The sequence below is a fragment of the Mesocricetus auratus genome, unplaced genomic scaffold (genome assembly GCF_017639785.1).
Source record: "Mesocricetus auratus isolate SY011 unplaced genomic scaffold, BCM_Maur_2.0 Super-Scaffold_100008, whole genome shotgun sequence".
NCBI lineage: Eukaryota > Metazoa > Chordata > Mammalia > Rodentia > Cricetidae > Mesocricetus > Mesocricetus auratus.
Window position 1 is genome coordinate 7,254,044 of NW_024429192.1, and position 573,658 is coordinate 7,827,701.

Consider the following 573,658-nt stretch of genomic DNA (forward strand, 5'->3'; position numbering starts at 1 on the left):
GGCTTATTTCTAGGGATGGACTACAAAGGAGAATGTCATCTACGTACTGTATCAACTTGGATTTTGGGAGAGACAAAGAGAATAAATCAGAGGCTAGGGCCTGACCGAATAAATGGGGGCTGTCCCGGAACCCTTGAGGTAGGACTGTCCAAGTAAGTTGTGTAGAAATGTGTGTGTCTGGGTCAGTCCAAGTAAAGGCAAAGATATTTTGTGACTGGGGGTCCAGAGGAATAGAAAAGAAGGCATCCTTGAGGTCAAGGACAGAGAAATGAGAAGTTTTTGAAGGGATGGTGGAGAGTAGAGTATAAGGATTGGGAACTACAGGATGAAGGGGAACTACTGCTGAGTTAATAAGTCGGAGATCCTGAACCAGGCGGTAGGTTCCATTAGGTTTTTTGACTGTAAGTATGGGGGTGTTGAAGGGGGAAGAAGTGGGGCGAAGAAGACTTTTTCTCAGGAGGTCAGAGATGAGAGGTTTGAGTCCCCTGAGACTTTGGAGTGAAAGTGGGTATTGAGCCTTAGTTATATATTTGGCAGGGTTTTGTAGTCGGATGATTAGAGGGGTGTGATGTTTGGCTATAGAGGGATTTTGGGTGTCCCATACCTGAGGATCTACCTGAGAGGATGGTAAGGGAAGAAGTGTGTCAGACTGTGTAGTTTGTAGGAGGAGGAGAAGGGGAACAGCTGGCAAACCTGAGGCCAAACGGATAGGAGGAGCAAAAGAAATGGAGGCTCCCACTTTGGCTAAAAGGTCCCTTCCCAGCAATGGGATGGGACAGGTTGGTATCACTAGGAAGGAATGAGTAAGGGGGATACCCTTAAAGATACAGTTAAGTGGTGGGGTTTGTTGGGCCTGATAGGGCTGTCCTCCTACTCCGACAATAGAGGAACAAGAAAGAGTGGTTGGTCCCCAAAAATTTGTCAAGACTGAAAAAGTGGCTCCAGTGTCCAGGAGGAAGGAGATAGGCCTCCCTGATACTATGATAACTACCCGAGGCTCCCTGTCGGAGATGGCGGTGGTCAGGCCAAGGGAGCCCGGGCCCCGTCAGTCATCAATGGCCAGGCCAAGGAGGTCAGTTGAAGGGCGATCTGGGATTGATGTCCCCATGCTGTCAGGAACATGGGGGCAATCAATGCCCCAGTGTCCCTCTTGATGGCACCTTGGACATGGTCCTGGTGGTTTACGAGGGTTTGGACAGGCCCGGGCCCAGTGGCCTTCCTGACCGCATTTGAAACAAGGACGTAGGAGCCTTTGTCCTTTGGGAGCCTGGGCTTTCGTTTTGGCTGGCCAAGAGCTTTTAGCCATCATCAGGTATTTTTGTTTTTGGGCCTTTTTATCCCTTCCATGGTACACCTTGAATGCCACATTTAGGGCTTTTGACTGTGGAGTTAAGGGGCCCTTTTCTAGACGTCTGAGTTTGGCCCTAATATCAGGGTAACTTTGGGAAAAAAGTAGGTCATAAGGAGTTGGTTTCCATCTTGAGTCTCAGGATCCACATTGGTGTATTGTAAGAGGGCCTTTGTAAGACGGTCTAGGAATTGGGATGGGTTTTTATCCTTGTCCTGGATGACCCTTTGGATCCTTTCATAATTTACTGCTTTAAGAGCAGCCTTACGGAGACCAGCCAGGAGACAAGTTAAAAACCGCTTCCTAGCTAGAATGCCCCCTGGGGTATTGTAATCCCAGTCAGGCTCCTGGTCAGGAACTGCCATAGATCCAACTGGGTAGGTATCATCAGTTTGATGGATGTCATCTGCATAGATTCTAGCCTGTTCCCAAACTCGCCTGCGTTCCTCAGGGAGGAGATTGTTGGTAAGAATCATGTAAACATCATGGAAGGTAAGGTTATAGGACTGGGTAATATACTGGAATTCTTTAATAAAGGTGGAAGGGTTGGCACTATAGGATCCCAATCTTTTGTCTATTTGGGAGAGTTCAGTCAATGAGAAGGGGACATGAACTTTGACTAAGCCATCCACCCCAGCAACCTCTCGCAAGGGGTGAACTGGAGCTGGTTTAGGTTGGGGAGGTAAAGGGGGTGGTCCCTTAGTGGAGCGGGACTGAGTAGTGGGAGGACTAGGGACTGTTGGTGGTGAGCTGAAGGAGGGTGCCAGTGAATGCTGACTAGGGTGACTTGTCACTGAAGAGGGAGGAAGGGAAATCGGAGGGGCCAGCACAAGAGGAGGAGCTGAGGGTTTTGTTCGACGGGGAGAAGGCTCATTGGCTGGATCAAAAGTAGTAGAGGGATCATCTTGTTCAGACTTCCTAGCCAAAAGGAGTTGAGTGGGAGAGCATGAGGCACAGAGAGAAGGCTTGGAGCGTAGCAGAGAGAAAGCCTGGACATAGAAAATCTCCTTCCATTTCTCCAATCGCTCACAGTAGTTGTAAAGGTCCCGAATAATATTGGGATCGAGGGTGCCATTAAGTGGCCATTTGGACTGATTATCTAAATGGTATTTAGGCCAAATTTTATTGCAAAAGCGAATAAGTTTAGAACCCTTTAGTTCAGGTGTCAGGTGTAGAGACTTGAGGTTTTCTAGGAGGCATCCCAAGGGGGAATGGGAGGGTACGGATGACACGGTTCCCATGGATGAGAAGGAAAAGGTCACTGCAGTCTGTAGTCAAGGGCGTCCCCAGGACTCAGGGAGGACCACCGAAAGAGGACCAAGCCGTTCAGAGGGTCGTCACCCAACTCAACGGGGGTCAGGCTTAGCCCGGCTAAGCCAGAAGAGACTCGGCGCCTGGTACCAGGGCTTTTCTAGAGGCCAGAAGGCGTAGACGGAAACCGAGCTCTAAAAGGGTCTCATCCAAAGGAAAGGGTCAGGATTGGAATCGTAGAAGCCGCAAGGGCCTAGAGGAGCTGTGCAACGACAGCCAGCTCCAAGGGAGGAGGTCAGGAAGGGACGCAATGACCCGGTGGGGCCTAAGGAAACTGCAGGATTGCAATTTCAAGGGTGGTAGGATGGGGTAAGGTAAGGAGGGTCAGCTGTAGCCTTAAGGGCCTTGGCTGGGGTACCTCCGTCTCTACAAGTATCCCTGACTTAGGGAGCTGAAACACCAAATGAAGGGGAGACTTACCCAATCGTTGATGGTGGATGTAGTGTCAAGCGATTGGTGAGCTGGAAGGCGAGTCTGCTGCAGGCCAACTGGAGATGAGAGATAGGGTCCCAGTGCGGCTCAGACCACGAAGGGGAGCACAGGCACCAGGAGAGCCTATCCAAGTCACGGGTAGACTGAAGATGAGGGATAGGATCCCAGTGCGGCTCAGACCATGAAAGGGAGCACAGGCACCAGGAGAGCCTATCCCGGGTTTCGGCACCAAATGTAAGCGTTTCGTCGGGATGGGTCAGGACAGGATGGAACAGGAGTGGGTCAGGTATTCTGGCACTCGGGAGTCACAGAATACCCAGTGTTACACAGCTCAGGTGGAAAGGTATCCTGGAGCTCGGGAGCCAAGGATACTGAGTGTTACACAGCTCAGGTAGAAAGGTATCCTGGAGCTCGGGAGCCAAGGACCACCACGGGTTGCAGTAAGCTTGGCAGCTTACAGCCTTGCCTCAGAGAAAGGCTTCTCCGGTGTGTCAGCTCCGCTCCGGCACGGCAGGACAGGGTCTTCCAGCTGGGGATGTTCGCCTAGTGTAGCAGTTTTGCTCCGCAGGAGGTTTCTCGGGCGAAGTTGCTACAGTTCAGCTCTGCTCCTGGAGAGCCGAGCGGAGAGCAGGGAGCCGGGCGGGAGCAGAGTGTAACAACTCCGCTCTGCCAAGGAAGGTTTCCCGGGCAAGTGTTACAGCGCTGCTCGCTCTGCTCTGCTCTGCTCTGCCCAGGGTCGCCTCTGCTCGCTCTGCTCTGCTCTGCCCAGGGTCGCCTTTGCTCTGTCGCAGCCGCAAAAGAAGATCTTCACCCGAAGCTCATCCAAAGGTGTTTATTGGAAGACAGCTGGACCAGCCAAGCTGAACATACACAGGGTTTATATAGGGGTTCCTGGGGTTGGGGAAGTTTTTCCAGGGTAGGGATTGGTCCGATTTCAGTGCTGAGCTCAGATTGGCTAGAGCTCTGCTCCGGGATTGGTTACTTTTTTACACAGGATTAGGGTCAGATTTGGCTCTGGTTTCAGGGCCAAAGTGTGTTTCTTTCTCTGGTCCTTTTTAGCCTTTTGGCTCCAATTTTAGGGCCAGGGTACATTTCTTTCACTGACTCTGATTCCAGGGACAAAGTGTGTTCCTTTGGCACTGGTTTTAGGGTCAGGGTACATTTCTTTGGTTCTGGTTGCAGGGCCAAAGTGTGTTTCTTTGGCTCTGCTCAGGGTGTGTTTCTTTGACTGGTCCCTTTTCCCTACAGAGGGAGTGATTACTGCTGGCTCCCCGTGGCTTCTGACTCGCTCAGCCTAAAACTTAGCACTATCTGCCCAGGAGTGGCATCCCCACAGTGGGCTGCTCCTCCTCATCAATCATTACTTTATAAAGTACCCCCCCAGACTTGCAAACTGGCCAATATTATGGAGACATTTCTCACCTGAACTTTCCTCTGCAAAATGACTCTACTTTGTGTCAAGTTGACAAAAACAGAAACAGACAAACAAAAAGCATGTAAATTGATTGAATCAATAAAAACCAATTAGCTAAATTAGCATAAAAGACCATGGACATCCTAGTTATATTGCTAATTGTTTCCGGATCAATGATACAAATCGTTCTTGAAAAAAAAAATCCTGTTTCCTTAGCAATAGATTTGGGCATTTTCTTCCAGTTTAATGATAAAGAGTTGAAACACTATTTCACTGAGTCGGGATGCAGACAAGACAGAGCTGCTGTGCCTTAGGCAATATCTCCTTAATGAAATAGTTGCTAGAGAAAAAGTTTTCTAGGACATAGACTCAAAAGAAAAAAAAAGCCTTTGAACTTAGACTTTGAGCGGGGGAGGGGCAAGCTCTGAATGAGTCTGATAAGTAGATGTGGGAAATGTCAGGTATTCAATCTTCCTCGGCCTGCGATAGCAATAATGTCACTTTGCAGAGGAAGCCAATGAAAATGTCACAGGTAATGAGAACAGAATCTGTCCCTCTAAGCAGTAGCACCTACAGTAAAGACTGATGAGCAGATGCCATGGCATTATAAAATGATGGGCATTCCATCTAGGGGAGACAGCTCGCAGAATGGCAAGAATTATGGGGGAGTCCTAGGATAATTTTAAGACGTTTACAAGACAGATTGCCTAAAATGATCTGTCTGGGCACAGGCCCTAAGGAGAACAATTCACGACAAGGAGATGTGAGCTAATAGAGGGAGCTAGAGGCTAATACATCACCCTCGCACATAAAGCCCAGAGTCATGGAGGTACCCGGTAATGCAGCCACACACCAAGCATCTACTCGTCCTGTTCATGAACCAACTCTTGCCGGGCGGTGGTGGCGCACGCCTTTAATCCCAGCACTCGGGAGGCAGAGGCAGGCGGATCTCTGTGAGTTCAAGGCCAGCCTGGTCTACAGAGCGAGTTCCAGGACAGCCTCCAAAACAATACAGAGAAACCTTGTCTCGAAAAACCAAAAATAAATAAAAATTTAAAAACATGAACCAGCTCTTGTCTTCTGCCCCAAACTATCTTCCCGGGGAGAAATTCATGATAGAATTAAGCTGATCCTTCTGATTTGTCGCCTTGACTTTCTTATAAACACAAATTTAGGGGGGAAAGACCTGGATTGAGCAGTCATCTTCAGTAAAGAAGCTGTAAAAACTACCTAGTAAGAAGCCAGGTAGTCAAACTTGGAGTGTGTTCCCCAGGGACTGACTATGAGCCTGAGGTGGGGCCACCAGTCAAGGGAGAGCCTAAGTTTCATTTCAGGAGGGAAATAAACCTTCTCAGATTCAAGGAAAGGCAGGCCCACAGCTTCCCAGTAGGCTGGGCTGAGCACATGCAATCTAGAAGCTGTAATAACATATTAGCAAGAACTGGCCCTTATCTGTGATGTAGTTGAGCTGGGTGAGCAGTTCTGTTGGAAATCGCTCAGCCTTTGGCATCCGGTAGAAACAAGAAAGAAGTATGTGTCTTGCTTGAACTCTAAAGGTTTCCTGGGTGGGGAAAAGGCAAAGTATCTTCTCCTCCAGCTTCGATGGCCTCTCCAGCCCTGGGTGGTTCAGTACCAGGCATGAGCTCCCTTCTAGCAAGCAGACTTTAGTCCAATTAAACAACAGTTGCTACCACTACTCAGGGACATCTTGCCATTCTGCTCATCGCTGTGGCTTTTGGGCGTCATGATGGTTAGGACTGCTGATTACTTTTCTACTTGCAGCCTGCATGGCACCCACTCAGGACCAGGAACGCTTGCGCTCAGGGAATAGGCCTCCAGGTCAGACACGGCACAATGTTTCCAAGTCCTGTGTCTGACACGCATGGTGTCTTCAGCAAAGGGAAGTCATCTTCAAATTCTGGTGGACAACTAAGGGCACCAGCAACAGCCTGAATTCCCCTGACCGAGAACTCAGAGGAGATTCCTCATCCTGGTATAGAGTTTTTGCTAGATAACCTGTACTGTGGCTCTCAAGGGAGGGCATTGTCACCCCTAGTGGTATAACTTTACACATGCACACTCACGCATACACACACACACACACACACACACACACACACACACACACACACGCATGCACGTGCACACACACAGGCTTGCTCACAGGCCAGGCTGGTGGGAACGTTTTCTCAACTGAGGTTCCCTCTTCCAAAAATGACTCTAGCTTGTGTCAAGTTGACATAAAAACTTTCGTAGCTAGCACACCTACGAAACAATAATCACTAAAGAAAATGAGGCTATGAATTTGAGAGGAGGGGGGTATGGGAGAGGCTAACCGGAGGAGAGTGAAGGGGGAAATGGTGTAAATACTGTACAAGCATAGAATGTAAAAATCACCGAGTGGTGGTGGCACACGCCTTTAATCCCAGCACTTGGGAGGCAGAGGCAGGCGGATCTCTGTGAGTTCGAGGCCAACCTGGTCTATAAGAGCTAGTTCCAGGACAGCCTCCAAAGCCACAGAGACACCCTGTCTCGAAAAACCAAAATAAATAAATAAATAAAACGTAAACATAAGTAAGAAAATGAAATTAAAAGCATACTGTTTCCTTTCTGCTGAAAGCCTTAAATTCCAGGCATGTAGCTTAGAAATAGGTCTTAGAGATCTGGTGTTTGTTCAAAAGGCTATGTAACAAGTATTTCAAGCCTTTGGGAGCAAGCCATGTATTGTTTATTCTATCAACAATTCTGCCATTGGAGTGTATGCAAATGAGGGAATCCGTGTTCCAATAAAAACTCTATCTATAAAAGACAGCCTTAGCCACAGTTTCATTATCCTATGCGTTATGAAATGCGGCACTACGCCCTACCATCCTACCATAAAACAGGCTTTCGGCAGAGACAAACGGGGTCAGTATGACACAAATACTAGAGGGAAATACTCGGTAGAGAATTAGCTGTCCTGAAGGTGGCGCTAGCAGGAGGGAGACACTGCTGTGTGTTATTTAAAAGTATAGTGCTTACGGGGCTGGAGAGATGGCTCAGAGGTTAAGAGCACCGGCTGCTCTTCCAGGGGTCCTGAGTCCAATTCCCATCAACCACATGGTGGCTCAGAACCATCTGGTGCCCTCTTCTGTCATGTAGGCATACATGCAGGCACAACACTGTATACATAATAAATACATCTTTAAAAAAAAGTCTAGTGCTAACAAAAGGCCAGGTTCTAAGACAGACACTTATATTTCTCAAAAAAGGGGGTGGCACCTGGAAATCTAGAAAAAGGAGAGGTGGGAAGGGCCGTTCTGCCACCCACAAGACGCTGCCCTGAGATTGTACCGTCACCACTCATCAACAAATCGATGGATTCAAGAGCCACTTGTAGAAATTTGAAGAGTTGTCACCAGAGGGGTAGGGACGCCTAGTGCACACGGACCAGGCTCACCAAAGCCATGTGGGCCAAAGGAAGAAGGAATGTTCCCTATCATCTTTGGGAACATTTGTCCGGAAAATGTAATGAGGACGCAGAGCCATCAAGCCGGCTTTACGCTGATAACCTGTGTCCCTGTGACCACGTGCAAAAACCTACAGACAGCCAGCGTGGACCATAACTAACTGCCCAGCGTCAAAGTTACAGAACTGCTCTAACAACGAAAAGAAAAGGCATGAAGAGGTTAACTCGTCATTACCTAAGAGCTAGAGGTGAGAGGAAGATAAAAACACAAAGTTAGGCTCATAAGAGTGTCGGCACACCTCTCCCTAAGACTGGTAAGGCGTTCGGGTCAGGACACACAACGTGGTTTCGCTGCCGGTTGAACTGGCCCTTTGACCATTGCAGGCTGTGCGTGTGAGAGAGACCCTCTGCAACTCCCGCTAGCCCTCATAGTTACGTGTTAAACATGTGGGCATCTACTGAGTATGGAGAGAATACCAGCCACAGGGCCGTGAGCCAGGAAGGGGAAGCATCAGTCCATTTGCTGCTTTTGCCTATTATGAAAATCGGCACACAGGAAGCCAAGCGTCTATAGCGGGACTGAAATCCATTCATGGGGAGTGGAGCCATCTCAGACACCTGGAATCTAGACTGCTGCAGTCTGGAGGCAAGTGACCCCTCCGGTGACCTGTGGTCCCCATGGTCAAGGCTTGGTCCCAAGAGAGGTGCTACTAGGAAGCGGTGGAACTCACAGCCCAGAGAGCCCTGGGAAGAGGCGGTGGGACCGGGACCGGGACCCTTCCCAGTTCTCCTCCCCTTCCTGGCCACGCTCTGCCACTCACTCCAAGAGAAGAGCTGCCACAGGACTAAGGCAATACTAGCGACAAGTCTCCAAACCTGGGAGCCAAAACCCCCTCTCTATAAACTGATCTTTCACGCGTGTTTACAACAGTAGCAAAAAGCTGACTGCCACATACAGAAATATAAAAACTGCCTCTTGGCTGACCTGGGCTTTGTCATTTTGGGGGCGACAGGTGTGAATCAATTTGGTTATAATAAAAATTGTTGCACTAGAAGCTTAGTATTGAGGAAAACAAATTAATGTCACCTAAAATTGTACTGCAAATAATTCCCCTGGTGTTCCTGTACCTCAGGGTAGTAAAGCAGCCATTCAACCGCAGAGACAGGTGGGAGAGGTGGTTATACACTTTCATGTGTCCAAGCATCTCCTGACACTTGACAGTGCCTTGTTCATTTAGATGATGGGAAGGAAACATCTATATACTGCATTCAAAATTCCTATGTTCCTCTCTTACACTGTAAAAGCTGTTTTCCATTCTGTCATCAACTAATACTAATTTCTTTTATGTCGGTATTTATAATTGTTATGTTGTCATCTTAGTCCGAATTCAGGCCGCTGTCATCAAACAAGATAGTGGTAGTGGTTAATATAAGGGAATTTGGAGAATGTCATTAAGAGTTATAACCATAGATGATTCTATATTGATTTAACCAAGATGTCCTCAATGATAAAACAAAAATAAAACAGAAAACATAAACAATTGAAATCGGTGTAACCACAAATGTACTGCCCTCACAACTGCAAGTCTATAAATAAGCCAGGTTTCAGAGTTGGCTCAATTCAGGGGACTTGCTCCAGCATCTCTAGTAATATCTTGGTCAGCTTCATCCTCACACTGCTACAAAGAGACCGCAGGTACCACACAGCACACCTGCTGTTGCTGCCTTTCTTTCTCCAGCTTTCTGAAACAGGAAAAGGTTTCCCAGGACAGGGGCTCTTATTGCTCTTTAGACTAGAATACCGCAGATGCCCAGCCCTGAGCGGAGCTCTATGGTCAGAGGAGCAGTACACGCTAACCTATGTCTGTTTGAACAGATCACTGGCCATGGGGATTATATTGTTAGACATCACTGAAGAAATTGTAAGCTACTTTTTGGGATGAGGTTAATTTCTGAACTCTCAGAAATAGAAGACTTGGGGACCAGTAAGAATGTCTCAGCAGGCAGGGCGTTGGTGGTGCACAACTTTAATCCCAGCACTTGGAAGGCAGAGGCAGGTGGATCTCTGTGAGTTCAAGGCCAGCCTGGTCTACAGAGCGAGTTCCAGGACAGGTCCAAAGCAATACAGAGAAACCCTGTCTCAGAAAAAAAAAAAAAAAAAAAGAATGTCTCCTCAGATAAAGGCACATGCCTGATGACCTGAGTTCAATACCCAAGACTCACATGGTGGAAGAAGAGAACCAACTCCCCAAAATTATCCTCTGATCTCTGCAAGTGTACACACACACACACACACACAATTTTAAATACACATAAGTAATTTTTTAAAATGTTCAATAGTTCAACAAGAAGTATCTCTTACTGTTTTTCGCTAAAGACCATGGAAATTTCTTCCAGTGTTCAGAATAGAAATCAGGACTTACTTTCCCAGGACACAAATCTTGTTGGAGGACAAACTTTACTTTCCATGGCTGAAATTAAAAATGTTATCTCTGTGACCCACCTCGAGGCTCCTTTGTAGCTAGAGTGTGAACTTAGCAACAACTAGTCTCCCTCCAAGCCTTCCCAGACGGTGAATCAAGAGAGATACAAGGAAATAGAGACAACAAAATCAGCACACTCCAGTTGGGGCTGACTGCAGAGTTTCTAGGAACAAGAGCATTAAAGAACCCACTCAGGTCTGGTAAACAGACACAGGGGCGTGGCCACTGGGACCAAGATTCTCAATCCCAACCCTGAATTAGGTCCCAACCCCAGAGTTCTTGAATGACAGAAGGATGTCCCAAGAAGATCAAGTTGAATATTATAAATTTTCAACATGATCCTCCCCAAACAGCTGCCTTCCATTGACCAGGATAAATGTGACCTAGCTCTTTGGAGGATTATTAGAAAGTGGGCCTGGTACCCAATACTATTTCCTGTGAATCAAGAATGCCAGTTTTGATCAGGGAAAACATTGATGGCCAACAGGATAATAAACTGAGTATTGGGCTGGAGAGATGGCTCAGAGGTTAAGAGCACCGACTGCTCTTCCAGGGGTCCTGAGTTCTATTCCCAGCAACCACATGGTGGCTCACAACCATCTACAATTCAATCTGGTGCCCTCTTCTGGCAGAACACTGTATATGTAATAAATAAATAAATCTTTAAAAAAAACTGAGTATTGACCAAAGATCCCCCAGACCTCTGTTCCTCTCTCCAGCTCCTGAGGACGTAAGTGCAATATATGCCTAATAGATGTGAGGATTCAGGCATTATGCTGGCTGCCCCTGTCACCTGGCAGAATGCTCTCAGGCAGTACCCTGGTCAGTCCAGGGTTCCACAGCTACTAATCTGCATGCAGATGCAAAGGACCCCTTTAAAACACACACACACACACACACACACACACACACACACACACTTATGCTCTCTCTCTTTCCTGTTCCCCTGGGGCAGACAGGACTTCTCCCTCTTCTCTTCTGTCCTCTCTCTGTCTCTGTGTCTTCTTACCTCTTTTCTCTTTCCTTCCCCCGCTTTTCCTTTCTAATAAAACTCGTCACTTAAGCTCTGTCTGCCTGGCGTGTTTGTCCCCGCCTAGGTCACCCTCGCCTGCCATGGAATCCTCCAAGGTCCTGCCCACGGTTTATCATAACAATAGAGACAGCCAATCCCCACAGTGTCTCTCAGCTCCAGGAGTGAGTAAGGACCGCGATGGGCCATTTCTCAGTTGTTATCTCAAGGAGCTCTGAACACTCCGCAATGGCACATCACACCAGTGCCCCTCTCTGGAAGAAAGTCTCAGATAATAGCCCTGAGTGATGCTCAGACTGTAGCTGATAGCACATTCCCACTAAACTCCCTAGCTTGGTTTCTGAATACAAGGAGATGGGTCTTGAGGAACAACAGTGAGCTATGAATGTAAACAGACCTGCTGTTCCACTTGGCTGACAACAGTTAAGTATGCAGAGTCCCAGACAAGTAGGAACATATCTGCCAAAGACTTGCTTTTGTTTTTGTTTTTGTTTTTCCATTTCAACACCTAGAAAACACCGGAAGAATGTTGTTTATTTGTCTGCCTGTCTCACTTGTCTGGGATAATGGTGAATTTTCCCCATTGTCAGGATAATGCTGGCTCGATGATGCTGTACTCCACAGCTCACTCTGTGCAAACCCGGATCATCTCATAAGATATTTAGCCAAAGGACTCCAAAGAGCTGAAGTGTCTGACACTCATCTGGGTGAAATGGTTTGCACCAAAGAGTCGAAGACTTATCTCAGAAAGCTACAGAAGATTTGGAGGGGAGGTCTGAAGAACTTCCTTATGTCTATGTGCTATGTGCCTGACTCTCTCTCTCTCTCTCTCTCTCTCTCTCTCTCTCTCTCTCTCTCTCTCTCTCTCTCTCTCTCTCTCTCTGCAGAACAAGTTGCTCTTATCTGGCAAATCCTCCCAGTGGGCGTGAGCCTTTGCCAGGTTTTGGACAGGAGGAAGGCACTGAGATGTGCTGTCTGACTGAGGCGTCACTCCCTAGCCCTCAGTCTGGAGCACAGAAGGTGCAAAGCCCGTCTGGGTTCCACTGAACACCTGTGAGTCGGCTGATCCAACAAAGCCTGACAATCTCCAGCCAACCAGGATGTGGCAGGAAATGTCTGATCTTTAGAGGGGCAGCCCATGGGCTTCTGGGCCACAAGGCACTATAACAGCGAGCTCTTCGTATCTGTGTGTCCTGTATCCATGGAGTCAACCAACGGCAGATTAAAAACGCTTTTTAAAAATGGCATCTGGGGCTGGGCAGTGGTGGCGCACACCATCGCTCCCAGCATTCAAGAGGCAGAGGCAGGAGGATTGCTTTGAGTTTAGAGGCCAGCCTGGTCTACAGAATGAGTTCCAGGACAGGCTTCAAAAAAGCTACAGAGAAACCTTGTCTCAAAAAAATAAAACAAAACAAAACCAAATTTTTTAAATTGCATCTGGGGCCGGTTGGTGGTGGTGCACACACAACATTACTCCCAGCACTTGAAAGACAGAAGCAGACAGGCCTCTCTGAGTCCAAGTCCTGTTTGGTCTACATATTGAGTTCCAGGCCAGACAGGGAGATATAGGGAGTCTCTGTATTAAAAACAAAACAAAACAAAACAAAAGAAGCCAGGTGGTGGTGGTGCACTCGGGAGGCAGAGGCAGGTGGATCTCTGTGAGTTCCAGGCCAGCCTGGACTACAGTTCCAGGACAGCCTCCAAAACTACATAGAGACAATATGTCTCAAAAAAAAAAAAAAAAAAACAGAACCAAAAACCAGAAACAAACAAAAGCTCTGGGATCGACCGATGGTTCATCAGGTAAAGACACTTGTCATACAGCCTGATGAAGAGATCGCAGAGCCCAGGGCTGGCTACAGAGGGACACACCTGTGGTCCCGGCGCTCCCACGATGAGACAGTAGGCAAAGGCAAGAGAGCGGGGCGGAAACACTCCGGTCATCCCGGAAGTACAAAGACAGAAATCCTGCCTGAACGGGGTGGAGGGAAAGTACCAACTCCCAAAGCCCTGTCCCCTAGCCTCCTCACTCAGGTCACGGCCTCCTAGATTAATCAGCTTAAATCACGTTTTAGCCGTGGTGTCTGGACTGAAGATGTGCAGGCTTTTCTCGCGTTTTGTCGCCTGTTCCTTCCCTGCACAGTGCAGCCTGACACCTATTTACATAGCATAGGGATTACAGTCAATCTGCAGACGAAGAGACACAGAAATACTGAGCTATATTACACACGCGACTTGAGCACGCAGGGGCCTGGGCCATTCCTCAGTGAATGCAGAGGGACAAAAACAGTGTTGGAGAGTTTGGGGTTGGGATCTCATCTCAGCCATTCACCGGCCGCGAGGTTCTGGGCTGTGGCTTGTCCGTCCTGGCTTCCCTTCTGTGATAGCATCTTACTTTAGGCTCATTGGGATGGGTTATCCTGTGGAAAGCGTGTGGTATGTGGTGTGGTGTATGTGAGCGCTCAGTGAATATTCGCTATTGGATTCAGTTTGTTGAATAAGCATGAGTCATAGCACCAGCGGGGTCTTCCGTGTTTGCCCCTCACCCTCAGAGTTCTCTTCAGTGGGCGGAGTCGTTTCATGAGCCCCGATGAAACTCCGTCACCACTCAGTGCCTTTCCACTCACGGCTAGGCAACCGATGAGTCAACATTAAATCATGAACCTCTCCAGGTCAGTAGCTAGAGTGTCAGAACACCAAATCTTACAGTGGTGAATTTCCTTTCCTCGGCTTGTGCCTGGGAGTCTGCACTGAGGTGTGAGTCGCTGCTTATGTCTCTCCCGACTTGCCAGCTGGTGGATCAGGAGGGGTTGGGAAGGGGTAAGGGTCAGCTCTTCTGGCTTGGGGCTTCTTGCTAGGTCTCTGGGCTGCAGGTGGCACCGGCGGTCTCTGGGCTGCAGGTGGCAAGCTCACTCTGTCATGGCTGCTTTGAGAGCTGGGGGGGGCGGTTTCTGGAGCCTTTTCTCCTTGCTTTGACTTCACTGGATGTGCCTGCTGTGGGTGGCTCCCTGAGTCCTTCTTTGATCCCAGGGTTCTCAGTGGTCAGCTCCAGCATCCAGGTGGCCTGCCCACTTCCGTCAAGTGAAACCACTTTAGTGCGCTATCCACCCACCCGGCCTGCGTGGGCCTCAGCAAACACTCAGGATCCCTTCTCTGTTCGTCCTGGATCCCAACATCACAGTATTGGTTCTGTAGCCGGAAAAGACCGTGTCTGGTGCCTGGTGTCTCCAGCATCTTTAAATCTAAGCATATCATAAGTAACAAAATAGTGAAGGATGTCCTTTCAAGGGATCGCTTCACCGCTTGGCTTTGCTAGCCTGTGACTCATATTTTAGCTATGTCCCTACTGGGGTTACATCTCAGACTTCGCTGGTAACCCTTAAAGTCTGACTTACGAGACATGAGGTCAGAATGGGAGGAGGCACACTTTTCTTTTTTTTCTTTTTTTTTTGGTTTTTCGAGACAGGGTTTCTCTGTATTGTTTTGGAGGCTGTCCTGGAACTCGCTCTGTAGACCAGGCTGGCCTCGAACTCACAGAGATCCACCTGCCTCTGCCTCCCAAGTGCTGGGATTAAAGGCGTGCGCCACCAACGCCCGGCCATGAGGCACACTTTTCTAAAGAGGTCCAGATAGTATACATTTCAGGCATGTTGTGCTCTGGGTCTTTGTCTCAACTCCGCCATTGCAGCCTGGAAGCAGCCGTAACAACACATAGGTGCATTAGCATGTCGGTGTCCTAATAAAACTGTCCTCAGGGAAACTGAGACCAAATTAAGGCTGAGCCTTGGGTTAGAAGCAGCCCCACACTCCTGTGTTGGTTAGTTTTTCATGGCTGTGACAAATACCTGAGAGAACCAACTTAAAGAGAAAGGCTGATTTCTGCCCCGCGGTTTCAGAAGCTTTGGTATAGACTTGTTGAGCCCCATCGCTGTGGGTCCGTGGTGAGGCGGTGGTTCATCATGGAGGAGAACCCATAGTGGAGCAGAGCCGCTCACTTATGACAGCCACGAAGCAAAGAGATCGAAGTGGCCGGGACAAAACACAGGCCGAGCGCACTCTCTCGGTGGCTTGACTTCTGCCAGCCAGACCCCACTTCCTGAGGGTTTCCGCCGCCTCCCAGCTAGTGCCTCTAGCGGCTGCAGAGGTAACTCAGTGGGCAGAGGACCAAGCACACGGAAAGCCCTGGGTTCGGTACCCAGCACTGCCTAAAATGGGGCGGTGGAGGTACAGAGGCCAAAATAGTACCGCCAGCTGGGCACCAAGACGTCACACCACGCCTATAAGGCGTACTGCATATGCAAACCGCAGCAACTCCTGCCTGGCCTCACTCCCCAATAACAGGAGGAGCCAGAGACGAGCGGCCGCGTTTCCCAAACCTCTTTGGTTATGTGCCTCCTTCCGTTCAGTGATTCCTCTCACTGTTCTAACCACTCGAATCATGCCTGCATTGGGGGAAGCTATGCAGTGCCTTCCCCTGCATTTTGTAGATTTGCCTTGTCACACTTTGTGACCACTGATGTATTAGCATCATCAATCAAGTGTAACACAGAGGGGCCTAAAACATGTTGATCTTAGGCTGGAGACACAGCTCACTTGGTAGAGTGCTGCTCTGAATATGCTTGGACTCCAAAAAAATGAAAATGAAGTAAGACAAAGGCTGGAATATTAGAGCTGTCGGATGGTCCTGGCAGCAGGGGTGACGGCGATTCAGCGGGTGTAGGTGTGCTCTCTGCAGGACAATGGGGCTCCATTCGGGATACTCACACAACTGTCTCTTACAGCCAGTCCTCTTACATCCTGAGGCTCAGCCAACCAGAGTGAGAAATATTTAGAAATTATGTCTGCATGGAACAGGTAACAGTCATTTTCTTTTCATCATTCCCTGGACGAGGCGCACTATTGACGATCCATTAGGTTGCATGCAAATACCATGCCATTTTGAGTACAGGACTTGAGTGACCTCAGGTTCTGTTATATCTGGAGAATTCTAGTATCAATCTCCTGTAGATACTGAGGGACTGTATTTATGTATTTGTTCAACTGTAACCTACCTACCTACCTGCTTTTCATTCATCCTTTTCTTCTTCAGTTTGCTTGCAGGCATGAGCCTATCTTCTGGGCTGATAGACCCATACTGAGAACTTTTGTATCAGACGGTGTTAGCGTTCCTTTTAAATCTTGTATTTTGGGGGACAGTGAAATGACTCAGTGGGTAAAGGCATTTGAATTTGAACTCTGGAACTCAAGAGAGTATCAAGTCCACAAATTGTCCTCCGACTTCCATGTGCATGCTGTGGCATGTCCCCTCATCATACACACACACACACACACACACACACACACACACACACACACACACTATGCCTCGTGTAAGCCTTCTGTACATTTTTGAAAAAAACTAAGAAAACAAAAATTCCCTAAAATCCCAACTGTTTGCAACACTGAGTGATTCCTTCTTGAAAGTCTTGTTTCTTTCTCACACCCCCTTCTAGTCTGTCCCACCTTTGGGGCAATAACAGCATAAGAGCTTGAAGACAGAAGTTGGCATAAAAAGGAGTCAGGTGGGGCCCATCTGGAATAAAGCATTAGAAATAACCATTTGCTCCCGATTCTTTATCTGTAAATAGTTTCTCGAGCCTTTTGGAAGTGAGATACTTTCTGGCCACATTTCCCAACCTATGACTGTAGCCAGCATGATTCTCACAAAAATGACTCGAAGGGTGCAGAATTGGCCAGAATAGAACTCCCATCTATGTTCTGTGTCCTCTGAATTCTATTTACTCTTTTATTAAGTTCCATTTACTCTTTCTGAAAGCGCAAGCTTGTTTACAGCAGCTTCTAAACTTCCCGTTTTTGCTCCCACATGATGAGTAAATGACTCTGCATGAACCTGTACTCCTGGAAAGAAGACAGGTTTGCAAGCGGCTGCAGTGTCCTGCTGGTTTTTTCATTCACATCTACTTATGATTCTCTGATTACTTTTTTTTTGGGGGGGGGCAGGGTTTCTCTGTGTAGTTTTGGAGCCTGTCCTGGAACTAGCTCTTGTTTTTTTTTTTTTTTTTTTTTTTTTTTTGGTTTTTTCGAGACAGGGTTTCTCTGTGGCTTTGGAGGCTGTCCTGGAACTCGCTTGGTAGTCCAGGCTGGTCTCGAACACACAGAGATCCGCCTGCCTCTGCCTCCCGAGTGCTGGGATTAAAGGCGTGAGCCACCAACGCCCGGCTTTTTTTTTTTTTAATATTTTATTTATTATGTATACAGTCTTCTGCCTGCATGCCAGCAGAGGGCATCAGAGTTCATTCAAGGTGGTTGTGAGCCACCATGTGGTTGCCAGGAATTGAACTCAGGACCTTTGCAAGAACAGTCAGTTCTCTTAACTGCTGAACCATGTCTCCAGCCCTGGAAGTAGCTCTTGTAGACCAGGCTGGCCTCAAACTCAACAGAGGTCCACCTGCCTCTGCCTCCTGAGTGCTGGGATTAAAGACGAGCGCCACCACTGCCCGCTGTTCTGGCCACTTTTAAAGTAGGGTACATTCTTACTGCTGCAAGGTCAGCCACAAAGGACAGCTCTTGTGAGATTCTGTTATTTGCCCCGAAATGTGTTAGTGGAAGATTTGCCTAGTCTGTCAGGAGAAATGGAGTCCAGCAGCAAACGAGCAAATGGCTGCAGAACAGAACATGCTAGAAACTGCAGCTGAGACGCCCAAAGTTTAGCCAATAGCACACACCTTTAGAGCCCTTGTTTAAACCTCCCAAGCACTGTCAACAAAAAAACAAACCTTCCAGTAAATAACCCCCATCTAAGTTACCCACCTCAAGCACGAGGGGCCGTAAAACAAAATCTTGTTGCTTACACATGGAAATCTCAGTAGGATGGGACACAGAAAATATGCTCATTTGGACTGCCGCTGCCTCACTCCATAACCGTTACATCCATTAACCACTCGTACTGCGTCGAATTCCTGAGACAGCATTCCAAAGCTGAACTTGTCATCTTCCCATTAGCCCTCTCTGGTTCCAGCTCAAATTTTAATAATTCCTTACCCAGACCAATTTCCTTGATATCCAAAATAAAAAGGCCTGTTGGTTGAAGAAGAAAAAAAAATCTCACTTTGGGGCTGGAGAGATGGCTCAGAGTATTAAGAATACTGACTGCTCTTCCCGAGGTCCTGAGTTCAATTCCCAGCAACCACATGGTGGCTCACAACCATCTACAATTCAATATGGTGCCCTCTTCTGGCATGTAGACAGAACACTATATATGTAATAAATAAATCTAAAAAAAAAAAAAAGAAAATCTCAATTTGTGAGCCTCCTGAAGTTCACAGACAGTGGAAGTTACAACTTTACAGTCAAGTTCCCCAAAGGCTGGTGTGTGAACCCTTGGTGCCAGCTGGCTGTAAAACATTTAGGAGGTAAGTCCTAGCCCTGGGAGGGGGAATGCTGAGAACAACAGCCCCACCCAAGCTTTCTGCTTCCAGGCTCCCTCTGCCATGGACCATCCCATTTCCAACCACCATGTCTTCCCTGTCATGCTGGACCATACCTTCTAAACTATGAGCCAAAATGAACCTGCCTTCTCTCAAGTTGTGTCTGTTAGGTGTTACGTTGTCACATTAAGAGAGAAGTAACTCCGACAGCCTCCAAAACAATACAGAGAAACCTTGTCTGGTAGAGAGAAGGAAAGGATATGCAATGTTGGAATGATGCAGGCTCTCAACACATAACAGCAATGCGAGTTGACAGGCGCTGTCCTGGATGTGTGGGAACATTTGTGGGAGATCTTGAGACTAGCTAAGAGGAGGGTGCGGACGCTTTCCTGGATACTGTTTTGTTTCAAGGAAGGTAAGTGCTCAGTCATAGTGAATGAAAGGGCGTGACCTGTGAACATCATCATCTACCCCTAATGGGCCTGTCCAAGTGGAGGGAGGGGCAGGAGTTCAGAGGACAGGAGAGCCGGTTTCATCAGGCCCCGGATGTGTTCAGGGACTGGTCGCTAAGTTTGGATTTTACTGTGGGGATCTTGGCCGGTATTTAGCAGAAGACTGTCTAGAAAGGCAAGGGTAGAAGTCTAAAGATGCACCAACTTCTGAGTTTTCCGATGCAATGTTAGTCATTCTGGGGCTGACGACTCTCGTCAAAGCAAATGGACTTAGGAAACATGAAGGACGTTCGAGTGAGAGAGAAGGGGGTGACATGAGGTGATAGCAGACAGCGGGCAATGAACTGGGGTGTGGAGTGGTTTGAGTCTAAAATGACGTAATGTGCAATATATTGGTCAATCGCTCTACTTGAGCTCACTTCGAAACCGACTCTTCCAGACCAAACATACTTGTCTCAAAGTGTCCTTCAACGCCTCATCTGGGCACGGACTGGGTCCTTAACTCTGTAACAGGACGGGCAAAACAGCCCAAGAGTCAAAGTACTGTGTCCTAGAGAACACCTAGAAGGTAAACCACTTCAAGCAGAGGTTACTACTGCTTGTCCCAAGATTTAAAGACATCTGCAGTTGATCGAGAAGCTAGAAGTTCAGCCTCGGGAGGCTCAGTTGGAGAGAAAGCTTGATTGGCAACTCCAGATGCTCAGCTCAACCTCCCTTGTCAGTTTCTGCTGGATTTTTTTTTTTTTTTTTTTTTTTTTTTTTTGGTTTTTACGAGACAGGGTTTCTCTGTATTGTTTTGGAGGCTGTCGGTCCAGCCCGGCCTCGAACTCACAGAGATCTGCCTGCCTCTGCCTCCTGAGTGCTGGGATTAAATCTGCTGGATGTTTTAAGTACCTGATGTGATACTGTCTGTCTGTCTAGCTGCTATTTTTGTCCCCTCCCCCACGCCTTTGGCTGGTTATATACTTAATAAATTCACTCATCCAAAATCAAAAGTCCGTATGGTTACTGCATCTCGTTCTCCAGATCATACAGAACAAATGTCTCCCATGTGTCCTCAGCTAGTGGCACTATTTCCAAGGGCTGCTGAACATCTAAGACTAAGAGGTGGAGCCTTGTTGAAGGAAGGGGATTACTGAGAGAGCCCCACCCCACTTCCTACCTATTGTCTCCATCCTGCTCCTGAAAGATGTCAGGTACCAAGGTGTTGGCTATACACTCTAGCCATCAGGGAGTGGTGTGCATTTCCCTACCTGATCCACCTTTAAGCCTCGGGCCAAAACAAGTCCTTCCTCTTTTAAATGGCTTCTTTTCAGCCAGGTGGTGGCGGTGGCTGCCACACACATCTTTTTTGTTTTTGTTTTTGTTTTTTTTGGATTTTCGAGACAGGGTTTCTCTGTGGCTTTGGAGGCTGTCCTGGAACTCACTCTGTAGACCAGGCTGGTCTCGAACTCACAGAGATCTGCCTGTCTCTGCCTCCCGAGTGCTGGGATTAAAGGCGTGAGCCACCAACGCCCGGCTTGCCACACACATCTTTAATCCCAGCACTTGGGAGGCAGAGGCAGGTGGATCTCTGTGAGTTTGAGGCCAGCCTGGTCTACAGAGCAAGTTCCAGGATGGACTCCAAAGCTACAGAGAAAACCTGTCTGAAAAAAAAAAAAAAAGGAAAGCAAGAAAGAAAAAAGATGATACTATTTTATTGCCATCTTAGAAAGGAAGAAAGAAAAAAGATGATACTATTTTATTGCCATCTTAGAAAGGAAGGAAGAAAGAAAAAAGATGATTCTACTTTATTGCCATCTTAGAAAGGAAGGAAGAAAGAAAAAAGATGATTCCATTTTATTGCCATCTTAGAAAGGAAGGAAGAGGGGCTGGAGAGATGGCTCAGAGGTTAAGAGCACTGACTGCTCTTCCAGAGGTCTTGAGTTCAATTCCCAGCAACCACATGGTGGCTCACAACCATCCATAATGAGATCTGGTGCCCTCTTCTGGCGTGCAGACATACATGGAGGCAGGATGTTGTATTCATAATAGATAAAATAAATCTTTAAAAAAAAAAAGATGCAACAATGTGTTGCATTCTTAAAAAAAAAGAAAGGAAGAAAGAAAGAAAAAAGATGATTCTACTTTATTGCCATCTTGATTCAATCCCTAGGAAGGAGAGAGCTGACTCTGGCAATCGTCCTCAATTGCGGAATTGCCACACGAACGCCATGGCGTGAGCGTGCCTGTCCTCTCAAATACACACAGATTAATTAAAAAACTTAGAGAACAGCCGGGCGTTGGTGGTGTGCACCTTTAATCCCAGCACTGGGGAGGCAGTGACAGGCGGATCTCTGTGAGTTCGAGGCCGGGCTGGACCGACAGCCTCGAAAACAATACAGAGAAACCCTGTCTCATAAAAACAAACAAAATAATAATAAAATAAAAAACTTAGAGAACAAAAAAGGACCGCTAATACAGGACCTATTTTGATTTTGCAAACAAGTAAGCACACACACGTCTCTCACCTTCTAACTTTTCCCTTATCCTAGGGTCCCCTGCATTTCTCTTTGCCTGCCTTTCCCTTCTGTGATGTATGTTACTTGGGTGTTTGCCCTCAGCCCTCTAGCCAAAGTGCAAGGTACTAAACCAACACCCCCAGCACTTTCCAATCACTTGGTTTTTAACTGATATGTAATAATTAGACGTATTTCCGGGATGGGTAGTGTGTGGAACACGTACACACCATGTAACGGCTAGCTTGGGGGTAAATGGCACAGCCATTAAAGCAGACTTTCTTTACTTTGGTTTTTCTTGGGAGGTGGGGGGTGGTGGTGAGACAGGGTTTCTCTGTATTGTTTTGGAGACTGTCCTGGAACTCACTCTGTAGACCAGGCTGGCCTCGAACTCACAGAGATCCGCCTGACTCTGCCTCCCGAGTGCTGGGATTAAAGGTGTAGTTGACTCCAACTACTTCTCAGAAACCCTCACTTACTATCTGGGGATATCTCAAGTGGCACGAGCCCCCAAAAGAAACATCGTCCAGCTGTGTGATCCTGAGCACGGTAGTTAACTGACCTAGGCCTCGCTCTCAGTGGTAAAACGAGTGCCCCGCTGATAAGCACTGACACAGAACCTTGGCGCGGAGATTAAATAACAGACTTGCAAGTCTTGTAGACCCTGGCACACGGAAAGTGACCTGCAATTGTTAATCATTACTCCCTCGAAGTCATTCTCTTCTGTAGCTACCAAGTTGACTCAAGCCCACAGCTCACGCATGCCCTTCAAGCAGGCCTGGGCGTCCTCCTAGACATCATCCCTCCTGAACGCCATGCTGTCCCCGCCCCACTTCCAAAGTATGTCCCCAGTGCCTGAAGCCAAGCTGTCCCGGTGCCCATTGCCTTTACTCCCTTCTGAGTTAGCGCATACTGTGCACGCTAAGAACCTCCTCTTGAAAGACCCTCTCAGGAACAAAATCCTAACTGTTAGGACCGGGTCTGGGTTGCTTTCCCTAAGTTCCAGCAGGTTGTCCTCCAGGGAGAGGCGACAGTGCGCATGGCCCAGAGGGTCCCTTCTCATTCTCCTTTTATCTCGCTCCTCATTTTCTCCGGTAAGTCTTCCCGAACTTCTAGTCCGGCCCTCTTGCCTTTACAATCGTGTGCTCATGTGCCTGCCCTCTCCACTAAAGTGAGGTTTCTGCAGCAGCAGCAGCAAAAAAAAAAAAAAAAACACCCCAAAACCCAAAAAACTTTCACGTTTCACACACCCGACAAACAACGGTAGGGGCGTGCGGCTGGCAGTGAGAACTGGAAGAAAGTGAGATCGAAACAACCGGGTCTGGGGAAATTAGCGTCAAGGGTTCGGGAGGCTGCCAGGCTCAGGGCTTCGGGGCGCACGGCCGTACCCCGTGCATGCAGCGGGGCGGGCGCAGGGTGAGGTCGCAGCAGGAAGCTTAGGAGACTGCACGCGCTCGCCCTCCGCGCTCTGTCCGTCGTAGCAGCGGGGCAAAGTCCCGCCTGGGCACGACGGCTCCCCAACGCACCCTGGGGACCCTCGTCCCGCTCGTGAGCCCTGGAGACCCGCACTCATCCGCCGCCGCCGCCGCCGCCAGCGGCGGGAAAGCGCGCGGCGCGGCGCCGTCACGCGCTCGTTGCCCGGCGCGCGGCGTGGGCGGGGCGTGGGCGGGGCCCAGCGCGAGCGGGACGGGGCGGGGCCGTGCGCAGGAAGCGCTCGGAGGCCCGGAGCTGTCCCAGGGTGCCCCGCGCGGCGTGCACTCGGGTCGCTGCCGCCATCCTGCTGGCGAGAGAGAGGCGAGAGACAGAGAGGCCCGCCCGCTAGCCCGGGCCGGTGTGGGCCAGTGCGTGAGGGCGCGGGGGGCCGTGTCAGCGCGACGCAGAGCGCAGCCGCCGCCGCCGCCAAACGGACATGTTGGAGCCCCGCGCTGCCGCCGCCTCCCTGGCCTCCTCCGGCGCACGGGACTGAGCCGGGGCCCGCCGCCCGCCCTCTGACTGCGCTCGGCCGGCCCGGCCTCGCCGCCTCGGCCGCAGCCCCTTCCTGCTCGGCCTCGCTCTCCGCCGCTCGTCGCCCGCCGCCGTCGTCCTCCTCTCCCCCTCCACGCCCCAGGCCCTGCCGGCTCCCGGCCCTGCTCCGCCGCGGCGCGAGGTCTATGTGACCGGCGGGCCCGGAGCAGCCGCCGCCGCCGCAACGCGAACATGGACGCCGTCAACGCCTTCAACCAGGAGGTGAGGGGTGCTCGGGGCAGGGCTGCTGCGGGCCAGCCGGGCCGCCTCTCCCGCTGCCCGAGGGCTTTCCGAGCCCCCGAGTCGGGGCGGGGACGCTTCCTGCTCAGGGTTCCGGGGCGGCGGGCCTGAAGCCGAGGAGAGGTCGCGGCCGCCGCCGCCGGGGGCTGACCCCGCGCCCCTCCCCCGCCGTGCCCCCTTCGCCCCCTTCCGGCCTGCGCCGGCTCCGGCTCCTCCAACGTGGCCCTTGTGCTCCCGGCCCGGCCCTCGGCTTGGCGGGGCCGAGATCCCGCCAGGGGCTGCAGCGGAGCGCGGGCCGGCGGGCCGGGCGGGCGGGCGGGCGGGCCGGCGGGCGGACCTGGGGGCGGGAGTTCCCGCGGGTCGGGGGCCCGGCCCGGCGCGGCCGCCGCCTGGGCTCTCCTGTTGCTCAGGCCGCGGCGCGTCGGCCGCTGGCTGGACTCTGATCCCCGCTGGCGGGGAGAGTTCGAGAGGGCGCCTACCCTCCTCCTGCCTCCCGGATTGGCATGCTCACGAGTAAACACAGGGAAGAGGTAGTTCCTTAGCCTTCCGAGTCCGGAGCGTCCCCTTTGCTTAACAACGTGACACCTTCAAAGTTGAATGGGAGAGCGGAGTGTTTGCCCCGCCTTAGTCCGCTAGAAAGGCGGCGTGAGCCTCCGCTTGGCTCGCCCTCACGCTCTCCTCCCGCAGTGCTTAGTCCTCAGCTCCGCTTCTTCAGGAACGTTTATTTACCCGTGAAAACCTCCCCAAACCGGGAACAAAGCTGCCTGCCGCCTTAAAGCTCTCTAGTTGTATCTCTGATCGTTCCAGGTGCTGCTTTTGGAGCGTAAAGTCCATGCCATCTTATTTATCTGAATGGATTTGGGAGGAGGAGGAGGAGGAGGAGGAGACGACCATTGATGATTTAAAACGCAGTTACAGACTGGAAACTATTGTGGATTGAGTTGGATTATGTTTCCCGTTTCAAATACTAAAGATAAACCAGCACCGAAGAAATCTGATGTCATAGTTTGACGTGTGTTGATGTGGTGTCAGAACTTGCTCCATCGCACCATGAGATTTTTGTGGCTCAACCTGCAGTAGGATTAGGGTGTCGTCCCCCCCCTTTCGATTTGTAGTGCCATAGCAGGGGACCCTCCAGTTAATCCTGCAGTGGAGAATATTAATTGCTGTGCAGATTACCCACCCCTCTCTACGTTCAGGGTTAGGTACAGGTCTTCACAGACTGCAGCCATTGCACTTGGTGATAGAAAGGGACGTGAAAGGGTTCATTAGGGACAGTTCGAAAAATAGTATTCCCTCATTTGGGTCCCCAGAAAACTGGTAGCAACGCTCCAGATACCCCAGAGGTCAATGCTTGCTTTGTAGGATCGCCTGGGATGCTTGCCGCTGGGAGGGCAGTCCTTCAGTTCTTCTCCCTAACCCTTCCCCCACCATAGCAGGTGCCGGGCAGACAGTTCTTGAATAGATGAGGGCTCACACAAATGCCACAGTCGTTAAGACGTCAGGCACACTTCTCAAGATGAAAACTAACTTGTGTGTTTCTATAAACAAGGGGGCTTTTTTTAGTGTACTTTTAAAGGCCAGAAATATTCAATCCTGATTTAAGGTATTGTGGAAGGTGATATCGAGTACATCGTTTTTTGTTTTTTTGTTTTTTGTTTTTTTTTTGGTTTTTCGAGGCAGGGTTTCTCTGTGGCTTTAGAGGCTGTCCTGGAACTAGCTCTTGTAGACCAGGCTGGTCTCAAACTCACAAAGATCCGCCTGCCTCTGCCTCCCGAGTGCTGGGATTAAAGGCGTGCGCCACCGACGCCCGGCTGTCGAGTACATCGTTAATGTGGCCATTATTAACTCCTAACTAACTCCATTGGTTAGGCTTTGTAGAATACCAAGGGGGTGGTCAACAGATTAAGACTAGAGGCCACCAAACCTTGTAGGATAGTGGAATTTGAGGGTTAGGGTTAAATGTATAAGGAAATACAGCCTGAAATTGCAGTCAGTAATTGCTTAGGGATGCTTGACTCTTTGAGAAGGGAAATGGTATTTTGACCTTTTAAAAGGCATAGTGAACATTTCCTCATGTTCATTTCCTTTTGTTCCTCATCTTTATGAACTTGGAGTTAAACTTGCTACTCGTACGTTTCCATTGCCAACGCTTTCTGTTAAATTGCAAAGTAAAACCCATGTTCTTGTGCCTTGATTTGTAGTGCTTAGTTTCTACTATTTCTCCCTATTCAGAACACATTGCTGATTAGGTCCTTGTAACATTGGATCTCCCAAATCTAATGTTCAGTTGTTCAGCTGTGTCCTTAACTGGGGAAGAGCATCTCTGTCACTTAGGGGCCTACCAGATAGAATTTTAACCAATGAAAAGGGTTTTTCCTTTGGGCTCTTGTGTGTTCTGAGGTGCCCATGAGGTGTCGGTGAACACTTAGAAGGAACGGTATCTGTGTTAGGATTTCAGAGAAGGTCAGAGACAGTTTGAAGGACTAAGAAGTAAGTAGTGGTTTGACTCTGGAGCTGCTGGAAAGTAAAGATGATTAATTTGGAGAGTGGTGTTCATGTTTCATGTATTTGAATCCTCACTTTTAGTCTGTGGGGAAACATTGATGGTTTTAAGTAGTACAGTAGCAAGGTTGTGTTCCACTTGTGGTGGGGTAGTTGTGTAGGTCACAGGAGGCGTGGAAGAATGTGGGCCAAAGGAATTCGTGGACCTTAGTGTCTGGTAGTTGTATAAGCCCCTTTGTCAACCGGGCAGTGCTGGCGCACGCCTTTAATGCCAGCACTAGGGAGACAGAGGCAGGTAGATCTATGTGAATTAAAGACCAACCTGGTCTACCCAGGACAGGCTCCAAAGCTACACCCTGACTTGAAAACAGACAAAAAACCCTTTTGTCACTGTATTCTATATGCTGAGATAGTGATGACAAGTCAGTCTTCAAAAGTATGTTTAGTGGAAAAGAATTGTATTTGGTTTTGAAATAGGTTAAGTTGCTGTTGTGTAGAATAGTCATGTGGATATTTTTGGCAAGCAATTGGGCATGTAGTTTTTAGAGTCAGAAGTAGCCAAAACAGGCAGAGTCACTCATGAGTGCTGGTAAAAATTCTAGGGTGCAGGGAAGAGAAAGAAAATACCTACTATAGCATATTTGGCTTCTCAGGCACTTTATATATGTCTAGTTTAACAGATACATATTCCTACAGCCTTGCATAGGCATCCAGTTACATAGAGAGGCTGATTTTTTTCCATCCATCCATCCATCCATCCATCCATCCATCCATCCATCCATCCAAGACAGGGTTTATCTGTGTAACAGCTCTGGCTGTCCTGGAACTTGCTTTGTAGACCAGGCTGGCCTTGGAGGGGCTGATTTTTTTTTTTAAGTTAAATAATAATTTACCCAAGGGCACATTTCTAAACTAATGGCAGAGTCAGAATTTGAATGTAGATCTCTCTGCTTAGTTGATGTGCTTTGTAGAATACCAAGGGAATGGTCAACAGATTAAAGATTTTGGGGTAATGGAATTTGAAGTTTAGGGTTGAATGGATAAGGACATAAGTCAAATGTAATCTTTGGTTTGGTTTTGAATGATTAGAGGAAGCGGCTGCTTTATGGGTGATGGGAAGGAGAGGCTAGCAGTGTACTAGACGTGGTAGGCTATGTGTTTATGCATGCTACACTATAAGATTTTAGTCTGGTGAAAGGTGGGCGGGCACTGTCAGATGAGACTGGGAACTTGGGTAGTATGTTGTAGACCCTAGTCTCTGTTAGACAAAAGGCAAGGCTTCAGGTTGGGAGATACTGGTTGGTTAGGATGCTCTCCCAGAGGACTCCTGTTGGAGCCAGGTTCAGGGGGTCTGATGTGCTTCTCTGGTGCACAGACCAACAGCATCAGTATATGTGAAGTAAGCTTTAAAGGGAGAGGATTGAGCATATTCAGGGAGGGATATGAAAAGGTGAGTTTAAAGCTGCAAGAGAACCAAGTTGGGAAATAAAAGGAAAAGGACAGACTGGGAATGATGTCAAGGAAGTTGTCTTGATATAGACGGTAAAGTGGAAAGTGAGTTACTAAAGACACTCATTAATTTGGTATTTGGGTGCTTTATTCTCTCGAAGACGCACTGCTAAATAAGTCTTAAAAAAGATGGAATGAGGCAGGTCTGTTATGGCCAGGACTTTGTGCTCTGCTATGTGGTTTTCCTCAATGTGAAAAGTTTAAAACTTTAATGAAGTTTGTGAAATGAATAAAAATTACAGAAATTTTTAATCAGGAGGTGGTGGCTCACACCTTTAGTCCCAGCACTAGGAAGGTAGAAATTTATAGAATTTTTTAATCCATTAATTATTGTCTTACGCATTAAAGGAACATCATAGTCTGCTGTCCCCATCTATCTATTATTTTAAGATCTTTGAGATACAAAAATGATGTAAAAAAACATTTTGTTTTTGTTTTTCCAGACAGGGTTTCTCTGTGGCTTTGGAGGCTGTCCTGGAACTCGTTCTTGTAAGACCAGGCTGGTCTCGAACTCACAGAGATCCGCCTGCCTCTGCCTCCCGAGTGCTGGGATTAAAGGCGTGCGCCACCAACGCCCGGCAAAACCATTTTTTTTAATGAAAATAAGTTATTATTTAATTTTAAAAGTCCCTTTTTGTGGGGCTGGAGAGATGGCTCACGGGTTAAGAGCACTGACTGCTCTTCCAGAGGTCCTGAGTTCAATTCCCAGCAACCACATGATGGCTCACAGCCATCTATAGTGAGATCTGGTGCCCTCTTCTAACATGCAGGCAGAACAGTGTGTACATAATAAATAAATCTTTTAAAAAAGGTCCCTTTTTGTCCTCACTCAAGCTATTACTTCCAGCAGAGACAATCAAATGATGAAATCTGAGACCTGTGAACAATAAAGATGGAGTCTGTGTATATATGTTGCTTATTGTGCATATTCTTAAACATGCTCACAGAGTCCATTTTTGCTGATAACTGCAATAAACTTTGTCAAATGTGTTCTGTGCACATCCACTCTGACAGTTGTCCTCAGTTTTCATTTGACTCCTTTAGGTCCATAAATGTAAGGACCACAGCAAACTGTCTCTTCATGTGTAGGAATGTAAACTGAAGGTATGTTATGGGCCCTCTCATGCAGCAGCAGTGGCCTCTTGTGAGTGAGTGAGTGGGAAAGGGACCTCACTTTCTCTGAAGTCAGACAAGTTCAGCTGGGAGTGTTTGTTAGGAGCGGATGCTCTGCTATCAGTCTTGACTCAGCACTAACTCGAGAATTCTCTGAAGTAGGGAGCTTGCTGCCTTCCTCTTCACTGTGATGCTAGTCATGATTGTTTAGTGGAATTTAGATCTCTGCTCTGATGAGGCTGCTCTTGTTTTTTTTTTTTTTTTTTTTTGGTTTTTCGAGACAGGGTTTCTCTGTGTCTTTGGAGGCTGTCCTGGAACTCGCTCTGTAGACCAGGCTGGTCTCGAACTCACAGAGATCTACCTGCCTCTGCCTCCCGAGTGCTGGGATTAAAGGCGTGCGCCACCAACGCCCGGCTTGCTCTTGTATTTTAACCTGCAGTACTAATCTTTTTTTTTTTTATCATTCATTCTGTTGAGAGAGATGTGAGTGGACAAGGGATTCAGAGTGATGTGTTATGTGGAGGAGATACACTATTGTGTTAGCATTTTGTTAGTGCTTTTGACTGTTTGGATCCTGTCAGTCACAGCTACTTCTGTTCCCAACTCTCAGTCTCTTCCCACAGTAACCGAAGGAAAGCTGGCTTTTCAGAGTATTCCGACAACATTTATTCCCAATGTTTTTGGTAAAAAATATGTTCTTCTTTAACATTTTTTGTCAAGTACTTTGTTCTAGAAAAAGTTACCTACATAAGTAATAAATTGACTTAGAGATAAATTTAAAAGTAGCAGAAATGTTTGGTTTCTAAATATGATGAAACAGAATTGAGGATGATCCATACCTAATCATAGAAAGGTGACAAAATGGTGGTTTTGTTTGTTTAAAGCCAGAAACAAATTCTGGGTCTGTACACATTTAAATCTCATTTTAAATATACCTTGATAACACAGTTTGTTATATACCTTCACCATGCTCGTTGTGTTCAGCATTTGTGTGGCTTGTGGAGTGCATTCCATGCTGGACAGTTAAAGCTCTTACTGGTGTCTGTATTTGCCTTACCATAGCCCTAATTAATCTGAAAGCAGTTAAGGACGAGAAACTAGGTTTCATCAGGGATGAGTGAACATGAGGACAGCCATCCCTCCATTCACCTCTTGAAAGTTCTCAGTTGTGTTTGCATGGGTTGCAGCATCTTGCTGTTAATCCATGTGGTCAGTGATCCCAGCGGGAACAGACCCTAGATGGGCAGAATAGTTGACATCCGTGCAGTTTTTCTTCCCAAACACCCCTTTCCACAAAATTATTTTCAGACACAATAGATAATGCCCAAAGAAGAAATTTGGCTGGGCATGGTACCTCGTACCTTTAATCCCAGCACTTGGTAGGGAGGCAGGGGCAGGTGGATCTCTTGAGTCCAAGGCCAGCCTGGTCTACAGAGTTAGTTCCAGGACAGCTAGGACTACACAGAGAAACCCTGTCTTGAAAAGAAACTTGGACTTATGTACACATACATAGAATCATGCCACTTATAGGTAAGTATATATCACAGTGGAAAGTGGTTGGTTGGTGCCTAATCTTTTTTTTTAGAGTAGTAAAACTTGCTGTGTGTTAACTGTCATAGTGGTACATAACAGTATAATAGTATGCTAATCTCCTCAGGTTTTAAGTTTGTTTGTTAACGGCTACTAAACTTTTAATCTTCACATTTGTTCAATAGGTAGTAAAATGACTAGATTTATATATACTCTTAATAAAAGAAAAAAAAACAGTTCCTTTAATTGCAGAGTTGTACAGGAAACAGTAGGGGACCAGGCAGAAAGTCCCTGGCTGTCTGGTAGGAATTTGTAAAAAGCCTACTTGACAACAAGATTGAGAAGTTCTACCATCATCTCTGTGTACAGCGTTGATTTTAGTGTCAGTTGTCACCGTGGTCAGAAAGTTATCCTAGCCTTGGGGATGGCTCAGCAAGTGAAAGTACTTGCTTTGAGTGTCTGGTCTCGGGGTTAACCCTGGAGCCTAAGAGAAGGTGAAAAGACCACCTTTTATGCTCCCATGTATCATACACATTTGTTTTTTAATTCACTGATGATTTTCATCCCAAAGTCATTGTCTGTTTCTACTGTGTTCATTAGCCACTATTAACATCTACATAAACTCCCACTTAATATTTGTCATTTAGTAATGACATTCTGCATGATTGAGTCTTTAGTAGTTTTTTTGTTTGTGCTTTTTTTTTTTGAGACAGGGTTTCTCTGTATTGATTTGGAGGCTGTCTTGGAACTCATCCTGTTTACCATGCCTGCCTCTGCCTCCCGGGTGCTGGGATTAAAGGTGTGCGCCACCAACACCCAGCTATTGAGTCTTTAGTTTTAAAGCTCCGTATTCACTATACATTTGTTCAAAGCTGGTCCTAGCTCTTTGCAAATGTGTTAGAAATGGGAGGAGGTGGTCACACAGCCAGCATAGTTTGAATGTATTGCTCAAGCACATGACTAAACACAGGTACATCACAAGACGGGAGACACTGAACCCAAGGAGCCTCAATTCTGTATCCTCTTACTTTGAACATGGATGTGCATATATATTGGAACTGTGATGGGGAAGTGGGTATTTCCTGATGACTTTGCACTCAGTGGATTCGTGCTATAGGTGTTGGAGTATGGTTAATCTCAGCAGTAGCCACTGCTTATAAGTCTCCATGAACAAGATATGAGGATGGAGGATATTTTATTCCTGGTGTTATTTATTAATTAATGCAAGGGCTTCACCAATTAAGAAAAAGGACAAAGCTTTATTGTGTTTAGACCTGATTCAGTATACCCCCTTCCTATTCTTCTGGTATTGCCCCTCTCTAAAGTATGCTATTGTGTTAGATCGGGGTTAACCAGCTCTGTAGTCTGCCACCACCCTCTGAAAGACCTCTAGTGGCTTCCTGTAGTTTATCATGAGGTTCTGTTTTGTCTTTTCCTTGTTCTTGGTCAGCACTAATTTTTAGCTGAAGCAAAATTACAAAGCTCTACCTATATAGGGTATAACTATATAATTACTGTAACATGTCTTTTATATTTTTTAGAATTTATTTTACGTGTATAAGTAGTGTGCGCGTGCACACGCGTGTGTGCATGTACGTACCATGTACGCAGTACTGACAGAGGCCTGAAAAGGATGTTAGGTTTCCTAGAATTACTGGGAATTGCAATGAACCTGGTTCCTCTGCAAGAGCGAGTTCTCTTAACTACTGAGCCCTAACTCTTTAGGGAGCAAGGTGTTTTTAAATTCATGCCTGGGCTGAGGAGATGGCTGACTTGGTGAAGCGTTGGCTATACAATCATCAGGACCTGAATGTGGATCCCAGGACCCGTGTATAAACTTGGGGTTGACAATATACGCCTGTAACAGTTGCACTGGGTCCCAGGGGCATGAGGATCTCTGAAGCTTTCTAGACAGCTAGGCAGCTCCAGATTCCGAGAGGGGCATGGTCTGTCTCCAGAAGTAAGATGGAAGGCAATAGATGAAGATATGTAATGTTGACCTCTGGCTTCCACATATATGCCCAGCACACTGTACTTGTTTGTTTGTTTATTTATTGATATGCATGAGCGTCTGCTGCATGAGCTGCACATGGAAGACCAAAGAGGGTGTCAGGTCCTCTGCAAAAACAGCCAGTGCTCTTAACTGCTGAACCGTCTCTCCAGACCATCCCCACTACCTTTTTAAAAGGGTGTGTGTGTGTGTGTCCGTCTGCTTTAGAAAGGATTGGCTAAGCCGTGGAAGTATGGTGATGTATGCTCATCTGTTTTTTTTGGGGGGGGGCTTGAGACAGGTGTGGCTTTGGAGGCTGTCCTGGAACTCGCTCTTGTAGACCAGGCTGTCTCAACTCACAGAGATCCACCTGCCTCTGCCTCCCGATGCTGGCATTGCTGCCATGCTGTATGCACATCTTTTTTTGTCTTTCTTGAAGCAGGGTCTTTGTAGCTCTGGCTGGCATGTAACATTGTAACCCAGACTGTTTCTGAGCTTGCAGCAATGCCTGGCTCTGCTGGATCTTAAGTGCTGGAATAATAACATGTGTGCACCACTGTTGTGGCTGTCCAGATTTGTGTAAAGGCCCACTGTTGTCCACTATTCTGGAAACTAGTGAATTGTACATTTTCAGAATGCAATTCTATTATAAATTATATTCCAGGATTTTAGAAACTCAAAAATGTTACATTATAACATACCATTTAGTTGTTTTCTTGCTTGATATGGTTTTCTGTCAGATTGAAAACTGCTAGCCAACTACATGGTTTTTGTTGATTCTGAATCTAAGGTTTGTTCAGTGGGTATCTTCGTTTTTTGACATGATACTACAAGAAGTTACCAGAGGAGAGAATTTGAGGAAAAGCAGGAGTGGGGAGGTATCTGTGTTTGCTCATTAAATAATAGGTGATTGTAGCCAGTGTTACATACCTGTCTAAATGCTTTTAAAAAATTAAAAAATTTTATTTTCTTACAATAAAATGATTCTATGTCCTTGAACCAAGTTTTTGTTTTTGTTTTTTTTTCCTCTATCGAAGTCCAGGAGGAAATACTTATTTCATGAAAACGTTTCTTCATTGGTAATTTCATTGAGATACTAGTTCAAAGTTCACTAGTACAGCTAATAATAAACTTGTTGAAACCTGGCTCTGTGTTAGTGGAGTACAGCAGTGGCATGGATAGCACATGGACATTCTAAGAAGTTACTGTGTGTGTGATGGTGTGTGCGCATGTGGGGTCAGAGGCTTGGCCCTAAGCGCCTTTGCCCCCACGTAACCAGCCAGCCAGCCCCATGTGTTGTTAGAATCACCTTGTGGCACATTTCTTGAGCAAGTCAAAAGGAGTTTTGCATTGACTGCAGTTGGGTGAATCAAGATGGAGGTGAGGAGTGGAAAGGGTCTGGTATTGGAGACTGGAGGTGAATTGTCAACCCGGGGAGGGAAGTGGGACTTGGTTCTGAAGTGGAAAAATTGAATACAGGACACATTTTTGGAAATTGTAGGAGAGGTTCTCCAAAATGAAGCCTAAGTTGGGGTGTAGCTTAGGACAAATCATCAGAAATTACTTTGAAAATTTCTTCTTTCAGTAGTAAATGGTAACAGAATTTTGAGTTGGTAATGAAATAGAAAGGAATAAAGCAAATGAATATTGCTTGTTATATTACTGTATTGTTTTCTTAATGCAGTTGAGCTAAAATGGCTTTATACTTAATAACTAATTTTTACATTTGTATGACTATTTTGTAAAATGTTTCTCTAAGGTCTGGGATTAGAAAATTGCATTTGTGGGAAAATGTGATAAGTGGAAAGAAATTTTAGGGAAGAGGATTTCTTGACACTTGAATTTAACAATGTTATGTGTAACTTTGCTTGTAAAGTATCTGGTTTCAAACTTGTAGAGATCTGAGGGGTAGGCTTTATAAAGAAGCAGGTGGTGAAATGTGCTGTTTACAGGAACTAAAGACCTTGAGTTGGAGAGTGTCTCAGTGTGAAAGCACTTGCCAAACATGGTGACCCAAGGGTGGGGCCAAGAACAGAGAGAGAGGAAGGGAAAGAGGGTAAGGTTTGGCTTAAACATGAAGGCTTTAAAGGATTTGATACCAGAAAATAGAATTTACATGAAAATAAATTATTAGTAATTAAAAAGAATTCTTCCTTTAATGCACAGATGTCAATAAAAATACACTTAAAACAGTAGTTTCCCTGGTGAGAATTTAAAGAATATATTTTTTATAGTTTAAAAAAGTTTTATTAAATATTTTCAAGTAGAGCTGGCAATATATAGATAGTTAAGTTCAATATCCCAGTACTGCTGTCTTCTCAAATTTGCTCACAGTGCAGAATGTTAGCTTCAATCAAATGTATTTCATGGGCAGGTTGTACCTGATACTAATGAGTCTCTATAGTTGGCCTTTTATTGGTTGATTGATTTTTGTCTTTTCAAGACAGGATCCCTCCACGTAGCCCTGGCTGTCCTGGAACTCTTATTTGTAGACCAGACTGGCCTTGAATTCACAAGAGATCAGCCTTCCTCTTCTGGGATTAAAGGCCTGTACCACCACACCCAGTTTATTGTTGAAATAAGTGCAAGTTAGGAAAATAAAATAATTTCACTAAGTACTATGTACCTGCTCATTTTAAATTGGGTATTTTAGTATTTTTCCCCCTTTTGCATACATTGGAATTTTTCCTGTTTGAAGGCAAAGTCTCATTGTGTTTCCCCATGTAACAGGAAATTGATGTATTTATTTTTTCTGAATAGTAATTGTGAGAATTTTGAGAGCATCCCATTATTACCTTGGATACATTTCTGGAAGTAAAATTGGTTGAAGATTATGAGTTGTTTTTGTTTTTAAAGTTTTATTTATTTATTATATTTTGCCAGCAGGCCAGAAGAGGGCACCAGATCTCATTACAGATGGTTGTGAGCCACCATGTGGTTGCTGGGAATTGAACTCATGACTTTTGGAAGAGCAGGCAGTGCTCTTAACCACAGAGCCATCTCTCCAACCCCCGGTTATGAGGTTTTGTTTTTTAGTTCTTGTTGTTATAACTTCATATTGCTCTGAGTAATTGAAGTGCATCAACTATATCTTACCAGCTTTTAGCTTTATGCTTCACTCAACAGCATAGATATATGAAGAATTAGGACTCATTTTGACATTTCCTTTGTTAACTGAGTTCACTGTAGAATTTGAATCTCACTCTCTTGAGTGTTTTAGTTGTGTTTATGACGAGAAGGGGCATGTGCCACACTGCACATGTGGGGGGTCAGAGGACTTACCTGCAGGACCCTGGAGTCTGGGGCATCAGACTTAAGGCCTGGTCGGGCTTAGCAGCAAGCACTTTTCCCCGGGAGCCCTCTCACAGGCCCTCCTTGCTGTCTGTACCTGCTGTGAGCTCTCTACACAGGGTTGTCTGTTTTCCCCAACATCAGGATGAGTGCTTTCTCAGACATAGAGTGTCACACTAAAGCCCTCTAATGAAATGCTGTGTCAGAAGACGCTCATGCTACCCTTCAGCTAACTTGTAGCAGTAATTGTATGGGATTGTTATTGTTTATGTTATTAAACATCCCAGCTATGCTAGCTTTAGCTTTTGATTTGTGTGAGCGAATGCGTTCACACAGAGTCGATTGCACAGGAGAGGGAGAGTGGGACCGAACGCTTCCTTCTGCTAGCTGTCTGGAGGATGGCCGCCCTGTTGCCACTGATGTTTGTGTGACTCTTGGGAGCATTGTCCCCTTTTTTGTACCATGGGTATGTACATGCAGGGTTACAGGATGATTCCCAGGAGTAAGTTCTCTCCTCCATGTGGCCTCTAGGGATCCAACTCTGTCTTTGGTGACAAGTGCCTTGCCATCTCACTAGCCCAATCTTGGGGTTTTGGATTTTGTTGTTTTTGCTTTTGTTTGTTTTTGTTAAACTTACAGTAATTGAGGGAAAATGCTTTGTCATCTTGGAGTTTATATAATAGCAAAAGAAGGAATGGTAATGCTAGATATACTTAAAATCCATTGTGAGCAAAATTTTAGAAAAACAAACTTGGAGTTTAAGGGGAAGAAAGGTTGGACTGTGTATGTACCTTTTGAAAGAAGCCTAAAGGTAAAGTTCTTAAGGAATTTAAGAATGAAAAAGATGTTTAAGGTGCTAGGGGGATGGCCCAGTGCTTAAAGTGCTCGCCGTGGCAGCGCACCCTGGAAACCCAGTGCTGGAGGCAGGGACAGTCCTCATCAGCCATCTGCACAGTCAATGCCCTCCAGTTCAGTGAGGTCTGTCCCAAGCAGAGGAGGACACTTGACTTTGATCTCTGGCCTCAGTGGATACAAACACACACACACACACACACACACACACACACACACACACACACACACACACAAATTTTTACGGTACACTCTTCTCTTTTAAAAATTAAGACATGGGCTGGAGAGGTGGTTTAGTGGTTAAGAACATTTGTGTTGGGGGCTGGAGAGATGGCTCAGAGGTTAAGAGCACTGGTTGCTCTTCCAGAGGTCCTGAGTTCAATTCCCAGCAACCACATGGTGGCTCACAACCATCTGTAATGAGATATGGTGCCCTCTTCTGGCCTGTAGTGATACATGCAGACAGAACACTGTACAATAACAAACAAATAAATAAATCTTTAAAAAAAAACACTGAGCAAAAAAAAACATTTGTGTTTTTTTTAAGTTTTTAAAAAATTTTTCATTTATTATGCACACAGTGTTCTGCCTGCATGTATCCCTGCAGGCCAGAAGAGGGCACCGGATCTCATTGCAGATGGTTGTGAGCCACCATGTATGTGGTTGCTGGGAATTGAACTCAGGACCTCTGGAAGCAGCCAGTGTTCTAGCTGCTGAGCCATCTCTATAGCCCAAGAACATTTGTTTTTTTCCAAGGTCCTGGGTTAGAGTCACAGCACCCATATGGTGTTCACAGCTGTCCATAATTCTGGTTCTAGGACACACATACATGCAAAAGACTGCTATGTAACTTCTCAATTATTTTCATTTCCTTGATAGCTTAATTTTAAAAGTAGAACTCTAGAGTCTATACTGGTTCATTTTTATTTCTTCCAGTTGACTATCTAGTCACTGCCATTTACCAATAGTCAGAACTTTTGGAGGGGGGGTTCGAGACAGGGTTTCTCTGTATTGTTTTGGAGTCTGTCCTGGAACTCGCTCTGTAGACCAGGCTGGCCTCGAACTCACAGAGATCCACCTGCCTCTGCCTCCCGAGTGCTGGGATTAAAGGCATGTACCACCAATGCCCGGCCCCAGTCAGAACATTTTTAATAACAGTTTATAACAGAAAAGAACTTGTTTTGTCAAGTAAAGACTGCCTTTTTTTTTCTTCAGAAATATGTTGGCTGTGACTTCATCTTTAATCAGTTAGAAAAAAAAGAGGTCAGATGAGGGTGTCAAGTAGTTTTAATAAATAGCATTAGGACTATCAGTTGAGGTCCTCCTAGAAATAATCCCCCACCCTTAAAATCAAAACCACTAAATGACTTAGTCTGAGGCGTACAAAGTGAGCATATAAAGTCAAATGAAAGTTGGTCTAAGTTAAAAAGTGATTTCCAAACTACCTAAATAGGTTGGAAAGACCATGAAGATGGGTTTGTTGGAGGTGATGATGAAAAACTGTAGGAGGGCTTAAGTTGGTCACAGATGTTAACAAAGCGAGTGAGCACTTTTATTTAAAGCAATGAACACACCTCTCTTGCATGGGCATCAACCGCAGTTCCTTGAACCTGGGACTGTTATCTTCTGTACCAAGAAATTGGGGGGCTTGAGTGGTCCTCACATGGAGTGATTGTCTGGATTATCTGAGAGGGTCCTGTGTAATCACAAAGGTACTTATCCAGGAGACAGAAGGAAGTAAGGCAAGGGAAGCAAGGGTAGCGAGCAGGCCCTGTGGAGGAAGGGGCCGCGCAGCACAGGCGGTGGTCAGCAGGAAACTGAGCCCAGCGTGTATGGGCGTAGTGCTTGCCCTGTGCTCCTTGTCTAAAGCTGTTTACTGGAGGAGGGGTGAGGACGAGGAGACTAGCACAAAAGAGGACAGCTTTCTTAAAACTTGTCAAAGAGCCCAACTTGGGCAGGTTGGTGCAAATGTAGACGGCTCCCAGGGTCAAAGACTTGAATTTGCTGTGCAGTAAGCAGTGCTCAGAACTCAGCGGTGATGTGCAGACACCTGCTCGGGTTGCTTGCTGCTTCGGAGTCTCCTATCCCACCAGCACATGCTTCAGAACTGCTGGTCTCATGCCTCGTTTGTGATAGACTTCTTTGTTTCTTGTCGTTATCCCTACATGGTACTCATAACACTTATTTTTAAATAGTACTTGCCATGTATAGATAGTACAAGTGGTTTAGAGATGATTGAAAGTATACAGAGAGAATGTGCAGACTCTGCCATTTTCTATAAGGGACATTAGTCGAGAGCCAGTGCATTAAAAGTCTCAGTTGTGACGTCAGCCTGTAGCTTGGAAAGCACTGTTGTGAGCTGTCCTGGTAGTATGCTGACTTCTAGGGCACACACTCCCCGCTACGTGCTGCATTAATGCCACAGGGCCTGGCATGTTTACATTCTCAGCATTAGCCAGTGGTAGAGCCAAACTTTGTGGACTGTTAGTTGATTATTGGGTCGGTGTTCTGACCGAGAATAACAAATTATGAAAAGTCAATAGCTGTAATCAAAGTTGTGGATTGTCACAAGGCCAGCCTTTGTAAATCTGAGAGATTCCTTGACAAAATTTTTAAGATTATTTAAGATTATTAAATTGCAATTTGGCTCTGGATGAGGAGAGGAAGGGATAAGTAGTAAGTCATTTACTTTAGATCCGAGAAACTGCTTATAAATAGAAAACATTAACAGTGTATTTGTTACTTATTTTTAATTTCTATTTTGACACAAGATCCCACTAAGTTGTCTAGGCCAGCCTTGAACTTGTAACCTCTGCCTTAGCTTCTCAAGTAGCAGGTGTCACAGACCTTTGTGTTGGGCTTAGCATAATTGATTTTAATTAAAGAAAACAAAACAAAATTGGAATTGGTACAAATGAGGGAGGGTGGGCATAGATACCAAGGAAAGAAAAAAAAAGAACTTTTTTTTTTTTTTTTGGTTTTTCGAGACAGGGTTTCTCTGTATTGTTTTGGAGGCTGTCCTGGAACTAGCTCTGTAGACCAGCCTGGCCTCGAACTCACAGAGATCCACCTGCCTCTGCCTCCCAAGTGCTGGGATTAAAGGCGTGCGCCACCAACGCCCGGCAAAAAAGACAACTTTTAGGAACCATTTTAGATAATTCCATTTGGGAACTGAATTAATAATTCATAAGGCAGTAATACAGTATTGTTCTTTAAAGACATGGATCAATTTCAGAAGCAGTTGCCGCGGGGCCCTGGCTTGCCTGGGCATGCGTGCATGGCTCAGTGTTTGGCAAGTGCACTCTGCTGTACAGCACAGGAAGAAGTCTGGCTTCTGAAGGCTCCGAGCAAAGACAAGCTTGAGACCAGTGTACCAGTCACCCATCTGTGACATTTGAGCGCTTCTGAGTACTTTTCGTTCTGATCATCTCAGTAACTGGGCAGGGTTCTGGTTTTTGTGTTTCTTTTCTGGTGTAGGACTCTAACATGGGGCCTTGTATGTGTGAAGCAGGGGCCCTGCCTGAGCAGGCTTGCCAGCCCCGCTGGAGTGGTGGTTTCCTTGTCCCTGTGACAGCACTAACAGTTGAAAGGAAGAAAGGCTTGTCTGCACTGGTTTTAGAGGGTTTTAGTCCGTGGTGGCAGCAAAGGCATGTTCACAGCAGCTCAGACATGTTTCTTCACAGGGGAGCAAGGGGTAACGTCAGATACAACCTCCCAAGGATACCCAGCAGTCTTCTCCAACAGGCTCTGCCTATTTCTTGTTGGCATGTGACCGTAATCCCAGGACTGAGGAAGAAGGCCCTGTCCCCTGGGGTTTGCTCTTCAACCAGTCTAGCTTAGTTTTTGTCTGTCTGTCTGTCTGTCTGTCTGTCTGTCTGTCTATCAGGGCTGGTGGCTCCCCTAAGCAAGACAGCTCAGGTTGACCTCTGCCTTACACACGCTCACGGGGACACTCACACAAATTTGTATTGTAGTAACTTAGGACTGGCATGTTAATGTAGCAGCAGGGACTGATTCTTGAACCTTAGCTTGCTCATCTGTGGGCATGGAATCCTGTCTCCCCGACCCCTTCTTAGTACTTCTGTCCACATGATGGGAGTTAGAGTATTTCCATGGAAGTGGCTTCACGTCTAATGAAGCTTCTGGTCTGTCTAGATAGTAAGGGACCACTTTGACTTGTAAACAGAGATGCTTTGAGTTTGTGCTTTGAAATCAGTAAGATACTGTTAACTATCAGCTTTGGAAAATAAATTCTATATATCCAATTTTGAAGCTTTCCTAAAGTGATTTTCTTCCAGTTACATCAACTACAAATTCACAACTCTTAAGACTTGGGTAAGGGAGAGTCGAGGTTGTCTAAAAAGAAACTCAGGTGCCCCGGGACCCTTAAGATGCTTAACAGGTAAGGCCATCTATAGAGTTCTGAAGCATAAGCCAGGCATGGTGTACACACTTTGTGTCAGCACTTAGAGGGAGGCAAAGCAAGGCTCTGATTTTAAAGCTGACCTGGTCTACTCATTGAATCCAGGTCAGCCAGGGATACACAGTGATGCCCTGTCTCTAAATAGTTTTGAAAATGGTCCTGCTGCCTCTCTATGCCAATTATGTTTGTTGAGCTTTTGAGTGAAAAGTAGCTCACTAATACATTTCTGCTTGCATGCAGTTCTAACCACAGTGAAAAACTCATGTCTGGGGTCTGCAAAGGGACTCATTGGACCAGTGCTGTTCATAGGCAGTTGGAGTCTGCTAACAGTGGAAAGAGAAAATTGACTACCTAAAGTTGCCCTCTGCCCCCTTCCACGTGTACTCTGACATGCTCATACCTATATTCATGTCACACCCAAATACATACTAATAAAACTTTCATGTCTTACACCCTATAGTCTCTTAAACAAAAGAGCAAGGTTTAGGTGTTCGAAAGTGCCAGTGCCTTTTGGAGTTTTAGGTTGATTTCACTTTGCTCTGATGTTCTTCTGTGTGGCTTTTTGCTCTGCTCTCTTGTCGTTTTTTGTATCCCTAACTTCCAGTACATTCTAGGCTTCCTTCAAGCACAAACTTCTCAGCTTTATTCATGGAAGACTTTTCTGTTTCAAACATGGGCCTGTTTGGGTTAAAGATCCATTTGCATGTCTGCTGGCTGTCAAGTGCACAGCCCACATTCTGTTTTCCCTGCTGAATGAATGCAACATTCTTTGGTTTCTTGGATTCCCTGTCATGGTCAGTGCTCTCCAATAAATGTAGTTGGGAAGCAGCATTGGATACACTACTAGGAAGTGTCAGCTTTAGAATAGACGAGATTTGACAGTTTTTAGTTCAGATTCATTCCTTGGGCATCATCTGAAGCATGGAACCTTCCCAAGAATCATTGAAAACGGATCTCAGAGGGGACAAGGCCAGCGCTGACCTCTTCTCCCTTGGGCACCTCTTGTTACTCTGCTCAAAAGTTGACTGTTGCTACATGGTAGTCTGGCCTTGGAGTTTTAAAATGACTGACAGGTTTGCTTTTTCATGGAAGCAGTAACAGTCCTGTATGTTCTTTGGACTTTAAACACTTTCATTTATTTTATGTACAAGTGCTCTGTCTACACATGTGCCTGCATTACATTACAGAAGAGGGCATCAGATCCCTTTATAGATAGTTGTGACCCACCATGTGGATGTTGGGATTTGAACTCAGGACCTGTGGGAGAAAAGGTAGTGAGTGCTCTTAATAGCTGAGCCATCTTTCCAGCCAAGAGAAAAAAGCAGTGACTTGTTTACTGTTGACATGACCTAATATGTATAATCTGAGGCAGTCTACTCCTGACCCTTGAGAACTTCTCTGCAGCCTTGCTATGTTTTAAGGTACAGAGATGAAAAGAATAGTAAATGTGAGCTGTATGTTTATGAACCAGCTTTAGAGTTTTTAAGTTGAAATAGTTAAATTTATTTAGTTCACTGATTTGCATAGCTTCATCCATTACTATGTTCTCTCTACTTTTCCATTTAGTGTTATTCTCAAGGAGAACCTTTTTGGGGGGGGAGGCGGATTTATTTGCATATGCATATATATGAATGTAGGTGCCCACAGAGGCCAGAAGAGGAGATTGGGATCCCCTGGGGTTAGAGTCATCTACTGGTGAGCAACCCACCACCCTGGGTGCTGGGACCAAACTCAGATCCTGTCAAAGAACAGTGTGCCTCTTATTGATCAGGAATTTGTATATTAGGAAATAATAAAGAATTGGTGTCTTTTTTGTTTTTTTAAATAATCTCTCCAGAAAATGAATTTACCTTAAGTTGTTTCCCCCATTTTCTTATTATTTATAGAAATGTTCCAGCCTTTTCTTGGTAAAGTATGTGGCTCCTGTACTGGTTGCATCCAGCATCCTAACCCTTTTCTATGTGTAGGTGCAAACTGTCCCAAGTTTTAAAGAGCTGTGAAATTGTGAATTTTTAGGTCGTGCTGAAAGTGGGGTTGCTGACCCTGGGAAGAGACTTATTTTTTAGACTGGTGATGTATTGTCTAGACAGTATGGTATGAGCAGCACATATACACTTGAAACATTAGTGCAAGCTGGAGGGAATTGGAGATGGCTCATGGGAGGCTGGTTATTAATATCTCAGTTGGATATAATTTGGGGGGGGGAATATTGTGTGTTTGCCATCAAGAGAATACCTGATTGCTTGAAGAAATTTTGAATTCTCACACTAGCATTCATAGATATTTGTATCTTTATAATGGCATTTTAAATCTATTGCTTGACTTTTTTCATGTTTATCTAAATGACCTTTGAAAGTCCTTCAAGGTCTCAGTACTCAGTAAGATTTGGAACTGATATCACACTAAACATTGAAATTACACTAAACACTGATACAATTACACTATCATCAAACTCAGTCCAGGAAGAGGTGTGTTGTTCCCTTCACAGTTTTTAGATTTTTTTTGAAAGACTGATTTTGTTGGTTTTGCATCTTTTTAGATGTTTTTGCTTCTGTATTCATACTTTTTTTTCTTTTTAATGTAATCCTCTCCATTGTTTTTTCTAAGTGAAGATGCAAGTATATAGAAAAGTTACTGATACTGGATATATAGCCGAATTGACCAGTTTTAGTTACAAAGGTTTGTTGTTCTCTTGGCCAATAGATATAAATGTCTTTGTAAAATAAGGAGATTGACCTGAATTTACCTTTATCTCTTTTATTTTTCAAGCTTTTTTCACTTATGGATATGAAACCTCCCATCTCTAGAGCCAAAATGATTCTGATCACTAAAGCTGCTATTAAAGCTATTAAGGTAAGGATAAAACACTTAACTTAGAAATACTTTTAGTTAATTATTGTTGGTAGGGTGAGGACGTGCCATGTGGAGGTTGGAAGGCTGCTTTTCTTCCACCTTGATAATGGGTTCAGGGATCCAGCTCGGTTTGCCAGGCTTCTGTAACAAATACCCTAACCCACTCAGCTGTCTGGCCAGCTCTGCTTTGCATTATTTAGAATATTGTTAACGTCAGAATTTATCTTGTGAATGAATTAAGTTTTGCTGAAAGTTTGTGACAATACTGTTTCAGTCTTTATAAACCAGCTGTCAGATAATTGTCTTCTTACGGAAAAAAAAAAAGGGTCAAAATTGGGCTTTGGGAAATATGTTACTCAAGATCACATTTTAGTAAATGGCACAGTTTAGAAATGTTATTATTTTTGGTTCTGTTCTGTCATGTTACATTAGCCTGACCCTTACTTCATGAAGTTTGGGCCACTAAGAAAGCGCATTCTTCTTGGAAAGGAGTGTGTAGTTTTTGTTTTGATTAATTCCTTTCCCAAGATTCTTTGTTAATGAGTTTGAGCTATTTCTAAAGAGTCTTTGAGTTAATTGCTAAATTTTTAAATTAAAAATTTCAAGGTTTTGGGGGTTCACTAATTGTAGGAAATGTAGGAATGTATAAACTGGCTGTAATTTTCTGTCTTTCAGCTTTATAAGCATGTTGTTCAAATAGTAGAAAAGTTCATCAAAAAGGTAACTATTTCATTATTACCATGTTTATTATGATGTATTTACATATGTGAAAAGAAATTTGGATGTGTGCTTCTAAAAACACTCTAGAAAGAAAGTAGTTCCTGGGGTGGAGCCACGGCTCAACAAGGTAAGAGCATGGAAACTGCTTTCGGAAGACCTGGGTGTGCGTCCTACCGCCCACGTGGCTGCTCACACTCTTAGCCGGTTTCAGGGAGTCCTGTGCTTGGTTTTGGCCTCTTCGAGCTATAGACATCCACATAGTGCACACGCAGATAGACTGAACACCCATACTAGTAAAATAAATGTTTTTAAAAATAAAAACAAGGCATTTCTTCATATGACTGCCATTCATTGAATGTTGGCGAGAAGCTTGGCACTCAGCTTCTGTCATACCCAACAACAGAACTCATTGTTTTTGTATTGGGACCCTTCCCTAAGCCTAAGGGCTTGCCTGTTCTAGACCCTTTGCCCCATCTACTGTGTTGACATTTAATTCTCCTGTGAGTTCTTGAGATGAAGTTACTTTTTAATTTTCCTGACTTTCCCCTGTTGCCATCACAACTAAACTTTCTTAGTCGTGTGGTTGTGTGTTGTCTTAAAGTGTATGTGATGAGCACATCTTTCTCAATAGATCTTAAGCATCTTATAGCCCATTGATGTGTCTTGGATCATTAGGTGCACAGTAGGTATTTGTGTCAGTTAGACGCTTCCTGTAGCAGCAGACCAAAAAGGCAAAGATGTAAATGGGGACAGCATTTGATTGCACGTGTGCTTCTGACCCCGGTTACCAGTGTACGCCTGAGTCTCTGTAAGGAAAATGGACACAAGGTGGTTATTGACTTGCTTTTCCTACTGAATATATTATAAACATCTAAAAAAAAGACCCATTGTGTGAGCGTTACTATGATATACTTAGCCAGTGTAGTTATTTCTCATTGAAAATGCCTCAGTAGCTAGCCTTAAAGGAAAACATGCATGCATGTTGTTTTCCTTAGCATAAATTCTTAAGATCAAAGAAGGCTTTATTTATTTCTTTCTTTTTTTGCTTTTGCTTTTGTTTTTTACGAGACAGGGTTTCTCTGTATTGTTTTGGAGGCTATCAGTCCAGCCCACCAGCCCAGCCTCAAACTCACAGAGGTCTGCCTACCTCTGCCTCCCCAGTGCTGGGATCAAAGGCGTGCGCCACCACCGCCCAGCAGAAGGCTTTATTTCTGTTGCTGAATTAATTGTCTTCCATGAAGGGTTATACCTTTTCCTATAGAAATGCTTATTTTCTCTAAGTGTTTTGTTTCGCCTTTGTCCAGCTTATAGACCCAAATGACCTTTCCTTTTACTTTTTATTTCTCTGGTAAAACCAACATGTTTAAAAGTATGTTTTAGTAATTTTAAAGCATGGAAATTACTGACTCAGAGACTCATAATAACTGAGATGTTGGAAAGTGAGTTGGCCATGGCCTCTGGGAAGCTTTGGAGAGGAAATGGAGGATCTGGGGGTGGGGGGGGTCCTTGGAGTCTGAGATATCAAAGAATGTAATGTCCACAGACTGGAAGCAGTTAAGTGGCTGGAACACTTGAGTAGTTCCTACACCGTGGACGGTGGATGTGTGGAGCTGCATACTCTTGAGATAATGGGTGTCAGATTTGCTTTGGATTTCCGTGTGTGTGTGTGTGTGTGTGTGTGTGTGTGTGTGTGTGTGTGTGTGTGTGTGTGTGTGTGTGTGTGTGTGTGTGGGCGGGGGCGGGCAGGCACAAGGCACAGGGTTTACTGTATAGCTCTGCATGGCCTGGAACTTACTAAGTAGAGTAGACTGGGTCTCACAGAGGTCCCACTTGTCTCTGCCTCTGGGGTGCTGGGATTAAAGGTGTATGCTATCACACTCCCTGGTTTTGTTGTTCTTATATTAATTTTGTATCTTTACCCTTGCAGTGTAAACCAGAATACAAGGTTCCAGGATTATATGTCATTGATTCCATTGTGAGACAGTCTCGTCATCAATTTGGCACTGATAAAGATGTTTTTGGGCCAAGATTCTCTAAAAATATAACTGCTACATTCCAATATTTATATCTTTGTCCATCTGAAGATAAGGTACAGCTAATAACTTGTGAAATTTGCATTCTTGTTGGGTTCATTATTGAGACTTTGGATTCATGTTATTTAAAACCTGCTGTGTTATTAGATAATATCTTTATGTAGTAAACTCGTCTGAAGTTCAGTTTTCTTTGCAGTGGTCATTTCGTAGTCTCATTTCCTTGTGAAATGTCAAATTCACATGGCCTCTCTGCACAAGGGCTTTTGTAATGTTGAATTGCAGAAGGAACCAATCTGCAAAGAGTGTGATTGCTGGGGAGTGGGGTGTGAGGAGTTGCTTAGTAGTGGGTCTCAAGTGTCGGCTGTGCAAGGTAAAGTTCTGAGACCTGCCAAACATGGTCCTTAAAATGAACAGCTCTGTGTTGTACACTGAAGATTTCTAGAGAAGGTATGCTTTGTGTTAATGTTCTTATCCCAGTTAAAAGAAGCCAAAAAGAGGTGTACAGGAAGCATTGTCTTTAAAGAAAAATCACCAACTGGGCATGGTGGCACATGCCTTTGATCTCAGCACTTAACCAGTAGCTGCTGGAAGATTGCTGTAACAGCAAACCTGAGCTACAAAGATGTCCTTGACGATGAGCAGCTCTGTAGTATTGTAGAAGGCCCAGAATTCTTCTTCCCAGCGTGCAGGCGTGTGAGTGATACTCATTTGCAATAAGACTACAAAAAATACAACACGCGCGCGCGCGCGCACACACACACACGCGCACACACACACACGCACACACACACAGTTTCACAATGTTCTGTAGAAAGAAGGAACATGATAGTCGCACATAATGTTACACAGCAGTATTATTGAATACTCATCAGCAGCTGCTTTGGTTTCCCTAAGTACCTAAAGAAATTATGACACAGAGAGGAACTTGGATTTATTTGCTGTTTGACCAAACCAGAGAGAAAGGATGCTTACTTTGGCTCTCACGTTCCTGTGGTAGACTTGAGATTCAGAGAAAACCCTAGGGTAAGGCCAGCAGGTATGTAGGTTTAGCTGTGAGACAATTAACCAGCCCTTTTCCGAGTTGTGAAGGGTTAAGTTGCCCCCTTTACAGTTTAGACTCTTTTCCTCTGTCTGCCATAACTGTGGTCCACTCTTTCAGTGTGGAATCATGGATTCTGTACTTAGTAATGAGAATGGAGACATTTATATTAAGAGGAACACTGTGTCTTTGCAGTGTCTGTGTGTACATTCTTAGGCTCTTGAAGCAGGATTTTATAAAGAGACCCTGAACAGGAGTTAGCCCTGTGCCCAGAACAACAGAGTTTCATCTGAGTTAACCCTGTGCTCATAACAACAGAGTTTCATCTGAGTCTCTCCTTCATACTTACTTGGCCAAAAACCATCTTTTCCCTGTTACCCAATTTCTTAAAGACTGGTTTTCATTTGTTTTTTGTGCTGGAGAATTGGGCCTTGATGTGCAGTCTCCGTTTTGAGAGCTGGCATCACAAGCATGCGCTGCTGACCACGTGCAGATAGTCTCTGAGATAGTTAATGTCTTGATCATCCTGAAGACAGTCTTCACCTGGTTAACTTTTTTAAGATAATTGAGTTTTGTCAGTGTTTTTCTTTGTAACTCTGAGCATTGATAGTCAAATATCTTCCTTTTTAATTGCTAGGTATCTAGTCTGTCTATGTTCCTTTTTATTAGGTTAGACCACTGAGGAAAGGTTCATTTGAGTTGTTTAACTGGGCAATGATGCTGATGGAAATACCCCCCACACCCCACCCCACCCCCGTCGAAACAGTAATGGTTTCTCTTTAAAATCAGATATGATAAGCAATTTCCGTAAATATTTATTGTATGTTCATTTTCTTGCACATAACAGAGTAAAATAGTTCGTGTGCTAAATCTTTGGCAAAAAAATGGAGTATTCAAAATTGAAATTATTCAACCTCTTTTGGACATGGCAGCAGGAACCAGTAATGCTGTTCCCGTAGCAGAAAATGTCACCAACAATGAAGGTCAGTCAGTGTCTGATGGTAAGAGAGGTCCTAGCGCACTAGCAACTCTGGCTCCTTTTCTTCTGTTCATTTGTTTTGTTCTACTCTGGTTGGTTTGTTTTTGTTTTATCATGTTTTTATTCCTTATATGCCTGTTTGGTTTCTAATGAGAGAATTGGTGTGGATTTGGGGGTTGGGAAGGAAACATAATCAGAGTATACTGTTTGAAAAAAAAAGAAAAAATTTAAAAGAATTGAGTTTCTCTACATGAAAGGTTTGTTGCTGAGTTAGTAGAACTTTCCCATAGGAAGGAAACTTTGAATTTGGAAGGCACAGTTTTTCTTCATGTAATTCTTACTTCAAATGGCAATGTGCCCTTTGTCACTTATATGTAGTATATACCTTACCAACCACAAGTTAAACTGGACAGAATTTGGTTTAAACAGGAGTGAGGAAGGTATGAAGTTGACTCTTTCTGAGGCCTGATGCCCTTTGCTTTTTAGGGTCTCCTCCACCCCCAGTAAAAGTGTCTTCTGAACTGGCACAAGCGCCCACAAACTCCATGCCTACTGTGCCACAGCTGCCCAGCTCTGATGCCTTTGCTGCTGTGGCTCAACTGTTTCAGACCACTCAGGGCCAGCAGGTAAGCTGCGTGATGCAAATGGCTTGCAGAGCAGAGCGTTGTTCCTGCTCCTCCTTCCCATGTTCCTTGGCGGGAGAGAATGTCTTCAACCAGAGTAGCCTTCACTAGGGAGCTAATGCGAGGAGTTAGAGCTGACACGAGAAACGCGAGTGTCCACAGTAAGGAAGCGACAGTATCTCCTGGAAAGAGCTGAGAGCTTTTGAAGTGGCAGGTGTTGTTCTCACATTCTAGTTTTTCTGATTGACTCAAGATTATATGGAGTGAAATTTTCTGTATTTCTAGAAAACTTGCTGTTACAATTCCATGTGTTTTCTCTTTTTCTTTGAGCCTTGTTTGTATCTTTGGGATTGTCAGCATACATTTTTAACCATAAGCAATACACTGTAATAAGTTCATTGACAGATTTAGCCATTAGTGAATGGTGGATTCTTTGCCCAGTTTACTTACTGCTATGCTATTTTTAGCCACTCTGAGATTCTTTTCTTTTTAGTAAGTTAACTTTGATGATGATGCTTTGTTGTGTGGTTTATCAGTTTTCCCGTTCTTTAAGCTTCAGCAGATCCTTCAGACTTTTCAACAGCCTCCAAAACCACAGTCTCCCGCCCTTGACAATGCTGTGATGGCCCAGGTTCAGGCTATCACAGCTCAGTTAAAGACAGCTCCTACACAACCACCTGAACAAAAAGCCGCTTTCCCCCCACCTGAACAAAAAACTGCATTTGACAAGGTACGCTTCTCTCACATCACCACTGTCTGTCTTACTGTGCATTGTAGGCTCTCTTCTGCAGCTCCTGCAGGCATTGTCCGTTTGTCTGTGGTTTGATCTTCCTCCTCAATGTCAAAAGGGTTTTTCCTGGTTATGCATGTCGTGCAGGCTCACTGTCAACAAGCTTACAGAATAAAGAAAAGTGAACAGAGCAATTCTTCACTTGTACCTAGCAATGATGCTGTTGGGTTCTGTTGTATGTTTTCCCAGAAACAGTGCACTGCAGGTCTATGCTTTTGTTTTGAACTGTATTGTTAGGTCTGTGTATATTGAGCATGGATGGTTATTAAGATCCAGTAGATCAGGTTATCTATTTTGCTACTGAATGACATTTGCTGTTGCTGTGATAACTGTAGTTACCATGTCTGTGACGTGAGTCCTGGGGTGACTGACCCCAGCATCTCTCTGCTTACTCAGTGGGCCTTGCCATCCTTAGGGGCTCTTTTTCTGTGTGGCTGTGGCCAAATACCCAGGAGAGCAAATTGAAAGAGGGAAGATGAATTTTGGTTCCTGGTATCAGAGAGTTGAATCAGTGGTTGCAGCCGGACCACGTAGCAGATGAGTCTCTTCAGTTTAAAGTGGACCGGAAGCAAGGAGAGGGAAAAAGAGCCTGGACCAAGTGAGACTTTGAGAAGCTGCCCTTGGTGGCCTTCAACTGCTCACCGTCTCCCAAAGAGACAACCAACTGGGCACCAAGTGAACTTGAGTCCATGGGGATCGTCTCAGATTGAAACTTAACGGGCATGTTTAAGATACTGCCTGCCAGCCGGGGTGTGGGTGTGCTGTGGGGTTCAACCCAGACAGCTCTACTTTTGTCTTTCATGTTTTTGTTAGGGTTATGATTGTTTAAAATTTCTTTTTCCAGTTTCACAGTTTAAAAAAAAAAGTTTGAAAATTGTAGCATTAAATAATGTTTGATTTCGTGATCTCTAAAATGTATGATTCTTTCTAAAATAAGTTATAAGAAATTTATCACCAATAATTAATAATCAATGTTGTAGGTAAATGCCAGTTTTCATTATTTTAGCTGAGTGTTTCATAAGTGACTCCTGAATTTAGGAAATACTGGATTAAATTTTGAGTGAAAAAGGAATAAACATGGTCAGAGAGATGATGTGGTCAGTAAATACTTGCTGTACAAGCGTGAAGACCAGGGTTACATGCTCGGTATCCGTGGAAAAGCTGCATGGAGACACAGAGCAAGACTGTGATGAAGACACTGACATAAACATGGTCTGCACACACGCACATGGATGAGGAATGTTCTGTGTTTGTAAGAGAAACAGTACAGAGTTAACACAGCAATAAAAAAGAAAAAGCGTGCTCCTTTGAAAAGATGTGTTGGTGTGTCTGCTTGCAGACCTGTTTCCTTGTACAGATGGGCGCAGATTCTCTCTTGTGTATCCCTGCTCCCGCCCCCCACCCCCAAATCCTTCTTTAGTTCTCCACTTCTGCTTCCTGACTGTGTCTCATCCTTCTGGAGTGGGGTATGTTATACATCATCATTCAAGATTTTGTTAAGTGCGTTTTGTTTTGTTTGTTTTGGGTTTTGTTGTTGTGGCTTTGGAGGCTGTCCTGGAACTCGCTCTGTAGACCAGGCTGGTCTGGAACTCACAGAGAGCCGCCTGCCTCTGCCTCTCCGAGTGCTGGGATTAAAGGCATGCACCACCACCACTGAACAAGTGCTTATGTTTTTGAAGTAGCTGGTTTTTGTTCTTTAGTTTTACTATAAAGTCTTGTTTTTATGTCTGTTTTTGTTGTTTTGGGGGGTTTTAGTTTTTTGACACTACCTTGTCACACCAGTGTTTATTTCTGCATCTTAATAGTTGAAGAGACATATATCTGGTGCTATACGACTTTGGGTCATAGCCCGTACAAGTACCTAATCACCCAGCACACATATACATACTTTAGTTCCAAATGTCCCTCTGCTTAAATTATTTCTCAGACTTACTTAGGCTAGTCATGGTCTTATGTATAGATTTTTCAGATAACCCATAAGTGGTATCTGTGATGATTGGATGGAAAGATTTTTCTTAGCTTTATTTTATTTTGTGTGTGTAAATGTTTGGCATGAAGATATATATATATATATGAACCTTGCGCATGCCTGGTGCCAGTGGAGGTCAGAGAAGGAAGGCATCAGATCCCCTGGCACTGGAGTTACAGTTGAGAGCCACTGTGTGGTGCTGGGAGCTGAACTGGGTCCCCTGGAAGAGCAGCTGTGTGAGATTTTTTTCTTTGTTGTTTGTTTGTTTGCTTTTTTAATGTCTTTATTGTCCTTGTCTTCTCTCTCTCTCTCTCTCTCTCTCTCTCTCTCTCTCTCTCTCTCTCTCTCTCTCTCTCTCTCTCTCTCTCTCTCGTGATCTAAAAAAACAGTAATGTACATCACCCTCAAAACACGCTTGTTGGGTAGCTTTAGGGTGCACTGCTACAGATTCTCCATAGAAATTAAAACGTTCTGATGGTCTTCATAAAGGCCTTACATAAAGTTTTAGTTTCACTGATCCTTGGATTCTTAGTCTTCTTAAATGTTTCTTAGAACTTAATTTGGTTAATAGTACCAGAGAGAAAAGTCTGGTGTTTATCTCCTTTAGTAACTAGTTGCAGTATCGAGTGCCTAGTTTCCTAGGTGTTCCCTTGGGATGTCTAGGTGGTACTAGACTTGACAGTCTTTGGCATCTGCTGGGTAGAGACCATGGCGGTGCGAATCTTATCTTGCTGGTTCACCTGCATAGTTGTTAGTTCCATCAGGTTTGCAAAACAGAATTATCTGCTGGGGAGTGAAGGGGTGTGTGTGTGTGTGTGTGTGTGTGTGTGTGTTCTGTGCTCTTTCATTTGACTAAAATCTGTTTTATTCAGATCATCCATTTCCTCTGAACCATCGAAAAAATTTTTTTTGATAAGCTAGAAATTCTGTAATTGATTCAGGTCTTTTCCCAGATCAATATGTATGGATGTTATAACTTATACTGTATCTTGGTACTATAAAATAAGTTAGTATATGCGAGACTGCAAAGTACCTGAAGTACAGATTACATTTAGAAAACACAGCTGTTCTTTTATAAAGAAGTCTGCTATGGCAGGTCCTCTTCACTCTGGTTTAGTTCTGTGTCGTGACTTAGCAGTCTGTTGATGAAGTACACCAGAGTTTCTAGGCACAACAGCCTGAGGTGGAGGCTGTGAGCGTAGCAGGCACAGCTGGAAAGAAAAGTGCATGCCCAAGCTGAACTTAGGCTTTGAAGTGTAAGAGACAGTGTCCACCATGACTCCACACTCACTGACTGTAGGTTGGTTCATAGTGCGTAACCTCCTGTGCCTAGGTTTCCCTGTCTATATACAAAAATATAGATCTATATCGCAGGCTTTATGATTACAGAGTATAACTGTTCAAAGTTACAATGTGTGGGAGTGTCGTATGTGTACGATGGTATACATGTTGAGGTAGCAGGGCCATTTGGTGGAGGGTTCCAAGGACGACTCTCGGTGGTGTCAGACTTGCAGTGACAGGCAGTTTACCTGCATAACCATCACCTCTAAGTTTTATCTTAAAACTTATTTTAAATTTAAAATTACTGTTTAACTTTTTATCTTAAAATACTATTTTGAAAAATTTTTAAATTTACTTTTTATTTTAAAATTACTGTTCTAGATTTGTGAACTCTTGTGGATTATTTGGGCTTGTTTGTTGTTTTTAATGAAAGTTTCTTGTAATTGGTGTAAGTTGTGAAGTTTTGAGAAGGAAACTACTAAAGTTAGCAGCTTTTGTCTGTCCCTGTCCCGCACCATAGTTTTTTCTTTTGTTATGACAGTGTATTCGTGGCCAGACAAACTGTGGACATGGGTGTCTAGCTGCCTGAAAGCACACACCTGTTTGCATTATGCAGAGCTCCAGAAGCTTCTCTCTAGACAAATGAATATTTTAGATAAATTAAGTCTATTGCTGATTTTATTATGAAATAAGCAGTGAATATGCAGAAAGAAAACACTGCTTTTACTATTGGAGAAGGAATGTAGAATTTGAAGTTGTATGTTTACTAATGTGGCGTTAATGGCAGTGTTGTCTGTCTTTGGACCAAGCTCCCCAGGACATACAGGAGAAAAAGACATAGCATGGTAGGGTTGTAACTGATAGAAATATCTGTTGTTCTGTAAAGTTTCTGGTGTGCTGATTGAGCCTGTATTAAGTGGAGCATTGCCATATGCATTGTAGAAGCTGCTGGATAGGTTCGATTATGATGATGAGCCAGAAGCCATGGAAGACACAAAGAAAGAGGACACCGCTGTCACTGTTGCAGCCCCTGCGGCTGCACCTCCCCCGCCCTCCGTGACCACACCTGCTATTGCTCCTGCTGTGCCGGTACCCTCTGCCACCTCACCCCCTCCTCCACAGGTGCCATTGTGAGTATCCTTTTGTCTTTGATATTGGTAACGGTTACAAAGCACAATCTAAGCAACAGTTAGGATTAAAAACAGATTTCAGTGGGGTATTTTGTGAAATTGTATTAAGAGACTTTGTATCCTTTGCAGAATTAGAATTTAAAAATGTAGCTTTTATGTTGGACTAGTATTTGTTGATTACCTGTGACTCCTAAGTGGCATTCTGCAATGTAAATGTGACTAAGTCTTAAGTGGTTTTGAATGAATAATAATAAAAATGCTCACCTTGTTTTAGTGGCTATCCTGGGGACAGCATGCAGCAACCAGCCTATACACAGCATCAAAGTATGGACCAGTTTCCACCTCGGATGATGGGGATGCAGCAGGATACAGTGCACCATCAGGTACAGGTTTTCTGAACTGGAGATCTGTTCTCAGGGACCTGTTTGTATCTCTGAGCTCTGTTGTTGCTGTGAAGTTTGCTAAGGAGAACTCAGGCCCCAAGAGAGCTGTGGAATGTATCTTTATTATAACATGTTTATAAACATAACATGTTTATCTAATAATAAGAAGAATAGATATTTTAGTTGAAATAGTTCAATGACATTACAGTTCTATTTAAAGAAACTCTATAGTCACACAGCTGTTTCCTTTGCTGGAAGTCTTTCCTATATGCTGTGGAGACTGGCTGCTGCCGAGGGCTTTCGGCCTGGTATTGATAGTGCAGACAGTTTGAATTATACAACAAAACATATATAGCACGCCGGAAGAGTTACAGAGATCAGAGTCAACGGATTGATTTTGCTAAATACTGTGAACTCATTTTGCTATGAATCTAACTTCGGGGCAGGGTGAGGCCATTAAAGACAGAGCCTGTGCACTCCCACTGTGATCATTGTATGTGATCTGTGGAATTGTGTTTGAATTTTAATGCTGCAGTGATTTCCATTCACAACCAGCCTGGGGAAACATTGCTTTATAGCCTTTGGAAAGGGCACCCAGATAACATCCTTAACACTACAGATTTTCTTGTCTGTATTATTTCCAGTTCATTCTTTGCATTTGATGACATATAGTTGGTACTGTGATTTTAATGGCTTACTGAGGAGGCCTGTTTAAATAATGAAGAAAACAAATGACATATTGTTCGTTACTTTTTAGACAAATTACTACCAATTTCGGTTCGTTGCTTGGTTGATTGGCTGATTGGTTTTTTAAGACAGGTTTTCTTTGTGTAACATCCCTGGCTGTCTTGGAACTCATTCTGTAGACCAGGCTGACCTCGAACTCAGAGATTCGTCTGCCTCTGCCTTCTGAGTGCTGGGATTAAAGGCGTGCACTACCATGGCCCCACTCTACCGACAACTTAAGGATGCTTAATAGAAAGGCATTTGGGAACATGATTGGTTGTAGGTGTTAGAATTAGTGCATACAGAAATGGCAGACTATGCTTTACCTTTTTTTTAAAGAATTTTTTTTAAAGATTTATTTATTTATTGCTTATGCAGTGTTCTGCCTACATGCCAGAAGAGGGCACCAGATTGAATAAAGATGGTTGTGAGCCACCATGTGGTTGCTGGGAATCGAACTCAGGACCCGTGGAAGAGCAGTCACTGCTCTTAACCTCTGAGCTGTCTCTCCAGACCCTACCCTTTTTTTTAAACTAACATTTTTTTCACGTGCTGACCACAGTTTCCCCTCCCTCCTCTCGTCTACCCCCCACTCCCATCTATCCCCTCCTCCATCTATCCCTCCTCCTGTACATTGTAACTTTTATTTGAAAATTTAAAAGTATGTCAGAAATCCCTTTGGTAAAATTTTTTTAAATGTGCACATAGTTAGGTGTGGTGTTAACACATAGTCCCAGCATTTGAGGGGTGAGACAGGAAGATTGTATGTTTCAGGCCAGTTGGGTTATACTGTAAAATCACTTTAATTTTTGCTTGTTTTGAGCTTGTTTCAGAGATAAGGCGTTGCTTTGCGTAGTCCTGTCTGTCCTAGGATTGCATTTGTAGACCAACCTGGTCTTTAACTTATAACACTCAGGCGTACACAATCAAGTCTAGAAGACAAAGTACTTTCCCCCCCCCAGGAATCTAGAAATTACAGCCATTTTTCCTTCTATTTTAAAAGCTTGGCTAGGCAGTGGTAGTCCACGCCTTTGATCCCAGCACTCGGGAATCAGAGGCAGGCGAATCTCTGAGTTTGAGACCATCCTGGTCTACAAGAGCAAGTTCCAGGACAGGCTCCAAAACCACAGAGAAACCCTGTCTCGAAAAACAAAAGAAAACAAAACAAAAAAAAGACTACCTTGTCATCTTGCTACCTTTAGTAAATAAAGCTGTATCTTGAATCACCATTGAGAATTCTAATAAATGAGTTGTAGAATGGTTTACAGAAAAGTTACTCATACAGAAGTCAGATAGCTTTTTAAATAAAGTTTATTAAAGTTGTAGATAAAGTAACTTTTCAAACTTATTTTTGGTTGCTGTTACTTAAACTAGATTTAACTCTTCTTTAAAATGAAAGGTTCCACTTCCTCCTAATGGACAGATGCCAGGATTTGGGCTTCTCTCTACAACTCCATTTCCTCCTATGCCGCAGCCTGGCATGCCGCAGCCTGGGATGCCGCAGCCTGGCATGCCGCAGCCTGGGATGGCACAGCCTGGCATGCCGCAGCCTGGCATGCCGCAGCCTGGGATTCCTCCAGCTCCTCCAGTACAACCAACTTTCCAACCTACTTTTCAGCCACAAAATGAGCCGCTTTCACAAAAGCCACACCAGCAGGTAATAGTTTCTTGGGTTGACTTATATGCACATTCCTTCTTATTTATTTACCGTTTTAATTTTTCAGTGTGTTGATCTTTGGGCACTCTTGGCTCCAGGAGTTGTGTGGAAGATACACGCAACAATACTATCAGCTGTGAGGACTGAAGCTAGTGTTTATGGGTTCAACCAGAGCCTAGTTTACTGTGCTTTATGGTGTTTGGTAAAAATGTAATTTATACAGTGTAACTTCCAGAAGCAGAATCTTTCCCCTTAGTTTGCATACCATATGAGAAGTTTTGTTTTTCTTTCAGTGGTGGCTAGTGATTATTTAGTCCAATCAGAAAATTAGTATTTCTAAGATTGTGGCCTTTTGCCATGATTTCCAGATGTCTCCTTTTCTGATCTTTTTAATTTTTATTTATTTACTTATTTCAAAGGAAATGGAAGTAGAACAGCCTTGTGTCCCGGAGGTTAAGCGACACGTTCCTGAGAGCAGAAAGTCAAGATCTAGGTCAGCATCCAGGTAACTCACAGGAGAGCCACAGCTCTGTGTCTGAGGAGACCGAGGTGCCGGTCACACTGTTTTCTTCGCTTTTATGTTGAGACAGGATCTCACTGGCGTGGAACTCAGTGTGTAGACCAGGCTGGCTTTGAACTCAGAGCAGTCCATCTGCCCCACCTTCTGGGTATCACTTGGTACATAAAGAGAAGGTATCAAAAGTAATGACTGTTTATTTTTTATTTTGTTGTTTAGTCCATCTGGAGTTGTTAGTTGGTAGAGTACTTACGTAGTGTGCCTAAAGTACTGCACTCAGTCATTAGCACTGCATGGTCTGGTGGTGTATACCTTTAACCCCAGCATTCGGGCATCAGAAGTTTAAGGCCAGCTTGGTATACATGAGACACTGTCTAAAAAAGATCCCCAAAAAGTAAAATAGCACTTTACCTACATGTCATCTGATTCGATTTAGTACCTATGAGTCTGGTTTTATAGGAGTTGTATGTTCAGGGTTACCAACAGAAGTGGAAATGTCGTAGTTTTGTCACAGTTGAAGTGTGTTTTTAGTTGCTGAAGAGAAGACATTCTTAGAAGAAGAAGTTATAGTAGCAGCAGTGTTTCCAGCTCTGAGGACCGGCTTCCTAACCATGGAGATGGGATTTGGATAGTGTTAGAGATACTAAACGGAGTACAGTTACAAGTGGTCCAGCCATAGTTACTCTGTATAAATTATATCCATGAGTTCCCTGTTTCTTGGTTCACTTACCTATTTTTTTTTTCAACTTAATATGCACATCTTTCCCTTTTCTCTTTGCTACCCATCTCCTTGATGAAACGTTTTAGGTCACCAAAAAGGAGACGATCTAGATCTGGCTCTAGGTCTCGGAGATCCCGCCACAGACGATCTCGGTCCCGGTCCAGGGACAGGCGCCGGCACTCGCCTCGGTCTCGATCTCAAGAAAGAAGGGACCGAGAAAAAGAGAGGGAACGGCGGCAGAAAGGCCTCCCTCAGATCAAGTCAGAAACTGCAAGTGGTAAGTAACGAACCTTTCTTCACACTTCTTCATGGCTTTGTCATGTCGTGGGTTTAAGATGTTTTGTGACTGTTAGCAAGGCCATAAACGAACCCTTATCATCATGGTGAGTTTTATTCTGAACAGCATTTCCTCCTGTCTTTCTCGGGCACCGTACTCTCATTGCTTCTTACACGCGGTGTCTTTCCACTTTGCTCGTGTTACCTCTGGGTTTTCATCATGTTTAGAACATATAGTAGGAAGATTTCAATTTAATTCATAAGAGTGGCCCACACATAGGAAACACCATAAAAAGAAACTCAGGTTAGAAGTGGACAACTTTACACATTGATGGCTGGGTTGCTTAGCAACAGTCCTTGTTATCCTCTTTGCTGGCAGATAGTGATGGGCAAGTCGCTGTTATTACAGCCTGGGTTTTCATGGGCATTTTTAGGTCTAGTCACAAAGAGACCATTGTTTTCCAATTTTTATGTGCTGGTTTTATTTCTAAATACCTAATTTTCTAAACTCTTTACATTTATATAATCTATAAACTAAGTTTTTGGCATTGTAATGTCACATTGTGCTGCTTGGGATGAAATGAGTGTTCTGATCACTAATTTATTTTCAGTTTGTAGTACCACATTGTGGGTGGGACAGCTGGACAAAAGGACTACTCAGCAAGATGTTGCCAGTCTCTTAGAAGAGTTTGGTCCAATTGAATCAATTAATGTGAGTACTTATTTCCCTGAGGGTGCTGAGCAAGATGTGCTCAGTCGTGTTTTGTGACTGAGGCCTTGCCCCCTGAGGTAGAACGTGCATAGGTTTGTGGAAGGCAATTGCAGGCTGCGCTGTTCCTCATCACCTTAACATTCTTGGCAGTTGATGTTTCTTGGACAGCCATGTTTAAGTTATACTATTTTTCTAGAAAAGTCTGTACCAAAATTTGTACAATTTAGTCAAAGTCCAACTTGAGTGAGTTTAACCCTCCAGGTCTGTCTTTGGTGGTGGTGCTGGGGCTCAGCTCTGTACATTCTTGCAAGTGCTCAGTTGCTTGCCTTGGGCTAGACAGCACCAGTAAGAGGGGATGTGGTGGTGGGGGTGCTGGCATCTGTATCATCATGTTTTGTTTTCGTCATTGCGTTTATAATACTGAAATATTTTGAACAGATGATTCCTCCCAGGGGTTGTGCCTATATTGTTATGGTTCATAGACAAGATGCATACCGTGCCCTGCAGAAACTGAGCCGGGGAAACTATAAAGTGAACCAAAAATCCATAAAGGTACATTTTTATCATTTATAAAAGGGTTTAGTGTAGAATTATATGGGATGTTTTGTTTTAGTTTTAAATATAATTTTGCTGCTTGGGGATGGCTTGAGGCATAAAAGCCTCCTGAAAAACAATCACACATTGGTTGACATAATTTTACTGACAATCTCCTTAATTTCTTTTTGTAAGTTTTTTCATGCATTGTATTCTGATTAAACTTTTCTCCTCCAAGATCCTACTCCCACCCCCCAGTTTCATACTGCCCTCTCTCTTTAAAAAACAAGCAACAACTGAAAGGGGAAACATCACACACTCCACAAATGCAGAAGCCAAAACACACAAGCAAAAGAGCAAGGAGACAGAGTGCCCCCCCCCAGAAAAGAGCAAGGAGACAGAGTCCCCCCCCCACAAAACACACAAGCAAAAGAGCAAGGAGACAGAGTGCCCCCCCACAAAAGAGCAAGGAGACAGAGCGCCCCCCCAACAAAACACACAAGCAAAAGAGCAAGGAGACAGAGTGCCCCCCCCAGAAAAGAGCAAGGAGACAGAGTGCCCCCCCCAACAAAACAGCCGAAGACAATCTAGCCCACCTCCCTCCTCCCAAACCCAGTGTGTTTAGTGTTGACCATCCACTGCAGGGTCCTTCTAGGCCCAACAATCCACTGCTGGACATGGAGCCTACACTGAAGTTACTGTCCCCAAAGACTCCATTGGGAAGGGCTTTCCTTTGTAAGAAGATGTCATTTGCAAGTGTCGTCTTGGTTAGAGGTGGGAGCGTGTGTCTGCTTCCCTATCTCAGTGCTGGCACCCTATCTGGCTTTAACCTCCAGCCTTGATAAGGTGTTTTTTTGTTTTGTTTTGTTTTTTTAATTAAAGTGCTAGGAATTTAACCAGGGTCTTAATGTAGGCTACATAAGCACTCTGTCACTTAACTATGCCTCCAGCCACCTTATTTATTTACTTATGTGTTTACTTATTTAGAAACATATAACCCAGGCTGGCCTTGAACTCCTGATCTTCCTCCATCCACAGCCTAAGTACTGGGATTACAGCATGTGATAAATAGCACATCTATCTAGCTTTAAAGATGATGTTTTCTAGTAAAATATTCTCTTATAAAAAAATGTAGCTATTCTACAACTTGAATTTTGTCTTCTCCTGTTAGAATTAAGTGTTAAAAATATCAAATAAAATGCAAGCACACAGACAGCCATCCTTTGAGGAGTCCATTTCATTGTTGCCCTGCGTTAGCACCTTGTTCTACCCTGATGTGTGCTATCAAAAGATGTTGCCATATCTGTAGACCTTGAAAAGTACCCTATGTATCGTGCTTCTCCTTGGTGAACTTGTTCTTACTCTAGTATCCTGACTGTGCTGGGTCCTAAGGCAAAGTGGGAAGACGAGAACCACTAATCCCATATCGAGGAAAGTCTCACTATATCCGGGGCAGCCGTCCAGGTTGCTCCCTGCTGCCTTGTCCTGATGAGTAGGGTGATGGGGAATGGTGAACTCTGAAGACTGATGATCAACTTTTCTTTTCCTTTCTTTGTCTATTTTCACTGGTTATAGATTGCCTGGGCCTTAAACAAAGGAATAAAGGCAGATTATAAGCAGTATTGGGATGTTGAACTGGGTGTTACTTATGTCCCGTGGGACAAAGTCAAACCTGAGGAGCTGGAGAGTTTCTGTGAAGGCGGAATGTTGGACAGTGACACACTTAACCCAGGTAAGACAGGGTTTAACTTCCTTCGCAGCTCGTGGTCATGTGACAATCAGTGTAAGTTCCTGTATAAGCTAAAGTTCCCTGTATAAGCTAGTCTCTTGTAAATTGAGGATTCGGTGACCTTTCTCTGTGTAACACAATTAGCGAGAGAAATACACTGGTAAAATACTGACTGTGAGACTCGTTATTAATTAGAGCTTTGCTCTGAAAACAGACCACTTAGTCCCCAGTTGTGTGTCATTGGTACAGACTGAGCATTGGAAAATGCCCCCAAATGCAGAATACTCTGAGTACCAGAAGCCTCTCAGGGTTCGGGCTCTTTGATTAGAGATGCCATACCAGTGTTTAAAGACGCGCTTTGAGCCCAGATATTTGTGGTAATTCTGTCCAGAGAAGACACACACGTGCATTAGACCAGGAAGTGGAGTTGTTTGTGGATAAAATACTGTGAGTGCCAAGCTAGTAGTAATAAGACTGTGGTGGGAATGAAGGATGTTTACCAAGCGTGACAACCAAGGGGGTATGGTGCTTTCACTTGGAGGGAGCTAGGTTTCTCTTCAGGCCCATGAGCCTGCCACACCTAGAGTGCACTTTTGGCCAGGGTGAGAAGGTGGAACCTGGAAGTCAGGGTCCTAGGAGGTTTCATTGAGGAGACAGAAAGTTACTAATCAGTTAAGGCCCAGAATACAAAATGTCTTACTTGCCTAGAAGATACTGAAAGAGGGGGAAGGGTGTCTACATGACCTTTTAGTGTTGGGGTGACTGAGAATATAGGCGTTAGAACTGGACATGTCCAGTTGTATCCATCCATTCTGCTGACGTGTTTCTGTTGTTATTTGTTAATCTAAATAATTGCTAAAATTAGCATAGACATTTCTTTAATGAAGCTAATATTTTCTGATCCTCAATTTTCATTTCTATATTTAAAGTTGTAAGTGAAAATAGCAAATGTTTCTTGTTCTGTTTCTATAATTCATAGAGTGGAAGGGAATCCCCAAGAAGTCTGAAAATGAAGTTGCCCAAAATGGAGGTGCAGAGGCCTCCCACACGGAGCCCGTGTCGCCTGTCCCTAAGACTTTGCCTGTGCCTGTCCCTCCTATCCCTGTCCCTGCTCCTATTACAGTGCCACCTCCACAGGTAGGAATAGCGGGAACATGATTTAACCTTGAGAGTCTGAAAGATTGCTTTAGTCTTACTGCTCTGTCTAAAAAGTGAATAAATGGCCATATTATTAAATGCCAACATTTTCATAAATGTTAATAAAACAAATAATTTTAGACTGTTTGACAAGTTGTATGGATTACTCAGTGCCCTGACTTATAATGTCTTAGATATGAAATCCAGAATCACTGTTATTTTTGCTTCCTGTTAGACTTTGATTCTTCAGGAGTTACTGTATTTTGAAGTCAGATGTGCCTACCCAAGTCCCAGGTGCTTTGTAGAAAGGGAATCCTTTCTCTTTTCCTTTTGTTTGTCATTGTTGGTTTTCAAGACAGTGTCTTCCATGTATCCCAGGCTGCCGCTCACTTGCATTGTTCTACCTCAGTCTCCCGAGTGCTGGGACAACGTGAGCCACTGTATCTGGCTCAGTGTATGAACTCATTTAACCTCATACTTATTTTAAGTTGGCATGTTCCCAGTTTAGAAAGCTTTAATAGCCACGAAGGCAGTACAGACAATTTGACTCTAGGATTGTTGCCTTGACCTACTGCATAAATTGCCAGGTATCCTTTCTTGGACCTGTATTTCCCAGTTTTTAAAAAAAAATTCAGCCTTGGGATATTTTCAAATGTCTCACATGCTGTCAGAACACCCGGGGATGCCAGTGAAATACAGTGTGAATGGCCATCTTACAGGAGAAAGCAGAGCTTAGATTTATAGCGTTTAGGTAGGCACAGATTGCTACCATCTGTTTAACGTAGTAAACGTAGTATAATTGTCAACGCTCGCGTGTATTTTCTTGGTGCACATGCGCTGTTCTTGCGAGCGGCTAGATCTGTGTCTGGCTTTCTTTGCAGGTCCCACCTCATCAGCCGGGCCCCCCTGTAGTTGGTGCTCTGCAGCCGCCTGCTTTCACACCTCCCCTAGGAATCCCCCCGCCAGGCTTTGGCCCTGGGGTTCCTCCTCCTCCTCCTCCACCACCATTTTTGCGCCCAGGATTCAACCCAATGCATTTACCACCAGGTACACTGACTCGATTGAGAGGACTGTTTGAGGCTCTGAGACTAACTGGCGTGGCAGGAGGTGACCTGATTTTTCTTCTTCCAGGCTTTCTTCCTCCTGGACCCCCACCTCCTATAACTCCACCAGTGTCCATTCCTCCTCCTCACACCCCACCAATAAACATCCCAAACTGTAAGCATGTCTTTCCTCTGTGTTGGCTTGATGAGTTGGAGTTGGGGTAGGAGGGAACGTGAGCACATAGTAGGGTCTGAGGACTGGTTAAAAGATTGCTGACCGGGACCATAACTAATTACTCAGCTTCACATGTCAATATAATTATATTCCTTAGCTACTATCGCTGGTATAAATGAAGACACTACAAAAGACTTATCTATTGGAAATCCCATTCCAACAGTGGTGTCTGGGCCTAGAGGAAACGCCGAGTCTGGTGACAGCGCGAAAATGTATGGCTCTGCTGTGCCACCTGCTGCACCTGCGAATCTGCCCACCCCTCCTGTAACCCAGCCTGTTTCACTTCTTGGTAAGTTCATCATTTTTTTACTGTTAGTTTTTACCCCCTTCAAGTTTGGCTTTTTAAAAATAATATGAATTTTTGCAAAGTAGTCCCCATGGCAGTGTTTTTTTGAGGACGATCTTAAGGGTTGTACCAGGAGACATCTTCCTGGTGGCATTATGGCCTAGTTGTCTTCAATCAAACATTCCCATCTGCACATGTAAATTTGATACAAAAGTTTGATTAAAGTAATTTCTATGACAGGAAGTGTTACATGTTCTTAACATGATTCCAGACTTTCAGCTCTAGCAGCTGGTCCTCATAGATGTTTCTCTGTCCTTATCCATCTGAAACTCCTGGACTTTGAAAGTTTTTCTAAAAATACATAGACTGGCAAATATATCACCTGTGATAATCCTAACAGGAATTGTTGTTTTCTTGTGAGCGTTGTACAGTTGAGGTCTAGTTGAGGCCATTCTCACTGGCTCCTGGGTTTTCTGCTGATAAAGTTGTTCCTCTCCACACCCTCATCGCTGCAGGCAGGGAGGTGCAGCCTAGGTTTCACAGTCGTCCTCAGGAGGGTGTACTCTGGTTTGCAGCCTAGGTTTCACAGTCGTCCTCAGGAGGGTGTACTCTGGTTTGCAGCCTAGGTTTCACAGTCGTCCTCAGGAGGGTGTACTCTGGTTTGCAGCCTAGGTTTCACAGTCGTCCTCAGGAGGGTGTACTCTGGTTTGCAGCCTAGGCTTCACAGCCCTCCTCAGGAGGGTGTACTCTGGTTTGCTTCGGTTGCACTGAGCACATCACAGCTTTTATGATAGACCGTCTATCAAGTTAAAAATCCCAAGTATAATTAACATTTGTTTGTCCTAATGGGAAGTTACTACTTCTGAGTGTGAGTCCATTTTGTTTTCAGAGGTAGGTAGGTGTGTGTGTGTACATTTGCTTTCAGACTCCAGCATTGTTTTAGGAAAGAATCTGTTGCTGACTTGAGGTGTAGGATTGTGGGACCTTGGTTTCAGGTAGAGAACTTTACACCAAAATCTTCTGTATTGAAGGTTTTTTTTGCTTTGTGCAAGTACACCATAAGTAGTAAAAATGCTAATCTCTTTTTATGGTGAAGTTAGGGCTGCACTTTTGTGCACATGATAATTTACTCTTAATTTCCTTACTACACAGAGGAAGGATGTTTGTTAGCGAAGGATTTGGGGAGATGATTGTTCAGTGTTTGGGGATGGTACGGAAGCACCATTGGACTGGGGAACAAGGCACACCAACATTGCCAGACCTCACTGGGCCACAGCTTCTTTTGTATTTCTAATATAGCCGCACAAGGATCTCAGAGTCTGAGTCAGGGCAGTTTTCTAACCCGCCCCTCCTCTCCATCCTCTCCTCCTGTACACGTCTCTGGCTTGGAACAAATCTTGTCTAATGTGCATGGTTGTTAGGCTCCCTAAAGCTCCTAGAAAATTGGGTGCATTTGGCATTTGGTCTTCACAACTTCACTGGATGAGTAGAAAGATTCCATGATCTCCAAGAGTTTGGTAGGCACTGATTGTAAGTGTCCTGTTTGGAGTGAGTACATGAAGCAAATCAAAATTGATACACTTAAGCAGTGACTTTGGTATGCCTAGCACTAAGAACAGTGAGTCTCCCTGCATGCTTCTCGTTACCTCACAGGGGGGAGGTCAGGAGAGATCAGTGCTTCCATAAGGGAGGTGGAGATAGGTAAGCAAGCAGCTTTTAATGTGGGGCTCTTCGCTTCTCATTATCTGTGTCTATAACTTTTAAATCAAAATCTGAAAATGGAAGGTTTAGAATTTGATATAACAGTGGAAACTATTTTATTAAAGTAAATACTTTAAACTAACATGGAATAGTCTAGTTCCAGTTAACAGAAGGAAAATCTTGTGTGTGACTTCAGTCAGACATCTGGAAACATGCTGGGCCTTGTGGCACTGTGTTCCAAGAACTCGGGAGGCTGAGGTCCAAGGATCTTGAGTTGGAAGCCAGCCTGAGCTACGTAGTGAGTCCCTGTCTCACTCTTGAAAAAAGATGGTCACGTAAATCTTGACCTTTCAGAGAAATGAGTTTTGGTTTTCTTCTTGTTACAATGGTTTAATATGAAAATGTCCTTGACATCATTTTTACATTGTAGTAAAGAAAGCCCTTGCGAGAGGTGAATGGGTTTCTCCCCTGGACTGCCTGCCATTGCGCTCATTCCAAGGCCTGTCCTGTGTGTGGCGTAGTGGTACTGCCCCTCACATTCCCACCATTCCAGCATTCCCCTCTTGCCTTCACTTGCCATTTCACACTGTCACCTGTCACAAGAATCAAAAAGGAATCCGACCCATGCCGTATTCCTTGGACATACCAGTAAATTTCAATAGTGCTCACCCATACATACCTCTGTCTACTTGAGAGGGGTGAGCCTTTTCCTTTTTTTTTTTTAAGTGAGGTGTTTTTCTTTGTTGTTGTTTTTGTTTTTGTGTGTGTGCAAATAAAGGAAAATTTATTCAAAAAAATCACAGTTCCACCACTTTGAGGAATGCAAGAATGACGTTATGGTATCACAGTGGATCGGAAGCTGGGTGCCGGTGTTGTTAGTCCTCCTGTGGGAGCATGGAGAGTAGGTGCTCCCTCTCTTCTTGGTGCTCTAATGTTTTCTGTAAGTCTGTAGAAGGAGATGCTGTGTTGACCAGAACACCTTAAACCTAGAGGCTAATGATGAAGTCTCATTTCCTCGTCTGTAAAGGGGATACTGATGGCATCGACACACCAGGGTATGGTGGCGATTCGGTGGCTAGCATACAAAATTGTCACCTGGGAGGCGTTTAGTGAACAGTGGGTGCTATCACAGGTAAGAAACACCAGAGCTGTGCTCAGGACCTGTAGAGAAGTGTTTGACTCCACAGTCTGTGCTGACACTTCTGGGCTCCAATGCATTGTAAGCTCGTGTTTGCTCTCAAGTAGAGAACAACCAGCTTTGTGTAGCTGCTTGTGCATTCTAAGGATGGTAAGACCAGATCACAAGCAATCGAGTCCCATTATTAATGTTAAATCATAGCAGCAATTTCCTTACTAACACAACCCGGCACTGAAGGGCTTTCCGTAGTAGATGCTGAATAGTTTTCTTGCAGTGCGTGACTGACACGTTATTTCCAGTGTGTGCCAGTAGTTATGAAGTGGCACGAGTCTGTCAAATGTTAAGCAGCTCAGAATTCCACACTGAGGACCGATTGTAAAGGGAAAGGAGTGGAGGCTTGGGGCTGCTGAGGTTTTTGTCTTCAGACTTAAGTGTGGGTGTTAAGTTTGGAGGTAACTGCCTGTCCTAGAGCTGAGCTGAGGTGCCTGCCACCCTCCCCCCAAAACACTGAATTTGGAGGGACACAAGCTTCTACCATGTTTTTAAATTATTATTACTAGATTTTAAAGAACACTGTTTAGCACCTCATGGGCCAAAGTAGCTGAAACCAGTAGTGGTTTTGTCAAAGCTAAAGATGACATCTACAGTTGTCAGTCATCTAGGAGAGAACATAGTAGCGATGCAGTTCATCCTTTGATTGTATGAGCATTTATGTTTGCCTTTCAAATTCCTTGTATGCTATGTATTGCTAATATTATGTACAGCGTATTTATTAAAACATTAATTGTAAATGTAAAGTTTGGGTTACTTTGGTGTTCCAAACAATAAAAAAGTACACAAAAAATGTTTGTTTGTGTTACCTATCTGTCCTGTGTTACAAGGATATCTATCCAGAGTGTGTTTCAGACACAAGCTGCCAGGTGGAGTGAACTCCTCTGGGAAGTGAAGTTGCTTCCTGACATGTGCACTTGTTAATTATCAAACGAAGAGATTGTCACCTTCTCACCTTCCCTGCTTTTGTCACACTGCTGCACATGGTGAAGTTTACAAATAAAATTCTACTTCTGAGAATAATCTTACAAATGGAAGGTTACTTTTTCTTTGCCATAAAGTCACAGGCGGTTTTAAAGCAAGACTCACACACTCCTTGATGGCCTATTAGTGGAGTTGCTGGTCCATGGTTGGTACACTTTAGTTCCTACATAGCTTCAGCAGGCATTTGAGTTGATCTCGGACTAGGGCACCCAGGAAAAACTGAAGATAAGATTGCTTTATAAAGTATATTGAAGTACCTATGATTTTATATTACCATTAAGTTAGGAGCCCTAAAACCATGCCTAGGAGATAAAATTTCGGTAATTGTTTCAATATGGTATTTAATTTCTGATGGTTTAGCTTTGGATTTCGCTGTTCAGTCTCTGTCTTGAATTTATAATTTTTATAGCTAGTAATTTAAACAGCATATAAGTTAGAATATTGGAGCACCAATCTGCTAGTTGCATACCAGTCATAATATTAAAAATCAAAGTTAGAGGCATTATAGGGTTTTGTTTTGTTTTTTTAAAGAATAATGCCTAGTTTTTAAAAACAATGCATTATAGTACTTTATACTGAACTTTAGTATGGTTACATTAAATTCCAAGCTAGAAAGATATACCAGAAAGCCTCTTGACATTGTCTTATAAGAGTGTTCTTTAGAAAGCTTTAAAAGTACAAGAACTGGTATTCTAAACATTACAGTGTATTGTTCCACTAGTCACTAGTGTCACCTAGAAATGGTTTGAAATATTCCTTACAGTGTCTTCAGATTAATATCTACAATGTTGCCCAGTGGGTGGAGTGGATAATGCAAAAGTAATAGTTGATCTCAACAGAAATTTGCCTAGGATATGAATTTATGCATGAATACAATGTTATCTCAAAAGTGAAGCACTTCAAAGAGAACATGAGGAGACTATAGTGTGACACCTCCTAGTGCTTGAACAGTGTCTCCATGTCTCCTGAGGCTGTCATTAGGAAGTTCTGGGTACTGCTCACTAGCCTGAAGAGAGCCTTTCGGTTTGTTTCTGTGGGACATCTTGAGTAGAGTAGGAGGACAGAAACCTGGGAATCTAGAGGTTCTGGGAGACACAGATATTGCTGTGAAGAATTTCAGGTAAGACTCTTTTAGCTGACACTAAAAAAATCTGTCTACAGACAATTACTTTGACTAATAGAAGTTAACTGTGAGTGTCAAGTTTACTAGCCAGTAATGAAACTCTCCATTCTAAGTCATGGTTGTGTCTATTGGTTGCCATAAAGCACTTAGCAAGTAGCACACAATGATTTTAAAAAGTATTTTTAAATGGTGTAGGCTAATTAGCTATACAAAATCTACTGTGTTTTATTTTGTTAAAAAAAATTCCAAGGCGTCTTTAAAAGATGACTGATAATTGGATTTCATTTAAAATTCTTGAACCAATTATATTGGTGTGTCTTTTGCTAAAAGACGTCAGTATACCAGTATCCCCTGGATACTGTTACATACTCAGTTTCTCTGAGAGATCCCATGGTAGTGAATAAGGGATCCTGTTTATAACAGCAAATGGAGTGTGCTTTCTCCTGTTCTTGACAGTGGACTCCCTAAGTTTTCACCAGCTTCTAGCACAATCCACTGTGAATGTTGCCTGGAGTGTTCTCAAAGTAAATGTTCAGAAATACCATGAATTGGCAAACCTAGGGGTGAAACCAAATGTCAATTGTATTGTTTGTCAGTTTTCTGAAGTAGGGCATCAAAAACAGAAAATGCCTTTTGTGGATTGGTTGGTTAAATACATATTTATATGTTTGCCTGCAGATCAGAAGGCATTGGTTGAGGAGTTAAGGGTCATTGGTAGTGGGCTGGAGGGAGATGTGGTTCAGGACACTTGACTTGTGTGTTCCTTGGTTGGAGTCCCACCAGTACAAATAAAGAAGAAATGAATGGCTAATAGATGTTTTCCTTCTGTGGAGGACAACCCACCCATGAAAATACTACAGTGACCATTCTGTTGATCAAATTAAAAACAACAGTGACAGCCAATTTCAATTAAGAACAAGATGTTAAGAAAGAAATGCAGTGTAAGTTCAGGCCCTCCCAGGTTTGTGTTGAAAAGATTGGGGTCCATAGCCCCTACTGTCCTCAGGGGTGTCGTCATCATGATGGGATTGCTCGTCACCTCCGACACCACCATTCAAGTGTCATTGTTGCTCAGGGTCCATGTCTCCTGAGCCTACTCTGTACCAGTGCCCTTTTAGGTGTTAAAGATAGCAGAATGAACAAAACGAGATCTGTCTCTGGTGTCTGTTCCTTTGGATAATAAGTAAACTAATGTTATCACATGGAGCCCTTCACCAGTGAAGAGAGAAGAAAGTAGAGGTGTGTTAGGGGGTGAAGACGCTGAGATGCTGAGATGTGCCGCTCACTATCAGTGAGATGACCAGAGGGCATTTGGAGGAAGTAGCCTTGAGAAAGAACCCTGAGTAGAGGAGAAAGGAAAATAAGCCACGTAAGTACTGAGCCTTGGCGTTTCAGGCACACCAGCGAGTGAGAACCTGCACTAAGAAGCAGCTGTTCCCTGAGGAACCACACGGGCTGGAGCAGAGCAGTGCCAGGGACCCTGACCTGATGGGGAGCTGTGGGTTATGAAACAGGCTGCTGTATAAGGAGCAGAGCGGGAGCTGGGAAGAGAGCAGCAGCCCCGTTTGGATGGTACTGCCATTTGTGACCTGAATGCGTGTTGAAGGGAGGCCCTTCAGGACTGCCCCAGTTTTAAGTATGTACTATGAAAAGCATCAAATGTGTACATTTGTCGCTGTACATGTGCAGTTGGAGCTGAGACTTGGTCATTCTGGAAATGCACAAACCTTCAGGGGTGCACAGAGCTTGTGGGTTCTGCTCAGTGCTTTAACTCTGATGCGTGGGTGCACATGCCCAGCACACTGGATACTCTAGGGAGATACACTCATATTCATGTACATTAGGTAAGGATGTCACACAGGTCTGCAGAAGCAGTTGAAGTGGGCATAGCCCTGTAATATTTAAAACATTTCACAGTTGGAAATAGATGCTGATAGCTACAGGACATATGTTTGTATTTGGCGGGGTTTCTAAGCCGTTGGTATGCATTAGTCAGTTGCTGGAGAAACTGAAGCAAAGGGAGAAAGAAGTAAGCTCCCAAGTCCACATGGCTACAATCGATGGGATTAAAGTCAAGGTAACCTTGCTCCATTGGGAGCCTGATATTTAGCCACCCATATGCTAGTCTGTCCAGCAGAGGGCAGAGAGAAGACTTAGCCAGTGGGCCAGGACACATGATGCAAGAGCAAAGGGGGAAGACATGAGTCCCCAAGTGCCATTGTTGGCTCAAGACTCCTGAGTATGGTGGCTCGTGGATATAACCCTCAAACCGGGAAGTGGAAGAAGCGAGAGGACCTTCAATGGAGGCTATAACAAGATGAGTCTCAGCAGCTTACGTGCTGAGTCCTGGCAGCATCCCTTAACAAAACAGAAGGCTCTTGGTGCCTTAAGAAAGGATTGATTGGGATGATGCATTTCGAATCCTGATACAGGGACGGGAGAGAATGGGAGTGGAGTGGAGGAAGGGGTGTAGATTTTTTTAATCCCTTGGGAGCATTGCTTTGTATAGATTCATGGGGGTAAATGCTGAAAGAAGATGGCAGAGAAAGGGACTTCCCTTTTATTCTGGAGAACCTAGTACGAGAAGAAGGGGAGGGTATTGTACAGTAGGGAGAAGAGTGGATCCAGCAATCGGGGCAAAGGCCTGTGACGTCACAGACAGGCGTGAAGCTGACACAGGTTGAGTACATTTTGAAGGTTTGAGGGCTGGGTGGGAAAGTATCAAAAGGTGGTTTTACAGAAAGCAAGTGCAGTGAAGCAATGGTGTGGTCATAAATGGAAGGTTATTTGACAATGAGTACTTGTTCATGCTGCACGACTTGGATGAGCCTTGGAGAAATGCCAAGTGGAAGGAGCCACTCAACAAAGGACTACGTATTGTATGATTCCTTTTTTGTTGTTTTTGTTTTTTCTTTTTAATGTTGGTTAACAGGCACGTTCACAGAAATTTTAAAAAGCTGGCTGGGTTGAGGGAGGGGGAAATGATGGCTATCAGAGCAGGCTTCCTTCTAAGGATAACCATTGAAGTGTTTGTATGAGCACATTATAGGACGCGGAATCTTATCTTACAAAAGTTGTCTTAAAGCCAGGCAGATAGTAGACTAAGGAGAAGCATTAATCTATGAAATAGATAACCTTGGATGTAGGAGTGATTTGGCTGGGAAAATGTAAGCTTGCTGGTCAGAGAGAAACACATGTGTTCTGTAGCTAAAAAGTTTCTTAAGGGGCAGTCAGTATGCTTGGGGTTGTGGGAGCTGGCAGCCATGCTCGGGCCCAGATTAGAGTAAGTATTGGGGGTGAAGGTGTAGCTCAGTGTGAGGCCCTGTGATCAGTCCCCAGCACCATACATTTTTGAAAATGTCAAACCGATGTTGGGGATTTTCCAGGAAGCTATGATGAGAATCTAGGACTATGGGAGGAGGTTGGTGAAGTCTCGGGGGAACATGGGCAGGGTAGTTAGGAATGGAATTGAGCGATGCACTCATTAGCAGTGATGAAGCTTCCGTTACCTGCTGTGGAAGGACAGACTGGCCAAGCAGAGGAGTAGGGGCAGAGTTGTGCCCGTGCCTCTGGCCCTCAGCTCTGCACGGGATACCCCTGCTGTTCTCGTTTCTGCCTCCTGTTCTGTGTGGGCCTAGCTGAAAGCCCTGGTGTTTATATGTTTCCTTTTCACATTGTCTGATTTCAGTCTGAGAATAACCTCCTGACGTCCGTCCCCTAGCCTTTCCATGGATCTCTTCTGCCATGGGAGTATCTCCATGGAAGTTAATTGTGAGGCAGCCATTTTGAGGACCATTGGGAAATTGGCCAATTTGTTTTTTTAACTGCTATGTAATAATTGTTTTTGGTTTGTCACCACCACGTCACCCTAGTCTTGCTGTATAACCCTGGCTAGCCTGGAGCCCACCATCCTTCTGCCTCTGTATTCTGAGATTACAGGCAGGCATTTGGATTTTTTTTTTCCAGCCTGCTCCCTAACCTTGTTTTCCTAGAAATTTCTAAGTGTGTGTGATGTGTTACCTCCCCAGCTCTGAACTTTTTTGTTTCATATTGGCCAGTATTAATATTCAGCTCTGCTTGGCTGATCCCCATTTGTACAGGATTCTTCACATATCACATGGTTGATCACCTGCTGCTACAATAGGACAGCTCTCTTCCATCTCTTAAAATTGTTCTCTGCATTTTCCGTCTTACATTGACACCTTCATCTGTGTAGCGATCTGTGTTTCTTCATCCCAGATCTCCGTCCTGCCCACCAGCTGTCCTCCGTGTGTCTCCTACCTACCCTAGACCAGCCTTTCGTCACGAAGATCCTTGGGGGTAGGAACCTAACTAACAGTCTGACCTCTGCTTTCCGTACACCACTTACCAGAAAGGATCATTCATGTGCTCGGGATCCCACCCTGGCTTCCTCCATCAATTAGGGAAGGAACTTGTACTTTATCGTGTCATTCAAGGCCCGTCTGTTGCTTTGACCCACCTGGTTGTAGGTAGGGTCTCCTCCCTTTGCACCTGAGGCCATCCTACGGCAGGCCCCTTGAACAGTTCACCCACTGGAGTACTAAGCTGTTTTAAAAGTTACCAACTCCCTCCCGTCCATCACACCCTACACTACCCATACTGGTTTTTTTGGTTTTATTTTTTTTTTCTTTTTTGCCTGTCCTTCAGATCCAACCCAGGCCTCTTCTGTGATCTACTCAGATCCACACATTGTCAGTCCAACCCTTTCTTAACCATCTGGCTGTACCATCTGTAGCAAGAGAAATAGGAAGATTTGTTTTTAATCCCCAAATATTAAAGAATAATAGTAAAGTTTTAGTGTAGTAATTATTTAATTTGTAACTACAAACCTTAGCCTACTCTAGATAAACCTAATTCTGACCAACAGATCTCTTATATTTCACTGGTGTGTAATGCCAGCCTAAAAGATTTCCTAGCAGCAAAAGTTAGCATCACTTATGTGCCTGTTAAAGGACTGGCCATATACTTTTAATTATATCCTTTATTATGGAAGTAGTACATTTTTACTGCAAAAAAAAAAAAAACAGCAAGAAGAGCAGCAGTTAAAGGAACTGAGGAGCTGAAGTTATCCGTTGTCTGGGGGCCAGCAGTATATGTGGTCTATGAATGATATTGCTTCTCCATACCCCAAGAGGACATCCCATCTGACACATCTTCCCAGATGACAAAATGAAAAATTTTTGACTAATATTTAGAATAGATGCCAAATAGAAACACCCACATGTATGAAATAGGCAGGTGTTTTGCTTTGTGCTGCATGGGAAGCTTAAATCCATGATGACACCTTCTATGATGTGGAGTTGGCCTTGCATCCTCCATACAGTCAGCGTGGTGCTTAAGGACCCCCAGTCCCCAGTGTGAGTCTGATTTTGATGTCTCAGGCTTGTCTGAGTTCTTAGCACTTGAGTATTGGTCTTAGCCTAGCTGATGCTTCGTTTTTATTGTCTGGGGTTTTCTGGTGATCTTCTCAAAGTCCCTGCCATATTTACCCATTTCACAGGGCTTCTCAACTTAACAAAGTTCTTCTCAGCTACTAAACTTGACTTTAAAGCATAAATGATGTTAAAAGAACATGGGTTTGAAATGTTCTGCTTAATCCTAGAATATCACCTTACTAAACAATAGTGTCCCGTTACCTGAGCAGGTACTGAACTGTCATATTTTAAGTTACAGGTGCTACTGTCTGCTTTTTGGAACACTTAAGTACATGTTAAAAGTTAACACCGAGCTGAGCAGTGGTGGTGTACCATCTTTAAATCTAATACTTGGGAAGCAGAGGCAGGCAAATCTCTGTGAGTTTGAGGTCAATATGATCTACAGAGTAAGTTCCAGGACAGTCAAGGTTGCACAGGGAAACCCTGTCTTTTAAAAAAGGGGTAAACTAGTGTTCATCTTTGTGCACCCAGCGGACTTTGTTGTTGAATATGTGGCTGAGTCTCCGAGTTAAAATACTGTAAGCTGGTGTTCACACATTGAATGGCTTAGGCTGACCAAACATTGGCTCACATGTGGTTCAAAACTGAAGTAGGAATGTTGGTTCATCTTTAGTACTGGTGCATACAAAAAACATGGGGACTTGCAGGGCTTGCTAGTTGTAAGTTGACACAACTCTGTCACACAGGTACTTCTGACCATTGTCAGCTTGTCATAATCCAGAGTTTTCTGAAAGGCTTTTCTGTGGTACTTTGGTGTGATAATTAGTTGTTGCTCTATTACCTGTTACCGTCTGGAGCCTTTTCTAGTATCAGCATAGCTTTTTGATGAGTGACTTTAGCTCTTTGCCTTTGCAAACAAATAGATTATGACTGATACCTGTTTATCAGAACTAAAACAAGTCCTTGTTTTCCCTGATGTTGTAAATGCTGAATTGAACTTACATAAATCTTGAACCAGAATGAGCAGGCTCTCCTATGAGCCAGGAATGAAGACAGTGAAGGTAGGACTTACCTGCACTGGCTTTGTCAGCCTCTATCACCGGAAGAAGAGGGAAGGGGTATGGCTGAGGACTCCACATAGTCCATGTTGACCTGATAAATGACTCTTCAAATAGTGCTTAGAAAAAAATGTAAAGCAAGTTTTGTGTGTGAATCTTTATCAAAATAACTACATGAAGTAGTTGAACATGAAAGCTGACTAGATGCTTTATGGCCTCTTCTTCAGAGTAGGCACATAAGACAGAATCAGATTGTAAACTCTGCTTGACAGAACACATCCTGCTGTCTTGACATGCTGCCAGTGAATGCAGGTCTTTATCTCATTGAGACTTAGCATACGGTTAAATGTCATAAGTGTTGGTAAAACAGCCTCTGGGGGAGGCAGCTAGAGGCGGCTACAGTTTGAGTATTTCTCCGTCTGTGCCTGTACTGGGCGCCTAAACAGTGAGTCTGCCATCCATTACCCTGGCTAAAGGGTTGGCTCCGCATGCATTCAGAGTGAAACTGATTCAGGCTGAACTGTGTATTTCTTTATGACTCCTGGGAGACAGCTAAAATTAGACGTTTACATTTTCATTTGTGTCCTTTCAGGCACTCAAGGAGTTGCACCTGGTCCTGTGATTGGGCTCCAGGCACCGTCTACTGGTCTTCTTGGTGCCAGACCTGGCCTGATCCCACTGCAGCGCCCCCCAGGGATGCCTCCACCTCACTTGCAGCGGTTTCCTATGATGCCACCGCGCCCCATGCCACCGCACATGATGCACAGAGGTCCACCTCCAGGACCAGGGGGCTTTGCTATGCCCCCACCTCATGGAATGAAAGGGCCCTATCCACCACACGGCCCCTTTGTTAGGCCTGGCGGAATGCCAGGGCTTGGGGGCCCAGGGCCAGGCCCAGGAGGACCAGAAGACAGAGATGGAAGGCAGCAGCAGCCGCAGCCGCAGCCACCACAACAGTCACAGCCACAGCAGCCACCACCGTCACAGCAGCCAGCGCCAACACAGCAGCAGCCGCAGCAGCCTCAGCAGTTTAGAAATGATAACAGGCAGCAGTTCAATTCAGGTAGAGACCAAGAAAGGTTTGGAAGAAGATCTTTTGGAAATAGGGTGGAAAATGACCGGGAACGGTATGGGAACCGGAATGATGATAGAGAGAATAGTAGCCGTGAGCGGAGAGAGTGGGGAAGAAGGAGCCCTGACCGGGACAGACACAGAGACTTGGAAGACAGAAATAGACGCTCTAGTGGGCATCGGGACAGAGACAGGGATTCCAGAGATAGAGAGTCCCGTAGAGAGAAGGAAGACAACCGAAGGGAGAAACACGAGCTGACAGACAGGGCGGGCGGGAATAAAGCCAATGAACCTCCCCTTAGCCAAGTGGGAGGCGTAGACACTGTTTCAGAACTTGACAAGGGGGAGGCCTTGGCCGCAGTGGTAAAACCTTCCGAAGAGTCACCTGCTGAGGCTACCTCATCCGTTGAACCCGAGAAGGATTCTGGCTCAGCAGCAGAGGCTCCTCGCTAGAGACTGCATTGACAGAATGTGACAGTGACACTTGGGTGTAGAGCTGAGGTGTACAGATGCTGTATAATATTTGCTCCTGCTGCATCGTCCCACAGTAGTTGGTGGAGATTGTAAGCAATTTGATTGCTTCCCTTCTATTTAAAAATAGCCACAAAATAACAAAAATACTGAAGATATATTACCCTTTTTTTGCTGTAACTTTTTAAAAGTTTTGACTTTTAAAAGTTTACAAATCCTAATTAGAAGTGCTCTCTATTTTTTTTTTTAATTTAAGACAAGGTAACGGTGAAAGCTCCTCAAACAATAGGGATGTTTTTAATAAACTCTATTTTCGTAACAAACTTTAATGTGTGCTATTCTTCATACTCTGCATAAAGGTGGAAAAGAATGTTAACCATCGGAGTTTGAGCTGTTGATAACGTATTAGAGTCTAAGTTAGACTTCTTTGCTGGAAAAAAAGACACTTAGGTAGTATTTGCCAGCACAAGTCTTATTCTTTTGATTTTTAATATTTTGATCATAAAGTAAAGGTTAGTGGTCTTACTGTTAAACTAAGAAACTTGTATTTGCAGTTCAGATCATTTTCCCTGTTGGCTTTGTGGTAATGTTGCTGTAATTAATATGTAAACAGATTTACTAGGGGAAATAATTAGAATCCAACATTACATATTATGCTACAGATTACCTGTTTAGTAGTTATTTAGAAGGTTGAATATATTGTTTACAAATTATCCCATTAAAACTTCCAAGGTATAAAAAAAAAGTCAAGGTTAATGTATGCAACCAGAAAGCTTTCTGTAGACTAGGTACAGTGTGACCAGTCTTCAGCTTTGCCTGTACCTTTACCATTTCCAACAGCTCAAGTACACTTTTTGTTACTACATTTGAAGCCAAACTGAGACTAACAGTATTGGAAAGCACGGTGGTCCAGAGTCAGGGGCTAATTTTAGTCAGTCTGGTATTTACAGTAGCTCTCAATCTTAGTACCTAACCCCTTAGTACAGTTTGTGTTGTGGTGACCCCAGCCATAAAATTTATTCCGTTATTATCTCATAACTGTAATTATAAATATCTGACATGGGACCTCCCAAAGGGGTTCTGACCCACAGGTTGAGAGCTACTGTTTTTTTCCTAAAATAAAGGACAACTAAGATGACTCAGCCAGTAAAGAAACTCTGCCAACCCTGATGGCCTCAGTTTGATTCCTGGGACCCAAGTTCAGAACACTAACTTGTTTTCCTCTCATACACATACCCTAAAAATAAGTAAATGTGATTTTAAAACCACAAGATGCTAAGTTAAAAAATTCCTAAACTGGCTTAGTTTTAGAGTTCTGGGAATTTTTTTGTATGGTCTTACTTGAGTTTTAAGTGCAAGGTCTTTGTGATGATGGGGACACTTATGTCCACAGCTGTCCCAGTTTTAGTTTTATGTTGACCCTACTGAAATTTTTAAGTTCTTGCTCTAGAAAACTTCCGAGGAGAAACAAAAACATACCTGATTATCCATTGCCCAGCTTTCAAGGACAGACTTGCATTTCCAACTAAAAGTACTAAGAAATGAACTACTAAACAATACAACTGGTTTGATTACACCAGTTGCTTAGTCTCATTGACATGTTGCTTACCTCAAACTTCAAATTTATGAACACATTCCTCATGAGCAGTTTTAAAACTTGGGAACACCAAAATTTTCCCTTTTCCAATTTAGCAGTTTCCCAGTGACTTGTATTTGGAAAATTACGTGTTCATGATTGAACAGGACTAGGCAGGGCTCATACCTGACTTGTCAGGAACATTTCAGTTGAGACAACTATTCCAGATAGTCACCTGTACAGACCTCCAAACTTCTATGGCTAGCTAGTGGCAAGCTCCATTCTCTGATCTTCAGATAGGCTTTACTTGTACAAGCAAGTTATCACCACACTAGTACTCCCTTTAAAAGGAAGTCTCTCTTAGGTACTTATGTATTAAGAGACACTCAATTTCATTACCTTGTGCTACAAAGACGGGATTTAGAACCTTCGGTCTAACCTGGTGCTCCCTCCCCCTGGTGCTGCTGTGGTTTTCCAGAGCACCAGTCTCATTTGGAGAATACAGTAGGCAGTAATTTAACTATGGCTAGCTGAGAAGATATAGTTGCCTTTTCCAAGTCCAGTGCAAGTTACTAAGGGGACTTTTAAAATTATGACATCTAAATATATTTATTTTTATTTTAAAATGCTGATACTCTGAATCTAAATGGAGAGCTTTTGGTAATTTCTCTGAAGCTACTAACAAAGGGCAACAAATTTTCTAAGGTCAAATTTGGTTTGGGCTACTACATTCAAGACTAGCCATACATTCTCATGGTTAGGAACACCTGAATCTGTTGTTGATGCTTAATTATAGCACTAACCTCAAATTTTTGTTTGTATAAGTCTCACACATGATGTTTACTCATAGGCTTGAGTGAGAATTAACTTTAGTGTAATACCCATGTGTAATTAAGTCTGGCAGAAGACAAATGCATGGAAACTGGTTTTAGTTCAGTGAGTTATAAAACTATACACACCTTTGAGCATCATCAATCAGTTCTCATTACAAGTCCTTAAATCAATCAAAGAGGAGTCACACAGTTATACTTTTAATATTACAGTTTAATGGTTTTTTCCTACAGTTTAGCAGGAGAGCAGATGAGTTAGACTCAGCCACACAGGGAATGTTTACTGGGCAATCCCGATCACGCCACAAGCCAAGCGGCTTCCAGCATTTCCAGTCTTTGTACTTTCATCATTTCCACCTTTGCCCAAGTCATCTTGCTTCTCATGGACCTTTGAAAAGAATTAAGAACATTTAGCTTTGGGCAACCAAGTAATCAGCACCTATTCCCAGCAATACCACAAAGACTTAAAATTAAAAGGACCACTTACATTACAAAATGTTCAAATCTATTAGTAAATAAATAAGCTAATATTTATGCTAGTAGTTAGGAGCAGACAACTAAGTTCTCCTTTTAGTGACAAAGACACGTTACCTTTAAATGCTAGGTAAATGTTGCTATTTCTAAATGAAATGCTAACAACCCAAGTAACTGTACCAGACCATATGCTGATCTTAGCCTCACACATACACACCCCCAAATTTTGTTATCAAAATCTCACATCAGTGAACTATAGACCTACAAATAAGAGGCAATTCTAAATATCTTTACTTAGCAACAAGACTGTAAATTTTACTTTTAGAACATTTATAAATGACTGTTCTGCTTCACCAATAGGGCTGAAGAAAATTCTAAGGATAAAGGGTCAACTGAAAGGAAGTGCCTACTGAAAAGGCAACTGCCCCAGCTGGGCAGGAGCCTTTACTACTTGTTCTGCAAGAACCAGACTCAGCTCCCGAGCGTAACTCGGGAAGACGGCTCCCATATGGTAACCAAGCGATGATAACCTACAGACCCGAATACTGACATCCATCGCAGATTTTACACTCAACAAATGTTTAACTGTAAGGGGAGCAATCATGGCAAGAAAATCTGGCTGTTTTAAACTCAAGACTACTGTTTGTTCAACTTCCACCCAGCCTGATCAGATGTAACCTGCTTCCCACTGCATCTCAGCAGAACAGTGTTCTCAACTGACCTAGGCAAATTAACTCTTCACTGTCATATCCAATAAAACCTTTTTCCTATTCTGAGCTCTTTAACAATTTATGTGATTCTTTAGATAGTTTGGCCATGAGGTCATGGAAAGGATTATAACCATGTTAGAAGTCCTATATATGGCCAGAGTTCTATGATGACTTACCACCATCGTTCGGCCAATGATGGAGTGCTCTCCTGAGAGAGAGATCACAGGGTCTTCAATGGACACAGTGGCCACACCATCCTTCCCAGCAGTCACGTTGCCCAGGTCCCCAACATGCCTACCGTTAGAAGACGTCAGCTGGGTCAGCACTGTCTACTCACAAGCAGAGCTAAAGTAACACCTCACTCCGTCCAACACCCACCAGGGGATTAGGAAGTACACAACACACTCCAAATATGACCCCTTACCCAGACTGACAAAGGTCTGCAAACAATTTTAAAACAGGTAGCTAGGACACCCTGAACACACACTTCAAAAGTACGCTCTGAGAAGAGCCATGGTCTGGGATATATTTCTCATTTTGGGGATTGTAGCAAAGGATGAACTCAGCTCCTGAGCTAGCATACTTAGCAAAGCTTTGCTCCCAGGCCTCCAGTATAAAAACAAGGCAGCCCTTTAAATGTAGAACTTTCCTGGGGGGGGTTCACATATAAATGGAGTCTCAACTAGCTTTCATTATCTGCATTAGTGACCTGTTACACACTTATTTACTTTGCTAGTGACTGACAGCACTGTTATCCTTGACATTTTCTGTATTGGTTCCTTTTGGCTCTTGTATTCATCTTCAATAAATGCTACAAAACTAAATCACATTAAGAGTCCCCATTTGTCAACTCCTTTACCCCAAATAACCCATTCCAGCGCTTGGGGATGGAGACGCAGAGGCAGGGAGGGAGACCACTCAGTATGTCTTCCAGGTGGCCTCTCCACCATCATGTACAAGGAGCATGCCGCTCACCTCTCTTGATCCGCTGGGCCACCATGTTTCTTGGAGTGAGGATTGAAATGAGGACCTGCACTGGTACAGCCTATCCGCCAGAAACAAGCAGTTAGCTTATGAGGCAAGCACTTATGTATGTAACATGGCTATTTCTACAACATCCAACACAGCAAACACTGGGCTGCGGTGTGCTGGGGTGACAGAGTCAGGAAGAACACCGTGCATGGTGTACACTGAGGGCTGTGCAGCCTTACACTCTCAAGCTACCTTCTTTCTTTAGGCTGCCACATTTTCCCGTTTTTTGCGTTTTGGACAGGGTCTCACTATTACAGCCCAGGATACCCGCAACCTGTGATCCTCCTGCCTCAGCCTTCCATGTGCTAGGAACATGGGGGTGTCACACCATATTGGCTCTGGCTCCTTCCTTTACGTAGAGCAGATGTACTCTCCAATGGCTCTTCTGAAGTTAAAGTCCCATATTTAAAGATCTTGGCTTTAAGAAGGTGCCATACTGTTTTGACAAAAACACTTGTCTTTCAAGACCATGTGCCCCAAGTAGCTCACCCATCTGGCCTTTACCTGGGGCAGGCAGATTGTTAAATGGAACCTTATGCCCAATGGCCAAAGCTCCTGCCCTACACAACATCGCTCGTTCCTTTCAGGCGGAGACTTCCACTATTTACAATTACTCAGACCCAGGGAGTACATGCAGGGCAGGATTCAGAAAGGAGTTTTGCAAATCAAAGCTATCAGAGCAGAACTTTTAGTAACTATCAAAATGGATCAAACCTGATCCGTCACAAGTAACTGTGGACCAAATGAGGACACATCACACCCAGGTCCTAACGGTACATGCCATCACCCAGCACACACAAGTCTAAAGGAGGATGCCAACTTCAGAGACTGGGATATACCACAAGTTGCAGGCCAACCTGGACTATGTAGAGAAGGGAGGGAGGCAGGGGTGGAGAGGAGGAGGAAAAAGCTCTAGCAACATGAATGAGGTTCTTACAAGTTTGTGAACAAAATTCAGATCATTACTCCAATATGGCAAGATCACTAAATACAACCTAAGCCACCACTTCTTATTTGAAGTGACGTTCTATTAGGAAGGGGAGGGAAGGAAAGAGAGAAGAGACAGACTGAGGACAGAAGAGGAGGGACAACCCTCGGCTCCTTGTGACTTCTTTCTGACACACACTATGCCTCGTTCCAAGCACCCTCAGCTCTCTCCACTGTCCCACGGGGACCCTCACGCTCCCAGACACTGTTCGTAAAGCACCCACCCTCAACCCCAGTGCCAAACCCCTCAAAGAATTCCTCAAAACCAGCAGCAGTTTCATTTTTTGTCTGTGATTTAAAGCTAAGACATTATTACAATAAAAAACACCAACTCCTTTGCCTTCTCACACTTAATGAATCAAACACTACTTTTCGTGGCTACTTTCCTCAAGGAGACCTAAGCAGTTATTTTAACTTAATTTCTTTAAAAACAAAAATCTCTTCTGTTTTGATCATTAGCAATTGAATCTTGACTCGGTCCCATGTGCTTGCCAGTCAGCCAAGTACAGATGGTCACTGCACAGTACAAGACCTACCTTGAGTATTATCCCCAAACTGATGAACGTGGAACCCATGTTGGCCTTCAGTCAGTCCTGTAATTTGTCCTGACACCACAACTGGTTCACCACTTGCCTTTATTTAAAAAACAAAAAAAAAATAAGGCATCAACTTTGAGTGCAAATACTTCTGAACAAAGGAAATTGCTAGTTTACACCTTTACCCTTCACAGTAAAAGGCACACCCCCAACAAACAAAAAGCTAGGTCCAAATTCAGGTGTGCCCACAGCCTACAGGTTGACTCTCCAGCTGCTTAGCTCCAGGTCTCCCTGTCGGTCTTCTCAGTTAGAGCCTGAGCCGCTCGGCATTTCAAAAGCTACTTGCAGAACAACAGATTAAGGGCCACCCCGGACCCTTGCTCTCCACTCAGCACTCAGGGAGATTCATCCGTTCCTATCAGTTCTCTTGTTTCTACTTAGTAGCCAGAAAATATGCCCTACTGCCTGAGGGGATCCATCAGGGTCTGACCAGAGTTACTTCCACTTCACAAAAAGAAAAGACAGTAACAATACAGATAGTATAGAAACGCAGGCAGTATCACCAGGCACCATCCAGGCAGTGTGGTGACATCCAAAATTCAAATTAGTATAGCTCCAGAGAGACTGTACCAGCAGAGAAAAATCAAGAAGCAATTGCCATCAGGAACACACAGGCTGACACCCTTCTATCTTGTTTTTTTTTTTTTTTAATCTCAACTTTTTCAACAAAAGAAAGGACTTTGAAGCCGGGCGTTGGTGGCGCACACCTTTAATCCCAGCACCTGGGAAGCAGAGGCAGGCGGATCTCTGTGAGTTCGAGGCCAGCCTGGTCTACAGAGAGAGTTCCAGGACAGCCTCCAAGACAATACAGAGAAACCCTGTCTCGAAAAACAAAAAAAGAAAAAAAAAGTACTTTGGGTAGAAACTTTTGACGGGAAAAAGTTGGCAACAGGGTAAATCAAACAGCATTGGTAGCCAAGTCATTCAAGTGCCAATCTGGAATGTTTATCTATCCAAGGGTCTGGTCTTCATCGAGTACAAAGGGCACCAACCCTAGGAAGTCCCAGTGAGCTGCGCTGGTGGAAGGTGGCAGGAACCGGGCTGGATTCGGGGGTGGACCCCCAGCTAGGGGTCACCTTGCTCATGGAAAGGAGAGAAGCCCTTTCTCACAGTGGTGAATTACGTGTGGAGGAGGGGAGAAAAAAAAGACAAAAACAAAATACTTACACAGAAAAGGAGCAAAATGCATCCAAAGGCCAAAGCAACTGCTGAAACCGAGGCAGCTTTAGAAAAACTATACTCACGTTACCAGCTCTCCCTGGCAAGGAGACAAGCCGCGTGCACGCAAAACACCCCAGAGCACACATGCACACTCTGCATCCACCAAACCCTCTCCCGGGACGACGCTAAGTGTGACAAAATGTCCCTGCAAACGGGAACCTCCCTAAGGCTCTGGACACCCTCCCTGTGACGCATGTGTCTGTTCCTGCGGTGCTACTGACAGCATTTTTCGAAAATATTCCTCCACAGCACTCCGAATGCGCGCAGAAACTCGCTGCCCTAGAAAACACCGGGTCCCCTCCTGGAGCTCGCAGAGGAAGAAGCAAAGCAATGGACGACTGCCCAAGGCCATCCATCTCCATCTCTCTCTCTCGTTAGCAAACACATCTTAACGACCTACGCGGCCGGTGGGCACAGGGCCGAGCCCGTGGGACAGCGACACCGGAAAAGCAGCCGGGACAGCGGATGCCCGGAGGGAGGGCTGTCTCGGGCGGGCCCGGACGCTCCGGGACGCGGTAAAGGGACCCGGCCGGGACCTCCCCGAGGCTCCCCGGCCTCCCTCCCCGGTGCCCAGCCCCTGCCCGAGGCCGCCGTGACTCAGCACCTAGCGGCTCGCAGGCCGCGGCGGGGGCGTGGCGGGCTCCCTCGCAGGTGCGGCCCCCGGCGTCCCCCGGGCCTTGCCTTCTGCTCGAAGTGGATGGTGCCCTGCACCGGGCCGTCGCCCTTCAGCACGCACACGGCCTTCATCGCCATGCTTGCTTCGCGAGGGGACGCGCGGCGGCCCCGGGAACCGGAGGACGGCGAGGACACACCCGGCGACAACGGAAGACGCCGTCGCAGGAGACGCCGGCGCAAACCCAGGCCGCGCCGCCGCCGACCTTTTATAGGCCCGGGGACTGGCCACGCCCACCCCTGGCACCGGACCAATCGTCGCCCGCGGGCCCCCGTTCGCCCGCCCTCCCCGGAGCTCCTTGGCCGCGGGGCACGCTGGGGCGCGGGGCTGAGCGCAGCGCCCGCTCCTGGAGCGCGGCGGGCCGGAAAGTTCCAGAGCCGAGGCGGCGCGGGAGAGCCGCGATTGTCTCCTCCGGGGGGCCCCGCCCCGCGCGGCTGCCGCGGAAACCCGGAGCGCGCGAGAGCCGGCGTGGCGCGCCCTGCAGGGCGGAAGCCGCTCGGCCTGCCTGGAGTAGCCCGGGCGCGAGGGAGCGACTTGGGGGAGCGCGCCCCGGTGGCCCCTCGGCGTAGATTCCCATGCTCTCGTCCTGGCTCTAGTCCCTCGTGAGGTTTAAAGTGCGCAGAGCCCATGCCCTGTCCCCCCAACGCACCCAATTTTTCCTCTGCACACCGCGTTACTTCTGTTTCTGTTTATTTTCCTGGTCCTGCCGATCGGACCCACGTCTGGGAAGCTCACTATGAAGACCAGGCTCGCTTCAAACTCACAGAGATCTCTCTGCCTCTCCCTGACTCCCGATGCCTGGGGTTAAGGTCCAGGCTGCCCTGGAACTCACTCTGTAGACCAGGCTGGTCTCGAACTCACAGAGATCTGCCTGCCTCTGCCTCCCGAGTGCCAACACACACTGCCCCGCCCCTGTCTTTTTACTTTTATAGATAGGGCTTGAACTGGAATTTTAGATCTTGCTGTCTCGCTATCCCCAATAACTAGGATTGCTTGTCTGCCCCGCCATTTCCAGCTAAATTCTGTATTATCTTGCCTATTTGGCGGGCCTCCGCTTAAGACACGAAAATGGCAGCCGAGTAGCTCTCAGCGGTGGCCTGTGCCTCACTCTGGCTGTAAGCCCTGCCCTGGAGGACTCAATGCCCGAGGAAGTCATTTTCCGAACCTCCATGCAACAGGTGAAAAACAGTGTTTCAAGGGAAATGTTTCTAGAATGTTGTGGAATGAGCAAAGGGTACAATTACTTTTGTGGCTTTCAAAAAAAAAAAGAAAAAAGAGGCTTCAACAACATGTTTTCTTGTGTCCAGGGTTTCTCTGTGGCTTTGGAGGCTGTCCTGCAACTCACTCTGTAGACCAGGCTGGCCTCGAACTTACAGAGATCCGCCTGCCTCTGCCTCCCGAGTGTTGGGATTAAAGGCATGCGCCACCAACGCCCGGCTGAATTTATTTCTTCTTAAGATCGAAATCTCCTGCTCCCCCCCCCCCCAAGAACTCATACATGTATGCATCTGCATTTCCTGCTGTACTCAGGAGGCAGGGTTTAGTTCTGAGGACGGCAAAATACGGAAATCTACCTCCAGGCCAGGGTGAGACAAAAAGAAGCTTATTTGGCCACATTGGGATACACTTACCGTGTAGACCCCTGGGCTCTGTTCTGTGACTTTTCCCGGGGAGTCCTATTACCATTTACCGCAGATAAGAAATGGTAACGCCCCCAGATCCAGCGTGGTGAACAAGCAAGTTTTTTTGTTTGTTTGTTTTTTGTTTTGTTTTGTTTTGTTTTTTTTTTTTTTTGGTTTTTCGAGACAGGGTTTCTCTGTGGCTTTGGAGACTGTCCTGGAACTCACTCTGTAGACCAGGCTGGCCTCGAACTCACAGAGATCCGCCTGCCTCTGCTTCCCGAGTGCTGGGATTAAAGGCGTGTGCCACCAACGCCCGGCTAAACAAGCAAGTTTATTGGGGTTCCTTACCAGACAGCTAAGCCACAGAAGAGCCTCCCTCTTCCAGCTGTTGCCAGCCGCCTGCCTACCTACCTTCAGGGAGGGTGGGTCCTCTTGAGCTCCACCCCTTCACAAGTAAATGTTATTTGATTGTATCTCCGGAGGACCTAGGGATAGTAGTCATAGCTGCTCAGATTCAAGGCAGTGACAGTCACATCAAACCTCAGGAAACAGGCACCCGACAGGCCCTGAGGTGTCCTCTGTGAGAGAGTCCCGCTGGCGGTCTCTCTTGAGGCCTTCCATGCTTCCTTTGTGACCCTTCATCTACACACCCTGTCCCATGACAGTTATGCTTGAACCTATATTAGAACCATTGTTTGGTGAGTCTGTGTAAGATACAAGGACGGTATAATGCATCTGTGAGTTCCATCATTGTTAGCATTCTCTGGATAACTTGCCCCTATACTGGAGTTACATAAGCACACATCCCAGCCAAACGGCCTTTGCCCAAAGCCAGACTTTCTTTGGGTTCCAGGAAGTTAGAGTTGGATTTCAATTCATTGTAAACTTGCCAAGAAAGCAGGCCATGGGTACAAAGGGCCTCCCTCAAACAATGCTTGCCACTCTTGAAACGCTCAGGTGAGGCCGGAGTGGTTTCTTGTTTGGCTCTTGGGAAGCCAGGCAAGGGCTTCCTATTTCACAGGATTAGAGGAGTTCAGCCCCCTTCCCAGGACCTGCCCAAAAGGGGTCCCCAGCAGAGGTGGAGAGGACTTGTGCCTTTCCTCAGGCAGCACGTGAAGCCAAGAAGGTACCCCCACCTAGAAACTCCCCTCTCCTCCTACAACAGGGTTACAGAGTTTTAGTGGTGAGGCATTTAAATAGTATTTGTGTCATATGACCTTTGCACTGTTGACATTTTTAACTAGATAATTTATGGCCCGTATGTTGCAGGATGCTTAGTAACATCCCTGACCTCACTACATGCAAGAAACAAGATGTGACAAACAAAAGTGTCCCCAGACATTACCAGCTAGGGTGAACCTTCCCCCAGAACATCCCAGACTCTCCGGGTATATGGATGCCAGGGGCTGGGGTGAGCCCTCCCCCAGAAAGTGGGTCTCTGGCCAAGGTCTGTGATTGTGGGGACAACAGACCTTGGCCAGAGACTCACTCAGAACATCCCAGACTCTCCGGGTATATGGATGCCAGGGGCTGGGGTGAGCCCTCCCCCAGAACACTTTTCTTCTGGGACCCAGAACATTTCCCTTTTCCACCAGCCTTCCGGGCCATTTGTAGATTTTGTGTAAATCTGCAGATCACTAAGCACAGAGGGCTTCCCTCTAGGCCTTTGTGCTCTCCGTAAGGATCTTTTATATAAATTATAGAACAATATTAGGACTAAGTCAAACTCCAAGGATGGAGTTAGGAAGGCGGTGTTATCTTTTAATGCTGAGGAACAAATACACTCACTGAGCCCCGTCCCACCCCACCCCCTGCACACCGCGGATGCCCTCCTAGACACGGATTAGGCACAAGCCACACGCAAACACCCGTTTCACAGAGAGCCTTTATTGAGTGGGGAAGAAAAGTTACAGTGACTGTGCTCTGCCTCAGGCCTCAGGCAGAAAACAGCAGCAAGTGACCTCACTGGTGTCATTTTTTAAAAGGTTTTTATTTATTATGTGTACAGTGATGTATGTCTGCAGGCCAGCAGAGGGCGCCAGATCTCATTATGGATGGTTGTGAGCCGCCATGTGGTTGCTGGGAAATAAACTCAGGACCTATGGAAGAGCAGTCAGTAACCTCTGTGAGCCATCTCTCCAGCCCTGCAAGTGTAATTTTTTGTTTGTTTCTTGTTTTTTCGAGACAGAGTTTCTCTGTGTAGTTTAGGAGCCTGTCCTGTTGTAGACCAGGCTGGTCTCGAACTCACAGAGATCTACCTGCCTCTGCCTCCCACGTGCTAGGAGTAAAGGTGTGTGCCACCACTGCCCGGCCTGCAGGTGTAATTTTTAAGAGGAGAAGAACAGGAGGTCTGTGTTAGAATGGGCTAGGACATGAGGTAAAGGAGACAGGGGACAAGGGAGAAAGTGGGGAGGGGATGTCTGTCCAGTGGGACAAAGGGCTGCCTCTGGAGAGAGGGGAGACAGACATGCACATAAGCAAATGGTCGCTTATAAAGGTGAAGGGGGAAACCCTGTGTTAGGATGAGGCGTTTCATTTTAATTGGGCGTGTTAGTTAGGTGAGCCAAAGAGGACTTCTGATTGCTGGATTTCAGTACTTTGATATCTGGACCTTGGAGGCCAGATAGGGAACAGACCACGGTGGCAGCGTCAGGGATGCAGTCTAACGGTTTCTAGCGAGGCAGAGGGAATGGGGAGAAGGACAAGGCCTGCCTGAGCCATGCCTGCCACACTGGAGGTGGCCAGAGTCCCTTCACTCAGAACTAGAGCACAAACCAGGCAGTCAAAAGTTAGTCCTACCTGCATACATTTAAATGTAAATGAGTGTTGTTTTTTTAAAAAAAAACTTAACCAATTAAAATTAGCAGAAACTCTAAGATTACACCAAAGAGGCTTGAAGTATCTGAGACATTTTTGAAAGTTGGCAATGGGGACTTACGTTGTTAAACAGGAATAAGCAGCCTGAATTAGCAGTTTACAAATGACTTGGGAGTTGCATGTGTAGTTAGGCATCTTGGCAGTGAAGCATAGCAGAAGCTCTCTGTTCCGACATGCCAGCTTGTTTTCAGATTCTCAGGAGCCCCCGCATCATCCTGGGTCAAGCCGTTAGTCAAAGGCACCTGAGTGGAGCCGTGGTCAGCCTGACTACACGTCAGAGTCACCATAAGAGCTTAGGCCTCACTAGATGAAAAGTTGGTTCTGTGTATTTGTATTATAGATGTGCATCCCGCTGCTTTAAGGTAGATAGATAAGAAGCGATCAGGGAAACTCAGTCAGCCAAAGGAAGTTACCTCAGCAGAGCGGTGGTGGCACACGCCTTTAATCCCAGCACTTGGGAGGCAGAGGCAGGCGGATCTCTGTGAGTTCGAGGCCAGCCTGGTCTACATGAGCTAGTTCCAGGACAGCCTCCAAAGCCACAGAGAAACCCTGTCTCAAAAACCCAAAAAAAAAACAAAGGAAGTTACCTCAGCTATCACTGGGAATGGGCTCCCATCCTCGGCACCTTTTTTTGCCTATGTGTGTGTGTAGGATGCACACGTGCCACGCCTTGGGTGTGGAGGCCACAGGACAGCTTTGTAGAGTAGGTTCTCCTCTACCTTTGCATGGGTTGTGGGGACAGAACTCAGGTCAACAGGCACTGCTCATCACACACGAAGAGCAAGCTTTTAGATGATTAAGGAAACATAGTACAATTTCTGTCACAAGTGCTCAAAGATAGTTTCTTACTGACAGAGGTTAAGCCACCATAGGCAGTTAGCAGGGACAGTGTGGTTACGTTTACCTGTGAGGGCAGTGACTCAGTATCTCATGTGTCGGTAGAAAGAGACGGGGTGAGGCAGAGAGGCCTTTGGGGAGGCATGATAAGTTAGGGCCTGTCCTGAAACCGTTACTGGGAGGAAGGCAGAGATAATGCCACTTGCTAACAACCCCATGCTAACAACCTGTGGCTATTTACCAAGGAGAATGGATTTAGGAACGGATGCTTAATTGAGAATATACACACATGGTGTGTCAGATGTAAGATACCTAAAATCACCAAGCTAGGAGAGTCTATCTGGACATTTCTTCTTCTTCTTCTTCTTCTTCTTCTTCTTCTTCTTCTTCTTCTTCTTCTTCTTCTTCTTCTTCTTCTTCTTCTTCTTCTTCTTCTTCTTCTTCTTCTTCTTCTTCTTCTTCTTCTTCTTCTTCTTCTTCTTCTTCTTCTTCTTCTTCTTCTTCTTCTTCTTCTTTTCAAGACAGGGTTTCTCTGTGGCTTTGGAGGCTGTCCTGGAACTTGCTCTTGTAGACCAGGCTGGTCTCAAACTCACAGAGATTCGTCTGCCTCTGCCTCCCGAGTGCTGGGATTAAAGGCGTGCTATACATCAGACCTACCACGTCTGCCATCCCCTTTAGGGGACATAATTTCTTCATCAGTATAAGGAACGACCTGAATGCCAATCATGCTACTTTGTTTTTATAGTTTCAGTGGTCTCTCTAGAGCCCTGACTCGCCATCATGAGTGTACATCAGAGTGCAGGTCAGTGAGATGTTCAGTGGGTAGAGGCGCTTGCAGGCAAGCCTGGCAATGGAGTATATGCTGTCCCCTGACCCTCACAGACTTGCCCTGGCATACGTGTCCATGTACATGCACACATGTAACAAGTCTTTCTCTGCACCGCCGGATCCCGAGTAAGCACCCAGAGACTTTTTTTTTTTTTTGGTTTTTCAAGACAGGGTTTCTCTGTGTTATTTTGGAGTCTATCCTGGAACTAGCTCTAGTAGACCAGGCTGGCCTCCAACTCACAGAGATCCACCTGCCTCTGCCTCCCGAGTACTGGGATTAAAGGTGTGCGCCACCAATGCCCGGCTGGTCTTAGTTTTATGTGCAACCTGAAAATAAAGTCAATATGGGCATAGTGGTATACATTTGTAATCCCAACACTGGAGACTAAGGCGGGGTGATTGGGAGTTCCAGGCTGGCCTTGACCAGAGAATAAGTCTGTCTTAAGAAAAAAAGAAAATGTGAACAAATAAGTAGCCAAACAGATAGAAAAAGAAAGAAAGGTGGTTGCCAGATGTGGCCAGCATCCCAGCTTTCCTGCTCCCCACCCCCCACAACATGCTGCAATGCCCACAGGAGTCATAGAGAAGATTACATTGCCTCTTATCATTTATAATCCACAAAAAGACAAAAAGGCTGGTGTGTTAGGTTTCAAAGCCAGGGACAAATGGCTGAGGAGCCTGTCTAACGTATCAAAGCAAAGCAGACCTGGCCTCTAGGTTCTCCCTGTACCCCTCAGTCTCTGCTTATTATTACAGGACCCTCCCAGAGACACACCCCACCCCTCCCCTAAATTTCTTCTTCTTCTTCTTCTTCTTCTTCTTCTTCTTCTTCTTCTTCTTCTTCTTCTTCTTCTTCTTCTTCTTCTTCTTCTTTTCTTTTTTGGTTTCTCTGTATTGTTTTGGAGCCTGTCCTGGAACTCACTTGGTAGACCAGGCTGGTCTCGAACTCACAGAGATCCACCTACCTCCGCCTCCCGAGTGCTGGGATTAAAGGCCTGTGTCTCCTAAATTTCTTTAGCCCAGGAGCTGGCTGCCCTTCCCTATATAATCAACCGTTTTGCTTACCTGGTTCTTTCCTCTCACCTTTGGGCCTCCTGGCTTCTGTGCTAGCTTCCCTCTCCCCCTCCCCTCCCCTCCCCTCCCCCTCCTTTCCCCTCTCTTCCCCCTCCCTCTCCTGCCTCAGGGTCACATTCACTCTGGACTCTCCCAGAAGTCTCTGCCTCTGACTGTGCTCTCCCTCCTCCTCCTCCACCAAACCCTAGGAGCAGTCACGTTCCTTTTCTCTCTATTTCTTCTTCTCATTCATTGGCCAGTCAGGGAAGAGAGATGTGGGCTAAAGGGCACGTCTTGGACCCGACTCTAAGAGACCTGTCATTAGGACAAGAAGATAACAGCGTAAGTACTGGGATTAATGATCTCAAGTCTCGTCAGTGGCGTTTTTTAAAAAATTGTCTGAAAACTGCTGGCCAGGTTGAGACAAAGGTCATAAAAGAGAAACTGATGTTTTGAAGAAGGATGAACCACAGTAGACTCAGGCATTTAAATCCCTGGTTTCCAGTTAGTGGTACCGTTTGGGGAGATGTAGGTGGTGCAGCCTGTGAGGCCATTATGACACTGGGAGAGAGCTTTGAGACTGTATAGCCTTGTCCTGTTTCTTACGACACTGGGAGAGAGCTTTGAGACTGTATAGTCTTGTCCCGTTTCTAACGACACTGGGAGAGAGCTTTGAGACCGTATAGCCTTGTCCCGTTTCTAGTTAGTGCTTCCGTTTGTACCCCTCCTGCCATGCCTCGCCACCATCCTCCCCACCATCGTGAACTCTGACCATCCTAGAGCCATAAACCAAGGTAAATTCTCCAAGTTGCCTTCAGCCATGTATTTTATCACGGCAGCAGAAAAGTAGCCAATACAGATACATTCTGTACGGTGTTGTTACACTACCCCAAGGTTAATCAGGCCACACTAATACCAACCCCCTACATGCTTTTTTTCCTATATATACCTGTAATATGAAGTCATTTGTAAGCTAGGCACAGAAAGAGGTTAACAATGGCTACTAACAAATTAACAATAATAAATGCTATGCGAATACGGTTCCTTCTTTTCTCAGAACACCTTCTACTTTCTTCTCTTTTGCCTAAGAATCACTCCGGGCTTCCCCCGTTTACTCTTTCCCTCCAGGCCGTGGGCTCAAACCCTGGCCTTCCTCATCCTTGGCCTCCACGCTGATCCACAACCAGCATTCTTTGTGCCTTCTCTTCAGCACATCCGGGTTCCAGCTCCAGTGTCCTCACAGTGACGGTTCACTGAAAACAGTTGCGAGGAGAACTCGACAGCAGATCTGTTAGAGTAACAGCAACCAAGAGCCTGGCACCAACCACGTGGGCTCGGCAAAACGTGATCCACGCCCTTGGGCAGAAGGAGGCATGGCCTTCAGTCCTTGCGAAGGGCTATTTCTGGACTTTTCCATTTAGTATTCCAGGCTGCACTTGACCAACAGTAACTGGAACCTTGGGGAGCAAAACTGCAAATGAGGGCACCTACTCTAGCCAGATCCTCCGTGACAGGCCGGTCCTCCTGGCTGGCGGTGGAGCTCAGTGGTGGGGTGCCCGTTTGTCGAGAGGGAAGCCCCAAGGTCCGTCCCTAACACTAAACCAGTTTCTAATGACTCCGCTTCCTAAGAAAGAGAAGTCTATTTGATTGACAGGTGTAACCAGATTTCCATTATGTGTGGTCAAAAGTAACTTGTTAGAAACCAAGAGGACAAGCCACTGAAGGAGTTTTATCAGGGGAGTGTGTGATAATTGCTTTCTGTTTATAGAGAAGGATGTCGTTGATTTCACACACTCACACACACACACACTCACACACACACACACACACACACACACACACACACTATGTGTGTATGGGGGGTGAGTCTTCAGTCCCAGAGGGTTATTCGTATTTTAGAAGTTTTGTTAACATACAATCTACTTATCATAAAATTCACCATGGTACGTGTAGGGTTTTTTAAGTAAATTCAAATGACTGTCTTCTACTAAAAAGGTACTTTAAAAACATGTTCACCAGCACAGCAAGTTTCTTCATGCTTAATCCGTTCTCCCTTCCCAAGCCCCAGGCAATTCCTGACCTAACCCCTTCAAAAGATCCTCCTGGCAAACTCTCCACCCTATGGCAGCAGGGTGGTTAACAAGAACCTCAGATACCTTGACTGTGTTATTTGTTTTTTAGAAACAGGGTCTCTTTACATAGCTCTGACTGTCCTAGGACTCACTCTGTAGACCAGGCTGGCCTCACAGAGACCCGCCTGCCTCTGCCTCCCGAATACAACTTATTTATTTTTTATTTTTTATTTATTTTTTGGTTTTTCGAGACAGGGTTTCTCTGTGGTTTTGGAGGCTGTCCTGGAACTCACTTGGTAGTCCAGGCTGGTCTCGAACTCACAGACATCCGCCTGCCTCTGCCTCCCGAGTGCTGGGATTAAAGGCGTGCGCCACCAACGCCCGGCTATTTATTTTTTATCATTTCACTGTTACTTGTTTAGATGTTTGTTGGGGGAAGTCCTTTGTCAATAAAGCACTGCTGGCCAACAGGAATCTAGATAGGTGGGACTAGGAGTCCAGGAGGACTCTGGGAAGGAGAAACACAGGAAGTCAAGATGTAACCACCATGGGGTAGGAAGCCTGGAAATTTCTCCGGTAAGAGAAATACTTAGATTAACAATTATGGAGTAATTACTTAAGTCAGAGCTAGCCAGTAAGAAACAAGCAAGGCCAACAGCTTCATAATTAATATAGCCTCCTGTGTGTTTATTTGGGACTCATGCGGCTCTGGAACCAGGCTGGTGGGAAGGCTTCTCACAAAGAAAAAGCTTCCCTTTACAGATGTCCTATTGAAGATTTGGCTGGCTGAGCCTGGCCAAACTTGGCTTTTTAGGTTTCTAAGACCCAAGCTCTTATCTTACCAACTACGGTAGGTAGCATGGAGAGCCAACCGCCCAGGGGTCTCCTAGTCGGCTCGCATTCTCTCCATGTATTGCTCTGTGCTCACAATATCACCAGAAACATTCCTGAGGAGGCTGCTGTGAAAAGAAAACGAGTCACACTAAGGACGCCAGGAAAACGTAGTTGGATCTTTACGAAGATAGAAGTAACTTACCAGGCAGTGGTGGCGCACGCCTTTAATCCCAGCACTCGGGAGGCAGAGGCAGGCGGATCTCTGTGAGTTCGAGGCTGGGCTGGACCGACAGCCTCCAAAACAACACAGAGAAACCCTGTCTCGTAAAACCAAAAAAAAAAAAAAAAAAAAAAAAAAAGTAACTTACACGAAAGCCTAAAACTGGGTCAGCGCTCTATGGTCTCCGAACCTTGGCAGGGATCCAAGAGAGAGCTTTCCCTTATATCCCTCGCCTTTCCCACGTCCCTCTGTCCACGCCCCAAATGGGCGTGGCCAGTACCTCAGGTATTTGAAATCTCCCCTACAGGCTGCACTTGGACTTTACAGCCTTCCTGCCAAATGCTGTCCTCCAGGGGACAGCTCTGTCCCCCAGCTACCTGCTGCAGAGGCGAGGCCCGAAGGGGCAGCCGCGAACTAGGCATGTGGTGCTGTCACAGTCATTTTGGCTCTGCAGCAGAGCAGCTGGCCCAGCGACGTCTCCACACGGAGCTGCTCCCCGGTTTTTGCTTCCTCGCTGCCTCTGCGGTATCCATTTCATGAGTGGCCTGAAGTTCTCAAGGCCTTCTTTTACTGTGTCTCTTGCTCCCAAAACTCTACCGGAGAGGGGAAGGGAGGACCCCCGCGGCGCAGGCCACAGGCGTCCTCCACAGGGCATCCGTGTAGTCCGTTCACATCTGTCTGGCCCCTCGTTCCATCTGTCATCCGCAGAGGGGCCTGAAGCCCATCACGAGATCGGCCAATCCTGGGCTGCTTCCAGATGCTCTCCTCTTCTGTGCTGCTGAAACATGGCTGCAGTCTCCTGGGCTCCAATCTGGGTGTACTTTAAAGGCCGCATGGACAGGGTTGCCTGGTGATTAGGATGTAGGGCTCAAGAAGAAAGGAGGCCGTATGACTCCAGAATGTTGGCACAGGAGAAGGGGTTGTTAGTAAAGTGGTTGAGAAGGCCTGGGTGACACAAGTCTGAGGAAAGGATGAGTTTCATTCTGGAGACAAGCTATTAGTGCCTCTTTGTTTACTTCTCTGGTACCCTGCTTCTTCCACACCGGCAGAACTTGGGTTTTGTTCTGTTGTCTGCCCTGCTCTCCGTACTGAAGATCTTGTCCACCTAAACCCTCCACACTCCCATCCCTATTCATCAGCAGAGAGCTTAGCTGGGAGCTTGTGACCCGCCCAGTTCTGGTCCTCAAGACCGAAGGAGAACCAGTTGGAAGCTTCTAAGAGGTATTGTTTCTCTTAAATGAATACAAGCAAAAATGAAGAGTTAGACTGGCTTCTCCTCATGCCCCAGGGCAGTGTTCCTACAGACATGATAGAAATTAACTCCAGTAAAAGGAGCCAAGGATGCTGCAGCCGGAAAACACTGTCTTTCCAGCCCATTAATTAGCTGAGATGCAGCCAGCCCTCCTGAAGATGCTCTCAGGAGATAACACAGCCTGTATCAGTTAAGACACTTGCATATAAGGTTTCTTCCCTTGCTGTAACAGCATCCCGGTTGGTACATGAGTAAGGGGTGGGGGGAGAATCATTGCTTGTCTGTTCTTGAATATTCTAACTGGACGGACTGAAGAGGGGAGCACAAATCACTGACTGGGCAGTAGATGCCCAGTGTCACAGAGTGGGCAGTAGATGCCCAGTGTCACAGAGTGGGCAGTAGATGCCCAGTGTCTAGCTGGCTAGGGGGTGAGGAGGATGGTTCCTGGAATGAGGTCCTCACTTGTTGGTTTGGGGGAGAGGTCTTTCATTCCGCTCTGTCAGAGAAGACAGTCAGGCCCCTCACGCTGTGCTGGCTACCATCCCAGGGTCTCCTTTCTGCTGTGGTCTCCGTCGCAAAGCTGCCTTTTCCTTAACTTGGAGCCCATGCGTTGTCTTCACACACCTTGTGTTATCTTTACACGCATAGGTCAGACAGGTGTCACTACCCCATTTGCAAACTGGGAATTTAAAATGACAGCCCCCACGAGGATAGTCACAACCTAGAAACGGGTAGTGACCTGACCTGAGCCAGGTTTCCTGAACTCTTCAAAGTGATTGATGAGGTTTGGTCCAGTCCAGGATAAACTAATCTTGCTCTTACTCGATTACTCTTATTTTGCATGGGTCTGGTGAGTTAACTGACATCGTGCTTCCTGAGGGTCTTGATTCAGCAAGAGGCTGTGCTGTTACCATAAGATTTTACTGTATGTCAGCTTTCTTTTTTTATTATTTTCTTTTTTTTCCAGTTTAAATTTAGATAAGAAACAAGGTTGCTTCACAAGTCAGTTCCAGGTCCCTCTCCCTTTCCCTCCCCTCCTCCCGTGCCCTCCCCCCAACACCCTCCCCCCCCATTATCCCCTCATTCCCCCAGGGAGGGTGAGGCCCTCCATGGGGGTGTCCATAGTCTGTCATTTCATATAGGGCAGGGCCTAGACCCTTTCCCAAGAGTTCAGGGTGAGAGTGCACCTCACATTGTTCTATGGGAGTCCAAAGTCCGTGTGTATACTTGGGATGGGTACTGATCTGCTGCCCAAGGCTCAATAGATTCCCTAGGCCTCTTCACTGACACCCAGATTCAGGGGGTCTTGATCAGTCCCATGCTGGATTCCCAGGCTAATGCCTGGGATTCAAGAGTTAACCTTTGTCTGGTCAGCTGTTTCTGGGGGTTAAACCAGCCCAGTCTTAATCCCTTTGATCATCAGTCCTCCCTCTTTGTTACTGGCTTTCTTGAGTTCAGCTCAGTACTTAACCAAGGGAGTCTGCCTCTTCTTCGATCAGCCACTAAATGAAGTTTCTGTTTCCCAGACTCTCTGGCCATAGGATTGTAGGCTGGCACTCCCCAGATCTATGTCTAAAATCCATATATGGGAGTACATGTCATGTTTCTCTTTTTGTGACTGGGTTACCTCACCCAGGATGGTTTCTTCTAGTGTCATCCATTTGCCTGCAACTCTCATGATTCCATTACTTTTTTCTGCTGAATAGTACTCCATTGTGTAGATGTACCACACTTTCTCTATCCACTCTTCGGTTGAGGGACATCTAGGTTGCTTCCAAGTTCTGGCTATTACAAATAAAGCTGCTATGAACATAGTGGAACAGACATCTTTGTTGTATGAATGGGCATCTTTTGGATATATGCCTAAGAGTGGAGTTGCTGGGTCTTGTGGTAGGTTTATTCCCATTTTTCTGAGGAATCTCCATACTGATTTCCAAAGTGGCTGAACCAGTTGGCACTCCCACCAGCGTCAGCTTTCTTTTTTAAAAATATTTTATCTATTTATTGTGTATACAATCCTCCAGCAGAAGTCACCAGATCTCATTTAAGGTGGTTATGAGCCACCATGTGGTTGCTGGGAATTGAACTCAGGACCTCTGGAAGAACAGTCCGTGAGGACACCAGACCTTGAGCAGAGACCCACTTCCCCATCGGCCTGGGAGTAGGCAGCTGTAAGACAATGTTTACTAAAACCATGTTTACTAAAAACAATACAATGCCCGGGGCAATAAGTTCCTGGAAAGGGCCTGCCCATGGGAACCGCCCTGACCTCGACCTTGTCCAAAGACTAACCGCTTCTTCTGATACACCCAGATCAGTTTTTGGTGTCAGAGTAGAACCAGCCAGGGAAGAGGAGAGAGCAGAAGCTTTTCTGGAAGGAGGCCTTTCTTGGGGAGTTTTCTTGAGCCTTTTTGGGGCCTGCTTAAAGTTTTCTTTACGTCGTTGAACAAGTCTCTGTGTTGTCAATCCCCGACACCCTCCACACGTTCTCGGACACAGGCCGCGCAGCAGACTCGACACAGTCAGTGCACCTTAACCGCTGAGCCATCTTTCCATCCCCCCAGCTTCCTTTTTTTTTTTTTTTTTTTTTTGTTTTTTGGAGACAGGGCTTCTCTGTGGCTTTGGAGGCTGTCCTGGAACTCGCTCTTGTAGACCAGGCTGGCCTCGAACTCACAGAGATCCACCTGCCTCTGCCTCCCGAGTGTTGGGATTAAAGGCATGCGCCACCAACGCCCCCCCCCCCAGCTTTCTTATATTAACCAAAGTAATGTCTCTTTCCATGCCAGCTGGTCGGGAATGTCTTTCCCCTTCCAGTTTCTTCCACGGTCTTTGAGTTACTCTTCTGCTGGATTGTAGCACAGGGTTCCCCCACCTTAGATCACAGCATTCATGAGTGTGGTCATCCTTAACTCTTGACAATTGCAGCCATCCTCTGACATTTGCATTAATTTTTCCTGGATCAGAATGAGTGACAGCTTTGTCTTCTGGGGAGATTTCTCATTTTCTTTATTCCTGTGGGAATAAAAACTCGTAATGAGTATAAAGTGAGAGCTCCAGTTTTACCACAGGAGACAAGTCTGACCGGTCCCACAAGGTAAGAAAGTGGATCCTAATGAGTTGCTTCAAGAAGGAGTATAGAGTAGCAGCTTGTTTATCTCTCTTAGTGAGAAATGCTCCAGAAATGTGGTTAGTAAACTGCTGTTTCCTTTTAAAAGTAGAGCATATTTTAAGTGTGCCAAGAGTCTTGACTGTAGCAAGTGTGTTTGAGGGGAAAGTGGTTTATCTTCTGATTCTTTGTGTACACGTTTAGGAGTAAAAAGAAAGCCTTGTGATTGACCAGGAGCTCTGATTCAGCAAACACTTCTCCACGTTCTGAGGCCCTTGGCTTTCAGTATGTTCCTCCTTAAGATGACAAATTGGGCTGGAGAGATGGCTCAGTGGTTAAGAGCACTGACTGCCCTTCCAGAGGACCCGAGTTCAATTCCCAGCACCCACATGGCCACTCACAGCTGTCTGTAACTCCAGTTCCAGCAGATCTGACATCCTCACACAGATATATATGCAGGCAAAACATCAATGCACATAAAATAAAGATAAATAAATTATTTTTTTTAAAAAGATGATAAATTACCTCGGTGTTTGGGTTTCCTAGTCCTGTCCTAAGAAATGACCACGTGTAGCACACACAGGTGAGACAGCTCAGCTGGTAAAGGCACTTGCCACCAAGCCTGACTGACCTGAGCTTACTCTGGGACCCATGTGTTGAAAGAGTTGAAAACTCCCAGGTTTTTCTCTGAGCTTCCTCGAGCACGAGTGCTCGCAATGGCACAGCCTCCCCCCCAAACACACACATAGAGTGGGAGGCAGAGCAAGAGAGAATAAATGTATATAAACACACTTAGAAACGTTCACACACATGGTGGCTTAAAGCAATGTAGCCGACTCTCGTTCTTCAGGAGGTCAGGAGTCTGATGCAGACCTCACTAAGCTAAGGTCAACGTATTGTCATGCCCCTGTTCCCTGTGAAGGCTTAGGGAGAGTCCATTCCCTTTTCTTTTCTTTTTCTTTTTTTTTTTGGTTTTACGAGACAGGGTTTCTCTGTATTGTTTTGGAGGCTGTCGGTCCAGCCCGGCCTCGAACTCACAGAGATCCGCCTGCCTCTGCCTCCCGAGTGCTGGGATTAAAGGCGTGAGCCTGGCTCCTTTCCACTTTCTTTTTAAGGCATGTGTGTGCACACAGGTTCGTGCACTTGAGTGTGGAGGTCAGAGACCATCCTTGGCTATCGTAGAAATGTGGACACCTCCTTTGAGACAGGGTTTCTTCAGGCCTGGCTGGAGCTTAGCAGCTAGTCTAGACTGGCTGCCAGAAAACCCAAGGGATCTCCCCAGTGTCGGGATAACAAGGGTACACCTCCATGCCTGCCATTTTTGCGTGGGTGTTGGGGTCAAAGTCGTGTCCTCAGCTGTGGGCCGGGCACTTTGCAGATGGAGCTGCCCCCCCCCCAGCACCGCCTGTCATACTTCTTATGAAACCTTGTCATGCATTGGGGCCTCATGAACACTCCAAGGCCACCTGATTAGCAACTGTCTTCAGCTTTTCTTTTTACCTGTTTTTTTGTTTTTTGTTTTTTTCCGAGACAGAGTTTCTCTGTGTAGCCCTGTCTGTCCTGGAACTCCCTCTGTAGACCAGGCTGGTCTTGAACTCACCAAGACACACCTGCCTCTGCCTCCCAAGTTCGATTAAAGGCGTGTACCACCACCTCCTGGCTCCATCTTCAAAACTTGATTTCCCTTTGTCACACCCTATGGTGTTTTAAAGAAAATGCCCCCCCCAAAGGGAGTGGCACTACTATGGCTTTATTGGAGGAAGTGTGTCGCCGTGGGGGCAGGCTTTGAAGTCTCTTTTGCTCAAGCTTCTCTCAGTGTGACAGTCAGTTGACTTCTGTTGCCTCTGAGTCAAGATGTAGGACTCTCATCTCCAGCTCCACATCTGTCTACACGCCACCAAACTCCCCGCCATGATGGTAATGGACTGAACCTCTGAAACTGTAAGCAAGCTCCCTCAGTTAAATGTTTTAATTTGTAAGAGTTACTGTGGTCATGGTGTCTCTTCACAACAATAAAAACATACCTAAGATGTTTATCCTATCAAACTCACAGAGTCTGGGACATATGTTGTGGGCATAGTTGGTACCCACTCTTTTGTATGTCAGACGAGGAAATTTCTTACATTTCTCTCAATGTAAATATTATGATAAGCAATATAATGCTTTTATTGTGGTTTTGAAATGTAAAAAGTAATGTCCATACAGCTAAATTATAAGAAAATTAATCAGAGCCGGGTGGTGTGGTGAATGCCTTTAATCCCAAAACTCGGGAGGCAGAGGCAGGTGGATCTCTGTGAGTTCGAGACCAAGCCTGGTCTACCGAGCAAGTCCCAGTACAGCCTCCAAAGCCACAGAGAAACCCTGTCTTGAAAAAACAAAAAACAAAAAAAATTTGACACCATGTCCTTTAGGGGTACTAGTCTGTAGATTTCTTTTTCTTTAAATACCTTTGTCTGACTTTGGTTCTGTGTGATCTTGACCACCTGAAATGAATTGAAAGGTTTTATTTTATTTTATTTTGTCTGGAAGAGGTTGAGAAGGGTTAGCCTTGGTAATTTCTTAAATATTTCACCAGTGACATCATCTGACTGTGATAGCTAATCCCATTAACCCAATAGCCGTATTGTATTAGTTACAGCTGTTTGGACTTCCTTTCTCTTCCTTTTTTTTTTTTTTTTGTAATTTTGGCAAAATACAAAAAGAAAAAAGTGCCTAGTGTAACCCTTTAAAAACTCGTCTGCAAGAGTCCAAACCAAATGAAGCTGACGTAAGGAACCACCCACCATAACCGAGAAGGACGTCTCCCTGGGGTGTCGTGTGGCTCAGCGTATGAAAATACAATGAAGGGCGTGCATATGTGACAAAATTGACATGCAGTAACGGACAACATAGCATCATACCAATGCATGCAGGGAGAGCCTTTGACAAAGGACAAGTTTTCAAGATAAGAAGCTTTCCACAGGTTAGGAGCAGTGAGGAAGTACCAAGCCCACCCAGTACTCGCGGTGGTGAAAACCAGATGGGGAGCTCCCGGGAGCAAGGCAGTTACCATCTTGAGCTGTTCCTCTTCTAGCCTACACTGTCCTGGAAGCCATTCACTACTTTATTTAAGACACGGCCACGCTGTGCAGCCCAGGCTGGCCTTGAACTTGGATAGACCTGCCTCATCCCCCTCAGTGCTGGGATTACAGACCTGGGTCACCGTGGGAACTAGAAATATTGAAGAGCTGTCCACAGCTCCACAATAACCAAGACACGAAGCCTGTCAGAAGACAGAGTTACGTGATGAACAGACAGAGTGGGATGCCACTCAGCCTTTTAAAAGAATCCAGGACCAGTGAGAGGGCTCAGAGGGTAAAGGCACCCTCGTCAGTGCCTGACGACCTGGCTCCTTCCCTGGATCCTACAAGGAGGAAGGAGAGAAGAGATTGCAGAGAGGTGTCCTGTTTACACACATGTGCCCCGATGTGTGTGTACAGGCGCACAAACACACGCATAAATAAGTTTTTTAAAAAGTTGAAACTACAATATGCAGTAACATAAATGAACCTTGTGGACTCTGTGCCAAGTGATCCAAGTCTGTCACACAGGTACTGTGGTTCCGTTTATACGTCTGTGAAATCGATCTACTGAAGCAGAGTGCAGTGGACTTTGACCTCTTCTAGGGATGGTATTTAGAGGCACAAGATGCGTTCCAGTGTTCTGACAGCCATTGGTTTCCCTGCAACACATCCTCCAACAAAACAAAGCGGTTCTAACCCTTAGTTAGACACACAGACTTGTGTTGGTGCTTGCCTGAGGTCCCAGCCCCAGGGAGACAGAGGTACAAGTTTAGGATGCTTACCTTCCTGCCAAGTTAACCCTGAATGCGTATCACGAGTTTTTAGTGGCTGGTACTGTGTTTGTGTTAAGTGACTTTGGTCCATAATTTAGGAAGGAAAGGAGAGATGTCATCAATACTTCTCAAACCTGCATGCATAAAATCCCCCGGAGCTTGGGTCAACAGTGCCGTTGGCTCCAGCACATCCGGGGTGTGCCAGCGTGTGCCGGTGATGCTGGGCCAGGACACACTGTGAGTTGGGAGAGCCATCAGAGAGGCAGGTGGTCTCCCTCTGAACAGCAGACTGCTGTGGAATCTCAGCCCTCAATGGAGTTAGCTTTCCCTCAGTGATTACCTAACCTGTTGTGTAACATCTGCTAAGACCCGCCCATTTGCCACCAGAGACGCTTGGAAAGCAGCCCTCCAGGTCCTAGGAGCTTTCCTCCTGCCTTCCGGGGCCACCACAAGTGTGCTATGTACAGAGGCTGCTCTCATGTCACCCTGCATCTCTATTGTGCTTGGCTCTAAGCCACACCTAACACACAGCATCGCATTTAACCCTCAGCATTTAACCCCCGAAAGCCCTGTTCTTTTTCTTTTTTTCTTTTTTGGTTTTTCGAGACAGGGTTTCTCTGCAGCTTTGGAGGCTGTCCTGGAACTAGCTCTTCTAGACCAGGCTGGTCTCGAACTCACAGAGATCCTCCTGCCTCTGCCACCCGAGTGCTGGGACCAAAGGCATGCACCACCAACGCCTGGCACCAGGTTCTTTTAAGTTTTTATTTATCATCATCATTATTATAGCTACGTATCAGGTATCTTCCTCAATCAACCATTTTCCACCAATGAATCTAGAGATTGCTGATTAAACCAGACTGGCTGGCCACTGAGCTCCAGGGTTTTGCCTGTCTCCACATCCCCAGCTGTGGATTACGAGAATGCACATCATACTCCTCTTTTTTTAAATTAATTTTTATTTAAATTAAAAATAATCTTGCCGGGCGGTGGTGGCGCATGCCTTTAATCCCAGCACTCGGGAGGCAGAGGCAGGTGGATCTCTGTGAGTTCGATAGCCTCCAGAACAATACAGAGAAACCTTGTCTCGTAAAAACCAAAAAAAAAAAAAATCTTATTTTACATGCCAATCCTGGTTCCCTCTCCCTCCCTTCCTCTCATTCCCCCCACCAAGTCCCCATCCTACCCCCTATCCACTCCCCAGGGAGAGTGAGGCTCCCGATGGGGAATCATCAAAGTCTGTCACATCATTCGGGGCAGGGCTAGGTGCTCCCCAGGCATCTATTTTGAAAAAGTGTCCCTCCATAGGGAATGGGCTCGTGCACCACCTACCCCAACTTTTACGTGAGTGCTGGAGATCCAAACTGATATTCTCAAGCCGCAGCAAGTGCTCTACCAACTGAGTCAGTGTCTCAGGCTGAGGATCTCAGCTTACTTAAGTTTTGTGTAACTGAAATTAACCTCTACATCAGTCATCCTGCTGGGTGTGCAGCTACATGTCAAGCAACACAGACACTCTTCCTTGATGCCGTATCATCAGCGACAAGTCAAGCTTCCTTAGTCCTTTCAAACCCAGTCCTCGCTCCGTGGGTCACACCAGTCTCCCAGACATCTGCCTAAAGAAGGACGGAGAGTTGCAAACATGTGTTCTGAAGCGTCTCTCAAGGGCCTGAGAGCCGTTCTTAGCAAAGAAGGCCGCAGTCTCCAGGACCCTGAGGGGCCGGAGTTCTAACTTCGATAATTACTCAGCGAACGTAACTGCCTGCCCTCTCACTTACTTATTTAAAAATCTCTGCCTTCCCCTCTTCCATGCCACACATTTCGCTGTTCCCTCGACTCAGTCCTCACCTCTCACAGCTGCTTCCTTCCTTTCTGGCCTCCACAGGCGTCCCATCAACTTAAACACCCAAATCTAAAAACCTGAATCTATGGTCTTCAATCGAGAGAGAACATCCAACATTTATTTGTCTTGCAGTATATATAGTATTATCCAGTTCCATCCATTTTCCTGCAAATTTTATCATTTTCTTTACAGATGAATAAACCCCGGTTGTTGTATGTACCACGTTTTTATTATCCGGTCGCCAGCTGGTGAATATCTAGGTTGATTCCATTTCCTAGATTTTGTGGACATCAGCAATGAACATGGATCTACAGGTACCTCTGTCACAGGATATGGTGTTGCTGACATGTGACTGAAGACGGTAGAGAAACCCAAGTCACCTCTCAGGAACTTGAAGGACTTTTTATAGGAACTTCCGACTCCCGTTCGTGTCTGTCCAGGTGCCCTCGAGGGGTGGTGACCTTTCGATGCCAGAGACTGAAAATTCCATCCTCGGGTTATCAAGCTGTGGCTTTCACCTCTCCCCTTCCCACGCCTTCCGTTTCCTCCCCTTCCCTCCCTTCCTTTCTTTTTTTCTAGAACGATTATTATCTCCTGTAGCCCAGGCTGGCCTCAAACTCCTGCTCCTCCTATCTCCACTTCCCAAGGGCTAGAATTGCTAACGCGTGCCATCGCGTTGGGCTCTTTTCCTGATGTGCGTTTCATGACAAACCGCAAAGCCTGACTGTAGATCACAGACCACCGACTGCCTCACCTTCAGGCACCCCCTGCCACACCTTAACTCGAAGCTCTGCTTTGCCCTGCAATGCCCCAAGCTCTGCCTACCACGAGAGCTGACAGCTCGAGTCTCCCACCCGCTCCCAACAGCACCACCCTCTGGAGACCAGCTGTCAACACATGAGCCTTTGAGGGGCAGCCCAGATCCCAGCTATTTTCCTCGGAAGGCTGGAGGAGACCTGAAATCTAGAGGGGCGGAAGATGGACTTAGCGTGAAGGAAAAGGGAAACGTGCCGGGTCTTTCCTGAAGTCTGCCCAGCTCGTGTCACCGGCGCACTGCGGGGTAAAGCGGAAATACTTCCGGCTCCTCCCGCTCTCCACGCTGCCCCACTCTCCACTCTCTCCCTCTCCCCCAACCTACTCTGCCCTCCCCCTTTCCCGGGCCTTCAAAGTCCTCGTCTTTCAGAGAAACCCAGCGTCTCTTCTGTGCTCCCAGAGCTCCACGATAGCCTTCCTTCCCCTCCGTCACCTCTAAATCTGTGGAAATTACTTTAACGATGTATAAAGAGTATCCCTGGCTTCCTTCTTATTGAACTTCGTCCTAATGGTGGTGGAGTCCTTTGCCCAACTACCGAGAGCGAAGATAAAAAGGGAGCACAGAGGTGAACCTACGCCGATTGCACAAGCTGCAAGGCAGCCGTCATGGTAACCTTACCACCCTGGGAACGCAACTTGATAGAAGAGTTTGGTGTGCTTCTCAGAGTCTTCAACCCCCCACCCCCACTTAAACTCGCATCTTGGTGTCCTCAGTGCAATCAACCGGAGGACAGGATTGGAGCTAGCATCAAATGGACTCCAGCCGTCAGCTTCTATGTTTGAAGCATAGAGAAAAACACTAGATGCAACTTTTTTTTTTTTTTTTTTTGGTTTTTCGAGACAGGGTTTCTCTGTGGCTTTGGAGGCTGTCCTGGAACTCGCTCTGTAGACCAGGCTGGCCTCTAACTCACAGAGATCCGCCTGCCTCTGCCTCCCGAGTGCTGGGATTAAAGGCGTGCGCCACCAACGCCCGGCTGATGTGACTTTTCTATACTTAAAACTTCCTGTGTGTGTGTGTGTGTGTGTGTGTGTGTGTGTGTGTGTGTGTGTGTGTGTGTTTCTTCACAGAACTCACCTATGTGTTTCCCCCGTGCCTCTCCTTTCCCCTCTGGGATGCTCAGTTTCTATTTCCCAATCATGTTTTGCAGTGGAATTGGATCTTCCTTTCTTAGAATTATGCGGGCATAGAAACGGACAGAAATTCATCGCAGCGGCCCACAGGGCACCCACTGTGTCAGTGGACTGCAGAGAGAGTAGATTGTGCAATAGAGAATGCTCAACCTTTGTCCGCAGCTGCTGGGAGGCCATCTCCGAACTCTTGGGATGGCCTGTCTGATACGCTGTTTGCTGAAAGGACTCGGGCAATGCCGGACCGTCTGACTTAGGGTGGGAGTCGGACACACAGTATCCGCTCGGCCCCTGAGAGACTACAGACCGAGGTCACGAGCCGAGGATCTGTCTTCACAAGACAGAGCGTGTAAAAACCTGCAGCACTAATACTCTGGGGGCTCTGCTTGGCTTGTGATGCATCCTACTGTCACACATCATTTCAAAAGAAGTATTTAATGCCATCCAACACTTAACTGGCAAAGGATGCCAGGAAGTTTTGCACACGGAGCTGTGTGGTTTTTGGATGTTATCAATCTTTGCCCTTTGGTTGTTAAAAAAATTTGTTTTGAAACTGCAAATATAATAGCAGCCGTCTAGTGAATTACTCAACTTGGAAGTAGTGGTGAGCGTCTCTGAACTTGCTGTTATGAGAAGTGAGAGTGGTCTTGGGAACCATTCCCAAAGTTTATAGCTTCGGTCCAGGACTCTAACCACGTGGCCCTAATCTTGGATTTCCACTTCCCGGGTAAACCACTTGCTATCTTTGCCTCTTCTTATGTCTTCCATAGCAGGAAGGCATTGTCTGTGTCACTGAGAAGGGGAATGGGGACTGAGATGTAAGTGACCCTGCTCCAAGAACGAGTGTACTGCCTGCCTTTTCCTGTCTAGGCACCTTTGATGACCATGACCATGAAGCTCCCATTCATGCCATTTGACTGACCATTTCTCTTGTTTAGAGGGAAGAAAAGGAGAATAATACTTAAGCCCAATAGAAAGCCATCTCTGTGAATTAGGGCCTATTCACATTTTCATGGTGAATGCAAGCTCTCCATATATGATTAAAAAAATACAAACTTAAAACCAGGCAGTGTTGGTGCACACCTTTGATCCCAGCACTTGGGAGGCAGAGCCAGGAAGATCTCTGAGTTCCAGGCTAGCCTGGTCTACAGAGGGGGGAGGGGAAGGGGGAGAGGGAGAGGGAGCAGGAGAGGAAGGAGAGAAAAAAGAGAGAGAGAGAGACCTCGTAAAGCCAGGCAACACAGAGAAACCCTTCTGAGAGCACAGAAGAGACACTGTATTTCTCTGAAAGACAAGGACTTTGAGGCAGAAGGCCCTGTCTTAAAAAACAAACACATTGCATGGCGCTCCCCGAGGGAAGACTGTTTTTCCTGGCTCTCAGCATTCCTTGGTTGCCTGTAGTTCTTCGCCTATGACTGGGGCCCCATGAGATTTCTCCCTTCTGTGTTAACATGTCTACTGGTGTCACCCTGGCTCCGGTCTCGTTTAGGCAGCCATGCTAGTGAAACTTCACCGGAGTAGCTTCCCTGATGTTTCTAGGAGACGAAATCTCGCAGCAAATACCCTAGTCCTCTGGCTCTCTGAATCTTTCTGCCCCCTCTTCCACAATGCTCCTGAACCTTCGGTGCAGGAGTTGTGTGGTAAATGCATTCTGAGGGTGTTGGGGAAGTCCTGTTATTTGTCAATAAAGCACTGCTGGCCAATAGGAATCTAGATAGGTGGGACTAGGAGTCCAGGAGAACTCTGGGAAGGAGAAACACAGGAGAGTTCGAGATGTAACCGCCATGGGGTAGGAGGCCCGGAAATTTCTCCGGTAAGAGACATACTTAGATTAACAATTATGGGGTAATTACTTAAGTCAGAGCTAGCCAGTAAGAAACAAGCAAGGCCAAAAGCTTCATAATTAATATAGCCTCCTGTGTGTTTATTTGGGACTGATGCGGCTCTAGAACCAGGCTGGCGGGAAGGGGAAGGCTTCACTCAAGAAAAAAGCTTTTCTTTACACGAGGGGCTTGAGCACCGCACGATCCCCTGTTCCCTGCACTTTGACTGGTTGTGCTTTTCTGAAATGGTCTCCATCTGTTGCAAAGAGAAGTTTCTCTTTTGAGGAGTGAGAACTACACTTGTGTGTAGGTGTAAGAATCAACTTTTAGAGCCGGGCGTTGGTGGCGCACGCCTTTAATCCCAGCACTCGGGAGGCAGAGGCAGGCGGATCTCTGTGAGTTAGAGACCAGCCTGGTCTACAGAGCGAGTTCCAGGACAGCCTCCAAAACAATACAGAGAAACCCTGTCTCAAAAGAAAAAGCCAAACAAAACAATCAGTATTTAGAGTGTAGCTAGGGGTTATTTGGCTTACTAAAGTGGGGGTTGCAGGTTCTCCTCCACAGTCATGACCTCAGTAGCCCTTAGCAGTTGCTTCAGCTTTCAGCACCGGGCATGATTTCCCTCTTTTTTTTTTTTTTTTTTTTTTTTTTTTCGAGACAGGGTTTCTCTGTATTGTTTTGGAGGCTGTCCTGGAATCGGCTCTGTAGACCAGGCTGGCCTCAAACTCACAGAGATCCACCTGCCTCTGCCTCCCGAGTGCTGGGATATGATTTCTCTCCTGCTGAGCAGACTTTAAGTTCTATTAGAGCTGCTGGGTACCACCAAGATAGGAGTACTATTACTGTGCCCTTAAGGGTATCATGCCATGCGGCTCTTCGTTGTAGTCTATGGGTGTTATAACTGCGTAGGACCATTGGTTGCTTCCCTTGGAAGTCTGCATGGCACCTTCAGGTACCATACAAGCTAGTCCTCACAGAGGATGTCTTCACAGTCAGACCTAGCTTGGATCCCTCGGGTCCTGTGTCAAAGTGTGTGCTGTCTTCAACAGCAGGGGCTTTCCTTCAACTTCTGAGAGGCAACCAATGATAAGAGCAGTAGCTGTGTGTTTCTGAGGGTGCCTTGCATTTTCCTGACTAACAACATGTAAGGGTAATTCTCATGCCTGCTATTGTTTGTTTGTTTGTTTTTCCAGACATTCTTATTGTTATTTTATTTATTTTTTTAAGACAGGCTTTTTCCGTGCAACAGCCCTGGCTGTCCTGGAACTTGCTTTGTAGACCAGGCTGATCTCGAACTCACAGAGATCCGTCTGCCTCTGCCTCCCAAGTGCTGGCATCAAAGATGTGTGCCACCACTGCCTGACCTCTCTGGCTAACTAGTGACTTAACTCCACCCTCTGATCTTTATTTGTTAGAGGACACACAAACCTCACCTCATAACATAGCAAGTGCCTCCCTTCTGTTTGAAAGGTTTCAGTTCGGGGTTCAAGAGAGACACTGAGATGGATTGTTGTGGGGATGGAGTTTCTTAGAAGAGTTGTTAATTCGTGGACAGACAGACAGACAGTGTGGGGGAGGGGCAGGAAACCAGCTAGACACCAGCGTAGCCCGTGGAGGTGGGGGGGGGCGTGCTGTCCTCCTCTTACACTATCCATGTGCCTTTGAGCACTTTGGAAAGTCCGGCCCTCTCCATCCTTCCTCAGCACCTACGGTGATGAAGACCCAGTGACAGCTGCTTTAAAGCAGAGAAAAGCTAGGCTAAGAGCAGTGACGTCGTTGGCAAGGGTCGCCCAGTGGGGGATTAGAACTCCCGGAACACTGGAACACCCACTTTCTTCAACACCTGTTTTCTGAAACCAAGCTTCCGTTGGGTTTTCCTAGGACCACTGTAGACCAAGTGACACCGATTTGACCTAAAACGTCACTTTTTTTTCTATTGACAGCTGCCAATAATGCTCAGATAACCTACAGAGCACAGACGTGCTGAGGTGTAACAGGCGTTCTTCCCGCCAGCCTGGTCCCAGAGCCACGTCAGTCCCACATGAACACGCAGGACGCTGTATTAATTATGACGCTGTTGGCCGTTTTCTTGGTTTCTTCTTGGCTATCTCTGACTTAATTATTAACCCATAACTGCTAATCTGAGTATTTCCACGTGGTCTTCTCTTACCAGAGAAAAGGTCCAGACCTCTTACTCCTCTCATGTCCTACATTGTGACTGACTGTGCCTCTGTTTCCCAGAATCCTCCACCTCTCCTAGTCCCACCTATCTTGCTTCCCTATTGGCTAACAGTGCTTTATTCATCAACCAATAAGACAAACCCATACACAGAAGGACTTCCCCATCACTGAGCAAAAAAACCAAAAACACCTGGAAAAGCTAGCTCTTGTTCCTCAAACGTCACAGAACGATGTTTTTGTGGCCAGCAGGTGGCAGCAAGGCTTCACCGTTGTCTTGTTAAGGAGCGCTGAGTTGCTGATTTGTTCTTAAGGCAAAAATGGAGAAAGCCCTAGCTCACCCCTCTCCTTCCACTCCAGCCCTCTTGTCCTGTGATCTCGAAGGTGAAGAGCCTTGATATCACCCTCTAAATGTGTGCTTTCCTTGAATTTTATATCTTAAGAAAAGTTCTGTGTCTAGCTGTGGCAGATTGCTACTCTAGTCCTGGTGCCCGGCTGCTCTGGTTTCAGAAAACAAATCTTTTTGGATCATGTTCTAAGTAAAGCCATGCTCACCCCTGGAGTCACTGCTTTATTTGCAACGCTTGGGCTGTCAGTTTCATAAGACCCCAGGCCCTTTCTCAATCATAATTCAGGTTTATAATTTCTGGAAGCTTCCATGTTTCTTTCTGGAAAATTAGCACAAATTAGCTTTCTTCTCCCGATAGCCTTTAGCTGTGTAACGTAGCATACGTGTAAGCGTGTAAGATATGTGCTAATACTGGAGAATTCTCCCACATGAATAAGTTAAGTGTTGAGAGTATCCCAGAAGTCCTCGTGTCCGGTCCTTAGATTAGCTTACCTCTCCCTATAGGCCGTCAGTTTCGTGGCCAGCCAGTTTTCCAACCCCTGTGATGAAACGTCTGAGCTGGATCAACGTAAAGGAAGCCAGGTTTATCTTGCTGGTGCTTTCAAAGTTTTCAGTCCATGGTCAGCTGACTCCGTTGCTTTTGAACTGGGGTGTGGGGGAGCACAGAAGCCTCTTAGCTCATGGCAGCCAGGAAGAAGGGAGAGGGGGAGAGGGGCGGTGAGTGGACAAAACACTTCATGATGTACACTTCACAGGCACACTCCCTGCCGGCCGCCTTCCTCCAGCAAGCCTGACCCTAAAGTTTGCACATGCGCTTAGGCAATGCTGAAGAACCAAACCACAGCCTTGGCGTTTGCGCTGCCCTTTTCTTCGTAGCTGAGGTAATTTTGTATGCAAACCCAGAAGGTCACATGGTTAACTGAGCTTCTGTACGGTGTGTGACATTGGGACAAACTGCCTGACTCTGACCTTACAGTGCGGTTTTCCTTCCCACAGGTTCTCAGAGATTAGAAAAATGGATTCATGGTCATAGCTGTAGAATCTCCCAGACAGTTTTAGTCTCAAACCTCCTAAATCTTTCATGTAGTGTAATGAGTTCTCATCAGTCTTAGTCAAAATGTTATGTTTTCAGGGAATGGAAAACTGAAAGCTTAAATGTGGTTCTTACTGGGCTGGACCTGGAGCTTCCTAACCCACCTATCACGTTCAGGCTGAGAAGACAAAATGGTTGTAAACATCACGGTCTGTGTGGATGATTGTAAACAAAAAGTTTCCCTTTCGTTGGAGCATGTTAGAGCCTCCTCTTCTTACGTACATGTCCGCACTTGGCAGGGAGGCGTGGTGTGTTGGAGTTGGAGGGCTTGTGCTTCTTTTGTTTGTTTGTTTGTTTGTTTTTGTTTTCAGTTTTTCGAGACAGGGTTTCTCTGTATTGTTTTGGAGCCTGTCCTGGAACTCACTTTGTAGACCAGGCTGGCCTCGAACTCACAGAGATCTGCCTGCCTCTGCCTCCCGAGTGCTGGGATTAAAGGCGTGCACCACCAACGCCTGGTGGGCTTGTGCTTCTTAAATTGAACCGTGGAGCTGGATTGTGACCTCTTCTGCCCGTGCTGGCGTGCGCGTGGGCTTTTCTTGCTTGCCATGTGAATTAGCATCTTTTTTCCCCCACTCCTCACGCTTTTCTGTGTATTTGTCAATAAAGCACTGTTGGCCAATAGGGAAGCAAGATAGGTGGGACTAGGAGTCGAGGAGGACTCTGGGTAGGAGAGACACAGGGAGTCACGATGTAGCTCACCAGAGAAGTAAGATGTCCGGAACTTTTCTCCGGTAAGAGAAATACTTAGATTAACAATTATGGGGTAAATACTTAAGTCAGAGCTAGCCAGCAAGAAACAAACATACGGCCAACAGCTTCATAATTAATACAGTGTCCTGTGTGTTATTTGGGAACTACAACATGGCAGAGTCCAGGTGACTGTTGGGGAAAAACCAAAGCGGCTGGCAAGGAAAAGGCTTCTCTTTACAGGCCTGCAGTAGGACACCTAGTTTATGAGATCCCAAGGGTCAAACTCGGGATTTCCTGAGAAGTCAGGAAATTTCTCAGCCAGCTGAGAAAAATTCCCAGCTCCACTTCACCTGTCCTTAGGCATTGCTGGTCATGGCTGGGGTAGCCGAAAGAGAGGGTGAGGTAGCAGCCTTAAAGGAATATTCCAGATGGTTAAGTTGATTGAGAGTTCTGGGTAGATGGCAATGGGGAATTTCCATGGCATTGTATGCAGTAACCCTAAAAAAAGGGGGGGGTAGGATTTTTGGTTTTTTGTTTGTTTTGTTTTTTGACTTGGTTTTTGTTTGTTTTTGAGATGGGGTATCAGTAGCCCAGGCTGGCCTTGAACTTGCTATGTAGCTGAGGATGACCTTGAACTTCTGTTCTTCCTAAATGTTGGGAATGTAGGTATACCACCAAGCCCACTTTATGCAGCTCTGGGGACTGAAGTCAGGACTTCATTCCTGTGAGGTAGGCATTCTACCAACTGATCTTTATCCCTACTGTATGTAGGAATTTAGAAAGAGCAATGAGTGATATTCCTTTCGCTTGCTTCTTTGTGCGTGCGTGTGTGCGTGCATGTGTGTGTGTGTGTTTCTGTGTGTGTGTGTTCATGTGTGTGCTCGTGTGTGTGCTCGTATGTATGTGTGTGTGCTCCTGTGTGTGTTTCTGTATGTGTGTGTGTGTGTGTGTGCGCGCGCGCGCGCGCGTGCTCATGTGTGTAGGTACCATGCGAGAGCTTGTGGAAGTCTCAGGTTGTTTTCAGGTGTCCTAATGGCCCTCCCACATTACCTGCTGAGGTGATCTCAATGGAGCCCAGAGCCTGCTGATATGGCCAGCATGCTAGTGTGCTTGGTGGGGGACTCTCTGTCTCTGTGTCCCAGTGCTGGTGTTGCTGTTGGGCTGTCAGTTTCCAAGTCCCAAACTCTTGGTTGTCACGCTGGAATGGCAGGTACTTTTAACTACCAAGGCCTCACCCGGCTTCTGATACTCTTTTCTTTACTACAAGGTAAGAGAAACTTGATGTCCTGGCCAGTTTTTTATTCTTCGCAGCACCCGACACAGTGCTGTGTGTGAAATACAGGCTCAGCAAATGGCCTGTGTAAATGAGTGGACTTTATTTCCTGTGGCCCATCTGCAGTGCCTGGCACCTGCAGCATACACAGGAGGCAGTGTGTGGGCAAACCAGTGATTAAGAGGCCTTGCTTACTCTCTATTGGGCAGATGAAGCTGGGCTCCAATTTGTCCCTGCCAGCTTCCTTCCATTTATCTGTCTACCAATCGGGAAACCCCGGGGCACCCTGCCTATCCCAGTGGTTGTTAGGGGGACAGAGATGGGACTGTGAGCAGAGTGCCCGGCTCACACGAACATTTCATGAGTACGGACCTCGGTCAGTCAGGACGGTGTGTTGACTTGCATCACAACTGTGTCCCGTCCCAGAGATGTGCTATTTACCTTTAGACACTTCAGTGGGTAAGGAAGAACACTAGGTAGTGCCTGGAGTTTTCTTCAGCATATTCAGTTAGCAGCAGACTTGCCCAGCCATGACACACATGTGACACTTCCCCAGGTGGCTGCCAGTGTCACCATCAGAGGAAGCTTCCTTGACTCTATAGTCTGGATTCAGTGACCGTTGAAATGCGGTGGTTCCTTTCCGTGGTAACAACTTTGCTGTGAACTTAGGTTTGGTCTTGTTAGTGAGTTTGTTTAACAGTGCTGTTTAGAGAGGATGAAACCTCCACAAGAGAGAGCTGTTTTACAGGAGACACCTCATTCCAGAGGCAAGGCAGGGAGAGGCAGTTACCTAAGCCCTGTAGAGAGGGTGGAGGACCTCTGTTCCCCGCACCTGGAACATGTCAGAGCACGGGAATGACATTGTTCGGCAGTTGGTGGCAGGTTTCCACTGGCCTTGGTAAACTAAAAGGAAAAGGAGTTGCCTAGATAAGGTATTTACATGGCCAAGTGAGTTGTGCCAACATGTCACCTGGCCGAAATCCACGGAGTGACTCTCCCTGTTTCAACAGAGAGCCTGTGCAAGAATTGTAAGTCGAGCCCTAGATCAAAGTGAACGGTCTTTCAGAGTCAGGAAAATAAATGTGAACGGTCCAAGATGCCAAGCAATGGCATGGGATTTGGCCTGGGAGCCAAAGGGGCTTGATGGGACATAAAAATGTCTTTGGGTGTGGACGGCCCACACCCTGTACTAACCCCTGTCTGCTGCCAGGCAGAAGGAAATGGGTGGGACTCAGGAAAGCAGATGTTTGGTACTGTGGGTTGACCGTGGTGTCCTAAAGTGCGAGGGACAGTGTGAAGAGAGTGGAGATCATGAGGCCAAGTCTGGTAAACTAGCCATTTACGACCCCTTCATTTCAATTAGCATTGTGATAGTTATTATTATTTTTGTTAGGGGAGAAGCAGGAGCCTCCTTAGGATTCGTCATCTCATAAAAAAAAAAAAAGAATTTAAAGACAGGCTCAAAAGAAAGGTTGAGGACAATTTTGTTAGGGTTTAAAAGAAAATCTTGAGAGTGGCAAGCTATAAATCCTGACAGAAAGGTGGAGAAGCAAAAGAGAAAGTTGCGTCCTTCCGGTGGAACTGGCTTGGGAGCGGACCAGCACCATGGGGTGGGGAGGAAGCATCAGGGAGAGTCAGAGTTCAGAAAGGGGAGCAGACCCAGCACCAGCTCTCGGAGGCTCTGAACAGCTGCGCCGAGGGCGGATTCCAGGGAGGACAAGTACATCTCATTAAAGGGGTGATTAGCTTCATCTCTCTAGCGTAGCTTCCAGTGAAGCCCCCTCTCGAGAGGTACCTTGGCCAGGTGCCGGCCAGCCCAGCTGGGTTAGCGCATGCTCTGGTAACGTTAGGTCTCCGTGCAGGCAGGAGAAAGGATTTACCCTGCTTAGAGCCTCATGGCTCACAGGTTTCATCACAGCTGGGGGCAGCAGCAGGGACCACAGACACCAGTGTGGCCTCTGGTGGCATCACAGACCCCGAGGTCCTTCCAGGAGGTCCAGTCTAGGAAGTGAACCTTCCCTCATCTTGGGCCTTTGTTGTTGCCCAGAGCCGGGGCAATCCCATGGCCAGGCAGCAGGCTGGGGGAAAATTCTGTGTCTGCACGAGTCCCGGGCTGCTGCGCACTGCCCTGCTGGTCCTACACTGCGTTTTTCTCTTTTTCACCTCTCCATCGCTTGTCTGATTGTCACAGTGGCGTCTTCCACCCCATGCCTCGTGGCAGTGGGTGGCCTGGGTGTCTCTTAGGCCCCCTTCTAAATATGTATGTTTATACCCCTTAATTAGTGCTGCTCTCAACCTTGGTCAGAGAAACTTCTTGAAGTAGGCAATGCAGAGATTTGCAACTGGTCAAAGAGCTTAGATACGTGATCACGGAGTGAGTGCTCAGTCCTAACTGCGATGTTTATATCAACCCCCTCCCTTAAGACTTAAGAAACATGTGGGAGAGAGGACAGGAAGAATGTAAGCGTTGGGGGACAGGGAGGAGTGCTGTCACGTGCTGTCCCCTGCATGTGGCTGCTATACTCATGGTCTCCGAGAAGGATCAAGTCAGTCACTATCACAGCATGGTTCTGGAGGGGCTCATGCAGCCCCACCCCAACCCTAGCTGAGGAGTATTGGCAGTTGGTGGGGAGTGAATTTGCTTCTGGGATGTAGCTGCTGGTAGGTTGCCCAGGCTCCAGGAGATAGTCCTACACCCATGCACATTTGGGCAGCACCAGATTCAGTGGTGTATCTGGGATGGTGCAAAACTTTTAATTCCAGTACTGAGCGGGCAGAGGCAGGTGGGTCTCTGTGAATTTAGCACTAGCCTGGTCTACATAGGGAGTCCGAGGCCGCCAGGGATGCATAGTGAGACCCTGTCTCAAAAGCAAACAAACAAACATTGAGGGTTAGAGATGGCTTTTGGGATAAGAGCATTGGCTGTTCTTCCAAAGGACCCAGGTTCAATTCCCAGCACTCACATGGTGGCTCATAACTGTAACTCCAGTTGCAAGGGATCTGATAATGTTTTCTGGCCTCCAGGCATCGCATGCACACGGTACACAGACGAGCATGCAGGCAAAGCCTGCACATGTATAAAAATAAATAGGGGAAAGGATATGAAGGTAAGAGGGTGTGCTGAGTGAGTGAGGGGAGCGGGGATGGGCTGGTAGGTGTTTTCCTGACCGCCATGAGTCGACAGCTTTGTCACTGCGGGCAGACTGTGGTTTGACACTTGGGTGCGGTAGACCCGCTAAGTCAACAGGGAAGTTCTCTGCCCACTCCCCCAGCCCGGTCTCTATTTGTGGTTCCCGGCTCACACAGTTTCCTCCTTAGACACTAGGGTTCTCTTATGTGAGATGTGTCTCTAACGTCTTCCCTTTCGCCCATTTCACACCAGCATCCAGACCCCCTCCCAGCCGAGACACTTGAAGTCTCTGCAGCTTCTCATATCGAGGAGTCAGAGTCCTGACTGCTTGTTTGAGTCTTCCTAAGGATAGAAGCTTCCCCAATTAGCTGTTGATATGTTGTAAGTTCTCAGGAGTAGTAGTGCATGGTGCACCACACACACCTTCAATTCCAGCACTCTGGAGGCAGAGGCAGTCCCATCTCTGTAAGTTCGAGGCCAACCTGGTCTACATAGTGAATTCCAAACCACCAGGGTTACAGAGAGAGTTACATGTGGTTATGAAATCACCTGATGTGGGTTGAGAACCAAACTTCAGTCCTTTGGAAGAGTAGCAAGTACTCTTACCTGCTAAGCCATCTCCAACCTCCCCTCCCCAGAGCCCCACACCTGACATTTAAAAGGAATTTTGTTCACATGTGGTCTTAATTTCCACAGTGCGTGCTTCAAGTGCTCTGTGGCTACTCATGGCCATGGCTAGCATGTGGGATAGTACAGGCTGAAGTTTGTTTCAAACACTCATTCTCCTTGCTCTGGGTACCTGCCAGGACTCGCAAGCACCATGCAGAGAGAATATTTTTAGCAGGCTCCACATGGCTGAGCTGAGCCTCCCATCCCTTGCAGGAGTCTCCTGGTTTCTAAGGTGTTCTAGCCCCTCATTTAGCTTCCCACTTGAGGGCGGATATTCGAAAGGCTGTTTTGTTCCGTCCCTCTTTTGAATTCATGTTACCCATGGCAACAGTGAGGTTCCTGAAGCTAACTTGGAGCGCAGTTCTGCTGAGTTGAAAGGCAGAAGCAGGAGCAGGGTTTCTGCAGCGTAGAAAATGACAGCAGGGTCACAAGGAGGTTTTGCTCGGACGCACAGAGCCTCTGCCAGGGAGCGGGAGTCTGTAGCACAGAGCCACCTGGTGTTAGGGTGCACAGGGGACATTTAGCAGCACATGGATAAGTGTGTTTCACAGCCTACCGTACCCACCTGGGCCGCTCTTAAGGACTGTTCTCACAATACACATGGCAAGTGGCTTGAGTGTCACTTCTGGACAGAGGCCACTGTGATTCTGGGAGGCGCCATTTGCATCTTATCACAAGGATATGGGAATCCTCTAAATGACATGGTGTCAGAGTCCAAACAGCTCAAGTACTGTTTCATAAGACGAAGCCTTGGCCCTCTTTATTTTTGTTTTGCTTTGTATGGCTTCATTTGTCTATCATCACCCATGGCTTGGAAATATTAAGTGGAAAGTTCCATACATAATTCATAACAAACTCTTGATTGCACACTGTGCCGGGAAGCATTAGGAAGTCTCGCATCACCCTGCTCTGCCCTGCCTGGGATGGGAATCAGGGTTTTGTGCAGCACGCCTGTCTGCATGGCCATTCTGGCTAGTGGGTTGAGTTTTGTGGCACTGCAGTGCTGTGTTCAGGTAGCCTTTATTTTATCCAGCAACGACCCTGTGTCACTCTTCTTCTTTTTTTTATAATTTATTTATTTTTATTTTATGTGCATTGGTGTTTCACCTGCATATATGTCTGTGTGAGGATGCCAGATCTGCTGGAACTGGAGTTATAGACAGTTGTGAGCTGCCATGTGGTTGCTGGGAATTGAACTCAGGTCCTCTGGAAGAGCAGCCAGTGCTGTTAACCACTGAGCCATCTCTCCAGTCCCAGTTACTCTTCTTATTTCTGTGACAAAATAGTTGGTTAAGAGGGCAAGGTTTATTTGGGCTCGTAGTTTGAGCCCATCCATCACGGTGGGAACTCATGACAACAAGAGGAGGAAGCAGTGTGCCCACCGTCAGGAGGCAGGAAGAGATGATGCATGTCAGCATCTCCTCGTTATCCTTCGTTATCCAGTCTGGGGCCCCAAACGCCTGGGTAGAGTCACCCACATCCAGGCTGAGTCCTCCCCGCTCAGTTAAGCTTCACTGGGAACATCCTCACAGACATGCCCAGGGTTTGACTTCTAGATGAGTCCAAATCGTATCAAGATGGCATTGAAGATTGGCTACCCCAAGCTCCACAGTGCACGGTTGGTGATGCTGACAGATTTTCTGGCATGTACATCATGGATTTTGGTCATACTACTGATGATTTGGATATGACAAAAAGAAGCTATAAAATGCTCCCTCTATGTGAAAAGGGCAAGTGTGTATCACAGGTGTGTACAGGGAAGCAGTGTGTGCAGAGTTTGGCATTGTCCAGTGTCCCCATCTACGGGGAGTCTTGGAGCACTCTTTTTTTTTTTTTTTTTTTTTTTTTGGTTTTTCGAGACAGGGTTTCTCCGTGGCTTTGGAGGCTGTCCTGGAACTAGCTCTTGTAGACCAGGCTGGTCTCGAACTCACAGAAATCCTCCTGCCTCTGCCTCCCGAGTGCTGGGACTAAAGGCGTGCGCCACCAACGCCCGGCTGTCTTGGAGCACTCTTCCGGGTGGGACGCTGTATCAATACTCCAATGCTTGTTCAACACACGAAGACATTTTTGTGCGGACACTCAGTGAACAAGTGCTTGTGTAATTTCCCCACTGTCTTCCATTATAAAGATTTATTTTATTTTTACTTGTATGTATGTGTGGATAGTACGCCTGTTCATGAGGAGGCCGAAAGAAAGCTACGGATCCCCTAGAGCTCCGGAGTTACAGGCACCCGTGAGTCACAGGACGGCGGTTCTGGCAACACAGCCTTGCTCCTTTTTGAGAACAGAACTCATTTTAATCCCTGAGCCCCAGCCCCCTTTCTTTGGTCTTTTTTTTTTTTTTTTTTTTTTTTTTTTGGTTTTTCGAGACAGGGTTTCTCTGTGGCTTTGGAGGCTGTCCTGGAACTCGCTCTGTAGACCAGGCTGGCCTCGAACTCAGAGATCCGCCTGCCTCTGCCTCCCGAGTGCTGGGATTAAAGGCGTGCGCCACCAACGCCCGGCCCTTTCTTTGGTCTTAATGATCTCAGAGGCAAGTTCCTGAGACCATAGATGTGGCCACATGTGGGTCGTGGTAAGGCTACCTGTCGGTCTGGATTCTGTGACCCTGTGGAATAGCCAAGCTACCTCTAGGATGAGGCCTTGAAGACAGAAACAAATCTTTCTCATAATTAGATTCCTGTTTAGTGGAGTTTCTTTGTTTTGTTTTGTTTGTTTGTTTGTTTGTTTTTACGAGACAGGGTTTCTCTGTATTGTTTTGGAGGCTGTCGGTCCAGCAGCCCGGCCTTGAACTCACAGAGATCCGCCTGCCTCTGTCTCCCGAGTGCTGGGATTGAGTTTCTTTGTTACATCCTAACCTATATCCAAACTGGTGCCCTGGTGCTAGGGATATAGCTCAGTGGGTAGCGTGCTTGCTACTGTAATTTTGCTACTGTTATGAATCATTATGTAAGTATTTTTGGGAGATAGAGGTCTGCCAAAGGGGTCCTGACCCCCAGGCTGAGAACCGTTGCTGTAAGCACAGGTCGAGGCTGTGGTAAACTGAACTCTCTATGTCCTTTTCACAAGGTGGGTTGCTTTTGTGCCCTTAACATTCAGAAGCTGTGGATCAGGTTTTACGTGCATTCTGATAAACTTTCAGTTACTAGATTTTGCCCACTATTCCCATATGTCAGGATGTCATCCCGTCTTAATCCAGTCACCCAGGGAAGCGTTAGTTTCCTCTCAGCATCCTGGCATTCGGCGAAGACCATGATAGATGATCGGGTAGAGACTTGGCTGATGCTGTTGTGCTGGGCACTGACTGCATCAGCTCTAAGGATGAAGAGAGGCCCAGGGAGGCTTCCGGATGTGAGGGATAACCACCAGGACCCATCATCCTCACTCTTCTGGCTTCTGACCCAAGGATGCATTTCCTGAACCTGCTTCCCAGAGTCCATGGTCAGGAGCTGGGAGTGTTGAGCAAAGCTTCAGATTCTGGGAAGCCCAGACATAAGCAGTGTAGCAGAGGAGTCTCCAGACACCCAGACTCCTCTTTCCACCACAGAGTCCACAAAGGGTATGATGGGCAACGTGGCGACACTAAGAGTCACCATGGAAACATCTCTGAGCATGTCTATGAAGGTGTTTCTAGAGTAGGCTCATTGAGATGGTGACACCCACCCTAAGTATGGGCAGCGCCATTCCAAGGGCTGGGCCGCCCAACTCAACATGAAGGGAGAAGTGGTATTGGCGGATTTACTGATTGCGGGTGAGCGTGACCAGCTGCCATGACTTCCTACACCCTCCAACCGAGAACAAAGTAAATGCCTCCTTCCTTAAATTGCTTTTATCCAGTATTTTATTGGAGTAACAAGAAAAGTAATGAAGTCAAAAGATAATCAGGAAAGAAGGTTAACTTCCAGTCTTTTTTTTTTTTTTTTTTGACTTTTCGAGACAGGGTTTCTCTGTGGCTTTGGAGGCTGTTCTGGAACTCACTTTGTAGACCAGGCTGGCCTCAAACTCACAGAGATCCCCCTGCCTCTGCCTCCCGAGTGCTGGGACTAAAGGCATGCACCACCAACACCCAGCAACTTGGTCTTAATCCATTCTGGAACTGGAGGACAAAGACAAGGCGAAGAACCCGTTTCTTTGCCTTTCAGAGAGTGATTTCAGCCAGATGACATCGTATGTACCTGCCACCACTTCCCAAGAGACTGTGTGGCTGCAGAGGGTGAGAGGGAATGGTAGTGGCTTATTAAAAATAGGTACGTTGGCCGGGCGTTGGTGGCGCCTCCAAAGCCACAGAGAACCCTGTCTCGAAAAACCAAAAGAAAAAAGAAAAAAAAAAAGAAATTTCAAATAAAAGTATACAAAAGCAAGTTGTAGCTTAGCATGCAAAATCCACTGTGATTTTAGAAGCAGGAGTCCTAGAAATGAATATTTATTAAGTGCTTGGGTTGTTCAACTCCAAGTTCCCAAGCACTGGTACAGAATGTCTGTCTTCGTTTTGTAGAGGAGTTTGGGGCATAGAGAGAGGCTTTCCAACAGACTGGTCAGTGTGTCAGCTCCGTGCTGGCATGTCTGTTGGAGGTTGGGGAAGGACCATCCTTGCTTCTTCCGTGCTGTTAGGAGCATGAGCTGTTATCTGTAGATGTGGTCAGTACACAGACATAAGAAAGCAGCCCCAAGGGGCTGCTCTGAGTGCCTGGCATAACCCCTGAACCGTAGGTTCATTTTCTTAGCTTCCAAGGACACCTGCCAGTTCTTGTGGTCAGACCACCTGGTTGAGGCTCATTCTTCCTGGCTGTGGACCAAAGTTATCAACCATAATTATTGGGAAGTATCTTACTCTATCATCGTCTCTTTCTGTAGGCATGAATTTCTAACCTAAGTACATCCTCAGGCGCTGAGCATTGTTCAGCTGGTGTTGCTATGAGACAGCAGCTATTTATTCCTCCACGACGTTTTCCTAAAGGCGCTTACGTAGCTCGGGTGACAGCATTTCCCAAGGCTGCGCTGTCTCTCTTCTTACCTCGTATTTTAGAAAGAAAAGCACAGGACCCTCATCAGTAGTGCATTGTCTGTCGCCGGCGGACACATCAGAATATCAGATGGGAAGCTGAGCCAGAGGCCTTTCAACTGTGTAATTGCTGTTTTAATCTGATGCTGTGGACAGGGAAGCAAAGACTGCCAAGGTCTCTCTGACTAGTGACCAGTTAGACGCCATGGGAAAACAGTTACCTCTGGGGATAATGAAGACTTGGTTGTAGAGTTAGCGTGCTATCGGCAGCCTCATCTGTCAATACTGTGTGTACATGTTCCCTCCCAAAGCAGGTATGTGCAGAGAGCGGCTGTTGGTTTTGCCTGCTGCCACGCCTTGGATGTGAATGTCCCCAGTGTGCTTGAGCACTTGGTCTTCCCAGCTGATGACACTGCTCTGGCAGGTTGTAGACCTTGCTTTGGACATGGGGCTTAGTTAGCAGATAGGGTCATAGCGTCAGAGGGTCAGGCCTCACAGTTCTCTGTGTCTCCTGATCACGGCACTCACTCTCAAGCCATGAGCCAGAGCAACCCTTCTCCACTTCCGTTATCTCTTGCCGATATTTGGTAATTGATACCCTGGCCCATTCCATTTTTCCTCATTTTAGTTGCAGCAGAACTGTTGTGTTGTTTTGTTTGGAGATGCAGCTGTCTCCAGGGAGAAGAGCTGAAATCTTAATCAACAGGGAGGACCTGGGCCTGCCTTCCTGACCAATCAGACAGAAGCTGGGCCTGCCTTCCTGACCAATCAGACAGAAGCTGGGCCTGCCTTCCTGACCAGTCAGACAGAAGCTGGGCCTGCCTTCCTGACCAGTCAGACAGAAGCTGGGCCTGCCTTCCTGACCAATCAGACAGAAGCTGGGCCTGCCTTCCTGACCAGTCAGACAGAAGCTGGGCCTGCCTTCCTGACCAATCAGACAGAAGCTGGGCCTGCCTTCCTGACCAATCAGACAGAAGCTGGGCCTGCCTTCCTGACCAGTCAGACAGAAGCTGGGCCTGCCTTCCTGACCAGTCAGACAGAAGCTCTTGGCAGCGTGCTCACACACTGGGGCTTCCTCATCACACACCCTTCTGATGAGACTTGAACACAACTCTGCCCTTCCCTTTGCAGAGGCAAAGTCTACTCAAGCAGAGCCAAGCAGATGATTCCTATATTGATTGGCTGCCCAGGAAGGGCTGACGATTCCTGTCCTAAGGGTGTTGTCCTGGAAACACCGTCTTTCTGGATACCCAGTGAGCCTTGCTTCCTGTCCTGTGGGAGACCTTGTGGTGCAGCTCAGATTCTTACTCTGTAATGAGATGACTTGAGTTCATTTATGTAATATACCCGCCTCCCTGGAGTCCTCCTTAAACACCTAACCACTAAGTTTCATAGTCCAGGCGTATCTTTTTTTTTTTTTTTGAGACATAGGTGCCATTTAGCCCAGGCTGGCCTTAGGGTTGCTATGTAGCTCAGGTTGGCCTCCAATGTCCAACTCTTGTTCCTCCTATGTCACCATTTCCAGCTGGAAGATTTTTCTTTTCTGTTCTATTCTTTTCTTTCTTAAGATTTCATTTAAGGCTCCTCGACTGGCCTTGCCCTCCTCCCTCTGCTTCCCAAGTGCTGGGATAACGTAGTATCCCCTCGTCCACGAGACCGCAACAGCCGGGTCCTGCCAGTGTTTGCAGGGAAGCGTGTGGATTAAGAAATGGCAGGCAGAAAAACTAAAGATGCCAAGACAGAGACACAGAGCAGAGTCGGGAGGACATCGAGTGAATACTGAGCTGCCCGTGCTTACTGTGTACAGTGTTTTTATACTCCCATCAAAAGAGGGGAGAAGGCAAAAGACTTCTTTCCCAAGATACAAGCAAGCATAATTACCTTCTCAGTGCCCCAAACATCAAGTAACTATTTCCGGAATTAAATCTTCTGCTATTTTCGCACTCTTGGGCTGGGCCTTCTTGTCACTTCACCTTGGAAGAGCAAGGGCAGAAACTCCCTTAACTAAAAATGGAATGGGGTCAATTCTGTGGGTCCCCACAGGATGTCAGCTGTTGCACCCAGCTTAAACCCTAGCACAAGACGTCATAGGGGAGGTACCACTAGAATTCAGAGTCTAGCTGGCTGGTGATGGCGCACGCCTTTAATCCCAGCACTCGGGAGGCAGAGGCAGGTGGATCTCTGTGAGTTCAAGGCCAGCCTGGTCTACAGAGCAAGTTCTAGGACACGCTCCAAAGCAATACAGAGAAACCCTGTCTCAGAACCCTCCCCCTCCACACACACACAAGAATTCACAGTCTAACTCTCCATCTCTGTAAGATTCCAGAGATGTTCAAACTACGGGTCCTGAGGAAAACCAGGCCAAGATTTCTCCCAGCCTCAGTTTCCCGCGTTCCTCATGAAAAAGGATTTCCAGGTCAAGTATGGCCCCCATGCCTAATACCACCCCAACCCAGCAGGTGTCAGTAGCGCACTCTGAGAGGCAAATTAGGAACCGTTCTTTGAGGACCCTGGTTCATGCAGTCAGCCTTCTGAGCAGTGTTTGATTATGTCCTGATCCTCCATGAGCAGGGACCACCAAAGGGCTCTCCCGCCACGTATTTTCATAGCCTTTGTTCTTTGAGATTTCTCAAGTTATCTGTTCACACCCTGCTGGAAATCTGGTCCTTCGGATTGAATTGCTGTTCATTTGGATTACAGGTGGGTGTCACCATGCCAGGCCAGCCGAAGGGGCACTTCAGCACCGTCAGGCACCGCCCAGTTCCCAGATGGCATTTCCATCTTAAATTGTGTGTGCTGCATGAGGAGGCCAGAGTTGGAGTTATAGGTGGTGCCAGGAACCAAACTCGGGTCCCTGCAAGAGCAGTAAACACTCTGCACTGCTGAGCCATCTCTCCAGCCCCCATGCATTTTCTCTCTCTTTCTTGCTTTTCTTTTCTTTTCTTTTCTTTTCTTTTCGAGACAGGGTTTCTCTGTGGCTTTGGAGGCTGTCCTGGGACTTGATATTGTAGACCAGGTTGACCTCGAACTCAGAGATCCCCCTGCCTCTGCCTCCCGAGTGCTGGGACTAAAGGCATGCGCCACTAACGCCTGGCTTGCCCTACTTTTTGAAAAGCCTGTTCATGTGGTGTAAGGTAAAGGAAAGGTCATGCGAATTACCTTTTATTGACCCAGCCTGCTTTCCTGATTTCCCAGAATGTTCCCAAACTCACCCCCTTCCCTTCCTGTTCCCACTGGACCCTGGAGGGCCCCTCAATCCGTGCCAGCCATCCTCCCACCAGCCCTTTGCCTGAGTTCTTCTCCTCCAAGGCCAAGGCAGCCCAGGCTCCTCTGGTGAGGCTTCCTTCCTCCTCTCCCTCCTCGCTCGCCCGTCATCTCCAACATCCAGTCAGGATTTGCTTGCATTACGAAGTTTCTGTTGCTTTGGGGTTTTTTGCTTCAGTTCTCTTTGTCTGAGAAAAATTCCGCTCTATAGTTCTGGCAGGCCTGGCTCTTTCTGCAGTCTCCACATCTACCTCCCAGTGCTGAAATCACGGTCCACCCAGCTATGGGATTTCTAACTCAATCTTTCCTATCACAGGAGTGACAACTCTCCAAGATACGCTCTCCACTGTCCAGCTAGAAGATAAGGAAGACACTGGGTAACTTGCCCAAGGCCACAGGGCTCATCCAAGATCAGAGTAACGTACGTGTGTGGAGCTGGGAGTTCAAGGCCAATTTGGCTTAAGGAGTAAATTCCAGGCAGGCTAGCTTGGGCTACATAATAAACCCCTACTTTGGGAGGCAGAGCCAGGCGCATCTCTGTGAGTTCAAGACCAGCCTGGTCTGCAAGAGCCAGTTCCAGGACAGCTTCCAAAAAAAGCCACAGGGAAACTCTGTGTCACAAAAAGACCCTGCCTGGGAGGGGGTGGGGGAGGGATCGAGGCAGGGAAAGGAGAGAGAGGGGTGGAGAGGGAGACAGAGAGACTGTCCAAGCCTGGTGATGCAGGGCTACAATCCCAGCTACTTGGGAAGCTGGAGAGGATCCCAGCCTTAGGGACTTAGTGAGAACGAGTCTCAAGACAGAAAACTAAGGGAGCTGTCCAGTGAGACGGCAGCTAACGGCGCTATGCGGTCTGGACCTGAGTCAACCCTCGGGACCTGTATGGTCGGAAGGAGAGAAGCCATCCTCAAAAGCTGCAGTCTGACCCCCACACAAGCGCCGGCACACACTGGTCAACGGAGCAGTCAACTGATGCAGTGACAAAGCTTCTGAGAGCCGAGCGCGCAGCCCACGCACCAGGGTTTCACCGAACCCCGGACCCAACAGCGGCCAAAGCCCTGCCTGCTGTGTGCACCCGTGTGCACCTGACGAGCAAACCTGTACGTGCTGATCCCTGGGGAGCGGTGGTGGAGGGTGCAGGAGCTGGGTGCCCAGGCCCCAGGGTGGACAGCTGGGAAGGCAGCTCCCCTCTCCCCATCTTCCGCACAGTCCACGCCCGGGTGACACACCTCCTTGGTTTTTCCTTTTCCTCACTGAATATGTTGCTTTTATCCTCCTCAAAACACATGGTCCCCCAAGAAGCGCATTCCAGACCTTGCTATGGCAAATGGCTTTCTTCCGACGAATCGGATCCTAATTTTCCAACATAAATCCTGATAACCAAGAATCATAGCGCGGCACAGCCTCCCAGCCGCTGCCCCCACTGCGGGACGTATCTATCACTCTGGGGTAATTTCCTTGGGCAGCTGGCAGTAACAGAAAACATTAGCAACTGTTTTTTTTCTTTATGTCTACTTATCACTCGGAGATAATGCTTGACTGGACACGCAGCGCTTGAACAGGATCATAATCCATTTTTAATCATCAGCTGATGAGCAAGGACAAAACCCCTCCTATTCAAAAGCAACGACCGCCACCAGCAAGCCGCTGGTGCTAACTGAGAAAAAGATCCACAGCAGGACTAGAGGGTGCCTTTGTCTTTCCTTGTCGGGCTGGGGATGTGACCCCTGGCCATGTCCATGCTCATCGATGCTCCGTCACTCAGCCGGGGCCCCAGCCTATGTATGTGTGTTTGTTTTGATTTGGTTTAGTTTGGTTCGGTTTTTGAGACTGGTTTCTCTGTGTAACAGCCATGCCCATCTTGGAACTTACTTTGGATGACCAGGCTGGCCTCGAACTCACAGAGATCTGCCTGCCTTTGCCTCTGCCTCTGCCTCCCAAGTGCTGGGACTAAAGGCGTGTGCCATCATGCCTGACTGTGTGCATGTTTTTATAGGTGTATATAAAAGTTTTTCCCCCTCCAGTAATATATTTATTTACTTATTTTTTTAAGGCAGAGTCTCATGTAGCAGGGGCTGGCCTCGAGCTCACAACGCAGCTGAAGATAACAGTAAGTCTCTGATCCTGTCATCTCTACTTCCTGAGTGCCTACCACTCCACTTTTGCGACACGCAAGGGATGGAACCCATCAAGCGGGCTAAGCGAGGACTCTGTCAACTGAGCCACACCCTCAACCTCTCCAGGAAAGTCTCCTTTGACTGCTAAGCTCAGTGTCCCCATCCCCTGAAGTCCTCTCAGATCTAGCGTACAGGAAGGAGACAGAGAGTCGAGCCCGAAGTCAAGCCAGGGAGGCAGAAGCTCAGGTGGGGATCGGTTTGCAAGGCGGGCAAGAGGAGGCAGGTCATGCCGTTTTCTGTTCGCGTAACACCACACACCAAAGTATGGGTGTTGAATACAGAGGAGACGTTTACTCGAGTACAGTTTTGAGGCCAGAATTCCAAGCACGTGGCTTCATCTGCTGAGTTTCTTGTGAGCACCCTGGCTGCGTCACATTGGAGAGACAGGAGAGAACAACTAGATGCAGAGAGCAAGCTCACGGGATGACTTTGCTTTGTGACAACCCACCACTGTAAGGGCTACCCAGGGCTCGGTGAGAACATTCCAGCTCCATTGGAGGGCGACGCCCCCCAGTGAGCTTCACCCCACCTCTTCAGCCTTCCACCAAGTCTCAGCATCACCACGCTGGGGACCAAACCTCCGGCGTGAGAACCCTTGGGGAGCACGCAGGCTCCGTCCACGCTGTAACGGAAAGGGGGAGGGCCAGAGAGGCACGGGTTGGGGCTGTCGGCCAGTCTGGAAGTGCCAGAAGAAGGGACCTCAAGAGACGGCTGTGACCTTCAGCGAAGGAGCCACGCCCGAAGGAGGGGTCCCTGCAGACTCTGAGTGCCTCATGCTCTTCTAGCCCTTGCTGGCCTCACCTCTGCGGAGTGACTCTTGGTGGCTGGGCTCTCCGTGGCATACCATGCCAACACTTGTTGCCAGTGCTGGAAGGGGCGAGTGTGTATTCATCGTGTTGTTGTGCTGGAAGGCCGAGTGTGTATTCATCGTGTTGTTGTGCTGGAAGGCCGAGTGTGTATTCATCGTGTTGTTGTGCTGGAAGGCCGAGTGTGTATTCATCGTGTTGCCAGTGCTGGAAGGCCGAGTGTGTATTCATCGTGTTGTTGTGCTGGAAGGGGCGAGTGTGTATTCATCGTGTTGTTGTGCTGGAAGGCCGAGTATGTATTCATCGTGTTGTTGTGCTGGAAGGCCGAGTGTGTATTCATCGTGTTGTTGTGCTGGAAGGCCGAGTGTGTATTCATCGTGTTGTTGTAACGAGACACCTGACAGGAAACGATTCAGGAAGAGGTTACTCCGGCTTTCGGTGTCCGGGATGCACTCCACCATGGCAGGAAGGTACCGCGGTAGGGTTTCGAGGCCACACTGAATACAGTCAGGGGGAGAGAGGGGGAGAGACAGAGAGAGACAGGGAGAGACAGAGACAGAGACAGAGACAGAGAGACAGAGACAGAGAGAGCAAAGCTCAAGGCCCACCCCAGCAAGGCTCCACTTCCTGAAGGTTCTATGAACTTTCCAAGGAGCATCACTAGCTAAGGACAAGGTGCTTAAACACCAGAGCCTATGGGGGACATCTCACAATGAAATCACAATTGAAATACTGAGTTATTTCTCACAGAAGTGAAGAGTTGTGCTTTCTTTTGAAAAAACAAAACAAAATCAGAGCGTCTGGTGAATTCAACCCAAGTCCTTTGCAGGCTGTGGACAGCAGACACAGCACAAGCCCGTTAAACAACATTCAGTTATGTCAGTTATGTGAGCTTGGCTTCTAAATTAACTCTCTTTTGTCTTCCATACCAACAAGTCCAATAGCCTTTTATTCAACCCTCAATGGGCTAATCTCTCAATAACACATATTTTATAGTAAACAGAGATCTGAAAAAGAGGAATCAAACCTACCACGACGTACCTCATCCAGAACAACCACCGTGTAGTTGGTGCTGATGGATACAAGTAACTTACTCATTTGTCAGGAAACCAACCTTAGTGACATTCGTGACATGTTACAGAGTAATTGCATGTTTGATGTGGATCAAGGTGAACCAACTGTAAGAAATGCCATTTTAAAATAATTGTTCTTTTTGCTATTCAAATCCAGTCACAACGGGGATTAATGCATTCCCTGGCCATTGGTGTTCGAAATAGGACTCGTGTTAGCTACTTTTCTCATTGCCACCACAAAGACCAGACCAAAAGCAGCTTAGGGGAGGAGGGGAGTGGGTTTGGTGCATGGTTTGAGGAGGAACATCCACCGTAGCGAGGACGGCATTGTAGTGGAAACTCAAGGCACACTGCAGACGAGCCCCAGTCAGGACCCAGAGGAAGTTTAGTGTGCTATCTCTTCCTTTTTGCAGCTCAGGACCCCAGCCTATGCAGTACACTTCCCAGTGAGTCTCCCCTCCTCGGCTAAGCTGCTGCCTTTACAGAGATGTGGCCTCTTTTTTTTGTTTTGTTTTGTTTTCGAGACAGGGTTTCTCTGTGGCTTTGGAGGCTGTCCTGGAACTAGCTCTTGTAGACCAGGCTGGCCTCGAACTCACAGAGATCCGCCTGCCTCTGCCTCCCAAGTGCTGGGATTAAAGGCGTGCGCCACCAATGCCCGGCGAGATGTGGCCTCTTGATTCCACACGCAGTCAAGTTGACAGAATTAACCATCGAATGCCTCGTCCTGAGTTGTCAGTCTATTTGACTCGGCCACGTAAGCCATCATGGGACACAGGCTCCAATACCATCGGCACCGTGAGAACGCTGACCTAAAGCTGTATCCTAATACAGATGCTGGCTGTGAAAGGCTCTTGGTGACCTCAGCCCTTACATGTCAGCGGGGCATGGACTTCACTGAGGAGACGCTATGCAAGTGCCCTCAGGGGACTAAGCACAGCTGTGTCATAGGTATCATAGTCCAGTTGTGGACAATCACAGCCGCGACTTCCCGAAAACTTAGGCTGGCTAAGTGAACTCGTCTCCTTACTGAGGTGGGTGAGGGGAGCTGGGCTGCTTCTGAATAGGATCTTAGCAGGTCTGAAAAAAGAAAGCCTACTCAGATGGGTGTGGCAGCATACACAGCACTCAGGAGGCCGAGGCAGGAGGGTGGCAAGTTTAAGGTCAGCCTGAGATAGCTCATCGATGTCTTCCAGGAGCAAGGGTTGATCAGCTGCTACCTACTGAGCTCAGCGTGCTGACACTGAGGCTCTCGCTTGTTGCTTCTGGATTTTTGTTTGTTTGTTTGTTTGTTTGTTTTATGAGACAGGGTTTCTCTGTATTGTTTTGGAGGCTGTCAGTCCAGCCTGGCCTCGAACTCACAAAGATCCGTCTGCGTCTGCCTCCCGAGTGCTGGGATTAAAGGCGTGCGCCGCCACCACCGCCCAGCTCGCTTCTGGATCTTAAATGAAGACGCCACTTTTTTCATGTTGTAAATCATATTTTATCGAAATACTAACCCCAAGTACTTGAAGAAGGTAAGTGCATTTGACAGAGCCTTTAAAGAGGTAAGCAGGGGAATGAGATGCAGCTCGGTCTGGCAGAGAAGTCGTCACACATGCAGGAAGCCCCTGGATTTGATCTCTGGTACCACATATAGTAGGCGTGGTAATGCAAGCCTGAAGTCCCAATGCCATGGAAGTAGAGGCAGGAGGATCAGGAGTTCAAGGTCATCTCAACTACACACTGAGTTTTCAGCCAAGCTGGGCTATATGGGACCCTGTCTAAAACGTGGAGTCAGTCTGGAGGACACAGGCCAAGAACTGACCGAGAAGCTCAAGGCCGCCCAGCGTCTCTTCAAGATGAGTGGGGTAAAACCTAGGAGGCCATGGAAGCTGCCTTGGCCCTGGACAAGAACCTGAGCCAGGTCCTTTTGGGTCTTTGCTCTCTGGGTTCTGCCCACACAGAACCTCATCTCTGTGACTTGTTGGGAAACCTCTTCCTGGATGAGTGCAAGGATCTCTTTGAGTGGCTCACTCTCAAGCACAAGGAGGAGGTCTCCTCCCCTTCCACGGGGCTCCCTCTTCTGCTCTGCACCAGGCAGCCTCAGGACCCCCACCTGAACCTTTCAATCTACTAGGCAGCCTTGTAACCACCCCCCAGCCCCTCCAAAATCTTGGGCCAAGTTAAAATAACAGCAAAGTAAATACATAAATATTTTAAAAAGAATAAAAGTAGATCCAAGGCTCTCGGTGGTGCACATCCCTTAACCACAGCATGGGGGAGGCAGGAGTGGGTGGGTCTCTGTGAGTTTGACTAACCCGGTCTGTACTGAGTTCCAGACCTATTGGGCCTACGGAGTGATACCCTGTCTCTAAAAGCCAGGGGAGGGCTGGAGAGATGACTCTGCGGTTAAGGGAGGACACTGCTCTTGCAGAAGACCCACATTCATCCCCAGCACCCACAGTCGGGAGCTTCATAAGCACCTGTAACTCCAGAAAGGGGGTCAGACACCCTTCTGTGGGCACACATATACATGAGTATATACATATACACACGTATATACATACATACACACACGCACACTACACATGTGTGCATGCTCACACACACAAATAGGCATGAAGGAAAAGGGAAGCCAAGAACGTGTCACCTAGTGATGGGCCCTAAAACTAGGAGGTAACGTCACCAGGCCGGCCCAGCAGTTTCCCACAGAACAACGGCAATGAGTAATCAGACAACAGCTGCCTTTGTGGGAAGCAGAAAACCATGCAAACAGACAGACATGAGGACAGAAAAACACCCTGGACCTGGGTTTCTTCCAGATTCTCCTGAGGCCCCGCTGCTCTGGCTCCATGTGACAACCTTGAACCGTTTCAGTCAACGCCTTTCAAAAGTGTCTGTCTGATTCGCTCAGCTAACAGACCTCAGCCAGCAAAGCCTCCCATAAAAGTTGCGCAAACAAAGGCTAGAATAGCGCTGACTCACCTTAGCTTCACAGAAGACCTGCCTGCCTGTCTCATGAAAACCTCCTCAGTGTTCCTCAGCCCTGAAAGGCTCCATGAAGTACTTCCGCAGCCATCCTGACTTGTGCGGGAGTGGGAGCCGGGACAGTTAAGGGGAGCTCTCATCCTCATCTAAGAGGCTTCTTGCGCAGGATACGGAGGCTACCACAGACATCCAAGACGGGTCAAAACAGACCCAGGTTACCCATCATCAATGGACACACCTACAGCAAGGCCTGCTTCCAAGGCTCAGGCAGCATTGTGGTACAGGGGGCAGAGAGACGGGGATGCCTGCTGTGGAGGAGGCTGTGTCTTCTCCGTATGATCAGAGAGCTGAACCTGTGAGACCTCAACGACGTGATCCCCTAAATAACACCTGCACGGTGACCTCACCAGCCGACGCGCAACACGGATGCGGGAAGTCCCCCTCACAAAGCCTCCCGCCCAGACGGAGAGCTACAGGCAGTTGACGGCTGCTGAGACAGGGAAAAATCGGTCTTCTACAGGAGTGGCTCCTCTGAGCGAGTATTTACTCCCAAGAGAGCATCTGTAAACACACGACCAGAACAACACTGAATGAACTCACGCATGTGCTGGGGGGAGAAACGACGGTAGTTATAGAACACATCATGAGTTCAAGGGTGTTGGGAAGTAGAAACTGTGTAAATACAGTCCTCATGAAATTCTGGGGGGGGGAACTAAGGACTCTCCCACATTCATTCTGGGCTCAGCCCGAGGGTCCAGTTGCATCTGGGGGAAGAAGAGGGAGGAGATGGAAGGCCACAGAGACCAGCAGCAATCCTGGCAGGGTGTGGCACGTGTGTGGGCACGCTGTTCCCCCTCTTCTCTGAAGGACACAGTTCCTCCATTCTGCTCACGCCACAGAGAGCTCAGCTGAATGGACCCTGGACCACAAGGCCTGGCACATGACCCCCCTCCCAGGCATCACAGTGATGAGAGCTAAGTGCACAAACTGGACCAGTCTGGATTTTCCCTCCAGCTTTGCTGTGTAAGACACAGTCTTAGCCGGGCGGCGGCGGAGGCGCACGCCTTTAATCCCAGCACTCGGGAGGCAGAGGCAGGCGGATCTCTGTGAGTTCGAGACCAGCCTGGTGTACAAGAGCAAGTTCCAGGGCAGCCTCCAAAGCCACAGAGAAAACCTGTCTGAAAAAACCAAAAAAAAAAAAAAAAAAAAAAAGGGAGAAGCAGTGTCAGACATGACGGGTGTGGCTCAGAGCTCTGAGGACAGGCTGGGACATTCGCGTTAGACAGACAAGTAAGTCCTTCCTGGAAGTGCATGTCCACAGGTAGACAGGCGGAGAGAAGGGAGGAAAGGGGAGAAGAGGGAGCAGTGAGGACCAGCAGTGCCACGAAAGGGAGAGAGGCGGAAAGCGGACCCTGAAAACAAAAGGGCCAGTCAGGGACCCCTCCCCTCCCTGGGTTTCCGTCTGTCGTCCCACAGCGTAGGCAGGCGGGGCCTGCTACGTAAATCGAATGGCCCCGAAGAGAATCAACGCCTGTGTCCCCCAGGCCACACTTCACAGAGGACTTCCCGAGGGTGGCTAGAGCAGGGTGGAATCCCATGTGGTCCCCGCACTATGCAGGCTCCTGCAGGAAGACCGTGAGTTTGAGACCACAGCAGCTACGCTAGGAGGCCACGTCCCAACAAAGCAAAACGGTAACAATGACACTAAGGGTGGCAACTGTATACTATTACACCAAGGGGGAAGCTGTGGGCCCCTGCAACTGCTCAGGTCACATGCTGCCAAGGCTCTTCCTGTCCGCAGAGAAAGACAAACTGATAAGAAGTTTCCAGCGCTCTGCGTCAGGCGTGCGAGCGCAGAGGTTATTTTATCTCCCACGTCGCCCCGTTAAAACCCGCCTTTCTCAAGCTCGCTTGGCCACAGAAATATTCTTTAGTTTACTCTCCACACTAACACTTCCCAGGACCATTGTGGAGCACACTCTAGGCAGCAGGTGTGGGGGTTCCTGGAACTGGAAGAGGCAGCCGCCATCATTCCTGGCCGACCCTCCCCTGAGGTCCGATGTTCAGCAGTCTGCTCTGCTGGCCCTCCACAGCGACACTGATTTGATGGGGTGGAGAACGGGGAAGGACAGGAGATGCTGTGGATGCACAAACTGAGAGGTTCTAGAAGGCGGGGCGTCAAGCCCCCGGGACACCCTCCACCCAGACACAGACAAGCCTTTGTGTGACATAAGTACACTCCAAGTGTTTCCCTCCACCCCAAGGTCTAGCACTCCATGTGCCAGACAGGAACTCCTTAGTTACACTAAATAAGCACAGTGCTTGTAAAGCACATGACTGTCCATCCTTGCATCTAAGATGGACAATGTATCCCAGAAGAGTCCTGTTAATCAGAACCCCAGAGTTCCCAGCAAGCTTATCTAGCTTTCAGTCTTGTTACTAACAACAAAGTTTAACGGGAAGAAAAAAATTGCAGAGCAGGAAGAAAAAAATTGCAGAGCAGTGTTTTTCTGTCTTTATAAATGGGTAAAGACTAACACCCAAGGTTGGCTCTCTTCCCCTGGCTTTACTGCATCAGACAAGTTGCTGCATTTTTTTGTCTGTGCCTTTACTTTCTCATCTGTAAAATGGGATGGATGGCAGTCATAAAGATTCCTCTGGGGTTTAAGAAAATGCATGAGAGCTGGGCGTTGGCAACGCACGCCTCTAATCTCAGGCAGAGGCAGGTGGATCTCTGTGAGTTCGAGGCCAGCCTGGTCTACAGAGTGAGTTCCAGGACAGCCTCCAAAACAATACAGAGAAACCATGTCTTTAAAAAAAAAAGGCTGAGACAGAAGGACCAGTTCTAACAAACTACTGCCCGGCCCCACTACCGTCCAATAGAATCTTTTGAGAAAGACATCAGCCGAGCTTTCCTTTACCGTGGAGTGCGTGGGGTGCAGGGTGCTCAGGAGCTCACCTAAGGGTCCCACTCAGGGCACGGACTTTGCTTTCAGCTGTGACTTGGTACGTGTTACCGTCTGCCCTCGCCCCTGCTGCCTCACCGCGCTTGAGGCCGTGCGTGCGCGTACACACACGGACAAACGGGCAATGGCTGCCCGTGGGCCATCCGGCCCTATCCCAAGAAAGCTGGTTGAGTCTGTGGCTTTCACCGCACTGGCTTCCCTTTCCGGGTAGGGCAGTTGCACCAAGCATAGCTTGCTGTGCTGAACTGGCGGGGCAGCATTCCAGCCTTTCCATTCATTCCATCCTCTTTGAGTGGGGTGGTAGGAGAGCCAGAAGTGCATGGGGCAGCCCACCCAGAGTGGGTCGGGGGCACAGCCTCACCTGGCTAGGGGCGGCGAGCAGCTTTGTAAGTGTAGGGAAACCCACTTGGAGCAAGACCTGGCGGCTCTGTCTCTCTGTCTCTCTTTGTCTCTGTCTCTGTCTCTGTCTCTCTCTGTCTCTCTCTGTCTCTCTCTCTCATGTGTGCTCTCGCTCACTCTCCCTCCCTGTTGATGAATTAATAATCAGGGCAGAGTGAGCTGAAGCAGAAGGAAATCAAATGGGATTTCTCCTGGGGACCCCTGGGTGCATTCTCAGAGATCGTTTTCTATTTCCATCTCCTTTCTGTTAAAATGCATTTTGAGGTGGGGGAGGGGGGCCTTGTTTGTTTGTTCCCTTTGCCTTGGAGTTTCTGAAATATTCCACAGCATGCGCCCGGCCAGTTCTGCAGAAGTGTTGCTGTTGCCGGGATCCCGATAGCAGCCAAGTGGGAGAGTTCTCCACAAAATGCCTTTCCAGGGAAAACAAAATGCGATAGAGCCAATTGCAAGGGGGCACTCTTCAGTTCCGTGAGTGTGACCTTGATGGTGTGGCGTTTGTCCCTTGGACGTGGCCGTCCGCGCATCCGGGCTCCTCCTGTCTTTTTCTTTGTTGCCGAAGGTTGCTGATGGCTCAGAAATTTTCCTGGATTTTAGTGTCTTTTCTGGGACTTCTCACCCCTCTTCTCCGGGATAAGAACACACTGGTTAAACTAGTTTCTCCTACCAAATGGAGCACACACCTTTGGCCTTTGAACATTTGCTTGTGGAGACCCTGCCTCACAGCCCAGGGGGCACCTCCTGATCCTTCTGCCTTCACGACATTGGGATTACAGGGGCACTGCACATGGCCAAAGCATCTGTTTATTTACCTAAGTAGGCTTTTTGTTTGTTTGATTTTTGGCACTGAACCTCAGGTGGCCTAGGCTGACTTCAATCTCCCTGCCTAGTGGAGGATGACCTTGAATTCCCATCCTCCGTCCAATGGCTGAGTGTTGGGGTTCCCCCGTGCCCCACATCATACCCACAGGCAGGCGTGGGGAGAGAATGAATGCGTGCATGCTAAGCACTCGGCTAGCTTTCTGGTTTTTTAAAAACTGTGGCCTGCATGGTGGCGCCCGCCTTTAATCCCAGCACTCGGGAGGCAGAGACAGGCGGGTCTCTGTGAGTTCCAGGCCAGCCTGGTCTACAGAGTGAATTCCAGGACAGACAGCGCTACACAGAGAAACCCTGTCTTGAAAAAAACCAAACTAAGACAAAAACCAAACAAACAAAATCCAGAGCCGAGAGGGAGGAGTGGGGAGGGCTGGGGAGGGGTGGGGAGGGCTGGGGAGGGGTGGGATGGCCACAGAGCCATCTCTTTAGTTCCAGCTTCCCTTACTCTACCACAGTCTAAGTCCCCAAACCAGGAGAAGGTGCTACCCTCTCTCTGGCTGGTCTCCCCACATCAATTCAGGCAGTCAAGACAATTTCCCAGAAACATTTTACCCACAGGCCAGCTGGATCCAGATAAACCCTCATTGAGATTCTGTGTCTCCGAGTGATTCCAGATTCTATTAAGCTGACCATAAAGGCTGACCATCACAAAGCGGACTTCCTGAACTGTAAGCCTTGCTATTCTCCACAGGTCTTTGGTGCTTGGGTGAGGCTCATTTGCATTAGGCCGTGTCATCCGCTTTACACGTGGGACAGGGGTGCCTATCACTCTCTGGAGTCTTTATGGCCGGTCCCTAGGCTGACCTTGCCTATCTTCTGTCCCTACTCAGAGCCATGAGGTTGGGAGTGGAGGGGAGCTCCTCTTGGGAACGAGAAGAGCATTTAGTGTGACTCAGCCCCCGGCTGCATCTGGCAAACCTTCCAACGTTGAGTGGTGGGGGAGGAGAGGCTGACTTGGACTTGTAGCTGGGGTCACGCAATAGAAATCTTTTCTGCATTCATCCCCCGCCCTAAAGCAACCCTTCATCCTGCCGTTTACGACTCTGTTTTTTATTTTTCCTTTACCGCCAATTCCATGTTCTCTTTAGATGTCAACTGTGTCCTCAGGAGACAAGATGGCCGAGCATTCTGCCAGATGGCATTTGTCTGTGTTTTAATCAAAATGCCCTGTTCTGTCCCCACAGTGTGAAGCAGCTACACACTGTCCAGGTCAGACACAGGGAACAGCACAGAAGCCCACAGTAGCTTCTCAAGTTTGTGAGGTCAAAAAATGGAGCTAAGGGCTCCACGGACTTAATTCTGTCCACTCCAGTGGCAGCCTCCAGACTCCGAGCAGTGCTTCCTGTGGTCAGCTGTAGTAGGTTCTGAGAGGCAAAGGTCTGTGCTAAAACCAGCAGGCTCACAGAGAGACTGGAGCCCAAATGGTGTTCCTCCAGCGCCCATGCCCCTGTGGGTGACAAAGTGTTGAACATATGTTGCTTCATTCAGTTTCTCAAACTGTCACCTGCTTTTTTCTTTTTGGAGATTTATTTATTTTTGGTTTTTTTGAGACATGGTTTCTCTGCGGCTGTGGAGGCTGTCCTGGAACTAGCTCTTGTAGACCAGGCTGGCCTCGAACTCAGAGATCTGCCTGCCTCTGTCTCCCGAGTGCTGGGACTGAAGGCCTGTGCCACCACGGCCCAGCTGGAAATTTATTTTTAATTAAAAATGTTTTGTTAGGCTGGGCGTTGGTGGCGCACGCCTTTAATCCCAGCACTCGGGAGGCAGAGGCAGGCGGATCTCTGTGAGTTCGAGACTAGCCTGGACTACCAAGCGAGTTCCAGGACAGCCTCCAAAGCCACAGAGAAACCCTGTCTCCAAAAACCAAAAAAAACAAAAAAAAATGTTTTGTTAGTTTGGAGTTGGTGGCTCACACCTTTAATCCCAACACTTGGGAGGCAGAGGCAGTCGGATCTCTGTGAGTTTGAGGCCGGGCTGGACCATCAGCCTCCAAAACGATACAGAGAAACCCTGTCCTGTAAAACCAACAAAGAAAAAAAAAAAAAAAAAAGACAGGGTTTCTCTGTGTAGCTCTGGCTGTCCTGGAACTCACTTGAGACCAGGCCTGCCTCTAGCTCCCAAGTGCTGCGATTAAAGGCATTCACCACCCCCGCCCAGCAATGTGACATTTTAAATGTTCTCAACATCCCATGGGTTAGATGATATGCCCAGTTTAGAGGAGACACTGAGGCTTAAGATGAATGTAGGCATTTGCTCACTTGTAGTCATGGTCGCCTGAATCCTGACTGGGTAAGGCAACGAGTGTCTCACTGCTAAACTCTGCTGACCAGCTTAGCGGCTCAGCTGCAACAATGTTACCTTCCTTGCATGGCAGGCCAATGACATTAAGTCTTAGGCCTAGTTTGGAAAAGAGACCACACTGCAGGGTGTGAGCTGGGGGTTGGTTCTAGGACCCCTGGGTATCCAAGTCTTTGGCTGCTCAAGTCTCTTTTGTGGAATGGATACACCCATAAGCACCCTTCTCTATGCTTTAAGGCAACTCTACATTACTTCCGATACTTTGTACAGTCAATGTTTCCATTGTTGTGACCCCATATTGCTGAAGAAACAGAGGCCTGGTTATTTCTCCTCTGTGGTTGAGTTTGAAGATGTGGAGCCTGAGTGTCTGGAAGATTGACTCTTGTCCTTCAGGAAAAGTGCATACCTCAAAGTACCAAGGCCATCTACAGCCCCGCTGCCTACCTCTCCTGTGGAGGACACCATCTGGCAAATGTTACTTTATGCTATGTGGCAGCTACTCTTCCAAGCAGTGCTATAGAAATTATCCATCTTTGCCTTTGACAGCACTTGGGAGGCAGAGGCAGGTAGATCTTGGAGTTCCAGGTCAGCATAGTCTACCGAGCAAGTTCCAGGACAGCCAGGGACACACAGAGAAAACCCTGTCTTGAAAAACAAAACAGCCGGATGGTGGTGGGTGGTGGTGGTGGTGGAGGTGGCGGTACACGCCTTTAATCCCAGCACTCGGGAGGCAGAGGCAGGCAGATCTCTGTGAGTTCAAGACCAGCCTGGTCTACAGAGCTAGTTCCAGGACAGCCTCCAAAGTCACAGAGAAACCCTGTCTGGAAAAACCAAACCAAAAAAACCAACCAAACAAACAAAAAACCAAAACCAAAACAAAAAACCAAAAAACAAAAAGAAAAAAAAAAAGAAATTGTTCATCCTCAAATGCTATTATTATTTAAGTTACACAGACAAGGAAACTGAGGTAGGAAGGTAACCTGTTCTAGGTTACAATCAGGATAGGTCTTGAGACTTGCAGCCTGGTTCCATTATTTCTGTCTTTAAGCATGGGTAAACCCACAGGTGCCAGCCTTGCAGTCAGATTCTCTACTGATACCCAGATGTATACATTGTACCCACATGCCTATGTGCACATGGCCCTTTCCAAGATGGGAGTTTATAACACAGCCCCCAGCTTCATGAAGGAATAATTCTTCATTGAGAAGCCCAGGCAGGTACTGGCTCACATAAAGCTGGTTTTTCTAATTTCTTTTGGGAAAAGTCTCCCAGATTTGACTGGAAACACCTTCTGTAACAGTGTCATCAAAGCTGGTGGTCAAGTCACGTTGCGAACTGGTATCCCAAAGATTCTCCTATAACTTAAATTTCACAAGCACTCAATTTTAACTCCTTGACAACTTACGGATTAAATTCATCTAGCACACTGAAGATGTCAGGCATGCGCTCTGCATTGGGATGTGTACCCCAGGGAAGGGAGATGCAGGCTTGCAGGGTGCTCTGCTCATGTGGGAAACACTTGCACGTGTGTGTGTGTGTGTGTGTGTGTGTGTGTGTGTGTGTCAACCTCAGTACCCACAGGAGGTGGGCCATGAGAACCAGGGATGGGCAACTAATTCTCACTGGGCATGGGAGGTTCCCCAGGGTTTCTGAGCACACCCTGCTCACCAGTTCAGTAAAGGCAGCCAACCTGGGCTTTGAAGAATGTGTAGCAACTGGTCCAGGGATGGGAAGATGAATGTATCTGGGTCTTAAGTGACAAAACTTCCAGGGGAGAGGCAATAACACGTTTACTCACCCCCAGGTAGGGATCTCAAGACAGACCAAATTACAGATACCACCAAAGCCCAACTTGGTGAACCAATGAATTTTATTGGGGTTACTTACAGGAACAGAAATGACTCAGTCGCATCACCAAAGCCCACCCCAGCACAGTGACACAAAGTTGGGAACCCGGAGCACACTGCATGGCTTTCGGGCAGCTCCATGGAGAGTGTTTTTTCCTAGTGACTCAGTTGGTCTAGATAATTCCTAGGCAGCTCGGCTGGCTCCTGCCTCTTCCAGGAGGTTGGGCTGGTCTCATCTCAAGTCTTGGTCATCAGAGAGAGACTCTCAGTTCTAACTGCTTACTATGTCAGGGAGGGCCTATTGAATCTGGTCAGTTTCCTGGACTTCCTGAAGCCTTTGGAGTTGTTTTCCCTTGTGCTTAAGGAGCTTCCCTGCTGGGAGGAATGTGTTAGGGGACTTATACAACACTGGATCAGAACTGACAGGCTGAGCTTCCTGTTTAGAACACTGTTCTGCATAGGGGAGACTGACTTCAGGAGGTAGGGCAGGTGGACTTCACGCGGATGCCTTTGATATTCAGGTTAGGGGGCGGGGCGTGAAGGATGCAGAAGGAGAGAGGCATCAACTTCCTTTTCTTTTCGAAACAGTTCTATTTGTAGCCAGGCTGGTCTTCACCTCATTATCCTCCGACTCCATCCTCCTCAATGAGCCACACTACACACAACTTCAAGGCTGGTCCACAGTACGAGATAATCCTAGGGTCTGCTTTTCCCACTTAGCTCTCAAGTGAGGGGGAAGGCTCCGGTCTGGTTTCGGGAAGTGGTTTTGCTAGTAGCTCTAACCTAGGCGGGTCTGTTTATGGCTCACAACACCTTGAGAAAGGCAGCTTGCAACAGCTGCTGGGATTTTACAGAGACCCGAGGCATGTGCAAACCTCGTTAGGGTCTTGTACAATGTCCAGGTGAACGTAAAGCCCAAGTTCACTTTCTGGGCATGAGCCCAGTGAGTCCTGGTTTATCCAATCCTTGCCTAAGATCACAGTGACTCTCTGTCGTCTGTTTACTGTACCACATCCTCCAGCTCCCACGGGTGGGAATGCGTTAGGATTTTCTCTCACCTAAGGAAGTTCCTGGGTCTCCCTAGAGCCAGCCACATGCCTCCCAAACTAGACCACGTGTCGCAGGTACAAGGTTTTTGGCTCTTCGCCTCCCTCCCCATTCTCTCCCCCGCCCCCTCCTCTCTGCCTTAGGTAGCAGGAAAATCCTTTACCTCGGACCAATCCTACTGCCGCCGAGCCGCGCGCGCGCGCCAACCCCAGCTCATCCGTGCACGTCATTGGCCACCTCCACCTATGCACGGTGACAGGCAGCCTCGTGGACCTATTGGAGGAGAAGGCGGAGGCCACCCGGCCCTCCCGAAGCTGCTTTGTTAAGGGCTCCCTAGCTGTGGCCGGCGCCTGCACTCTTCGCCATCCTTGCGGCGGTTTCCCCGGGTTGCACCGCCAGGGTCTCGTGGGAAGGCATCCGGGAGTGCGCAACGCCAGCATCCCTCCAGCCACAGGGCCCACCCGGCGCCGGATGCCGCTCAGGGGTCCAGCGTGCGCCTGTTGTCACTCTCCAGCCCAACTCCGAACGCCCCGCTCCTGTATTCTCCGCCTCCGATTGGCTGACCGGAGGCGGAGCGATTGTCCGCAGCTCCAATCGGAGTTCGGTTTCCCACGGGCTCCCGAGGCCCCGCCCCCGAGGCCGCTGGCCCAGGAGCCCTGACAGATCCCATTGGCAGACGGCGAGCGGGCCGGAGGGCTGAGCAGCGCCGCTGGTGTCGTGCGCGCAGCTCTGCAGCGCCGAGAACGCTTCGGCGCCCGCACCCCCAGGGGCCCAGCGGCCCCGCATTGTGCCGGGCCGGGTCACCGAGGGCCTGGGTGAACGTCACAGGTGAGTACCGCGGGCCTACCGGGGGTGGGGGCCGGCCGGCTGGCCAGAGGCTCCGCCAGGGATGGCGATGAGAATGCCTGGAGCCGCGGTGCCCGTGGCGGGCTCGTCCCGGCTACCATCTCTCGCACACTGGGGCTCCCGGTGGGTCCTAGCTCCCCCAGATCGGGCTTTGCTTGTATTGTTTTCGCGTGCACTCACTTGGGAGGTGTGGTGATCTGGGGAGAGAAGGCATAGCTCTGTCGTGCAAAGGAGCGTCCGGGAACCAGGCGAGCCAGCGGAGCTCAGGTGCTGGCGCCGAACGCGAGTGACAGCGTCCAGGCGTTGGTGTTCGATCTTTCTGGCAGCAGGAGGTCAGCGTTGACCCGTGGCGGCCTCATCTCTATATATTTATCGGCTGATTTTTAATCAACTTCGGAAAGGGCGTGTGTGTGTGTGTGGTGTGTGTGTGTGTGTGTGTGTGTGTGTCGGGGTCCGTCTCTGTGTGTGTCTCGGTCCCCGACTTGGGCACCTACGGGCCTGGCCTTTCGCCCGCGCTGCCGCTGCGGGGTGTTCACCTTGGCCATCCGCGCTGCGCTCCGGGTCGGGCACACCGCGGGAGAGCCGTGGAGGCGGGCACTCAGGGCGAAGGACCTGCGGTGGGCTAGGGAGGGGGCATTTAAAGCAGAATCCTACGTGTGGGCAGACAATGACTGGTCCAGGTGGTGGGGCTGTGCTTTGCGTTCGCGCTTCGGACCCCATCCGGGTCTGGTCCTCTTCTCCCGCTTTGCTGCTCCCGTGCCTGTGCACCGTGAGGCTGGACACCCGGCTGGCGACCCGCGTGGGGCCCGCTTTTGTTTACAGACCTCGCCATTGGACGAGAGGTACGCTGTCAGGCCGGGCCACTGCCGCCTGCCCCTTCGAGTCAGAAGTTGATGTGGGTCTTCAGGTGACGCCCCCTCCCCGGGTCATAGGCCCCAAGCTTCAGGGAAAAGACCCGACTCTGCGCCTTCGCACCAGCCCCGCCCCGCCCCGCTCACTCGGGTCTTCTGCACCCAGAGGCGCTGATGTCTTTGGCCCAGCCGGGTCAAGATGGGCTGTCCAGGCGCGGACCTCGCCACGCATAACCCTTTCTAGTCGCATCCTCCAGCCATCCTCCAGGATCAGGTAGACTTAGATCGAATCCAATCAGTTTTTTTTTTCCCTGCGTGGTGGCTGACAGGTTTTGAAGGACGCACTGGAGCCCTTGGGAACACTGCCATCCATGTCTGCTTCTGTGGTACCCATGTGGTCCCGTGCAGCAGCTGGGCGGCATCCAGGTGTCAGAGCGTCTGGGTTCTGGTGTCCGTCCGGTGCATGCTGACTTGGCATGTACTCTGAAAGCTGCAACAGAGCTTGAGAGCCTGGGTCTGAGGTCGTTAAGAATCCGGGCTTCCAATTCCTGCTGAATACCGGTTACCAACTGGGTGATTCCTGGCAGAGCTTCCTAAGCTCTCGGAGCCTCAGTTTGTGCCTCTGCACAGTGGAGATGCGGTTCCTCTTGAGGGCCCGTGGTGGTGTGGAACCGACTGCAGAAATGAATTGTATGATCCGGAGACAACCGCTCGGGAAACATCCAGGTTATGTTGCTAGTTTGTCAGAGGAAATCTGTTACACGCAGAGAGTAGCTCCCTCTCTCCTTCCATTTTCTGGGTTTCCCTCTTTCTATCCCCTTACCATTGTACCAGGCACAAGGACTCCTCTTTTCAAACCCAACAAGACTTGTTTTACTTGGTCTTAGATTTAATTATTCTTATCTAATCTCACGCGGTGTCTTTTATGTGTGTGAATTTTCGCTGTCTTCTACTTGTTTCTTCTTGGTTATTCAGGGCTATGTGAAGTCCAGACTTGGGACCTGGAGGTGGAAAAACCCATGGGAAAGATGGGAAACCTTTGCTGTTGCGCCAACAGTGGTTTACAAAGCTGGGAACAAGGACCATTGGAACAAAGGGCTGTCTGGAGAGAGGAAGGAACACTTCTAGCAGGGGCGAAATTAATGTCTTGTGAAAGTTTGGACCATAACTAGATTCTAGAGTAGGCTCTTGCACGGAGTTGCAAGAATCAGGTACTGAGTGGTAAATAGTGAAGTTGCTAGGTAATTACCTTTGAATAGAGGAAGTAAGGACACTGGTAGGGGTGAGGGCTGGGGGTGGGGGCTGTCTAAGCAGGGAAGGTGGAAGGGGAGAATTGGTTTCATTGAACATATCCAAGCCCTGTCAGTGTGTTTTGACTCGAGTTTCCTGTTCTGCTCCTTCACCAGAGGTTTTCTCTAGGCAAACATGAGAAACCAGTTTCATGTTGAGAAAAAAAAAATGCAAATCAAAGAACAAGTCATGATCACATAGTTAAAAAAAACACACACACAAACCCCCCCAGGACTCTTGGCAGATTTTATGGCATCATCGAAGAAATTCTTCTTGTTTTAACACCCGTTTGGTTGTTGGGACAAATTATTGAGCTAGGTACCACATTGCAGCCTTTGAATGCAGACCCCAGAGGCCTTTGCTAGCCAAAGCAAGCAAGCATAAACCAGGCGCGAGACTTGCAGTCTGCCCAAAGGTTGCAGGAGTTCCTACCCACCACTCCCTCTGCCCCCTCCACCCCCAACCTTGATGTCCAAATTCCTGGTCCTGAGTCTGTCACCCTAAATGGAGAATGGCTGCCCCCAGCCACCAGGTGATGTTGCATTACTGTTAGCATTACTGGACACCTATTAGTCAGTTTACTCTGTCTAAATTTCTACTCCCAGGAAGGGTTCCAGCCCTTTCTGAACTCCCCAGAGAATTCTGTGGCTCCTTGGGATGCAGAATCCCTCCCTGCTGTTGTTCAGGGATCGAATCAGTTGGGGGCCTAGACTTAAAAGGGACCCAGGTCAGGAAGTCTCATTCGCTGACAGTTTAACTATACTCCAGTGCTCACCCAAAGCTAGGACAAAGACTTCTCCTTGCCGTCCACATTTTCCCCTCCTGCTTCATCTAAGCCAAGTGGGAAAGCTGTACTGGTCCCAACTTTTCACTCCACAACTTCTGAGGTTGGTGAGAACCCTATACTTTGTGGTTACCTACACACACTCTCCCACACACCTACACACACACACACACACACACACACACACACACACACAGAGTTGCTTTTCTAAATCGAGGGAACAGGTAGAGGGTGTGTGTATAATACATACATATATATATATATATATATATATATTTTAAATTTTTTGTTTCGTCTTTTTTGTTTTCCCGGCATTTATTCACCTTCAGTAAAAGTTCAGTAAAATCAGATCCACAAGGCCATGGCTGTCTTTTTCTCCCATCCTAATTACCTCAAGCCTTCTCTCTGTCAGAATTCTTGTTTATGTAACTCGGCCACAGGAGAAAAAAAGTATTTATTTATTTATTTTTTTGTTTTTTTGAGACAGGGTTTCTCTGTATTGTTTTGGAGGCTGTCCTGGAACTGGCTCTGTAGACCAGGCTGGTCTCGAACTCACAGAGATCCGCCTACCTCTGCCTCCCCAGTGCTGGGATTAAAGGCGTGCGCCACCAATGCTCGGCTTTAAATTTTTTTTTGAAAAAAAAGTATTTTAACATCATTGTAGGCTACACCAATTACTTGAGAATATTAAAGAAAAATAAAAGAGGCACTGAGACATTAAATGGTCTCCAGCAAGGAGCAGACTAAGAAGGGAAACAATGTTCCAGTGTAAATGTGTACAAGAAATTAATAGTTAGGCGCAGCTTCCCCCTCTGTACCCTTTCCAACCTCTGGAACCTTCTTCCACACCCATCTAGCATAAGGCTTTCTCTGTTCCCCTGGTCTTCAGGGACCTCATTAAGCAATTCGCAAGGGCCTGGGCTGAAAGTATGGGCAGTACGAGAGATTCCTCCAGGGCTGGTAGACCCTTCTAGAAGACCTCATAGGTCCTCTGTTAGCTGGAATAGTCTCTCTCCCAGTTGCCCAGAGCTCATACCCTGTGATGCAGGGCAGTGGAGTAGCGGGCTGGGCTCGCTGACTGTGTAGAAGTTGAGCCGTAGGGAGTAGGTACTGTGTTGGCAGCCTGTGAGAGGGTGGGTTACAAGCGTAGGTCAGCTGTCAGCCTTGGAAGGAGGCTAAACAGAGTGATGATTCGTGGGGAAGCTGTGGGAAGGACGCTCAGGCAGCTGAGCAGAGCCTGCGATTCCGAATGGGCCGAGGGCTTTGGGGGGCTGGGTCCGTCCTGCCACAAACCTTTCTTTCTGTAAAGCGGGGCTTAGATTGAGGTGGGGCACGTGGGGGGTATTTTTGAAACATAGGAAGACTGAAGTATGACAGGAAAAGTGCCTGATGTTTTCTGTTGGGAGCATTTTAAATTGGGCAGTAGAAACAAGGAGGGGGGGTTTGCTTAAGTATGATAAAATGTTTCCCCCAAAACAGCTGTCATTGATTCTTTTCATTTTCTGCCTCCATGGAGCATGGAGCTATTGAAGATGCAGGGGCTAGCGTTGCCCTTTATCTACAGCTTTACTTCCACAGTTTCGCCTTTAACCCCAGCAGAGGCAGGGGGATCTCTGTGAGTTCGAGACCAGCCTGGTCTTCAAGAGCTAGTTCCAGGACAGCCTCCAAAGATTGAGAAACCCTGTCTCAAAAAGCAAAAGCAAAAACAAAACCCAAAACTTCCCACAGTTTCAATTACTCTTTGCTAATTATTGTCCCAAAACATTAAGCATAAGATTCTAGGAACAATTTGCAAAGTTATTATTGTGATAATTGTTCTGAGCTGTGGTTTCTCAGTGTACCAGAATGTCTTTGAACTCATTCATTCTTTCACCATAATCCTGGGGTTTCAGGTATGTGCTGTCGTAACTGGGAAGATTCTTAAGTTTTAAATGACCTTAATTAAAGTATGTGTTGTGATTTTATTCTATTTATTTATTTTTGAAGTTCTGTGTTCTAGCCCAAGACCTTGCATACACTGAGTTCTACCATTAAGCCACACCCCTGGACAAATTGTATTAGTTATTGTAGTTTCTCCCTGCCTCCCTTCTTTCTGAGTCAGAATCTCACTTTGAAGCCCTGGCTGTCTTGGAAATCACTATGTAGACTAAGCTGGACTCAAACAGAGATCTGTCTGTGTCTGCCTTCTGAGTGCTGGGATTAAAGCTGTGCATTGGCTGGGTGTGCTAGTGCCTAGCTTTAATATCAACACATTTACGGTGAGTTTCCTCCGATGTCTGTTTTCAGTTAAATTTAAATGTGTGTGTGTGTGTGTGTGGGTGTGTGTGGGTGTGGTTGTATCATGGAGCTATCTATTGGTCAGTCTGGTTTGGGACACTTCCTGTGCAGAGGTCTTGGAACTAGTTTCGTCCCTTGCAGGAACACGTTTGTATGAGGCGAGACAGGGGCACTGGGTCTGAGCTCACTCACACCTGGCTTGGGATAGATGTGGAGTAGAAGGACCACTAGGCTGCCGACAATGACATGCAGTTGCTTTTCCTTAAAAGCCCCAAACCCACTTCCGTGGCCGTGCGGGAAGGCAGGATATCCTGCCGAGACAGGCTGCCTTTGTGAAGCCTGCCACCACTGGGGGCCTGTCCCACCTCCCCTCACACTTTCCCATCTTCCTTGGAGCCCTGAACCTCGTAAACACAGATCAAGTCTGCTTCCTGCTCCAGACTTCCTGTGCCAGCTCTGCAGAGGTGATAATGGGCTCAGAAACCCGGCAGGGCAGCCCAGGAGGTGGAGGGCAGGCCTGTAGATGAGGCCCGGCCTCACAGTGTTGCCTGTGGGGATCTGGGGCCTATGGAGATGGAGGTGGTGGGGAGGAGAGCTTCAGGTGGAGATATGCTTGGTTTTTTGTTTGTTTGTTTTTGTTTTTGAGACAGGGTTTCTCTGTACTGTTTTGGAGGCTGTCCTGGAACTCGTTCTGTAGACTCACAGAGAGCCGCCTGCCTCTGCCTCCGGAGTGCTGGCATTAAAGGCGTGTGCCACCAACGCCTGGCGGGATATACTTGTTTGGACTGGAGTGTGAGTGGCCCTGAGGGAAGTGTGGTTGCCTTGCAGGCTGTGCCTGCCCTCCCTCTACTTATTGGAAGGCTCTAGAGTCTGTGGGCGGGAATCTCAGGCCTGGCCTTCCCAGGACTCTCTTCAAAAGTTACAACCTTTTCTCTGTGATGTGCTATATTCCCAGCCCCCCCTTTTTTTTTTGAGATATTGTTGCTCTGTAGCCAGGCTGACCTTGAGAGCCTCCTGACTCCACCTCCCAAGCGCTGGGATTACAAGTGTGTGTGTCACACTGGGCTCAGGGTCTCTTCATCAACCCCTGGGCACCTGGCCTGGATGGCATGTGTGCGATTGGCTATATTCTGGAGGTGTTGATTTCCAGTGGGAGTGGTCTCTGGGGACTCCTGGGTTGGTCCTATTCTCTTTTCAGGAACACAGACCCAGGCTGCCTTTGAGCTCAAGACACCGTTGCCTCGGCCTCCCTAGCGCTGGGATGGCAAGTGAGTGCCACTATGTACAGCTTTGTTTTTCTGGTGCTTGTGTATGTGTGTCTCACCTCTGTGTGTGTGTGCATGTGCGTGCATGCGTGTCTGTAGTGTGCGGCTGGCCTCATGAGTATTCCGCTGTGCCTGGATGTGTGTGAGGAACCCAGGGGTGGGCGGACATCACAGTGTCTTTTATCCCTTTGTTTATAACCAAGGCTCAGTCTCTTCTGAGCCTGGAGCTTGCTTTGGGTGGTCCGGCTAGCCAGCCTGCCCTGGCGAATCCTGTCTTGCCTCTTCTCTCCATGGAGCACCGGGATTACAGGTCAGCGGTCACAGGTGGGCTTCTGTGTGCGTGCCAGGGAGCCAACGGTGGTCCTTACACTTGTGTGGCAAACCCTTTATCGTCAGCCGAGGAGCCGCCTCTTGCGTGTTGTGTTCTGAGCATCCCTCCACTGGTGGCCATTAAAGCCACTTCCGCCTTTCTGCTGTGGCTGTGACAGCAGTGTGGCTGTTTGTTTACCTGTAAATAAAAGCCTAAAAGTGGAGCTGCTCGGCCGTGCGATGGCCCTGCTCACCTCTCTGACAGAGGTTGCACTAGCTTGCCTGGCCAGCAGCAGGGTCCGACATTTTGGTTTCTCAGTGTCCTCGATGGCTCTTGGTTTATGTCCTGTTGATGAAAGCCTGTCTGGAGATGGAGAAGTGGCTCCCCCCCCGCTTCGATTTGCATTTCTCTGTTGATAATGCAGGGTATCCCTTTGGTGTTCCGTGGCTAATTATGTATTTTCTTTCAGAAACGTCTATTCAGACCCTTGGCGGACTCCCCACCTTGATCTCTGTCTTTTAATTGGTTTTAAGAATTCTTTATCGTTTATTTGTTCATTCGTTTGTTCTGCTGAGTCTGTGACCTGGCCCATCTTTGTGTGGTGTGGTCATGAGCCCCCCTTGGTCCGATGTGATTTTCATATTTTCTCCGTTCTATGAAAGATGGCTTAATTTTCTTGATGATAAACCTGGCATATCGTTCTTTTTCAAGACTGACAGTCAACGAAAACATGTTCCAAAAGCAAACAAAGCAAAACAAAAGCTGGGTGGTGGCGGCTCACACCTTTAATCCTGGCACTTTCGAGGCAGAGGCAGAGGCAGGCGGAGCTCTGTGAGTTCGAGGCCATCGTGGTCTACAAAGTGAGTTCCAGAGACAGCCAGGGCTATATAGAGAAACCCTGTTTGAAAAAACTAAAACCCCAAAACCAAGCCAAAATAAAAACATGTTTTTTTGGTCATAATTCTGTTGAGAGTGTTCCTCCACAGTGGGGTGGATCGTTGGGTTTGTGTTTTTTCCTTTAATCCTGCTGTGTGACTAAGTTAAAGGTTGTCTGAAGACACAGAGGGAACATTTTATTTTAGAATACTGGTTGACTGGCTAGAGAGGTGGCTCAGTGGTTAAGCACTGGCCGCTCTTCCCAAAGACCCTGGTCCTGTTCCCAGCACCCACATGGCGCTCACAACCATCTGTGACTACAGTTCAGGGGATCAGATGCCCTCTTGTGGCCTCTGAGGGTACCAGGCCAGCATGTGGTGAGCAGAAGCAAGCTCATTCTGGCAAACACTCACACACATAGAATAATGAAATGAAATAAAGACCGCACAGAATCCGTACTTTAAAAGGAACAATACTTCATTTTAAAAGATCCTTTGTCACCTGGGGAGATGGCTCTGTGGATATAGCACTCTGCCTGCCTCTGCCTCCCGAGTGCTGGGATTAAAGGCGTGCCACCACCGCCCGGCTCAGATACACTGTCTTTGAGATCGGCTTTTGGCTGTTAGATTTATTTATTTACATGTATGAGTGTTTTGCTTGCACGTCTGTCTGTACACCATGTGTATTGAGCCAAGAGGAGGGCATCAGATTCCCCGGAACTGGACATGCAGACAGTTATGAACCACCGAGTCGGTGCTGGGGATCGAACTTGGGTCCTCTGGAAGAGCAGCAAGTGATCTTAACTACTGAGCCATCTCTCCAGCCCTGGCTGTTGTAACAGCAGGACAGGGATTTTCAGCCATGGCTGGTTTGCTTCCAAGGGGGCATTTGGCCATGGGAGCAGTGTTTGGTTGTCTCTCCTAGGAGGTGTCTGGCAGGCAGAAGGCGTGTGTGAGCGTGTGTGTGTGCATGTGCTGGCGTGTGCATGAGTGTGTGTGTGCATGTGTGCACGCGCACATGCCTGTGTGCGTGTGTGAGCCTGTGTGCGTGCATTGTACTCCTGTGCTGGGACCCTGGGCCTCACAGATGCGAGCTGTCTACCACAGTTTGTGCCCCACCTCTCCTCCACGAGTGTTATCCAAAGCCCCAGTAACGCGCATGCGCTTAAACTATGCGGGGAAGGGGCGCACTGTGCTTTCTTAAACCTTTATGTAGTCAGTCGCTCACTCTTACTTTTTAAAAAATTATTTTAGGTGGAGTCTCAATACGTATCCCTGCCTAGCCTAGACTCAATATGTAGATCAGGCTGGCCTGAGTGTGACATTCTTTTTTTTTTTTTTAATGGTGGGACGTTCTTAAAAATTAGGCAGTTTTTTTTTAATGTTCCGGACTTCCCTCGGTCCCTCACTGCAGGAGACTGCGGTGTCACGGACAGTTTGCTGTCAGCCTTCCTGTGTGCCGTGCTTGGTACCGTGGAGGAGGAATGCTACCCCACTTGGTCCCAGCATCCCTCTTCATAAGCCGTTCACTGGGCGCTGGAAATATTTTCAGGGAAACGTATGTGCTGGGTGCCACTCATAGGTCTACTGTGACATTTCAGAAAAGTTTCATGAATATTAGAGTAATTATCTCATCTTGAATTTTGTGATTAGAAATTGTAATTTGAATGCCACAATCATAACCATTGAACTTTCACATTTCATTGTAATTTAAAAAAAATTAAGACTGCATGACTATGGTTTTCACTTAACTAAGCAATTTAGCAAATTAATTATTTAAAAATAGATTAAAAAATTTGTCCGTGTCGTTTCCCCTCCTTTTTCCCTCTTTGGCAGTTAATTGCTTTATTTTGGGGGTTGCATGTGCCTGCAGCCTTGGCTCTGGTTCCTCACCAATTGTGTCGGACAACTTCAGGCAGCCTTAAAGGGTTTGTGGCAGCCTGTGTTACAGTTCTAGTGTCCTTCAGGGGAGAACTTTGACAGACGGGGCCCTGGCTAGATGGGGTTCGACTGCAGAAGTGTGGCTTAATATCAGAGACTTGGAATTGTCATGCTGAAGGCTTCGGACAGCCTGTTTTGTATACCAGAGCAGTTCGTGGAACTTATTGGAGTGAGAGCATTGGTAGCGATTCCTCACCAGCAGTCTCCAAATTTGAACTGCTCAGGATGTAGCAATGTGACTGCCATCCGAGGCAGAGGTGAGTTTATGGGCCTCTCAGCAACTACAGCCTGCTGGATCGAGCACCTAGCTCTCTTCGCTGCATTTCAGTACAGGGATCCAGCGCTGCCAGGATCTCTGGGCACAGTCCCGCAGTCACAACAGAGGGACTCTCAGACCCCCGGGAGCCTGGATTCAGAGAGACTCACAGACCCCCGGGAGCCTGGATTCTGTGGCTGGTTATGTTGGCTGGCATATTCTTGTTTTGCACTCTTGAGACGTGGACCACCAGTATCGCACGGGGTAGTCTGAAACTCACAAAGTGTCCCAGGCTGGCTTTGAGCTCCTGAGTCAGTGCTGAGATTGATCATAGGTGTGCACCACCCAGGGTTTGGTGGCACTGGGAATTGAACCCATTCCGAGTGAACACTCTTCTTTTGAGTACTTTGATTAATTGGGAAGTGGGAGAGGATTTGTAACTCACTAATGCCATAGTAAGTTATGTTTTTGTTTTTTCCAGCTTGGAGGAGGCCTTGTGTGGAAATCTGAATGGCAGCTTCAGTAGGACATGGCAGGAGTTAGTTTCTTAGTCTCCTGGCCTGTAGCCACACATGAGTGAGCTATCTTTGAATTTGCCCCTTTGGTGTGAGGGAAGCTCTGGTCTCTAGCAGGTTAACAGTCGATGGCCCTTGGTCACCTTTTTCCCACGTACGCTGTGTGTTCGTTTGCGTTTTATTCTTTTCCTTTTCGTAGGAGAGTCTTCCAGAAACATTCTACCAGGGCTTGCTATCCTCATTATAGTTATGCTTAATCACTACAACTTTATTGTGTCAGATGGGAAATACTGTAAATACTTTTTTTTTTTTTTTTTTTTTTTTTTTTTGGTTTTTCGAGACAGGGTTTCTCTGTGGCTTTGGAGGCTGTCCTGGAACTTGCTTGGTAGTCCAGGCTGGTCTCGAACTCACAGAGATTCGCCTGCCTCTGCCTCCCGAGTGCTGGGATTAAAGGCGTGCGCCACCAACGCCCGGCACTGTAAATACTTTTATCGTGTGTTTGAAGTATTGAAGTGTGGTACTTATTTTTTTTCTTGATATTTTTATAAAGATTGAAACAAATGGGACTTTGATAATCAGAAAACTCACAGTATGGAATATGTGTGTCTTTTGAGTGTGGGTGGAAGCCTCCAGAAACTTAACTTCCTCAATTGTGTTTCTTACCTTGCAGTCCACTTAGACATGGGGATTAATGGTGACAGGCTCTGGGAACACAGAGGTTGCTGGGGTGGGCCAGCACAAGTGTCTGGTGATCCCATCTAAATGGCAGGATTAGTCCGGATCATGGACCTCTTCAGGCCAGGCTTGAACCGGAGGCCTCCACCCTGCTGACCTTACAGAGCTGATGACCTCATTTCTTTCTTTTCTTTCTCCATAGTCACTGATCTGTTGTCCATGGTTCCAGTCACACTTCTGCTCTGTGATCTCAGCTTTTGTCTAGGACTGACTTCTGATTTATGAACTGTCCTTTCTTGGCTGTTGGTAAGCAGCCTCACAGCCTAGCTAAATGAGATGCCAGAGCCTGCTTCAGGCAGCCTGTGGATCTGAGGGGCAAGTGTGAGAATCATCAAGCAACCAGGTGAAGAAGCGGGGAACACACACACACACACAGACACACACACACAGACATATACAGACACAGACACACACACACTCACACACAGACATATACAGACACAGACACACACACACTCACACACACAGACACACACACACAAAGGAAAAGAAGAGAAAAAAAGGAAACAAACTCAAGGGCGGTGTGGGACCTCCATACCTTTGGTTCAGGGTTGAACCCAGCTGTGACCAGACTTTCTTCACCATGGATGCTGGGACCTTAAGCCCAAGACAGTCTGCAGATGGCTGCAGAAAAGCCTGGGTAGTAAGTTAATGGGTAGGAAATAATGGGGTGTCACGAGAGTGGCGATTTGGGTTGGGGACAGGTAGAGATGGGGGAGCAGAGCTCCCAGCCTCAGGTGGGATGAGTTCACGCCGGCTGGAGCTCATCCCGCAGCAGGCAGAGGATGGCTTCGGGATCCATGCTCAGGCTGGGCAGAGGGCTGTGGGGACCGTTGTTGTGCAGGGATGAAGGTGACTACTGAGTGTGGAAAGTGAACCAAGTGCAGATTGAGATCTGACAGGCTCCCTTCCCTCTGGTATGTGGACCTGGGTCAGCAGGGATCACTGGACAGGCACGTGGTATCTAAGGTACTTTGTCGTACGTAGGGGTCAGCCTGCTCTTTGAAAATGTTTTCGACAATTACCTGCTTAGTAAGAACACTAAGGACGTTGCGGGGAGGCGTTTGTCTGCATTCCTACTGTAGGAACATGGTGACTGCCCTTGATCTCTTCTTTCTCATCTTTATCTTTTCTAGCTTTATACTCCTTTGCAGCTTCACAGAGGCGCCTTTGTATTTAGTCTCTTCTCATGCAACACTGTATCCTGAACGTGTGCTGCAGCTGTGCTCTCCACCTGATGCTATAACCATCTCGCAGTCCACTGAGTTGTCATGACTTAGCCATGCTACTCAAACTCGAAATTTATCTCGTATTATTTTATTTTCTGTGCACTGGCGTTTGCCTGCCTGTATGTCTATATGAGGGTGTCAGACCCCCTGGAACTGGAGTTGCAGACAGCTGTGATCTGCCGGCGTCTTCTGGAGGAGGAGCCTGTGCTCTGGGCCATCTCTCCAGCCCAATTGATTGCTCTCTCTCTCTCTCTTAAATTTTAAAATTTAAGTTTATTTTATGTGCTTTGGTGTTTTACCATGGGTGTCAGGTCCCCTGGAACTGGAATTACAGACAGTTGTGAGCTGCCTTGTGGGTGCAGGGAATTGAACCCGGGTCCTCTGGAAGAACAGCCAGTGTTTTTAACCACTGGGCCATCTGTATAGCACCTGATTGATTTTTTTTTTTCAAGACAGGGTTTTGCTTTGGAGGCTGTCCTGGAACTCATTCTGTAGACCAAGCTGGCTTTGAGCTCACAGAGATCCACCTGCCTCTGCCTCCCAAGTGCTGGGATTAAAGTTGTATGCCACCACCGCCTGCCTGGCTTCTTTTGAAGTTCTTTATATATATTGCTTTCTTTAAATATTTTTTTTTGGGTATGTTGTATGTGCATGTGTGTGCACATGTATGTTCAGGTATGGTAACTCACACATGCTTGCGTGAGGACCAGAGGTTGATGTTGGGTCTCCCTCTCTTGCTTTTTACTTTATTTGAAGAGGTCTTGGCCATGGCTGGCTCCATTGCCCTGGCCCTGAGGTGAGCGAAGCAGGACTTCATGGTGGTGGGTGATGGGGGTGGGGCTGGCGGGCGGGGGTGGGGTGAGGCTGGGGGGTAGGGTGGTGGGGGCGGTGGGGGGGGTGCAGAGACATGTGTCTGCCTGCCTCAAGGAGGTTGAAGTTGTGGGAGAGCAGGTGGGCATTCTTGTTGAGCTTAATGAGATGTTCAGGTAAAATGTTTCTCTTCATTTTTTTACTTCATTTTGGGCAAAGAATGAGGAATCCTTTCTTTAAGTGAGTAATGGATACATTAAGTGTACTCGATGGATACGTTAAGTGTACTTGCACTTACTCTCTAGAGTGGCTGCGGTTGTCCTTGAACTCCTCCCTTGTTGTGGGCCTTTTGGATCCTTTGCGCATGCCATAATTAAACACCCTCAAGGGACTGGAGAAATGGTCCAGCAGTTAAGAGCTCTTCCTGCTCCAAGGGGTCCGACTTTCCTCTGGCCTTCTGGGGCAACCGTACAAACACGCCATACGCTTGTGCTCACACTTAAGTAAAACTAAATCTTCTTAAGGCATCTTCAGCGAGTGTGCGTTTCGCAGGCGAGGCAGCAGAGAACGGAGTCGGTGGTGTGTGCGGGAGGCCACAGCACTTAGATGGTCTACACCCTCCTCCTCCGGTGGTCTACACTCTCCTCCTCCGGGCGGGGCTGGGGTACCCCTGAAGTTCCGTTCTGTCTGTCGAGGCGCTTCATCCCTCCGTCCTCACTTATTTCTTATCCTGCTGGGCAGCCCCGTGTGGCCGTGCGACTCCACTCTGCTGAGCAGCCTTTGCTATAGCATAAGGAACTCATTCTCTTTCTTCTCATTTAGCACCACGCAATGGCTCAGAGTGGTCTGTCAAAGGTATTTTATTTAGGCGAGACCACTTACGGTTGGAAGAAATTTCCTGTTGAGAGGTTTTATAGATGGGGTGTGTGTGCGCTCTCAGAGGCAAATGGATGTTTAAGTATGTGTGTGGAGAAGAGGAGCAGGCTCCGGAAGTCTGGGGACCACTTGGGTCTGTGGCCCGGGCTCTCTCTCCAGCTGTCATTTCCCATCCGTGTGGCCCCTTTACTGCGCCGACACCTGCTTAAATCTGGTGTTTCCGTGGCGGGACGGCGGAGTAGGTGGCTGGAACAAGCGACCCCTCTGGGATGTTGTAGGCAGGCTGCCCCAGTGTGACAGCCCGCCCCTCCCCCACCTGCCCCACTGCTTCTGGAAAACCCATTTTTGGCCGTTTGTTTCAGCTATAAACACAGAGTCATATTTTCAGGGACCTCTCCCCTCGCTTGCAGTGAAGAGTTCAGCCTCGGACAGGGTACCGAGTCTCTTGCGACCCGGGAGAGCGCTTGGGAAAGATGGCTGTGCTCACACTCGGGGTAACCTATGCTCTTAAGAAAGCACGTTATGTAGACTTTTCCATGACATCACATGGTGTGAAATTTGCTTGATGACAGTGATTGACGTCTCCAGACAGGGCATGCACTGCGAACAGGAGGAGGCTATAAATCAACATTGACTCATACATTGCTTAGCTTTTAAGATTTGTTAATTAAAATCTTTATTTTTATTTTGTGTATATGAGTGTCTGCCTACCTTTATGGATGTATACCACATGTTTGCCTGGTGCCTGTGGAGGTCAGAAGAGGGTGTCAGATCCCCTGGAACTGGAGTTACAGTCTCGCGCCGCCCTGTGACTGTTGGATTGGAACTGAAGTCCTCTGCTAGAGGCGCAAATGCTGTTAACTGGAGAGCTGTCTTTCCAGCTCCCAATGAATTGCTTTAAATTAGCATAGGAAGTATTAGGCTTCATTTGAAATAAAATTTGTTTTTGATTCTCCTGTCCACCCCTTCCTCCTGTATCCCCCACTCTTCTGAAACCTCGCTCCTGATTTTATGTTCTGTGTGTCCTGTTGTCACCCCCACCCCGCCCCCACTCCCCGCCCCGTCTTGGTCTCTCTAGAGTCTCTAGTTTCCTAGTCTTTTAACCACAGCCACTTCTACACATACATGTAAACACTGAGATCTAGAATCCACGTGCAAGGGAGAACATGTGACAAATCTCACTGAGTCTGGATCACTCCCATTTGTACAACAGTTCAAATCCATCCATTTTCCCCGCCAACTTTACAGCCTCATCTTTCTTTACTGCTGAATAGAATTCTATTGTCAAATGTAGCACATTTTTAATGTCGGCTCATCTGTTGGTAGATAATTAAGCTGGTTCCCTTTCCATGCGGTAGTGAATTATGCTTTTCCTTCAAGACAGGATTTCTTTGTGTAGCGTTGGCTGTCCTAGAATTTACTGCCTCTGCCTCCTGAGTGCTGGGATTGAAGGCGTGTACCGTCATAGCCTGACTTTGCTTATTCTTTTTAAAGAAAAAATATTGAATTTAAGTATGACACACATATACAAAAGTGCACAATTCTAGGTTGTGCAGCAGATGGATTTTTCCGGGTGGAGCACACCTGTGGAACCAGCACTTAGATCTGAAAACATGTCACAGCCTCAGAAACGCCCATCAGTATTGTGTCAATGACAAGTCCCGAGTCAGTGTAGAGTACCCTAGATTTGTTTTTGTCCTTGATAATAAGGGTGCCACACAGTATATATAGTCATGCATAGAGAGATGTACTGAGGAATATGAGTGACATTCAGTGGAGACTGTGGAGTACTTGGCATGGGTTCTGATGGCTGTGATGTTGCTAGGTGACAGGGTGTGGTACTGCAGTAGTGTATGAGTTTCGTGTATGGGATCTGTTGGCTTCCCACTCTGGCTTGTGTTTGGCTTCTTTGACTCGTGACTGTGTGTGTGTGTGTGTGTGTGTGTGTGAGAGAGAGAGAGAGAGATTCACCCGCCTGTAACTCTCACCTCCAAAGCCTGCCCTCTTCATTTCCTCTGTGTGGAAAAATGAAATAGAAGCTGGAGAGATGACTCAGCAATTAAGAGCACTGGCTGCTCTTCCCCAGGAACTGGGTTCAATTCCCAGCACCCACATGGTGGCTCACAACCGTCTGTAAGTCCAGTCCCAGAGGCTCCAACACCCTCTGACCTCTGAGGGCACCAAGAACACATGTGGTGTAGAGACACACATGCAAACAAAACACCAGTACACATAAAAAAGTCTAAAGAGTCACACGGGGAAGTGCTCACGGGAGAGTTTGCTCTCAGCACTGGGAACCCCTTTTACATCTTTGGATTACTCCTTGGTGTCCTGTAAATCCTTGGTTCACACACATTTGAGGGTGCATTCTCTCCTGGGCTTCACAGGGTAAGGCATCCCCTGCAAGGGCCCACGCTGTGCTCTGTTTCTTCTCCCTGCAATATAGCATTGTTTAAACGTTGGGATTTTGTGTTAGTTAAACTGCTGGGCAGTGGTCTGCTCTAAATCCAAAGACCCACGTGTGCTCTCTCTCTGTGTCTGTCTCTGTCTCTGTTTCTGTCTCACATATTCAGGAAGACACGTGAAATTGGAGGCCAAAATGGAGTGGAAGTGTCCTCAAGTCCAGAAGCCACCAGAATGTGAGAGAGTCATGTTTCATTTTTTTGTTATTTTTATACATTGTTTCACTAAGTAGCTCGGGCTGGCCTCAAACTTGTGACTGCCCAGTCTCAGCCTCCCCAGGCTAGGATTACCTGTGTAAGCGCTTGGCCACACCCAACTCTCGTAGGAAACCAGTTCGCTTTGCTTGTCCTCTTTCCTGGACTGGTGTGGCAAGTCCTTTATGACCCTTTGCCCTCTCCCCCCCAGGGCGTCGTCGGCCTGTGCTAAACCCGCCTAATGGATCGTTCTGTGTGAGACATTCCCGGAGCTTCCAAGCAGGGCGTCCTGCTGCACAGCCCTAGTTTCTACCCCTACTCCTCACCTCTCCCTCACTCAGCTCCTGATTGGCAGATTTCAGAACATGGCTATGTTGGGCTTGGGGAGTATTGGGTAAGCCTTGGAAGCGTTGCTGGCCCCCAACTGTCTGGAGGACTCCTTGCTTTTGGTTTCTTGCATTTAGATGAGTTGCTGGCCTCCTGGGTGGGTAACTTGACAGTGTGTGCTTAAAGCTTGCAAACTGCACTTCCTGGTGCAGGCACAATCATGCGAAATGACGAGGGGCAGTTTTTGAACAGAGGGGGCACTCAGACCTGTGATCAAGGCTGTCTGTGTTTGTGCTTTTTTTTTTGAGACAGGGTTTCTCTGTATTGTTTTGGAACCTGCCCTGGAACTCGCTCTGTAGGCCAGGCTGGTCTCGAACTCACAGAGATCTGCCTGCCTCTATCTCCCGAGTGCTGGGATTAAAGGCGTGCACCTCCACCCTTTGAGGCGTGTGTTTGTGCTGTTTGGCTCCCTGCTGCAAGCATCCGATTATCCAGATCCCACATTGCACACTTTCAGTTACCTGCAGTTGGCTGAGGGCGATGCTTGTCTTGGTTCTTTGAAGAGAAGTAGAGGGTACAGTCATGGAACTTTTATCATTGTAGCACACTGCGTTTGCTCTTTTATTACTGACACTAGTCTCTTACTGTGTCTAACGCTGGGAAAACAACCTGTGTGGAGCTCAGTGTTACATAAAGACTCAGGAATCTGCTGAAGGTTTCGGAATAAACTGTCGTTTATGACCTTGCCCAGGGGCCCAGTTTCCTTATCGCACTGGGGATGGGCAGCTACTCCTAAGGACTTCTCCGAGACTAAATGAGCTCGTTCCAGAGGATGCCCTATCTGGCGTGGTGTGTGGTGGGTGCCCAGGAAGTCAGCAGTCACTGGTCTCTAGTCCCTTCTTGCTTGTGAGTAAGGCTAGCACACCTGTCATTTGGGACCTACTCTGCTAGCACGAACCGTCTTGGAGAGTGTCTGAACTCTGAGGAGGACAGGAAGGGTGCAGGGCTTCAGAACACCTGGCAGGCAGCTTTGCGGCGTTTCTAGTGGAGATATGTTTCCACGCGCTCCGTGAAGACTCGCCCATGAGCTCTACAAATACCGTCTGTATGCGCTTTGGATTTATGACGGTGTCCACGGCATGGCATGTAGGGTTACCGAGGAAACTTATCTCTGGCTGTGGAAAGACCCACCCTGGCTCATGGGCCGAGGCTCCTGGACTAAAGGAAAAGGAGAAAGCTTCTGCTGCCTGATGGAGTCCCACGGGGCCCCTCCCACTATTGCTAGACTGTCTTCCCTGCCAGGCTGTACTGAACCCTCCAAGCATGAGACAGGGAGAGCCCTTCCTCCCTTAAGTCGCGATTGCCGGGTGTTTGGGTCAGAACACGCAGAAAATCACCAATGTAGATGACACAGGGTGGGAAGACCATGCGGTGTCAGTGGGTCGTGACGAGGACGCTGAGGAAAACTGCCAGATGTTCCAGCTCGAGCGGCAGCTACCCTTCCAGAACTCTAGGAGGGCTCCAGATGTAAAATGGGCTGCGATTTTGACCAGGTAGGAATAAATTAAGTTTCGCAAGTGCCTGCTGTGGACTCTTGTCAGATTTGTGTTGGGAAGAGGCATGACTCATATCGCTAATCCAGGGAGTTTAGATTCCAGTCAGTACAGTTGCTCCCTCAGTTAAAAGCCGCAGACTTAAGGGCTCGTGGGTGAGGAGGGGTGGGGTAGTAAAACAGTATTCTTCCAGCCGGCATCTGAGAGTGGAGTTGGCTGTCAGTGTTGAGTCTGATGGGTTTGTTGTCACTTCCTACTGTGGCCTCCCTTGATGACAGACTGTAATGTGTAAGCTAAGCTCTTCCCCCAGTTGCTGTTGGTCAGTGCTCTATCTCAGCAATGGCAACTAAAGTAGGACGGCTAGAAGGAAAGGAAAACGGTAGGACCCGTTATTGTTGACTTTTAGTATTGCTCATACGTTGGTGTGATTATACTAATCATTCACTGGGGTAAATAAAAGAGATTACTCAATTCCACTCAATATTTACTTATTTATTTAGTTTTCCAAGGCAGCGTTTCTCTGTGTAGCTTTGGAGCCTGTCCTGGAACTCATTCTGTAGACTATAGAACTCACAGAGATATGCCTGCCTCTGCCTCCTGAGTGCTGGAGTTAGAGGTGTGCGTAACCAACGCCCGGCAAGTTTTTCTTATTTTTAAATGTGGCTACTAGACAACTTAAGATTGTGTTCATTGAACAGCCTTGGCCTAGAGAAAGCCTTCTCGGTAGAGCCTGGAAGGGTGTTTTTCTATGGTTTGGATAAGAAATGTCCTCAGAGGCGTGTCTTAAAGGTGTGGTCTCAAGAGGAGCCTATTGAGATGGCCTGGGACCTTTAAGAGGCATTGGAGATGGGGTGTGTCCTTGCAGAGGATCAATATGTGATCAATACACATCTGTCCTCTTCACTTTCATTGTCCTTTTGTCTTCTTGGCCATGAGGTGAACAGTTTTTCTCTTCCATGGGCTCTTAACATGTGTGGAATGCTGTCTGGCCACAGGCCCAACAGAGCGGAGACACTGGCCATGGGCTGGAACTCCAAAGTGAATTTTCTGTCTGTTTTTCTGTGTGTCTTTCTCTTTCCTTTATTAAGACAGTATTCTACTAGGTAGCCCAAGCTGGTCTTGAACTCAGGGTCCTCCTCCTTCAGGATCACAGGCGTGAGCCATCCCAGCTGGCTCATTAGTGAGCTGTTCACAGTGACCTAGGACTGTCGGACACAGGCAGCTGTGTTTTCTTATTTTAGGAAGCCCTTTAATTCCGACTCTCTCCCGACCTGCCAAGTTTGTTTGATGCCTGGGTGTGGGGAGACTAATTAGAGGAGTAAGCAGCTTCTAGTGAGTGCGTCTTCTTCATAGCCAGCTGCTTGGAAGTAGAAATTTTTGTTCCGAAGCAAAATTAATTCAGGCAAATTTAGAAGACGTAGGGCATGATCTTGTGGGCTACTACCGTAAGTGATAACAGCGCCACACACTTAATTACCTGACCCCCTTTAAATACTTAAGGATAAAGATGCCATTGTCGTTGAAAAACCCAAAAATAGTTGGGGAGAATTAATCAAGGGCTGAAAGGCAGTGGCTCAGTTCCCCAACACAGCAGGGGGTGTGTGTAGTTCCTCATCGGTGCTGGGGTGACTTCTGGAGTGTGGTGTGTATGATCTCCATTTGTCGGCACCCCTTTAAAAGGCTTCGTGGAAGTGGATCGTATTGTATTGTACATTGCTTGCTGTTGGCTTCCCGTTTGTTTTCTTCCCTTTGACTGCTAGTTTGTTTCCCCCATAGAGGTTCAAATCCTTGTAATGACAGAGATTGTGTGTGCGTGTGTGCGCGAGCGCGCGAGCGTGTGAATGTGTGTGTACACATATTGACATGTATGTCTGTGGGGGCACATATGTATGTGTGCATGTGGAGGCCAAATGTCGAGTTAGGGGGCTCCCTGAGTCTCATGGTTTTGAGTCTGAGTTGTCTAGGGCGGCTGCCCCAGGGACCCCGCTAGTGTCTCCACCTCTGCTGTGCTATGACAGGCACCAGGCACGGCTTCTTCACGGCAGCTCATCTAGGGACGCGTGCTTAGGGGCTGTGCTTGCGTGGCCCACTGAGCCGCCTCCCCAGAGATCTCCGTGTCACAAACTCCTAGACTGTGGAGCAGAGAGGGTGCGGGTATTCAGTAGCATTTTTAATATATTCAGTTGATAAAGCAGTAGGCCATTTATCTGCATCCCTGCCCCTTCTCCTCTTCTCCATTTTGTCCCCTCCCTCCCTCCCTCCCTCCCTCCCTCCCTCCCTCCCTCCCTCCCTCCCTCCCTCCCTTCCATTTTCTCATTTTCTCCCCCTTTCCCCTTTTCCCTTTTGAGATACAGGTTACTTGGAGAAGCCTTGACAATCATTCAGCTGCTATGTCCTATGCCTTTTCTTTCACTCATTGTGCGTCCTTTCATTTTTTATTGGTCCATCTCTGCCCCTCCTGTAGGATCCAGGGGTTTGAACCCTCCCACACACCCTCACCCGCAGTGCCTATGCCGCCTCCAGGGTTGGCTTCCAGCGTGGTCCTGCCTTGGCTTAGATGTGTAGGAGGGAAGCCGTGCAAACTCCTTTCTGCTGGGGAGGGAGTTGATGGGGAGGACGGGACAGGACAGAGGAGCAGGGTGAAGCCCTCCCTGGCCATCTGGCCGCGTGGAGGCCTGGTTCTGCTTAAGCTCTTCCACACCGATGAGTAGCAGCAATCAGCCTGCTAGTGAAATCTGTAGGCGGCAGTGAAGTTGGAGGTGTCTTAAGGCTCTGGGCACACAGAGCCCAGACACAGAGGGTGCTGGGAGAACTTCAAGAGCAGGAGGTAGGCGAGGCTGGGCTCTGGGGAATGATAGGCTGCCCGGAAAAGTACAATCCACCGTCTGGAGAGAAACTGGCCAGGGTTGCTGCCCTGCGGGGTTAAGTCAGAGTGGAGCCAGAGCTGAGAAGCCCTGATTCCTGTTCTTGGGAATGACTCGGGATTGTTTATCACTTTAACTCCTGGATTCTTGACTCAGTAGCAGAGCCCGCCCACCCCACAGTAACCTGGGTAGTGAGGCTCTGCCTGCCAGGTGAGCAGAAAAGCAGGCATTTCCAGGCGGGGCCCGAGGGCCTGGGGGTTAGATCTGGGGACGGCTGCATGGCCGTGGGGCTGAACAGCTGGTGGAGACAGCTGGCTGCTCACCACGTACTGGAAGGGGCCGGTTGTCCAGGTGTCTGGCCACCACGCGGCTCCTGTGGTTGGTTGTTGGGTTGCCCCGCGGCTCGCGGCTCCGTAGGTGTTTGTGGCCTCTTCTAAGCTGCTTGCTTTAGAAACACAGTGTGCCTGAGACCCAGTGTTTCCATTTGCTAGTTTGAAAATCTACACTCCCATGATGGGAGACAAAGCAGCCTCAAGTGAAGAAGGGGCGTTTGGGGGTCAGAGCCGCTGGCAATGTTGACTGAGTTCCCTGATTTCTCAGCCTCAGTTTCTTGGTCTGTAAAGAGGCTGCGTGTAGCTCGCAGTAAAGCCTTTTATTGCTGAGTCCCTGGGAGATGGTTACCAGACGTGGTTGCCCCTTGAGAAGATGTTGTGAGAGTAGTCTGTAGTAAATGGGTTTTGCCCTCCTCTCTCTCTCTCTCTCTCTCTCTCTCTCTCTCTCTCTCTCTCTCTCTCTCTCTCTGTCTGTCTGTCTGTCTGTCTCTATCTCTGTCTGTCTGTCTCTATCTCTGTCTGTCTGTCTCTCTCACTGTCTGTCTGTCTGTCTCTCTCTCTGAATGTCTCTGTCTGTCTGTCTGTCTCTCTCTCTGAATGTCTCTGTCTGTCTCTCTGTCTCTGTCTGTCTGTCTGTCTGTCTCTTTCTCTCTCTGACACAGGGTCTTACTCTGTGGCTCACATTGTAATCAAACTCAGCCTGGTTCTATAACAAGCAAGGGATGAGGGAAAGAGCTGGTGAACACAATACATCCCCACACAGAACAGGGCCGAGTGGAATCCCGTCTGCGTGAGCCGATGTTGCCCTGAGTGGGAAGGGGCGGGAGTTGGCAATGTCCCCAGGAGTTAGAGGAAAGGTGACACTAGTGCAGCCACCTTGTGGTGACTTTGGCTCAACATTTGAGGAAAAAGAAACGTGGCCTGATTTGTGTCCTTTCTTATTCCTCCGGGGCCTGAACTGGGCAGTAGCCCTGACCCACAAGGTCTTGAATTCCCCTGAAGGAAAATCAGAGAAAGCAGATGTCCTGAGGTAGATGCTGGAGTGTGTGCCTGCCGCCTCTTCATCTCCTCTCCGTAGGCCTGGATAGGCCTGCAGCTCTTTGGAGAAGTTCAGTAGACCAGGAAGATGGAGATTGGGAGAGGGTAGGAGAGTTCATTATTGGGTTTGACTTAGCAACCACTATGATCTTCCTTCTATCTTTGGATTTTGTGATGAGGGGACTGGTGCTCTTGACTGGATTGCCGTATCCCTATCCTTTCCCTCTGGAAATACATTGCCCAAGAAGTAAATGGTTAAACCTTGAGAAGCCCTCTCTGAACTATGTCATTCACCAAGGCACCAAGGGAGCTGGCAAAGACGCCTGCTAAGTCTGTAGCAGCAAGTGTCTTACCTTCATTTCCATCAGAGTAGCTAACCAATAAGTGCTTATTATTTCAACAGTTGATTAGCTGAAGTTGAGATTGCTTCTGCCAGAAGCCAGGCTTTGGAGTTTGACAGGTGTCTTAGTTCCTCCTAAGGTAACTAATTAGGGTTGTTACTGCTCTGAAAAACCACGATCAATCGTAAGTTGGGGAGGAAAGGGTTCATTTGGCTTACACTTTACATCACTGTTCATCACTGAGGAAGTCAGGACAGGAACTCAAAACAGGGCAGGAACCTGGATGCAGGAGCTGATGCAGAGGCCATGGAGGGTGCTGCTTACTGGCTTGGTCACGATGGCTTTGCTCAGCCTGCCCACATGCGGTACTACCCACAGTGTCTGGATCCTCCCTACCAATCACTAATTAAGAAAATGCCCTGAATCCTGATCTCACGGAGGCATTTTCTCAACTGAGTCACCCTCCTTCCAGATGGTAGCAGCTTGTGTCAGGTTGACATAAAACTATTCAGCACATTAGTGTTTGGGATATTTGCTTAGATGTAAAACTATTCAGCACATTAGTGTTTGGGATATTTGCTTAGATATAAAACTATTCAGCACATTAGTGTTTGGGATATTTGCTTAGATATAAAACTATTCAGCACATTAGTGTTTGGGATATTTGCTTAGATATAAAACTATTCAGCACATTAGTGTTTGGGATATTTGCTTAGATGTTTCCAGTTCAGCTTTCCTAATCTCTCAAAATGAGAAATCTGAAATGTTCTGCAATCCATGCTCATAAAACGTAAGGGTTGTCTGTCTGTCTGTCTATCTATCTATCTTGTAAAAAATACTTATTCCTCTTCTCCCTAACGTATTTTTTTAAGATTTTTAAATTTAATTAATTTTTTTTTTGGTTTTTTGAGACAGGGTTTCTCTGTGGCTTTGGAGGCTGTCCTGGAACTTGCCCTGTAGACCAGGCTGGTCTCGAACTCACAGAGATCCGCCTGCCTCTGCTTCCTGAGTGCTGGGATTAAAAGGCGTGTGCCACCAACGCCTGGCAGGATTTTTTTATTTTAATTAAGTGTATGCAGGTGTGTCTATGTGGGGGCGTGCGCATGTGCGTGTGGTTGCCCATGGAGGCCAGAAGAGGGTGTCAGACCTCCTGGAGCTGGAGTTACAGGAACTTGTGAGCAGTAAGTGCTCTTAACTGCTGGGGGGAGATTCCAATGTCAGCTCTTCAGAGTGGGTGCTCAGCCCGTGTCACTGAGATATGGGGAGGAGTCAGTGACTCTCGTGTGATGCTGGTGGTCAGCGCTGGTTCACGAGAAAGTGACTACCCACTTGTTGCAGAGCTCTCACTCACTCTCAGACTCCGATTGGTCCTGATGGTGCGTTTGCCTCCTCCAAAGCTCTCAGAATCAAAGCCCTGTCTGCTACAAAGACTTGTCACTGTCGAGAAAGGAAACAGACGCTGGGTCCTGCTTCTGGGGTTCACCAGTGGTCCTGAATTCAACCTACTTTCGTCCGTCCATCCGTCTGTCCGTCCGTCCATCCATCCATCCATCCATCCATCCATCCATCCATCCATCCATCCATCCATGTCATGGGAAGTATGATGCTTGGAGGCCGGACTGAGAATGTGATTATCTCCACTCTATTGAGGAGCCCAGGAAGACTCTGGTGCAGGATCACACAACAGTGTACATCAGCCGGGGCCTCCAAGCTCCTAGCATTGTGTCCGGGTTGTAGTGTCCTGTGCTGTTGCTCTGGGATGATAACGCGTGTTCCTCGTTGTCCAGGTCCGAGTATCTCTAAGTCTCCCCTGGGTGGTGCAGTGCTGATGCCTTACTCTTGGTTGCCGTTGCTGCTGTTTCCGGAAGAGCACGCGCTCTCCCAGTGTCTCTGAGATCACACTGCTTGGGGCTTCCTGGTGACAGCACGGAACCAGTTAACTTCCACTCCGTTAGGTTATTTTTAGAGAAAACTGCACCCAGTGAAGGTTCAAGCTGTGCCTTCTTTATGTCTTATTGCTACAACTCTGCTCTTTGATGCCGTTTGTAAAGGGAAAGATAAATATAGCTTGCATATTAGGTTTGACTTATGTCTTTGCAGGTAAGAATCTGGTTTTGCAAAGGAGTTAAACCATGCTGTCGGAGCTGGGCATAGGGACTCGTGTATGTAATCCCGGCACAAGGGAGGCTGATGCAGGAGGATGGTCATGAGTTTAAAGCCAGTATGGGCTGCAGAGTGAAATCCTATTTCAGTAAGTAAAGGCACTTGCTGTCAAGCCTAGCAGCTTGGGTTTGAGTATAGAGATCTATATAGTGGAAAGAGAGAACCAACTTCTGCAAGTTGTTCTCTGACTTTACACAAGTTCTGGGTCTGTGTATACCTATACACACACACATACACACTCACGTACATACAAACATACAAATAGATAGACTTAATGGGAAAAAACTTAAAACCCCAACCCAACCAACCAAAAACCTTACCTCCGACTTCCAACCAACCAGTCAACCCCGTTCCTCAACAGCACGGCGTGGGACGGCACAGAGTACGTAGCACCTGTGTTGAGAACAGAGACAATGTTACCTAAGGCTTTACATGATTGTAAAGATTGTGCCGACACTTATTTTATAACTGGATACTAAAGTGTGGCTCTTCTAAATTTCAATGGCAGGTTTAGCTGTGGATGGCAAAGGCTGATAATCCCAGCACTCAGGAGGTGTGTGCAGAAGAACCAGAAATTCAAAGTCATTCTCTTTATACTTTGAGTTCAAGGCCAGCTTTGACTATGTGAAACTGTGTCTCAAAAACTAAACCCAAACCCTCAAACCCAGACCAAAGATAAATGATAGAATTTGTGGTTGTGATGCAGGGCCGCGTTACCAGGAAAGAGACACTCTGATCGTTATTTAAATTGGTGAAATTAAAAGAAGCCCTCTGGCCATCACTGTGTTGCCTGTGAATGATTGCCTGTGATTTCATTGCCCCCCAGCTGTTTTCCTTTGGGGGAGAAAGTCTTTCGGGCGGGGCATTGCTGCACATCTGTGCGGGAGCATCTTCTTAGAGAACCCGTGAACCACTCACTCATACTGATGATGAGTCTTGTGTCCCGCCTCCATTTAGGCAAGGGCTCCTCCGTAGCACACAGGCGTGTTTAATGATTTCGTGGTGGGGGCACCTTGAGTAATTTCTCGATTAGAACCCTTGCCGACCGGGACTCTTTTTTTTTTTTTTTGGTTTTTACGAGACATGGTTTCTCTGTATTGTTTCGGAGGCTATCGGTCCAGCCTGGCCTCGAACTCACTGAGATCCGCCTGCCTCTGCCTCCCGAGTGCTGGGATTAAAGGCGTGCGCCACCACCGCCCGGCCGACTGGGACTCTTTAAGGGGTCCCAGTGGTACAGGTCTGTTTCACTTTCTCATTTGTGTTGTGAAAGCCAGAGCCCAGGGAGGTTGAGTGAGTGACTCAGGGTTTTAGATTTTTCAGGATCTTTAGAATGATCGTTAGGAAAAATGAGAGGAACCTTATTTTGAATCTCAGTGATACTTACTAGTTGGCATTTTGCCAGCCCTTCCACAATTTCCAGCTACCTGATCATAAAGTAGGAAGAACTTTGGGGACTAAGCGGGGCTGGAGAGATGGCTTGGTCTATGAGAGCGCTTGCTGCTCTTGTAGGGGATCTGTTTGTTTCCCAGGACCCACACCAGGCAGGTGACAACCGTCTGTGACTCCTGTAGGGCACCTACACTCGTGTGTGTGTGTGTGTGTGTGTGTGTGTGTGTGTGTGTGTGTACACAGACAGACAAAGACACACCTCACAATTTAAAGAATTTTATCATGAAGCTTTCGTTTCAAAGGGGGTGGCAGAGTCGAGGTAGTTAGGAGTAAACTTTGCACTGGGGTTGTGGCTGGCTTGGCACTCATAAATTCAATTCTAGCATACACCCGTAATGCCAGTATTGGGGAGATGTCGGCAAGAGGGGCTGGCGTTTGAGGTTGTTCTTGGTTACGTGGGTTCTGGATCAGCCTGGACTACACGGGTCCCCATCTATTAAAACACGAGGAAGAAAGACATCTAGGGTATGGGTCAGTAAACAGCTTGTCTAGCACGTGTGAGCCTGTGGGTGTTACCTCTAAACCCACAGATGGAGAGGTGGCATCCCTCTCACTTAGGGAGGTCTCAGGCTGGGCACGTAGAAGGCAGCTGGCGTGAGGGTGTGCTGGGCGTGGGGGGGTGGTAGGGGATCTGTGCTTGTGTTCCAGGACCCTCACCAGGCAGCATTTGGTGCTGTTTAGTGTGTCCCTGCTCTGGGGCAGGCCGTGCTCTTTCATGTCCACAGCGCCTAAGCCCTCCGACACATTTAAGGCCCAGGTCTGCTTCAGGATTTATGGCTACCTTATGAGGCAGGTGTTTCTTTGCCATTTAGAGGAGCTGAGTTTTTAATTGACCCAGTGTTGGCAACTGGAGAGCAAAGCCGGTCTTGAATTCAGCTTCTGAGTTCAAGGCCTGTGGTCATCGCTTCCGTTACATAATGAATGCTTCGTTATGCCTATAAGCAATATACATTTCTAGAAGATCACTGTCAAGTGTCTTTGGCGGCCCCAGTTGCTTCAGCTGCCTGAAGGAATGGCTTTCATAAACATGGAGTGGGCATTGGGTTTTTACTCTGTGATAATTCATATTACAGACGTAGGAAAGGTCTTGCCTACACGAGTCCCAGGAATCCCTGAGGCTGGCCTGCCTTTGGGCTGGCACACTTTTTATTTTGGGTACCCGATAGCACATGTGCTTAAAACAGAAATTTCATGAATGGATTTTTTTTTAAAGACAGGGGTTCTCTGTGTAGTCCTAGCTGTCCTGAACCTCACTTAGTAGACCACACCTGCATTGAACTCATAGTGATCCTCCTGTCTCTGCCTCCCAAGTGCTGGGATTAGAGGTGTGCGCTTCTGTTGCCTGGCTCATGAATGGAAATTTAAGCCAAGTACTTTTCCCCTGTTTATGGTACTGGTGATCAAATGCAGGGCCTTGAACATCTAGACCAGCTCTACCACTGAGCTATGTTGCCAGCTCCTGTGAATGTAAATTTAGGACTCAAAAGGAAGCAAAACAAAAACAAAAACATAAAAAAACGAGAAGCAAAAAACAAAACAAAACAAAAAACCAAAAGAAACAAAATAAAAACCTCACCTATAACCCCATTATTTTCCTTGCCTCTGTGTGTGTGTGTGTGTGTGTGTGTGTGTACGTACGTGTACTGGTTAGCTAAGTGCTAGCCACCACATCTTTTTAATACCCATTGCTCTATTTAAGAATTTTTATTGTGGTTAACCGTGTCTGAGATACAGGGTATCATTTTAACCACTTTTCCTGTCTGGTTCCCTGCCACTAAGTACATCTACAAAGTAGTCATCACCACCCATTACTAGACCTTTCTCTCCTTCTCTCCTTCCCAAATGGAAACCTGACAGCCATGCAGCGTTAGCTCTCCGTTTCTCTCCCCTCCAGGCAGCCCCTGGGGACCACCTTTCTCTGTCTAAGGGTGTGCCTCCGTACACCGTCTCACAGAGCTAGAGTTCTAGAATATTTGGCATTTGCTCCTGGCTCCTCTTACTTGGCATCAGTGTCTTCAGGTTTCTTCTGTGTTCTAGTGTGTGCCAGAATTGCCTTCCATGTTGAGGTTGAGTAACATTCCATTGTGCAGATCTGCCACTGTCCTTTTCTGGTCATCTTTACACGGACACACGGTCGCTTCCATCATTAAAAAAGAAAAAGAAAAAAGATTTATTAGCCAGATGTGGTGGCGCACACTTTCAAATCCCAGCTCTCAGTAGGGAAAGGCAGGTGGATCTCTGTGAGTTCAAGGCCAGACTAGTCTACAAAGCAAGCTCCAGGACAGTCAGGACTACACAGAGAAACCCTGCCTCTTGGAAACCAAACCAAACCAAACCAAAAAGATGTACTTGTTTATTATGTGTGTGGGAGAGTATGCACAGGAATGTAGATGCTTTCAGAAGCCAAACGCGGACGCTGGCTTCCCTGGAGCTAGCTTTATAGGCCATTGCTGTCTGTTCTGTGTGGGTGCTAAGAACCAAATTCAGGTCCTCTGCAAGAGCAGCCATGAACCCTAACCACCCAGCCACGTCTCGGGCCATCCTTCCAACTGTTGACGTCTGAGAGTGGTGTGCCCGTCTCTCAGAAAGTTCCTGCTGTCTCACCCAGAGTTAGGGTTGCTGGATTGCAGTGTATTCCTGTAAATTCCGTATTGAATTTCTTGATGCTGTTTCTGGAGCTTCACCACAAGGGCTGTGCATCCTTCACCCCCCCCCCCCATTTGATGATGACCGTCTGAGTGGGTGTGGAATGATGCCCCGTTGTAGCTTGATTTGCATGTCCCTTGTGATCGTGGATGTTGAGCATCATTTCATGTGCTCGCTGTGGTGATTCCACAGGCTGCCGTGCCCTTCTGGTAGCTGTCGCTACGTCTTTCCTGATCCTGACTAGAATCCAGGTCTCCACACGAGTGTGCTCAACGGATGGTATTTCACAGTTCCACCAGTAGTTACTCACAGGGTTGGAGTTACAGGGAAGCGTGAAGGCGGATTTCAGACTTGAGTGGTCAGGGACTCTCTACTACCCATAATCCCCCATGGCTGGGATCTCGCAGCAGCCTGTCAGGAGCACCACAGGCCCGCACATGTAATGCACACTCCGGGATTCGGAAGCAGCAGTTCTGGCGTTATTAAGAGAGCGAGAGACACGTCTTAGGGGAGGCCACCTGCAGCTTTTCTTTATGTAGCTCTGTGGTCAAGGTTTAGAAGAGGCTTGTTTCTGGAGACGGTGGGGACGGCCTGGTGGCAGGCAGCTCTGTGTCAGCGAGAGCTGGTGGCAGCTGCTTTGCTCACACACTTCAGCAGATCGGGGCAGAGAGGTTGGCTTGCTCAAAGCCTGTTCAGTGACCCACGCCCCTCCGCCATGCCCCATCTTTCAAAGGTTCCACAGCCTTCCCGAAAGGTGGGAGCCGTGGGGCCAAAGTCATAGACCTAAGATGTCATACATCAAAACCATAAGAACAGCGACGCCTGGAAAGAGGACAGCGGCCAGAGGGCAGTGATGGGTGGCAGTGTTACCTGGGGCCTTTCAACAAATAGTCCAGGGGTGTGCTTTCGAACTTGGAATGTTAAACGGCGTCACGGGGATCGCCTCCCTCATGCTTTTGTGATTGGTGGTGTTCTGAACTTACTTTGGTTCTTTTCTTGAAATTAGATGATTCCCCCCACCCCCTCAGTGATATTACCCAGGCAGCTGTTTCCCAGGGTCCTCCTGAAGGCCAACAACCCACGTGCCGGCTTACGGAAGCCACTAAGGCATTCTGAGAAGTGGTCCAAGGCCGGCTCTGCCCCATGCCCATGGCTTTGAGCGTGTTGCTCCACCCAGGAGTCCAGCCCTCTTTGTTCACATAACGGCGATAAGAGAAAAATAAAGGGAGTGACTAATGAGGGCATTAGTTTCCTAAGCTGCAATTTGGTGGTCAAGAACAGTACTAACATTCTTTCCTAGGCCTGAGGCCAGATGTCCAAAATCGATACTCACATCGCGGTGTTGGCGAGAAAGTTTTTAGGCAGGGATCCAGTCTTTGCTTCTCCTGGTTGCCTGTTGTAAACATCTTTTTCTTTTTGCATCTTAGAAAGTCTGCCGAGGGCCTCTACAGTAGACTGTCGAGAAAGACGGATTGAAAGGGGGCAGGTAGATGGGTTTCATTTACCAATCTCAGCGACTCAGACTGGAAGAGCCATTGAAGGCTGAAAGCTCAGGAGGAGGGTGTTGTGTGCTCTGCCTTTTACAGTCAGTGCTGGGGCTCAAACTCGGGCCTTAAGTGTGCAGGGTGCACTCTACTGCTGAGTGGCCTCTCCCAGCTGGAGATGGGTACATTCTGAGAAGTGCATGGTGATTGTGTCTCTAACCACAGCACTGCGCCATGTGAGGCCTGGCTGAGAGAGTCTCCTGCCACCCATTACCTGATAGTCCCAAGTGTCCTGACTGAGGGTGAATCCTACTTACCACCCATTGCCTGATAGTCACAAGTGTCCTGACTGAGGGTGAATCCTACTTACCACCCAGATTGCCTGATAGTCCCAAGTGTCCTGACTGAGGGTGAATCCTACTTACCACCCATTACCTGATAGTCCCAAGTGTCCTGACTGAGGGTGAATCCTACTTACCACCCAAATTGCCTGATAGTCCCAAGTGTCCTGACTGAGGGTGAATCCTACTTACCACCCATTACCTGATAGTCACAAGTGTCCTGACTGAGGGTGAATCCTACTTACCACCCAAATTGCCTGATAGTCACAAGTGTCCTGTGCTTTTGTCTGTTTATACTTTCAATGGGTCAAGCTGTGTAGTACTAGTATAGTGTGTTGTTCTTTTTAGAAAAATGTATTTACTTTCTGTGTGTGCATGCTCTTCTCTGTGGGGTGTGTGTGTGTGTTTGTGTGTGTGTGTACGTGTGATATGCCAGAAGACAACTTGTGGGAGTTGGTTCTTTTTCAAACATGTGGGTCCCAGGGATTGAACTCAGGTCACCAGTGTTAGTAGCAAGCTGCTTTACCTGCTGGGCCACCTCTCCAGCTGGTGTGTTGAGTTGTGCAAGGATGAGATTTGAGATAGTGGCCCTGATGAGGCCAGAAGACATCACACCAGATGTTCGGGTTAATTACTCTAAGGGAATTGCCTTTGTTTGGTAATCCTTGGGAGTGGTTCAGTGCCACTGTCCCCATCGAGCTAGCAGAGACACCAACCACTATCACACAGCTAACATTTCGGAATGACATCAAATAATGGCCATGAATGGGGAGCCTGTCGAGGGACGTACTCCGTGGAAATTTTGGTCTCATTCTGCGGAATTCCCGGGTCTCTCTCTTGGGTGTGCCGGGCGTGGAGGGCTGGTGGCCCTTGTTCGTCTCTCATGAACTCTCCCAGTTCTGGGACAGACTCATTAGATAAATCCCATATGTGCATGTTTGCAAGGTGTCCTGATGTGTCAGTCTCTTAGGGGCTTGTTCTCCCCAGGGGCCAGATATGTCTGTTGAATGTAACCAGAATTGTCCATCTGTTTAACACTCATGAGACAGACATCGGTGAACGGAAATAGGGTTCTTCAAAAGCCAGATCTGAAGACGTTTTGGGAGTTCTCAGGACACAAAGAGGCATTCTTTGTTTAAAGACCTATCTATCTGTCTGTCATCTATCTATCTATCTATCTATCTATCTATCTATCTATCTATCTATCTATCTATCTATCTACCTACCTACCTATCTACCTATCTATCTATCTATCTATCTATCTATCTATCTATCTATCTATCTATCTATCGTCTGTCTGCCCACCTGACTATCTACATTCATTGTGTGTGTACCAGTTTGCTGCATGTCCATGAGTATGTGTGTCTGGATCAGAGGACGGCTTGGAGGAGTCAGTTCTCTCTTCCACCATGTGGGTCCTGGGGATCCAACTCATGTCCTTCGGGTTGGGGACGAGCGCCTTTACCCAGTGAGTCATCTCACCAGCCTGAGAAGAAGTCTGAGGGAGGAAGGGAGCAACAGTGAGACAGGGGAGTGAAGCCGATGCAGTGTGTGAACCTCATCTTGACCTGTGTCTTTTCCCCTCTTTTCCTGAGGAACCCCACCATGGACTCCCATCTATTGCAGGTTCAACCAAACCCAAGGAGGGTCTTTTCTCTTCAACCATCCCTGAGAGCACGCGGTGAAAGAACACTGGCTCCTAAGGTTGACCTGTGGACTTGCTCATGCACGCACGCACGCACACACGCACGCATGCACTCATGCAAGCAAGCAAGCAAGCAGACACACACACCACACACTCATGTTTTAACTAAGTGCATGAGTTTGTGTTGGGTCACATTCATAGCTCACTTGACCTGCGTGCAGAATGAGAGTTGGCCATACCTGAAGGGTAGAGCCATCTTGTGTAGACATCTATAAAAGTGCAGACATTTCTCTGCAAAGCTAATAGTGTCCTTTATCTCACTCTTGAAGACAGACCCTTGACTCCCTGAAGCTTTTGGGCCGGAGCCTCAAAAGTGGGTTTGGAAGCTGCTGTGTATGTATGTGGTAGACCAATGAGAATCGGAAGGAAGGAAGGAAGTGCTTGTCTCATCTCCCAGCTCCTAACAGGAGTGTCCTGGAACGTAGCGGTCCTTGTCCTATGGTTCTAACTATATGCAGGCTCCAGGAAGCTTGCTTCTGGCAAACATCATTGTAGCTGTATCTACAAGCATGGGTTCTCAATCTGAGGGTCAAACCTATCTCCAGAATATTTACATTATGATTCATAGTGGTAGCAAAATTACAGTTATGAAGTAGCAACACAAATAATTTTGTGGTCAGGGGTCACCATAGCATGAGGGTTGCAGCATTAGGAAGGCTGAGGACCTCTGATCTCCAGGGACACCAGGCTCCAGTCTCTCCTGCGTCTACTGCCATTCATCCCGGAGAATTTGAGGACTAAGGTATTAAAATTCCTATCAAAGGCCCAGCACTTGGGAGAAAGAGGCAGGCGGATCTCTGTGAGTTAGAGGCCAGCCTGGTCTACACAGTGAGTTTCACGCTAGCAAGAGCGACAAAGTGAGATCCTGTTTCAAAGAAGAAATATCAAAAGGGTTTGTTATTTTGCTCAGTTGCATTCTTGGCTGAGGAGTTGGTTGCTCACCTTTGGAACCCGAAGCAGAAGCCTAGGGTTTGCAGGCTCTCCAGCTGAACCAGTCTGGCTGCGTAATTTTACCTCCTCAGCTGGGAACAGCTGGGTTTGCGTTCCCGTTGGGTGCAAGAGTCTTTGATTGCAGTCTGGGTAGTCTGGTCTCAATTTCCAGTCTTAGATCCTGAAGTGGGAGGAGGGGGTGGATGGAGGAGGAGGGTGGCATTGGAGCAGCTTTGGAAAGGAGGATTTTCCCCCGCCTGGATGCCCCTCTGCTGTGGCTCGGTCGGACTCTGATTTCGTAAGTAGGATGGATTGGATAGCAATGGAACCTACCAAGAGGCAGGACTCACGAGTAGGAGATTCATGCAGAGTAAATGTAGGTATTTGCTCTCCACAAAACTGTCTAGACTTCTAGAGGCCTGATTTCTTCTTAAATACATTATTTCTCAATTAAAACAAAAGCTAGAGTGCAAAATGTGTTAAGGTGTTTGTCATTCTACTTCGCTCTTATTCATTTCTGTATCCCATTGCTCACCCCTCCCCTTCTTGTTGGCCCCTCCTACCCCAGAACCCCCCACCTCTGCTCTTACGTCACACGTTTTCCATTTCTGCTTCTCAACCCCCCCCATTCCCTCTTTCCTTCTCTCCTGCTTCTTCCTTTCATGTCATGGTTGCCTTTCTCTCTCACCACACACACATGTATGTGCACACGCACACACACACCCACACGCGCACACACACGCACGTACACACACGCGCGCGCGCACACACACACGTCGAGGGTCTATATGTGAGAGATGTGAACAAGAATTCTTCGGAAGGCTGTGACTGCTAAGGCTGGTTCACAGTCTAGAACTAAAGTGGTGTAGAGAGGTTGGAATGTTGCAAGTCTGGACCCAAATTCAGCTGGAGCATCTTTTCCTGTGTAGTGGCCATTTATTGTCCTCTGTGTGTGACCTGACATCCCTGTGAATGTTAGGTAAATCCTTCGGAGTGTGTGCCTATAGCAGAACTGTCCCTACTCAGCTGTGACCCACCTACCTGCTGTACACACTCAACAATGTATTTGAAATGTGTGTTGACTTTTTTGTTCCATTATTTTAAAAATTTCATCAGACTGCTACATCATTGGAGCATCATATTTGGGAAAACCTAAAATCTGTGTGCTGGGCCATGATTTTGGCTTCAGAATCAACCATCTGTTTCTTAGAAAAAAAAAGATTTGATTTTATTTTGAATTATGTGTATTGCTTTGGTATGTACATATGAATGCAGGAGACCAGAAGAGGGCATCGGATCCCTGTAGCTGGTGTTACAGTCTGTTGGTGAGATGTGACATGGGTGCTGTTGGGAATTGAACTCAGATCCTCTGGAAGAGCACTGTGGGCTCTTAACCTCGGAGGCACCGCTCTGGTTCATACGCTGTCTCCTTTGCTCCATTGAGGTATGAGATCCGTCTCATTACTCAACGGGGAAAACCTGTTGTTTGTCTACCTGAACCTGTGGTATTCCACAGAATTCGATGATTGACAATCACATCCACTTTCCTACGAAGATCCCACCGTGTGTGTGTGTGTGTGTGTGTGTGTGTTGTGTTTTCTTGATCCGCCCATTAACAAATGGACCCTTCGGCGGATGATTCCATCTTTTGTTTAAGCTATTGTGAACACGACAGCAACACACGTGGATGGACAAGCTTTTCTTTGGAGTATTGACTGAGGGTACCGACTCTGATGCTAAACATGGGAGGCATGGTGACTCACTAGGTAGTGAGCCTGAGGGTCCCCCTCCCGGGTGCCGTATGCGATAACAAAGTTTAGCGCTGACACGAGAGAGATCTAAGGCGGATCTCTGTGAGTTCTTGGACAGCTGGAGCAATGTAGTGGAACCCTGTCTATCAGGAAGGAACTCTGCCTAACCGTGAATGTGACTATCAGACAGAGGGAGAAACAAGTCTCAGGAGAGCCCTACTGGGTCCGCATATTTAGCCCAGTTGCTTGGACTTGAATTCCAGCTCTTGGCTTTGGGCGAGGCTTGTCAAATGGGCGCAATATAGAAAGTTTATTTCATACAGTTACTGTGAGGATTAAACTCCTATTTACCAACTGTTGTAAAATAGCCTCAGATATAGAAAACGTTTGTATGTTGTATGTATGTATATATGTATGGTGTGTGTGTTGCACACACATGTATGTGTGTAATCACATGTATAAACCCAGGTTAAACAAGACAAAGTCCTTCTATTAAAAGTTAAGAATGATGTTTGAAAGAGTTACTGATGATACAGTACGGAGCTGTGTCAGCCCTCTGGAGACATGTTTACTCGTTGTTTATTGACACAGGGTTGGATGTAACCCAAGCTGGTTTCAGACTTGCATGTGGCAGAGAATGGGCTTCAATTTCTCCTTTTACTCAGCCTCCTGAGTGCTGGGACTCCAGGCAGGGGCTACCATGCCCTTCTCCTTCTCCCTCCCTCCCTGCCTCCCTCCCTGCCTCCCTCCAGTTTTATGCAGCATATTCCAGAACATTTTAGCTTCCCCTGTGTGGTGCTCGATACTGATCATGAACCCGATAGGTCTAGAGTCGCCTAGGAGACAGCCTGTGAGGAAGTTTCTAGACTGGGTTCATTGAGGTGGGGAACTTGTTGCAGCCAGGAGAAGAGTTGCTAATTGCAGCGCAGAAACTGAACAAATACCATGTTTACAGAAGGCCTTTGGGAAATAGAGTCAGCGCATTTTCTTCAGAATCTGGCTGCAATTAAATTATTTTAGACACTGAAAAAGCGGGAAGGGGCTCACAGAGGGCAGTGCTGGCCAGCGCTTTTCAAAGTGAGAGTTGCAAGGTATTTGTTGGTTTTTAGCCATGTTGAGCTGGCATTGGAAAACCGGCGGGGCGGAGGAGGTCAGTAGTTAGCGTGTGTTTGATCTCTAGAACCATGTGGAGAACAAGAGAATTGGCATGCTCGTGCTGTCCCGGCACTGACAGAGAGGTGGATCCTTGAGTCTCACTGGACAGCCAACCTAGCCTAATGGGTGAGCTGTTGGCCAGGGAGAGACTCCCCTGCTTAGAAGCGGTGGTGAGGGGCTGAGCTGGTTTAGCTGGTTCGCAACTCTCCCTGTGTCTTAGCTACTTTTTCTTTGATGTCATTATATATCTGTCTTAGTTAGGGTTATATAGCTGTGAAGAGACACCATGACCACAGCAACCCTTATAAAGAAAACATTTAGTTGCGATGGCTCTCTTACCGTTTCAGAGGTTCAGTGCATTATGATCATGACAGGGAGCATGGCAGCGGGCAGGCAGATGTGGTGCTGGAGCTGAGGGCCCTACATCTTGCAGGCAACAGGAAGTCAACTGACTGTCACACCGAGGGAAGCTTGAGAAAAAGAGAACCCCCCCAAGCCCGCCCCCACAGTGACACACTTCCTCCAACAAGGCCACACCTCCTAATAGTGTCACTCCCTTTGGGGGGCCATTTTCTTCAAACCACCACAATATCTCAACAAAAGCAGCTTAAAAGAGAAAGAATTGTACTGTGGCTCACAGTTCAAGGGTGCAGTCTATCACGGCGGTGAAACCTGCAGCAGGAACCTCAGGCAGCTGGTTATGCCACATCCAAGCCAGGAAGCAGATGTGATGACCGCTGTGCTCAGCTCTCTTCCTCCCCTGTGTGCCGTGGCCCTAGCCCAGGGAATGGTGTCACCCACAGTGGGCGGGTCTTTCGCTTCAGTGCAGTCAACTGAGGCACCCCTCCCTCACCTCCAGCATGCCCAGAGTCCCCTCTCTCAGGTTGTCCTGTATCTCATCGAGTTGATCACTGAAATGAGCCGTCACACTTGCAATCAGGAGGACCCGTGTTGGAATCCTCGGCATGTGTGTGAGAAAGCTGGGCGTGCCTATAATCCTAGCATCACTTGGTAGAGACAGGCAGCTTCCAGGAGCTCGTCAGCCAGCCTACCTGAAATCGTGATCACCGAGAGGAGAAGAAATCTGACGTCTCCTTCATGTGCTCACACGGGTGTGTACACCTGCATATTCTACACACACACACACACACACATGCACACATGCACACAGGAACACAGTCAAGTTCAGTGACATTCTCAGTAACGATACCTGAGTTTATCTTCTGTCCTGTGTATACATGTGGACACGTGCACCCCCCCCCCACAGAAGCCTCCCATATACACATGCATATATATGCATGGTGACTTACACACACACACACACACACACACACACACACACACACACACACACAGTTGTGAGTCTGATATGGTGCCAGTCACCAACACTTGGCAGCTAGAGGCAGGAGGATCAGGGATCAGGAGTTTTAGGCTAGCCTGGGTTACGTAATGAGACCCCCCCCCATCTCAAACAAAACAAAACAGGGTAAAACAGACTTATGAAGCAACAGAAAATAAATTAACAACAACGAAAAATCCAAACCTAACTGCAGCCATCCGGCCACTCAGCTGAAGCGGCAGCAGGAAGATGCTGCCGGGCAAACCCTGTGAAAACAGCGTCTTTGCAAGCATTTCCTCCTTTGTATCCCTGCATCTACCTGGGACCCCCCCCCCCCCCCCCCGCACCCTGCACCCAGTACCACAGAGCACTGGCTGCCTGCTCTGGCCAGGGGCAGGGGCTCTCCTGTACTCCCGCCTGTCACTTCCTGCTGCCACTTCAAGTGAATTCTCAAATTAGATTTCCTTAAAACCAGTTTTCCCTACCCTAGCAACCAGGTTGGAGCTTGGGTTTTCAATAATTTAAGAATATTTCCTTGGTATTATTAAATCTATTTTTTTCCTGCCCTTTTTTTTTCTTGGAACTTGGGAGAATCTCAGAGTCCTGGATTTGGGGGATGTCACCATATGACGAAGATATGCTTGCCCTGGTGCCATAACCCTTGCCTAGGACTGATGAAAACTTGCTTTAGCTTGGAGCTCGTGCCAGGCATTCATTAATATTACTTTGTGTGGTTTTCATAGTTTATGAGTTCAACGTGGTCGTCATGCAGTTTTCACAGGTGAGGGTAACCGGAGGCACCAAGGCCAGGATTTGGTGCAGGCAGGGTTGCTGGGGGCGGGGAGGGGGCAGAAGAAAGACTCCGGTTGGTCGTTCGCTTCAGACTTCCGCTGCCTGGGACTGTTCTTGGTGTTGGGTTTGTTTCCCTTACAGCCTGTGGCCCCCACAGGTTCTAGCAGTTGGGGTTTGAGCACGCACCTCTTGTGGAGGGGACACACTTCACCTCCAGTCCCCCAGGTTTGATGTCCGTGGTGGCTGACTGAGCCTCCAGAAGATGCTGGGTCTGGCCTGAGTGTTCCCGAGGGATGGGTCACCTTTAACTCTTTAATGCCTTGCCGCTAATATCCGTGCTTGGAATAAATGAACGCTTGTCCGGGGCTGGGGAAGGCTGGGGAATGGGGAGTCATTTACGGGCTGACTCATCCAGGAGGTTTGGCAGGCTCTGCAGGCGCCTGGGAACTGGCTGGTAGGAGGAGCTGTTATTGCAGGTGGTGGCGGGGTGCCCTGGGGAGAGGAACACACAATGCTGGCCTCTCACGTGGGGGGGACTCTGGCCTTTTGTGACTGCACTGACCAAGCACGGGATGGACCCATGGACCCGTTGCCCACCGTCTTCCCCCTTCCCCGCTCCTCCCCAGGTGCCTCCAGAGCTGCGGGAGAGGGAGCCTGGGGAGGGGGGGTGAGGTACGAGGCAGGCCAGGAGGCCCCTGGTTATTTTTGCTTCCTGCCTGGGTGTGGGTGTTTGTGTTGACAGCGGCGGGGGAAGCTGTGATGGGTGCTGGAACGCTTGGGTGCCCGTGGAGTGGGTAGGAGGTGGTGCCCGTGCCAGGCAGGTGACTTAGTGCTCACATGGCCCTTAGGTGGGCCCAGGGGGCTTTGCGAGGCTGGGTGAGAGTGGGGTTTGCTCCTTGGATGCTGGGAACTGCCAGCTTTTCATCTCTACATTACATGCACAGGGCTTTTCGTACTTGACTGCAGTTCCGCCGCTCTGTGGCTGGGTGGTTCTGCCCAGGGTGACCCCGATCTTAGTGGCAGTGAGTGGCGTTGAGTATTCTTCATCTCCCCTCAGCACGGAAACGCTCAGACTTAAGACATGACGGTGCTCACCCTGTGACTTGGCTGCTCAGACTTAAGACATGACAGTGCTCACCCTGTGACTTGGCTGTCTCTGGCCTGCTCCACTGCAAACAGGCTGAGACATTTGTACCTAGCGTGGAGGGTTGGGGGGGGGACTGAGTTTCCACCGTCTAGCTCAGCTTGGAAAGCATCCTGCAGCATGTCCCAAATGCTTCCAGTGCCCTGTTGCCCACCCAGAGGGACGATTGAGAACTGCCCCTGGTGCCTTTGTCCAGTTTCCCCCTGTATAATGACACTGGTTGGTCACCGGAGGAGGCCCGTCTGCATTCAGTGTGATGTTGAGGTGCTTATGAGGTAAAGCAGTTGTCACACAAGCGCGGAGACGTGAGTCCAGGTGACGACTCATCCACAAAGTGCCACAAATACACTGCGAAATAAATGTGACTCTGCGTCGGGAAGGGAGGACATTCTCGCAGTCTTCCAGTGAGGACAGCTTTGAGGGGATTCTGTGAAGTTAAAGAGACAGGATACAGAAAGAGAAGGACCGTGGAGTCCCACTTACGTGAAGAACCAAGTCCAAGGAGTTACTTCGTCCTGGATGGATTCAGAAGCGACAAAGAGTTCCAAGGATGATGCCATGACGTTTGCACATCTGTGTGAATGAACTTCATCCCACAAACCGTATTCTCCTGTGTGTGTGTGTATGTGTTGTATGCATTTGTGTGTATGTGTTGTATGCATTTGTATGTGTTGTGTGCATTTGTGTGTGTGTTGTATGCATTTGCGTGTGTGTGTGTGTGAGTGCACCCTTTGTGTGTGTGTTGTATTTGTGTGTGTGTGTGTGAGTGCACCCTTTGTGTGTGCGCGTGCGTAGAGGCCAGAGATCATCATCAGTTGTCTTCTTCTGTCGCTCCGTTGTCTTCTATGGCTTTCTACCACCTTGCTTTTTGAGCCGGGGCCTCCCAGTGGACCTGGAGTGGAACTCACTGATTGGCTAGATTGGCTGGCCCGGGAGACACCGCAGCCCGTATGTCTCCTCCTCTCGGTGCTGCCATTGCCAGAGACACCTGGCTTCTTGTCTGGTGGCTTGAACACAGGGCCTCATGTCTGCACAGCGAGCCCTTTGCCTACCAAGTCATTTCCTCAGTCTCCTATTTATTTAAAACGTGTTAAAAGATTTGTTTATTTTCTGTGCATGCATGTTTTGCCTGCATGTATGTGTGTGTACCGGGCGCGTGCTTGGTGCTCACAGAGGTCAGAAGAAGGCATGGGATTCGCTGGATCTGGAATTCAGTTTGGATGTGAGCTGCTGTGTGGATGCTGGGAATTGAACCCTGGTCCTCTGGACCTTAGAGGCATCTGCCTAGTCCCCTTGTTTGTTTTTGAAACAGGATGCTGCCTGGTCTGGTACTTCATAGGTAGTCCAGACTGTTCTCAAACCTGAGATCCTCCTGCCTCAGCCTCTTGAGTGCTGAGGCATTAAAGGGCTGAAATGATGAATTCTGTGCTGTGAGCACTTTCTTTTTCACAAAATTTTAAAAATAAAAGGGAAAAAGATGTGTGTGTGGGGGGGCAAACAAGAATGAGCTTGGCGAGAGTGCCACGGAGGGGGGGGGGGGAGCGAGTTCTGAGCTGCAAGGGGACTGAGCCCTGGCTGGTGCCTGCTGTGAAGGGAAGTAGTTGGGCTGGACAGGAAACTTTGAGCTTGGCTGTCACCCTCAGTGCCTGGGCTGAGCTGTCTGCCACAGGCTGTGGGGCTGAGGGCGAATGGGTCATTTTCTCTTGCAGACTCCAGAGCTATGGAGGAGCTGGAGTGGTCACTGAAGATTGTCCTTTTCAGAAAGCTTCTGCTGCACACATCTCATGAGGGCATGCTGATTCACTGATTGCTTTCTTCTTATGCAATCTCCACTCGGCCCGGGCTGTCCTCATTCTCAGGGTTCCAGAATGTGGGCTTGATTGAAGCAATCATGTGGTCAGGGATCCCCCGTGTTTGTGAATGGCCCCAGTTCATTTGTCCTGAGAATATCTGTTTCTTTATTCCTGTCTACTCCGTACGTTCTGCAGTTGCCAGGCCGACTAGTTTTAAAATGTAGTTGGCCTTTTTTTCTTTCTTCTACCACTTATGCTTGGGTTCTAATATTCATGCTGATGTTATCCCTCACCCATAGCTATTTTGTGTATATCATTGCTCTATGTGCTAGCACTGCAAAGGGTATTTCATGATCTCTATTTTATAGACAAGGAAATTTGTTTTTTTTAAAAACACTGGAGATGGACCCCGGGGGTCTTATGCTTTATTTCTGAGCCATTTTCCAGCCACAGACAAGAAGGAGAGTGGTCCAGCGGTCCAGTGGTCCAGCGGTTCAGTGGTTCAGTGGTCCAGTGGTCCAGAGGTCCAGTGGTCCAGTGGTTCAGTGGTTCAGTGGTCCAGCGGCCCAGTGGTTCAGTGGTCCAGTGGTTCAGTGGTCCAGTGGTACAGTGGTTCAGTGGTCCAGTGGTCCAGAGGTCCAGTGGTCCAGTGGTTCAGTGGTCCAGTGGTCCAGTGGTCCAGTGGTCTAGTGGTTCAGTGGTTCAGTGGTCCAGTGGTACAGTGGTTCAGTGGTCCAGTTCAGTGGTTCAGTGGTCCAGTGGTTCAGTGGTCCAGTGGTCCAGTGGTACAGTGGTTCAGTGGTCCAGCGGTTCAGTGGTTCAGTGGTCCAGTGGTTCAGTGGTCCAGTGGTCCAGTGGTCCAGTGGTACAGTGGTTCAGTGGTCCAGCGGTTCAGTGGTTCAGTGGTTCAGTGGTCCAGTGGTCCAGTGGTACAGTGGTTCAGTGGTCCAGCGGTTCAGTGGTTCAGTGGTCCAGTTCAGTGGTTCAGTGGTCCAGTGGTTCAGTGGTCCAGTGGTCCAGTGGTTCAGTGGTCCAGCGGTTCAGTGGTTCAGTGGTCCAGCGGTTCAGTGGTTCAGTGGTTCAGTGGTTCAGTGGTCCAGCGGTTCAGTGGTTCAGTGGTCCAGCGGTTCAGTGGTTCAGTGGTCCAGTTCAGTGGTTCAGTGGTCCAGTGGTTCAGTGGTTCAGTGGTCCAGTGGTTCAGTGGTCCAGCGGTTCAGTGGTTCAGTGGTCCAGTGGTTCAGTGGTCCAGTGGTACAGTGGTTCAGTGGTCCAGCGGTTCAGTGGTTCAGTGGTCCAGCGGTTCAGTGGTTCAGTGGTTCAGTGGTTCAGTGGTCCAGTTCAGTGGTTCAGTGGTTCAGCGGTTCAGTGGTCCAGTGGTTCAGTGGTTCAAGCGGCCCAGTGGTCCAGCGGCCCAGTGGTTCAGTGGTCCAGCGGTTCAGCGGTCCAGCGGTGGGGATTTAACTTGGTTTACTCTCACCCTTGCAGTTCTCAGCTAGTGTGTTCCCCCGGCTGCCTGCTTCCCAACTCCCCTCATGATGAGGCCCCATCGTTATTGTTAGTGCTCTGGGGTCCAGTGCAGGGCTGTGGGAGGCTGATGTTGGTTTCTTTAAAAGGGCTCCTTCCCGTCTTGCTGTGTCAGGGGAGGAGTATCTACTGTTCCAGAAAGACTACAACAGCAGTCAGGGCATTAGCTGCTGGGGAGCCGGGTCAGGCTCTTCTGTGCATTTTCCTTTAATTCTGATCTGAAGAGTTGTTAGCAAGTATGGGAGCAGCACAGTGAGGGCTAACTGGGACTCCTTTAACACCCAAAGAAGAAAGGACGGCACAGGATCTGAACCTAGGAAAAGCAAGTTGGAGTTTCGATTTGTTCCTTCCCGGCGGAAGTCATCAGCTGCTGTGCCCTTGGGACATGCCCAGGGGGAACTTGCCTTAGTTCTCCTTGAGGCAGCTGCCAGTGGGCCATGGAAGTCTTCATGTTGGGTTTCTTCTCAAAGCTGGTAGACCCCAGGGCTAGAGAGGAGTGAGTAGCTTAGTGGCTAAGAGCACTGTCTACTCTTCCAGAGGACTGGGGTTTGAGTCCCAGCACCCACGTGGTGGCTCACAGCTGCCTGAAACTCCAGTTTCAGGAGACCCGAAGCCTTTTCCGGGCACCACATGCATGCAAAATGCCATAGGCATAAAAATAATAAGTCTTAAAAATAAACCAAACTGCCGGGCGTTGGTGGCACACGTCTTTAATCCCAGCACTCGGGAGGCAGAGGCAGGTGGATCTCTGTGAGTTCAAGGCCACCCTGGTCTACAGAGCAAGTTCCAGGACAGTCTCCAAAGCTACACAGAGAAATCCTGTCTCGAAAAATAAAAAATAAAAAAATAAACCAAACTGATAGATACTGGTACATTGTAGAGTAAGGCAGTAGCGTGATGAGTTAGAGGACAGCTTATGCTACATAGTGGGAATAGAGTTGTGTGTGTGTGTGTGTGTTTGTGTGTGTGTGTGTGTGTGTGTGTGTGGGTGCATGCGTAGCTGTGTGTTTGTGTGTATGTATGTGCACCTGTGTATGTGTGCACCTGTGCATGTATGTGTGTATGTATGTATGTGCACCTGTGTGTATGTACACACCTGTGTGTGTGTCTGTGTGGGCACCAGTGTGTGTGTGTACCTGTGGGCGTATGTGTGTGCACCAGTGTGTATGTATGTATGTGGACCTGTGTGCATGTCTGTTTATGCATGTGCACATGCATGTACACTTTCGTATATCTGCAGGCTACAGGAAGATACTGAGTGTCCTTTGGCCGGTGTTTCCATGGCCAGTTTTTCCTTGGGTGCTTGGGCTCTGAACTCAGGTCTTCACGCTTGCCCAGCAAACACTATTATTCACCGAGCCATCTTCTAGCTCCTACCTTTTGTTTTTAAGCTGGCCCTTGGGAGCTGAGAGGAATGGGCATTGCTCTCAGGGCAGCCTTTGAAATGGTCAGGTGGAGAACAGAGCCGGTCCGAGCCTCCTGCTTAGATGGCATTGCTGGATGGGCCACCCCACAGGTTGGGCTCCTTGCTTCTCAGTGAGTGGACTCACCCTTCTGGCTCTGTGACACTGAATCAGACCTCGTTTGCCTACAGATGAGCCGGTGGTGGGCTTGGTTCACCACAGTGCTGGTACTCCACCGTGCCTTTGTAGGCAAGCAGGAACCTGTGACTCACTTAGCAAGTCAGGACAGCTGACACACTAATCGTCAAGTCAAGTCCTGGAGAGGTGCCATGCTTCCCTGGGAAGATTCGTGTTTCTGCCCACAGTAGATTGTGGAGGAACCGAGAGGAGAGAGCTATCTTTTATTTTCTGAAACGGATAGTTGTTAGAGTGTCAGATATCTGTGAGAAGGGCAGAGCTCAGTCCAAGCCTTCCATTGTGCGATCTGGAATGTTCAACCTAGTGAACCAGTCCTGAGAGTTTGGAATTGGAAGGGGCCTTAGTTCATCTCTCATATTTGAAAGTTGAGAAGAAAAATACCACTGATATGCCCGGCCAAGTAAGTTCTTCCGTGGAGGGGTCTGTTGCCAAGCCCTGCCTCTGCATTCTGAAAGCTGTGTGTTTTGGGTTCTGAGCGTCCTGTACTGATGTCTCTTGATGGAGCCTTAAGAAACAGGCAGCAAAGAGGCTTGCTTGTCCCTAACATTCAGATAACACGGAAAGTGCTCAGGACAAAGTCTCCACACACATGACATTTGTGAAGGGCTATCCTTCTGGCTCACAAGATCCCTCTTTCTCAGGTTTGGGGCCTGGGACAGATCCCTTTACTGTGACTCCTGGAGTTGAGCCTTCAGAAGGTGTGTCCTCACTAACCAGACTCACCAGAAGACACACACGCAGCCAGCCTGGATGTGGACCTGCCCTCCTGGGATGAGCTCTGGGGAGCAGGGTTCATCTGTGGACAAAAGTAGGCATCGGGCATGCCCTGGCTTTCAAAGCTAAGCGGTTAGACTTTCATCGCGGTTCCTTTGGTTGTCCTCCTCCCAGAATGCTCGTGTCCAGACCTCATTGCGCTGCGCTCCGTGCGGGCCACAGATGGCAAGGCCCTTTCCACTCTTCGTTTTGTCAATGGAGTTGCCTGGACAGGAGCTCTGACAAGGCATCTCCACGCTCTGCCTCTGTGTTCTCCACAGACGTGCCGGGTGGCCCACGGAGTGCCTGCTCGGGGCACAGAAAGCCAGGTGGGAGCTGGTTTTGTGATTTGCGGTCATTTTCAGAGCTCAGCATTCTTGTCCATAAAACAAGCACAGCCTGAGAAGAGTCCTGAGCTCCGCTCAACAATGTGTCTGTGTGTGCCGTGTGCACATGTGTCTCTCCCTTGGCGTGCACACGTGGAGGTTAGAGGTGGGCGCTGGGTGTCTTCCCCTGTCACACCCTGACCCCTTTCTGTGGAGACAGGGTTTGTTGCTGAACCCGAGGTGCATCACAGATGTGTGCGGCTATGCCCAGCCTTTAGGTGGGCGGGATTCGGACCGAGACCCCGTGGTTGTAGAACAAACACTTTACCCACTGATCCATGTGCTCAGTCCATGTTTTTCTTTCCCTCCTCCGTCAGTTTTGATTTGGTTCCAACTCAAGGCAAGTTCATGGTCCTAACTCTAACAAGAGGCTTGGATGCAAAGGCCCCGGGGCTCCACTGCCTGCTATTGAATCTCCTTTGTTGTCTGTCTGAGATTACAGCTCTCATAGGCAGAGGAATGGCAGCAGCCAGGAACGCAGCTGGGACACCTGGGTTAGCAGTCCCCTAATAATTGGGATCCAAGTAGACAAGGCGACTGACTGTTCAGCGAAGAGCAGTTGAGACTGCAGGGTGAACCAGGAAACTTCAGCCGGGTCATCTTGGACCAGGCGTCTTAGGACAGCTTTGTGAACAAGGCGGCAGGCCACCTGACCCATGATCTCACACCACAGTCTCCTCTCTAGCCAAAATCCTACCCCAGGCCTGGTTTCCTCACGAATGCCCTGGATTTGGGGGTGGTAGGGGTGTGTGGTGGCAGCAGTCTGCCCTTTCCTGGGGAGACTGTTCTGGCTGGTATTTCCCCGTTGCTGTTGTCTGAGGTATGTCACCGGGCAGACTGGTTTGGTAGCCTTGTTAGAACTGGGGCTGTGGATCCCACAGTTGAATTCCTTGACACTGGAACTTTCCTGTGAGCTCCCAGATCTGCTAGGTGGAGATGGAGCAGATGGGAGACGGGAGGGGACGGCCAGAGGAGAATAAACAAGATGGCGGCCATGCCTTCGGTCTTACTCCAGTTGCCCGGTGACTGGGTGCTGTTCAACCTGTTGGACCCATGTAGCCAAGTAACCCAACCCTCCCCCCCAGCAGAGGTTAGTCATCTCTGTTTTGATGGGAGATACAAGGTAGAGATGGAAGACTACAGGGCTTTGGTAGAACAGTTTAGAACCAAGAATCCTTTCTCCCCTCCTTCTGTCTGTGTAGAGAAAAGCGAGAGCAAAGCAAGCTTCTCCCCCTTTCCTTCCGTCCTGATTGATCTGTGGTGTGCTGAGAGCAGATACATCAAAACCCAGGCCTCCCTTTATCCCAGCGCTCTTCCAACAAGATACTGCCACTAGTGTTTGAGGCGACTGTGTGGGTGCAAACCATCCTCTTCAGTGTGTGTGTGTGTGTGTGTGTGTGTGTGTGTGCGCGCACGCGCGTCTGCACACACGCATGTGTAAGGGGGTGATTCTGACTTGCATTTGTATTCCAGACATCATTTAGCTGTGTCTTTATTCATGTCTAATTCAGATTGCTAGCTGTCCCCCAGCAGTCAACGTTTCTCTTTCTTCTGCGTGTTGCTGAAGATAGACTTTGCTGGGATGGTTCTTGTCAGCTGTCTTTGTAAAAGTCCCATTTCCCAGAGCCAGTCAGGAAACTTCCCAAAGAGGTTGGGTGGGAAGGAAGAGGCAGCTGTTTCCTGGGCAGCTGTGAGCACGTGCCGCGGACTGGCAGGCTTGGGCCAGATGTTTGTTAATGCAGTGGCAGAGGCAGGTGGCCCACATCCAGTGCCAGCCGGGCTGCTTCTCTCTTGGGCTCTGCAGCGCTCCTTTTATGTTCCCTGCAACCCTTGGCTGGTAGCTGCTTCATTCCCATGTATTGTCCTTCCTCACGGAGCTGCCGTGTCCCCTCGTGCCTGTCTCTCCTCTGTGCTTTAAGGACACCAGTCCCATTGGACCTGAAGGCCCAGCCTCCTCCTGTATGAACCCTTCTCAGCAAAGACTCTCCAGATACGATCAGATTCTCCATGTTGGCTGTTTGTAGACACACACGGCTGGGGTACAGTTGACCAGGTGGAGCTCTTGAGTGTTAAGTACTGAAGTTTGGATCTCCGGCACACAGGTGGTCCTGGGCAGATTTGCTGGCCGGTGGAGAGTGATGGTCATGGACCGTTCCTGACATTAATCTTCCACACACAGGTACGAACACTAATCCACATGGGTGCATGCATACACACACACATCACATACATACCTATGCAAGGAAAAAATGCTTCAGCATACTAATTTTTGGGACATGGTTCAGCTAACAGATTTTTAAAAAGTGAATCCAGTGTTTTTTTTTTTTTTTTTTTTTTTTTTTTTACTTTTTTGTTTTTCCCCCTAAGGTTTCTAAAATTTTATTTTATCTGGATGAGTGTTTTGCCTGCATGTATGTCTATTCATGGCCTGCAGAGCTGAGGTTACGGATGGTTGAGAGCCAGCATATGGTGCTGGGAACCCAGCTCCTCCAAGACTGTCAAGCTCTTTAGCCCACCGAGACACACACCTCTTCAGCTCCCCTAAAGCAGTATGATGCAAATCCGTGCAGGAGCCCGGCTTCTGGCTGAGGGTCTGCTGTGCCAGCTGCTGCGTTAGGCGCTTTCCGCTTTGACGCCCTCAGGTAGGTTTCATTATTTCCATTTCGTAGGTAAGGAATTGGGCCTCAGAAGTTGAGTGATAGGCCCAGTTCTGTGGAGAGCTGCCCTGACGTCCAGGCTTCCTGTGGTCACGCATGTTTTCCTTTTCTTCCTGGCTGCAGTCCGTCCTTGTTGAAGCGGGTCTCCCACCCGCCGCCTCCCTCGAGTGTGCGCCGGCCGCCGAGATAGCGGGTGGGGCTGACGAGCCCCACTGAGGTTCCCTGTTCCGGGTGATTTTCTCCCTCCAAGGGCCACAAGCTCAATGCCGGACCTTGACACACATCGTTTCCTGACATTCAGGGCTCGGTGTGTTTTGCTACATGGATTATTTTGACGTCCCAGTGGTGACAGACCCTCTTGTCAGTCAGTGGCTTGCCCATTCATTATCTGTCTGCCCTCCTCCCCTTTTTTTTGTCTGATACCTGTGCTTGTGTCAGCTCTCAAGCACAACATCCAACTGTGTGCCCAGGACAACGCTGCAGAAAACACGGGGGGCTGTGGGTGGAGCCACGGGGTGGCCAAGATCGTAGGGTAGCGTAGGTTTCAGAGGGAGAGAGAGTGGGGGACAGAGGGGGGGAAGGAAGGAGGAAGAGGGCGACGGAGGGTGTCAGGTGCACAGAGAGATGAGGAGAGACAGAGACACATGGGGTGGAGAGAGGTGGTTGGGGTGCCCCGCCTGCACTTTGACTACGGGAAAGCCAGTGGGACAATCCCCCCCCCCGTCTGGCTTCTCGAGGCAGCAGCGTCTTCTTGTGTGTCTGTCTGTCTGTCTGTCTGTCTGTCTGTCTGTCTGGTGCAGGGGATCGAACTCAGCACCTCCCACATGTTAGACAAGCCTCTGAGTTACAATCTCTGCCCACTCTTCTTGCCTTTCTGTTGTCATCCAAGGTCAGGAGCCGTGCCCATGAAACTCAGCAAGGAGCTTCGTGGTGGGCAGCAAAATTCGCTTCTGGGGTGGTCGTTGGGATTGCCTTGATCTCCCTTGAAGGCTCTTTGGAATACTGCTTAGACTTAGCCCAGGCTCTCCATGGAGTGACGACTGGGGGTGGGGGCAGACTCTTCAAGGTGGCTGGCTGGCTGCCACTGTGGGAACCTAGTGCTGTTGAGAGTCAGCCTGTCCCGGAGGAGGGCTTCTGATAACCTTCAGGCTCTCCCAGCAACAGGTGTGGATGTCAGATGGAGGGCAGATGAGCCAGGTGTCACCCAATTAAGTCTTAGAAGCTGAGATTCCTCTTGGGGACCAAGGCTATGGGAATTGTCTGTTGTAAGGAAATTACATAGTGTATTTTATGAGTGAATTCAGTCCAATTATGCAGAAACTTGATGGAACATGCCTTTCCAAGCCTATAGCTTTGTTCGCCTGGAATGAATCTTTTCTAAACAACTAGATCTCCAGGCTCAGTGACAGGGTCACATGTGGGCACACCCTGCCAGGTGGCTTTTATCCTGCTTCTTGTGTTTTCTCTGGTTGAAAAACAACCCCCAGATGCCTTCTTGCTCTATGTTTCTCAAGGTAGCTTTGTTTATTTGTCCTTTGAGTAGGCATTATAGCCACAGCGCTCAAATGTAAGAAAAGCTCCCTCTTCTACTCTGCCACTCATCTGCCCCATTGTCTGAGAGTCAGTGCAGGGTACCGGTTTCTGTGTCCTTGGCCGTGCTGCCTACAGACAGCTGCAACTCTCCCAGCCCAGCTTAACGGCCACCCCAGTGCACGGGTATCTCCCTTCCTCAGAGCCAGCTCTTTGCCACCATTTTAAACTTAGACAAGAGTCACAAGGATGGTACCAGAGCCCCTTACTTTGCTGTGGTTTTGGAGTGCCTCCCATTACTGCCCTGGGATGGATATGGGGCTGCTAGCTCCAGAAGGCTTCCGTTTTGGGGATGGGGTCAAGTTCACAGTGTTCAACTCTCGTGCCATGCTGGGGACATGATGCTCTTCACTATGGGAGATGCAGAACACTGGATGTTCTGGTGCCTTGATCTGGGGTTTACTTCACAGTCTCCTGAATTATGAGACGATAGATTCTGTTCTTTTTAAATTACTTAGCCTTTGGTCTTTTTTCTTTTCTTGTTTTTGGTTTTTCGGGACAGGGTTTCTCTGTGGCTTTGGAGGCTGTCCTGGAACTAGCTCTTGTACACCAGGCTGGCCTGGAATTCACAGAAATCCTCCTGCCTCTGCCTCCCGAGTCCTGGGATTTAGGGCATGTGCCACCAATGCCTGACTGGTATTTTCCTAAGTAAGACATATACTATCCACCTAAATCTATCGGTGTTTGCATTTTCCCTGTTTGTTTTATAATTTTCTCTCCATGCATCTAAATATATTCCCACAGGCACCTGCACCTGACACATTAATCCTCGCACACATTTATATATATATGCACACTCACATGCATAGACCTGCTTCTGAGCACTTGGGCGGTGAGTGTCATGTTCCTTGGCTGCCCACGTGCTTCCGTGTGTTGTCCCCAAGAACAGGGCCCCTCGGCACCTCTGGTCACAGCGTGTTTGCTTGCACTTTCCTGCATCTCATTTACGTGGGTGTGCACCCTGTGCACGCCGGGACTGCTGTGTGACGACTTTCCCCTGACTGGAGCAGAGACGGTGACGTCGCTTGGCCTCTCATTGGCAAGTCAATCCTGGCCCTATGGGGAGCCTGGACACCCGTGCTTTCCTGATGTTGGTTCTGAGGACAGAACTTTCGTCACCAAGAGTGGGAGGCTGTCTTGCTCTTTGGTGCCTCACCTCCCTGCTTCTTAGACAGGCCACTCCTAGAAGGATGGCCAGGAAGAGGAGCCATGCCACTGTCTGCTGTGTGTGTGCGTGCGTGCAGAGCTTAAATTAGCTATGAGAAAGAGTTGGATCCAGTCCTGCTCACAAGAAGTATCATTCACTTTAGCAAATCTCTACGTCTCTGCCTAGGGGCATCCCTTTTGTCTTCGCCCTGGGTAAAGGCAGACGTAAATGCCCCTTCTGCAGTCCATGCTACTCACTGTTAGTCTAGGCTAGCCTTGGATGCTCATGCCACCCACTGTTAGCCCAGACTAGCCTTGAATCCCAGCCTTGATCCCTCTGTCTTGCTGGGATCATGCTTGGGTAAAGTTAATGATTTTTAATCATTATGTCAATCTTAGATCTACTGTCCACCTCCTTCAACCTCCTAATGTTGGGGTTATAGGAGTGAACTCCATGCCTGGCTAAGAAGTTAGTTTGTAAAGACTGCTTTCAGCTGGGAGAATGCTTGCCTCGCGTGCACAGGTCAGTCGCTAACACTGGAAATCAGGCATGGTGGCATTCACCTGTACTTTCAGGGTTTCAGAAGTGGGAGCTGGAGGGTTCCTTTTTGATGGCCTTGGGGAGAGGCCTGGTCTCAAAGACACAGTCCAGCAAGCAAACAGCCAACCCCCAGACCTTGCGTGCACACAGCCTAGTCATTTTCTACTGTGTTTCTTCACACCAGCTTTTGTGAATGGAGGGTCCCGCACGGATTCCTCTGTCTAACTGCCGATTTATGTACTGACTACTCTACTGCCTGTGTCCCCTACTGTGCTGGTTTGCTTTATGTCAACTTGGCACAAGCTAGAGTCATTCGGGGAGAGGATCTCTCAGATGGGGAAATGCCTAATGAGATTGGCCCACAGCCAAGTCTGTTGAGCATTTATTTTCTTTCTTTCTTTCTTTCTTTCTTTCTTTCTTTCTTTCTTTCTTTCTTTCTTTCTTTCTTTCTTTCTTTCTCCCTCTCTCTCTCTTTCTCTCTCTCTTCCTTCCTTCCTTTCTTTCTAAGACAGGGTTTCTCTATATTGTTTTGGAGGTTGTCCTGGAACTCAGTCTGTAGATCAGGCTGGCCTGGAACTCACAGAGATCCTCCTGCCTCTGCCTCCCGAGGGCTTGTTGAGCATTTCTTGACTAATAATTGGTGTGGGAGGGCCACGTCCACTGTGGGTAGTGCCATCTTTGGCAGATGGTTGGTCCTGAGTTGTGTAAGAGAGCAGGTTGAGTAAGTCACGAAGGAGCAAGCCAGTGAGCAGCGCCCTCCATGGCTTCTGCTTCAGTTCCTGCCTCCAGGTTTCTGCCCTGCCTTCCCTCAGTGATGGAGTGTGACCCGAGACTTGTGGCTGACTACACCTTCCCTCCCCACAAGTTGCTTTTGGTCACGGTGTTTTATCAGAGCAACAGAGGGACAAAAATTCTAGAGGATTTAAAAAAAAATCCAAAGTCAACATCCATTCGTTAACTGACTTTAAAGTCTAAATTTGGGGCTGACCTTTAGCAGTTGGTGGCCTTTAAGTGCTACAAGAAGGTGCTCCTTCCTCTCCACTCCTGCTGTCTGGAGGCCATGAAGCAGCCACTCCTTTCTGCTGCTCATGTAAGTAAGCTTCCGGCAGATCAGTTGCTTAGCTGGCTGTGGGTGAGTTACAGGCAGGCTGGGCGGAGGAGGCAGAGGTGAGAAGGAGGTTGGTGGTGGCAGGAAGGCTGTAGTCACCTGTCCTTACCCTGCTTGCTAGGGATTGGGCTCAGACAGCCTGACACCTCTGCCTTCATGCTTTTCTTTAAGATGCCGGAAGATCCTGGACTCCGGGGAGTAAGAGTTAGTCTAGCGTTCTTTTCTTTTGAGCTGGCCTTGAGCTTGCTTGTAGTTGAGGATCGTTGAGGATCACCTTGAACTTCAGATCCCGGCCTCTGCTTCTCGAGTGTTGCAACAACAGGCATGTTCCACCACCCCTGGTTTACACAGTGGTGGGGATCCAACAGATCTGTTTGCACAGCTGAGTTATACAGCAACCCGTAGTCTAAGCTTCTACCGGACAGGACAGGTGTGGTTGCTGGAAACAAGACTCATCTAAGGAACACTGGGCATTCGGCATTGCACAGGACGCATCCGAGGTCAACTGAAGCCCTAGTGATAGCATCAAAGAAGTTCTTTCTCTTTCCATTTCATGACCCTGGGGCGTGTATCTGTTGAGTTCCAACAGCTGTATCTGGGGTACTGCGGTAGATGCCCAGCCCCTGTCCCAAATGTTCCCTCCCAGTTTACCCGTTTTCATCTTCGAAGACAACATTCTTCCCGTAAACTGCTCAGCGCATTTCCTGTCTTAATTTATTGGCTCTGGCTGTGACACATGGCCACGATGGAGCCAATCACAGGGAGGGGAGTGCATCGGGTCTTGGTGGTTTATTTTGGAGTTCCCTCTGCCGAAGGGGGTGCCTGGTTTGTTGCTGTTGCTGACAGGCTCTCACTATCCCTTGCTGGCTTCAAGCCCACTTCTTGCCGTAGGAAATTTGCCTAGCTGAACTTGGTCCCATCGCCTTGAGCTCTTGAATACTGGGACTACAGGAGTGTCACCGTGTTTGGTTTTTTTCAGTTCTGGGAATCGAACCCAAGTCTTAGCGAGCCCTCTGCCAACTAGGCCGTCCCCATGCGGCCTGAGATGTGAGCTTGAAGAACACACAAATGAGGGATACCGGGGCGTCTTTGAAAGGAAGCCAGAGGTTTGGGGTTTTGTCTGTGTGTTTGTTGTTTATCTTTAAGGCTAGGTCTAGGCCTACTGGTGATCTAAAAATAGTTATCTTATTCCTTGCCTTAACCAGTAGTAACCTGGATGTTTTAAATCTCCATTCTTAGGTGTAATATCTTAATCTTAGTGGTTGCTGAAACCTTAGGATATCCGTACCAGTTATTTTATTGATTTTTAGTTATGTGTATGTGTGTATGTGTGTGTCTGTTTTGTGGGTATGTGCACTTGTAAGCACAGGTGCCTCTGAAGTTCAGAAGAGGCCATCGGGTCCCCTGGAGCTGAAGCACCCGGTGCTCTCAAGCCATCTGATTTGGTGTTGGGAACATGGGTCTTGGCAAGAGCACCTTTTCAGGTTTACAATTTTTTTTAAGATTTATTTTTCTTTGTGTGTGTTGTTCATGTATGACTGTGGTGCGTGTGCACACACAGACACACAGACACACAGACACACACACACACACGTTTGTGCAGGTGTCTAAAGGAACCATAGGAGGTGTCAGATCCCTTGAATTGGAGTTACAGGCATTTATGAGCCACCTGATGTGGGGGTGGGAACCGAACTTGGATCCTCTGGAAGAGCAGTAGTGTTCTTAACCACGAAAGAACCACCTCTCTGGCTACGTAGCTGCTTGAGCAGTTCCTACCAGGTGGAGTTACAGAACACCCCCATCCACCATGGCCACGGCCATCTCTCAGCAAATCAAAGAGTAACAGACAACCCACGGATAACGGACATCCCTGTAGGTGTAGGCTTTGCTGAGACTGGAAAATACTGCAGATATAAAGTCTTGGGAAAAAATTTGAAAAGCGAGATTTCTAGGGAATTCCGTTCCTCTCCCCGTTTAAACAAAAAATTTCGCGTTAGATTTGGGATCAAAAAATTCCTTTATCTCTTCTGTTACTAAAACTGCCAAGAGAAATTAAAAAATATTTATTTTTAAGATATTTATTTATGTGCATGGGTATTTTGTCTATGTAGGTCAGATGAGGGTGTCCTGTCCTTTGGGACAGGAGCCAGTGGCCAGGTGAGGTTGACCTCCATTTTTCGGTGCTCCTGTCTTGGTTGGGTTGTGCCCGCAGGGAAATGCCTGGAACTGTTTCACACTCAGGGCAGCCTTGCAGGGATGCTGTGAACAGGTTTTCTCAGGAGGCTTTTTACATGGGCCATCACTGATGCTGGCTGTGACAGCCCCGATGACTCAGGGTGTCCCTCACATCTCCCAAGCATCTGGGGGTCTCTGCATCTTTGCTCCACAGTTATCATTACCCTGAAGTTACTTGGCGCTGTGACAGTCCTGAAGTGTATGGTTGACTGATAGTCCTGCCTTTTAAAAAATGAATTGCTCCTTTACTTGTAAAATGCCTTTCCCTTGAAGCAAATTTAGAAAATGCACAGAAGAAAATAAAAGCCATGTTAATCTCATCAGTTATAAATTACTGTTGTTCAGGGGACTGCCAGCCTACAGTCCCACCACCAGAAAGTCTGGGAAACAGGGAGGACCCTCAGAGAAGGGGACTGGGACAGGATCTCCTAAGTGGACTGGGAGCATGGGGGGGGAGGGGACAGGGAGCTGGGGTAAAGTGACGGGGAGAAGCATAGGGGAGGGTAGGACATGGGGGAGCAGGAAAGTGAGTCAGGGGAAGAATAGAGGAGAGCAGGAGGGAGTCATTATAGGTTTGAGGAGAGATCTGGCACTAATGAGATTTCCAGACATCTACCAGGATGACACCAACCGGCAATCTAAGCAATAGTGGAGAGGCTACCTTAAATGCCCTTCCCCGATAATAAGATTGTCAACTACCTTGTATGCCATCCTAGAGCCTTCATCCAGTGACTGATGGAAGCAGAGGCAGACACTCACAGCTAAACACTGAGCTGATCTCCTGGAACCCAGTGACAGAGAGGGAGGACTGATGAGCAAAGGGGTCAAGACAGGGCTGGTGGAACCCAGAGAACAGCTGACCTGAATAAGGGGGTGCTCATGGACCCCAGACTGATGGCTGAGAGGTCAGCATGGGACTGATCCAGACCTCCTGAATGTGGGTGTCAGTGAGGAGGCCTTGGCAATCTTTGGGGCCTCAGGTAGTAGATAGTATTTAGCCCTGGCATCTGAATGGACTTTGGGAGCCCATTCCACATGGAGGGATGCTCTTTCAACCTGGACACATGGGGGAGGGCCTAGGCCCTGCCCTGGCCGATGTGACAGACTTTGGTCCCCGGAGAGTTGAGTGGGGACTGGATGGAGGGTTGGGGGGGGGTTGGCAGGGGTCGGGGAGGAGGGGAGGGAGAGGGAGCTGGGATTGATATGTGAAGGAAGCTTGTTTCTAATTACAAAAAAAAAAAAAAAAAAAAAAACGACTGTTGTTAGCAGATGATACTTTTTCTTTTTTCCAGACAAGGTCTCTTGTAGTAGGCTTTCTTTGGGGCTACCAACCAACTCCGAAATTACAACACAGAGACTTATTATTAATTATGAATGCTCAGCCTTATGTTATTGCTTGTCCCACTAGCTTTTATAACTTAATTTAATCTGTTTCTCTTCGTCTACATTTTGCCCCAGGGCTTTTACCTTTCTTTCCTTCTTTTTCTACTTTCCTGCTTCTTGTGTCTGTGGGTCTGGCGGCTGCCTGGCTGGCTGGCCCTGGGCATTTCCCTTTCTTTCTCCCTCGTTCTCTCTTCTCTCTGCAGCCTAGATTCCTCCTTCTACCTATTCTCTCTGCCCACCAGCCCTACCTGTCCCTCTGCTGCCTAGCCATTGGTTATTCAGCTTTTTATTAGATCAGCCAGTGCCTTAAGCAGGCAAGGCAACACATCTTCACATTGTTAAACGAATACAACATGAAAAAAATAACACATATTTGCATGTTAAAAAAGTGCAGCACAAATGTAACACACCTTTACACAGTTAAAGTAACGTCCTGCAACACAAACAAATGTAACAATCTTTACATAAAGTACTATTCTGCAATAGGTCTTATCCCAAGTTTGCCTTGAATTTACTGTGTGGCCAATGATAGTCTTGAGCCCTTGGTCCTTCTACCTCAGTCCCTGGGTGCTGTGATTATATCACGCCCAGTTTCTTTTGGGGGGGGTGTTGCTGTTTAGTTTTGTTCTCGAGACAGTTTCTCTGTGTAGCTGGGAGCTTTTGAGCCTATCCTGGAACTCGCTTTGTAGAACAGGCTGGCCTGGAACTCACAGAGAGCCACCCGCCTCTGCCTCCTGAGTGCTGGAACTAAAGGTGTGTGCTACCACCACCTGGCTCATGCCTAGTTTTTCTGCCTCCTGGAAATTGCACTGAAGGTGTTCTGTATACAAGGCAAGCCCTCTATCTGCCACCTGAGCTGTCCTCCAGCCCTATTTTTGTTTTGAGTCAAGGTCTCATGTAGCCCAGGCTTGTCTCAAACTGACTTTTAAGTGAGGCTGATCTGTTTCTGAAGCTTTGAGATTGCAGGTGTATGCTTTCGTCTAGCAAGAAGAGAGTTTTATGAGTATGTTTTGCTAGTTGGTATGCATATATACCACACGTGAGGAGGAGAGGGTCAGGTCTTCTGGAACTAGAGCCTTGGATGGTTGTGAGCCACCTTATGGATTTTGGGAATGAAACTCAGGTACTTTGCAAGCACAGGTACTCTTAACTACCACGCCATCTCTCCAGCCCCCATCTGAAGTTCAAAAAATGTGTGTGTGTGTGTGTGTGTGTGTGTGTGTGTGTGTGTGTGTGTGTGTATGTATGTGTGCATGGGGATGTGCACTACGTGAGTGCAGGTACCTTTGGAGGACAGAAGAGGGCGCCAGCTCCTCTGGTTAAAGGTGGTTGTGAGTGCTGGCTTGGGTGTTCTGAAAGATCAGCAGAGCTCTTAACCACGGGACCACTTCCCCAGCACCTCATCTGTCGTTCCCCCCATTTTCTCATACAGTCGTTTCCCTTTCTTCCTTCACCTTTCCTCCCCTCGTTTGCCCTTTCCTCTTCTTTCCTTTCCCGTTCTCCTAGATTCCTTCCTCTGCCCCCTTCTCTCCATTCTTCCCTTCCTCATTCTTTTCTCTCTTGTACTAGAGACGGAACCCAGAGTCTCGTGCATGCCAGGTGCACTCCAGCCTTCGTTTTGCTTTGCAGTTCGTCTGCAACCTGGATCACACAGTGTGGGCACCACTTCCTCTTTTCCGTACAGTGGCTGCACTACACTTGTCCTTGGATTGGAATCCCACCCACCCAGCACTGTGTGTGACATTTCATGTAATTTAGGGGTGACTCAAAGTGCACAGCAGGATGTGTAGCATGCACAGGGTTTGAGCATCTGCAGGTTTTGGTATTGAGGGAAGTTCTCAAATGTTTCTGAGCAGTGACCCCCAGTCCACTGCCCAGCATCAACAAACAATCCCTGGGAGGAGCAGTGACCCCAGTCCATGCATGCCAGGATTCCGTTTGGTTCGATTTTCCCAGAGAACGGTGGCACCTGTAGTGGGTGGGGCTTCCCACCTCGACTTAATCGAGATAATCCCTTAATGGCCAGCCTGATCTAGAAAGTACATCACTGAAACACCTTTCCCAGGAGATTCTAGACTCTGTCGAGGTAACAGAACCAATAATTATGGGGCACTGAGTCCTCAGAGCCTCCTGGCCTATTCTCCCTGTAGTGGTTTGGATATGGTTCAAGCCCTTCCAAGACTTTGTGTGCCATAGTAGTCTAATCTTTAAAGTTATATGCTAATGGCATTAGGAGGCGGGGATTTAATCCGTCTATGGATATGGTAGGGTGGGGTTGTACATGGATCTGGGTGGCTTATGAGCGTGTACACACAGGCTTGTCTTCTCCTGCCTCTTACCATGCCAGGCTCTTGGCCAACAAGAAGGCCCTCACTTAGATGAGGTCCCTAGACTTTGCATTTCTGGAACCCTGAGCCCAAATTAGCCTCTTTTCTCTAGAAAGTAGCCAGTCTTAAAAAAAAAAAAAGTGGCCAGACTCAAATTGCTGTAGTATTTCCAGACTGATTAATGTAACTTCTCAAAGACCTCAGTTGTCGAGGCAGGGAAAGAGAGAGAAAGAGAGAGGGAGAGGGGGGGGGGAGAGAGAGAGAGAGAGAGAGAGAGAGAGAGAGAGAGAGAGAGAGAGAGAGAGAGAGAGAGAGAGAGAGAGTGTTTATGTGTGTCTGTGTGTGTGAATGTGTGTGTCTCTGTGTGTGAGTTTGCCTGTGTGTGTGTTAATGTGTGTGACAAGGCCCAGCCTCATTGTCACCAGATAACCAGGATGACCTTAGACTCCTCACCTTCCAGCTTTTATCTCCCAAGCGTTGGGTCTACCGGCATGCACCACCAAACCTGATTTGACAAAGACCCTGTTTTTCATATGACTTTCAGGGTTAGGGGCTCAACATGGATTTTGGGGAAACACAAACGTTTTGACTTTCACGCGGTCTGTAGCATGAGTCTTAGAATGGGGAGATGGCCGCGACTGTGGAGGGTCCTGGACAGTCTGTAGTCTCTCCTCCTGAACAAGCAGGACTGAGATGACGTGGGTGCTACAGACACTGAGGAGGGATTTAGTGACAGAGTCATGCAGCACAGTTGAGCTAGGATGACGTAGGTGAAAGATGTGGAATCCTGTTTAGCCTGTCTTTTAGGGTCCCTCAGATTTTTGTTTCTATTCCTTTAGTTTTTCAGTGACCGGAGCTGCTGCGCTCGTCAGGTCCGCGCCCAGGACGGGTGTCAGCTTGGAGGCTGCCACCGTGCAGGACACATGGTGTGTGGCACTCACTCCTGTGGGTCTGCGTCCCATCTGTGCCTCGTGAGGAGGTGTCTGGGGCCCGCTGTTCCTTCCGGGTCCCCCGTCTATGCTGGCTGTGTGTTGGGCAGCTTTTCCTGCTTTGCAGACACCGGTAGACACTTAGCGGAGGACAGAGTCACTCTGGCTCCCGGCCTCGGAGCTTGTGCTGCGTGCTCAGATGGCTCCCTCGCTATGGGAGAAAGGCCTGGTGGAGGAAACATACTCGCCTCGTGGTAGCCGGAAGCAGAGGCTTGTCCCCAGTGCCTACTTCCTCCAGGCAGGCCCCGCCTCCCAGCAGCCTTTCCGTTGCGGACTCTTGCACGCGCCTGTCCACCAGGGAGGTCCCGCTCGTGTCCCGATCACTTCATAGCAGTGCCACCGTCCACACAGTTTGGGGGCTGGGAAGTGCAAGGACAGGTTCTGGCAGAAGCACGGGTGTCCATGGCCTGCTTTCGTCTTCACAGACCGCCGCCATCTTTCCCTGTGTCCTTACATAGAACACAAGCCAGGGTGTTCTCTGGACTCTCTCGCAGGACTCCAACTGCGTGTGCGGAAACTCTACCTGAATGACCCAGTCGTCCCCAAAGGCCCCTCTTCACTTGGCAGGAGGCTTTGGATGGACCCTTGGGGGACACAAGCACCCAGACCATGGCAGGGGGTTTCCTGATTCCTTTCTGAGCAGCGGTCAGGTCTGCAGCATCCTGGCTGCATCCTTTCCCCAAGGCTTCCAGAGTCCTGCTGAGCTCTGTTGTCCCCGCCAGATGGGACAGGGTCATCATCTCTGCCCCTACCAATTTCTGAGACCCCTGTCACCGGAGGTGAAGATCCCACCAGGAGGCAGTGCCTGCTACAATGTCACCGGGGTTTACCACATCTTTACAGATTCTCCGGCTGTTCTGAAGTGAATGGGAGAGGCTCCTCCTCCTCTGAGGAATCCACAGAGCAAGACATGAGGCTCACCATGTTGAAGCTATGACATGTGTATGCAAATAAAGTTTTAATTAGAAGGAGCATTTCTCAGCCTCAACCTGGTGCTGGCTGTCTTAACACTGAGATGGAAATAAACCAGCTTCTTGGCACAAGACCCACTGGCTCTGCCTCTTACACACTCAGTCTTTTGGGTTGAAGCGTGGGGTGCAGTTGCGTGTGTGGTGTTTTAGAGCCTTTGCTTCCCAAAACAAAGAAGGAAGAGTTTGGTCCCCTTGTAGTGGGTACAGCCATGCCATCTGCGGCAGGGCCCGTTGGTTTTAGCCTACTGTGTCTGAGGAAAAAGAAAACACCTTTCTAAACATGAATCAGAGGATGTATGGGAGGGTGGCATGTGCACCCAAGACTGTGTCCTCCATCATTCGCCAGCTGTGTGGCCAAAGGCGGGTCACCTAGTGTTTATGCTTCTGTGACTTCATCTGTGAAATAGGTACCCCGTTGTCACGGCCATTTTCATCATGGTGATTGTAAAGGATGCATGTGTGGTGCTTGGCACAGGCCTGCTCAGTCACCGATATGATTATAATTTCTTGGTTCCTACAAGTCCTCGTCTTGGGTCACTGCCCAGGTCTCCCACAGTGTGTTTGGTGTAGGGTGGCCTCCACTCGCAGTGCGTCTGGTTTTGCTGAGGACTGGCAAAGCTTCAGGTTGCCTTCCCCGGAGGCGCCTGGGTGGCGGGTGGACGTGTCCCTGGATGTCAGCTTGGGTGTTGCAGTACCCTTCTGCTGAGCGATAGGCTCCCATTCCTTCCCCCTCCCAACTAGGCCATCGCCATACACGAACAAGAGGCGCAGCCTCTGACGAAGGCACAGGCCTGTCTGGATTTCATCACGCCAGGCTGGCTCACCCAGGTGACAAGAAGGTCAGATCTTTAGATTTGTGTGCAAGCAGAATTTCTCAAGATGTATGTCACGAGCAATGCAGGTTCCTGGCTTAGGGTTGCTAGAATGTTCTTTGTCTTGTCTGCTAATGTGATGATTGGCTTGGTTGGCTTCAGTATGAGGCTGGTCTGTCAGCTTCATCCTCCCGTCTAGGGAGGGGAGAGAGGCTGGAAGCGGAGTTAGTCACAATGGCTAGTGACTTAGTCATGATGAAACCTCTGAAGAGTCTTTGGATATTGGAGGTTCTGGGTTGATGCAGGGAGTGTGCTATGCTGGAAAAGGCATGGAGACCCGGCATCCCTTCTTACCTTACCCCTGCACTTACATCACCTCTCTGTCCTTGAGGTAGGTCCTCTAAGCCTGTGGCTGTAAGTGAAGGGCTTCCCGAGTTCTGCGAGTGTTCTAGCAAACTATGGAACCTGGGGACAGGTTTGTGATAACCCTTGGACTTGTAGTTTGGCAAGCAGAGGCATGGGTACCCACTGCACTCCTGTGTCTGAGGTGGGAATGAACCGTTGCCTTCTGAGGTCTGAGGTCTTCGACCCCTCCCCACCCCCACACCACTGTTGAGCATTTCTGAGCTCGTGGCTGGCTTTGGACTCCGAGATCTGCCTGCCTCTGCCTCCCAACGTTGGGATTAAAGACACCACGTTAAGACATTCTTGACTCTTGGGTGTTTGTTGCATGCATACAGTCAGGTATCAAATTTCTATCACAGAGCAGCTGCTTCCGGTTTGGGGGTGCCATCTCCAGTTTCAAATGTCAGTGGCTTTAGCAGTTGGCATAAGCGTTCCTGAACACCCGCCGAGTGCTGTCATCTTCTCTTTTCCTCTGCACCCTACCTTTCTTCAACTCTCCTTTCTGGACTCTGTCTTCAGTCCACACAGGATCCTTGGAGAGCTCTTCAGGTTGTCAAAGGCCTCCTTGAAGTGGATTTGGCTTTAGTCCAGCTGTGGGTTGACATCAACCTCCAGTGTCTTAGATGCATCCCAAGCGCATGGTTTTCTTCTTTGCAGCTGTGCCTGTTGGCTCTGTGGCTAGTGAGTCAGAGATTTTGGAAATACATCCCTTTTTTTGTGTGTGTTGTCGGTTCTATTTCAGTTCATGTGCTGTAGAAGTTTCTGTTGATCTGTCACCAACTTCTGTTGCCTCCGTCAGATAGGTTAATGAGTTGCCAGCTCTGCTTCCTCAGTTTCATTGCTTGGACTCAGGGTAGTTTCCAGAACACTCCATTGTCTCAGGATCTGAAGTCACATGGTGCTGGCCAAGGCCAGCAGGTCTAGACTGTTGGCTGGCACAAGAAGAGCGGGAGAAGAAAATGGGTGGGAATGGTTGTGTTTCCACTGTGTCCCCTGCAGCGATAACTTGAAGTCTGCAGGCCACCCAACGTTGTCTACACCCAAGTGGCTGCTGACCAGAAAGGGCTAGACTTGTATTAATCCACAATATTCAGTTTCTCCCCGGCATGGTAAACTTGTTTCTCTTGGCTCCTTTGGTGTGTGACTGACCTCCTGTCTTAGTCAGGGTTTCTTTTGCCTCGAGAAACACCATGACCAGAAAGCAAGATGTGGAGGAAAGGGTTTATTTGGCTCTCACTTCGGCATTATTGTTTGTCCCAGGGCAGGGTCCTGGAGGCAGGGGCTGATGCAGAGGCCCTGGAAGGGAGCTGCTTACTGGCTGGCTTCCCATGGCTTGCTCAGCCCACCTCTTTATAGAACCTATGGGCTGGACCTCCCGCATTGATCACCAGATGAGAAAACGCCTCACATCTGGATCTCAAGGAGGCATTTTCTCAGCTGAGGCTCCTTCCTCTCTGATGACTGTAGCTTATGTCAAGCTGGCACACAAAACTACCCAATAGACCTCCATTTGGCTTGGAAAACCCAGGACTACCATAGTCTTGATGGCTGTCACCAACAAGGAGCTGGACTTTCTCCTCTTAGACCTTTCCCTGAGACATCACTGTTCCCTCTCCCTTGTGTTTTTAGGTCGGCACCATGACCATTTATTTGTTTATTATTTTTCTATGTGCATCTGGGGCTTGCAAATTGTGTCAAGGTGCAAGTGCACATTTGTGTGCACGTGTGTAGATGCTAGAGGTCAACCTAGATGTCATTTCTCAAGACCTGTCCACCTTGGTTTTTCAAGATAGGGTTTCTCTGTGTAGTCCTGGCTGTCCTGGAACTAGCTCTTGTAGAGAGATCAGCCTGCCTCTGCCTTCTGAGTGCTGGGATTAAAGGTGTTCAGTACCACTGCCCGGCTCCATCTTTGCTTTTGAGGTAGGCTTCTTTTTCAGGACCTGGAGATCACCCATTGGGCTAGCCTTGCTGGCCAGCAAGTGCCAAGGGTCCTTCTGTTTTTCTTCCTTCCTAAAGTCCCGGGATTACACCTATGTGGCCCCAACCTGACTTTTATATGGGGCCCGGGGACTTAATACATGTGCTGCTAGCACTCATCTCTCTCATTCCTAATCTCCCAGCTTCAGGCTGCCCTGGGACAGTAACGGATTTTCTGCTTAGAATACCTCGATTGGACTCTTTGTTTTTCCAGATTAATAGATCTTTGTGGATAGCCGAGTATGTTCCTGTATTTCGTGTGGTTATAGCAAAATGTCTGACAGCAGGTAATTTATAAAGACTAGAAGTGTATTCAGCTCCTGGTTCAGGAAGGAGGTTGGGAAGTCCAAGAGCATAGCTTGGCATTGTGGGAGCCGTACCTTGGTGGCCTCTGAAATCCTAATTACTTTGCAAAGACATCACATATGGGTATCATATAGATTTGAGAAAACAAGTTTCCAACATTTGGGATTTTGGGGATACAGTTACACTGTAGCTTCGAGAGACAAATGTCTTTCGTATGGGGTAGGGGCTGAGAGTGTATGAATGAAGGTCACTGTAGGGGTGTGAGCGGTGATAATTAATTGCCTCCTTGTCCTTGAAGAGGTTCGAGCCAACTGATGAATTTAACACAACATTCAGACAGATGGAGGTCAAAAATATTGAGATTATTGTGGTAAAGCTAGCTGGAGAGCAGGCTTAGCAGTGAGGGCCAGATGGGGTTGTCTGCCAGTCTCCTCATGCGCAGGGCTGGGCAGCCCTAGGAGTATGGCAGGGAAGAGGTGAGGCCCAGAGATGGTCTGCTCCTGAAGACGGGGCTGGAAGGAGCGGGGCTGGGCAGCACACACTCGGTATTTTTCCTAGTGTTGCCAATCATCCCAGGTCTCATCCTCCTGTGCTGCAGAAACAAAGTGATGATCTCTGTGGCTCCAGTAGGAGAGATGGACTTATATTTGTGGAGTCCTAAAATCCAGCCGACATCATGGTAGCACAGGACACGGTTAGCTTTTCCGAGGGCCTTGCAGGAGAATCTGTTGTGTGCCTCTCTCTTAGTTTCTAGTACTTGCTCGTATCCTTCGTTGGTTTATAAATGCATTGCCCCAATTTCTGCCTTTCTCTTTGTATGGCATCCTCCCTGTGTGCCCATGTCCAAATCCCCCTTCTATATAAGGGTACCTGTTGTATTGTATTAGGGGGGCATCCCATTCCAGTATGACCTCCTTTTAAGTGTGTCTAAAATAACTCCATTTTCAAACAAGGCCACGTCTGTGGCGTGTTGGGGATTAGGACTTCAGTGTGAGTTTTGAAGGGCGTAATTAAGCCTGCAACAAAAGTCTAGGGTTTTTCATTCGTATATATTTCATTTCCTGAGTATGGGATGGGGATCTGTCCCTTCTTAGTGTCTGAGGAGTTGGGTATTGGCGTCTGGTGAGTACTCGGTGGATTCCAGTAGGGATGGTGCTCTCTAAGGAGAGTGATCACCCACAGCATTTTCTCCTGTGGACTGAGCAGAGGAAGGGCCGAGGGAGAACCGAGGGAGAAGAAGGTGACTGTGAGAAGAAGGTGACTGTGAGTTTGAAGGAACGGCCTGCCCAGAAACCAATCCAGACAGCAGTTGAACATGGAATTCCTGGCACCCAGGACTGTTTCAAAACAAGTTTCTCTTCTATATTATGTTTCTTATTGCTGCAACAAAATGTTTGACAAAAGAGAGTTTCTTATTGGCCCAGAGTTTGAAGTTGCAGTAGCCTCTGGCAGCCATGGCAGCGACCACATTGTATCCACAACCAGGAAGGTAGGAATGCCAGTGTTCAGCACACCTCTTTGTACTCAGCCCGGGACCCACTCTCTTAGAATGGTGTCACCACACTTAGGGTGGGTCTTCCTTTCCCAGTGGACTTAGTTTAGGAAAATGGACATACTCGGAGCGCTACCTTCTGGTGTGTCGTAAACTGTCAAGTTGGCTATCAGTGTCAGTCATCATCACATCTTGTTTTAGCCACTTGGTTTGTGTGACTTGTGATGGTGACTTGCTACCTGCCCTTCCTTCTGACGATGATGATAGCCCTGTGTGGCTCCGTCTGACATCGGTACAGGGCGGGTAGTGGCTTCCCGTCAGGGCTCTTCGTCATCCCGTGCCTTCATTTAATGGACTGTGGAACAGAAAGCTGATGTGGCTTGCTCCACCCCACTTCAGTGGATTAGGCGATGGACCCCGTGGGTGAGTCCTAATGCTTCTCAAGCTCACTTGAGTAAATCCAGGGCAAATATATTTAATTCCTTAGTTAGAATGCAATTCATAGTGACACGTGAATGTCATTGGCTGGCAAAGAAAAGAAACAAAGTGGGTCAGTGACACACTGCACTGTTTTGTGACAAATGTAGGTTAACTGACTTAATGGAAATCGGCAGTCCAGGGGTAAGTGAACTGGAGACGCGTAAGCCCTCAAAATCGCCTTTGCAGCGATGCCCGGGACAGAGTGCGCGCACTCCAGGCTGAAGCTTCCGTGAGCCAATGGTTTTTGCCCTAGCTAGTTAAAATCCACTGCTTTAATTAAAAATGTACCAAACACCAAGAGCAAGGACGCATTGCTGCTCTTCTGAGTCAGCCGGCAACTGAGCTGAATAGACAGTGAACGCGTTACTTAAGAGATGTGAGGAGGCGATTACAGCGTGCGTGAGAGCGGGGAGCATCCTGCAGAGGGGGAAAGGGCATCATGAGGGCTCGTCTGAAAGTGGTGTGTGTCTGAGCCGTGAGCTCCTCCTCTAAGCTTACCGCATGGACTCGGGGTGTGGGGAGACACACCCCTTGGAGACTGCATCCTTCCACGCCCTGTTGCGGTGTCCCTTTGCTCCTTTTCCGTCAGCGCCGTGTGACACAGGTCAAGGATGCCCAGCTTCTCGCTGTCGTCCACAGCAGCCCCCAAGAGTTTTAGGGAATCTTGAGTCAGGCCAAACCAACGCTTCTGGCTCTGATACTGAAAAGGGTCTCAGCACTAGCCAGTTGCGAAGCAGAATTAAGAGATTTTTATTAAAGGCATTTTGATGCAGGCCTAAGCAAGAGGGGTTGGGGGAAGAGAGGCTCTCAGAAGGAAGTGAGGCGTACCCAGATGTAGCCCAGTGGTTTTACAATAGTCGTATACAGGGTTTTGGTGGGGATTGCGGTTCCAGGGCACCTAACAGGATTACAAGTTAAGGTAAGAGTCTGGCCCACAGGGACACATAGTGTCCTTACTGTAGACAGGTGTCCCCCTGTGTCCTCCCCTCCCATCCCCCCACCCCACATGGTTTCTCTGACTTTCCTGGAACTAGCTCTATAGACCATGGTGGCCTTGAACTCACAGACATTCTCCTGCCTCTGCCTCCGGAGTGCTGGGATTAAGGGTGTGAGCCACCATCGCCTAGCATATGAACAATTCGGGGTTCTCAGAGTCAAGCATGAGGCCCTGCTCAAGGTCATATACATCGAGGCGTTAAGCCTGGGTTGTTGCTGTTCTGACCTAGGAAAGGCAAACTGATCTGTTTCAGCCCTTGCAGCCAGTGTTGTTGCCCTGCAGGAACTCTTGCTTCTTGGCATCGAGGCTTTAGTCCAGTTCCAGGATGACGGACTCCCTTCACGTCCTCATTATTTTTTTGTCTTTTGACCCTGCCTCAGCGTGACAGTAAACTGGCTTTGCCAAATGAGTGAGAAGGCCTGAATTGTGGTGTTTGGGGTTTCCATGTTTTACATTTTCCTCATTTCTCAACATGACAGCAACTACTCTACTAAATTTTAAAACCATAATAGTGGATCACAAGCCTTTATAACTCTATACTAGTAGAATACTGTCTGCTACCACCCACCCACCCATTCACCCACCCACCCACCCACCCACCCACCCACCCATCCACCCACCCACCCACCCACCCACCCATCCATCCACCCATCCACCCACCCACCCCTCCCTAATTGCTTCCCTTCCCACTTTTTTTTTTAAAGATTTATTTATTTATTATGCATACAGTGTTCTGCCTGCGTGTATGTCTACATGCCAGAAGAGGGCACCAGATCTAATTACAGATAGTTGTGAGCCACCATGTGGTTGCTGGGAATTGAACTCAGGACCTCTGGAAGAGCAGCCAATGCTCTTAACCATCTCTCCAGCCCCCCACTTACTTCTTACTCCTTCCTTTTTCCACTCAACACAGTTTTAAACAAAGTCAAGGAAATAAATAGTATTTTAGACTTTACCATTTCGTGAGTTAATTCCCTTCATATTTTAGATAAGAGAACTGTTCTTAACAAAGGGGACAGTCCTACTGTTTCTTTGTTCTTTTTAGGTGAAACTGGGCATAGAATCTGGTAGCTCACATAGCAGGCAAATGTTTTGTCACTGAACAAAACCCCCAGCCTCTTGAAAAACACTTGCTGGCCTGAGCTGGGAATTCCATGGCGTCTAGAACTCAAGTTGAAAGCCGCCAGCCTCACATCGTGGAAGCACCAGGTCTCATGAGGCGACTTGTGAGTTGGAGCAGCGTGAAATCCACTTGCACACATCACTCTGCTGGCAACCCCACGCCTGTGTCTGGGCTTTGCTCGTTCTGTGATGTGGCTTCACCATGTCTCTGCGAGCAAATTTATGGCAGTTGTAGACTTGGTAGTTGCAGGTTCCCGGAAGTGCATAGTTGTCTTCACAGCTGGTTCACTATGTCCCTGTGAACTCCCATTCTTCTCTCGTGTCCAGTGGCGAGCTTCTGGATGTAACTGAGCAGTTGGCTTTTGGCATTCATTTAGTCTTTGGCACGTCTAGATTTTATTTCATCGTGTGCTTGTGAAAGGTAGACAATGTTCCTATGGGATTCCAATGCAAGTCCCCAAATTGTGGTTTTGCACTGGGCTGCATATCTTCTTTCTAGGGCTTCTGGCAGAGTACCTGGGAGCTCAGACTCAGACTGTCAGGGTTTGGCAACAAGTTACTTTGCTTGCTGAAAGACTGTGCTGGCCCAACATTTCTCCCTTATGAGGTTACTCACCTGTCACCAGGTACTACCCTAGCTGGTCCTTACTCAGTACCCACAACAGCAAATGTGAAAACTCTCTGTTGATTCTCTGAGAACCAACACAGGACCACTAGGTGTTCTGAGCATCAATTCCCTGTGTCAAACTGAGCTTCTTGGATGCGGACATAAAGAGCCATTAGGTCTCACTTTCTTCCCAGGAATGACACCCTGCTCCATGCCACCAGCCACCCGCCTTCCCTAACTTTCCCATGAAATGACTTTTTTTCATGTACTTGGCTGTTCTGTTCTCGTCTTCATGATGTTCCCTGGTGTTCCTGATCTTAAATTAGGAACAATAACATTACTTCTGTTGCCTGTGGCTCTGCATATTTGAAAAGGCAGGGGAAGTGTGGACACTGTCCAAGCAGTAGTCAAATCAGTTTGTGATCATCTCAAATAGAAAAGTGCAGGCGACTTCATATTTGGGCATTTAGAAGTAGGTTATCTTTCCCAGCTGGTGTGTGGACTAGGTAAATGAGATGTTTGTGATGCAAGGCACGGTTGTGATGTTTGAAGAAAGCAATTCCTCTTTTGCATAGTCTTTGGACCCCTCTGGCTCTTAAGTCTGGGTTGTACCAAAAGGGCAATTGCATCCAATTGGACGTAAGACAGCTTATTGGCTCAGTTGTAAGACATGGAGAAACACACGTTTGCATTAGGATGGAATATGAAGTAAATACGCCTTAAGGATGCTGGGCACCCCTCATTTATTTAGACCTGTCACTAATAGTTAGTGTTTCCTTAGTTGACATTTGGTTGTTGTCTGACTTGCTTTCAAAAAGTATCTAGAGCAAAATGGGTTGCCTAGCAACATGTTCCAGCCCAGGAGGTTGGAGATGGGTCAGTGATTAACAATTATGTACAATCAAGTTTAAAAACGCGAGGCAGCCTTGCAACATTTATGCCCTGATCACCACCAAGCACTGGCATTCTCCTGCCTCCACGGTTTGCGGCTGTTATGAGTGAATTTACTGCAGTTGCAGACTCGACCTTGTGGCAACAATGAAAGGAAAACTTTATTTGGAATTGAAATAGGCTTCCGCTGCCCTTTCGTGCATTGATGAAGTCCGCGGTAGCGTCAGAAAACCGTCACTTGTTTGGGCTGCTTGTCAGGACCCTGTTCTCTGGGAAAAGGAAAAGAGACAGTGTAATGTCTGGGTGCTTATAAGCGTTGTCGTCTCAACAGATTGGCTGCTGTTAGTGACCACTGTAGTTTACTAGAGAGCCAGTCTTACGGAGTGAGAGACAGCAGCCCCCTCATTCAGCCCAAACTGTGAGTGTATCTCCCAAACCCCCGTTCTTCCCCTTCCTTCCTTACATTCCATCACAGAGAACAAGGATTTTGCGCAACCCAACCTTACTTTGTCTTTCTGTCTGCACGAATTTCGGTGGTCGCCTGGATCCCAAGCCTGGATGCGAGCAAGCTAGCTGGGAGACAGTTCATAATTCTAGCAAAGCGTGTACTTCCTCGTCAAGAATCATTGGGCTTAACTGGCTAATCAATTTTTAGGCCCTTTCCCTTTGTATTCTCTTTAATCAACAAAAATAAATTGCCCCGCCACCCTTGAAAGATACGAGTCGGAGGAGAACAGTGACAAATACACCACTGGTCCTGCCAAGAGAGCTTTTCCACAGAAATGTCTTGATTGAAGATGATCTTCATTCCAAAGTGCTGCCTCATCACTTGTCTGCGGAAGGAAACAGCTGTGTAAGCAAGCTGTTCTCCCCCAGCCCGCTCAGGCATTGTTTGACATTCATCCTCACTCTCCAGCCGCCACACCTTTACAGCCAGACCTAAGGCCTGCCCTAGCCTTCCTTGCTGACACAGACACCGCCTTATGAAGTAGCTGCCCCGTGACCTGTGGGGAGACCTGTGGGCTGGTGAGGACGATGGACCCTAGGTCTTTCTTTTCCCTTTCCCCTGGGTTTGACTGGCTGGCCCTTGCTCTCTGGGCAGAAGATGAATGACAGCATCATGTTGGAAGATGTGACCAGGCCCTAGTGACTCGATGTTTATCTTAGGCAGTAGGAAGGCATCGTTGGTCATGCGTGGCCCAGTGGCTTGCATGTGCCTACGTGACACCCTGTCCCCAGAGTGTCTAGGGTCCAGTTTTGGCTTTTGTTGTACCTCTCTGACTCTAGGGAAAACAAAGAAATGCAGAGGACTCCTAGGGTAGGTGTTGGCTTCTCAGCGTCCTCCTGTGAGGAAAATGAGGCTCAGAGAACATGGAACTGGCTCCTGAGGGCCAGGGGTGAAGCTGAGTGGTGGGGTGTGTGGCTAGCATTCCTGGGCTCAAGAGGAAAACCCACCAGTGTCACACGGTCTACATGTGGCATGTCTGTGACCCGTGTCCTGTCTGTGTCTCACCACATGCTTTCCCATTGCACTGTCTGCTAGAGACTAGAGCATCCCCCCCCTTTTCCAGGGCTTTGGGGATCAGCTGATGTAAAATAGGGATGGCTTAAGGTGTGTGCAGGTCTGCGTGCCTGGCACAGGGACACTCCTTTAGGGGCCTCCGTTGACTGAATCCTCATTCCCGTTAACTCCCGTTACCTTCCCTTTGCCCAGGAGCTTGGGGGCACTGGCTCAGGTCGCATGCCTAACCGTTAGGGAGATGAGGATTTGTAGCCAGCACTCTAACCTAGGGCCCGGGCTTCTAGACGGCTGCTGTTGTGATTGTACCCTTGTGTGCTTAGCATCGCTCAAGTCTTGGTGGCATGAAGGAAGGGGCGAAGATGCTAAGGGACAGGAAAAGACTTGAAGCTGAAACTGTGAAGGTACATCCGTGTTTAGACTCGGGTCCCCTCCCCAAGACATCTCAACATGTATGTGAAGATGATCCCAAACCTGGGGGGGAGGGGAATACAGGCAAATTCAAAAAGCTGAACGCTAGAGGTTTGACACTTCCAGAATCGAACATTTTGGCCAGGACTACTCAGCCAGTAGTGATTTTTAGGACTTCCCAGGCGCTATGGGTGAATGAGGCCACTGATTCACTCAGCTTCAGTTTCCTGGTCCTTTAGGATTATTCTCTGATGTATTTGAATGCATCTTTTTTCCTTTCTAAACGATATGTACTGAGCCCAGGGCTTGGCTTTCTGGATAAGCTCCCTACCACCGAGCTATGTCCCCAAACCCCTCAGATGCATTTATTGATAGCTTTTCTCCACGTTGGGTTGGGTTCTCTTGTGTCTCTGCTAAATGGTTTTTAGCTTTTTTCACTTCTACTTATTTTATGCTGTTGAGTGTTTTGCTTGTTTGTAGGTGAGTACCATGTGACTGTCTGGCGTCCATGGAGATCAGAAGAGGGAATCGATTCCCTGGAGAACCAGTGTGACAGGCAGTTGTGAGCAGCCATGTAGGTGCTGGGAATAGAACCTGGGTCCTCTGCAAGCGCAGTAGACGTTCTTAACCACTGAACCACTTCGCCAGCCCCTCTGCTAGAGGTTTATCTTCCATGGGGCTTTCTCAGATTGATAGGAGAACCTCTGTTCCTGTAGGGGTCACCAAAAAACCAACCAATGACATGAAGATTGTTCCACAAGGGGGGGGAGGGGAGCAACCTTAGATGAACTCGGCTTGTGGTGTGGCACAACTCAGCAACTTCTAAAGAGTGCTCTGTAAGTCAGTAGTTCTTAGATGCCGACGGGTCAGGGAAACCCGAGGAAATGCCTAAAGCTTTATAGCACCATTTGTTTCCCAAAGCTTTGGCCATTCGGCCGGCGTCTTGGTTAGCAGAGTGGAGGGGGACTTGGGTTACGTAAGAGTGAGGTCAGAGGGGACAGTGGGCAGTTGGTGAGATCCACGCCTCTCACGATGGTGGACAGAATCACAGAAAATGATTTCTGAGTACTCCAGAGCCGGCTTCGTAGAGGAGCATTTACATACATCCAAGGCTTTCCCCCCCTCCCCTCCTCTGCAGACCCCGTTAGCTCGATGTATTGTCCCCACTTAACAGGCAGCATGGTGTATGGCACATTCAGTGCCCACTGTAATTTCAGAAGCATTAACATACACAGCACATCTCAGGACAGAGGACATGTGTAGCTGGCTTGTGGGCTGGTGCTGCCAGTAACTGTGTCTCCAGAGCGCAGATGCCGCTTTGTTACACGGCTCTTCAGAACCCGCTGAAACGCACGAGTGTGACAGCTTGCACGAGCCTATTTCTGCTCTCTGGGCATTGTTCTCAGAACTTTGTGGGAGTTTAGTCCTCAGAAAAGGTTGGTTCCGGGACTGATGACACCCGGTAGTCAGGAGACCGAGTTTTAGAGTAATGCTTCGATTTGTCCAGGGCCACCTCTGATCAAGGCTCCAGAGCAAGGCTCTTGGGTGCACTGTCCTCTGGGCTGAGGACAGCATCCCGGGAGAAGGGCAGAGTCATGGGGCTCCAGGTGGGTCGGAGGCTCTGGTCCCCCTCAGGAGCTGTTGCCCAGATGGCTTGTCACTTCCTGTTGGCATCAACCTTAGTGTCAGCTCGTCAGTCTCTCGTCACCTTCTGTTGCTTTGTGTCAGACCACCCTGGTTGTGAAGGACGCAGAGGCCACTAAATAGACCTCGGGCCGGGCAAGGCACACCTCGGTGACCCTAACCGCAGCCCTGCTATGTGCTATGTGCTATGGAGTCTCCGTGTAGCCAGGGGTGAGCTAGAGACTAGACAAGGTGAGTGATATGTGCCTGGTCAATGGGTAGGCAGGCAGGAGGTTGGGAGCACATGTTTGTAAGGGTTGCTGCCTAGGGTACAGTGTCACACACACGCATGCACACACGCACACACTCACTTCCCTTTGCCACCTAGACATTTCTGGAACTCTCATCTGTCCATGTGTGCTGTCTTTCTGCCCCCAGTGTCTTTCCTCTCTTCTGTCCCACACTCTCCCAGCAGCCTGGGGGGCTTTCAGAGCAGAGTACATTCTTTTTTTCCCCAGGCCCGGAACTGATTTTCTGCTGCTTGCACATAGGAACACCTGCTGAGCTGATGAGCTTTGCAAATGTCACTTGATTGTTGGGAGGGAGCTGTGAGCGGTTCTCAGGAACACACCATCGCAGCTGCCTGGCAGGGTGGGTGGTGAGGGGTGGGTCCCCCAACCCCAGCCCCCTCAGTGAGGGAGGTGGTCGTGTTCCCTCCTGGGGGCTGACTTAGGTGTGGCCTCGACTCTGCATCTTCTTCTTTTTCCTCCCCGAGGAGACAGCGGCTCTGCAGTGCTGGTCGGCTCCTGCGGTGGTACCTCAACTTTGGAGGCTCCTGTGACAAACGTGACCTTTTTCTTTTTGGATTTCTCTCCTCAGAAAAACGCATGTGCATGCAAAATTTGGGTAGAATTTTAAGATACCAGTAAATTTAGAGCCTCCTTGGACAGCCCTCACTTTTGTCTCTGTCCCATGTGTCTTATGAACTGTGCCTTAGAAACTGGGTCCTTCCTTCCTTCCTTCCTTCCTTCCTTCCTTCCTTCCTTCCTTCCTTCCTTCCTTCCCTCCCTCCCTCCTCCCTCTCTCCCTCCCCCCTTCCTCCCCCTCCCTCCTTTCCCTTGTGGTTGAGAGCAGATATGGAAATATGCAGATTCTCTGACTTCCGTCTGTCCTTGTTGTGGACCGCAGACGGGACAGGAAAATACATAGCTTACTCAAAGAGACTGGGGTATCGAGTGAAGGGGTCACAGGGCCATGAAGGGCCAGAAGTGGCATGAGACATGGGGGTTGGAAGTCCCTTCTCCATCCCCTGTGACTGAAACAGGGAAGCCACATGATGGTCAGACCCCAGGTGACCCAGCAGGAAGGAAGTGTGGGCTTGCACAGGGGCGGGGGAGGGAGGGCTGCCTTGGGAATAGATCGTTGCTGACAGAGATAAGATAGAACATTTAGCACATTTGCCCTTGCAGAGTTTCTTTCTTTCTTTCTTTCTTTCTTTCTTTCTTTCTTTCTTTCTTTCTTTCTTTCTTTCTTTCTTTCTTTCTTTCTTTCTTTCCTTCCTTCCTTCCTTCCTTCCTTCCTTCCTTCCTTCCTTCCTTCCTTCCTTCCTTCCTTCCTTCCTTTCTTTCTTCCTTTCTTTCTTTTTTTTAAAGGCAGGCTCTCATTATGTAGCCCTGGCTGGTCTAGAACTCACTGAGATCCACCTGCCTCTACCTCCTGAGTGCTGGGACTAAAGGTGTGAGCCACCACACCCTTGTAGGTGTTCAGTAACCCATGTGTCTGTTCCACTTGTGAGGATGCGAGGAGGGCATTTTGTCCATTTGTCCCACCTCCTGGGATCTGGGTGATAGGGAAATTGCGTAGACGGTTGCTAAGCTTCTTGGATCTTGTGGAATGTTTTAAATCCAGGAGTCAAAAAATTTTTTTTCCTCTTCTCTTATATTGGCTACTCTTGTACGGCTGTGTTAAAGCACCACGATCACGGCAACTTCTAGACCGTGTGGAGCACAGAGGTCTTTGTTCCCAGATAAGCACGAGGGGAACCTGGACTTAAGCGCACAGGGTTGTCCCTTCAAGGGAAGGGAAGCTCCACCTGTACTCCACCCAGAGGGCTGGGGGCAGATCTGTTTACTAGCCTGGGGACTTTGGCTCTCTCTGGGTGGATAGAGACAGCCCCCTCCCCCCCTTTCTTGGGGGGCATTTCCCCCCAGACCCATAGCGTAAATTAGTTTTCCTCAGCCTGTAGAGCCTATTGGACTTTACAAAAAGTTGTGGTGTGGTCACGTCTGTCTGTATTTGGCTTACTTTGTTCTTCGAGGAGATTTATGTACGCTTTGTTGTGCACGCAGAACTAAGTTATCATCACAACAATGTTCACTGAATTGTGTTTTCTTAAATATGCCGGAAATAAGCTACCCAGGTCTGCAGGTCTGTGAAGGTGGCGGAGGTCTCCTGACGTGGGAACCCTCTAGGAGTCAGGGCCTCGGCTTACGCTGTTCTTGACGCTCCGTATTTGGCCACAATCAAGCCAGGCTTTTCTGAACATTTTAAAAAGTAGGCCTCAACCTCTCCTTGTTTTGCTGTGAGGTTTTAGCAGAACCCTGCTAACCCAATCCCCGAGAATTCCCATGTGTTATTAGTGACCACCTTTGGTGTCGGAGGAGTTATTCCTCTCCCCTTCCTCCTCTGTCTAGTCCTGGCCCTGCCTCCAGCAAGAAGGTATCCGACATTGGTGTTTCCCACCAATTGGCGTCCTACCCCACTCGTTCTGTAACCACCAGCTGTCTTTCCTGTGTCCTCAGTGGAGCTCTGTCCATCCCCTTATTCCAGCAGGGCTACTGTCTGCCCATTGCTGTCACCCTGGGGGAGTCTGCCTGCCTTAACCGTTTATGAAACATGTCCAGGTTTTTAAGTGTTATCCATTTGAAATCATGTCGGGTCCAGCCTGACCCAGTACTGAGAGCCATTACTCACCACAGGGCGTGTCAACCCTGGCCGCTGATTCTCATTGAGAAGAAGCTTGGCCTTGGCCTCCAGGCTGAAATCTCCCTTCTCTTTGACTGACTTGTCACAATTTTGTGTCTTTGCTGTATGTTCCCTCCCTCATTAGGAGACTGTACAGTAGCTTTGACAATTCCAGTCCTCCTAATAAAAATGCACCTGTATTATCCTCTTGCTTTTTATTTTCTTCATTTATTTTATTTTATTTTTGGCTTTTCAAGACAGGGTTTCTCTGTATTGTTTTGGAGGCTGTCCTGGAACTAGCTTTGTAGACCAGGCTGGTCTTGAACTCACAGAGATCCACCTGCCTCTGCCTCCCGAGTGCTGGGACTAAAGGCGTGCGCCACTACCGCCCGGCTCTTCCTTTATTTTTAAGTGGTGGGTCTTGCTGTGTTGTCTGCTGACTGTAAGCTCCTGGACGGTTGTGGCCTTCCTGCTTCACTCTCTTGGGTAGCCGAGACTACAGGCATGTAGTTCCATGTTGCTTTCAGACATGTAAGACCATGCCTGCCTTTTCTTGCTTTCTTTACTAGGGCCGGGAGCCTGGGAGGACCACGTGACTGCCTCCAGGCTACTGTTCCTCCAGAAGTTGGAACTAGAGTGATGTCACAAGGGTGGGTTCTCTGTGGCTCGCTTTGTTGAGAGTTCTAGATTACTTGGCTTCCCATTCTAAGCCCTTAGTTTCTTCTTCTGGCCCCTACCCTTGCCTTATAGATACAGTTTTGGATGGATATGTTCGTTTCTTTCCTTTTTTGCTTATGGAATGAAGTGCATGTGCTTTGGGGAAGCTGCTAGTCACTCAGAGCCTTTTCTTCTGGACTTCCAGGTTGACGGCTTCATTCTGGATGTTGACACTCTCCCAAGCTTGAGCTCCGAATGGTGAGTAGTCATGTTCCCCTACATGCTGGCCGTGTGTCTTGAAGCACTTTCTTGGGACATTGTGAGTACACTGAGACGTTAGAAAAACGCCAAATTAATGTTTGTGTTACTTAGTTCTCGTCCATTATCCTTCCTTCTAGACATTTTTCCTTGGGGTACTAAAACAACAGAGATTCTGTATGATCAGGGCAGCTGTCGTCATTTGTATAGTTGCCTGAAGAACAGCTCAGAGAGGACTGGAGGAGAGAAATCAGCTCTAGGTATAAATGCTTCTCTGAAGTGATCAGGGCTCCTTAGGTCCAACATCACATAATCTTTTTATCACATCAGTGAGCCAGAGTTCATTCCTTGCTGTCACTGGGTAGCTGTTTTCAGTTGGTAAAATACCTAAGCACAATCCAAGGCCCTAAGTAACAGTCACACTGCATGGAGTTGAGCTCATGTCCCCAACACTCTACGACAGTGGTTCTCAGCCCGTGGGTTGTGTCCCCTTTGGGGTTTCAAATGCAGGTTTCACAGGGGTTGGTTATCAGATATTTACATTACGATTTGTAACAGTAGCAGAATTACAGTTATGAAGTAGCAATGAAGTAATTTTGTGTCTTGGGGTCACCACAGCAGGAGGAACTGTATTAAAGGGTCGCAGCATCAGGAAGGTTGAGAACCACTGATGGTATGACATGGTTTCTCTACGTAGCTCATGCTGGTTTAGAACTGAGTCCTTCTGCTTCCAGATCCCTAGTGTGGGGATTACAGGAGAACTTGCTGTGAGGTCCTCACTTACATTTGAGAATAAGGTACCTCCTTGTCATCCCCAGCCCCCAATAATGCATTTGTCCTGTGACGTTTCCACGGTATAGACTGCATTTCTGGTGTTCTCGAGTGGACATGTTCCACTGTCTGCCAATGTTTTCCTAAAGACATGCTCAGATTCAGTTCCAAACTGGGGGCCAACAGCCCGGCATGGTGACCCATACTGAGATGGGAGGATTGCTTGAGCCTAGGAGTCTGGGAAACAAGTGTGCAGCTATGTTGAAAGAATGAGTAAGAATTGGGGCAAGAATGTTGCATAGACTGTAGTGTACTGTCCCTTTTTAATTATCAGTAATTACAGCCAATGCCAGTCCATCCATCCATCCATCCATCCATCCATCCATCCATCCATCCATCCATCCATCCATCCCTAGAGCCCTTATCAGCCTTTCTCCACATGACTGGAAATCCATTGGTGATCTGGGGTTGGTGACAGGTGTGATCTTTTCTTTAGAGGAACAAAGAGATGGTATTTGGGTTCTGCCATTTGTCCTGCATTATTAACTGGCCCTCTGAAGGAGAACTTAGGTCAGATTTTCTTTATTTGATTTTGTGTGTACGTGTGCGTGCTTGCAAGTGTGTGCCGGCGGTGGTCACAGGATCTGTTGGGGAGGACGCGGGTGATGGATGGGGTGATTTGAAGACGGACTCGGGTTCATTTTGAGGGGGGTTTTGAGGATTTGCTCTGCATGGGGCAGAGCAGACCTGGTCCCTTTCTGTCCAGTCAGCAGGTGGAAATTCAAGATTGAGTTGAGAGTGGGAGTGACTGTTAAGATGCAGGTTGGAAATTTCCTAGGTGTACCAGTGCGCTGGCTAGCTTTAGGTCAACGTGATAGAAGGCATTGCCATCTGAGAGGAGGGAGCCTCCACTGAGGAAATGCCTCCGTGAGTTCATGCTGTACATAAGCTTGTGGAGCATTTTCTTCATTAGTGATTGATGGGGCAGGGACCAGCCTATTGTGGGTGGGGCCATCCCTGGGCTGGTCCTGGGTTCTATAAGAAAGCAGACTCAGCAAGCCATGGGGAGCAAGTTAGTGAGCAGCTCCCCTCCACGTCCTCTGCATCAGCTCCCACCTCCAGGTTCCTGCCCTGCTTGAGTGCCTGTCCTGGCTTCCCCAGTGATGGACTGTCATGTGAAGTGAAAGCCAGGTGAGCCCTCTCCTCCCCACGTTGCATGTGGTCACGGTGCCTCAGCGACAGTAACCCTGATTAAGTCAGCTAATTACCTCTTTGACCTGGTGACCACAGCCTGCACCCCTAGTTCTAGGAGACTGCCAGGTCCTAAAGGGTCCCCTGCTCTAGGCAGTTTAGAGACATCACTGCAGAGCCTCTTGTGAGTACCTACTCTGAGGTCACACTCCGTTTTAGAGTAGAAGGGGCTTCTGTGAGGAAGAAACCCTAGCCAATTAGGGACAATGGTCAGAGAGAAGGGTGAGAAAAAGCCTTGCTGTGTATCATGTGCTCCCAGGCTGTAATTAAATTTGAGATCCTTCTGCCTCAAACTCCCAAGTACTAGGGTTACACACTCTGCTTAGACCTGGGTTTTAGATTTTTTTTTGAGCTTTAAGGATTTTTTTTGTATGAGTATTTTGCCTGTATATGCATACCACATACGTGCAGTGCCTGCAGAGGCCAGAAGAGGCCTCATACCCCCTGGAGATGGAGTTATAAACATTTGTGAGCTACCAGGTCGATGCTGGGAACTTAACCCTGGTCCTTTGCAAAAGCTGTAAGTGCTCTTAACCACTGAGCCATTCCTCCTGCCCCTGAGTTTAATCTCTGAGAATCCTGCGGTGTGTGCTGGGCTCTGCTCAGTACAGTTGTGTGTTTCTGCGGTGTTTATTTATTTATTTTTAACAGGAGGGTCCTCAGGGTACCTCACCTGTCCTTCCTGGCCTTCTAAGGAACAGTTAGCACGTTGTATCACCTTGTTCAATTAGTAAGGTTTTGGTGGCAGGCACGGCTGTACTCATTTGTTACCTATGGTAACTTTCTTGCAGCAGTAGTTGTTGGAGGCGCATGCGTACCCATGTGTGTGCACATGCATGTGTGGGTGCATGCATGCAGGCTCCTCTGTGTGCATATGCGTGTGTGCCCTGGTTGTATGAATATGAAATTTGTGGTTTACGAGCTGTTGTAACTGTTAAAGTAACTGAATTTTCTTGTTTGCGTTTCTATGTTAGATGACATTGTGCTTAAGCTGTTGTACGTCAGCCTCTGTGGAATACAGGTTTCAGGATGTCCCCTGCCACACATCGAAATCTGAGGCTGCTCAAATCTCCTTTATAAAATGCCGTCATTTTACCATAAAATCTTACAGACATCTCCTGACATAGTTTCAACTCATCTGTAAGCCTAGTGTGGGACTCAAGCCCATAATCATACCACTTGGGAGATGAAGGCAGGAGGATCGGGAGTTCGGGACCAGCCTCAATCACATAGTGGTGATGAGACCACTCTGCTTCAAACAGTGATAACAAAAATGCACCTCCAGACTGCACCTAACAGTGCAAAGCTGGGCCCACACAGGAGATGATGGCAACGGGGCAGTAGCGCAGAAGAGGCAGTTGAGGGACTAGCTGTGTCTTCAGTCAGTGTCTGGTTGTTGAACCCTGGGCACAGAGGGCCAGCCGTCGCTCAAAGGAAGTGCAGTCCCACAAGGCCAGGTTCGTTAGTGATGTCCTTTAGCTGTGTGGATGACTGAAGCTGACAGTCCTGGCAGTCCACATCTTGAGACCTTGTCACGCCTTCTTCCTTAGGACAAAGCTTTCCTTCTCTCCTCTTCATCTGAGTGTGCGTTAATGTCTGCCTTGTTTTACCTCTGGTCAGGAGTCTGTCCCTTTCCTGTCCTGTGCTGAGGGCGGTCCTTCTAGATGGTGCTCAGCTCACACTTCCAGAGATAGTCTCTTTGCCGTCTCACCGTTTCGTCAAATTATTACCGATGGCTGTGGGATGCTTTATGTAAGAATAATGAAATAGATTTAAAATATAAAAGACTTTTCTTAATGCATCTTAATGCAATAAAAACCGTAGCGATTATTAAAAAGTGGGAGAAGACAGGAGTTAAAATAGCAGAATTGCTTAGCAAAGATTCTGCCTCATAATGCATTTCGATATAATTGGTGTCATAATGTGTAATTAGCAATCTTCCTTTGAAGCATGAGGTTTAAGTTTGGGCGGGGCGGGGGCTCTCATAGGACCTGGTGAAGTCTGAATTCATTCCTGTAGTGGCATGGGCTGTTGGCTGTATCTACGGTCCTTGGCGCTTTGTGTTGGAGAGAGAGTTAAGTAGCGGGGACAAAGCATCCTGTAGAAGCTGCGTGGCCACCACAGGTGCCCCTGGTTTGTCAGGGGAAAGGAGAAGACACACTGTGATGCCCACTTATGAGGGGGGTTGGCCTGGGACTTGTCACTCCAAACCTCTTTGGGTCATTTTCTAGACTTACCCGGTATCCTGACTCTGTGGGTCTTGTGATTATGAGGAGCAACAGTCCAAGGAAAAGCACTGGGGGTGGGGGTCCCTGCATAGAGCTGGGAGCCTTGGTTCTCAAGTCTTGCTCTGATTTAGTTGGCTTTTTTTTTTCCCCTTGGTTTTTCGAGACAGGGTTTCTCTGTGGCTTTGGAGGCTGTCCTGGAACTAGCACTTGTAGACCATGCTGATCTCGAACTCACAGCGATCCGCCTGTCTCTGCCTCCCGAGTGCTGGGATTAAAGGCATGCGCAACCACTGCCCGGTTCTTAGTTGACTTCTTAAAGACTGAAGGACTAGATCAGGCCAGAAAACACTCTTGTTGAGCGAGTATAAGCCAGGCAATACTGGGCTGGTGGTAACCATTTCTTTGGCTCATTTCTTTGGGCATTCCTTTCTGTCACCATTCAGTCCATGCAGGCTCCTTCCTTCTTGGGAGAGGTGGTGGTGATTACGGTGGTGCTGTTTGTCACCCTTTGGTGACCAAGTGTTTCAGTGCCAGCCCATGGGGGAAGTTGCCCGCTAGTGAGGGGGTGGATGCCACAAGCTGCCCATTGGAGCCTCACAGAGGGGCGAGAAGAAACATTCCTGCTTAAGAGCTCACAGCCTCTTCTCTGGGAATAGGATCTAACAGCCCAGACGCTCCCGTAGCTCATCTCTAAACTCGTCAATGGCACAGTTGGTTTTGGGTGTTTTGATTTTTTTTGGCCCTCCTGCCATGCTTCCTTCCTTTAATGATGCTGGAGCTGAGGCTGGAGCAGTGGTTTAGCAGGCAATGGAACTTGCTCACACAGAGGACCAGGGTTCAGTTTCCAGCACCCCACAGCCACCACAGCCTTCCGTCACCCCAGCTCTCCAGTCCCCGCTTCTGACCTTCTCGGCAACGGTAACTATGTGGTACACATGCGAGCATTCTTTAGACACATGTGCACGTAAAGTAAAAATGAATAAATCCTAAAACAAAGGATGATGGCCCTGAACCTAGGCCCAGGAGCCATGGTGCGTCTGAGTTATGCTAAGTGTTGGAGCAGGGCTTGGCAGGTGTTGTGGACATTATCCTTTGTCCCATCTGCCCTTTGCTGGAGTCTCAGTAGAAAGAGCTGGTACTTCAGGCTTTCAAAGGCTTTGCAAGTAACAGTTTTCAAATTACATTTTATTTATTGTGTGTGTGCACATGTGTGCGCGCTCATGCACGTGCACATATGTGGAAATCACTATACAACTTGCTGGGGTCTGTTCTTTTTTTTTTTTTTTTATCAAGACAGGGTGTCACTATACAGCTGTGGTTGTCCTGGAACTCACTGTGTAGACCAGGCTGGCCTTGAACTCAGAGATCCACTTGCCTCTGCCTACCAAATGCTGGGATTAAAGTTGTGCACCACCACACCTGTCTTTGGAGTCTGTACTCTTACTTTACCTGGGTCCTGGAGATCAAACTCAGACTGTCAGGGTGGTAACAGGCACCTTTACCTGCTCAGCCGTGTCACCAGCCTCAGTCACAACAAAAGCTTAAGAAATGATTTACGTGTGTGTGTGTGTGTAGGTGTGTGTGTGTGTAGGTGTGTATGTAGGTGTGTGTGTAGGTGTGTATGTAGGTGTGTGTGTAGATGTGTGTAGGTGTGTACGTAGGTGTGTGTGTAGATGTGTGTAGGTGTGTGTGTGTGTGTGTGTGTGTGTGTGTGTGTGTGTGTAGGTGACCACAGATTCCAGAAGAGGGTGTCTTCTGGAGCTGGAATTAAGGCTGTTGTGAGCCACTAGACTTGGGTTCTGGGAACAAACATGGGTCCTCTGAGAGCAGTGCACACTCTTAACCACTCAACCAAGTCTCTGGCCTACACCACAAAAATTGTTTTAAGAAAGTGATGGAAGGGAGAATAAGCGCAATTGAAATGCTTTAACCTGCGTGGTCTTCAAGCTGGGAGAGAGGAATTGCAGGAATAATTCTGCAGTGTGGGTGAGTGGGAGGGGAGGAGGACTCCCTGGAGAAAGATACCAAAGTGAAGTAAAACAGATACGGCCTTGGATCTTGCTAGGACTCTGACTTGACAAGGGGAGGGAGGGTGTTGGGAGAGAGAGGTAACGCCAGCGTCAGTGACATTTAAAACCAAACAGCCTGCAAAAGCGTTGGAATTGTGTTTATGTAAAGATTGTGTCTTATGGCACTACCCGCTAACATGTTTGTAGATGACACAGAAGGACGCTTGAGATAGTAGTATTCAGAGTAATAGAGGGGTGGGGGAGAACAGGGAAACAGCGAATGGTACTGGATTGTGGGCGCGTGCTGATTGTGTGCCCGTCATACAAGCCTTTCCCAAGATCGGGGAGTGGTGGTGCATACCTGTAGTCCCAGTACGTGGTAGGCCGGAGAGTTTGTGAGTTTGAAGCCAGTCTGGGCTGCAGAGAGCAAGACTGTCTAACACATGGAACAAAGCAAGGCTTTTCCACAGGACAAGGTTTTTAGATGCCGAAGGCCAGTCACCTGATCAAACCGTGATCTTTGCAGTTTTAAAGAAGCCGCAAGAGGAACTCACCAACCTCTTACAAGTCATGCTTCCAAGCCCAGCAGATGCTTCTCCATTTCTCCGGGAAAGTAAGTCCCTTTGCCCCCAGCGACACACTTCTGAATTACGTTTTCCCAGAACGTGCCCTTGGCTGTGTTGCCCTTTCCTCTGGGCCAGGTTGCGGCTCAGCATCTCTGCTCACCCAGGTCTCTCCTCAGCTCATGTCTTCCCCTGTGGTTCTCCTTTCTCTGAGTTCCAGGTGCTGGCCAACTTAGACCCAGTGGTGTTATTCATGCTGGAGCCTTCAAGGTCGCTAGGATTGGATTATTCAGCCGTGTGTAGACTTGGCTGGCTTCTGTACGCATCATATAATTGCACAGATATATTTATAAACATACATCAAAATTCAGAACTTAAAACTTCACGATAAAATGGTGTGCTAGATCATCGGTGTATCATCGCGACCTAAATCACCAAGCCCTCCTCCCCTTGCGACAGCCATGCCTGTGGCTAGGTACCCAGATGGGAGGGAGCAGGCTTGATGGATGACCAGGACCGTGATGGCCGTGGCCTGGTTGAATGGCTGTGCCTGCTGCTCCGGGCCTGATTTATTCTCACCTCGAAGCTACAAATCATTCCTGGAATGATGCAGAAGCTGGGGCCGGTCCTAGTGCGTGGCTTCTCAGCCATGGCCCGTCTGAATGAACTGTTTTTCCTCTGGCTTTCTCACTCAGCGTCTTAGTTAAATTGACTGCCAGATGGCTTAGGTGCTATTTATATTGTCCGAGTTCTACAGGGACTGTTTTGATGGACATTTAATGAGGGAAGAGTCCCCCTGGCTCCTCTGTGGGTCAGTGTTGGCTTTCTTTTCTTTTCTTTTTTACATTGCTGGGTATTGAACCAAAGTTCTTGCATATGCTAGCAAGACTACCACCGAGCTGTACCCTCAGTTTTCTTATGACTTAAAAAGTTTTGAGAGGAGCCTTCATCCTGTGACTGATGGAAGCAGAGGCAAACACACAATCACTGAACTGAACCCAAGGAACCCAGTGACAGAGAGAGAGAGGAGTGATGAGCAAATTGGCAAAGAATGGGCTGGCAAAACCAGCAGAGACAGCTGATCTGAACAGGGGAGAGCTCTTGGACCCCAGACCGACAGTGGGGAGGCCAGCATGGGACTGATCTGGACCCCCCCAAATGTGAGTGTCAGCGAGAAGGCCTGGGCAACCTATGGGGCCCTGAGCTGTGGATCAGTGTCTATCCCCGGTATACAAACAGTCTTCGTGTGCCTATAGCACAAAGAGGGATGCTCTCTCAGCCTGGACTCTTAGGGGAGTGCCTGGACCCTACCCAGAGTGAAGTGACAGACTCTAGATATCCCCTATGTGGAAGGAGTTGGCAATAGGGTGGGAGGGTGGGGGGGAAGGGGAGTGCGGGAGGAGAGGAGGGAGAGGGAACTGGGATTGACATGTAAAACAAGCTATTTAAAATTAAAATAAAAAATGATAATAAAAAAAAGTTTTGAGAGGCTCATTAGGTAGCTCAGACTAGGCTAGAGCTTACTTTGTAGTCCAGGCTGGCTTTCAACCCGTGACCTTGTTTTATTTTCCCGAGTATTTGAGACACAGGCCTGTCCAATGCCCTGTGTGGTTAATCCTGCCATAGAGAAGCTTGGGTCTAGGTGTGAGGCAGGCTCTGGAGAAGGCTGGAGGAGGGGCTGGGGCTGAGGATCCCCTAGGTGTGGATGGGACTCAGGCTCTGGAGAAAGACTGGAGGAGTGGCTGCCGACATTTTTTTTTCTGCAGAAAGCCAGGGAAGTTGTAGCTGCGGGTGTGGGTGGTGTCAGAGAGTGCATGTTTACAGGACATCTCCAAGGGCCGGCTCCTATCTTGGGCTTTTCCCAGGGTACTGCTGACTCGGACCCTGTCCTCTCATCTTGGCCAGTGGGGATGTTTCAGGCGTGGCCGCTGTAACACTCATGTTTTCAGTGGAACCTGTTACACACTGAGACCTGTGACACTTATTTTTATGTGCTCACCTGCCCAAGTATTTGACCAACCGCTCTGGGTGTTCTCCAAGAGCGTTTCGGGGAGAGGCTTCACAAGGTGAGAGAGTTAGTAGATTGCTCTCCCTAGTACAGAAGGCTCAGGCAGCCAGTTGGAGGTCTGGACAAAACCAATGGCTCATACCTTCTCAGTAGAGACAGTGTCTCCAGCTTGACTGCCTTTGGCCTTGGACTGGATTTGGCATTGCTTTGCTTGCTGGCTCTGTGCAGATCTTCAGACATGTCAGGCCATGCGGAGTCATGAGCTAATTCCGTGTAATAAATCTCTTCACGGATACTCATGGACATGTGCTATGTGGGTGTGTCTGTATGTAGGTGGTAAGAGGACCCGGATAGTGTCCACGCTGGGAGACTGCACATCATCAGTCAGGTTGGCAGTGATCTGGCCAGTGTCCCTGTGGGTATCGTCGGATTTCCCATTGGCTTCCGCTGCTCAGGCAAGCGTAAACTCACATTCTCATCTTCCTCCTCTGGATGTAATATCAGTGATATTAGGAAGATGTCTTAGTGAAGCCAGCAGAGTAGAGCATGTGCTACTGTGACAGTTGTTCTGATAACTGAGGAGATTCTCAGTGACTACTGGGTGAGTAGCAGATACAGCATGGTTGCACCCAGCAAAGGGACACACAGCAGGGCAGGGTCAGAGGCACGAGATTGCACCGCGCCACTCAGAAAGGTGCACAAGTTACTCATTGATGGGATCTTCCATGTAGTATTCTTGGACCGTGTTAGACTGTGGGTTTCTGGAGCCATGGAAGGTGAAGCAGCGGCAAGAGAGGATTCCTGAATGTCTTTCTTATTTCCTTTGCCTTCTCTGTTTCTTTCTATTACCTTCCATCACTGCCTGGTTTTCACTTCGTGGCACGCATAAATATACTGCTTTTGCTGGGCGGTGGTGGCGCACGCCTTTAATCCCAGCACTCAGGAGGCAGAGGCAGGCGGATTTCTGTGAGTTCGAGGCCAGGCTGGACCGACAGCCTCCAAAACAATACAGAGAAACCTTGTCTCGTAAAACCAATATATATATACTGCTTTTGTTGACTTAGTCCTTGGTGAAAGGATCAGGAAAGGTTTCACGAGGCTGCACTGCAGTCTCCCTGGAATCACGTGATCACTAGCCAATCTGCTCCCAGGACACATGTGATCCGGCTGCTGGTGTCTAGAGTGTATGCCTGGGTCAGAAGGCCCCTTTAACCACAACTTAGACTATACTAGATGGCCACCGGAGGGTGCGAATTTCAGCAGATGGTGGAGTTAAACAGTCACCACACAACCATGGAATCAATGTCCAACAAATCCAAGCCCTAAATGGAAGACATGAAGCCCTGTTTCTTTGTGTTTTCTTGAGTGCACTCATTTCTCTGGACCAGAGGGGCCCGGCTATTAGAATTCAACAGACACATTTCAACTCAGGAAGAAGGGGACGCTGGCTGTAAATCGCTCTTTGGATTTTGCAAGGAATTGGGGTATTCCAGGCTTCCTTAGAAGGGTCTTTGGGTGATGCCAGGGTGCCTGAGATTCTGGCCCGACAGACTGTGATGGGAGGAGCATGTGTATGATGAAATATTTTTAAAAAGTATTTATTTATTTTATATGAGTGATCTGTCTTCGTGCACACCAGCAGAAGGAATCAGATCTCATTACAGATGGTTGTGAGCCTCCGTGTGGCTACTGGGAATTGAACTCAGAACCTCCTCCTATGGAAGATGAGCAGTGATGAGCCCTTTCCCCAGCCCTGCTATGATGAAATTCTATGCAGTCACTAAAGGGGTGTGACCCTTGTGTTGGAATTGCAGACTACGTTCAGGATAGGTAGGGGATGCCTAGAACTTTCTGTATTTGCCACATCATCTACCACAAAGTTTTACCTCACATGAAGGAGCCCTTTGGAGCAAACCCTGCTCCCTCTTCATCAAAACAAAGAGGAATGTAACATTAGTAAAAGTTAAAAGAACATACTAGAAGCTGGGTGGTGGTGGCACAAGCCTTTAATCCCAGCACTCAGGAGGCAGAGGCAGGTAGATCACTGTGAGTTCAAGGCCAGCCTGGTCTACAGAGCCAGTTCCAGGACAGCCAAGGCTACACAAAGAAACCTTTCTCTGAACCCCCTACCCCCACACAGAGAACATTCTAGAAGACTCTTCACTCTTCAGTAAAACAGTCTACAGAATGCTAAAGCCAAATGCGGCATAGTAATAAAGTGATTCTGGGTTCTTCTTTTTATAGAAAACAACAAATAAGGACCCTTCCCCCCACTAAAACAGAAGTTAGGCCTTCAGTTCTAATATCTCGGCCTAGGCTGAGGTTTACTTATCAACACAGACCTTTCTTCTTAGCTTGTGACGTGTGAGGTTTCCTTCCTGCAGTTGGTGACATTTCGCACAGAAACACACCCTGCTCCTTGCTGGTCTTGAAGCTGCCTGTAGTAGTGTGGCTGCCTGAGTGTTTCCTCGCTTCTTAGAGAGGATGCTGAGTTGGAGGCAGCTTGGGGGTTTCAGCTGCAGACCTGTTGAGTTGCCCCCCCATCACTGCTGGCTGAGGTGACCCAGAGTCCAGTATCACTTCCTCAGGCTGACAGAGAGTGCTGTATGCTTATAAGGGGGCGGGGGGCTGAAGATGAAATTAATATTATAGTAATTAGTCATTTCTCTGTGCTTTTTTTCTTCCCGTTAAGTCTCCAGAGCGCAGCTATGGAATTTGTCAGATGAGGAACTTCGTGCTTTTAAGCCGTCATGTTCCTGGAGATGTCGTCCCTTCTTTGAAATAGAGTGCAATAAGAATTGTGTAGACAGCTTTCCTGGAATTTCATTGATACGTTTTTGGAGCAGAAAGCTGTGTCTCCCAGTTGCTCTTTTCTTTGGGGCTGCAGACTCACTCGGCGCTACTCTGCCCTCAACAGCAAAGCCGGTGCAAATGAAACATCTTTAGTACCACCACTAAGAGTGCATTAAAAGTGCGGGCTGACTTCTCTTGTGACTTCCATGGGACAGCTTATCTTTAGTGCTGTTCATAGAAACACAGGTCTGGCTGCCGGGGGCAGCAGAGGTTAGAACTGATTTTCATGAAGTTTCTCGTGTAATGAAATCTCATCAATTTCGATTCTTCTGGTTGTTTTCACTGGAGACCGAGGAGGACCCAAGGACGAACAGCTTAGAGAGCCTGTGGCTTGGCCTTGGCTTCTTTTTGGCTTGTGGGAGGCCGCATCCCGTGAGGTCCAGCTTTTATGAAATCTGTTCTAAATGACTTGAATGAGAGCCAGTGCTGTCTGATGTTTTCTATTATGTAACCAGTCAGATTTATGTTGCATACAGTGAATTTCAAATCCCAGTTTTTAGGGGACTTCAAAGGGAGGACAGGGATACTCTTAGCTTCCTGGGGAATGAAAATTTGGAAAGCCGCTGTAGTTCAAGGGTCATTATAAAAACCACAGCTATGGAATATGATTGCTTGAACACTGATGGACCACAGGAGTCTGATGTCTTGTGTGCTTTTTGCAGTAGTATGTGATGGTGGGTCAGGTGACTTCTCTCTCTCTCTCTCTCTCTCTCTCTCTCTCTCTCTCTCTCTCTCTCTCTCTCTCTCTCTCTCCATGAATTTATTATGGTCTCTGTGTGTGTATGTGTGCATGTGCATACGTACATACCAGTGCACACTGTGGGCAACATAACATGTAGGGTTCACAGGTCAACTTCAGGAGTCAGGCTCCCCTTCCAGCAAGCAGAATTTGCCACCAGGTTTTGCAGAAGCACCTTTATTAGCCATTTCTCCAGCTTGAATGTGGTTCTTCTTCTTTTACAAATTATCTACTTATTGTGCATTGGGTGTTTTGCCTGTGTAACGGTGTTGGGTTCTCTGGAACTGTAGTTATAGACAGTTGTGAGCCACCATATGGGTGCTGGGAATTGTTTAACCTGGGTCCTCTGGGAGGACAGTCAGTGCTCTTAACCACTGAGCCATCCAACCCCCTTGAATGTGACTTCTAATGGCAGTACTTAAACCGGTCCTTTGGGTTGGTGGGATGGCACAGTGGGTAATGGTGCTTGCTGTGCGAGCCTGATGACCCGGGTTTGGCTCCTGGAACTGTAAAGGGGAAGGAGGGGATTGACTCCACAGCACTGTCCTTTGACTCCCACGCCTACGATTTATCCCACGCTCGTTCCCCACTACTACGTTTTGGAATGGCATTTGAAAAACACAGTTCAAGCCGGGCGTTGGTGGCGCACACCTTTAATCCCAGCACTTGGGAGGCAGAGGCAGGCGGATCTCTGTGAGTTCGAGACCAGCCTGGACTACCAAGTGAGTTCCAGGACAGTCTCCAAAGCCACAGAGAAACCCTGTCTCGAAAAACCAAAAAAAAAAAAAAAAAAAAAAAAAACCCAAAACAACAACAACAACAAAAACACAGTTCTAAGTCACAGTGCTGAGGGTGAGGATGTCTTGGCCTGTGGAGGGGGCAGCAGCCAGTTCTAAGGAGCTCTGCGTGCTGTGTGTGGTGTAGCTTTGGCTCTCCTAGGTAACTGCTGTGAGAACAGCTCTCTCCTCTTCTCCTGGCTTCATAGTGTCTGTGGAGTAGGTGCTGAAATCCTGTTCATTTTCTCTTGCTTGTTAAGAGAAGGCCTAATTATTCCTAATGGCCAGCAGGGGTTAGGAACTGTACAGGCCTGGCCATGTCCTTCACAGACGTTGGTAGTCCATTCTTCCCTTTCCTTTTCAGTCAGAGCGGTGAGATGACAGGGGAGCGTCCGCGTCTCCTACTTTTTAGGCAATTGTGACTTTTATTCCTGAGATTCTGTCCTGACCACACTGGAATCACATTCCTTCCTGCCTGTTTGCCAATAGGCTTTGACTTTGACCCATGTCTCTCTTTGCCCACCCCGGCCCTAATCTTAACAAAGAATTCCTCAGTGTTGCCCACTCTACCCTAGCTGATCAAGTTGCTCGTCCTTCATTTTGACCTTTAAGCACGAGCAGTTTTTAGCCATTCCTCATAGAAATTGGGCCGCTTGAGCAAGTCCCCTTGTCTTACTTGGGGTTTCCATCGCTCCAAAGAGACGCCATGGCCACAGCAGCTCTTGTAAAGGAAGCATTTAACTGAGGTGGCTTACAGTTCAGAGGTCCCTTATCATCACGGTGGGGAGCTTGGCGAGAGCAGGCAGGCGTGGTGGAGTGCCATGCTAAGTCTTGCAGGCAACAGGAAATCACCTGACTGTCACACTGAGGGAAGCTTGAGCATGGGAGACCTCAAAGCCCGCCCCCACAGTGACACACTTCCTCCAACAAGGCCACACCTCCCCATAGTGCCATTTCCTTTGGGGGCCCTTTTCTTTCAAGCCACTACAGTTCTGTGACTCTTGAAGCTTCCCTTTAGTAATTCCCTGTACCCTGTCCCTTGTCTGTAAATCCACACTTACTCTTACTGGATTTGGAACCGAGCTAACCCCCAATCTCCCCAGTCGCAGTACTTGTATTTTACTTTTCTTTAACTGTATCTTTCAGAATAAAAAAAAATTTTTAGTGGGAAAATCCATGTTCTTCTTTGGTATGTCCAAAGTAGCAGCCTGTCTATTTATTAGGAAAGGCTGACTCCTAAATCAAACTCCACATATGTTGGCTTAACTGGAAAAAAAAAAGGTTATTCCTTTTCTATATCAGGTTGTCTCCTAAACGGTAATTTTGGAATCCAGGCTGTTTCCACACTGTGGCTCTGCCATCTCTAATCTGTGCATTCCAAGTTCACCACATACATTGTTTTTCCTATGTAGATGTGTTCCTTTAGCTAAGATTAGCCATAGGAACATGTTTCTATTCTCTCGTGACTGGGAAGTATAGGCCAGAGTCCTGCTCATCTTGTGAGCCTTGCATTTTAAGCAAGTGCCGGATATGCTTGCGATGCAGATACGGAGCCCGTCTTTTGTGTCGTTGCCAAGCGCCCCTACAGTTGGGATGCTCCATGCACATGGCATGCTGACATTTTCTTTAACCTTGAAAAAAATTGAGGTGTTCCTTCCATACAGAAAAGATAAGTCAAATCACATCTGATTTTCCCTCCTTATCCTGAGTTTGCAAATGCGTGGTGACTTGAGCAGGATGGTGATTTTATCTGTCTCATGCAGTCTACTGAAAACATAAGGTTTTCCTTAAGTTTCTCTACTTGGAAGCACCCATCGGGAACCAGGGCAGCTTAGATAGCATCTATTATCCCCCCCCCCCCAAGACAGGCTTTCCCTGGAGCTCTGGCTGTCTTGGAACTAGCTCTGTAAATCAGGCTATCCTTTGAACTCACAGAGATCTGCCTGCCTCTGCCTCCTGAGTGTTGGGATTAAAGGCGTGCGCCACCATTCCCCATCTGCTACTCACTTTTAAATTTAATTGATTATTGATTGATTGATTGATTTGTGTGTGTGTGTGTGTATGTATGTTCGTATGTGTGTTTGTTAGTGTGAGCATGCATAGATCCATGCATGCTACTATGTGTGTGGAGTCAGAGGACAACTCTTGGGGACTGGTTCTTTCCTGTCACATGGTGGGATCTGGGACTCGAACTTAGGTCATCTGCCTCTGAGCAAGTACCTCAGCTCTTTGAGTCTCTCACAGGCCCCGTTGACTAGTTTTAAAGCAAGGATTGGGCTTATTAGGGTCCCCGGGTGGGGCTGTGTGCAGACTTGTGGAATGGTGAGGGGTGGAGGCTGGTGATGAGCTCTACAGTTTTCCTTGTTTCCCCAGGAGAGTTTGGACCACAGCGGGTAGGCTTCGAGCAAATTGCAGGTAGAGGGGAAATGGTACCGGATTGTGACTACTTAGCCTTTGCATGAGACTTTTGTTCAGCTTCTGACTCAGCAGCACTGTCTGTTGCTAAGCTACGGACAGACACTATGGCACAGGCTGGCGGATGCTGCCCTGAACCTGGCTCTGATAGTAAGGATGGTTGTAGAGCGCTTACGGACATTTTATCCAGGGAGGGAAACTGAGGTACAGAGAAGTCAGGTAGCTACAAGAGTGTGTTGCGCGTGGTCACCGCCCTGTGGATAGTGTCGAGTGATGGGTGTTTCGGGTTTGATTGGTTCTGCATTAGCTGTTGCTTTCTCGGACAGGTAGGGCTTTGGGGAGAGAGACACCCCGCCTCCTTACGCACAGACTACATGTCGTAGAGGAAACTGCCTCTGCTCTCCCGCATGGTAATTGTGGTTTCTGGGTTAGCGCTCGGCTGCCAGCTTTGTGGGGATGTGGGTAAAGTCAGCTCTCTTTCTTCCTCCCCTTTGATGGTGCGCTGTGCGTGCAGATAAAATAGGGAGCTTGTGCATATTAATGACCTGTCAGCTGCAGTTTCTTTGGGGGATCTTCTCATGGGCTATTACCAGTGAGAATTATCTTAAATTATTGAATGCTGTGTAAGTTCTTGGTGCTCTTCTTCCGAGGTCAAGAGAAGATGGTGTTGGGCATCACCGAGGCAAAGTCATGATGGCACCCCCCGTTTCTGATCAGCTGCTTCTTTGGAGTTAATGGAGACAGAACGTGACTTGGGTGGCTGTTGTTCTGCAGTGGTTTACACAGAGAGACCTTGCTGGTGCTTTGGGAAGGAGATGTGTGAGCTGTAGTTGGTCTTTAGGTTGATTGGGACATACCTGCGAGTTACTTTATATTATATACATTATAATTCCTGGATTGAGTTGTGGTTACTTCCTCATGTCAGGTTTCTGCTGTGATTATAAGGGATACCCGTATCTTAGTCTCCAGAACAATAGAACTATGAGCTAAATGAGCCTTTTCTCTAATTTCTGCTTTTCCTTTTGTTGGTATGTGCCTGCATTAAACTCGGGGCCTGATCCAAGTGTTTGACCACTAAGCCAAACTAAAATCTACAAAACTAGCCTGGCCCGCGTCTTTGACTAAGCATAGTCAAACTCAGGCCCAACTGTTAAATTACTCATCTCCAAATCATGGCAGACAACACCCTCCACCTCAGCACTTTCCTTGGACATAGCATCCAGTGAATTATGTAGGGGAACTATTCCTCTACAAACTGTCTCGACACTGGAGGGAGGAGGCTTGACCAGTTACCTCCATGATCTTAGGGCCCATGGGTGTCATTTCCATGGAGGACATCATTACTAAAGTACGTCTACTTGGTCTCTTCGGGTTGGTCTACATATGAAGAGTGAGTGAAGTCAGAAAGGAAGATCAGTTCTTGTAGCCAGAACCTTTGTTCACTTACCAATTATAGATGGTCCTGGCCTTTGGTGGTTCTGTGTTAGAAATATTTATTTTAGTTCTTTTTTTTTTTAACTTAATGATAGTCAACAAATAATAGAAATCCAGTAGGAATCATGCTTGGGGGTTTGAGTCTGCTTCTTTTCCTGAGCTGGCAGCTCTCCATCGGAATGTCTCTCTGGATTCCCAGCCGTGGCAGTGAGCTTCAGCTCCCAATTAGGCCCACAGTCACGAGAGGAAACAGCTGGTATTCTGCTGCATGTTGTGTTGCTAAGCGACACTATCTGGTGGGGGGGGGATCAAGCACATTTTCAACTTAATATGTTTTTGACTTATTATGTTTTAAATTTTAAAATTTATTTTGTGGGTGCCTGAGTCTATGGGTGAGCACTCGCTGCAGCATGGATGAGTTTCGTGGGTGCCTGTCTGAGTCTATAGGTGAGCACTCGCTGCAGCGTGGATGAGTTTCGTGGGTGCCTGTCTGAGTCTATAGGTGAGCATCCGCCGCAGCGTGGATGTGGTCAGAGAGCAGTTTGTGGGAGCCAGGTCTCTCCTTCCAGCATGTGGATGCCAGGGCTTGGAACTCAGGTTGTGAGGTTGGGCAGCAAGCAACTTGACCTGCAGAGTCATCTCGCTGGCCCTGGCTATTTTAGACTTATGATGGGTGTGGCGGGACTGACTACAGTCTAGCATAAGGACTAAATGTAAACAATTCGGTCGTTTTCCCTGTGTGCTCTCTGCGTGCCAGGCTAGACGCCACTTGTCAAGGGAATTCTCCTCCCTGGGACAGGGCAGAGAATCGGGAAGGGCAGTCTGTGAACCCGGAAGTCACAGCACTGCCCGCTCAGTGTCTGTCTGGAGAGTCCTGGCGGTTGTCATCCAGCGCCTGTCCGCATGATGCTGGTGCCGCTAGGAGAGGATATGGGGGACATGGCACAGACTCTGACTCGTGAACTGCTGCTGTAGTTAGGTGAGCACTAGCTACTTAAGAAGCAAGGAAATCGGGCCCGTCCACACAGCATCGAATCCCAAGGTGGCCACGTGTGGAACTGTCTTCAGATGCGGCTGTCAAATGCAGGGTGGCGAGCTATTGACTTTAGCTCCAACCAGGTGACTGTGGACCATGACAAGGTTCTTCCTGGGTGTCCCTTCTCACCTCTCAGCCCCAAGGCCCAGCAGTGAGGATACCGGCTCAATGCAGGCTTTATCCCCTTTGTTTCCAGTCTGCCAATGACCACTATCCTGGGCTACGGGTTGTTCAGAGTCTGAAAGGAATTCCGTCCTATATTGTGTCCGGTCTTAACCGTCTCCTATAGGACTCTGCATCCGACCCTTACTTACCTTGGCAGAATATAGAGGTTATATAAAATTTTATAGAATTCATTAATTCTAAACACTTTGAAGGAAAAAAATTGGAAAGGTTTGGGCAGTTACAGGCACGAAGCTTCAGTCACCCAGTGATTTCACATCTAAGGAATAGGACATTCCCTGGCACTTTGCCAGTCATCACAACTGTCACTTCAGAATATAAGCAATTATCACCTTCGTCCTAAAGCGTAATCGAAATCTCCCTTCTCAGCCATGGGACCCGCTCGCTCCTAATTTATTATTAATTAATATCGCTGCCTGTCCTTTTGTTCTGAGGAACTGTTCTAAAAGAAAGGCTGGGTTTTCAGAGCTTGGTAGGCTTTCCCGTGCCTCCTCATGGCGAGAATGGACTGTGAAACGCAGTCGCAGCCATCAGCTAACCCAGTCTATTTCCAGAGGTTGTGCGTGCCTGCGGCGCAACAGACACACTTGTTTTCTTTCTCCCGACACGCAGTTTGCACCCTCGGATGGCTTGGAAGTTAATGTGGGATTACTGCACATATCGGAAGATTTTGGCTTTAAAGAGCAAAGTAAATTTACTTCTTATGTAAAGCCTCTGAGGAGACCAATGACTGAGACTGAGGGTGTTTTCGTGATACAGGCTTCCTTGTTTTCTGGAGGTCAGGGTCAGATCTGGAAGACTTGTTGGCTCCCGTGGCAGTTCCTCCCACAGTTGCAGCTTCCAGCGCTTATTCACCTACCTCATGCTGTCTGAGGAGAGGGCCAACGAGACTCAGAAGGGAAGAAGGGGGCCTCAGCTCAATGCTCAGTGAAGCCGCACTCACACAAATGTGAGCGTGTAATGTGTGTTTCTCAGCCGGCGGTTTGACATTTCATTTTCTTTTATTTTTTAATCATTGAGGCAGGGTGTTGTTTCTTCCATGTAGATCTGATCAGATCATTGTCACTCCCCAGTGACAGGAGGAACTGAGATGAATTAAAATCTGGCCCCGTGAAACAGCATTTAAGGTCTACAGCTTAACCACCAATTCCTTCCCAACCGTGTCATCCATCATGCATCGCAAGGAAGACGTTGCAGGGATATGGGCATGTCCTGTATTTCATAGCCTCTGTCCCTCCAGTTTCTCCTGAGAGCCTTCCTCTCTCAAGCCGTTCATGTTGGGACTCCCTCCCATCTAGACAGGTAGAAGGAATGGCTCCTTTTTTGCCTCTGTTCTTCAAACTTCCTCACAAACAGGTTGGATGGCGTGTCTGGGAAGGAGGAACTCACTGTTATGAGAAGGTCATTTGCAAACCTGAAGCTCTTTGCTTGTGGAAGAAGAGGAGGCATGGAATAGAGACCATATAAGTGGATTTGGGGAAGGGATTCTGTCTTTTCCCAGACACAAGTTGGGAACAGAACACTGGGAGCATCTTCTCTGCCTCTTCCCTTTCTGCCTGTTAGCAGAAAGCAAAGACACGTTTGTTCTGTATTGATTGGGGATCCCTGATTTCACAGGGGTCTGGTGAAGGAAAAAGGGTGTGCTTATTGAGCTGTGGTGCATTTTAGTGATGTAAGCGGCTCCATCACTTGTGAGCTGTGGTGCATTTTAGTGAGTCCAATAAAAACAGCTTTAAAATGCCCCAATTGTCCCTGCCAGTCCTGAGCTCAGGGTATGTACTGGTCCTGTCATACAGGGAATCTTACAGCATGTTGGCATCGGCATCTGACAGCTCGCTGGAAGTATGAATGCATTTTGGGTCCTGTTGCAGACCCTCTGGGTGAGAACAGTTTCCTCTTAGACCCCACCAAGGATGCCTGTAACCTTAATGATGACCTTTACCTTTGAAAACAGGGTGTGTGTTGTAGTTGTGTCTGTGTTTCTTGTCTGAAACATGGGCCCTGGTGGTTTCAGGCTCTGGCTTTTGCTAACCTCTGTTTTCTTTTCACGCTTACGGCTGTCTTCTCTAGGAGATGTCCCCTAGGAACCCGCACAGAAACCTGAGCTTCGTGGGCATGGAGGTTAGGAGAGCCTGTTGTCCCTGTGTCCTGGCTTTATGTCAGCTGCACACATAAGATAGTTATCTGAAAGAAAGGGTCCTCAGTTGAGGAAATGCCTCCGTAAGATTCAGCTGTAGGACCGATGGAGAGGGCCCGGGGTGGAGAGCAGACATACAGTGGGATAACGTCAGCATGGCGGAGGGAGGCTCCGGAGACAGAGTGTAGGAGAGCACGCCCAGAAGGAGGAAGAAGGAAGGGTTACAGGTTCCGAATAATCTGGAAAAGTGTAGTATCGCATTAAAAGACTAATCATCCCTTATCTTTTCGGCATGACTTGTAGATGAGCTTGCTTTCTGGAGGGGGGTCAGCTGTCCCTTTGCCATGTGATTGACCCGGTCCAGCTGGAAGTTTAGGTCTACGCCCAGTTCAGAGAGTCTGTTCTCTTGGCCATAAGGGATTTTCTCTTAGTGGACCTTGATTGCTGTTCTGTCATTAACAGAAATCAAGCTTGCATCTCAATAAGCTGTAATAAAAATCTGATATGTATGTTTTGTAGCTCAGTCTTCCTTGCAGCCCAGGCCCGTTTCTGTTTTGTGGCTACTTCTGCGCTTGCATTCATGCTATGGCGTGCAAAACTAGCCTGCTCCCAGCAGCGTCTAGCTTCTAGCTACTGTGCCAAGTGCTTGTTGTGTCTTTGCTTCCAAGAGTGTAAACATAGGGCTTGGACAGATGTTGCAGAGGTTGACAGTGGTTGCTACTCTTACAGAGGACCAGAGTTTTGTTAGCCATATGTTTGGCAGGTTATAACTGCCTACAACTACTGCTCCAAGGGATCAGATGCCCTCTTCTGGCCTGATTGGGGTCTGCACTCATGTGCACATTCTACACACACACACACACACACACACTCGCACAATTAAAAATAAGGTAAATCTTTGAAGCATTTTAGAACGTGTAAGCAATAACAGTAAACTCCCAGTAAATGGTGAAAGAGTGCAAAAGTGAGTGACCAGGGAGAGTTTCGTGAGGTGGTACTATCTGGGCTGCTGAATGGGGAGCCAGGCAAAGGAGGCCACAGGTGGAGAGACAGCACACACGTGCCTGGCAATGGTCTTAGCTGATGCGAACTTAGGCATGATGGGATTGTGTGAGCTAGGGCTGCTGGCTCGAGGGACAGATGAACCACCAGCCAGGTGTTTGTGTAATGTACGTGTTATCGGAGTCTGGGGTACGTTTGGAATGGAGGCCTGGGCCTCTGCACACTTGCCGACTCATGTTGATGTCTGGTGACACGGAGGAGCCTCCGCTCTGACCAACGAGAGAGCCGTGAGTAAAGATCTTGTGTTTAATTTCGTCTCTCAGCATTCTCTGCGAGCATCCTGATTCCTGTCCCGTGGCCTGGGGTGGGGCTAGCAGATAGCATGTGTCCTTAACCTGCTTCCTTTCTTGACCATCTTGCTCAGTGTCTGGCTTGTAATCGCTGTGGGATTTTTGTTTATAGGTTGTGCTTGCTTTCTGTGCTGATGTAGGAAATTAACACTAGTTCAGTGGCTTGAAATGACAGAATTTTGTTCTCTTGGTTTTGTGGGAGCCAGAAGTCCAAAGTCAAGGTCCTTCCGAAGGATCTAGGGAGGAGTCCTTATGGGCCCCCCCAGCATTCCTTGGATTGCAGCTGCACCTCCCCCTCCCCCCTCCCCAGTTTCCCTATGTGTCTATCAAATCATCAGGCTATTAGTTATTGAATCAGGACCCACTCTTATCCAAGATCCAAGCTGACCTCTTCTTAACCCATTCACACCCCCAAGGACCCTGTCTTCCAATAAGACCATATTCTAATAAAATCGTGTTCTCTTTTTCCGTGGAAACGTGGATCTCAGAGGTGGACACTGCTCTGTCTGTCTCATAGATGTCTGAGTTCTGGAGGCTGTTAGTTCTACTTCATTGAACAAGGGCTTAAGACATACATGCTTGCGGCTGGGGAGGGGACTTAACGGTTAAGAGCACCGACTGCTCTTCTAAAGAACCCGGGTTCAAGCTCCAATACCTACACGACGCCTGACAACAGTCTGTACCTTCAGGGTGATCATTGTGTTCTTCTGGCCTCCACAGGCACTGCACACTGTATGCAGACGTACATAAAAATAAATCTAAAAAAATCCCTGATGTGTTTACTCAGTTAAATCATCTCCAATAACATCCACCGAAGCTGCAAAGCATGCTGGGTGCTCGTTTAGTGGATGCATCGTCTTGCAAGAGTCTCCCCACCCCCTGGAGACTGTACGGAGTTCCTCACTGCATGTCACACCCTTTATGATAACTGATCCATGTGTCTGGGGTTCTAAAACCCCCTTACTTCCCTTACACAAGCCTTCCTGGCATGGGGAACTGGCCCTTGTTAATTCCTGCAGCTTTGGAGGAGCCGTATGTTTCCTGGGAATATCGGGGAGTCCCAGTGGAGGTAACCCATCTTACTGGGGAAGTTAGGGCTCCCCTCCTTGGGCTTTTAGTGGTGTTAGTAGAAGAGTATTAGGAATGGATTGGAAAGGAAACTAAACCAATAAAGACTGAGAAGGAAAACCACAGGGAAGCAAACTCTCAGCAGCTGTCACAGGAGAAAGATGCGGAAGACTAATGTCTCACACACTCCGGCACCATGTCCAGCCACGTGGCTGCCATGGGGCTTTGGAGGAAGAGGGATGGGAAAACACACTTAGAAAGGAGATGGAATAAAGGAAAAAGCAAAAGCGCTTTTCTGTGTAATTCAGAAAAGCCGGCAGGGTCACTGCCTGGCAGCAGCCCTGCATGGATCGTGCAGGGGAGGGAACAGTGCATTATTTCATGCAACGGATACTCCACCCATCTCCCTCCCTAGGGGTGGTGCACTGGGTGATTGACAGGGCCAAACGGTAGCTTGGGATGCTAGACCAGAGAAGTCTTTTTCCCTAATGGGCCTCCACTGAGTACCTTCTCAGGGCCAGAAGTTCATCAGGAGTGTGATGCTGTGTCCATGAGTGTTACCATGGGTTTGCATGGTGGCATGTGATTACCCTGGCTCAGTTCCTTTTTTCTTTTCTTTTTTTCTGGTTTGTTTTCTACTATGACAGTTTTGTTACATAACAAAGTCTAGAGTCTGCTCATTTGCAGATTCTCAAGTAGCCTGGGTTCTTCTAAGAGAAAGGCATAAATCATATTGCTACTCTGTTACCAATTGCATCATAGCTGCTGCCGCCTCCTCTTCCTCTTTTTTTTTTTCTTTCTCTCTCTGTTTAGCCTTGGTTGTCCTGGAACTCACTCTGTAGACCAGGCTGGACTTGAACTCAGAGATCCACCACCTGCCTCTGCCTCCCGAGTTTGGGCCTTATAGATTCTTACAACTTGCTTTAGTAAGTGGAGTTAATTGGTTCATTCGGCCTGCTTTGTTTTTCTACCTGAATAGCCCAGCGCCGTCCTTGCACGTAACCTTTTGAATCTTTCACTGTAGCCTTAGACGAAGAACTTAAAGTACAGATTCACCCGGTAAAGGTTATAAAATTTTAAGCGTCCCTAATGCACATCGCTGCGGAAAGAGCATTTGAAGTGCAGTCATGTCAGTGCTGAGTGTGCTGTGCTGGTTCAGCAGACACCTTGTAAGCATTGGCGAGGATTTGGGGTTTGACCAGGACCAGAATCTTGGGGAGGTGGCGTTTAATTTGCAAACACGTTTAAAATATTACAGCAGTAGACAAGCTGTGTCACCGCCTGACCGGTGCGCTCTGTGGGATGATGCCACACCAGTGACTATACCAGCAAACACTGTGGTCACTTTAGATAACATTCTCGTGTCTTTTAGAGGAGGCCAAGAGAATTAGCAACAACTGTTGATCCAAGGGCAGTCGCCACGCTCGCACCCAGAGCTTTTCACACATGCTGCCATTGCATTTTCATTTACATAGGACCGAGAGGGTTGGAAGGCTTGGGTTTCATTGCAGGTCTCACACATGGCCAGGGCCAGACTATTCTACGGTTGCTTTTCCTCTAGGATGGTGAGCTGGCCCATCCACAGATGTAGCCAGGGCTGCTAGGGCCAGCTAGCAAGAGCCAGTACTGCAGAAAATGATTTATCCGTGCCTTTTGTCCGGGATTACCGGATAGAACACCCCGTGGGGTCTGTGTTTAAAGACATCAGAGAGCATGACCTTGAGTCCTCTTTTGTCCTGTCCTTCGGCTGCAGTAAAGGAAGGGGCAGTTCTCAGAGCTTGCCACCGCCATCTCAAAAAGGCCGCTCCCCGAGACTGAGTTCTGTGCAGTGTGTCCGGCGTCTTTCTTCTTTGGCCCGGTGAGTTGGCTCCATGCAGCCAGGGGACTTCCCAACAGGAGGCTTTGCTTGCTTTCTTTGTATTTGGGGTGACCCCCCCTTCGCACCCCATGTTTAAAGCCAAGCCACATTTATTGCTGACTTTTCTGGTAATGGCTTCCGTGGAGCTTGCCTGAAAAGGTGCTGAGTGCTTTCTTCATCTGAATCCTTGATGTGGGTGGGGGCTACTGTTCTTGGTACCAGAGGCCACCAGGCTGGGGGTGTGTGGATCCCACCGCTCATTTCTAGTTGGATCCCTGCTGGAAGCTGATTATAAACACTGGCCGGGGACAGCAGCTGCTTGTCTGTGTGTGGCTGTTGTAGTCCTATCCCCTTCCATGATGATGGTGGTGTTTGCCTCCGCATTGGTTCTTCCGTTTCTCACTTGCCACCGCTCTGTCCCCAGAGAGCCAGAGGGCACCCACCGTGCAGGTCAGGTGGTGTGACTCAGTACCTTCCTGTACTCTCCAAACATCCAGCATCGGCGTGTGTGCTCATGGTGGCCTCAAGATCCCTCCTTGATGCTTCCCGTTGCTCACACCCCTCTGTCCCTTAGGCAGCCGAGGCCAGGGTTTGCGACCCTCTTCCCCCGCAGGAAGCCACGGTGCACTCTCTCTGGTGTGGGTTCGTTTTCAGCCAGACTGTCTCTAGTGGTCCTGCTGTAAGCCTCCGTACACTGCGGATACAACGTGACTGAAAGTGACGGTAGACGCGCGGATGGGCGCTTGGCTCTCACAGGGGAGCGCGTTCTGCTTGCACAGGGGGACAGAGTGAATCCCCAAGACAGGGAATCTCAGTGTCAGGCGCCCACTGTGCTGATTTGGATCTTTTCTGTCTTGGAACTCACTCTGTAGACCAGGCTGGCCTTGAACTCACTGAGATCCGCCTGCCTCTGCCTCCCAAGTGTTGGGATTAAAGGCATGTGTCACCAACGCCCGGCAATGGGTCTGCAGGTGTGTTTGTCACTGCTTTCTTGCTGGGTATGAGGCAGTGAAGTTGGTTCTGGGAAGACTGCCAACTTTGAGTCTTGCTTTGGTTGTCGGAGAAGGTGGGTGTGCTCACTAACACAGCAGAAGTGTCCCTGTGTGCCACAGCAAGAGCACCCTGGGCGACAGCCTAGAGCGTGGTGCTTGTGGAGATCGGAGTCCGAGTCATGGCCCATGCGACCCTTGAGGTGGATCCTGAGGGTGCGTGGAAATGCGTCAGTGATTGGGGGACTGCGGTGGGGGTGTGGATGAGGGAAACACACTGGGAAATGCAGGATGCGGTGATGTGTGGGGCTTGGGGAAGTTGAGGGGGAAGAAAACTAGCAAGTCCAGTTGGAGTCGCATTAAAGGTAGCACCAGGGGTGGGGCTGAAGATGCCCCATGGATAAAGAAATGTCTTCAAGTATGGCAGCAAAGAGCTTGGATTTTACAAGCAGAAAGTGAAAATGCACTGAAGTTTTTTTCCCTGGGAAGGTGATGGCCACAGCCTGCCTTTACAGAAATCCCTTGGGTTGAATTAGAAAGGCCGTTGGTTGGAGTGCTGAGAAGACATCTCTGTCAAGGCACAGGCTGAGAAAGGATTCTTCGGGGTTATAGTCCATGAGGTGGTTTGGATTAAAAACGGCCCCATTGGTGCATGTGCTTGAACTCTTGGTTTCCAGTTGGTGAGCTATTGGACTATTGGACTAGGAGGTGTGGCCTTGTGGGAGTAGGCGTGTCTTTGTTGGCGGAGGTGGGTCCAAGCCCAGTGTCTTGCTCGCTCTGCTTGCGGATCACTCTGTTACTTCTCCAGCTTAACATCTGCCTGTGTATGGACGAGGTGCTCCCTGCCATGATGATGACAGACTAACCCTCTGAAGCTGTAGGCAAGCCCCCGATTAAGTGCTTTTTTTTTTATAAGAGTTGCTTTGGTCGTGTCTCTTCACAACAACACAGCAATGGCTAACACAGTCCAAAACCAGCAAGAGGCCCTTTTTTTCCCCTCCCAAATCCCTCGGGATTCTGAAAATCCAGTTCCCTTTCCCAGCCAATAAAATGGAGTCATAGGCCCTTGGGGGGAAAGCAGCACCAGGGAAAGGGATCGGAGGCAGAGAATGCTGACGTCAGAAGAGGCGCCAGCAACCCTGTCCATTCGGTATGTCATGGTGGAAGACAGCTTTCCTAACGGACTGAAGCACTCTGGGGGCTGGGGGGGGGCGTTGTGGTGCGTGGCGAGGGGTCAGTTCCCCGAGTCTGGCATCTATCACCTTTGTTTCTGGTTCTTAGAAATGGGAGAGTTTGGAAGGGCACCTTCCACGCTGCCCCGGACTTTGAAAGAACCATTTGAGTGACTTTGACTTTCGAAACTGTTTTCTTAGCTAGCCCAACAAACCTCCTCACATGGTTGTCTTCATCCTGGGAGGAACTGGTGAGTCGCGGGCAGCTGTGAAAGTTACTACTGCTAAGAGGATTGCAATACTACAAGCCCACTCTTGGCCATGTGCTAAGAAAGCCGTCTTATGTGGGGTGAATTTGTCTCTCCCATTTTTTTTTTATATGAAGTACTTGTTTGGCGACATGGTTTCGCTGGTGGATGATGGAGTGCTCCCAGTGTAGACTTTTTTTTTTAAATTGAGAAGAGGACATCAGATCCCACGTGAGCCACCATGTGGGTGCTGGGAATAGAACTCAGGACCTCTGGAAGAGCAGCCAGTGCTCTTAACCTCAGAACCCCTCTCCAGCCCAGGAGTAGGCTCTTTGTAGTGGCTTCCTGCCTCTTCGGAGCCCCTGACCACATGGGACTTCCTCAGGGAACATTTGTAGAAATGTTCCTCGGAGTGATTGGCTGTTTGAAGTTCCGCAGCAGCTTTCTCCTAGCCCTGTAGGTGGTATGTGTCCCGAGTGCATTCTGGAAATCCTTTAGTTCAGTTGATGTATTTGTTTGGACGTGACCTTTTCCTGGTTCCTCTTCCCTGGGCTTTTGCCTGCTGAGGAAATGATCCTTAGATCCTGTCCATCTGCACTGGTGGCAACAGAAGAGAGGTTTTCTCTTTTCTGTGGTTCAGGTCCAACGGCCAGACACCTGTCCCTCAGAGCCTCGAGTTGTTCTGGTTGGTATCGTTTCCCGAGGCATTTAAAAATCATTTGAGAATGTCTAGTTCTGCAAGTCATCAAATGGGATGGGAGACGAGGAGGAGGTGGGGAGGGTCCTTGGCTGACCTGAGATGCTTCAGTCGATTGCTCACAGGATACGGACCCTCTCTCTCACCTCTCTCTAGATCCCCATCCCCAGCTGGCCCGAGGTGTTTGTTTCCTGATTCGTCCCGAGAGCTTTGCAGGTCCTTTGGGAACCCTTTGAGTTTGAGAAGAAAAGGGGCAGCTTCTCTTTTAAGTTGATGAAAGCCACCTGCAGGAGGAGTTCATGCATGTGCTGCGTATTTAGGCTCTGCTCTCGGACATGCAACTACTCCCCTGGTCGTTAGGGAATCCACAGGAGGAGGCAGAGGGGGGTGGGGCGTCACACAGGGAGCCTTGTGCTGTGCTCCCTAATGCTACAAAGACAATGAGTTTTGACCCGTGTCGAGGCTCCTCAGAGTTTGTCCCGGGCAGCTTCACAACTTTGCTGTGTTTCTTAGAGCAAACCCCCAGGCTCCCGGGAGTTTGGCCCCGGAGGAACCCGGAGGATAGGGAGTGAAGTGCCGAGGTCAGGGACGATCACAGCTCTCCTTCCAGGCCTCGCCATCTGCCGCCCGTCATGTCTGTCGTCACCATGAACTTGGAAGGATGCTCCCCGAGCACTGCTCTCATCTGCCAGGGCTCTTCTGTGCAGCATTTCCAGATGCTGGACTTGCTCAGGTGATGTCATCCCCGGCGATGCTGCAGGAGAGCCCAGCTGAATCACACTCAAGCTGTGGGGTTGAATCTTCACCTCATTTCCAGGCTGGTGCCTGTGGAAGGAGAGCAGCTGGTCTGCCTGTGTGCTCTTTCTCTGCCTGGGGCGTCCTTAAGAGTGCGTAGAATTGTAGCTGCGATGGGGTCTGTCGAGCGGTAGGCGGGCTTTGTCCACCCTTTGGGTAAAGTTGTCTCTTTCTCAGGGCCATGAAGACAAGGCCAGAAGCAGAGGAGAAAACTGGGCAGGGGGAGACGCAGGGAGACAGGAAGAGACAAGCCAGGGCAAGACATGTGTCAGGACATGTGTAAGAGAAGCATGGAATTGTATTGATTATCTCGTTTCTTTTTCGTGTCTTTGTTTGCTTGTTTTTGTTTTTGGAGGTAGGATTTCTCTGTGTAATAGCCCTGGCTGTAATGGGACTCACTCTGTAGACCAGGCTGGCCTCGAACTTGGAGATATCCACCTGTCTCTGCCTCCCAAATGCTGGGATTAAAGGCGTGCGCCACCGATGCCCGGTATCTTTGCTATGTCTTTAAAAAAGCTATTTGCCTGCTCTTTACTCATTTGTGTGCACGTGCGTGCCACAGCATGCGAACATCAGTGGAAAACTGGATTCACCCTGCCTTTCCACCCTGTGGGCTCCGGGGACCGGACTGAGATGGTCCGGCTTGGTGGCCAGGGCCTTTATGTGCTGAGACATCTTGCTGGGCCACATCTTACTTCTTTTTTTTTTTTTTTCCGTTTTTACGAGACAAGGTTTTTCTCTCTATTGTTTTGGAGGCTGTCGGTCCAGCCCAGCCTCGAACTCACAGAGATCCGCTTGCCTCTGCCTCCCAAGTGCTGGGATTAAAGGCGTGCGCCATCACCGCCCGGCCACATCTTACTTCTTAAAGGTGCAGGTGTGGTCCAGTTCCCAGGACATAGAATCAGCTCTCCACATGCCCCAGCATGGGTCAGAACTATCTGATTTGACGTGTGTGTGTGTGTGTGTGTGTGTGTTTAAACTGAGTTTAATATTTTTTTTAAGTCAGGTTTCATTATGTAGTTTTGGCTGTCCTGGAACTCACTGTGTAGACCAGGATGGCCTCGAGCTCACAGAGATCCACCTGCCTCTGCCCTGAGATTAAAACTGGAATTAAGTGCTGGGATTAAACCCCCTGCTTGCCCATCTGTGTACGTGTGTCATTTGTTTTGAAAAGAAATTAGTTTCCTCTGTACTGAACATGTGCAGATGTTTTTCTTGTCATCATTTCCTGAACAGTACAGTGTGGGAAACTCTGTATGTGCTCACATTGTGTTAGATACAAAAAACTGGTCTGGAGACCATTTAAAGTGTGCAGGAGATGGACTGGGGATGTGTGCGGACACTCTGCCATTCCAGACTTGAGCCTCCCTAAGTTTCGATGTCTGAGGATAGTTCTAGAACAGCCATTTCTCCCACAGACATGGAGGGACAGCTGTATTTACACCAATACCTAGCACTCGGCAAGGTCTAGCTGTGGGGGTCTACCTGGCTTTGGAACAGAGTTTACTGTCCTGTGACTGCATTCATTCCTTTATTTCCCAAGTGGCTTTTGTGTTTTGGTGGCAGGGCTGGGATGGATTGAGAGCACTGACTGGTCTCTGTGTCAGCTCCTCATAGGAAGCTTGCAAACCCTTTCTCCACAGCCACCTTTGTTATGCAAAGAAGTCTATGGTACCAACTTATTTTAAAAATCTCTAGTTTTAGCATCATCTCTTCCTCCTTTTACTCCTCCTCCTCCTCTTCTTCCTCCTCCCTCCTCCCCCTCCTCTTCCTTTCTCCTCTTCCTTCTCATGTCACTTTGAATTCCAGCCCTCAGCCCCTCCTTGGCTCTCTCTGGTTTTCCCCGGGGATTTTCATGCTGCTCACTTCCCTGGGGTTCTGCCTCCGTCTGGGGTGTTTGGAGTGATGAGCTGAGAACTGAGGTTGTGGCTGAGTCCCTGTTGGGAGGGGAAGCCGAGAGAAGATCTCGATAGTCTTATCTGCACGACAGCCTCACCCCAGCCGCCCGGAGCAGACTTCTCCTTTGAACCACTTAGCCTTGCTTTTGCCTATAATTTATGTTTTTTTCAGGGGTCCTTGGTAATTTCTTCCCAGGGATGCGATAGAACGGTCCTTCCTGCCTCACACCCGAGCCGTTTCACGGCTTTCTGGACCTGTTTCAGGTGCCGTCAGCTACAGGACCCCGTTAGGTCATTTCTCTGCCTGCTTGTGAACGAGAACTCGTGCTGACTGTCCTCTCCCCCTTCACTCTGTTGTCTCCCTGTCCTGAGGATAACACGCACAGTCGTGCATGCAGCTGGCTATTTTACTTCTTCTTGCCCCCGGCAGCTGCCCTCGGACCATCCCCACCAATTCGGAGTCTGACTTTATTTACCCGTCTGCTCTGCGTAGCGTGGGGGAGAACCCAAGTCCCCCTTTCTTCTAGCAGCCACCAGCCTTTCTAAGGCTTAAAGCAACCTTAGCACCCCGGCCCCGCCCCCAGGCTCCTTAGCCCGGCCTCATCACCTGGTACTCCCTGCCTCTGGCAACAGGATGGGAGATATTGGCTAGAATTGGCTAGAAGAAAGCAGATGGACCTCCCCACCAAGGAGGTCAGCCCAGGGACGGAAAACGGCTCCCCTCCCGCCCATTAAAAGTAGTAAGTAAAAAACCAGGCGGTGGTGGCACACGCCTTTAGTCCCAGCACTCGGGAGGCAGAGGCAGGCGGATCTCTGTGAGTTCGAGGCCAGCCTAGAGCTTGTTCAAGGACAGCCTCCAAAGCCACAGAGAAACCCTGTCTCAAACCCACGCCCCCCAAAATGTAGTAAGATCCATGGATGTCAGACGGGAGAGACACAACGGCATCCATTAGGATCCAGGCAAAGATGGCGTCCATGGCTGGAGCACAGTAGGAAACCAAAGCGTCTAAGTGTCCAAATAGCATGAGTCAGAGTGCAGAGACATATGGATGGTGGGGTGTGAGCCTCCGGATGTAGGGACCAGCAGCTGGGATGTGTGTGTGTGTGCGTGTCTGTGTGTGCGTGTGCACGTGCATGTGTGTGTGTGTGTGTGGGGGTGCAAATTCTAAGGCAGCTCATTTAGAAACTTCCAGAGAGATCTAAGAAAAGAGAAAGTTTTTGCCACTGGGTGAGGGAAGCAGTGTGTTTAAGGGAGCTCTTGGACTTGCCCTGCTGCTCGAGTGATCGAGGGCACGCTACGTCAGTGGTCCAGAGGAATGGCATCATAGCTTAGGATGACTCCAGAATCGCTCGAAAGTTCTTTTACACCACGGATTGTCCCCCCCTCTGCACTTGCTGATTCGGGGCAAGTTTTCATTTCTAACAAGTTCCCAGGTCGGGCTTGGGAGGGTTCTTCCAGGCGCCACACGCCTTCATCTGTTGTCTGTGGCTGTAAGAGAACACCACAGACTTGCTCATTTACAAAGAATTGAGATTTATTTGACTCACAGAGCATGGTGGGGTATCTCCTGGGGCTTTCCTATGCGGCAGAATGTGCCGGAGGCATCACACAATTGGACCGAGCAAACAGGTCACCTCCTGTCTCCTCCTCCTCCTCTTCCTCCTCCTCCTCTTCCTCCTCCTCCCAAATTTTCTCTGTGTAGCTTTGGAGCCTCTCCTGGCACTCGCTCTGTAGACCAGGCCTGGCCTTGAACTCACAGAGATCTGCCTGCCTCTGCCTCCCAAGAGCTGGGATTAAAGGGGTGTGCCACTCCCCCACCCCCCAACTTCTGTTCTCTTCTTACAAAGCTACTAATCCCATCATGAGGACCTCGTTCCCAAGATACTATCCTTTATTAATTATTTCTCAAAGGTTCCACCTCCAAATACCTTAAATGTGTGAGGCAAGGGATTAAACTTTCGTACGTGAACTTTTGGGGGCATGTTCAAACCATTTGCCATCCGTGGAGAACCAGGGCCTCCTGTAGAAGAGGAAGACAACACAGTTCATTTGTGTTCTTGGAACGGAACTAAGGTGAGCTGGACATGATGGCAAAGGGTTAGGGAGGTTCAGGAGGTCGAGACCAGCCTGGGCTACATAGTGTGATCTATGAGACTGAGACCCTGCCTCAACACACACACACACACCAAAACACGTGAAGGTAAAAAGTGAAACTGATTGTATGTGATGAATGGGAATGTGGCCCCATGAGAATTCTGTGTCTGATTTTCTAGGTTCTAGGAAGGGTTAAGCTAGTTTAGCCAAGATTCCATTGAGCAATACCATTGTAGCAGAGGATCATTAAAATCTAATTCCTCTGCATTTTGGGAATCTATTCATTATAAACAGGAAGTCTTTCAAAACCAAGACTTGGCTCATTGTAATTTTGAATCTTTCTGGCTGACTCAGTGGAGTCCTTCATTTGAAGTTTTACTTACAAAAGAAGGTCACTCAAGGGCCCCGGGAGGTTCCTTTCTGTCACCATCTGGGCTAGTCCTCTCGGTGTCAAGGTGGCTGTCATGTTCCAGTGGCGTAGATTTGTATGTGGCGAGCTCCTCTTTTCTTCTTTGTCTTCTGTTTACAAGCTGATACTCAGTGCAAGATTTTGGCTGGCCACAAATATAAAGACAGAATATAAACAAAGAACTCTGACCATCAGATACAAGCTAAAACATCTATACTCTATGTATGCTTCTAGAATATTTTGAGTGATCCGGGAGTGATATGAAGATGAACCTTAGGGAATTTCTTGGTTTGTGTTTTTGAAAAATTTTTAAAAGATGTGTTTATTCTCTGTGTGTGTTTGTTTGCATGAGTTTACGTGTACCATGCACATACATATATGCATGCACACGTAGCCCGTGGAGGCTGGAAGACAGTGCCTGGTTCTCTGGAAGTGGAGTTGGCGGCAGCTGTGGGACACTGTCTGGATGCCACAGTCAGGTCCTCTGCAAGAGCAGAGAGCACTCAACTGTTGAACCATCCCTCCAGCCCTTTGGTGGTTTTTTGTTGATTGCCTGTTTATTTTTGTTTTTAAAGACAGAGTTTCACTGTGTAGCCAAATGTCGGGAAGACAATCGTGTGCCACTATGTTTAATAATATATATATATATATATATATACACACACACACACACACACACACACACATATATATACACACACTTATATATATAGGTTTTTCAAGACAGGGTTTCCCTGTATTGTTTTGGAGGCTTTCCTGGAACTCTCTCTGTAGACCAGGCTGGTCTCAAACTCACAGAGATCCGTCTGCCTCTGCCTCCCGAGTGCTGGGATTAAAGGCGAGGGCCACCAATGCCTGGCAAAATAAATACATATTTTTAAGCCAAATATCTTTGCCCTAATTTCTTACTTCCTGTATGTTTTCCTATCAAGACTTCAGGGAACCTGTGTCTAAGTACAAATGTGATGAGTTGGGCAGCGTTTTCTTCACTTCTTGGTTTTTAATTAGGCAGGTCAGTCCATCACTAATGAGAAACTCATTTGGATTAGTTTAAGAGCCAGTGCCTCTTGTGAAGAATTGACTTTGGACTGAAGTTTGTCCTGGTGGCGCTGGCCATTGACTTCATTTGGCTTTAAGCAGGGTGTCTCCCTTAGGCTCTATATCAGCCATGGGATAGCAGCAGTGGTTTGTCCTCTTGCTGCAGTGATGGGCGATGAAACACGAACCAACGAGAGAGAGAGAGAGACAGAGAGAGAGACAGAGACAGAGAGAGAGAGACAGAGAGAGAGACAGAGAGAGAGACAGACAGAGAGAGACAGACAGACAGAGAGACAGACAGAGAGAGAGACAGACCGAGAGAGAGACAGAGAGAGACAGAGAGAAACAGAGACAGAAAGACAGACAGAGAGAGACAGACAGAGAGAGAGACAGAGACAGACACAGAGAGAGAGAGAGAGACAGACAGACAGACAGACAGACAGACAGAGAGAGAGACAGACAGACAGAGAGACAGACAGAGAGAGACAGACCGAGAGAGAGACAGAGAGAGAGACAGAGACAGACACAGAGAGAGAGAGAGACAGACAGACAGACAGACAGAGAGACAGACAGACAGAGAGACAGACAGAGAGAGAGAGACAGAGAGAGAGACAGAGAGAGAAACAGAGACAGAAAGACAGACAGAGAGAGACAGAGAGAGAGACAGAGACAGACACACAGAGAGAGAGAGACAGACAGACAGAGAGACAGATAGACAGAGAGACAGATAGACAGAGAGACAGACAGAGAGAGACAGACCGAGAGAGAGACAGAGAGAGAGACAGAGAAACAGAGACAGAAAGACAGACAGAGAGAGACAGACAGAGACAGAGAGACAGAGACAGACACAGAGAGAGAGAGACAGAGAGAGAGAGAGACAGAGAAACAGAGACAGAAAGACAGACAGAGAGAGACAGACAGAGAGACAGACAGAGACAGAGAGACAGAGACAGACACAGAGAGAGAGAGACAGAGAGAGAGAGAGACAGACCTAAGTATCTGAATGCTCTATGTGTGTCCCACCCATTGTCATGGGGGCCGGGTCAGCATGATGCAGGGTTCCAACAAGTAGTATCCCGCAAGGTAGCCTGAGCTGCTGTCGACCCTTTGAGAGACACAGTGCTGACAGGTGGCTGGGATTTTAGCCAGGACTTGCAGACTTTGTTTCTGTGTTTGGGTCTCACCATCTGCGAACTCCATTGATAACATGTAAATTAATGAAATGCTCTGTAAGCCGAGGGTGAGAGGATTTTGGGGGGTTGCAAGGAAAATCATAATAAATAATATCAAAGAACACCAGGGATTTTGACAGTATTTGTAATTTTAGCCTCACACACATCGAGGTTTGCAATTATTTCATAAAGCTGGCTTGAAAACCACGCACCAGGCTTCCTTTGCGTGCTTGGCAACCTTTCAGAAAACACAAGGACCTCTGCCGCTCAGAGATGTTTCACACAGATTGTCTGGAGGGATGGAGCGTCTCCTCCTCCTAAGAGCTCCTGCCCGGGGTTCCCTGTCTCCTTCCCATGACAGTGTCCTTCCCATGACAGATGAAGAGGACAGCAGGGTTGTTTAGAAGTTTTGGTGTTAGTTAGGGTGGCTGATATGCACACAGAATTATCCGCAGAACCAAAGAAACTCCTCTGACAGCCCAGGCTTTGTGTGAGACTATATTTGGGGATTTGTTGATTTTTTTTTTTATGCAAGGCAGATGAGGGATGTATGCCGAAGGCATTTTTACAAGTCTGCTTTGCTGATTTTTAAAAATCTTTTATTTTGTTTATTTGTTCCAAACCTTCAGATTAGTTCCTCTTGGGACATCACTGTCTGTGGCTCTGTAAACTCTCTATACAGGTTTAGGTTTTAAGCTGCTTTGGTCCTGGGATATCACCATGGTCCAGTCCTCTGTCCCTGTACTTGGTAACATGCTGATTCTTCTAGAATAGTGATCGCTCTTCCTTTTATCTTGGATTCACAGGGTTTGGAACCCCTGTGTTCCATAACAGTTCATTACATTATTTGGAATAGGTAAGTATATTGCTAGAGTTATAGTAATGGCCAGCCCTTTACAAGGTATTTGATGTATCTGGACACTGTTCTGAACCTTGGTACATACTAATTTGACCCCCATGGGAATCGTATGAGGTAGGAACCTAAGCCTGTTATCATTTCAGTTTTACGTGCAGAAACCGCCAGAGGTAGTTTTAAGTGACTTGCCAGCTGTGATCCTGGTTGTTCGTGAGACACGCACTCCAGCAGATACTATAATGACTTGAGGTCCCAGCAGGGGACTCCTTATTCACATTGATGCCCTGTAGCCCCGCCTTACTAGAGTTCTTGACAGGGTATTTTATATATGCCAGGATGGGAACCTGCTCAAAAGTGGGAATATCAGGTCATCCAGGTTTTCTTTCTTTGTTTTAAAAGATGATAACGTCTAAGATACCACACTCGATTTATGTTAGGGGAGGGAGCTGTCTGCTGAGTTTGCCTTGTGTTTTGAATCCCACAAAGACACCAGTTATTGAGGCTTCTCCAACAAGCAGGGTAGATGGAGGTTCACTGGAGTTAGGTCCCAAGGCAGCAGGGTGTGTGTGTGGGGTAGGGTGGGGTGGGGGTGAGGGGGTGGGGGGTAGGGGAGTGTGAGAGTCGGAGGTCAGGCTGACTTAGGTTTGCCTGTGCCGTTAACTGTCTCATCCACACTGTGTATGCTGGGGGAGAAGTTCAGAGAACAGGGTTCCATGGCAGAGCAATGCCAGAAGCTGTGCCTGGCGAGGTCAGGCTGCCGGCATTGACTTCCTGGACCTCTCCAAGAGGACATGGACCCCGGCAAAGCGAAGGCGCCACTTGGGGGCCTCCTCTCTCAGTCTGGGCTGATGGGGCCTCTGAATTGTGTCCGTGAGTTCTGAGGGGCCGTATCAAAATTTCAAAACTCTGTAAGGGCAAGTGAAGGGGTGGGAATCAGAAATGCCATGCAAGGCAATCAGTGCCCCATCTGTTATTTTATTTTGTAATAATTACAGACTTAGAAGCAGTTGAAGAATAATACAAAGAAGCCCCTCTATCCATCCCTAATTCCCCCCCAGTGATGACCCCCCCCCCCGTGTCCATCCCCAACACTCCACCCCCAGTGATGACAACTCACTTAGCATTATCAAACTGGGAAAAGATAATAAAAATATTGACCCCACTGGAATCTTTCCAGATTTTTGCCCCCTGTATTAGACATGGTGTAGAATCCAAGCAGTGAAAATTTTTTTTTTTTTTTTTTTTTTTGTGGGTAGGAGAAGTTCTGACTAAAGCTGCATGCGGGGAATATTTTACAGACAGATGGTTTTCTCGAGGCACCATTGGCCCAAGTGTTTTAACACGACCGACGGTTGAGTGGAAGGTGAAGACCACCAGCAGCCGAGGAGTTGTGCAACACGGGCCGAGCAGCCTGCTTGTTTTCATTTACGGTCTTGGGACCTTGGTGGATTTTAACTTCAGCTTTTGCTGTCTCTTCCTAAGGGAGATATTTTCTAGAGATAAGGGATAATTCAGGGTCACTGGGTCACCTAGACATCCGGAGCTCCTGGGCAAAGACAAACATTTTTTTTTTCCTGGAAAGGCAGGGATAGGAGGCACAAAGAGCGTGGTACAGTTGCGTGGCTGCTTTGAGAGTAGATTTGTTTTAAAAACGACAGCCTTGCATGCGTTGGGCTAAGTGTTGCTTGCCTGGCTTGCTGGTGATTAATTGCTCCTGCCTGGGAGATCCCACCCCACTGACTGCCTCTGTCTGCCCTGGATTTGAGCTGTGTGTGGGAGGGTCTGTCTTCTTGGCTTGACTGGGAATTCTTTGAGGGCAGGACTTCTAACTCATTTTTTAAAAACTCCCCTCCTCCTCCCTTGCGGTATCAAGTAGGGTTTCTCTGAGCAGAATGGACCTCATCCCAGATCCTCCCACCCCGTTTTCACTTCTGTATGTCTTCACCTGGGCTTGGTTTGTGTGTCCTGTGTATTCGAAGCCATGATGGCTTCAGTCATGATGGAGGACTGTCCTTTTGGCTTAGCTCAAGTCAGGGTGGCTTTATTCTAGGGTCCTGTGGAAACAGCGTTAGAAATGGTCTAAGAACTTAATGGGTCTTCTTAAAAAATGTCAGTAAAGGTTTGTTTGTTTTTCCATGTACTGCAAGGCTTTTTTTTTTTAAAGAAAGCATGATACTTTCTCTGCTAACTCCAAGGCTTTACTAATTCATGGGTGGCTACCTTTGGGCACCCAGGTTGCAGGGCTGCTGTTAGTCGTCTGTGAGGGTGACCTTCTCAGGCTGCTATGCCACGAGTGTTTTTTGGGGGGTACCTACATAAGAGGATGTCATTTTTTTTTTACTTTTTTTTCAGATATGGGGGACTCAGAGGGGGCAGTCGTGTGTCTTCCAGACCGTTTGGTTACGATGCAACACTAACCAGCCCTCTCGAATGAGCACCCAGAAAAACGGTGTCTGAAGAGTCTGAAGGACTGGAACAGGAAATCGGGGGTGGGGGTGCCTCTCTGACTCCCCCACCTTATAGTCTGTGCATTTCCTGTTTTGGGCGCACTCTGCTGTTCCCTGCCCTGCTGTCTCTCTTGACTCTACCTCAGAGATGTCCAGACTCACGACTCTAGCCAGTTCTTCATGACCATGTCTTTAGATGAGTGCCTGGGTCTCCTAGTGTCCCAGGTCCAGATTTCTGACTAAGAGTCTGGCTGTTGCTGGGAGAAAGGAAACATGTCTCCCCCGGGTGGTCTGAGACTGGCCTAGGCAGGTACACACATGCACACGCACGCACGCACGCATGCACGTACACATCGGGGGTGATGGGAGTCGTGACTGGCGTGGCTACCCTGTTCCAATGAAAGAACAATTAGCTGTTGTTTATGTTTGGCTCTAGCTTGTATTGGAAAGGCCTAGCCCATTCCTTTTTGGCCTTGTCTTGCTTGGCCTCTGAGTCATCTCAGTGGAAGTCTCATTTCTAGCCAGTAGAATGAAGAAACAGGGTTGAAGCGTTAGAATCAACGCTTATAGGTGATGAGGACTTGATTAGTCCCGATATTGACCAGGTATTGGTTGTGTGACTCGCCAGTGGATAGTTAATATTTTCTTCGGAAAATGCTTCAAGCCAGGCGAGATGGTGCGCAGCTGAGGCCCCAGGGTCGTGAGTTCAAGCCCATCCTGGATACATAGCCAGTTCTTGGCTAGTCTGGACTACGCGGTGTGAGAGCTGACCTGAAAAGAGTAGGAGGATGAGGGAGGAATGGATGAGGGGTGATTTAACCCATACCTTGCCTCTTTATACGCAGTCGTCTGCTTTTGGAAATCTTAGCGTTGACTTAAGAAAAAGACGTATCACCGAGCAGAGGTGTGCAGTTTTATATTCAAGATGTCTGTTGAGTTTTGAGGCCACTGGATAACAGACAAAACCACACCCCTTTTCTCTCCAACCTGCTGTGCCTCTCTCTGGGTTGGTGAAGTTCATTGGATCTGTTTCTCACCTGAAGATGGAGTGACGGTGTCGCCCACCTGCTGGTGTTAAGATTCAGTGAGTTGTCACAATCAAAGGTACTTTCCTGGGTCAGGGTCAGTCAGGGTCAGGGTCAGGGTCAGGGTCCAGGGGTCCCTAAAGCCCCGGCTCTTGGGCTTGCTAACTGCCTTCTCATTTACATACCAAGAGGTGGAGCACCCTAACGCTTCCTTCCAATTCTGTCAAAACGTAGTTTTGATAGGACTGTGCAGCAGACAGGTGGGTTTATTTGTCTTATAGAAAACTGAGTTTGCCATGTAGGCATGTGTACGCATATGCTCTCGTGAGCCATTGGGAAGCAGGACCATGCCAGTGTTTTCTTGAAAGCTTAGAAGTTTTAGGCAAATGTTAAGTTAGCTTTGTCTGTGTTGAGGGGATAAATAAAACCCGAGGGAGAGAGAGACATTTATGAGCTGCTGTCTTGGCTTTGATGATCCAGGGAAAGGCATTCCTGCTTGTGCAGGGGATCACTTGTGTTGCTTTTATGAACTCAAAGTTAAAAATCTTAATGGGTCTTAATGACCCTAAATGTCATATTGAATTTCAGCTTGGGCGGTTTCAGATAACACCTCTTCAAAATCAGTGTGTTTTACTCATCTCATGGGCTATAATATATACCCAAGACACAAAAATATCTTCCAATTAAGGAAAAAAGAAGAAACCTTGGAGTTTTGTAACTTTTGCTGTGAGGAACAGGAACTTTGGGAGCAGATTCTTGGGTTTTCTTAGCTGGAGGAAAACATTTTACCTCTCAGTGGACCCAGCGGATTCATCCTGTCAGCCAAAAGGAGTGATTTCCTTTCTTTGCCTTGGGGTTTGAAGAAATAATATGTGCAGCTATTCAATTTAGTTGAACTAACTAAGCTTTATTCTTTTAAAGAAAATATTAATAAGCCGGGCGTTGGTGGCGCACGCCTTTAATCCCAGCACTCGGGAGGCAGAGGCAGGCGGATCTCTGTGAGTTCGAGGCCAGCCTGGTCTACAAAACGAGTTCCAGGACAGCCTCCAAAGCTACAGAGAAACCCTGTCTCGAAAAACCAAAAAAAAAAAAAAAAAAAGAAAGAAAATATTAATAGATTGTTACATACTCTGAGTCCAAACCATTACAGTTTGAAATGCTACCAAGAATTTAACAATGCAGTGATGGGGGTTTCAAGGGGAAAACCTTTATTGCCTTGCAGAGACATATTGCGCATTTTTGAATGTTATAAATGGCTAAAATGTTAAAAGAATATCCACAGCCACAGAAAGGCTTTGCTCTGGCATAGCCCAGTAACAAATTCTATAAGTGAACAATTCTATCTCAAGGAATTAACTGTGTTTTGAGTTCTGTGAAGAGTGCCTTTGACTGCGTGAGAAGAGCAGGGGGGAAGGGGGATGCTAAGATCTACAGCCCCTCATCCCAGGTCTTACAGGGTTAGCGGCCAGTTGTGTGGCCTCACACCATACAACACATGTTCCCCCTAAGGGGCTAATGCTCCTGCTATTTTAATTGATCGTAACTTGACTCTCCCATCCCGAGGGAGCAAGCATCATTTCCTACCCACGAGTGATGAGCTGTGCTGTGGTCAAGTTCTGCCTGCACTAAGAGTTTGGGGGAGGATAGTTATGTTTGACATTGAATCGGCACGTGTGGATGTTTAACGTACGGTGAAGAAAAGAAAAGGTGTAAGCTGTTTCCCGTGGCCGTCTTCCATTTCATTTTTAGTAGATTAAAGTTCTGCGGTGGTTTGTTTAAAACACACGTTTTCAGATTTCCCTCGGTTTTCAGATTTCCCTCGATCGCAACAACCATTACTGTTACATGGGGGAACAGGCCCTGGTTTCCCTCAGGCCGGCCTCATCCTTAGTTACTCATTCAGAGAGATGGCACAAAAAGTAAGATTGCCCTAAGATTTTCCACACCGTCCTGGGAACAGGTGCTCCCATTGTGAATTCAAGGGGCGAACTCATGTGGTCACTGCAGCCCGTTTCGTCCCTGCTTCTGAAGAACAAAGGCATGTTCTTTACTCCGAAGATTGACGTTTGCTTGCAGAGATTAGGCACTTCCGGTGACCCCTGGGTCCCAATGCTGCTGGTGCGGAGGGGGACGTCGAAGGGAGCCAGCCCAGTGAGGCACGGGGGCCCTTGTGATTGGCGCTGAGGCAGGCTGAGGCTTGCTAGACGTTTATCCAGCGTTCCACGGTGCCGAAAAGCCTGGATCCTTTGTTCCCCCTGAGTGGTCAGTGTGGGGACCTGTGGCCTCCATCCCTCCAGCTCCTTTCGCCTCTGTCCCTTTTCCTTCTGCCCTCCGCTGAATGCTGCAGAAAGCAGCCCGACTCCCTCACATTTCTGACTCCTGGAATGGAATGAAAGGGCTTCTTTCTGGAGAGAGAGGTTTATTCCACACAGAACTGCCTTTGACAGGGACGACGACCCCCCCCCAGCAAAGTGAGGACATAACGGGTTGGCGCCAAGCCAGCGACGACGCCTGTAAACCGGAGGAAGGTTTTATCAAGTCTTTGTCCTGTCCTTCCCGGCAGGGTGTATCGGGCAAGTTAAACCAAAGCGTGTTGGTCAGTCCGGCCCTAATACTTTAAATTACACACCGCATGGAGACCACGAGGGGCTGAGGTTTGCAGGCAATTAACAAAATGTCCCAAAGAACAGGAAGAACAATTCCAAATTGGCGCCAAGAATGCTTTTAATTTATACATAGCTGTAGTTGTACAAGGGGCAGGACGTCTTGCCAACATTTCCTTTGTCTAAACTCCAGTGGGAAGAGAATCGATGGTATGGTTTGTGGTTTATTTTAGAGAGAATGGGATTGATCCCCTGAACTCTTCTTTTATTCTTTGAGGAGAAAGAAAAGGCGACATGAAGCAAACCTAAGAAAATGCAGTGCGCTCATTTTGAGTGGTACGTTCGAAGGTGTTCTCGTATCATTCTCTACTTCTCTGGATTTTTTTTTTCAGAAGAAAGAAAACAGAGAAGGAAGGAATGAAAGAGAAAGCAGTCCAAAGCATGGAGATTTAACTGTGCCCTAGAACCTTTTCCATTTGCGGGGGAGGCGTGCGCACGTGTGTGTGTGTGTGTGTGTGTGTGTGTGTGTGTGTGTGTGTGTGTGTGTGTGTGAGTGTGTGAGTCACAGAGAGCTTGCAGGGGTCACTTTTCTCCTCCTGCCTCGCGGGCCCTTGGCGTTGAACTCAGGCGGGCAGCAGGCTCCGTGACAGACCTCTTTACTACTGAGCAGTGTCCCCAGCCCCATACGGCCTTTTGATGTAAAAAGAGCAGCGTGGCAAATTGGCACTTGTCATTCTCGTGACTTTGCCGCGGCCAGCTTCTTCGCCGTGGCCTGTTGAGAGATGCATAAACTCACATGTCATTCCTCCCCTAGTGGTAATATTTCTTCAGAGCCGAACATGGAATCTGCTACATGGAAGGTATCTCAAAAGTTTATTTCCCTTCCCGGACCATGTGACATTACAGAGCTATGGTTGATCTGAAGACGAACCCTCGTTGCTGCTGTGGTGCCCTTAGTACGGATTTTGCTATAGGACCTTAGGCTGTTGTGTCAGGACATAACTCTTGGATGACTTTGAAGTTTATTGTGTTTATAGAGGTCCATTTCAGAGCTGGCCAGTGTTTTCAGGGAATTGGATTAACAATCACTGCCGATAGCCGTTACTTTTCTGTTGCTGAGATAAAAATACCGTGACCTGAAGCAACTTAGGGAAGACAGAATTTATACTGGTTTATTGTTCCAAGGACTGGTCCATAATGGCGGCCCGGGAGTCGGAAACTGAGAAATCAAGTTTCGGCCACACACAGGAAGGAGAGTGAGGCTCTAAACCCCAGGCCCAGTTATGGGCTTCTTCCAGCAAGGACCTGTATCCAAATGGTTCTATAGCCTTCCCCAACAGCGCCACCAAGTGGAGGCCAAGGATCCCAACACGAGAGCCCATGGGGGACACTTTTCAACCAATCTACCTCACTGTCGCCATCCTGCTGATGTTCTAGAGTGCAATAGATTGTACAAATCTGGTGGCGTCGATGCTGTGGAGATGACAGTGGGTACGAGGACAGGCCTTGAGGACAGCTGGGGTTTCTGCCAGACAGACTGAGCCAGGGCTGCCTCTCCGAGGAAGTCGGATACTGAGGTCTACACAGAGATGGGAAGTAGCCTTCCCTCTCATCATTTTGTACCGGACTCCGGAGAAAGCATTCCAGTAGGAGGAGCTGCAAACAGAGGGGAAGGCAGGAAGGAACAGGGCCACAGGCCCAGCTCATCTGTGGGAGGGAGCCTGGACCACAGAACAAGCTCCTCGACTCTCTTCGGATATCGTTAGACGGGTTTTGCAGAGAAGATGGGAAATGATAGTGCATCTGTTACTTTGATTACAATTCCTTTCATATTATAATTAACTGCTAACTGTAATTATAGGACTTGCTCTAATTTAGTTTAGCACTCTGGGGACCTCTATTAGCCTATATCCCAGTCAATTTCACAGCCATTAAGGGGGAAAAGCCACGTTCCTGTTGAATTTTGAATCCGGCGGGAACCGTTTCTTTTGCTAGCTCGCCTGCTTCTCTCACAGATCTGAGGTTGATGCACTGCCTCCACCCAGCCTGTGCTTGGCGTGCTGCTTCATGTATGCTGCATGTTGATTCCCGGTTGGGGCAGGGTTTTGTGGATGCTTGTTAATGAATTCCACGCATTTCGCGCCCCCTCTCTAGTGCCCCTCCCCAGTCAGCACAGCACCAGTTTTTATCTAATGTCCATGGGAACCCCTGTGCCCCTCCCCAGAATAGATGTCAGAGTCACTGTTCCCCTCTTGTCTGGCACCTTCTACGCCCCTCGTGGCCCCTGCTAATGTCCATGTGTGTTTTCTCAGCTGCTCCAATATTAAGTTCTCCTGCCCAGGGAGCAGGCCAGGCCTGCTTTGTGCCTCTTTGGCTTACCTGGTGATTTACTGCATTCTGTCCCTCCGTTTGTTTTCTTTTCTCCGCTGATTGGGTGAAAGCCAGCAATCCTGCATCACTGCCACCGTGGGGCGTGCTCCCGCTGACCCCGGTAGACCCTGGTTCCTGGAGACAAGCACCGATCACTTGTGGGGCCCACTGCTGTTATCTCGTGAAAGTGGCCTGGTTAGAAGCTGAGTCGTCTCTAGACAGGTGCCTTCTGGAGTAATGGTTGCAGCAGGTGAACAGGCGTCTAAAGTCCCAAGACACCAAGACTCATGAGGGAGGCAGGAGAAGACTACGTGAGCCCCGGAAAGTCAGTGCTCTCCGGTGTGTGAAAAGACTCTCACTTTTAGAGGCGGTTTTGGTCCACCCTAAGCTCAGTTCCCCCATCCTCTCTGGCCCATGGTCCCTACCTCATCACCACCTACTTCCTGTGTCAGAAAGATGCCATTGTTCACCCAGTGTTTTCACCCAGAGGGCACCGTTCACATTAGGGTTCACTTGTGGTGTTAGGCCTTATGGGGGTTTGGACATTTGTATATCTACTGTTATGCAAATGACCCCCGTTTTATGGTGGTTTGACTTAGGCCTTTTTTTTTCTCCTTCCTGATGGTGTGCAAGTGATGTACACTTAGTGAAAATGACCTCAGCTTTCAGCTTTGGATCTTTTCCAAGGATGGCCATGCCATGCCCCAGCCACAGGTGGTGCTGAGCAGCAGCAGAGCCTCGTGGGAGATTTTTGGTCCCGTATTCACTAGATGACACAGGCTACTTAATACACTGCTATAAAACAGACTCTGGGCTGGGTGGCGTGCCCTGCTCTAGGCTGGCATAAGCATCCCGAGCGCTTTCCCGGGAGACCAGGTGAAGGGTTGTGTTGAGTGGGGTGGTGCCGTAAATTCACGAGGAGCCTTGTGGTGACTGCGGTTTCGGATGGACTTATTGGCATGTAACCCCGTTGCAAGCCAGGCAGCACCTGTGACCTGCTGAATCAGTTTAAGACCTTAAAAGTCCTTTGTGCTCTACCTGTGAGGGTTTGCCCACTGCCACCGCTATCCTCCGTCTGGTCTTTGTAATGTTTCTGGTCTTTGACTTTTCGTAGAATATCCTTGAGTTGGAACATGCAGCGTAAGCCTTGCCTTTAGTAATGTGCACGGAGCAATCTTCCATGTGATCATTTCTTTTTGGGTGTGAATGATGGTATGTTGTACGGCGTACACAGGTCACTTGTCTGGTCTGAGCTGTTTGTGTTGCAGGCATTACCGTACCTGGCTTCTGAAGGACATCACGGTGGCTTCCAAGTTTTGAAAATTATACATAAAGCTGCTGTGAGCATTCATTTGTAGAGTCTTGAATGAACATAATATATAAAGAGATATTTGTGTAGTACATATTTTATGAGAAAAATGTATGCACGAGTGTGTAACATTTGGAAAATGTAAAAAGAAGAATTCTTAAACAATCTGTACAAGCCTATTTATTAATTTTATGTAACAAAATACGTGAAATCGAGACTCTGCCGGAAATGTAGGACATATGGTTATTGTATATTATTGCAGTTGGTGGTAAAGACAAGAAAGATTTAGGGCATTCCAAATGCTGGGTCTGTTTCTATTAAAACTGCCTAAGTGGCTTTTTATGATACTCAACATTCAAACAGACAGTGCCAGCTCTACACAATAGCTAGCAGAAGTTCCAGCATTCTTCCTTTTAAGAAGTGTGGCTATGCCGGCAGTGGTCTGCAGCGACCGTGGGGGACTCCTGGTGTGGCTATGCCGGCAGTGGTCTGCAGCGACCGTGGGGGACTCCTGGTGTGGCTATGCCGGCAGTGGTCTGCAGTGACCGTGGGGACTCCTGGTCGTTGGTGTGTGGTTGTGCAGATTTTTATGATCTGTACAGTCTAGAATTCACTTCTGGCATCTTCTGGGCACAATGCGGAGGGCCCTGCTGGGTATGCTGGCAGAAATATGAAGAGGGTGTTAGTACAATTATTACCCCTGACCCACTTACCCTGATGCTTTTCACTTTTCAGTTTTCATGAGGTCACAAAACCTAACTCAAGTGAAAAGTAATATTCTGTGAATTGCATCTGCCTAGCAAATTTTAAAAAATTGAAAATATCCACTATTTCTCTCTGATTGAAGAAAGCAGGTCTGAGAAGAGGGATGCAGAGGACAGGTCTTGTAACCCAGGTTGCTTCTTCTGGACACATGAGCACACTTGTGGGGCTGACCCAGCCCTTCTCTGACAGTCCTGTAGGACAGACAGATGATTGGATGGGGGTCAGGGTACCAGGGTGTGGTCTGCAAAGGTATCTGGTAGACAGATCTGCTTCTCCTCACTGGCTCCTTGCAGGGCATGGCTGGTGCTGCTGCAGAATCAGGGGCTCATTTCCCCTGTGGTTAGTTTTCTACAAATGCAGAAGAAGAAGAAACTGCGTCTTTTGCTATGAAGACTCTTCCACTTTTGGCCTGGTGTCCACCCTGGAAAATTTCACCCAACTTTCACATGAAGACAGTAGAGAGAATCGCCTACACTTATGCACGTACTGGATGGAGTTCAACATCGTGCAGTTAAAAAATGTTTTTAATGAATGGATATTGGTGTATTTTGACATAAGGGTCTTTACAAAGCTCTAGACTTGATCTCATAGTAAAATATACTAATACCAATGTACATATGTACATACTATGTAAATATGGGAATACACTAATGTGCACCTAATACAAATGTACATACTATGTAAATATGGGAATACACTAATGTGCACCTAATACAAATGTACATACTATGTAAATATGGGAATACACTAATGTGCACCTAATACAAATGTACATTATGTACATACTACGTAAATATGGGATATACTAATGTGCACCTAATACAAATGCACTCGTGCATCAGATTTCATACTTCAGCCTTTCCACTTGTCGAGAACCATAATGAAGTTTTATCTAGAAACTATTAGTCTTTGGTCTAGAGACCACAGTTCCTTGTGGAGTTGGCATTGTGGTTCGTCTCTGAGACTTGTCGGACACATTTCTAACAAACCCAGTATCTGTGTCTGTGTAGACGGACGCCCTCGTGTTCTTAATTCTTGCGCTGAAGGGTTGCTCATGTGACTTTCCTCTCAGACTATTAATAGTCAAAACCAAGATGGCATTTTCACGGGATGGGGCAGTGAGGTTAACTGATGGGTTTCAGTGACAGTAATGCAGGCGGGACATCCTTTTCTTGAAATGTTTGGCACTGAAGTGTTTCAAATTCCATCTGCAGAAACTTTACTCTCCGATCAGTGGCTCTCAATCCCGGTGGGAGGGGTCGAATGGCCCTTCACAGGGGTTGCTCATGAGACATCCTGCATATCTGATAATTACATTACAATTCAAAACAGCAGCAAGCTTTGCAGTGGTGTAGTAGCAACGAGCTAATTTTATGGTTGGGGGTCACCACAAAACATGGAACCGAATTAAAGAGTCGCAGCTTTAGGGAGGCTGAGACCCGCTGTCTTAAATGTGTGCGCCACCAACACCCGGCCCAGAAGAGTTTTCTTAAAAACTCAACAACAGCAACGAAGCATTTGTTTTTAAGTGTACGTTAACATAAGGATTGCACGGCAGTGGGGAGATGTGATGTAGAGGAGGTGCCTGTGTCTTGGTTACCGTAACTGGGGGTGGTTGCCACGGGCAACATTCACCCGAAAGCGTGTGAGAGCGTCATCATGGCAGTGGGGGATGCAGTTTAGCAGCTTAGTGTCTTCCTTTTCTTCCATGATGGCGATGGAACCCAGGTCTTCCATGCACTCGGCAAGTGCTCACGGCTGAACTATAGTCCCAGCCTTATCTAGTGTTTTTTTTTTGTTTTGTTTGTTTGTTTTTTCCAATTTCTCAGTTTATTTATTCTTCACACGAGCTCAAAGGTGCAGATATAATTAACATATAATCAATATAATAACTAACTGTATTTTTTTTTTTTGCTTTGTATTTCAAGGCTGAGTCCTCTGTGTAATTGAGAAACTTGCTCTCCAGACCAGGCTAGCCCTGAACTCACAATAGATCCACCTTCCTCTGCCTCCTGATTGCTGGGATTTAAAGCTCTGCACCACCACCTCCCGAGTTCAAATATGGAAAACTTGAGTAATGAAAAGTACAGGCAATGGCCAGTGGTGGCGCACGCCTTTAACCCCAGCATTCGGGAGACAGAGGCAGGTGGATCTCTGTGAGTTTGAGGCCAGCCTGGTCTACAGAGTGAGTTTCAGGGCAGCCAGGACTGTTTCACAGATAAACCCAGTATCAAAATAAAATAAAATAAAAATAATAATAGTAATAATAATAATAATAATGTGAAAAAGAAAGAGAGGGATATTTTAAGATACCCTAGGTTCAAGTTTTGTGTGTGTGTGTGTGTGTGTGTGTGTGTGTGTGTGTGTGTGTGTGTGTGTGTCTGTGTCCGTCCATGTTACCTGGTCCTCATGATACCAACTTGTGCTTTGAACACTTTCACTTTGCATTAGAAGTTAGTTGTCGCGAGAAAGAAGGACTTGGTTCCCACACCCTGCTGAGGAGAGGGGTGTCCATCCATTCACACAGTGCCGTGAGCATCTTGCTTGTGCTGCCCTCCTAGGTTCATTCAGGACGCTGAGACTCTACTTTTGACGGTGAAAACAATCTCAAGACGAGTGGTTCTGAGGTACAATAGAGTACAGAGAATTCCTCAAGAAAATAGGGCAGAAATGTACTTGAGGCGCCTCCTTCCCTAGTGTTTTACCTAAAAAACAAAACAAACTTTTTATTTATTTTTTTTATTTTTATTTTTTTGGTTTTTCGAGACAGAGTTTCTCTGTATTGTTTTGGCGGCTCTCTTGGAACGGGCTCTGTAGACCAGGCTGGCCCTGAAGTCATAGAGATCTGTGTGCGCCACCAACGTGCTGCCCAAACAAACTTTTAATGATGCATTTGTTCAATCCCTTTGTTGTCCTCAGGCCTACTCAGGTGTTATTTATTTCCTAGAATATTCTTTTGTGTTCATTCATTCACGCTTCATTCACTCTCATTCATTCATTCATTCATTTTGAATGTCTTGTGCTCCTAGTACTGTGCTGGACACAGGTGGAGCATCTGAAACCTGTGGACACCACAGCAGGAGTGACCCAGAGTGACAAGATTGCAGTCATCAGCCAGCAAATATCTTCAGTTGCTCTACTTAGACCCTGGCATTGGCTCTGCTCCTTGGGTGTTGCATTGGGCATGGTAATTTTGAAACAGCAGGTCCTAGCAGACAGAGGAACAGCTGTCAGCCCGGGAAACCTGTCCGTTGTCCTAGATTGTCGAGATGGTCTGCGCCATAACCTTGGAAAGTCATTGCTTTCCAATTCAGGTTCTCTTTCTGGAAAGTGGAAGATAGCAGTGCGTGAGGCGGGTCTTAGTGACACCAGCTTCAGCGCCGAGTACCCAGAACACACTCCTCTGTGTTCCTCATGCTTCCTCATTTGCATGGGTATCTACATGCAAATGATGTCCAGTTAGGGCTTCTTCAAGATGCTTGCAGACCATGTGTAGATACGGGACCTCTCCTAGGTTCTGAGTCTCATTGACATAGTCCTTGCAAATGACAACCAGCGTCGGGTTGGGGGCGGTGATGGTGGACAAGCCCAGTGTCAGATGCAGGGACCTGTTCCCATCCATTTGGAGCGTTTTTGCAGGATGGGATGGAAGAACTCTGCATGTGTGCAGATAGACTGGGACAGGGTCCATCCTACCAGGTCCTGGTGAGTGACATGTGGCTGAGGCTTGAGCACAGTAAGTGTTTACCAGGTGCCCTTTTGCAGTGTCTTGGGACTAGTGGCTCATGACCCTCAGAGATCACTGTTTGGATTGGAAGAGGGAATGATTGAAACTTTGTATTGTTTTACATTGTGAAAATGGTGGCCGTGTTTTACACTTTTAAAAGATGGTCATTATATAGAGCAAATACAATGGAAAAAATATATGCACGTTACTTTTGTATTTGGTCCTCCCTGTCACCTGAACCCGGGCCTCTAGCACTTACTGTTGTTGTTGCTATTATTATTATTATTTGTATTTGTTGTGATTTTTTAACAGTCTTTTATTTGTGCATTTCAAATATCACCAAGTGACTGAGATTTTGAATTTATTCATTGTAAAAAGAAAAGGCGTAGGTAGTTCAACTTCCCCTCTGTTGGTGTATACGAGATTTTCATTTGTCCCGTCAGAGAAAAGCATCAATAGGTGTCCAGTTTCAGGGGGCAGCTAACCAGTTGTCATGAAGTAGCTGACTTGGGTATAATTTGTTCTTTGCTCTTTCATGAGTTGTTGGCCCAAGGATGCTGAGACTGGAGAGTCTGTGTATTTCATTTTCCCTTGGGACCTGGTCAGAGTATACCGTCGATGTCTGTACTGTTTGCTCCCTTGCTGTTACTCTCAGACGCTGCGGTGGTTTTTTTTTTTTCTTTTTGGTCCCTTGCGATTGACGGCAGTGGCTTCCCTGTTATCCCGTGTTCTTTAGCCCAGACTCACAGAATGATGTGAATGCTGAGGCTCCTAGCATCACAGGTCTGGGTTTGTGGAACAGAGTTTCCTGGGAGAGGTGTTTCTCTTTTCCTTCCTTTCCTCCAGTATCTTAATTCAAGCATTTCCTAGTGACCCAGTTGAAATTTCCATCCAGTTTAGCTGGTTTTCATCTTACTTTGTTTCAAGGTTATATAACAGACCACCATGGACTGGGTGGTGTAGATAGGTTTTTTTGTTACTTTTATTATTATTATTATTATCATTATTATTATTATTAAGAACGTGCAGACTGAGATCAGGGTACTGAGTGTGCTCTCTCCTTGGTTTGAAGACATCATCTTCTCTCTACCCTCTCACGGTTGAGACATTGTTCCTCTTATCTTCTCTAAGGGCACTAAACCCCTTTGCAGTATTTGGTTTTGACTGGCAGAGGGAACTGTGTTATCTGTGTCTTTTCCCAGAGTTGGTGTGTCACATAGACACTTGTATGGAGTTGGATTTGAGTTTATTTCTGTGCCAGGCTTCAGTTGGCAGCTTATGGGAGATGTCTCATCTATTTTTTTGCAACAACCATTTGAGAGTCATTATTATTTTTCTCATTTTCTCATGTAGGGAAACTGAGGCTTGTAGAAACTTAGCACTGTCCAGCATTGTTTATCTTGTGAGTGATGGGGTGGGACTCAAGCTTCTCTCCCAATTCAGAACCCCTTGTCCCTAACCTAGCTGGTGTCCTCGTATTGAGTTAGCTGCCTAGATTATTTTGTGAAGGTTTGTGTATTTAATTTAGGATTTGACCCACATTTTAAAGAACTAGAGATACTGGGTTATTTATTTATACTGTGGCTTTAATGGACTCACGTCCTCTAATTGGTTTTTCGAGTGCTTTAGTGAGTTATAATTCATAGACTTGACACTTGGGTTGTTCTTAGAGTTTTGTCATAGCAGTTATTTTTCTTTTCTTGTTAGCGCTTCCCCATACAACCTACTGTCCCGCCCATCTGTCTCTCCAGAGCAACTCATCTGGACGTTTAAAAGAGATGTGCGACCGTCGTTATTAATTTCTTTCACTTACCATGATACATCCATCTGAGTTGTAGCATGCACCAATATTTCATTTCTCTTCATAGCAAGAAAGATTCCCTTGTCTGGCTTTTCCATGCTCTGTTCCTCTGTGCACGAGTTGATGGGTGTTTGGTTTATTTCTCTTTTAGGCTGTTCGTAATTGCTACTGCTATGAAACTTTTATGTGAATGCTCTTGTTTCTCTTCATAGTGCTCCCTGGAGTGGAATTGGTGGATCCTGGGAAAACTCTAGCTTCTGCCTTTTGAGGAACCGTGAGAGTGTTTTCCAAAGCAATGATGTGAGCGGTTCATGCAGCATGATTGAGAGTTTGTTTAGCAAGAGGGAGTTTGGGAAGCATCTCTCAAACAAACCCACCTAAGACTTTCCCCCTTTCTTTGTAGTCATCAGTTTCTGTTGCTAATCTTTTTTTTTTTTTTTTTTGGTTTTTACGAGACAGGGTTTCTCTGTATTGTTTTGGAGGCTGTCGGTCCAGCCCAGCCTCGAACTCACAGCGATCCGCCTGCCTCTGCCTCCCGAGTGCTGGGATTAAAGGCGTGCGCCACCACCTCCCTGCTTCTGTTGCTAATCTGTCAGTGGCACAGACTAAGGTTTCAGGGAAACAGGTTTGCTTTGACTCACGGCTCTGGAGGTCCAGCATCAAGGGCATGCTTTTGGCAATGTCTTTCTTGCTGGCAGAGGTCTCAGGTATCACAGGGCATCGCATGGTGAGAGCTGGTAGTGTATTTCCTCTGGCCGCTCTCGCCGCTCTTAATAAAACCTGGCGTGGGTGCTAAGGAGACGACTCGGCTGTTGAGCAATTGCCACACAGACTTGAGGATCAGATCCCCCGAAACTCTTGTAAATGTAATTCTGGAAGGTTGAGACAGGTGATGGAGAGAGCAAGCTGGCTATCAGGAGGATATTGACAAGCTCTGGGTTTGCCCGAGAGACCTTGCCTTCAAGAATTTTTGTAGAAGAGTGACTGAGGGTGGTTCCCAACATCCGACATCTGGGTCTCTATACACACTGATACACACACACACACACACACACACACACACACACACACACACACACACACACACACTCGCTAAGGACCACCTATGAACACCATGACGGTGTTTTGGAGGGGCAAATGAAATGCATGTTGTAACCTTCCCAGAAACCACCTAATAATTACCTGAAACTTGACATTTTTCAGACTGGAGTGGTGTTACTTACTATTTATCCAGGGAAGCATAGATACGGAGGAATTCTGCATTCCTTTCTTTTTTTTTTTTTTTTTTTACCATCAGTAGAACGTGGTGTCAGTCAGCATGCAGGACTTCTAATTGGACCACATTGATGTGTAAATGATGTGCGTGTGTGGCAGGAATGTGTGTAGGCTTTGGACTTTCATTGTTTCTGTACTAGGGATTCTAAGAGTATGTGGGAATCTTCTTCTGTCTTCTTTGATGCCTACTTTACATTTCAGCCAGCTCTCTTGTTTCCCAGAATGCCCTTTGGATAACGTCTCCTCCCCACTCCGCTGTCTGTGTATGGTGGGCTGCGGTGGGGGTGGGGGCTAGCTAATTTTGATGGTAGCCTAAGCAAAATGCAATTAGGGAAATCTTGTGCCAAACGTGCATCTGTGCCAATGTCTGCCTTCATTAGTGTGTGTAATCAGAAGTTTGCTTTAAACACTGCCCGACCTTCCCCGTGGAAACATGAAGAGTGAAAGAGGCCCGGTGTCCCGTGTGTGGCAGAACACGCCAGACAACCCCACGGCCTGGGACTTGTTCTCTTGAGGGTCACTCTTACAGCCAGATATGTAGTCTAAAAAGCAAAGGCAAGGGTTGGGAAGATCACACACGCACGCACGCACGCACAGACACGTGCACACTCACTCATACATTCATACATGCATACATACATACACACACACACACACGCACACACAGAGACATGTGCACACTCACTCATATATACATACATACATACACACACACACACAAGCAAAAGGAAGCTCTGGGAGATCTGGGCAGACAGGTATACATACAGAGACATGCACACACGTGCACTAAAAAAGTAGAGGGAGAACTGGAGATCTGTACACACACACACACACACACACACACACACACACACACACACATTGCTGCCCCACCCCCTGCAGAAACAAAAGAGAGAGATGCGTCAGTACCATTGAGGCATTTGAAGACTATTGAAGGGTGGTAATTATGCACAGAGAGGCTTTCCTGACTGGATTTTTAATTATTAGCAAACAAAGTTCACATGGTGGCCTCCATGTGTGATTGCATCAAAAGTTGACTTAATAAATGGCCACCATCTTGAACAAAACAGTCTCTTCGCCTTTATGGTACAGAACGTGGGGTACACTTATTGCTGGGATTTTGGTAAAAGAAAGTCAACACATCTTGTTCAGCCATAGCTTTTTATATGTGTGATGAAATAGAGCTGTTTATTTTCTCCTGTCACATGACGATGCTAATGGTGCGTGGTGGACTTTGTGAAGAAAGAAAAATAATTAAGGAAATACCTGCAGTTTGCTTACTGTTGAAATTCATGTTAGTATTTTAGACGTTTATCCTTCCAAATACTTATTCTTTGTTGCTTTAGAACACAAATACATGCAACTTTGCAACATATACACACATATATGCCCTTATATACACAATTACCACAATTGGCTGGGTAGAGGTGATTATTTTGTGTGTTTGTTACAATGCTGGTGGTGACTAGAACTCTCTTTTTTCTCTTTCAAATAGTAAACTTCTGATATTTTCTTTATATGATATATTAGTTGAGGCTCAGCCTAAACTGGAGGCTCCTTAGGATATTGTTTATAAGGATAAAGAGTGAGAGGTAAAAATAAGGTTTTATTTTTTAAAAATATATGTCCCCAAGGGAATCATAATTTGTGACACATAGCTAAAGAATCTGAGTTACTGGTTACAAAATAAAGATGGGGATTTTCACCTTTTATTCTGGTGTTTGCCAAATTTCTATCTGCCTTCTCTCACCCTTTAAACCTAGGCCAAACTCCATTCTTTTTTGGTTTTTTGAGACAGGGCTTCTCTGTATTGTTTTGGAGGCTGTCCTAGAACTCGCTCTGTGGAGATCCGCCTGCCTCTGCCTCCCGAGTGCTGGGATTATAGGTGTGCGCCACCGATGCTCCGCTCAAACTCCATTCTTAATGAACTTAAAGAAAGCTTCAGTTTTCCTTTGCAAAGGAGTGTAAATATATTTAATATGCTTTCGTGACTGGAGGAATGATCAGGACCTGTTTTTCTTTTGTCAGCTCATTTCTGACCTTCAGTTGACTGGTCCTCATTTTAGATCCTAGAGGTTGCATTGACTTCTGCTTCCAATCTTGGCGGGCCAGATCTTGCCGCATGTTGATTTGTTCCCAGACTGAGGTGTTCTCCTTGCTGGGGGCAGGATGCTGTCCTTCCTTCTCAGCAGGGAGAATGCAGAGCAGGATGGGTTTCTCACAGGGCAGAGTGGTGGATGGGCACAGGCAGACCTGCACTAACGAGTCCTCAAGTGGGCCAGGTTGCACAGCCTTCTGTCCATCTCTTGTGTCTTTCTCTGGCCTGCCAGCCAGCTCCCAAATAATGACATGGAGCCTTACCATTAATTATGAAAGCTTGGCCTTAGCTCAGGCTGCCCTCGTCTCGCTCTTATAACTAGAATTGACCCATATTTTTAAATCTGTGCTCTGCCACGTGGCGTTACCTCCCTTCTGTCTTCCACCGCCCATTTCCTCTCCATGTCCGGCCAGTGACTCAGCCTCCCTTCTTCCCAGAGGCCTCCCTGTCTCCGGAATTCCCGCCCAACTTCTTCCTATGTAGCCATTGGTCATTCGGCTCTTTATTAAACCAATGGGAAGGTACCATGCCAAAGATACATCTTCACAATGTAAACAAATATTCCTCAGCACTCTTCTTTCCAGTGTGACTCCCAGGCCAGTTAGAGGAGGGTGGAGCTCTCCGGCTTCAAGACCTGGAATAGAATGCATCTGTGAAGCCACTGATCTTCCTCACTGGTACTGGTGTTGTAAAAGGAGAGCGCTCCAGGAGACCTGGATGGATGCGTATGAAGTAGTCCATGTGTTAGTTCTGAAGTGTGATGGCGGAAATACGTCTACACCAGGGGGAGATGGAGCCTGAGATGCTGTAGAGTCCATCTTCCAGTCGTCTGCTGCAGCAGCACCTTCCCATTGATGAAGTCCTTAGGAGGAGGGGTTTTGTTCTGGTTCAGTTTGGGGATTTCAGAACATGGTTGTGTGACTCTTGCTTTGGGCATGTGATGCGGTACCATAGGATGAAGAAGACAGCTCTTATTTTGGTTGTGAGGAGAGACAGAGAGACAGAGACAGAGACACACAGACACAGAGAGGGATTGGGAGGAGCTGGCATTTCTGATGATGATGTAGTCTCCTCCCATTGGGCCCTCCTCTTTACGGTTTCACTCCTTTTCAGCAGCCGTGCAGTACCCTGCCTGCCATGTACAGTGGGTGGATTGATCTCTACCCGCCGTCGGCGTTCTTCACTGGCCAGATTGGACCTCACGCAGACAAGCACGCAGACCTTTTCTGCTTAAAGGGAGGATGCCTTGCCACGTGTAGGGTGTGACTGATGTTTGGGGTGTTGTCTAGGTGTCAAGGAGAAGGTGTGACCACTAGCTGTGGTAGGCAGCCAGGACGCCTGGTGGCTTTGGCCAGTTTCAGGGAGAACAGAAGAAGCTGGTGTTTATGGTGATGATTTGGGGATACCAGGAAAGGGCGATAAGTAGATGGGATTGCAAGGCGGAAGGAGGGACTTCCGTCTGAAAGATAGAACGTTTCTTTTCAATGTAGATGGGTGGCTACATGTTATCATTTGAATTATGCATCTCGAGTTCCTTCTGTGTGGGGGGCATCAGCATCTTCCCAGGTGAGCTCAGAGCTGGCCTCCTCTCTGCCATTCCTTCAAAGCACAGAATTCCCGGAAGTGTCCTGCTTCTCCTTCTGCTCCTCTGCTCTCATCCTCTCGAACAAACCCTCAGTGCCTTGCACAGTGCCTGCCATGTTTCACGTGCTCAGAAACATTGACTCCAAGGTATTCTTGAGACTCTAGTTTTGTATCTTTTAAGTCATCTTTACTCCTTAGCTACCTAAGTTTCTCAAGCCCCACCGTCCCCTCACCCCCCCTTTCTCCTTCATTCCTTCTATTTATCTTTGGGGGTCACTGTCTTAGTTTAGGCTTCTGCCCTGTCTTGTCGGATTTCCATGGCTTTCCTCCCGTCACTCTCCATGGGGTCAGGCTCTGACTAAGTGGGGGTTGGCTGTAGGTGACAGCTCAGGCCCTGAAATCTTGCTTGAACTTGGGGTCCCAGTTCAAACCTCCTGCTTTGCAGCTGTGGTGAGCGTTTGTGAGGCTCAGGCTCTGATGACTGGTCCAAAAAGAGCTCCCCGAAGCCAGTTTTTATGCCAGGAAGATGAAACCCCAGTCAGGCCATTACTGTGGTGGCTTTGGACCCCATTGACAAAGTCAGACTGTGTCTTCCTGCACTTTTAATGAGACATTCTAAAAGTGCTGAGTCACTGAGGGAGAGGAGCCAGCCTGTGAGGGGGAGCAATAGGTTAATGAGTTCTCCAGTGGGGGCCAGGCTATCACTGGACTCCACAGCCATTCTCTCAAATTGCCCTAGGGTGCTTTAAGTTTTCTTTTTTCCTGCAAGTTTGTAACTGGAATTAAATTATAAGAATAGCTTATTGTTATCCAAGTGAACTCAACTTTGGGAAGAGCCCAAGTTCACAGAGAAGGACTCTTACAAATATGGTGGCCACTCTTTAACCCTGAGAATGGCCTTTGAGTCAGCTGTGTGGAAGAGAATCAATCTTTTTTATTAATTATTTAATATTTAACTTTATTTTATGTGCATTGGTGGGAAGGTGCCAGATCCCCTGGAACTGGATTTTCAGACAGTTGTGAGCTGCCATGGTGGGTGCTGGGAATTGAACCCAGATCCTCTGGAAGAACGGCCAGTGCTCTTAACTGCTGAGCCGTCTCTCCAGCCCCTTAAGAGAGTGAATCTAAGAGATGATGGGCAGAGCCTGGGGACTGAAGGTCTGTACAGGTGACAGACATGGGTGTCGAGGTAGGAGGCCTGGGTGACTGCCTTTACCAGATGGAGCGGCCCGTTAAAGCGACATACCAAAAGCTCTGTGTTTTACAAATAGTGTGTGTGTGTGTGTGTGTGTGTGTGTGTGTGTGTGCGTGCGATGTGAGTACAGGTGCCTGCAGAGACCGAAAGAGGGTTGTTTGGATCTTTTGAAGCTGTAGTAAAGACAGTGTGAGCCCTTGGGCATGGGTGATTTGAAACAAACTCAAGTATTCTGGAAGAGTAGTACATGTTCTTAACCACTGAGCCCCTGGAGGGACCTCGGAGGCACTAAACATACTCCCGTGAGTTTGGGACGCGTGTGGTGCCATCTGCTCTCCATCTCCTGTTACAGGCTCCCAGAGCTTTTCCAGGGACCCCTTTGAAAACTTGGGGGAATGGGCAGACTTCTCAGCCTCTCTCCATCTCACATAAAACGAGGAGGGTGATGCTGAAGGAACCTTCATCCCCTTCCTGCCTTTGCTCTCTGGGAGTCTGTGGTACCAGATAGGAGCCAGTCCTGAGCTCGAATGATAAGAGAGATTGGCACAGAGGATGGGAGGTCTTCAAGCCAAATACACCACAGAACGCCAAAGTTTGCTTTTGCACTGAGTTCAACCCCACATGTTTCCAATCAGGCACTGTGTAACATCAACTGAGACTCTCCTGGTGCTTGCCCTGCAGCTGTTGGCAGGCACCTCCGGTGACTGGTCGTTCGGGCTGACAGGGAACATGTTAATTCTGGTGGCTCTGGCCTTGGTGTCAGCTCAGAGTTGCTGCTCTGGACACCCTGGACGTGGGTGCCAGACGCCAATGGCTACTATCTAGGGAGGCTGTGGATGGAGGTCATGCATGCATGCATGCCAGGATTGGAGAGTCAGCCCTGGGCTCTGCTCCACAGCCTGTTGAAACAGCCCAGAGCTTCCAGATCTTTCTCAGTTTTCAAGACAAGTCGGAAATACTAATTTTTATGTGAAGTCTTATTTTTAAATGTTGGATGGAAAAGGAAATAACATTTTTAAACAGTCCACAGTCCAAACAAAGTGTGTCTGCAGGCCACACACACCCTCAGGCCACCCAGAGGCATTTTCTGGGTGTGCAAACCACAACATTTCTTATACATACTGTGGTATTTTTTTAAAAGCTTTTATATTATGGATAATTTTGAAGTATTTATCAGCCAAGAGAATAAACATTACAGTAGACACTCATACAAACTCTGTGACCTTTCCCTCCCTCCAGGGATTATCAGCATGGGGCCAATCGCTTTTACTCATAGTTTCTGTATTTGCTCCCATGCAAACACAAACTTACACAGACATATATCATGCACTGACTCGTATAGACATACACACACAGCTATAGATATGTGCACACACATGCAGATGCATACAAACTGCACCCTCGTGTACACACACACACACTCACACACACAGGGTTGTTTAGAACTTCATCACAGACACCATCATCTTATCTTCTGGTATGTTACAATGTTTCATTAAAAGATAGCATGAAAAGTTATATTGACTCTAACTCTTTGTTGTTAAATATCCAGTCAGCTTTCAAATTAGTTTCTTGTCTTACAGTTAAATATTTTGTTCCTTTATTTTGTATATGTATGTGTATGAGCACAGGCATACCACAGTGAACTTGTGCAGGCCAGAGGACAGCTTAGGGAGTTGTTTCTTTCTTCATGTCATGGCTTTGAACTCAGGTCCTCAGACTTGGTGGCGAGTGTCTTTATCAGCAGAGTGACCTTGCTGGCCTTTGTGTCATAATTTTAAAACACTTTTAGAACCACAATCTAGATAACACGAATCCTGTCTTAGTCATTTGGCTGCTATAACAACACAGTGTAAAGGGTGGTTTGGAATTGCTGTTTTAGAGTTGCCGGGTGGAGGTAGTGTGCGCCTTTAATACGAGCACCCAGGAGACAGAGGCAGGCAGCTCTGTCAGGAGACAGAGGCAGGCAGCTCTGTCAGGAGACAGAGGCAGGCAGCTCTGTCAGGAGACAGAGGCAGGCAGCTCTGTCAGGAGACAGAGACAGGCAGCTCTGTCAGGAGGCAGAGGCAGGCAGATCTCTGAGTTGGAGGCCAGTCTGGTCAACTGAATGAGTTCCAGGACAGCCAGAGCTGTTACACAGAGAAACCCTGTCTCAAAACACAAAAAGAACATCTGCCAACAAAAGGGGGGAGGCAGTCTGTAGTTGTAGAAGTGCCAGCTGAAGGCAGAGTTGATGTCTGGTGGGGGCCTGTTTCGATAGCTGTATGCTCATGTGGCTAAAGGATAAAGGGCTTCTCTCTTAGATCTCTTTTACAAGGCTATCAGTCACCTAAGTGTAAATGGAAATTTCTGTCCTGCCCCATCCCTGCAGCTGTTCAATCCCAAATAAACACACAGAGGCTTGGATTAATCATAAACCATTGGCCTTGCTCAGGCTTATTACTCACAAGCTCTTACAACTTAAATTAACCTATACTTCTTATCTGTGTTTAGCCACGTGGCTTGGTACCTTTTCTTAGTTGGATATTCTCATCTTGCTTCTTCTTCATCTGGCTGGTGACCAAGTCTCTGTGTCCTCTTCCCAGAATTCTCCTAGTCTAGCAGCCCTGCCTATACTTCCTACCTGGCTACTGGCCAATTCACATTTTATTAAACCAGTAACAGTGACAGATCTTTACAGTGAACAAGAACATCACCCCATATCACCTAAGCTCCCATTTTCAAAGACAGTTGTCTTAAAAGTTAAGCGTTCAACATCGATTTGGGGTTAAGGAAGAGACAGGTGACCGAGGTGATCGTCAGTGATGCTGGGCCTGTATCTTGCTCCTGGAGTTCTTAGGACAGAATCTTAAATAGCAAGAGGCAGTAGGGAGATGGGGGCTCTGCCTCATGAATATTCTAACGGATGTCTTGGGAGTGGCTTCCTCTCCTTACTTCCACCCTGAGATGACAAGACCAGATGCTTGCCGGCCCTTGACATTGGTCTCCTCAGCTCCCAGAACTGTAAGGAATATTTATTTTTATTTGTTTCTCTCTCGTATTACATCAGATCTCAGTCTCCACTCCTCCCCTCCTCTACTCCTCTACTCCTCCCTCCTCCCTCCATTCCTCCCCTCCTCCCTCCTCCCCTCCTCCCTTCTCCAGTCTCCACTCCTCCCTCCACTCCCTCCTCCCCTCCTCCCCTCCTCCCTCCACTCCTGCACTCCTCCCTTCTCCAGTCTCCCCTCCTCCCCTCCTCCACTCCTCCCTCCTCCACCCTCCCTAATCTCGCTTGTTTCCTCCTTGGTATCACGATGCTGTTAAATGTGCGTCTAATATACCTTTTCATTTTGAGGTAAAAACACACCGAGGGCTATGCACACTGCCACGCTTCAGGTCTTGATGGCCCACGCGTGGCGTTTGGGATCCATCCTGACTCCACTGGCAGCTGAGAATCCGTCATGAAGCTCTTCTCTGCTTTGTGAAGTGATTGTTTTTTTCTTCTATTTTTAGCTTCTCTGATTCTTGGCAGCAAACTCGGAGCCCGAAGATTAATTTTGGATTGGATTGGAATATTTTGGATTTGAAACCAAGGCACACTGTAGCACTCTAATTAACAGTGTTAAATGTGTGACTTGGCCAGCTCGAATGAAGAAATTGTTGAACTACAAACAGTAGCGGGTTGCAGAGAGGATCCACTCTGGGTTCTCCAGAGGTGATTTGGAAAGCTCACATTAATTATTTTGACATCCTGAAGTCCCCTCTAAGGATGGAGGAGCCGAGAAAAAAACATCAGGAAGTTTTAATATCTCATAAGTGTTCTTCCTTAAAATCTTTCATGCAGTTAAAATAATCAGCAAGCTTTCATTGTTGAGCTGTTTCAGTGCCTTTGACAAAATGGAGTTTGCATTTTCCTAGTGAGACTTTAAAGTTAGACAGGAAGCTTGGCTAAAGTTCTCATTAGTGCTTAGACTCCCCAGTGAAAGCGTGAGAGACTGGTTATCAGGATTAACTGAGGTTTAAAGCCGTCCTGGGCTTCTGTTCTTTGGGTCTTGGGCGGTGCAGTCTGACTTCCAACCTGAAATGTGTAGAAGAGTCTGTCCGTGATCTCCTGATCCTCTGAGCCGGGATTACACGTGTGCACTACCACACCTGCAGTGTACCAGCAGGTGGTACACTTGTAGGGATGGTAAAAAAAATTAATTTACAAAAGCAGGGACTTGGTGAAGCTGTGGGGTACCCTTGGGAACTCATACATAGATGCCTACCCAGAGCAGGAGGGAGAGGCCGCCAAGGGGATGAGGAGCTCTTTGTAAATATCACGTGTGTACTTGGTGGCGGTGGTGAGGACATGCCGACGACCCGAAGTACCACAGTTGGGCGTGGGAAGACAGCCGGGTTGACCGGGCTGGTGTGCCGACTCATGGTCCAGAGCTCCATTTTGCCCCCCTCCCCATAAATCACCGGTCCACCACTGGCCTAAGGTGTCATCTGAAGTAAAATCTTAGAAGCCAGCTGCCTGTGAGGGTGTGGGGAGTATCAACACACAAGGATGGGACATAATTTGAGGTGAGCTGATCTGTGCTTATAAAGTGCGCAGTGATGGATTCACTGACACAGTGGAGATGTCCAAGGGCGCTGTCTTCTCAGTAAACAAGCGATGTCTCGTGGTGGACTGCTCCTCACAACTCTGCAGGATGCGCAGGACCGTGAGATTGTCTGGCTCCTCGTACCTGTGCCCTTTAGTAAGCAAATACATTCTTGCCAGACTTATTTGGTAGGTAAGCTTGCAGAATGCCGAGGTGTTCAGGTTAGTTGCTATGGAGATCTCTCTTTGTTTTGGCAAGGAAGAACACAAATGCCACTTAAAACCGGATAGCAGAATTGCAGAATGTGTTGTTATTTTAGTCTTAGTCGGACCCGTTCTCTCTCTCCTCCAGGACCCCGCGTCTCAGTTCAGCCTGATGTCAAACGGAGCAGAGAGCCATCAGAGGTCTAGGACAGGACGGCGCTGTGGCGCTCTGGGTGGTGAGCGCCATTTGTTCTTTATTTTTGTTTTTGTTTTTTTTTTTTTTTTTTGGTTTTTTGAGACAGGGTTTCTCTGTGGCTTTGGAGGCTGTCCTGGAACTCACTTTGTAGACCAGGCTGGCCTCCATTTGTTCTTTAGAAGAATCGATCGGTTGCCTGATGAGGGCTGGGGTGGGTGGGATGAGGGTCAATCGGCTGAGTTACAATGTGAGTTTCTTCCCCGTTTCCCATTGCTCTTCTGTCACTGCCTACCTGCCTGCCTCTCTCTCGCCCTCCCGTTTCCAGATCCCTGTTCAATAAACTATCTTGAGTTATCACAGTTATCTCTGGTTCTTTGTGTTTATTTGGCTTGTAAATTTCATGCCTGACATACTTCCATTCAGGATTTCCAGTGAAATATTTAGGGGGGGGGGGGGACCTTAAGCATCTTCATTTCCTGGGAAATGACCAGCTGTGGCAGAGGAAGGCTGTGGGGTCTGACTACAAAATGTTCTCATTGGGCTTTCTTCCGTTGGGAAGAACAAGACAGCCCATCATCCCCTTCCCCATCTTGCCCCCTCCCCCCTCCCCATCCCATCTCCACTCCGGTATTTTAAACTGCATAAACTGAATTGCTTTGGCCAATGGGCGAAATCCAACCTCAGGGTAATGTGTGAGTGATATTCTGTGACCTTTGCCGACTCTTCTGAGGGAATGGTATTCATGGCTGTGCCATGGTTGGTTCCTTCTGTAGAGATGCTCGGATCAGTGGAATGCTGTATATTGGGGAGTATCAACTGACTTAGGCAATGTATACCAAGAAGATATTATGTTCTACCTCCAAAGACAAAGCTAGAGGTATAGAAATGTGTCAGGCACGGGCTCTACTTACTGGGGACTTATTGCAGGCCACTGCGTGTGACAGAATCCATCCAGGTATGCCGCAGGGCCATAGGATGTGAGGAGAAGCATACACAAGGCATTGAGTGGAAAATCCCTACTGCTGTGAGCTGTGGGGAGATCTTTTTCTCCTGGACTATGTGTTGTGCCTAGAGACTAGTTCTGGGATCCTCGAACTCGGTCTGAGGGCCAGACTCTTCTGGATTCGTCTGTTTGCAATGTCCTCGAAGTAAGAATGCCTTCTAGACTTTTTAAGTGGTTAGGAGAAGACTAATAGGAAAAGCAGAAGAATAATACAGCTGTGCACTACATCCAAGAGTCTCAGTCGGTGACAGACCACACACATGCCTGTGACTCCCGGTGAGTGCCGAGCACTGGGTTGTGCTGTGGCTAAGCTCAGTCATGAGGAACACTCCAAGATGTCTCTACCATGAGGAAATCACATAACAATGTATCCCTCAGAGCATACTCCTCTTGTTAAGCAATGCGGGACTGTCATAGTCTGTGTCATGTGACCGTCATATGACATTTGAATTTCCGCGTTCAAGACTAAGGTCTTATTATCTATCATTGTCGGCATGGCACAGGTGAGTAGTTGCAACATAGAGGGGTCACCCCTCAAAATCTAAAGTACTAATTAATTATCCGGCACTTTCTAAGAAAAGTTTGCCCATTCTGGGCCGTTTATGGCTGGTGTTAGTTTTGTTTCCTGACCTCTATTCTGACCCTGCTAATGGCTGTCTTTCCAGTCTACCTGCTGTCTGTCTGTCATCACTACCACATACCAGTTCCCACCGTCCATGAAGACTCAGCCTCCCCCACTCCCCGGCACCCTCTTCGTGTAGCATGGGCTGCAGGCGTCACTGCAGGGCATCAAGCCTCGTGTAGAGGCGAGTGTGGGTGTGGTTATGCAGCAAGGCCCTCTACGGGCTACTCACGCGCTCTCAATTGCACATTGAGAAGAGGAACCCCATTCATTAATCCCTGAGAGGTCACTCTACCTGCGACTTTACTTTTTAATGGCTCTTTGGTTAACAGATTTGCTGCAGTTGGGATCCTTTTATTTTTGGTGGCCTATAGAAAAGCAGACAACTATGCTAGAGCCTTTTATCCTTCCGTAGGCGTTGGGATAGTGCAAAGGCAGCTCACCATGGACTTAAGAAATCAGTGGGCTAATGCATGCATTTGGGTCATAGTGTGTCATGCTGACACCTCACGTCTTATGGCAGAGATAATGGAGAGATGCATGGGTGTTAAGTCAACAAGAAGGCCCCGAGCCGCTGAGTGTTTGGCCGAGTTGTCATGGGTCACTTTGCTCATGGTAGCTCTTTCTTGGAACTGAACACCACTCATCTCTCCTTAAGCAGAACGCCTCGGCAGAGCTCCCGGAAGAGGCTTCTCGGCCTGCGGTTCCTCTGCTTGCTGTGTGGTTTCAAGGGCACTTCCTCTGGTTGCCCCAAGCAACTGGCTTCCCCCAGAGCTGAACGCTTTCTTTGGGAGAACTCTGAGATTGTGATCTGAAGGTTGGCGCTCTGTTTTCAGTCACCGAGTCAGAAGTTACCCACGCACTGCTGGTGGGGAGAAAAATCTACTATGTCCACCCTGTGATTCTTCAGTGTTTGGGAAAGGGAAAAGAAAGATTTAATGGAGAAACTTACGAGGGTGTTAGGCAAGGACGAGACACCGTAGGTGGTTTTAAAGGACCTAATCGGAGAAAGCTAGGGACTGGCGACAATGTTTTACCCAAAATGTGTGTTGAAGAGTGGCACTGTTTACAGGGTATGCCTCTGCTGCTTGCCCCTGCAAAACAGCTCAACATCAAACCCCTGAAAGACACCACAGACAGACCAAGCCTCCTGAGTGAGAGCTGTGGTCGCCGGGCCGGAGACACAAGTTGTTTGAAGACTGATGTGGAACTTGTTTGTCTGGGTGAAGACCAGGGAAAGGCTGGAGTTGGGGACGCTGGATGTGGGGGTGGGGGTCCCTCTTCCGTCCCTGTTTTCCAGGTTTCAACTGTTCTGGCTCAGGCCTCATGAACCAAGCAAAAGCCGTATAGCTGTCAGCGGTTCGAAGCTGAGCACATCGTGTTTAAAAACCAGATGGCTCAGCATATACAGGCACCTGCCCCCCACACAGCCAGACAACCCAAGTTTGATCCCCGTGACCCATGTGGAGGAGGACTGATTCCTGTGAACTGTCCTCTCGCCGCGTGGTAGCAACTGGTCTTATGAAATTCCTCCCACGACATAAATAACTTATAATAAAAGACCCCCCCCCAAGAACACAAGTCAAGGTAGTTCCATGGTTCACCGCTCACTGTGTCTTGGGCCTTGAGAAAAGTAGCTGCAGGCAAAGGTGGCCACACGGAAGCCCGCCTGGGAAACCCACCCGTCAGAGTTCTTGGTGGCTCTGGTGGCCCGTTCCTAACGAGAAAACACGGCAGCGAGGTGCTTCACGTTGTCCCAGGACACGACAGACTGGCATTTCTTTAAAACAAAACAAAACAAACAAACAAAAAAAAACCCGTTTACTGCCGTATCTGGTGGTCACGAATCCACGATTCACTGTGAGAAAAGGTGAGCCTTAGGTTGATGGTCTGAATCTTTAGGTTCAGCGTGGGGTGGGACAATTTTCGCCTTTGCAACTTCCTGTCTGGTGCCCTTGGGCTGGCAGCATCGTGTTCAGAGTTCAGCCACCCCAGCAACACAAGAGAGAACACGAGGGAAGATGGTGGGCTCTTAACTCCTGCTCTTAACTCCTGCTCTCCTTTTCAGATAAGTCACAGCCAGGATTACACATCAATCCCTCCTCCCCTGTCTGACAGGGTTCATCCAAGAAAAGCCACTTGAATTTGTGACCTTGCCATCTGCCTTTCTCCTAATAATGTTGGAAACAGCATGTTTTGGTGAAATGTCTTCTTTTTATTTTTATTTTCCAGTTTTGGTTTCTTTGGTCTCCCTTCATAACAGCCCTGAAGATGGAATTTTATGTTCTGCCTGGTCCCGCAGCCATTCAGTCCCAAATAAACACACAGAGGCTTATAGTAATTATAAACTGTTTTACCAATGGCGCAGGCTTCTTATTGGTTATCTCTCTCTTAATTATTAACCCGTTTCTATTAAACTATGTATTGCCATGAGGCTGTGGCTTACCCATAATGCTCAGGCATATTGCTCCTTTGGTAGCTACATGGCATCTTTCTCTCTGCCTTCCCTTTCCCAGCATTCCCCTAGTCTGGTGGCTAATGGCCAATCAGCATTTATTCACCAACCAATAAGAGAAACATATATTCACAGCATTCAGAAGGATCTCCTCCATCACACCCTGGCTGTCCTGAATTTACTCTGTAGTCCAGGCTGGCCTTGAACTCACAGAGTTCCAATTACCTCTGCTTCTTGAGTGCTGGGACTAAAGGTGTGTACCACCACTGCCCATTAAGTGTCTTCCTTAGCAAAGTGAGTATTCTGTCGTTAGCTGCCTCACTTGCTGGGCCCTTGAGCTGTTTAATGGAGCACTGACATTTATACAGGATTTTATGACTACAGACGAAATTAAGACTTTCATATTTGGAGAGGGGGAACAATAATGGAAAATAGTTTACTCCATGATACCTCCCCCATATTTTATTTACTCTTTTTTTTTCTTTCTTTTTTTTGGTTTTTCGAGGCAGGGTTTCTCTGTATTGTTTTGGAGGCTTTCCTGGAACTCGCTTTGTAGACCAGGATGGCCTCGAACTCACAGAGATCCGCCTGCCTCTGCCTCCCGAGTGCTGGGATTAATGGTGTGCGCCACTAACGCCCGGCTTAACTCTTTTTCAATTGTGCAGTGCACCATGTATCCTGAAGCTGTGCCCTGCCTGTGCGTGCATGGCCTGATGGGTAAAGTGATCATCAACACCGCATCCCACAGACAGTCACATTTTATTCCTACCCAACTCAAGATAGCAAATGGGTTTGGAGTTTCTGAAATCATATTTTCTTCCTTTGTACTTTACTTATCTATGCATGTAGAAACAATGGCATTTGGCTTTGCTTTTTTAAATTTATTTTTTATTTTCTAAAGGATTTCCATATGTAGCCTAGACTGGCCTCAAACTTTGATCTTCCTGCCTCCTGTCTTCAAATGCTAAGATTAGGTAAGCAATGCGGAGGCAAAAGCCAGCATGCCAAGCTTGTTTTAAGAGCACGTATGAGGTGACTCACTGTTTATTAAGTTTGCTGAGTCTGACTTTATCTTCCCAAATGTTTGAAGAGCCGTGGGGAATTGGACCCACTTCTCTCACGTACTTTCAAGTGTGGTCCAGTTTTCATTTGGGCCACAATGTTGCTATCTATTGTGCTGCACATGGACCCCTGGGCTAGGATGGCGATTGGCCGCTGTGAACTATGCTGCCGTTGTCTTTGCTGACACGCCCTTGCTCTGGTCATGCATTCACGGCCATGTTCCCATTGCCGGAGTTGCTGCCGATTTCTCTTCATCAGAAAGAGATTGACCCAGGCGCCCTCCGTATTAGTGTAAGAGAGCACCTGTTGACTTTGCATCCTCGGGGAAGAACCCTTAGATTATGTGTCACTTTGCTTGTATTCCAACAGCAAGTGGATTTCCTGGTGTTAATTTGTAGTTTTCTTCTTAATTCACAATGTGATGTCCTATTTGTAATTTATTTGGTCGTTTGACTATCCTCTTTTGTAAACTGCTTGTTCACAACATTTGCCATATTTTGATTTGAGAGCTGGCCTTTTAGAACATCGTGTTTGTATAATTTTATTTTAATGAATTATGTGGTTTTTGCTGTGTGTGTTTGGGCAGACATGTGGCATAGCAAGTGTGTGTGGGTCGGAGGACAGCTTGTGGGAGTTGGTTCTCTTTTCCTACCACATGGGTTCTGGGGATCAAGCTTTGGTCGACAGCCTTGGCGGCACGTGCCCTTCCCGCTGAGCCATCGCTGTGGTCCTGTGGGTAGTTGTAAACCATTCCTTTGGAATTATGCTGTTTTGCCACTTATGTGTCCTATTAATTTTTTTTCCTGACTCGTTTAAGTTTGTCATAGTTGCCTTAGATTATGAAATCAATCTCTCTCTCTCCCTCCCTCCCTCCCTCCCCCTCCCTCCCTCTCTCTCTTCCTCTCTCTCCTAGGTATTAGAGGTATTAGGGTATTTTAACTTTTTATCCTCTTCTGTGTTTTGTAGGATATTGTTACATTTTTCTTTAACTGTGACTGTTACTGGTGTTGTCATGTCTCTGCCTCAGGCCGCCCTTCCTTCTGCTGAGGTGACCCTCTCGCTGACAGGGAGGTTCACTTAGACTGGCTCATGTCTCCCGCTTCTTCCTGCTCCTGCTGAGAACTTGGTGCTTAGCCTGATGTCACCTTTTTTGTAGGTCGTCACGTGTTTTCTCCCTCTGGCTCTGCCTTTCCCACATCTCCTGTAACACATGGACCAAACCCTCAAGTCTTTGCCTTGGCACACTTGGGACCATACCCAGCATGTGTTTCCGCCGCCCTCTTCTCCTTCCCCCTAACGCTAGACCTGGTTTTGGTATTCCGTGCTGTCTGAGCTGGTCTCCCACTAGATGCCTAAAGATGAACTTGAACTTGTGACCCTCCCGCCTCCGCCTCCTTAGTGCTGGGACGGGAGGGCTCTGCTGTCACGGCGCCTTTAGCTTCTGTCTCTCTTTGACTTCTTTCCTTCTGTGCCTTGTCCTGCTTCGTCAGCGTTGTGGAAAGGAGGCACACTCCGTTCCCTCCACGAGTGTTTTTATCCTTAACGCTTCTGGACATGCCAGGCACCTTCCTAGAGTTTTGAGACTCCTTAGTCATAAGAGACACAAAGATTCTTGTCTCTGTAGATTGCTATTAAACACTGAAAACTGTTAGCTAATGATTAGTACCCACTGGTGATTTTATTTCTTCATCTTGTATTAGTAAAACATATCTTAATGACTCAGGCACTACTGAAAAGATGACCAGGTAGAGCTGTATCAGGTAGATGGGTCATTCTGGGGGAAAGTGGAAGAAACTTGGGTGCTGCTTGAATAAAGGTGGAAGGCACGTAGGAATGTTCTAGAAAGAAAGAGTGTGTCCAGAAAGTTCAGGCCAAGTGTGGCATCACTGATAAGAACAAGGGACAGGAAACAAATTTCAGAGAAGTGGCGATGAGGTCTGGGCTGTGCAGGCCCTGCTGAGGTTCCTGCCCCTGAGCAGAGGACGGGTGGATCTGACCCGTGGCCTTGTTTCCGTCTGGCTTCCGGGAGAATGGGCCCTAGAGAGCAGAGCAGAAACGGAGCCCCATGTGAGGAAGCTTTTATTAGAATCCTGTAGAGAGCTTACTGGCCAGGTTCTGCTGACAGCAGGCATTTAAATCTGCTCATTTCTGCAAAAGAGGGCGCAATAGAACTTTCTGACTAATTTGATGTGTGCTGTGAAAGAAATACAACCTATTCCGTATTGCTGTTCAGCCTGAACCTCTAGGAGGGTTGAGTTGCCCTGGCTGAGCTGGGAAGGTTGCCTGGAGGATGTCCTGAGGGAGAGATCAGCTCACACTTGGGTATCTGGACATGCTATGTTTTATGGAGTGACGGTGTCCTCACGCCTGTGAGATGTAAGGTTGTAGTGGTATTCATAGTTGTGACGCCGGCTGGGTTCTCTCAGGGCTGTGTGTGAGAAGATGACCTTTCGGAGGAAGACAGTTCTTTGGAGAATCAGCCTTTTAGGAGAGGGGAGAGGAAGCATGCTTGAACAGACACCATGCTGCTTTACAGGACTGCCTGTCAGCAGCTAGAGCCCCTATCAGAGTTCTTCTATCCCTCTACCCACAGAGAGGATGGCTACTCTCCATAGTCCTCACACGAGACAGCGAGGCCTTCTCTACAGAGGATCTGGGGGGCCGGTCTGTGTATATCCCATAGTGAGAGAAACTGAGCACAGATCGAAAAGGAGAGCCTCTGTCTTCTTGAGGCTTCAAGTTCTGGATCTGTCCAACATGGGGAATAGACGGAATCGGCGCAAGCAGCCAGCACCATGGAAGGGTCATGATGTCCCGGCCAGTGCAGAAGGGACACCACTGTAGACTAATATGGTGGGCCAAGTGTGATGAAGGAAGCATTGGATTTGCCGATTTGTAGACCGTTCATTCTCTTGGGAAGGACACGGAGTAGATGGGAGCCCAGTTGTCCTGGGGTCATGAGAAAGGAGAGAATAGGACTTGGCAGGTGAGGAGTAACCTCAGACAAGACATCAAGAGGAAGCTGATTTGAATGTTTATAACTTGGCCGTGTTGAGGAGAGGAGGGAGATGGCTGGAGGATTCATTGAGTGCGGCTGGGATGGGGAGGAGTCTCAGGTGGAGGAACTGGCTTATAGATGCGATGGTTATCTGTGTCTACAGGAAGTTGGAGTGTGTGGATGCAGACAGAGCCTTGCCAGGGGCTATGTAGGCTTTCACGTTAGTGGAAGAAACTTCATGTTTCTTTAGGAAGTAGGATAAAAGGTCATTGGTGGAGAGAAGGAATGAGAAGACACTACTGGAGATTTGGGAAGAAAGAATGTACAGGCTTCATGAGTGTGTAGGTCAATAGATTGGAAATTTCTAGGTGATTGCTAATGACGTTTAAAGATACATTTGACATTAATGGTTTAATGATGACGGTTTTAAAGAGAAACCATGACTGTGGTTCTCTCTCTCTCTCTCTCTCTCTCTCTCTCTCTCTCTCTCTCTCTCTCTCTCTCTCTCTCTCTCTCTCTCTCTCTCTCTCTCTCTCTCCCTCTCTCTCCCTCTCTCTCCCTCTCTCTCCCTCTCTCTCCCTCTCTCTCCCTCTCTCTCCCTCTCTCTCCCTCTCTCTCCCTCTCTCTCCCTCTCTCTCTCCCTCTCTCTCTCTCTCTCTCTCCCTCTCTCTCCCTCTCTCTCCCTCTCTCTCCCTCCCTCTCCCTCTCTCTCTCTCCCTCTCTCTCCCTCTCTCTCCCTCTCTCTCCCTCTCTCTCCCTCTCTCTCTCTCTCCCTCCCTCCCTCCCTCCCTCCCTCCCTCCCTCCCTCCCTCCCTCCCTCCCTCTCTCTCTCTCTCTCTCTCTCTCTCTCTCTCTCTCTCTCTCTCTCTCTTCTCATTTTGGAGGTTGTCCTGGAACTTGCTCTGTAGACCAGGCTGGCCTCGAACTCACAGGGATCCACTTGCCTCTGCCTCCCGAGTGCTGGGATAAAAGACGTGCACCACCAACACCTGGCGGTTATATGTCTTTTGTTTGGCTCCAGATAACTGTCTGGATTCAGGAGTGAATGAAGTAGTTTGTTAGATTTAACCAGCGTTGGTGTTTATACCAAAAGGGTCTGGGTGAGAGGGATGAGCAGATTGAAGGAGGGAATTTTAAGGATAGAACACAAATTTAGTTTCTGTTTTCTTTCTTTAAATGTATATATTGTATTATTTTATGTGTAAGTGCACTGTGTCTGTGTGCCTAGTGCTCTTAACTGCTGAGCCAACTCTCCAGTCCAAACTCAGTTTCTTAAGGACTTACTAAGTTTAATTGTGTGTGTGTGTGTGTGTGTGTGTGTGTGTGTGTGTGTGTGTGTGTGTGTGTGTGTGGTATGTGCAGTGAGTACGGGTGCCCACTGAGGTCAGAAGAGGGAAGTGGGTCTTCAGGAGCTATAGTCACAGGCAATTGTGAGCCATCTGCCATGCTTGGCATCGGGAAAGAGTATTCCCGACGCCCCACAGAAATAACTCAGCAAGGCCACTTTTCAAAAATGTGTGCGGCGCACAGACCTGGGCAAGCAAGCGTACAATGTTGGAGCTCACTTAGTTTTTGTCCTACGGGAGGGTGGTGACTGTGCGTCACCCTATTGGAGGGAGCCTGACCTCACAGTCTGATGTGATTGGCTAGCCCACAGTGGGTCAAAGTGGGTACAGTGTGATACAGAGTTACATGTTGGGAAATTAACTCCAGGGGTGCGGTGATCTTCTGAGGGCTTGGTGACACCAGGAAGTTTCAGGAGTGTCACCATTTTGGCTTATGGTATGTGGTTGCTTTAACCAAGATGCCGAGGAAGTCACGTGGCCTTCATCTTGATGAAGTCACCAACCAAGCTGGAGTCCAAGCCACAGTTAGTATCTTCCATCAGGACACAAAGTCCCTGTGTTTCACAGATTAAACATGGACAGTGACCCCCTTTTTCTTTAAACAGCAGCAGCAGCAGCAACAGAATGACCGGGGTGAAAGAGAGTGGTCTTGGTACCATTATGTCCCACTGTGGAGTGGGCTGAGATCAGACAGACTTCTGACAACCCCCCATCAGCTGGAAACCTTAGGTTAGGAACCAGCTGGCTAGAAAATTGTTGATTCATGGCTGCGCGTTGGTGGTGTACGCCTTTAATCCCAGCTCTCAGACTAGGCAGAGTCAGGTGGATCTCTGTGAGTTTGAGGTCAGCCTGGTCTATACAGAGTGAGTTAGGATAGGCTCCAAAGCAATACAGAGAAATCCTGTCTCGTAAAACCAAAAACAACAACAAAACACCCCCAAACAAAAACAAAAAAAGAAAGAAAAAGAAAATTGTTGATTCTAATTTAACACCTTGGCAGCTTTGTGTGGCGCTTCACCCAATCACAAAAGCAGCTGCCTGGGGCCGTGTGGTCCAAAGCCCTGTCAGACCTGACTATGCCAGGCAGCTGTCTCCACTGTGTACCCACATCCAGAGAACTTTCAGGTTCTCTGCAGGAACTCTGTGCCCAGGGAGAGGACACTGGATTAAACTTAGCATTGCATAGTTCCCACCATGTGGCCATCAGCCAGCCACTAAAACCTGAGAAAGAAGGGACAAAAAGAGCCTCAGTTTCCCTCTTCTTCCAGGGAGGCAGAGCGCCAAGCAGGCTTCTTACAGCCCCACCGTGGGGTGGGTAAAGGGACTCAAGCATTGCTTTTTCAGAGATGCTTTGCTGTGTCCCTGTGAGTGTGACCACCTATGTTCCTGGAATTTGGGTGTCACTGCATGTTCACCATAAGATACAGGGGAAGTCAGGTCACCTCTTGGGTTTCCTAGTCAGATTAACATGAGTATTTAAGAAAGGATGGCATGGAAGCTTAAGGAAACAGTTATTAGTGTTTAAAAGAATCCCCCTCCTCCAGGAAAGGCAGGTTCTAGATTTCAACAGCTATCCTGAAGACAGGAATGGAGTAGAGAAGGAAAAAGAGGTATGCCATTGAGGTGGCTCGGAGGTCAGATACACGGCTCAGGAGCAGCCGCAAGTCAGGGAGGGGAGTTTAGTTCCTGACCCCAGAGCTCATCGGAGGGTCATCACGGACCCATCTGCCTCTGGTCCAGAGGAGCCTGCATGAGGGGAAATAAAGTCTAAGGTTTTTTCCTGTGGTCAGAGGAAAGGGAAGGCGTTGAAGATCTTTCTTACATTGGTCGATTTCTTTTTTCTCTCTTTGTGGACTAAAGAGGCATGAGTCTTTTCTCCTGGTAGATAGCACAGTCAGTGTCTTCCTGAGCAACGGTTCTTTCTGCTAACATGTGCAAGTAAGAGTTAGTAGACAAGGCTTAATGATTGGCTTGGGGGTCCATATGAGATAGCAATTCTTTATTACCTGTGGGTTTTTTGTTTGTTTGTTTGTTTGTTTGTTTGTTTGTTATCTCATTGTCCTTCCACTGGTTAAGTATGAGTCCCCAGGGGGAATTTTATTCTTACTTTCATTTTTTCCTAGAGTTCTTTTTTATTTTGGTCATTTCCCATCACTGCTTTCAGATATGATAGACCACCCACTGCCACCCCCAATTTCTAGGATAGAAGTTTCTTTTACTCCAAGTCAATTGTTTTGCTTACCTATGAGTAATTCCCTTGCAGGGTGGTGTTCAAGTCTGGCACTTCTTGGCAATAAGAGCAGGTTGGTACAAACCCCTGACTGGGTCAAAGGGTCTGCCAGTGAGGTGTATGAGGTTGCATCAACACCCACAGAACTGTGGATCGGGGCTCCCAATTCACTCTGTGCCTAGAGCATAGCTCAGTCATTCTCATGCAGTCTTCTGGATGTCCCAACCATGAAGGAAGTACGTCATTACTCCTTGTAGCCTTTCTTACCTTGTTCTACCCATGGAATTGCGTACTCACCGTGATACCTGCCTGCCTGAGTCATTCTCTAAGTTGCCAAGAAATTTTCTGTTCTTCAGTCATTATTAATCTGGAGTGTTGATCACCCTAGACTCTGGGTACCATTCCAACAAAGCTGCAGGATGTGTCTCCCTCAATGGAGGGGATCCCCACACTCCACTAGACGGATTTGCATCCCGGACAAACACCCAGTGTATTGGAAAAGAAATTATTGGTGTCATACAAAGCGATACAAAACAACAGCTTGACAGAGGCAACTTGATTTTGCAAAACTATGCACAGTGACCCAAACTGGGGAGCCAAGCATGGCAGCGCAGGAAGTTGGCTTAATTTTTATATAAACACGAGGTGGAGTGACTGTCTCACCCCACGCCATTGTAGGAATTCAACTTCGCAGTCTGATGAGATTGGCTAATTCCTAATCAGTCCAAAGGGGAAAGATGTAATAGTCTTATGTCCTAGGAAAGTCTGGGATTCAGGAGGTTAGGCAAATAGACAAGTACCACAAGTATTTGACAAGGTCGGGAAGGTTTTATAGAGTACTAGCTCTTAGCACACCAGCTATCTTTGATAGACAAGTTTGTGTCGCCAGGCATTGGTGGCACCCGCCTTTAACCCCAGCACTCAGGAGGCAGAGGCAGGTGGATCTCTGTGAGTTTGAGACCAGCCTGGTCTACACGAGCTAGTTCCGGGACACCCTCCAAAGCCACAAGTCTGTGTCTCATACTGGGAACCAAACTAAGGTCTTCTGCAAGAGGAATATATTTTTAACTGCTGAACAATCTGTCTCTTCAGCTCATAAAATCAGTTTCTGAAGGAAGAATATGAGGAGGCATTAAGGACATGAACTCTAAAGTGAATATTGTTTGGGTTGGGGGTCTAGTCTGTTCAAAGTTCCATAAGATGGGTGGGTAGGTAGCTTATAAATAACAGAAGTTTTGTTTCTTTCACCTCGGGAATCTGAGGGAATCCAAGGTCGAGGTGCAGCAGAGCCCATGTCTGTTGAAGACTTACTTCCTCTTAAGCGTGTGTGCCTCTGCTTGGTAGAGAGGACAAATGAGAGATGGCGTCATAATGCACCAATCGAGAGTGTGTGGGCTCTGCTGTCACAAAGTATTCCGCTGCTCCATCTCCAAATACCTTCATTGGGTGGGGGGAGGGGTTTAAGCTTTCAAGATGTGGGTTTCCCAGGTCCATGGATGTCAGGACTCTTAAGATATGGGATGTGTCCTGGGAAGATGAAGTCGCATAGCTGAAGCTTGGGTGCATGGCTTCCAATGACGGTGTCTGGGAGGTACCAGTGACTTTCCCCACTCTATTTCCAAGCAGTGCTCTTCAAAGAGTTAGCATGCCGTCTCTTAAATTCTCCGAGAATGTTCTGATGTATGTTGGGGACCCCGCGTATTTAGGTGTTGCTCACGTAACTCGCGTTTCTTGCCCTTGTCCCTGTTCCCACCTTGCTGCTTCTGGTTCAGACAGAAGTTGCCCCTGTGGTTACAGGAGAGACTTCAGGCTTGCGTGTTTTGGATTGTGCTTCTGATGTGGTGTGGCTGTCGGGCGGTAGTGACTCAGGCATTTACCGAGGTCCGTCATGTAGCAAGCACGTCTCAAGGCATCAGAGACAAGAGTGTGAGCAGGAGTGTCAAGAGTAGCTGTCTTTGTAGGGCTTGCATTCTTGTGTGTGTGTGGGGGGGGGCAGGGTCAGTGAACAATTACAGCCAAGGTATAAAGTGTTTATGGTGTGTTAGTAGAATTGTCTTTGAGCAAAGATCTGCAGTTCAATGTCAGGCTTATGCATAGTATAGGCAAGAACAAGTTTCCATGGGAGGTTGATTTACTTGGTGGTGTGTCCTAATGAAAACAGAGCCACGGATTCATGCTGAAAGCCAAGGAGGTTGGCTTTGGTTATTGCAACAGCCTGGGTCAGTAGTGTATGCTAGCATGTGTCTACCAGACTAGAAATGGGCAGTGTGTGAACAGCTACCTGGGATTGTGGGGGGGGGGGGGCTAGGGAGGCTGCTGAGCTGACTCGTTTTTTTGCCAGTGAAAAGTTACACATGTAAGGATTGCATCTGTTCATGAATGGGGTTGAATCCAGCTGTGCCCAGAAAGGGAACAAAAGTCCCCAGGTGCCCGACTTTGAAAGAGGTGAGAAGTGTGAATCAGGAGCTGAAGCCTGAGCAGGTGTGTGACAGCTGAGAACGGAATTCAAATATTGACATCCCCTGCACTGGGGTCCTTAGTGAGGACTCTCCTTTAGTGACCAGGCACTGGGGATGGAGGCTGAGCTTCAGTGGTGCAGATGATGTGGTAAAATGGTTGTCAGCCTTCTTTCTGGAAGGGTCTACCCACAGCAGTTGGCAATGGGTGAGTCCTAGGACCTTCACCAGGAATGGTGTGGCTCACTGACATTGTTTCACTAGGAAACTCAGGACAGTGTGAGGGGATTGAATGGAGATGGAGATTCTGCTTCTTTGGTATAAGAAACACAGTATCAGCACTTGAGGCAGGTGTTGCAAATAGGTCAGGGTAAAGTATCCACCTAAAGATTCATTGTCACAGCGCAGTTGTGAACCAGGTCCCTGCAGCCTTGCTTTGGTAAATGGGCCCGGGGAACACCTTCATACACTTTCTGTCTGTCATACTCTTTGCTGATTGTCCCATTGGGTCTGCTCAGGTTGTATGTCTTCCCCAATCACCTCTGTCAGATGTGGCGGTGATTAGTTCCATGGAGCTTGTGACAAACGCTGGCGTATCAGGCTTCTTCCACCTGGAGGGGTGCGGGTGAGGAAGCAGACGCTTTGGGGGGTCACACTAAGTGCTCTGGCTGTGAGCTTAGAGTCTGAGGATAATGGAACAAAAGGTGATGATGATAGAGACAGACACGTGGGCTATGAGGATGCCAGGGTCCGTGATGGCAGAATGGTTGGTTTCCCACATGCGGTGGTGGGGATGGGGAGATCTGGATCTGGCTTCATGAAGGGTAGGTTAGAATCTTAGACCCAACCCCTCCTTTTGGGTGGGTTTGGACAGTTCACTGAGCCTTAGTGTGTTTTGATCTCTGTCTGTAAAATGGGTCTGGTTACCAGTAGTCCATTCTGAATTGACTGAGGTTCAGGTACAGAGATGGGTGAACAGTGTTTCTTATAGTAACTTTCAGATAGAAAGGGGTCAAGAGATGAGTCATCATCATAGAAGCTGTCCTCATGTCAACTCAGAGGGCAGTAGTGACCCCATTTCACAGGTGGGGGGCTGACTGGGATCCTACCCTGTCACTTACGCTGCCTCTTCTGTGTCGTTGTTAAGAGGGACCTGAGTGTGGTCTCGACATGTCTCACGCAGTGTTCAACCCACTCTGGTTTCTTGATCTTTTTTGAAACTTGGGTTCACATGGGTTGTTGGACACAGGGGCCACATGAGTCATGCTCTGTTGAGCGGTGACTGTGACACCTGGCATACTGCCAAAGGGCGCGCCTCTTTGCCTCTTCATAACTTTGAAAGATTTAATTTGATAGTTGGCACAGTCTCACTCCATCTCTTGCAGTGAGAGACAGCCAGTCTTCAGGGTGTGATGTGAAGACGAAGGTGACGTGACAGGGGAAACAGGCAGGAAGAAGGCTACAGTCTGCAGAGGCGCTTCAAAACCCACATGCGCGTGAGCCAAGTAACGTCTTTTTTTAAATTTTTTAATAAAATTATGAAAATCTTAAATCTGTCCATCGTAGTTACCGAAGTTCCAACCGATTGCTTGAAATATATAATTCAGTGCCACGAGGTACATGTTTAATGTTGCTTGTCTCGGTTACTGCTCTGTTGCCATGGAGAGACGTCATAAAGCGATGGCATGACTGAGGCTTCTATAAGAGAAAGTATTCCATTGGGGGCTAACCTACAGTTTCAGAGGGTAGTCCAGGTCCGCCATGGTGGGGAGCATGGTAACGAGCCAGCAGCCTGGAGCTGAGAGCTTACAACCTTATTTGAAAGTTGGAGGCAGAGAACAAGGGGTTGGACCTGGTGTGAGCTTTTTGAAACTCCAAAGCCCACTCGTTCCTCAGTGCCGCACCCCCACCAAGGCCACACCTTCTAACCCTTCGCTGCACAGCGCTACCAAATGGGGACGAAGCATCCTTAAACAGATGAGCCCTAGGGAGCCGTTCTCATTTGACCACCGTGCTGCTCTGTGTCCAAAACTTTCCCGTGTCCCTGGGATGGCGGGAGGCTTGTCCTTCTGCATCGTATGTATTTCCTGTAAGATAATTCAGCTCCCTTCATGTTGCGGTTCTTGTGAGAACGTCATTCCTTTTAAGGAGGAATAGTCCTCTATCCAATGCACATGCTGCGTTTGGTTTATCTGCTTACCTGGGTGCCTGGGCTGTTCCCACCTTTTGGCTGCCATGACTACTCGTGAGCAGGTGTAAGTGCTCAGCGGTGGTTCGGAGGCACAGTTTTAGTTTCTTACGATTCTGGTAGTAGGGCCTAGGGAAAGCTGTGCTGCTCATGCCTCTGTCTAGTGACCCCAGCAGGCTTGGCCATCTTGCTGAGTCTGCCGCGGTAGTTGTCACGGGGAGGATGCTGGTGGTGGCGAGTCAGATCGCCTTCAGTCACCCTGGTTGACTGCTTCTGTCCCTACCCCAGCACCTCGTCTCTTGCTTGCCTGTCTATGGTTGGCCCAAGACGTCTCTCGTGTGCCTGTTCCTTAGGATTTGCTTGTGAGTTCCTATGGAGTTGCTGAATGAATATTGCTTTTCTTACCTGTACTGTGTTGGGGCCCCGCTTCCCTGTCTGGTTGCTGCTTTTAACGGTCACGTAGCGGCGGTCACGTAGCGGCCAGGCATTGCAAGCGGTGACCGGGTGCTGGAGCAAGCTGCAGATGCTCTTCCGAAGGGCTGGGTGAAGCTGCCTTTGCCCCCTCCCTGGGAGTCTAAGGGAGTTGCACGCTCCGTTTGCCCTTGTGATGAACGTGCAAGAGGTCCCGTTTCCCCTCTCACACCGGGACCTGGCATGTGTCATCCTGCTTCGAGTCATGTGTATTTGGGGTTGCAAGCTTGGGGTCTTTCCTGGTTGAAAATAACTTATTTCAGAGGAAATGGTGCCAAGGCCTTCTGCCATGCTAAGAGCTAGTATTTACATTCAGATTGTGACTAGAGCATTTCTCAGTCATTATTCACAAGAAGCCGCCTACATTTAATCAGTTAGCCGAGACCTCTGCGAGGGGTCAGGTGTCACATAAGCAGACCCCAGGGTGTGGTCCTTTTCATCCCTGCCTTTCCCAGTGCCCAGTACCTCCTTTCTCATCCCACGTCACCCAGCCCCATCTCCATTCTTTCCTACCCTGCAGTATGTTTTAGTTCAGAAGATATGAAATGCTGTTTTCCCCCTGTATTTTGCTATAAAGCAAATTAAAAACTGTTCTAGTGTATGATAACCAAAAAACCAAATGCATTCAAATTGTTCAGCCTTACTTAGTATTAGTCCAGGGGCCTCAGTAGCTCTCCTTAATTCTCTCTTCATTGTTGCCTCACGGTAGGAGCTCTGTGGGGGACTTAACCAAGTCTGCCTGCAGCCTGTCTGTCTTGTAAGGGAGCGCCCCTCATCCAGCCCATATCTGGAGCCTAAACTGCACCTGCTCATGGCCAAAGCCACGGCGTTTAAGTGAACACACTGCAGACACTGGAGTTGTTTGAGATACTGTCTTGGCTCATTTCATGGCTGAAAATGATTCAGGCACATTAACGCTCCTTACCATTTAGTGAAGTCCTGGACACGTGCCCTACAGCCCCATCCGCCCACGCCTCCTCTGCCCGGTGCCATCCCTTCCCCCATTTCACTGATGGGGAAGTGGTGTGGTCTGCTCTTTATCTGGTGGTTGGTGCAGGCTGCACTGAGCGGGTGGCTGCCTTTCATGTCCTCGCCCTCTTCCAGGGTGTCCTCCCAGTGGGACTTCTCCCAGACAGCGTTGCCAAGAGTGTAGAGGCTTTTTCTTTGGGGTCACCAGCTCACAAATAATGACACAGATTTGCTAATAATTATGAAAGATTGGCTTTAGCTTAGGCTTGTCCCATTAGCTCTTTTAATTAAGATTTACTCATATCTTTTTTAATCTTTACCCTGTATTTCTCATCCTGTTTCCTCAACATCTGGCTGGAGACTCTGCCTTCCTTCTTCCCAGAGTCCTCTCTGTCCCCAGAAGTCCCACCTAACTCCTTCCTGCCTAGCTGTTGGCCATTCGGCTCTTTGTTAAACCAATCACAGTGACACATCTTCACACAGTGTAAAGGAATGTTCCGAGACTCTGGAGTCCGTGCTGAGGACGGGAAACTCCTCCACCCCCTGGAGAGGAGCCTGAACCCTTATCACCTTCCCCCAGTTATGCTGTGTTATCTTACTTTAGTGGCAATGACAACCATTACTGCTTATTGCTGCCAAGCAGAGGGGTGTCTGAAAGATCCCACGCCCGGGAAAGTCCAGATGCTCTGCCCCCACAAACCTCTTGTGGAGGGTGCGGGGCACCCGTGGAATTCCGAGGACCGCACAGGCCCACCGCTTGCACCTGGGAATTCCGTGGAACCCGCAGGCCCACCGCTTGCACCTGGGAATTCCGTGGAACCCGCAGGCCCACCGCTTGCACGTGGGAATTCCGTGGAACCCGCAGGCCCACCGCTTGCACGTGGGAATTCCGTGGAACCCGCAGGCCCACCGCTTGCACCTGGGAATTCCGTGGAACCCGCAGGCCCACCGCTTGCACCTGGGAATTCCGTGGAACCCGCAGGCCCACCGCTTGCACGTGGGAATTCCGTGGAACCCGCAGGCCCACCGCTTGCACGTGGGAATTCCGTGGAACCCGCAGGCCCACCGCTTGCACGTGGGAATTCCGTGGAACCCGCAGGCCCACCGCTTGCACGTGGGAATTCCGTGGAACCCGCAGGCCCACCGCTTGCACGTGGGAATTCCGTGGAACCCGCAGGCCCACCGCTTGCACCTGGGAATTCCGTGGAACCCGCAGGCCCACCGCTTGCACGTGGGAATTCCGTGGAACCCGCAGGCCCACCGCTTGCACGTGGGAATTCCGTGGAACCCGCAGGCCCACCGCTTGCACGTGGGAATTCCGTGGAACCCGCAGGCCCACCGCTTGCACGTGGGCGGGGCAGCACCCACCCCACGTGGTTTACTATGGCTGGTGCTAAGGGCTCCTGCCTGTTTGTCCCCCTCGTCGTGGCCTCTTCTGCCAGCATTTACTGTCCCCCCCCATCACCCTTCATGCTATGGACCTAGCTTCAGTTACTAGTGTGCAGGCCACTGGGGAGTTTGAAACTTTTCATCTTGGTGTGGTAAAAGTTTTCTTCTGTGAGGAGATCCAAATTGAGGCAGTGACAGGAAATGACGTTTTCAAATCATAGAGAAAAAATGTAATTGGAAGACAGAATTGGGGACGTGGGAAAGAGTAAACTGGACAGCATGATTTGATCATTGAGAAGACTGAAGCCCCGGGTTTTAAGAAATTGCCCGCACTGTCCCAGCAGGACACTCTGGAGGTGACATTAAAGGCCATTCGTGTTATCTTGGCCTCTTTTTCTCTGATGTAATATTTTGTGAGTAAAGCCCTACATCTTTATCAAGTGTTTGTAGATAGAGAAAATACTGTAAGGAGTTTCTAAGTTGGTTTGTACAGGGCTTAATGTGAGGTTGTGAATTATTTGCCTGCCAATCAGATTTAACAGGCGCCTATGCTGTGAGACATTACCTGGGAGGGCAAAGGAAGCTTGGCTGTCTCTCAGAGAGGAGGAAGGCCTCTTCTGGGCCATGCTTAGGGCTCTGAGGCGTTTGCTGTTCCCATGCAGATTCTCAGATGATGGAGTGGGAGGCATGAATTCGTATTTAGCCCTCAACCAGTTTCAGATATAAATGATTTGTTTTGACAGTTAGTCTATAACTAACCCTGGGACATCTTTCCACGGGACTGGCTCACTTTCTATGGTGGCTCTACAGGATTGACAAGATGTGTATTTAGAGTTGCAAGCATTCTGGGAAATGGGCTGTATTTATGTTCAGATCATTTGGCTGCGTTGGAGTGAGTGCCTCTGGCTTTGTACTTGGAGCCCCCTTCAGCTCTCTGCTTGAGCTGGTCAAGGTGGAAGTGAATGTCCCTATAGGTGCCAGCGTCTTGGCTGTAGACTTACCTCCATTAATCGGTACATTTCGGGTGAAGCTTGCTAGATTCCTGAATAAGGTGGTTCTGAAGACCCTTAAATGGAAATCCAGAGGACTTGACCTACAAATGAAATTGTGTCACTGAAACAGCAAGCTAAAGACAGAGATGAGTAATTTTCGGCAAGAATAAGCGTGAATAAACCTTAACATGGTTTTCCTTTCCTTTGGGGGCATGGGGAGGGGTGGGGGACAGAGGCTTGCTGTCTAGCCCATGCTGGCTGGGAGTTGCAGTCCTCCAGCCTTTGACTCTAAACTGCTGGAATTACAAGCATGCCTCGCCACAGCCAGTTAGGTGTTCCCGTTGGAATTCGAGTGTAATTGGCAGGGTTTGGAATAGAGAGATTTGGCTGTTTCTGGATGTTTCTCCATGTACTTAATATTGTTTTCCCACCATGTTTATTTTGCTGGTTCTTGTATCAATATCCAGTGATAATGCAGAGACCTTTTAAGGGTGCTACTGCCTTTGATGTTTCAAAAAAATTTTTTACAAGGGTGTTTCCACTTTTATCAATGTGAGATTATTTCTGAAACATGGATCATTCCCATGGTGATTCTGATCTTGAGAAACTGTGTGTGTAGGAGGGGACAAGTCAGTGCTCCCTCTACTGGGCGTATTTCTTTGGTTCAGAATTACTGTGTACTTATGCACAAGTCCATGGCTTCCGGTCAGGTTTATAACTACATTTATATTTGCTTTTCCTAAATACAGAAGACCTTTTAAGAGAGAGAAAAACCCAATGAGTTTCAAACTTCAGGTTAAGATGCTGGCAAGTTGAACGGGGCGGGTCTGATGTGCTCCAGCCGGCTTCTCCCTGGGCAGCACCCCCTTCCCCCTAGGAGCACATGTGTTGGTGGGAAGCGATATTGTTCTGAGGTCCACTCTACCTGCAGGCTTCTCTGTCCAGATGTTTAGTGGGTTTTCCTGTGTGTTAGGTGCTAATTATATCCTCACACATGGCCCAGATCGGACTTCAAGGAGTCTCGTGGAGGTCTCCAGAAGGAGCCCGAGGGAACTCCACTTTCAGGCAGGCCTGAGAAGTAGGGAATGAGATGGGGACTGACTCACTTCAGTCCAGCATAAGTTCATCTGGTGCCTGCCCTAAGTGTGGCTTCAGGGGCATTCAGAATGAGCAAGACATCTTCTGGGAAGTCCTGCGTGAAACAACAGACAGACATCATCCTCAGAACTTTTTCTCTTGTTCCAGGGAGACATTAAATCATCTCAGAAAGAACTGAAGGTCTCTGTGGGATCCAAAGAGCAAACGACACACTTCTTAGGTTAGTGTATTAGTTGCTACCCGTTGCTGTGAAACAAACACGGTGACCAAAAGCAGCTTACAGGAGAAATAATTTATTTGGTTTATGGTTCCAGAGTGTTAGATTCTATGATGGTGGGTGAGGCGTGACAGCAGGCAGCAGGCCGATCACATCTTTATCCACACATAGAAATAAAGCGAACAGGAAATAAAGCAGAGCCTGGCTACGGACTTCAAAGCCCACCCCCGGGTGACATTTCCTCCAACACACTGCGTCTCCCAAAGGTTCCATAACTTCCCTGTAATTCTTCATTTTCTGTGGCTGTGATAGAATTGCATGACCAAAGCAACACACGTTGGTGGCACACACCTTTAATCCCAGCACTCGGGAGGCAGAGGCAGGCGGATCTCTGTGAGTTCGAGACCAGCCTGGTCTACAGAGCAAGTTCCAGGCCAGCCTCCAAAACAATGCAGAGAAACCCTGTCTCCAAAAAAACAAAACAAAACCAGAAGGAAGGGTTTATGGCTTACGATTCTTGAGAGGAAAGAGTCCATCACCGGGGAGGGTGGTGGCAGGGAGAAGCGTGGGATGAGGAAGCCCAGGGATCAAGTCTTAGCCAAAAGCAAGAAGCAGAGAGTGAGCTACAAGCGGGTGAGGCCCTGAGGTCTCAGAGCCCCCCCACTCTCGCTCCGGTGACACGCTTCTCCAGCCATGCCGTATCCCCTCCCCAGACGCTGCCACCTACCGGGAACCAAGTAGTGGAATACGGGAGCTGTCTAGGAGAGTTCAAACTACAACAGATAGTGGAGGGTGGTTACTGGAGGCGGGAGGGGGAGACGGAGGAGGAGAGGGACAGCCTCGCCAGAGGGTGCATGCAAAGCTACAGTTACTTCAGGAATCTGGGGCAGAAGAAGGCGGTCAAGTGATGCATTGTGCCCTTCAAAACAGCTGGGCAGATCAGTGCCATGCCCAAGGCAGTGGATCTGCTGATCACCTGACTAGGGCACCGCGCCGCGTACACAGTCACGGACGCAGCACCGTGTGCCTGACAAATCCATACAACCGTCTGTCAACTAGGAATAAAAGGAGGCTGGAAGAGACTTCTTAGAGAAGGAACCCTTCTGCCCTCCACATGGACTGTGGAGCTCATGTTCTTTTACGAACAAGTGCTTTTGCTGTGTTCTTCTAACAAATTGTAGCGAGATGGAACACCCTTGCTATTCTGGCGCAGGCTGGCGCTTGTCAACACTGTCTTTGTGTCTCTCGTGTGTGTGTCCCAGTGTTACTGGTGCCTCCCCTCGGCTGGGCTGGCTCCCGCTCTAAGGCCGGCGCCCTGAGTTTAGTCGTCTTCTTCTCACCCCTTTATTAGTTTTCACCCAGGTTCAGTTGCTCATCCGCTTTGTGAGGGCGTGGAGACTCCATCCCTGACCGAGCGCCTTCCTTGCTCACCTGCTTAGTCTGGGACAGTGTTATTCCTGGAGACTGTGATGTTGATGATACCACCAGATGAGTGACACGTTAGCCAACAGGAGATGGTGACACTCCTGCCTTCATGAGGCTTTCTTCGGAACAACAGCACTGGGAGCTCCCAGGGCTGCTGGCTGGTTCTTTGTTATGGGGCCGTCCTGTGTGTTGTAGGCTGTTTGGCAGCAGCCTGCCCGCATTTCTTCCCAGTAGAATCTCTCCCCAAGTTGTGAAAATGGAAAGTGTCTACATGTACTTGCAAATATTCCTTGGGGTAAAGTCATCTCTAGCTTAGGGCTCATGTAAACACGCTGCTTTACTCCTGCAGAGCTATGCACGGGCCCATTAGTGTTTGTTTTCTTCCTCGGAGTCCCAGCTCATGCCAGTCTCTGCCGATTACCTAGATGGTAAAGATTAGCCCAGGCACTTCTTTCCCGTGTTTATATATGTGGGCATGTTATTTGTCAAGTTTAAAATTATCGTGGTTTCCTCCACACTAACTCTGATCACTATTTTCTTGGAAGTTACATTGTATGTGTGTGTGTGTGTGTGTGTGTGTGTGTGTGTGTGTGTGAGAACACGCACATTTTCATCTGCGTGTTAGTGTGTGGAGGCCAGAAGCTGGCCTTGAATGTCTCTTCAGTCATTCTCTACTTTATATTTTGAGGAAGGGTTTCTCACTCAACTTGGGACTCACAGTCAGCTCTGCTGATTGGCCAGCATTTCCAGTAGGTCCTCCTAGACTTGCCTCCACAATGCTAGGGTTATAGGTACATGCCAGTGTGTGTACCTGGAGTTTTGGACTTTTTTTCCTCTGGGTGTGAGATATCTCATTCAATTCCTTATGTCCTTATGTTCCTTACCAACAGAACCAATTAATTCCTTCGCTAGCTGATTCCCCAACCCTAGAGTTACCTTTCTTCCTTCCTTCCTTCCTTCCTTCCTTCCTTCCTTCCTTCCTCCCTCCCTCCCTCCCTCCCTCCCTCCCTCCCTCCCTCCCTCCCTCCCTCCCTCCCTCTCTCTCTCTCTCTCTCTTTCTTTCTTTCTTTCTTTCTTTCTTTCTTTCTTTCTTTCTTTCTTTCTTTCTTTCTTTCTTTCTGAGTATTGCTTCCAGCCGCTCGTTCTGGTTGGTGTTTGAGTCATTGTGATTCCTTTAATGATTGTTATATTTCTATTTTGTGGTCTGTATCTTTGAGGAAAGCCCCTCACAGCCAATAACCTTATGAAATAATAACGCTTCACTCATCTATCAATTTCATCCACGACTGCTTCAGCCATTTGAGATCCAGTGTCATGTTTGCTAGCCTGTAATTGCTTCCTTCTTTCTAACCAGTCACCTGAGGCTTCTTCTTCTTCTTCTTCTTCTTCTTCTTCTTCTTCTTCTTCTTCTTCTTCTTCTTCTTCTTCTTCTTCTTCTTCTTCTTCTCCTCCTCCTCCTCCTCCTCCTCCTCCTCCTCCTCCTCCTCCTCCTCCTCCTCCCTCCCCCTCCTCCTCCTCCTCCTCCTCCTCCTCCTTCTCCTCCTCCTCCTCCTTCTCCTTCTTCTTCTCCACTGGTCATTAGAAGTTTTACTTAATGAAACCAATGTCTGTGAACCAAGGTAGGACCAGAATGATACTCTTTGGGGTGCTTTGTGGGGAAGCATACGGTAGTGTTGCTTCTGCCACAGTTTTTAGAAACTGCTATAAATATTATTCATGGGAATCAAACATATGGCTCTTTTCTGTTTCGAGGGTGAGTGAGAGGACTTTCTGGAGAATTTTCTGGATAGTTTGCACTATGTTAGCAGTTGCCATTCATTGGTTTTAAAGATAGCTGGCTAAAGGTTTCTCTTTTCCCTCCCTTTTCTGTTTTTTGTGTTTATTAAACAAATGTTTAGGGAGCTTACACCTTGTGCAGAGTGCCACTTTCATTTGTAAAACAGTTAAGACCCTGTCTAAAGTTCTCCCAGGATGTGGCTAGCAGAGTGCTGGGCTGAACGACAGCCAGTCACAGTCCTCAGCTAGGCTGCCGCCAAAGGCAAGAATTAGGGAAGGGAGGGGGAGGGGGAGGAGGAGGAGGAGGAAGAGGAGGAGGAGGAGGTGTTGGAGGAGGAGGGGGGAAGGAGGGAGGGAGGAGCCCAAGGCCCTCTCCAACACACCCAAATGACCAGATTCATCATAGCACGAAACTTCACAAGTTACACCCACTCCCTCGCCGGCAGCTGGGAAGGCTGCAGCTTCCTGATTTCAGTTACTGGAAGTTTGAGAGATGGAAAGGCAGCCGGGAGCGTGCGCCGAGCCGAGCCGCCGGTGAGCTTCGGAAATTTCGATCCATTTTCCACGCGTGAATCTTCTGGGCGCCGCTGGCACTGGAAGTGAGGCTGTGGTGAGGATGGGTAAGACCCCGGAACCCTTAACTGTGGCCTAGGACTGGGAGCTTCGATGATCCGAGCGCTGAGCCCCACGGCGCTGTGCTGCTCCGCTGAGCTGCGGGAAGCAGGCTGCCGTGCAGGTCTCATCCCCGGGAAAAGGGGTTCTGGCTCGGAAACTTCTCTCTTGATTTAGCGAGGATCAAAGTATGGGAAGCGGGACGGAGACAGCGGGGACTATCTTGACACCCACCGAAGAGCCCTCCTGCCTGGGACCCAGCCCTGCTGCGCGCCTCCGGCAATTACTAGGCTGTATATGGGTTGGGGGTGGGGGAATGGAGGGAATCCCTCGGAGAGGTTTGGGATTCTAGGCTGGACTGGTTTTCGGATATTCTGAAGCCGTGGCTCCGGACCAGCACCTGGATGGGAATTCTAGAACGGCTACTTTCCCCACTAGTTTTGCGTTTAGGTTAGTTGAGGCAAAAGCCCGATTGCCACGGGGGAACTAACTCTGTTTAGTTGGAACTTCTTTTTTTAATGTGAGTTTTTCTGCCGCAGCTGGTTGATCTTCCGATCCATTGCCTGAGCGAATTTTGGGTGGGGCGAAGAGAGGAAGTTTGGCGGAGGGTGGCACCGGGGTTGGGGGTCTTTATAAGTGACAGTACCCTGGCAGAGCATCAGTTGACTCCCCAGTGTCCTGGTTTTGTTTTTAGCAGGCTTTCCGGGGTGTGTGGTCAGAAGGAAGTTTTGAGGCTGACATACCTGTTTTGCTTATTTCGTGTCTGATCAGTGGCTTGGTGATGCACTTAGATTTGCAACTAACTTACCCATTTTGCAGCAAAGCTCTTTCCTAGTTTGAAGGGAGTGGAATAGGAGGTGTTCTCAGCTGATTTGTGGTTTTCCTAGTCTTGGGTGGGATGGCTTGGATGTCTCAACAGTCTAACACTCTAAGTATTGCTTGTCAGGCACAGGCTGCTGGGGACACAGTTAGCTAGCTGGGGGACCTTCTGCTTCCATGAAGGGAACGATCTATATGTGAATGAATGACTCTTAAACCGAACTAGACCTGTCCCTAGGGAGATCAGGAGGTATGGCTCAGGCTGTCACTCCTGGTATTGGCTCCAGAAACAGCCCAATAGGTTGGTGGCTGTGAGCATGATGTTGTCACTCCTACTCCTGAGGAACCAGTTGTTACTCTACAGGGGGTGGCTGAACTGGGTCTTGTGATGGCAAGGGCAACACTGAGTAATAGGTGGAGTTTATGGAGCAGTGACCCTTAGAGAAAGGGGAAGCAGTGATTCACAGATAAAAGGCTCTTGGGTGTTGTCCCTGGGGACTGTTATGCAAATGTCTGGAGCTGGGGTTGAATGCCACAGGACCACTAAGTTTCTAAATAACTCCAGTTATTGTATCACACTCTTCTCAATGACTCCCCTCCCCCTCCTGGCTTGGCTCTCTGTGTTTTATAAACCTTTAAAGTTTTGAGTTCAGTTGGTCACAGATACAGGACCACTGAAATTATTTGTTTTAGGAGCTAATTTTCGTTGGAAGTTTCCCAATTCTTCTAGGGTTTGAAGTGTACAGCTAGTTATATTAGATTCAATTTTTGAAGACTGAAGTATATGTAAACATGTTTCCTTTTTCACTAGTGGCATTGGCTATTTATCTTTGTGTGTGTGTGTGTGTGTGTGTGTGTGTGTGTGTGTGTGTATGTGTGTGTGTGTATGTGTGTGTTCTACTGGGGCTGAATACATGGCATGCTGGGAAAGGGCTACACCACTAAGACACACTCTCCCAGCTGTGTATTTTTTCCTATCAGTCTTACTAACATGTTGTCAATTTTATTGCTGTTGGAAAACCAACTTGGGTTGTTTATAGTTGACATACAAAACCTGCCTCTTTCCTGAGTTAAAAACATTCAAATGTACATGTAAAAAATTCTGCCTTATGGAGATGCTGTCACAAAAGGTTTGATGACATCCTTTGAAAACAAGCAACTGAGTCCCCCAGCTGTAAGGAGGAAGACATCATGTACTCGTCTTTGTGTCTTTGATATTGATTGTGTTTATTAAAGTACCCTCTGTTTGTGAGCGTCATACACACTGGGCCAAATTGTTCCAAGGTGGGTGTTGTGGATTCGCAGGGGCACACCCTGTGAGATTGTTTTAGAAGCATCAAGCCCGAGTATGCGTGAGGCTTTGAGGTAATTTAATGTGAAGTGTGGGAGCATTCAGCCCTCTCTACACGTTTCCCTCGTGCGAGAGTAGACAAATTGTGGTAATGGTTGGGGAGGCACATTTCATTTCTGTTCATATTTAATGCATGAACCTGAGTGTTTTAAAGTTTAGCACAACCTTTCTGAATGTGTGGCGGTCTAAGGGCTTTGACTCTGGCTCTGCCAGTTAGCAGCCAGGTCTTAGGATAATGACTTTTGAATTTCCATATCATCAGTGATGAGATAAATATGCAAACTACTTGCCTTTGTGGGGTTTTACTGAGAGTATCCAAGTAGCATACCTTTCATGTGATTTGGCACACAGTAGGCTGTTTGTGAACAGTAGCTCATTGAGTGTCTCCTGTTTCAGTCCTTTCTTATCATACTCGGAAGCTCATCTCTCTCTCTCTCTCTCTCTCTCTCTCTCTCTCTCTCTCTCTCTCTCTCTCTCTCTCTCTCTCTCTCTCTCTCTGGATAAAATAGAATTGGAAATGGGATAACACAAAAATGCCCTCCCTGTTGGTTCCCTCTTCATTAGAAGTGAGTGAGGTCACCAGGGACACCGTTTCAAATTTCCTGTGTTTTAATCTCAGTTTCCTAGTTCATCATTGGCAGAGGGATTGCGTATTTCTTCTCTCCAATTTTTACTCTAACTTCCTGGGATGATTTCTATTTTTTAGTCCATCTCATCTTTTCCTTTTTCCTCCCTGCCTTTCTGTCATTTCTGTAACTTCTGTTACAGAGCGATGTGATCTTAGAGCCCCACACACTCAGCCAAGCCCAGGAAAGCACGTCTATGTTGTGGCTGAGGTGGGAACATAAAAGTTCAGGACTGAGGGGGATTGCCTGGGTTTTAGAAAGGAATATTGGGTTTTGAGGTACACCAGCCCTATGCCATTGAATCTTCTGAGGAATTGGCCACTAAAAAGGTCCTGGGGACTATGTGCTCATATTCATGCGTCTGGAATTACCAGGGCTGACCTGGGGGCCAGAGAGGCGGTAGGCTGGAATAGCAGTCATTGATAATGTGGTACAGTGAGAGTCACTCTCAGCTCTGCCCAAGGATTGAGCCCTGGTTTACATATTGTAACTAAGAAGCTTCGGGTGTGGAGTTTTCGTCGAGGAAGACTGACAGACAGCTGCTCTTGGCCCAGCCTGTCTGCTCTGCTAGGCTGGCGGAGCTGTTTGAGTCCAGTAGATGTTAGAGCGCGGGAGAGTAGAAAGAAGAGTTCGCACAAGTGGCTTGCCCCCTCTGAGTACCACTGTTACCATGATGCTCAGTGTTACCATGAGATTGGGGGCGGGGGCAGATGTCACCACTTTTGGAAAGTGTTGCTTGCATAATGGGTTCATGAGGGTGGATGAGACTTAGTCCCAATCGTAGAGTTTCATTCAGCTACCCTGGTGTCTCCACTATGGAGGAGATCTGGACGTGTAGATACAGTCACTGCTACACAGTACTGTCTGTGACCTGTGAGGTACTTTCCTGTGTCCCCTCGTGTGACAAAGCTTTTCTCGGAAGACTCAACACACGTACACCTACTTTGTATGGGGACCCCCGCAACAGACCAAAATGCAGATGTCTCCAAAGTTCATTTTGGTGAACCAATGAGTTACTTACAGGAATATGGGTGAGGGGTCACTTACAGGAGCAGAAATGAGTCAAAGACAGCTGCATCACCAAAGCCCACCCCAGCATGAGTGCCGGGAACCTGGAGCACACTGCTCAGCAGGCAACTGGCAGCTCACCAGCTTTGAGAATGTCCTTCCCAAATGACTCTGGCCTAAACCTCTTCCAGGAAGATGGGCTGGACTCAGAGACTACTCTGCTCTTACTGTTTATCCCGACAGGGAGGAGCCTGGTGAATCTGGTCAGTTTCAGGAACTTCCTGAAGTTGTTTTGAGTGTTTTACCTTCATGCTCAAGGAACTTCCCTGCAGGGTGGCATGCTTTAATCTTGGAGAAAACTGTTACACAACACCCCATGATTGTTCTTGAAATACATGTAAAATGAGCCTAAACCCATTCTTTATCTGCTTTGGCAGGTAGAACCATTGTCGCCTGAAACCTACCTTTCCAGACACAAAAGCAGGACAGAGAAAAGAATTGCAGTCCCTCTCTCAGGAAGTGAGCAGCCCCCTCAGATGGAACCCTTGGAGACCCTGACCAAGGCTCTTCTCTTTGGCCTGCGGTAAGTGTGGTGTCCGCCCGAGGCTGGGTTTAAGCATTTGACCTCTAAGACCTTCAAACCTTTATTGTCACAGAGTGCCACACAGACTGCTGTTTTGGGGCAATGGAAAGTGTGGTATTGGTGTCTTTGGCGGGCAGGAGGCTACTGTTCTCCCCGCTCAGAACCGGCAGCTCTGATACCTGTGTGGGCTTCATCTTCTCAGCGGGGCAGGCGTGGTGGGCTCCTGCCAGAGGTTGACCCCCTACCTCTGCGTTCCTGGCTTCCCCTTTGCCTCTTGTCTGGTACTAGGAAAGGGGAAGACAGGGCAGGTGTGAAGGCATGGGGTGGGGGATGGGGGTGGGGGTGGGGGGTGGCCACTTGGTAACCCAGTATGTGTGTGTTGCCTGTACGATCATGTTAAGTGAGAGAGGCTCAGTCTTCTCCCTGCAAAATGTGTTCGAGGAAAGCATTTCACGGAGTGTCGTCCATGTGATCACACTGGACACTTTCATTGTCTGAGGAGCCTGGAGCTTCACCTGAAGGGATCTAGGGCCAAATGTGTGTTCTGAGTCACTTAGAGGAGACAGACTTTGAAAAGACATGTCTCTTTCCTCCTTGGAGGTCCAGCAGCTGTCCACTCTCCCAATTCTGCTCCGTCAAGGGGGACAGTGGTCTCCGTAGTTCCCATTGATTTCATTGGGAGAGAATGATTGACACCAAAAGGCACTTTTCAAGGCATGAAGCCCCTAGCTCAGCTGGGAAGAGCTCTGGCTGCTCTTCCAGAGGACCTCGGTTCAATTCCCAGCACTCATCTGGGGGCTCACAGCTCTACACAATTCTAGTTCCAAGGCCTCCGCAGAAGCCTGGTACACATGTAGCGCACTTATATACATGCAGGCAAAACGCTCATACACATAAAATAATTTTTTTAGATGGAGCTTTTGAACAGTATGCGGTTTGTTACTATTCGTCCCAAGTTTGCCTGTTGCTCGCTAACTTACCCGAGCCTTGGTGATGGTCCATTGGGTATTCATTGTTTTAGTGTCTATCAGGTTTCTGTAAGATGCTTGGGGGCTGCTGACTTTGAACAAAACAGGAGCCAGAATGGCAGCTGCTTCCCTAGGCCTGAGCTAGCCCTGCAGCTTCTAAGGTTTCCCACCTGCATTCCAGGTCCTGCTGGTGGGCCCTGCTGTGACCTGTTCTTCCGGTCTTGCCAGCCGCTCCTCCCTGCCAGAACCGGAGCCAGCCCTGGCCACGCCCCTGGGAGGAGCCCAGCCGCGGCTGGAGAAAGCCTCGTGCTGCGGGATCCTAGCTGGGTTGTGTTCTCTTTATGAGAGGTAGAGGCAGTGTCAGCAACGGCTGCCCCTCTGTAGTAGCGTTCTCTGTCTGTCCCTTACCCCGGGGACCCGGTTGACTTTCTTCTGAATTTCGCCCCCCAAATGCTAGTTGGTGCCTTAGTGTCCTTTTGTGGGAGGGTCTCCCTGAGAGGGCTTGTCTCTCCTTTTTGATCAAGTGCCCAGGGCTCCCCAAGCCTGCGTCTCATCTTTGCTGGAGCTGTCCTACTAGGAAGGCGCTCCTGTCCCAAGCCAGCGCTGAGGTTCCACCTTGTCCTCTTCCGTGGACTTGCTGTGGCTTCCTTCCCTCCATGGCCTAGCACACCACACACAAGCCTCGTCTCTGGCTTCAGTCCGTCGTCTAGGAACCAGCATTGGGAAACTGCAGAACTTGTAAACGCCGGTCCCCTAGCTCCATAGTCTATTCTTCTAACTGAGGTGACTCACTACTGTTGGGCTGCTTGTCCTTCCTCTCAGACTGTCCTTTATGTGGACCACAGTGGCCGCACGGGGTACTGGGGTGCTTCAGGAGAGGCTGCTCGAGGATCAGTCTGCCTAGCTCTGTGCCAGGGCACGCTGTCCTTGCCACCCCCCCCCCAGCCCAGTTATTATGTCACCTCCCCAAGCTGGATCCACCCTCCTTCTGCCCTTCCTTCTAGACCCTCTGACCTATCGACCCCAAGATCCCAGCCGGCCTTGTCCACTCCTCTTGAGCGCCTTCCTCCCTGAAAGTGTATTACAGATCTTTAGGGCTCTGTCTGTCCATGTAGCGCGTATTTAGACGTCACCTAAAGCGCCTGTTCAAAGGCATCCAGAGAAATGTCAGGTTTGTTTCCAAGGTCTTCAGTGAGGGGAAACACCGAGGAGAGACAGCCAGCTTAAAAGGAAGTGAGGGGCAGGCCTGAAGGGAGCCCGCGCTTGTCTGAGCCCGTGTGTTTTCCCACTGCAGCTGCTCCAGCCGAGTTATTCGATGGGTGCATCATCTCTTGGCTCTGAGCGCAGGGCCCAGCCACCCGCCCCAGGGAGCCCAAGCGGGTTTATGTGATGAAGAATGTCCATTTGCTCGCAGTGGCTGAGCGTGTTCCAGGGAAAAGGGAGGACAGCCTTTGCCAAGCTTCCTGCTCCATCCCCCCCTTTTGAAAGGCACCAGAGATGTGAGTTGGAATTCAGTGTGCTGAGTTTTATCTGGTGGCCAGCCATATTCCATAGCAATATCTCAGCAAAATACCAGATACGCTCTGCTTCTTGGGTGACCCTCATTGGAAGGTGGTGGGAAGGTGGCTAAGCTGGAAGTCAGAGAGCAACAGGGTAGAGATGGCGTGCTGGTGACATGCACGGCGACACATCTCTAATCTCAGCAAACACAACCTGATCTCTGTGAGTTTGAAGCCAGCCTGGTCTACATAGCAGTTCCAGGCCATCCAGGGCTACTTAGCTAGACCATGTCTCTAAATAAATACATGCATCCATGCGTGCGCATACACACACACACACACACACACACACACACACTGAACACTTATTATGTACCTGGCATTCTGCTAAGTGCTCTCAGTCAGGGTAGAGTGTTTCAAGGCCATCTTTTTTGGTCTCAAAGTACACAGATGTCCAAGCCCCCACGACACTGTATGCATCATTCTTTTTGGGGGGGGTGTTTTGAGACAGGGTTTCTCTGTGGCTTTAGAGGCTGTCCTGGAACTAGCTCTTGTAGGCCAGGCTGGTCTAGAACTCACAGAGATCCGCCTGACTCTGCTTAGTCTCAGTGCTGGGATTAAAGGCGTGTGCCACCACCGCCCGGCTCTGTTTTTGTTTTTAAGCAGTCATTTGAGTGTACTATTTTTCTTCTTTTACTATCGATCCCAATTATCGCCTCACTTATACCCTTGCAACCTCTCCCTAGTCAAATTTAAAGACCAAAAATCCAAACCAGAGAAAGAAGGCTTGAAGCTCTTTCATTTTTCAGTTGGTTAGATATGTGGACACAGAGAAGTAGGCACGGGCTGTCTGCATGACCGACCCTCCTTCCTGAGACATGTGTGAGTCCAGAAAGGGAACCCACATGGTGGACTGAACTCACCCCCGCACCTTACCTGACTTCCGTCCCCGTGTACACTGCCCGTCAGTCCTAGAGAGAGAAGCAGGGTCTTGGGTGGTGATGTCACATTGACCCTGGGGAGAAACAGTGCCTTTGGTGATGATGTCACATTGACTGTAGGATGCCGAGCCTATGCGTTCAGTTCTATGCTGACAAGGCCTGTGGTGTTTGTGAATTGGTTAAAGCCAGTGTTGCTTGGAACACTGTGTCTCGGTATGGCTCAGGGAGTGGGTACAGGATATTTTAAAAACTGCAGAATTAGGAATCTCGATTTAGTTTTAGATATCTGTCCATGGGTGGGGTGTATTGAGCTGGATCTTTGAATTCCCTCAGAAAAGTTGTTACTTCCTAGTCTTTTCAAGGAGCAGGAGACCATCTTGGTCTTGAGTGGTATGAGTCTGTGATACATATGTAGGAGAACATACTAGTCTTGAGTGGTTTCCGTTCGTGGTGTATGGTTTAGGGTGTTGGTGCTTTGAGTCGGATGCTTGGGACACCTTTCCCTGGCTTGTCCCTCTCCTGCCCACATTGCATAAACATTGGCATGGCAGGGACAGATGGCCACTCCGGAGCTCCTTTGATGTCACATTTGGTTGCCTGGGTTGGGGGTAGAGCGTTTGCAGCCAGTCTCTGTGGGAGGGTGAGAGGCTGCCTGGGAAATACCCACTTGACAGTGGGTAAACAGAGGGAAAACTCCTGAAATGCTGGGTGCCCTGGTCCGTGTTCAGTCCAGACAGCAGCGGCGTGGGATTTACATAAGTGTTTAACTTGGGAAGGAGCCAGAGGACAGAGCTCAGGCCTTAATTGATGTTCCGCAGAGTTTGGTTTTCTTACAGGAATGAATGAACCGGAGTGGGGGTGGGTGAGGGGCGGCTGTCATGATTTCCAGGGTTGGTGGGGGGAAATCTCTGCAAGAAACCTGAGTTAGGCTCAGGGGAGGGCACCTATAACCCCAGGTAGTCAGTGGAGAGCAGAGCAGTGCTAATCAGCGTGTTCCCACACTGATTAAACAGCATCAGCCTGAGTGAGCGAGGTCCAAAGGCCTTGATGGAGACAAGGCAGTACTGTAATGAAGGAGAGAATCCACCCAGGGAGGACGTGAAACAGCAGAGTGCTGAAGGCAGCGAGGGTTGGCAGGGAGTGAGCATCAGAGGGCTGCCCAGGACCTAAGGTTTGGAGGGCACCGGAGAGGAGGCTGCTGCCATTGGCCGTGTGCAAACCACGTGGGAAAACCAAGTCACAGAGTCCTCCTTGGGCTCTGCTAGTCTAGCCTTGAGCTCAGAGCTAGTGGTACTTACTTTTCTAATGTGTTTTACGGAAGTCCCAGATTGTGGCCGTGTTTTTGGGGGCTAGTGGCATCTATTTGCTGGCCTTCGTAGTAATTTCTCTGAGGAGGTGAATATGGGGAGTTCGTTGATTGGTTATCTTAGCAAACCATTCTTTCATTGTACGGCTGCTGTGAGTGTGGCCTTCGGAGGTGCCCTCAGGAGATTCTGTGATGTGTGATGGGCAGCTCCTCACCTCTCCAGGAGTTACTGTAAGGAGAGAGAGGGCAACCCCATAAGAAAGATGGTGTGAGTCAGGACATTAGCCAGCAAACTGTGAGGGCTGAAGATGTGAAATTACTAAGGATACTGTCATCTTTCTGTCTGTGTAGAAAAATCCGTTTATCTAGAGTACACATGGCCCCAGAATTAGGGTGGTTAGACTTAGCGTTTTCAGTTTTACAAGGGTGCAGACCACATTTGAAATTGTGAATTTGGGGCTTTCTAAAGTCTGGGAGTGTCATTAGCTTTCGTACATAGCTTACATCTTGGGTGTAAATGGCAGACAGCTCACTGTCAGTCACCAAGGAGGCATGCTAGGGTCCAGAGCATGCAGCAGCTCTAAACTCTGACGTTTAGTAGGTCGGGTTATAGGAAATGCATTTTTGACTTAAGGCGATGGTGTAATTGGGAAGTAACTCCATCATAAATTGGGGAGTGCACCTGTAGTTATTTCAAGTTGGGACAAGCAGCCTATATGGACTTTTAATGTAGTATTTCTGCTTTAATTTTCCTCAGGGATTATAGTAATCTAGCATGTATAGATACCTAAGAGGCCATTAGTCCTAGAAAGATCCAACACAGTGGACTTTACATTTGTTTTCCGCTGTGTACCTTCGGTGTGCATGGACTGTGTTACATGAAGACATTTCGTACATGTATGTATGTTGTATTGCACAGGTCCTCCATCCCCCTACGCTGCTCTTTCTCACCCTGCCCAGTCTGGTTGGCCCTGTTTATTCTCTTAGGGAGTTCCATGTCATACATGATTTTTTGTATCTGCATGAAGTCTAGGGACCATAAATGGGAGAACACATGCTTGTCTTTCTGAGACTGGCTTAACTTGCTTCAGGTGATTATTTACAGACTGTTTTTCTTTGTAAATTAAAAAAAAACCCACCCCATTGTTGGACGTGCAGGTCAAGCAGCCGTCCCTGGAGTGACCACTAGGGGTGTGAGTGCGGAGGTTTATTACGCAGCTCCCTGGCACTGCTCTGATCGTTTCTTCCCGTGTAGGTCCAGTGTTGCTGCTGATTTTGCTAGAAATCACTTGTCAGGGTGGACAGGTTTTCCTTTTTCTATTTATTGTGTTCTTAGACAGTTTCATACAGATGTGCCATGTGTTCTGATTATCCCTGCCTTCCCTTCCCCTCCCACCAGCGGGCAGCCGCTCCTCCGGTCTAGGTCCCTTCCCCATATCTTGTTCCCATCTTTTTGTTTTACGCTTCGTTACTTACATTGGGGTAAAACGATTACACTTATTTGCCAGTTGGTATTTACTTAGTGAAACATGGAAAAGCGTTCCTTGGACAAGGCAAGGTCAAGAGACTCACGCTCTTTCCTCTTGGGCACTTCCTGCTTCTGGTTTTGACCACCTTGTTGGTTGGGTGAAAGTCTCATCCTCTGCAGAGTTTTCTCCTAACATAGTGGAAGCAAAAAGCAGACACATGAGCTCATGGCTCCTGCCCGGGATCCACTCACTCAGTGGTTGGAGAACAGTAACAAGACACACAGTGAGTGACCCACAAGTGAGATCCTCAGGAGAAAGCCAGCTCAAAGCCGTTACCTAAGGACTTCTATAGGGACATTAATGTGTCAAGGCAGCCTTGGTTTGACCTTGTGGCTTTCATTTATTCGCCAGACCCAGGCTCTGTGGCTGGAGTTTACTTTTGTGTGAGTGTTTATGTTTAAAGTGCTGGGTTCTTTGCTTTCCCTTCCCTTCTACTCCAGGACTAGGGGTTTCATGTAGGTTGAAAATGGAAACCACGGAAAACACGCAGTCTGGAAGTAATTTCCGTCGGGAGAGAAATTACCCAAGTGGGAAAAGACACGATTTTGTCACTTGCCGGCTGAGGGGAACACAAGAGTGGATAACTTGCTTTTGTTCAGTAATTGGACACACTATGCAAGGCTAACAATTTCCCTGGGACTTTGCAGTTAGGGCATGGCAGGCCCAGGGGTTGGCCTGTCCCCTCTCATGGAGAGACTGCATGGAGATGGAGGTGAAATCCAGACCGTTGCCCTCCTATTTCTGTCACTCGAATGGCACTGATTCCTGCAGATGGGGCTCATTCAGTGACCGCTGTCTGCCACCTAAACAGGGGTGCCTGGGTCAGCCCAGGTCTGGGGTTGTGGGGAGCAGGCTGGGGAATTCTCTTGTCTGGTGCTAGCCTTCCCGCGGGGACGGGACAGTTAGGAGTGAGGCCTTCTACTGCCTTGCGTTGGGATTGTAAAGCCACTTCCCGTGACTGGGGTCCGTTGTCTCGGCAGTTGACAATTCAGGTTTCTTCATCCTAAGAATGAAATTTTTCTTTGGAAATTGAGTGGCTTCTTTTGGCCTGTCACTTCTTACATCATGACTTCCTTCTCAGATACTTTTCCGGCATGCAGCCCCTGCTCTCCAGCTTTCTCTCGTGGTCATGAGGACAGTTTAGTTTGAGACCTGCAGTCTGTTTGGGTGAGGTTCACTTTTCCCACAGTCTTGACCCATGTGACCCAGGTTGCCTGTGTATTGGAGATCATCTACCTACTTGTCTGTCTGTATGTCTGTCTATTATTATTTTTGATGTTGGTTGGGATAGACCCCTGGCCTCATGGATGCTAGGCGGATGTTTTACTGCTGAGTTACTGCCCTGGCCTGATTCTCGTGTCTTCTTTACTCGTTAATGTGCAGTTGTTAAGACATAGTTGGCTGAATAGACGCTTACCCGTCCCTGTTTCCTGTACTCAGTTCCTGAGGCTTCCAGGGGTCTTTGAAAATTTGTTCTACTCTTTGCCGACCACCTGGTTGTGTGTTTGAAGTGACACAGTCCCTTGAGTCTTTCCTCACACCCTCTGTTCAGTCCAAAGGACAGTATCTGGATCTCACTTAACATTTAGGGTTTATAAGTGTATTTGAAGTACTTGGGGAAAGCATCATGTTAGAGATGGATTCATCTGTGTGTAAAACTAAAACCAGACTCATGGCCAAATTTAATTTTTCAAGTGTTCTTAGAAAGAGGCGGCTTTTTGGAGAGTGTGAAGCTGATTTCGTCTTAGGCTCAGTAAGATCATTCTTTGCCAAGCCGGGTGTTGGTGGCGCACGCCTTTATTCCCAGCACTCGGGAGGCAGAGGCAGGAGGATCTCTGTGAGTTCGAGGCCAGCCTGGTCTACAGAGGTAGTTGTAGGACAGCCTCCAAAGCTACACAGGGAAACCCTGTCTCGAAAAACCAAAAAAAAAAATAAATAAAAAAAATAAAGAAAAAAGATCATTCTTTGCCTTTCTCTTTCTGTGCGTCTTCCCCATACAAAGCCCTGTGCAAAACGTTGCACGTGCAGCTCACGACAGCTTCGTTCAGAATTGCCCAAACTTGGAGGCGACCAAGATGTCTTTGAGCAGGTGGACCCCTACCTCACCCCATAGCACACTCTATGGTGCTGAAAAGAGATGAGCAAGCCACAACACAGCCTGGAAGACCGTTAGGTTTAGTTGTTAGTGACTGGGGAGCAGGAGGGAGGGATGGCTAGGGAGGAGGAGGGTAGACTGGGTAGTCTGTCAAATACAAGCCCTGAGAACATGCAGAGCAGTGTCAGTGAAGGACTTTAGGTAATAATGGTGTGTCATGTGGGTTCACTGGTTTTTAACAGATGTCCTTCCCTAGTGGGAAGGGGGAGGGGCTCTTACAGAACAGGAAGTCTATGGAAAAAAAAGACAACACTCTGTACTTTTACTATGAACCTAAAATGATCTACGTAATAGAATTTTGGAGAGCCCAAGCTGAGGAGATGCACCCCTGAATTCTACCCAGGGGATCCAGTCAAGAGTCTATTGCTTGGCCTGTGTCAATTCTTATCATCCCTTGAGACCTTCTGCTTGGGCAGTGGCTGCTAGGCAGCAAGAGAAGTCCCTACGTTTCTGTGCCTGCAGAATTGGGATGTGACAAGAATGGCCTTTGTCCCGTGCAGCCTCACCGGTCTCTAGGTCCTGCTTGCCCCTGTACGGTGGTGGCACTGTTGATACTAAGTGAGCTTTTCTTCTTTCTCTGATTTTTATTTTTATGTGCCTTCTATGTTGGTCAGACCTTCTGGCTTTTTGGGCATTGAGAGCTGCTAGGACTCTGATAGTAACTGAAATTCCTGGGAACGCAAAAAATGGTCAGAGCTCACACTGGTCTTCATGCCCCTTTTTTCCCTGAGTCATTTCTAGGGCCTGTGTGTGCACAGGGCACATGACATGGAGCTAAGCTAGTGTGAAGATTTTCCTGGAACCTTGGTTGGGAGGGATTCGCTTTTACAGAAGACAGCATCCTGGTCGCCTGTATTTACCGCAGGCTTCGTTTGCGCCACGCTTAAGTTTTCGGTAGCGTAGATTCAGTAGTGAACAAGACTTAGGAGAATCTCCCTGCCCTCTTGTGCCTGGCGTTCTGAAGGAGGAAGACAGCTAGTCATTGGCACGTTACCATCTGGAAGGAGATCGAGAGTCACCGTGGAGATGAGAGGAGCAAGGACGTTGAAGAAGAGGAAGGAAGGAAGGAAGGAAGGAAGGAAGGAAGGAAGGACAGAAGGAGGAAGGGAGGGAGGGAGGAAGGAAGGAAGGAAGGAAGGAGGAGGAAGGAAGGAAGGATGGATGGAAGGGAGGAAGGAAGGACGGAAGGAGGAAGGATGGAAGGAAGGAAGGAGGATGGATGGATGGAAGGAAGGAGGAAGGAAGGAGGGAAGGAAGGAAGGAAGGATGGAAGGATGGATGGAATGAAGGAGGAAGGACAGAAGGAAGGAAGGATGGAAGGAAGAAAGGACAGAAGGAAGGAAGGAAGGATGGATGGATGGAAGGAAGGAGGAAGGACAGAAGGAAGGATGGAAGGAAGGATGGATGGATGGAAGGAAGGAGGAAGGAAGGAAGGAAGGCTCCCTTGTGGTGACACTGTGCCAGGAATGCCTAGGGGAAGGGAGCAAGCTCTTTTGGTAATAGAGGGTGATTTTAGGGGATTATCACAGGGATCCCCGAGGCTTAGTTAGATACATCAAGAGAAAGTCAAGGGGCTAGAGATAAGAAGGGCGTGGTGTAATAGCCTTTTGAGGACTGTGGTATGAGGGGGTTCTAATCTGAGTCAGGTGGTAATAGGCTCCTGAGTGGAGGGTAGACCAAGCAACCTCCTCATTTGGACCACTGTTCTTAGTCATCCATATCTGTAAGCACTGATTAAATTTTGTTATTACACACACACAGCCCGATCCCCCTCGTACCATTGGGTCTGTATTGATAAAATTTTAGCTTCTCCAGGCGTAAATCTCTGTCTCTGCAGTTGGTAAACAAAGGGATTCTGATCATTTGAGGATAGTTGAAGAATTCTATAAGGAGTTCAAGGGTGGACGAGAAATGACCGAAGATAATGTATGGTTCTGTGCAGCCAGCGTTCATTTGACTTCCAACTGGAGAGTCCTCCTCTTTCACCCCGGGCTCTGCCTCGCCCCTTCCTGTCCCACCCAGCCTTGCTGCCGACCCCTTCCCTAGTGCACACTTCCCTTTCTGGTTCCGGCAGCCGATTGGAAAGTAAACCTCTCAGGATCCGCATCTAAAATAGTGGTCTGGAAGCGTGCGGCAGACCTGGGGTGTTTCCAGAAGTGCAAGCTCCAGTCTCTTGGCGTCTGAGCCGGTTGTCTGTCTTTAAGTGGCTCGTGGTGAACTTTCCGCAGATGTCAGTGGACCAGTCTACTTTGAACAAAATAATAATAACGTTCCCATCTGCTCCCCTTTTCATCTAGTGATCTTAAAACCCCAAGTGCGTATAATTAAGCCTCACGTTACTGGAAGGTAAGAAAGGGTAGAGGAAAATCACTTTCATCACTGTTGCAAAGCAACTTGGAGGGACAGCCTCTGGAACCAGCAGAGTAACAAGCATTTTGCACCCCGACCTTGCCTTTCATCTGGGTTCAGAGCTTCTCTGCAAGTGTTTCCTGGTGGGACTGCCTTAGCAGACAGGTGCAGAGTACAATCTCACCCCCGCTTGGCAGCATTGTCCCTGCAGACGGCTTCTTCATGGCCTCCCTGGGGGTCTTCTGGTGCTTTATGATGCGGACGGGGTATGGTACAGATGGCTGGTGATGCAGTTTGGTTTACTTTCCATCCTTTTGGTTTGATATGCAGCTAGGTAGGCAGTGCCTTTGAAATGTCAGCTGCCTGCCCAGCTGGTATTAAGTAATTTTTAGTTAGTAGCCTGGGGCTCCCTTGTACCCAAATGCTCTCCCTCCAGCGTTTGTCCGTCCCCTGGAAGTTGAGATAATAGAACAAGCCAGAGAGAGCCATTGCTTTCTGACAAAGGAGGCGTGGGGTTTTGTCCGTCAGAAGAGCAAGCGAGGGAGTGGACTGGGCCTGTCATTAGCAGTGGGAAATCCAGCTGCTGGCCTGTGGGGGCGAGGCTGGGGCTCTGCTCACTGAGATCAGGGGCTGCTGCATGGCCAGTGGGGAAAAGCCTCAGCAGGGTGTGAAGTGTGTGTCCACAGTTAGTCCACAAAGAAGCGCGGTTCTTTGATTTTTAAACAGAAAATCTTTAGCTCCATCTGCAGAAATTCCTAGTAGCCAGTATCACGCGTGCTATTGATTTTACAACATCATACTGCCTTTCTTGACATTTGTGTGTTGAGAAGCAAGAAATATGAAGTGTTGGAAAGGTAGGGTCTTTAGTGCTGTCTCCGTGTCACACTTGTATGGATTTCATGTTCATGGCATTACAGCTCCACACATACCTGTTAGCGCAGACACAGGTGAAAGCTTGTTATTTTAAGGTTGGTGGTCCCCTGAGTAAATCTAAAGGACACTCGATGACAGCACTATACTCTGAGCATTATTGTCAAGTTCGTGTATTGTTTGTTTACTTATAGGGGGCTAGTTGGTGGAAGATATTACTATTATGTTCCCTAAATAAAAGTAATTAGAGCAAGGGAACGGCCTAGAAATCTACTTTATTGCTTGGGTGACAAAATGAATAGCATCTTTTGTCTCCTTGAGTACTGCATTCTCTTCTTGGGCAGGCAGCCCTTTTGCTCCCGTTGATGTCAGGGGTCCCGTGCATGGATGCTATTTCTTCTGTAGGTACTGTCTCTGCAGCTGCTCTCTGAGGTCACTGTGACCTTCCCAGTTCTGTAACTGGTGAGGCCCTGTGGTAGACGTCACTGCCATCACCCACTTAGCCACTGTACATCTGGGATTTCCGCAGCCCCTGCTACCGTAGGCCCTCAGTGTCATTTCCTAGCTCATAGTTGTTTCAGAGACTCAATCATCACAGACAAAGGACCCTCCCTAAAACTTTCTTGGCTCATTTTGTTGACTAATTATACTTTAAAGTAAACGGAAGCGTGCTGAATTATTTTTTTGTGTGCGGTAAGCTATGCCCCAAATGAAATAAGTCCTTTCAGATGGGAGATTACCACAGTTTTCAGAATGTTCACCATCCCAAACAGGAACCATCTCATCGAACCTTCACTCCCCATTTCTCATCCTCCATCCAGCCTGCCACGGGCCCTGCTCACCTCCATCCTGTGTCCCATTGGTGCGTTTACCTGTTTTGGATAAGTGAGATTTCCCGTTCTTTTCTGTTCAGCTTGTTTCGTTCAGCGTCACGCTGGTCTGCGTTGCAGCGTGGCTCAGTGTTCTTCGGCGGAGTTGCATTTTCGAATGTGTCCCTCCTATGCTTTCTTTAACCGTTTCCCCCTTCTGGCGGTGGCGGTGACCACGGTGATCAAGCTCAGCGGTGACTGGAAACAGTCCCTTTATAGGATGGGCGCTGGGCTTCGGTTGGCATTTCTCCGGAGAATGCGCAGGTGACTGAATAAGCACCTGAAAAAGAGAGTCTGACCCGTGAATCATTAGAAAAATGCCAGTCAAAACCACAGCGAGACACCCTTTGTGATCGCACTACAGTGGTGTTTTGCTTCTTGTTTTAAAGGACTGTTCCACCGTGTAGCTCTGTCTGGTTAAATTTAAGCCAGGGAGCTTTGATTCCCACCCCAAACCCCTCCCTAGAGACAGGATCTCAGTCTGCAGCTCTGACTCACTGGGAACTGGCTGTGGAGACTGGGCTGGCCTTGAACCTATAGAAATCTGTCTCTGCTTCCCAGGTTATCATGGGCATGGCTGCGTAGTAAATTTTCAGACTTTTATTAGGAGTTCCGACGACAGCTCTGGACAACCAAGATTAGCTGTCATAGACTATAACCGGAATTGTGAGCAATGAAACCCTTTTTCCTCTTAAGTTGTTTGTATCAGGGTGTTTGATGACAATAGCAGAAAACAAGGCGAGGGCATCATGGTTGTCTGTGTCAACTTTTCTTGAAATATTTTTGCTGAGTATTAGAAACCATCAGGGATGAAGCAATAGAGCGCCCCCCACACAGTTATTATTCAGTTATTATTCTTTCTGATCATTTTGTTGGATTTCCTGTGGGAGCAGGAGGGGAACAGGTAGGTGGCAATTTCAATTTGAAGGAATTTTAGAATAAGTACATAGCACTAGGAAAATGTAAAGAATATCAGTGACCCTCTTGTTTTAACCCCGCCCCCAACCCTGAGTGTGTTACTACACTTTCAGATAGGCACGCACTTTGTGGAGTAAGACACATGCTGTTTTCTGCTGTGTCGCCATTTGTGGCTTTTATGATATGGCTTCATCCTTGAAACAAACATTGGGATGCTCTCCTCCCGTGGCCTATTTATCTTAATTATATGTGGGGCAAGCTTTGTGTCAGTCATACTCATCCGAGAAGCGAGTAAAAGCCATGCCAGCCCTGCCTGGTCTAAGTGGAGGATTATCTGTGCAGATAGCTTTGCGTCCAGTTGGAGGTCTTCTGTTCACACTGTCCTCAGAATCCTAGTGTTGGCTTACGTCCTGTGGTTTATGCACAGTGCTGAAGTTATCAGGGCTTCATGAGCCATCATCCCTTTCAGATGAACTTAAACAAACCCAGATAGCACCATGGGGAAACTGTGATTGCCAGGCACGGCCTGCTTTTATCCTGAGCACTGAGATCCTTTGGGTGTTTAGAAAATAGCGTTAGGCAGAGGCAGGTGGATCTCTGTGAGTTCAAAGCCAGCCTAGTCTACAGAGTGAGTTCCAGGACAGGCAGCACCACACAGAGAAACCTTGTCTTGAAATGATAACAAAATGAGAGAGAGAGGGAGGGAGGGAGGGAGGGAGGGAGGGAGGGAGGGAGGGAGGGAGGGAGGGAGGGAGGGAGGGAGGAGTGAAGAGAGAGAAATGAAGGAAGGAAATAGCCTTAGTGGGTTTGGGACAACTTTGCCAAAAAGGATAGAAGATAAACCAGGCAGTATGTCCCTGTATATGTGTAGTCTGGGTTGAGTTGACAAGCCAGGCCCCATGGAGAAGAGACACCCTCCTGCTGGTTCCGCTCTGTCCTGGCGGCAGTAAGCAATGTAAAGATGTGCATTATTTCTCCTAGTGCTTTAACTGGTTCATGTCCCTTTTCTTGCTAATAAACAGGGCCACAGTTTAGAGACCCTGTTTCATCTTTGTATTTGTTTTCAAGACACCTCTAAGTTCACGGAGCTGAAGTCCTAATGTCCCGAAACCTTCACCTAAAGTCACATGTCTCTGCAGTCACAGTCTTTGTGAGTGCTGCTCTGATCCCACTCTTCATCTGTGGGAGATGATAATACCCTGCAGTGCTGTTGGCAACAGTAAACGAGCTTGCGCATTACCCCCCATGGGTTAGACGCTTGGAGATGAGGAAGATCGTGGGTTTGCCCATTCTGAACACGGCAGCCAAGTGGATAACCAGTCGGGCGTGTAGTGTAGTACCCTGTTTTAGCATCATCTGCCTCATTTTTTAAAAAAATGTATTCTATTTAGGTCTGGAGTTTTTGTATAAATTATGTGGCCCCCACACATCATGCATGACATTAAAAGAAAAATCTGTCTTGCTTTTCTGTGGATTGTGAACCAACGTTGTGCTCACCTACGAAGGTTGCAAATGGTGACTCTGGAACCCACATGGGGGTTTCCCTAAAATCTCAGAATACGGCTGAGACCACAGATCTGTCATTAGAGTAGAAGCGGTGGGGAAAACACACAAGGAGAGCTGGTGACTTCTCTTGGGAGGCGTGGCGTCCATCTTAGAGAAGGCAGCTTGCCAATGTGCGTGATGGTCAGTGTACTCAGACAAGCGTGTGTCCCAGTAAAGGCACTCGCATTCACATTCTTTGGAGAATTTAAGTTTGCGCTTGCCTCAGCTTGTTAAATAATGAATGGGCCACACTGTGCGCACCAACATTCTTTTTGCATAGGGCTACAATTTAAGCATTATAGATGGCATTGCTTTGAAAGGATCAGCAGGTCATCACCAGGAAGGCTGTGTGCCACCTTGGTTGAAATCACGCCTCCTGATGCCGACACATGCATCATGTCCTCCCTCTCTCCTTGCTTATACTACACCATGGTCTGAGCACTTCCCTTCGGAAGAAATGCAGTTGCTACTGCCAGGCACAGCCCTGAAGGAAAGTCTGAACTTGGGAATTAAGGGGGCTTAGGTTGGAATTCTGCTCGGCTGCCTCAACTCAGCAGTGTAGTTCTCCGAGCTTCCGTTGTAAAATGGTGCAGCCTTGTAGTCACAGATTGAGTGAAAACCTTCATTGTTCCACTGTGTGTATGCAGACTGACAGAGGTTAAGTTTCATTCTTTTTGCAATACCCGCATGCATGCACATACATAGACATGCATGGGTGCATGCATGCACACACAGACACATACATGAGCATGCGGGAGCGCATGTTTGTGCATGCGCGCACACACACACACACACACACACACACACACACACACACACACACACACACACACCTACCTTTTCCAAGAAAAATACCTTGTATTAACAAAGGAACTGAACCTTTTAGTTATCCAGTAAAAGTTTTGTGAAGGGGCAGGGCTATCATTTTGAGGGGAGTGGGACTGTCCTATTTAGTCTTTCTCTGAGATGACACGCGGTGTAATACAGTCCAACAGTAATCAGCCTTTATTGCCCCTTGCATTCCAGCTCACAGCTCACCTGGGAGGGTGGAAGTCTTATTACAAAGCTTGTTTACCCATGAGAAACTGGAGTTGACTATGGTTAAGTAGCTGACCCGATCATCCTTCTGGCCTCAGAGCTGCACTCTGAGCCGCCCGCCCGCCCAAGAGTAGAGAGGTGACACCCCAAGAGTAGAGGTGACACCCAAAGAGTAGAGAGGTACCCCTGGAGACAAATTGGCTGGAGAATGGGCAGGGGTCCTCCCTCCATGCCCATAGTTTCCTTCTCCATGCCTCCCAGGTGCTCTGCTAAATCTCAGGGTGGCAGAAAATGAAGGGAGGCATTTTTTTTTAAGACCAGGGTATGAGGTGGTCTTTAAAATGTGTATTTCACCAAGGATGAGAGTTTGCTGTTGAGACCATAGTCCCCGGAAACCTTGGTGGCTGTATTTGAAATGATGATGTTCTCAGTGCTTGGTTCTTTCTCTGAGTGATGTCTTGGACAGTAGAGTTTCTTCATAATCATACTGTCTCCAAAATGGAATCCACTCCCTTATGAGTCCAGGGTCCACTCCTTCCCCTCCCTCCCTCCCTCCCTCCCTCCCTCCCTCCCTCCCTCCCTCCCTCCCTCCCTCCCCCCTTCCTCCCTCTCCAGGGTGTCAATTCCTTCTGAGTTAGCAGTTTGGGGCATTATTCTCCTGCCCTGTTGAGAAAGTGCTTCCTGATGGCGGAGAGACACTGGCCAAGGACTGGAATGAGTCCCTTTTGTTCTGCATGGCGCTCCCTGGCAGCCCATTACTTACAGCTCAGGATGGCAGTGCAGGTGCTGCTGACCTGTCAGGACAAGCTGGCTCTGTATTCCTTCTCCAGGAAAGTTGGGATGTAGCCCTTCCTCAGAGGCTCGGATCGCACTAGTCATGAGCTAAGTGTAAATATATAAAAAATGCAAATCGTACTCGGCTGCAGAAATAAACGTTTTGACGTCCTGTCTCACACGGTTTTCTTCCTTGACTATTGTTCCTGCCTTTACATCATGCACTGCGAAGCTTTTCCTAAAAGAATATTGTTCAGTTTGTCATTTTACTGCCGTGAAATTTCTGGCAGAAAATGCCATTGCCAGGGTTTTATTAGCGGGCGGTTAGCATCTGATTTCTGAAATGTAGTGGTAGTCTGAACTTTCGGGAACTGAGTGTGTCCACGGTGCAAAACCTTTTTAGTAGCTTTGTGACCACTTGGAAGGCCCTCACAAGTTTTTATTAACCAGAGGCAGTGTTGTTCCAGGTGGACTGACCCCTGTAGCACCAAACCCTAGAGCTCAGTGGCTTCATACACTCCCAACGTCATTTCTAGCTTGTCTCAGAAGCCAAAACTGTTTGCAGCCTGAGGGGTTGAGGGTGGGTGGTTCACTCTGTCTCCATGTGATCATTCAGGGATCCAAACTGACTCCACATGGCTGGGCTAAGCTCCGAGGCCTTCCTTAGCTTTTCTGAGTTCTCTGAGGGGAGAGACTGAGGGGGAATTAGCCCAGGACTGGGAGCTCGAGAGGAGGCAGCAGGAAGTAGGCATGGTCACACTCTGTTGGCTGGAATCCAGGCAGTGGTTCCTGGGCCTCTGGAACTGGGCTGGGAAGCCTTTCACTCCCTCACTTCCCAGGTGAAAGGTGACTGGCTTAGTGTCGCTTGCCGTTGTGGGGTGTCAGACTTGACCCTGAGCTCTCCAAAGGCTGCGTGCTTCAGCTGGGAAGACCTAGGCTGCTGTTAACTTCACTGGGCAGGGAGGATGTGGTGGAATTTCCAAGGTTCGTTTTTGCCTTAGGTGGTTATGAGGATTCTGTAGAAGAGAAGGGGCAAGTTTGATTTTCTTGTCTTCAAATGCTGCACGGGGATATTTCTGCTGTGCCCGGTGACGTGATTGTACCCTGCTAAGAGCTTCCGGATAGATATCTGCCTGTGTGCGCTGGAGTCCAGCTGTGACCCTACCTGGGATCTGCACATAGTTCCTGGAGTTCCACAGAAGCTGAGATTTCCTGCCCTGAGCCCCTGTACCCCCAGTTGCCCAAGTTTTATGGCATCTGGGCACTGGAACGCCACTTCTTTGGAGTTTATGTCCCTGCTTAGAAGGAAAGTCCTGGCTGCCTGATTTTTTTTCTTCTTGCTAAAAAAAATTGCCTCAGATATATCTGAAGGTTCTCATCTTTGCGGTCATCTTGGTAAGAAGTTGAAGCTTCTCATAGGTAGCGGCCGTCTTCAATAGAGTCTGTGGGGCACCAATTAATCCTGAACCAGAGCTTTTCTCTCTCCTGATGAACCAACCCTGATGGTAACACATGGTAACACAGTCATGGTGAGGTTTGGGGTGTACTGAGGCATGGTGACATGGAGGGGGTGAGGTTTGGGGTGTACTGAGACATGGTGACTTGGGGTGTACTGGGAGACTCTGAGGGTTGCTCTTCCTCTGGGTTTTCATGGCTGTTTTATTCCTCCTTGCCACCCCCACTGCGGATTGGTAAATGGCTTTGTCCCTGACTCGGCAGCATATGGCCCTCTGCCTCCTTGTGCTGGTCTGTAGTAAGATGTCACAGCAGATAACCAGGCTTGCTAAGTTGGGACTCGGGTGGTGTCCAAAGCCCGTCTGCACCTGACATTTGCTGTTTTCGGTGGCCAGCTCATCTGACCTCGTTGTGCAGGCCGCTGCAGTCTCCCTCCCCCCCCCCCACCTAGCAACTCTTCCCCAGCCATGAGGTGGTGATGAAAATCGTCAGCATAATCAATAATCAATATTGGCATGCATCTGAGCGGGTGCCAGTGAGTGCTGCTGTGTGCTGCCTTCTCTTGTGGGATAGTAGAACACCCAATGTTCCCAAGACCGAGCCATTATAATACAAGATAACAGTTAACGCCAGATAATAAGCCTTATATGTATTTAACATGTGGTGTGTCACATGGATTGATAGCTGTTAAGTAACAGATAGTGTATGAGAGGCATAGGCATAGAAAACATGTTAAATATTCAACCCTTCCGAACACCGGCAGGGTAGCATTCACATCTGTTATTGTGTGAATGGGGAAACTGAGGCAGAGGCTGTCTAGCTCTCCCAGAGCCCTGTTGCTGGGGCTGTGTGTGTGTGCATGAGTGTGCGTAACTAACCATTGTGCGGCACTGCCCTGGAGGAACTGGGCTATCCATCCCCCTGTGGCTTCCTTTCCCCGCCCTTTTTATTTTCGGTTGGAGGACCTAATCTCTGATTCCCCGATTCGACCGAGACTTTGTCGCCTGTAGCCACCTTCGTTTCCCCTGTTCTTCACTAAGTGTGACAGAGTCCAAGCTCCCAGCTGAGTCCCCCTTACTCCTTAGCCTGCCCTGGAGGTGTTTCCACCAAAGCAAGCTCTCTCCTGCTGCTGCACTTGAGGGTCAAATGATGGGGGGACTTCCCTTAAATACCATAGAACTGGTCGAAAGAGCATGCCTGTTACCCCGTTTCCCAGATACCCATGGCAAGACCCTCATGCTACTGCCCCTGACTCTAGGGGAAGATGTGGAATTAAGACCCACAGTCTTAAGTCCATGGCCATACCACCCGGAATGTATGGGATCTGACCATTCCACCCAGAATGTGCCGGATCCCCTCTGACCAATGAGGCTAAGCAGGGCTGGCCCTGGTTAGTACTTGGCTGGAATTGTAACCCATAGGAAATGTGATCAAGACTGGTTTCTGCCTACGGAGGGCGCTCAGAGGCAGGCGGAGTTTCTGAGCTTTCTGGGTCCTCTGAGTGTTGGCAGCTGCCACAGGAGTGGCTTGGCATGAAGAGACAGCACGCAGCCCCAAGTTTGTACTCATTTGCTAAAAGAGGAGGCAGATAGTCCGATGAGGACAGGAAGAGCTCGTAGCTTCAGGACCGCATGTCCTTCCTAATGTGGATTTCTCTTATTGAATCAGTTCTCACATGCAGTCACTAGCTCAGGGATACCCCATACATTTACCCACCTCTGTGCCTGTATCTGTACATACAACTCACAGTAAATAGTCACTTTACATTTTTGCTCTTGGGGCCATTGACTTAATGAGCCCGGGCACTTGTCACCCATTCTGATGATCTGAATTGTATCAGAACAAGTTGGAAGGAGAGGACCACCGCTGACAGCTCGTGCTCTGACTTCCGACCTCCACATGCACGGCATGCTGTGGGGCATATGCTTTCCCCCCATCCTCGTGCACAAATAAGTAGATATGATCAGGAAGTTTAAGGCCAGGCGTCCCTTTAATTCCAGCACCAGGCAGAGCTCTCTGAGTCTGAGGCCAGCGTGGTCTACATTGTGAGTCCCAGACCAGCTAGGGCTACACAGGCAGATCTTGTCTCAAACAAACAAACAAACCTTCTTAGTTTGAATTTGCAGCACACTTACAGAAAAGCTGGCTTTGTGGTATAAGCAATTTTCTTTCCGTCAAATTGTTGGAGGGTGAGTGGCCCGCCATTCCTAGGCGTTAGTATTGCTTTTTCCCTACAGTGATAGTCTTCTTCGTAACGCCACACTGGGGCCTAAATCATGCCGATCCAGCCCGTCTCATACCCCAGTTGGGTTCTGTTGTCTGTCCGTGGTACAGCCGGCCCAGTGTCCAGCTGAGAACCCTGTCTGCATTCAGCTCTCTGGGTCCATCCGACCCCTCAGTGTAGTCTTGATTCTTGTGACCTTGACCCTTGAGGACCCCAGGCCAGTTGCTTTGATTCAGAGTTACTGCATGTTTTCACGCCGCTCAGCCGGTGTCCTGCACCGTGCGCGGACACGGCACCCATGAGGGTTTGCATGGTCTTGTGTCTTCTGAGAGTGGCTGGTGTGTGCTCGTCTGGGCGGGCGGCACGGTTAAGACAGTGCCTGCAGCCTTCTGGCTTGCATAGTTAAGCTCTCCTTCCTGGTAATTTCGAAATGGTGCAGATTCCTCATTACGACCATTCAGTTTTAACTTTCAGCAGCCTAGACTCATGGCTCCCTGTGACAGTGGTTTAAATGCGTCTCCCCAGCTCCATGTGTTGAAGACGGAGTTCTCAAAGTCACAGAACGTTGAAGGTATTTGGGGATGGGGTGCCTCTATTGTTTCCGAGCCAACAACAGAGCTGCTCACCTTGTTGAGGGCGGGACAGAGGGATGGAGGCAAAATGACGGGGGAGGGGGGCAAAAATACATCCTTCTGAGGCTTAGTCCCAGTGACCCTTGAACAGGCTCGAGCTGCTAATGTTTCTCTCACTTCTCGGTATATAGAACTGGGAGACATTCGTTCCTAATGTTTCTCTCACTGTGTAGAACTGGGAACCATTCGTTAATTCATATATGAAGCCAGAGCGTCAGGGTGTAGGCATTTCCCAGGGCCTCTCCTCTGAAGAGTGTGCGAGCCTTTCAGAGACACTTCATATGCAAGCCAACCAGTTATGAGTAGTGATATTGTCTGTCCTGATGAGATACTATGTATCTTCTTGATACTGAAATCATCCCTGCTTTCCTGGGGCTTCCCCTCTTCCACTGTTCCCTTTCTTCTTTTGACGGCCTTGCAGCTTTGGCTGTGTGGGCACTGACACCATACACGCCACCTCTGTGGGTGGGTACCTTCCGCGTTCTGGTTACCGTGGCTTGTTTTCATTATTCGCTTCTAGGCAGGGTCTCGATCTTGATCCTCCCGCCTCAGCACCCTGCTGCAATTACGGTTCTGCGCCATCATGGCTGGCTTACCAGACTTTTTGAGAAGTCTAGTTCTTGGTTATATTGGGATCCCTCGGCCGTGGGCATTCGAAGGGAAGGGTTTATAAGGAGATTGGTTTTGTTACTAAATTAAGAAACAATGAGGTGAGGGCTGTTGAGGGTTTGTCAGTTGGCGAAGAAGGGCAGCCTCCAGCCCCCAGGGGCATTCTTAGACATGCTGTTAAAAGGCCCAGGAGGAGTTCAGTCATGTCCAAACCCAACCCTGCAGGTGTCGCAATCGCTGTCTCCCTGCACAAGCTGGTGTTGATGCAGTCTCTAAGGAGATGCAAGGGCAGGGTTTTAAGGAGGGCCATGACTAAGAGAAAGGCCAAACCTGGACCTCATGGAGGGGCAGCTGTGAGAGGAGGCAGACAGGCTACTTAATACCTCACCCCGGGCCTTGTAGAGGCCGGACAGAGCCCCAAGTAGATTTTGTTTGGGGTTGATGTTCGTGGCCCTCCCCACCCCCAGCACCCCCCTCTCCAGTCTTCTTCCCAGTGCTGGGAGTTCTGTGATACTATGCCTGTCTCTTAGTAATGCTCTGGTTTATTCCACTTTGCCGCACTACAAATGACCCACCAAACCTTTGGCTTTACATTTTTTTTATGCAGACACACACATATATATATTTAAAGATTTTTCTCTTTAACTTGTAATTACATGTACATAGGCAAGCCTCTTTTTAGGTGTGTGCGCAGGGGTGCAAGTGTCTACAGAGCTTGGGAGAGGGCTTTGAATCCCCTGGAGCTTGAGTAACAGGTGGCTAGGAGTCAGCCCCCTGACATGGGTGCTGGGGTCTGTGCTCAGTCCGCTTCCAGGGCGGTACATGGTCTTAACTGCTGAGCCCTGTTCCCAGCCTCATGGCTTTACATTTAAACCTGAAAAAATGGCTTATAGATAAGTGTATTGAAAAGAGATCATTTTAGCGAAGATATGATCCTAGCGGGCACTTCCTGTTATATATTCTTGTTAAGCAAAACATTTACAATTCTACCCTTGCTTTTATTTAACAACTCTTTATTTCAAGCCCTTGCTTGCACACGCGGGCGTGTATCATAGAGTGGAAAGACACCCCTCTGAGGCAGGATTGGGGTAAACGTAGGTGTGGAAACTCGGCAGGGCTGGAAGATTCGGATCTGGCATCAGGGTTTATAAGGGGGTGAAAGGTGTTCTGCTTTGAGTTTCGGTCACCGCAACCCCCCCGTAAACCGTGTCTTCGGCTGTGCTCTCATATTTACCGCTGGCCTGTGGTGCTTGTTCGTGTTGCTGAGAGCTGACTTTGGGTCCCAGACTTGAGACTGGCAGGATGGAATTTTAAAGGACAGCTCATCCCGACGATACCCTGGAAACAGAACCTTTGGGAGTTGAAAACCAGGGTTTGGCTGGTGTTTCCCAGCTTCTTTCTCTTTTTACATTTCGAACTCAGAGCCTCAGGCATGCTAAGCGTGTGTACTGCCTCTGAGTTAACCCTGCAGCTTGGTCCTGCTCCTGCTCCTCCTCCTTCTCCTGCTGCTCCTCCTCCTGCTGCTTCTGCTCCTCCTCCTCCTGCTTCTCCTCCTCTTCCTCCTGCTCCTCCCCCTCCTCCTCCTCCCCTCCTCCTCCTCCTGCTCCTGCTCCTGCTCCTCCTCCTCCTCCTGCTGCTCCTCCTCCTGCTGCTTCTGCTCCTCCTCCTCCTGCTTCTCCTCCTCTTCCTCCTGCTCCTCCTCTCCTCCTCCTCCCCCTCCTCCTCCTCCCCCTCCTCCTCCTCCTCTTCCTTTCTCCCCCTGGCCCTCCCCCTCCTCTTCTTTTCTACTTTTTTTTTCTCTGTGAAGCCCTAGCTGCCCTGGAACTCACAGAGATCCACCTGTCTGTGTCTCCTGAGTGCTGGCATCAAAGGCGTGCACCACCGCCTGATCCTGATTTCTTTTGGACTAAGCTTCTGAGATGGTTTACTTACTTATTTGGGGGGTGTTTTTTTGTTTGCTGTGGTTTTTAGACAGTGTCTGCCTTCGTAGCCCAACAACGATCATCCCCCTGCCTCTGCCTTCTGAGTACTGGGATTATGGGTGTGAGCCACCATGTGTAGCTTAGGGTTCCCAGAGTGTATTGTATGTTTTATTCATCCTTCCTTCTCTCTCTCCTTCGTCTCTTCAGTTTTTACTTATTTACCATTTCTTAGACCTGGAGCTTGGGGTTAGCCTGAAGTCTCCAAGAAAAGTGCAAGGAGGGCCTCTCCTTAGCTGTGGGATTGGATGCAGCGTGTGGACATACGTGTGCCTTTCACAGCCGCACAGAGGCTGTGGCTGAGCAGCGGCCTACCTGCACTGCTGTTGGACGGCAGGTTCTGGGCAGAGGGGCTTCCCCACTCACCGTCTCGTTTGCTTCCTAGAGTGCTCTAATTTTGTTCCTACAAGTTGCTTTTTTTAGAGTTTTCTTTTCATTTTTTCTTCTTTTTTTTTTTTTCGAGACAGTGTTTCCTGGAACTCCCCCTGTAGACCAGGCAGTCCTCAGATTCACAGAGATCCGCCTGCCTCTGCTTCCCAAGTGCTGAGATTAAATGTGTGTGCCACCACTGCCCGGCAGAGCTATCATTTTTTTTTAAACATGACAATAAATAGTTTCTTCATTCATCTCTGTGAAGGTATTGATGCCTCTGTAATTCAGGAGAGGTGAAGATGGGGTAGTACCAAAAGCCAATTTTCCAAGCATTTGACCTCTTAGCTAATAGTCATGCTTGAGATGAATAATTGGATTATGGGGACAATAAAATCATTGAATCATGTTTGTATTTTCCTAGCCTCATTTTACACCTAGATCAAAGAGCAGGCAGTTGCTGTTTATTTTGTATTCAATTTACCTAAAATAGAGCCCCTGTCTGAGTTTCATTTTTATGAAACACAATCCCAACAGTGTCCATATATAGTGCCCTTGCTATGTTCCATAGCTACGGGGTTGCATAATAAAACATAGGAAAAAAAGATAAAACCAGTGTTTTTAATTGCACTAGGTGTCTACCTTGACCCCTAAGTGCCCCCCAATTCCAGTTGTCTCTCTCAGTACTCCCCCATTCCTCCTGTTCCCATACCCACCCTCCCTTAGTCCACTTTGGTTGATAACCTGGAAGGCGTGTCCTTCTCAGAAGGGAAACGGAGGAGTGAGTCTGAGGGGGAGGGACCAGGAGAAGAGGAGAGAGGAGAATCTGAGGTCGGGGATGTAATATATGAGAGAAGACTGAAAAAACAAAACTGTTGCAGAGGTTCTTTCCCACCAGCCCACCGCCCTTGAGCCCCAAATAAACACACAGAGACTTATATTAATGATAAACTGTTGGCCAATGACTAGGGCTTCTTATTGGCTAGCTCTGTCTTAAGTATTAACCCGTCTCTATTAATCTAAGCATTTCCACGTGGTCTTATCTTACTGGAGAAGGGTCTGGACCTGTTACTCCTTTGGCAGCCTATATGGTGACTGTTCTGGTGGGCCCTCTCTGCCTGCCTTTCCCAGAATTCTCCTTGTCTCCTAGTCCCGCCTATCTTTCTGCCTCATTGGCTGAACAGTTTTATTCATTAACCAGTAAGAGAAACATATATACAGAAAGACAGCCCCCACCACAAGACAAACTCCAGCGTTCTTTGAGGTGTAATTTTAAATTCTCCTCTATTGATTTGGCTCCTGTAAACTAGGCCCTGTGTAACATACCATGGACTCCCAGGCCTGAATCTTTCCAGACTGACCATGACAATAACCCTGCCTGTCTGTGTTGGAGTTGGCACCTGCCCCCTCTCTTCCCAGGCCTGACCAGAGTACTTGTCAGAGCTGTACATGGTCCTTCTCTCCTCAGGTCTAAGGAGTTGGTACAGCGTCCCCTGCGTGCATAATGGTTGTTGTTTGTGATTGTTAAGCAGAAGTAATAAGATCCTGTCCTTTTACTCTTAACATTGCTTTGACATTCCTGTTACTTCATACGTAGCTGGGGAGGGGCAGGGCAGTGCCTACAAAGAGCCTGATTTTGGATGTTGACTTTTCTGAGTCAGCTTGACAGCAAATCCATTTGACCACTGGTGTCACCCAAACGCCAAGATACCTTGAACTTGATTTTTATCCCTTAGAAGTATGGCACTTTAGATGTAAATACTACAAAATCCGCATTAAATTTGTTTCTTTCTGGTGTGTGTCACATGTATGTAGGTCCTGGTAGAAGCTAGAAGTGACAGGTCTCTGGAGCTGGCATGACTGACAGTTGTGAGTCACTTGACTCACTGGGATCTCAACTTAGCAGTTCTTTTACCCATGGCGCAATCTCTCCAGCTCCTAAAGTTGCATGTTAATATGGTTAGAGCTCGTATGTCTATATGGAAATAATTGTATTTACCCTTTGTGTGTGTGAGAGGGGGGGGGAGGAGCGATCGTGAACATAGGTGAATGTATGCCATAGCACATGTGTGAAGGTACAAGGACAGCCTTGGGTGTTGTTCCTGGCTTTCTACCTTGATAGAAACAGACTCCTTGTTTTTCTGGTTCATGAGTCTAGCTGGCCCTCAGGCTTCTGGGAACCCTCCTGATTCTGCCTCACCCTCAACATATACTTCTCGTTTTTTATATCCGTTCTGGGGATTTGAATCATGTCCTCAAGTGTGCTTTTACTCACTGAGCCATCTCTCTAGCTCCTTTCCTGACAATAATAACATATCCCACTGGCTGTATTCCTCCCAACACACTATTTTGTTTCTTATTTGGAGAGTAACCATCAGCAGCTACAGGCAATAATGATTTTTTTTAAATAATGCAAAGATGTGAATGACTGAAGAGCTGGCATCTCCTTTACAGAGCAGTGTGTTGACACATGAGATGTCAACGGTCATTGTAGAGGATGCTGCTGCCCTGTAATTGTTAGGCCTCTTTGCACTCGTTGTCGGGGGTCTTACGTGTGTGTTCAGTGCTAGCCATGGGGAACGACGGTCTGTGGATGCAGGGATGAGTTTCCCGGAGCACTTTTCATGCTTGTTTTAAAGCCTTGAAGCATGACTCAAGCACCTGAGATTCTTCTGCTTGGCAATATCAGGGTTTAAGGAAAAACTAGTTTTCCTCTCCAGCTACTGGTGACTTCCAAGGCTCAGACTGTGTACAGTGTGGGTTTCTACGTCCCTCCTCTTAGTCATCCTGTTCCCATTTTATCACAGAGGAAACTGAGGCTTGGTAGTGAAGAAACCGTCTCCTGTCGTTTGGGTATAAAGTAGCAGAAGCAGAGTCCCCTGGGCCTTGGACCAAGTCCTTCCTCTCCCCCTCCGTCCGGCTCATGGCTCTAGTTATGCGCCTGAGCTTGAGAGCACTTGCCTGGCAGCAGTCCTGGTTTTGACGTCTGTTGTTGGGTGTCTTTCACATTGCCTAAGACCTGTTCATTATCTGCTTCAGATTTCATTTGGAGATTAATAATTAACCCCTAAGGGCTTTTCCCATTGTGTCAAGTTCAAACAAAAACGAAGCTGACAGACTCCCATTATAAATGGAATATACGTAGCAAACAGCACAGAGCCTCAACAAGAATCAACAGTTGACGGGCTTAGCGTTTACCCCGCGGAATCCTGGGCCAGTGTCAGCAGTTAATTGTCTTCTCCGAGCCGTCCTGCAAGAGGAGGGTGGTGGTGGATGCAAGGCCGGATTTACTACCTAGAAACCAGGGCTGTGATTTTCTCTATGCCAACAGGCATGGGAAAAGTTGCATTTTTAAACCGAGTCCCCAAAAGAGGTAGTAAAGTCTTTTAAAGATTTAAATATGCTAATCACATTCCAAGGTATTTTTGAACAGCTCGTTGCTTTTGTCTCCAAGAATTTTGGATGCGTTGTGTTAAAAACAAAGCAAAAAATAATAAGCCCCTAATTAGAAATTTTGGTTCATGGCCCGTTGTTGGTTTCCCCCCTGCTTTAATGATTGAGGGACTGATGGCATCGGTCAGACTGATGGCGTCAGTACTTGCTGATATCGTCTGCAAGAACCTGGGTCTAATCTCCAGCAGTGCAAAGAAAGAGTAAAGAAATAATTAGTGGGAAAGAGCAGTTGGTGTACATCAAGTGTGAGCAGTGGGAACCATTGCTGTGTAAATCTCTGTAAGTGCTGCGCTCTGTGGCTTCTGCCTTACTACTCAATGTAGGTGTGCGACACGGTGATGTTTCTTTCTCTCTCTGACCCCTTTATGCCTGGCCTATGACAGAGGCTTTGCGGTGATAGAGGTGTACATGATCCTTCTCTTTAAAGCACACACCCCATCCCTTCTTCCCTCCCTCCCTCCCTCCCTCCCTCCCTCCCTCCCTCCCTCCCTCCCTCCCTCCCTCCCTCCCTCCCTCCCTCCCTCCCTCCCTCCCTCCCTCCCTCCCGTGAGTGTGATATCTGGTTCATGCCCAGTGAGTAAGCGGTGCTGGAGCCAAGGATGATCTTCTCGGGTTCGTCATTGCCGTCTTCCTCACAGTCTGCCTTTATGGCTGATGGGAAAGATTTGGATGAGAAGATAGAGCATTGGAGAAGGAAGATTTCCAGGTGAGGGTATCGCTGGCATGGCATTGACACTCGGAGCAGCCGGTGTGAGTCAGCCGCCTTGATTAGTTGATTAATGCAGGCAGATGACATAGTAACAGGCACATTTTGTTACGGTTGTTTCCCAGAGTGGGAACCGAGGGAACACTCACCTTCTACAGGCTGTCCGTATGTTCTGCAAAAGGAGGGTTTAGGATGAAGACGTCTGGGAGCACCAGGTGAAGTGAAGTTTCCCCTTGTTGCCTGCTGGGTCTGAAGACCTTAACTTTGACCTCAGGCCGTGTGTCTCTGGTAAGCTCTTCTGTGACGTCTGCCCAGCGTGGACGTATCAGAAGACAGTGTAGACGGACGAGCCTGGCGGAAGCTGAAGGGTATGGGCTTGGATCCAAAGACGACAGAGTCACTCCTGCATCCCCTAGACAACAGATATGCCATTGCCTAGAAGTGGCATAGGTGTGATGCATGTACCCGGTCCCAGGTTGCTATGGTGATTAACTGATGTGTGTGTGTGTGTGTGTGTGTGTGTGTGTGTATAGAATTAACTGATCCTACACATGCACTTTTGAAGTTACCAAGTGCCCTGCAGGTTTTATTCGTGTTCTGGGTTTTTTTAATTGCAGTGTAATATACACAACATACAACTCATACACATGGTACAGTGGTGTTAGGTGCACTCCTGCTTGCTATGCAAGTGCCGCCATCCAACTCCAGGACTGTTTACTTTCCTAAGCTGAACTTCGTATGGGTTTCCCAGCCCTCACCACCGTTTACACCACCCACCATCCCGCTTTATAGAACAGTGAGTTTGTTCCTCCTCGTCCACTTTCCTCGTTTAACACAGTGCTTTCCGAGAGAGCCCCTGTGTTTGCCTGCTGTGAGCCGATGGTGGATGTGTATTCCTCTTCTTGGTTAATTTGTCCTGGTGCCATTCTTTTAACGTGTGGCAGGGCACTGGGGGGGGGGGAGAGAGAGAGAGAGCGAGAGAGAGAGAGGGAGGGAGGGAGGGAGGGAGGGAGGGAGGGAGGGAGGGAGGGAGGGAGGGAGACCGGAGAGAGACAGGAGAGAGAGACAGGAGAGAGAGGAGAGACTGCATGTCTGTCTGTGTGTGTGTGTGTGTGTGTGTGTGAGAGAGAGAGAGAGAGAGAGAGAGAGAGAGAGAGAGAGCGCCCGTGTGTCTGTCTGTCTGTCTGTCTGTCTGTCTGTCTGTCTGTCTGTCTGTGCACGTGAGCATATGGAGGTCAGAAGTCAGCATCACATGTCTTCGCTGATCACTTTTTACCTTACATATAGAGCCGCTCTCTCTCAGTGAGCCTGCAGCTTGCTGACTTGGCCGGACTGGATGACTAGACTGGAATCCCACCCAAGAGTCCTCTTCTCTTGTTTGTGTCTCCCCGGCACTAGGATCACGGGGTTCTGCTGCCGCATCTGGCTTCTATGTAGGTGTTAGGGTCCAAACTCAGGTCCTCGCGGTTGGGCAGTAAGTGCTTTACTGTTTGGGTCATCTTCTGGCCCCTTGGAATGAATGAGAAGCAAGCAAGAGTCGGTTCCAGCTTCAGCTTGGAACTGAAGATACCGAGAGGCTCTGATTGACGTGTGGATGTGTCTTGGTTCTTTTTAAACCAAGGTATCGAGGCAATATTGACATTTTGGTTATCTTGTGGGTGATGTACACCCAGGCAGGAATTTAAGTTTTGTCATGCTTTGTTCTTTGACCCACCTTAAAAATGGCAGTTTTCACTGTAGAGTTGGTAGTTGCCTGCAGTGTTTAGGACGAGCCAATCAGTGCTCTCCCTTCATCCTAGAGACATCGGGAATTGGCCTCAGCTTGTCTGGCTTTGCACCAAGTGCTTTACCTACTGAACCATCCTGCCCTGCCAACTAGTGATCATGGATAGAGCCAGTGTATTGAGCTGGGGTTGGGTTGAGCTCCATCAAGATGGAGGCCAATTGTTGTAAGGTTTTAAGATGAGAAGCCGACATCCGGGTCTTATTTACCTTTGTGAGAAACTGAACTGAGCTGGTGGTTCAGCACAGATGGCACCCTGTTCCTGTGAGTGTGAGGACAGCGAGAGAAACAGATCCAAACAGGAGGCTCAAGAGTTGGCACCCCGGTACCAGCATTAGCTCAGGCCTCACACAGTCCCGGCTCCACCCCTCCCACCCCCCATGCTTGCACGGAGCCTGGCATCAGCAGAAACAGAAGGCTGCTGTTATTTTCATCGCCGAGCTCTATTTAGTGAATACACTTGATTAATCCCCTCCTTCTTCTCATGGATGCTATTTTGAATGGAAAATCACTACTGGGAAAATAAATCTCCACATTGATTATGTGCGTAGCCCCCTCCCCCTTACAGACCAGTTTGGAGAGTCTCTCAAAAGCCCCTATATTTAAGGCTTAGTCTCCAACCTGTCACTGTTGCCAGCCTTTTAAGGTTATGGGGCCCAGTGGAAAGACTACGGACTGTGCCTTTTCATCCAGCATGAGTTCCCTCCATCGTGAGCTACCTCACCACAGGACCAAAAGCAATGAGGCCAGCCGACCATGGACTAGAGCCTCTAAAACCATGGACCAAAACAACCCCTTTCCCTTTATGAGCGGATTACTTGAGCTGTTAGTGATGAGGAACTGACTAACACAACACCATTGGGCCGTGGAGCCCAGTATGGTGGCCCGTGTTATCTTGGAAGGATCTGAAGCCACAGAGAAATGAGCTGCCTTGCACCAAGGTTACAGGTTATGCCAGCACTTGAAAAACGAATAATTGCCTCTACATGATATGTATTCTTTCATTTGGCCCATGAAGAGGCCGCGTTAGGAGGCAGCCTTAAGCCTAAATTCTTAGCTTATCTTCCCGAAGGTGGGTATTTTTCAGAAAGGGGTATGCATAGGCCACGCAGGGGCTGTACCTCCTGAGCCTTCTCAGGCCTGCTTTAGTTTAAATGAGGACTTGTCAGTTCTTAGTAACTGGGAGGAAATGTTTTCCCAGCATGATGCATTAGTCATGAGCAGGGTGTAGGAGGGCCTTGAACAATCGTTCTGACCCTCCTCCCATGGATAGGCTTTCAAACTCAACTCCAGCCCCAGCTGTGTTGGAATTGAGGCCTTGCTGGGGACACCCCCACACACTCTCCCTGCTGCGCACTGAAGTCTTGGGTCTGAGGCAGGAGAGGGTGACGATTTCCAGGCTGTACCAGCAGGGAAGGTCCTGAGCTCCAGGCTGGACAGCTGGGATGAAGGTTAAATGGAGGGCTACTTTGTTAATCAGGATCTGAGGTATTTAGTGCAGAGTTGTGTGTTTCTGTGGTTCCAGTCGGCAATACACCGATGCTATTTCCGGGTTCGTGTGAGAGAGCACCAGAATGCTGAAGGGGTTGGCTCGAGTGGATGCCTGGGATCCCTTGAGAGTACAAACCAGGTAGACTCATGGGCCAGGGGAGTCAGCCGGAAACACCTGCTAGGTACTCATTGTGAGCACTCTGCGGGGACAGAGACTTCTGGAATTTCTTCATCTGGCAAACCCAGATGCCTTCCCATGTATAATGCAGAAAAAAACAAGGTGAAAAAAACAAGGTCAGTTGGAAGGGCTGCTGGTTCATTTTACTGGTCCGCTTGGCTAGGCTCTGATATCTAGTTGTTTGGTCGAGTCAGTGGTTCCTGTTTTTTCACGTGTGTGTGTGTGTGTGTGTGTGTGTGTGTGTGTGTGTGTGTGTGTGTGTGTGCGTGCGTTGTAGTGGGGGATTATGGGTATAAACAATTTAAGCAGGCATGTCCCATTGAGAGAAAGTAATGTGTCAGTCCCTCATAGAACTTGTCATGTTATCAGAAGAATTGTTTTGTTTTTATTTTTGTTTTGCTCCGTGAGAAGGCACTTCCTCATGTAGCTCAGGATGGCCTTGAACTTGATTTGTATAGCTCACGATGACACAGAACTTCTGATCCTGTGGTCTCTACCTCCCATGTCCAGTTTATGTGTTGGGCTTGAATCCAGCACTTGGTGCTGCTAAGCAGACTTTCCTCTGAGTTAGTCCCAGCCCTGGTCGCGGCTGTGCTTTGAGACAGGGTCTCTGTAAGGCCAGCTGGTCTGGGACTTACTTTTGTAGCTCAGGCTGGCCTTGAGTTTGCATTATTCCTGTCTTCTTTTCCCAAGTGTTGGAACTGTAGGTGTGGCCCACCAGACCTAGCCACAAGAAAGGATTAAAACAAATAATCAAAGAATTTGATAATGGGACTCCAAAGGAGAAAGGGGGTGGCGTGAAGAGACTTGGGGAGATGAGAGCTTTGCGATGTTGTCCTCAACAAACACTTTACTGTAACAAGGGAGCAGATTTCTAACTACTTCACATGCATTTACATCCCTTCTTTGAAAAACCACGCAGATGAAAGCTCCATTCGCATATTACCCAACATCTCTTGCTCTCCATGCTCCTGGGTAAATCTCTTGAGTCTTCAGACTGATGCTGCTTTACCTAGGTGGGTCTCCCCTCTGCTCGTGCAAGGAGCATTGTGCGTTAGCCAGCGGGGCAGGGACGGAGGGGCTGCATGTGTGACTGTGTCTTGAACGGTGTTTGTTTAGTTTATATGCAGTGGGGGTAGATTAAAGCAAGGGGCTCAGAGTAGGATGGGAATGGAAGGGATGGGATGGATATAGAGAATGCGTCGCCGGGAGGTGGTGGCGCACGCCTTTAATCCCAGCACTCGGGAGGCAGAGGCAGGCGGATCTCTGTGAGTTCGAGGCTGGGCTGGACCGATAGCCTCCAAAACAATACAGAGAAACCCTGTCTCGAAAAACCAAAAAAAAAAAAAAAAAAAAAAAAAAAAAAAGAGAGAGAATGCGTCAAGGACCTCTTGGGAGGAACAGGGTCTGAGGAAGGAGAGGGAAAGACAGTGGTGAGTTCCCAGGAAACCCCAGCCAGATACCAAGGAGCTGTAAATGGTTGGGAGAGAGTCTGGAAGGATCGAGGCCGGTCACTGTCACAGCATCAGATGGAGGAGTAAGGGTGGAACCAAGAAAGGAATGATTGTGGGCAGGCGTGGAATTCAAGGAAACAGAGTAGTTCTGAGCAATACAGGTCCACAGAGCCAGGTGTCAACCAAGGCCGCAACCACATGATCGCCTAACAGGACTCCCTCTGTTAGCAGTGGCTCCCTGGATCGGAGGGGGGACAGGGACGGCAGTTTTTCTCTGGAAGATGAGTGCTGTCTCCCCCCACACCTCACCACCCCCACAACTATGAGGATCAAAATTTTGTCTAATTCTAGCAAACTTTCTCCTTCTAAAAGTGATTTTTAAACATTTCTGTGGCTTGCTATTGTTAACCATCATTTTTGTAGACCAATCGCCTGAGATTTCTCAGCTACTTCCCCCGACTGTGCCTGAAATTAGTCACACAATAAAACGGAGTATGCCGGGAAGCACGTTTTTAGCTTATCACATCTGGGATGGGCGTGAAACCCATGTTGTGTGGAAGGGAGGCACGTGTCTTTCTGTTGTGTGTTCATCGTCTGCATATGGGGTTTTTTATTAACTACCAGAGAAGGGATTTTTATTACTATCATTGTTTTGAACGCACACACGCACGCGCGCGCACACACACACACACACTCTCTCAATTTAATGATCTCTGGCGAGGGCTGGGACTAGCAGTAGATCTTTTTTTTCCAGAAAGTTTAAGTTTTCAGTGCATATCCCTAGGAACGGCATTATGTTAACACCCTTACCATTCTGGGAAAGGTTGGCCTTTCTATGACGTTACTCCCTGATAAGTTTACATATAAAGTTTAGACCTTGCATATGAGAATAAGAAGCTTCTTAGTAAGTAGGGAGAACAGAACAGTAAGACGGCTCAGTAGTTAAGAGCACACACACATGGTGGCTCATGGCTGTCTTTTAAGTCCAGTTCCAGGGGTCTGATACCCTTTTCTGGTCTTCATGGGCACCAGATATACACACTGTAAAATAACACACACACTGTTTTGCGTTTACTTTTTTTTATTATCATTATTTAAGTTAGAAATAAGCTTGTTTCACATGTCAATCCCAGCTCCTTCTACCTCCCCTCCTTCCCCGCCCTCCCCACCAGGTTACCCAATCCCATACCCAATCTCCGCTCCGATCCCCCGGGGGGGGGGGGCGAGGGCCGGGGAGGGTGAGGCCCTCCATGGTGGATCTCCAGTGACTGTCACTTCATCCAGGGCAGGACCTAAGCCTTCCCCCTTTGCGTTTTCTTTTACATCCCTGTGGATTTCTCTTGGGTTCTCATGCACCGAGAATGTGCATAGTTTATTAGGACAGTAGTTCAGGTGAGTAATCAGGGTGCAGAGGCACACGCTGATTCCGTTTGGGTGGGCATGCTTGCAAGCGTTTTGTTGAGTGGGATGTGGGTAAAGTGCCTTGCATTATCAGTGCCCGGAGCTCTGCTATCCCGCCAATTCTCCTAAGGCAGGCCCGGCGTCTGCCTCACTCTCTGTGTGGTCCCGAAGCTATTACTTGGCAATAAATGTCAAGTTTTTTAATCCAGTTGCTGTCACAGGAGACACAGATTTTCCTTGTGACTTTCCATATTGGTTTTTCTGCAGGGGCTTTGATGTGTCCGTGTTTCAGATCCTTCCCAGGACTCCCTTCATCGTGACAGATTAGACCCCTGGCTTCAGCGGAGTGGGCGCGTCTTGTGTTTTGCTGTAGGTTTTTATTTTCCTTTGTAACTGCTTTCCTTCTACTTTCACAAATCCAGCTATGACTGCATCTGTGTGACTTTATTCCCTCTCAGTGTGTCACTTGGCTGTGATGAACATTAGACATTGATTACTCAGTCACACCAGTGTCCCAGCAGCTTTTAAAGTGAGGCTCCGTCACTCTTGCCCCTAGGCTTCTGGGCCCTGGCTCAGTGATGCTTTTTTTTTCTTATTCTCAAGCACCTGTTGGGGGAAAAGAGAAAAATCTCATCTCCCAGTGCTTACTTATCATTGGGATCCTGGGCACGGGGGAAGAGTCACCACAGAAGCCAGCCAAAGAAACATGGATTGCTTTCTGGGATGGGAAATAGAAACTTCCAGACCATTCTGCTCTCTTAATTTTTTGTTTTAGTTTTAGTTGTTTGTTTGTTTGTTTGAGACAGGGTTTCTCTGTGTAGCTTTGGAGCCTGTCCTGGAACTCACTAGTTCAGGCTGGCCTTGAACTCATAGAGATCTGCCCGTGTCTGCCTCCTGAGTGCTGGCATTAAAGGCATGTGTCACCACCGCCCGACCTTTCCTCTTAACTTTAGGGGAGCATGTTGGTGAGAGAGTTTAGGTTGAGTTACCTGGGACTCCACAGTTACCTTGTTTTCCCTGTTGTCTCTGTCTGTTCTGCACTTCCTGGTTCTCCTTGCTGGCCTGGCTGTGACCAGAGAGAGCATCACCAGGATTCTGCAATGCCTTAGGCCCCTGCTGACTTCTCATCTTACTGATGGAAAGGTCAGTCGGGAATACCACACTTGTCTCAGGGGCTCTTGGATGCTCTTAATTATGCATCTTGGTTACATCTCCCTGTGATTCACACAGCTGGGGGTCAGTGGTTGCTGAAGACCTTATGTAAATAAATGGGCCTTAAGGAGTCGGCGAGTGTGGTGGGTGCCTGCAAGTCTAGGGAGTCTTGGAGGCGGGACTCGAATCAGAGTTAAGGTAGAAGCAGCGATTTTCTTTTTTATAATGCGCTCTTGCTGCTCGGTCATGTAATCAGCGCTAAAGGTGTGATTCTTACAGGTGAGACCGCCTGAGATCTATTAAACGTCTGTCCTCTCACAGGTTTACTCCGGGTTTCTTACTTTGTTTCAACCCACTGCTGCGGTCGCGTTTCTTCTTGACAGTGACCTGGGACCACATGCTTTGGCTCAAGGATGATCGTTAGGTTTGGATAACCAGATGATTTGAACCACATCTTCCCCCTGGATCGTCAGTTCTTGACAGTGGGCGAGGGGCAGAACTCACCTACCATCCACCCTGCCACGCGTCCCAGGAAGCTGGCTTTTCTGGTGCGGCGCGTGGTGAAAGCTTTAGTTTCCATGAGAACAAGATCTGTGCAAGGGAAGAGATCTGAGTGGCTTGATTCTGGAAAATGATTGTTGAGCAGTGTGTTTTGAGAGCTCGTCGGGCCAGACCGTGATGCGAGCCTTACTCTGGCACGCAGTGTAAGGATTGCACTGTTACGTTCCTGCGGAGAATTGGAAGTACTCCTTACCAGAAGCCCGTCCTCTCCCACTTTGTTCTCACGGCTCTGAGGCAACCCTTTGCTGTCACTGGCAACGCCCTGGCAGTTAAGCCTCATGGGAGTGAGACGGTGAAGGACAAGGTTGCGGCGTTAGACGTTAACTACGGTTACTTCCCTTCCCATTCTTTTAGGGAGGTGGGAATACGAGACTCCACTTTCTCACTCAACATCATGGGTGCGCTTCTTGATGCAACGCTGTCTTAAAGTGAACAGTGTCAGGAGCCAAGGTGCCCAAAGCTGTGCTCTGGCCTCAGACGGCTGTTATGCTTGGATGCTGTGAGAGGCTCCCCAGTGATCGGTCCCCTTACAGCTTTTAGAAAAGACCGAGAGAAAGATGATGCTTGGGGTTTAAAATTTTTTTTTTAAATTCATGTCACTGTCATACTGTGTCCTGAAAAGGTCCTCAGATCCACTTTAGCAAGCTGGGCCTCATTGGAGCCATTCTTAGCACCAGGCTGTGTGGATATTTGGGAGCTCAGCTCGCCAGCTGTGGAGCAGATCCCCGTGGGACTGGAGGCTTCCAAGTTCCCTCAAATGACACTAGCGTTGCAATGGTGATGGTGCCTTTGGCGGGTCCCAGCTGGTGGTGTCTGGGTGTAACCACAAGACGATGAGCAGGAAGAACTCGGGGAAAGCCGTATGCTCTCCTTAAATGCCAGCTCCCCCAGGTAGGGTAGGGCAGATGACTTCAGTCCCAGCGGAACCTGTTTGTTAAGTGTTGCCAGAGAGCTACTGCTCCAGAATTATAAATATTTCAGTAGATGGCTTCCCGACTTGTAGCCTGCTCCCCAACAAGTGGTGATTCTGTGAACCTGCCTCTTGCTTCACCACCTCGTGGATAGATTTGGCTATATTAGGAAGCAATCTTGCTCAGAACTAGGGCAAGGGGGTATACATGGAAACTTTTGGGGATTCTCACTTGGCTGGTTTGATAGTTTCCTTAAAAAAAACTGGTTGAACTAAAAAATCATTTCATTTGTGTTTTATGGAATAAGGGCTCCATATCGTGCTCATTCTTCTATACTGGGAGATGGTTGATTTTTGTGCTAGGACTCTTGACCCAGTCCCAGAGCCCTCAGTGGTTATGCAGGTCACCTGAGAAGCAGGTGGGTACTCATCCGTGTGTGTGTGTGTGTGTGTGTGTGTGTGTGTGTGTGTGTGTGAGAAGAGAGAGAGAGTCTCACTGTACTCTCAGCTTTGACAAACACTATGCAAGCAAACATACACAAGTTGAGTATGGTCACTAGTCAGGGCTAAAATGTCTGACTTCTCTTTACCCCTCCATCATAGTCCAGTACCTTGGATAGCAAACACTGTCCAGGGAGAGCCTCCCAGGAAATGACACCAGGTCATTCTCCAGTGTTCTGTGTAATCTATTCCAAACTGCTGCTTCAGAACTTAAGGGTTTGCATTTACTTCCCCAATCAGTTATCAAATAAAGAAATATATCATATATGAGATTTGTTGCCGAGCCCATGAGGAAGGATGGAGTTCCTGTCTTTGTAGTGGGGACGTGTGTCCTGCTGAGAGACTGGTGGATGTTGTAGGAACAGCATTGCAGTTGCTGACTGTAACCAGGTCCCTGTGAAATTAGGCTGGATGCATAGCTCGGTAGATGTATACTGTTCTCTTGCCCCCCACTGCTCACTTTCTTTCCCCAGTAGTAATTGCCTTGATAGTTTTTATCTCTAATTTCATTTTATTTGTATGTATGTGAGTATATGCACAGACAGATGGACACACATGCTCGCGCACGTGCACACACACACAGACACACACACACTGAGCTTATCATGGAACATGTGTGGCAGTCACAGGACAACTTGTGGGAAGGAGGATTTTTTTTTTTTTTTTTGGTTTTTCGAGACAGGGCTTCTCTGTGGCTTTGGAGACTGTCCTGGAACTAGCTCTTGTAGACCAGGCTGGCCTCGAACTCACAGAGATCCGCCTGCCTCTGCCTCCCAAGTGCTGGGATTAAAGGCATGCGCCACCAACGCCCGGCAGGAGTTTTTTCTTTTTGCTGTGACATCTTCTGTAATCACACTCAGATCTTCAGGCTTGGTGGCAGGAGCTTTTCCCTGCTGGGCCATCTTACAGGTCCCTCCCTCTATTTTAAATTATTTCTATATGTAAGTCACTTCAAGTCATTTACAATAAAAAATGAATAACTGTTGAATTTTCTTTACTCTTGATTTTTAAGTCATTAAACAAGTTTTAATGCCCTAGATCTATTGATTTATCCATCTGTCTATCTGTTCCATCCGTCCGTCCATCCAGCCATCCATCCATTGTATTCTGATTTGAGAGCTAACACAAACTCTGAAACCTAAATCTTTTGTAACTTATTGTATATGAGATAAATGTTCAGAATTTTGATCCTGCCTTACTTACCCCTCTCCCCACTTTTAGATTTTGAGTGACAGAAACCTTTCTCAATAATTGACTAGTTACAGATGCTTTGGGCCATGAAAAAAAGGACAAAGTGAGAATTAACACGCATATGTAGAATTTAGTGAGAGAGTCTGACCATTGAAGCTTGACACTTTGAAGACTAGTACAATACTCTTTTCTCTGCACAAACTGGTTCTTGGAACTTGCAGAGCGACACAAAACAGAGCAGTAAAATCTCGGACCCAGCTGAACTGCTGCAGAACTTCTGGGGCGTCAGCTTTATTTATCTTCATCATTCCACAGGGCTGGGGCAGGTGGATTTTGAGCCCTTTCCTCCCCCCGAGTACACACTCCCCTCTGCAAGCTAGTCATCTGGTACCTGGCAGGGAGATTGTCCGTGAGGATGGTGAGTCGCAGTGAGACTGAAAACCTCAAGTACTTCAGAGCAGTCGCCTGCATGTGCCGAAGAAAATTGGCGGGAACCGCTTGCCGGGCTTTGTAAGCCTGCCTTGTGCACAGGGGCCTTGGCAAGCTGAGTGTGCCCCATTGCCAGCTGGGTTAATCTGGTCCCCAGATTGTTCCACAACAAACGGGAGGGATGGACTTCATTCTACTTGTAAGATTCAGTGAATCTGGTGAGGTGCTAGATGGTGGTAAAATTAGCCTGTCCCTAATCATTCTGCGAAGTGAATTTTCAACTCACAAAGCCAAGTTGGGAGGAATGCATGCGGCGGTCCCCCAGGCTCCAACTGCCATCCCTCACCTTTGCGGTTGTCTAGAACCCTTTGTGAGTCTTGAAGAAAACCCAGGACGCTAACGTGTCTTCTCAAGGCACCCTGGCACACTTTCACAAGGTCACCGTGGTGTCCGCGCAATGACAGCCACCATGAGTGCTTGTTGACACACTGTGTTCTTAGTGTATCTTCTGATTACAAAAGAACAAGCATGGGCTCCTCATTAGGTACCTCATGTTTCAATCCCGCAGACAAGGTTATGGCTAATTTTTTTTCCCTCCCAAAATCAGGAGGAAAAAAAAAGCCACACCAAACAGACTCGGTGTTGTTTTCCATTTGAATAATGTCTATACTTTTATCCTTTCAGTTAGCTCTTTTGTTCGGGTCTAGGAGAATATAGATAGAAAACATTGTAATTCTGGTAGATAGGATAATTGGGTTTTAAGTATAAAAACTGCGTTATCAGCCTCCGTGGTGCAGGTGGAGGGACGGCCGCCTGCAAGGCCGCTCTGCCAGCGAGGATCTAGCCTCGCAAATTATTGGCAGCTGGCACGGTAATGAGTCCATTTCAATATAAATGGGTTGTTGCTTATTAATATCTGCCAGTTCCTAAGCAATTCAGGAACTGCTTTGAAATTTGGGGAATTTTCAGAGAGCAGTAGAAGGGGTGGGGGGGCAGGAAAAGGGGACGGACAGGATGGCAGCGGGGGCAGTGTGGGAAGGGCACACATTGTGGCTTAATAACGGGGTATAGCTAGAGCGTCTGTTCCTTCCCTGCCAGTGTGAGTCACGGGGCTTCATGGCTAAGCTGCACGTTTTTTCCAAGATACAGGAGAAGCAAAACTCACTGTGCTACTCTGTGTGGACGTGTCTATTTATTTGCTGACTGCCTTTGTGTGGTTCCTTGCCACACGCTAGGCGTCTCTCTCAGTGTTCCCGATGCAAAGTGTTTGCCATCTCGGGTTCCTCCTACCTTGCTGCGGCCACCGACAGTGGGTGGTGGTGACCAGCAGCCCTCAGGGGAATGTGTGGTTGGAGAAGGGTGTCCTCTCAAAGATACCCTTCAGGCCTTTCTGCTAGCCTCAGCACCTGCAGTTTCACCTCCGAAAAATCAGCTTCAAGTGTTAACACTGTCTTTCTTGGAGCTGTTCCTCTCGATGTGTTGTTGTTTATTATTAGTTATTTTGCCGAACACGGTCTGTACATTTTTCCTAAATTCTTCCCCCTGTATTTTCCTGGTGAGCTTTCTCAAGAGTGTGATGCTTACCACCTGAAGGAAATGCAGAGGTCAAGAAAGTTTGTGGGATGCAGCTGTGGGCTCACCTGCATCCTTTACTTCCAGTGTCTTTACGAGGGAAGCGCCTCTGTGAGCTTATCGAGGCTCCCTTGCCTTCCTGTTAACACCCTTTGACAGTTAAGAGAAGACAGTTAGCCGTCTCCTGAAGTAACCCGCTGCTGTCAGCCAATGCCGGCATCCACAGACAGGTTAAAACTGGCGCTCACAAGGTAGGCTCTCTGTGGCCATCAGTACAACTGCACTGCTTGGCATGTATGTGCATGGGACTGAGCCTGCCGCTGAGGTCACATCTCTTTCTTCAAGGGCATCATATTTCACATAAAATGGATACTGGAGAATTGGTGAGCAGGCTGTTTCTTTCTTCTGCCTGCCTGACCAGTGCCTTTCTGTTTTTCTGTCTCCTCCAGGTTTTTGGCTCATTCTCCCAGACTCAGGTGAGATCCTGATGCGCACCCTGTGGGGCAGGTGCTGACACACGCCCCGACTCCAGCCACTGACATCATTACCAGCCTCAGTATCTAGATGCCACAGTGCTCTTGGGGCCAGTTGGGCTGGGCACCACTGTTGCCTTTTAAGGTAGGTTTGTGCATGTTATCTGAACCTGTGTGACTGAGTAGAAGTACTTCATAGATTCATAGATGGTGGGAGGGACACAGTGGACTCCAGTCATCGAAATTACTAGGCTGTGTGTACATGGTGGGAAAGGAATTCGGAGTCACCTCTGTGGATTAGAGCTGCACCCATCTAACAATTGAAAGGCATTAGCGTTAGCCCAAAACGAAATGGAAAGATCAAGTAGGTACCTATGAAGTCTTTTCTTTTCCTGTGAATTGCCCTCAGGGTCTTTTATCTCTGAGTTTCACCGTCTTTATGTTGGATTATGTTTGTTTAAAAAGAAAAAGCAAACCTGGTTCCCAGACCCAGGCTCAAAGCAATGATTTACTTCTGCTTTGGGTTGTCTTTAAAGAGCAAAGATAAATACAGTCAAAATAACAATCTTCTAAATCAAAGATCATTGCTTATTTGCTGTAAAATGCGCGTGGTCTCTTGGGTTAGGGGACTTTGTGTGTGACTTGGCAGAAACTGCTCGTGCATTGTAACGAATTAGTAAAAACTTTGGGAGCTTCATCTGTTTAATCTTAGCTCTTTCCCCTCCATCTTCAGGCACAGCATCCAGTAGGGGAAAAACAGGCTCCAAACCAAGACCTCCCACCAGAATCTAATTTTAAATTTGCAATCTGTTGTCTTGTGATTTTTCACTTCAAATTTAACTTTGAAATAAATACGTCTCATCCTTTCCACTTGGGCCTCGGAGGCCTGTTTTCCAGTCACGGAAGGGTAATCGCTGCATTTATTTTAATAAAATTTTTAGATACCTCGGGGGAGTGGAAAGTGCTACTAATAATTATAACTCCCGTCCATCATTAGCTGGCTTATGGTTGGGGCTCGCACTGACTTCTTCCACAGAAGTGAAACCTGGCCTGTGTGTACAGTTAGCTTTTGACTTCACTGTGCTGTGGACGGGATTCGTCTAATGTGAATTACAGACAGTCCTGTGCTGTGTGGATTTTGAAGTGCCCTTGCTTTATGGCTGGCTCAGTAATGAACAGGACTGAGATTCCTGTAGAGAGAGGTGCACGTGGCAGGATAACCGGGCGGTGGCCGCCGCCATAAGCAGGTGCACCAAACGGGAAGGACTGTGTGGAAATAAGTGATTTCGATGAGGTCAAAGCGCCGTGAATCAGAAATAGCGATACATAGATGCAAGCTAGGTAGGTACACGTTTCCTTATCTTAGATACATGATGCAAGCTAGGTACACGCTTCCTTATCTTAGACACTTTCCCAAGCCATCTGCTCAGAGTTTACATTTCTTTGTAGCTGTCTGTGTAGTGTGACATCTTTACTCTTTTAAATTGAAAACAAAAAATTCATTGACTTGTTAATGTTTCATTTATTTGTCTTTCCTTTAAAAAAAAAAACCAAAAACATAGTGGCTGGAGAAATGACTCAGTGCTTAGGAGTACTTGTTGCTCTTCTAGAGTTCCGGAGTTTTGGTTGCTGAAATCCTTGTTAGGTGACTCAAAACAGACTGTGACTCCAGCTCTAGGTCACCCAGGGACCTCCTTTGGTCTCTTCTGGTACCTTCATATGAGTGTGAGTGTGTGTATGCGTGTGGTGTGCACACATGCACATGAAAACAAAACAGATCATTTAACAAAATGAATGTTGTGGTTAGGGATGTAGCTCAGAGGTAGAGTACTACTTGGCCTAGTTCAAGACCTTGGATTCAGTGCCACCACCTCTACAGAAGAACACCCAACTTTGATGAAGAATGACGTGTCCTGTAAACACCCCATCCTTCACGCATTTCCCTGTGTGTGAGAAGCAGATGCTTAGATCTCATCTCTAACAGAAGTTTGCATTTGTGGGTAACAGGAGTGTTGCTCCAGAGACGTTTATCATTAATGGTGGGATCGTGGTTTTGGTTGTTGACTCCTAGCTAGGGCCAGCTAGGGCCAGCCAAGCTACTGTGGGGTTCTGTTCACTGGTATGGAACATCCTCCTGTCTGCCACAGAAAGCCCTGTGTCATTAGGGAATTAGACGTCATAAATCACAAAAACATTATTATAACCTCCTTCGCGCTCAAGGGATGTGGTTATTTGCATACTCTCCTGTATCCTTTTTGTTCTTCACCTGTTTCTCCCTCAGTCACCTGCACTTGCTGGACTATATTTCTTTGCTTTGTCTGCTCAAGACTTTGACTAAATTAAAAATGCAATAAATTTTAGATCATACAAGACTTGCCAGCCCTCCAATATTACTGATAGCTTAGATTTCCCCAAGCTTAAATTCTCTGTAGGAGGTTATGTTTTCAGAGGGCTAATGTGTTCCCAAGCAACTTGAAGAAAAGGCGCACTGGGCTAAGCAGGCTTTTGTGTGTGTGACCCAAACTTTTATATAATACCCTTTTAAAAAATGTGATCTGGGGGCTGGCGAGATGTCCCATATGGCTCTTCCAGAGAACCTGGGTTCAATTCCGAGCACCCACATGGTGGCTGAGAACTGTGAGCCTGTGACTCTGGTTGCAGAGGACCAGATGCCTCTTCCAACCTCTGCAGGCAAAACACCCATGGACGTAAAATAAACTGAAAATAAATAAACTTAAAAATGTGTTTCTCTGAGCATGTCATTATTATTCAGGATGATCCTATACAGCAAAGAGTTACATTTCCTTCCTTCCTTCCTTCCTTCCTTCCTTCCTTCCTTCCTTCCTTCCTTCCTTCCTACTTCCTTATCTGAGACAGGGTTTCTCTGTGTAGCCCTGGCTGTCCTGGAACTCGCTCTGTAGACCAGGCTGGCCTCGAACTCACAGAGATCCGCCTGCCTCTGCCTCCCAAGTGTGGAGATAGAGGCGTGCACCACCAGGACCGAGCTAGCAGTTATGTTTTTTCATGTGTTTCAAGCGTGTTTACTTGTACTTGAGGAGATAGTTATCATAACTGGTTTAAAGTTGTTTGTATCATAATTCCACTGTCTGACCACTGGACATCTGTTGATGACTTTTACCCCGGAAGCTAGTTACATTTTCCTAGTTCTTTGGAACGCTACTAGGGGATTTTGAGCATCGTGTTCTGAGGTTCCGGATCTTATGGAAAAGCAGCTGATAGCATGGATCTTGTGGTGGTGGTTATTCTAGCAGGGACTCTGAAAGTCACTGGCTGAGTTTAGGGTTAAGATGGCAAGCTCTTGGTTGTTGTGGGCTTCCTTCTGTGCCAGCCTGGCATCCAGTGCCTTTGTGCCCAGCCTGTGCTACATTTGTGACCACAAGGGTCAGCCCGAGACTTGAGCTGCTCAGCCATGTCTTTGCTGTATTGTTTTGAGTATGCCCCAGGCATGCACATCCACGACAAGTATGGGTTTGCATGTATTAGGAGAGACTTTCCAGGCCTTCACTGTCCGAGGTCCCTGCTCACCCTCTGGCTTCCAGAGACCGTTCTTGCTTCTGTTTGGGAGCGCAGGATGGGAGCACAGGATGGGAGCACAGGGTGGGAGCGCAGGGTGGGAGCGCAGGATTGGGAGCGCAGGATTGGGAGCACAGGATGGGAGCACAGGGTGGGAGCACAGGATTGGGAGCACAGGATGGGAGCACAGGGTGGGAGCACAGGATTGGGAGCACAGGATGGGAGCACAGGATGGGAGCACAGGGCTGTCCACTGTGTCCTTGCTGCTTCACAGCTGTGTTTGAAGCTCTGCGTTGGTGCCAGCCTGGGAGAGAAGCTGGGTCAATGAAAACAAAGGAGGAACCTGCTGCTCTGTTGCGTGGCTTCTGGGCTCTTCCTCTGTCTCTCTGCTTCTGTTTATCTTTGGTTTAGAGATTTTCGTGGTGACTGATGGAGGGAGGTAGTGCTTTGCTTCTTATCGATGGTGGATATTGATAATTCGTTTTTTGCTCACTACTTCAGTGAAACAAAAGTTCTGCCCCCAGATAGTCACCGCCCCCCTGCATTTCCTGGCAGAATTTTCCTAGCTGATGCCTACTAAGTGTTTATTTTTTTTAATTTGCTTAATTTATTGGGGATTTAGTGGAATGTTCTAGGTGAGCTCTAGGTAAAAAGAAAGGGGTTGGGGCTGGGCGTTGGTGGCGCACGCCTTTAATCCCAGCACTCGGGAGGCAGAGGCAGGCAGATCTCTGTGAGTTCGAGACCAGCCTGGACTACCAAGCGAGTTTCAGGACAGCCTCCAAAGCCACAGAGAAACCCTGTCTCGAAAAACCAAAAAAAAAAAAAAAAAAAAAAAAAAAGAAAGGGGTTGGGAGGATTCTAAATGTATTTCTTCAGAAAAGTTCCTTATTTAACTTTTTAAACCAGAACTATTCCATTCAGTTAGAACTTGATTTATGTTTTCAATTTTTTTTATTTCAAAAAGAATTACAGCGTAATGGGAAATTTTACTAAAGGGGTATGCCTGTTCGGTATTTCTCTCTTGGCTGCATGGTTCACAAGTATGGTGAGACAGAAGGGATTTGGCACTGTTACAGTGTGTGTGTGTTCTTTGGGATACCCATATCACTGTATGTCCCAGTGATAATATGGGACACAGTATCTGCATCATTTTGTGATAATATGGGACGAAGTATCTGTATCATTTTGCCAAAGGAATCCTACGAATCAATCCTTCCTTGTGCGTTTGGATAACCTTCCAAAAGATAACTGCTGCTACCTCTTCTTGGGTATTTAATTTGATGGAGCTTGAAGGCCCCCTTAGTGTCCTTAGTTTTGCTAAGAGACCTTGGTTTTCATGAGAATGGAGAAACTCTACTTTTTCTGCTCTTGACCCTTGGCCCCCAGAGAACCCTGGGGTATTTGAACCTTCTGAGCCCACGCTTGTCACTGTGAGATGTCACCCAACCATCACAACGCTCTGTCCTTCCCTTCACTCTGCCTGAGTCGTCTTGGACCTGAGCAGTCCTGCACTCTGACCTCGACTACAGGCGGACAAGGCTACTCAGCTTAGCTATTCCCAAGCTTTTGGCGGCTTCAAACCGTGGAAGGAGGCAGGAAGAGCAGCTGGGATTCATTGGATTGAGGCAGGGGTGGGGAGCACTGTGGAGAATTACAGCTCACTGACGAGGGCCGTGCGGAACCTACTTGTTGGTCCGGAATGTCATAATTTTTAATTTTCCGTGTGTGGGTGATTTGCTTGCACATGTGTCTGTGTGCCATGTGCATGCAGTGCCAAAGGAGGCCAGAAGAGGGCAGCACCACCCACTGGAGTTCACAGGTGATTGTGGGATGCCATGTGGGTTCTTGAGTTGAACCCTGGTCCTCTGTTTGAACAGCACATGCCGTCTCTCCAGCCTCCATGTCAGTCTTTATTGTGTGAATTGTCACCTCCTAGACTGAGGGCGTTTTTGCTATTCACTATTAATTTATTTATGTGGGGCACTCATTCCTTGTCAGGCTCTGAACAGTACAGGAGGAAACACTGAGAATTAAACGCTGTTCATATGCTAACATTGTGCTCACTGCCTCCAAAGCCTCCTGGAGGTAAGAACAGCCTGGACACCACTGGGGATCCAAATAAGTATTCCCCTGAGCATGAAAGATACTGAACGAAAGATGCCGGTAGTAAGATTTACGATTTCCCGGCTTGAGATCTGCTACAGGTCTCAATATCCCTTAGCCAGGATGCTCGGGGCGAGAAGTGTTTCAGGTTTCAGACTTCAGGATATTTGGGCTGTCTTGGGGTGGGACCCTAGTGTGGCTGCGTGATTCGTTTATGTTTCATGCATGCATCTTTTACACACAGCCTGAAGCTGACTTTACACACTATTTTTAAGGCGCCCGTGTTTTGACTACAGCCTGTCGCGTGAGCTTTTCTGCTTGGGTGTCCTCACGCTGACATGCTTGGGGATGCTGAACCCGTGTCTTGGGGGTGGTGGCCCGTGCCTGTTTCTGGATCTCTGCATTTTTATCCGTCTTTCCATGCATTTATGTCTATCCCCCTCTCCTGAAGACTGCCCCCATTTCACTTGCGATTGTGTGGTAACTGTGTAGACCAGGTGCTGCTCAACTGCTCATCGCTGGCTTTTATTGAACTTCATACGTATTTACTAACTCTTTGGTCTGAACCCAGAGGTTCTTGTCTTTTGTAGAGATTTCTTTTTTTTTTTTTAAGTCACTTTCTACCCTGAATTCACAAGCCTGTCTCCCCTGCCCCCCCCCACAGAATGGAAACCAGGTTTTGTGGTTTGAAATAAAAATCAACCACAAGTTGCAGGGGGGATGGGATAGGAATCCTATGGGAGCAGCTGCCACTTTCCCCGGGTGTGAGAAAGGCTGGGACTCACCCACTCTCTGGGAGTCCCCTCCTGGGGCAGGGCTTGTGTCCCCTCTGCAGTGAGCAATTTTAATTTTTTTCTCCTTATGTTATTTACAGAGCCCTTCCCACTCCCCAGCCTGCCCCGCAGGGACCTCCGGGGAAAGCTTCCGAATTAGGGAGTGCTTCTGCAGCCCCTTGACGCTTACTTTTCCTACCTCCCGTGCTTTAGGCTTCCTGCCGACTCTGCCAAGGTCCTCCCCTGAGAATCTGTCCTGGTAGGATTTAGGAGATTTGGCATTTGTCTCTTAAGTTCTTACGCCGAAGATAAAAATGGCTTCCTTCCTACCTTGGCGCATGAAAAGGATCTTACTACTGAGAGTGCCATTAATCCAGCAGCCCTGCCAGCGTGATGCATGGGCTATTATAATTCTTGCACGTTGGGCCATTTCCTTTAGGAACACTCTCTCGGGGCTTTTAAGTTGATTGGTTTTCTCTTGGCTGAGGGAAACCTACCCAGAAAGCTCTCGTTTATATTGAGAACCTTTGACAGGTGTAATAAGTGTGACTCGTGAGTTGACAGTTTGGCCTTTCCACTGTGCTCATTTGCTTTCTCTCCTTCCTTCCTTTGAATCTCAACCCATGCGAGTCTTAAACTGAGCTCCAACCACCATTTGTTCCCAGCCTTCTGTTTGTTGACAAAACACAGAGGAAATTTTTTTAAAGCTGGTTTTTCCAGACAGGGTTTCTCTGTGTAGCCTTGGCTCTCCTGGAGGCTAGCCTCAAACTCTTAGAGGTCTACCTGCCTCTGCCTCCCAAGTGCTGGCTTTAAAGTCGTGTACCACTACGCCCAACTAGGAATCTTAATTTATACTTAATTTAGCCTTTCAGGAAATTAGGAGCTGGGGTAGGGGTGTAGGTAGCTTACTCAATCCTTATAGATCAATAGCTGTATGAGCAGGCGTGTAGGTCAACGAAGAATATGTACTTAACATGTGCAGGGTTCTCTGTTGGATTCCCAACACCTCAGAAATCAATAGAACACCAATTCTAGGAAATTGGCCATCGCCTTTAGTGTTAGAGTGAAATCTGTGATTACGTATGCTTGTAAAACATGTAGCAAGTGCTTGATGTAAGGATTAAGGTGTTTCATGGTCTTACACGGACCATTAGTCTTTTTGTTTTCCTTATGCTGCTTAAAGACTTCAGCCAGAGAAGCATGGACCTATTGCTTTGAGATGTACTTGTTGCTGGTAAGAGAGGGGATCTTCTTTCTGGGAAAATCCCCTTTGAGAATCGAGATGTATGGCCGAGCGGGGAATATCGTAACACAGGAATAGCTTAACATCTGGCATCCGGATGGCTTACCTCCGAACTCACTGGCACATCACCTGAAGGCTTTCCCTGTGTGCCATACATTGTAGTACAATCAGATAGGCTTGTCAGAGCTGAAGCCCCGACTTAGAGTCAACAGTGGGACTGTATGATTTCTGAGCCAATAGGAAGGTACCTTATGTTAGTGATTTCTGATTTTTTGCTGTGGTCATCAACTTTATTTCCTGTTCCCCTTGGCACCTTGTATTTTTTCCGTTACAGTGCACCCCATGGCTAGATCAGTTTCAGAAGAGTAGAAGGTGTGTCTGTCATTGCTGCTCACCTCTGGCTTCTAGAATACAGTAGGTGCGTAGCACACATGTTTCTTGAGTGCATGTGTCTGCATGCATTTGACAGAGCGAGTGCAGGGGTTTGCCCAGGGAGGCCCTACGTTCCTCCTTTCATCTCATCTGTTTTCATGTGTGTTATCTTGAGTCCGTACTTGGAAGAGAAATGGAGAGGCTCCTGGGGCAAGGGTAGAGAGGCCAGATAGAGTCACGGTTGTGAAGCCGTGAAAATGGTCTTAGCTGTTGTTGGCAACAACACTGTGTCATCAGGTCAATGTTGGAGATTAGGAATGTATTAAGGGAGGATTGGGTTAACCCGGTCGGCCCGCTAGGCTGGATCGAGTTTGCTGGTTTCACAGCATGCGTTCTCTGTCTTCGGGTAGTCTGTATCAGATTCATGTTCACACGTTGGATTTGCTCCCAGAAATAAACCCATTAGTCAGCTGCCGAATGAGGTTTTCATTGTGTCCTGCCTGTGCCCCTCCGCCCACAGATCAAAGTTTTCAGAGTGGCTGTGTAATGAATGGTGGTGGTCTATTTTCTTTATGATTCTGATTTGTTAGGAAAAATTGATTAGGTATGCATTTTGAAGCTTTCAAGTTTTGATTGATTTTTGAGGTGTGGATAGAATCCAAGTAAAGCAAAAAAAAAAAAAAAAAAAAAAAAAAAGAAAGAAAGAAAAGAAAAAAATCTGCCCAGATGGCAGAACAGATAAAACTACACAAGAAAAAAAACAACAACAACAACAAGAAAAACCGCACCTCTGACAGACAGGGAGAAAGAAAATTGCTGTTTTGATGGATGCCCAGGTTTGTACTTTAGTTTCAGTGCTTGATAAGAACAGACTTTCCAATATGTCATTGTGACAATTCAGAAGAAAGGCAGGGTGAGCAGAGTGGCCCCTGCAGGGGAGCAACACTCTGGTGTCCCCTGGGCGTCTACGCTCGCAGCAAAGGCAGCTCTCTAACTATAGAATTCCCGTGAGTGTTCCGCCTTCCTGGGAACCATCTCAGTAGACGATGGTATTCTCACCTGTTGATCTGCCCAAAACACCTAGAAGCCGAGCTGTTCTTCACCTAATCCCGTGAGCAAAGCGTAGGCTCAGCCTGGCCCCAAGCTTTCACTCTCCAGATCTTTCTACCCATTCTAATGCAGACTCAGTGACTCTCTTTCTCTTTCCCCCTTTGCCATGCAGACCATAAAACCATGGGAAACGCAGAAAGCCAAAACGTAGACCACGAGTTTTACGGGGAAAAGCATGCCAGCCTGGGGCGGAAGCACACGTCTCGCTCCCTGCGACTGTCACACAAGACGCGGAGGACGCGGCACGCTTCCTCCGGGAAGGCGATCCACAGGAACTCTGAAGTGAGCACCAGGTCCAGCAGCACTCCCAGCATCCCCCAGTCCCTGGCTGAAAATGGCTTGGAGCCCTTCTCCCAAGAAGGAGCCCTAGATGACTTCGGGGACCCCATCTGGGTGGACCGAGTAGATATGGGCTTGAGACCCGTGTCTTACACGGATTCCTCTGTCACTCCCAGCGTGGATGGCAGTGTCGTCCTCACAGCCGCCTCTGTGCAGAGCATGCCAGACTCGGAGGAGAGCCGGCTCTACGGGGATGACGCTACATACTTGGCTGAGGGAGGCAGGAGGCAGCGTCCCTATACATCCAACGGGCCCACGTTCATGGAGACAGCGAGCTTTAAGAAGAAACGCTCCAAATCTGCAGACATCTGGCGGGAGGACAGCCTGGAATTCTCACTCTCAGATCTGAGCCAAGAGCATTTAACAAGCAACGAAGAAATCTTGGGTTCCGCGGAAGAGAAGGATTGCGAGGAGGCTCGGGGGATGGAAACAGAGGCGAGTCCCAGGCAGCTCAGCACCTGTCAGCGAGCCAACTCCCTGGGTGACTTGTACACGCAGAAAAGCTCTGGGGTGAAGGCGAATGGAGGGCCCAGGAACCGATTTTCAGGCTACTGTCGGAATTTGGTGTCTGATATTCCCGATCTCGCAAAGCGTAAGATGCCACCGGCTGCTGCTGAAGAGAGCCCTCCGTACAGTAATTATAACACACTTCCCTGCAGGAAATCGCACTGTCTTTCCGAAGGTGCCACCGACCCACAAATTAGCCTTAGCAAGAGCATACAAGGCAGAAGAGCGAAAACAGCCCAGGTAAAGCCTCAGAGTTCCGTTGCAGTGTTTTGGAAGTGGTGCATGGCGCTTTAAGTGCGTGGCTTTGCTCTCACCGGTTCCTCGTTTCAAAACCGGGCTCTACGGGGTTTGTCTGGCAGCTGCTATGGCTTCTGCTGCGCCCCTCTTCCAGTTCTGTGGGGAAGGGGAGGGGGTTGAGGGGTGTGTGTGTAGTAGGGAGGATGTGCTGGGAATGGCGATAGCACTGTTAAGATCATACTGGGAAACTGCCTCCCAGCCCGGTCCCTCCAGCACCTCCCCGATGGGACGTTTTTCTCCCTGGGCCCCCTCTGTGGAACTCAGGCATGGTGGGTTGCAGTACTCAGAGGGAGCTCATATCCACTGTGCAGCGTGTGGGAAGAAGTCAGTGGGGCAGCTCCTTAGAAGGGGCGTTTCCGATTCAGGGCGGCTGTGGTCATTTGTCAGCTTCTCTCCGGTGTTGGCAGGCTTGCTGTCTTAACCAGGGGCCGTTTCACTTTCCTGTTCCTTGCTGTGCGGCCAGCGGCCCCCCCCCCGTCTCCTGAGGGAGGTGTAGCAGAAGGAGTAACATGGGTGGGCTCCCCGTTTCTAGTTTGCAGCCAAATTGATTGACCTTGGGCAAACCCTGACTTTTAGAGGTCCCCCTGAAAAGTGGGTGTAAAGATGCTTAGGTGGGGATGTGGACAGACTCGTAGGAGACTCGGAAAGCGTGTTCCCAGTGGAAGGGAGGGCCCACTACCTCTTCTGGCATTACTAGCTTGAGTGACTGTCAGACAGCCCTGCATGCTTTCGTCATCGTTTCCTGAGGCTTCTGTTCCTTGTGGCAGATCTTGGGGAGCTCAGGATTCTGCCCAGGTTGGGAAGTGGGTAGTGGATTGTGCTTGGGATCCACAGTGGGATCTGATTGATCCATTTGCATCGAGAGACATTGGGTATCATGATGACCTGTGAAGGCTACTGCACTCTGGCCTGCCCAGTAGGGGGCAGTGCTGCACTCTCTGGTCTCACACAGGTTTGGGTCAAATGGGCACTGGTATTGTTACTTTTAAGATGGGCCAGGTGGGTGGGGGCCCTGGGGTCAGGCTGGGTTTCTTCCTGAAGACAGGTTTTGCTGATGCTGCCCAAGCCACTCCTGGAGGCCTCCCCTCCTCCTGCCTGGCAGACTTAGGGCAAGTGAGTCGTTGTTTTGAAAGCCTTGCTTTCTTCATCTCCTGAAGTGGAGGCAATGGCCGAGCACTTGCTTGACTCGAGAGAGGCCCAGGTTAGATCCTCAGCATTGTGGAGATGCACACCAAGGAGGGGTAATAATAGGACTGTTTGAGAAGATGGAATGAAGTCTTCCATGAGTCACGAAGCCATGGGGGAGATGTGTTCACCAGTGTAAGCCTGAGCATCGTTAGTGAGTGGTACTGTGTGGGTTGAAGGCTTGGGGCAGCTGGATGTTTGTGCCCAAATCTTGAGTGGATGAAAACTCAGGGTGTGTCACTGAGAAGGTACGCAGGAATTGTGCATCTGTAAGAGGTACTGCCCGAGTTTTAACTTCTTTTTCTTTCTGAGTTGAGATAACAGAAGTGGGGTTATGATTGAAATGACGTTCTACCTGCTGGTCCCATTAGTACCCCACCAGGGTCACTCCTGAACTGTCGGATTGATAGGCCGTAGACGGGTGACCTGTTAAAGGGTCACATGAAAAGCCCTGAAATTGTCTGCCATCAGGTTGGAATCACAGGACTGATTCAGACAGCTGCCCTGCCTGCCTTGGCAAAAAGGTATGTTGACCTAGACAACACCTTTGCCTGGAACGGTTCCAAGTTAGCCCTTTCTCTCTGTAAGGTTGGAGAGGGCTACCCAGCTGTAGTCTGGATTGCTGCCTCCATGATCCTAACACCAGAGATAGCCAGACTTTTACCTGGCCCCACATGCTGCAGGCCTTTAATTCACAACCACCCATGGAGCAGGGGCAAAGGGAGACAGTGCTCCCCCTCCAGATCTGGCTCCACCGAGTGCTCCCCTGAGAAACTGAAATATAAAATCTCCCTCCCTTGGCTTGCCGGCTTCCCAAGTTAATATACAGAAGTGAGGTCATCTAAGTGTGTTGTCTCACAGAGCCTATCTTAATGTAATGCAAAGTGCTATGGACGAGGAATTCTAAGAAGGTCATTTGCATGCTGCCTTGTCTGCTCTCCACTGGATGTCCTTGGGTAAGTCACTTACTCTCCTAGGTCATTCCCTGTCCAGGGAGAGTGACACTATCCTCCAGCAGGGCTGTATGAGGTGAGCCAAAAGGGATGTCATGCTTGGAAGCCCTATGTGGAGCCTAGAAAATGAGCGGAAGTATTATTTTGGTATTGACTTTACATGTTGAGTAAGGATCTTTAATGACTTGAAACAAACCCCAGAATTATGCACAACACTATCCATCCACCCACATTTTCCTAGTCTAAGTTGGAGCCCACTGTGTTCCAAACAGGGTATTTTAAGAGACAGTGGGTGTGGAGGCTTCCTTGAAAAGAATTCTTCTTTTTCCTTTTCAAAGTTTTTGACCCAAGGGACCTCTGTAGCAAGCTTGAATCATAGCTCTTCGTCTCCTTGTCAGCCCTGGTGATGTGGCTCTGTCAGCCATGTTACTCCCACCGGGAAAAATTCCTGGCAAGCATTTGGCCCAAGAGCACGACCTCTCAGCCTGGAGAAGACATACCAGATCCAAAATAATGTGGACAATTTCATTTGATTTGAAAATGATCAAAAAAAGAGGTCTTGGCCATTCTTCTTGTTTTTGTATGTTCAGGGGTTGGATTTGTTCCTGAAATGAGCAGGCTGTAGCGTTCTCATGGAAGCTTTGGAAGTATCATACATGATGAGCCGCAGTACCTGACACATAGTTACTTGTTTAGTGCATGTGTCCGGGCATGTGCGTTTTGTACATGCACACATGCTGTATGTAGCTTGTACCAAAAACAAAAGGAGCGGTAGCATCGTAGAGTAGGGGTAGCATCGCAGAGTAGGTCCCTTCTTGGACTTAAGCGATGGCCTGATGGGTTTCAGGCTGAACTTGGCTCTTCGGATTCCTATGTCTTTGGTAACAGACAGGAGAGGGCGGCCTGGGGTCATGCAGAGTCAAGGGTGTCAGCCAGTCTGGGCTTGGAGTTTTTTGCCTCCCGCCTTTTGGTTGTTTAACCTCATTCAAAGGAAGCTCCTGGGAGGATCCAGTATTCTAGGAGGGAGTGGATGAAACAGCCTAGAGCCCAGACTCTCCAGAGCAGGAGGTGCCCACTGAATAGTGGCTTTAGTCAGGAAGGCAAGACGTGGCTTCGTGCTCTGGGGTTCCATCTTCTGCAGCTCCGAGGCCTTTAAAGGATGAGTAGGAGGAGAGGGGACACTGCCATTGGTGATCTGTCTTATGGCAGGCTCAGAGTGTCTGGGGAATGCCTGAGGGAAGTTTTGGCTTGGGGCCATCGTACATATCCAGGAGACCTTCTTTCACCCAAATGGGAAGGGAAGGGGCGTGGCTTGCCTCCACTAAGCCTGTTGCAAGGAGCGGCAGAATCTGGAGAGCTTGAGGAGGTCTAGGCTGAGGTGTGGTGGCCTGTTGCCAACATCTCAGAATGCCCAGGAAGTCTGTGCCCCTTGCTATCTCGGGGTACAGGAAGAGGCAGAGAGTTCTGCTAGACCTTAGGGATCCATCTCAGCCTGTTTTCAAGATGCCAACTTCTTGGAGGAACCTCCCAGACCCTCTCTGCCTGACTCCATAGCTTTTCAGCGAAGAAGGGTGCTAGTTGGTGCTCTCTTGGTATGAAGAGGCACCATGACCACAACAACCCTTGCAAGAGAAAGCATTTAATTGGGGCTGGCTTACAGATTCAGAAGTTGAGCCCATTGTCATCAGGGTGGGGAGCATGGCGACATTCGGGCAGAGTTGGTGTTGGAGCTGAGACTGTGACATCCTGCAGGCAACAGGAAATCAGCAGACACACTGGGTGGCATCCTCAAAGTCTGCCCCACGGTGACAGCACCTCCTCCAACAAAGCCACACCTACTTGTCCTTTCAGATAGTGCCACTCCTTGGTGACCAGGCTTTCAAATCTCCAAGCCTATGGGAGCTGTTATTCAAACCATCACAAAGGACCTGAAGAGCTTAGGTGTAAGACGTCAAGATGCTGGTCTTCTGACTCCATGTGTTAGCAGTTCCTTCCAGAGCTCTCCCTACACAGCAGTACCTTCCACAGCTAGACTGTAAGGTTAGAACCCTCAATTCTGTCCAAGGAAAAAGCCTTGTTGGCTAAAAATGAAATTAGTACTGTGCATTCTCATTAGATGACTAGGGAAACTTGAGAAGCTGTCCCTGATGTCTCCTTTGATCAACAAATAGCAGAGTTGATGGTTTACTAAGATGAAAAGCCTCAGTTGGTTTTTTTTGTTGTTGTTGTTGTTGTTGTTTTTTTCTTTCCAAAACTGGGCTTCTCGGTTCAACAGCTCTGGCTGTCCTGGAACTCCCTTTGTAGACCAGGCTGGCCTTGAATTCACAAAGATCCACCTGCCTCTGCCTCCCCACTGCTGGGGTTAAAGGCATGCTCCACCATGCCTGGCTTGAAGAGCCTAGTATTAGATCAGAAGAGTATCTTAAGTTCCTAGAAAAATCATTTTGATTTTTGAATTTTATTTGGTTTGACCATTAAGCTTACATGGCCCATAAATGAGTATATTGCCTGAACTAGAAATTGGCCCCATAGCTGAATGAGCCTTTTCCTTTGTCCTGGACACTTGGAGAACCAGCTAAAAATCTTGTTCTGACATAAACACATGGATCACACCTTTTTGTATATCATCTTTGGGGGTCATGGGTCGTCCCCTAAAGTCCATTCAGAGATGCCTGGTTAAGAGTTATTTTGTTAGGTGCTAGAGACATGTCACCACAGTTATAAGAGCACTGACTACTCTTGCAGAGGACCTGAGTTCAGTTCCCAGCACCCACACAGCTACTCACAACCATCTGTAACTCCACTTTACAGGATCTGTAGGAGGATCCTGATGCCCCCTTCTGGCCTCAGTGGGCTCCTGCACACATGTGGTGTACATATACCCACTCAGGCACACATGCACTGTATAAAATAAGTAAACTTTTTAAAGGACTACTTTACAAATCTGTAACATTAATGCCTCCTGAAACAAAATATTTTCACATGGGATCCTTTTCTAGAGCCTCTCTATTTCTTTCCTTCTACCTTCTGTTTGGTTTTGTTTTTGTTTTGGGGGGATATTTCCATCTTTGCCTCGCTTACTCTGGCATGTGAATTCTGAAGTGCGATGCTTGTTTTGAAAACAAGCCCATCCATTTCCAACAAGGACGTCTGACTCCTTTGCCAAGATCTTTTTGGAGGCAGTGGGTGGGTGGGAGACCGGCTAGCAGCTCACAGCCACATGCCTCAGGCCACTTTGTGCACTTCAGAAATATCGTAGCTTCTGTTTATACGGGGTAGGTCTTGAAATAGTCATCACTTCAGTAATTGAAATAGGATGTAGGAAATGCTCACATATTCATTTTAAATTAGGAATAGTCCAATTTCACATTATGTAAACATCTTTGCGTTTTACATTTTTATTATCTAAAATTAAGCTTAGCTGTGCGGGTAAGAGGTTTTGCTTTGTGTCAGCATGAGTCTCTGACTTCTGGCTCACTGGAAGTCATCGGTCTCCAGGCTGTGCCTCATGCATTCCCCGAGTGCTGCTCCGCCCTCCTGTGTAGGGTTTGATCTCTGCACCACACAGGGAGCTGGGGAATAAAAAGCTGCCGGGATCCCCGCGTGTAGGGATCTCAGATCCATTCTTGGATTGCTGCTCATTTACAGTGAAGGGGGGGGGGTTCAAGCTTGAAAAAAAAATCAGTTTTTAATGTAATGCCCCAGTAGAATTTCAATGTAGTGCGCCAGTAGAGAAACATTTGTGCCCCTCAGTTCAAAATGGGTCACAACAATGTGGGAGGATGATTGGATGGCCTAAGGGGTGGGGGGGGCAGGGCTAGAATCAAGAGTTTAGCATCCTGTGAACAGAGATGTGAGGGCCTGCTGGATGTGGCCATGAAGCCAGCCCACTATAAGGACAGGGTCTTCAGAGCCTAGGGAAGAACTCAGGAACATCGGACTGACGTTTTCCTTGTCAACGAGGCTCAGCTGATGTTGGGCCGCCCACTGACAAGTGCTCTAGGTTGATAAGATAACCCAGTTTCCACTGAGTTTGTGTATGCACTTAAAAAAATTAAATTAAAAAATCTAAATGGAATGTGGTTGTATCCACGGAAGACACGCAGTGCTGCTTGGAGTTGCGAGTGTAAGCTTTACGGCAGAGACTCATTTGTCATCTCAACTTTAGGCGAGCCTTAGTGGGCTTGGCAGCGACTAAACCTTTGCATCAAAGTAAGATGCTTTTCCACAAGATGCTGTTTTCCTTGTCTTGAGAGAGAGCGGTGGGGAATGAGCAGCAGCTAGTTCATTCAGTAATTATTTTTGAAGTGCCTACCCTGTGCCAGGCGCTATTCTTGGCACTGGGATTGCGCCGACGAGAGGAAACTCCAGAGCTCGTAGAGTGAGTTGTGGTGAAACGGGGGTGTGCACGGCACAGGCTTGATAGTGCGGTAGTGATGTGCTGAGGAGGCCAGACCCCAGTGACTGGTGGGGGGGGGGCGTGCGGCAGAGAAGCCAGACCCGAGTGACTGGGTGGTGGGGGGGGTGTGGCGAGAAGCCAGACCCGAGTGACGGGTGGGGGGGGGTGGCGGAGAAGCCAGACCCGAGTGACTGGGTGGGGGGCATGCGGCGGGCAACTTCAGGTTGGGAGGTCAGGGTGCGACCTCGAGAGAGGTCAGACTTGGGGCTTGAGAGGGGGCTGGATGGCGAGTTGTGAGGTGCGAGGCTACCTAATATATCTGAGGAACGGTAAGGATCCCAGTGTGGCTGCCGTAGGGCTGTGGAGGGGAAGTGGGGATGGGGCAGAGGAGTTGGCATGGCAACTGCAGGAGGGAAAGGAAGATATGTGGCTGTAGGAAAGGAGGAGCATGGATATCCCTGCAATAAGGAGTTGTTGCAACCATGGCCTCCAAGGAGTGTCTCAGTTCACACCCAAAGCTGAGTGCTGATGTTAGACATTCGTGCAGGGTGGTGAGTGACAGGCCCCGGAGCCCTCCCTGTTGTGCTGGGAGAGCTTATCTGGCAGTAGCCTGTGACCCTGGATTAGGGGAAGGAAGCTCACCGTGATAACAGACGTGGGGGTAGCAAGGGGAAAAAATGGACCCTGTAGGAGGTACAGGAAGTAGAGGGAGGATGACTCCGAGGCGGAAGCGCATCCCTAGGGGAACAAATGAAAGGTTGGGGATGACTCATGCCACGTGGATTTAGAGAACTCAAGCTTCAGTGGCTACCTGAAGAAGTGTTTCCAGTATTTGCTACTATGTATTGGGTTTCCTTTTTAGTCACAATGAATTTCAGTTCCAGCCAGGCGCTGGTGGCGCATGCCTTTAATCCCAGCATTTAGGAGGCAGAGGCAGGCAAATCTCTAAATTTCAGGCCAACCCGGTCTACAGAGTTAGTTCTAGAACAGCTAGAGCTACATAGAGAAGCCCTATCTTGAAAACCAAGAAAGAAAGAGAAGGACAAAAAGAACTTTGGTTCCATTGGTTGTATTGAGAGTCACTCCTACTGGGAATAATTGGAAGACAAATGGCTGTTGGAAATTTGGCGAGCCATGGATGGAGCTACTGCCTTGGGAGAGAATGATAAGGGGGGAGAGCTGGTCTTCTGTTTCTAACAGTGCTCAATAACTGCTAACTCAGTGTAGATCACGTCAACGTTTCCCTATTTGCTGTGCTGTTCTGAGAGTGTGAAGATGATTTAAAAGCCTAATTAGCATGAAGCTCCCACCCATCTACCTGCATATTTTTCTCGTGAGATTTGTTTATGCCGGGTTCCACAGAGGCAAGCTCCCTTCCATGTTGGTGCGGGAAGGCTGTAACTATGCTTAGGCCTTGCCTTTTATCCCTTGTAAGATTAACATTTATGTGGCGGTACAGGCTGCCCAGCGTAGCATGTTGGAGGCACAATCACGTAGCATATCAGGAAGTGTTTTATGAAGTAGATATAGACGTAGTAGCTGGAGGCATGGCTCTGTGGTAGAGGACCCGCCTGCCATACCCCAGGCCCAGGATACCCTGCACTGAAAGGAAACCCAAGTAGATCTTTGCTGGCCATATATTAGGAAACTGTGGCCCAGATTAGTATAGTCTTTTTAGATGGAACCGGCATGTTCTATACTGAGATTACTAAAGGAGAGTATACTGAGTATGTTCAGGAGGGTGTGTGTGTGTGTGTGTGTGTGTGTGTGTGTGTGTGTGTGTGTGTGTGTTGCTTGTGAGAGGTGAGCTCTTGTATTTATGAATAAGTGAGGAGGAAAACATAGGAGGAACACCAGTTCCAATTCAAGGCTTCCACAAGTCAACATTCTTCCCTTGCTACTGAAATCCAGTGAATTCCCTTATACCGTGTATATGACTTCTCCAGACAGGTAGATTTGGAGTAAGCTAGATTCATCAGGGAAATTAACGTGACCAAGAAAAACAGTTTCTAATTGCATTCTCTCTCTAACTACAAGTGGCCAATTGATTTTGCTGGTCTCTGAATTGTCCCAGGGCCCTCGCACTTTGTGGCTAATTAGCTTTTCAAAATTGGTTCTGCTCCTGTGCGCAGGGAGATGTCCCTTGGAGCCTTTGTTTGTAAGTCTTCTAGGGAAAGACCCAGAGCCTTGCAATAAAGTCTCATCAGTTCCTAGTCTTCATGCTGATGATTCTGGTTCTTAAGGAAGAAGAACTAGGCTTTGGTTTTGACTTTGCAGTACCGGAACTCGCTTACAGCATAGGGGTCCCCACAGTGGCCCTTGCCTGGCAGCTGCAGTGTTGCTTTGAGCCGGCTTCTTGTGCACCTATCTGGTAGGGAAACACAGACACTTTCTTTGGAAAGTTGCCAGTGGAGTGGAACTGGTGAAAATCTGGCTGGGAGGATTTGTCTAGAGAGGCTGAGATTTAAGGACATCCCTGACCTTTGGATGCTGCTCAGACCTGGAAATCTCTTCCATGCAGCATTTCTAGTAGGGACGTTGATTTTGAGCTGTCTTGCACAAGTCTCGGCTAGATAACATGCGCTCTCCAGGGAGTTATTTTCATCGGGCTGGGGTCGTCCCACTTCCTTTGTTTTCCTCTGGTCAACCGGCCTATCCGGTGCTAGGGAGGATACCAGGGCCTCACAAGAGCTCGGCAGCTCTCCTCACTGAGCCATGTCCCCAGATCTCCAGTGACTTTTCATGTGTATGTATATGGTATGCATGCATGTGTGTAGACATGTTTTTGCATGTATGGATGCAAGTGTGTGTGTGAGACAGAGAGAGAGAGAGAGTCAGAGGCTGAAATTGCTAGTGAGCGCTCCTCCACTTGGCATTGACGGAGGTTTGTTGGGATCCAACTCTGGTCTTCATGCTTGCATGGCAGGCAGCTGATTTCACCTCTGAGCCATCTCCCCAGCCTGCCTCTGACTTCTGAAATTGAGCTTTAGTATTAATTTTTTTTGTCTCTCTCTTTTTTTTTAAGATTTATTTATTTATTACATATACACCAGATTGAATTGTAGATGGTTGTGAGCCACCATGTGGTTGCTGGGAATTGAACTCAAGACCTCTGGAAGAGCAGTCAGTACTCTTAACCTCTGAGCCATCTCTCCAGCCCGAGCTTTAGTATTAATTTTAAATAGGCTAGAAGAGAGCACATGCTGAGGTGTTGAGTTGGGCGAGAAGGATAGGATGGTTGATTTTACGCCAAGACTGCGTGGCCTCCAGGCCTTACTTCCCGTCAGTCCTCTGTGCTTCTTGCTGCTGGGAAGAGTCTGGAGGTAGGTCCACTAGGTGCTTGCTCTCCCTGTGGAGAGGATCAGGTTTCTCAGTTGTGAAATTGCCTAGAGACCAAGAAAGTTTGGGGCGGGGGGTGGTGGGGGGGGGCTTCCAAAAGATGACCACAAGAAAGTTTGTGTCACGGCGAGGGAAGAAGAAGAGTATGACGCAATGCCTGGGGCTGGACCGACCCATCCATCACTTACTGTGCTGGAGGATGGGCTTCGGGGTATGTGGGACAGCCCGAGCATCGTGGCTAAGTAGGGGTTGGAGCAGGGCAGCTGACATCTGTTTCCCAATGGGTTAGGCCACATGGGGGGGGGGGGATGTGTACTACTGTGCCCAATTAACTACTTCGGGGATGAGGTGGTGTGTTTGGGCAGACTCTAGGGCACACCCCAGTGATGACACCGAGCCATGTGTTCTGAAAGTATGTGCACTGAGCTGGGGCCCACAGGCCTCCTACCTGGCGCAATCTCATCGTCACTCAGTTTGGTGACCATCGCAGACCTGAACACACGTACCTGGGCCGTGGCAAGTTGACAGCTTCAGTTGGCATGAGCAGATGTTCAGGCGTGACATAGAGGTGCGTGTCCATAGAGTCCTTACGGTAACACTTGGCTTATGTGGAGGCGAGGAGGTCTGTAAAGGCAGGCGGTGTGGCGTGTAGGCTTGTTGTAGACTGTAAAAGGTGGGCACCGAGAGGTGGCTGGCCAGCTCTCCCTCTTCTAGTTCCTTCTACTGCTGGCTTTTATGTGTCTGCTGTGCAAGTTAAAACACAGGAGCAATCCCTTAGCTTTTTCCAGTGGAGAAGGATGGAGTTGAATAAGGCAGGCAAAAATCTGGTCACAAGATGTCTCACAGCTGAGCCAGGAGGCTGCCCTGCTTCATAGTGGGAATGGTTCTCAGCAGCAGAAGTTCGAATCTCCCATCTGCCACTCTCCAGAATCAGGAAAGCCCTGGTATTCATGTCTATGGTACTGTAAGGACCATGGGGATTCTAAGATGTGTGCTGTCATCTCTTTCTTTGAACTAAAGGAGCCTCCAGAGGAGGGAGGGTACTCTCCGTGCAGCTTCTCAGGGTATAGCTGGTTCCTTCTATAGTGGCTTGAATGATGTGTCCCCCATAATCTCAGGCATTTGTTCTTTTGGGGGTGTGGCCTTGGTGGAGGAGGCGTGTCACTGCAAGCTTTCAGAGTTTAAAGACCATTTCAAGTTCATTCTCCTGGCTTCCTTCTTGTGACCCCTCAGCTTCTGTCCCAACGGCCATGCTGGCCACTTTCACGTTTCCTGAACTTGACGGAGTCTTATCTCTCTGGAAGCATAAGCCCAAATAAACTCCTTCTTTTGTACATTGTCTTGGTTATATAACGAAGCAAGCAAACAAACAAATAGTGGATATACAGGCCCATGACAATCAAATCCAAGAAGCTCACAGATTTCTTATCCTCCATGGCTTTTGGTTATCTAAAATTGTCAGATTTCCTTATTGTCTTAACATCAGCAGGGACACATATGCTTAATGTCCCCGCCAGAGAGAAGTGTGGGTTGATAATAGTGCTTTCTGTTTGTGTAGTGGATCTTTGGCTAACTGAATCTGGGTTCTTTGTGGCCATCCATGGCTGTTATTAAACAGAAGAATATAAAAGGAAGTAATGGGCTAGCAGGCTCAGGGTCTGTTGGTCTGTTTTTCACTGTTACAATGAAATGCCCCAGGCTGGTTAATTTGTAATGAAAAGACATCCATTTAGCTTAGCCTGGGAGGTCCAAGAGCTTGGTTCCAGCATCTCCTGGCTTTGTTGAGGTCTTTATTGGCACATAGCATCACAGTGGGCGTCAATCTGAGAGGGAGAGATTCATAGTGGGATGGGGAGCCACAGGGAGTGAGGGGACCAGGACTTCTGTTTTCTAGCAGGTCACTCTTGTAGGAGTAGATTCAGAAGGCCAGCATTGGTGTTTCCCAAAGATACGACCCGTCCATCCCCCATGACTTAAGTACTTCCTGCGAGGCCCCTACCTCTTTTCCTTTCCATTTCTTTTTTGTTTCCTTCCTGTTTGGAAACTCCAACTCTTAGAGGTTCTTTATCCCCACCCCCACCCCCACCCCAGCTTTGCTGCATTGGGGACCAAGCTTCCAGCTCTCAGACCCGTGGAGAAGGGTTTCATCTGAGCAGCCTGTGATTGCATTGTCTCCCATAAGCCCTTTCTGCTGCCGGGGATCTAAGCTCCGTCAGGAGTGGAGCTGATGCTTGGTCGATGCTCGTCCACGGCTGCCGCCCCCCCGTGACCCGCCCTTCCTCTTCTCTCCTGCGCTTCCCAGGATAGTAAACTGTGAGCCACCGACTCAGACTGACGGACCGAGACAGAGGCACAGCACCTGTTTGGGCCTGGTGTGGGACAGTCCTAGCTGTGGTACGACTAGTCTGCCCCATCGCCTGTCTGCACTGATTTAAGTCGAGAGGATCCATTCAGTATCCACTCAGTTTTAACACGTGTGGACCACCATTATTTAGTAGTGAGACTAGTGGTCCCCAGACGGGCCAAACTGCAAGTCTCTACACTGCTTCGCCCTTTTCTCTTTGGTTCTTCCTTTGAGAAGCATCCTTCATGCTCCTAAGCCAGCCTGTCCTGTCGTCATTGTCTTCCCTCGATTACTCCCATCATTTAATTATTGTTTATGGAAATACCTGTAGTGCTTTAGCGCCGCTGAGATTCCGATGGAAGAACCTGCCCCGTGACCCAGAAATACTCTGCTGGAGTACAGGGTCAGCTCTGGGGTCCGCCCCAAACACTTTCCCACCGGGAATCGATACTCTTGGGTCTTGGCAGTTACCCCGCTCTGTCGCTCAGCCCACGGCAACGAGTTGCCTACTCCAGGCTCTTACATGCCCCACTTTGAAAGGACGAAGTAATTGGAGAGTTGGCATTGGAGCTGTGGCCCCACTGGCTGATTTCCACAATGCACAGTGAAAGACTGTTTTCGGGAAGCCGGGCTGATTAGGGCATAAGGACTCTTGCCTGCTCTTGGGATATGGGGCCTTGCTGGGTGAGTGGGTGCACTAGCATTCTGTTTAGTCACCCCATTATAAAGTAGACTCCCAAGCAGGCTCTTTTATTTTATTTTTTTATATATCAGCTGTAAAGATCTAGTTATGCATTGTGACCCCCACCTCCAGAACAGCTAACTAATTGGCCTTCTGAATTTCTCGGAGTTCAAGGCCAGCTCAGCTCCTTCAGTATGGTCTTGGTAGAGTCTCAATAGCTGGTTTGCCAATTAGCTAATTAAGTCAGATAAACGATAAGCTCTTTGAAGTGTTCTCTGTGCCTTTTTTTATTGCGTGAACATTTTGAATCATTAGGCTGCATTTGGGGTGGTTGAAGGTTTGTTCCCCCAGCCTCCCTGCAGTGCACCGGCGTGACGGGGGTCGGTCCAGCATCGGTGGAGCCTGGTGGGCCTTTTGCACTGCAGAGGAGCCCCTGGCTGGACCAAGTGCTCCCGAGTCCCTTCCGCGCGTGATGCATGTCTGCTTCTCTCTCCCTTTCTGTTCCCAAGGATGTTAACACAGGAGAGGGCAGCGAGTTTGCGGACAGCGGGATCGAAGGGGCCACCACCGACACGGACCTCCTGTCCAGGCGATCTAATGCCACCAACTCCAGCTACTCGCCCCCCACTGGCCGAGCCTTTGTGGGCAGCGACAGCGGCAGCAGTTCGACTGGGGATGCTGCACGCCAGGGGGTGTACGAGAACTTCAGGCGGGAACTGGAGATGAGCACCACCAACAGCGAGAGCCTGGAGGAGGCCGGCTCTGCGCACAGCGATGAACAGAGTAGCGGTACCCTCAGCTCCCCCGGCCAGTCGGACATCCTGCTGACGGCCGCGCAGGGCACCGTGCGCAAGGCTGGCGCGCTGGCAGTCAAGAACTTCCTGGTACACAAGAAGAATAAGAAGGTGGAGTCTGCCACCCGGAGGAAGTGGAAGCACTACTGGGTGTCCCTGAAAGGTAGGGGAGGCCGCCCCGCGGCATGCTGGGAATGCCGGAGGGGGCGTTTCACGGGAACTCAGTTATGCCGTATTTCGTCATTGCTGGTGTAAGACGTGTCTATTGTGGTAGAAACACAAAATTAGATGTACTTTTTTAAAACTTAAATCCTGAGGGGGAGGCTGTGAAGGTAAGGGCCGTCACTGAAGACCTGAAAGGTCTGGTTTGGGATTTGATTTTCTTTTTCTGTCTCTGCATTCAATGCTAGGAATTAGACCCAGGGACTCTCATATGTTCCATGTTAACATAAGCACCCTGGATCTGTGTTCCATCCCCATAGCTCTTTTTATTTTTATGTTCTTTTGAGGTACCAGGTTGCCCAGGCTGGACCTGACCTGGTAATCATCCTGCCCCGGCCTCAGGGGTAGCTGGAACTATAGGTACCTGCTCCCTACCACACCTGGCTACTTAACATGTGTTTAAGTATGTGCTATGGTATCGGTGGCTGTGTGTGCAACATTGTGGGAAGGTCTCTATAAACTATTCGTCTGACGAGCCGAGCGAGCTTTATGTCTCCATATTCAGTAACTCTTGCCATGTCCCCCACCCCCGCAGAGACGTTTGCATCGGTTTCTGTGCTTTGTGGCTGTCTTGGTTTCATTTCGGTCGCTGTGATAAAATACCCCAACCAAAAGCACCACCGGGGAAGGGTGCTTTTGGCTTCCGATTCCAAGTCACAGTCTATCATTTTGGGAAAATCAAGGCAGGAACCCAAGAAGCTAGTCACGTTACACCCACAGCGTAAAAGAGAGGAATGAATGCATCCACCCCGCCTGCTTTTGCTTGCTCTCAGCTGGCTTTCTCTGTCCTATGCAGTTCGTGACCCTCTTGCCTAGGGAAGGGCGCTGCCCGCAGTGGGCTGGGTCTTTCTCCACCAGTTAGCAGTCAAGACAGTCTCCCACTGCCATGCCCATAGACCGGTCTGATAAAGACAGTTACTCCGTTGAGACTCTGCTCAGGTGATTCCAAGTTGTAGCAAGGTGGCATTTAAAAGCCACTAGCACGAGTGAGGGGCACGTGTCAGGTCCAATGTTCCGATGGGCAGTTTTGAAATGAGTTCCCCTCCGAAATTTCCTTTTGGGTTGTCCAAGTTTCTATCTCATACAGCAACTGTTGTAGAGAGAGGAGTCCTTAGCTTTAGTTCAGCGAAATGGCCGTTGGTTTGAGGACTCTTTTTTTTTTTTTTTTTTTTTTTTTTGGTTTTTCGAGACAGGGTTTCTCTGTGGCTTTGGAGGCTGTCCTGGAACTCGCTTGGTAGTCCAGGCTGGCCTTGAACTCACAGAGATCCGCCTGCCTCTGCCTCCCAAGTGCTGGGATTAAAGGCGTGCGCCACCAATGCCCGGCTGAGGACTGTTTCATTTTTAAGTGGCAGAATATCACAGGTTTTACAGGCCTGATGCGCATGGGATGTCTAAACGGTCATTGGCTTCTGAGTGAGCCGCTGTCTTATAGTCCAGCTGTGTACATTGGGGTGCTCTTGGCTGCACACTCGGCAGACGTGTGGGTATCACTCTGCTTCCTTCTCAAAGAAGCTCAGTGCTTACAATGCTGCTGTTTGTTGTGCCATTTGGCTCCCTTCCCCGAAGGGGGCTGTGTTGCCTGTGTCTGTCCAGCCCTGCATGGGTCTCTGCACTCAAGACTTTGCAATTCATTGTGAGAGCGATGTTACAGAAAGAAAAACATTACTGAAGCACATGGAGAGTTTTTTGTTACAAAGCTGGCTTTGAGATGGTGGGGGCGGGTGGGTCGCAGAGGAAACACAGGGGAGAGAGGCCAGGGCTGATCAGGTAATGGTGCAGAAACCAGATCATTTGACATTGGCTCTCGCCAGCTGAGGCCAGTGCGGTGACATCCTACGGTGGAGGCCTGGGTCTGCCCATCGCTGAGCTCAGTGAGGCTATCAGTGAGGCTAGTGTCTGCCTGAGCAGTGAGCGTGTGCAGATCACCCCGAAGGACAATCAGGAGATGGGTGACTGCCATTGCTGGTGGGCTAGCCGGCTTTGCTGTTTGTCTTTGTTTTGTTTTGATGCCTGCTGAGGTGGGAACCCATGTGCCTGGTTAGGTGTAGACTCACCAGACACACAAAAACAAGGATGACCACAAAGCTAGACAGAACTACCGCCCGAAGCTTGGGTGGTAGCTCTTTCCTGGAGAGTCGCTGGAGGCCTGGCTCATGTTGCTCAGTTTCTCTAGAACGTTGTTGTTCGTGTGGTGTGGGGCCGTGCTTATAAAGCAGGGTGTTTATCCTGTGAGCACACTTTGCAAAGCCGCCACTGGCCTTTCTCACTCGCGCCTGGCGTAGCTTCCTTTGGAGAAGTGCTGGGGTTGCGTGCGGGAGCCTCTGTCATGCCAGCTGCTCTGCTTTCGTGGGATGAGGTGGGGAAGAAAGAAATTTCTCCTCTCTTCCCTTCCCCGTCCCCATTTAGTACCCCTCCATTGAGTGACTATTCCTGGGGAGGTAAGGAATTGACGGCAGACCAAAGTAAGGACTTCACCAAAGCCCAGATCGAAGCAATGAGTTTATTGGGGTTCTTTACCAGATTCTGGGGGAGGGGCTCCTTAAAGACAGATGGATCACCAAGAGCCCACCCTGGAGCATGGATGTTGGCTCCTGAAGGCCGGAACTCTGGGGCTTGCTGCACAGCTTGTCTGGAATTTAACAGGCTGGGGGCGGGGCCTCTCTCTCAAGGTAGCTCAGTTGCCCTGGGTCCCTTCTGGTAGTGCAGCCAGCCTCTGTTTCTTCAGGCAACTCAACCTCTTCCATGCAACCCTGCTTGTCTGAGAGTCTCAGCAGAGTTTGCTGTTTATGTGAGTTTGGAGAGGAAAGGACCTAGTGCTTCTGTTCAGTTTCAGGGACTTCCGGGAGGTTTGAGTCGTTTCCTTGCTGATGTTTGAGAAGGTTCCTGGCAGGATGGCAGGTTTCATCTCCCCCTCAGGAGCACATGGAGTCTTAGCAAGCTTCCCTGCAAGACGGGGTATTATACCCCCCTTGGAGGAAGTTATACAGCTCACACTTTCGTTCATGTTATTGGTTTCTGTTGAGGATTTCAGAGCCTGGAGTGAAGACTGCCTTCATCCCAGTTGCCTATGATGCCTTCTGTGTTGTGCCTCCTGCTCTCTGAACCATAGAGTTTAGGGACAGTCCTTTGTTAGCGTTCTTGGACTGCCATAACCCTGGACCACACACTAGATGTCTCACAGCTGCCAGGCGGAAGTAGATGCGTTGGCTGGCTTGGTTTCCTTTGGTGCCTGACGCCTTGATGTGGCTGGGGCTGTCTTCTCTGGGTCTCAGGTTCTCCTTCTGTAATAGCTGTGTCCAATGTCCATCTGACAGGACACGAGTGGCTAGATCAAGGGATACTCATAGGACCTCCTTAACTGCCTCTTTTAAAGCCATATCTTCCAAATAGGACCCCATCTGAAGATATACCCCATCTTCCAAATAGGACTCAGTATGGAGATGTGGGAGGGATGATTTTACTCATGAGAAAGCCCTGGATTTGTGACTTAACAAAGCATCCTAGACTCCTCTTACTCCACATCTGAGAATAACATTTCTTGGTATAGAAGAAAAACATTGAAGTGACTCTTTTTAGTTGGGCATGTTAGTCTTAAAAATGGAAGTCGAAAATGAATAAAGTCCAATTTCAACCACCTACTGTTATGGCTAATTCTAAACCAAAGTATGTTTGAAAGTACAGTGACCATAATATAATATACACATATCAGGGTTTGTTTTCTGTTCCTAACCAGGTGGGAACGTGTGCTGCCTCTTGTGATGTTAAAAGTCTACAGGTCTTTTGTTTTGTAATAGTCATAGAGATGTCTCCTTTCCATTTTTATTCTAATGTGTGAGCCGCTTGAGTATATGAAATGAGAGATACCAATGATCTCCCTCTTGGGACTTTCCTAGAATCCTTGAAGTCTTCAGAGACCCAGGGGTTATGAAAAGAATAGAATTGAGAAAGGAGAGCCGATAGCATGTATTTCAATTTTATGTACGTATTTTTTTTTTAGGTAATATGTGAATGGTTTATTTACAGTTAATGGCAGAGTCCTATCAAAATTGGCATTTTCAAGTAATCTTTAATGACGGCAAATGCTTAGGGAATTAAGTATAAAGAAGTCTTTAGAATTATATATGGTGCTCTTTTTTTTAACCATTGTGTATATATTTGAGCACAGTGCTTTGCAGCAGTCAGAGGACAACATGATGGCATTGCTTCTCTCCCTTAACCTCTCTATGTGTTCTTGGGATTGAACCTACTTCCCTGTGTTTGTGTAGTTAAAAACTTAACCCTCTGAGCCACCTTTTTTGTCGTCTTTGAAAAATTGTGTGTGCTGTGCATGCGTGCGTGCGTGTGCATGGTGTGCCGTGCGTGCATGCGTGCGTGTGCATGGTGTGCTTGTTGATTATCCAAGCTGGCTTCACTGGAGATGGCATTGTCAGCAGCTGTTGCATGGGGCTGTGAAGTGGTACAGGGAGGGGAAGTTGCCTTTTAACCAGTGTGCCAGTGGAAATCTCTTTTCCATTGGCCTGCTTCTTTCTGCATCACACGTAGCCAGTTTTCCTGTATAGATTTCTGTCGTACCTAAGCACATTGTGCGTTCAAGGGCTTTGCAATTCCTGTAAGGTTTGGGCTTTTGCTTGGGGCAAGGAGATGGTTCAAATGGACTGAGCAGCTTGTGTTGAAGTTCTGTTGTTGTCCAGCCCAGACCTGTGGGCTGGCTGAGTATATGTGTTAAGTTCTGTAGTTGTCCGGCCCAGGGCTGTGGACCGGCTGAGTATATGCATCAAGTCAGGACTTGTTATTTTAGTGAGTTTCTAGTTTGGCAGTAAGGGAGCTGCTTTACAGTCTTACCAAGTGTTCCTACAGCCACTGTCTCAGTTAAAGATGGGCCAAGGTTCTGACCCCCTAAGACCTTCCTATGAGCCCCACACACTGCCTGTTTCAGAAAACACAAGGTCAAAGCTTTATTCTGGGAAGAAAAACAGATTGCATCTGAGGACAAAAATACATCTTTTTTGGAAAACCCTAAATCCAGTACTACTGTTTTCTCCGAGGGCCCAGGTCCACAGTACAGGTTTTAGAATTCCTGGCTGCATATCACCCGTGGCTGCTTGGGAGTAAGCTCCAAGGAAGTCTTCACCTCTTGATATTGCTATCCTGGGGGAAGCTATAGAACTATGTTTACAGTCACCACTGGGCTTGCCTGCCCCAAAAGTCTGTATTGTTTGAGGGCAAAGACAGGCTGGCTCGGAACTCTTTGTAGGCTAGATTAACCTCAAACTGACAGAGATCCACGTGCCCCTGCCTCCCAAGTGCTGAGATTGATTATAGGTGTATTGTAGAAGGCTTTCTCAGGCCACCGCATCATGTCACAGAGACTTAATATTAATTCTGAATGCTCAGCCTCAGCTTAGGCCCATTGCTAGCTAGCTCTTACCACTTAATTTAACCTGTTTCTCTTTACGTTTTGCCTCAGGGTTTTTTTTTTTTCCCCTCTTCTCTTTCCTTCTGTATGCTCTACTTGCCTGCTTTTTCTGTGTCTGCCTGTCTGACGGTCGCCTGGCTGGCTGGATACTGGCGTCTCCCTCTCTTTCTCCCTCCTTCTCTCTTTGGCCGTTCAGCTTTTGATGTAATCAGTCAGGTGCCTTAGGCAGGCAAGGTGAGACAGCAGCACATCTTTACATAGTTAGACAAATATTCTATTCCACAACAGTGTCTGCCAGCACACGGCCCATGAGGGCGCTTGCAAGCAGACACTCTGACACCAAGAGCAGAAGTCTAAGAACTGGAAGGCGTGTGTGCAGGGTCCCTTTGCCAGTTTGGCAGCTATAACTGGAGCTCTTTTATTTTTCCACAGACCCGTCAGAGACCTGATTGCAAGCAGCAGCCTGTTTTCTTCTTCTTTACCTCTTGGGTTCCCACAGTCTTTAACGCTCAACCCTTTCCTGATGACTAGCGCCTGTTTCCCTCCGAGGTCTGCCATTGGCCAAGCACTAAATACTGACACAGACCCCGTTCTGTTTCCTCAGGTTGCACACTCTTTTTCTACGAGAGTGACGGCAGATCTGGGATAGACCACAACAGTGTCCCCAAGCACGCGGTCTGGGTGGAGAACAGTATCGTGCAGGCTGTGCCTGAGCACCCCAAGAAGGACTTCGTCTTCTGCCTCAGCAACTCCCTGGGTGATGCCTTCCTCTTTCAGGTTTGTGGGGCACGCTCAGTGCACAGGGAGCCTTCCTGTCTTGCCCAAGTTCCCCGCCCTCCCTTTCTAAAGTGATAAATGACAAAATGAATACCTGCAGTGAATTGCAGAAATGAGAGACCCCCCCCCATGCAGAGTTTGAATGCGAGGCGCAAGGAGAATTGCACTTTGGGTTTGAGAAACTGGTCATGTTTTGGGTGAACTTCCAAGGTTTCTTGGCGTGGCTTCAGGAGCAATCAATGTACAACACTCAGAATAGGATCATGAGCTCCTTAATTTAGGTGTGATTTGAGCTGTCAAAATTTTTATCATAATATGTTCTCTGCTAATATTAATCATAAGGTGAAGTAATTACAGCCCAGAAGGGACTGGCTGTCCTTTAAATAGTTTCTCAGCTCACCAGAACTTTTTAATCAAGCATTCCTGAAGTCTGACTATTAACTGTTCCCCCAAAATACTTCTCGTCTTCTAGAGGAACATCTCCTTTTATAGGGAGTTCTTTGGGTTTACAAGAACTTCCTGTGCTTTTAGTGAGGAAGGTCCCCCTCGTGTATCCACCAACGTGATGGAGGCCATAGAGAAGGCTGAATGCACAAGATGCAAATGCAGCGTCTGGTGACAAATATGCAGTCGCCACCCAGGGCGAGATGCGGGAGTTTCGGGAACTCCATAGCTACCCGACGCCACACAACAGCCTGCTTATCAAGTAGAATGAATCTGCCTTTCATCATCCAAGTCCAAACACTTGTCTTTCTTAGAGTCGCTTGATGGATGATTTATTTTAAGAGGAAGGTTTGCAGGTTGGCAAAGGGGACTCTTGTGGACATGAGTAGTGGCGGCTCCATTTTTGCATTTCCTTCTCTGTGTGTGGGACTGGGAGAATGGTGTGGATGTCAGAGACAACTTGTGGAAGTCACTTCCCTCCTCCCGCCATGTGGGCTCTGCGGATCAAACTCAGACCGCCAGGCTTGGTGGCAAGTGCTTTTACTTCCAAAGCCATCTTTGGTGCGGGATAGTTTTTCTGGGTATAATATTCTTGCTTGACAGCCTTATGCCATGCATTGAAAATGCTACCCCACTGCTTCCGTAGCCTCAAAGAGAAGCCCACTGTCATTCTTATAACTGTGATGAATTACTTGTCTTGTGTTTCTGTGTAGCTTATAATGTGATTTAGTAACAGTTACTGGATTTATGCTGCCTGAAATGCTTTGTGTTTCTTGTACATATAGGTGTGTGTGTGTGTGTGTGTGTAAGAGGGGGGGATAGGAGGAGGGAGGAGGAGAGGAGAGGAGAGGAGGGAGGGAGAGCTAGGGAGAGCTAGGGACACTGGGCCTGGTTTGCACTTTGAAGCCTCAAAGCACACACCCAGTGACACATCTCCCAATCCTTTCCAGACAGTTTATTATTAACAGAGGGCTAAACATGCAAATATGAGCCCATTGGGACATTCTCCTTCAAACCACCCTAAGCAGCAAGCACTTTTAACCTCTGTATGAGATTCTTTAAAAAAGAAACAAAGAAATCGGTTTCTTGATGAGTGCTCTCTGTTTATATTACAACCAAGCAAATTGAGAGGATTCCCTTTAAAAAGCAATGTTAACTTGGAAGCAAGGAAGTATTTCTGAATCAGTAGTCAGGGGCCTTGGGATGAGTCTCAGTTGGTAGACTGTTTGCATAGTGTGCAAGAGGTCCCAAGTTTGGTGTCCTGCACCGCCACTCACACTTAACAAGAGAAGTAGCATGACACAACAGTCAACCTGTCGTGTTACTCTCATGCTTGCTCCTTTGGAAATGGTATTCTTTATTTAATGCATGTCCAGCTTGGCTGATTTAAAGCCTAGCACTGTCTTAGAGTACTTCGCAGTCTGGCTCACCAGTAGAGTGTGTTTTCATTTATTGAGTGTTCACCACACTTGTGAAGCTGATGCTTACACAGGCAGGAGCGGCTGCCCGGTTTCGCAGTCGGTGAGTGGCAGGGCTGAGCTAGCCCAGGAGTCACCAGGTTCATAGTCAGTGAGTGGCAGGGCTGAGCTAACCCAGCAGCCGCCAGTTTCTCAGTCAGTGAGTAGCAGGTTTGGACTGAGCTAACCCGAGCTCCTCTCCCCACACCCCCCTGTTGTGTGTGATACTTGTTTTGCTGCTGTGACCACTGATCCTAAGAAGGGTGTGGACCCACAGAAGTCGTGACAGTAAAGTGACCATCCTTTTCTGGCCTTAGCAGTTAAGCTGCTCCTTGGGGACTTCTGTCATCAGCAGCCTGGGTTGGGTCCTTCTTGCCTCACTGCACGCGTCGTGTGATAATCTGATTGATGGGAAGGAGGGCCTGCTGTTGTTTTCCATACACACCTCTGTACGAATTCCTGATGAAAGGACTTAGGTGGCCATAAAATTGCTAGTGGAATCTACCCGGTAAGTCATTCTATAAAATGCCTTTTGTAGCAACATCAGACCGTATTCATGGGGACCGCTGTCGTCTTGTTATGGGGAATTTTTATGCTACTTATGTGGGATAAAGGACAAAATGAACCTTTTCAGAGGAAATTACTGTTGTTTGGGATCCATGAAGGCATTTTCTGCCATCTACTTATTGTAATCCACATAACTCCAGAGGTGCCGAATTTGAAAGAAACCTGTGTGTGCAGGGGTGAGGTTAAAGGAGGGAGATCAGCCGTGATTATGGAAATAATTTGGAGGTTATTTCAGCCCCAGGGCTCAGTCAGAGCACACTGCTTTCAGAGCCTGTATGCTGCTGATTCCTCCCTGTTGCCCAGATACCCGCACATTCGCCCTGGAAAAGAGATTCAAGTTACCCACAGAAATAGAAAAGGGGTTTTGTGTGCAGAGCGGGGGCGGGAGTGAGGGGGAATGTTGGAGCAGCTGATATAGAAGAAGTTTTATGCTGTCTGCAGAGTGTGGCTGTATCTCCTGCCTTCAAACTGTTTTAATTAAAGCTCTTTCCTCCGACCGGGTGTCAGAGACAGCACCAGCCTCTTACAAAGTCCAGAGTCCTTCCTGGCTGTCACTCATCTATTCCTACAGGATGCCACAGTTCCCCAAAACGCAGCCACTCTAAGGAAACATCCCAACATGTGTTTCAAATTCCTGTCCCGAATGCCTAGGGAGCACAGCTACCAGACAGGACAAGCGAGATAGACGCTTGGTTGAGCAGAAAGTTGTGTGGTATGCAAAGGAGAGGAAAAAGATTGACGTTAGCAGGAGAGAGCAGCCTCTTGGTATGCTTTCTCTCCTTTCGAAGACCATTTCACTAGGCCACTTTATGCACGTTTTTAAAAAAAAAAACTCATAAAAAGAAACAGTACTTTGTGTGCATTAGACAGAAACTTGAGAAAACCGCATCTGCACCATTCTCTTGGGTCACAGATTAAGCGGTTGATTAGCCTGGTCCAACAGACAGCAGATTCGCGGTCTCCATCATCATCATTTGGATGCTAGGAAGAAACAGAGAGGGGAATTTTCTGTGCCTTTCCTAATCATTGCATTATAGAAGCAGAACAGGCTTCACGGTGAATAAGGAGAGGCTTTGAGTTTCACCAATCTCTGGGGAATCCTGCTTCCAGGTGCCAGACTTTAGACAGGTCATGAAGGTCACAGACAAATGCCCAGGGCTAGATAGCAGGTTGGGGACATGCAGCGAGAACACTCTGTAGAAGAGACTGTAGAGGGGATTTAGCATCCTGGGACTTGCACTCACTGATGGCAGACACCCCCCCCCCTCAAGAATGAAAGGGCTTGGCCTGCACACCAGCCTCCCGGCTGCCCACCATTTACTCCTGTGATTAGGGAACCCCAGGCTTTTCACCTATCGGCTTTGTTAGGTGTTGAGTTCCTTGTGACACTGTTTGTTAGCTCCTGTGGTTTTCTTGTTTGGGCATTAATGAGAGTCTGGCCCAGGTCTTCAGCTGGTAGTGGTGTCTGCTCTTTGGACAGTCTGCCCGAGGCTTGAGCCATTCCACCTGTTATCTGTATGTGACCCGGGGCTTGTGCCCACTGTCCTCATGCTGTCAGCGCCGTGCACCCTGCATTGCCACACCCGTTTTCCCCTCCCTCCCACAACCTTTAAATCACACGGTCAACTCATTCCGAGTTTGCGGTACCTTAACACCCTCCCGCCCCCGGCATCAACTCTTATGCCGCCATGTGCACCATAAAGACTTCCCCATTTATTTTGGTAGATTTTCCCTTTAAACGCAAACACAGGACTTTGATTCCTTTTAATTAAGCATTGTTTTTGTGGCTTTGCCCTTGAAGTTGATTTGCTGATACCACGATGGACCCTTATGTCCTTCCTTGGTGCTGTAGGTAGGACAAGTTCCATCTCAGTCTTTCTTTTCTGTGGTAATTCATGAATAACTAAATCCCCCTTTCCCAACATGGTGGGCTGTATCCCTGCTCTCAGGCTGCACCGTAGAAAGTTTTTAGTGGTTGCATATTCGACTTCAGCTCCTGCTAGGAAGCGAGGGGAGAGTGGATGAATGCTCACAGAAAGGGGGCGAGCAGGGGTGTGTGCCACAGTTACCTGACAGCCTGCTCTTGTGTTGACGAATCCCGTTGCAGGGGAGCGGGAATGAACGTAGACCAGCAAGAGCGTCAATGAATTCAGGAGGCCTCTGCCTCTGACCCAGGCGCCTCCACTAGACACAGATACTCTGGAGGCCAGAGCGGGGACTCGAAGACCCTCAAGGGAAACACTTTAAAGTGTGGGCCCCCCTGAGGTGTGGAGCTGGGGCAGAACCCCACTGTCCCCGATGGCGGGTACGGGGTCACGGCGCGCAGTGACGGCAATCAGTGTCCCTTCTGCCAGTGTGTCAGAGGTTTCCCTGTGTTAAAAGCACAGTGCAGGCGGTTTTCGGCCGGCTTCCCATTGCCGTGAAGAAGACACATCACAGGCTGCTTGCGAAGGAGAAAGAGGAGGTCGCTTACATCTAAAGCGAGCTAGTTTCAGTGTTTGGATTTCTGATGCCTCCTTCTCCGACTCCTTATTTCCACCTCCTTCTTTCTCTGTAACAGGCACTGATACTGCTTTCCAGCTTCTGGTCCTCTGGCTTTTCTGAGGATGCTGTGGGTCTAAGGGAAACTTCAGGGTACCTGTTCTTGTTTCTCTGCTCTCTGGCTTTCCCGCTAGAGGCTGGCACATCCCATGCCTGGTGATCACTCTCTGTTCATACTCCATCATGATACCCCTTCCGCCTGCCTGTCCATCTTCTGTGGAGGGACCTCAGTGGACAGTTTTGTAGGCATTGAAGCTGGATCTATTTAAATACATGGTGAAGTCCCGAGCTTCATCACGTCTCTGCACACAGAGGGGCTTTCAAGCAAACACACGTCAAGGCTTCTGTCTCCCCCCTCACGGAACTTCATGCATTGTTTGCAGCATCCCCAGAAGGCCGATGAAAAATCACAAAACTGCTCTCTCTACCCGTCCACTGCCATGGGTGTGAGAAGGGGGTGACAGTGATGGGAGCCAGGGCGTGGGGGTGGGTGGTCTCTCCTTCTGCCTTTGTGACCACTGGGCTCTGGAGAGGAAGACTTTCTTAGCCTGTGTCCCTGACTACATTTGCCTGCTGTATGGAGGTCACGCCAAGGCTAGTGGGTCCAGCAGCCTTTCTGAGTGTCAGAGTTGAGTCTTCGGAGAGGCCCTCCCAGTACCCCCTGCGTTAAGTCTGCCTTGTGCCGAGCTCACGTCAGAACTCTGGAGCCTGAGAGCTGATGGAAGGACGGCCAAGGCGCTTCTCCACAGAAGCAGTCAGCACACAGGTTTCCCGCCCTCATCAGCGCAGGGCTCCCTCTTGCCGCTGCCGAAGGACCAGCTTTGCCCCAAAGCTCATTTAGTGGATTGTCCTGCTCAGAAATGGATTTGGTTTAATGACAGGGAACGGTAGGAACTGCTGCTTTATTTAGACAGGACAGCAGGAGAGAGAGAAAAAATCTCACTAATGGAAATGCCTTCCACCACTGACAGGGTTATAGCGTTAGATGGCTGAGATGCGCGTTCTTAGTGGTTAAAGGGTCTGGTGGCTAAATTTTTCATAAACCTGTCATCCCATGTTTCTGTGGAAGACTGACATTGTTTCCTCTCGGGCTGGCTGCTTTGTTTGTTTATGGATGTGCCGCCAGTGCTTATGTGTGTGTTACCTAGGGACAACCTACTTTTTTTGGAGGCAGAGTCTCTCATTGGCCCAGAGCATGGGTCAGGTGGAGAACAGATGCAGTCAGGTATATGATAGAAGCATAGGTCTTGGATTAGACGGGAGGTCGAGGGGACACACACCGTCAATATAGCAGGTACCACATACTGCCATTGATGCAGCTGTGTCAACTCTGAGAGGTCCAGGGTCAGACACTGTGTCACCCTGGCAGGGGCTTGGTGGTCTCATTGTTTGTGGGAGGAGCCTGAACTCATTTTTTTTTTTAAGAGAAAAGGTGTACGATAAGGGTCCTGAAAGGGAATACTTAAGAGCGGATACGCACCTGTGTGTATACACGCACATACGCACATGCAGCTCCTTTCCAGTCTTGTTTACCTGTGGCTCTAACGTCCTTACCTCCCCCTGCTCAGTCCTCACAGATCAGTCCCGTTTGCTTGCCAGTCACTGTCACTGTTTCGTTATGAGCATGTCTAGATGATTGCAGTCTTCATCCACAGACAATGTGTTTCTCTCTATATAAACACGACTGCCAGGTCTTCAAGGGTTGTAAGCTGGTTTTCTTGCAAGACAGCATTTTTTTTTTAAGTTAGAAACAGGCTTGTTTCACATGTCAATCCCAGCTCCCTCTCCCTCCCCTCCTCCCCCGCCCTCCCCACCAGGTCCCCCAGGCCCCCACCCAATCTCTACTCCGATCCCCAGGGAGGGTGAGGCACTCCATGGTGGATCTCCAGAGTCTGTCATTTCATCCAGGGCAGGGCCTAGACCCTCCCCCAAGAGTCCCGGCTGAGAAAGCATCCCATACTGTGGCATGGACACTCAAAGTCTATTTGTACACCAGGGGTAAGTACTACCCAAAGCCCCATAGATTTCCTAGGCCTCACTGATACCCACCTTCAGGGGGTCTGGGTCAGTCCCATGCTTTCCACACAGCCATCAATTTGGGGTCCAAGAGCTCCCCCCTTGTTCAGGTCAACTGTTTCTGTGGGTTAAACCAGCCCAGTCTTAACTCTCTTATTCTGACACTGGATTCCAGGAGTTCAGTTCAGTGTTTAGCTATGGGTATCTGCCTCTGCTTCCATCAGTCACTGGATGAAGGTTCTGTTTCCCAGAGTCTCTGGCAGTGGGATTGTCTACTGGTACTTCCCTGATTCATGTCTAAAATCCATATATGAGAGAGTACATACCATGTTTCTCTTTTTGTTTCTCAGGATGGTTTTTTTCTAGTGCCATCCATTTGCCTGCAAATTTCAGGGTTCCATTGTTTTTTCCCCTGCTGAGTAGTACTCCATTGTGTAAATGTACCACATTTTCTCTATCCACTGTTCAGTTGAGGGACATCTAGGTTGCTTCCAGGTTCTGGCTATTACAAATAATGCTGCTATGAACATAGTGGAACAGACATCCTTGTTGTATGAATGGGTATCTTTTGGATATATGCCTAAGAGTGGAGTTGCTGGGTCTTGTGGTAGACTGATTCCTATTTTCCTAAGGAATCTCCATACTGATTTCCAAAGTGACTGTACAAGTTTGCACTCCCACCAGCAGCAGAGGAGTGTTCCCCTTTCTCCACATCCTCTCCAGCATAAACTGTCGTTGGAGTTTTTGATTTTAGCTATTTTGACAGGAGTGAGATGGTATCAGAGTTGTTTTGATTTGTGTTTCCTGGATAGCTAGGGATGTTGAGCACTTTCTTAAGTGGCAAGACAGCTTTTTTTGTTTTTTGTTTTTTGAGACAAGGTTTCTCTGTGTAGCTTTGGAGGCTGTCCTGGAACGCGCTCTATAGACCAGGCTGGCCTTGAACTCAGAGGTCTGCCTGCCTTTGCCTCCCGAGTGCTGGGATTAAAGGCTTGCACCACCACCTCCTGCTTCTCCTGATCTTTTAACCCAGTTTTCATTGGAGACCACTTCGTGGTGTGGAGCCTAACTGATAAGCCAGGGATCACACAATTAAAGCAAAGTGACTCACCTTTCCCAGCAGCGATCATATGCCAATAACTGTTCGGCCAGCCATGGGACTTGTTGACACCTCCCCTCCTCTGTGTTGGGATTTGGCCTGAGCTTGTACAGATCATGTGAATGCTTCATGATTTTGCATATAATGATAATTTTGTCTCATACCACTCCCGTTTGGAGGTCACCTGCCCTTTGGTGTGTCACACAGCATCATCTTAGTGCTCTTCTGAAACAAGCTGTTGATAGTTTGTGGATAACTGTTGGGGTTGTGGCTGCTCATGAATGTTATCCCTGGACTTCCCTAAGGCAGTGTTGATCCTGGTTGTCTTGAACTCTTCCCCAACCCTAGTTTTGATACAGCTACTTAAAACTGGACTAGGTTTCGCCGGGCGGTGGTGGTGCACGCCTTTAATCCCAGCACTCGGGAGGCAGAGGCAGGCGGATCTCTGTGAGTTCGAGGCTGGGCTGGACCCACAGCCTCCAAAACAATACAAAGAAACCTGTCTTGTAAAAACCAAAAATAAATAAATAAATAAATAAATAACTGAACTAGGTTTCTTTAGAACTATCATTAAGCAAGAGAATTTCTTAGGCACGTTGGGTAACATGTGGTTTTGAGGGTACCACTTGAGTGGTGGGTCTGGCCCTCTTTTATGGATTTCTAGACTGGGTAAGTTAAGGTAGTCTTGCGTGTGTGTGTGTGTGTGTGTGTGTGTGTGTGTGTGTGTGTGTGTGTACACCTGACACCTCGACTCACAGACACTGCTTCCCTGAACACACTTAGTTTCTGTCATCTTCTAAGAAGCAACTCTCTGCCCCCCTCCATGTAGACCACCAGTCAGACAGAACTGGAAAATTGGATCACTGCCATCCACTCTGCCTGCGCAGCTGCCGTCGCAAGACACCACCACAAGGAAGACACGCTCCGCCTCCTCAAGTCGGAGATCAAGAAGCTGGAGCAGAAGATCGACATGGACGAGAAGATGAAGAAGATGGGTGAGATGCAGCTGTCCTCTGTCACTGACTCCAAGAAGAAGAAGACCATTTTAGACCAGGTGACTGTGCCTTTGTGTCTGGAGCTGGCAGACCGCTCAGGTCTTTATGGTTTTGTTTGGTTTCTCCTGTCTCAGAATCTTGAAAGATCTTCCCTTCCCATGGCAGCAGCCTGTCATCCAGACTGTTAAGCTCTTTATTGTGACTGTCATTTCCTCGCCTTTTGTTCAGAGTTGATTGTTATGAGCTAAAGGGAACAATATGGCATTGAGTGGAAGGCGGAAGTCAGAGACAGGCTTCTACCAATCCTTGTGATTCTAGGGGAAACTGTGTTTGGAAGCCTACTGTTCCCTTTCCCTCCTTATCTTGGAGGTAAGCTATGAGGGGGATTCATTCCTGATTCCTCAATAAACTTAGAATCCTAAATTGGGGGGGGGATAGGGATGGGATTTTTTTGTTTTAAAGATTTATTTATTTATCACATATACAGTGTTCTGCCTACATGCCAGAAGAGGGCACCAGGTTGAATTGTAGATGGTTGTGAGCCACCATGTGGTTTCTGGAAATTGAACTCAGGACCCCTGGAAGAGCAGTCAGTGCTCTAAACCTCTGAGCCATCTCTCCAGCCCAGGGATGGGTATTTTTTTTAAAAGTTCGTACATCTGTCCCTCACTACCCAATTGTGAATTGGTTTCAAGACCCCTGCAGAATCCCAAATCTGGGTATGCCCAGTCCCTGACATAAAACAGCATAGTATATGTGTCTATAACCTACACACATCCTCTCATGCATTTTAATTCATCCCTACATCATCTGTGATACCTAAAAGATATTAATGTTTTAGAAATATTGACAAAGAAGAAATTTGTGCACAGTCACTGTAGCTTCAGGGTACACAGGGTCCCTTTGCTCTGTTCTTTGTTATTGGTCTCTGTAGTGACCATGTAAAGGGAATAACAGTTTAGCAACAGTCAATAGACTTACAGTGTTAGGTGGCCACCTTCTTCATCCACTTCTAAAGGGAGCCTAACTCCTGGTAAGTGTTTGTCCCCTTCTGTCCCTGGATCCCATCTTAAGGGCTTGCCCCTTTGAGATGCTTCGTATGAGTGTAGTTGCTTAGTGTGTGACCCCTGTGCCTGCCTTCTCTGCTTTGCACAGCCCTTTGGAGTCTGATTTGCATCGGGGCTCACACAGCAGTCCCTTCGCCTCTCTGGGGGCCGCTCCTTATCCCGTTGCACGGGTGCGGCACCATTACCGGTATCTTCTTTAAGGGGGATTTGAGCCATTTGCTGTGACCGGTGCCGTCCTGAGCGTGTGTCTTCACACGGACTTTAACCAAGATCAAGCTGGGAGCTGTCACCAAGGTCCCCTCTCTGAGCTTTCATTTCGTCTTTCCGAAGGGTTGTCTGTCTGTCTCATGCATTCTTGGTGCCCACAGAAGCCGGAAGAGGGCATCAGCACCGCCAGAGGTGAAGTTACAGGTGGTCATGAGACGCCGTGTGGGTGCTGGCAGCAGAACCCAGGTCCCCTATAAGAATGGCCAATGCTCTCACTGCTGGGCCGTCTCTCTAGTCCCATGAACTGGCACTGAGCCAGTGCCTTATTCTTGAATGCACTGGCTCTTGTGTGACCTCATTCGAATGTCACATCAGTGACCAGAGGCTATTTTGTCACTTTGAGTGGCAAGGACGTGTGTAGGCACTGGCCGTGGATGGAACCCTGTTCCCTAACCCCTTTAACACCAACCCACTTTTACCAGAACTGTTGGTTTGTTTGGTTCTGGCCTGTAATTGGCCTTTCTTTGCTTTTTAAAAGTCCTTTCCTCGTGGACATGAGAGCTCCTTAGTCTTGGCATGGAGATCCCTACATTTTTAGTCCTTGTGTCTTAGGTTTGTGGTCAGGATTGACAGAGTAAACATGCTTCCTCAACCCCCCACAGAAATCCCTGTGAAATCTGTGCCAGGAGAGCACTAACAACTAACAATGTCCTTTACGTTTATGAGGCTGAGTTTCTGACTATTGATCTTTGCAAAGAAGAAAACATGTGCCGTAGGTGACCTAGGGGCCCTGTTGTTTACCCTCAAGAATTGTAATTAGTACCTTTATGATAAACAGATCTGCAAGATTCTTGCACAAAAGGATGGCCAACGCTTGTTTTTACCTTTTCTGATCTTTCTCTCCCTGTTTTTTTCACTACTGTAGATCTTTGTTTGGGAGCAGAATCTCGAGCAGTTCCAGATGGACCTGTTTCGTTTCCGCTGTTACTTAGCCAGCCTCCAGGGCGGGGAGCTGCCAAACCCCAAGAGGCTACTTGCTTTTGCAAGCCGGCCGACGAAAGTGGCAATGGGCCGCCTTGGGATCTTTTCCGTCTCGTCCTTTCATGCCCTGGTGAGTAGAAGCAAATGAACTTTGGGAAGATATTCATCTTGGTGCTTAATCCTGAACAGGACTTGACTGTTTTCTTAGTTTGCTGCCCTGTACAGATTTCCAAACTGTCTTCACTTTGCAGTTCATGCAAAATTTCATTTGAACCTGTGTGGGAATTAGTTAAACCTCTCCATAGGGTTAAAACTGTAGCGCAAGGGAAATGCAAAAGGCCCCATCTCCCCAGCCCCTCTCTCCTCACACATGCTGGTTAAACATCCTACTGCTACCCACAGCCCAGCTTCATAAAGGCGCTCTCTTGATATATGTCCACTGCAGTGTTTGTGCATAGAGGTTAGTTTCAGGCAGTTGTGGCATTTGTAGCCATAAAGTTAATTAAATGATAGATGGAGGGCTTTCCCTCACGTATATAGGTCTAGTTCCTCTGTCCCCACACACCATACACTAGACACAGATCTTTGTGGATTGGAGGTCTTACTTTTTGTTGTAGTTTGATGTGCAGAGCAGGACCAGGCTTTAGTGGCAATGTAGCTGGACACATATCCCAAGAAACCAGCTCTTGTCCGACTCCCAAGTAGCAGAGTGTGTGGCTGTGCTGCCTGTTCACAAACTGAGTACTTGCTGAATTAAGAACAGCTTTAATTACTTTGGGGCCATTGCTGCCAAGGAGGGAGGATCATTGTCCAAGCAATATGTTTTATCCTGTCCAGGTCTACACCCTGAGAACTATAGCACACCTGTAACACATTTTTGCCGTGGGATTAGATGTCAAGTGTCAGGGTCCTGAGCTGCCATGGGAAGTCTTAGCTGAGTGTTGCCTGTGCCTGCTCTGTGATCCTGCGTTATAATTCAGTCTGGGGCGTTTGTGTTCTTTGTAAATAGATTAGCATCATCATTTGGATAATTAGGGGAGATTTGCATTTTTGAAAGAGGTCTTAACTCCAATTTCTAGAGTTTGTTTAAAAAAAAAGCTGTCTTGTTTTGCTAATTACAGCTCCGCTCCTGGCCTGCTTGCCTGCCTCTCTCTATGGCTGTTACATTTTTATTTCTCTCGTAAGTCATAGCTGGGCAAGCGAGAGCTAACTCATGAACCCAGCTTTTCATTTATTGCATGATCTAGGTCTGTTACTTTGAGACCTGAGCACTAGTTTTTAACTTAGCCAAATCTCTGTTCTGTGTGTGGGGGAGAAAAATGAGATAAATGAATTCACTCAGCTCCTGTCATAATGTCCTAGGCAAGAGTGTGTATTTATTTCTATTAATGGGCAAGCTCGTCTTAGGGAGACACCCCCTGTCAAGCTCTCCCCTTTGCTGTCACATGACAAAACTCAAGAAACTCAGTTTGCCTTCTGCGGCAAACTTGTAATGCTTTGGTTATTTTCTTAGAAGCCGTCTCTGAAACAGACGAGGAAAAGCCATTAAGCTACTTGTCTGTAATTGATCTCTGGGCCCTTTAGTTCCCCCTCTTAAAGTCTATGATGTATGCACTCTTTTCATTTGGCGCCATGTGAGTTAAATCGGCCCTGTAGAAGGAGAGTTTACCTTGGTAACTCTCAGGGATTTTTGCCCCTCGAGTCGGGAGAATAGAGTTTCATTCCCTAAGTCCGCCTCCCTGTCCCTTTGCTCCGTCTCTTGCTAGCTGCTTCGGTATACCAATCTTGGTACTCCTGCATCCTCGCCAGTCTGTGCTGGAGACAGAACGAGTTAGCATACTCGATTGGGTCTCTGAGTCTATTTCTGCATCAGCTCCCACGGAACATCCCAAGCAGAATTCTAATCTGATTTATTGGATACACCCCCCCCATCTCTCCTTGTCATTTGACCCTAAGGGTCCCCTCCTCTCAATGGGAGTTGAGGCCTTCTTCAATTCCTCCTTTGTCTAGGGTCTTTTCCCCCTCCTTTTATGTGGGGGAGGATGGAAGGAAGGTGCAGGGGTCCCAGGGCCAGGGCAGGGCTTTGTGCTACAATGGGCGTCCCATTCACTGGTGGGTCCCAGTCGTGCTGAGTGTGATTTGCCTTCATTAACTGAAGGGTCCCTGCTGTACTCTTTGAAGAAAGGTTATCATTGTTCTTGTTTGCACAGATGAGCCGACTGATAAAGTAGTCAGGTGGCCGCCACAGAGGATGCATTGTGAGGACCGATCATTGAGAAATCCATGAGCTCTTGTCCGGCAGCTCTTCTGCGGGCCTGTTTTCTGTACCCCTCGGTCATTATTGTCAGGGGTGGGGGTGGGGCTGCCATACCGCCCACAAGGCCTGAGCACTTGCCAATAACTGTTAGCTAGAGTCTTTGAAGCAGCCTCAGCCAGCCAGCCAGGTTCTGGGAGTCTTTGTGTACACAGGTTTCTCTTGCCTTCGCCCCCCCCCCCCCCGACTGTAAACTCCAAGAGTTACTTTTTAAATGGTTGCTGCTCTACACCATTTAATTTCGCATGTTTTATTTATTCGTTTGACTGACAAATAGACTCACACCTCTGGCTTGTGTCAGTTGCTAGCTTTGTGATGAGGGTTGTAAGAGCACAGAGCGTCTGCCCTCCTGGAGCTCGTGTTCATGTAGGAGAGATGGGAAGCGGGGCTCTCCAGGCAGTTCATGGAGTGCGGACAGCGAGGCATGCAGGGAAGGAAATGAGCAGGCTAACGCAATCCTGCTGTGGTAGCCCTTCCTCAGCATCCCCAGAGGAGCAGCCTCAGGACCCCCCGGGACACCACAGGAAACGTGGTGCCCTCCCATACACTTTAGACCACATCTAGATTACTTACACCGCTTAACGCAATGCTGATTGATAGTGTGCACATGCTTATACTATATTGTGTGTTGAATAACGATGAGGAAGAAATGTCTGTATGTGCGGAATACATACGGAATTTTTTTCTGAATAATTTTCATCTGATGTTGCTTGAATCCATGGATGCAGGGTGCTGACTCCTCTTGGCTACCTGTGTGTGGCATGGGGGCAGGCAGGCAGGCAAGCAGACAGACAGACAGACATTGTTCTTTCAAGTAGACCTTGCTGTTTGTAAATAGGCTGAGAGCAGACAGCTGATCTGGTTTGGATTTTAAAGTTTAGCACCATTTCTTCTGTTTACACAGCCGTGGGAGCATCCATGTGTCAGCATGTTCTGATTTAGTCAGTTTACAAGCTTTGTTTGCCTTCAGCTCAGAAAGTAGGGACCAGAACATTTGACATGTTTTATGATGCCTCCTATTCGTGGGTCACGCCTCCCCCCGCCATTGCCTCAAGAATGAGTGTAGGTTAAAATAGTTCTCATAAAATTTCCCATGGGAGTCTTGGCTCCCACTTTTTAATGTCTGATCTGTGTTTCTTAAGGACTTAGCCGAGACAGGAAAAGACTCCTCAGCGCCCGCGTCCAAGACCCTTCTCCCCAATGCCCTGGCACAGAAGCTGTTTTGGCTTGGGTTCTGAGTGCATGTGGGGGTCCTTGCCCGTCTCCTCGCTGGGCTTCTTCTGTGTTGATACTGAAAATACTGAAGACCCAGGGAAATGCCTTGTGGCCAACATGCTGAGGTGTGGGAGGCCCCTTGTGTTACCCAACACCACTGAGGCTGCTGCCATTTGGCGTCTGTCACACTGGGAGTTGCCCCTGTGGGAGTCTATGACAAGTGGGTTCTAAGATGTTCACCTCCAGCAGCAGAGAGCAGGTGTGTGTGTGTGGGGTTCATTTCCAGTCTGACTCACTGAGCCTCCTGCTGTGCCCTTTTGAAAGGAGATCTTGTGGGTGGCCTATTGAGCTCTCCTGGCAGAAGTTCCTGAAGTTCCTGGAACGTAATGTAAAGTTCAAGTCTCTGCAGCTCTAAGGCCTTCCTGGAGTCCTCAGAGGGCAGCTTCAAATATGGGTATCCTGTGCTGAAATGTCTCTCTGGTTGGATGGTACCTTGGAGGCATAGCTTTAAAAAGAAATGCAAGTGTAATGTCCTTCTCACATGACCATGACACATGTAAGTTATGGAAGATCTGTGTTTACTACACATATATGTGGGGATGATTGATAGATGATAGATAGATAGATGGATAGATAGATAGATGATGGATGGATGGATGAATAGATAGATAGATAGATAGATAGGTAGGTGAGAGGTGTGTAGGGAGGAGAGAATGCATGAATATACGAGAAAATCCTCCACTCCTCTGTACCTTTGTTAGGCTTGGATGTGGCTCAGTGGTCAAGTGCTTGCCCAGCAACCTGTCAGGTCCTGGGTTCAGTCCCCAGTGCAATGAAATGGAGGTGGGGGAGCAAAAGACATGGAGACAGAGAGAACACAGAGAGGGTGTGTACTTTTGTGGATTTAGGGATCTGGGTATGTAGCCCAGTCTGGCAAGGAGGTTGCCTTTCCTTGGTCTTCTATCCTGGAAAAGCCTGGTGTTTCAGGCAATGGTAAAGTCCTCATCACTGGGCTGCACCAAATCCTCCTTTGAGAACACTTCCTAGAAGCTGTCCCATTATCCGAATTGGTCACGAGCCCGTGCTCTGCTACAAGGACGAGAAGCCAGCTTTGAGTTCCTGGCCACATGCCCAGATACATTGGGGATTTCCCAGTGGAGGTGCTGGATGCTAGGGCGGTTACTCGCCTAGCGAGGAGGATGGTTTTATATATTCTAAGAGATCCCAACAGATGGAAGAGATCAGTTAGTATAGATTTCAATGTAGAATCATAGGGGACAAATCTGGTTTTATTTACCAACCTTGGTATCTTTTTTTTTTTTTTTTTTTTTTTTTTTTTGGTTTTTCGAGACAGGGTTTCTCTGTATTGTTTTGGAGGCTGTCCTGGTACTCACTCTGTAGACCAGGCTAGCCTCAAACTCACAGAGATCTGCCTGCTTCTGCCTCCTGAGTGCTGGGATTAAAGGTGTGCGGCACCAACGCCTGGCCCTTGGTATCATTTTTAATTAAAATGCATAAACTGGTCTGTAGCGTTTACCGAGCATCTCCAGAAATGGATGTGGTGTGGTTCCATGCTTAGGTGCGGCAGCTGGCCAAGCCGGGGGGAGGAGAGCTAACTCTCAGCAAGGGGACATCTTTTCTTGCCGTTTTGTTTATTGTTACTCATTTCCTGCAGTGATCGAGTTTGCCACCTTTCCCTTTTCCATCAGTGAAGGCCCCCAGAGTCTCCATCTCTGTGAATCATAGATTCACGCCGTGAGAACTAGGGTCAGGAGTATGCTAGCGTTTGCCAAAGGGTAGGACTGTGTGACCACCCAGGGCACCGGTGTCGCTCTTCATAGACCTCTCCTGTGGCTTCTTCTGTCTCCACCAATCCCAGGTGGCCGCCCGCACTGGGGAGATTGGGGTGAGAAGACGTACCCAGGCCATGTCCAGGTCTGCGAGCAAGCGAAGGAGCAGGTTTTCTTCTCTCTGGGGCCTGGACACTACCTCCAAAAAAAAGCAGGGACGCCCAACCATCAACCAGGTAGGTTCACACAAAGGACCTACAGATATTGCTTCTGGGTCACTTGGTTTGCAAATGTGAGCGTGCATGTTTCTCCTTATGGACACTTTAAATCAACTCGACATGAAGTTAGTTTTGCTAGACACTTTTTAATAAGTAATTTATACCCCAAACATTGAGCTCTGCTATTAATCTGTCACCACCCGTCTCCCACCTGCACTCCACCCAAACTCGGGTTAATCACAGACCCACTGAAGAAACGTGCAGAACTTGGGCAAGCCCTCAGAATAGAGCAGCCGCCACAGGGAGCCAAGGGAGCATCAGCTGTAGTCTTCCTAAGCCGTCTCAGGTGCCGGATCAGAGGCAGCCTCCAGGGAAATGTGTTCATTTCTTCGTTCCTGAGATTTGGAAGGTGGCCTTAAATGGGCAGCTCCTCAGTCTATGGGAGCGAGGACCCAGGAGTGTGAGAGTGACGACCACGGCTGCCGCTTCTGCTCGGGCCCAGGGCTGGCAGAGTATGTTGTAACTAACATCATCTCGACCGATGGTGGGTGGAGCCCTGAGTAACCACACCCAGGGGCCCTTCTGGTCCCTCTTTGTTGCTAAGGCCTGTCTCTTGCCTGTGTTACTGCTGGAAAACTCCACTCTCCATTATTGTCATCCAACCTCACTGAACAGGCTCAAACTATTGGTCTAGACTTCAGAGATCAGGAGACAGGAGAGATTTTCCCTGTTTTGGAGGGAGTGTTCATTTCATGGGCTACTGTGGCTGGACAGTCAGACTCTGACTGTGAGGAGTTACGGTCAGATCCCCAGTGTAACCTCCGTGAGATGCCACTGAGCAAAACTGACTTCATCAAAGCACTCCTTTACCGTTTACTCTGAGAACTGCAGCCACCAACTTCCATAGGGATGAAGTATTAAGAGTTGGCCCTGAAGGCTGCTGTCCTAAATTCCTTAGTTGGCCAACACTCACCTTGGAAACATGATGCTTTTTGCCTTGATGGAACTGAAAGAGACTAGTTTAATGGGTGATTAGAGAGTGTAGGACAGAACAACCTTGTTTATTTTCTAATTTCGGAGATGGTGGGATGTAGAGTTTGTTATCATGGACTTGGCACAGTAGAGGCTCAATGGTCCCCATCCTATCTGCAGAAGGGGCTATTAGCATCTATCTCCCCTCCTTCTGGGGGGAGTGGTCTTACAAGTTTGACTTAATGTTTTATCAAAACTGTTGGTTTATATGGCTTTACCTGTTGAATTAAACTGTAGCCTACTGAAATGTGTGAAAAAATTTCAATTTTGCAAACATCTTCACAACATGTGGTTAATCATTCTTATAATTCGTAAAGTAAATTTTTTAAAAATCTTGCTTAGCCATAAATGTTGTAATGGAAATCTGATCACTAATTCAGGACTCCTAAATAAACAGTGTCTGTGTTTAGGTATTGATCATTTTCTTTATATCTTAAAGTTGGCCAGTTTATCAAATTTCAAAAAATAGACAGTTTTCTGTTTTTCTTAAAAAAACAAAAAGCAACCCTTTCTACCTTTTATAAGTCACAAAAGCTATACATACCTTCTCCAGTTCTATGGGAGGGCATGACTTTGAAAGGAAGTGTAATTGTGGGCCAGTAGCTGCCTGGGCCTATCAGGTGAAGTCTTCTACATGGATGAGTCTAGTTCTTTGCCTGTGTGCATCCTCTCTTAAATGTAGATGATGAATTGTCCACATTCTAAAAGCAAACGATTTCCTCGTGTCTAAACTATTAAAGGTGTGGGGAGTTTGGCCTATGGGGACCTGATTCTTGTGGTTCTCTGCCTTAAATTGTGACAGTCTGGGATCCAATGGGCCTGAGTTCTGCCGTGATGTTTTCCCAAAGCTCTGTCCATTTCCAGTGGCTGTCCTTGCTTTCTTTGCCCTGCTGCCCAGATTTCTCTTTTTTTTTTTCTTTTAAGGGGAGACTTTTCTATTTGCAGGTGTTTGGAGAAGGACCTGATGCAGTAAAGAAATCGTTAGAGGGAATATTTGATGACACTGTTCCAGATGGCAAGGTAAAAATAAACAGCGCTCCTTTTGGAAGCACACAAGTACATTAGCGTATACACAATGCTGTGGTTTGGAGGGGTTGCTAAAATCAACTATACTCAGCGTGAAAAACTGAAACGATCAGGGTTTTTTAAAATAGTTATGTAATAGGTTGTCGGGAGGTGGAGGAGCCAGTTTTCTGTTTAACTCTTAGTGCTAATAAGAACAGTTCCCTGCTGACATAACATTTCCCATACTTAGTATTTGATGTGTAGGACTCCAACCAGAACGGAAGAGAAGATTTGAATTCTGAGTTAACTGAACATTTTATGCCATTGCTAATTCCTTTTTATGTGCAACTTTTATTCCCAAGAGGAGAGATCTTAATGTCCTCACCGTCTGCCCACACATGCCATTTTGTTCGCATTAGTGTCAAAGAAATGCTGTGATAGCGTGTGTGTGTGTGTGTGTGTGTGTGTGTGCGCGCGCGCGCACGTGTGTGCACGTAAATGCATTTGCTCCCAAGTCAGATACTCAATTTGAGGTTCACAGATATGATTCAGCCTTGTGCTTGAATTTAATAGGGGCTTTCAAACCGCTGGGATTGAAACCCCATCAGGACATTGATCCCCTCATGGCCACTTTCTGTAGCCTCTCTTAAAAAAAAGAGTACCCCCCCTTTTCAGGACCCCATTCCACTTTCCTTTGGGGTTCTAGGGGGTGACAGCACAATGTTGCTGTGATTTCCTGGTTCCCATTCCCAGGATCAGTGTGACAGAATTCAGCTTTTGGTTGCCATGCAACCAAGTACTATTAGTCAGCATTGGCTAAGCCCAGTGTTCTAGAAGGATCTGAGCCTCAGAAACCAGAGTACAGTGTAGAGTTCTTGGTACTGGAGGAAACAGGAGAAGAGTGGTCACAGGAAAGCCTTTCCTTTATTCAAACCTCCCGGATGTGTCCTCCTGGGTTTGGAGGGTCAACTTAGGGAATACACTCCCATGGCACCCTCTTTCAATAACTTCGTGATGAAATTAGATTGCTGCACCTATATATGATCCAAGCATAGCCTTTAATATTTGTGTTGTCATATCTGAAGTTGACCAGTTTTGCATGCGTTATACGTTTTAAATGATGCAATGCCCTTTCTTGTACATAGGGTGTAGGAATGACACAACTCTTGTTTGTGTCTGTGTTTTCCATTTTTATAGGCAAACCTTTTAAAATTCCACTTCCTGGCGTTTAGCCTCATCTCAAAGAACAGTTTAGATGCAAATCTGGGGTTGATCCAGTGCTAAGGGGCACTTATTTAATGTGGCATGTGGCAACAGCCTGGGAAGATTCCAATTGTAGGTAATGGGCTGTAGACAAGCGATTGCTTTTTGGCAATTCTTTTCCTGGAGTCCCTCTTATCTGTGGAAGTAGCAGTGTTCAAAAGCAGGCCCGAGACTCTTCCACAACTGGCCCTTACAGGGCCTTTCCTCATTCCTGAACCCCATGATTTCCGTTAATGGAAGTCACTTTACCACCTCCCAGGGTTTACTGAGAACTTTGTTTCTTCTTGTATGTTGCTACTATTAGCCTTGTTCTTGGGACTCTGTAGATCCATATTTACCAACCGGAGCTCTTGTTATAAAGCCCTAATAGGGGCGTATCACTTGAGCACCAAGTATTTTTACATTACGACCGTCTAACACAGTCTTCCCTTGCTTATTGGACTGGGCTCCTACTGGACCAGCCATCCACGGGGTACTCGCTATGCTAGCCATTCTCCTTGCTTCGGTTCAGCCCGGCCGCATCCGTAAATATCCTTCCCCCACCCCACAGACGCTCTACTCCTCCACCCGCAGCCAGTGTGTGTGTGATTGAGACGACAGTCGTGGCAATGGCCTAAGGAGGGTCCTTGCAGCTCTTAAAACTGGGATGTGCACTCTTCCTCCCGGAGTTGTCCTGGTGGTCCAAGTTGAGTACAGGATGCTGCTGCCCGGGGCATTATCTCTGTGAACACAGTTTCCCTGGGGCCTCGTTGTTGCTTTGTATGAAGTTTTACATGGCAGATATTCTTGCTGATAGAATACTCTGCTTGGATTTTTTTTTTTGTTTAATTGTTGTTATTGTTTGTCTCTGTGTAGCCCTGGCTGTCCTATAACTCACTCTGTAGACCAAGCTGGCCTTGAACTCACAGAGATCTGCCTTCCGAGTGCTGAGATCAAAATAGTGCGCCACCAGGTTACACCACCTGGCTGCTCAAATTTTAAAATGCCTTTGCGGAAGAAACAGTGCAGTGAACCAAATGAATGACTTGGTTTTTCTTTTTCCCCATCTTCCATGCCCACATAATACCCATGAGCCAGGTGGGGGGGGCGTGTCCAGAGTCGGAGGCTGTCTCCTCTTCCCCCTCCTTTCTCAAGAGTTCTTGCTCCCAAGGGCTCCAGTACGGCCATCCCTTCCCACAGGCTGTTTCCCTGGGTGTAGATACCTGGGCTCTGACATGGTTCGTCCTGGACTGCTGCAGCCCTGCTTACTGTATTTCTTACCACAGAGGGACAAGGAAGTGGGCTTACCCAGTGTCCACCAGCACAACCCAGACTGTGACATCTGGGTCCATGAATATTTCTCTCCATCCTGGTTCTGTCTGCCCAATAATCAGCCAGCCTTGACGGTTGTGAGGCCAGGGGACACTGCGAGGGACACCCTGGAGGTCATTTGCAAGGTATGTATGTGGCTGTTGGGTGGTTTTCCAGGGAAGAGCAGAATTGGGCGGAGGCCTCTTCTCGAGCACCCTTGTGTACGGTCTAAGGGAGGAGGGCTGGGTGTGTCCTGCACACGCAGCAGCCCTGTGACAGCATGCAGCGTATGTAAGCAGCGTGCAGCGTATGTAAGCAGTGTCTGTGGGAGGAGCAGGGAGCTTTCCAGGAGCGCTTTGTCTCCATGCACACATTTCTAGGTTTGTAATGAGTGTACTGCCGTACCCACACACAGTATAGAAAACCTGAGACGAAGATACAGTACAGAGCTGACCACTGCGGGCATTTGGCTGTTTGCCTTTCTGTGCCCTCCCATATATATGTTAATGCATTTAATAGTGCCATTCTGTGGGTGCCATTTTGCAGCCTGATGGTTGAACAGTAATTGATTCAGCAGTGACATCTTCCAGTTAGAGAAAATCCAAAGTGAGTGTAAATTTGACGTGATGGGAAGTCCCTCTCTCTGTGAACATGGAATTAGCCTATGTCTTTAACTAGAAGGTGATTGATTTCATTCTGCTTTTGCTTTGTGATGTGGAAATGTCTTGATTTTTTTTTCTTCAAGGTGAGAGTCTTCTCATAGCTGAGTGCCCTTGAGTGACAGTGGGAAGAAGAAGTCACTCGTGCACAATGGTTTCCACTTTTCCTTAAATAATGGCATCAGTGGCCGTAGTTGATCTCGTCAGGTCTGAAAGGGAGATGTCACTGTCCTGGTCTGCAGGTAGAGAAAGTGAGGTTCAGAAAGCTCAGCCACAAGGAGAGGATTCACCAGCAAACTGAGCATGGGAGGAGTGCCTCAGCCTAGTTCTAGCTGGCTGCCCCCAGCCTGGCTATGCCGAGTTGTGACAGGTGGCCGGCCACTCACAGAAACCCCCAGAGCCTCCGTCTGTAGGGAGGGCAGCCCAAAAGCTCACAAGAACCTAGAATATGTTCTTAGGGAGTGAGCTGACCCTCCAGCAGGCTCCAAAAGTGGAAATCTTTTGTGTCCTAATTTTATTCTAGAACCATTTGGATGGATAAAAATGACATTTGTAAAGCCCTGTTCTTTCAACATATGATTTGTAAATATTGAATAATCTCACTCCCTCAACAAGTATGTTGTAATTATACTCTAAGAAATTTATACATGTTTTTTTAATTACTAATGCCTAAAAAATATGTCTCTTCATATGAATGGAGGGGGGAATGAAATAAATCCAGCTCAAATATGATTTTTAAATAGCCTTATGTGGAGAAACTTAGATCAACCTATCATTTCAGGACAAAGCTAAACTTGGCCCCCACATAGGCATTAAAAATAAATGATAGCCAGGCATTGGTGGCATATGCCTTTAGTCCCAGCATTCGGGAGGCAGACAGGTGGATCTTTATGAGTTCGAGACCAGCCTGGTCTACAAGAGCTAGTTCCAGGACAGCCAGAGCTACACAGGGAAACCCTATCTCAAAAAAACAAAAACAAAAACAAAAAAGATAGAAACTCATACATGAGCATGAGTTCTAGGTTTTGAACATAATGACATCTCTGTTACAACTTTTTGTGTTAATTACTTACCAAAGTTGGTCTGTTGAGGATTTCTGCATTCTTTTATCTATAGCTAAGCAGAGTTCCTTAGAGCTGTGGGAGTTGTTCTCAGTGGGAGCTGTTGGAAGTAGAACCTTCTTGCTTAAACCAGGTCCTGGAAGGTGTTTCCAGGGAGTAGCATGGCCGTGGAGAAGTAACCTTAAGGAACTGAAAATTAAGCCATAATTTTATGGTAACCATGATTTTGTGAAAAGTCAATCTGTGGGAGGTACAATGAGTTGGTTGGACCAGTTTTGGACTCTTTTTAAGCATTTGGCTTTCTGGAAGCCAAGAGTTAAAAAGTGATGTTGTCTCTGCCATGTAGAGACCATCATTAAATAATACTGTCGCTCTGCTCCTTTATGTTTTGGTTCCCTGGGTTGCCATTTCCCTCCAAAACAGAGCTATGACACTGTAGAACAAGCTTACAGCTCACGAGTTTAAAAATAGAAAACTTGCATAGTGCACTTCAAGAAATGGATGTTCTCTGAAAAAGGATGTAGTAGGATAAAATATACCGTGTGCTCAGACCTAGATGTCATCTTGACTTTTCAGTAATTAGTGGGGCAATTTTATTCTTGACGATGGAAAGGGAAGAGAGGGGTGTCTTGCGTTTTAAAATGACCTAATGGTGAATGGGTTTTGAGTTTTGGAGGAGGGATGGAAAATGGAGACTTGAGAATGGGAGTCTTTTGTGTCATATTGCCATTGGTGATGGATGCTGTCTCTAATGTCTCGCGACTCCTTTCTTCTGTCTTTTGCGTCCGCCCATGTTCTTTCCTACTCTCTGACCCGCATCATTTCACATGAGTTTTCCATCTGCCATCCGATCGCCAGTCAAGTCCTGGCATAGTAAATGTCTCAAGATACACGTTCATGTTATAGATGGTACTGAAATGACTGTTGGATGCAGGCGGTAACCATGTCAGCATATAGGGCTGTTTTTTTTTAATATATTCAGATTATTGCAATTTACATTTACATATATTTGTATGTGTATGTGTGTATCTGTTCATTGTGTGTAAGTGTGGGGCAAAGGACAACTGTGGGTGCCATCTGCAGGGATACAAACGCCCTCCTTTCAGATAGGATTTCACCATGTAAACTAGACGGGCTGGCCAGTTAGTCCTAGGGGTTGCCCTGCCCCGCTCCCACACATTGGGAGCCGGTGCCGTCTCTCCTGGGAGTCTTACATGGTTCCTGAAGGAGAACTCAGGTCATCATGCTTGCAAGGCAAGCACTCCAGTCCAGTTCTTAAGAACTTTAATGTCTCAAACTATTTATTTAAAATAACTACACCATTATTTAATCCTTTGAGATAATTATAGTAAGATCTGAATCTTCAAAAAATTATGCTAACTAAACTCAAACTTGCCCAGTTGTGATATTTATTGTACAGCACAATTTCCAGCTAGTTTTCTTGCCTCAAATCGGATACGGTGCTAAGTGATTTGAGCAAATGTATATTGGAAAAAAAAATTTGTACTGCTTAATTTTTTTTCCTAATTGAATGCTTCTTGCAGGGAAATTTTCTCTTGAGCGTTTTACAGATGCTGAACAGTTATCCTGATTTTAGACTAACTACTAACAACCATGAAGGTCTTTAGATTTCCTATTAAACCTATGTAAATGAGCCAGACCGGTCTCAACCTTGAAACCTTTCTGCCTTACTTCCAGAGTGCAGGCGTGTGGGAACACTCAAGCCCGTTGTCATTGTCACAGCCGTGGCATGATCCACCTTTGTTTTTGAGAGTTATCAAGACCATGAGTAATATAAAGATGTTGGAAAAGTACACGCAGCCTGAACGATGTCCTCTGTACCGCGCTAAACCCCAACTGCTGCTTGTCCTTCTCTGGGCAGGGCCGAGTGTCAGCCCTGTGTTGTCTGGGGCCGGGCGGGACCCCGACAGCTGCCCAGCGCCCCTCTGAGGTTTGGCCCCAGTATCCATGGGTGAGCTCAGTGCTGGGTGTGACGTCCCTAAGGTGACAGCGACAGTGACAGTCTGGTTAGGACTGTCCACAAGTGTTTATTACTGATGACGGCTAGTGTCCAAGATGCTCCTTGTTCCCGCTATTGAGGCCCCACGAAACTCCACACCCCTTCCCTTCCACAGATGAAAGAGACAAGCCAGGCACACAGGGAACTTTTCTTGTCACACCACCCTGTGACTGTTTTCTTGTTGTTCATTTCCCACTACCAGTGGGTAACACTCTTTTTTTTTGGTTTTTCGAGACAGGGTTTCTCTGTGGCTTTGGAGGCTGTCCTGGAACTCACTTTGTAGACCAGGCTGGCCTCGAACTCACAGAGATCCGCCTGCCTCTGCCTCCCGAGTGCTGGGATTAAAGGCGTGCGCCACCAACGCCTGGCTGGGTAGCACTCTTAAAGGCTTCCCTGCTGTGTGCTCCCTCAGCTCACCCGCCCCCTTCTTCACCTCTGACATCCAGAGCCGTGGGCTGTCAGAGAGAGGCATCCTGTCTCAAACTTGGTGAAAGAAAGCCAGGTGCCCAGGACGTATTCAGTGAATGGCGTCTGTTCTGCTCGGTCTGTTCTGACTTCAGATGTCACAGTCTGTGGGGTTACACCCCAGGAACTAGCGCTAGAAATCGTCTTCATCTTCATCGTTCTGCCGTGTGCTCTCAGGGGACTCATTTCCGCTTTCCGGAAATGTGCTTTTGTGGTAATACGTGACTGTCCTCTGTGCAAGTGTCCAAGAGCCACCGACTGCTCCTCTGTGTCCCCTTTTCTGCGTACGGGTTCTCCAAACCCAAGCACGCTCCAGAGGCCGGCAGTGATCCGAACGACTGTGTGTACCCTTGCAGCTTCACGGAATGCCGCTGGGCACACGGCCCACGTCGTTAGCTGTGACTGAGTGAATGTAGGGGAATAATGACTGGAATGCTATTAGTTTGGACCGTGTGTGTGTATTTATACTGACGGTATAGAGTAGGAGTATTTGCCGATTAAAATGAATTTCACTCATTAAAAGATAATTCTCAGCTGGGTGGTGGTGGCGCACACCTTTAATCCCAGCACTGGGGAGGCAGAGGCAGGGGGATCTCTCCGAGTTTGAGGCCAACCTGGTGTACAGAGTGGGTTTCAGCACAGCCAGAGCTACACAGAGAAACCCTGTCTCTTCCCCACCCTCACCCCCAAAAGATAATTCTCATCACAGGGCATTGAGAAATATTTTTATTACTTTATATAAAATTGAAATTTTATTTTTAAATTTTGAGAAATTTAAAACTTATGTAAAAGTGAGGTCCATGTAGTAAATCCCCATGTACCCATTGCATAGAATGTATCATGTTAAGTTTCATTGATTCTACCTCTGTGTGTGGATTACTTTGGAAACAAATTCTAAATAGCTTATCATTTACTTGGTAGTATTTTGGGATGTAATTTTCAGTGATAGATAAGAGCACTTTTCAATTAAAATTACCCATTTAAATATTTAATCTCTTGCAGTATAACTTCATGGTGTCTTACAGCATTTGATGTTTTGTTTTTTGCTTTTGTTTCTTTTAGACAGGGTCTCTCTACATAGTTCTGGCTATCCTGGAACTCTTTTTGTAGTCAGCGAGATCCACCTCCTGAGTGCTGGGATTAAAGGCATGCACCACCACTGCCTGGGGTCTTGTAACATTTGGAAAGCAGTTTTCTTTTCTCCACACACCTCCTTTTTGTGTACTGAGAAGTATTTATAAAACAGTATTGTGATGGTATCTTTTGTAATCAAAATGAATTCAAGAGTGGCTTTTTAGGTAGACATCAGAAAGGCTTGGGAATGCTAATTCCCAGGTCATTTGATGTACTTCCCGGGTTGGAGGCACACTTGACTGCTCCTGGGAAGTCCCATTCTGGAATGTATAAGACAGATTGGAATCCAATGCCTTGCCTGCATGCTAAGTTGCCTGTAGTGAGAGCTGCTAACACCTGTCCTAGGGACCCCAAATTTCCTAGGGCACAGCCCTTTTCTCTCATTGTTAATGCTCCCCTTTTCTTGTTTCTCTCTCTCTCTCCCTCCCTTTCCCTCTCTCTCTCTCTCTCCCTCCCTTTCCCTCTCCCTCTCTCTCTGTGTGCTTCTTTAGTGTAATAGATTTTTGTTGGAAAAACCGGCGCACAGTTAATCACATACATGGAAAAGAGCTGTGACTCTGTTTTCTGCATTGAATTGCATGATCCCTACAGCATTCTATTAGTGAGTTCCAGGTCTGACTTGTATTCTAACCTTTTAAGGATAGAAACCCGCCACACACCCCATCTCTGCTGTCCTCAGGAGACAAGATAGCAAGTCCCATGCCCTTGGAGAAGCACCCTCATCTGTTTACTACTAAACAGACCTTTTCCTTCCTTCCTGTCCCAGGCCCATCAGCTGGACCATTCCGCCCATTACCTGCGCCTGAAATTTCTAATGGAGAACAAGATGCAGTTCTACATTCCGAAGCCTGAGGAGGACATTTACGAGCTGGTAATGTTTACGACCGCTATCCGTGTACATTCAGTTTGAGATGATTTTCAAATTATGTATGTACTTGTGGTAATTGTAGCTGATGGAGTGGAACGAGTTTCTGAAATGAGTGAGCTTCATTCGGAGTTCCAAAGCTGGCAGGGAATAACCTTACTTATCACAGACGTCCTCTGCTTGACCAGGGAGCGGGCTGCACAGTCACAGAAGAGGCTGGAACCCACACATACAGCTCAGGCAAGAGTTCAGTCGTCGTGGCCGCTCTTCCTGTAGACTTCCATTCTTTTTGTTTGTTTGTTTGTTTTTCTGACACAGGGTTTCTCTGTGGCTTTGGAGCCTATCCTAGAACTAGCTCTTGTAGACCAGGCTGGCCTCGAACTCACAGAGATCCACCTGCCTCTGCCTCCTGAGTGCTGGGATTAAAGGCATGCACCACTACTGCCTGGCCATAGACTTCTGTTCTTAACTGGCGACTCTGGTCATCATCGTGGCTGCTCTTGCTGTAGACTTCAGTTCTTACTTGGTAATTCTAAGATCATCTGGCTGTTGTCACGATAAAAGCACCAACTCCAGTTTTGTGCAATGTGGGGACACCAGACCGTGAGCAGAGACCCACTTCCCCAGGGCCTGGGAGTAGGCAGCTGTAAGACAATGTTTACTAAAAACATGTTTACTAAAAACAATACAATGCCCGGGGCAATAAGTTCCTGGAAAGGGCTTGCCCACAGATACCGCCCTGACCTCGACCTTGTCCAAAGACTAACCGCCTCTTCTGACACGCCCAGATCAGTTTTTGGTGTCAGAGCAGAACCAGCAGGGGAGAGGAGAGAGCAGAAGCTTTTCTGGAGGGAGCCTTTCTTGGGGAGTTTTCTTGAGCCTTTTTGGGGCCTGCTTAAAGTTTTCTTTACATTGTTGAACGAGTGTCTGTGTTGTCAATCCCCGACACCCTCCGCACGTTCTCGGACACTGGCTGCGCAGCTGACGCGGCAGTGCAACTTCCAATTCTTATCAAAACTGATGGCTCAAATCTTGTGGGTGTAAAACAAAAACAAAGAAGGGAGCAAAACCCAGCCCCCGGTGCCTTGTCCCAGCCTCTCTTGGGGAACGTTCTGGCCTCTCAGTGACATAGTCATCTTTCTGGGCCCACAAAGCTGCTTGTCATGACAATGGGCAGGAAACCAGGGCAGGGCCTTACCATGGGCAGAAGAACAGGCCAGAGGTTCCTTTTGGGAAGGGGAACGACGGGGTAGAGTTTCATAGGAAATGGTTTAAAGTCAACATTCTGAGCTATACTTCTTATATTAGGAACTGCTCACCAGTGTCGAGCACACAGTTTAAAAGGCTTTGGCAAATTTATGCAGTTATGTGTCCACCGCAGTGGTTATGATCTGGGATGTTTCTGCCGCCTAGAAGGCCACTTCAGATCCCTCTAAATGTTTTTTAAGGAAATTATGAGATTGTACTTCTCTAAAAGTCTGATCATGTTATATGTTGGAAAAGGATCAGAATGGGGCTGGAGGGATGGGCGGGTCCTGTAGCTCGGAACACTGAGTGCTCTGCAGAGGAAGTGACCTTGGGTTCCCATTACCCATATGGTGGCTCACAACCATTCGTATTTATGGTTCTGGGGTATCTGATGCCCTCTTCTGGCCTCTGTAGTCACTGCACACATGTAGTACAAAGACATACCTTCAGGCAAAACATATATGTATGTATGTATGTATGTATGCATGTATGTATATATATATGTGAACATCTGTAACTTCACCACTGGAGAGTCTTAGGCAAGAGAATGGAGAGTGAAAGTTTGGGGCCAGCCTTGGCTACACAGTGAGCTTCAGATCAACTTGGGGGCATAACCTGGAACTAGGTGAGGAAAAGATAGAAAGAGGCTAACTGATAACAGGACACTAGATCATTTAGTTTATGCCTTACGATTGGTGAATGTTGCACACCAAGAATTACAGGGCTTAGGCAACCAAATTCTGTGCCCTGTACATACCGGGCATGCGTGTTAATTAAGCCACGACTTAAAAATTTTTATTTCGCATGTGTTACTGTTTTAATTTCTCTAGACCTGTTTCATTATTTTATGTATACGAGTGTTTGTATGTGTGCATCGTGTACATGCCTGGTACCTAAAGAAGGCAGAAGAAGACGACACACCCTCCTGGAACTGGAGTTACTGACACCTGTGAGCGTCGTGTGGGTGCTGGGAACTGAACCTGGGTCCTCTACAAGAGCAGCCGGTGATCTTAACCGCTGAGCCACTTCTCCTGCACTCCTCGAATATTGTTTTAAGCTTCAGATATTATGTGTTCTTATCCAGTGAGGTGATTAAGGGCCAAGCTCGGTCAGTTTGGGCCTATGATTGCTATGTACATGCTATAATTAAAAACCATCTAAAGTACAAAGAGAGCATTGTGTTCACCCTTTGCAGAGGTCTCTGGCCCGAACTTTCTGCAAGGAAGTAATTGCCACGGTTATACCAGCACCTCCATCTTACCAAGTTCTTTAAGCCTCTTGTGCTCTGCGCAGCATTGGTGGCTGACAAAGCTTCCAGACCCTTCCCAGAATAATGCTTATAGATGCACGAGACAGGATATACATGGAATTTCCATGGCATAGTTATAACAAAATACTTTGCAAAAATGAATTTTAGATGCTAGATAATGTGTTATTAGCTCACTAAATTGTAAGACCACACCTCGGAAATAGGGGCAAGAGTAAATAATGCAGCTCTTAGCATCTAGAATATGCTGCCGAGCATCTCAGCATCTAGAATATGCTGCCGAGCATCTCAGCATCTAGAATATGCTGCCGAGCATCTCAGCATCTAGAATATGCTGCTGACATAACTTGTCTACTCACGATGAGGCCGCAGGCACTCTCAGTGTTGCTGCATGGTTGCCTGCGTGCATTCATGATCAAAGAAGATGCTACATTTTCCAAATATGCTAGGTAACTTTTACTTTTTCCCTAGGTTCACAGACCCCTGCAATCATCTCAGTGGGCCCTGGTTTTGGATCTCTGCTTTAGATCATTCATGTAGATGTGGTGTCGTTCCAAGACAGGGTTTCTGAGCATTCCTGGTTGTTTTTTGAGAGCTTATTTGATTTCTCGGCCCTTTCTGAAGAAGCAGCAGTCTACACAGTGTTAATTAGCTTTGCTCCTTCGTCTGCATGCTGATGCCAATGCCCTCCCGTCCCCAGACTCTTAATTCTGTGCCATGAGCAGCTGAACAGAGTCCTGGACTTGAGATCTTCTTGGAGGGTGATTGATGAGTGTTGGTGTTAGTGGGCAGGGGATTCTCTTGCTTGTGAATATCTCCTAATAGTTGCTGTCTGTCAGCTTTCCCTGATTATATTAATGTAAGTGTTACCCATTTGTTGTGAATATCTCCTAATAGTTGCTGTGTGTCAGCTTTCCCTGATTATATTAATGTAAGTGTTACCCATTTGGCTGTCTCCTTATGACCAGCTGTTGGGAACCATTGATGGAATGGTCACACACCTAGATGTAGTCCGTAGAGACAATCCTTTTCCAATCTCACACTAAACGAGTTCTTATTAAAGTGATGGGGGAATAAAATGTGCAGGCAAAATTGATTAGTTTATTTATTCATTCATGTAGCAAATATTTACTTAGCATTTTGTGCTTGGCATAATCTCTAGTTCTCACAGGGTATGTGCCAACGGGAAAAAGAATCTTGTTTCTGGAGGAGCCTCCATTGAGGTTTGCAGACAGGCATATAAAACAAGCCATCAGCAGCAGCTGTTGAGACTTGGGAAAGCAGGAAAGGGGCAAACGGACAGAGAGGTGTGCTGGTGTGCGCAGGTGCGCCGTCGGGATGGAGGCGGGAAGAAGCGTCTCAGAGAGAGGCGTGGGTGTGGTGAGAAGGTCAGTTGGTAGATTCTTGCCACACAAACATGAGCGCCAGACTTAAACCTCAGCACCCCTGCACGCATGCACCCATAACCCAGTGCAGGGGGGCAGGGGGGAAGCCCTTAGAGCTTGCTGGCCGAACTGGCGAGCTCCAGGCTCAGTGAGACACCAGCTGATGACATGTAAAGTGGAGAGTGATCAAGGAAGACGCCTGACACCCATCCCTGACGTCCACATGCGTGTGTGCACACATGACATCAATCCTTGATCTCCACATGTGTGTATGCACACACATGGCATCAATCCCTGATCTCCACATGCGAGTGTACACACATTACATCAATCCCTGACCTCCACATGCATGTGTGCACACATATGACATCAATCCCTGACCTCCACGTGCGTGTGTGCACACATGACATCAATCCCTGATCTCCACATGCGTGTGTACATGCATGACACCAGCCTCTGACCTCCACATACATGCACACACATATGACACCAGCCTCTGATCTCCACATACACGCACACACACATGACACCAGCCTCTGACCTCCACATGCAGTGGACACACAGGTGCATGCCCGTCCATGTACATATGCAAAAGGGGGGCAGCAGGACTGGGGAGGTGGGGAGGAAGTGACTGGGCCGGTTGTGCCATGCAGGGAGGGGAAAAGGATGAGGTGCCAGACACGAAACTAGAAAGGAGCAGGGGCTCTGTGGATGGAGTCAGAGGAGAAGGGAAAGGGACACTGCACACGGCCCTCGACGTCTGCGGCGCCATCCAGATGCACACTGAGAGTCTGTGAACACAGAACAGAAAGAAGGGGAAAACACCTCCCACACTGCTGCTGCTCTGTGTTTATAATATATACGGCACAGTGTACAGTGTGATGGCCTTGACTGTACTGAATACGAATAGACTTCCTTGCTCCTTATTCACTGCATAATGTGATGTGAAAACCATTTACCCATCATTCATGATGCATTTGGTTGGTACCAAATGCAACCTAAAGATAATTCAGCCGGGCGTTGGTGGCGCACGCCTTTAATCCCAGCACTCGGGAGGCAGAGGCAGGCGGATCTCTGTGAGTTCGAGGCCAGCCTGTTCTACAAAGTGAGTTCCAGGACAGCCTCCAAAGCTACAGAGAAACCCTGTCTCGAAACACCAAAAAAAAAAAGATAATTCAAAGTATGTAAGAGCTGGTGAGCATAGGTCTTATGCAAACACTACATCATTTTTCCATAAGGGATTTGGGTATTCTGGGGTCGTGTGGGCATTGGAAGCAGTCCTATGCAGTTACCTAGTAATGACAGTAGCTGACCTCTTCTGTTGCACTTTCCTCGAGGTTGGCGTGTGGCAGATGGACCATAGGGTATAAGACAGGGCACACAGAACCTCTCCAGGCTAGGGCACTGTGGCTGACATGAGAGACCATCATGGCCTAGGCTAGGACACCCAGAGGGGACAGGAAAGCAGGACGTGATTTCGTGAGACCCCGGGGGGGTGCAGTTTCAGTCATTTGACGAAATGGAGGTCATTTAACGTGTGCCGCTTGTTTGTACATAAAGTGGACAGATTTCACGTTTCCTAGCTCCAAAACTGTGGTTTCAGAGAAAACATTTTAAAGACACAGCGTACTCTTGAGATTTCCTGCATTTTATTAGAGTTTTTTGCTCCATCTGACCTCAGTCTTCAGCAGCACAAGAGGGATCAGGTGGCTCAGGGGCCCGTTTATGCCGCACTGAGCTGTCCCCAGTGGAAAGCGAGAGATTGTGCACGAGCCATATTCCCACTGGGTCTTCCCAGCGATGGTTAAAGCAGTTACATACTGCCACCTGGCGGCAAGGATTGGCTGTCACGCATGTTTCAAAATGCACTCCCAGGGCTCAAGCTAAGCAGAGATGAACGATGGGTAAAGTTGTGTCCTGCCATGCGTGGTAAGCTTTATTTGAGTAATTCCATATTTGTCACCTGGGTGACTGTATTTTCTGATCTTAAAATCTGAATGACTGTATTTTCTGATCTTAAAATCATTATCATCAAGTCTTCTAATTGGTGAATTTAATTTTGCAGAACATTTCTGAAGTATCTAAATAAAATCATACTGAGTTATACCCCCTGACATCCTGGCTGTACCGCAATTGTTCCTAGCTCTAACCACCATCACACTGTGTCGTAGTACATGGAAACAGGAAATTTGCATTCTCCTCTCCTTGCCTGACGTTGTAGAGGTGGAGCAGAGGCAGCCATCACCAGGGGCTCTGCTTCGGTACTCCACTTTGAAGTTTCTGTAAAGTTCTGTGGCTTGAGACTTATTTTCATTTCAAGACCAAATAACAGCTTGCATTTGTTTTTGCTCTTGTTTTCAAACTTGGATTTCAGCTTTAGGCTTTCTTAACCTAAGAAGGTCCACTCTCCTGACCTGGGGTTTCACAAGTTGACCTGGGAGTCACCATTGTGGGGCAAAAAGAACCATATCTCCGGGGGCTGCAAGATTGGGTTCAGATCCTGCCCTGTCTACCTTGGCTTGATAAACTTTTTAAAGTTTATAAAGTTTCTTACCAGCCTTAGTCCCCTTATTTGTAAAATGGAGATCATAATTGTCCCAGTGGTAGACGAAAGGCTGCGTAGCTGGAAATCCATGTCTTATGAGATAGGTGAGATTACAGCATCAGTTCATCTCAACAAACAGCTCTGAAGTGCGCGCGAGCTATACATTATTTCCAATCTTGACTTTATGCAGAAGCACACTATAGATTATGTTGGGCTTCTAGACAGCTGACTGATTTGTATGCTTGGTTTTCTAACTGGTTTTGTAGCGTTACGTGGGTAGCAGGGACTCTGTCCACCCTCACAATTTGTTTCAGTGTCAGCATTCGTATCTACCGGCTTGTCCTGCTGTGGGTTTCCATGTGGAGGCGCTGTGCGCCAGCACAGAGATGCCCCGTGTTCTCAGGACTTGCACCCAACGTGTTTATAACCACCGTTCGGTTCTGATGAACCCTTTGCCCGAGCACCGCAGGGCTTAATGACTGAGGCGTTATTTTTCAGGTCTGTGATGAATTGAGGGTGTTACCTGGAGTTACGTGTGTGTGTGTGCGTGTGTGTGTGTGTGTGTGTGTGTGTGTGTGTGTGTGTGTGTGTAGGGAAGGAGGGAGGGTTAGAATCCATACTGTAGCTGAGCTTGGTGACGAGAATTCTAAGTTTCCAATATAACTCTCAGTAGGTTAAAACATTAAAAACAAACAAACAAACAAAAATGACTGATGTGCTATGTATTCTTGTTCAGGTATCAGTTATGAAAAAAGAGCTATTTGTGACGCCGTCCTAATTAGCCTCTTTCCTGTGATTTGCAGCTTTACAAAGAAATTGAAATCTGCCCCAAAGCCACCCAGAGTATTCACATTGAGAAGTCCGACTCCTCCGCTGGAAATTATGGTAGGTTTGTTTGTCTTTGCTCTTGGGCGCTTGTGTCCCAGTTAGAGCATTTTCTGTGTAAACAGACCGCACACATATTAACAATTCAATAAAAAAGCCTTTGGGGGCCTGTTTCAAACAACACATCTGACTCCTGCACTGTGAAGAGCAGCTGAGCTACGAAGGGATGCTCGCCCTGGGCACGGAGAGGGAAGCCCCTGACCTTCAGTCTCTTATAACTTGAGTCTCCAGGATTCTGCTGTCATAAGAAAGAAATTGGGGGGCTGGAGAGATGGCTCAGAGGTTAAGAGTACTGACTGCTCTTCCAGGGATCCTGAGTTCAGTTCCCAGCAACCACATGGTGGCTCACAACCATCGACAATTCAGTCTGGTGCCCTCTTCTGGCAGAACACTGTATATGTGATAAATAAATAAATCTTTACAAAAAGAAAACTATCTTTGAAATGGGATATTAAAATAAAGGAAATTGGGGAGGGGGTGGGGCTAGAGAGAGAGCTCAGGGGTTAAGAGCACTTGCTGCTCTTACAGAGAACCCCCTTCTGGATCCTTGCACCTTGGGTGGCTTACAAAGGCTTGCAGCTCAGGTTCCAAGGGATCTAACGCCCTGCCCCTTTCTGGCTTCTGTGGCGTCTGCACTCACGGGTATCAACACAGGCACACAGACACGCACTCACACAGACACACACTCACACAGACGCACAGAAATACAGTTTCTTAGTGGGAGTGGATTACTTTATTTTCTGTTGTGCCCCACATGTGAGGGGAATATCCACTTACCCATCCTCCACAGGCGCCATCCTACTTTCCCACGGGTGACATTAAAAGGACTCACTACTGCTACTGCTACTGCTCTGGTGTCCAAGACCACCGCTGGGTTGCTGGTTCACTAGAGGAGTTACTGCGTAGTGCGTAGTGTTCCCCGGGACTTTGAGTATTACAGTGAAATAACACAAAGCGAAATCAGCGAAGATAAAAGGATAGGAAGAGTGTGTGGGGACAGCAGGCTTCCAGTACTGCTCACTCAGTGGAGAAAGAGGGTAGATTTGAGTCCCAGGGTCAGCGTGGCAGCACAGGATCGACTGCTATTGGGGAGTTTGGAGGCCTTTCTTGGACAGCAGGTCATCTGAACACCCCTACCTGACTCACACCAAATCCTAGAGTCCTGGAGGACAGCCGGCACTCACTCTGGATGGCATTGTTTGTACTGTGTAGACATATAAGCTGAGTTACAGTGTTGGGGATTTCCCTCAGACTCAGTGGTGGATGCCAGTCAGGGGCCAGACTTGTGTGGGTCTGTCTGCCTGTCTCTTTTCTTTCTTTCTCTTATTTATTTGTTTACTTATTTTGAAACAGGGTTTCTCTGGGTAGCTTTGACTATGTCCTGGAACACACTCTGTAGACCAGGCTGACCTCAAACTCACAGATATCCTCCTGCCTCTGCCTCCTGAGCACAGGGATTAGAGGCGTGGGCCACCACTGCCCTACAGTTGTGTACATCTTTAAAAAAAAAAAAGATCTGCCTGCTGTGTAACACCTTTCGGGATTGTCTGAGACTATTTGTCCTCCAAAACCAGCCTGGAACAGTTGTCCCCTGAGGTGTTGTCTGTGGCTTTGCTTAGAGGAAATAGGAGAAGTGGTGAGAATCAGGTCTTGCTAGGCGACAGTCACAGGTCTGTGCAAATCACATAGCTACCTATTTACAAAGGAGCTGATGAGTGTGGGCCTACTGTGTGCTGGAAGGAGCTGGCAGTTCCTGGTGAAATGTCAAGACCACCATTGACACGTGTTTCAGATCTTTCTCTGAATGCTGCTCTTAATCTTTTAGTGTTTGAGAATTTCCAAATCTTTCACGGTCTAAATCCTTCATCGTCCAGCTGGTATTATTTTCCTTCCACATCTCCTCCCCCAAGCAAATAACCTCATCTCAAAATACTCATCAGAGGGGTGAGGCCTGATGAGTAGGACCTAATTTTGTAGCCCTGGCCACTTCCATTATATCTTCATGCCATTTACTGTTCGGCCCTTGAGCTAAACACATCAGAAAGCCTGGAGGGCGTTTTCAATGGGGACAATTCGTTTGTTTATAGAGGACTTATTATGCAAAAGACGTGTGACCTCTGTGATTAAAGCCGTAATTGGTGGCACTGGTGTAAACAAGCACTGTGTCCAGCAGACACCGGGATGTGACTCTTCCCTTGCCTACTGTTCTGTGAGGGAGAAGAAACCAGTGGGGATCTAGGAAAGAGCAGATCTCCAAGCTCTTAGTTTTAGTCTAGACTCAGTGATTCTGGGACACAGAAGTAGGCCCTTGGCATAAAAACACCCTACAGTTGTCTCCACTTTCCTTAGGGGATATTCCCCAGTTGCCTAAAATTGTAGCTAGCACAGAGCCCTATGCCATGTTTCCCCCCCCCTCTATACATGCATACCAATAATAAAGTTGAAAGTTTTCATGTGTGTGCATATATATGTTGCCTGTCTGTTTATCTGTGTGCCATGTTGCATGCCTGATGCCGTTGGAAGCCAGAAGTAGGAACTGGAGTTACAGATGGTTGTGAGCCACCACGAGGGCGCTGAGAATTGAGCCTGGGTCCTCTGGAAGAATAGCCAGTGCCCTTAACCACTGAGCCGTCTCTCCATCACCTCATAAAGTCTGATTTGTAGGCTGAGCACACTAAGAGCCATAATAAAGAAGCCCTGTAACGGTGTGTTGTAATCAGGGTTGAATGTGGGTCACCACAGCTGCAGAAGGTATAAAACCGTGAGTGCGTGCGGAAGCAGCTGCTGTACTTTATAGACCACAGCGGCTCAGGCCGTGTGACATGGCATTGTCTGGAGGTGGTGGCACACACCTTACATCCTGGTACTCTGGAGGCAGAAGCAGGTGGAGCTCTGGAGGTCAAGGCCATCCTAGTCTACAGAGTCAGTTCCAGAACATAAGAAAACCATGTCTTGAAAAACAAACAAAAACCAAAGTGCTTTGGTTTGATTTGGGTTGAGTTTTGTGGCCACCATTCAGAGCCCTGTGCTTAGAGGTTGTGGCCATACCACACCAACGGAGGAGGTTCTCATGGCCAAACCACGTGGTACCATTCCCTGAGCTTCACTCTGGAAAGCCCTGCTGCATGGCTGGTGACGTCACTCAAGCCAGCTCTCAGTATCTGGGCTCCTATTGGCAGCCGCACACTGTCAGGGAAAGAGGAAGAGTTCCCGTCGCAGTTACTTCCCTGGGTGCTGTTAGGAAATACTTAAACGAAAGCAACCCAGTGGAGAAGGGGTTTATTTCAGCTCATAGCGCGAGGGCATGGTCCGCCATGTTGGGGAAGTCCTGGCTTCAGGAGTCTGAGGAAGCAGAGAACCATGAATGCTCGCACTGAAGATGCTGCCATCCTCCTTTGGGGGGGGGGGAGCTTCCCACCTCAGTTAATCCAGTCATGCCTGGATGGTCTCCTTGGGGATTGTGGGTAGATCTTGCCCACGGTCCTGGATAATCTGATGGCCCCACCCCAGAGCCAGCTGTGCCGTCTCAATGCAGACGCAGCCAGCCTCCGTCCAGTCCTAATCAGTGTAGCTTTCCTGTACAGAGCAAGCCACTAGCACAGACCATCTTAACAGCACTGAGTGCTGTTTTCTATCTGAGGACAGAAAAGATGACCTAATAACTCAACTGCCAGAAAAAGATAAAGAATAAACACTCAGGCCAGGCTGTGGTGGGCGCACGCCTTTAATCCCAGCATCCAGGAGGCAGAGGCAGATGGATCTCTGAGTCCCAGGCCAGCCTGGTCTGTAGAGTGAGTTCCAGAATAGTCAGGGCTACACAGAGAAACCCAGTGTCGGAAAAAAAGAAAGACAAGAGTAAACAAACACGTGGGAATTTCTGTCTCCATGCCAGCCCTTAGGTGGTGCTTAGATTACACACCGCTTAGAAGAAGCTTGGTCCTCCGATGTCTGTGAGTGGAAGTGTATGTACACAGGTCAACACTGCGGTGTGTGTCTGTACCTGAATCTCTGCTGTGGATTCCCTTTGGCCACAGATGTCTGTATGAGGGATTTCCTGGCAGTTCATCAAATCAGCTGGAAGCCTAGTTTCTTCACGTAGTCTTAATTACTTCCTTTTCTAGGTCCTAGGCCACTTATCACTCATGATACCTTCCTGTTTTTACAGTGGCGGCCTCCTGACTGCTGGTTACCTTGGTCTCATATTGACTGGTGTCCTTCTGCCCCTGTTGGCAATCATTTTGGCTTCTGTTAGAGTCTGCTGAGATTAGAGTGTTCCCATCCCATAGAAAACCTTTGTTAATTGGCTGTAAGACTACTGTCTTTTTCATTCAGCCTGATACAGTGAGCTAAACAGAAAACTTACATTTGACAGTACTGGAAAAGTCTCAGTGGCTCTCTGGCATCCAGCCTTATAGCATGTTCTCTTTTTTTCTTTCTTTCTTATTTATTTATTTGTCCTATTTTTCTTACATTTTTGTTCCATTTGTTTTACATACTGACCAGTTTCCCCTACCTCCCCTCCTCATGTTCCCTCCCACCTAACCCTCCCCCACCCATTCCTTCTTTGTCTCCTTTCAGAAAGGGGCAGACCTCCCATGGGCATCTACAGAGCATGTATTTTGCCTTTTTTTTTTAAAAACAACTTTTCCTTCTGCTCTCAGCATTGATTGGTTAACTAGTTAGTATTCTAATGGTCACTAGTAGACTATGAAATCGGTTAACGAAATTCCAGTATACGGTGGTGTGTGTAAAGTGAGTTTTCAGAGTGTGGTAATAAGTTAGAGCAGCGTCCATACTGCAGCACATATGGGTGAACACACGTCACACCGTGGGACAGTGTGTCCTGCCACGTAGGCTAAATTTGAGCAAAGGAAAGGGGCCCTGTTGAGGTAAGCCGGCCTGTCTGCTTTGTGCTGTGTGAGGAAGAGGATGGAAAAGGCAAATCAGTGCCCTCCACCAGGAAGCAGGGGAGAGAAAATCATGTCCTTTTGTTTGCCTTGACAAGCAAGTGTGAAGTATGAAGAGTAATGGGCCTACTCTTTATTTAAAAATAAAATTTAAAAATAAAAAAAAATTTATTTTTATAGGTAGTTGCTTCTCGAGTGATCTAAAAATACTTTCTTTTTTTCCTGCTGTGTAAAACCATCTGAACAACAGGAAAGAAAAACAATTCCAAAGTGTAACCCAAAACGTAGACATAGCTCTGTGCTCATAGCAGGTACTTCCTGTTGCCGTCTCAGCATTCAGAGGTGTGAGCCTGCCTTCCGTCTTGTGCTCTGTAGGGTTTTCCCTTTCTTCTGTGGATGAAGATGGTGTCCGGAGACTCTATGTGAGCAGCGTCAAGGAAACCGGTTTAGCGTCCAAGAAAGGTAAGACTGTGGAGGCCTTGGCTGCGTCTGTCTGTCTGTCTGTCTGTCTGTCTGTCTGTCTATCTATCTATCTATCTATCTATCATCTACCTATCTATCTATCTATCTGTCTGTCTGTCTGTCTATCATCTATCTATCTGTCTATCATCTACCTACCCATCTATCTATCTATCATCTATATCTATCTATCTATCTATCTATCCATCCATCCATCTATCCATCTATCTATCTATCTATCTATCATCTATATCTATCTTTCTTTCTTTCTTTCATTTTTGAGGCAGGGCCTTGATATGTAGCTGAGGTTGTCTTGAAACTCATGGTATAACTCCTGGCTGGTCTTGAACTCATGCTCTTTCTGCATCAGCCTCTCCACTGTTAGTTCTACAGACTTGCAAACCCCCAGCTCTACCCCCGCCCCCACCCCGCGGCCCTTGTTTATCTCATAGTTTCCCTCTAGGTTTTTCTCATTGCTTAATGAGAAAGACATTTTCAGTGGGTTTTTGTGTAAAGAGTAGTATCTCCTTGAAAACAATTCCAAGGAAGTGGGTTTTACTTCATGTATCCGGTGTGGAAGAAATGTCACCATCCCAGCTTCTAGGTGAGACTTTGAGTCTGTATCTGTGGGACTACTGCAATGTCCCCTTCAATGGTTCTTTATCTCCTGGGAACTCTGGGCCTTGGGGGAAGCAGAACTTTGGTCCTCACAGGTCAAGAGGCACTGACCTAGCCTGTAGTACCCCCAGAGGTGGCTGTTGTACTTCGGTCACTTCCTGGAGCCTCTGCAGAGGTTGACTTGAGGTCTGCTTCCTCATCTCTGCTGTGGCCACCTCTCCCCTGGTGTGTCTTGCCTGCTTCTCTGACTCCCCTCCCCTCAGCTCACCATGCATTTTGGCTGCCTCTGAGCCCTGTTCTGCAGCCTGTTTGCAGTTTCAGGATCCCTTCTCAACCTAGATCACAGTGGACCCTCTTTACCCATGGACTGTGCATCTCTGGGTTCTACCAACTACACACTCAATCTTTGGGGGGCAGCGTTAAAAAAGTTACCATCTACCGAATATATACCCATCTTTGTCCTTATATATATAATGTAGTCACTGGTTTCATAGCTTTTATGTTGCTTTAGGTATTACAGGTAATTTACAGATGATTCAAATATGGCTATATGCAAATATGACTACATCTGTTGAGCCTCCCTGGAATCCACCTGCTAAGGGTACCAAGAGAAGCCAGAACTTGTCCACTCCATTAGATTCCGGACAGAATTTTTTCAGCTCACAGTTCAAGAAGTTAGAAGTCTGAAGCCAGGGTGTTGGCAGGATTCCATTTGGAGCTCAGGGAAGACTCTGTCAGTTGTCTCTTCTTAGATACGGCGGCTGCCAGCCATCCCCAGGGATTCTTGGTTTGTAACCCGTGTTCCCATTTTTGCCTTTGGAGTCACCATGGCCATTGCTCTGTGTCCTTAGCCTTTCTGTGGCCGTCGTCTAAGAAAGAACAGAGGTCATTTTGGTTTAACACTCATCCTCAATTTCCGTGAATTTTGTCTTAGTTAGGGGTTTATTTTGATTCAATTATGTCTGTAACATTATATGGTTACAACAATTATTCTAATTATCTCCATAATACGTGCCTGAACCTCTTTGCAAAGAAGCTTGCTTCCAGATGTAGGCATGATTGGTTTTGTTTTGGGAGGGGGGCACTGTTCAGCTCGTTGTATTTATAAAAATACGAAGCAGGTTAGTGAGTTTAGGAATTTTGTTCTTGGTGTGGAATTTCGTGGGAACACAGTCTATGTTGGCCAGCACATCTGTGTCAGCTATACTTAGATATGGTTAGCCAAATCTCCTCTGTCAAGAACTCTGAACACTGGTAACAGAGGGGGACTGAATTTCCTGCCTCCATCCCTGTAGCTGTGAGCCTAGTACTGGGTGTTTGATAGCTTGTGAGTTCCCTATGTGGGTTATTTCACCCGGTGCTGTAACCATCGGAGAATCTCAATCCAGTCTGTTTGCACAGGCAGAGAAGGCGGGACGTGAAGGAGGAGTAGTCAGAATCATGTATGTGCTTGCCACTGGCGAGAACCTCCTGTGTGTTCCCTCTGTACTTTCTAGGCTGCAGGCCCAGGGGAGGCCAGAGTTTGCAGAGGCACTGAGCTGTGGCTCAGCTGTGAACAGACGGGCTTCATTCCCCTCCAGACCTGCAGACTGATCTTTATCACTTTCAGAGGGATGAGTGTGCTGTGGGCGTGGCCCTGGGGGTGGGGGAATCTCCTGACTCTAGTCACATCCTGTTTTAGTTCTGTGAGTCTGAGAACCCTGAGACTCTATGAAAACAAATGTCTCCCCAGCCTCCTTGTGCCAGAGAGCAGTGTTCTCAGCAGATGTAAGACCAGTCAATGTGTATGTATCTTTTGTGGCCACAAAGACCGTCCTGACACTCCACACGGGGCAGGCTGTGTCAGGAGGAGGCACGTGGGGTGTCAGGTCTAGCGATCAATGAAAACATACATCCCACCAGTCTTCAGGTCTCCCTGAAATCCAAGCATCCCACTTACGCATTCTGAGTACCACACATCCCCTCCCCTGGCTTCCCTCCACCCTCCCCGTGTAGCATAATGCCGTCCTGCACCCAGCCTTTGAGAGCTGTAGTCCGTGAGACATTTTCTTTCCCAGGATTAGTAGTTCTTTGACTGCTCGTTAACATGTAGAATAGAACCCTGGCCGGCTGTTCGGACACAGCCTCTGTGCCTGCAACCGGTGAAAATGGCCAGGCTGTGTTGCCGAGAAGAGAGGCCAAAGGAATGCTGCCTAGGTGGGCCTGTGCACGCTGTGTGCGTCAGTCAGCGCCCTAGTCCTCTTCTGGTGGCCACGTCTGGCTTCCGGGACTATTCCACGCTTCGGTTGGGTCCCACGCTGCCACACGCAGACTGCTCTTAGTTGGATCCCACGCTGACTCCCTCGTGAATGGACCCTTTGAACCTCACTGTGTTCTGTGACCCTTCCTCTCCACTCATCATGGCCCTGTTTGCTTTGGACTGTCATTCTCCCTTCGAAGCCACCCGAGAGCCACTGTTGTCATCTTGTATTTTCATGACGGTCCCGCATAACATAGCCTGGTTGAGGAGGACACGGGTGGCCTTGCTCCAGACAGCTCGGGTCCCGCACAGATGGGTTTTTCGTGGTCAGTTGCGGGGTGAACGGCACCTCGGAGAGCAGTGTCTGTTGAATATCTTCAGTGACGGCATGGTTGGCTTCATTTCCTCCCACCACCATATTTCCCTCTTTCGTAAGAGACTGGGGCTGGGGGGGCTCAGTAACAGCCATCACAGAGCCCGTCCGGGCCGCAGCTGTGGCAGAAAGACCCCAGTGTGCTGCGTCAGGGCCCAGTGCTGCTGACACCTCCCCTCTTACTGCGCATTCTGAGAACCCACCCTGTGTTGTCTTCCTGCTGTTGCCGTAACAAACTGCTGGAAGCTGGGTGGCTTACAGCGGCAGGAATTTATGTCTTACAATTCCGGAGACGCCAGGCAAAGTTCCCCTGGCCATGCAGGGCCTGAACCGTTTGGGGGGAGCACTCGCTTGTCTCTAGTTTCTATGGCTCCACGTGTTTGCGGGCTAGTGGCTGTGTCACCCCAGGCTCTGTGTCCATCGTCACTGGACCCCGGCTCTTTGTGAGTCTCTCCTCCTTGGGCCCAGTGAAGACATGTCAGTGGGTTTAGGGCCCACCAGACAAGAGAAGGTCTTATGGCTACAACTGTAAAGATTCTCTTTCAAGGTTGAATTGCACTCAGACTCTTAAGTGCAGGGGCATAGGGACCAAGTTTTCAGGGGCTAACACTCAACCTGCCATTATTCTTACTCTGCCTGGCAGGCTGGACTGCATAGTTAGTTCCAGGACACACACACACACACACACACACACACACACACACACACACAGACAGGCACACACAGAGGCATGACAGCATACATATGCACACACACATACACATACATGCATGCATACACGTGCATGCACACACATACATGTATATACCAAAACTAAACACCAACACCCTGCTTTTTCTATATTGAAATTTTATATTTTCTGTTTAAATATTATACTGCTCCAGATTTCTATCTAAAAATGAATTTTTGGGGGCTCAGCTGTTAAAATTACTGGCTGCTCTTCCAGAGGTCCTGAGTTCAATTCCCAGCACCCACATGGCAGCCCACAACCTCTCTAATGAATCTGATGCTTTCCTGGTGTGCAGATATATATGCAGACAAAACACATAGAAATAAATAATAAATCTTAAATACAATGAGCTGTTTTTCAACAGAATTTTAGCTTTTACACTAAAACATTCACATTTCATTTCTATCCCCTCCGTGTGTGTGTGTGTGTGTGTGTGTGTGTGTGTGTGTGTGTGTGTGTGTGTGTGTGTGTGTTATGCTCAGTATTGAGTTTTGTAAGTTTAGGAAATCTGAGTGAGAATAGCCAGGGTTAACTCCAAATCTGGGAAGTGAGAACTCTCTAAATGATTCTTCTGCCGAGTCAGAGCTGGGATCCATGGTTACCTTGGGTGGGGTGGCTTCTCGTTTCTGCAATTCCTCTTTGTCTCCATTCACTTCCCATCTCAGGGAGACTCCCTTCCCTTCCCTTTCCTCCCCTCCCCTCTTCCCCCTCTCCCCTCCCCTCCCTTCCTATGGAGACTCCCTTCCCTTAACAGAGTGCTCCTCCCCTCAGTCTCCTCCTTCTCAGGCAGCTACAATGTCTCTAATAAAGGTTTGAAATACTCTTTCTCAGTCACAGCTTCTGGTTTTCCCAGGTCAGACTTGTGCTCCATTGTCCCTTTGGGTCCCAAACGTTGTCCCTTCCTGAGGTGTGCTCTGCAAAGGTTGCATAAGCCTCCGAGAACCCTCCCACAATGAAATGGAAGCTGTCCTTCCAGGGGTCCTGGGGGGTGGGGTGATAACAGCTGCATTTGTTTCTGTAAACTGTCCCCTCTGGGTGAATTTAGGAAAAAAAAAAAAACAAAAAAACTTACAATGGTAGATAGAAGAAACTTCTGGGTTTCAGTTTCATGGAAATGATCAACAGTTACAAGTGTGTACAAAACTCTGTTGCCAACATTCCCAGAGACAGTAGACACAAGTGTGTACAAACACTGTTGGCAATTTTCCCAGAGACCAGCATCTTGGGAGGTTAACCAGAGTCAGCATTTGAAAAAGGAAATTGGCAGATCCTTAGAACACATGGAAGAAGTAGTTGTTGGTTCAAGTCAGCAGTTCTCAACTTGTGTGGGTAGTGACCCCTTGTGTGTGTGGGAACCTAAGACCATACGTACATTGCAATTCGTAACAGCAAAACAGTTATGAAGTAGCAATGAAATAATTCTATGCTGGGCGGGGGAGTCAGCCCAACATGAGGAACTGTATTAAAGGGTCTCAGCATTAGGAAGGTTGAGAACCACAGCTCTAGAACCTTCTCAAACCCATCCTGCTCCCAGCAGCCCTGGCTTGGGGCTGTGAGACTCATTCCAGGAGAACTTGGCATGCCCCCTCCCAGCAGAACTTCTGAGTAGTTATGCTCTGATTTGTGTGACATTAAAACTTTTCCATCTTGCGTTGGCAGGCCTGAAGGCGGGGGATGAGATTCTTGAGATCAATAATCGTGCGGCTGGCACCCTGAATTCGTCTATGCTCAAAGATTTCCTCTCCCAGCCCTCCCTGGGCCTCCTGGTGAGGACCTACCCTGAGCTGGAGGGAGGACTGGAGCTTCTGGAGAACCCACCCCACCGAGTGGACGGCCCTGTGGACCTCGGCGAGAGCCCCCTCGACTTCCTCACCAGCAACCCAGGTACTCAGGGTGGGGACTGTGCTCCACTGGCCCGGGAAGGGCACACACTCGGTGCCCAGAGCTTGCCACTGCAGGCGTTAGAAGGTGTCAGGGAGTGAGGGAAGCCGGGAGCTGGCCCATGCTTCCTGTTGACATTTTAAAGGGGAAGGTGCTCTTGTCAGGGAATATCTGCTTTGTGTTTCTTTGGCTCATTGTTCATCTTGGAGAGAGGCGAGTTGGTGGGAGGCTGCCTTCCGTGTTTGTGGATGGAGATGCGGGACCACGAGGCTCGGAGATGCTTGGCCCTCTTGTAGCCTTGTCTTTCTCCATTCCCAAAGTCTGCCCAGCCCTGTGAGGCAAACTGGATGCCATGTGAGTGTGTCTGCTTGCTTTCACTCGCGCGCGCGCGCGTGCGTGTGTGTGTGTGTGTGTGTGTGTGTGTGTGTGTGTGTGTGTGTTGTCGTGCATCGGGCCGGTGAACCCCTGCTGTTTTCCGCTGCTCTTACCCCTTTCTTCCTTGCTTTCTCTGGCAGCCGTATACTCAGTCTCATAGAAGCAGCATGGGTGCCCCCTGCCTTGGAAGCCCTCCTGGGATCCCCGCACAGTTAGTGTCCACCCCTTACCCCCAGCTCCATAACCTGCAAAATGTGTCTCCTTGGGCTCTAGCCATATTATGCTATCAGGTTTGCTTGTTTAAGTTTTATTCTGACAAGCTTTCACTTTGTAGCCCAGACTGGCTTGGAACTAACTCCCTGAATAGCCATGGCCTTCAACCCAAGATTCCCCTGCCTCAGCTTTCCGAGTGCGTCACAGGAGAACACCCTCGCAATACTTTTCTTACTTGCCTGCCTGTACCTTTCTCTCCTGGGTCTGTTTTCTTGGACTGGGTGTATTTTCTTCACCTTCACCCTCCCTCCAGCCCTTTGGGCGGGGCTTCCCACACAGGCGACCCCTCCCTGTTGAACTTGGGAGTGCAGGAGAGAACAAAGGAGCCCTGTGGATTGCTGTGGCTCGGTTTTTCTGAACTGGTGCTAGGGCTTGGGTTCACTGACTGGGCTTGGAATTATTTTTCTCTTCATCTTGTGTTTTCAGGGGGAGAAGAAAGCTTGAGGCCTCGTGGATGTGCACGGGGGCGGTGTTCTTTAGTTTCAGTGTTGTGTTGTCGGTCTTGCCATTGCTGTCAAATTACCGTCTGCAGCTTGACTGCCTAAGCTAGAAGCCTGTAGTCACTCATGGTTTTGTTTAGTGGCTCTTGGAAGAATTTAATAAGTACTTAGTTACTGCTGACTTCCTGGACCACTACGTCACACTGGACATCACACTTAAATTGCTGCTTCAGTTAGCCCAGAATGCCAAGAAAAGGGGTATCAGGACCAGGGAGCCTATTCTCACAGATGGCCACAAGGTGGTGTTTGTGATCCTGCTAAACAACCCACAGCCTCTGTTCTGCAGGGAGACAGAAAGAAACACATTAGGTGTGTGGTATTAGGTGGTTTCAGGATTTTGTTTGTGATCATATCCACGAATGTGTGGCTGTGTTTGGGTTAATTTTCTCGCAGTGTCATTCCTATCGTTTATAGATACAAATTCAAAATTTGCCTCTTATAATCCACAAACTGAAATCTGATCACCCCACCTGAGTTTGGTTCTTTCCGCATTGCAATGGCAGATTGGGAGGTTGTGACGGGGAGCTCTGGTCCACAAAGCCAGAAATGTTTACTCTCCAGCCCCCTAAAGATAAAGTCCCTGTGTAAAATGGACTCTTACTCACAAATTGCTTCCTTATTTACTGTCAATGTCTATTTCTTACTCAAAAGACCCTTGGAATATACACAAATTATTTCCACGAGTTTTTAAATAATTGTTTTTGGAACCACGTCTAGTTATATAACAGACCAGATTATCCTAGAATCACTATATATCCCAAGTTGGCCCCCAATTTGGAATCCTTCTGCCTCAGCCTCTTGAGAACTGAGATTATAGTAAACGAGGGTGAAAATTTTCTAACTGGAAGTGTTCTTGTCTGTAAGTGACTGTTTTAGAATGATCTGGATGTATTCTGTGTATATAGCAGCTGCGCTGTCTTTGATAGCATGGAGTCCTAAACGCCACCCTGGCTTTCCTGTGACCTCCCATAGGCAAGGCACCTGTGGAGTCCTTTCGGCAAAACCTCCAAACTTACTTTTGTCTAAAACAGTAAAACCTCAACCTTGGAGATTTATTTCCTTTGTTTTTTCCTAACCAAGTGGCCGTGACTTGGAGCTCATGACCCCCACCTGGGTCTCTGCCTTCTGGGTGCTTCCGCTTCCTGGCCCTTGTCTAGCAGCAGAAGATGAAAGGGGACAGCAAGGAAACAGGATGGGGAGCCGGGCAAGCCTGCCCCCTAGCCAGGCAGAACCAACACAGGCTCCGCAGACAGCTGCAGTTAGCACAGAGCAGTGGGACAATGGGTAGGCTCCGCTCCAGCCTTGATCTAAATTTAGAAGTAACTAAATGTAGGATACATCCGAGCGGCAAAGTCTGGGGTTTGGTCCTAGGGCATCTTTACGGTGGTCGTGCCAAGTGTTTGGTGACCTGGATAGAGACCCAGGTGGGAAGTGTGAGCATTTCAGGGACTTTGAGGCCCAGCATGCAAACTTGACCAGGCCTTCCCCTGAGAGCCCAGACAGAAGGCATTGATTCTCTTTCAAGCTGTGGTTATTTCTGAACCTCTTTCTCACATAGAGGCTTGTAAGTAGAAACATCATAGACTGGCGGTTAAAAATAGTCCCTGAACCGGGTTCTTTGGGACTGCGTTCATTTTGATGTTAGCCCCTGTGAGTCCTGGTTCACCCACCACTCTGTGTCCCGTGTCCTCATTATGAAATGGAGACAAGAGCACATTGCCTTTCTGCTAGGTCAATGTGATGCTTAAATAAGTCAACAAAACGTTTAGACCAGCAGTAAGTACCTAAGAAACAGGGTATACCCTAAGCCTCGCTGTCCTCCAGAAACAGGGTACACCCTAAGCCTCGCTGTCTGCCAGAAACAGGGTACATCCTAGGCCTGCTTGTCCACCTCCGCCCGTAGTGGGCGGCTTGTCTGACACTCGGGTATAGGAATTTCACCGTGCTTACGGTTTTCCAGGTGGAGAGAAGGGATTTTGTAGTGCTGTGGTCCCTTGAGTCGCTCTGGCTCTTGTGTGTTTATTTTGGTGGCTGTTTTAGATGGCGTTTTAGACTCCACCTGTACCTGGAGTTGGAACTGCTTAGGCCACCAACACTTCCTGCGTGAAGACTCCATCCTGGGGAAAGGGAATCCGAATGTCCTGGTGACATGCAGACTTTGTTGATGCCATTCCAGGGTCTGCTTCATTGAGGTTTTTATGTTGGGAGTCTGTCAGGTGGCAGTGGAACGTACTTTCTTTTCCTTCTTGACAAAAGAAGGGAGCGTAGTGTGCCTGGTTACCAACTCAAAGCCGAGGTCTGGGCAAGGACAGTCTCCTGACCATGTTCTAGTCCATGGCCGTTTGCAGTCCACAAGTTCTGACTGGTCCTGTTTTCACCTCTGTTTCCTCTGTTACCTACAGAAAAGGGGGCGGTTCCCTCAGTGACTGTTACTCTGGGTGGGCGGATCCTTGTTGGACAGGGGAAGCTGGTGTGAGGACTTGGAAACTGATGTTTGCATGGAGTTCCCATGAATCGCTGTTAAGTTCCTGTGGGATTTGTTTTGAATACTGATTGTAACATTTCAGATCTGGCAATTCTTTGGTGTGAGGGGCTGTTCTATGCATCCCTACTAGCTGTTGTAAGATAGTAGTGCCTGCGCACCCACAAACAAAAGTGCCCTCAGAGATTGCTGCTGTCCGCCCCGCAGTGACGTCTGCCTAATTCAGAACCGGTTTCTTAGATGGTGCACACCTACGTCAGCCAGCTATGCCTCTCAGCGACCTCAGTGTAGGCAGGCAGATACAGATGTGAATCTTCTTAGAAGCTTCCCAAACCATGTGCCCATCATGCTTTAATGTGCCTGACTGGCACGTACCTTTACTGCTGTCCCTAAGGAGAAAGGGGAGCTTATTGTGAGTGTCGGCTTCCTGATGGGTAAAATTATTATGGTATGAGATAGAAACCATGAGATTCACCAATGAAACGAAGAGACTTCTGATAGCAGTTATTGCAAAACTCCAACTTTTATGCAAGTTGTAAGAATTGTCATTCAAGTAGCATCTGGGGTGTCCTTTCGTGAGTTTTAAGTGTGTGTTTAGGCCAGGTATTATGATGAAAACTGCCATTCCAGCACTTGGGTGACAGGTGGGGTTGCTGAGAGTAAGTGGTGATCCTGAGTAATGTAGGAGGTGCTTGACCAGCGGGACTACATAGGGAGACCCTCTTACACACACACACACACACACACACACACACACACACACACACAGAGGCACACACACGCACACACACACGCACGCACGCACACACATGCACGCACGCACACATACACACGCACACATGCACGCACGCACGCACGCATGCACGCACGCACTAAGATTTGCTTATCTCTCTTGTTATTAGCCTCCCTTCCAGTGGCAATGCCTCTCTGATGCTTCGTCCAGTCCCTGGACTTCGACTTGACTGACTGAAGTGAGGCAGGTGCCCTGTGTTAGCGGGGAGCCTGCACTTCTGCAGTGAAAACGCTGGGCTCCCTAGAGGGACCGGTGCCGCATCTGATTTGAAAAGTGGGGATTCTTGCATCTTGAGCTAGAGAAAGCTGGTCCCTGGTGACTGACAGCTGGCCAGTGACACATTAGAGATCACACTCAGGCCGGAGAGTCGGAGACCTTTTGATCGGCCTCCAGCACATCTGCTGCTGAGAGGAAGCTGTGGGCTGCAGTGAGCACACGTGCACCTCCTGCAGGAAGTCGATTCCCTGGCATCTGGTTCACAGGAAAGGGCCCCGTGTGGCCGCTCACACTAAGGCTCCTCCAGTGACAGGGGGAACTGTGTTTGCAGCAGGCAGGGACAGCGCTGGATCTGCCTGGCCAGTAAGTGCTTTCTGTGAGGCTCTGTGTTTTTTTCCTGGGGGCTCGGCCCTTGGGGAACAGGGAGGGGTGACATAAAAGCAAGCGAGCAGCTTCGTCTTCCTGAAAACAAATCTGGTCCACTCTTGCGGGTTCCTGAAGCCTCCCAGACACCCGGTCACACATGGCCCCTGTTTGTTTGTAGATAAGGTTCGCAGCCATGTGTGCCTTGCAAACTGTTGGCGTGCCTTGCTTTCTGTCATTTTGCACATGGCCTGCTTCTGCAGGACCTGCTGTGGTGCAAGGGATCCATGCCTTCTTGATTTCCTGAGATTGTTGGCATCTGTCAGATTCAGTGTGTGCATGGGGGGGACTTCAGTTTTATGTTTTAGAAAATCATTCGTAGCCGGGCGTTGGTGGCGCACGCCTTTAATCCCAGCACTCGGAGGTAGAGGCAGGCGGATCTCTGTGAGTTTGAGGCCAGCCTGGTCTACAGAGCGAGTTCCAGGACAGCCTCCAAAACAATACAGAGAAACCCTGTCTCGAAAAATCAAAAGAGAGAGAGAGAGAGAGAGAGAGAGAGAGAGAGAGAGACAGAGAGACAGAGAGACAGACAGAGAGACAGAGAGACAGAGAGACAGAGAGAGACAGAGAGATGAAAATCATTAGTGTAGGGGCTGGAGAGATGGCTCAGCAGTTAAGAATACTTGTTGCTCTTGCAGAAGACCCAGGTTCAATTCCCAGCACCTGCATGGTGGCTCACAACTGTCTGTAATGCCAGTTCTAGGAGATACTGTTACCGTCTTCTGGCCTCTTTGGGCACCAGGGATGCACATATAGCACATACATACATGCAGGAAAACACTGATTGATACACACAAAATAGAAATAAAAATAATTTAAAAAATCATTAATGTACTTATATTTTACTTTCTCAACAAGCTGACAAGATCAGTATGTCAGAATCTGCAAGTTTTGACTTTTTCTGCAGTATTTTTGTTACTTTTCTCTTTTATGTGCTCATGTATGTGTGCACATTGCATATTTTAGTGTCATGCGTGTGGAAGTCAGTGACCACATGCGGGAGTCGCTTTTCTCCTCCTACCGTGTGTGTCCCTCAAATTGAACTCATGTCTGCAGGCTTGATTGAAGCTGGGTGTCTTACCCGCTGAGCTGTCCCTCTGGCACAAATCTAAACCATAAAGTCATGATCATGACGTGGAAGTTATTTACACGTGAGAGAAGCTCTCACCTGTTCACAACCGTGGGTTTTATTTGTAGTAGCTGTTGAGATGTCCTGGAGTGTGCTCTGGCTTCCCATGGGTTTTATTTGTAGTAGCTGTTGAGATGTCCTGGAGTGTGCTCTGGCTTCCCATCTCTGTGGGAGCCTCCCCTGTGCCTGTCTGTCTGACCGTGTGCTCGGGGCTGCGATTGAACTGCCCCTTGGACTGGTGGTTTCAGCCCTTCCCAGCCCTTTCTCTAGCTCTCTCCTTGATTGCTAAAAGCAGCCTGTAAGGGTGGCTGCTGTTTCCTTGTGTGCAAAGGTGAAAATGTCCCCAAACAAGAGGGTAATTCCTTCAGCTTCTGTTGTTTGGAGGACCGCATTCTGTAGCAAGGACAGTACCACTGTAGAAAGTTGTGAAAGTGTGTGTATGTGTGTGTGTCTGTGTGAGTGCATGTGTGCTTTTGTGCTTGTGTGCATGTGTGGTGTGTGTGTGTGTGTTTATGTGTGTGCATATATGGTATGTGTGTGCATGTGTGGTGTGTGTGCGCGCTTGCGTGTGTACATACATGCATAGTGTGTGTGTGTGTGTGTGTGTGTGTGTGTGTGTGTGTGTGTGTGTGTGTAAACCCACTAAGCTGAGGGCATCCAGAGAAGGATCTGAAGTAGCTTTCCCCACTCTGCTAGGATCCCTGTCCTGGCTGCTCTGTCCTTTCTTGAAGTGGGTCACTGTCACTTGCTCTCTCCTGTTTTCTCTGGTCATTAGCACCTGCTCCTGTCCACTTAGTGGTTATTGTGTCAGAACACACTGTCTGGCACAGCCTCACTCTTCCTCTGGAGCCTGGCGGCTTGGGCTAAGCTCAGCGGGTTGGAGACTCTACTGTCTTCGCCGGAGTCACTCATGGCTTGACTGAGGCCGTGTGACTGGCACTCGCTGCTCACATGTGGGGACCCCCTCTCCACAAAGCCTCTCATCTTTGAGATTGTAGTTTGGGGTTTCTTTGTACAGCGGGCAAGAGCAGGAACCATGCAGCCACTTGGGGCCCTGGCTGGGAATGTGTGTATTTTCACTTACATTGTTTGTGCTGGCCAAAGCAAGCCCTGCATCAGCCAGCACAGATGTGTGGTGTAGGTGTAGTCTCAGGACTGTGCTTCTAGGATGGGAGGGGTTGAGCTGGTTTTTAAGAGCATCGGGCCTGTGTTGTATGCTCTCTTCTCTCTTGTTAGGTGTATTTATTTCCTAGTGTATTTTTTACTGAGTCTGTTCCACCAGTGCTGGTTTTTGTGACTGGCGCGAGTTAGGATCCAGCGTTATTTTTTTTCCACGTGGGCCACCCACTGCACTTGTGACATTTGTCAAATGTTCCGTCTCTTCCCTGACTGTACTGGTGTGTCTGCTGAGTGTCACACTTCCATCCTGTGGCTCTGTTAAACACTCTGCTCTGTGCTACATTGTGTTACTGTAACTTTATCTATTGTTTTGCTCTCTGGCAGGGAAAGTACCTCAATTTTGTTTTTCTTCTCCTTTGGTGTTACAAGACTTTTATTAGTTCTAGGAAACATGTTACCCGTGTGGTCTGCTTGAATGTAGATTCTCTGGTGAGATCAGGCAGTTTGGGCCTTTGGGTAGATGGCTTGCTTGTGTAAGATGCTAATCCTTGGGACTAGGGCTAGAAACTCATTCACAAATCAAGCTTAGCCATTATAAACGTTTGTGTGTTGGGTGTCCTGACTTAAGCCTGATGCAGTTAGTCATTTCTAGAGTGTTCGGTGTGCTCGATTATGCCCGGACTCTTCTCTGTTCTTGTATAAACCATTCTGCCAGGCTTTGTTTTATGCTGTCTTTATTTAAGTTAAGCCTTTGACATTTTTTAGAAGATCCATGTATTCTGACCCATATCTGTGATCTCATTTCATTTTTCTCACTTTTTTTTCCCTTCTCTTTCCTGAACTGCCTTTTTAAATTCTATTTGCAGCTTACATAACCCATCCCTATTCTTTTCCCCTTTGCTCTTACAGTCTGGACTTAATCCTTAGCCCAGCAGGAACCAAAGGTAGCTTTTCTTCTTCCGCCAGCTTCAGTCACCCTGAATTGTATCTTGCAAACAGGTTTTTTGTTTTGTTTTCAACACCAAAATATCTTTCATGGAGAGAAGGTGGGGGTTGTTTTATATTTTAAGCCTAACCTGTGGGAATGTCAGCTTTGTATCATTTTAGTTTGTACACCAGATTTTTTTAGGGTTATGTGTTGATTTTAACCCCTTGATATACATGTACTAGAGAAGTTTTTAGTGGGGTACATGCTCTCACTCTGTTTCAAAGAAGTTCTTATTGCATTCTCTCTCTGAGATAGTTTTTTGTGGGGTCCCAGGGGCTGAATTTGCAGCCTTGCCAGTTTCTAGGCAAGGACTTTACTACTTTTTTTGTTGTTGTTGTTTTTGCTTTATTGTTTTGTGCTTGTGGATGTTTTGCACAAGTGTATATCTTTCACCACACGTGTGCATTGTCCTGGGACTGTAGTTACAGGTGGCTGTGAGCCACCCTCTGGGTGCTGGGAACTGAACCCGGATCCTCAGGAAGAGCAGCCAGCGCTCTTAACCACCGAGCCATCTCTCCACAGCCATACCTAAACTTTTGAGTGGTCATTCACTGAAATTGCAGTTCATATGAAGGTTTATTTGATATAACGGGACACTACTTTCAGATGGATTTACCAACCTCTTTTTTTTTTAAACTTTGATTTATATTTTACTCATAAACTCAAAAACAGCTACTTTTTTTTTTAAAAAAAAGAAATTCTATTAATTTGTGTGGCTTTTTTGAAAGCACCTTTTTGTTGTTGTAAAAAAATAACTTCAGCCTTGTTTTATTCGACATTTCGTATCAGGTAGCTGGATTTCCTATGTCCTTGGCGTCTTCTGCCCTTACGGGGGACTTACCGCTTCTTCTGCTTGCAGGCTTACGGCTGTGCACGGGCTCGTGTACACTAGGCAAGAGCTGTAACACATCCCCAGCCCTTTTGTGTTTTATAGCGCTGGGTTATGGCTTCCTGCTTGACCACGCTCCAGCCCTGCACATTCTGTAATGCCCTGGAGATGAAAATGCAGAAACACCGTCAGGTGGTGGGTGTGGCCTGAATGAGAATAGACCCGGAGGGTAGGCTCAGGTATTTCAGTGTTTGGTTTCCAGTGGGTAGGCTGCCACCACGCTTTCCTGCCTTGGTGGTCTGGACTAACTCTCTAAAGCTATCAGCAAGCTCAGCTAACAGTAGAACAGTGACGGGGGTTTTCCCATCATTTCTCAGATGGAGCACCTTGTGTCAGTTTGAACCCTTGCTGCCCACCAAGGACAGCCTATGATTATAATATGAGGGAAAGACCTGCCCTGCTCCCTTCTTCTTTCTCCCCAAGTTGTCCTGACCCAGAGAGTTGTTTCTTTCGTGTGACTTCAGGGCCGTGTCTCCTCAGAGAGGAGTGGCAGGGGCCCTTGGGTCCCTGCCTGTTCAGATTCTGCTTGGGAAGGGGTTGCTGTGCCAGAATCCGTCTACTCCAGGTGTGGACTGTGGGCCTGAGCGTTGACCCTGACATGCGGCGCGTGAGTGGGAGAAAGGGGGTACCAATGAACAGGAGTCTATGTGTACACAGCCTCCAGAAATCCAGATGTGATTCTTATTGTTGGCTACCACCCCTGTACGTGTGTGCATGAATGTCTTCATGCGTGCATGGGCGTGTGTGTGTGTGACCTTCTCAGACTCCACCTCCAGATACCACCCTATGGGTCCTATGGTGTCATTGTTTCAACATACGGGTTGTGGGGGAACAGATATTCAATCCATAACAGTTACTTTACGTTGTCAGACATATGAACAATAAAAATGTATATGAAATGTATGTGAAATATCACAGCAGTGACAATAAAAATTTATCGAGCCAAGATTATGACTTGTACTCGGAGTCCACACACACACGCGCACACACACACACACACACACACACACACACACACACACACACACGCTCGTCTCCCCCCCCCCCCCCCCACTCTGTGCTGCCCTCAGGCCGGCTTTCAGCCGGGACTGTGGTGCTGACCTGCCGTTTCTTCTGCTTCTCTGGCAGGGCACAGCCTGAGCAGTGAGCAGGGGAGCAGTGCTGAGATAGCCCCGGAAGAGGGCGAAGGAGCCGACCTGGAGTCTTCCGACGACACGGACCACAGCAGCAAGGTGAGAGATTTTCATTTTCACGTCGGTGTCCTGCAGGGCCACAGCTGATGCGCCACCTCTGCAGCTGTGTGTGATTAGGCCGCCTCTCCGTGGGATGAAGTGTTTTTGCTTCTGAGATGTTACTAAGTAGCGGGATATGAAATCCAAATTACATCCTTGGTAACAAAGTCATATGGGAGGATATAGGGCAGAACTCACTTGTAATGAATTGAGGGCTTCTTTCTTTCATTTCTGCCACGGCTGGAGTTCCCTGTTAATGCCATAATTTCATCCCATTTCCCTCCTCCGTCTTCATTTGTGGAGGATGAAGCGTCATCCCTAATGTGCGTGATTGAGTTAGCAATGCCTTCTTGCTACTTAGGGGCTCTGTAACGAGCTGCTTTTGAGCAATCTGCTCTCGGCTCTTGGTCAAGGTGCACTTTTTTTACATTAAAGGGAAAGGAAACTTTTTTTTTATTGTATTAAGACAATTATACTGTTCCTCAGTTGAATACTGTGAGCAGAACTGTTCTTTTGATACTTTGGTGTCAAACAATGAAAATGTTGCCTATAACTCTCCATGCTTGTGTTCCACTCTGTCAAATGTTCTGTGTAACGGTACTCGATTTTTTTCCAGAGTTCCTGAAACAGCAGTGTTTAGAAACCCCATCGCCTCTGTCCGAAAGACATGTTTCCAGGCTGCATAACTGTATTAGTTACTCTTTCTGTTGCTGTGATAAGACACTCTGACCATTATCAACTTTGGGGAAGGGAAAGGTTTATTTCATCTTATACTTCAGTCACAGTTTGTAGAAGTTAAGGCAGGGACCCTAAGCAAAAACCATGGAAGAAAGCTGTTTGCTGGTTGGCTCCCTCCACCCCCACCCCGTTTTTAGAAGCAGTGTCTGTCTTACTGTGTAGACCTGACTGGCCTTAAACTTACAGAAATCCCTTTGCCTCCACCTCTTGAGTGCTAGGGTGAAGGTTATACCACCATGCTGGGCTTAACTGACTTTCTTATACAGTCCAGGACTATCTGCATAGAGGGTGGTGTCACCCGCAACGGGCTGAGCCCTTCTGCACATTAGTAATCAAGACAGTGTCCCGGAGACTTGCCCAAAGACCCGTCTGATCAGGTTACTCCCTTCTCTCACGTGACTAGTTTGAGTCATTGTCTAGGTTGACAATTAAGGCTATTCCACAATCGCCTTGTCAGACACTGTTGGTCTCCACACTGCCCATTGACCAGTCACTCGCATGAACAAATCATGTACTGGAAGCCAGAAGAAGGTGTTGGGTCTCCTGGAGCTGGAGTTACAGGTTACCGTGAGCTGTTAGCCATGGGGAGTGGGGACCAGGCCTTGGTCTTCTGCAGGAGCACTGTTCTGGGTGGGTTTTGTTGTTGTTTGTTTTTGTCAGCTTGACCTAAATTTATGTCATCTGCAAAGAGGTGATCCCAGTTGGGAAAACATGCCCTCATCAGAGTGTCCTTTGGGGCGTTTTCTTGATTGATGATTGGTCCAGCTCACTGGGGGTGGGCAGTGCCACCCCGGGCAATTGGTCCTGAATGGTATAAGGAAGGAAGCAGATTGAGGAAGCCATGGGGATAGCCTGAAAGCAGCTTCCTCCTTGGTCTCTGCTTCAGCTTCTGCCTTGAATTCCTGTCCGGACTTCCCTCACTGTAAGACAAAGGAACCCTTTCCTCCCCAGGTTGGTTTCCATGGAGTTTACCACAGCAGTAGAAACCCCAGAGGAAACCAAGTGTTCTTCTCCACTGAGCTATCTCTCCAGCTCCTTTAGTAGCCTTTGATGGGTTAAATTTCTCCTTTAAGAGATTTGAAAGCAAGCCGGGCGGTGGTGGCGCACGCCTTTAATCCCAGCACTCGGGAGGCAGAGGCAGGCGGATCTCTGTGAGTTCGAGGCCGGGCTGGACCGATAGCCTCCAAAACAATACAGAGAAACCCTGTCTCGTAAAAACCAAAAAAAAAAAAAAAAAAAAGAGATTTGAAAGCAAAAAATCTCAAATTGTGCTGGCAGATCTTGGTGACCTGGTCCCACTGAATATTAATAATAAAGATATGCTAACTCTGTCTTCAGCATGTATTAGGTACCATTTCACATACAGGCATCTTTACAACTCTCCTGAAAAAGACTGTCTCGAATTCTGTTTACAGAGGATACTGGGGGTTGGGTTAGGTCCTTGCTGAGAAACACTTGCAACTCTCTCTTACTGAAAGCAAGGTAAAAGCCTAGTCTGCCCCAGGCCTTGTGTTATTGATGCCTGCGTTTAAAATTACCTGCAGCCAGATTGTTTTGTACTGACATTAAATACCAGGCTTCATGAAAGAGGGAACTAATTCATTAGTGGTGCTAGAGGCCAATTAGATACACAGCCATGAGCCATTTAACCATTTTCCTAATGCTTAATCTTCCTAAAGTGTCTCCTGATTAAGGTTAAGCGCTTTGGTTGCACGGACTGTATTGGTATGTAAATTCATTTTTAAGTTGTATACTGCTGTAACCCGGAAGGGATGATTAAGCCTTGTCTGAATGCACACACATCCATCAATCAGGCAGAGAAATAAACTGGATAAGTTAATAGAAGCTGGATTGGGAAGTGGCTCAGCAGGTTAAGGAATGTGTCGCCAAGCTTGACAACCTGATTTCTGTCACTGGGATCCCCGTGGCAGAAGGGGCTGTCTGGATCCTGCAGATTGTCCTCCGACCTCCTCCAACCTCCCCACAAGGACCATGACATGCCCTGCACCCAGACGTGCCTGCCCCCAACAGAATCATGAAATAAGTGATTAGTTCTCTTGTTTTCTTTCTTTCGTGTTGTTTTTGCTTTTAAAAGACAGGGTCTCACTGTGTGGGCCACACTGGCCTGGAACTCGCAGAGATCATCTGCCAGCCTCAGCCTCCAGGGTGCTGGGATTAAAGGTGTGCGCCACCAGGGCCTGCTGCTGCATCTTCAGATTTTACTCTGGTGGGAAGTGTGAAGCCGGGAGCCTGTGGTGGTCGTTCTTTTGTTTAAAGAACATGCGCTCTATGGGACACGAAATACGAGCTACAGAGAGTACATTAACTAACCATAGAGTTGATTCCAGGTGGGGGAGGGGGGGAGAGCGAGAGGGGGAGGGACGAGAAGAGATGAAGAGGGGAAGAGAAGGGAAGGGAGGGGGAGGCAGAGCGTAAGTGGGCGGGGTCTGTCCTTTAAAGGGTCCTTTACACTTGCGTGCAGACTGTACTCATGGAACCCTGGGCTGAGCGGAGTGCTTGCCTGAGTGCATTCTGCCAGGTAACACAGGGCAGGCCAGCATAGTGCTGGAACCTTTCAGCGATTGCTTTAGTTTTAGTTTTGTTTTTGTGGGGTGTGTGTGTGTGTGTGTGTGTGTGTGTTGTGTGTGTGTGTGTGTGTGTTGTGTGTGTGTGTGTTTGTGTTGTGTGTGTTGTGTGTGTGTGTGTCCCCTTCTAAATGAGCTGGACGGAGAGAAAAAGCTGTTTGTGTTCCCTTTTATATGAGGTTTAGTTGTGCATATTTTTTCTGGAGCTGAGCGAGTGGATAATTTAATTGTGGGCTTGTTGCTCACTGGAGATGATTCAGGATGTCACCTTGATGGGCGAGGTTGTCTAAAGACAGGGGGGGTCCAGCCACTCTCCATTTGTCAGCACCTCTTTCCTCTGGTGACAGGCTCGGGTCTCCTCACCCTAGTGACTTGTGTCTCTTTGCAGCTTCTTATTGAAGACTCTTTATTTGTAGAATGAAATGCATGTTAGCTGAGGTCAGAGGAGCCCCTGCATTCCAGGCCCCCCTGGTGGCTCCTACTTTGTTTTCCAGTTAGGAAATGTATCACAATCATTTCCGGTGCCTTTCCATTCATAACTGCTTCTGCGTTTGTTTTCATGCATGCTGTAATTGCTTGGGAAGCGTCTGTGTTCTGTGATGAAGCGTTAGTGTGAAATGTGGCAGGCCATACAGTTGAAAGAGCCGGGTTGTGTGGTGGGGGTTCCTTCGACACAGTGGCGGGAGCTCTGAAGTTGTCCTAGCTGGCCACTTTAATATTCCTGTGCCATTCGAGATGCTGGCCAATCGGCTGATCCCTCTGGCTGCAGGGCAGGGCCACCAGCAGCCCGGGGAGGCACTCTGTTTTCTTGCTTGCTTTGGCTCTCTCTTTCTGGGACTTTAATTGTTGAGCCAGGTAAAACCAAAGCATGACTTCTTATCCAAGATGCAGCCCCTGACAGCCGCCCGGAGCGCTGCTGGGGAAGCAGGTGCCTCTCTGGGGCTTGTGGCCGCTGTCAGCTCTGTGGTGAGTTGTGGTCACAGGTCTGTACTGGAGAGCCAGCATGGGATATCCTGGTGAGAGAGTGCTCTCTGCAAGCGGGAAGGCGGCCGGGGCTTTCTGAGTGTTTTAAGAAACTTCGGTTTCCTTGCTGACCACACGAAGTGCTAGGAGGAATTACCATGAGACTGTGTCCCCGAGGATGTCTGCTCTGTGGAAAATCAGGCGCAAACCCAGGATGGAGAATGACAGGGCTGGCTGCTCTCTCTACCGCACGCTTCATCTGGTGAGCGCTTTGTGTTTTCTGTCCGCTTTGGGGAAGACTGGCTTCCATGCTCGACGGATGGTGCTCTTGCTCGCCCGCATCCCCTCATTTCATCTCCTCTCTTTCTGGACTCTCAGTGACAAAGAACATCATTGCGTCGGGTTTTGGAGGATGGGGTCAGTAGTTAGCATGCAGCTGAAATTGTGTAGGTCTTTTTATCTTTTCAGACTTAGGTGGTAGAAAGCTTTGGCTGTTAACACTTTTTTTTTTAGCTTTAACTCTCACTGGTGTTTGCCCCCTTTTCTTTTGGCTGTTGAGATTTTGAACGTATGTTATGTCCAGTGCACTATGCCCCTCCCACCCCACCTCCGTCTAGGGACTGACTGGGGAAACAGCTGGCACTGTTTTGCCACTTTGGGCCTTATTTCTGCTGACTTTCAGTAGGTAAAGGAGGCTTGGTAAATTAACGGTGTAGCATTAGCTGACCTACTTCAGTAGATCGGCTCCTGTAGTGAATGCTAACGCTCTGAAAAGGAAATGCAGTGATGAGCTCATGTCAGGAAACAGTTGAACACAATCAAACTAAGCCTTTCGATACTGGCGCTAAGACGTGACTGAGTCCGTCGGCTTAGAGACTGCCTTTGACCGAAACAAACTTTGACAGCGCCTGTGCCTCCTGTTTGTTGTCTGGAATTTGTTAGAAGAGACCCAAAAGCTGGTAGGGAATTGGAAGATCTGTGAATGACTGTGATGCCCTCTGAAACTGTGAAGCGTTTTTTGCTCCCCCATCCCTCAAAGAAAAAAAAAAGTTTAAATAAAGGCTGTAAGATTTGAGGCCACTCTTGCTCCTTTTAAATCCGTGGGAAGTGTTAAGTCGGTCAAAGTCAAAGAACAGTTTTAGAAGTTGCTCATCTGGAGGCGGACACTGCCTTTGGTGGTTGCGTAACAGGAAGGCTTAAACAGCTGGGTCTCTCCAGTTGACAGTGTGTCCTTAAGAGTCCCGGTCCCCCCACCCCCACCCCCCACCCTTTGTTCTTTCTTTTCATCTTGCACAGGGGGGAAAGGATGTCACAAACACCCCGACCCCATGCTGGCCTTGGTAAAGTGGCCCGTTCCCTCTGCCTTGCCCCCTCTGTGTGTTGGCTGAGTCTTGGTTTTACTGGGGGCACCTCTCCCCCCTTCAACAGTTTTAAAGTCTCCAGTGCCCCAGAGTGCTGCTGCTTGGTTCCTGGTGATAGTCCTCGAGTGGAGAGAGACTGTTCCCTGCCTCAAGTACCTGGGCTGTCTGGAGCCAGGGCTGCCTTCATGTAGGAGTTTGTTGGGAACCTCCCACCCAGGCTGCCTGGCTGAGGCATGCGTGTGCATGGTGCTGGGTGCCTGAGTGACCCATAGCCACGGGGCAGCCAGCTGTGGAGTGATAGGTTCTTTCTCTGTCCGTGTTGCACCTTTGCGGGTACCACGGACAGGGTCCTGGCTGACTTTGACCTAATTGGAAGTCTAACCACAGTGGAAGGCAGCGGAGGGAGCTTCAGACTTAACTGGGTGACAACATGTGAATTCAGTAGCTTAGAGATGTTCCGAGGGGGCCCTGTGTTTCATAGTTCCCTCGAAGGATATGTTGGGGGTAATATTGTAATCACATAGAACTCTCACACTTTACAGCAGCTTTTAAATTCTCTCCAAACAGAAACAACCCACTTGTGATGTCTGCACGTGTTATGGTTATTAATTCTGTGACACTGTTTTATTCTTTTTCAAGTAACATGTATTGGCGGAGAAAAAAAGGCGACTGTTAGAGCCAGTGGCTGGTGGTGCACCCCAAAGTGTGTTCCTTGAATTAGGGAGCAGAGTGTTGTGGAACATCCTATTCAGCTGCAGATAGGGATGGTGACTGAGACTGAGCCCTCCAAGGGGAGCCTCAAGGAAGCCCCCTTCGTTGTCCCCAAGAAACTAAGGGGGCAGAGCACTGGCTGTTAACTCTGTCTTCTGTCTGAGACTTTCACCAGAAGGGCTCATTTTACAGTTTCCCTTTATCTGTAGGGGACGCACCCTGAGACCCTCAGTGGATGTTAGAAGCCTTGGGTAGGTGGATAGTACCAGTTCCTGTGTGTAGGGCATTGTTTCCCCATGCATACATGTCACTGATAAAACTTAATGTTAAATTAGGCACAGTAAGAGATCAATAAGACTTACTACATAGAGCAGCTGTACATAAAGCCTGTAACAATGTAAGAACATAAAATATAAAGTACTTTAATAAAGGTTTTGTAAACAGGCTTCCCCTGAAAGAGCCAAAACAAAATCTTAGCATTTTCTGATAACTGAAACCTCAGAAAGTGACCCCAAAGATAAAATCGGATCGCCACACTTCATGTGGTTACTATGAGTGTGTGTGTATGTGTGTGTGTGTTATATCACACATATGTTAAATATGTGTGTTGTGTATACACATACATAGAGTATACGTTTAGGACTTGATTTGGGGTACTAACAGAAGAAAGAACACAGAGGCTGCTCGGGGAGGCCTCCAGGGAGTCGGCTGGGCATGGACAACCAGAGTGGCTCCTCCCCGGCTGGGCACAGACAACCGGAGTGGCTCCTCCCTGGCTGGGCATGGACAACCAGAGTGGCTCCTCTCCAGCTACGATGCCACTTCACAGAGACCACGGCAGCTCCCCTGCTCACATTCTTGAAAATAGTTACAGCTAGGTATTCATGATACCACAGAGGAACCAAGAAGCCTTCTGTATTGAACCAAAACACAGTGACACCTCCAGGCAGGTCATGGCTTTTGGAATGCTCTGCTTCTGCTGTGTGTCAGGACCTCTTACAAGGCTTGCCTTTCATGCAGTTGAGGGGTCTGTTTGGAGTAACATACAAGGTCCCGTGGGTAGTCATCTCAATGATAAAAGTACAAGAAAGGGCATCCTGCCGATAACTGGAATCGGTGATGGCTGTGTTTGTCGTGTGTGGGGGACAGCCAGCTGTGGTTGCAGACGGAATTGTTTCAGAAGCATTGTGTGAGCAGAGGTGCCAGGCCCTAGCTTGTTTGTTAGGTTCCTTGACCAGGCAGCAAATCAGAGCAGCCCAGGGGAGTGTGTGACAGGATGGGGGCAGGGCACTGCTTGTCAACTCTGACCGCCTTCTGCCTGTGCGATTTTCTCCAGAAGGGCATTTTATACCCCAGTCATAACTGCACTAGAAAACATTGCCCATCTTAATTATCATCAGATCATTAAAAGGAGGCATATACATTTTGTTAAAATAGATATATATGTTCCCTTGCTCCTATTGTTATGGCAAAGCCCAATTTGACAGTACCCAGATGACCCCAAGCCACAGAAGTGGCACATACTTGGATCCTTTGTTTCTGCACAGACAGGCTCTGATGTGAGCAGGTGTTTTCTCCTTTTTCTACCAACCTTTGTGAGAGAAAGCCCACCCAGCGTACAGTGCAGCCCATGTGGGTGAGTTTTCCATCACCTAAGTGATGCCCATGTGGGTGAGTTTTCCATCACCTAAGTGAAGATTCCTTGTGGGGACATTACACGTCTGAAACCCACAGTTTCCTGGAGGATACTGAATAGTACCCATGACAGACAGCATGCTCTTTCTGGCAGTTACTGGAGTTAGCAGCAGCCATCAATAAGCCATGGCAATTATAAGAGAATTAGAATGAGAGCCGTGTAAATCGCGGTCCAGGCTCTGGGCTCTCCTGCCCTATGCTGCCCTAATGCATCTTTTTTTTGGTGGTGGTGATGGGGATGTGTCTGAGAAAGTCTGTCTGTGTGCTCTTTTGCATATGCAAACCACCCTTCACTGTATTTAAATCCCACCCTGTGGAATAGGCTAGGTCCTACCTTTCCTGCCTGATCACAGCCTTGCCTCGCAGCTCTGTGGAGCAGCTGTTGTTTGAGGAAAACATGTTCGTCCTAGATGATCAAGAAGTCATTCTTCATCAGCACCATTGTTTTCTGGAAAAGGGCGCTTCTGTGTTTAAGACTGAAACAGACAGTAGAGGGACTGAGGAGGACTAGAAGGTAGAAGGTGTCCACGCAGCATTACTGACGCGACCACATCTGATGACTGAGTGTTGTTCTTTGTGTTGTGTGTCATTAATTCCTTGTCAGCATCACATGGAATGGTTCAAAACATTGGCTTTGGGTTGGGGATGCAGCCTGGTGACGTAAGAGCACTTGGTTAGGCGTATCTGAGGCCCAGGTTTGCTTCCCAGTAGCTTCTCGCTCCAACCCCCTCCCAGCACTCCCCAGAATCACAGGCTCTGAAATGTGCTTGGGTGGTTCAAATTCCAGGATCCGCCACTGCCGCCTCCTAGCTGTGTGACCTGGATGAGTTATCCAACCTCTCTGGGCCTCCTTTGTTTCAGCTGCTCAGTGGGAGTTGTAATTGCCCTTCTCACACCCTGTGAATATTAAATACCTCAGACTTGAGTGTGCCCGATGGGCGGTGAGCACTCATGTGCTCTCCGTTGTTATTGCGGTTGTCAGCACTCAAGGGAGTTAAGTTTGGGAGACATGAGAGGCAACACACGTGTGACAGTTCTTTAAGTTGAAAAATGCCTTGAGGAGGGCTGGGCGCCCCCAAGGCTCCCGGCTAAGAGGTGACTCAGTGTGCTTTGTCTTATCACCTTCGCCCCACAGAGCACAGAACAGGTTGCTGCGTTTTGCCGGAGTCTGCACGAGATGAATACTTCTGACTCAAGCCCGTCTCCTCAGGATGCCACAGGCCCGCAGCTGGCAACCACGCGACAACTGTCAGATGCCGATAAGCTGCGGAAGGTGATCTGTGAGCTCCTGGAAACCGAGCGCACCTACGTGAAAGTACGTCTGCCTCCCCAGCCTCAGGGCCTCCCTCGCTCCCTCTGTCTCTCTGTCTCTGTCTCTGTCTCCCTCTCTCTCTGTCTCTGTCTCTCTCTCTCTGTCTCTCTCTCTCTCTCTCTCTCTCTCTCTCTCTCACACACACACACACACACACACACACACTCCCCAGCCTCAGGGCCCCCCCCCCCCCTCTCTCTCTCACCCACACACCTTGTCTCTTCTGGAAGGAGTGGCGGGTCACTGTTTCAATTAGGGTTTCTATTGCTGTGAAGGGACACCATGACCACAGCAACTCTTATAAAGGAAGATGTTTAATTGAGGCTGACTTATGTTTCAGAGGTTTAGTCCATTATCATCATGGTGGGATACGGCAGCATGTATGTGGGCAGACATTGTGGAGGAGAAGGTGCTAAAAGTTCTACAACTTGCAGGCAACAGGAAGTGGACTGAGTGTCATACTGAGGGAAGCTTGAGCAAAGGAGACCTCAAAGCCCGCCTCCACAGTGACACACTTCCTCCAGCAAGGCCACACCCACTCTAACAAAACCACACCTCTTAATAGTGTCACTCTCTTTGGGGGCCATTTTCTTTCAAGCCATCACAGTCACTCCCTGAGTTTTAACCTACACTGAGGTCAAAGTACAGATGTCAAGATCTTGTTCTCTCTTGTGGAACTAGTATATTAACGTTGATAAATATAAATTCTTAATTGCTATTTTATGTATTTATATTAATTGGTGGTGAATATTAAATCATCTTTCTGGCTTTTCTAGAACTACTATAAGGTTCTACTAAATCTGAGTTTAGGGCCTGGTGAGGTAGCTCACCAGATAAGAGCACTTGCTGTGCAAGCATGGGGACCTGAGTTCAAATCTCAGAACCCACACCAGCTGCATGCGTCTAACAGCATCTCCTGGGCACAGAGAAAGGCAGATCCCCGGAGTTTGCTGGCCTGCCTATCCCAAAACTTGGTGGGCTCCAGGGTCAATAAGAGATCCTCTCTCAAGGGAATAAGGTGAAAAGTGATTGAGCCAAACATCTGACATCTTTCTCTGGCTTCTCCAGGCATATGCATGATATTTGTAGGTAGTGCGCACTTGCACACAAACACACACATACACACACAACACTGAATTCAGTTTCTTTTAAAATGTAGGGCCCTAACTGATGAGCATTGATAAGAAAACTCTGTAATCAGTCATAAATAAAGTTTTTGAACACTCATGAAAATAGACTGAAGTCTTTTAATAACCTAGTGTGAGTCTAGGTAGAAGGGTCGGGTCTGTTTCCTGTGTGTTATTAATTGTTCTGTTCTCACCCCAATTGGTATCAATGAGATCTAGGTCTTTTTTGTTTGTTTCATTTTGTTTTTAAGACAGGGTCTTCCTCTGGAGCCCATGCTGGCCTGAATTCAAGAATCTCTGCTTCAGCCTCCCACATAGTAGGATTCCAGCCTACGCCACCAGGGCAGCAATCAGCCTTTAACCGCTTACGTTTTAGTCTAGATCAGTCTTGATATAGCATACTATGACCCACAGGCCATATCCAACCTGCTGCCTGTGTAGGAAAATAAAGTTTTATTGAGATGCAGTCATGCCCAATCCTATGTGGAGCTCCTTGGCCTGCTCTTAGAGTACACCACGAGTGCCCATGGGCCGCCTGCCTCCTGCCTTAATGGACTTCTATCACTGACTACTTGTCATGCAGGACACAGTTTGTCTTTTCAATAGACCCTTGTAGACTTTCAGGTATGCTAATGAAGTGTCCTTCTGGTTTGTAGGACTTAAACTGCCTCATGGAAAGATACCTGAAGCCCCTTCAGAAGGAGACCTTTCTCACCCAGGATGAGGTAAGGCGGGCTGTCTTGATACTGTGTGGGGCTTGCTGCTGTTGACTTGCTGGTGAAGGATGGGACAGAGACACCCCAACTCTGAGCGCATCTGGAATCCATGCAGGTCAAATACAGCTGTGAAGTTTGGGTGTAAAGTTGAAGCGTGAGGGGCGGCCCCATTCTGTCATAGGAGACTTGTTTGTACTCAGAAATCATACACTCAGGTCCAAATAACGATTCTGAGCCTTCATGTAATATAGGGGGGCAGGTTAAATTCTTCTTTTTTACTTTTTAGCTTGATGTACTCTTTGGGAATTTAACTGAAATGGTCGAGTTTCAAGTGGAATTCCTTAAAACTCTAGAAGATGGAGTACGACTGGTCCCTGATTTGGAAAAGCTTGAGAGAGTTGATCAGTTCAAGGTAAGCCTCACCCTCAGGCCACTTCAAGCTGCCCTTTGTGCCTCTGCTGGGCTACGGTGTGGGTCAGGATGAAGCCCCACTCTGTGCTGCAGGTGTCTTTGTTCTCTGGGAGCTGGAGTACTGATGGCTCGGCAGGACTTCCCAGTGGGAGGGGGGGCTTCCTCAGGGGAGTGGTGGGGAGAGACCATTTTATCTTTATCTTTCTTGTCTGATGCTGTTGACTCCATTAAATGTCTTCTTTGGAAGCTGCATGGACTTTGAGGTTACATTAACTAGTAACAAGTTAAATACATTAGTTAGTAACAAATTCAATTAGCCCTCTGGTCTGTCAATAAAATCAGTTTATCCTGTTCTGGGGAAGTTTGCTTGAAAGAAACACTGATCCCTGCCCAGATGGACAGTGTCCTTGTAGTCCTAGAGAGCAGGTGTGACTCATGCCTGAGTAAGGGTTACTCACCCTTGGCTCACTTCCTCTCCCCTGGGTGGTATTACCTGGAAGAAATTTCCGGTTCCAAATTTCAGATCAATAAAACTCATTGATGTGTGTGTTGGCTTACATGTTGTCCTGTGCTTTTAAAAGTAACATCAGCTATGGATAGTTGACAAAGCATTTTGCATATTTAAAGTATAGGCTCTGATATAATGTGTGTATGAGTACACACACACACACACACACACACACACACACACTCACACACCCCTAGCTCTGTGAAACCATCACTGCAGTCAGGATAATGACATAGTCGTCTCCTACAACCAGTTCCTGCTTGCCACTGGTGATTTCCTCTTCCTGTCTGTCTCCACTGCCCACCCGCATGCAGTGTGTTCTGCATCCTGATAGTGTGTGTATCTTTGCTCACATCAGGCTGACGGGACTTTCTCTGGGGAATTTGCGATGTGCACCAGCCTGTGGGGCCTTCAGAGGTCCTGTAGGTGAGCAGCATTGGGCAGCTGCGGTCAGAGTGTGGGAGTCCCTCCCATCCTGTGCAACTCACACTGGGCACACTGCTGTATCCGTTACTGTATGGTGAAACACTTAGTAACTGTTACTGTAGGCAAAGGAGTGGTTTTGTGTGTGTGTGTGTGTGTGCACATGTGTGCATGTGGGTGTGCATGTGTGTGCGCGCGTGTGTGTGGTTCTTCCCAGCTTTTCCTGTGTAATTTGATCATGACTTGCAGTAGCCACATTGTACGTATGGAGTCCTACAGCATGGCGCTTGAGAACTATAGGAAGGTGATGGGGGACGTCCTTCTGTGTATATGTTTCTCTTATTGGTTGATAAATAAAACAGTTTGACCAATAGAGGCAGGAAGATAGGTGGGACTAGGAGACAAGGAGAATTCTGGAAAAGGGAGGCAGAGATGGATGCCATGTAGAGACCAGGAAGATAGGATACACCAGACGTTCTCCAGTAAGACAAAGCCATGTAGAAATCCATAGATTAGTAGTTATGAATTAATAATTAAGACAGAGCTAGCCAATAAGAAGCCCTAGTCATCGACTAGCAGTTTCTTTGTTTTTTGTTTTTTTTTGTTTTTGGTTTTTCGAGATAGGGTTTCTCTGTATTGTTTTCAAGGCTGTCGGTCAAGCCTGGCCTCGAACTCACAGAGATCCACCTGCCTCTGCCTCCCGAGTGCTGGGATTAAAGGCGTGCACCACCACCGCCCGGCCGACTAGCAGTTTTATAATTAATATAATGTTCATATAGTTAATATAGTTAATATATAGTTAATATAGTGTTCATTTGGGGCTGAACATGAGGGTGAGATTTTAGGTCTCTGATTACTGTGGATGCCAATTAAGTGTGGTCTAAAGTAGACATTTTCTCCGTTAGTAAACTATCTGAACTTCCTCTGAATTGTATCAGATAAATTGTGAAGTTGGAAACTCAGGTTATCATTTACATCTAAGGTCTTAAGCCCTTGCTTGATGCCTAATTTTTAATGACTTTAGTAATAATAATTACTAATAATTAACAATAATTATTATTACTATTATTATTATTGTGTGTGCACACATGCCCTGGTGACCAGAGGATAGTACTTGGGTTCCCACGTTTTGGAGGCCTGTACCTGTAACCGCTCAGTCATCTCATCTTCTGTGTTGTAATTCTAAGCCTGTCTCTGAGCAAGACTAGATCCATGTGAACTTTCTGGAAGATGTTTTTCAGAGGCTTGCTCCTTTGTTCATTTATATAAAATGGGTGGGATCAAGAGCATCCCACACCAGGCGGATCTCTCTGTCCTAACAAGGAAGGTCTGTCCTGGTGAGATCAAGGAAGGTCTGTCCTGGTGTGATCCTCTTGGGGCAGCTGTCCACGCAGAACAGCTGGAGCCACTGTCCACACTTGAACGTGACTCCTGCATGGGAATCACTTAGGTTCTTATCTACTCCCTGGCAAAGGGCAGAGGGGCTTTGGAGAAGGTGGAGGTGGTAACCGGGGACACGCCCTCTCCACTTTGGAGATGTAAGCCTTTCCTTGTTTGCCTGGGGTGTCTCTTCTGTCTCCCAATAAGGAACTCATAAGAGAACTCAGGGTATTTCTGCCTTCCCAAAAATCTATTATTTTCTCATCAGCATTCAAACATCTCAGATAGGTCACTGAACAGTCCCACTATAAATACCTCGAAGACAAAACCCAGCATCTACAGAATTCATTTAAACCAAAGTGTTTTTTTCTATTTTAGCACCTTGATGAACAGAGAAAGTCTTTGTCAGGCCTGGAGACTCTGGTTGGTGCAGAGAATGAGCGTGTGAGCTCCCCGCTCTCGTCTCTGCTGGGTCTACACAGGAGGGGAATGAACCTATTGTACATTTTCTCTTTAATCTAGAAAGTGCTGTTCTCCCTGGGGGGTTCCTTCCTGTACTACGCGGACCGCTTCAAGCTCTACAGTGCCTTCTGTGCCAGCCACACGAAAGTTCCCAAGGTCCTGGTAAAAGGTAAGGCCAGCCGGGTGGTTTGGACGGGCATGTTGGTTGCCAAGTCACCTTTGTGTGGACGAAGCAGTAGGAGGCTTTCAGAGAAGACTCGGAGAGTCGCCGATGTGCAAGGCTCTCATTCCCGTAAGCCACAATATTGGTTTTGAGAAGACAGTTGTATCACTGGCTTAAACTCATCATTTATCAGTTTTCTTGCAATGAAAATTTTGACTAGCCATCTTGGGCTGGAATCTTCTTGCAATAATGTAAAAACCACCTCTTTTTTTTGGTTTTTGTTTTTTTTGAGATGTGGTTTCTCCGTGCAGCCCTGGCTGTCCTGAAATTCTAACTCTGTAGGCCAGGCTGTCTTCAAACTCCTGCCTCTGCCTCCCGGAGTGCTGAGATTAAAGGCGCTGTCTGGCCTGGTCCTCCTTTTCATTAATGTCTACTATAACTCACTGTGCACCATGCACTCTTGTTTCACAAAGTCATCTTTCCTGTGGTTAGCAGCCGTTGGCATTGCTACCGAAGTTATTTCAGTTATTCGTGAAAATTCTTCTCTGTTACAGTTATCTCTGCACAGAACAAAGCGTAGTTGTTTCCATGTTGGGAGAGTTCTCTCTTCTTATTGCCCCCCCCCACCTTCTCTTTCTCCTCCTCTCCTCTCCTGTCTGCTTTTCCCGCTCTTTCTCCTTTCTACTTGGCTTCTCCATTCTCCTCCCCTTTCTCTTCCCGTTGAGCATCCCCCCCTAGTCTCCAGAAACTTTCTGCAGCCTTCACAGTTCAGTGTATGGTGGTCCACAATATGTAAAAGTTGGTCTCCCATAAATAAGAGAGGAATGGTACTTAGCGGAGGCTGAGAAGGACAGAGGGTAGGGTTAATAGGAAGAGGGTAGTTAGCAGGTAGGTAGTGCAGCTAAACAGGTAAGTCCTGTACGCACAGCAGAGGACACAGACAGTGGTAGAAAGCCCACCTTGGGCTCAGAAGGCCTCAGTGCTCCCAAGAGAAAAGTCAGGAAGCACGGGGAGCAATGGTGGTCGACAATAATTGGAAGAGACAGAGTGAGTACTGTCAATGCGAAGGGACGCAGACGTTTGTGATGGATGTCCTGATTGATCTTGCCGATGATCATGTGTGTGCATATATTAAAATACCACATCCTACCCCATGTATGATTACTACATCTCCATCTTACAAAGCTGTGTCTGGTCCATTGTGGCAGCACATATCTGTAATTCCAGTACTCAGTGAACTGAGACAGTAGGGTAGGATCTTGAGTTCAAGACCAGCCTAGACTATCTGGCTAGATCTTGTTTTAAAACAAAACAAAACAAAACAAAACAAAACAAAAACAAAAAAACAAAAACCAGGCCAGTTCAATTTACTCAAAAAGTCTTCATAAGTCTACATACTCTGTGTGTATTAGCCACGCTGTGACAGAGCCTCTGGGGGGGGGGGTATGTTGGAGAAGTGTTTCCTTGGAAGACTGAATCAGTACAAGGTTTGGCTTTGGTCTCTGGAAATGAGTGTACTCTTCCTCCGCTGCTATGCAGCTGCCAGGAAAACATTTCTCATCAAGTCCCTGGCTGAATGAATGATTTCCATGCCTTGTATTTGTGTTTGCTACCCAAGAGCACTAACTTGACTTAAGTGAAGAGCAATGTCAGGAAATACTAGAGTAATGCAGGTCCTTGCATAACAAAAGACTATGCCCCAGATAATGCAAGGCATGCTGGGAGTTCTGGTCTGTGCAGCAGGCGTCTGAGACTTTCCCTGCCTTGCTGTGTGATCTTAATCCATGTTGTCACACACGTGTGTTGGAGTGCTCTCTCTCTCTCTGATTCAGTGTGTGTTTGTGTGTTTGTGTGTGCGTTTTAAGACTCTTACTGATTGCTAATCATTATCTGATTGCCAAAATAAACATTATAGAATTATTTGCTCTGCAGTGAAGTTATACATGCATTATATTCCTTCAAGCAATTATTACTTTTTTAATCACTCAATTAGATTAAATTTGCCTCTGTGGATTTTTTCTTAATTCAATAACATTAGTTTTTTGCATCTGAAAAATATTATGCCATCACTCCAAATTGTCCCATAAAACAGTAGGCATGGCCTACATTTTTTAATTGTCAAGTGAGCTGGAGGATTTTGGGGAATCGGAGTGTGTGTCTGCCATGCTTAGCAGACAGGTGGGCTGGATAGGAGTTATGCACTGTGCTCTGACATTTAATTGGGGCTGGCTTGCAGTTTCAGAGGTTTAGTCCGTTATCATCCTGTGGGACATGGCAGCATGCAGGCAGTCATGGTGCTGGCTACATCTTGGTCAAAAGGCAACAGGAAGTGGACTGAGACACTGGGCATGGCTTGGGATATATGAGACCTCAAAGCCCGCCCCCACAATGACACACTTCCTCTAACAAGGCCACACCTCCTCCAACAAAGTCACACCTCCTAATAGTGCCACTGCTGTGGGGGCCATTTTCTTTCCAACCACAGCAGTGACCAACAGCTATATGTTTGCCCACGAGAATCTGGGTATTAGAAATCAGTATTTTCCATGTGTTAGCTCCAGCGCTAGCCCAACTTATAGATTACTGTCCCCATGTCCTTTTCCTTCAAGATTTTTTTTTCTTCTTGAAAGGAGATCATGAGCAGAACCTGTGGAATCTGATCCCCCTCCTCATCTCTCCCTCCTCTCCCCCTCCTCTCTGCTCTTCCTTCTCTTACCCGTTTCTTCTCCCTGTCCTCCCCCTGCTCCTCTCCTCCCCCATGCCCCTTCTCTCCTCCCACTCTTCTTTCTGCCCCCCCCCCCCGTCTCCTCCCCTCCCTTCCCCCCTCCTCCAACTCCTCCCACTCTCCTCCCCCTCACTTCCCCCTCCCCCTTCCTCCCCTCTTACTCTTCCTCCTCCTCTTCCCAACAGGGAGCCTCACTCTGTAGTGTTCTCTAACCTGGAACTCACCTTGTAGAGCAGTCTGACCTTGAACTCGCAGAGACTCTCCTGCCTCGGCCCCTGAGTGCTGAGATGTAGGGTGTAGGTGCTGCGCCCAGCTTGATTCTTCCTGATGGGGTTTCAAGCGGCTCCAAAGCTGTGGCTGTGTGAGCTCTCCTCCTGGGGTCGCTGCTTTTCTTACTGTTCAAAGGCTGAAGGACTCACCATTTCATGACGCCCTTATACGGTATCTCCAGTAGTATGTAAAACCGTGACCACTTGGGGCGGAGATATATTTTTTTAAAAAATGAATAACCAGTGAGTTTTAGGAAACTACTCATTTATTCATGGACCACCAGGTTCCTTTGACTGACTGGGTGCTGTTAGGAAGAATCGAAGTCCAGGGAGGGCTCAATCTACTTTCTGAGGGACAAACGTAACCCTGATGAACACGTAGGCTCTGAGTGTGAGGAATGAGTCTGTTCCAGCGGTGATGATGCTTGTGTACCGATTAGATCTGAAGCCTGCAACTCCAAAGCAGGTCAGCAGCAGAAACAGGCAAGCGGGGTGTGGAGGACGGGGCTCGCTCTTCATCTTGCAGGCCTGCATTGGGGCAGCCATTCAACCGGCACGGTCCCGTGTCCGCACCAGCCCGAACACAGCAGATGTCCACTGTGAGGTCACTTGGCCCACCACCCCTCCCTTTTCAAGTGTTTTGCCTCTGCCCAGCATCACTCTGCACCTGGAAGGCATTATCCCTTTCCCCGGTCTCTCGCCGCAGGTGTGCCGTCGTGAGTGGGACAGATGAGCGTGGGGCGGGGAGAAGGTGCTTGCCTGACATGCTCTGAGCTCTGTTGGGTCGGCCCCACACCATCCAGATGCTAACAGCTGGTAGCACTGGTGCTGAGCAGATGGTTCTGAGGTTTCTGGCCTCACCCCACCTAATGAGGCTGCAGGGTGCTGTCTGGTTTCTTCCTGCCTGTGTAAAAAGGTGCTCCCAGCAATGAAGTGCTTGGAGGCTTGGGAACCAGGCGGAGGTTTCAGTTGGCGTTACTGTTATCCTGGGTGACAGGGCCGGCAGACCAGATGACAGCCGTCATTTGTCATTCATGGGTCCCTGGAGGAGGAGACAGCCATGCAGGGTCCCTGGGGAAGCACTGGGATTGTTTAGGAGACAGAGGGATAGCATGCCAGCGTGGATGACTTCAGTGGGCTCTGGGGTGTGGCAGACGCTGAGAGGTGTGACATCTGGCCCCGAGGCGGGGTGATGAGCATAGCTGTTGGGGACCCAGAGTGTCAGAGCCTTCTAGAACTCTTAGGTGTGGGAGAGGTACCCTCTGAATTGATTCTTGCAGGCAAATCATTTGCTATCTTTAGGAGTTGGCTAGGCCTGGGAAGAGCAGTCTCCCTAAGGAGAGTAAGAGTCAAAATGTCAGAACGGAAAGACACGCTCAGTCTGAGGAAGGTGAACGAAATCCTTTAACTAGTGTGCATCCCCGTCAAACAGCCTGTGTGTGCCGCAGCAGAGACCTCCTCCGTCCCCGGGGCCTGCTGTGCCCTATCCTAGAAGAAGAAGCCTTGGAGTTAGAGTGGGAGACAAGGAAGAGAGTCACTGGGGTGTGCCGCCCTGACGGTCTGTGCTCTGTCCCTTCCAGCCAAGACGGACACGGCCTTCAAGGCGTTCCTAGATGCCCAGAACCCGAGGCAGCAGCACTCGTCCACCCTGGAGTCTTACCTCATCAAGCCCATCCAGAGGGTCCTCAAGTACCCGCTTCTGCTCAGGGAGCTCTTTGCACTGACCGATGCAGAGAGTGAGGAGCACTACCACCTGGATGGTGAGCACCCCCGCCCCGGCCCCCCCACACCCCGACAGCACCTGCCCCACCCAGCCCGGCCTCTGCACAGCCCCTTCCGATGCCTGTGTTCTTCTAGTGGCCATCAAGACCATGAACAAGGTCGCCAGTCACATCAACGAGATGCAGAAGATCCACGAAGAGTTTGGGGCTGTGTTTGACCAGCTGATTGCTGAGCAGACAGGAGAGAAGAAAGAGGTGAGGAGGGTCCCCCCTCTCCCCACCCCCAGCCTCCCAGCCCCCTCTTCATGGGGCATGATTGTTTTCTCTGGCCGGTGTTGTGTATGCAATAAGATTTCTCTTTGGGGAGATGCAAGTGCAGCAAGGCTTCTTAGGGAGATGCAACACACACACACACACACACACACACACACACACACACACACACACACACACACACACACACGAGTGTCTACTCACCCGGGGAAAAGCTTCCCACGACAGACCAAAGTACGAATGCCACCCAAGTCCTGCTTGGTGAACCGATGACTTTTATTGGGGTTACATTTACAGGAATATGGGTGAGAGGGGTCACTTACAGGAGCAGAAACGACTCAAAGACAGCTGTGTCTCCACAGCCCGCCCCAGCATGGGTGCCGGCTCACAAAGCTGGGAGCCTGGAGCTCACCGCACAGCCTGCAGGCAGCTCAGCAGGTTGTAGAATGTCCTTTACAGTGACTCTGGTCTAAACGTCTTCCGGCTAGCTCGGCTGGATTTTACCTCTTCCAGGCAGCTGCTCTGGTCTGGGAGTGACTCTCTGCTGCCTTTATTGCCTACTCTGGAAGGGAGGGGCCTAGTGAATCTGGTTGGTTTCAGGGGCTTCCTGAAGCTGTTTCGAAGTGTTTGCCTTTTGTCTTGAGATGCTTCCTGGGAGAGGGAACGTTTCTAGTCTTGAGGAAACTGACACACAACAGTAGGACTTTTCCCATATGTCTTCGCTTGTTTTCCTCTGGCTTTCGTAAAATACTCAGGCCACAGCACACAAGGGGAACTTAAGCTGGCTCATAGCTCAGGGTAAAGTCCACTATGGCGGGGACATCACTGTGGCGGAAGTGTGAAGGAGCTGGTCACATTGTATTGTCAGTCAGAGAGAGAGCAGGGCCCACATGCTGGAGGTCTGCTTGCCTTCTCCGTTTCCAACAGCCCAGGATCCCTACCCATGAATAAGATGAACCTTCCCAAGGCAATTAAGATAATCCCTCCCAGGCATTCTCTGAGGCCAACCTTCACCTAGGCAACCCTTCACAGGTGTACCCCGTGGTCTGCCTCCTAGGCATTGAATTGACGGTTATACTCAAGGCTGCCCATGAATTTTTGTTTTCACTGGAGCTTTTCTTGGTAGAGCAGACATGTTTCCGATGTTCTGATCTTTGCCTTTGGGGTCCCCAATTTTAACCCACGCTGCATGTAGAAGTGGGTTCCTTACCCAGTCTGGGCTGTTTCAGTGAATGCCATGGAAGGGTGACTCTGAGTCCCCGGATTAGAATATCTAACGTTTGTCTATTCACAGACACAGTTGGTGCTTGGTAAACGATTGGTAGGTAGATGCCAGTTCCAGCAACAACAATTCTCTTCCGTGTACCCAAAACCCCGCTTAAAGGAAGCAGCCACAGGGCCACACACACCTAAGAAAGAATTAGAACAAACAAAAATTGTTCCTGTGTCACACCGGATGAAAAAATGTTGGCAATACTGAGGTGAATTGTAAGGTGTGATCATAGTTGCAATCATCGATGTTGGGATGCTCCTAGATTCAGCTGGAGAGTCTATTCCGTCCTGCAGTTTGCTCCCGCCTCAGGGACCGGGAGAGAGCGCGTGCTTCTGCAGTGATTAGGGGGGTGGGAGCAGAGCCGGCCAAGTTTGCTGGCTGACTCTGCAGAAAATGCCTCCCTCACAAATACAAAGGGCCCTTATCCGGTTGCTTGATTTTTTTTTTAAACTACATACATTTGTGGGGTGTGCATGTGGCTACCACAGTGTTTGGAGGGCTGAGAACAGTCGGTCAGAATCACCTCTCTCTTTCCACCAGCGAGTGCCTCTGCCCACTGAGCCATCTTGCCAGCCCCAGGCTCATTTATGTGGCCCTCAGTAAAACAGAGCAGGTTTTCAGACTGTCAGAAAGATAGCGTTTAGAAGGCAGTCAAGTGGAAACTGGACGCAGATGTAGAAATGAGCTTGAGAGACGCATGCAAAACCCCAAGCGCTTGGCTTTAAGCGCACACAGTAAAGCGCTTTTGAGGTGCGTTGAAAATGGGGCGAACTGGGTTTTCTGCAGCCGCAGGAAGTCAGTGAAGGCCCCTTCCAGCCTGGATGGAGCTGCGAATCTGCGGCCCCCTCCTCAGAGTTGGGAAGGCTTCAGCACACTGCACTACTCGGCGGACCTGAGAGCTGGGGGAGGTGACTACCAGGCACATGTCCTTTCCCGCTGGGATGCAGGCCTTTGCCCGTGTGGTGGAACAGAGCACAAGAGTGTCCCCACCCCAGAAAGAGTGGTTTAGAAAAGGCAAATGCTGCAGCTCTGGAATACCTGTCCATTCTTCTGTAAAACATTTATAGTAACAGTTTCTAAATCTCCCTAAGCACAAAGAGAGGTAAGAAGAAAACTATAGTTTCAAAACACAGCCTGGCCTGGTTACCAAGCCCAGTGCCACATGGCTACCCCCAGGGAGGCTGACACTGGAGGATCAGGAGCCAGAGGCTCCAAATGTCCACGATTGCACAAAAATAAAACCTTGGAGAGAATGAGCCTTGGGGTTGATGCCAAGATCATTGGCAAGCACGCAGTGGTGTGTACAATAGCGGAGCTATGGCAGGTGACTGTGGGGGTGGGGTACACAGGTTCTCCTCTGAGTCTCACAGGGTTGAGTCTTGATCGGGGAGTTCCCCTTTAATGGCAGCAACCAGTGAAAATCTAGAAAGAACTGTGAGCAATTTGTAAGTAGTTAGGAATATTGGTCAGTGTCTACAGATTTCTGTTGAAATGGCCACATCTTAGGGACACAGGTCACCTTCGGTATTCCTAATCTCCCACATTTTAGGGACACAGGTCACCTTCGGTATTCCTAATCTCCCACATTACACCCGGGGGAGTTTATCTGGACCCTGAAGAACATCACTTTTGCTCAGCAAATTAGAAGCAGCCAGGGGGATGGCTTCCCTTAGAGGAGCGCCTCCAATAGCTGGATTCAATAAGACACTCGAGTCCTTTACTGCAAACCTAGCAGAATTCACTCTGAGCACTTCAAAGGAAGACTCAAAAGGACTGTTGGAGACCCAAGCAGGCATTCAGGCAGTGTGAGCAGCCCTGGACTTCCTGTTGTCTTCGCCAAGTGGAAACTCATCAGGACATCTCAGGGTTATAGCTGTTCCATTTTTACCCATGCTCTTCCAAGTCTTCCTTCTAGGACGCATTTGAGGTTTGAGGGTACAGATTGCAGGTATCTGCAGCAGGACTGTAGAAGCTCCTGAGGGCAGATAGACATGTGGTACCCCAAGTCCCCCACCCAAGTTGTGGCCGTGCCCCAAATCACAAGGGCAGGGATGTAGATTCTGCATAATCTGGAAAGATACACTAGAACATCATGTGACACCACACACACACACACCATATGTGCATACTACACATATATGCTGCACCCACCATACATACACATGCACACACACAACTTATGCATGTACATACCATAATTACACACATCATAGACACCTACTACACACATCACAATCATTTATATCCTCAAGTCACATATATACCACAATGATAAACACACACACGCACACACACACCCCATATGCAAATATCACACATTTATACCACACACACATACTATACACATGTTACATACACGACACAAATGCACACACCATATGTATGTACATATCACAATCACAAACATCATAGACACATACCGCATACACACACACACAATTTTGTTTCCTGGGGGAAATAGTTTGAACAGCATACCACAAAGACTTCTTTAAAGACGAACTACCTAAGACTGTATCTGAACACATTTCCTGAGAATTTGATGATGTGTGCCCTCCTCCATGGGAGGGATGTAGGGCGTGGATGGTGGAGACTACTTCCCTTAGCTGCATATGTCCTGGGGGATTGGTTGATGTGTGTTACTTAATATCTATAAGCATGCTAATATGATCTCTTAATATTTTTACTGTTGGTAATGACATGCCTCAGCAATAATTGCAGTGATTATTATAACCCCCATCGAGAGGCATTCCCTCTCTTCAGTCCCGGTGGAGCTATCTCTAGCGTTGCAGCTGGCTTTGGTGGCCGGAGAAGGGAAATGAAGCAGCCTTGTGTTGAGTGGGCTGCCAGGTTGCTGCTGGGCATAAAAACAGTAGGAACACTGTGGTTTTTGGTAACCTCGAAGATTTCTGTTCCAATTTGGACATGTCATATGAATTAAAATATTTTTTCATTAAAGTTTCATCATACCGTGTCCAGGTCAAACAAGGCAAATATAGTGACATTATTTGGCCTTACTAGGTTTTATAATATCTGCAACTTCAAGGGGGGTGTTGGTGTTTACTGACACAAAGAAAGCATCTTTTAAAATGCGGTGTGTGGTTTTCTATGTTACTTTTAAATTTTATTCATGTATATTAATAAATAAATGTAGTGGATGTTTCTGAACTTAAAGTGAGATTATGGTAAACCTTTGTTCACTTAGAAACATCTAAATCAAAGATTTATTTAATTGCTCAACAAATCAAAGTCATCTGTAGTGCATAGCATGATGTTCTGGTTCATACACACTGTGGAATGGCCACAGAAAGCTTTTTAGCCACATTTAGGAGTCCATCCTAGGCTGGTGTTTTTTTTTTGGAGCAATAGTTTCATGGACCGTAGTTGACAACGGCCTAACACGGTTTGAAACTGCACGCAAACTTCCACTTGGATCACACCACTCAGAAAACTTGCCACACTTCTGATTTGCAGGTCGCAGATCTCAGCATGGGTGACCTGCTGTTGCACACGACTGTCATCTGGCTGAACCCACCCGCCTCACTGGGAAAGTGGAAGAAGGAGCCTGAGTTGGCAGCCTTTGGTATGTGTCGGGAGAGGGGGCCGAGGATGGGAAACAGCTGACTTCTTTTCCAAGGGATGGTTTATGACAATGAAGCTAATTATCGCGTACTACTCCAGCCACTAATTCTTCCAAATAAATATAAACAAATAAATTGAGCCTTCTCGCTGAATGGGTTCCATGTGGTGGCCGCTCAGCGGCAGGGTGCCGACTGTGAGGATTTCAGGGGCAGGGAAGTTGCTTGTGTTTTGTTTTTTAAACATCTTATTTTGAGAATAATTTTATCTGCTAGTCCGTGCGTCTTTAGTGGATTTCTTAATGAAGAAAAGTCACATGAAAAGCCCAGAGCAAACTCTGGGACCCCAGATCCTGGTCTTTTGTTTCCTCCCTGGCTCTGCCCTGCGTTTATGTAAAGTCAAGATTTAGGAGGCCGTTTCTCAGGTGAACTGTTGTTGTGACTGGTGTCTCCACAGGTTGTAAGGGACGGCACAGTCACGTCATTAATATTAGTAAAAGCAGACACATTTTTAATTCGTTTGGATAGACTGTTTTAAGGGGGGTGCAGGTGGAGGTCAGTTGCGCTTTCGAGGGAGGAACCCTAAGTTACTGTGCTGGGAAGTGTGCCCAGTTCATGAGTTACAGCTGTGGCCCGCAGTGTAGGTGTGAGTGTGTCCTCTCGCAGGGTTGTCCCTGAGCGTGAAGGGGCTAACAGCCCTGCTTCTGTGGGACGGTGTGGTGTTTCATCCCTAGTCTTCTGTGGGACGGTGTGGTGTTTTATCCCTAGTCTTCTGTGGGACGGTGTGATGTTTTATTCCTAGTCTTCTGTTAGACAGTGTGATGTTTCATTCCTAGTCTTCTGTGGGACGGTGTGGTGTTTTATCCCTAGTCTTCTGTTGGACGGTGTGGTGTTTCATCCCTAGTCTTCTGTTGGACGGTGTGTTTTATCCCTAGTCTTCTGTTGGACGGTGTGGTGTTTTATCCCTAGTCTTCTGTTGGACGGTGTGGTGTTTCATCCCTAGTCTTCTGTGGGACGGTGTGGTGTTTTATCCCTAGTCTTCTGTTGGATGGTGTGTTTTATCCCTAGTCTTCTGTGGGACGGTGTGGTGTTTTATCCCTAGTCTTCTGTTGGACGGTGTGGTGTTTCATCCCTAGTCTTCTGTTGGACGGTGTGTTTTATCCCTAGTCTTCTGTTGGACGGTGTGGTGTTTTATCCCTAGTCTTCTGTTGGACGGTGTGGTGTTTCATCCCTAGTCTTCTGTGGGACGGTGTGGTGTTTTATCCCTAGTCTTCTGTTGGATGGTGTGTTTTATCCCTAGTCTTCTGTGGGACGGTGTGGTGTTTCATCCCTAGTCTTCTGTGGGACGGTGTGTTTTATCCCTAGTCTTCTGTGGGACAGTGTGGTGTTTTATCCCTAGTCTTCTGTTGGACGGTGTATTTTATCCCTAGTCTTCTGTTGGACGGTGTGGTGTTTTATCCCTAGTCTTCTGTGGGACGGTGTGTTTTATCCCTAGTCTTCTGTGGGACGGTGTGTTTTATCCCTAGTCTTCTGTTGGACGGTGTGTTTTATTCCTAGTCTTCTGTTAGACGGTGTGTTTTATTCCTAGTCTTCTGTGGGACGGTGTGTTTTATCCCTAATCCGTAGGACATTGAGCTGTGACTATCCCTCTCCTGGCGTTGTTTGCTTGAGAGGGAGGGGTTGCGTATGCTTCCTTAACCGCATATGCTTCCTTTCCATGGTATAATGCCTGAATGGAACTCCCCAGGAATATTCATGTCAGTGTCACTGACAAATATTTACTGGCTCTGTGTCCCACTTGGAGTCAATTCATTCTCATTGAGGAATTAGTGATAGTCCTAAAATTTCTAAGGAGCCCTGAAGCTCTTGACGACATTGCATTAAAAACAACCACAGCAAACAAACAAACAAACAACCCCTGTGGTGAGTCAGCAGGACCGGATGCAGCATCAGGGAGCACTGAGGTGTTTTGTGGAGTTGGCAGCCAGTAGGACCTGCTTCCTTTTCACAAATGAGACTCAGAGAGGGACCCCTGTCTCTCGTGCTCCTTGCTGTTGCTGGGGGCCGGGGGAGGGCACTGCTGTGGGGGCGTCAGCCATCTATTCCAGTCTTGAAGATCCAGAGTGCAGCATTAGGATATTTCATGTCTTGCCCCCTGAATTTTACAGGTGTCGTAGAGTTAGAAACTAAGAGATTTAGAAGCCGAGAATGATTTGAGTGGGAGAAAGCAAGAGGTTGGCAGGCTTTTCTGTTGGAAGCCGTGTAGAACTCTCAGGCCCCTGGGCCAGGAAGAACGTGGAACATTTGGTGGAATACCAAAAGCTGCCATCGGTGATAAAGATGCACAGGCAGCGGTGTTACCCCCGCAGAGGCAGCAGGAGGGTGGTGTTACCCCCTGCAGAGGCAGATGTCGGTTGTAAGGTGTGGGACTGCGTGACACTTGTCGTATAGGCTCAGCGAGTGCTCTGAATCCCCCTGCTCCTCGTTTCATTGGCTGTGCACAGGGGACAGTGTCAGGTAGCTGATTCAGACAGGCCAAGCCTAGCACACTTGGCCCCGCTGTAAACAAACACATGCTGCTTGCTCCAGCTCAGTGACCTTATTGGGACGTTGGTTTGCGGGACGTAACCTTTGAAAGGCTGTGAATAGAGGCAAGCTCACCATTACTCAGAATTTTCTTTTCAGAGTAACAGTAGAGAGAGGGGGAGGAATTAAAACTGGGATTGTGAGAAAGCCCAGCTGTGGTGGCGAGCAGTGTTTGGATAGGTCCTGGATGAGTTCATTAAAGGGGGCATCTTGTGACAGTTCCGTTGCTTTCAAGTAGCTAGGCAGAACTAGCTGGAGATGCCTTGTGAAGTGAGAAGGAGTTGCTGTGAGGGGATGCTGCTGAGCAGGCAGCTTTGGATGACAGCCTGGCTGTCCTTTGTTTTGGCTTAAAACTCTAGTCTTAGGACATGGTGTAGCATTCTTCCAAAATAGATGTTGGCTTGCTGCCACCAGCATCTTGCCTCACAAGATGGGCCTCGTGCACTGACTGTTAGTGATCACCAGTGTAAAACACAAACATTTAACAGTTGTGTTTTAGACTGACAAGGGATGCCAGGAATCTTAGGGCTCAAGGCCATGGGTCAAGGGATGGGGCAATATCACAGAGTGTACAAGAGGCAGGCTGAAGTGCTCCCAGACAGAGGAAGCCTGTCCTGCCCTAAGCAAGTTGGAAAGTAAGCCAGGTACTTCGTGCTGGTCTCCAGAGGGTCAGAGCCTGTGCCTCATCCCTGAGAACTATCGGTCTTCATGCCTGACACACCAGCCTGTGTCTCCCCCAGCTGCCACATGCCTGGACCGTTCCTCAGGTTCAGAGAATGCAACTTTGTTGGGGTGTTGTGACAGCAGGGTCTGGGGTACCGGAACGTACTTTCCTGATGCCTTCTATCTGTGTTCACATGTCAGAGAAGCCAAAACTGCCCTGAGCCTCTCTTACAAGAGCACTGACTGTACTCACGGTGGTCGGTCCTATGCCAGTCACAGCCCCTGCTTCTAAAGCCGCTGCATCAAGGTAGCCAGCCGTTCCTTCTCTGTGGCTGTGACAGAACACCACGACCAGCTCAGCTCACAGAAGGAAGAGTTTGTTTTGGCGTATGGTCCCAGAGGGAGAGTCTATTGTAGCGGAGAAAGCATGGCAGCTGGCAGCCACAGCCGAGCTGAGAGGTCACATCTTCAGCCACATCCAGGAAGCAGGGGGAGCAAACAGGAAATGGGGCAAGGCTGTGGCTGCCGGAGTCTTCCCCAGTAACGTACTTCCTCCAGCAAGGCTCCCACAGCTTTGGTAACCCGCCCACATAGGGCAGCCCACTAGGCGCTAAGTGTTTCAGTGCCCAAGCCTGCGGGGACCATTGTCTGGGATTAGTTGTCAGCATACGGATTTTGGGGGAGACAGACATTTAAACCGTGGCAGAGACGGACACAGAGGACCAGGGATGGACTGGACTCAACCTTTCCATCCCTCCCAGACGCCAACCCTGTGTCTCCTTTCAGATCCCTGCTGTGTTAACCATGCCTGGCATTGCTTAAGGAGTTCTCTGGAAGGAAGGCAATACATAACTTTACCATGCCTTCCCACCCTGTTTACTGGCTGGGAAGAAATGGGGTTACATCCCATTTCATTAACTCATTTTCATTTTCTGAGGTCAGAAAGGTGAATTTTATTTCCCGAATTATGGGCGCTGCCTGTGTTAGAGACAGAGTGAGGAGGGGAGATAAACCGAGGGGGACTTAATTTGCATAACTGCAAATCACCTTCAGCAGTTATTAGAGGCATTTGTTCTAGTCCTCCAGCTACTACAGTTAGTGCAGTTAAGTCATATATAACCTTAAAATAACAAGGTAAAACACACCTTTTTTGGGGGGGGGGTAGAGGGTATTTCCATTTATTTAGGCTCTCTCTACTTAGGTTAAAGGCAGGACCGTCTTTCCCAGCAGGCTTTGGCTTTCAGGTGTGGTAAATAAGGTCCAGGGTGGGTGGCATCCACCGCCGGGGATCTCCGTGCTCTCATAGCTGTAGCTGTAGCGGTACAGTACTGCCCTAAGTTAGCATAGTCAAAGGGCGTGGGGGAGACCAGCATTTCATGCCATGACCGCGTTTATTGCCTTTCACTTGCAGTCTTCAAAACTGCCGTGGTCCTCGTGTATAAAGATGGTTCCAAGCAGAAGAAGAAACTTGTAAGTGTTCCTGCTTCACCCTGTAGTTTCCATGTGCAAAGCTGAGTGTTCCCGCTTTACCCTGAAGTTTCCGTGTGCAAACCTGTGTTCCCGCTTCACCCTGTAGTTTCTGTGTGCAAACCTGTGAGTGTTCCTGCTTCACCCTGAGTTTCTGTGTGCAAACCTGAGTGTTCCTGCTTCACCCTCTACTTTCCGTGTGCAAACCTGAGTGTTCCCGCTTCACCCTCTAGTTTCTGTGTGCAAACCTGTGAGTGTTCTCGCTTCACTCTGTAATTTCCATGTGCCACTGTCTGCTTCTCAGCTGTATCTGCATAGTTTTACCACTATCAGCAAAAGCCTCTTCTCTCCTGTATAAGTGTTCCTAACCCTCTGGGGGGATCCTGACTGGCTTCCTCCTGGCAGACGGGCTCATGTGTAGGCATGCGAGTGAATACATACAGAGCCTCCCACAGCCAGAACCGTCCTAACGCCACTTCTGCCCTGTTGTAGTGCCCTTGCTTTTTTTGTATGGGATTCCCTTCCCTCTGTCCCCCTTGCATTTAATTAGCAGAGCCATTTGCACAGCCTCAGATGGCTCACTCAGCCTCTCACGTCTGCGGGTGTAACCCAGCGTGCGTTTGGGGGATGTGACGCTCCTCTGGCTGCCACCGATGCGCTGAGTTCCCGAGTCTTCAGTGATGTAGAAAGTGTGGGGCGCTGGTCCAGGGAGAGTACCTTACTCTAAGACAGAGGGCTGCCCCTTTCCCGCAGGTTGGCTCTCACAGGCTGTCAGTCTATGAGGAGTGGGACCCTTTCCGGTTTCGCCACATGATCCCTACCGAAGCTTTGCAAGTACGAGCTCTGCCAACTGCAGGTGAGCCCAGTGTGTAGCAGTCTTCCATTTCTTCTCATTTATATTAGAGGTGTGTGTGCATGTGTGTGTGTGCGTGTGTGTGTGTGTGTGTGCGCGTGCATGTGTACATGTGTGCATATGTGTGTCTATGCATGTGTGTGTGCATGTCTGTGTGCGTGTGTGTGTGTGCGTGCATGCACGTATGTGCAGTGTCACTTCTAGGGAGGAAAGAGGACACCTTGGAGCAGTTGTCTCCCTTCCTCTGCCGTGTGGGACTCAGACATCATCCGGGTGGGCGGCAGGCACCCTTACCTGCTAAGCCGTCTCTCTGGCCCTGGCCTGTGAGTTGTTCGTATACTCTTTCTGGGCCTGCCAGCCCATCTTTTTCCTTCTGTGCTTAACCACCTCTTCCCTCCATCTCCATTGCCTTGTATATTAATGGAAAATAGAACTATACGAAGTGTTATTAATTTTCTTAAAGATTTACTGTATGTGTGTGAGTGTTCTGCTTGCATGTATGTGTACGTACCATCCGTGTGCCTGGTGGTGCCTTTGGAGATGAGAAGAGGGCGTTAGATATTCTGGAACCTGAGTTCCAGATGTTTGTGACCCACCATATGGGTGCTGGGTCCCCTGCGAGAGCAACACGTGCTCTTAACTGCTGAGTGTAACGTGTCGTCTTCCCGCCAGCTGCCTTCCTCCCGCCGCTGTCCCTGCCCCCACGTAACACACGAGACACTGTATTAATTATGAAGCTGTTGGCCGTTTGCTATGGTTTCTTAAAGGCTAGCTCTGACTTAACTATTAGCCTGTAATTACTAACACATAGTTTTATAAGGACTTATCTTTCCGAGGACGCCATCCTGATGCCTCTTCTCCTCCCGGGATCACATGGCAATGCCTACTCTTGACTACATTTCCCAGAATCCTCCTCGAGTCCTAGTCCCACCTATCTTGCTTCCCTATTGGCCAACAGTGCTTTATTTATCAACCAATAAGACAAGCACATACACAGATGGATCCCTCCCCATCAGCTGAGCTATCTCCCTAGGCACCTTTTATTAAGAACTTAATATAATATATTTAATTATATTCACATCCCCCATCTGTCCCCAGATCTGCCCCCACTACCCCTTCCCAACTTCCTTCCCTCTAAACAAAACAAACAACCCAGTGACTTAACACGCCCAGTTTGTGTTGTCTATATATGCATGAGTGTGGGGACACCTACTAGGACATGGTGGACCGACCAAGGTCCCTATCCTTAAAGGAAACTGGCTTTCCTTCTCCTAGAAGGTGGGCTCTCGGTAGCTGCTCGGGTGGGGTAGGGGCTTGTGGGCTTCTCCTGTCTCCGTATTAGAATGTTCATTACACTACATCTTTTTAAGCAGCTTTATTAGCTAGTGAACTTTCTTCAGAGTTGTTCTAAGGGATTCAGGGTGGTTTGCTCCTCAGACTTGATTTACAGGTAAATTTGCAGGTGCTTTTGGATCATAGGCCTATAGCAGCTGTGATAGTATTTTGAGGTTTAGACACTTGAGTGCTATAGTAGAGTCTCTTTTTAAAAGTTGTTTTGTGTATTGGAGTTTAGTTTGCCTGTATTCTGTACACCGTGTGCCTGCAGTGCCTGCAGGAGCCAGAAGAGGGCGTCAGGCCCCCCGGAACTGGAGCTTCAGCTGCGAACTGCCCTGTAGGTGATGGGACATGAAGCTGGTCCTCTGGAAGGGCAGCTGGTTCTCTTCACCTCTGAGCCATCTCTCCAGCCCCTGGTGTCTGTATTTTTAATGCCATAGACTTAAGCGTTATCTGGTCATGTTTTCTCAGACCAGGTTTATAAATGTGGAGGCTGGTTTCTGTGGCAAGCTGTAGGCTTCTTTCTTAGCCAGGAATTTTGCCTGAATTAAGGACCAGACACATAAAGACTTCACATTCTGAAAACAAAGCAGCCTTTGTGATAATGACATTTCTCTCTCCCAACCTCTGTTTTTCATTCAAATCAGATTTAAAGCCTCTGGATAAAAGCATATTTTAATTGAATTAAAAAAAAAACTGGTCACAATGTTACATTATGAGGTACAGTCCAGTGGATTCAAGAACCAGTACTTGGAGGTTTCAGATTATTGTCTTAGTTTGGGGAATTTTGGCAGATGGAGAGTTAGCTGATGCAGTCACAGGGGAGGGTTGGTGGCCAGGCTTCTGAGTGGGTGAGACCGACTTCGAGGTGTAAGTGTCTGCAGTTAACGGTTCCTTTCACCAGCACTGAACACAGAGCAGCACTGTCGGCAGGACAGAGCTTCAGCCAGTAGAGCTGGCCCCCGATCCACGGGTTCCACACCGCGAGTTCAACCAACAGTAGCTGGCCGTTTGGGTAAAGGCACTCACCGCCAACCCTGATGACCTGAGTTTGATCCCCAGGATCCACATGGTGGAAGGAGAACACAGAATCTCACAAGTTGTTCTCTGGCTTTCACTTACAGGTGCACACGTGTGCATACGTGTGTGTGTGTGTGTGTGTGTGTGTGTGTGTGTGTGTGTGCTCGTAGTGAATTCATGAATGTTAAACGATATTTTTTAAAAACACAGAGAGCAGTTTCTTACTTTTTTGCAATACTATAGCTTTTCAGTGGGCATGGTGAGTTGGCTAGGGGTGGAGTCTGTTTAAATTGCCTGGATAGCCTATCTGGGCATTAGATGTGGTCACATAAGGAGAAGACTCCCAAACCATACACCAGAGGGGCGTCTTTGTGTCCTTGGCCTGATGAAGGCATGCACTGGAGTCCTAGGCATGTTTAGTCTGGAAGAACTTATCACCCGACTGAAATAGTTCAGCTCAAGAGGCTTCTTCAGTGTGAATTAGAACCACTTTCGGAACGGTGGTTCTCAGCCTTCTTAACGCTGCAACCCTTGAACACAGTTCCTCCTGTTGTAGTGGCCCCTGACCATAAAATTATTTTCATTGCTACTTCATAGCTCTAGTTTTCCTGCTGTTATGAATCATAACGTAAATACCTGTGTTTTCTGATGGTCTTAGATGACCCCTGTGGAAGGGTCTTTAGACCCCAATGGAGTTGTGACCCACGGGTCGAAAACTGTTCTTTTAGACCATTTAGAAGATTTTCACGTTTTTTAAATGTTTATTTTATGTTTTTGTTTGTGTGTGTGTCTGTGTGTGCACACTTGTGTATGTGTGTGTGTGTGTATGTGTAGGGCTTGCAGAGGCCAGAAGAGGGCGTCAAGTCCCTTGGAGCTGGAGTCACGGGTGATTATAAGTCACCTGGCGTGTGTGTTGGGAGCCTCACCCCCTCCCCGCCCCCGTCTTCTGCAAGAGCCTGAAGCTCTTCGCCGCCTCACCATCTCTCCAGCCTCTTCTGCACTGAATCATCATCATCATCATCATTATTATTTTGTTGCTGCTGCTGCTGTTGTTTTTACAGCGCTCACTGAGCTTCTGTGCCTGTCTCTTTAACTCAGGATTGGAGTGATGTAACGTTGGTCTCAGGCTGCTTTGCTCTGTCTTAGCAGATACCAAGCCTGAGCCGCTCACCTGTGAGAAATGTAAACAAGTCTACTAAAATACGCCTAACCTGCCATTATTTTAACTTACGTAGACGCAGAGGCAAACGCGGTCTGTGAGATTGTCCACGTGAAGTCGGAGTCGGAAGGGAGGCCGGAGCGGGTGTTCCACCTCTGCTGCAGGTGAGCCAGGGCCTGGGACGTCAGGCGCCGGCCCGGACACTGTCCTCCTTCCGTTGGTCCTGCAGACCAGCCCATGCCTCCTCCTCTCAGGGAGTTACCGCTTGCCAAATAATGGTGGCCGTGTAAAGGAAAACGGCTTCGTTAGAATGCACACAGGAGCCCGGCTCCTTTCCCGGCCTTCTGAAGGGGGTTTCCGATGCGTTGGGCACTCTGAAGAGGACGGTCTTCCCGTCTCTACGCTCTGCAGAGGGGGGCTGGAGAGGTTGCCTGGGGTGCTCGTCTGTTACTTGGGTACATTGTTTGTGCATCTCTGAGAGTCTGCTGCATGAGAGGTGGGGGCTGAGCCTCCCTAGTGATCTTCACCTGTAGACCCCCCTCAACGCAGGGACGTCGGCCCTGTGGACCACAGGCAGATCCTGTAATGTGGGTTTCTCTCCTTTATTGTTATCATTAATTCTTCCCTCTCCTTGTCCTGTCTTTTCCTCTGTGAGTGTAAAAATGGCAGACGCCATCCTCTTTGACTTTAGATAGGATCCATATTGAATTAATCATGTGTACTCAGTAATTAACTCAATGTTTATGATCTAGTACTCCACAGAGTAGTAGATAAAGTGTGTGCACGTGTGAGTGTGTCATGCACGAATGTGTTGTGTGTATGCACACACAACATACTCAATGTAAGAATAACTCTCGCCTAGAAGCTATTTTTCTGCCATGAGAACTAGGACTTAGAAGATTCATAGTTCTTAAGACTCTAGCCTTCAATACTTAGTGTGTGGGTCAGGCCGTGGGAGGGGTTGCTGCTTAATGGGTGAGAGCGAGCATACTGTAGTCATCAGGGAGCACACTCTAGTCATCAGGGAGCACACTGTAGTCATGGAGGGGAGCACTGTGTAGTCATCAGGGGAGCACACTGTAGTCATGGAGGGGGGCACTGTGTAGTCATCAGGGGAGCACACTGTAGTCATGGAGGGGAGCACTGTGCAGTCATCAGGGGAGCACACTGTCTTTATTGAGGGGAGCACACTGTAGTCATGGAGGGGAGCACTGTGTAGTCATCATGGGAGCACACTGTAGCCATCGAGGGGAGCACACTGTGTAATCATCGAGGGTGAGCTGCAGAGCGGCAGCAGGCTTGTCGTTCATTTTTCCTTAGTGACATTTTACGTGTAAAGCTGTGACTTGAGTATAAAGAGCATAAGTTTGCTAACTTCCTGGTAGAGAACACCTTTGTCGATGATCTGTTCACCATGTGGGATTCTGTCCCTGGTTGGCTGTAGAAGACGATTTGCAAAGCATGAAGGGACGAGAGGTTGTGTCTTTTGTCTCTGCCCTAAGGAGGCAGCTCGGTGTAGACGTTTGGGTCGCCATCACCTCTTTGGCGTTTGCCCTCGGGATGTTTGTTTGGCGGCAATTGATGGCATTACACAATCCCTCTGTTGAGTGCTGGCCTCCTAAGTGTCTAACTCTTCTTTTCGTAGCTCCCCAGAGAGCCGAAAGGATTTCCTGAAGGCTGTGCATTCGATCCTCCGAGATAAACACAGAAGACAGCTCCTGAAAACGGAAAGCCTTCCCTCATCCCAGCAGTATGTCCCTTTCGGAGGCAAGAGATTGTGTGCGCTTAAAGGCGCCAGGCCAGCCATGAGCAGGGCAGGTACTATGGGGATTCAGACCTACAAGATCCCCGTCACCCCAACTCCACTGTAGGACTCCAGGGAGCAGGAGCTAGGTGTGGCCTTCCAGGGACTAACGTAGGGCACACTGTTCCACGGTGTGAGGCTCGTTGTCTTGTCTCCTTTTGGTCCTGGGGACCCTTCCCTTCCTTTGCTCTCCTTCCCTTCCCTCCTCCTTCCCCTGCTGCCTTCCTTTTGGCTGGTGAGCTCCCCTGTCATTGGCCAAGCCAGCAAGCCAATGCATCCTCTTGTGGAAGGGTTCCTCTTAGCCTGCTTACGGAATGAGAGTCTCCGCTTTGCATGACACAAGCAGTGAGCTAGGTGTCCGCAGGGTCGTAGCCCACTGTTCTGAGACCTGGCAGGAAGACACAGCCTGTTCTCAGTGAGGATTCCACGCCCGGGTAGACCAGATGATGCAGAGGAGGTTGTCCCCGCTTTGTACCCGCAACTGTAGTTTCGGTCTCATTGTTGGCTTGGGGAAGGTTTCAGTTGCTACTGGAAAGGAAGAATGAGGAGTTTAACTGGTCCCCAGTAAATGCTCTTAGAGGACTTACCCCACGTCTCTGGAGCAGCGAGGAACACCATTGCTACCATGTGCAAATGGCCACAGACCATACCAGGAAGAGTGATAATTTTCCTAACACCGGACTTAATGCCATCAACAGTCTAATCACTCCTTTCCTAAGGTGCAGCCCAGAGCTTCTCAGAGAAGGGTCCAGTGAAAGAAATTGCCTTTACATTAGCAAAAAACACTTTTTTTCTACCTTCAACCCAATCACCTTTCTACCAGCAGCGGCTCATGAGGAGCTGTGACTCACTGAAGAATTCATAGGCACACTCTGTCTTGATGTAGGCTGTTGCATTCTTCAGGTACCTTGAGTTTAGCTAATGAATGCTGGTGGAGGCTGCCTTCAGTCTGCCCTTCATCCAGTTGCTGTGCTCACTGAAAACCTATAACCCAGTACCCCCAAACTGTAAGCTCTTCCAAATAGCCTGAGAGTCATGCATATATCCATACCCACAGTTTCTCAAGGTCTGCCCCTATAAAATCAGTTCATCACCTTATAGCAAGACAGACATTTTTTGAAGTGTTCTATGTGCTGTTCTTGCCTACTGAGATATTTAATTGGGAAATATACTCCAACCTCAGGGACACTAACCACTAATGACTAGGCTTTGGTTGTTAGCTTAGGAACCTAAATTCAGAAGTATATTTGAAAAAAAGAGAAAAAAAAGAAGCGAAACACACACACACACACACACACACACACACACTTACCTATGGGATATACCAAAGTTTTTCCATTCCCTGTCCTAAACCATTATGAATATCAAGAAGAAGCCATGATACCATAACCCATTGGATTTGTCTGATTGAAAGGTTTTTTGTTTTTGTTTTTTTTTTCTGCCTGATGGCTCATTTTTGGCTGAAAACCATTTCTATTCACTCTGCTTTTGAAGTAACCCACTATCATCTAGTATCCTTGTTCCAACGATTTATAAAATGGCACTTCAGGGGGTTCAGGCAGAGACTGTCTCCCTGAGACAGAGAGGGCCCCACTAACGCGAGCTGGGTGGCTAAGTGTCCTTTTCATAAAGGACAGATGAACCCTGATTCCTTCTGCACGTCATAAAGGGTGTGCCACTTGGATAGCATCTGCTCTAGAGTGTGATTACTTCAGCCCGTGACTGAGTTAAACTTTCTCATATTCTGCAACTTTCTTATGAAAAAAACGTGAGACTCACGGATCAGCTAAAAGAGTTTGTACCTGTATTTATATTCTATAATTAATATTTTGCTGTAGTGTCACTGTTGCTTGACAGTCTGTCATCTGTATGTACCATTTTACTGTGACACATTTCAAAGGTACAGACATGAGCGCACTTGGCCCCTAAGTACTCCGTCATGAAGCTCACATGCGTTTCCAGTAGGCCAGGAGTGAGTTGGTGCCACGTGAATGTAGTGACTGGGGAAAACCAGGGTGGCTCAGAGAGAATAGACATTTTTACACACACACACACACACACACACACACACACACACACACACACACACGCCCTGTGGAGAAGTCGTTTTTCATCTCCTGTTTTGACGGGGATTTGGTCCTCTTTCCCCCTTTAAGCAAGAGCAGTGTCCATTTGTCCAGTGTTAATGGAGTTAGTGGAGCACCTGGGGTGCTGACCACAGGCATCGATCCTCTCACTGGTTCCAGGACAGCGGCTCCCACCCGGTGTGTGAGGCGCTCGCTCTGCGGAACGCCTGTGCTGCATTTCACCTCAGGGTACCCAGTTCAGCGGCCACTTCACTCCTCCAGGAGAAGTGGTGTCGTTTTCACGAGTGTGCGCGCGCGTGCGTGCGTGCGTGCGTGCGTGCGTGCGTGCACCAGTGTGTGTGCCTGGAGCATTCGCTGCACTGTTTGCTCGCTGCCGTTAGTAATCCCGACTTCCTGGAGAACAGTGGGGTGAATGAATAAGCGCGAAGATTTTAACTTTCAGTAACGTTCTGTGGCACTTTGTTCCCCAGTGCTGGAGTGGTATCTGTTATTTATTTCCCATTCCACTCAGGTGCTGGTATTATAGTCACGCTGTAGAAGAATTGGCGGTTGACAGCGTGTAGTTAGGCACTGGGACAGAGGCTGTGTGTGCTTAGCCTCCGAGTTCCTATTGGACCTTAGCAGAGAGGGCACACAAGGTGAATTGATAGCGGTGTCTCTGGCCGCCGGTTTTCTGTATACAATCTCCAAGAGAGTGTGGTGCCCTCTGTCTAACTGCAGGTCCTCAAGAAACCTTTTGTTCAGGTCCTCAAGAAAGCAGTGTCACAGCCAAGTGTGCTCCCGACAGCACAGTGGTCTCTACACAGAAAGCAAAACCTAGAACCTCTCTCGGGCTTACCGAAGACCTCTATTGTAGCTAAATGACCCTGGGATAACCCCGGGGCGCCTCTGCAGCTCTGTGTCATGGGCGCGGTTGTATTGCGGACAGTGCTCATCCAATATTGAGGGAAGCAGCAGCTGCCTGCGTTGCCCGTCTTGTGGGTGCCCAGGTCAGAGTAGAATATTCCCTCCCCCATAACCTACATCCTTTAGTGTTTTTGACCCTCACCCCTTAGTCTCTGGTCTACCCTTATAGCATCTTTAGTTCAGAGATCTGATCAAGGTAGACACCAGGACGGGAAGGGCCAGACCTGAAACTCCTGAAGCCCATTTACCTCGTATGTTTCTTTTTTTGCTTGTTGGATTTTCATCTCATGGTAAAGCGTGTGGGGGTTTATTTCTTCTATTTTTGTGTGTGTGCGCAGTGTCTGCCCCAAGTAAGTCTCTTGGGAGGAGGCGGCGGCGACTGGCTCGAAACAGGTTTACCATTGACTCCGACGCCATCTCTGCTAGCAGCCCGGAGAAAGAGCCCCAGCAGCCCCCCGGTGGTGGGGACACTGACCGCTGGGTAGAGGAACAGTTTGATCTGGCTCAGTATGAGGAGCAGGGTGACATCAAGGAGACAGACATTCTCAGTGACGACGACGAGTTCTGTGAGTCCCTGAAGTGCACCTCAGTGGACAGAGACCTGCAGGAGCAGCTTCAGGCTGCCTCCATCAGCCAGCGGGCCCGAGGACGGAGGACCCTCGATAGCCACGCCTCCCGCATGACACAGCTCAAGAAACAAGCCGCCCTGTCGGGCATCAATGGAGGCCTGGAGAGCGCAAGCGAGGAAGTCATTTGGGTTAGGCGTGAAGACTTTGCCCCCTCCAGGAAACTGAACACCGAGATCTGACGATCCTGTCTCTCTAGAGACCGTGTATAGATACGATGCCGGCTCCGCCCTCACTCCGCTCACCCTCCCGTGCCGTCCACGAGAATGTTCCCTTAGGTCGCACTCTTGCACACAGATTTTTGGCAGCTGATTCGGGGTCTGAAGCCATGTAACCACCCACCTTTACCGTTCTTAATGACATCGGAGAGAATTGTTCAGAATCCCAGCTAAGCTCAAGTCCTACCCTCTGTGTGTTACCAAGGGCTTTTGTTATTCTCATTTCATCAGGGCCTGAAGAATTAGAGCAAAGAATCTATAGTACTGGAGATCAAACTGTCCCCGCCCCAGCAGTCGAAGTAAAGCATCTGAGGGACAGGATAGCGTACACACAGATGTCACAGCTTGTGTTCTCGGAATTCAGTCTCTCAGCTGGGGAAGAACGACCTTCAAACACACACACACACACACACACACACACACACACACACACAGAACAATTTGAAACATCTGTACAGCCGGCAGTGTTTGGACTCAGCCCTCTTCAGTGTCTGAGCATACCTGTGTATTTTAAGAATGTGTGAGGAAAGGGTGGTCGCTTCTGTTTGATGAGCCTTGTATTATTTTTTCCTTTATGTCTATAGCTGGTCTTAACTCTGTCAGTGTTTGAAAGCTCTAGTTTTGCAGAGAATTATAAAGATGCCACACTCTTGGGAAAGAGATCCAAATTTATGAGAGAGAGAGAGAGAGAGAGAGAGAGAGAGAGAGAGAGAGAGAGAGAGAGAGAGAGAGAGAAAAGAAACACTATTTTTTGTATTTTCCTTGAGATGCAGAAGTACAAAGAGATGAGAATTTTACAGTGTTAGGTGTAACTCAGTCTGAAGATGAATATATACCCTTTGGCAGAGCGAGAGAGGCGCGATGACTTTATATTTATATATAAATGGCCAACAAGAAGCTCATGCTAAGAGGAAACATTCCCTCCCCAAACAGATTTTTTTAAATGTATGATTCTATATTTGAGATGGGAGTTTGGTTGGATTACAGGGACAGGGAATGGGGTAGCGTGTGTGTGTGTGTGTGTGTGTGTGTGTGTGTGTGTTTCACAAGGCAGGAGAGGGGAGCCTCCTTTTCATGGGGTTGCCATGGTGATCATTGTTTTTTTTTTCCCCATCAAAACTGCACCTTCATCCATAGATGATTTCCCCCTTCCCTGACAGCCCATGACCAAATCTCAGAACCTCTTCACACACATCCTCTGTGGCTAACATTTACTTCATGCCAACGAAACAGGGTAAACTGGCTTAGGGGCCTAATCTTCCAAATGGATGTCCAAATAGGAAGGGCAGAAACCCATTATAGCACTTTCATTTAAAAAAAAAAAGGTTTATAGCTTTGTGTTCCTCTTCCTCCCCATTTCATGATGTCCATTCCCTAAGAAGGGTTTAAATAATATGAAAACTTTCATTTTGGAAATAAAAAAAAAATATATATATATATATATATATATATATCTATTTGGTGTTTGATACATCGGTAGGTACTTTAAAGACCTGAATTTTATAGTAGCTTTAGCAATTATATTTTATAAGAATCAGTTATGACTTTATATTTCCAGATAGAGAGTTCAGAACACGATGCTCTAAGCCCCCTCCCCCGCTTGCTTTCCTGCCTTCCCATTCCCTCTCCTCCCCCGTTTCGGGTTTCTAGGGCTTTGAGCTTGGTCTTTTCAAAGTTTTATTCTATTAAAGTTTTTGCTATATCTTCTGGTTTTCTTAAAAAGCTTTAGAATGGTTTCTATACCCTTTGTATCCCCTCATTGTTCATACCGTCTCGGGGTCGATTGCGTCCAGATGGGGAGCGGAAGCAGAGGTGTGGAGTAGTCTGGTCTCCCTGCAACACGTCCATTGGAAATACGGGAAAGCCTGGTGCTTTGCGCGGTGTCGTTGGCTCCTGTACATAAGGTGACGCTGTGTCTACGTCAGAAGTTCTTATATATTTCTTTTATAAGCCGAAAGAAGGTCTATTTTTATGTTTTTAGGTCTATGGATGGAACGTTGTAAATGCCTGTCTAACAATAAAAGTACTAAAAGGGGCCTGGGTGACCCTGTGCCTTTTTGGATAAAATGATGAGGATGACGTAAATGTAGGAGAGAAAATTCCTGCAATTGTGTTTTCTTCTTAAATTACATCTGTGTGTGTGTCTGTCTGTCTGTCCGTCTGTCTGTCTTTGTGTACAGAGGTTATGTGTGTATATGTGTTCATGCTTGTGCACATGTATGTCATGGTGTGCCTGTGGAGGTTAGAAGGACAGCCACTCTGTGTATGTGTCTGTCTGTCTGTCTCTGTGTGTGTGTACCTGTCTCTGTACAGAGGTTAGAGGCACAGCCCACAGAGTGAGTGTGTGTGTGTGTCTGTCTGTGTCTATGTGCATGTTCATGCCTGTCACATGCATGTCATGGTGTGATTGGAGGTTAGAAGGACAGCCCACAGTGTGTGTGTGTGTGTGTATGTGCGTGCTCATGCCTGTCACATGCATGTCATGGTGTGATGGGAGGTTAGAAGGACAGCCCACAGTGTGTGTGTGTGTGTATGTGCGTGCTCATGCCTGTCACATGCATGTCATGGTGTGATTGGAGGTTAGAAGGACAGCCCACAGTGTGTGTGTGTGTGTGTGTGTGTGTGTGTGTATGTGCGTGCTCATGCCTGTCACATGCATGTCATGGTGTGATTGGAGGTTAGACGGACAGCCCACAGAGGCCACTCCTTCCTTCCATAAGCATCCCAGAGACTGAACTCAGGTAGTCAGGCATAGTAGATTGGCTTTACCTGCTAGCCCGTCTTGGTGGCCTGTGATCTTTTTCTTTTAAACTATTTCTGTGGCCAGGCATGGAGGCACCTGCCTGTCATCTCAGCACTCAGGAGGCAGAGCAAGTGTGGCCATCAGGGATATATAGCCAGTCGCATGTTAGACAGGGCTCCATAGTGAGGCCTTGTCTCCAGAAAAGAAAAAACGAAGTGGCTGTTGTGACCTTCAAGGGAAAGATGTTTGGCAAAGCTTGAAGTTTTAACCAATAAATAAATAATATTAAACTTCTTGGTCTAGGGTGGTCAGTGCTGACGGTATTCAGTGGAATATTTAAAAAGGCATGCAGTTGGGAGGGGGTGTGTTGACTGGGATACAGGGGACTTGGAGAGTGGAGATGGTATATATGATCATATTTCCTGTACTCATGAATGAAATTCTCAATTGTATATATATATTAAAATCCTGGTCTAAAGATTTGGATAATAAGAAACCCAAAACAGGGCTAGGAGTGGTGGAGGTGGTGGTGCACACCTTTAATCCCAGCACTCGGGAGGCAGAGGCAGGCGAATCTCTGAGCTCAAGGCCAACCTGGTCTATAAACGAGTTCCAGGACAGCCAGGGCTACATGGTGAGACCTTGTTTCTAGCAAACAAAAAGAAACACAAAACACAAATCTATTACCAAGAACCGTGTGTTAGCCCCCCCATGAGGATGCTTGAGACACATAATAAATGATACAGTCTTAGCTTGTACAGCACAGCACACAGACCGCCCCGTACACTCACATGTAAACCGTCTCTGGGTTGCTTGTAGTACCTGGGAGAACACACGCCATATGGACAGTCTCTGTCGCTGTGTGGTGGTGCAGAAATGATGGCAAAAAAGGTCCGCGTCTAAACGTTTAAACCAGGTGCAGGGTTTTGTTTTGTTTTTTTCGCAAATAATTTTTAGTTCACGGTTGGTGCAATCCAGATTTCATTTCCCTTCTCCTGCCCTCTCCTGGTGTGAGCAGGTTGAGGGGTCCCCAGGAAAGCTTGGGGTGCAGTGTAGAGTTCAGACAGGCCTACACGGGTCAAGTTGACGCACTGTACTGTCACTAGGGGTCCTGCTGAAACTCAAGGAAAGGTGAAGGTGCTCACTGGTCACTTTTCTCCTCATCAGAGTTCCACTCTTATTTCTCCAGAGTATCTTTAACAGCCTTACCTGGTCAGAGTAATTGCCCCCTGTGCACACACACACACACACACACACACACACACACACACACACACACAAACGCGCACGCACGCACGCACGCCTGCTCCATGTGAAGTTTTATCCTTGCTGCTTACCTCGGCTAGCTTATATTCTTGCTTGCCGGTCTGTGCTCAAACAGAGGGGTCTGTGGACCAGTGGTATCATCAGTTGCCCCAGGAACATGTAAGAAATGCAGAAACCAGAGCCGGCCGGTGGTGGCTCATGCCTTTAATCTCAGCACTTGGGAGGCAGAGGCAGATGCATGTGGATCTCTAAGTTCAAGGCCAGCCTGGTCTTCAAAGAGAGTTTCAGGACAGTCTCCAAAGCAATACAGAGAAACTCTGCCTCGAAAAACCACACACACACACAACCAGAAACCTGAGGGCTGGGAAATGGTCCCATAGGAAAGCATGAGTACATAACCCCACATAAAAAGCCAGTCTGAGAGTACCTGCCTGGTAATTGTCCTGGGGAGCTCTGGCCTAGGAGGATGCCAGACTCACTGGGTAGTCAGTCTAGTTGAATCACAAGTTCCTGGTTCTGTGAGGCCCTGTTTCAAAATGAAGGTGGGCAGTGACTAAGGAATATACTCAGTGTTGACATCTGGACACCACACACACACACACACACACACACACACACACACACACACACACACACACACACTACTGCCCTTATCCTAATGGATGATGACACAGACACGTACACATATTTACATGCTCACACAGAGACACAGACACATGCACACACACACACACACACAGAGGGGTACAAAGATCTGACTCCTGGCAGATGTACCAAATCCACCTTCTGTTTTCACAGTGTCCGGTGTGCTCCACAGGCATACCGCTTTTTGATGAGCCTCGACTTCATGCCCTCTGAATGATTTGATGCTGGAAAAGAATTTGCACCACATACCATTTCATTTTGTGTGAATGGGTGTTTGACCTGCATGTTTGTATATGCACCGAGTCTGTGACTGGTGCCCATGGAGGTCAGAAGAGGGGGCTGGTTTCTGTGGAGAATTAAAGAGACATCATCTCCCAGAACATTCAGGACAGTGATCAGTTTCTACAGTGTAGAATACAATAATCTTGTTTGAATTCTAGTGAGTGGCCAAAATTCTGCTTCATGTCATTGTCTTGACTGTGTCTCAGACACACTGGTGGCTTCCTCAGGGGAGCCTGACTTTCTTAGCTGATCTTGTATTTAGATTTTTTCGGGAAGAATGGTTGGAGCGATAGCCTTGTCTTCTACCCACACTGACGTTTTTTGTCTTAAAGGCTGGCCATTAGTCTGTGGACAATATAATACTAGCTAATACTTGGTACATTCTACCCTTCAAATGCATTTCAGATCATCATGCTGATTCCTGTTTTGCCTCCAAATTTAAATAAAGATTGAGTTTTTTATGATAGTAGTAAAATCAAGACAAGCTTAGTTAATATATTTTTTACCCAAGATCTCATGTCACTAATGGGGGAAGGGGCAAAAACAAACAAACAAACAAAAACAAAAAACAACCACCAAACAAACAAACAAAAACCCAACAAAGAGTCTTATAAATACTTTAAAGTTCAAAGAAATCTCAGGCTTGATGGTTGGGCCAGAGCTGTCCTGAACCCAGTTCTGGCTCAAGCAGTTCAGTGAACTGGTAAGAGTTCAGTGGCCAACTCAGGCAGATGGCCGTGTGGTCATGGCTCCAAGAATAGTATGATTTAGTTTGTGGACTGGGTAAAAGGTCAGGGTAGGAGCAGGCTTGGGAACAAGTTTTGTTCACTTGAAACAAATCTTTGATGTCCTTTGTTAAAAGCCATTGCATAAAGAGATGTGTGTTTGTAGAAAACCAGGATTCTGGGTTTTCAACAAACCTTTTCAAGTCTCAGGAAATGTTTTGGCAGCAATGGGAGAAAGGTGAATCAGACCCAAGAGAGCAACGACCCTGGACCCAAAATATCTCTTCCCAGCGGTTCACAGGCACAGAGCATTTAAGGGGAGTCCAGGCCACGGGACGCAATGTCTTTTCTAAAATCCATCTACCTGGGAGCGTGCTTGTGACCTCAGTGCGTGCTCTCTCCTTTCACCGACGTCTTCCTTCTGCTTGGTGACAAGAGAGAGGCTCTTCTCGACTATCCTTGATTGCACTTAGGGACAAAGGCCCCTGAGACACCAGACACCCACAAAGAAATGGTGTACTGAGAAAGTAAGCGGTGATATTTCACACGTGGTCTTAGGTCCCAACTCCAGAGGTTCTACATGCCCTAGAGACAGCCAACAACAATGGCGAAAAGCAGTCTCAGAGTTCTGTTACGGTGATAAAACATCGTGACCAAAAGCAACTTGGAGAGGAGACCGTTCATTTCATCTTACAGCTTGTAGTCCATTGTCCAGGGCAGATGATGTTTACTGGCTTGCTCTCCATAGCTTGCTTACCTTAGCCTCCTCCTCCTCCTCTTCCTCTCCTTCTCTCCTCTTCATCTTCCTCTCCTCCTCCTCCTTTTAGTTTTTTTTATCTTTATTGACTCATTGGGAGTTTCACATCGTGCACCCCACTGTTGCTCAACTCCCCGTTCCTCCATACCCTCCCCTCATCACTACCGCACCCACCCAAAAAGGAAACAAAAATAAGCAAGTAAGCAAAATAAAAAACAAGCCAACAAAAAACAAACCAACAAAAAAACCCAGTGAAAGCAAAACAAAAACCACAAGAACAGAAAAATCCCTTGGCTTCCCCTTCTTCCCTGCCTCTCAACGCCGCGTCCCTCATTCTGGTAGCACCGGGGGGCTTCACTGGGCCGCTAGCACACTCTGTCCCATCGGTCTTACTGGCAAAGGCTCATTGCATCCAGTCACTGGTCTGGCTCAAGACCATCACTGGATCCTCTCTGGAACTGCTCCGGCATATCCTCTGGCTGCCTCGAGTCTTGGAGATCCTGTGGGTATCGTTCCACAGGACCAGTCAGTCCCTTCACCAGCTCCAGCAGGTCCTAGATGCGGTAGGTGCTGGGCGGGGGTGGGGGTGGGGTGGGGTCAACCCAAGGTCCCCCCCTCTGCTGTGGATGGGTGGTAGGGAAGCTGGTCAGTCTGGGCCCCTGGGGCCACCTGCCTCAGGCAAGGGGGTGGAGTCAGCTCCCCGCCATGCGTGCCCTCAGGGTCTGTTCACTCTGGCCTGTGGTGGTGTGGGGGCCATCTCTCCAGCTTGCGGGGTCCAGCTCTCTTGCTGTAGTGTCTAGCCAGAGGCAAGGCCAACTTTACCAGGGCCAGTGAAGGGCGGGGCCGGCTCAGCGTGGCCCTCTGATTTCATCTGCCATGGTTCCTAAGGCCTTCTGAGGTGACACAGACCATAGATATTCATCCGCACAGAGCCCAGCTGCAGCAGTACTATGTTGGCCTGCTTTCTTAGGACACACAGGACCTCCAGCCCAAGAGTGGCTCCACCCACAGTGAGCTGGGCCCGCCCACATCAGTCATCAATCAAGAAAATGTACCCTACAGGTGAATTGGGTGAGGGCATGTCTCCCTTGATGTTCTCTCTTACAGAATGACTCTGGCTTGTTAAGATAAACCAAATAGCACAAGCAGTAGAGGGTGTGTGTGTGTGTGTGGGTGTGTGTGTGTGTTTAATTATAGTGTCCATTTGGAGTAAGCATCCAGACCATCTTCAGAGCACTAGCATTAGTGTCTTTAGGTTTTAGCTGGGGAATTGGGGATGTGGCTGTAAGAGTGGTTAAACTATGGGCTGGTGGTCATTGTCTCCTGTTCTGCAAAGTGTTTCAAAGACGTCCTGGTCACTTGAGGGGACAAACTATTTGCCGTGAAGTGATTATTCCTGCTTAGGGGTTTTATGTGATTCCTGGGGAGACATGAACCCGTCTGCTGACCTCAGGAAGGAGACTGACAGCAGATCACAGCATCGATTCCTCCCAAGTCCAGCTTTGCAGAACCAGTGTGCTTATTGAGTTCGTGCAGGAGCATGGCATGGGGACTCAAAGACAGCTGTGTCACTGGAGTCTATCCTAGATGGTGATGACTTACAGGACTTGTAGGCCTCAAGTCTCTGCACGACTCGTCAGCAACTGGGCAGTTTGGACAGTCTCTCCAGCTGTCATTTCTGCTTGTATGACCTTAAGGAGGAAGAAGCCTTGTGATCCTGTTCAGTCTCAGGGACTTCCTGGGCTCCTTTGTTGTTTGCTTCCTGCAGGACATTGCTACACTGTCATCATGGGGTCATTTGTCTGTAAGGTCTGTCATTCAGAATCCAGCCTAACTGCAGGACAACGATTTGAGATTTTTCAGGCACAGTTTTGGGACATTTGTGGGACACTGTAAAACTTGACAATGCCTTGTTACTTAGTGTGCCTACAGCCTGAAGGAGGATGAAATGGTTGGAGCAAGTACCTTTGATTATTAAGCAGAAGCTCGGATGGATCAACATCCCGAATGCAGGGTTAAGCCAGTTCTGACCCAAAGTAGAGTAGACAGATATAACGTGGAAACAAGAATGTAAGACTTTAACCCTTCCGTTAACTTGTAGGCACAAGGAAACGTTACCAAAGAGCCGGCCTTTTCAGAAGTTGCATAGTTACTAAAATTTAATTTTAATCAAATAGGAGAAGACCCAATCAAATGGTGCAGCATGAAGAAATAACGATACAAAACATGTTAGTCTGTTTCTGTTGCTGTAACAAAACACCCGAGACTAGGACACTTATAAAGGCGAGAAGTTTAGTTCATGATTCTGGAGCTGAGAAACCCAACAGCAATGGAATCTGATGAGAATTTTTACATCAAAGCATAGTGGAGGGCATCTTGTGGTGAGGGTAAATCTCATCGGACTTTCCTCTAATGAAGCCACTGATGCCTTCATGGGGGCCCCTCCCTCCAGGACCCCATGCCATCCCAGTCACTTCTTCATGAACTTTGGGGAGATGCATGAAAAACACAGCAGACACCACTCTGATTTTTACCATTATAATTCAGGGTATCAAAAAGTTGGGTGGCGCATACAAAGATGCATAGAAAGACTTATTTCCTTACCAAGGATGGGAAGCGGATTGCATTTAATAAACAAAAATAGTAATGCTCCTGGTAAATATCATCAAGAAAATCTTGAAGTGGCAGAAATGAAATTGCCTCCGGGATAAAGAGAAAGAGACTGGGCTAGAAATGTACTTCCAACACAGTTGAGATTGTCACATGTCCTTGTATTCCTACCCTCTTTGAAAGCTGGTTTCTGCCTTTGTACACCTCCAGCAAAAACCCACCCCTTTCTCTTTCCTCAAAAAGCAGACACTTGCAAACTATCTGAAGGAAACAGATACATTGCTGAAACTACTCTAAACCTTATCAGTTCTGCTTCTGTAAATATGCTTAACCCAAATGGAATGTTCCCCTTGGAGACCATAAGGTGCCAAGGCTAATCACATATGGCCACAAATAGACCACAGTTTGAACCCAACAATGCTGTAGTATAAAGTGATCAGTTCTATAGATGCTATGTGGATCTGTAACTCCAGGCCAGGTCTCTCCAGAACACTAGCTGGGCTGGGTCAGCCTAAGAAAGCTGAATTCTGCAACTCCCCCGATTACCTGGAATAGGAGGGGAGCTAGCATCTCAGACTTTAAGAGGCCAAGGCATTGTTTACAGTGGTACACATTGTTTATGTACCACTGTCATCAGATGAGGCTGGCAGTTCCAAAGACAAGAATGACAGGGGAAGAAAAGATTTATGGCAACTAGGAGGCATGTTGGAAGATGGACGACTCTTTGCCAACTGTCTTAGGATTTCTATTGCTGTAAAAAGACACCCTGACCACGGAAACACTTATAAAAGAAAGCATTTAACTGGGGATGTCTTACAGTTCAGAGGTTCAGCCCATTTTCATCACGGAGGGGCATGGAGGCATGCAGCCAGACATGGTGCTGGAGAAGGAGCTGAGAATTCTGAGTCTTTGATCTACAGGCAACAGGAAGTGAACTGAGGCACTGGGTGTGGCTTGAGCATATACGAGACCTCAAAGCCCACCCCACAGTGACACATTTCCTCTAATACGGCCACACCTACAGCCACACCACCTAATATTGCCGCTCCCTATGAGCTTATGGAGGCCAATTATATTCAAACTATCACACCAACCCTACAGTTTTGTCTCACAGGGCCTAAGCTTGTGTAAGGTTGCATGTTTCTGTTGTAGTCAAGTGGACACCAGGTTGACATTAATTCTTCAGTAACTGTTTCCTCTGACCTGCATCTTCATGGTTTCTGAAGCTGGCAAGACTCTCCCAGTCCCTCGCATGCCCTTCCTTGAAAGCTGGTTTAATGCTTACGTATCCTTAGTGACAGGTGGGGCAGCTCTTCCTGGTGACATCTTAAGGAATTTATGTCCAAATAGGTCCTGATGCCATGGCAACACTGTCCACTGAAGGACTGGTGCTGTAAGGACCCACTGTCATGCAGTCTACAAAGGCACTAATTGGAACAAGCTTTGCTGCTTAACTAGGACAGTTCATTTACTTGGTCAACATGCATTACCCGAGCACAGAGTCTGTGTCAAGCTTCAGGTATTATTCCTTGTGTTTCAAAGGTTAAGACAGAGTCCTGGTTGTCGGGGATTATTCTGTGACAATGAAAAGACAACCTGTCAGTATTAGTCAGTTTTCTGTCACTATAACAAAATACTTGAGGCAATTAGCCCACAAAGTAAAGAGATTTATATTGTATCTCATGGGCTCGGGAGGGTATAAGACCAGCTGGCCCCATGTGTTTGGTGAGGGTGGTAAACTTGGAGGTGCAAACACCCGACATTGCCTTCAGTGACCTGAGGGCATTGTACTAGCCCCTACTTCCTAAAGGTCCTTAGCCCCTCCCAATAGCACCACTCTGCAGACCAAGGCAGTGAGAACAGGAGCCATTTAATGCCCAAACTGCATTGACATCTTATCCTTCTGTGCTGCTGTAACAAAAGACCCGAGAAATGGTTTACCATAGCTGTAGAGGTTGAGAACGCCAAGGATCAAGATGGCGGCAATCCCTGGTAACGGCCTTCCACCTGACTCCTTACGTGGTGTGCCGGGTGGGTATTAGTGTCCCTCACTGTTCCAACAAAATGCCCATCAGGGACACTCTGAGAGGAAGAAGGACTTGATTTGGTTCATGCTTTCACAGATTTTGTCCACAGTTCTTGGTGGAGCAGAACACCATGGTGGATTAAAAGATGCTGCCTCGTGGTGGGCAGGAAGTAGAGAGAAGAGAGGATGGGGGTCCAGGCGTGGCCGTCATGGGCACAGCACATCATACCAACCTATGACCTGCTTCCCCTAGCTAGGCTTCGCTTTGGAAAGTCTCTACCACCTCCATCATTAGCACCACCAGCGGGGACCAAATGTCCGACAGATGTGTTTGTGGGCGTTTCCTTATCAAGCCATACAACAGCGTGAACAGCATGTCTTCTCTTGGCAGAGGAATGGAGAAGTGCACAGGCCTGTGCTGGCTCCCTCGAGCACTTTCCAAACACACTAATGTATTCACGAGGGCAAGGGGACATGCCAACGTGAACTTCCGAGTCACACTCGAAGCAGAGCTGATGGCTGAGAGTGTTTCGCTTGGTGTGTGACTGAACCAGACATAGTGACCAAGTGGGGACCTTAGTGATGCCAGGGCAAGGCTGAGATGTGAGGTTAGGCCCTGCAGAGAAACCATGGGGGAGCACTTCCTGCAGAAGCATCTCCTCGGTCCCTTCTGTGGCCGGGATAGAGAGGAACCTGGGTCTAGAAGGATCTGGGGTTCCCCTGGGTCCAGATCTGGGTACAGGTGCACATAAGGGCTCTTCTCATGGGCAAGAGCTACAAGGGACTCCCCAAGATTGTGTCAGGTGAGCCATTTCTGCAGATATCAAAACAACATAGACGGGTATCCAAAATGGAGATTCATGGGACCAGTTTTAATTCTATTGACCCTAACTTTCTGTTTCCTCATAGAAATTCGACCATATACACATACACAAATGTTTATTTCAGTTTGTGTCCTTCGGGATATGCTCAGGTCTCTCTAGGCCAGGCTGGCCTCAAACACGTGTCCTCCTGCCTTGCACTGCTAAAGGTCTGGGACTGTAGGCATTTGTCCACACCCTGCTTTCCATAGGTATGTCCTTGGCATCTATCTCTGTTAGCAGGCACTGAGATGACAGAGAACCATGCTGTATGGGTGTGGTCAGACATGTGTGTTTAAACTCTCTCATGGCTTCTAGTCTGGAAGGAGAGCTGTGGCCACGAGTTCCATGTTAACTACTGATGAGACATCCCATCCGTCCCTGCCTTGGACTGGAGCTGAAGGTTTCGAGATCTGATTTGCTCTAGTAATCTGGAAATTAACATCTCAGTAACATTTACCAGAGTATCTGTTATGGAATAAGAGCCAGGATACCTAATGTGGATAAACACAGCGCCTGCTTCAAGATCTCCACACGTGAAGTTGAAGAAGCACCCCTCATTGTTCCAAGACCACCATCCCACCTCCTCCTCTCGGTGTTTCCGGGAAGGTGATGGGTTTCAGGCCATGCCGCCTGCCAAGCGGCATCTTGATGTATTGACTCTTGAGCCGAAGGGTCCAAGAAGCAGATGCAGGAAGGGCTCTTTGCTGTCCCCACCCCCATGTCCTCTGAAACAAGTCATAAGATGCTCGTGTGAAAGGGGACGCAGGAGCGCAGAGGATGAGGAACAGGTGTATTTTCTTATTTTCTTGTTTGTTTGTTGAGACAAGCTCACACTGGTAGCCCAGGCTGGCCTCAAACTAGTGTCAGTCTTCTTGGGTGCCGGGGTTCTAGGCACGGGCCACCACACCTGACTGGCAAGCAGCACATCACCCCCAGAGGAGGTGATGTCAAGGGGGGTCCCCCTTAACTCACGCCCCTATGTCACATTCCGTTTCCCCAGGACTGTCCACCCTTCACCCGGGCTGAGCCTTTTCTCGAGGTCTCAGTTTTCCATGGACACTCCCGTGCCTCGCGGAACCTATAGCCTGTACATTCCTGTGTATTTCTCCTGTCAGTCTGCCTCGTTAGTTTGGCTCACCAACGGCTCCAGGTGTGGAACTCAAGGTGACCGGCAGAAGGAATCCCATTTTCTGTCCTAGGAAAGACCTGAGCCCCGAAAGAGGGACGAAGACTCAAAATGCAACGTGGAGTGTAAGGGTGTGGATTCCCAGAAATCCCTCCATTTCTGTAGGTCTTATTTATCATTTATCTGTGAGGATGAGACCTCACTCTATAGCCCAGGCTAGCCTTGAACTCATGGCAATCCTCCTGCCCCAGCTTTCCCAAGTGCCGGGATTACATATGTACGAATCACCACCCCTAGTATTTTTTTTAGTTTAATCTCTAAATGTATATTTGATAACACCTTAATTGTATTAAATATAAATTGGTAATAAAAGAGGAATCCTACTGTCTCTTTAGCACCCCTCAGTATGTACCCAAAGAAGGGATCCCCTCTTAGCAGACTCAGTTTACCCCATACCATACCACGTTTTCCCACGACATATTTCCTGTGAAGGGTTTTCTTGAGGATTCTTCCGAATTAGGCCCTCGGACACTTGCTGAAGCAGCGAGTGTCGCTTTACGTGTGACCGTGTCGATGCTGAAATAATTTACATGCTTGATTGGTGTCCACAGAACAATGCAACCTGAGCCCCACTCAACGAAGGTCAAGCATATCCCACATCTCAAAACACCTTCCTCGCATATTTCATCCTGTTTTCGTAAATCCAGTCGGCGCATGGGGGGCCCAGGATCCTTCAGGTGAGAGAATGGAAAAGAAGGTTTACAACAGTGACTAAGAAGACCTCCCGGGGGACAGCACTGCAAAAGCGTGCGTCTCTAAACCAGAGCACCCGTCCGTTGGCTACAGCAGGACCTTCAAAGATCACGACTCGAACCCTGCTTCTTTCAAACAACAAAAGGAATCTCTAGTCTCTAAAGGGCTCAAACAGTGTTTCTTTCATGGGTTTATCGGCGTAGAAAGGACAACGGGCGGCTGTGCTCCAAGCGCTTCGCCTAAGCCACCGTGTGAGGACCACGTGTACCCTGCCTGCCCCCTGGTGGAGATCTGTAGGATCGTCCTGAGCTTCTCTGCCAGGGAGCAAAGGAAGTTAGTTTAGCAATCTTGCTTCCAGGGTCCCGGAGCAATCAAGGAGCATTAACATCGGCAGGAATTTGCCCCAGGCGGTTCTGGAGTCTCTTGCCCTGGGTTGGGATGAGAACGTCGCAGTGTTTAAGGCATGCAGGTGGCTGTAATGTGCCAGGTGGATCCAAGTTCCCTTGAAAACCCATAAGTTTAATTAAAACGCAGGCTTTCTAAGAGCGCGGCCACAGCCGTAGGGATCCGCAGTGTTGGCGGGGGCGGCTGCTGCTGCTGCTGCTAAAACGACCACGTATTTGCCTGACGCAGGAGGACATGAGAGGGTCGCTTCTGCCTTACTTTTTACCTCTGTCCAACACAACCCTCTGACAGTCAGGGTGGCTTGGGGAGGATCCCTCCAAGCTGTGTGCGAGGACGTCTCTCTGGTGCCTCCTCGCGATGGGTCCAGGAAGTGCCGCATCGTATTTAGATCCTGGAAGGATTCAGGCTACAATTTCCTCTCACTTTTCAGAGGAGTTTGCCCAGGCTCACACACCTTCCCACAGGGCTTGTGGAGGATTCAGCTTTAAGGTAGGTGCTGAAAAGATGGTTCAGCGGTTAAGAGCAGTTATCCAGGGAGCTCAGGTTCGATTCCCAGCACCCACAAGATGGCTAACAAGTGTTCCAGGGGCGTGGGGCACCCTCTTCTGAACTCTGCGAGCACTGCTTACAGAATGAGAACCAGGCAGCGCTGACAAAATGAGGACGACTGAGAGGTGACCCTTCAAAGTTAGTATTTCCCAAACGGAACTTACTTCCACCCTCCCCATCTCTGTGTCGTCTCCAGCCAGCCCTTCCTGGAGTCCTTCCCTCCCCAGCTTCGTCTTGCCTCATGAAACCTGTCAGCTGTGCTAGCCCAAATGAGGAACACCTTCCTCGTTTCTATCGCTGTCTCTCAAAAGAAGTCTATTCTGCCTTCTCAAGGTACCATCTGGTCCTCTTCGTTTCTGGTCCTCGCTCTCACTCCAAGCATGGAGGATGCAGACCGAAGCCTTGGGTTTGGCCGCTAGCTGCATCTTGGAGTACCAGTGAGGTAAATGAGTAGGATAATAAGAGCTGAGGGGGGACTGGCTGTCCATCAGGGTTGGGCTGCGCTAGCGTGCGCAGAGGGATCCTTTAGGAGAATTTGGTCCAAGTTCACAGGGCATGCGGTGAGGGGAGCCGTTGGACGATGCTCAGGGGTTACGTTTCCCGTTCTGACCCAGGGCGATCCAGAGTTCACACCCAGCACTGTTACATTCTTTGGGTTTTGGAACTGATTTGGAAAAGCAGTTGTTCTGGTGTGGAACACACCATGCCCCACAGGGAACTGAGAAGCTGGCGTGGGTGGCATGGAGCTCGGGACTGTAAGTGTTGATGAATGGCATGGGAACCGGTACCATGGGGGCGCTGAAGCCTCATGTGTGAGATGCTGTGTGCTGTGTAAGATGCTGTGTGAGATGCTGTGTGAGATGCTGTGGCTGCTGAGGCAGAGACAGCCCAGCCAGCAGATAATAGCTCTGCCCACAGGAGTGTGGGTCAGATTGGAGTCCTGTGTGCAGGTGCGTGCACGAGAGAGAGAGAGAGAGAGAGAGAGAGAGAGAGAGTGTGTGTGTGTGCATGTGTGTCCTATTCTGAGAGTGGTGGAAATACAGGAGCTTTAGGTAAAGCTGCCTACTTTAGAAATGCCAGGAAAAAAACCTAAAAGCCATGTAGAGTTCATTGCCGGGGCTCCCGGACAGCCAACGTGATGCTGGAAAGCAAGAACAAAGTTGGAGAACTCACAAGTCCTGATTTCAAAACTTGCTACAAAGCCACAGCAGACAAAATAGTGTGACATGGGTATGCGGACTGTCACTCAGACCAGTGGAATAGAAACGCAGGATTCTAGAAAGAAGCCTGCACATTTGGGGTCCGTGGAGGAAGAATGGCATTTCAATAGATGACCCTTTGACAACAGGGCTTCTCATATGAACAAGTGTAGTCAGGCTTCCTCTCCGCCATCATATACAAAACTAACTCAAAGTATGATAATAATAGTAAATATAAGTCCTTTGTAGGACTTAGAAAAAATATGAATAAGTCTTCAGTTGGGTCTTTTGGAGATGTACAAACCATAGATAGCTTTAAACCCCCAAATAGACAAATGTGATGACATCAAACTTGAAAATGCAAATCAAAGGAAACACAGGGCAGGTGGTAGTTTTGGTTGAGCGGAGCCTCCAATAATTGAATAATTGAATACATGGTCCCCACTGGTGGAACTGTTTGGGAAGGATCAGGAGGTGTGGCCTTGTTGGAGGAGGTGTGACACTGCGGGATGGGCTTTGAGGTTTCAAAAGCCCAAGCCATTCAAAGCTTCTCTTTAGGTAGAAGAATACATATGGGTTGCTGGAAATGGGAGTAGTCTTCCCCAAGGAAGAGCACATCAGCTGATCAGGTCATCGAATACCAGATGGCCAGCCTTGAAAACATACACACTAACAGCATTATACAAACTAAAAGGTTGTGTTTATATGTTTTTGGAAAACACACACACACACACACACACACGTAAGAACAATTAATGAAATAAAGAACCATGAATTTGAAAGAGCAAGGAGAGATACATGGTGGTGGTGGGGGTTCAAGGGAGAAAAGGGAATGGGGAATGATGGAGTTATGCCATTATCTCGTATATATGTGTGCATATGTATATATGTACAAATACATGTATACACACAGATATAATAGAACTCTTGCATTCAGCATCAACAAACACCCAGTGGGAAAATGAGGGAAAGACTTTTCTGTACAGTCTTCAGAGAGGATATCCAAGTGGCCTCAGGACATAGGGAAAGAGGCTCCGTGTCACTCAGGAGGAAATGCAAAAGAAAATCACAGGGAAATATTGCCTCATGCTCATTAGTATGGCGAACACCAAGGCAGAAAAATAATTGTGCACTGTTGGTGAGGGTGTGGAGAGACGGTCACACCTGTGCACTGTTGGTGAGGGTGTGGAGAGGCGGTCACACCTGTGCGCTGTTGGTGAGGGTGTGGAGAGGCGGTCACACCTGTGCACTGTTGGTGAGGGTGTGGAGAGGCGGTCACACCTGTGCACTGTTGGTGAGGGTGTGGAGAGACGGTCACACCTGTGCACTGTTGGTGGAAACGTAAGGTGATCCAGGCGCTATAAAAAACAGTCCCAAGATTCTTCAAGAAAATGGGGTTTGTCTACACACTGGAAATTTCAGCCATAAAGAAGATTGACATGATAACGTTTGCCAGGAAATAGATACGACTGGAAATTTAATGTAAAACAAACAAACAAACAAAAAACCAAAAAACCCAACAAAACCAGAAGCCAGTACCAGGAAGACAAATGTGGCATGTTTTCTCTCGCTGTGGTTCCTAGATTTTATACAGGTTCATAAAGACACATACCCCCCCCCACACGCACACACACACACGGTAAGAAAGTAAGAGTGAAATTGTCTAGTCTAGAGGAACAAAGACAGTGAGAGGGGAAGGGGAGGGGGCAGAGCACGGGTAGGATTGCTCAATGTGTAACACACACTTGCGCGTGTAACACGGTGCCACCTGCAGCACGCACACTCAGTGAAAAACTTGAAAATGTGAATAGAATTTCCGTCTGAACGATTAATGCCCTTCTGGACGTTTATCGGAAGAAACCCTAAGCAGGACGTGAAGATGCTCCCGTATCTGCTCCCCAGTGTCCACAAAGGAGGAGGTGGACGCAACTCAGACAGATGGAGTCCCCCAAATGCATAAACCCGGCGTTGGCATCGAGCTTCCTGGCCTGGGTGGAGCAGGAGCGAGCCACCGAGTCCTCCCATACCTTGCCTCTACCTGGCTCTTTGGAAGACTGGGCGTTCATTTGACTTTTGATTGATCTTCAGGGAAGGTTGTTCCACCTGAGAGACTGACTTTGAGTTAACCTGGCTTCCTTCAACCGGGGGAGAAACACCGCGAAAGAGCAGAGTGGCTGTGAGAAGGATCCTGTCCAACTCTCTCTTCTTATTTTTCTGGAAGCCCTCGTCCTCTGAGTGAGGTTTGCTAGTTCGTGGTGTTTATTTTGAGACACGATGCCAGGTTAATGTTGAATCCGGTTCTTTTCGGATGTAGTCATTCAACCAGCCATCATGGAATTTGAATTTGAGTTTGGCTAAGCGAAGTTCCTGAACTACCTCCATGTGACCAGAGGAGGGCGCTCGTTCCCCACGAATCTTTTTTGGGGGTGCACGAAACACATTTTGAAACATTGCTCAGTCCAAGTTTGTGGTTCTTCTGTTCTCTCTCTCCTTTCTTCCATTGCTTGTTTTCCCAAGCTTCCCGTGATGTAAACGCTGGGCAGCACAGGTGTGGGTACCTGATCGCTATCTCTGATCACATTCTTTGCTTACCTCTTCCCTGGTGAATTTCCGATAATGGTGTGCGCCCATGCTCCCAGCACCTAAGAGGTGGAGACATGAGGTTCCCCGGCGTTCCCAGGCTTAGCAGGTGGTGAGTTCCAGGCCAGGAGGAAACCTGGCTTAGAATGTGAGGGTGCCTGAGGGTCTGAGGCTGGGCTTTGGCCCCCATATGCGCGACCTCTCTCTCTCTCTCTCTCTCTCTCTCTCTCTCTCTCTCTCTCTCTCTCTCTCTCTCTCTCTCAGAATCATTTACAGAATTCTTGCAGAGTTTAACCTGTTCTGGCCCCGCAGGGAGTCAGGAGCACCACGGGATCTGTTTAGAAAAGCCTGTCAAATCTGGGAAGCGTTTAAGATTTTGATATTTGATAGTCAAAACTCACTTTCTACTCCATGACTGTACCTTCAGATTTTATTACTGATCTATGGTGTATTTTTACAGATCGTTAACGGGAACCCCCCCTCCCCCTGTGTTTTCCCCAGTGTGTTCCTGGTCTTTATGCTCCACGCACCACACATGCTTCTCAAAAGAAGTGTCCAGGCAGGGCTTCTAAGTGGAAAGTTAGCAATCAAAATCAAACTTTATCATTTAGGGAAACAAACTGACATCTTATACAAAGGAGCTTTGCTGCCCAGAGACTAGGGACCGATTGTGTGCACTCTGGAGAGGAAAAGGGAGCGTTGCAAATGCAGGTGTTTTCTGCCATCTGATCACCCCAGGGCTGGATGCAAATCATTCTTTAGCATGACTGTGAGGTCATTTAGAGCCTGGAAGAAAACCTGCCTGCCTGTACAGCTTCTCACACAGGACGAAGGAAGCCATCGTGGGCTTGGTGTCTTGGATTCTGCGGCTTAGACCTGCTGTCTTGCACTGTGTGGCTCTAAGGGCCTGGCACACCTAGGGAGCTGCAGGCAGACCAGCTTCCTATTTCCCGTGGGTTCTAAGCATCATGCAGATATTTGCTTTATGGAGAGCAGGGGTAGAGAGAGACCCACCCCAGTGTGCTGCCTGGGTCTCCCTCTGCTGTGTGACCTCACTCAGTCCAGTGCCCCAGGTGCTCCAGCTGCAACAAAAGATGGCAGGGTTTTGTTATCTGTTGGGCTTGTCAAATGACAGCTCTGTGCCCCCATCTCTATTCTGTTCAGACTTTAAAAAATTACCATTTATTGCCTTATGTATTTATGTGTGTGTGTGTGTGTGTGTGTGTGTAGGAACATGTGCTTAAACACTGGCAGGAGGAAAGAGAAGGGGATCAGGCGTCATCTCTAGCACTCTCCATTTTTGGGGGCAGTGTCTCTGCTTCCCATTTTCTTGGCCGTCAGGTCCCAGGGTGTGTCTGTCTCTGCCTCCTTCAGAGCGGAGGTGGCAAGCATGCCTGGAGTTTGCAACATACGTTTATATGTAATAACATTGGAAAGCCCGCAAAGGAACGACCATTAGCCATTCAGAATATTAGTTATTTCTAGAGAGACAGGAGGAGGAGGAGCATGGTGGAGCCTGTCTCTTTAAAAAGAAGGCGGGGCGGGGCAGGTTAGAAGGAAGACAGGGTTGGTAGATGTGGTCATGGGCACCTGGTGCTCAGGGTAACTTTTTTTTTTTTAATTTATGTGTTGTAACGTGGAGTCTTCCTGCTCGCCTGGGTCCTGTTGCCGCTTTTAGCCCCCAAATAACACAGGATGCTATATTAAATATAAGCTGTTGGCCATTTTCCATGGTTTCTAACTGACTAGCTCTGACTTAATATTTAACCCATAATCGCTAATCTGAGTATTTCCACGTGGTCTTCTCTTACCGGAGATAACGGTCTGGACCTCTTCTCCCGTGCCCTACATCGTGACTGACTGTGCCTCCGTGTCCCAGAATCCTCCTCGACTCCTACTCCCACCTATCTTGCTTTCCTATTGGCCAACAGTGCTTTAATCATCAACCAATAAGAGAGTGAGATTTACAGAATGACAGCTCTCATCAGTGTGTAATGGGCGTCTCTCCTGGTACAGACTAAAATGAGGCCACCTACGCCCCGGTCATGGGCTTGCAGCCATGGGCAGGTGGCCAGTGTGTTGTTGAGCCCCTTACTCTCACTCCTAACACCACTGGCTGAATTCACAAGAGGATGAGGCCAGCAGCCTCCCTTGCAGATCTTCATTCTAAATGTACCCCTCCTGTCCTGCTCAGGTGACCTTGTGCGTGATCTTGGGACGTCATTATAGATGGCACCACACCTTCGTTTATCACAATGCTCTTCATGAATCTGACATAACAGTCTGCTCCGCCCCCCCCACATCAATTTTCAGGCCAGCCTTGACGTGGACGGAATCTTTCCTAGTCGAATCTCTGCAGTGCCCCAGGGCTGATGTCCTTTCAGTGACCTGACCTGCGGCTGCTCTGAGAAGCTCCAGGCTTTGGAGAAAAGACTCAAACGTGGGTCAGTTGAAAAGTCAGTTACAACGGAGAGGGTTACTCAAGGCATGCACCAAGAGAGCAGAGGTGGGGGCGAGTGGGGGGAGCAGGCATGCTTCGGGAGGGGGACAAGTGAGAATAAGGAGTGATGACGTCGTGTGAAACCCATCGCTCTGTATGCTACCCTTAAAAAACAAATCTAAAAGTGCCATTGCATCTGATAGAATGCATTCAACAGCCTGAAAGCTGTTTAAACACAAGTTGCCTTCTTCCATGGAAACCCTTCACTCTGCTTTCTAGAAGAACATTGTTTAATCAACTCTAGCCTCTTCCACGGAAACCCTTCACTCTGTTTCTAGAACATCCTTTAATCTAGTCTAGCCTCTTCCATGGAAACCCTTCACTCTGCTTTCTAGAACATTGTTTAATCAACTCTAGCCTCTTCCATGGAAATCCCTCCCTCTGCTCTCTAGAGCATCGTTTAATCAACTCTAGCCTCTTCCACGGAAACCCTTCACTCTGCCTTTTCCTGTGAATGGGGTTTGACTCAGCATTTTCAATAAGACAGAAATGTCAAGTTGGAGTTTATTTCTTAAGCCCTGCTGGTTTGGGGACTCTGGAGATAGCAATGGATGCAACTCAGTTCCGGAATTCCTAGTTGGGAATGGTCAATCAGAAGACCTGTCTCTCATATTAGGGACCTCTTTTGTATGAGTTACTTATTGCTGTGGTAAAAAACCATGGCCCAAAATCACTCGAGGAAAGAAATGTGTATGTTGGCTTATGGCTTTGGAGGATTAAGATGTCCGTAATGGCTGGGAGGTGTGGCAGCGGGCAGCTGGAGCAGGAAGCTGACAGATCACCTATCAGCTGCTCGCAGGAAGTAGAGTAAGAGGGAAGTTTTGGGCAAAGCTGTAAACCCTCAGAGCCCACTCCCAGTGACACACTCCCTCCAGCAAGGCTGCAGATCCCTGAGGTTCCGTAGCCTCCCCAAACAGTCATCAAACGGAGACCAAGTGTTCAAGCACGTGAGTTCCTGGGGACATATCTCCTTCAAGCCAGACAATCTGTCAGTCCCTTGCTGCAGCTCCTGGGCTGAGGTGTGTATGTGTGTGCATGTACGTACATATGTGCAATGCATGTGTGTATGTGCATGTGTGTGCTTGCGTGTGTGTGTGTGTGTGTGTGTGTGTGTGTGTATGCACACATGTATAACATGCTCTAACTTTCCAAGCTTGAGCATTTCAGTTGATCAGAACCTGCTGTCTGACCTTGAACAATATTATCTTTGCATTTCGATTAATTATGGGCTCAGCATGAAGCAGAATGGCCATAGGTGCAGCTCCGACGGTGAAGAGTCCTGTCCCATCGCCACCCCTGCCCCAGGTCTCCACCCTAGGCACACTATTCTCCATATGCTCAGTGTCCTGTGGGAAAGTTTTAATCTGGAGGCTGAAGGGAGAGGAAATGGGTGAGGGGGAGGGGAGCTGGTGGGAAATCGTGTGTCAGGTGCTGGAAAGGAGGGCGTGAGGTCCCTTCACAGTTACGGTCAGTCGCTGATGAGTGTCTACTGCCTCCCTCCCTCCCTCAGTCATCAATCTGTCCCTTGCTCTTTCTTGTCCAGCTCCCAGCTCACCTGACGCTGGAGTAAGAGCTGGGGTGAGGGGGTGGTTGGGTAGAAGGCTTCCTTAGCTCTGGAATCCCACGGTAGATTTGTTCCTCTCTGCCTCTGTGTGAGTGGCTTTCCTCACCCAGGGTCAGAACTGTGAGGAAGGGAGCGCCTGGGAAGGATGTGTTTGGCTTCAGGGTTCCGCCGGCCCCACGCACTTGCGTAGAAGAAGAAGGTCATGATGAAGGCGTGCGACAGAGAGCCGCCTTGCCATTGTGGACAGGAGGCAGAGAGGAGGAAGGGGTCAGCCACAGGGTGCACTCAGGCGGACTCCACCCTCTTCCGGCTACCTCCTAAAGTTTCTAGAACCTCCCAACATGACACCACCATCTGGGAACCTAGGCTTCAACCCAGGAGCCCACGGGACAATTCGTACTCAAACCATAGGACCAAGAGATAACTCCATCAGGCCTCTGTGTAGATACCTAAGAGGCAACCCAGTAGTCAGCGTGGACCCAAACTACAGTCAGCTGGGAAAAGCCAGCCTCAATTGATTGACCTTCATCAGATTGGCCTGTGCTCTGGGGCGTTTTCTTGATTGATGATTGACGTGGGAGGGCCCGGCCCACTGTGGGCGGTGCCAGGTCTTGGGCAGGTGGTCCTAGGTGGCACAAGAAAGCAATCTGAGGAGCAAGCTGGAGGAGCAAGCAGGAGGAGCAAGCAGGAGGAGCAAGCTGGAGGAGCAAGCAGGAGGGCAGGGTTCCTGCCTCAGTTCCCACCCCGGGGTTCCCGCCTTGAGTTCTCGCCCTGGCGTCTCTTGATGCCTGTAAGTCAAAGAAACTCTTTCTCCCCCAAGTTGGCTGGGTAATATTCCGTCCCCACAAGGGAAGGAAGCCAGGATAACGGGGGGGGCTTGATGAGCTGTGGAGTGCGCTGCACGCGTCTCGCACGCGCAAGTCACAGCTTTGCTAACCGGCTGGGCAGATCCTGCCTCTAGGAAGCAGGGATGTAAATTGGCCATTGTTTCCGGCAGGACACCGAGCCTCACCTTGTTAACTTCATGTTCGGTACATTCTGCTCCTCTCTCTCCTTTTTTCATGTCAACAAAGCTATTATTTTGTGCACCATTTCCCCGAAGGCTGGAAATCGGCCAGGGATGCTGTTAGGAAGCTGGCTTTAACCGCTGCCGTTGAGCTCAAAGGGAGGGACAACTGGGAAACACAGCAGCCGGGAGTGGGAAGGAGTCATAGGAAACCATAGCGTTATGTAGATTGAATGCCTTACCTATTTATTTTCCTTTTTAAAAATTAGTTTTTAAGTGAAAAAAAAAAAAACGATGGGAACCTTCACTCAAATGAATTTTGGCTTCCAGGCTGTTTTTTAGAGAAAACATCAGCTGAGTTTTATGACCCTGGGGCCTTTGTTGCTCTGAGACCCAAGTCTTCTCAGATATAAGGGAAGACACTCAGTTCAAATCGGTAAAGGAGGACGCCCTTGTGCCTGGGAAAGCCCAGCCTTCCTAGGGTACCTCAGGGTGTGGCCCTGGCTCTCAACTCTTAGCTCTTCCCTCTCCTGCACTGACCTGTGGGAGGGTGGGGGGGGGAGAGACAGACAGAGAGAGAGAGAGAGAGAGAGAGAGAGAGAGAGAGAGAGAGAGAGAGAGAGAGAGAGAGAGAGAGAGAGAGAGAGAGAGAGAGAGAGAGGAGAGAGAATCACAGCCCAGCCTGAGGACTTAAAACAATAGAAATTTATTCTGCCACAGTCTGGAGGTTCAAAGTCTGAAATCAAGGTACCAAAGGCTGCCCCTTTTAGAAGCACAGGGAAGTATCCCGCCCACGTCCTCTCCTGGCTCCAGTCACTGGGGTGTCTCTGGCTCGCTTGCCTTCTCTTCCTGTTTCCTTCTGTCTGTTGGCCTGAAAGTTCTGTTTCTCTTTCATGACATCTCTCTGAGTTTAGAGACACCCGATTGACTCAGGACAATCTTACTGTAGGATGTTTAATTTATCCCGTGTACAACAATGCTATTTTTTAAGTAAGACAAGATTCACAAGGTTCTGTGAGCTTGGGCATAGTAATAATCTTTTTCCTGGGGGGAGGTTCAACATCCAAGCTCTAGACTCAGTGGGCACTCTCTTTCTCAAAATTGCTTCTAGGTCTTAACTATTCTTCTCTGGTTGCTTAAACCCTTGCAGTCTTTTTTTTTTTTTAAAGATTTAAAAAATTTAAATTAGAAACAAACTTGCTTCACATGTCAATCCCAGCTCCCTCCCCTCCTCCCCCACTCCCCACTGTCCCCCCAGTTCCCCACCCAATCTTCACTCCGTTCCCCAGGGAGGGTGAAGCCCTCCATGAGGGATCTCCAGTGACTGTCATTTCCTTCAGGGCAGGGCCTAGACCCTCCCCCAAGAGTCCAGGCTGAGAGAGCCTCCCTCATTGTGAGATGGGTACACAAAGTCCATTTGTATGCCAAGCCCTTACAGTCTTGTTCTCAGAGAAAAACCCAACAGTAGAACAATAAAAGATGCAAACTGTACTAGGAGGCTTCAGAGGAGAGTGCCCGGAAGGTAATGAGAGGAACTGGTCCCTGAGCAGGGGAAAGGAGAGCAAGGAGAGGGCCCTAGAGGTCACACTCGCCAGCTTGGAAGACAGGCTGATGCTCTCACGGTCCCTGATGGACATTGAACTTCCGTGTGCGATAACCTTTTCAGTGTCTCAAGGGTCACACGAAGCTGCCATCCTCCAAGTATTTATATACAGAGCTGTATGTTTCCTTTATTTAAAGTCTTGATTTTTCCCCACTCTGGGTTGGATAGCATTTCCTAAGTTGCTAATCTCTCGGGCAAAGGATGAGTCTCGAGCCCTGGTGTTCACACAGTTCTGTAGGGTGAAATTTGGTGCTCCGCCATTAGCCATGTGACTTATTAGAGGCGCATACAGATGAGGTAATAAAAGGTCGGTTCGCTAACCACACCCACTTTAGGCGTGACTAAAGACGTATGTGGCCACCAAACAATGACCCAACTCTGCAACCCCGTCCCTAAGACCTTCTGCATTACTTTTCTGTTGTTCTGGTAAAACACCACCACTGAGGCAACATATAGAAGAAAGGATTTAGTGTGCTCTGAAACAAGAAACGGAACAAACTGGTAATAGGCTGAGGGCTGTAGCTTTTAAAGCCCCACCCCATATACTTGCTGTAGCACACCCATACCTCCTAAGCCTCCCTAACCAGCACCACCAACTGAGGACCCGTGTTCCAATGCCCTAGACTATGGGGGACATCTGTTCAAACTCCCTGTGGTGGTTTTGAATGAGAATGTCCTCTATCAACTCATCTGCTTAAATACATGGTCCCCAGTGGGTGGAACTGTTTGGGAGGGATCAGGAGGTGTGGCCTTGTTGGAGGAGGCGTGTCATTGGGGGTGGGCTTTATCTGAGGCAGTCCCAGAACGCTTTCTCTCTGCCTCCTCGGTTGGGAATTCTGATGCAAGCACTCAGCTGTTCTTGCTGCCACGCCTTCCAACTGCCCTGCAGACTCTAGCCCTCTCAAACTATAAACCCAGTCACACACTTTCTTTTGGCCATGTTGTTTTGCTACAGGAACAGAAAAGTAACTAAAACAATAACATCCTCTCCCAGGTCTTCAAACTTTGAAACCAGTGAGCAGACAAACAAAATCTCTCACATTTCCCTTTGTTCCTTAACTTTCTGCTTAGATTTTTCTCCTGTGTGAAAAGACATCTTTTAAGCTCAATAACTGTCCATGTCATTAGTGCAAAGATTCTTACCTTTCTAGATGAAGCTGCAGGTGAAGCAGAGTATGGTGTAGAAAGGTCTAGGACTAAAACTGACGTATTCATGTCATCACAAAATGCCGCACACCCTCCATTTTTTGGGAATCAGTACAATGCTCTCCCCTTCATATCCTAAGAAGAATCATTGTGTTTCTGACGCCATCTTGTTTCAACCCCGCCCCCACCCTGCCTTAGGAGATGTTTCCATCAACTTCATCCCAAGTATTTATTATAATTTGGAGTTCTACTGAGATTATTAGGTCCTTGAAGGTGACATCAGCTCTAATTACACATGTCGCACTGATCTGCTGGGCTTCCCGTACCCTTTGTTTCACCCCTTTCATTCTCTGTGGTAAATCTTGACACTGACCTATAACTTCTTCCATGGGCCAACTTAGCAGCCCCTGGTTCCCTTCTTCCAAGCAAGAGACTGCAGCTGCACCAGTGCAGTGTGACCAATGTGCCCACCATGGTGCCCACGGATGCAAGAACCATGGCAGGCCCAGAGACCACGTGATGCAGTCTTTATTTGGTGCTGAAGGCTCAAGTTGGGAGTTCAGGTTAGATACTAGAGGGTGAGCAGGAAGATGGGGAGGATGGGGAGGAGAGAGAGAGAGAGATTTGAGATTGGAAAAAAATGTGAAGAAGGAAAAGAATTGTATGGAACCATGATCCAGACATCAGGAACAATGGTGAGACATTGTCTCTAGGAGGAACTTTCTTAGTTATTTTCTCCCTTTGATTTCTTTCAAAATTTAGTTGTGGGGTGTATATGGAGACTCTGGGCTGGTTAACCTCCCATGGGTTAGGGGAAGGGAGGGCATCTTGGGTGAGAAGCCATAAAAACCACAAGCTAGGAAGAAGGAGGACTTCTCCAGGAGGGCCAAAGGGTTTCTCCCACAATCCAGTGAGATGGGGTTTGGCTTCTGGAGCTGCAGATCGTGCAGATTGGTAGGGCTAGAGCATTTCTAGGTTTCTTTTTTTCTTTTTCTTTTTAGATGAAATGACATTTTTTCCCCTGTTTGCTTTTACTTCAGAGTTTCAGAACAGGTTTTAAGTCTGAGGCTTAAGCACAGTGGTACTTATAAATAGAATAAGAAATATGAGAAAAAGGGGCAGTTTGTAGAGGCGTCAGAGGGCTCTGAAGCCCCCCTTTTAAGATTTTATTTTCTTTCATACAACTTCATTTTCAGAGATATGAAGAGAAATTTGCATAATTTTGTACACAAAGGCAGTAAAGTATGATGGGGAAAAGCTGCTCCTTTGAGTTGGAAATGTTCATAACTTAGACTTTCTTCCTGGCAGTTGTAAGATATGGAAATGACCGTGTCTGTCTGGCCAGGCAGCCTGGGAGCACATGGGGTGCTCTCAGCGCAGACTGAGCTGTTTCTAAATGCCATCCGTCTTCTCATCACTGGGCTTATGTGACTGTTTCTCCTTTTACGAATCGCATGTTCTCTCCCTGAAATGAGTGAAAAAACCAATTAACTTCCCTTCAATTTCATTTTTTATTATTTTATTTGCTTTGGAGCTGATGGTGGTATCGAAAATGGTGGCAGAAGCCTGAGTCTGTCCCCAGGTCCCTGTCACAAAGACACAGCCATCTCTCCCTTTGATTGTAGACGAGACAGTGTGCACGCCTAGGTGTGGTAAACATCCCAAACAGCTGCAGTTAGCTGCAGCTAAGAGCACAATGAAATCCTCCGTGGGCCTGAGTCATGGCTAGGAGCAAAGGCAGCTGCTTAGGAGGGAGTGTTTGAGGACGGAAAAGCCGCGTCTTACGGCATCTAAGCTGTGATGGGTAGAGGCAGTTTGTCACGTCGCTGTTTAAATATTCTGAGATGTCCCCTTTTCTTCACTCAACCGATTGCTCATATGGAAATGCACTGGCGGGATGAGCCAACCTGATAATAAGTAGAGCCGGAAGTTGGAACTGTCGTAGAGATAAACAAGATGCGGTTTGAGAGAAGCGTCTGGAGGGAGAGTCAGCAGCAAGTGGTGTTAAGACGTGAGGTGACAGGACAGGTGTCTGGAAACACTCTGACCCTGTCTGAGGAGGAGACCAAAGACTCATGGACATTCCGAATTCCTGTACCGTCCTCGCTGACCAACTTTGGAACGCTTCTTAGGCTCTCTGGCTTTCCTGTCTTAAAAAATTAGAGGCAAAATGATCTCTGCTTTTATGGGGGTGTTGTGAAGACTAAATGAGAATATCATCAAGTCCTCGGGAATGATTTGAACATACAAAAATGTCCCGTTAACTAATGCGCTGTTCCTGTTATTGTAGTCAATAAGATAGGTGCTCTCAAAGGCATGTTGAAATGGAAATGTGAGCCGGGGGTGTGGCTTAGTGGTTAAAGTGTTTGCCGTGCAAGCATGGGAACCAGAGTTAGGGTCCCCAGAGTTCATGGAAAAGACACTTGGTTGTGGTGCCTCACCTGTCATTCCAGCCCTCCAAGGTGGAGACAGAGGACCAACCCCCATCCCAGCAAGCTGGCAATGCTTGCAATGTCAGTGAACTCCCGGGTTTGAATGACAGATCCTGCCTCAGTGAGTAGGGTCAAAGAGCAATCCGTGATTATTCAACCATGGGCCTTCACATGCTTGTAACACATATGCACACACACACTACACGCACATGAAAAAAAAGTGGAAAAAGAAAAAAAGGTACATGCAAAATTTTACCTGAAAAATTTAAACTAAGCTTTCATTATAAATAATCTGTAATAATATCGTTAATTATGTTCTGATAATGCTGGTTGAAGTGTAATAGCATAAAAGAAAAAACAAACATGGGCTTTGAGGTCACAAAGATGTCAGAGTCTTATGTTTAGTAACTGAGAGATTTGAGCAAGTTGGTAGAACTTGCTGAATTTCAGTGTTCTATCCATACAGTAAAGACAGGAAACTGTGGTTTTTAGCATTTCAAGAAGATTACAAAACAACTAATGAAAACCGCTTGGCATATGGCAAGCAATAAACCCAAATTCTATGGCCTTTTGGTATTATTCTGAGGCCATTATTACCCTATTACAATGCATAGTTATCCCAGAATATAGGATCGAAGAATCTCACAGAGATAAAATAGAAATCATGTTATATTCATTATAGTTAGATGACATGCAAATACGAAAGAGAAGCTGGTAGATATTTAGTGTTCACACTACCTCCTCATCCCAGTGTCTGCAGTGAGTAAGCTATGGGAACCGGCCCCTGCTCCCTCGAATGGAACTGGCAGATATTTAGTGTACACACTAGCTCCTGGTCCCAGTGTCTGCAGTGAGTAAGCTATGGGAACCGGCCCCTGCTCCCTCGAATGGAACTGGCCAGATATTTAGTGTGCACACTAGCTCCTGGTCCCAGTGTCTGCAGTGAGTAAGCTATGGGAACTGGCCCCTGCTCCCTCGAATGGAATGGCCTTTCTGTGCAAGGCGCCCTTTATCTTCAAAACAGTTTCATGTTGAACTTAACCCTCCTCCTGGCAATGGCCATGGTTCTAGATTCTCTTTCCCGCCATTCTCCCCGAGAGGCACCCGGCCACTGTCTGTGGACAGTGTAGTTACTCAGTGAGCAAGCACATGGAGGAGTGAGACCAGAAGCAGGACTGTTTGACAATATTGGTCTTCAATTTTCTGTGCTGAGCACATTGTGTGAGAGCGAGTGTGTGAGTGTGTGTATGTGCAAGTGTGTGTGAGTGCACGTGCATGAATGTGTGTGCGAGTGTGTGAGCATGTGAGTGTATGTGTGAGTGTGTGAGTGTGTGAGCATGTGAGTGTATGTGTGAGTGTGTGAGCATGTGAGTGTATGTGTGAGTGTGTGAGCATGTGAGTGTATATGTGTATCTGTGAGTGTGTGAGCATGTGAGTGTATGTGTGTATCTGTGAGTGTGTGAGCATGTGAGTGTATGTGTGAGTATGTGAGCATGTGAGTGTACGTGTGAGTGTGTATGTGAGTAAGTGTGTATGTGTGGTGTGTGAGTGAGGGTGTGAAGAGTTTGCCGTGTCAGTCATGGTAGAGGAGAGAAAGCAGGGCCACTGAGTTTTACAGAGTGGGGGAATTTTTAAAGGACTAAAACCATACATGGTTGGGAAAGGAGACGGAGACGGGATGGGAAGGAGGGCTTAGGGGACCAGAGGAAGACGGCTGCTCTGGTCTTCTGTAGCACTAGTACAGCACTCAGCTGCAGAGGTGGGCTGGTACAGGCCTGGATGGGCCGATACCCGTGCATCTGACTGTGCAGCTGGAATGGATGTTGGTCACTGTCATCACAGAGAATTTATCATTAACAATAGTAAGGAATGTGATGGTACTGGTTGGGAAGTCCAAACTCTGTAGCCTGGGCTTGGCCCGCTTGGGATTCGGGGACTCAGTGATGTTGAGAGGGTCTTTTGGCGGCTTCTCTTCTCTTCAGAGATGCCAGTCTCCAGGTTGGCTGACTATTCTCCATCCCAAATTGAAATGTATCATTGGTCATTTAATCCATGTCTGGGTGGTGGCACTCCACCTTAAGCCTTATTACATCCCTTTTTACCTTGTGGTTTAAATAATAAGATAGTGAGGCTAGCAGACTAGGACCTTATCAGAAGGAGAGGGAAAGAAAACTATGGGCTGATATAGACAAAAATGTTACCAGGCTCAGGTCTGACTTCTCTATGCACACAAGGCCAGTTCAGTCTAGAGACAGGACACGGAGGCAAGAAAGACAGTGTTATCCGGGGAGTTGTTGGGGATGCGGCACTCTCGTCTCAAGGTCCTTCTTGAGGCAGATGGCCCACGGTGTCTCTAGACTGGTGGGCACCTCTCCGTGCCTGGACCAGCTGATGGCACACACCTTCTCCTGACTGCCTCATCACGAGTCCATTTGCAGTCTAATGCTCGGAATCCGGAGAAGAAGCATCATTGTTTCCACGGGGAGTTTTTGTCTATTTCCACGGCCGGTTTTTGTCAGTGACCAGTTGGCTCACACGTGGGTCCTGCATTTTACCACGGACAGCACCAAGTGAGTGGATGCCCTGAGGCCCACCCACTCTTTCTGGTTTCCACACTAATGGGGATGAAAGAGCACAACCCGCGTGCCCAGTGCACAGCGCTCCTATCAAATAAGGAGGTCATGGTCAGCAGGGTCAGGCTTTGTCTCTGCAAGCGCTTGGCTGGAGCTAACTGTGCCGTTTCCTCCCCTCCACACGCTCTTCCCGCGTGCTGTGCGGAGGCTCACACTTTTCCCTTTGATATACAACCAGCTGTAAGTTAGTGGATACAAAATACTGTGCACCCAAGTTTCTTCTGCACCCGAGTTGTCAAAGGGTATTCACCTGTTTTGTTAGGGTGGCCACTAAGCAGCCTCCTGGCAAGGCTGGCGAATTCTGCGTCCTGAGCTTGCCACACCCCCGTCTGATAGAAAATGATTTCTCAGGTCTGAATCAAGATACCATGAAGCACTACGATGACTAACGAGGAGTTCTCAGGGTCCAAAAAATCCTGAACTGGGCCAGAGCTGGTGCAGGCAGGGAAGGCAAATTCACATCAGGGTTAAGCACCCTTTCTAGTGAGAACGAATCACTGGCGTTCGGTGAGCACTCCAGGGCACGGCTGTCTCCTGGAGTGAGGCTGGAGCAGGCATTCCACATGGGGCTGTAGGTGAGTTGGATCCTCAGACAGCAGTGAGTTGGGCTTGTTTTCACTGAGGCCATAGAGGGATCTCCATTACTTGATGTCCACTGATGAATGATGCTACTGGGCACGGACAGGGGGAGCTTGAAGTAGAAGCGGGTGGATCTCACGTATGAGACGTGCACATGATAACAGAGTCCCTCCTGTGGCGAGGTCTCTCTTCAGCGAAAGTCACAGAGACTCTAACACTTTCATGCTATCCATGCAGAAAGCTCCATCTTTACACCCCTCCCCAGTAACTATTTTGCCACTATTTAAAACAAACAAACATGTGCCTTGAAGGTAAAATCCCATGGCTGAAGATGCCACATACTTTTGACACAGGACTTGGAGGAATCAAGCTGGAGCTGACCTTGAACCCTCCTCCATGAGGATTGACAGTCCCTATCAGAAGGTGTTACGTGAATTGTGAGGGGAGGGGAGCAATGGATAGTCCTTCCCGCTGTAAGGCCTATGAACTACAGCAATGACTGGGGTGACAAGATATCCCTAGCAGTGCAATAATGGCATTTTTATCTAATTAGATTATAGGCCCATTTAATGGGAGGGACTTCATGCCAGGAACTGTAAACCTAGCCAGCTACTTGTGGCTGGAGAGATGATAGACACTAGAGGAGAAACTATTACGGTCATTTCCCTAAACCAAAGTAATTTGTAACCATATACCTAAAGCTTACCCTCCTGTCCATGGATAAGTACAGTTCTTATTCTCCATCAAAGAAGAACCACGACCCCCGTGTGTGTGTGTGTGTGTGTGTGTGTGTGCGTGTCTGTGTCTGTGTCTGTGTCTGCCTGCCTGTCTCTGTGACAGATGGCAGCTATCCCAGAGACCCAAAGCTGGTCAGAATGCAGAGAACAAGTGGCTATGTGGTACCCAGCCCCCACTGATACACACTCAATGCGGCCTCTAGAGCTAAGGGCCAGGGAATCTCCCGAAAGAGGGGATGGTTGTAAGGGCCAGAGGAGTAGGCTGTCTGCTGTTAGATCATGTCTTGTAGATGCGCCAGGGAAGCTGCACCCTTGAAATCTCAACAAAACACGGTTGCCTGAACAGACCTGCATAATGGCAATGCCAGCTGATGTACTAGCATGGGCAGGGAGACTTCCACGAGATCTAACGCCTGGATGAAGAGCTGCAAGTGGTCAGTGGCTTCTGGGACAGGGAGAACCATTTTTCTCCAAAGACAAGCTCCCAAATAGGTTAGTCCTGGGTGGCCAGACATGGATACACATACATGTAAGCAACACTGAATGGATTAAGTAGGCTGCACACATTTGCATATATACTTGTATATATATTATCTCTATAGAATCTACATATGTATATATTTAATGACAATAATTAAGAAAGAGGCCATGAATTTGGGAAGGCATGGCATGGGCATGGGAGGAGTTGGGGGAAGGTCAGGAGTGATGAAGACGTGATACAGTGCGCATGTGTGGCGCTCTCAAAAACATAAAAGTCAAGCCACATTCTTCCCAAGGGCCTGCGTGCCTGATGGAGCCATCAGCTACTGTTCGTAGGTCATATAAAGAGCTACCTACAAAATCGTGCTTGCTTCAAGTTCTGTCCACCAGGAGAGTTTCACTCCAGCATCGTCCTGTAGGGCTGCGTTTTCAGTTTGGCAGCGGTGTGATAATTGCCTTTTTTTGGCAGGCCTGAGCCATCTCTATATAAACCAGCTTAAGCCGTCTGCCTCCATCCACTGGCTTTCAGCCGGTCCCCATACGACCCCCGTATTGTGCTAGGAAAATGATTCCCTAAGTTTGTTGCCTTAAAATAACTATCTTATTTGCTTGCTTCTCACTGCTCAAGGGTTCAGAGGGGCACAGCCTGGACAGCTCGCATCTTGCCCGTGTGGTCCGTGGTGGCTGAACCCTTCCACATGGCTTGACTGGGGTCATGGCTCTGGGTTTCCTGTTCTCTCCACAGCCTGTCCCTGCCTTCCTGTCACCTCTTTATCGTCTTTGCAGCAGCAGTAGAGCCGAACGTCCGTGGGAGAGCAGGGCTCCTAACGGTAAAAATGTAGACATGACAGGCCCACTTAAGACACAGGTCAGGAGGTGACACAGAGCCGTCACCACCGCGTTCTGATGCTTGCTGAGGGAGTGGGTTCTGCATCAAGCTGAAGTGGCAGGTCTGAGAGAGGAACATAAACCCTGAAAGTCATGGCTCTTTGTCTAGCTGATGGCTGTCTGCACAGTTGAACCTCCTTGTCTGTGGGGTCTGCATCCTCAGATTCAACCAACTGTGAACAGGAAATATTTGAGAGAAAGGTGTGCCTTGTCATTAGTCCCTGGAGAGCACAGAAAACAACTGTTTCCGAAGAACTGACATTGTGTCAGGTGTGGTAAATAGTCTAAAATGACCTAACAGATGTTTGTGTGTTCTGGGCAGATGATGGTGCTGTTTTACATGTGAGGGATCTTAGCATTCTAGAGCCGTTCCTTCTTGGATACCGAGAGTCAAGTGTACATGCTCTCAAAATGTTTTTTTTTTTAAAGTCGTACACATTTATTGCCTTGTAGTGCTTGGTGCTAGAGGTCCAAAATGAATCTCCCTGGACTTAAATCAAGGTGTCAACATGCCTGCATTCTTCTGAGATGGATCTTTTTAAGAAATAACATTTTGTTACTCATATGACAATCTTAGTCAAAAAACTCTATAACCTACAATTTACGGACAGAGGCGTAACTTATATGGCCCAATTGAGAATTCTCCTAATTTCAGGCTACTGAAATACACCAATAGAGGTGGCTACCAGGAAAAGATGAAGCCATTCTCATCGCTATTTCTTGGGATTGGCACTGAAGTAGTAGATGAAATGTCTCCAGCTAATGAACTTAGTGTTTCAGAGCCGTCATCATTTGTCATCAGATCTTTAGAATAAACTTGTCTGCCAGCTTACTGGGCTTAATTGGAGGCCCCAAAGTACTGGAAAGCATTTTCAAACATACCCTGCATGGTTTTCCTCCTCCTCATTCCTTCTCACTATGAAGCTTCTTTCTTCTATTGTGTGTATGGTGTTTTTTTTTTGTGTTGTATGGTGTTTTGTGTGTGTGTGTGTGTGTGTGTGTGTGTGCGCACGCGCACATGCATGTATGCTGATGGGGTGTGTATGTATATATGGTATATGTGCATATGTGTTTATGGTTTATGTGTGCTTATGGGGTGTGTGTGTATGTGTGTTTGCATGTGTGAATGAACAGCATATCATAGGATGTACTCAGGCGTCAGTCTCTGCCTTTGCCTTTACTGGAGACAGGGCTCTCTGTGGCTGTGTATAACAGATAGCTGGCCCGTGAACTTCCTGCAGTGCTGGGGTTGCAGATTCTTGAGCTATTACATTTGGAGTTTGTGAGTGTAAAATCAAGTCCTTCTGCTTGTTCAGCAAGCCCCTTAGAGAGCCGTCTCCCTAGACATTTTCTTTCTTTTATTTCCCTCCTCCTTTATTTCTGTTCTATGGTTTTTCTAAAACAGGGTTTCATGTAGTCCAGGATGGTCTCAAGCTCAGCACACAGTTGACACTGGTCTTGAACTTCTAATCCTCCTGCTTCCACCTCCCAAGTTCTGATTCTTTTTGTCTCCCTTCTGTTGAACTACGTCACACATTTTAGGTTGTCAGCGAAGGGAGGACCATACCTGAATTGTGACACAAGTGGCAAATTCCTGACTTCTTGCTCTGAGATAAACTCATACTCCCATGATGGCTCACAACCATCTGTAATTCCAGCTCTAGGGGTTCCAGGAAGTCGCTTTTCTGACCTCCATGGGCACTACATGCATGTTAGTGCACTTACATACATGCAGGCAAAGCGTTCTTACATGGAAAATAAATTAAACAAACCAAAAATGTATGCTTTTGCCAAAAGTCTTGCCTGTCAAAGGTCATTGCAGCTTTAATAGTAATGGCAACAAAATATGAAAAATGTCCCAGATTTTCATTTGGTGACTTGGTAAACCTTATGAAGCATTCATACAGTCAACTACAGTAGAAGAAACTTGTGATGCATACTTTACCATTTCTTGTTAATATGTTGCGTGTTTTTTTCCTCCATAACTTAAAAACTTATTTGCTTTTTTGACAACTTCAGTCCCTTGCTTTGACAGATAATTCATTATGTGACTTTTTAGTGAATTCTTTTAACACCAAAGCTGCCATTTGCTATTGGAAGCCATTTTTCTTGGCGTGGGGCCTGGAGAAGTCCTGATGAGGGGACCTCTGTTGAGCAAGTCACATTGCTCACAGGTTGTCAGTTAGTGACCTGGATAGAGAAAGCTGGCTCCTGACTTCCTGCAGAGTCTGGTAGTTCAGTTGTGTTTTATTGGCCTAGTTCATTTATTAAAAAAGTGGAACCTATTATAAATTTTCAAAACTCAGTATTCAACTGCTAATTTTTTTATAGATGTTCAAGTGACCTTTCTGAGTCACTTTTAAACTCTATAAACACGGGTGCTAATTTTCTAGAAAGTAGACAGCAAATGTTCTGGGACAGGTACCAAGGCACTGAGTACCATGGCTGTGGCTGACACTGGCCTGGAGGGAATGGAGCCTGACTGGGGCATCAGTGGTTTCAAGAACCAAGATGTTGATGGAGGACTTGCCATTGGTGAAGCTGTTCTGTGAAATGCTTACATAAGCCCTGTGAAGAACAGGACAATGGATTTGCAGATTTGTGGCATCACCTAAAGGGTGTTTCAGTAAGGTTGGCACCCTGCTGGAAAGTGTGTGTGTGTGTGTGTGTGTGTGTGTGTGTGTGTGTGTGTACATGCCTCTACCTGTGAAGGGGCTTGATCTATACCAATAATTATGAGCTTGTGGTTACATACCAGCATTTCTAACCCAGCAGCAAGTCTACACAAGTGTCCCCATAACTTCCCTTTTTCCTTTAAGAAACAAAGTTTTTAGAGAAAGTAACATCTGTAAGTCTTCAGGCTCCAGATGTCAGCCAAATACAAGGGTGTCAGGGGTCTTTGAAGGTAACATTGTTTCTTCATTGGTTCAGGGTGTCCAGGGGTCTTTGAAGGTAACAATATTTCTTCATTGGCTCAACTCCAGTTGCAGGGAGATTTTAATTCTCATTGTGAGAGAGTTAATTACAAAGAACTCTTGAGAATGTTATTGTTACAGACTAGGTTGTGTCCTTCACCCTCAATTCAGAGCTGGGAGCTCTAACCACCTTTGTGACTGTGTTTGCAGATGGGCTTTACAGGAAATAATTAAGAGTAAAGACAGTCCTAATGGTGGAGCCCTAATGAAGTAAGACTGGTGTCTTTGTAGGAAGAGAGGGCCTGGCGGGATGGCTGGTAAGGGGCTTGCTGTCAATCCTGACAATCTGAGTTTGATCCCTGGAACCCACTTAGTGGAAGGAGAGAACCACTGTGGGTGGTTGTCCTCTGATCTGCAGGTGTGTGCCCCCTCTATATACACAAACAAGTTATTAAAATAAGAGACTGGGAAGAAGAAGAAGCCAGAACTCTTTGTACCATACAAGAGCACAGGGGAAGCTGACCGTCTTTGAATCCAGAGGCCTGTGATGAAACCTACCCGGCTGCCATGTTGATCTTGGAATTTACAGCTTCCAGACATGTTGGAAATGATTTCCTGCTGGGCATCCTGCCAGGCTGCTTTGGCGTTCTAGTTTGTCAACTTGGGAAGACTAATAGAACCATGGACTGTGACCCTGAGTCTTAGCAACAATCACGGTCTCTGGCTCAGTTGTGTCATGAGTCTGACACTCCTTGACGCTGTCTGAAAACTGCACATTTCTTCCCCAAAGGCTGCAGAGACAGTTATTCTGCAGTTGAATGTGAGTTTTCATGAAGTTTTTTTTTTAATTGCTTCACCAGATTTTCTTTTCTTTTTTCTTTTTTTGATCTTTCCTACAATCAAGTTTTTGGGGCATGATTTTCAGCTAAATAAATGCTATGAATTTTCAAATTTGCAGGGGAGAGGACTCAGAGTACACTCTAACAGAGCCCCCTGGCTTAATAAAGTCAAGACTTCTTATTGATCACCGTGCTTGGTGAATATGTAGAAGTCTAGCCGTGGGCTCACTTCCTTTGTGTGAGCTTTGAGGTTGGAGTCAGAGAACTTTTCCTGGCAAGAGTGGTGAGAGAAATCTCCTCCTGCATTGCAGTCTTTGGAGGGAGGTGTGAGGAAGGACGCCGCACCCCCTTCTCTCTCTCTCTCACACACACACACACACTCACACACACTCACACACACTCACTCTCTGTCTCTCCATTGCAGTCTTTGAGGGAGGTGTGAGGAAGGATGCCACACCCCTCCTGACACACACACACACACTCACACACACACACACACAAACACTCTGTCTCTCTCTCATACACATACCCATTGACATGTACTCACATTATCACAAACAATACAGTGACACACTCTCAAACACACATTCACTCACTCACACACTCTCTTACACATGCACTCACACACACAGACACACACATAGACACACACAGACATACACACAGACACACATAGACACACACAGACACACACACAGACACACACACAGACAGACAGATGGATACACACACACACATAGAGACACACAGACAGACAGACAGACAGACAGACAGACACACACACACACACACACACACCTTGTTCCTAACAAGATCCCTTACCTGGCGGTGTGCCTGATGATCCCTGAGACACCCAGCCGTGGCTGAGGACCTGCCTGGGATGCTTCTCTCCCCCTTCACTCTGACTCGGTGCTCCGTGCTTTATCCTCTACCTCTGTTTCCCCCGCCCCAGGGGAAATGGAATTCAGAGTAACCCTTTCCTTTTCCTGTTCTGGAAATGAAGACCAGGTTGGCTAGAGCTGAGAGAAGGAGAGAAATAGGAAAGGGGAATAGTCCAAAGGGGTAGGGAAGGCAGACACAGCTGCTGGCTGTGTTGAGAAGACCCCGAATTGGGGGTCATGACCCTTTCACAAGACCAACCAAAGAGATGGATGCTGGGGAGAGGTGCCGTCTAAGGTGGCTTAGGTCTTGCACTGTAGGAGGTCTGAAGGAAGCGCTTAGAAAATTCAGCTCATCCTTAGCATCTGTTGGTAGAGCCGGATGCTCTCCGTAAGGGAATGGCGGTATCCTTCATCCTTTAAGCACCTTTGCTCTGTATGGCAAGAGAGTCCTATTAAAGTGCAGGTGACTCTGGCTGGCATCACATTACACCCATCAAGACTTACCGCCGTGCCATGGATTAGCTTGTCAGATCACTGAGCCTGATGGCTAGGGGGAGCACCATGTTAGAGAATGAGATGTGTTTGAGCGGCTTGTGAAGCTCTGAAGTTTGCCTCCTTAGCGGCGACACCACTTCCTCCTTGCTTAGTCAGCTCGGTGTTACCCTCTGCTTCCCTTTCCGCCCTTTCTCAGACTGCAGAGTCTCCCCCATCCTCAACCGCCTCTGCTTTGTCTGCCAACAGCCAGGATTTCACCCGGTCTTCTCTGCTTCCCCTCACATCCCCCCTAGGAACTTCCACCACACCTGCCATGCAGACTCTGTGTCCCACGATTGGTCGTGAGGATGAAGACTTCACCAACCTGGAGCCTGCCATAATTATAAAAGCGTTTCTCTTTTCTTTGGGGCCACCTGTGAAGAAACGGCCTCTGTTATTGTCTGTTACTGCAGCAGAGTCAGTGAACCAATAAACTCACTGAAAAGAAAAGAAAGGGTCACTTCAGCTCTTAGTTTCAGAGCTTCCGGCCTGGGGTCGATGGGCTCTGTTGCTCTTGAGCCTGTAATTATGGCAGCATACCCCAGTGGGGAGTATGTGGTGGGGGAGGAGAGTGGTATCCCATAATGCTCTTGGAGGACACATTCCTGATGAGCTAAACCTGCACCAGGTACCAACTCTTAAAGTTCCACTACCTTCTGTGAGTGCCAGGCTGGGGTCCAAGCCTTTAACACATGGGCCTAGGAGGACACCCCATGGCCCCTACTCTGGAGTCACAGGCCAGGGCTCGAAACCAGTCTCTGTTTCTATAGTGCTCTTGGGCAAGTGTTGTGGAATGATCTTCCAACATAGCATGTCAGTCTCCATCTTGAAGGAACCATATATAAGAGGGACACCATTAACTTTCCATCATGGGGGCATAGGGGACTTCCTCCTGCTCCCCTCGAACTAGACACACTGTCTCACCAAGCTAGACTTGAGAGGAATCTCTTCAGGCTGTCATCTGGGCCAGTTGCTCCTCTTTCCAGGTTGTCTAGCTCTCCTGAACTACACAGCTTCCTCATCTACACAGCTTTTAAGGTAGGCTTGGTAAAGCCTGTTTCCTGTGCAGTGCTCATTGCAGAGCCTGGTTTGTGGTGGTTTTAAGTCCTGTCCCTTTGCAAGGCTTAAACAACAGTAACAGTGTAAAATCCCAGTCCCTAAGAACTTCACTGCGGTGTCTTCAGAGGGAGCCTGGTCAAGCTTAGCCTTTGGTCCTATGTGATAGCCAAGGCCAGGAGAGCCCACAGGACCCTCTCCTGGCATGGTGGCCTCACTCTCTGCTCTTCAGAGTGGTGTCTTATCTCAAGCCACCAACAAATCATGCTACAGCTTCAAAAGTCAAGGACTGATGTGAGATTTGCCTCTGTCTTCATCCAAGGCCAAAGTTCATGTTAAATTTAATTAGGGCCAACAAGGGATGAGGAGCAAGTCGGAGGCCAATAGTATATGGATTAGGACGACTCCCCTGCCTGGAGGGAGAAAGGAATAATAGCACCATGACTGCTACCCAAAAGGGAAAAGCAATTAATGGCTTTGACTTAACAAACGACACTTCTCATGACACACACGCCAGAAAAATTAATTTAAAGGACATTTCCCCTTTTCTTCTCGGTAGGTGTCAAAGGGAAAATATTAATACAATTAAAACAGTGTAGACAGCCTCTTCAGGCACTACCTGGTAGGCTCCGAATCACTCTCTCTAATGCAGAGAGAGGCCATTAAAGAGACAGCTTAAAAATAGCTTGCATCGAGCAAGTAATTACTTAGTGCCTGCCATTTGCCTCCAGTAACATCCAACCAAGAGCAAATAAAAAGGAGAAAGGCAGAGCTCTGTGATGAAGGCAATGGATGCCCTTGAAGTTAGCTGCTGCTGACACATGGCATTTGAAGTGGGAAGCCAGAGAGTGCCGGGCAGCTGGGAGAAATTGGTGAGGAGTGAGCCGTAGACAGGGTGTCCCTTTCTTGGGCTAAGGAGGACACTCAGTTTCAGGTGGCTTTGCATTTCACAGGTTTTGTCAGAGTAACTCAGCATTCCTTTCCTTATTGGAGACAGAGATGTGCTATAGATAAGATCTTACAATGGGAGAAGACCATAAACGAAGGTGATGACATTGACGGTGGAGAGATAGAAATATGCATTCACTGGCCTCTCATTCATCCTAGACATCCAGATCCTTGTTATCCAACGATCTTTTCAGTCCCTGCCTCATGATCGTATAGTCTTGGAGTCACAGTCTCATCCTTAGCAATGATGGTTAGTTTTATAGGACACCTTAGTGGGCTACACAGCTGGTAAATTTCTGTTACCTGTGAGGGGTTTCCAGAAAAGACTGGCAGTTGAAGTCAGTTGCCTGAATAAAAAAGACCCTTATGTGGCCGTCATCATCCAGTTTCTGTGAGGCCCAGAAACACAGGCAGAGAAGGAGTATGTTCACTGTCTTGGAGTTGGAGCCTCCTGGGACACTGGGGTCTCTCTGAGGCTGGAGCTGCCTTGAGCACTTGGCATGGGCTGGTCTTTATGCCCCTAGCTTGTTCTGATCGTGCTGCTGGCTTTCTTGGTTGTAGCTTTATATATTGTAGCTCTTCTGGTCTCTGCCATTTCAGGGACCAGTTCCCTGCCTCCTTCCTTGCCTCCCTCCCTTCTTGCCTCCCTCCCCCCTTCCTCTCTGCCTGCCTCCCTCCCTTCTTGCCTCCCTCCCCCCTTCCTCTCTGCCTGTCTCCCTCCCTCCCTGCCTCCTCCCTCCTCCCCTCCCTCCCTCCTCCCCCCTTTTCCATTGCCTCCATCTCTCTCACCCCCCTCCTCTTTAGCTCTCTCTCCTTACGGCACTGTTTCTCTGGAGACGTCCAATGGATTTGCCCCATTCCACGTCTTTGATTCCAAATCTGAGAAATGATGGCAGTGCTTTCTAAAGCATAGAGACATGAAACAGACCGGAAGCTCTTCACTGCTGTCAATGCAGGGTAAATCACAATGGGAGAATGTCTTCTTGCAGGTGTTCCAGCGAGTCGGGGACCTGTCTCAAGCTGGTTCCCAGCTGTGTCTCACACTCTGCCTTCCCCAGTGGAACCACGTGCTATTTTTTCAGAAAGCGTTCCCTCCCTAGTGACAGTCCCTTGGCCCCAAAGTATCATGGCTCCTGACCTGGGAATCCTGGGAGACTTGATAATTCTGTTGACATTGATCATACGGTAGACAGTGTTCTAGCCTGTACCCCAGGGGATCCATAGACACATTTGCAAGTCTTACAAAACCGTCCCCAGACTTCATCTTTGATCATTCCCAGCCTCTTGGTGACCACATTCTCTGGTCAGGAGGGGCAAGGGGTCAGTGACTTCCTCGTGCTGGTATGCCCAGAGAAGCAGAGCCAAAGGGAGGAACAGGTACATAGCGTACACACACACACACACACACACACACACACAATTGCACACAGATACACATAAACATACATGCGTATACCTATACTTACATGTATATACACATAACCTCTCTCATACACAAATGTACAGGCATACATATACACATAGCATATGCACACCTATACAACATACACACACACAAGACACATTCTATAACATGGGGTGTTGGGACTAAGGAGGTGGACATGTGCCAGGCCCTTCCGGATGACGGGGCAGTGGGGCTTCTCAAGAGCTTGCTTTCATCTGGTCTGAAGGCTGGGACCTGCAGTCTGAGAGCTGCCAGGCCCAAGGCTCGGTTCCAGTCAGAAGGGCAGAAGGGGAGATGGTCAGCCCCTTAGTGCTACCCAGGCCTTCAGCTGGCTGGGTGAGGCTCACCTGAACTCGGGACCTCAGTCTGGTTAGTCAGTTGTTTGATAGAATAGGAATGATGACCGTATCCACTGACACTGTCAATAACGTTGGACCCAGCTCCAAGCCAAACACGGAGCACTGCTTTTCTTATCTCATTTTAGCCTCCCCCGCCCCCTCCCCCCTTCTCCAGGAGCCTGGAATTTGGGCTAAGAGTTTCAGACTATTGGAATTTTACCCACAATTGGAAATGAGTGTGCTTTTAATTCAGGGGACAGGAAGTGAGGACTAGGTAGGAACGGAATGACAAAGCAATGAGAAGTGATTGTAGCTATTCTTTTGTGAAACCAACTCACCTGCACAGAGGAGGGAGGAGGGGACTTCGGCAAGGCGGCAAGGCGGGTGGTGGGAGCTGCTCAGCTGGCAGAGGCCCCACCAGTCAGGAGGAGGGCTCCTGTCCTTTGTACTTCCTCGCGGCCACGCCCAGCCTCGGCAGCAGCAGGCAGAGGGTCTTGTTCAGAAGGCACCTATCCAGGGTCCTGCCGACTCCCTGACTCCTCTGCTGCCACACAGTCAGGTGCCATCCATTGTGACGGCCCACAATTTATTTATTGCACAGCCCCTCCCCGTGGGCTCTTCTCTGGTCTCTGCTGCGCCTTGGTGGCTGCTATCTTGGTAGGGAGGCTTTTGCTTTCTGTCTGTCCGTCTGCAGAGGGGCCAGAGTCAGCTGGAAGCTTTATGTCTTGCAGTGCGCACTGTCTTTAGCACCCAGAGCATCCCCAGGGCCAGAGATCTGCTCAGGCAATGCTGCCAGGGCCAACTGTAAGCCGGGCCACCCCAGTCCTCTGCTGAAACCCTTCGAGAACGTGTCATTTTACGTTATAGATAGAACCTGTCAACCAGAGTTCGATCCCAGGTGACAAGGGACACCTTAATTTAGCAGGGGCTCCCTTCTGTTACTGCTGTGTATAATTCTTCCCTACTTATTGGATCATTGCCCTGTGTCCCTGCCAGGAATCTCCTCAGAAGTCGGGGTGCAGCTACTGCAAGGGCAGATAAGAATAAAAACACGGGGACTCAGTTTCTCTCCGTGGAAAACATGGGAAGAGTTCTTTCTTTCTTAGAAGCTTTGATTGGGGAAGTTGGAGTGGTAACGTCTGTCTTTCAGAATGTATGTAAATCTCTTCAAAAGCTAAATAAGCCTCTTGTCAGTTTACACCCGAGACGTCTTTCTGCTCCGCGTGTCTCTTCATATGTCTGTGGGAGGGTGGCAGCCTAGCTTCGGCAGGTACCTTGATCCAGAATGCCTCCCGTCAGAAGGATGTGAGCAGTTTAATCCCCTGGATAAATCTAATTAACAAACACAGATGGCCACCTCAACTGTCTGGTGAGTGCAGGATGAGCTACATGTGACGAAAGGTTCCTGAGAACATGTATGTGATGGAGTTGTAGGGGGCTTCTTTCTGCCTTCGGAATTTCTTAACAGATTGACTGGGACATGCATCACATTCCCGCTCAATGTTGATTCAATATCAAAACTCTGCTTCTGCTTGTGTGGGAAGATTTTGGGGGCTGGGACTGTTACTGTTTCCAATTGTGTTTGCCCAGCACTGCCTGTCTGAATGTTTTTACTCTGTTCTTGGCTTCTACCTTGAGAAGAGGGAGGCGGGGATGTGCTCCTCCAATTTCTTCCTTTGTTTTTATGCTCTGGTGTAGCGGGAACGGCTGGAGGAGCAGGCTGGGTGTCTACATGTCCCTACCACCCACACATGTATGGAAATGCTTCCCCGCGATGATGGGATTAAGATGTGGGGCCTTGGGGAGATGAGGCCATGAGGATGCAATGCTCAGGATACAGTTTGTGCCCTGATGGAAGGCAGCCAGCTCAGCACTTGTGCGGTGGCCAGACTCAGGAGATGCTTTCCTGAGCCGGGAAGTATGTTTTATCCACACTGAAGACGTCGCTGCTTTGGCCTTGGATCTGCCGGCCGCCGAGTCTATGAGAAATAAATTTCTGTTGCTTACAGCCACCCAGTTTATAGCATTTTGTTACTGCAGACCAAATTGTGTGGAGTGGGCTTTTATTTTCTTGAGAAAGATTTCCTGGTGTCACAGCCTCCTCCCCCCTGCTGGCATAGATCTCTACAAGTCAAGTTTAGTGGGAGAGACTGACCTGAGTCTACCAGGCATGTCTTTCGATATGGGGACCCTGCCAAAGACCCCCCCCAAGAGTCCTGAGACAAGGGTTACAAACGTAATTTTCAGGAGGGGTGGGTGCTGGTGGGAATGGGGAACTGAGGAAGGAAGGTGGTGGTCAGTAAACGTTAGGTTATGAGCAGTTGCTGCTTAGGTGGGTGGAGCTTAATCCCCGGTGGAGAATTCCAGGCACTGTGGAAAACACGCACATTGGAACTCTCCCCAGTGGGTTGGGGAAGCCAGAGCCTGGATTCCCCAGAGCCAATGAGTGATTACTAGGAGGGGGAGGGAGACACTGACTCCTCGACACTTGCATCTGTTCTCCTTGGCAAATTTGTCTTCAGGGAATGAGCCAAGAGCCCAGAAGCCACAGCAATGTGGTTCCCGCCAGAGGGAGGTCTGAGCAGCATAGGCAGCAGGGGCCTGGATCTGTGCTTAGTGACAGCAGGGTACACTGCCGGGTCCCATTTGGTGCTGGGAGCACACGGCACACAACTTTCAGTGCCTTTGAGGATGAACGGCTGCAGAGATGCCTGCTTCACAGGCTCACTCCTCCCCATGGTCATGATGGATGGCACAGTACACAAAACCCGGCCATCTGCGACACTCTGCATAGCACCGAAGTGTCCTAGCGGTGAAGGACCCAAGGGGTGAACCTCCATGCCCTGCCACAGGGCTGGTCCACAGGTAGCACCCTCCTTGACACGCATTTTGAGTGGGAGATTCATTTCCTAACCCTGCTTCCTGCAGAGTTCTATTGCTTCCCGTGGAAGCCAGAGTACTGTGCCTGTGCCCCGGGGTTTTATTCTGATTCCTCTTATAAAGACACCGACGGTCACATTGCTAGGTAAGTTGCTGCTGTCAACACCCTTTGCTTAGTAAACAATGCTCAACAAGAGTTTATACATATTTCACCTCCAGAATGTTCGGACATGTATCCCAGCTCTCCGTTCAGCCTTAAATTGATTGGCTAAGCAGTGTTAGAAGATCGCAGTGACATCACTTGGTGACATCACTGTGAACAGGTGTGTTCCCGGTCGTCCTCTCTGATTTCAGCCCTTTGAGTTCTGGCCAGGAGAAAGGAAACGGTTCACCTCTATCCAGATCCAAAGTCAGGGTGTTAGAGCTCACCCGAAGGGCACACAGAGGGCATCTTTCACCTGTCTCTTGTGTGACGAAACGTTCCTGGCTTTGCTGTTGTCAAACGTATGATAAAGTACGGCGTGGTGGGAAAGGAAAGAGGGGGAGTGTAAAATTTCCCGCTCCAGTCTGGCTTTTAACCTTCGCTGGGTGATGTGGGTTCCATCTCCAAGCTCGGTTTACCTCCTGTAAAATGAGCCTGTTTTATCAGTTCTGGAATGGTGTTATTCCACCTGTGGCTATTAGAAATGGGAAGCAATTCATACTGCCTGTGCATTAGAACTTGAGGCGTTTTGCTTCATTTTGAGACAGTGTCATGCTATGTGTATGAATCCCAACCTGGTGATCCTCTTGTGTCAGCCTCATGAGTTCTGGGATTAGAAGTGTGTGCCGTCATACCTGGCTTGAACTTGGTCTTGATACAAACGGTTGACTAGCCGGGATTCAGTCCCTATTTGGGATGCTTTACTGAACTCCTGCTTTGGTTAGACTACAATGCAGTCCTCCCACCCTAATTCATCCTGGGATTTGGTTGCCTGTGTGGCGGGGGTTGGAGTGGCGCTTTTAAAGAATTGAACAGGTTGTTTAGAGGGTTTGCCCAGTGAGAGTGGGCTGTTACACAGCAAATACAACCCCCTGCTCTATCTCGTCCACTGATTGTCCTTCTGACGTCTACAATGGGAGGAGGCCCTTGCCAGAAGCTGAGATGTTGCGTTGTACTCTTGGACTTCCCAGACCATAGGATCACGAGTCAAAGTAAACCTCCCACTCTGAAGGTTTCTCTGTAGCTTTGTGGTCTGTCCTGTTGTTCTGGAACTCGCTCTTGTAGACCAGGCTGGTCTCAAACTCACAGAGATCTGCCTGCCTCTGCCTCCCGAGTGCTGGCATTAAAGGCATGTGCCACCACCGCCCGGCCAGTGCCTTGCTTTTGAAATAGAAAACAGACTAAAGCAGCTTCATTTTTCAAAAAGAAAATTATATATTCATTTTTGTTTCTTAAAATTCCCCAGTGTTTTTCTTCCTCATTTATTTTCTTTATTGTCTAGTCACATAGGTTATCTGCCTTTAGACTGTATTTTGTTTTTCAGTTGGGTTGTAAGACAGTAGGTTTCCATGTGGCTTTTCCATACTCCCTTATCTTTGATTAACCCTTACTCTTATCCTCTCATCTCTTCCATATCCTTATACAAATATAAAATAGTGGAAAATCTGGTTCTAAGACGTAAGACATATCAAACATTTCATAAACAATATAAAGTGCATCAAGATTCTGCCTGAATGGTAAAAATGGTCCTACTGTACTGTAAAATATGTTTTGTTAGATTTTTTTACAGAAGTATCTTCCATCTATTCGTTTGACAAAAGGTTAATAGCCAGAGTACACAAAGAATTGAACTTGCTAAAAAGCTCAAGTAATTCAATTAAAAATAGACGATCTGAACAGAAAACTTCTCCCAATAAAGGTGACAAAGAAATACTAATGTCCAATAAAATACCATTAGTTTTCAGGGGAATGAAAATCAAAGCTATACAGGACTCAATCTTACTACTCTTTAAAAGACTATTATCAAACAGCAACAGTAACAACAAAAGTAAAAACTGTTACGGATGGAGACATAAAAGGACACTTAAGGCTGGCCCCGCAGTTGAGAGCAATGGTTGCTCTGCTCCAGAGGGCCACATGACATCTAACAACCGTCTGTAACCCCAGCCCCCGGGGGATCTTAAGCTCTCTTTTAGCCTCTACCACCATTGGCACCGAGCATATGTATGTGTAAGCAAAACATCCATATACATAAAATAAAAAAATCTAAGACAAGCACACTTAAATACTTATAGCTGCTATGGAGTAGAAAATAATGTGGAGGACACACACAACACACACACACTCACACACAACACACACACAACACACACATACTCACACACACTCACACACAACACACACATACACATACTCACACACAACACACACACACTCACACACAACACACACACACTCACACACAACACACACACTCACACACAACACACACACACTCACACACACACTCACACACACACTCACACACACACTCACACACTCACACACACAACACACACATACTCACACACTCACACACACACTCACACACAACACACACACTCACACACAACACACACATACTCACACACTCACACACACATACTCACACACTCACACACACTCACACACAACACACACTCACACACAACACACACTCACACACAACACACACACTCACACACAACACACACACACTCACACACACAACACACACACTCACACACACTCACACACAACACACACTCACACACAACACACACACTCACACACTCACATACAACACACACTCACACACAACACACACACTCACACACACTCACACACACTCACACACAACACACACATACACACACACTCACACATGCACTCTCTTACACACACAACACACACATACACACACTCACACATGCACTCTCACACACACACTCACACACACACTCACACACTGAAAATAATACTTGCTGTGTGATATCTGAGCTCATGCCTGAAGAAAATGAAGTTGCTCATTTTTTTTTCTTTTTGGTTTTCCGAGACAGGGTTTCCCTGTATTGTTTTGGAGCCTGTCCTGGAACTCTCTCTGTAGACTAGGCTGGCCTCGAACTCACAGAGATCCACCTGCCTCTGCCTCCCGAGTGCTGGGATTAAAGGCGTGCACCACCAATGTCTGGCTGAAAATGAAGCTGTAATATGATAGAGATATGTGTGTGCATGTGTATGTTGTATCCAAAGAGCTAGGATCTGAAGTCATCCCAGGTGCCCATCAACAGATGAATCGATGAAGAAATATGATGTATGTACACAGCGCATTATTGCTTTTTGTGTCATGTGTATGTATATGTGTGGATGCAGATACACATGTGTGGCATGTGTGCGTGTGTGTATGTATAGTCTAGAGTCCAGTCTCAGGTGTCATCCACAAGAACAACACCCACCTGCTTTGGAGACAGGGTAGCTCGCTGGCCTGGAACTCACTGATGTCTAAACTGGCTTGCAGAGCCCCAGGGATCTTCCTGCATCTCCTGTCTTCTTAGCATTGGGATTATAATCATGTGCTACCACATCAGACATTTTTTTTAAACATGGGTCCTCAAGCTTCTGAGGCAAGCATTTTACCAGCTGAATTATTTCCCTGACCCCTTATTATGGGTTATTATTCATAAAGAAGAATGAAATCCTGTCATATGTAGAAAAATGGATGGAACTATATAGGGCATCATGTTAAGTGAAATAAGCCAGACCTGGTAGGGCAAGTGTCATGTCTTCCTCTTTAAAAATAAGTGATGAGTTGCAAGTGGAAGATAAAATTATTAGGGACTGAGAGAAAGGTGTTTGTCCTGGTGTTTTATTTTGTTGTCTACTTAATACAAGCTAGAGATTTTGGAGACGAGGGAAACTCAACTGAGAGGATGCCCTCACCAGATTAAGCTGCAGGTAAGCTTGTGAGGCGTTTTCTTGAATAACAACTGGTGTATGCAGGTCCAGCCCTTAGGGTGGTGTCACCTCCGGACAGGTGGTCTAAGTTGTGTAAGGAGGCAGGCTGTGAAAGCCATGTGGAGTAAGCTAACACACAACATCCCTCCGCGACCCCTGATGGAGTTCCCGCCTCTAGATTCTTTCCCTGACTTCCTACAGTGATAGAATGTTACCTGGAGTGTGAGGCGGAACAAACCCCTTTTTCTTCCCCAAGTTGCTTTTGGTCATGGTGTTTTATGACAGCAATAGGAGGCAAGCAAAGGTAGAAAAAAGAGGAAAAGGGAAGAGATGGTGGGTGGGTGACTGGACGTGAGGGGCATGTGATGTGTAAATGAATAAAAGCACCTCAGTGAATCCCACTAATTAGGAAAGTTGAGATGTCTTAATCGTCATGATGAGAAGAGATAAAGGAGCTGCCGCCATGTGTTGGGATGAGAAGTTCCTATTTACAATAATCTCTCCACCTCCAGCGTGTTGGACGAGGTTCACTCAGTTATCATTAAATACCTATGCAATGAATAAATTAGGCAGAAGCCGTATCAGAGGTACTGGGAAAGGGCTGTAATGAGCAAACTATTCCAAGTGATGAAATTGGAGGTGATTGACTCTTTCATGTCTGATTATAGAGCTTTAAACAGGAGGACCAAAGCAGAGGTCTTTGAAGGCAGCATCGTCACCACTGGAATCCCAACTTCACAGAAACCAAACGAAAATATCTTTAATTAGTGAAAGAAATTGCCCTAAAGTTTTACCTAATAAGGTAGATGAGATTTTCTTACGCAATTCCATCTCCACTAATGGGGTAATCCTGTGTGACTTGCCCCACCCACCATCGAGGGTATAAAACCCAGGAGAGGTTAGTGATGGTCACAGGCAAGCGACTTACCCTCAACATCTAAACCAATCTACAGTTCCCGACACCATGAGCAGCTACAGCAGCTACTATGGAGGCCGAGGCTATGGCCACAGAGGTTTCAATGGACTGGGCTATGGCCATGGAACCTTTAGTGGCCTGCACCATGGCCATGGAGGTGTCAGTGGCTATGGCTACAACCACAGAGGCTTTAATGGCCTGGGCTATGGCTATGGCTGTGGAGGTGGCAGCTTCCATAGACTGGGCAACCATGGCTTTGGAGGCTATGGATATGGTTCTAGCTATGGAAACTACGGATATGGTTACTACCATCCCTCATCTTTTGGAGGCCATGGCTTCTCCAGCTTCTACTGAAGAGTGAGATTCTTCCTTGGGCCACTGGGATCCTCTCACGCTCACGACTCTGCTGAATTCTCAACGAGCTGTATACATCATCAGGGGCTGCCTGATGAATTCTCTTGAAGATCAAGATAACTCTGAAAAGAAACTCCAGAATCAAGAGACAACAACAAAGAGAACCCTTTCCATGGAATAGTCTGGAATCTTCGTTTTCAAATTACCAATCTCTTTTTCCTTTCATTATAACAATATAATACAAACTTTCATGTTTCAATAAATTAATCTCAACCATACAGCAAATGGTATCTCCTTCTCAAAACTTTATTTGACTGTGGCAAGAGAACTTAAAAACATTTAACAAAGCAACAGGGTCTTCATGCAGTCCAAGCTGGCCTAGAACCCACTGCGAAGCGGAAGGTGACCTTGAACCTTTGATCCCGATGCTTCTGCCTCTTGAGTGCTGGGATCATAGGTGTGTGTCACCCTGCCTGGTTTGTGGGGTGCTGGGAGCTGAAGCCGGGGGATTGTACATGGTAGGGAAGCACTTTACCAGTTGAGCCCCAGCCCCAGCCCCAGCCCCAGCCTGTACCAAATGGAAAGTGCACATCGTGCTGTTGACTTTTGGCAGATGTTGTTTGACTGATCCTTAGACCTTTTTCATCTGTTTAACCCAAACTTTCAGCTGTTTTATAGCAATTCTCCATTTCTCTTTCCACCCAGGATTTTTTTAACCACCATTTTGCTTCTTGGTTCTGTGAATTTGTCTGTTTTTAGACACGTCGTGTAAGCGGTATTTGTCGCCCTGCCACTGTCTTATTTCACTTGGTTTCATTTGTATTGATTCATTGAATTAGACCCACGCTCCTAGGTCTGTGCCTGCACATTCATCATGTGCATTCAGTGTGTGTCCATGACAGCGTCAGGCGCTGGTAAGTCACCAGAGGACAGCAGATTAGGAAACGTGCTCATTTTATAATATAAGACACTTGTAACCTAGTCACAGGAAGCCTGCTCAGGGGTTTTATAATAGAGCACCCATTGTAATTTGTTCAATGGTCACCTGAAATGCCATCTGAATTTTGGAATCGTGGTGGTTGTTCATGTTTCCACATTCTTCCTACTCCATGTTCTCTTCTGTCTGTCTGTCTGTCTGTCTGTGTGTCTCACTGTTTCATCAGCTGCATCTCTGTGTATAACTGTTGTCCCAGGATCTGACAAAATACCTCACTGGGACCTCCACAGTAACCTTTCCCATGTTCTTCCTTATGGGGTTAGATTGGAAAAAACTATGTATTCTTATCCCAAAAAACTACACTGCTGTGACAGTGAGAACCTGAACAAACCTTACAGCCACGAGGTTGAATGAAGAGGCTTCGGCACAATAGGATAAGTTTGCTGAAGACCTGTTTATTTAGGTTCCTAGACTAGAAGAGACAAGACACAGCTGAATTAGGTTGTCATTAAGACTTGAGCCAGGACAGTGGTTATCTTTGGAAGGCGGTGCCCGGAACAGTCATGAAAGGAGCATCTGAGGTAACAGGCAAGTTTCTTGGTTCTACCTGGGGATGGTCCAAGGTGGTAAGTCACTGTTCTAGCTAGGTTTAACTTCAATTTTACCCATCCTAGAGTCATCTGAGAAAGGAGTCTCTATCGAGGACTGTCCATACATTGGCTCATAAGTATGTGTGGAGAGATTGGTAGTTGGTACAGGAGGACACAGCCAACTATGGGAGGCACCTTTCCCTGGGCAGGTGGTCCTGGGATGTATAAGAAATCTGGGTATGCATGGGGTTGTGAGCATGTCAGCAAACAGCGTTCCTCAGAGATCTGAATTCAGCTCCTCGTGCTCTGCACAGCAAGTCCTTGGCTGACCGGGTTATCTTCCCAGTCTTAGTGTTAATGATGGTCATGAAAGTCTTCAGAATTCACAAGTGTGTCTGATGTATTTGGGGAAGATGATTGAGATCTAACTAAACTAATGCCGATGGCAAACATTTTCTCACGCTTACAGAAGAAGTGTCTGAGTGTGTGTGTGAAAAAATGGTGGCTTGGAAACCAAGACTCATGGGGACCATGAACAGAGAGATCAGCATAAATCTTGGCCAGGCAGCTGGTTTTATGACCACCCTGGCAACTAGCATCTTCCGTTTGACAGAAATAATATGCCACACACGAACCTTTCACTAAATCCAACTTTGCCTGAGTGCTTGCTGAGATTTATCTTCATAGGACAGATTAAACTTTCAAGGCTTGGGGGGAATTGTACTTTTTTCCAACTCACCAGCTAAATGGAATGCCAAGCACATGTCAAGCTTGAAAAGAAATTTCTGACAGCTGTTCTGATGATCTTGGACAAGATGACACCACATGTCACCTCAGATACCCTCTTAGAAATTTCTTTTTAAAAGTTTTATTTTTCTTAGGAACCCAGGGTCTTGCTGATGCCAGGCAAGCACTATGCTGCCAAATTCAGTCCACCTGCAAAGCCCACTCAAGATTTTAGAGCTGAGGCTTAGATGACACCTGGATTAGCATTACTTTTATGTGATTAAACTAACAGTATGTTTCAGAATATTTCGTAGGAGTAGGTTTTCAGCGTTTCTTAGAGTCAGTAATTTTTTCAGACCCTTGGGTGACTGGAGTGGGCATGTGGAAGGTACTTGTAGACGGAAGACATAAAACCCCAGATCTGTGCGGCATTACCAACTTCTGCTGTCTCTAGCCCCTCTTACAGCGCAGTATTTGGAAGAGCCGAATTCGAATCTGAATTTGAAATAGCTGAATTCAGGTCAAAGGCTATTTGTATGTCTGACTTGGAAAAATGTCTTTGCTGTGACAGTTTAGGGAGACCACATTGCATTACTGAATAGTTTTCTCAGTGGCTTCATCCCTTAAGGATTTCTTATTTTGCCTCAGTCTTAATGACTTAGCTCCTTCTGGGGCATTCCTGAGGTAGGTCAGGGGTCTGCCCTGCCTCAGGCTCACAGCCCCGTGCTCTCTTGCTCACTGTTGTAAAGGGAGAGGAGCATGCAGGACGTGCCGCTATGGAGGGGATGAAGGACTCAGCTGTGTCTGCTTCCACTGGTCAACCGAGAGCTCAGTTCCATGTCCCCGTGTGCCCAGGGTAGGGAGATTGGTAGCCGGTCCTCTCCCTCAACCACAACTAGGTTGGTTACAAAAAAATGATTTAGGTACAAAACTTTGGACTTAACCAAGATAAGATTGATAATAGAGTACTTTCTCCAAATTTGCCTAATGCAAATGGACTGGATGTTGTGAATGTCATTCTTACCTGGTAATTGTTCTTATCATGTATGGTTTTATTGTGCTAGAGTTAAAACTTTTCCTTTTCATTTAGACATGTTGCAGGACATTTGACCACACTGTGAAAACCAAGATTGCGTTGTTTATTGGGTGAACCTGCCACTGGCTGTGGTATAGCCCAGCCCTCACATACACCCTTGATCCTAGAGCTTTCTGGTTTTTGTAAACAGGATTGCATAAAATCAACCGTAGCCCAAGAGGTGGAGCAGGCAGCTAGTAGCCATAGAGAGTAAGAGGGAGTCAGGAAGATGGATAGAGATGCACAGGAAGTAGTAGGGAGGGACTCTGAGTTTGGAGGCCCTTTTTGATTTAGGATGGTGGAAGAGAGCTTTGTTGGCAAAGGAGGAAGGTCAGCTGGCTGCTTCCTCTGCCTCTCTAAGCTGGCTAGAGGTGACAGCCGGGAGTGCCACCACCACTGCTGCCTCAGCCACCGCAACATAAGAAGACAAACATTGTCTTAACTAAGTCTCTATTATTAACCAATAGAGATTCAGGAGCCAGATGCTGGGTGGAAAGGGGCACTCTGTCATACCTTGTTACTACTATCGTCAGTCAAATAAAGAAAAATCAGTTTCAGTTCCCATCCCCTAAACCATCAAACGTTAGAAACAGAAGGCATAGGTCATGAAGAGGGCGATCATGGCGGAAGGTTGGGGTAAGGAACGGCATCAAGTGTCTTTCTTTGACGTGGCGATGTTTTCTCTTCAACACACCCTGGCTTTTCCTGGTTTGGCCTTCCTGCTGCAATGTTTGGAACAACTGATCTCCCCCTACTCTTTAATGTGTCTTTCCTCTATGTTCTTATCCACTCACCCAGGGTTACTAAAGCGATGGCCAATGCAGCTGTGTGGAATAAGTTTACATGTTAACTGCAGTCTCTTGGTACGTATATTTTTAGTTGTTTGGGAATTTCAGACATGAATACAATGTATTTTGACCAAGTTCACCCTCATTCCTTCCCTTCCAATACCTCCTCCATGACCCCCATGGTGTTTTCTCACAGTTTCATGTCTTCTTCTTCTTCTTCTTCTTCTTCTTCTTCTTCTTCTTCTTCTTCTTCTTCTTCTTCTTCTTCTTCTTCTTCTTCTTCTCCTCCTCCTCCTCCTCTTCCTCCTCCTTTTCCTTCTTCTCCTTCTCCTCCTGCTCCTCCTTCTCCTCTTTCTCCTCCTCCTCCTCTTTCTCCTCTTCGTTCTCTTCCTCCCCCTCTCCCTTCTTCTCTTCCTCCATCCTTCCCCTCCCTTCTCCCCCTTCTCCTCCTCCACGCTGGGTTTACTTAGTGCTGTTAGTATACGGGGCCATCTACTGGAGTGTTGGTGACCTCTCAGGGTCATATACCTAAAACAAACCGACTTTCCCTCTCCTAATAACTATCATTTGCCAATAGCTCCTCAGCTAGGTATGGTATTTCATTACCTTCCATAAACCATGCTGGGAGTTCTTGTCTGACTTGAGTTTGCGCAAATCTTGGATACCATGCTACAACCATTGTGAGTGAGTTCAAATATCCAACTTCTTTGTTGTGTAGAGAATTATTTTATTGTAGTCTTCTACATTTTCAAATGTTACAGAACACTGATATCTTGCATTGTGTGATACATAAGAAAAGAGACAATGGATTCCTGTGCTCCTAAATAGTCATCAAAAGAGGGTTATGTGTAGACAGGGCTTAACAACTTACCTGGGTTTAAACAGAGGAATTGAAAGCAGGTCGGTCTTTCCCAACCTTGGTGTTCTTAACTCTTATCCTCTTCTTCATTTATGTAGGCAGAATTTCTTCCACAGCCTCCATAAAAATGTCTTTCTCTAATCTGTGGAAGCTGGAAGCATGGCAGAATGTCATTCTGATTATTGCATCATATTAAATGACACAACTGGCCTTACCGTGACCTGGATGGGTCTGATGCAATCACCTCGGTTCTTACAAGTGGAATTTTCTCCACGGAAAGAATGGTGTAGAGGTGCGAAGGACAAGGAAAGATCAACAGTTTTGTGGGGTTGGAATGAACATAGGTGGCCTTTGTGGTCTGAGAGAAGTTCCAACATATAAAAGGCCAGGGACCTCAGACCTACATGCACAAGGTCATGAATTCTGCAAGCACCCGAATCATCTTCAGATTCAATTATTCTCAAGAATTTTCTAATAAGAGCTCAGCCTGGCTGCAACCTTGACTTTGGTAGGTAGAGAAATCAGCCATCCTGACTGGATTGGTTACCCCCAGAGCTGTGGGATACTTCCATGAGTTGGTTAAGTGATTGTTGATGGAGAACTGTCAGGTTAGTGAAGTCCATCTGTACAGTGGCCTTGGGCACTTTGAGCAGTCCATGTGAAGCACGATGCCTCTTATCCTCCCTCTGCCAACATTTCCTCATGCACTCCTAAATCATCATGAGAATATTTCATGGAAATCAATGCCAGTTGCCCCTTGGTTTCACACCTTGAAGCTCTCTTCATGTTCATCCAAGTGCTTCTGAAACCATTTCTCTGAGGGAGTTGGGAATGGCTGGCATCTCTTACTCTAATCAGTTGGGAGAGAGACAGAAGGTGAAAGCGTAAGGGAGCTACTGTAACATGGTAGATCAGGGTGATCTAACTGTATTTTATTTATTTAAGACAAATCTTTCACACAGGCATGGTAGTGCATGCCTGTAATCCCAGCAGTTAGGAGGAAGAGGCAGGTAGATTTCTATGAGTTCGAGGCTAGCCTGGTCTACAGAGCTAGTTACAGGACATCCAGGGCTACACAAAGAAACCCTGTTTCAAACAAAACAAAAACAAACAAACAAACAAAAACCCCAAAACACAAAAGAAAGGGGGAAAAGAGGAAAGAAAAAAAGAAAAATCTTTCATTTGGGAAGTTGAAGAAGACTTTTTGGACAATTTTTTTGTTTCCGAATATCTGGTGCAGTTGTGACGTTTGCATAGGAGATATCTTATAGTTTTCTCCTCTTGTCTTTGGGCCATGTCACTGACAAACCCTCTAGGGTTTTATCACAAGGATATATTTTAGTGCCACTGGTTACTTTGTCTTCATTTGCCTGTCATTAGAGACCCAATTGGCGACACGTCTCTAATGGCTGTGAGAAAACACCATGACCATGGCAACTTCTATGAGAGGAAGCATTTCACTGGGGGTCTTGTTTCAGTTTTAGAAGGCTCATCCACGATCTTCACGGAGGGGAGAAGACACATGGCACTGGAGCAGTAGCTGAGAGCTTTACTTTCCAGTCGGCAGGCAGAGAGAAACACTGGTCCTGGCATAGGCTTTTGGAATTTCAAAGCCTACCTACTCCCAGTGACACACCTCCTCCAACAAGGCCACACCTCCTAGTCCTTTCCCAACAGCTTACTAACTGTAGACCACGCACTCAAATACATGGACCCATGGGTCCCATTCTCATTTGGTCATCCCTGGACATTTGATAGACCCTCACGTCCATCGTCACATAACTCGACCATCGTGATGCGGAAAGGAGGTGACTAAGCATAGATTGCTAACCTGTACCTTTTGACCCCAAGACCCAAGAGCATGTTAGGTAAGCTATTTTTATTTTTAATAAATGGGTTAGTTTCCTTTCTTTTCTTTTTTGTTGACTGCTGTGTGGAATGGCTATTGTTTTCAGAGCATAAGCTCTATGGGAATCATGAAATCAAAGAAATGAAAACTTACCTGATATACTCAGCTTTTGAATCAAGGCCTGTCTCCATTCCTTATGTGTGGCTGTAACATAGCTGGGCGATAGGGGTGCTGACTGGGCTAGCATCAGTAAGAGGTGCTGAGATGGCCGGATTCTATTGCTGGGTCTGAAATGATGGTAAAGTACCTTATGAACGTCATATTAACATATTTGGAGGCCTTTGTTAAGTGGGAGAAACCCTTGTCATCAGGATAATACCTAATGAAAGAGCAGCTTCCATTGCATCTCTGAAGCCTTTGTGTGTAAGCCTGGCTTCTCTCCATCATCTCCTTTATGTTCAGCACTATTGTCGCCAGCATTGGGAGCTGTGGTCTCTGTTGGGAGGAAGAAACCCAGTTCAAAAGCTCAGAAGATTCAGCTTGAGTTCTGGTTGTCTGAGTTTGGCCTCCATTGGCCCTGCTGAGTTTGTTCTCAGTGATTTCCTCCTCTTGCAGAAACATCGGATCTACAGATACCCCTGGGCTGTTTATGTTTTCATTAAAAACTGGAATAGATTTTTGTGCATGAGTTAAAGTAGGGCTTTGACTTAATATTTTCTACACACACAAAAAATAACAACCTCAGTAATGTTTGTTCAAAGTCTATCATTACCTTACCTACGTATAATTTTCTTTTATATAGCTATTACTTCTAAAGATTTTTCAGGGCCTATGATTGTGTCTGTGTGGGTATGTGCACTTGTATACAGGTATCTGTGGAGGACAGAAAAGGGATTGGAGGCCCTGGAGCTGGAGTTACAAGCAGTTATAGGTTGTTTACCTTGGGCCAGAACAGTAAGTGCTCTTAACCATGGGGCCACCTCTCCAGCCCTGGTGATGTTATTGATTGGTTGGTTGGCTGGTGGGTGGGGAGGTTGGGTTTGCATTATTGTTGGTGTCCTTGATAACATTTTTTTAATGTGTGGTGCATTAACTGCTGCATGGCTCTGAGTCTATTTTTATCCCCGAGTCAGGGGTGGCCAGAAGAAGGCAGGAGTCATATAAAAAGGCTCCCTTTAATAAGGCTTAGCGTTTTCCTTCTCCTTTGTAATGTCTTCACTCCTAACAAAGGCAGGGGTGAAGTGGGCTTTGGAAAGTCTCAGGTGTGTGGCCAAGGTTCTTAAATAACTTACATGGCGTGCACATGAGCAAAACTGCACTGGGAACCGAGACCAGCGTTTTTGAAGCCGGTGCTGTGGCACCGTTTTATAAGATCCAGGTTACCTTTTAATTCTAAGGATATTCAGGATATGATGGCAATTACCCACAGATTTAGGAGATATGTAAGAACAATGCACTTCTGAACTGCCAGAGCACAGTTTCTTTGGAAGTGCTTTATCAGGAAAGAAAATGATGGAGTGTGCAGAGAATATGCAAATACATTCAAGTGTACACAATTAAAATCCTCAAGATGCATTTGATGATAAATTGCTTTGCGGCGGTTGCAAGTATTCGCAACTGGAATTCAAACCGATAATTGTGATTATATGATTCTTAGAATAGCTAACACTTTTCCATTTTCATCTGCTCTTTGGAATGAAAAGAGGACCATGCTACCTTCAGTCTGATCTATAATAAGCAGACTGTATTTTAAGTTTGCAGGGAAAAAATTCGTTTCTGCCATAGTCTTATGCAGAAATACCTTGAGAAAACGACGGGTAGGGAAATCATCTGGTCCCTTTTCACATCTCCACCTCCTAGACCTTAGAATAAATCCTACAAGCTTATTCCGATCCCCAAAATATCTCCAATGCAGACTTGGAAGATGGAGGGCTGGTGCTCTCTGCTCCTATCACAAGGCAAATGCCCTTCCGGAACTGAAGTTACCTGGAAGCAACCTTTTTCCTGGAGGAAATTGCCTCATGACGGGAGTGTGTAGGGGACTGTGTAGCACAGACACGATTATGATTTTTTAGGTTAGGCTCACATCCTCAGCAGGGCCGTTTCCTCTCGGCTTTTCCTTGTATCGAAGGCTTAGAGGAATGGCTGCAACAGAGGGACGGTATTCCAGTGGACAGTCTTTTTGTTTGCAAAAGCAAGGACTCTGCAGGGCTGCTTGCATGTGAGGCTCACTGGGGATTTGCTAGACAGGATCAAGGAAGGGCAGCCAGTCTTCTTCCTGCCGACAGAGGCTCTCTCTATGGAACAGTGCCCCACTGCTTGCCCCCCCCAACTGTCACTTGCTGGGTCCTGGCTTGCTTTAATTTGTAATTTTCTAGGGCTTAATGAACATAAGTTGTGTATATTCTCACGCATAGGTGATTATTATTCAGGTAGAGGAAAGCCAGTGAATCAGCAGATAATTGCCACTGAAAAGATTGTTTGTTACACTCTCAGTTTCCAAGAAGGGGGGGAGGGGGTCATAGCACACCAACAGGAACCACACAAGGAAGCATAGGTTGAGCTAGGAAAATGGGTGAGGGAGGAAAAAGGCAAAAACTCTCATTTATTTATTTATTTATTTATTTATTTATTTATGGGAAAGAGCATATGAGGCAGGCTCCATAGACTCAGGCTCCGTAGACTCAGGATTGGCTAGTTTAAATAAGTATAGCTGCTTCTGGGCACGGGGATATCTTTAGTTGTCCGGTTCATTGACTTGGGGTATCAGGACATAAGAATAATTCTCTAGACTCTAGAGCAGCAGTTCCCAAACTAAGAGTTGTGACCCCTTTTGGGAGTGGAACGACCTTTACACAGGGGTCACCTAAGACCACCGGAAAACACAACTGTTTGCATTATGATTCATCACAGAAAAATCACAGTTATGAAGGGGCAGCAAAAGTAGCTTTATGGGTGGGGGTCACCACAACACGAGGAGCTGCAGCCTTAAGGAGGTTGAGAGCCACCGATCTAGAGCATAGGTCTGAGGGAGGTGGCTGGAGTGTCGGAAAGGCGTGTTTCATGCGGTCCATTGCTATTTGCAGGACCTGGCTAGCTCAGAGTTGGTAGAGGAGAGGTCGCTTCCTCCAGGGTCTGCAAGGCCTGAAGATGTTGAAGCATCACAATCCATGGCTAACAGGGCGCTGTGTTCATTAAGTCTTCTTTCCTTCAGGGGCACTTAAGTCCTTGTGCAGTTGTCCTAGTGTGCCTGGCTTCAAGGTGGACCCAGGCCATGGGAGAGAAGGTGGTAGAGGCTGGACATATGGAAGCTGGGTCAGAGGTTAGGGCTCATTGCGGTCTGTCAACACTGGTCCTCTCTGGTGAAACCCGCAGGATGGATGCTTTGTTTACCGGGTCACTTACCTTCTTGCGTTTCATCTGTGAAATAAGAGAGTTCTTCTGTGCTTAGACATCGAAAGAGACCCGAAGCCTGGCAGACAGATGCAATATGCTTCCCGGTTCCCTTATGCGGAGAAGAAGCAGATGACTCTTTTTTGTTTGTTTGTTTTAATGTGCACCCCAAAATTTTGTTCATGCATCGCAGCTCAGTGTGGTAGGAAGCATGTGTAAACCTAGCACTTGGAAAGTGGTGGCAGGAGGATCAGGAGTTCAAGACTGACTTGGGCTATATAGCATGACTGAGGCCAGCTGAGGGTACTTGAGACCCTGGTTCAAAAGAAAGGAAAAAACATTTGTGTGTTAGAGACCTAATCCTCAGATTGCCGTGTAAACGGTATTTGGAAGCAGGGCTCTGGCTTGAGATGACTAGTGGGACCGTCTTGCTTTGTCTTGGCATGTGGTACTCTTTGGCATGTTAAGATGAGGCAGGCAGCCCTGACCAGATGCCCACTCAGATGCTGGCACCAGGCCCGTGGCCTTCCTTCCCAGCCTCTAGATTGTTATCAGAGTCAAACAAACCCCTCTGCGTTATGGACTACCTGGTCTCAGCTATCAATTATAGTGACAGAGAGTGGACTCGGACACCTCCACAGAGGTGTCAACAAAATGGAAGCAATATCCCTGAAAGGAAACCAAATAGATTTGCTTCTGTTTCAGGTTTAAAGCTTACACAGTAGGGGGTCCTGTTTGGCATTTCCAGGTGCAGCTTGTGCTCTTGAATTGAGGTAATTCAGAGAGTTTAGAGACCTCACAGCTCACTGTTGCGATGATGCTGGCCTGTTCTGTTACAGCTCCTCAGAGTCATCATGGTGTGGGTCTTTGTGCTCTTCATTTCTTTTGAAGTGAGAATAAAGGAATTTCCTGTTATGCCCTTGAGCAGTTCAGAAATTTATATTTGATACAGAGTTCCAGTGATATCCAGATTAGACTGGTTGCCAATCCAATTAAAATTTTGTGTGTGTGTGTGTGTGTGTGTGTGTGTGTGTGTGTTTTGTCTCTTGAAAGGCTAGGGAGGGCACACGTAAGCTTGTTTATCTGAACACGCCTGATGCTCACCTAGTTAGCCACTGCCCGTGTCCTGATCTTCAAAGAGGAGGCGGTGAGGCTGGCTGTCCCATTGCTGTGGCTCCCAGGAGGCAAGTGTAAGCTCGGCATAGGGAAGGGGGCTATGTGTGTGTTTTGAAGACCTTGGCAAGCAGACACCGGACACAATAAACTGTTAACAGTAATGAATGGGAGGTGTGAACATGTAAACCGGGATCAGGAGGTCGGCTTCCTGAAGAAAAGGCAGAGGTGGGGGAACTCGGCCCAGTGTCAGCCCAGTGTCAGCTCTCTTGGGGATGTATCTCTTGCTTCCATTATTATTTGAAAAGAAGAATGTGTCACCTCCCATGAGAAGGTCTGGCGCCAGCCAGCTGAGCTTTGGAAGCTTAGGGTTTCTCCAGAAATGCAAAAATGATGCTCTTTAGTGGAGGTAGTAAAATAATAATGAATGACGATTCACCAGCTTTAGAAACACATTGTGAACTTTAATCTCCGGAAATAAATGTCTCTCGGTGGAAGGTATTATTCTCAGCAAATGGCAAAACGCACAACCAGTAATGAAGTTTGCCTGCTGAACGGGGGAAAGCACTGAGTGGGCGAACTGCAGTTTGGAGACCCCAGTGAGCCTTTCGAGAAGTAGCCAGCTGCCTGCACATTGTGGATACCCTGCGCCTACAGAGTTCCTCGTCCCAGTTTCCACAAGACTTTGGAAACTTTAATTTCAGCAAATATTTGATGAGGGCAGTCTCGGGCTTCTGCAGGGATTCACTTCTTTTTGAGCTGGTGGAGGCTCAAATAGATGCTATTCTGCGGTGGGTATTGGCTTGGATGGGCGTCCCTGGGTTTCCGGTCAGGTGGATCTCAGGGTGTTTGTTCTCTGCGTGGGTAGAGGGTGTTCTTTGTCCAATAGTGATATTTTTCATCATCCGCCAGGTCTTCTGTCAGGGCTCTTTTCTTCTGCAACACTGTTTCTCCTTCTTGGCAGAGAGGCAGGGACCTCTGGACTATCACTCCACAGCTCCTCCCATGGGCTCCACAGCTCCTCCCACGGGCTCCACAGCTCCTCCCACGGGCTCCACAGCTCCTCCCACGGGCTCCACAGCTCCTCCCACGGGCTCCGTTGCCTTCTTGGCTTCACTATCTACCTGTCCTGACCACCAGCAGGATGGATGCTTGCTGTCTAAACGTTGGGCAGGACAGGGAAGGCCTTTTTGGCTCTGGTTTCAAAGAATCTGAGGTTCTCAAACGAGGGAGGTGATTCGAGGGGAGTGTGGGATGCTTCCCACAGATCATGTACCTATGTGGTCTCCAGGGGCTGCAGATGTTTTGGGGAGGTTGTTGTGAAAAACCTCAACACACCCCCACCATTTTTTTGAGACTCAGAAGGTTGCCTCAGTGGAAAATTCCCCAAGGTCCCCTAGACAGGGAACAAGGTCGAATTAAAAAGAACATCTGGTCCAGAGTGCTGATGCAGGACACCGGTAGTCAGTTAAGATAAGTTTAATCTTGACCTTGTGGTTTCTCCAGGAAGGATGAGTTATGCCCATGCCTCTTACAATACCTCTATTGCTTGCCTAGAACTGCACCTGCAGTGGCTCCACTTCTTACAATACCCCTATTACTTTGCTTGCCAAAAGTATGTATATAAAAAGAAAACTGTCCTAAAACCCAGCGCGTTCAGTTAGCTAAGGCTGCTGAATCGCCCACAGACGCCTGTGTAAACAATAAACCTCTTGCGGTTTGCATCCAACTGTCTGGTTATTGAGCTCGGGACGTCACCGGGGTATTCAGCCTGAAGCCTGAAAACCTCAGGTCTTTCAGTTGCACCTTTGGTATTTGCAGCTTATATATTAGCCATGGGTTGCTGTAGGTGTGCCTCAGAGATGCACTGATCAGTGAGAGGTCTCTGCCACTCCCTCCTGCTCACCCTGTCTTGCGTCCCCATCTTCTGTGCCATGGTAGGCTCATATCCTTCGAAACCGTGAACCACCACAAATACTCCCTTCTTCAGATTATTTCTGTCTGGTACTGGGTCACAGCTGTGAGAAGAGCGATTGACACACAGAGAGAACAACAGAGAATGGGCCCGGTGTATGGAAAAAGCACGTTAGCAAGACCTCACCCAACCCTTTGCCCAGCCTGGAACGTGCTCCTGGGATGCTGGTGAGAACATACATACTTCGATGGTGATAATGATGGTGGTGGTGATGATGGTGATGATGTTATTCAGAAAAGGCTACAACAATTCAGTGTTGCTCTAAATACTTGGCATTAAGGGATTTAGTCTCAGTTTGAAATGATTATGACTTAGAAATATTTAAGTTATGTGTGTGTCTGAGGATGTGAACATGAAGGTGAGTGCTCAGGGAGGCTGAAGGCTTTGGATCCCCCTGGAGCTGGAGTTATAGGTGGTTGTGAGCTACCTGACATGGAAGCTGGAATCTGAAGTCCAGTTTTCTCCAAATGCAGTGCATGCTCTTTCTCCAAGCCATCTCTCCAGCCCCAGGAACAACACTTATATTCTTCTTCTCTTAATGGCTAAGGAAAAGGTCATAGAGAGGTTAAATATTAGTGTAATGTTGAACAATTAAAAAAAAAGAGTTGTAATAAGACCAGAGTAGCCAGCCTCCTTTCGTTCTTAGTTTTGCTTTTGGCAACGGTCCCATACCCAACTTCACCACTCAATATTCTCTCTCGGTTTTAAGGTGGGAGTTTCCTCAGGGCCACTTTCCAGCGACCTCTTGGATGAGTTTGCTCCCTCCCTCCTCTGAAACCTCACAGTGCTTTGCTTTCCTACAAATTTACTACCCTACTTTCTCATCTAAGAGTCTGCTGTCTTCATACATGAATGGACCGTGGTGTGCTGCCTCCCCGACGCACACTCCAGTTCTCATTGATTTCTTCTGACAGGCGTGCTTAATCCACTTGAAGTAATCAAGAACCCTTTGCAAAACATGTAATTGTCGAGAGTTTCTTTTCTTTTTGGTTGTTGTTGTTTGTAAGATCTTGAGGGTCTTATCTGTTGCGGTTCCTCCTGGAACCATTCGTTACAGAGCAGTGGGAAGCTTCTGGAATGCACACCAGCAGGCAGCTCCCTCCATCAAGAAAGTCTTGCAAGGAAGGGATGCTGACCAAAGGAAGCAGTGCTCAGCACAGTAGCTGGCTGCCTGTGAAGCTGAATTGTGTTTTGGTGCAAGCTACTGGCAGGAAATATATAGTTTGAGCACTGGCATTTTACCAGCATCTCCATAGGATGTGTGTGTTCTTCCAGAACTCACGTGGAAGCCCCAGGATGATGGTGCTGATCGTCTTCTCTTGTGAGGATGCCCGATCCTGAGGGTCCTTGCTCTATGGATGTGATTACTGCCCTGATAGAAGGGTGTAGGGAATTAGCTTAGGTCCCCCTCCCTTTTCCTTTCCCTAGGAGGCGAGGCCCCACCGTTCACCAGCCCTTCTTCATCCACGAGGAGGTCATCTCGCCACCATGGTAGCTCAGAGAAGACCAAAGGTGTTGGTACTTTGGCCTCAGATTCCTCAGTTCTGGGGACTGTGAGGAATTAGTTTCTGTTGTTTTCCAACTATTCCATCTCAGGTATTTGTCTACAGCTGTGCAAACAGGTCATCCCTGGACTGCAGAGTGGACAATGTGTAGTTTCTGTCTCTGGGTGCTATATCCTAACTGAAGTGACACAGTGAAATTTTAGTGAGATTGGTGACAACTAAATGGCAAGATGAGAAATACATAGGCCAGTAAAAGAGTAAAGACGGGAAGTGCCACCAAATATTTATTTAGTACAGTTCTCCAACTTTTGCATCAAGAAGCAAAGGCTCAGACAGTCTATTTTAAGCAAGCCTTCACAGCGCATAATGTTTCCAAGGAAACAAAACGTTAGAAATCAGCTTAAAAAGTGACCAGATGTTAACTGGAAATCGAGAACTTATTAGCAGCTAATTAACAGTGGCAAGGGGGTGTGGGCACCGCTGGGGAAGTTTCTGATACTCATACGTACAACTGATAAAGTCCAGGCTTGCCTGACCAAGTGTGAACACTGGAGTGTAAACACTGTAAAACTGATATTTTGCATCTTACACATTTTTCTTTCCTTAGGAGTTGTACTTTGTCTTATTTATAAATGGACTGCAAGTCATTTGGAAAACATTTTTTAGGTGGTTGCATTTCCTTTGAAGGGCTTTTATATGCATATGATGCTAAGCATGGCTTCCAGACACTTGTTGGTTGTGACACACAGGTTGATATAGTTTGACAATCATCGGTTTTTCTGAAATATTGTCAACAGGAGTGGAATTACTGAATCGCATAGTAGTCACACAGAGTACAAATATGTGGCCACCTAGAGATGGGCATGCTAAACCAGCAGCTTTCTAAGGAAACAGAACATGTTCTTAGGAACAAAATGCATAATTTGACAGGAGGAATTTATTCCCTTGCAAGGAAAGGAAAAAGAGAAGTCTTCACTCCAAGGCAGGGCTAATACCGTTATGGTTTCTGTGCTCCTGACAAAATGTTTGATGTGTCTGAACACACAGAAGGCACAGAGAGACGAGAGGGGGCAGCACAGGAGGGAGGATCCGAGCGCACCCTTACAAGCGCCTCAGAGAAACCATGTGATTGACCGAATGCCGGTGTCAGCTCTGCCCTTGTCCTTGAGCGGAGGGAGTGTACGTCAGAGCTCACACATCAAAATGATATCAAAGGAGACAAAAGAAAAACACGAGAAGCAAAAACAGCTCTGAGAAAGACTGCAAGTCTGCCTGTCAAGTCAAGGAGGGCGTGTGTGCGAGTGTGTGTGTGTGTGTGTGTGCTCATGCTCCCTAGTGTGTGGTTGTGTGCCCGTGTGTGGTCGGGCAGGGCCTTCCAACCTGTGGCTTTCTCCAGTTGTCTTTTGAAATGTTCATCTATTTGTGTGACTTTTGATAAATTATTTGGGAGAAATGTGCTTCAATGTGACCAGACTAATGAAGGGGGAAAGATCACATTGGGAAGAGCCACAGGCCATGTTGTGAAATAGTTTGTAGCCCAGGCTGGCTTTGAACTTGAGATGCCCCTGCCTGTTGAGTGCGGAGACCCTTGTCTGGTCAATGGCCTATCTCCCTCTCTCCCTTTGAACATTTCAATCTGCCCTTGGCGCGAAGTGTGCAGGGACCTTTCTTTTCTGACTATCTCTAGGCAGAGGCAGAGAGTTATTGTAGAAACCGTCAGGGGCTTTGCTCTTGTTATGGGCAGAATCTTGGTTTCTGAAACTGCTGTGCCGAGGCCCCTGTGCTACTGTCTTAGCAGATTGTGCCTTTGAGGCAGAAATTAAGGTTAAAGGAGGCCATGAAGGTGAGATCCTAACTCACTCAAAGGGACTCAAGTCCCTTCGAGAAGAGGGGATGGGGCAGCAGAAAGATATTTGAATATAGCTAGATTCTCAGATTTCCTTCTGTAAGCTGAAAATGGAGCCCATAGGAGAAACCAAACTCACACACAGCTTGGCCTCTGACTTCTGGCCTCCAGATCTTGAGAAAATCCATTTCTGTGAAGTCACAGGGTCTGTGCCACTTTGCTGTGACAGCCCAGCTGGCTAAGATGACACATGCACTCTAAGAGCAGGCTGGGGTGAATTACTCATTGATAGGTTGTGGAAGATGAGAGCTAAACTTGACGACTTAGGGAAGCATCGAAAAACTATTTAACAGAAGTTGTTTATGCCTCCTGTATCAACCCGTGTAGTATTGAGATCCCCCCCACTTTCCTAGTAATTTCTTTAAAAATTTTTATTTTTGTCAAGGTAATGATCATGGATGGACTGGATAAAGGAAAAATAAAAAAGACTCTCCACCACAGACTCTGTTTTAGAAGGAAACAAATTCCCCCAGTTCCTCCAAGTTTTAAACCCTGTCTGTTACCTCTGACCTTATCAGTAAATGTCCCGGAGACCACAGACAGACAGATGGACTCATGAGACCACAGACAGATGACTCATGTATTTTCTGGCTGCAGTATAGAATCCGATGATCACAGAGCCTGTGTTAAGTTGTTTCTTCCTTGTGTTGATGAGATACTGTGTGAGAATAGGAAGCTGATTTCTTCTGGGCCAGCATTTTGAAGCCTCAGTATATCTTAGCCTCAAAGTAGCAGCCAGTGGAAAAATCCTTGTGCGTACGCATGCATGCATGCATGAGTGTGTGCATGTGTGCGTGAGTGCATTTGTGTGTGTGTGTGTGTGTGTGTGTGTGCTCATGTGTTGACAGGTGTGTAGGCATGTATGTGCAGAGATAAGAAGACAACTTAAGTGTTGTTCCTTAGTGCTGTCTACCTTTCTTTTGATACATCAAATCAAAATTCACCAAGTAGCCTTGGCTGCCTAGTTACCAAGCCTGACTTCACTTCCCTATCACTGAGATCACAAGGCTGTGTCACTGCATTGGGTTCCTTTTTTTTTAAATGTGTTATCTGGAGATCAAACACAGGTCTTTGTGCTTCCAAGGTAAGCATTTAACCATGTCCAGCCTGGCCTTCAACTCACCCTGTAGCCCAAGTAGATGTTGAAGTTTTGATCTCTCCCAGCCTCCCAAGACACCAGAGTTACAGACCTACCATCAGGTCCGGCAGAAGACATTATGCAATCCTGCTGAGAGTTGAAGCCATCATACTTGAGATGAAGAAGGTGGCATCTCCTTTGGGATGAGAGCAGTGGGCACAGCCAGTATCTGGCACCAGCTCTTGCCAGAGGAAGAGTCTTCAACTTGCAACCATGGCAAACCTTTCACATCCTTGAAATGGGTGAGGGAATACAAGAATTCTGGACCAAGCCTTTCATGCTAGCAGCAACTCTGCAGATGTTTGAGCATTAGAGTCACATGTGGACAGTTCCATGGGAGCCTAAGCCAACTGTGAGTCACGAAGACCCTCTCTTCATCCTGCTGAATGACCAAACCAACTGTAGCTTCAAAGCGTTCACTCTGCCAGACCATAAAATGTAAATGCAGAGAAACTTGTCAAAATTTTTTCTCCCTTTTGAGACCACGAATGATGCCCTGCAGATCTCAAACTCACCTTACTCTTTTAAGACTGGAAATTAAGTGATGGTATTGATTAATTTTCTTTGAACTTGTCTAGGTTCCTGTAGGTTGTATCAGGTGGACAATTAAACCCAACCATTATAGAACTCTTTGGAGAAAATTGTTCATTTTTCTTACTCAAATTTGCCCCCTTTTCAATTGCAGAGCTATGTAATGACACACAAAAAAGATTTCATTTAAAAACTCCTCTGTCATAAAAGATTCTGGAGAACTTCACCTTCCCTCACGCACATGGAAAACATGTGTTTTAGGAGTAGGAAGTAGGCTCAGTCCTGTGGGACCAATGCCTTGGGTGATGTTCAGACATCTGTGAACATGTCTGACATAGTTCCCAAGGCTAGTGGGCCGTGTTAGAACCCTACTCACGATAAAAGGATAATTTGTGGCAATGCCAGTAGTTGAATGTAGTGAGGAGTGTTTCACACCAGGCTGAGGGAGTGTGATTTGGTCTCATGCCCAGAGCGGAAGTTGGTTTGGGATGACTGTGTCAGTTTGGAGGACTTTAATGGTGAAACATCTTACAACATGATGTCCTCTACAGATGTGTTGGGCCTCATTCAGAGCTATCCTGGGATGCATGCAGCCACAGGCTGCTGGTAAGACACAGTCAGTAGAGCCTAGAAGTCTGAGGTGAAGGTAGGGGCAGATTGGTTCCTCCTGAGGGGGTGTGAAGGAGGATCAGTTCTAGATCTCTCTCCTAGCTTCTGGAATGCTCTATCACATTCTTTAACTTGAGAACATATTTACAGTTTTGATTAGATCACCAGTCAAATCAGAATAGGGGTCCAGTCCACCATATTCCAGTGTATCTTCTTTTTATCTAATTATGTTTGTCATGCACCTATCCACAAATAAACTCACATTGCGACATACTGAGGTGTGACCGATTTCGTCTCAGATACTGATGTCTAAGAATTCTTTATTTTCCTTCCTTCCTTCTTTTTTTCCTTCCTTTCCCCCTCATTCTCTCCCTTCCTTCCTCCATCCATCCATTTCTGTCCTTCCATCCCTCCCTCCTTCCTCCTTTCCTTCCTTCCTTCCTCCTTCCCTTTCTCCCTTCCTCCTTCCTTCTTTTTGTCCACCCCTCTCTTTTTCCTTCCTTCCTTCAGTGTGTGATGTACTCACCCTTGAGTGTGCCTGTGGAGTCAGGGTCTTCTTCTATTACCTGCCATCTTATATTGTGAGACAGTGTCTCTTACTGAACTTGGAGCTTGCCATTTTGTGTAGACTTGGGGTCAGCAAGTCGTGGGGACATGCCAGTCTCTGCCCTCTCTTCTCCAAGAGTTAGGATTACAGAAGGGTGTTATTCTGCCCAGCTTTTATGTGACCAATGTAGGATTGAACCCCGATCTTCATGGTTGCTCAGTGAGTTGCCATCCCAGTCCCAAGATGTCAGTATATGAATGTTAGGGGAACATGATTGAATTCATGTCACTTCTGATAATCCAGGATGTCCATTCTCCCTTGAACCTTCAAGCACCACACCAGGGAGTTAAGACTCTGAAGGAGCCTGTCAAGTCAGTTGGCTCTTATAACTCCCACAGACGGAGGGATCAGTTATCAGACTCTTTCTGCAACAGGAGAGTTAATTTACATGCTATAATCTAATGCTATAGGAGGGTTAATCTACATGGTATGAGAGAATGCTATAGGAGGGCTAATCTACACGCCATAATCTAACAATGCTATAGGAGGGCTAAGCTGTCTTCCAGACTTCAGCTTCACGGGAGGAGGACCCTGCCGCTGTAGCTGTTCGTCAGGTGTGTGCAATTGTGTTGATTGATCTCCTGTTTTTAGAAACTCGAATTTTACAGCCATTCATTTTCAGTCTGGTAATCAGACTGATTAAACTTTGACAAGCATCAAGAAAAGGAAGTAATAACTCTTCTGCCAGATTTTAACTAGAGGAGAAAGCTGACAGCCTCAGGAGGGAGAAAGGATGTGGGTAGAGAGAAGATAAAACTTGAAGAAACCATGGGCATCTGGAGGGTCCCTGTTAAAGCATTTGTTGAAATAATTAGTGAAAATGCTCCGAATCCCCCCAATCAACCGAGTGATTAACACAAAAGTGCCTCACATGATGCAGGAGGGTGGGTCTCGGCCACCTCCCCTTTTAAAGTTTCAGTAGAGTGGATGACTAATCTTTTCATTCTACCCTGTGGTTCTCATGGGGGTCGCTTACCTGCTGGGCATTTTTGGCCATAACTGAAAACATTTTTTTGATGTAAATAACTTGGGGGTGGTGGTGCCATCGGCATTCAGGTTGTTTGGCCTTTTGAAATATGCAGATAACCCGACCCCCTACCCTCTCCCGCACCAGAGAATTTACCCAGTTCGACATGTCAGTAGTGATGAGACCACTCTCTGGTGGGCCCAGGCTGGGGACATTCTGTGCTGCTTTGGCTCACTGCAACCTAAATGTCACTCCGTGTGTGGAGAGTTGGACCCCAGTTATAGTGAGACCGGTTTTTCCACATGCGGAGGGAGGTACCCTTTCCCTATCAAGACATTTGTCGTCAAGGCTCAAACGCCAGGACTCTCATCCCTACTCACCTCAAATCCTAATCCATCTTTACAGATTCAGTTTCATCGACTCTTTCTTGCTTGTTTACTTCAAACCAGCCAAGCAGCATCTTTCTTTAGTGGGGGCATGAGGGGATAATTTATCTCTCGTAAACAGACAATAATGAACATTTCTTGTCCTACCTCATGATGCCTGGCTGTTTCTTGCTCCTTTACAGTTCCGTTGTGTGCCTTACCAGCGCTCTGCCCTCAGGTTCCCCAGGGAAATCGCATTTCCCTGCCCTTGAGGGTGTGTGGAGATGTAGAAGTCCAGTCTGCTCATCTTCCTCTTCTCGATTTGTGCTCCCTGCTCAGCGCACTGGGGCTGATTCGGGAGCTCCACTCTGCCCAGCCTCATTCCCTCTCGGTCCCACTTTAATCTGACCATGTCAAGGGGGTGGTTTGTGCTCTCAGATGAGTCTCTAGAGAGAGTGTGAGCTTCCCATTCTCTCTTTATATTCTCATCCCAGGGCTACAGTCCCTCTTCCCTCTGTCTCGGGCACGTGAGGCCTGGCTCTCCCTCCCCATTTCCCATGACTATGAAGTTATTTGACTCAGAGCAGCTCATTCAACTCATCATCTCTCAGGGTACAGCTTGAAAAAATCCAAGGAGAAAGTATAAGAGAATTGGTTAGGATTGGTTAGGTTAATGATGCTTGGGACCAGACCAGGTAACTGTTTCCTGGCCTTTTTTTATTCCCAATAACTAGGCGAAGACTCAAACTTTAGCCTTCAAGGAAACCCCTTTATCGCCCCAAGTCTCCACCTTCCAGGGAAAAACAAAGGGACGGCTTAGAGCAGATCACATGGTCCCAGAGTCCTTCTTGGCATGAACACACAGATAGTTATCAAATGTTGCTTGGAGACTTTCTGAGGGTCCCTCAAATCAGCACAATAAATCCAAACCACTTTTCCAGTATGGAGAATGTTTAACTCCTTCATTCAGCCAGTCCACGTAGATATTTAAATGGTTTGTGTGGGACATCACAACGTAGACTCTCAGCCAAGCTTGTCTGGCTGTGAATCCGGGCTTTGACTTATATTGAAGAAACTGTGTGAACCAGGGAACGTTGCTTAATCTTTCTGCACCCCTGTTTTATCATCTAAAAAGGGATCTGAATCATGATTCATATTATAAGATAGGTTAGGGGATCAAGTTTCATGTAAGTACTTAAAACAGTAACGGATGCATGGAAAGTACAGGTAATTGCTAAGTCTCATTACTTCTGAATACACAGGTTAGTGTAGGATTGCAGGACTATATTGTTTGAGGAGGTCCAGACAGTGATCTACAATAATCTATGATAACCATATTCCTGGCTTAGATGAGTGAGTTTCTTGTTTTGTTTTTGAGACCAGGTTTCCTGTAGTCCAGGCTGTCTTGGAACTCACTGACTGGTGAACACATACTACCGAACCCTGTCTATGCAGTGTTGGGGCCAAACCCAGGGATGCATGTATGCTAGGCCAGCATTCTACCAACTAAACTGCATCCCCAGCATGAATGAGAAAGCAAAAGTAAAAGAACAAGTAGCAAGTAGTAGCTGAACAGGAACAGGAGACAGAGAGCAGCGTATTAGCAACTCAAATGTTTACAATACCTGATAGAGAGAGTCAATTGAACAAAGGCATCATCATCAAATTGGGAGCTGACCATACCCAGAAGAAACAGACAAGGAAGTCCCCCTGAAGCAGTCAGCTAGATCCCGACTGACAAGGCTGCCTGCTCCCATTCTGGCATCTTTATGTCATGACATAACAGATAATAGTGTCAAAAATGGTTCATCTTCTGACTGTTCCCAAGGCCACGGTATTTTTTTAACCCCCCTTAGCTGCTTGTTGTTTTACTCTTTCTTCTTGTTATAAAGCCTCACCCAGGACAGAAAATTTAGAGGACCTTTGACGTCAGCATGTTGTAGTCTGGACTAGGAGAACCATTCACCCAGAGTTTGCTTTTAATGGAAAAAGTACTCATAATTTACCAGTATCAACAAGATAGACAAACCTTCATCCAAACTTATCAAACTACAGAGTGTGAACATGCAAATTAACAAAATCAGAAATGAAAAGGAGGATATAATAATGGACATTGAGAAAATCCAGAGAATCATCAGGTCATACTTTGAAAACCTGTACTCCACAAAATTTGAAAATTTAAAGGAAACGGACAATTTTCTGGGTGGATATCACTTACCAAAATTAAACCAAGGACAGATAAATAACTTAAATAGACCTATAACTCCTAATGAAATAGAAGCAGTCATCAAAAGTCTCCCAACCAAAAAAAGCCCAAGTCCAGGTGGCCTCAGTGCAGAATCCTATCAGAAATTCTAAGAACAGCTAATACCAATTCTCCTCAAAGTATTCCATACAATAGAAGCAGAAGGGTCATTGCCAAACTCTTTTTACCAGACTTCAATAACCTTGATACTCAAGCCACACAAAGACACAACTAAGAAAGAGAACTTCAGGCCAATACCCCTCATGAACATTGGTGCAAAAATACTCAATAAAATACTGGCAAGTCGAATCCAAGAACACACCAGAAGACTCATCCACCATGATCAATAGGCTTCATTCCAGGGTTGCAGGGATGGTTCAACATATGAAAATCCATCAATGTAATCCACCATATAAACAAGCTGAAAAACAAAAATCATATGATCATCTCACTAGATGCTCAACAAGCCTTTGACAAAATTCAACACGCCTTCATGATAAAGGTCTTAGAGAGATCTGGGATAACAGGAATATACCTAAACATTATAAAAGCTATATACAGCAAACCAACAGCCAACATCAAAGTGAATGGAGAGAAACTCAAGGTGATTCCTCTAAAATCAGGAACAAGACTAGGCTGTCCCCTCTCTCCATACCTCTTCAATATTGTACTTGAAGTTCTAGCTAGAACAATAGGCAACAAAAGGAGATCAAGGGGACACAAATTGGAAAAGAAGTCAAACTTTCACTATTTGCAGATGATATGATAGTTTACATGAGTGACCCAAAAAACTCTGCCAGGGAACTCCTACAGCTGATAAACACCTTCAGCAAACTGGCAGGATACAAGATCAACTCAAAAAAGTCAGTAGCTCTACGATAAAAGGGCTGAGAATGAAATCAGAGAAACATCACCCTTTACAATGGCCACAAACAACATAAAATACTTTGGGATAATGATAACCAAACAAGTAGAAGACCTGTATTTCAAGGTCTTTGAGTCTTTAAAGAAAGACATTAAAGAGGATACCAGAAAATGGAAAGATCTCTCATGCTCTTGGTATTGGCACAAAAATAGACAGGTAGACCAACGGAATCGAATTGATCACCCTGATATTAACCCATACAATATGAACACCTGGGAAAGAGAGAGGGGGAGAAGAGGAGGGGAGAGGAGGACATGGGGGAGCAGGAAAGTTGAGTCGGGGGAAGAATAGAGGAGAGCAGGATGAGAGATACCATAGTCATTATATGTTTGAGGAGAGATCTGGCACTAATGAGAGTTCCAGAGATCTACAAGGATGATACCAACTGGCAATCTAAGCAATAGTGGAGGGGCTACCTTAAATGCCCTCCCCCAATAATGAGATTGACTACTACCTTATATGCTGTCCTAGAGCCTTCATCCAGTGGCTGTTGGAAGCAGAGGCAGACGCCCACAGTTAAATACTGAACTGAACTCCTGGAATGCACTTGCAAAGAGGGAGGAGTGATGAGCAAAGGGGTCAAGACCTGGTTGGTGAATCCCACAGAAATAGCTGACCTGAACAAGGGGGAGCTCATGGATCCCAGACTGATGACTGAGAGGCCACCATGGGACCTAAAATTGGGTGTCAGTGAGGAGGCCTTGGTAATCTATGGGGCCTCAGGTAGTGGATCAGTATTTATCCCTGTCATATGAATGAACTTTGGGAGCCCATTCTACATGGAGGGATGCTCTCTCAGCCTGGACACATGGGGGAGGGCCTAGACCCTGCTCTGGATGATATGACAGACTCTGGAGATCCCCATGGAGGGCATCACCCTCCCTAGGGAATGGAGTGGGGATTTAGTATGGAGTTAGGGGGGTTGTTGGAGGGCAGAAAAGGAGGGAAGGGAGAAGGAGCTGGGATTGACACTTGAAGCAAGCTTGTTTCTAATTTAAATAAAAAAAGAGAAGCTTCTAGCTATACTCATCCTTGAAGCAAAAATTATACCACAAGCACTATGTGTTACTGAGGATGGGGTAAGGGTCCTGATGGAGCTGTGCCTGTGCTTTGGCTTGTGCTATTGGGTGAGAGTTTTGGGAAGGATGGAAGCCAATTTGTTTCCTGCAAAAATTCAGAGGAAAGCCAAATTCTTTCAAATTGTTTCTTCTAGGCACTTAAAAAAAGTGTAGCCCTTCCAATCCTTGCTGTTATAAGGGAGGGATTTTCCCCTGGGGACCTAACCCATGTTTGAGTTATTTTTAATAAGCTCCAAATTATTTTCCTGGCGAACTTGGGCTTTCAACAGTCTTATCATTATTTTCCTGGAGAACTCGGGCTTTCAACAGTCTTATCCAGAGGCATCTGCCTCAAGCTCAAGTCACTTGGTCTCAGGACACATGGCAAATGAGACCCCAAGGTGAGAATAGCGTGGGCATACTTCTGGAGCAGATGTCTCCCAGCAAGGGCCCTGCCTGATCCAAACCCTGGAGGTGGTTCCTGTTGGAAAAGATGGTGGAGATGCCTGTGTCTCCCCGCCTCTGCCCTGTGGCTCAGAGATAAGCCTGGGGAGGTGATTCTGTGCGGAGGTGAATCCCAGTCTTGGGCAGGCCCAGCCTCTGCCAGCAAGTGTGGGAGCGAGTGAGAAGCCACTGAGAATCGCAGGTGCAGAGACACCAGGCAGGCTACAAAGATGTGTTCCAGCTCTCACGTGGGTTCCTGTCAGCGCGAAGGACAGCCAAGTCACACAGTGTTACCCGCTATGCTGAGGCATCTTCAGCATCAATCAGGCCCCATTAGGGGCAAATATCAGGTGGAAAAATGTTCCAGCATGGAGTTTGCTCACGCCTGAGTCAATACAGTTCTGTGGCTTGCAGAGGAGTCAGAGTAAAACCCAGAGGGCCTGGAGCAAGGTGGGCTTCCCAGACCCTCTGAGGGGTGGGTTCCTTCTAATGTTCTCTTCGGGGTTTAATCCTAAGGCTCCTGGCCATCTTTGCAGGCTGGTGTCTCTGTCTCTACAGCGTGTACAGGCACTTACTTTCTTCGCTGGCAGCTTGGGGGTTATATATCTCAGCTCCCTTCCTCTCAATTGCCCGCATTTTGTTTTACATTGAACCCTTGCTTCACCCTGGCTCTTCCTTTCTGGTCACTGGGGATCTCTGAAAATGTCCTTATTCCTAGCAGTGAGCCATTGATTCATGCTGACTTTCCAAGGGTAGTTGGGTGCGGACAGTCTCCTATCCAAGTTTCAACAGCTGTGAGAGGTCCTGTGGGTTTTCTAGGGAAGGCCATCTCAGGAAGAAACACTAGCAAGTAAACCCTAATATAAAACCAGCAGAGCCAGGAACACGAGGAAAAAGATGGAGATTTGCAAGAGGCATAATTTTGAGAAGAGAGAAAGAGAAGATAACAAATGGTTGGTGGGGCTGATTTGAAGACCTGCAGAATCCCAGATGGACAGCCTTGAATGTGTTGAATCAGGACATTTAGATCCTTTGTCAGGTACATAGAATGAAAGTTTTCTTCCTGGTCCCTTGTCTGGCCTGCACATGACAGTAGCTTTCATGTTTTCCTTCCCCTTCCTCCCTCTCTCCCCTTCCCTCCCTTCTTCCCCCTCCCCTCCTCTTTCTTTTTTTATATATGTATGCATATGTGTTCATTTGTATGTGTGTGAGTGAGTGAGAGAGACAGAGAGAGAAAGAGAGAGAGAGAGAGAGAAAGAAAGAAAGAAAGAAAGAAAGAGAGAGAGGAGATCAACACAAGGTGCTTCCCTCTATTCTCTGAGACCTTACCTTCTTTTCTTATTTTTTTGAGACAGTCTCTCGCTGAACCTAGAGCTGATTTGACTGGACCGATTGGGCAGCAAGTTCTGGACAATCTTCCTGTTTCTGCTTTCTAAGCTCTGGGGTTACCGGCATGGGTCACCCAGCTTTGCATGTGGGTACTAGGGATGGGATTCCCCAGGTCCTCATTCTTGCCTGGCAAGCGCTTTACTCCCTGAGCCACCTCCTCAGCCCCGGGTTCCTTCTGTCTGAATAAGACACATTCAGCAGTCATTGCTGACTCCGTCCCTGCTTTGCTGGCTGCTGCTGGGTCTGTCTTTCTCTGTGGAACTCCGTCTGCAGTCTTAGGCTGTTGGTCTTTGCTCTGAGGGTACCTGCCACGGCCAGTAGTCCTTGATACGCCTCTCTTGGAGCCTGGGTACCCAAGTGTTGCTAGGTGCTGCAGTACTGTTTGCCCTAGATGGTACAACTCCCAGGAATCAGAACTTGGCTATCAACATCTCTTCACTCATTCTATATTTTGGGGCCTGGCCTCCAGCTAAATCAAACAAACAGCACTTATTTCCCATGAAAGTTGCACTCTAAGACGGGTTTAATTAAAAACAGCACCAAGTACCTTAAAGTTAGGGTTTCACTTTGAAAAATCCATTTAAAGTACTTCTTTGTTGTTGGTGTTTGTTCTGAGCAAGGATGTCTAGTGTCTAGTTAGACTTTATGTTGCCGTGACAAAAGGAGATGAGAGAAATGTCTAAATGAAGAGAAGTTTGTTGGGGCTGCTGGTCTCGGTGGTTTTAATGCCAACCGGATAGCTCTGTGGCTGTGGAGCCACGGGGAGGTAGAATGTTCTAGTGACGGGAGGACAGAGGAACACAGCTGTTCACTACATGGCAACCAGGAAGCAGAGACCCAAGGTAGGAAAGACACAGGAGACAAGATATTCTCCTTAAAGTCACCCCACAGTGACCCCCGCCCCCAATAAGGCCTCATCTTCCAGTTCCTTCCATCTTCCAGTAGCCTGTTCAGGAAGAACTTCAAAGGGTTAATCCTGTAATGGAGTTAGCGTCTTCATGATCTAGTCATCCCTCAATATTGTCACCAGATGGGGACCAAGCCTTCAACAACTGACCCATAAAAAGGCAAAGACCAAAGGCCCCTTAAACACCTGGAACCTGCATGATTTAATTTAATCCTGATTTTAATAGGGGGATTATTTGCAACGTTATATAAACCAAGAATAGAGGCGGCATAACCCGGTGAGCTCCTGAGTTGAATTTCAAACTGTTCCAGCCGACTCATGGCCTAGGGCTGCCCTCACTGCCAGGTACAAAGAGAAAGCCTCCCTCTGCAGTTGGGAAGAGTCTAATGTCCAGTTCTTAGAAAAGTCACAGTGCATGGACGGTACAGCTGGCTGACTGTTCCCATGAATTCTGTATCTATGGAGTCAACTACCCATGTATCAAAATTGGCACTGAACATCTGGATACATTTACTGTTGTTATTCTTGAAATGAAACACAAGTTAACAGGTATCTTCATGGTCTTTGTACTGAGAATGAGCAATCTGGAGATGATACAGTCTATGGGATGTAGGCTCTGTTCAGTATTACTACTTTATCTAACGAACTTGAGCACCTACTTATCTGGGAGCAGAGGTGGTTGAGTGTGCCCTGAAACCGATCCCTTGAATCTTCTAAGGGATGGCTGCATTATTATTTTTTTATTTTAAAGGAAAGCAGGGCTTATTTTGGATCACAGTCTTTCCAGGTTACAGTGCACCATAGTAGGGAAGTCATGGCAACTAGTTACATTGCATCTGCCTTCAGGAGGCAGAGGGAGATGAGTGTGTGCTCAGATCATTTTCAGGGTCCAGCCCAAGTGTCTTAGTTACTGTCCCATTGACATGAAGAGATACCACAACCAAGTGAACTTACAGTGAAACCATTTTATTCGGGCCTTGCTCATAGCCTCAGAGGGTCCATGATCACCATGGTTGGCAGTGGTGAAACGGGGATGTACGGTGCTGAGAACTTACATCCACAGGACAGAGGCAGAGAGAAGGGGAGATATGGACCCCCAAAGCCCACCCCAGTGACACGCCTCCTCCAACAAGGATGGATGCATTCTTAAAAAAGTCAAAAACATCTGCTGAACTTCATAAATATGCAAAGTCGGGGCATTTCTAAGTGGGACTTTCTTTTCTCTCATAAAAACAAACTATTATGTGAGTTTCAGTCCACCCCCCATGGAAGCAGAGCAGAAGGAAGGGGCTGGGTAGCAGGGCATTTGCAGAGAAGAGGATCGTTTGTCTTTATTAGCATTCCAGTGTTTAGTATGCAGATTGTATGCGCTCTTCCCCACTTGCTCATACTAGTGGTAAATTACCGTTCACTCCCACCCAGGGAGAGCGGCTAATGATGAAGGAGCAGCAGCTTCACAATTCTTTGGCTTGCTTTAGGTCTGGGGGAGGGTGTGGGGGGCCTGCCAGGAGCCATGGGGTCCCTCAACGGCTTCTCAAGGGCTTGCTCTCATCCTGGCAGCCACTTAATACTCTTCCCGAGCCTTCTATCCTTTCACTTTTTGATGATCCTGAACCTGGAAATGCCCCGCTCCCTGTGCAAGTGTTTCGAGTTTCCCCTTGTTTTGTGACTTACAATTGATGGTAGGCTTGAGTGAATGTGCTATCTTTATCAGCGAGTTCCAGAGCTGCCTGATTTCCTCTCAAGGAATCGTGGGCTGGCTCCTGGGCTGCTCTGCTTTCTCCCGGATACTCTCATGTTTGTTTCCGGATCTGCCAAGCATGGCTTTAGGGATAGCTGATTCTCACACATCTGCGTAGCCCCTTTCCCTGCATGTCCTGAACACATCAGTGGACCTGGGACATTTTCTGATTGACTGATGCTAAACCCTGAGAGGGATTCCTATGGCCAGATGTGGGGATGCACAACTGTGGACCTCAGGAATTCTCAGAGATCACAGAAGGGCTCAGAATACTGGTGTGCCCCAATCAGTGCCAGACTGACTGTCCTGGCTGTCAGGATGGTGGGAGAGGCTAACTCATGACTCGGTGTTGGAATGTTGAGAGGGGTTGGGGAATTCCCTATTGCAGTCTTCATGTTGCCAGTTTAGAGACTTAGGGAGGGTGGTCATTCCCCTTGCTCCCTCATGGGGGCTTCATGGCATAAAACACTCTTTCCATCTCTGAACATTAGGGTGATCTTTGTTTCCTCCTGTTATGGGGGGGGTTGGAAAGGAGGGGTGGGGCCCTGAGAGTGTACTTATGATGCTTGTGTAAGGCGGTCTTCTTGTCTTCACTCACAGCCCATATTGATTTCACTTACCGTGGTCACTAGGCAGGATGGTTACAGTGGGTGCAGAAAGGTCTAACTTCTACAAACCTGGTTGGCATCTCAGTCTGTCAAGAGTTCAAGCCCTACTATTTACAATGCAGTGACAGATAAACAGGCTTCTGAAAACGACCCTCCCACTTGTAAATGCTTTTTGTTAAGTGCCCCAAGTTGAGGATGAGTAGTGGAAGGTACCTTTGCATTTTGTAGAAAGCCCTAAGAAGTGGGTAATCCTACTTTTCAAATGTCTTACTAAAATATGATGGGTTATTCTGCTACTCTCATGGTAGTGGCCAAAAAACTTCAAGTTTCAGGGGAATCCATCTGAGGGGAGAATGGATATAAGGGGATTCCACAGAGATTAGGCTTTGGAGGGGGTGGGAAGCCAGAGAGAGGAAGGCTGTGGCCGTTTATATCATGACAGGGTCAGAATTCTCAGGCTACCACTAAGAGCCCAAATATGCACATGAGCTGGTTGCAGACTCTCTCAGCTGAAGAAATCCAAAGACTCATCTCCATGTAGAAGTCAGAGCCTCTTGGGGTGACTGTGAGGCGCATTTCTGCACTCTGCACACAAGGTTTACTTGCCTGTCCCTGTGCAGGGAAAAGGCTGATTGGCAGTGGGCGATGCAGGGAAAGGGAGGATGCAGGTGGGAAGGGCTTTTGATAAAGTACAGATTATCAAAATAGTTTCCACAGTTGTTTAGGTTGGTGCGTAATTAGTTTGGTGGATGAAGAGCAGAGCCAGGAACTGTGGTCTAGAGGGCAGATCACCCCAAGATACTGTTAATCGTTGTCCTGTTACTGTGATGAGACACCGTCACCAAGGCAACTCTTCTAAAAGGAAGCATTCAATTGGGGCCTCGCTTACGGTTTCAGAGGTCCATTGTCATCATTTCAAGGAGCATGGCAGCAGATAGGCATTGTACCAGAGAAGTATCTGAGAGCTATATCCTCATCCACAAGGAGGGGGGCGGAGAGGGAGAGGGAGAGGGAGGAGAGGAAGGGGCTGGCAGGCTTATGAAAATAGCCCACCCACAGTGACACACTTCCTCCAACAAGGCCACACCCACTCCCACAAAGCAATACCCCTTTATCTTTCAAATCTTATCAAAGAGCTCTACTCCCTGGTGACTAGGCATTCAGACATTTGACATTATGGGAGTTATTCTTATTCAAATCACCACAGATTGTCTCAAAGGGAACTGCCAGTACAACCTTTCCTGTAGGAGTTTGAAAGCCACCCTGTGCAAGGGAATAGTCCCATGGGAAATCGCCACACCCCTAGAGGAGAGCCCTGAGCCCGGCTCCTCATTGGCCAACTCTGGTGGCATGAGAAGGATGGAAGGAGAGTGGCATGGGGTCTTTCCATTACCCACTGCATTGTTGCTTAAGGGACAGCTCAGACTTTGGTGTGGACCTGACATTTAAGCTTAGATTGTCTTCATGAGCTGTGTCTATAGGAGTCGTTTGTAAGAAGCTTGCCTTATCACAATGAGCCAGACTTGTCTGGGATGCCTCCATCATGAATGAGAATGAACTCACGAATGACTGGAGACCAATCAAACTTGTTTCTAGATGAACTTAATGAGGCCAGCGGCTCACCAAGTTTGTGGCTCGACTTAAGCCACAGACATCTGGGCCAAGATATTAGCACACAGTGCATTGCTGTCCTGGAGCTGCCTCTGCTGTCAGGCGTTTGAGGACCTGGGTTCGAATTCAAACGCTCCTTATGCTTTAGCGCTTAGAGGATGGTATTACTCTTTCTCTGAGTAAAGAATAAGTAAACTGTGATCGGCCTAATGATGGTGACATTTTGTGTTTGATTATATTTGGGCAGTGTGTTTAAAGATAAGATCTTGTTTTAGTCCTCAACTTCCAGATGTTTTTACTGTATTTATTCATTTATTCATTCTGAGTGTATTTATTTGTATGTATGTGGTATTTTTGCATGTGCATTGAGGTCAGTGGGCAACCCATAGGAGTCTGTTCTCTCGTTCTACTGTGTGGGTCTCAAGGATGGAACTTACATCATCAATCTTGGTGGCAAGCTCCCTTGCCCAGTGGGCCATCTCCCTGGTCTACTCATGGACTCTTACTCTCTGCGTTTTAAAGAAGAGAAATCTTAGGACTCAGAGGTGCGAAGTCAGTAGCCAAGGTTGCATAGTATAAATAGTGTAGCCAGCATTGAACTTGAATCTGTTTGTTTTTTGTCTTATGACCTCTGTACCTTACATGAGGCCAGTGGTCCTTAGAAATGATTTTGTCCCACTCTTAGGGGGCAGTTGATAATGTCGGTAGAAAAAGATAGTTGTATACACTGGGGGAGGGAGTATTCTCATTATATCTAGGGCAAAAAGCTATTTAGCAAGCATCCTTCAATGTCAGGGGTCACCTTCTGCCCCTGCAAAAAGCCAAGAGTGTGGGTCTGAGAAACCCTGAAGTAAGGCTTACTCTTTATTACAGGGATACAGAAACATGAATTTTGAAAATTCTTAAAAAATTTTAAACTAGTTTTAGATTTGTAGAGAGAAACAAGGAGGCTTTGGGGCACCCAGAGGCCCCATACCCGGTTGTCCTTGTCTTACTGTGGGGTGGTTTGTCACAGGGAATAATCCCAGCTGATGTTTCTGGGTAACCCATGTCCATGCTTTTTGAATTCCTTTAGTTTTCAAAGAATGTCTTTTTTTTTTCTGGCCTAGGAGCACATGCTACATATATTGCATCATCCTGGTTCCCAGGGCTGCTTTAGATAGAGACATTTGTTCTCTATCTAAGTTTTGGGAGAGTTTCCCAGTGCTTCCAATTTAGGGTTTTAAAAGCTTCAGCTATTTGGTATACTAAGTCATACAGAAAACTAGAAAACGAGAATATTTCACAATGGTGCACTGAAAAATGACCAGTGGAGCTTACAGTTTCTCTGTGAACTTTATCTATGATTAGAAAGTTTTATTTTGCCACTAGAAGAGCTTCAATAAAAAATATTTTTTAAGGCTAAACCTCACAGGGATGGATTGTAAAGTCTCAGTCTTGTAAGAGGTACTAACTTATTGTAAACTGTTAAGGATAATTAAGAAATACAAGTTAATAGTCACCTTATAAATGATCAAATTCTTTAATGTGATTAGAACTATATTTGTAGTTATGCTAAGTACTCATATAATTAATTACAGGAACAAGTTTTATTTAGCCTCCTCTATTATATTTTCAAATGTTTAAGCCCAAAACAGTTTGTCTAGTTTAGATATATTTAATATATAGTGGTTCTCAAACTCTTCTGAGATCTGCTGATGTGGCATTTAAAATGTTTAAAAGTTTAATGAAACATTTTTGTGGTTGACAGGCATGCCAGCTCCTGGTAGCACCACTAATCTCCTCCTAAGAAGATGGTGGGCATAGAAGAACCTCTACCTAGAGCTTGCTCTAAATATGGCAAAGCCAACCACTGGGTGAAAAGCTGCCTTTCACCTCGCCAGCTGCCAGGACCCTATCCAAGCTGTGGACAAGCAGAGCATTTGGGAGTTGATTGCCCCACTTTAACTGGACAAGGTAGGCCAGTTCCCCCAAGTTCCTACTCCAGAAGGACGTCTGTTGGATCTTCTAGGCCTGATGGCCACAGACTGACGCTGCCCTGGGACCACGGAGGAACCTATGGTGATTTTCCAGATATCCGGTAAGTCTCTGCCATTTTTAATAGATTCAGGAGCTGATGCAATCGAGGATAGGCTAGTGGTAGCTTTGTCAGTTAAACAGCAGCAACCAAGGCTTCAGCTACCTTCTCGGTTTTCCTCATATGTGAAAATTAGGCCTCAATTTCCTAGAGCTACTACTAGGTCTAGATACTGTTTACTTTGCTACCAGATTGTAAAAGGAGATAAACTCACAAAACAGATTTCAATGTAACATTTAGCTATTCCTTTATCTAAAGGAACTTGTTTTATAAGGACTGTGCTCATTAACCAGCCATCTGTGTCTTGTGATGAATTATTGGCTAGAAAAAAGGTATAAAGTTTATGTAAGGTCTGAGGATACAAAGCATAGGTTGTGATATGAAAGTGACTTAAGGCATAAAAAAATGAAAAATGTTTCAGATGTTTCTTTTCTTCTCTATGCTATTGTTATATCAATATCTCAAAAGTTCAGAGTTTTAACATTAATTAGTGGAGTTCTGATAAGCTGTTAGTTCTGGTAAGCACTGACTACTATTATCATAGTCACAAGGTCAAGATTTTAAAATTTCTTTGGTTATCTTCTAAGTATAGACTTAAAAGTGCTTTTCATTGTGCTAGAAACATCTGTGTAATCTACACACAACCAGTCTTTTGAGTAGAGGAAAAAGTGTTCTTGCTTTAACCCCAAATCATTTTGGATTTCCAAGCTTCTACTGTGACTCTGAGGCTTTTTCTACAATGTGGATCTCAGTACAGGTTACAAATAGTAGCAATGTGTTAGCACATCTAAAGCTTACCTCTTTTTGTAAACTTAAAATATTCTTGTAAGCTTTAGGAACTGACTTGAATCCACCTCTCATGGGTCAAATGGACTCCAAATAAATGACATCAGCATCCTGTTTTCTACCTTCCCACTCCAGTTATTCCTGGGGGCGGGATCCCTTGCAAGGGAAGTACATGCTGTGTCTGTGAGGCTGGACCACCTGGAGCTGGCCGCTTTTAAGCTGTCTGGGATACAGATTTTGAGGGAACACCTGGACCTGTCCAGATGCTGGAAGAGATATATGTTAAGGGAAGAAGATAAAGTTAAGGAGTTTAGGAGAAAAGTTTTTTCTTAGTTGTAAATTTGATACTTTTAGACCCATGATCCTGGTAGTTGCCAGAGGCGAGTCCCAAGACCAAGGAAAGGGGGAAGAGATCCCGCCCTACAGAGCCTGGACAGCGAGTGAGACAGCCTGCTCTTACAGGACTTGGCCAACATCCTAGCATTCTTGGCTCCCCAAAGATATCGACACCCTCAGACACCAGGAAACAGCCTAAAGAGCAAGGGTCCCCATTCCTGCCTCACCATCACCCCATCCTATTCCTCAGCTTTTAAATCTGACGCAACCCAGTCTGACTTCAGTGACCCAGCACCAGCAACTGTGTCATCACTAGCTTCTCAATGCCCCTTAAAAGTTCTCCTTCATCACAGACTGCTCTCTTTTTCTTTCTCTCTTTGTCGCTCTGTTTGTCTGTCTGTCCGTCCCTTTCTCACATCCATGCTCTGAGATGGCCTTTTGCTCCCCCACCCGAATAAATCTCTTGCCTGGGTTCTATTGCTGATGTGATCTTAGCAACATACCTTGGTCATAACAAACCAAGGCACTCCCATGACATTAACTCTAACAATGAAGATTGAAGTTGCTCTCCAGATGAAGAGAGTAAAGAATATTTGGGAGGTGCTTATAAATTTGAGGGGCCTTTGGTAAAGTTGTTGTTCCTCTTGTGGAACTACGATCTTCATTTACTTCTCAGCAGAACGACTCGTTCTGAGACCTGAAAGTGACGCAGAGTGTGAAGATGATTGTGACAGACAAGGCTCAGTCACTGCTCCCAAGCCTTCGTGTCTTGTCGACTGTTCTATTGTTGCAGAGAGGCACTACACAAAGGCAACTTATAGAGGAAAGCATTTAACTGGGGGCTTGCTTACGGTTTCAGAGGGTGAGCCCATGACCACTCTGATGCATAACGTGGGGAGTGGTGGTAGGTAAGCAGGCATGGTGTAGGAGCAATAGCTAAGATCATAGCTCTCTATCTGTGGGGACTTTACTCATTCAAACCAGCACACTGGACCATCAGAAGTTCCTGTGTGCTTCTTGTCCATCAGCATTGTGACTTGTCATCCTTTTCCTTTGGTGTCTCTTTTTCTGTTCTTCCTTCAGCCTCCCTCTACCCCACCCAATCATCAAGAATGGCTCATTTTTTGTTTTCTTTGGTCTCCTCTGTTTATGTATTACATTAACTTCTAACACCAAACACCATAATGCAGACCCATATTGCCTTGTTTCTCCAATATTGCAAAATTCCCATCTAATTACCCATGTTTAGCCTTTCCACTTCATTCCCATTTGTGAACTAATTCATAATCACATTTCCTAAACATAACCTTTTGTCTTGATGTTACCCAGCTAGTAGTTGCCTTTAAGGTTCTTTAAACCAGTGCTCCCAGATCCCAAGCGGGGCGTTCATATCTCATGATGATTCCTGTAACTCGACAGTGGCACACATGGCTGAGGCAATGACTCAGTAGATGAGGCACTTGCTGCACAAGCACGAGCATTGTAGTTCATGTCCTAAGAGTTGCCATAGAGCTGATTGGTGGGGTAGTCTGTGTAGGATACTAGTGGATGGGAGCCAGGGATAGGCTATTCTGGATCAAGTTGGCCAGCCAGGCCAGCTGAAATGGAGCTCTATGGGTCCAGCAAGAATTCCTTTCTCCATATGCAAAGAGGAGAGGGACTGGGGAAGACACCAATGCCAGTTGTCACTAGGGATGGAGGTGGGGAAGAGAAGGGATGTTGGAAGGGTGAGGGTTGTATATAGTTGAATGTTTTTCTCTGTCTTGCTGGTCTCCCTGGACCAGTTTCTCTCCTGCTTGCAGGTCCCCACAACTGTTCATGAAAATAATCATAATTGTTTGTCAATGGCTCAGGCTTATTACTAGATAGCTCTCTCTTATAAATTAACCAATTTTTTTTATTTTTTGGTTTTTCGAGACAGGGTTTCTCTGTGGCTTTGGAGGCTGTCCTGGAACTAGCTCTTGTAGACCAGGCTGGTCTTGAACTCACAGAGATCCTGCCTCTGCCAAATTAACCAATTTTTAATAATCTGTGTATCACCATGTGGCTGTGGCTTACTAGTAATCTTCTGGCATTTTACCCCTTCAGCAGCTACATGTCACCTCCCTGACTCTGCCTTCTTTCTTTCTTTCTTTCTTTCTTTCTTTCTTTCTTTCTTTCTTTCTTTCTTTCTTTCTTTCTTTCCCTATCTCTGTTTGGATTTCCTACCTAGCTATATGGGGCCATTGGCCAAATCAGTTTTATTTATCAACCAATAAAAACAGTGCATATTCACAACATACAGAAGGACGTCTCATATCAGTGGGGATTACAACTCTCACCTCAAAGGGAGTAAGACATAGTTTATTCTAAAGCCAAAGACAGTTATAAATTAAGGCATTTAAAAAATATGTGAGTGGAAACGTTTAAGTAGGTAGAGCAGGCAAGGAATCTCAACTATGAACCTCGGGTGCTGTCTGACAGCGTTCTTGGCCCTCCCACTGGTAGAGGATAGGGCTTTGTTAAGTTGATACATTCCAAAGGTTTTTATCTGTTTATTAGGATGCTGAGTCTGATACAGAGTTTGGCAAGGTTGATTCTTTTTTTTTTTTTTTTTTTTTTTGGTTTTTACGAGACAGGGTTTCTCTGTATTGTTTTGGAGGCTGTCCGTCCAGCCCGGCCTCGAACTCACAGAGATCCGCCTGCCTCTGCCTCCCGAGTGCTGGGATTAAAGGCATGCGCCACCACTGCCCGGCAAGGTTGATTCTTAAGGAGCCAAAGATAGTCAAAGAAATTGCAGTCAGGCTATGAATCAGCCACATTGCAAACTGTCCAGTGACTGAGTTTTTATTAGTTTGTAGCCTTCTGCAGATGGCTTCTTTCTAGGAATTCTAGTTCACACAGTCTCTACATGCATACACATACATGTTCACCTGAACGCATGTGTACCCACACATCACGCACATGTACCCACACATCACACACATGTACCCACATAAGGTTCTTCCCTCACTAGGCTGAATCCTGGGACAGAACTGATGCCGATTCTTGCCTTTTGTAATTGTCTCACATGCCTTTTATTCCTTCTGATAGTTTCATTGCCCCATGATAAACAGGAACGTCTCTCTTTTAAGGTCTCCAGGCTGTCCCAGGGTCAGATAATGACTTGTCAGATTCCTGTGTGCATTTTGACCATTGCAGTGTTTTCCAAGCTGATTCACAAAAACTTAGGATGGTCACGCTTCTTAAACTTTAACACCCACCACTACTGGTCTAGCTAGATTATGATTTCCAGAATCTTTGAATCAGTAGGTCTGTGGTGGAATGAGAGAGTCAGCATTGGTAAAAAACAAGACCCAGGAGATTCAGATGTCCCTGGTCTGGGGTTCACAGTGAAAGAGAAGTCATTGTTCTAGGTTTTGAATCATAGAGCTCATTGGAATCACTAATGGATCTGGCTAAAAGCACAGGTCTAGGGGCCTCTTGAGTCAGTTGAGGAAGAGGCCTGGGTAGGCCTTCTATCAGTCACTGGGATTCCACGACAGGGTGTCCTTAGCTACAGAAAGTGAAGTTATCTTGCTTCTGAGAACAGAGGGATCCTTCAGGCTGTAATCCTGAGAATCTTTGGACTGCTCTTCTTTGAACATACTGCTTCAATTAGAGTTCTCAGAACTGGGCTGTTTCTTTTCATCTCTAGTCTCTAGCATAGTTTTTTTTTCCTCAGGAGGTAGTCCCAAGACACATTTTGTGTTTTAACCAGTTAGAAAAACAATTCCCACCTATTCTGATGTACTGCGCACATCAGAATTAAATTGTGATGGGGAGGCAGAGGCTGTGGTTGAGCTCTGTAAAAAGACCCCAGGCTGTTTGAAATTCCCAGGATCAGGTTCCATTCACCCTGATGTAGGCACATTAAGTCGAAGCCTCATTTTTCTTTGTTGCTTGAGGTGAAAATTGAACATTCTTTGGACTGTGTTTAAGGGGCATTCTGATTGCCAAGTCAAAACTAAGCCACTTTCCACTTTCTTTTCAGGTAGTTTCTTGGAAATGACAAACTTTAAAAAGTGAATCTAAATGTCAGTTTCATTTGAGCCTGGAGAATGAAAGAGATTGCAGGCACAGAATAAGTGACGATGATTTTTTTTTTTTTACTTCTGTCTCGACTGATTGCTTAATGCTGTAGCGAGGGACACCGTGTGAGCAGAAGAGGCCATGGAAGGGACGGCAAGATTGTTGGAGGCTCTGTGAGGATTTGCAGGGGTCTATGTTCCTGTTAGTAACCTGCAGAATTATATTCCTAGGGGATATCAGAAAATTCTGAAGTTTAGATCTAAGTCGGTTTTAAAGAAGTTCATCTTCATAAATATTTAATAAGTCATTAAATATTCAACAAATAACTTGGCTAACTGAAAAAGTAATTGTTTCTGAGAATCAGATCTCACTTTAGTTGAGTCCTAAACTTTAGAAAAAAATTTGAAGTTCAGACTGAGGTCCCAACAAATGTAGCTGTAACAGCTAGCAAGTCAGCACAGAGGTTCCTCTCTGTAACAAAGTGAGTTGGTTAATGAAGAAGAAATACCTGAATGTTTGATGATATAGAAAGTTAAAGAAAAACAATAAAATTACACAAGAAAATAATAATGCGAGAAGGTCACTCAACCACAGCCAATTGAAAGTGTTTTATTCCAGTTGGCTGGAACTACACAC

General features: G+C 47.7%; 4 protein-coding genes and 2 long non-coding RNA genes across 20 annotated transcripts; 4 read left to right on the forward strand and 2 right to left on the reverse strand.

Annotated features, from left to right (window-relative positions):
- The first annotated feature begins 23,587 nt into the window (after positions 1–23,587).
- On the forward strand, positions 23,588–82,080 carry Scaf4 (SR-related CTD associated factor 4). 6 transcript variants are annotated; one of them, XM_040750522.1, is made up of 21 exons: positions 23,588–24,069; positions 44,070–44,153; positions 44,829–44,873; positions 46,801–46,962; positions 48,793–48,928; positions 49,411–49,550; positions 50,101–50,277; positions 54,530–54,717; positions 54,992–55,100; positions 57,226–57,483; positions 57,903–57,988; positions 58,808–58,998; positions 59,609–59,709; positions 60,148–60,261; positions 61,819–61,975; positions 62,952–63,109; positions 63,991–64,156; positions 64,241–64,327; positions 64,485–64,676; positions 76,717–77,187; positions 80,907–82,080. In XM_040750522.1, exons 1-21 carry the CDS (start codon positions 24,040–24,042, stop codon positions 80,957–80,959), a joined length of 3,105 nt encoding a protein of 1,034 aa, XP_040606456.1. In that variant the 5' UTR covers positions 23,588–24,039; the 3' UTR covers positions 80,960–82,080. The 6 variants fall into 6 exon arrangements, with proteins under 6 accessions (XP_040606456.1, XP_012971647.1, XP_012971645.1 ...); XM_013116193.3 differs by lacking the exon at positions 80,907–82,080 and having other exon boundaries at positions 23,590–24,069; positions 76,717–77,989; XM_013116191.3 differs by lacking the exon at positions 80,907–82,080 and having other exon boundaries at positions 23,590–24,069; positions 64,551–64,676; positions 76,717–77,989.
- On the forward strand, positions 64,683–68,586 carry LOC110341608. The gene is made up of 2 exons (XR_005878843.1): positions 64,683–65,207; positions 65,254–68,586. It is a non-coding gene; the product is annotated as an uncharacterized LOC110341608 (long non-coding RNA).
- Sod1 (superoxide dismutase 1) lies at positions 80,269–85,962 on the reverse strand. The gene is made up of 5 exons (XM_005073823.4): positions 85,774–85,962; positions 83,812–83,908; positions 82,232–82,301; positions 81,433–81,550; positions 80,269–80,460 (listed from the first exon to the last, which is right to left on the reverse strand). The coding sequence occupies exons 1-5, from the start codon at positions 85,843–85,845 to the stop codon at positions 80,353–80,355; spliced, it is 465 nt and encodes a 154-aa protein (XP_005073880.1). The 5' UTR covers positions 85,846–85,962; the 3' UTR covers positions 80,269–80,352.
- Positions 85,963–106,351: 20,389 nt separating this feature from the next.
- Positions 106,352–113,275, reverse strand: LOC121141902. The gene is made up of 2 exons (XR_005878844.1): positions 112,925–113,275; positions 106,352–106,618 (listed from the first exon to the last, which is right to left on the reverse strand). It is a non-coding gene; the product is annotated as an uncharacterized LOC121141902 (long non-coding RNA).
- Positions 113,276–144,699: 31,424 nt separating this feature from the next.
- Tiam1 (TIAM Rac1 associated GEF 1) lies at positions 144,700–484,790 on the forward strand. Of its 10 annotated transcripts, none has more exons than XM_040750527.1 (30): positions 144,700–144,829; positions 161,435–161,500; positions 222,345–222,397; positions 315,164–315,309; positions 356,570–356,738; positions 365,841–366,814; positions 380,283–380,730; positions 386,810–386,982; positions 395,933–396,157; positions 398,298–398,483; positions 403,762–403,908; positions 405,868–405,942; positions 408,456–408,626; positions 414,586–414,690; positions 421,933–422,014; positions 427,297–427,383; positions 433,000–433,224; positions 443,537–443,640; positions 452,829–453,008; positions 454,789–454,857; positions 455,135–455,260; positions 458,093–458,201; positions 462,770–462,949; positions 463,047–463,165; positions 467,928–468,036; positions 472,692–472,750; positions 473,501–473,603; positions 477,191–477,278; positions 478,760–478,932; positions 482,250–484,790. In XM_040750527.1, the coding sequence occupies exons 6-30, from the start codon at positions 365,852–365,854 to the stop codon at positions 482,717–482,719; spliced, it is 4,776 nt and encodes a 1,591-aa protein (XP_040606461.1). In that variant the 5' UTR covers positions 144,700–144,829; positions 161,435–161,500; positions 222,345–222,397; positions 315,164–315,309; positions 356,570–356,738; positions 365,841–365,851; the 3' UTR covers positions 482,720–484,790. The 10 variants fall into 10 exon arrangements, with proteins under 10 accessions (XP_040606461.1, XP_040606462.1, XP_040606458.1 ...); XM_040750528.1 differs by lacking the exon at positions 161,435–161,500 and adding an exon at positions 301,171–301,290; XM_040750524.1 differs by lacking the exon at positions 161,435–161,500.
- Positions 484,791–533,606: 48,816 nt separating this feature from the next.
- LOC101830518 (keratin-associated protein 19-5-like) lies at positions 533,607–533,912 on the forward strand. Its single transcript, XM_005073899.1, has one exon. It carries the CDS (start codon positions 533,607–533,609, stop codon positions 533,910–533,912), a length of 306 nt encoding a protein of 101 aa, XP_005073956.1.
- Positions 533,913–573,658: the final 39,746 nt, after the last annotated feature.

Excerpts from the sequence above, each read along its gene's own strand:
- Scaf4 (XM_013116193.3), top strand. The coding sequence starts at position 24,040 with ATGGACGCCGTCAACGCCTTCAACCAGGAG. Across the intron at positions 50,278-54,529 it reads AAAAAACTGCATTTGACAAG|AAGCTGCTGGATAGGTTCGA; the intron begins GTACGCTTCTCT and ends TATGCATTGTAG. Across the intron at positions 55,101-57,225 it reads AGGATACAGTGCACCATCAG|GTTCCACTTCCTCCTAATGG; the intron begins GTACAGGTTTTC and ends TTAAAATGAAAG.
- Sod1 (XM_005073823.4), bottom strand. The coding sequence starts at position 85,845 with ATGGCGATGAAGGCCGTGTGCGTGCTGAAGGGCGACGGCCCGGTGCAG. Across the intron at positions 83,909-85,773 it reads CCATCCACTTCGAGCAGAAG|GCAAGTGGTGAACCAGTTGT; the intron begins GCAAGGCCCGGG and ends TTTTAAATAAAG. Across the intron at positions 82,302-83,811 it reads GTTTGGGGATAATACTCAAG|GCTGTACCAGTGCAGGTCCT; the intron begins GTAGGTCTTGTA and ends TCTGGCGGATAG.
- Tiam1 (XM_040750527.1), top strand. The coding sequence starts at position 365,852 with ATGGGAAACGCAGAAAGCCAAAACGTAGACCACGAGTTTTACGGGGAA. Across the intron at positions 454,858-455,134 it reads CCTTTCTCACCCAGGATGAG|CTTGATGTACTCTTTGGGAA; the intron begins GTAAGGCGGGCT and ends TTTACTTTTTAG. Across the intron at positions 478,933-482,249 it reads GCCAGCCATGAGCAGGGCAG|TGTCTGCCCCAAGTAAGTCT; the intron begins GTACTATGGGGA and ends GTGTGTGCGCAG.
- LOC101830518 (XM_005073899.1), top strand. The coding sequence starts at position 533,607 with ATGAGCAGCTACAGCAGCTACTATGGAGGCCGAGGCTATGGCCACAGA.